Raw genomic sequence first — 576,716 nt, 5'->3', positions numbered from 1 at the left:
GACCCTTACATAAACAAACCTATGTATTTGCTTCCACTTGCTGCCCCACAAAATCTTTGGATGAATATTTTGAGGCACACAACTAGAACGGCATATACAGTCATATCACCCGTTGCATTGCAGCACAGTTTCTGTTACTTTCCATTTTCCCATCCCTTTTTCACCTTTTTACCTAAACATCTCCTCCCACTGCTCCAACCCCGATTTCTTGTTTCTGTGACCCATGCAAACAAATCCATCTGACGTGCATAAGGTAGTCTTTGATTTCTGGATATATTCTTATAAGTGTAACTGAACCTTATGCTTTGCGTGGTTCTGTGTCTTTACTATGGCAGAATGACGTATTGCACATTATATATAGCAACGAGCATTGATATGTTATGCTTTTTTTTGCTTTTTTTTTGCTTTTTTTTCTGTGAAAACATCAAAAGATATACTCTAGGAGAACAGTAAATCTCTGTGGCAGTCCTGAGCCCTCAATGCATTTATTTTGCCTACAGAGAACAGCAGTAGCAACATCCAAGCCACTAGAAATTGGACTTGAATATAAATATATTAAGTAGCCATGACACTTTCATAATGTAATTTAATCTCTCTGAGGAACATAACTATGTTTTTTGCAAATTCCATGAGAAGAAAGGCTGTGCATACGACCGTTAATTTTCTTTTGACTATAAAGGAAGCACTTTTCTTGGTAAGAGGAACATAAAAGTTATCTGAAAGAGTATAAAAGTAAGAATGAAAACAGCACTCGTCTTATTTAAATGCCCCTTAGAAAATATTAATTATTTCTTCAAAATTTAACTGTAATTCCTATAAAACAATAAGTATTCTACACTAAACTTCTCTGACGCTCGAGATTTCATTTTGGATTAATATTATTCCACAATAAAAGACACAATATTGAAGTTTAGTTCTACTTGTTTTGGGACAGGCCTTACGGATAGGGCTGCTCTGCCTTCTAAATTTGCAGCATAAGGAGCTCTAATCTTTGGTGAAATGGCTTCAGAATACTAGTAGGGATGAGTCAATTGACTAATGAAGACAAACCCAAAATTCTCTATCCCACAGTTTCAAATATTACATACACAAATTGGTTCTTTTTTCAGAAATGGATTATTGAGAAATCAACACAAGAAAAGTGCCAAAAAATACAGAAGAGACCCTCACACTCATATCTAGAAGTTCCATACTGTATTTTGCAGGCATTTTCCCTTTGTTTATAGAAGCCAGTGAAAATGGACCGTGGAAGTTCATTACAGTGAGAGTAGAGATATTACAACAAGTTTACAGGTTGGGGTTTTTACCTTTTCACAGTGGTTCTCAGCCAAACATAGAGGATCTCCGTCTAGATACATAAACTTGCCTTTTGCTTATCTGCTCAAAGTAGTTATTTTCACCCATCTTCAAATCCAGGCAAGTTTCTGTTTCTCTTACTGTTAACTACATAGTTAAGTGAACTAGTGCTATAGTTTGAGACAATGGTCATTGTCCTGGAGCTGGGACTTTCAAATTGGTGGTGATATTTGGCCACCAAAGCATAGTTTAGTGCATCTGGGACAGAGAAGAAGCACGAGCTAATCAGGATGAAGCAGAAAGATAGATGTTCTCATGGACTTTCTAAAAATCGAGTTAATAAGGGGAAATGCAGAAACCACTTAACCAGTCAAACATTCCTGAAACTGAAAATCAAGAACAACAGCAGCAATAACCCAGCCTGCAACTCTGGAAACTTGAACCTGATTGTTTTGGTTTAATTTGTTCTGTTTTCCCAGGATTTCATTTCCTTTTGTTGTTTGCTTTTGGTTTCCCTCCCACATCAACTCTTTTCTTCGCTCATTTCAGAACAGATTTATTTTTGGTAACACAAATTTTCTTTTAATAGAAACCATTTTCAGAGAAGTCTGCTACAGTGTCAAACCATAAATCACTATTTTTATGTATATAGGCTTCAAAAGCTCCACGTAGTGTGTTTGGGAACTTATTTGGTGTTTCTTTTACTATATAAGGAATTAAAGAATGAATGCCTGCAAAAACAAGGCAGAAGAAAAATAGAGGCAGAGGGCACAGACTTTTTTCCTTTCTGCATGTTCTGTACAATTACAACTTAGAATTAATAAAAATTGCCAAATTTATTTCACTGGGAGAGCAGTCTAAAGGGTGGTTTTTATGAACCTGAACCTGTAACCACTGAAGTTTCCTAACCATCTTGCCTCACAGTGAGAGCAGGATCTGCAGATTGCCTACAGCAGGCATTAAGAGCCAGTTCTGCAGTCCATTAAATTCGCTATCCATGGGTCAGTAAGGTCTTCTGCGTGATTTACAGCAGCAGTGGAACTTACATCAGGTTTTCTCCTACTCCAAAACTGGAGCATAGCAAACCAAGCCTTAATTTTTTGTACTAAAACTCTATACTAGGCTGGCAACGTGTATCTAATCCACCATATCAGACTCTCTCTAGACCAGTTTTGGGTTTTTTTTAATGCACTGGTGAAAGTCTAGACTAATTGTAGCAACAGTAGTGGAGTTCCTCATATTACATTGTGTAACCGTGCAGGCTGGTGGACTGAAGCCTGAGCAAGAAGAGCTGTTGTTCCCCAGAGACTGGAAAAACAGTCTTCCCATGGGTGCTGAGGGCCATGGTGAAAAACAGAGGCAGTCGGTGGATAGAGCGGGCCAACACACAGGCAGAAACAAGTCCAGCTTTCACACAGCTTGGCAATGGCATGTGACACTTCTATTAAAAACAGTTCTGTTATAAAATTGAGGGAAAGATATGATGTCATTCATAATCAGGTTGTGAAAAGCATAGGCAAACAATTTTCAGAGAGCCTGGGGTGAGGGTTCACAGTGAGATCTTTGGCTGCAGCTTGGCCTGCAGTAAAACTGCACAAAGAATTCTGAGAATTAATTTTTTGGAAAAAAGAGAAAATATTCCATACTGAACACGTCAACTGCACCATGGATGCTGAATGGATCATGCCTACCAGTGCCTCCTTTCTCAGGAGCTGAAATGGTGCCAGAGGCTTCTGTGCAAGGAATGGCTCAGCAAGCCACAGTAGCAGCAGAGCAGGAGTCCAGCCAACGGAGTGGATGTTAAAGCAGTATGGTGAACCTGGCTAATTTAAATGACTGCAAAAAGGCCAAGGCCAGCGAGGATGATTAGAAGCAAATACGATTTGCAGGAATATCAGAAATCTCAGCTAGAGGTGATTGGTGGGGAACTGGTGAAGGGGAGCAACCAGCAGCAGCGGCTTTGAGCAGGAATAGCCCAAAACAGGAATTTGCAGGAATAACAAATAATTTATTAAGATGGGAGCTGTGCAGCGAGGCTCTCCTCTCCCTGAAGCCTCAAATGAGGCAGGCTGCTGAGGGACTCCAAAACTCATTCTCTTCCCTTCCTCGAGGCAGCCAGTAGTGAGCGAGCTGTAAGAGGGAACAGGAGGAGCAAGCAGCTGCCCAGTCATGTAGTTTTCAGAGAAGGACTTGGGTTTGGACCGCTACCAGAGAGCTTTGTTGATGTTAATGGTAATTTGCCACTTGTGAATTGTTACTGCATTTTTTTTTTCCTTTCTGCCTTCCGTAGACCCAATGAACTCTTACTTTAAGTCCATCTGTTGAGCTTACTGCTTCACTAAGCATCCAGATGATTTAATTTTCTAGGTCTTCGACCGAAAGCTCAAGCCAATGACTTTTTTCTTGAAAGATGAAGGCTATCAAAGGTGAACAAGGAAGAGAAACAGAGCAGAGGGATGGCGATTTTAGATGTGAGTGCTGCTCAGACTGTGGGAATAAAACCACTTTGGAGGCTCTCGCTGGGGTCACGGTGGCCATGAGTTGGTAATTCATAGGTGTGGAGTTGGGTAGATGTGTGCAGGGTTAGGAGATTTGTGAGATGGACACAGTATGGCTATATTTAATTTATTTCCTGAATGAGCAGCATTTGGTTTCCGGTGACTGATGACACTTTGTCTTGAATGTCTCTGAGAGTTCTCGGTTATATTTCTGGCAGAAGGAATACTCGTTCCTCCACAGGAAAGCGGGAACAACAAGCATGCAAAACAGTTCTATGGCATACGGAATTCAGGTTTTCTACGGTACAGAACTGGGCATATACTTTGTATAGCTGTGATATTAAAAGAGGATAAGATTAAGCACAAATGCTAAAATATGCAAAAGTACAAAATTTTACAGCATAAATATGATAACTGTGAATAAAACTTAATTCATGGTGCGTCTACCATGAAGCCCACAAGCACTCTACACAATACACATTGACAGTCTCTGACATTTTTCTGCTTTATTCCGGAAAGGTCTGTTTTCAGCTGAGAGGAAGTGAAAGGTCACTTCTATTGGATTGCTGTGGTCCTAACTTGATCTAAGCTTTAATACCCTCTCACTGAGACCAAATAAATGTTGCTCGTAGGAAGTGAAACTTGCAGTAATAAAAATGGCATGTTAATGTGTTTTTCTGCTTAGGTCACAAGTAGGAATGATTGCAATGATCTCATCGGAGTCCCAAGTGGACATTTGTCTCCATCAGAAACAATTTCAGTTTGACATGTTTTGAAAATTATGTGAAGACGACAACGAAGGCTGGAACAGCAGGCATTCAGCAAATGAGACGTTGTTTTGATTAAATTTTATGATCAAAGAATATTGTATAAAATACAGTTCTTTCAAAGAAAGACAGAAAGAACTTTTAAAATAAGTTAGGCTCGTTGCTTCTCCTTGTCACATATAAATATTTTTAATTTACATACAGGTGATTCATACCCTCTTCTAGATTAAACTAATGAAGATAATTTGGTTTAGATCAATTTAACTTCATTGACTTCAGTAAAGCTGCACTAACAGAACACTAGCCGACTGGATGAGCATATATATGAATCTCATACAAAAATTGAAACTTTTGTAGTAAAGACAGGCAAAACACATTAATATTAATGCCATTCCCCATTAAAGACTCAGTCCTGTGCAATATGAGTCTGTGGGACTACTGCCGATATTTTCAGTGGATCCGAGATTAAATCCTGTGAGGTGGAGGTGGTCCTGAGGTGGTCAGTCAACTCTCCAGCTGAAATCCCTCTGCATGGCAGTGAGGTGTGTGTGGGGGCTGGTGGGTGAGACCTGTGGTCCTGCTGGGGCTGCTGCTGCCGGGCAAAAGCCTGCCTAGGAGATGGCTTCCCATGCTGAACTTCTGCACCCCCTCCCTGTCCACTGTCTCGCAGCACCCTGTCTGCAATGAAGACACTGGCCCTGGAGGACAATGCTTAGATCTTGTTTTTTAATGATAAAGTAAAGCCAAGACACTTCAATATGAAACCCTAGTGTTAGGTGTCTCCTCCATATTGTGCCCAAGCCAAATTCAAACTTTGGTGGTGAGTACACAATACTTACGATGCTGTGAATTTTGTGGAAGCATGTATGTATGAACTCCCCGACTTACTGAGGGCACAGCTTTAACCCTCACATATGTTTTCCAGCCCAGCCCAACAGAGAAAGTCATGGCAAGAATCAAATGGCTGTCAAAGCACATGTCATACTGAAACATTTGTCTTCTGAAGTAGCTATCAGCTGTAAATGCCTCCATCAATCATAATAAATTCAGCACTACAGTTGGAAAAGGAGTTTCTAAATTATTACTGTTTGAGTTAAATTTTTTACTTGGAGCAGTTTCCTTCATGACATAACGCAATGCCATAAAAATATTCTAAACCAGGAAGCGAACCTGTAAAGTCCCAATAGGCATTTACTTACAGAAAGCTACTGCTAAGCTACATAAATAATGTATTTCTTTCCCTCAGGGTGCTGGAGGATGATATACAGCATGTGTGCTACACAGGTAAATCTTAAATGCCTAATTTGAAATAAAGTAGTGACCCTGTTTCCTCTTGGCAAATGAGCTCTGGGATTTAGAAAAAAGTCCACATTTTTTTTATTTTATTTATTTTTTACACAAGAATATTTCTGCAATAGCAGTCATCATGCATGTCTTAAATAGGGATGGCTATAATGTGACCTAAATCCAGTAAGGAGACAGGTGTGTGAACACAGTGAGGGATCTACTTTTGACATATGTGAGATGCTGTTAGAAAGTGGTTTTGAGACTAAGCCTCATAGTAAAAAGTCTTTTTTTTTTTCATTGCAGAAAAAAAGAAAGGGCAGGGAGAAAAGATAGTAGCATAGACATAAGTATAGAGACTTTCCGGTTTTTATATTAGTTTGTGATCTCAGTTTGTATTTAAATCTATATCCTAATTTGTGCCACTCATGGTATGTAATCTAGAGCTAAAGAGTTGCTATCTGAGGAGAGGGATGACAGTAGAGCTGGAGACACTTAGCTTCCACATTTTGCGTAAAAACATTAGAAGCTAAGGTATACCATGGAAGTATATATGCATTAGACAGCTTGGAGATAAATGTGTCAGAGGATTTAGTTAGAGAATTAACTGTTTTCAAAAGAAGACATCTCAAATTATCAGCATCCATCCTGTCTTTATTATTGGGATTATGACTATGCTAACAAAGTATCAGCATACATTTGCTAGAATCACAGAATGGCAGAGGTTGGAAGGGATCTCTGCAGATCATCTAGTCCAACCCCCCTGCCAGAGCAGGGTCACCTAGAGCAAGCGAGCATATTTATGTGGTATTCTTCAGAATGTGAAGTTTATTTCTTCTTGGTTTTGCAGTGCAAGCATATGATATTTTCTATAGTAACTTCTATCACATTTGTGTGACCATATGGAGAGATGATCCTAATTAAATCAGAAGTACTTAACTGGCGCATCTTTATCTTACCGTCTGTAAGGAAAACTACGTTCAGACCTTTGCTAAACCTACTGTTAATCCCTGAGTCTTTCAACACATGCAACTCAGCTGGAATTTGATTCAGTAACCAACAGACAACTGCAGGTAGGAACGGAAGATGGCTATGGTGTATTTGCAGGAAAGATATACCAAAAGACCTTGTTCCTGGGTTGAGTTTCCCAAATACTAAATGCTTCATGCCCAAATATATCACATAACTGCAGCCTGGTCTGGAAGGAATCAAAGCATATTTTACTGAGATAGGCAGGCATGAAGTATTCTCCAAAAAACCTGAAGAAAGGATTAAAATGTTATTCGTAAAATTTCTCTAGAAGCGAGGAGCATCTGTCAGCAGCCCCCAGTACTGAATTTACTGTCTGTGGGCGTTCAACAAAAAGGAAGTTGTCAGGTGGTTTCAAATCCTTTGAAATTTCCAATAACAAAATGTCATCTTTTTTGCATTCGGATCCGACAGCTTGCTGTTCTTCTGCAAACTAAACCCTGAATTGCCTTGTTATGGTTGTTGATACATTTGTTTGTACTGAAGGATGCTTCTGTTATGGCTGCACATGATGTTCCTTTTCTGTTTCAAAGAGCAAACGGTTACTGCATTTCTCTCCATATGGAGCTGAATCTCGGTGCCAATGAAATAATCCCAATGCAGCCACCATCTAAGTCTGCAGTGTTCACAACACCTCTTCTGTAACCTGATTGAGTCAATTCCCATAGCATCCAGCACCTCAATACTTTGCAAAGTGCTTTGGGGCCAGAGAAATAGCAACATAGGACTATATCTCACCGTCATATTGAGGACGTTTCGAAAGTGGTATGAGAGAATGAAGATCAGAATAAAAGTATTTTTTTCATACTGAGCACGAAGGAATTTAAGCATGATTAAAAAAAGGCGAAGTTTTAATTATGTTTTCAGAAATCAAAAGAACGGCCAGCTTAAATATTGCAGCATGAAACCCATTGTCAAAAATAGATGAATTGAGAAGATTGATTGATCTTACGTGCTTTTATAGCAACTCACAGACACATGAATAATTTCTCTTCACTCATGAATCATTTCTCTTCACTCATGTTACAAGCGTACAACTTGGTAATCGTTACATGCAAGCCTCAGAGGCTGATTATCACATTTCCATAGAAGTTAATGTCTTCTGCAGAAGGTAAACTGTTAAAGTCAGTTACTCAGAGCCTGTAGAAACTATATATTCTTTGGAAGATCTGGGGGCAAAGTTTGATACTCCTTACTACTAAACTAGTCTGAGCTGCAAAGAAATCTTTTCACCAGTGAGCAAAGGATGAGAGCATAGCATTACACTTTAGTCTATACACTATAGTATTACAGTACAGTCACAAGACATCAAAATGGACTTGAAAAAGCATATTACACCACTTCTGGAGTGGAACAGAAATTCTCAAATGAAACTTTATATATCAGAAACCATGAACTGAGAGAAACCAGAACTTCTGCTATACTGCATCTGTTTAGATGGCAAAAACAACCGCAGCTGCAATAGTTGTCTTCAGGCCCTAGACAGAATATCTGGTTAAAAAATCCATCTGAAAACAGACACAGTATGGGAGACTGAAGGGCCAGGTAGGGGTTCTTTCGTCATTTAATAAAGTGAGACGATATAATCATGGCAAAAAAAACCCCTTCCCCCAAGCAGACAAAGCAGAGGCTTGTCCCGAGCTGCGTGTAGCCTTGCACAAGTCCCCCACTCGCTGTGTGATCAGCTCACGGATGAAGTGACTCTTTATCTTGTGAATTTGGTTTCCTCCTGATAGGAAAACAAAAAATGCCAGACCTGGAATTTCTTCACCAAATGAAATGCCTGTTTTCTGAATACGTCTGGTGCCTCCCTGAATAATTTAGTCACACTTTAGCTTTACATGGAGATAAGAAAATCACAGAACTGTTGGCTGAAAGAGACCTCAGGAGTTCATTTTATCTACTCGCTGCCTCTCCCCGCATCAGTTTCGTCTTTGCTATTCCTGACAGATATTTGAAATGTACCTAAACATTCCTGATGCTGAAGAGTTGACAGCATGCCCATGGTTTTTGTTACACTTCTAATACTCCATTTTCCTGTTGTAGCTCAAGACCATTACTTCGTAACCTATTGTTAGTAGCCAACAAGCACGGTTAAAGGAATTTATGATGTTTCTTTCATATTAATATTCCTGGCATAAAGAAAAATAGCCTACCAAATATTCTCTACCAATTAAATCCTGGTTTGGGTTATGTATTAGGACTTTCTACTTCTGAAATTTACTTCCCATGTCTCTTGCATTGGAATTAAGGCATTTCTTATTAGCAGGTGATGCACAATCAAAAGAAAAATCTTTCTTTTGATTCTGTTGTGGAAAACTTTGTCCCACTAACTTTAAAACGTCTGTCCTGTTTATACTTACCTGGAGGAATTTGCTCACTCTGTCCTCAATCCTAATTAAAACATTTCTCATGGCATTTGCAAGTGTTCAGAGTTACTCTTTGTCTTCTTCTGGGGGAGTCTATCCTCACTCAGTAGTTCACAGAACATCATTCCATGGTTAAGGATAGCAAAGCCCCACTGCTGAGGTTATTGGCATGGCTGTATTTACCCTCAGGCTGTGTTTGTCCCTGTTTGAACCCTGTTTTTTTTTCCCAGGAGGGCTGCTGAGAGTAACCCTTGCCACCGCCAGAGCACTGTAGTCACTTGTGGTCTGCTTAGGCTGTCTCTGATTGAGGCATTTGTCTTTGCATGAAGGAGAACATGTACCAGGAGTCCAGATGGGCCTCTTTATGCTGTCAGTAACATTTTGGATAGCAATAATCAGGGCTGGGAGACAGATGGGTCTCTTCACTACCAGCAGGGGGAAGTCACCAACTACTTTTACATTTTGGTTTTCCTCCTGAGAATGAGAGTAGTGCCTTTTCTTCCTCTGGCATTGGCATTGCATCTTCCTGTGCTACCCAAGCTGTATGTTTATTTCTGGAAGAATTAAAAAGGAACAGCAGCCCTCCTCTGAAGAGGCGAAGTAGTTGTTACTAGGTGGTGTGACTGTAGCTTTGCCCAAACTTTTGCTTTTGTGGCTGACTTTTAGGCTGTGTTCTAGCTTGAAATGGTGACTTAAAAGGTCTGCAGCATCTCCTTACAAAGGAACTCAACTCCTGTTGTCTTCTGTTCTGGGGAAAGCAAGGATCAAGTACTTGGTTCTTATCTTATATCCACAGACCACATACTGCTCCCATATTAAAGAGTGTTCCACCAGGAAAATACAAATACATCCAGGTGTTCATATATAATTTAAGTTGTTATTAATGAAACATTGCCATGTCAAACCTTAAATAGCAAAATAAGGATTCATAAAATTAGTGCTAGCTTATGTAAATTTTTACTATTTTTTTCTTATTGGCTTTTTCATGTCAAATATGTCTTGACGGCATTCTTATACGTGTAAACAGTATTGATTTACTGCAAAACAGTACCACCCAGGAGGTTAAGCTAGCTAAATACACCGGCAATGAATCAAAGATTTATGTGAATAAACACGTAAAATTTACTGCATATTTACAATGGTCCATCATTTGTTGAGCATGAGTGTTCACATAGTTATGAGGTTATTAATAAGAATATGATTTTTTCACACATAATTATAAATTGTCTGAAAATTTATCTCAGAAGTAATTGTTAAAATTTGCATTTTTTAAGGTAAGCATTCTTACCTGTTCATTCAAAAAGCAGTAGTATATGATTAAACTGATTAGTCACACTTCACTAGAAATCAATCACATGCAAGTGAATTTATGAGTCAAGAAACCTGAAATCTGAAATGAGTTTGCAGCAAGTGTTGTTTGAAAGTTAAACACACAAGATAGATGACAACATTGATCTCCAGCAAGAAAGGATTTGCTGACACAAAAAAACAGAGCTGATTTTTTTGCATGATGTGGTCATGATTAATGATTAAATTTTCTCTTTTGCCATGTTGCATTTTTGCTGTTGAGAAGGGAGTTGAGATTCATACTTCTACTCTCTTTTTCAATTTTTCATCTTTAGAATGTTTTTCAGTACTGATATAAGAATGCTTGTAAAATAGGCACCCAGTAAAAAAAAAACCACAACAGTTTGTGACAAGGTGTTTCAAATCTTAATTGAGGAAAAACCAGAAATTGAGGGAAGAACTTCACCTTTTATTATGGTCCTGTTTACTTGAGAATACATGGCACTGGTAAACCCACTTGATTGCCATGGGAGTATTTTCACAGTGGAAGAATATAGTTTTATTTATTAAAATAATATAGTTTTCAGAACAGTACACAAAGGGTAAATGGAAGTGCCGAAAACATTTTTTTCATTATATTCAGAGTTCTCTGTTTACTTGGAGATCCAGCCTTATGACAAAAGTTCATGCAAAAGTAGGCAGGGGTTCACCCTTTTGAGCTGTTTGCTTGTGTGGAAAAAAAGAGTTGCTGTGTCATGCAGTACAGCGTCTCTGGGTCATCTCTATAAACCATGTGCTGGGTTATTCTCTAACACTAAAGGCTGGCATGCAAAATATTAAAGCTCTGAAGGCAATCAGATAAGATACAGGGACTTTGTTATTACAGTGTTTATACAGCTAATGTGTCTAAATCCATCTCTTTGGAGCAAAGCTTTTAGGCGTATACTTAACTGCACCTACACAAATAATCTAATTTAAGGATATGAAGCCCACATATGTGCTTACAGATAAGTACCTTTTTTAAGTGTTTTTGTTTTGTAGAATAGCACGTGACTCAGTTCAAGAATTAAAACTCAAAGTTTTAGGACTGACAGGCTCCCCATACTCAAGCCAAGTTCCTGAGACCTGTTGCATCCAGGTTCAGCACGGACCCCAGCCATGCCACAACCTGGCAACCCAGGCTTGCACAACACAAAAAGTAAAGAAGGTCCTTGTTCTTTCTGCACCGATCTCCTTCAAAAACAAAGGCAAGCACACCTGCAGGAGAATAGTTTTGGATAGTTTTCTCACTTGGCATTGTCTGTATTTTTCTGCTTGATATCATCACGATCGTCTGAGTTGGTCAGGAATGGGTTTTGCAACAAACCTTAGAGGTGAGTCTATTCTCAATGTTAAATATAACACAATCTTTTACTGTAATAATTTGTTTCAGAATTACCTCAGTTTCTGATTCAGAGGAAACAAACACACAACAATCAGGTATTTAATTTCTTATGTGACTGCTACATTCCAGGACAAATGGTGGTGCAAGGCAGAGTAATCAATATTTGTCTTCAATCAGCTTCATTTGAGTTTCATCTCTTGTTGAGCACTGCCAAAATAAATGGCTAGTACAGCCAATCTCAAATGTTAGTTTAAATGAGCCACTCATATTGTTTGCATAGTGGGTCAGATAATTGTTATTCAGTTTATCAGCATCTTGTCTTGTTTCTTTGAAGCAGTGATGAACATAAATAATTTTTGAGGCAATGCAAGTGGATAATCTCCAGTGTCAGTGTGGCATGCTTCATACAGCTCACAGGGCTGTCACTTTGCTTTCTGCCAGTGACTTAATCCATGTGTTTCAGATAGACTGCTATTTGCAATGATTTTGACAATAGGGAATAAATACCAGGAGCAAATATTTTTGGCATCATACAGCTGTGATTTAAACAAAGATTGTAATGATTTTCTTACGTTCTTGCGGTTTTCATCCTTTGAGTTCAACATGATCCGGAACTTCCCTGCCAAAAAAATAAAAAAAAAAAAAGAGAAAAAAAAGGCAGGGTGGAGCAGGTCAGGGAAGGGAAGGGAGCTTAATTTTGTAAGCCTAAAAAATACATTTGAAATACAAGATAAAATACACCCTACCTTTTACCAGAAGCTACAGTAACTACACAGAGACATCTTATACTTCCGTAAAAGGGAGCTGAGAGTCACTGAAGCCCTAGTGGAGAGCTGGAGAGCAGATTGTAATTCCTTGTGCTAGCGAGAATGCAGGAATGATGTTGTGGCCAGCCCTGTGGCTCAGAGGGGCTGGGCAGAAAGCTACTGAAATTGCTCATGATCACAGGCCTCTGGACATTTCACACGAGAATTGTGTCCATATGGACGTCTGAGCTTTGATACATTTAGCGTTTTCAGCTAAATCTTCTGGGTCTTCCACGAGGGGACTGTGATGGTCTGGGTACTGATGAGGCATATGGTGGTGGAGTGCTGTCACTGATGAAGATTTGCAGGAAGATTTGGGGGAGTCTTCAGTTGCACGATGGCAGCCGAGCAGGGAACTGCGAAGCAGAAGACAAAAAACACCTGATGTGCTTCATGGGAGAGAAAGGACTCCCTCGGTGTTGCTGCTGGTGCCTGAAGCAGCAGAAGAATGGCAGTGCATCCCTAAGGCTGCCTCCCACGAAAGGACAGGTCGGGCAGTCTGGCAATGGGAAGACCCATCTCCTCTGCTCTTCCTTTCCCAGCTCTCCTTCAAGGCCTTGTAAGATTTGTGCTGAAAAACTAACACTCTCCAAACTCAGTCATTACTTGAGGCATGTCACAGAAAAGAAACACTCTGAGGCATTTTCTTATGTTGGAAGCTAATGTCCTTAAAATTCTGCTTTAATATTTGAGTACAATAAAACTTATTGATCCATCCTCCAGTTTTCTGAGTAGAGATAGCTAGATCGGTTCTAAATTCTTGTTATTAAATTTGACAGTATTACTACCTTTCAAAATATTCAACATTTGACTTGTCCTTTGGAGCAAAAGATTTGTATATTTTTTTAAGTATTGTATGAAAAACAGCGTGAAATTTGTGCTGTGCCCACCACACAGGCCCCATTGTCCTGGACCCGATAGGAGTCAGTGACCTTCACATTGGGGATCATGTTTCCTTACAAAACTGTTTCTGCTTGATGAATAGCTGCCTTTCCCCCTTTCCCTGACTGGGCCCCTAACACCTAACACAGGCACGATGGGGTGTCCCAGCTTGCTTTGGGGATGTCTTCCTCCTGATATCCTTCCAGCTCAGTTTTACAAGGAGGCTGAGGCCCTTCTGGAAGATGAACCCATATAACATCCCTGAAACCTGCTTCATTTCAACAACTGGGTGGATACCTCCTGGTCTCTCCTGCTTTGTCCTTGGTGTTACTGTAGAGGCATCTCATTGGCATGGGGAATAATCCTTTCCAGTTTTCCCAGAAAGATGATTAAAGCAATCTGCAATAGGTCCCAAAAGCACAACTCTATGTTAATCTGAGGGCTGTAGGGTGGTGAAAAACATGTCAGGACTTTTTCAAATGCCAGCAGAAACCAATGAGGTGCCATGCATCCAATGGTTCAAGCTGTGCTTCATCTCCATTTCAAATCCAAAAAAGTCTTAAAGGGATATTTATTCTTTTTTTTGTTGTTTTTCCTGTCTAGAAAGTTAGCTAACATTTAAGCTTGTGACATTTATATTTACGTTCCTGTGATGAAAATATACTACTAAAATACCTTATACAAAACTTCAGTGTGCTGGGGAGTTTGCAAAAGGTCATTATTGACTGCGAATATATTCTTATTTGAATTTTCTGTAGCATAACATTTTGATAACTGGATTTTTCCTTTGAGAGAAACATAGCCTATGTTCATGCTCCTTGCAATAAGATTTTAAACATGTAAGGCATGAGGAAGGAGCCAAAGATTGGTCTTATAAAATTTGAATTGGCATAAGACATTATTTTAAACATATTGTACTTATATCTACCGTTTGTACTATTAGTGTGAAGAAGTCTGTACGTATATAAATTACATATAGTAGGAAAAGGACCTGTGTACTACCTCTGTAATGCTCATCTTCCAAGATGTAAATAGGATAAAGCAATGACATTTGCAGTGAAAATGAAACGTTCGTATTTTAAATTTCTGTACTGTAATTTCCACAAGCTGGTCAGTGGTGAACGGCTTTCATCTGGAATGCTGACGCGGTCTCCACTGTTAGATGTCTTTCCTAATAAGGTAAATCACAGAGTGTTTGGTCAATCAAACTAAATGCAGGGAATGATCTCCAGCTTAAGCTCCTTTTGCCAAAAGACACTAGCAAACCACAGGTTAAAGTTCATGTCCATCAATCACATATTGCCAATCCAACAAGAAATGCAATCAGGATGCATTTGTTACCTCTGACAAAAACTATATTATTATATTTAAATGACAGCTTTTCTTTAGAGCAGTCATCTTTCTGTCATCTGAGAAAGCTTATCTGAAGTAGCTGGGAAATAACCTCACTGGTTTTTTGAGCATTTTATTTTTATTTAATTTTTTTTAGTTTTATTTCTTAAGTGTAGGTCTAAGCAGTCTGGTTTTAGTTTGTTAGAAACAAGAAGGAAATGGAATGACTTCTGCATGTGGCCTGTCCTTTTAAGTCTGTCCCATTGATTCTCTGGTATTTCTTGAAATTGCCACAAAGCACCATGCCCAATAGTTGTATTGTATGCTCTTTTTCAAATTTTACTGGTGGCTTATATTTAAGTAAGAGTATGAGCAGGTGATAAATATTCTGTATGAGAATATACCCATGTACATGGTGTGGCATTGTGGAGAAATAAATAGTTCAAACTTGGATCATACAGAGCATATACATGGGTCAATAGAGGTAGAGATATGTGGGGTAACTGCACATGCATAAAAGGATGTGAACTAGACTTTTCTTTGACTTCCTTCAGGTTAATAACTAGCTGTCTCTTTATCTCCCTACCTATCTAATATCTGATGGTTTGATAGTGCCATGCAGGATCATACAACTTATGAATTTTCCATATAAAATCAATGTCAATGCAAAGTTGATTGCTGAGCTGTTCAAAATCTCTCAGCCTTCTTCATTTGAAGAGTAAAATTTTCTCATTGGCTGCTTTTGAATTTTTATAAAACTTGATTTTCACTGGTAAGGATTTATAGGAAAAGGCCTTTAGCATAACAGGCATAATTTCTGTGTTTTGTGCATTTTTTCAAAGAGTTTCAAAGTTTTCCTGCTGTCCCCATCTGTGAAGGTGCCTTATCTTCTCCAGGAGCTGGTGACATCTGTTCAGCTCAGACTGGTCCATCCCTGTCTCCAGCATGGCTTCTGGCCCGCATCATCCCAAAGCAGAACAATTACTAAAGGTGCTCATAGAGAAAACTGCAAAACTGTTTTTTCACAAAATTGAAATTCCTCTGAAAACTGTGATTTGTGTCTTAAATGTGTGCCAGAGGATCATGGGAAGACAGGGAATGGATTTAGGGTTCCTACGCCTGGATCGTTAAGAAAGCGGGCAGATGCATAAGATATAGGCTAGAACGTGACCTTAATGCACTCAGACATTGATACCTGAATTAAGACTATTATTAATATGCCATTAATTAATTACTTTGCATTAATACAGTACAATTAATGCAAGGACATTGATTTCCATACCAGAATCCCTATGCTTATGATTAAGCAACCAAAATAATTCCTTTGCATGCTAGAGGGAAAGTAAATCTGATATATTAATGCTACTTGTCACCAAATCCTAACAAAAAGGGAAATTCTACTTTGAGGCTCCAAAAAGCTTGATAAAAACAGGCTTTAATGAAATCTGAGAGTGTCAAACCAAATGAGAAATGGAATAGTCTGAAGAGATAGCATTTCACAAGATGAATGCCTAAGCAGGGCTAAATAGTACTTAAATATGTGCAGAGCTGAGATTTGGTCCATTATGTTTACTATTGTGTTATACTGTGTCTGTCCTTGAAAGTCTGAAGAATCATGGGTAGTTGTAATAATTTAAGCCAGAAATAGCTGTCTGGGTACTCAGTTAAATAAATCATGCATGATGAAATACAAAATATTTTGGTGCTCCCCTTACAGCTTTCACTCTATAAGCTACTGAGTGTCTTCCTGAAACTGGTATATTCAAGATAAACTTTCTGCAAGAATATGGATAACTTCAGAAGTCAGAAGATGACACATGAATATGGAAATTAAGTATTTGTAGTATCTCTTTCTGGGATGCAGTACCAAGACATTTATGGGATCCAAAACAGGACAAAGATCTACATAACTGTGCATGTGAATACTCTTTTTGATCATCAGCCAGGAGGACCAATCCTATAGTGTAATTCAGCTGTAATTGTATAGCTATGTGGTAGTTGGGAAGACAGCAGGGAAAAGGAGCAAATGCTCAACACTTTTATCAGCCATCTGGTAAAAACATCATCATCTTCTCTGCTTCTGTGGTTTGCACCCCTGAGAAAGGCCCTGGTCTTGTGAATGGATCTGCGCACGGGGTTTGTTGTGTACAAGTGGTTGCACAGAAACAAATCAGCAATTTTCCTTTGAAACAGAATTCCAGTTTTATGTGTCATCTATACTACTTGCTTAAGTGTGAAAAAGATCTCATTGCTTCCTCTTCTAGAACAGATGTCAAGAGTAGACCACTTGGTCAAAGCTACAGATATGGAGCTTCTTTTCCCACGGGGCTGAAATGTGAGGGTGGATGCTGCTCCTTGATAAAAGGAATCTGAACTTCAGGCCTTTTCAAATGCATATAAGTGTATCTTAGCTTTATGAACTATGATCTAAACAGAGAAATAACGAAATATTAAGTAGCAGAAGGTCTGAGAGTACAGTCTAGTATTCACTTTGCATAATTGTGGTATAACTACGATTTCCTTTGAAATTACATGATACATTTGCCAGCCATATAAATACAGATTCGGTTCATATTGTTCACTGTTAATCCTGAATCAAACAGACATGCCAAAACTATCAAAAAATTAGCACTTGGAACATCTTAACACTGCAATCATTAAACCTCTGCTAAAGGCAAAATATTCAATGTAAGGAGGAAGTAAGCGTGGAGCTCTGAAAAGATCTATAGGAATTGGCAAACACATGACAAAATGTTTTCCTTATGCATTTTCAACCAACTTTTCCATAAATCTTTCATCTGTATTAATTTTGCCTATTATTGGTCAGAATACGTATTTGTTTTAACAATTACTAAATACAAATTTGGATATCTCCTTTACCAAAACATCCATTTGTTTACATAGCTTGTGGTTTTCTGTCATAGCTGGGAACTGAGCTCAACCTGGGAGGAGCCTTCCAGTCCATATTAATTGGGCTGGAATTGGTCTGCACTGGTCATTGATGGTAGAGAGCCAGGCGGACATTTTGTAGTGAATAGATAAACACTATTAAGTATTCATTAACTATTCATGATGACGATATGCGGTTATCTGCAGACCAGTGTACAATTTAAGTTTTACTGTGAGTTGGCAATTACAAGGAAATTGTGATGTGCTGTTTTCCTGTGGCCTTTTATATTCATATTTAAAGAAGGGGTAAAACTTGACCCCTTTAATTTAATTTAATTTTATCCCTATTAATTAATTTAATCCATATGATTTATTAGTTTTTTTCCCTTTCTGGCAAAGGCAGCAGTTTGAGGTGTCCTATGTTTTGGGCGAGTTTGCAAATCACAGAGCTTATACTCACACAGCTATGCCTCCTGCCGAAAAGTCAGCTCTGAGTCTCCATCCACCCCACGGCAGGGCAGTGGACACGGCCCACAGCTACGGGGTAGCTTTGCCACCTTTCTGCTTATGCTACTGATCTTAGGAAGATCATGACCCCTGTGGGTTGTTTGGTCTAAGGTAGGTAACTCTTTCCTTGAGTGGTGTAGGGAGTCCTTGCCTCGCAGGGAGCAGAGGGGCTGCGTATCGCAGTGCCCAGGTGCAGGTCCTGGACAAAAGGCTGTGGAAGGGCTGGCTGTGTAGCGGCTGCTGCTGCTGGAAGGGGTGGGTGAGGGCACAGGGGAGAAACTTCCGACTAAGGGGAAGGAGCTCCCATGAAAAGCCATCCCATGAGGATTTCCTTCCCATCTTCCAAGGAACGACAGGCCCGATTCACCAGATCTCTCCGACTCCAGCCAGTCACTTTCTCTGCTATTTCCCTTCTTGTGGCTGAAGGTTTGCCCCTCCATCTAGAACCAACAAAGTTCAGTTGTGTTTGTGCTGCTGAGAAGCCTCCAGTTGACTATGAAAAGTCCAACAAAACAACAGGGTTTTTTCCCAACAAAATACAGTTTCAGTGAAGCAGAATTACCTGGTTTTTTTCTTCATCTAAAAATCTAACTGTCATAAAACTGAAGTGTCTTAAGAAAACCTTTTAAGAAACTTTTTTAAAGAAAAAGATTCTGTTGTCACTGTGCTTTTTTTTTTTTTGGCCTTTTTTTTTTTCTCCTCGGATGTAAGAACTCCTCTTCGGCTTGCCTGAAGCTGTTCAATCCTCTCTACGGACCACAGTCCATCTGACACTGTGTTACATAAACTGCAGACCATGGAGGGAAGAGGCACAAAAAGGGAATGCATATTTCTCTGTGATAGTTTTCTGCACATGTTCACAGTTGCCAGTCACTTACCTTCTTTTTATTCTCGCTTCCCTCGAAAAATCTTTTTTGGAGGTGGGGCATTTGCCAAAGAACAAGAAAGGCAATACCCAGACAGTTAAATATATCACAATCAGTCAGACCAGATTGTATGCAAATTAAGTAGTTATACAGTGAAGTAATAACCTTTTCAAATGACTGATAATAACACTTAGAAATTCTTGGAACAGCCCTGCTGGCTGAGGGGAAATAAATCAAACTGAAAAACAGAAGGTGACCAGCATGACAAATAGTGTCCAGTCGATCACATTTCTTTCCTCAGGAAAATACTTCCATTAATGCACATGTAGGTATAATTTAATATTGAAAACTTCCAGAAGGGTAAAAAGTAAATAAAGGACAAACTGTACCAGGAAAATATGACTGGCTGATTTGACAGCATTACAGAAATAGTCGGATTAAGAAAACATTCCATTCGAGGGACCATTACTTAGAAGTGATCTGATTCATAGTTTGTTTTTGTTTTGTTTTTCTTTCATAGCATTTGGGTCAAAAGGGATCACTGGAAAATCCAGGCCATCCTCCTGTTTGTGAAGAGACTTTACATTTCACCCAAAAGCTTACATGTAAAACCCCTTTCTTCTTTTTTTTTGTTTGCTGTTGTATTCCATGTGTTTGGCTGATGTGTATTCAGAATTACATTCAGTCTTCAGCTAAAGAACCAAGGAAGGGTTATTCCATCATCGCCTTTGGGAGTTGAACTCAATGGTTTGTCATTTTCACTCGAAAATATCTTCAACGATTTTTTGACTTTGACTTTCACTGATCACATGATGTAATTGGATTTTTAGCAAGGCACTTACTAAAGCATTTAATACTGGAATCATTTTATTTAGAAATGGTTTAGAGAATCATGATTACAATTATTGATAAACTGAGATTTCGGTGTTTGTTAAGAAAAGCTTGTTTCTGCCTTCCAAGAGATTCTTTTTTTCTTTCCAAACAAATCTTCTCAAATATTGTGCAACTTCTCCTTCTATTTTCACATGTTGTTCTGAATCTTAAACTCACGCTACATTTCAGCAGCTTTCACAAACCATTTGCAAAGTGCAAGTCCGAGGCAATACCTTTGCTCGATGCTCTATTTGGACAAGAATTTGTGAAAAAGGGGAGGAGGGGAAGAGGTGGAAGGTGAGATGCTATACCCGAATTGGTAAGTAGTCTCCTGGCATCGGAGAGATGGCTTGAAATCCTTCTTGTACTTTATTCAGCTGAGAGACCGAAACTTGAGCATCTTGTCATTCACATTTGCCTGCTCTAATGATTGGCTTTTATAAACCAGCTGCCTTGTTTCTGTCTTTTGGAGCTGTTGCAGTTTCCAAACATGATTAATAAGCACTGATGTTGAGGCTTGATCTTAGTTCTCCCACGTGTCAGAGAAGTGGACGAGCTGAAGTGCACCACCTGTCAGCACCTTGTTCCTCCTTTTTTATAGCAAAAAATAATCTTAGAGTACAGATGTATCATCACACATAATTAAATTATTTCACCTTAGTGAGGTATCCCCATGCCAGAATGTGGTGTTGGAGTGTCCCAGCTGCAGTAGTTAAAATGCAGTAGTTTAAATGATGGTGGAGATGAGGTAGACTCATAAATTTCACTTCACATCTAAGATAAGCGAACAAGGCATCCCTAAAACGACCTTGCAGTCAACAAGGAAGAGGTAATCTCTCAAACTGTCACAACTGGAGCACTTTTGGTTACATGTCTATGTACCAGGTTTCATCCTACTATAGAAAATGAAGTTTTATGAAAGTTTAAAGTTTTTATAGGGTGGAGAATTTGCTTTCACTTAGACTTACCATGTAATTGTTTCTCCACTTAATCGTTTTTTCCTTGAAATTCTTTTGTTCATGCAAAATGACTGGCAAATGGAATATTGTAAAAACAATTTAAAACCTTTTTAAAAAATTTTTCTACTTGATTTCTGACTTTCTAATGAAGGCATAGTCTTGGAAATTGCTTGGCCCACATGAAACTGTGAACTACAGGCACCTGATTCAAACTTAGATTGAATAAGAGTTAATCAGTAATTGGTTAATTCTTTGTAGAAGCAAATATTTTTCTGATTCATTGCTTATTGACAGAACTGCCAGGCGCTACACTGAACAATGAGCAATTTCTTCTCCCCCTCCCCCAGGTACAGCCTGAACCCAAATGTCGGCTCCAAATACTCCCACACTGTTTTGGGTTTGGGGGGAAGTAATTTTGGATTGAAACGTTATTGTCAAAGCCAATCTTGCTAGCAGTCCAATCTTCTTTCTGAAAGAGATGTTCTAGCTCTTGTCAGAGTTTCCATGCTTTCGCACATTGTGACAGACAGTACAAAGGTTTCGTTTGTGCTCAGTTTACTGTATGTGCACCATATGTTCTGCTTTACTAAAAACGTGTTGCTGAGCAAGGTAGAAGGTGGCCTTATCCTGTCTGTCACATTCTGGGTCAGGTAGAAACATCTGGCAGGAGGGGAGGTTGCACCTTTCTGGGGAGCAGCCCAGCGTTTGCATGCAGAGAGAAGCCATGGGCTGAGCAAGTAGGGAGGTGGCAACGTGCGTCGGAGGCGTGGGAGAGGCTCCTGGGTCATGGGCAGGATGCAGGCCAACCGCCAGTCTTTGGAGGTGCTTGGAACAAACCATCCCCTGGCTCAGGAGGGACAACACGGACACTGACACAATTCAGGAAAGTGCTGAAATTTGCTGGGTTGAGGACAAGTCTGGAGTGAAGAGATGGGTTTTCTAACCTTCCTGCTTCCCAGAAAAGCTGAGTTTTCTCTGTTTCAAAAGTTATAAGTTACAGAGTAATAGGGCTTTAAAGTAATTTTTGTTGTTTTATATTGGTCGTTATGAAGAAAAAGTGTGTAGGGTCAACCTTAAAGCTCTGTCAGACACGTACTTAGTCTGTATTTCATGTAACATGCAGTGTTTTAAAAGAATTTCCTTTAAAGTGATTTCCTCAGATAATCCTTACTGAATATAATCCAAAGTAGGAGGGCGCAGCATCAGAGAACATTTTCCAGGATAAAGTTCCCATTGTACCTTAACATGCCTAACTAGTTCTAATACTTAATAACATTTTTTGTTTTTTTTTTACAAATAACCACAGGGTAGTAGGTCTGAATAAATAGTAAGTCAGGAAAGACCTACCGCTTGTGTTACACATATGGTCAGATTAGGTGATGGTAATGGTCCTGTTTCAACTGCTGCGTCTGATATCATGGAGCTTTGCAGCTATACGAGGTGTGAACTTGCCTGAAACCTCCATTTAAAACAAGCAGAACATAAAAAAAAGAAATGGCCTGGAAGCGTTTTGCTGCTCTTTGATTTTTCCACAATTCCTCTCCTATTTGTATCTAGTGACAGAAGGTATTAAGGACCTGAACAACTTGATCTAACTTTGAAGTTAGCCCTTTCGAACAGGGCTAGATAAGGTGACCTGCAGAGGTCCCGTCAAACCTAAATTATTTTCTGACCCTATAACTCAAATTGTCCTCTCACCCAGTGAATTTACTTTTTCTTATGTAAATTTCATAGAACTAAAAAACCCAAATCCATAGTTTCCCCAGCATAAGAACATTTCTTTTCAAGGTGGTACAGTAGTTTCAGACAATCATGATGATAATTTTTCATTATTAGAATTCCAGTTAATGTCTGTTACCTAAAAGAATCAAAGATGAAAGAAATCTTAAAAGTCTTTAGGTTGGTAATGCATTCATTTTTATGCTTTGTTCTTTCATTAGTAGAAATTCACCACACAAAGAAGATGCATGTTCTCATATTGTCAGTACTCGGAATCCAGCTACACATCTATGCTGGTTTGTGCTAATTACGCAAAGGGGAGTCCATGGCATTATCTCAGCTATACTGTTTCAACCAAACAATTAGAATATTATTTCCAGTATTTGGGCATTAAGATACTTAATATGTGTTATATTTCTCATATACCAGAGAATTTTCTTATGCCGGTTCATTTTCTCTATCCACATTGCCAGGTTGGTTGACTGACAAATCTCTAGGTTTTTCTATGTACCAATAGAAAATATTTTATATAAGATAATGAAGAAAAAACTTTTCAGTATGTGCCAGTTTTTCACCATATGTCCAAAACTACACCATAATTTGTGAAGGTTGATAGTCAATTTTGTATGTGCTATTGCACTATTCACTTCACTTCTGACACATGCCAGACTCTTCTTTTGCTTCATTTCCGCATTCAGTCTCTCTTTGCCATAAACAATTTGTAAAACTTGATAAAAATACTCCAGAATTTTTATTTTTTGTGGTTTAACACCTTTACATAAATTTTCAAAGTTTTTTGTCCAGAGATTATCTTTCCTCTGCATCTTTATTCATTCTCCCCATTTCAAATTATAAGAAAATGCACGCTAGTGTTACATGCAGCAGCAACAGCAGTAACACCCCTGTTCAGGGTGATTTCCTTAAGATTTCCATTCCAAACCGAATTTTGGACTTTCTCTACCATTTAATAAAAGTTCTTTGAGCATCAAATGTATTCTTCCAGAACATGGCCAGGAGAAAATAGCCATTGGTTTCTTTAAAAAACAGATCCAAGTCAGTTTTAACAAGCTGTTTTTAAAATGAAATAATAATTACAGCTGCTTGTAACCCATTTTTGCCACATCCTACATCCAAAGCAGCTTGCGAGCTACACTTCAAATGAAGTCTGTATGAAAGATTACAGCAAGGTAAAATGTACGAGATTAAACGGATAACACCGAAGTGAACATTCAAGGCCAAACTAGGAATGGTTGAAAGGCACCAGTTTTATAAAGGTCACTGAGGTTCCAGTAATGAGCTTTACAATCTGCTGAGATTAATAAAATTTGCCAGACCTCCAGCTAGACTCCTGCTTTCCAAACTACCTACAAAACACCCACACATTACTGGAGAGCAACACCTCGGAGTAATTCCACATGTGTCTCTGAGTAGCAGCTTGGACCTCATAAATCTCCCTTGTTTCAGCTGTTTCAGCACTCCTACTGAAGACCTTAAGCTGATCCAGAGAAACTGCAAGTTTTCTAACCTAAGCAGATGACATTTTCAGCACTGTGATGTTCCCCAATTTTTCTTCCTACAAGAAACTATCTATCTCTTCCACTTCATGGCAGGGCTGGTCTGGGACACTGCTGTTTCATGGCCTTAAATCAGGATGAGTACCAGACACAAAGCTGAGGGTCTTGCTCCTAATCTACTGCAGCCTACACTCTTCTCTTGCTCAGCACACAAGGCCCCTTGTCCCAGCCGTGCCACAGATGGACTCCCCTGTTGGTCCACTTCAGTGAAGTTTCTGTCTTTTACTATAAATAATATGTTGTGATACACAGCCGCAGTTGTAAATTTAGCTTGCAATGTGGTAAACACTTTGTCACAGTAATAATTTACCTTGAAATCCATCATGAATTAACCTTCTTTCCACAAACTTTGTGATGTCCCTAAAGATATTTTATTAGTATGGAAATTCTTTACATATTTTTAACAAGAACATGTAGGGTTCCCTTTACATTGTTTTGTGGCATCAATAATGTGTATGCCCTTTTCTTCTTTGTGCTAAGTACACAACCAAGTAATCAAAACTCCTTTCAAACAGTCCAGAAGTAATTGCACATATTGCTATTAGTGCTGCTTTGGTCAAAGATCAGATCAGTGAGCTAGCGTTTAAATAATTTAATTCTGGTTTCTATAAATAAGTAGTTGAAATGAAAGCACAAATAAAAAAAAACAACTGAAAACAAAAATTAACATTGACTTCTGTATCTGAACATTTATATACCCAAATATATATTAGCCACTGCAAATGCTCATCGCTTTGTGGAATAAATAATACTATCATCCTCACTGTCATGGTGTAAGTTGTCATTTTGAGGGTGGTTATTTAGGTTATACCTATCTAATGGACTTTGGAACTTAACTGATGAATCTGAGACTACAGTAAAAAAGAATATCCCCTATAACTTTCACTCTACCTTTCACGACATACATGGCTCCCATTCCCACTGACACATGAGCATATCTTGTCTCTCAACCTATGTCATTGACTTATTAACCCAAATAAACAGAAGAGGAACTAAGAGAAAAGTGACCTGCCTGAAATCTCACAGCAACATTGTGAAAAGTGGAAAGCAAAGCTTTGAGTCCACAACAGTTAAGCAGACAGAAAAATCACATATTGTCTGAATCCAAAAACAATTCAATTATTATCGTAGGTATGTGGTGACTCAAAGCAGAAAGAAAAGGCTGTAGAAAAAGATAACACAGATTTACTAAACTAAGTGTGAAATACTGTGTTTGAAGAATGTGTTTAAACCATATTAACAATTTCTTGATTTTCAAATTTAAAAAGCAGTTGTAGATAATTTTTTCTCTTATAAAGATTTTTCCTAGTATATACTACGTTAAGTCACATTCTTGGCATTTTTATTCCTCAAGACAAAACTAGTCCGAAAAAAAAAAATTATTAAAAATTATTCTTATCCTGCATGGTAAGAAGTCACTTACTGCTGGGTAAAAAAGAAGACAATAAATTCAATACCAACTATTTCAAAATAAGAACAAGTTCCTTTAAAATCTCTATTTACTCAACATTAGAGTAAATGAGTATATGTGGTATGTAATGATGGGAGTAAAATGAGTTATGCAAATCAGTGACAATGAATGCATAGCAATGTACAGAAGGAAAAATAACTAAATATACCATAAATAACTAAACTAGCTACCTACATGCACACACACACGTATGTGTATTTGCTGATGGGCTCTGAGTTAGAGATTGCTATTCAGAAAAAAGATCTTGGAGTTATAATTCATATTTCTATGAATAGTTCAGTAGTGGTCATGGAAGTAGCTCGAGTAGTAGGAGTTACAGGGAAAGGCACAGTGAAAAAGAAAGTTTCATTATGTGACTCTGAGTCCACAGTGCAGCCCTGTCTTGACTACAGGGTACTGCTCTCTTCTCTGCATCTCAAAAATGCTGAGGCAGAATTCAGAGAAAGGAGACAAGGGTGACAAAGGGTCTGGAAATCTGCCATGAAAGGAGTGATTCAATACGATAGGTCTCTTCAGCCAGGAAAAGAGCTCGCTGAGAGAGGTCTGTAAAATCTGAAGAAGGCACTGAAAACATCAACAGAAAACAGTTGTTGGTTTTCATAATATGGGAACTAAAAGCCATCAAATCAGATTATCAGTTGTCAAGGTGCAAAATGGACAACAGCAAGTATCAAAATGGTGGAATGTATTTCCTCAAGACAATGTATATGTCAAAAATTTATGTTGCTTCAAAATGCAAGTACATGGAATAAATCCGTCAAAGGCAAACTGGAGGCCATCTAAACGCCACAGGACAATTCAAGGACTACTAATTGTAGATCTGGTGAATTATAGACGGCTACAAGTTAGTGTATTTTTCTATTCTTAGCTATGTATCTATTGCTGTTGGTCATGGTATCAACCAGGATGGACAGCCATTCTTGTGGAAAGTATGACTGTGTGTCAGGTCTATTTGAAACAGGAAATTTTAATAAATTGCTCAATGTTGAAGCTAGATTGGACAATATTCAGAAAGGTATAGAGAAATCCATTAGTATAAATATCTGAATTATGACTGAATATTTTCTGAAATACTGGGATAAATTTGTTCTAGCAATGCCCACAATCTTTGATATTATACTTTCCGAACACTCTCAAAATGTTAATTCTCTTCAAGCTTTAAAATTAAATGAAAAATAACTTTTCTACCATTCCTGATGGAAACAGGACTCAAAATGAACATATTATTGCCAAATTGTCTCTTGTTCACCTAGTTAGAAACACTACTTTGTACCCACTAGGTGGCTCTTAAATAGATAATTCAATCCAACATCTGAATATCAGGAGTCATCTGTTTGGTGAAATATTACCTACTTTCATGAAAGAAAAGTTAATACTGCAAAAAGTCCTTATACTTACAGAAAGAAAGACTCTACAATCCACTTCTGGGTACTGACTGACAGTGAAGAAACTCAGATTTCAACACTGCAAATATTACAGTCGTCGTATAAATTCATGATGTAATCTCCCCTTGAATTATGAGTTCAGTTTTGTCAAGTAGTATGGTTATAGCAGAAAAGGGAAAATACAGAGCAGGGCTCTGTTAGAAGTGAGAAGAGGTAAAGAAGCACTCTACAAAACAATAAAAGATGAAGAACTGTTGAGTGGGAAAGAAATTTCAGAGGATAGGTAGGTAGGTCAAATGATCAATCTGAATGGTATAGAATATGAGGAGTCCAAAAATCCCCAAATCTATACCAATAATCTGTGGCCTATGGTGTTGACATTGCTTGTAACATGCCACAGATTTTTGTAAATCTCTTAGTGACATGGCTATATTTTATTATTAATTAATTTATTCCTCAACTTCATAGAAACTAATTTTAAGCACATTTCTCATTAGTCTTTCATTGTAATTTTCCTATCCTGTCAAAGATCTCCTACCATTTACAAACAGATGGTGTTCCAAAAAAATAAAGGATCAAACTATTTTAAGTAGTCAAACTTCATTATTCTCTAATATTTCTGCTGTGTTTATCACCACCTATACTCACCCCTTTTGATATGCCTTTATGAAGATCTTGAAATAGGAATCAACTTTTGGCACTTTGACAAATTTTTTAGAGGAAAGTCAGTTGTCTTGTAACCCTTTTTTAATTATATGAACATATGCTAGGTAGAATAAAAATGACCTATTTTGTATTGTTTGTTTCAGTTTACTTCTTGTTATTATTATGAGAATGAAATTTGGCAGCAGAATGAGGAGCTCTTGCTTCTTTTTGTATGGTGTAATGAGAGAAATAAAACCCTGGTGAAAGGGAAAGATGTTTTAATACTTTTGAAACTAAGAACACTGCACTTGTGCCAAGTTTCCTGAGCCCAAAAGATGCATACAAGTTTGGATAATGAAACCACTAAAAAATAGCTCAAAATGGATTGAATCAGTCTCAAACTCAGCCAAAACAAACTGACTGGTTTTAATGATTTTTACCAAATAATGGGCAAAAGGATTCTTGAGAGAATCCTTCAGACAGAGAAGAGAGGGCAAGTGTTAGTATGAGGGTCCCACATTCTCCTTCTTAGCTTGTAAAAACTTCCTATGGCAGATGTCTATGCACATGGAAGAAGGGGCTACGACTGGGGGAATCTGTTTGTTTTTCCATTTAAGTAGAATACTTTCTCAGAATTGTAAATTCAAAGAGCAGCAACACAACTTGGCTAGGAAACTTCACGCTTGCTTGAATTTCTCTGGAAACACTTATGCTACGCTGCTTAAAAAAACCCACGTACTTGGCCTACTGATAGACTTGGGCTAAGGCTGGAAGCACCCGTGGGGTTGATTTGTGGGCTGCACAATGGAGCAACTGCCCCCTCTTACATTTCCTTGTGATAAATCCATCTCTCCCAATGTCTGATGCTACTTAGAAGCCACGGAATGATGGAATTATAGAAGGCCCTTGAGTACATTGAATTTTTTAAAATGAGTTTTTTACAATTGGGACACTTCAAGGGTAAAATAAATTGAGAGCCCTTCAGATACACTCCCTATATCCTGAAGAGTTATTTTGGGGGTAAAAAAAAAGAAAAGAAAGAAAGAAAAAAAAGCAGTCTCACTCCTATCAATTGACACTATATTTCCAATTATTTTTAAGACATATAGAAGTAATGCCATTCTGTGATGTCAGAAGCTGAAAAATTATTTTATTCTTTCTGTAAATTGTATATTAGAATTCTAAAAGGCTCCCACAAGAATCTGCCACCTAATTAAGTTTAAGGAACAATATTTCACAATTGCTATTTATTCTGGCCGTTCTAGGCTGTTTTGGAGAGTGGTTGAAGATTTCCATCACAGTAGCCAGAATATGTCTGATTTGTAAGATTAAACTGTTAGAGTCGGTTATCTCAGAGCATTATAATGACACTAATAAAAATGATCTCACACAGAATGATCAGTGTGGTTGTCCATTATGCAGCACTTGTTCCATAAATGTGGCTTTAAGAATGTGCTTGTTATGATCACTTAGGCAAGCTGTAAAGTTTCTTAACAGAGTAACGTTGCCATTTTAGAGAACTTCTTTACGTTGTTAAAGATTCAGTCTTCTTCATCAGCTTTACCAGTTTTAAGGGAAAAAAAGATTATGAGGAAGTATAACTAGCTTAAGTAATGAGCTTAAATCAAGTATTCTGAAGACAAATGTCTGTTACAATACAGGGAAGTATAATAATTGGAATATGTATCTAATTCTTACTCCTCATTCTAGCCAGTCTTCCTTCCACATGTATCATAAATTGCAATACTACTCAAAGATACTTCTCAGAATCTAAAGTGACAAGAGAAGGGAAATAAAAACCGTAATTCATTAAGAGTTTATAACTGCTGAACACGCTGTGCCTGTACTTTCTAAAAGAACCAGACTTACATACTGTCCCATAGTATGTTTGCTTACATAGAAAGATGACATCATCCTCCATTTCCATAATAAAATGTCCCTAAAACTTTGTCTATGCTTACTGTTGGAGTTCTGGTATGCTGTTACTGATAGTGGTATTGTCTATCTAGAATAAAGAAGACAATATCTGGATGAGTACATAAGTGTCAATAACTCTGAATACACACTATTTATTTAGGAGAAGTTAAGTTTATTTATTGTAAAGTGTGTTTCATTAAGATCTCTAGCCACACTGACGTTTCAGCAACAAAAGCTGCACCCACTTTCTAGGCAAGAGAAAGGAGATAATCTCCAAGGAATGGCATTTTAAAGTAGCACTTGAATAACGCTGCATAGGTTACATGCTTATAGGGGAAATTTTTCGGGGTTTGGTAGGTGAGCTATAAGCAAATAACTCCTAAGACAACTGATGCATATGTATACTTAGTCCAATGTTAACTGAACATCTACACCTTTTACCTGATTTCTCTTTTCCTGACATCTGGAAGTTGAAAGTAATTGCAGTTATCCCTGTGGAAGCTGAGGCTCTAGCTCCTAGGGAATGCAATGAAAATAAAGGAGTCTTGCTTACCACCAGGGTGGCCCGAGCAACACGGGATTGGAAATACGGCTTCCCCACAGCACAAATCACTGGTACAATAAAGTGTGAAGTACAGGCAACGCGCTGATGGTCAACCTGAAATTAAGAAGCTAAAGTCAGAACAATTACGTAGAATAATCCTTGGATGAGTTTTTTCTGGAAATGCAGGATACCTTAAGGAGCAGCCACTTTCTCACTGCCAGAATTTGCTTGCCACTGGGCTCTGCAGGAGCACGTGCATCACCAGCACAACAGTTCCATCTTCTACCCTCTGATCACCAAGGTGTTCCTAAAAGCACAGAAATATCTTAAATTCCTCCTTTATTTGCACCTGAACTGAAATCTTTGCACAGTTACTTGGCTCTTTCTTGGGTACCTAGTTTTACAGTATTGATTGTCATGATGCTATTTGAAGAGCAATTAGCAAGGGGCATTGGTAACATGGAAACAAAGGGTTTTAAATAGGCTGTAAGGAGAAATGATAACTAATATCTACCCCGGAGAAATTTCTAGTATTCACTATGTGGTTCGTGTGCTAAACTAGGCCCAAAATCTGAAACATCACCAGAGCAGAAATCTGGATTTAGAAGCTACTGGTTTACTATTAAGAATAGGTTTTGGCATTTCTGAATACAACTGTGTTCTTTCTGACCGTTAATTTAAATCAAAATGTTTGTTTTCAGCCACCCTGAGCCCCCAGGCTGTGCTGTGGACATGGTCCCTGAAGCAGTCCTTGCTTCTCTGCTCCTCCGGGGCGATGTGTCCGGCCCACCGGTTATCTCCCGTATGCCTTGTGCCCTTGTGACTATCAGTCCCTATACATTGTCTGCCCGCCTATAGGCACCCTTCCTCTCACACTTGTTCTTCTTCAAAGTCCCTATAGATGACACAGGATTTCTGTGACTGAGAAGAGATTGGAGGTGTAAACATCCTCCAGCTTTTTCGCATACACAAGAGGGACACTAGTTTTATTCATATTCCACTAAGTATCATTATGGCAGAAATTCATCCAGCTGCAGGGCTTATATAAAGGTAGCGAGAGTGTACATTTTGAGAAGACATATTAAAGAAGAATGGTTACAAGTAAGTAACTTTCTTTTTTCCAAACAAAAAATGTTTGTGTTTGTTGTTTTTTTTTCTTTGGTTTTGTGGGGTTTTTTTTGGTTTTGTTTTTTTCTCCCAGAAAATTGCAACCAGCTGTAATCCGGATGAGATTCTATTCTACGTGATTGCCTCAGGAATAGAAAGTTTAAAAACTGCTGTTCAGCAGGTATGACTCCAAGTGTAAACACCTGCTGGGGAACTATATTTATAATTATTCAGTGAACGTATCTTCCATACAGACTTTCTGTTTAATGTGTACATTTAATAAAACAGCTTCACTACTTCACAGTAAATGAAATACATGGAGAAGATTCAAATAGGAAGAAAAAATATCCTACTAAACTGTTAGTGTTTTTCTAACAAAATGAAATTCTAACACTGGTGTGTCTCTCCTAGGAATCAGGAGAAAAGACTTTTTAGCATTTTGCAATCCAGAACTGGGGAAATATTTTTTGTAATTTAGTTTCACTTTTTAATAATTTGTAGACTTAATGGAAGTTAATAATTGAACAGGTGAGTTTAAAATCTACTTGTTTTGCTACTGCTTGTTGAAGAAAATCTAAATTGCAACAGGATTTTTTTCATGTTCACCTACAAAATGTCCAAAATATCTTTCAGATTAGACTGTTAATATTTTATAGCTGATCCCCCAAAACAAACCAAAAATTGATTTTTTTAGGACATCTTTATGGATACACTGAAAAAACTTCTCTTTTTTTTACCTGAAGAAATGAGAAGGAATGCTTTGACTGATGTGGTGCAGCTACTTCATTTGCCTAGAAGTAATCTGTAGGATAAATTGGTTGTCTTTACTTCGAAGGTATATAACTGTATTACAAACAGATGACTGCCCATGCCAAGCAGAATGATGCAGGCGGTTTGCAATCCATGTAGTATGTGTAACAGTATAAGGAATTTGCCATAACTCTTCTATGTCATTTAGAAGCCATAAAGGAATGTGAAGAAAACCCTAAATTTTTACTTTACTGTTTTCAGGGAGAAGGACAAAGTACTTGCTTCATATAGAGAGATAATCAAAGGCAGATTTTTAGAAAACGAAAATAAAAATCTGTACAAAATGAAAACAATATAATGCATAAACTATAAACTATTTCTTAAGTGGATAAGACTTCAAAATAAAAATTGGCTATCTGCTTTCTTTCCACCCATGCGTTGGTGTTTGTCTGTGTATATCAGTTATCTTTTGGTGCATTTGGGACTTAAAAATAACTCACTTGCACTGACAATCTTTTAAGCAGTGCATATGAGGAGCCATTTAAACCACTTCACATTAATATCAAATGCTCTCTGTCCCATGCTTAGAACAAATGCTTTTTTTCAAACAAATTTACTACTTCTGGTACTAGCAGAGGTATGGCTAGAAATCTGTTGTCTTCATGCATTCCCAGTGCATGAATTCACATACATTTTTTTTTTATGCTGTTGAAAAACAGTGACATAGATGCAAGTGTAGTCAGCATAGAGGGTTTTCTCTAGGTTCACTGCCAGTTTAAGTGGATCTTTATTTAAGGCTTTCAAAGCAGTATGAGGCTTTTCAGATTTAAAACCCTCAGTGCTTGCAACCCGTTATTTAGCCTCCATAGCATGTCTAGTTTGATAAATGTGGTCCCAGCAGCTCCAGACAATGACATCAGCCCAGTGCTGTCCTCTGTTGTTCCTGGCTGGGCTTCAGCAGGAAGAACAGTAGTAAGCTTTTAATCTACACACGTCTTAGTGAAGATCACTGAAGTTTCACTCCATTAGCCTGTCAGGCCAAAGCAAAGACCTTTGGCTCTGCTCAGCCACACGAAACTTAGTCCGGGTTTAGGTAGTTAGAGAACATACACAGCTCTTTGAAACACTTTATATTTGCATTATCATGGAAAGCTTGGCTTTGTGAAGATTCAGTTGTAGCCTGGCTACTATTCGCTAGAGAGTCTGCATTGGTGCTTAGAGAGCTTAGAGACCCATTAAAATATTTTTCTCATCACACAACAACTGGATCTACACCTTCTTTGCTTATAATTGCTTGAAAACAATTGCCAACAGGTTCAGAAGTCTCTTCACGACTCTAATGGAATTAACTTCTTTTATTTGCTCCAGGCCAAGTGCATGTTGGCTGAGCACACTCTCATATAATCTCTCAATATTATCCTGAATTGCAAGCTGCCTTCTTTATAAGGAATAGGGATTTTTGATATGGATACTGGATTTAATCCTTCTGATGCCACCATAATGAGACTGAAAAAAAACTCCACAGCTTTCAACACCCAGATTACAGGCAATACATGCTTCAAAGACCATATAAGAGTAATTGGGTGTGAATTTATATTCTACAAACTGGATGCTTCTCCCGTCTAGCTTAGCCTACCCCCATGGTGGTCCCTCCTAACTTCGGCCATTTGATGGTGTCCTCCTTGCCCCCCTCAGGAAGGAGAAGAGTCTTTTCTATGCAAGTTTACTGGGAAGCCTATCATCCCACCTAGCAGCTTCAGAAAGTGTATAACTCTAGCTCTGGTGCCTCCCAAAGTTACTGAAGGATGGTGAAAATATCTACTATGCACAGCCTCTCTACAAATGTCTCCATGAATCAGAATTAAAATGTTTTCCCAATCTCTGCTGTGTTTGTTAAAAATCCTTGAGCCGTCTGCCCTGCCTGCTAGCCCTAGTCATTTCACCTTTCCTGCTGCTCTCAGGGAGGTTGTGGTTCCTCATCCCTACTATCTTTAGCACTCTGGAAAAATAACCAGGCTGAGGCTGTGGGAGCGTCTTGAAGGATAAAATACAGTCTCAGACAACAGTTAGGAGGGAGCAAGAACACAGAAGAGACCAGACTACAGGCTGGCTTGCATACCTATGTTACAAAAAATAAATGTTAGCAGAGGGAAGGGATGAATTAATCAGAGATGCTGCGATGTGTTTGCAAGTCAGTAAAATCTCAAACACACTTTGATTTGTTGAAGTTTTGGTGTTCAAAGGAAGCTGTCTACGTTGTGCTAATATGCATGAACTCCTCAGAGGCAACATAGGTTCTCACACTGAGGTACAATGCAAAGCCCGCAGCTCACACTCATGTCACACAAATACGCTGTTGTAGTTATTTTCAACCTCAAAAAGGCAAATCTTCTGCCAAAAGCCATGGCAAGAACAAAAAGTACCATTATTATAAGCACTCATGAAAGGGCACAACATGATTCTGCCCACAATATCCCTTGCAGCCAGATCTCTGTTTGGATGAGTGCTTTGAAAAATATCACTTTTCCATAGTCTAAGTAAAACTGTGCTCTTAGGCTTATGGAGTGGTAGGGGAGGGTTGAGTTTTGCAGCCAGCATTGTAAATAGGCCATAACCAACATTAGGCTAAGTCTGTTTTCAGTTCATCTGGCAAACTGTTTTATTCACCACCACTTCTTGCTGTGGACTGCTGGAGCTGAAATAGAAAAGGGAGGCAGTGCGGCACAATGCTCTTTTAAGTCTTCACAAAAAAAGAAGGTTTCATAGATGAGCTAGTACTTCAGCATACCGTTCACCCTCTGCAATCTGTTTCTGGATTATTTTTAGAAGCAGAATTCATCAGGGCAATTTAAATGTTAAGGCCAAATCCTGATCTCAGCTGCATGAAATAATAGCTATAGAGGCATCTGCCCATACTGTAGGCCTGATGGTTTTACTACCAAATGGCCAACTGCTGAAATCATTACAGATTGATGATTTACTGTTAGATGAGCAAAATTCTCATTCAGTGGATATTTCTCCGGGGTATGGATCTTTGCACTGTCTGTCTACTTACTGTCCCTCATTATCATAATGTCTGTATATATTAGAAACACAGAACTGAGCACTGCAGCATCTTAACAACATTATCCTTTATTTGGGGAATAAGGATGCAAAGAAATTGAATAACATGCCATTTGTATCATAAGATGTCTGTGGCAGAATTGGGAAATTATCCTATGTTTAGTATATACCAATCCACGGACTTAAGGACAAAGCTACCCCTTTCTCTCAAAACCTAGGCCAGTGCAAGTGCCGATTAAGGATACACAGAAGCTAAAGAAACTTGTTAACTGGTCAGGTTCATGACAAAGCTAGTCAGTGTGCTTAGTTAGGGACCAACTGGGACTAATTTGGGATTGAGAGATGCCTGTTCACAGCCCTTGCTTTTTAATTCAATTTTTCCAATGAAGCTCAGTTATTTTAAAGGGACTGAGCCAGTCCCCACGTAGAAACTTGGTGGTTCTGCCTGATCATCACTTTCTCCCAGCTGCGGGTGGCAGCCAGCGAGAGCCGGGCGCTGAAGTGGGTGAATGCTGAATCCCAGCATTCAGAGACAGCCCTGTCAGCCCCAGGATGAATGAGAACAAAAGAACTGCTTCTAGAGTGCCAAGGATTCATAAAGCCATTATCTTATGCCAGCACTGTTGGGGGAATAGGGAGGAAATTTTCATATTGTATATTCTGGTTTAGATTATTCAGGCATGGAAAGCATGCATAGTCTGCTGGATGCACACATTCCTAAATAATGCTACACATTTCTAATATTCCTGCCATGCACACTATCTGAAGAATGCAGAGATGCTTGCCTCTTCAGAATTGAATTGGAATTCCTATAGAAAGGAACATTTAACTACATATAAATCAACTCTCAAGCTGGCTAGGAAGAAAAGTGTCCTAAAATGTACTGGTACGTGCTTTGATTAGGAATGAAGGAACATTTTATTACTATACAAATACAGACAATTCAAAACATATGCTCTGTACACAGTGTTTTGGGGCAAAGTTTCATCAGTAGAGCAAACTTAATCTACACTTAGTGACTTACTGAGGTGACTGACCAAAGGAAACCCGTATGGTTTGCATGTTGCATCTAAGGAATAACTGAACATGGAAACCTTCATTTTGCTGGCAAACAGGGGTAACAGGTTGGTTGACTGACGGGATTAGGCTATTAATATAAAAATTTTTGTTCATGGATAAAACAAGATTTTGAAATAGTTATTTTCTAAGCATCCATGGATCCACTGAGGAATCACGTAGGTTGGAAGGGACCATGCTTCATAACGTGATTGATCATTTGTGTGATATATACCCAAAATATTTCTGGCCACAGAAATCAACGTGAAGTATCAGACCAACTTTGGTTTTGAGAGTATATATCTGAATTCCCAACTGAGAAATACAGATTTTGAGAACTCTGACTAGAAACTGACAATTCTTAAGCTTTCAGTCTGTATCTTTTACTCAGTACAGAAGAAAGAAAAGAATAGTGCTCTTTTAAGTAAGTGGGGATTGTTAAAAAGTCATTAAAAGTCCATTTTTATGATCTTAAAGTGCTGAAAGCCAATTTGCTAATCATTTTTACAGCTGATAGAGCTTAATCCAGTTTATAGCTGGGTGAACTTGGCAAAGCAGAGGAGAAGTCTAAAGGTCTGTTAGTCTCTGTTATATGTGAAATAATTGGGCATAGCAGGGAAGTGAGTGCTGTCCTAGAGACACAGTTTATGAATTCACTTCTTCAGCTTCAGTGGAGGCTGGATTAGTCCCAACTGCTTGAGTTAAGAGAAATCAGAAAATTATATGGCGCTAATATCGCGCTTATTCCACTGAAGTCATGGGGCAAGAGGTCTGGGTGTGGACTCTGACAGCTAGCTCTGTGGCTGTCTGAAATTCTCCCATAAAATCATGCGAATTTAGGTTTGCTACTTTACTCGCTGTGTTGCTCGTTTTCATTAGTCCAGGGATAATGTTAATATAAAAAGGGCAGGTATGCACCTGACCTCAAATCAGGGATTGATAGCAGGCTACCGCAAAAATGGTGCTACTTTCCGTCTAGCTTCCAAGTATTAACAACCGTTTTAGAAACCACCACCGTGACTCAATCCTGATGACAGTCACCTTCACAGTAAATAGTGACCTTGAGTAAAATCTTTTCCTTTCCACTGCCTTTACTTAAGCAATGTTTCGAACCATTCTCTCATCTTCTGAAGCAAATAAGAGGTGTGGTTCAGATGTCAGATTGACATGAAAGCCAAAGAAGATTTTACAGAGGACTTACATATTACACACCTGAATCCAATCATTTATCAAAAAGCCTTTTAGAGCAAAACGTTGAACACAGTTTTGGTAAACATTAATAAACCTGAAGCAACAGCAATAGCTAAAGATGGATGGCTTGGAAACAATAGCAGAGAACTTGCATGGGTGATAAGGATGTTTCATATGCTATGCTACTTCTTACAGGGAAGTCAAAAGTGAACCCTTTCTCTTATATGATATTGTCCCTGCTACTTAATTACATTATCATATTGTACTAGTGTGGCTATAAAAATAGCAAAAAAAAAATAAATTTTGAGTCACATTTTTATGTGGACTTGGAGGAATGTTACAATTGTACTCTTTTACATCATCCTTTGCTGTAATAGATATTGCAAATTCATTCCCAAAGTCTCAAACTTCCAATTAAATTTTAATTTGATGGGAGCAGCTTATTTTTTCTGTTTTGTTGGAGAAGGTTCATTTTGATTTATACTTCACAACAGCCTTATTTTGATTAGTCATTTTAGAGTATAGATACAAGGAGTTTGGTAGATGAGAAAACCTTAGATTATATATATATATAGGAACAGTGGTCTGTAGGGATTCTTCTTGCATGTGCTGCATTAAATGTAGATGCAGTCATTAACACACCGAGAAGATCATTCTGGCACATGCCGATTAGCTGTCACACTCTTGTGGAGCCTGCTGATAACCCGGTGTCAATGTAGACCAGGGTATTGTAATTTAATATAATCCCGATTTTCAAATATTAACCTACCTTACAGGAATAGCCTATTGGCTTTGCCAGCTTCTGCGTTCCCATTCCAGGACTCTGACTCTAAGCAGTGAGAAAGGAGTGGTATGTATGGAGCGCACTGGGACTAACCCATCCAACCCAAAGTAGCCTTCGAGAGGTTCACACCTATGTTGTACCCAGGCTGAATATGTGTGATTCGTAAACTAATTGTGACATTCCCTATGGAAACTGGCCACCACAAAGAATTAAAACCTTCTCCAGTGGGCCTTTTTTGGTCTGATCCAAGAAAGGACAGTACTGTCTGGTGCTGAAACCATCTCTGCAATATTACAATTCACAGCTTTATTTGTGTGACTATTTTTGCTGAGGTCTTCACTGGTAAGGTCCGCCTTCAGACCTGCCAGATTCCTGAGCCTAATAGTGGAGTCTGTGGGTGTGAAGCATTACCCACAGTGGAGAGTGGAGAAAGATCAAGTCTTGGAGCATTAAGACACCTGTAAAAACATAAGCCCACGCAGCAAGATGCATCCAGTGGTGCTGAGGAAGCTGGACCAGGAAATGGTCTGCATTTTATGGTAAAAGTGGCTTGTGGTGGAAGCTGAATGTGATGCGAAGCGGGATATTGTAAGAATGTAAGACTGATTAAGTTTAAATGGAGAGTTGACAGGAGGTTGTGTAACATTTGCCAAGACCTGGGGCATCCGGGTTGCTTCTATTCCTCTAAAATACAAAGGAACTCAACTTCCCTGTTTGGTGCTTTGACTCATAGGTTGAGCAAACTGGAAATTACTTTGGCCATGTTTTTCAAGAATGAGCTTCATTGAGTTAGATGTCTTGTCTCAGGAGGGAACCCTCAGCTCTGTTTCAAGGGAATAACATGAAATTGTGAGTAATCAATTAAGTGTAAAGGAGGAGAGAAAATTCAAAAATAAAAATGTATTAGTTTTTCCCAACATCTGTCTCTGGATGTCTCCTCAATGAACACATGACAAAACTGAATTGTTCCATTGAGTCTTCTAATCCAACCGGCTGGTTTAGAATACGAATTCTTCCCCATGGGTTATTGCTGCAACATGATACTGATGTCTATGGTTTGCAGGTGGCCAGAGTAGATGGTCTGGCAGTCCTTCACCAATTCATAGTAGATGATGTATATATTGTATCCCATTACAGACTCTTTCTGTCTGTAAGTTGCCCATAAATCAGTCATGATAGTTATTAATTTGCTTGCTATGCATGGTTGCTCAAGGGATTGTATTTATAACCAATCCTTGGACTGCGGGGATTTGGCAGCTACTACTATAAAAGCTCATTTGATTATCAACATAAAGTATTTGATTGGTGAAAATGATTGCTTAAATCCCACAGAAAAGCTTTTATTGCAAGTGAATGAGAGAAATGGTTTAACATGAGCATTGAATAAAAAGATGGATAGGGATTCCTCTCTCGGAAAGAAGGGTCGGCCTGTCTGGAATATGCAGGTCAAGGATTTTGGGCATCAGTCACAATAAATCTGTCATTATCCCAAATAGTTGACTACATTTATGGCTGGTCTCAATCAAAAAACAGTAATCAGATAAGTGCATTACTCTGATATTGATGTTGTTGTCAGCATATCTGTTTATGTACAAGTTGATATACGTATAAGGTTGAGCAGATGGATGTTCACACTGAAATGTATATACTGAGGGTGGGATCATCTGTCTTAGCTTAGACATCTGAATTTCCCTTTATGGCCAGTGGAGAAAAATAGGCATCTCTAGAAGGTGAGTCCTCCTGTGAGAGACATCTTAAGATAGGTCATGTAAATAAGTTTTTGTATTTTCATTTTCTCTTAGGTTGACTTAACGGGGTAGTCAATGTTAAAGCTTTCTCACACAAGCATGTGATGGCATATCAAACAACTGAACACATTAAGAAGTGGCCGGCTTTCCAACATGCTACAAATTTGAGCTTCTCCATTCAAGCTGAACATCTCAATATATCTGTTGGCATTTCAGAGATCAAGTGAGGAGGAAATGTGTTCCAGTGATCAGTGGTATCCAAGAAATGCGGCAATTTCTGATATGTTATGAGGTCATGGGGTCCATGCCAGAAGCCCAAGTGCACCTAAGGTGTTTATCACACTAGGACAAAAATATATTTCTATATCTTCCTTTTTGTAAAGACACGTGGTTTGCAAATATTTGGGGTCTGGTTAAAAACAAGAGAAGTAGATCGATCAGAAGGTCCTGCAGTTGTACAAATCAAAAGAGTAGCAGAGGGAGACAGGCAGATGTTATCGATGACCTTTCCATCACTGGATTTCCCTGTTGCTAACCTGCAGAACTTACCTTGTAAGGCCTCATTTTATGACTCAATATAAATGATAATATTACAAAGGAGTAGCTTATAAAAAATGGTTTGGAAGGACACATTTCAGCACTAATCTTTTACTTGACCAGTTAGCATGGTCAAGCTACTGTCTTCAGGGTTACTGTCTTGTCCTCATTTCTGAAATAGCAAGAGGAACCTCAGCAACCAAATAAAACCTGAAAGCAATGCTCACAGTTTAATTAGGTGTTTATCAGATCATGTCTATAAGAAAACATAGTTAAATCTTTCGAGTAAAAGGCATGTAAGTGGAGGGGCAGGCAAGAGAGAGATGTTAGTTGCCAGGGAGAAAAGAGATGCATCATGTTTGCAAATTGTGGAATTTGCAAGTATTGGGTGGAGGAAAAAGGTACTGTATCAGAGTTTATGTGTTTTGCTATTCAGTAGACCTGTGGAGTTTATTCCCACATTTTATTTTCCCCACATTTTAATTTTATTCTCCACATTTTATTCATACACATTTGTGTGCTCATAGCCCAGAAAGACGATCATATCCTGGTCTGCATAAAAAGAAGCATGGACAGCAGGTCAAGGGAGGTGATTCTGCCCCTCTACTCCACCTGGAGTACTGTGTCCAGCTCTGGAGCCCTCAGCACAGCAAAGACATGGACCTGTTGGAGCAGGTCCAGAGGAGGGCCACAAAAATGATCAGAGGGATGGAGCACCTCTCTTATGAGGACAGGCTGAGACAGTTGGGGTTGTTCAGCCTGGAGAAGAGAAGGCTCTGGGGAGGCCTTGTTTGGCCTTTCAATACTTAAAGAGAGCTTATAAGAAAGATGGGGACAGACTCTTTAAAAGGGCTTGTTGTAGTTGGACAAGGATAATGGTTTCAAACTGAAAAAGGGTAGATTTAGATTAGACATAGGGAAGAAATTTTTTACTATGAGGGTGGTGAAACACTGGCACAGGTTTCCCAGAGAGGTAATAGATGCCCCATCCCTGGAAATGTTCAAAGTCAGGTTCGACGGGGCTCTGAGCAAGCTGATCTAGTTGAAGATGTCCCAGCTCACTGCAGGGGAGGTTGGACTAGATGACCTTTAATGGTCCCTTACGACCAAAACCATTCTACAGTTGTATGATTAGCTTTTAGAAGGTGTTTCATACTCTGCTTTAAGGGCCAGAGGTGAGAGATCTGAGATGGAATAGTGGAAACTGTTTCCTTGCTGATAGCTGAGTGGTTTAATCTCTTATCAGTCCTTTCTGTAAAATCATTCTGTTGTATTGTGGTTATTTGGTTTCACTTTCATCATTACTGTGAGGGTTTTTCAGTGCATAATAAAAGCAAAGTGCAAGTAGAAGGTCCAGAGATAATTCTGTTGGGTTTTTTAAGAGCTTAAACATATTCTGAACTCTATGTATTAGCTATCCACCTTTTCCATTAAATTATTTTGAATTTAGAAATCATCTCAGCATGTCAGTGAGTCAAAAGAATCATAATGTGAGATTCGTTAGTAGATGTAAAACCAAAATTGCCAGGAATAACTGAAAAGCTGCAATGGAAAGCTTTCTAGCCTAGCATTTTAAAATCTTGCTAACCTGGCAATCCTTGCTGTAAAAAATCAAGCAACAATACTTCGTTACACTAGGTTAAAATATATCTTCCAGAATATTTCTTAAGGCACTACATAGATAGTCCAAAACTTGTCTTGACATTTAAAATGTGTAACAAAACCTTTCCATATTTTATGTATTTCAAAATGTCTTTTCTTTAATTATTCATACCGCTGACATTGAAAAGCACAGTGTTTTCAAAGGCTTTTCTAAATTGCAGTATTTAGATATGCAATCAGAGAAGGACTTCAGGCAAAACTGATCAATTTCAAACTTTGTAACTGAATAACAAATCTGTAACTAAAAATCCCTATGAGCAATGTAAACCTGTCTGCATGCCCTCTTCATGCAGAAATTAGTGGAAAGCTTATCCGGGTTACCAAAGATTAGTGCCAAGGACTGACGAAAAATTATAAATAAATAAATTAGGTGTTTCTCAATACAGTGCATAGTTTTAACCTAAATCAGAAGGTTTTAAGGACATTACACTGCTTACACATTCTAAATGGAAAGCACAAATCAGATGGAAAATATTTTTCTTAGGGAGGGTTACATTTTATTCCAATTTTAAGGAAGACTTGGGTGATCTGAAATTTCCAGTCGATGAGTTGCTGACATTGATAGAATAGATGATGCAAATGTTAATTTTACACCAGAGTTCTGAGAACATTTGAGACCTATTATTTTAGAGGCTTTTATACATTTATGGTGACATCAGATGCTGCTGAGAACATAGGCCTGCTCTTGTCTTCTTGGCTACTTTTTTGAAAGCATGTATTTAAATTAATTTTAGAATTTCCATTGATTTCAGTGGTACAGGATGAGGCGGTCAGGAAGGAAGGAAATCAAGAGCAACAAAAAAAAAAGCCAGTATATTAAAAAAAGAATCGTGGGCAAATGGTCTATCATAGCAAGATTCCTTTGAAGAAATCTGTCTAAAATACCACAGTGTAAACATCTGAAAAATAATTACAAAATAATCTACTTTCATATAACAGGGAGTGAGCTAGAAGACAGGCACAGTGCAGAACTGAGTGATGCATAAATAGCCCACCCTGTCTTTAGCACTGGGAAACGCTTCAGCACAGGAAGAAAGGGACAGGAAGGTCAAGGAAGTGACTAGCTAATCCTTTTTTAAGAAGTTATTTAGTCCCTATGAAGTTATTTGATCCTTACAGATAGACTGATGTGGACAAGAAAAGCACGGCAAACCCTGTACTCCTCAGTGTCCAGAAGTGTCAGGCAATGGCTAGACAGTCAGTGCAGAAATGCTGTGAGGACTGAGGGTAACTCCTCTCCATTGCCCTTGTCTGCCAGATGATTGCTATCGCTCCCTTGCTGGAAGCTATCACTCCCACAGTAGGGTCAGTGGAAGGAATTGTCTCATCTGCTTCAGCCAGATACACAGAATCATACAGAGTCAACCGCTTTATTTTACAGGGCCTTCAGAAGCAAGTTCAACTTAGGAAATGAATTTTTCACTGATGTGGATGAGAATTGCTCATAACTTGATCTCTAGGTTCATCTGCGAAGGGACTTGTCTCCAGCAGAGATGTGATTAAAAAAAACTGCTTAAGGTTCAGAGCACAGGCATAACATAAACCAACGTCGTTATTTTCCGCAGTGACTTTTGACCTTGGTCTTATTAGCAGCATCAGTCTCAGCAGGCAGGCACTGTGAAACTCAGTGTAAAATGGCAGTAAGAAAAATCCTAAAAATCAGAGCCTTCTCTTGGTGGCATTTCTAGCTAGCTCTCCTTGCAAATCTTATTTCTTTTGGCTTTATGCCATTAGGAATTGAAATAATAAGGACAATTAATCTTTCAGAATATGTGAACCAAAAGGGGCAGATAATGTAATAAAATATACTTCTTCCCCTGATTATTATACAACTGGGCATCAAATAGTGCAATGCTTTCACTTATGTCTTCAGTGTTTAATTGTTTCTAGGAACATACTAGAAAGAATATGAATTGTAACTTAACATTTATGATTTATGAACCATTATGAGCGTTCTTGGTGTTGTGCTACCAATATTCCCGATAATAAAGACATATAGTGTAATAAATTCCTGACCTTTAAAATGATAATTCATAAAAAGACCCTCTTGGTACTTGCAGAAGAAGCCGTTGAATTTTTTACCTATGAAGACTAGACAGGAAGAAAAAAAAAAAAAGAGCAAATGAGCTGCTAGCAAAGACCCATTGTGGGTAGGAATCACTGGGGTGATGGGGCTCACAGCTCCTTACTCCAGCATTTCCATGGTTTGACAGGCCATTTGTTTATGCCTTCTCAGGTAGGTTTGGCTAATTGGCCAAATTGTTGCAACTGTTTTGCTCTAAAAATATTCCCAGTCTTGGGGGATTTTAATTTTCGTTTCTCATTTCTGTTTTTACAAGCCAAATAATTTTTCCGTTTTGCTGATCTGTAAAACAGACATTATAATTTGTAAATTGCAGAAACTTTTAAACATTATTTAAAATGTACAGCGTAGTGAAAACATGGATGTTGGTAGTCTGTGTTCATTTAATTTCTAGAAAATCCCAGAATCTAAAATCCTCAGTGAAGGGGAACTACTGCTAAAGAGACATAAAAACAGAGACTCAAAACATGGTATATTTAAGGCGGTGACAAGGGAATTCAGCTGTGCAGCCTCTAATAGAAAATTAAATTTTCCCAGATATTCCTTGAGGACTGCAGGAAAGGAGTGGTTTTAATACACCCCCAAGTCTGCATGGGACTTAGAGACCTGCACTGACAAGTGCTGTGATGATTGTATTTTCAAAGCTCACGATAACATCTCTATTAAACAGGAAGATTTTCTTCTCAAGCAAAAGATGGGAAGCTTGTAAAACTACCGACTTTGCCATGTACTGATATCACTTCTCCAAACTTTATAAACGTAGCAACAAAAATATACCATGTAATAGGAAGTACCAAATCCTAATTTTTAGTGCCCTCTTAAGTTTCACTATCTTTAAAAGTTCACATCAGTGGAAAATGTGAATGACTGTAAGTGGTATTAGCATCAGAGTATGCCTAATTCATAATTACCTACTTTGTGCACAGCAACAATTTACAAGCCCTCTATTCACTGTCAATTTGAAAAGAACTTTCAGATGGGGTGTTTGGTAAATTTCTATTAGACTAGAAATGCCTTGAAGGGCCAGTTACATATTGTGGTATTTATGCAGACATCAAAGATTTAGTTGTTTAGACAAGGAAAACAAAGGCCATCTGACTATTCTGAATATTTAGGAAGACTTCTGTTCATTTCAACCTAGAAATTTACCATAGATAGATGTCCCAGATATGAAAAGTGTTACCTGTTCTGATAATCCAAACTTCTATATTTGTTGTGTCCATAACTTGCAATCTTAAAATCTTCATTTTTTTTTTAATGTACGCTACTGCATAGATAAAATAATACTGAAAGAAATCCTGCACTGTCATTTTTGATGCAGTTTTCATGAACAGAAACTCATAAGTACCACTGGAGTTCAGAATAAGTTCAGATATTTTAAACCTTGGAAAATGAGTAGGCTTAGATTTTTTCCAGACCATTTGATAATGATCTGAGTAGTCCATTTTCTTAACCATGTGGATGAGTTGCATTTGAATTTGACTCTCCATGCTTGCAATACTTTTTCCAGCTTGCTGTTGCTCCTTCTAAGCTAATTCCAGCTTTTGCCACAAGAGGCATCAGACTGACTTGGGTTTGCCCTGAGGGATATGGGTCAGGAGAAGAGTAAAGTCAGGACCCTGAATTTTAGGAAAGTAAAATTCCAGCTCCTCGAGGAGTTAGTCAATAGAACCCCCAAGAAAACTGCCCTCAGGGACAAGGGAACAGAACGGAGCTGGTGGATCTTTAAGGACACTTTCATAGAGCACAAGAGCTCTCGATCCCCAGGTGTAAGACATCAGGAAAGGGTGGCAAGAGACCAGCACGGCTGAGTCAAGACCTGCTGGTCAAACTAAAGGGCAAGAAGGAATTGCACAGGCAGTGGAAGCAGGGACAGGTATCCTGGGAAGAGTACAGGGATACTGCCCGGTTGTGTAGGGATGGGGTCAGGAAGGCCAGGGTGTGGCTGGAGCTGAACTTGTCAAGGGATGCAAAGAATAATAATAAGGTCCTCTACAGGTATATCAGCCAGAAAAGAAAGGTCAAAGAAAGTGTACCCCCCCGATAAGAAAGACTGGCAAACTGTTAACAACGAATGAGGACAAGGCTGAAGTACTCAACAACTGTTTTGCATCAGTCTTCACTGTCAACCTCTCTCCCCACACCTCTTGAGTGGATGGGCTGCAAGGCAGGGACTGGGGGAGCAAAGTCCCTCCCACTGTAAGAGACAACCAAGTTCATGACCACCTGAGGAACCTGAACAAACAGAAGTCTATGGGACCTCACAAGATGCATCCCAGAGTCCTGAGGGAATTAGCTTATGTAATTGCCAAGCCATTCTCCATGATATCTGAAAAGTCAAGTCAGTCAGGTGAAGACCCCAGGACTGGAAAAAGGTAAACATTGCACCCATTGTTAACAAGGGTAGGAAGTGCTACATATGTAGCCTATCTGGACTTTTGTAAGGCCTTAGAAACTGCCCCCCCCCCCGCCCCCAGCATCCGTCTCTCCAAATTGGAGAGATATGGACTGTTTGGTGGATGAGGAATTAGTTGGATGGTCACATCCAGAAGGTATTGGCTGATGGCTCAGCATCCAGATGGAGATAAGTGAAAAGTGGTGTCCCTCAGGAATCCATATTGGGACCAGTACTATTTAATATCTTCATCAATGACATAGATAGTGGGATTGAGTGCACCTTCAGCAAGTTTGCAGATGACACCACGCTGAGTGGTGCGTTTGACATGCCTGAGGGACAGGATGCCATCCAGAGGGACCCAGACATGGGAACCTCATGAGGTTCAACAAGGCCAAGTGCAGGGTCCTCCACCTGGATTGGGCAACCCCCAGTATTAGTACAGGATGGGTAATGAAAGGATTGAGAGAAGCCCTGAGGAGAAGGACTTGGCAGTACTGGCGGATGAAAAGCTGGACATGAGCCAGCAATGTGCGCTCGCAGACCAGAAAGCCAACCTCATCCTGGGCTGCATCAAAAGAAGCATGGCCAGCAGGGCGAGGGAGGTGATTCTGCCCCTCTACTCCGCTCTGGTGAGACTCCACCTGGAGTACTGTGTCCAGCTCTGGAGCCCTCAGCACAGCAAAGACATGGACCTGTTGGAGCAGGTCCAGAGGAGGGCCACAAAAATGATCAGAGGGATGGAGCACCTCTCTTATGAGGACAGGCTGAGACAGTTGGGGTTGTTCAGCCTGGAGAAGGTTCTGGGGAGACCTTGTGGCCTTTCAGTACTTAAAGGGGGCTTATAAGAAAGATGGGCACAAATATAAGATGGGCACAGATATTTTAAAAGGGCCTGTTGTGACAGGACAAGGCGTAATGGTTCTAAACTGAAAGAGGGTAGATTTAGATTAAAGAAAGAAATTTTTTACTATGAGGGTGGTGAAACACTGGCACATGTTTCCCAGAGAGGTAATAGATGCCCCATCCCTGGAAATGTTCAAAGTCAGGTTCGACGGGGCTCTGAGCAACCTGATCTAGTTGAAGATGTCCCTGCTCATTGCAGGGAGGTTGGACTAGGTGACCTTTAAAGGTTCTTTCCAATCCAAACTATTCTATGATTCTATGGCCACTAAATAAACTGCTGAACTAATCAGCTGTGAAATAAATGAATTTAAAAAAATAATAAAAAGAAAGCTGAGTAAAAAGTGAATTGGCTACTAATCTGCTAGGTGCTAATTACTAATATACAAATTTGCATTAAAAGTCAAGCACTTCCACTGGAATATTTTGTGGCATAAAACCATGTTTTGCAGCATAAAACCAAGTTTTGCCTTTATTACAGGTGACATGCTTTCATCATCAACTTGGCTGAGTAAGGAGAAAGATGGATCATTACTACTTATACAATGGCAGTCTGATTGATCCTAAATCCTTGAAAATCAAGGGGAATATAATCTGGACGTTGAAGTAATCAAACCTTAGTCTTTCGCAGACAATTGTTTTATCCTTGCGATTGCATGTTAGACAACCCTGTGCCTGCTTTTATAAGGCTGTTTTCACAAGAAAGGAGGCTTGTTTTCATAACTAATTTGAGCATGTGTGACTTCAGTGCATCTTTTTAAAAATACTAACATAGAAAGGACTAATAAAATAGGCCAAATCCAATTTTAGGCTAAGGGCAGGGAGTTGTCAATAGCATGGTCTGTGATATGCAGGCATTTTGGACCCTATAAATGCTGAGGGAATGTATTTCCTGGTTCTCAGTAAGCATTATATTTACCCATATGTTCTTTTCAATGTGATGAAGTAGACCATAGTTATCTTTAGCCCTATTTCTGTATATAAAACCAAGAACAGAGAAGACACTTGTTCAGCACGGTGTAGAACTTCACACATTCCCCTCCCTTTCTTTCGGTATTCCCTGAAGTCCAAGGATAACTTCCCAAGTGGACTGGCCAATAACTCAGCAAACCATTGTTAGATGTCCCACGGGACTGCCTCTGCACACCGCTGTGCACCCTTGCTACTCGCTTCACTGGCAGCCGCTGCAGAGCCAGGAGACAATTTGCATGTGTTCATTTCTCCTCAATGCTGCTTCTAAAGAGATAAAACACCTGGTACAAGGTGGGAGATGATGCTGCCTGAAGCGCATAAATGCTCTGCTTTTTAAAATTCTTAGCTGTTTATAATTTCAGAGAGAGTAAGCCACTTCCAATGTCATCAGCCACTTTTATATCTGAGATGGTGAAAGGCAGAACTTGTCACACAGCCAGCTTCTCAGGTTCCAAAACCTTTATTTGGGTCATTTCTAATATGCTGTTGAAACATATCTGTCATCAGTACTTCACTAACGTTATTTTGTCTGCTCTCTGTGTATGGTTTCTTGGAATGAATACACTTCTTTGTGGGAGGTTAAAATAAAGCAACTGTTTCTATCTTCTCAGGTAAAAAAATCTTGTTGTATCTTACCTAATGAACACTGGGCTTTGCAGTAGCTCTGCTTCCTATTCTTTTCTTTTGCAGTTTATGTAGTCATAACATTTCCATAATTCTTACATGAATCTCAGTGAGAAAAAAAAGAACAACTACGGACAAACCTGTGTAAGCACCCTGGGTCATGATTTGTGCTTTCCTTTAGGACCACACTTGGAAGTTACCAACACAGAATATTCTGAAATTTTGTTTGCTTCCTTCTGATCTTCACCCTCTTTTTATTTCCCTGAACTTTCCCACCGTTTGTTCCATTCTCTGCAATCCCTCAAACCCATTACTTCATGACACTATTTGCATTTTGTTCAGGTTGCTACACAAAGTGTTACAGTAAAGTCTTACGATTGCTACCTTTTTTCAAGTACAGGCTAGTCACTGAATGGGTTTTGAATCCTGGAGACCAATAACGTTGTTCTACTCAGATGAGAAATTTGCTCTTCCCCTTCAACATCAGAGTGCAAGGGATGTTACCCTTGTTTCTGCCTAGATCTGTTGAGTCTGTCTGTGCCAATGTTAGGCTCCCCTACCTCCTTCCTGCATAGCAAGAGAAATCAGTAGGACCTTCCATTAATTTAAACTATTTTGTTTCTGAACCTCTTTGTTCCTGGCAGTCTGATAGGCGGAACTTCTCCTGCAGAAGGGACGAGATGGAAGCCCAGCTTCTTCTCGTCCTCAGCAGCGCTGAGAGACAGTGATGCTTTGTAGAAACACAGGACATAAGAAAAAAAAAATCACTGAGAAGATAATTAAGCAGGTTACCCACAAAGGTTGTGCAGCCTGACTGCACAAAGCCCTTACTAACCTTGCCTAACTTTTGTGTTGGCCCAGCTTTGAGGAGGGGATTGGATTACACAGAATCACAGAACGGTTCAGGTTGGAAGGGACCTTAAAGATCACCTAGTTCCAAACCCCCTGCCTTGGCCAGGGACACCTTCCCCTAGACCAGGCTGTTCAAAGGCTCATCCAGCCTGGCCTTGAACACTTCCAGGGATGGGTTAGGTGGCCTTGGAGATCTCTTCCTGGAACAGTGCTGTGCAATCACACTTTTTATGTCCCAGTAGGGCCCATGCATCACCAGGCCAGTGACAGCCTTAACTAAAAAACTGTGTCTGTGCAGCAGGGTGAGTGCTCTTCCTGCTGTGCCAAAGTGGATGTCATCCAGCAGCCCTACCAAGTCTTCCATTTCTGCTTCTGCAGTGGCTCAGCTTGTAAAGGTGAAGAGATTTTTCAAGGGTACCTGCTGGTGCAGTAGTCAGGCCATCTTCTGGGATAAGATTAACCCTGTCTTTCCCATTCTAACTGCTATTGCAGATGATTGGCCTTTCAGTACTTAAAGGAGGCTTATAAGAAAGGCAGAAAGAAATTGGACATAAGGAATAAATTTTCTATGATGAGGGTGGTTAGACACTGAAACATGTTGCCCAAAGAAGTTGCAGATGCCCCATCAATGAGTGTTTAAGGTCAGGTTGGATGGGGCTTTGAGCATTGTGATCTAGTGAAAAATGTCTTTGCCAGTGCCAGTGGGTTTGGACTAGCTGATCTTTAAAGGTCCCACATGATCAAGTGGGCCTGGAAAGAGCCATCAGATCAGTTAGAGACAGGGATTGTCCCACAGCAGACAAGATTCAAGCAACCTTATGATTTTCTATAACATTTGATTGCATGGAATCAAAAAATGTCATGAGGAAAAAATGCAGGGATATATCACATTTCATATGCCCTGTGATTTGCATTTGAAACACTCTGGAGTAGAAAATAAACATGCCTTTACTGAAATGAAAGACATTTTGGAAAATTCCTGAGTTTTACCAAAAAGTGTTGTCGATTCCTCTTGTCCTACACATAAAGCCATGTCATATAAGACTTTTATTTTCGCATTACTATATGGATAATTGGAGATTGGATCTATGTGGGAGCCACATATTGAATTTGTTTAGTGGTATGGCAGGCTGCTTATATATAGATCAACTGAGAATAATTTGACATGAACACGAGATATTTCTGGTTACTAAAGGATCAAAACAATATTCATAAAGAAAAATAGCTGTGAAATATGGGAAAAGACTCATGCAAATGAGAAACATGACAACACAAATAACCTGGGATTAAATAAATCCCCCTACCATCCAAACCAATGAGTGCCTTTCTGTAACATCATCCATTCCACCCCATGTGTCATTTCATTCAAGGAACTAAAATCTTCCTTATTTTTTGTTTACAAATGTTCTTGGATCTTCATAATTTCTCTCAGATTCCTTAGGAAACATTGGCTATTCATTTCTATGAACATTAAACCTGGGACAACATACTAGAAATCGAAACAATCAGAGGAAAGGACTGGTCACATCACACAGATGTCCACATGAAAAAGTTAACAGCTTAGTTTAGTCCAGCCCAGTTAAGTCTTTAATGTCTGGCTACATCTGGGGGTTTAGCATGGGCTATGGGTTGTTTTCTAACAGGTAGTTTAGGTGTGGATATCCTGTTTCAGCAGGGAAGAAAGTTCAGCTGTCCATATGGAAGAGAGCCAGGTTATGCCAGTTGACCTCAGGGCAAACAGTGGCCTTTAAAATGGTTACTTACTTGTGTGTCTGTGCCATAGGGTTTGAGGCAGTAAGCAGGGTTTGGCTCCTTTGGCTTATCATTTGGCTCATCAGCAGGGATCTGTAAATCCTGAGAAAGCCAGCTGCTACTTTTGGTGTTGCCCTGTTCTAAGATGCAAGACTGTACCCCGAGCTGGCTTCTGAAACTTGGGCTTAGGTACTCCCAAGAAGCTGAGCTACCCAAACTGCCCCTAAGTTAGGCTCTGTGAGCTTCTTCCTAACAGTCCAGTGAAGCTGATATTCATGAAGCTGCTTTAGCACTGTCTTCTGATTTCACTGAAGAACTGAGGCTCTGGCAGGCTGGCTTTTGGTGGTGGGTTTTTTTGATTTATGATCTTGTTGGGTTTTGAGTTTATTTTTTTAATATGGGTGTCAGGTCTAATTTCTGTGAATGGAAGTTGGGTTAGTTTTCAACCAGCTTGAATGCTGATGAATTGTAATTAGCCCCACATGTATTACACAGTACAGATTTTCTTCTTCAACTGGAAGAATGTCTCTCCAGACCAACTGATAAGTATGTTTATTTTCTCAAAAGTCACATCAAGCAGACACTTCAAAATAATAATTTGAAACGTTCTGTTTCCATGAATACTGCTTCCAGAATAAATGTTTGTTAAGATCAGGGGTTAAACAATGAAAAGAATATAGAGGAATGCAGTTCCCTGTGGTCCGGGAACCTGCACTTCTCCATAATTCTTCCTTTGGCTGGTGCAGTGGGAGCTCCCCTGTCATAAATATGCCATTTCCCAGAAAAGGAATGAGAAAGGGGGAGAAATGCAGCCAAAACGAATGCAGATTTTTTTTAACTAAGTATTTCTGGAAAATATTTTGTGGTATTTGCTCAGTCCTATTAAATCATCCCAACGATTTTATTGACATTGAAGGCTATCCATATAATCATTATAGCTGCACTAACTTCAACAGAACTACTCTCAGTTGTTGCAACTGAGGATCAAGTTTAGGGAATTAATGTGTTGGCAAGTATACTATCAGATGCTCTCAGTGATACTGTATTAGAAGTTCACAATACAATGAACAGAGGTGTAGGTTTATATTCAGTCTATATTGTCCCTTTGTTTCTTTTACCCTGACCGGTGTTTGTCCATAGCCAAGGTGCCACATATACAGCCCTCTGTCCTTGGTATTTATTCGTGTTACAATCGTGTTCTCATTTAGCCAGTGTAACTATTCTGTTGTATTGCTCTTCCCTTTTAAATTCACTCCTTCCTAACCCCTAAATATATTTTCATTTAGATTTCCCTGGACTGTTTCCCTGTATATCCTTCTTGATCAGCAATGAAAACAGCACAGGTGAAGAGAAGGACAACGATTTTGTGCTTTCAAAATGCACTCCACTCAGAGAAGGGATTGCCACACTGACAGCTTTAATTTTTTTTTTTCTAGACCAATTAAAAGAGAAAGGTGTCATCGGGAAATGCATAGCATCAGTAAGATTCTTGGACGGGTGAAGAACATGATGATTTACAAGAAATAAGTAGGTTATAGCTCCCAGTTCCATTGGTGCATCCACACGCCAGGTAGGATTTGGGTGAGCAATCACAAGAAATGCCCTTTCCTACAGGCAGTGTCGTAATTAATACAGGGATTTCTCTACAGATCAGGTCTGAAACTCATCAAAGTCAGTGAGAATGTATCAGGGGGTTCAGTGGAATTTGAATCATGCCTTGAATTAGTCCTGAATGTACTCATTTAATGGTATTATAAGGGAAGACAAAGCTAAATATTAAACTAGTTTAAAATTGTTATTTCCTATATTACTTGGAGATAAGTTACTGTCACAGATAACCTCATATTCTTTCAAGTTTGAGCTCACTAACCCCACAACAAGGTTTAAGACTGGCATAAAGATAGTGGTCTTCCAGCTAGTCCAGGATAGGTATGCCATACCCACTGAAGAAAATAAGGAAATTTTTACAGGAGAAACAGATAAGTGGCATATGCCTGGCTTTGATATGTATACAAGCATAGAAAAGAACAAAAAGTGACCATAAATTTATCTCCCTTTTTTTAGGATATTATTCTAGCAAGCATGAAATGAGATCCCACAGGGAATGTGATTAATGCCCAGAAGAAAGATAAAACTAGATACCTTCTGTTATTGTAGAAACTGCCAGGGACAGAGTTTTTTATTGCAAAACAATTAGGAATCCGGACCTATTTTAACTAAAGAAAGTGTAAAATATATCTAAGCAGAAGACAAACTTGACATGACTAATAAAGGATCTATCTACCCCTCCCCTATACCTTTTTCAGTGTATATATTGTTTGGGCTAAAGACTCAATATAATAAAGGTGGATAAGGAAAGACAAAAAGCAAGTCTGGCTGTGGAAAACTCTCTCATTCCTTTGCATATTGGATAGTTGAGTATTGTCCTTCCTCTGATCTTGGATTCACAAAATTTTTCACAGTTGCCTAGAAATAATAATAATGTCAAAATTCTATGTTGATATTGCCTTTTCAGTATGTTTCTTTTACAATATTTATGACTAATATCCAGAGATGATGGTGGAGTCACCATCCCTGAATGTGTTTAAGACTCGTTTAGATGTGGTGTTAAGGGATATGGTGTAAGGGAGAACTTTGTAGAGTGGAGTTGATGGTTGGACTCGATGATCCCAAGGGTCCTTTCCAACCTAAATGATTCTATGATTCTATGTAAGACTTTTTGTACCTTTGTACTTGGAAGCCAAGTATAGTTGCATTATTTTATTTTTTTTTCTGCTGTTATTTTTGTCTAATGCAGCCCTAAGAGCAAAGTTAGGGTAGTAAACTTCTTTATGATGAACAAGCTGTTTTTTTAGATTTTAAGCTTCATGGGCAACTGTGTGTGTGTTTATTTAAAGCCCTAAGATAGCACAAGTAGCAGATCTACTCTTTCACTGGAAGCGATGTGTTTGTTTGATATCATATGGTTGATATGTTATGTAACTTGTAATATAAATGTCAATGCATTAAAAAACCCAGTAAGGATAGCGCATGTATGTGCACACAAGTGTTATGAAGCCACCTATATTCGATATATTCCAACCTAAGGAAGAGAGTATTCATCAGGAGTGATAGATCCAGCGGTATTTCTGGTACATCGTTTCATCGTTCTGCACTGGGGTTTTCTCACAATTCAATGGAATAAAGGCTTTGTCTTTGAAGTACTTTGTGGTCAATGCAATTGGCAAATGTAATCTTCAGAAAGTATCAATTTCTAATAAAAAATCGTGAGATAATGCTACCACTATCTTTTCATGTTAATATTCCGTACTACTGGTATATTAAGTTATAAGGCAAATTTTGCAGCCCTAAGTCCCACTGAGAAGCAGCTAGAAATGTGAGGAGTCCCATACCTCCTCAGTCTTCTTTCTGTTCATCAGTTTCCCACTTCTGTTATAGAGGAATGAAGAAAGCAGCTTTTGTACTTATCTGTTCCTAAACTTCCCATAGGATCTGTAGAATTTACCCTAAGATTAAGAAAGATGGCCTCTTATAGATTCATAAATTTTTAAGGCAATAAAACAAACCAAAGAATTCTTCCTAGTGTTTCTATATTAAGACCATAAATTCTGATTGAACTAAAACTTTAGCTCTTCGAAAGTCACACTGTCTTTATTTAAACAGCTCATATAATGAAGAAAACACTATATCCCTCAATAAATCTCACAAGTCAGAGTCACAGTGTGGCAAGGCAAGATTACTTAAGAAAAAAAATATGGGTAAGATTAATTTTAAAAATATTACAGTAGTGAAGATATCAAATTCTGTCTTCTGAGATAGAAGCAGAGCTGAATTCGTTTGTTAATATCAAATGAACTAAAAAAAAAAGTCTTCATGTCTTAAATCTGCAAGGGTCTACACAATATCATTATCTCACCCACTTCTGGTTAATCTATGTGTAACTTTTCTGGTTTTTCTAGCACACATCTCAGCAACTTTTCAGAACTTGAGACAAAGAGATAAAAATCTTGAGAAGTTAATATAGGGTCACTGAGGAAAAAAATAGGATGAAATACCAGCTTTTAGCAGAATTCAAATCCACTGAAACGGCTCTGAGACTTTAAAATGTCTCATTAATCTGCTTTGTCATTTTTTTTTTTGACTTTGGTCTTCTGGGCTTTGGCCAGGTCCTGAAGCAGAACAAGCATTTGTGGACATAGCTTATGTTTATGACATATTTAATAAGGTGTAGTTAAATGTAATATAATTATACAATTTGTCGAGTGAATACTTTCAAAGCATGTTATGTTTGATTGTTATTTCAAGTCTTGCAATTTAGACCATATGTGACCTAATAACAGGGATTTGAGCATTAATATCCACTCACTGTAGCCTATTTCTAATTATTTTTGAGATGTGTTGAAATGCTAAAGGACATTACCACACCCTTCAGAGACATTCATATAATCGGAGGCATTATTTGCAAAAGAAACCTACTTTGCCAAAAAAATTGAGATTCTACCTCTAGCAACAACAGCTCGCCTTTCAATATATTGATATGGAGAAGAATTTTCAGAAGAGGGATCATGGTAGATGACAGTAGTAAGTACAAAGGTAGATCATTTGCAGACACGAGCCTATGCCTCCTGTCCACAGGAATGGCATTCGAAAGCTCGGGGAAAAGAATCCTCCAAAAATACCATTGAGCAATAGTGCACTTGGAATGCCAAAAACTTATGCTTAGGCCCATGGGTTTGCATAGCTAGAGACATACTCAAGACACCAGTTCCGTGAACACTGATGAAGATATTTTCTGAGAGACTTTGCTCTCCAGTAAGACTTTTCTCTCCTACCACTGGGATGAGCTGTTCTATCTTAAGCAAATCTCTAGGGTATACCCAAAATGTTTACTTTTTTTCAGGGAGAGGAACCTAGTTCTTGGATTTTCTTAAGCGTCTTCTTAGGCTATAGCAATGCCATGCTCCGTGTCAAACTTCTTGGGTGATTCTGGACCTGTATGTACCTTTTGCTCTTTATTTTGTTTCCTTTCATCCTTTGATTTTTTTCCCCTTCCTATTAAAAATCTGAAGAGCTAAAGACAAAGGAAAATGGAAGTGTCATAGTTTTACAAAAGAATCGTTGGTGGGGTTTGCAGTTGGAGGGAGATGGCAATTTGATATGAGAAGCTGTGACTCTCAGATGTCTCTGCTGACCTAAGTCTATATTGGCACACTAGTTTTTTTGATAATTTTTTTTCTCAGAGTTTATGAAACCTTCGGGATTTTCAGGCAAGCCAATTTTGTTGTGATATTTCCCTCCAGAAGACAAGATGAAAATGGCTTCTTCGAGATTGCTACAAGGCTTGAAGAGGACCCAAATCCTGAATTTCATAATTCTGCGTATGCAGTCCAGTTCCTATGATATTATTGAAGAAACAGTCTCTACTGATAACACCACTAGTATTAATTATAAAAATATGAGTCACAATGAATTAGGTAAATTCACAGAAGATAATTTGTGGCTCTGAGTACAGAATTTTAAACATACCGCTGTGCTCAGTATTTCCTACTGGTTAGTTCTAGGCAGCCTGCAGCTCAGAGTGGCTTTGTCATGACCACCTTTTACAGGTATGTGAACAACACACAATAATCTACAATAGGTAGCTTATCTGCACAGGCCAACTGCAAATCACTGCAATGGGATTCTTCCTATGTACAACCGTCTTGTACCTACATCAACATCTGGAAACGACCGACCCTTCATTTAATCTCTTCATTCTCTTCCTTCACCTTTTTGAGAAAGGTTTGTGGGATGGAGATGACCTGTTTTGGGACCCTTCCTAGTGTTCTTTGGTCTGAATTTCTGAAGTGAATTTGTAAAAAAAAAAAGTCCTGAAGTTATCACAGGTCTTAGTGATACAGATTATGCCATTAGTGTTGCTTCATATCTCTCTTGCTATGTAGAATTTTTAAAACTAATGTGTAGGATAAGTAGGTCAGAATATGAAACAAGAACATTTCTGTGTATTTTATCTGAAACAATGGATTCAAGCACATTTTTTCAGTGAGGACACATCTGTATTTCTTTCCTGTGATACTGTATTTTACAAACATAGTATAAAGTTCAGGTTCTGTAAATGCAGTAGGAACTGGACAACAAGAAGCAGCACCTTTGCTCACGCTTCCAAGCCTGTTTTAATATAATTCATCACTTGGTTCAGAATTTTTCTCATTGAGCTTTTTTTTATGGCTGTATTTCCAGTATTCATCTCACTGTTCCTTTGCATTTTCCACCCCTACTCTTTCTTTATTCCTGTGACTCTCAAAATCACCTGGATCAGGAAAAGGGCAATTATATGCTACTATTGTAATTTAGATTACAATTGTTCTTAAACCAAGCTACAGCAGTCATAAGAGATTTACTCTGTTACTGTTATTCAAATAGATTTTATGTTGTTAACTCAATGATCAAAGCCTATTATGTGACTTAAGGTTGATGAGAATGACTATGCAAGAATGCAGCTCACTGAAGTCTGTGTGTAATTATTTATGACTGTATTTTTTTTCTTGCTTTATCTCTTGCTTTCCAGTCATTTGCCCTTGCGTCCTTGGCAGCAAATGTGTCAGAATTTCAGTAGAACATATAATAAGTAGCAAAGTGTGATACAACAGTTTTTCAGGTAAAAAAAATCTAGTTAAATTATTAGAATTCTCATTGAAGTTGCACCTCTATTTTTCAGCCCTCTTTTTCAGGTAAAAATAATTGCTTTGCATGACATGATATGTAGAAGAGTTAATTCAGTAAACAATACAGCATAATAAGCCTTTCCAAAATTCTTAGCAAGGGCTTTTATTGGGCTATGGGTAGTAATAACTTTACTGTGGAAACAGCTGACTTAGCAGTTGCAAAATACATTCACACGTTCCTTTTTGCTTGGAACGAGCTAGGTGGCCAGAATGCTTTTTGTATGTTTCTCTTATGCATGCCCAACGTCTGCTCTCAGCCTCTTAAAACAGGCAAAAAACAATACTGAAAACAGGAATGAAACATGGGGTAATTGAATCAACAGATGGAGAGTGTCAGAACTTCCTCCGTGTATCATGAAGTAGGGAAATAAAAAGTTAAATGCAAAATGGAAACAAAAGAGGACTGGAAAAACTTCTGCCCATTTAATGAAGGAATGAAAATTTTCCTTAAGACTATTGCACAAGATTTTTTAGCAGATGACTTGCTTTTGCCCTCTGGAGACTCCTCTGAAATGGAATCTCATGAAATTTTAATTGGATTCATTGTTTTCTAAAAATGCAAAACTTTTTTTTTTTTTACGTTCCCAAACTTTAAAACAAAACTATCATCACAGCCCTTAACACAATGTACCTCTACTTTAAAAATACTATGTTAAAATAGTGAAGTGATACTATGACTATTTGCAATTGTTTACATCACTGAAGTCTTTTGTAATAGAACTATGATGGGTGTATCTGTACACTTAAATAAAGAATGCCAGGAAACATTCCAGTTACTGAAAATGAATTGTCTCTATAGTTAAGTTGTTAGAAAGGTCCATGACGCATTTTTGGTGCACAATAGCTAGCTCACTTTCTGACAGGTCCTGGTGAAGCTCAGGGACTAGACAGACTAAGGATCATTCCAAGCAGGTTGTTTGTGTCCGGCTACATAATTTCTCATAGGCAGTTTTGGACATGAGCTATTGAATGCCAACTGGCCTCATTACCAAAAGAACAATCCCAGGCACCTTTAATTTACTGCTATTGACATAGTCATTGTGTCTATCCAATACTTTTGACTATGTGAAGAGTCCAAGCCCAACTGCTACCACAGGGATGACAGAAAGTGACACTTTGACAGATTTGCCTTCTGCCTCCATCCAGGTCCTTCTAAGAAGTGGAGTTTTCTGCCCCTACTCACACCAATTTGGAATATCACAGCTTTCCCCTTCTGGACTGAAGTTTGATTAAAACCCGATTAAAATTGCCTATTTGTGGCAAGCAGCCAGTACTACACAATGCTACAACAATTTCTTTCTTGGAGAAGTTTGCGGTAAGTGCTGTTGCACCAGCAACCTCCTTTATAAAAGGCTCTGTTAGGAAATGGCCAAAAAGGCCAAATATTATACTCACTTATAAAACAATAGTCTACGCTTTTGTTTACAATCAGTCAATTTTATGTGTTCACACACAAGCTTCATTAAAAAAAACCTCATTAGATGATTCTCTCTTTGGAGTCCCTGACATAGAAGAGGTGCTGGATGTCTTCTTTTATAGTCCAGGAGCAGTGGGACCCATTGTTGTCTCTCGTTTGCCATCCATGGAATAATTCCTCCAGTCTGCAGTTCCATGCTTAAGGAAAACTGCCTTTTTCCTAGACTTCAGGCTTCTGAGTCCCCTTACCAAACACTTTCTACAAGAACGGGTAGGTGTTCAGCCTTTGTGGGTTGTAATCACGAGTCTCGTGTCTATGGGAGAATGCTCTGCGACCTCCTGTCCCTGCTCCCAGCTAACAATGGAGAAAACACATTTTGACATACGGATGGACATTTGTCACCCGACATTCCTCTGTATGTCCCAGCCATAAGGATGTGTGCTTCGGCCAGTCCAAATATCTCTTCAAGCAGAACTTTTCCAAAAGAAAAAATAAAACATACTCAAATAACAGCAGTAATGCTTCCCTATAGCATTTCATAAATGCTTCACGAAGACAATGATTGGAGACTTTTATGTTATTTTCAGCACTCAGTTGCCCAGAGGACATGGTGAAAACTCCATTATTCAGCAATTTTTTAACTAAGATGAATAAAATGCTAAGAGATTTAATGTAAGAACAGTTTAACTTTGAGAGGAGGGTGAAGTACATGACCTTTTCCATTTCAAATACCTACAATTTTTGACGTAAGTATCATCAACACTGAGTCTTTAGTAGGATGTTAAAATATCATTTAAAAAGATTCATTATGGCTTAGGGACACCTAAAAAGATAGGGAATCAGATATGAGTTTTGAAAAGCATATGAAAAAGAAAATTTGAGTTGGAGGAAAAAAGAAAGTCAATATATCTTACAGAAAGTTTTAAGTTGCTTTTGGTGCAAAACTGAAGTAAATGGATGAGCCAGCTCTAGGGAACACTATGTTAACTACTGTCTTCTATATATTTCTCTGTGTACACGTGAGTGCAGATCCTCACTCTGCCTGTCACAAATCAACATCAACAATCAAAGACTGAAGTGTCTTTTGCATATGGTACACTAAATCTAACTGGATCCTCTCATGCTCCCAGCCTTCCCACTTTACTTGCAAAGTGAGGTTGAATACAAGCTTAAAATGTATGTGTTTTTCTTCCTCTGATATATTATTTTTGCAGGCATATTAGTGCTAGTAGTATAACTACCTATCGTATAACTTCTTAATGCAACACAAAGGAATGAACTATGACACTCAAAGGCAGGTGGATGTGACATAGAGGCCATGCAAATAATTTTGGAAATTATGAAAGGACACAGTATGAGATGAACACCAAACCAAATAGATAATATAAACTGGTACTGGTTTGGATTATAAACCTTAAATATATCTGCATGCAGTTGCCCACAAGACATTTAGATTTGGTCCATTTAGACTTAGCATTGGAAAATGGAATTGAAAGGCTAAAGTTTTGACTGGGAAAGACAATAACATCAGACATGAACTTCTGCTTAGCACTGCAAGATTATGGGAGGAGGCCAATAACACAAGTTATGTCGACTGCTGATGTTTCGCTTAAGTAAACAAAGACCAAATATGTCTGACACGCTAGTGAGTGATGCCAGAAGAACTGGAAATTTTCTAACAAAAAAAGAGAAGAGGTAGGTAAAGCCAAATAAATAAATACAGAGGTCTGGAGTCCTCAACCACTGACCTCACTTCCAAACAATGACCATACCACTGTTCGTGTTTCTGATGGAATTGGTGACTGCAGACGAGCCACGTTTCAGAGGAAGTGTTTAGCTTAAATACTAGGTTTGCTTTTTGGTACATGCTGTCATGTACTTCTCAGTCCTTTTCCAGATCAGGTCCTTGTTATGAACATGTCACGACCCTCTCTGAGCCATTCACTTTAATTTCCTTAGCACAGAAACTGAGGTGTGGAGAAGAAAGAGGGAGAAGGGCGTCTTATAGACCAGCACCTTAATCTATCACAGAAGTAGGATGTGGTCAGGGCAAACACCTGAACCCAGGCTTCCCGGATGGGAAGCATTCATGGTAGTATAGATGCAGGCATCTTGCGTTACAAAGAAAAGGATAAAGACTCTGACTGTGCTTAATCATCTGCCCTGTCTAAATCCAGAAAATATTCCACTGCAAAGACCCATAAGCTTTGAAGGATTTAAACCTAGGAACAGCAGCTATTTTTGCAAGTGGAATTGACTTTCTTCTAGAATCCATTGTTAGATTTAAAGGGAAATACATAATGAAACTGAGGGCTCCTAATATAGGACAGACCTGCAGCTTCAGACTAAAAAGTGATTATTTCAAATTCCCAGAAAGGTCAGAGAGAATAAGTTTCTGTTAAGCATGAACTTCCATTCATACAACTTAGGAGACTGGCTTGCTTAGTATGTTTGGCTTTACTGCTTGTTTCAACAAATTAATGAAAGGGCTGACTTCATGACTGTGGTTCTTTTAATTTGGCCACCAGGGATGTGCTGAAGTTCTGATGCAAACTGCTTGGGAAAGACTACCAGGTTGTTAAATCTGGGCCCATAACCCCATGGGTCAGACTGTAAATGAAATAATCACTGAGGCTGTGCCTTGCTAAGCCTGCCTACTGCCTTCAAGTTGGAAAGCAAGGCCAGCACTAAATTAACAGTCTCTCCCCTCTCCTTCCTGCTGCTTGGACCCTTCAGGACTGAAGGACTTTTTATTAGACTGTTTTTGCAATAAAAAGAAGTTAGGAACTGCGTCAACAAAATGATTAGGTAAAGTCTTTATTTCTAACACCTGAGTGTTGGTCCTTGGAAATGATACTCGCATAAAGATAAGCATGTGCTGAAGGGTTTTCCTGAGTTGAGGTTTCACGACACTACCTATGCTGTCCATGATGAGTTTTAACTTACATCTGGGACTACTTCTCTCCACAGAAGAGGAGCCAGGATGTGATACCCTGGATAGGAGACAGCCTGAATCCTTTTTTCAGTGCTTCTATTGAACTCATTAGTGTAATTTAGTTGAGACTCTATAATAAATTTAGCTTCTATTTTCCAAGATGCAGACTGCGCTGATCCTTTGTTGCCATATACTGCTTTGCCACATCCACATAAACTGTGATTTAGACGGCGTAGAGCATGCTCTTGCCAAATCTACCATACATGTATTTAATAGGAATATTCCAGACAAAACCCTGGACAACTGTCTGTTAACATTAATATTTTTTCATCTTTCTTTATAAAACTTTTTCTATCATTTAGACAATTCATTTCTCCTTTTTATTTTTTTTCTGGTAAAATATGTCAAAAATTGTGCTCTAATACGCTTTAATTAGACTAGATTTTGAATCTGACTCTGATGTGAGGCCTCCACACGTATAGTACTGAATTGCACTGGTCTTTTTAAAGCTGGGTTCTCACTACCCTTGGCAAAAGTAATTATCTCTTCCTTTCCTGCAGACTGAAACTAAGCTTGCGTGCCTCCGGCTTGCACGACTTTTCCAGTCAAGATTCTTTCTGACTTTAGAAATCTCTCTAGGCTTGGGCCTCCAGGACATACAACCAGGTACAGATTATCAGCAGTTGTCAGAGGCCACATACCCCAGTAGACTGTGTCCTGCTGCTGCTGTCATCTCCAGCTCTCCTCAGAAGCAGTTGCAGGCTTGCAGAACCTTGTATTTTGATCCTTCCTTCCTCCTGAGGGGAATGTTGCCCACTGCTGACAGCTGCCATATTCATACTACGCTTATAAAAGATCAACAAACCTTATTGTCACCAACATTTTATTTGTTCTCACTGCTGGGCAGGATCTGTGAGATAATGCAACCAGTTGACTGAGAGGCAGGGGGCAGGAACTTTCCCCTCTACAAGTTCAGCAGAAACTGAGATCTGCCAAAGTGTCTTATCCTTCAATGGTAGGTAATGGCAAAGCACCTGTTGTTAATTTGGAAAATCAGGGGATGAAAAGCATCAGTTCATCCTCATCTGAATCCAAAGGCATGAAGGGTTTAGATAGCAATTGTGCTTTACTGATTGGCATTTCTGTAGAATTGTTAATGTATTGCAAAAGCGTCTTGACCAATTCAGTAGGAGAGTTGATAGTATCATAATCTGCCAGTGTAAAAGAAAAAGCTGTAAATGCATTTGCAAACATGTTTTAATTATGTGTGATATCTTTCATCTCTTCCTTTTCAGGTTAGCCTGTGCCTGTTTGTGTTGGAAATCAAAATGTGTAAATCACATTACATGGACTGGATAACTCCAACACTCTGAAGCCCAAACTGTTGAAAAATTCAAACAGAATCATTCTGTCGGCCAAGAGCAAATCTTCTTTTCAAAGGCAGAAACACACAGCACCTGCATTACCCAAGATCTTTTTCCTTCACACAGGTAATTCTTCCCTGGGAGAATTGCAAATGTTATCACAGCACGTATCAGAGCTGGGTGTTGCAGGTGCCCCTCAGACCATTTCTCCACCAGAGCGTGTCCCAGCCGCTCCACTGAAGCAGCACATGACGTGCCAAATGGGCTGGGAGCCCAAGCTGAGCTCTTACATCAGTCTGGCTCCTGCACATCCCCAAACAAAACAGTCCAAATCTACAGAGCCTGCCAGGCCTACTTACACATTAAAGTGTACTGCTCGTCTATCAGTTTCATCATACAGCTGTGGAGTCCTCAGGGTACTCCAAAATAAAATCACTGCTGGAGTGAGACTGGGGCAGTCTCAGCACCACCAGCAACATACTTGGGTCAAAAACCATATGAGAACAGTTTGATGTCTTTTCTTCTTTTTCTTTTTGCTTTCAATTACAGATGTGTTGGCTTCCCCTGCTGACCTTTTTTTTATCTGCCTGCTGTTTCTCACAGAGTTACAACAAGGAGCAGGAGAAGGCGTGACTCCCAGGAGCAGAGGACAACCATCAGTCTGAAGGGTTGGCAAGGATGTGGAAATGGAGGCCTGGGGTTGACAACAAACCTCCCACAGGGCACCCCCCTAATGTGGTAAGATGCTTTGGTGGCTACAGTAGTGCCCTGTCCGGGTGTTTAAACAGTAGACAGCATTTACGTTCAGTCTTGTCCTTTACTCTTGCATGCACAAATTCGACCAGGAAACTTGGCTCAAAAGTGGAATCCCCTTGAAGTTTGAAGGGACTCAGACTTGGGGTTTTGGAAAAGCCTAAGTGGAAGATTGGAATCCAGCTCTGAATTCCTGAATGCCCAAACTCTGGGATGTATTTGGATATAGCAATATTTTTTCAGCTCAAATAAAATACATGATAATTGCAGATGCTCCACTCTCAGACACATTTGGGTAGGAACTTTTCAATGTGAACAAAGAACCCTGTTCTTCCATTGCAATATTGACGATGGAACAAGAGTATTTATTATCATCTCTATTACACATTGTATTAATAAATTTTTGAAAGCAATGGGAATATATATGCATTTTGGAGAAAGTCCTCCAGGAAGGAATTTTTTGGATCATGGCTAAATGATGTGAGAACTTTTTACAGAGGCCAAGAGGCCCTTCTTTTTTGTTCATGTGAATGCTCAGTAGTAGAAATATCCTCTGCCAAGCTAAATGACCTTTCAGTAAACTAAGAAAACAATACAAGTAAGGGAACCCAAGTCTTGCAGACATCTGAAATCTACAAAGATACACATAGAAAATACTTTATTTTATTTTTTAAAAACACACCCTTTGGGTTAGAAACTTCTGTAAGCATCTGCGCGTGTAAAGCTCCTGAATGAACTGAGCAGAAGTGACTGTGAATTCTGTATTTTTGAAAATGCTTTTGCTGAACACTGTAAAATGTGAGATGGTTCTGTGGAAGTTCCTTTCTGCTTGAAAAAGGCACCACAAGATGGCACCTGCTGAAGAGAATATCTAATATTTAAATGAAAAAAATCATCATTTTATAAAGGACTGTTATTGAACATATGGTGGATATGAATGAAAAATACAACAGAGAGTAAGCAATAAGATGGGGAAGCATGATGTAATCTTTGGCATTTGTAAATATGCAATCCATGACTGAAAACATTTATATACATGTTTAGCTTTGTGACTAATACAATAACTATACTGTACAAGTATATGTTACGTACTTGTAATGAGTGCCGGGTCTTAAAGCACATTTTTCACCCCTACATAGCAGATTTGGGCATAAGCTACTGAGCCTCCAAAATCTATAAAGCAGACAGCTATAGCTGCAAAATACAAACACGTCCTAGTTCCTTTAATTAGGAGATGAAAATTGTATTTTGGTAATTGATTATGGATTTAAATAAAAATTATGAAAATTTTGGAGATATTTTATAACTTAACTGGCAAGAACCAATTTTGTTCCTTGCTGCAGCAACTTTTTCTCTCTCTAAATAACGTAGCTGTAGGTATGCATGCACAAACACATCTCGTATTTTGCATACACACAGGACTAGTGTGTAGACAAGAACACTTCTCCTTGAAGGACATTTCTTTTTTCACCTTTTTTTTCTCTGAACAACTATTAGTAGTGATTTTGAATCAAGTCCTTTTAAAGATACTATGACTTTTAAAGTGTTTGAAAGAAGTACAAGTAATTTAATCACCTTTCCTGGCAAAACACCTTATCAACAGAATTGTACTTGGTTGGTGCACCTTAAGGCATTTAACTCCTCTAATCTCAACATTTACTGGTGTGGAATCCTTCTGCTGAGGGAAATTCTCCCACCTCCCCATCACAAGACAGAGGGGGTTTCGGCAACAAAGTGCCGGGGGGAGGCAGTGGCCAGCAGATCAACAGGGCAGACTTTGCACATAAGCCCCTGCTGGGGTGCAGGAGACAGGATCTCGCCACTCCAGAGCTATCCAGGGGAGCAGGAACAGGTGAGAATCAAGAGTGGCCTCTGCCAGCTGATTTTCAGTCCAAAGGGAGATTTTCAAGAAATATATTTATCAATAGACTGGTTCAACATTTTTATTATGGATTCCTTTTTTTGGCTCTGGAATTCCTTGTATCTCCTCACAACTATGAATGGGATAGATGGTTTCCTGTTGGCATTGGTATCTCCTTCTATTTGGAAAGCATTTCCCTGGGTTACCGATGGAGCAGAAGCTGGCATGGTTTTTCAGATGTTTACCAGTGTAGCTGTCAGCTTGCCCAATGCCAGGAATGATGGCACTATATCTGTCTCTGGAGAAGGAACTGTTCATTCATTTAGGTTTCCTGTTTTTACTGTGTACTCCCACAGAAATAAAACAAATGGTTTGTGGAGATACTTCTTAGGTAATTGACCCCTGGAGATCTGCCACACAAGCCAGTGAAATACATGTGAGTGCCTCAGTGTTAACTGTTTGAAAGACCTTTTAAGCCAATATTATTAGGTCATTGAATCAGAATACAGCAGCAACGTGGTTAAAATTGCGTGTTATTCTTTCCACTTCCACATGCAGAATTCTAGTGCAGAGTACTTCAGAATGATAACCCTCTATGAAATTTGTTATATTAAGTTTAGGCACTAGAGAACGTCCTTTACCCAATTATGAGAGGTTTGAAATAATTCAAAATCTGAAGCTCATAATTGCTTGCTTCAAATCATTTAATTGAATATCTCAGTTCTTAGCACACATAACACTTGCTATGACGTCCTGTCATAAAATCCAATTGCTTCATAGAACATTTTACTGGCAAATTATCTTTTCGCATATAATAGGATGAATAGAGCAATAACAATTCAACAGAAAGCAGGGTTTCTGAAAATTAGTTATTAAACTATGTTGCCACCACCTGTAGAATGTAGAATGAGTCTTTTTCCTATATACTGTAATTATACAACACTGCAAGACTGTACAGATAAATAAGATAAATGGATATTGTGTGTTTTTAAAGACACTGCATAGATCAAAATGTCAAACAAGATTTAAATGCTGGTCATTTGTAAATGGTTGAAATCACACAGCTGAAGATTCTTCCTTGTGATTAACAGAGATCTTATTTGCAAATATGGAATTTATGGTTTCTCATACTGTGATAAGTTAATATATTTTCAACTGTGTCAAGCACAATAGATAAAAAATATATATACCCGAATGATTAATGGAGGCAGAGAAAAACAGGGAAACAGATAAAGGCAAGAGCCGCAACATTGCAAAACAAAACGTGGAAGAAAAGTATCTAGTATAATCTGAGGTTTCTATCAGTCACACTGACCCCTTCACAAACTTCTAAATTATGTCAGCCCGTAAAAATGGATTGCTTCACTTTCTAGGTAAGTCAGTGATATGTGACTTCACTGAACACAATGCCTTTGTAATAGCCATTAATCTTCATGGAAAAAAATACTCTGTGTGCTCTGGAATGCGCTGCATCCATTCTCCTCTGAAACCTCATCTTTGTTCCTGGTAATTACCATCTGTTTCTAATTTCTGACACACTGTGTCGGTGGCAAAGACTACTCAAGCTTCTGTACACAATATGAGCTAAGATAGTTAATATATTTTTATATAGTAAGGCCATATTTCTAAAAGCAATAAATAAAATTTAGCTTGTAAAGCAGAATGTAATGTACTTCTGATGGTGCCAGTTTAAACAAAAGTAGGAACTGGAGACCATTTACAGATCTTGCTGCAAGCAGCCCATTTATTCTGCTTGCATGTACGTCAAGATTACAAAGTTCTTATAGAACCAAACTTTCTTGTATGAACAAAAGGAAACAAAATCCCTGTATCAACACTTTTTTCCAGCACATGCAATAAGTTAATGTAAATAGCATCATACAGTAAAGGAGTCAAGCTATATTTCAGTTGTGCAAGAATAGATTAGACACTCTTTGAGAAAACTCATTTAAGATTTGCCCTTTCTGATCTTTGGTCTTTGAATCAAATTGGGCACTCTCAGAATCTGTATTTTAACATAAATCAGATGGCTAAAGGATCATATTATAGCAGTTTTGAAATGGAGGCTTCTTTCTTCCCTGGCTTTGATTTAAACTCTTGCCAAGCTTGCAAACTTGCAAAGATTTTTCAAAAGGGTAGAATAGCTTGACCAGCAGGTGGCTTTTATGCCAGGGTTCCTTGCCCTGCTTGAAGGTTTACTTGGCTTGTTTGTTTTAACCCCAAATGGTACACATAATGTGTCCTTCTAACCTACATGCCAACAACTTAAAAGTAACAACTTCTTTAGTGACTAACATACTGGGTCAAGATTTGAGGAAAACATAACCCCCCAAAGACCCACTTGCCTCACTGCAGATTCCAGGAGAGATTCTAATTGTTAAAGAAAACATTTCAAGAATGTGAATACCATGGTTTTGGGGAAGTAGGTGGAAGTATTTCTCCCTTGAATACAGCTGGCCAATACTTCCAAAAAAAAAAAAAGGCATTTCCTCTATCTAATGAGCCAAGAACCTGCGTCACTCTGGCCTGTCAGGTAATTTTGGGGTCTGATACAAAACGCAATGGAATAAATGGAAACAATCCAATGGTGAATTTCCCGGTTGGCTCAGTTGAGCCTGTCTAGTCCAGGTATCTACAATCTTCACTCCACACACATATGAAAGGAAAAAAGAAGGAAAAAATAAAACACAGTACAATGTGATAGCCTCCACTTGACAAGATTTTGCTTTTTCTTACAGGTATATTCATTTTATACAGGCCTAGAATGCCTCAGCTGCCCCATTTTGATGTGCTGATGGACCCTGACTCTGCCTTGAGCGCACCTCTGCCTCCCATGAAGAAAAGAGCTCCAGGGCCTTCTGCAGGATCCTCTCCTCTTTCCGGTGTTCAGGAGCACTGAAATATTGCTCTTTGGATCAGGGAAACAATAAGTAGGATGGGTAGTATGTATGGGTAGGGAGATAACAGGTATTTGCCAGCCCACATATTTCACTTATTTGTCCGGGTTTGACAATGAGAATATTTTCTTAACCTGATGCCAAAATATCAGCTTATCTTGGCTTTTCTTTCGATAGATATCTGTATAAAATATCTTTGGAGAAATACAACTGTAGATAAGAGTTGTTTGTTTTGTGCTTTTAATTACTGACTATGAATACATCAAGAGATTAGATAATGCAGAAAGGGAAGGGATATCTAAGTTAAAGAACAATGTTGGCACAAGAGCTATTATGCATAAACCAGCCAGGAACTTGGTCTGGAACCCATAATAATTCAAATAATCAAAGCAATGCTATTCTGTAATTACTTTTCTGGGGCTGTAGTATGGACTAGAAATCTAACCAATTTTAAGATAAATTTATGAACAGGGTTAGATGAAGTGGTTTCTGAAGTAGCAGGGCACTTGAATCAATGACACAAGAAGTACTTTCCAGTGCCAGATCATAAGATCATAAATTAAACTACTGCTGCTCTACTTCTCTCCTTCAAGAAGCAGCATGGAGCAAGAAATTAATTTCATGTCTCTATAGTCAATTCTCTGTCATCCAATATGTTTTGAGATTGAGTTATCCTGGATAATGGCAGTGGAACATGCTAGCCAGGCCAGATTAAGGCTGATTCTGGCAGAAGCTTCTGCATTGAGCTTCCTGTATCTATATCCCGAGCAAACAAATTCTGACAGCTCAGAGCTGAGCCCTGGAGCTCCTGGCTGCCAGTGTTGGGCTCCTGAATATTCCATGTTGCAGGAAAACTTAACGTGGGCAAAACACTTCTTAAAGGTGTGGAACCAGTACCTCATTTAACGCACTGCCATGCTCAAAAATGATGGGGAGCTCAGTGCAGAGACCTACAGCTCTGCAGGACTGAGCTTCTTAGCTCTGGCTTAATGACAGTCATGCCAGACCCTGATAACTCGATAAACAACCACCCCCACCTGTGCCTGTGTCTCTCTCTTCCTGCCCTGCATTGCAGGAACTGCTTTTGGCCTGAAGCAGGGGTGGACCTGACTTAGGTGTGTGAAGCTACCTGGTTGTAATAAAGCCTCTCAACACACAGCAGAAAGGGAGCACAGACCCCAGTGTGGTCCTTCAGGGGCCAGAAAACACCTGGGCCCTTTGCAGACTTTTCTAGTGTCCAGTGAGTAGTGTTGGGAATAGATTGTTTCATTGCCTGCAGATAATGATGTGATTCTTACAATTGTGACATACTTAAAGGATACATATATACATTATGCACCATACAGCATACAAAATTTTAAAGCTGGTAGACATTCAACTTCTAACGAACATCTTAAGTTTGTCTTTTACTGGTCCTGCCCAGTGGCAGAGTCTTCGTTTGTCCACTCCAAATTGTTATTTTATTTTGATCCCCTTCCACCTTAACTATCTTGCCTCATTCCATACGCAGGATGGATGGGTGCAAAGATGGATGATGTATAACCAGCATGCAGAAACATCTGATATTTTTCTTCATTCTCTTCCCTGGGGGAATTAAAATGAGAGTTTTCTGATGGAAAGACAAGCATCCTGGCAAATTTGAAGGTCTTGTGGAAAGATTGGTGGGTAGAGGTTTTTCCCTTTATTTTTGTTTTATCGATGTAAATCAGTATTTTTCTCTATCTGTTTTTCAGCAACAGCTGAACTATTTTGTCTGATATTTTTTAAAACTATTCAGCCAAAGGAAGACACCTGTCACAGAAAAATTCACATATATGGTTTAAATTTGCAACATTATAAATCTCTGACTATCAGAACATGGAGTGCCAGACAATCTGACACTCCTCCCATACCCATCATCCACTAACTGCTCTCTCAGTTCACTTCCAGTCAGCGTTGATCAAAACTTCAAAAGAATTTCCTTCTCTCGGGAAACGCTTTTACTGTTTTTAAAGGTCTTCTCTATAAAGCAGAAAGAAAACTTAATTTTAAAAATATTTCCCTGGAAATAACTTTCTTTGCCATAGCCAGTTCCTCTCCATGGAACAAGGCACCTGGAAGCCTTGAGAGCCCTGGCCTTAGGACCAGAAGATACATGCTGGAAGCCCAGGAATTCCCAGCCCTTTCATATGGCACAAATGCTCGTGAAATGTGAATCCTGGAAATTCAGAGCTCCTGAACATGATCTGACAAAAGAAATAGTTTTACTGGCAGAAATCCTAGCTGGCCCTATTTTTACTGGCAATTCAAGTCACTGGTCTGAACTGTCCAAGACAGCAGGTGACTGAAGATCATCTCTCCGGTCAAGACTCACAAAGCTGGCTATTGATGAGATTCAAACTGAAGAGCAGGTCTGTATTTCTCTCCCTGGTAAAGCAGGTGTTAAAGGTGTCCGACTGTACATACTAAGCAAAGACAGTAGCTGGACACACTCCTCCCTGGATGTGGGCATCCTCTTCTGAAGGCGTGAATGCTAACTTTGTCAAACAGCCTCTCAGCCACAGACCTAATTTCTCTCTGAGTCTCAAGGGATTCAGCCCCAGAGCTCCTACTTATCAGAGGAGTACTTCTAGGCTATACTCAGGACTGCAGAGCAGGGTCAGCTTCCAATGTCTGTCTGACACCAAAGGAATAAACAGCTGGATGAGCGAGGAATGGGCTTGTCCTGCACAGTGAAAATAAAGAGGATGGTGGTTGTAACGTCCGGTTGTTACTGCCTGGCATGGATCTTCTGCCATCCCATCATTTGATACAGTCTTTTCCAGCTGGGACAGGTCAGAAAACCCTCCAGTGTGTCTCCAAGGCTGACTAATGCCTGATACAATCTAATGGCTGGGGCTATTCTCACACAGATAAACTTTGGCTGAATCGAATCCCAAAAGCAGACTTCAGCACTACAATAGTAAACGGTTTGCAAAAGATGCCTTCCTTTTTTCACCTAGCTAAGATGTCAGTGCTGCATCTGTGAATTGAAATCACTAGATCAAAGGACTAGTCAAGGTACTAGTCTTGACAGACTTTTCTGTTAGCGAAGTAATAGATTGGTGAAGCTAAAAGTCTCTGAACAAACCTGATAGATTTTTATACATTTCCACAAGGAGGAATTTTTCACGCATGTGCCTAACTGGTTTTGTCTTTGGTAACTCATGAAAAATGATAGGTAGATGGTTAACAGTTGGTGCCAGAATCAACATTCTTTCTTTTCCTTGAAGATGAATATTTAAAGATTTTCCCATCAGAAGGATTTATGCAAGGATTTATGGATCCTGAAAAAGTTGGCTTAACCTGTATTATTCCTCTGTCTTTTGGAAATTTTATTTTTAACTAACTTTTTTTTCCCTCAAAAAATATAAAAATAGCAAGCACTTCTTCATGAAGCCCATAAGACTACATTGTAAGCTTGCTCGTTATCTTTTCCTTTTATCTAACACTTTTTGCAGACTTGTTATAACACTTATCACTGGAAAAGCTGCTAATTGACACAAACTGCATACAGTAGTAATAATACTTTGAAACCTAATTGTACTAAATCCACACATTCAGAGCTCTAAAAAATTGTTGTTCAAATTAGTTTCCTTTCTCTGGCAACTCTTTCTGTTTTCCCTCACATTAACAACAATGACCTGGGGAGCATGACTCTTCATCTATTCTGGTGTGAATGACATCTGAGTTATGTCTCAATCTATTTATATGTAAAAGGATTAAGTTTTCTTATCTCCTCTGAAACATTTGAAAGGGAGATAAACAGTGTAAAAATCCTATGAATGGTGACAGTAAGAAAATGTGAGTTCACAACGTCACTGCTTTCTCATGCAAAGATTAACTGTGGGCAGAAGTTTATCAATCACAATTAATACCCCTAATAAAAAGAGAGGTGTTGAAGACAAAATAGGAAAAAATATATGATGAATACTCATCCAACTAGGATGTTGTCGCATCAGCTGGCCTTGCTGCAATTCACCTGAGGACACTTGCAAAAATGACTGAAATAATTTCCAAGCTACTAGCGATTGTCTTTGAGAACACACAAGGGAATGGTGAAGTTCTGAGAGACTGGAAAATGTCAAGTACAGTGCCTATCTTTAGAAGTAGGAAAAAGAAAGAGTCAGGGACTTGCAGAGGAATCAACTTCAGTTCCTGGAAAAGTACTGGAACAATAATCAGCTAAAGTATTTGTAAGCACTTGGAAGATAACAGGGAGGTAAGTAAGAGCCAACATGGATTTGTTGAGAATAAACCTCTCCAAAGTAGCTTCACTTCTAGTTATGACAGAGCAGGAGGCCTTGTGGACAGAATATAGTCAATAGGTGCCAGATATCTCTTGATTTTAGTCAGAATTTTGACAGTTTCTCACATAACATTCTCATAAGCAATTTTAAGAAATATGGTCTTAGAAAACTATAGTATATAGTGCAAAACTAAAGTGTAATGGAAGTAGGGCTTCTATTTGTCTTAGAGCCAGAGTACAGGTTTGGATAGAGACTCACGAGCTAGAAACATAGTCCAAAAAATAGGACGTAAACATACTCGGGTATATAGAACAGTCTGTGTAAATAATATGTTCAACTGGTTGGGTAGCAATTCTTCAGGAAAAGCTCAGGAGGTTATATTACATCACAAACTGCATGAAACAACAATGTCGCGTGGCTGGGGAATGAGGCAAATATCATTCTGAGATGTATAAATAGAAATTTCATCTATAACGTATGTCTGCTCAATAGGATAAGACAACAGCAGAAGCCCAATGCTATGTTTTCAAGGTCTTTATTCAAAGGATGTATAGACTATTTGGAAAAAGTACAAAGAATGATCAGAGGTCTAGAAAGCAAGATCTATGGAAAAAATATGCCAAAGGAATTTGGAATGTTTAGGCTGGAGAAGGGGTGGCTGGAGGGGGTGATAACATTCTTTAAGTATGTAAAAGGTAACAAATAGAACAAACTGTTCTGTCTTTAGCAGGCTGAGATTGTAGGCACTGAAGCTCCAGCCCAAGTGACGAAACCCTGTCAGTGATCAGACCAAGGACTGGAACAAGCTGTCTGAGGACATTGTAGATTTTCTGTCACTGAATATTTTGAAGACCAGCATTAGACAATCATCTGCCAAGAATGGTTTGTATATAGCCAACAGTTTGGATATTCTTGTGGAGGAGGACTTGGTGACTCTGTGAGGTTTCTTCCACTCTGTCTTCTATGGGCTATGATAAATATAATCTAAGAATAAAACATTGCGTTTTGGCCCTTTAAATTTAGTATGCAGACAGTTCTTCTGAAACTGGAGATTTTCATAGTATCATGTTGCTAAAGTGACCACATTTCAGGCAAAGAAAATGGAGCAGTTGAAAACATTCAAACTGTCTTCAGTACCTGCTGTGTTACACTTACAAAGAAAACAAAATGTTCTAAAACTAAAGAGTACAGCACATAGTTTGGTTTGTTCATTTGGATGTGGCTTTCAATGAGAAGTTACGTACCACATACTTAGTGGTAGTTTCTTATAAACTTCTGGGTTTTTATTAACCATCAGCGATAATTGGACTGTGTTGTTGAGGTAATGCACTGTAGCAAGGATTCATCACCCCAAGATCATAACCCCTATAAATGATGAGAAGCAATGTTAATGGTAAGCCTCTGGCTCAATTTTTCACTCAATTTTTAAAATAACTTTTTATAGTTACCTCAGTATACAACGCAATTGTTAATGATTATTACATCTTTTATTGCCTTTGTAAGGTTTTACTGAAGTTTATAACACAACAAAACACATCTGTGCAACTACAGCATGCAGCCTCCAGAAGGGGGTCAGTGCCCTGGCAGCAGAGGAGGTTCTGGGACCTGTGTCCATGAAGACTCTGAGCCGGTGACACATGAGCCCTGTGGCAGCACTGGAAGGCAGTGGTGGGAGACTCCCTGCTGTGGGACAGAAGTCCCTGTCTGCCCACCTGACCTGCTGCCTAGGGAGGTTCACTGCATGCCAGGAACTTGGATCAGGAACGTTTTGGAGAGGCCAACAAGGCTTGTCCAGCTGTAGGACTGGTGTGAGCATGAGATGGTGGAGTTCAGCATATTGAGAGGAGGGAACAGGACAGAAAAGAGGGTCACAGTCCTGAACTTCAGGAGAGGACACTTTGACCTGTTCAGGTACCTGCTTGGAAGAATTCTATGAGAATTAGTCCTGGAGAGAAGAGGGGTCCTGGAGAGCTGGTTGATATTCAAGGATTACCTTCTTCAAGCTCAAGAAACTTCCATCCCCAGGTACCAGAAGTTAAGCAAAGGTGCAGGTGGCCTACATGGCTGAGCAAGATGTTCCTGATAAACATAAACAGAAAGAGGTGGAAGCAGGAGCAGGAAGAAATATGGAGACACTGTTCAAGTGTGCAGGGAGAGAGCTAGAAAAGCCAAAGTCCACCTGGAGTTCAGTATGGCGAGGGATGTGAAGGGCAACAAGAAGGGCTTCTTCAAGTACATCAGCCACAAAAGGAAGCCAAGGGAAATTTGAATGGGGCAGGGGAACATCTGACAAGGGATCTGGAAAAGTCCAAGGTAGTAAATGCCTTCTTGGCTTCAGTCTTTACTGGTAGGATAGGCCTTCAGCAATCCCAGGCCCCTGATATCAGAAGAAAAGTCTGGAGCAATGGAGATTTATCTTTCGTGAAGCAGAATCATATTAGGAAACACTTAAACTGGAAATACATACATCCGTGGTGCCTGGTGGTATGCAATCACAAGTACTGAGGGAGAGAGCTGATGCCACTGTGAGGCCACTTGATTATCTTTGAAAGGTCATGGCAATCGGGGAAAATTCCCAAGGACTGGTAGAAAGCAAATGTCACCCCTGCCTTCAAGTAGGAAAAGAAAGAGGATCTGGGGAACCACAACCTTTACTTCAAATTCCAGTGAGGCCCATGGAGCAAAACCTCCTTGAAACCATTTCTAAACACATGTACAAGAAGGCAATTGGGAATAGTCAGCGTAGATTTATGAAGGGGAAATCACGTTTCACCAACCTGATGCCTTCTATACTGAGATGACTGGCCTGGTAGACGAGGTGAGAGCAGTGGGTATTTTTTAGTTTGATTTGGTAAGGCTTTCAACACTCATTGCCTCCCATAACATAACAAAATCTATGAAGTATCACTTCACGATAGGATACTACTGAGTTTTAACTGTGTGTATATGAGAACACTCCCTTTGGATGTCTCCATGGAAATTTGTTATCCCAAAAATTCCTTTCTTTTACTATATAGGTAAAGTTCTCACTCCATAACTCAGCTGGCCCATGGTACTCATATTCAGTAGAAAATGCAGTTAATTTTGTTATGACACATGAAATTTTCCTTCTCTCTCTGTTTAAAAAGCCTCTGTCCTAATCCAGAACACAGTAATCAGAGATTTCCTATAACACTGGTATTAAATCAGTTTCCAGCAACAAGCAGTAAGTCAAGTTTCTTTAAGAAGATTCTTTAAAAAGGTTGATGAAGAAAATGTTTTATTCTGTTGCGAAAACATTAAACAGAAAACCAGCATAAAAATATGGCAGAAAAGTATAACAGAAGATGAAAGCTAAAATACAAAGACAGAACAACTCAGGCAAGAGTAGCATGCTATTTTGACAGGGGACGGTTACTGACAACTGAAACAACTTTCTTAGTGGTAGGAAGGATTTGCTATCATGAACACCCCTAAATCAAGACTGAGGATCTTTCTAGGACAGGTTGCAGATATGATGGCTATGATAAAGCAATCCATAGGTGCATAAATTAGCAATTTTATGTGCTGTAGAGGTTGTATTTTGTGCACATTTGTCTTTATGCTCAATCTCAAGAACAAAACAGTTTTTCTCCTGGTGAAGGGCATACAACAGTGTGCCAACAAGATCAGCCCAATTGCAATGGGAAGACAAGGTCCTCCAGCAGTTAATTCTCTGCGTGTGTGGTACAGACCTAAGACCACTATCTGGCAATAATTTCATTAACAGAAAAAAATATTTGTTGGCACATGGTCCAGGAAACATAAGAGATCACAGTAAATCAAACCCTCTTCATTTCATCTTTGTGCTTCAGAAGCACCCAGTAAGTAAAATGCTATAATGTATTTGGTCCTGGAACAAAGACCAACTGGATTGTAGCTGGATTTGTGGAACAAAGACTAAGTGCTGGGCTCTCTGATAGTCTTCAGAGACAGATTTCCTAAAGGAGAAGAGGTATAACATTTTCCTGTTTTTCTTTGGCAATTCATGTCTCAATGATGAATTGTGATTATCCAGAATGCCATGCAAGATCTTTAACTTATTTCGCGTGGAGCTTTGTAGTCATTTCTGTACATCAGCAGCAGTAGATAGTATTACATCATCAGTAGTCATTGTTCTGATACTTATTGTGTATCAGCTGTCATCAGTGGCAACTCAAGATTTACAAACAGTGTTTCTCATAACATCAGACAACTTTTTCTGGGTCATCACAGAAGCATTTCATGGGTGACTGTAAATAGCTTTGTTGAAGTCACCTCATTACTGCTCCATTATTTGCAAAGCAGATTTTCTGAAGGCTTTCAAGTCTGACTTCTAGTGAGAGTGTATCTGATTATTAATTTAAAAGTTTTTGTTTCTTTCTTGAATTTGAAGTCATTCCTCCACAAACAAAGTCAACAAAGCACTTTCCACTGATCTTTCTTATGCTAAATTAGCAAATGATTTAACAAACCTGTTTGGAACCAGATTATGCAGAATAGGTGTTTTTGTGCATGCTTCTTTTTGCTTCTCCATGGTGTTACAGCATGTCACTTCTCTCAGTCTCCCTGGAATGACTCTTTAGACAACACAGTTACTGAAGGTATGTGTGACTGGAATATGGAAAAGCATGTAAACTTTTCCAGGAATCTCTGTACTTTGGTACTGGTACTTGAAGTACTGTTATTTGTGTTAGTCTCTATTTCGTCATTTACTCAGATGAACGCATTCTTCGGTTAATTTGCACTATGCTATTCACCAAGTATGTAAGTTCCAGTCTTGCTAGAAGAATATTTTCCTCTTTTATTTCCTTGCCATAGTTTGAGAACTGTTTAATACAGTCGTCCTGCTGATCCAGAGCCATAGTCCAAGTTGTGGCATCATTTCCATCTGCTAGCATGTCTGCCATTTTCCTGTGGAACACTTCTGGTTCATCTGAGTTGCCACAAGAAATGTTGTTATCCAACATTTACTCATGAAATGTGAAAATAAGTAAACTTAAAAACTGGAAACGTAGTGTTTCAAGAAGAAGGGTCAGATTCTGACACCAGCTGAACAGAAGATAATGAGCTGAGTCACACAACAAAGCATAATATTCTCCCTAGGGCATGGAAAATGTTTATGAGCTATATGAGTCCCTGGTTGATAGAATCAAGTACTGACTTCCCCTGTCCCTTAGAAGCATTATGATATATGATATGTGGCCAAGGCAGACCACAACTTCTGCACAAATACAGAAGACATACCTCAGCAAGGGTTGAAAGAGCCTTACAAGAATTTTGATCCATGTTTAAATAGGAAAGCAATCATCAAGTGCAGAGGACCCAGCAGATACATTTATTGAAGAAACTGTGAAAGCAATTGGTGAGGAATCGCCTTGAGATGCAATGTATTAAGACCATATGTGGCACTGACACCAGGAAGACTTGCTGTGTAGCCAGGATTTTTAAGAATTGGGCCACTTAACCTTGTTATCAAAATCAGAATCTAAATATGGACCTCTGCTACTCAAAATCTTGTCCCTATGCTGCAACAGCTACATGCATATTGTTGGTTTTCTTGCTGTTTCTACCGTGTCCAGTATTAAAACCACATCCACATCTACTGAAGCTGCTTTAAAATGAATGATCATAGCCTCATTAAATTACAACAAGTGAGAATCTGGCCAATAGCATTTAAGCAAAATAAAGCAGTTATCACATTTTTCACACGCACATGCCTGATGGTACATAACTTCCCTTTCTTTGCCTTTTTTTTTTTTAAAGACATAAATAGAATTAGAAAAGCTTTTACAGTTTTCCCTCTCAATAAACTAGCACTATTTGTCATTATATGTCCTCACCAGCACTGTTATCACACAGGTGCACCAATAGGATTCCTAGGGACGTTTCCTGTATTGATATGCAGAACCACTCTGCTGCTTTCCCAGTGGATGGTGGGAGGAGTTGCTTTGTTCTGGAAATCCTGGGAAAAGGCTGGAGATATAGCATTTGCTTAATTTAATGTATCCACACAAAAATGGGGAAGTATTACCAGTCTTACCAAAACAGCAGCACTCAGCTTGGCCATTTAGCCTGATCTGAGGGATCATTTGATGGAGATATTTGCTTGTGCAGCAAAAGCAAGGCTGAGGAGGAGCACTAGAGCAAGGCTACTTATGCCGTGAAGGCATAACCAAGAGAATAGAAGTCTGTAAAATGATTGTAGATGGTTAGACTTTTTCTTTTTTCTATCCAAACTCTTGACAAACTGCATTCTGGCCTAGAAAACACAACATGCCTGTGTCTAAGCAGTCTTGAATCCCTTTGGGCTATGATAGCCACATATATTTACAAGTAGTATAGCCGGGAGATTCCTTTCCACCTTTGCCTACTACTGGGATGTCACTTTGACAGCAGTTTGTTAGTCAGGCTGAGGCTATCAAAATCACATCACTGAAGTTTGTGGTGGTGGTCTTCTTTCTCTAGTTTTTGAAGCTGAACTGCACATATATAGCTGGCTAGATGCACACACACAATACAAGCCAAAAAATAAAAAAAAAAGCAGTTTCTACAGTCTGAAGTAATTTTACAGTTATCTAAGGAATGAGAAGGTAAACTCCAGCCAGTAATAACTAATTGACCTTAATTCATTAACTACTGCATAGAGTAGTGCATGCACAATTTCTGTAGTTGCTTTTCTCTTTCTCCTAAACACAGAAATCCAGACAGTCACAAAATTGGTGAAATGCTTAGGAATCTGTCTGTTTGCATCACTTCTGGCTGCCTATGCCTGAAAGAACAACTTTGTACCTAGCCCACGAGGATCAGAGCAAGAAGGTAAGCAAAGGAAATGCTTGGCAATGATTTCGAAGAAGTGATAACATTTTGGGAAATGTTATGTCTGGATAAGTAGGATATATTCAAGGAGGAATCCAATGCCAGTTTTGCTCCTGACCTGCTGGGTAGTTTTCAGGAGGTCCTTTCAGTTCTCTGTGATATATTTGCACGATCTGTATATAGGGATTAAAATGTGTCTCCAGAGTGCTTTAAGATTGATGAGAGCTGTAAAGATGATTTTCACAGTACTTACCCATAAAAAATACATTGCAGGCAAAGAAAGATGCCTCAAGACTCCAGTGATGCCATGCCGATCAAGGGTCTATTCCAGGCACAACTTGTTCCAGGGGTTCATAAAAAATTAAATCTACCAGACAGCTGAATTATTTTTTTTTCCCTTATGGTGTCATTGCTTGTGATTTCTTTAGTAACATAAAGTTATGAAAATGTATACAGCCTCCTAGTAATTTGTGTCAACAAAATCTGCCAGCTAGGACTAAGATCAGTGTTTATTGCAGCCTCTTCATTTCAAATTATGACAAGAACATTCTATTGATACATCATCAAAAGACAGATACACACAACTTAATAGATGAATATGCTTTAACAGAATATGGTACACACCATGAGATGTTAAAACTTACTAGGCAGATACTTGGTGGGTATCAACTTGTAAGCAACAATATTTCCCACTCAAGAAACACCTTGATGCTGTTTAAAAGTATTCCTTTGTAAGAAACTTTATTTATGAGTCACAGAAAAAATATTCATTAATACCCCAATGATGGCCCAAACCCAGTAAGGTACTTAAACGTGGTATTGAGGGCTAGCCACAGATTTATGCTAAGCACTAAGAGGAACTCTCATCCATTAATGTCAACCAGTGCGCTCACAGACTAGATCACTGGACAGGAGAGCAGCTGCAGAGTTTTCCTGTTTATGCACAGCTGCATCCAACCTCTCTGGACAACCGCTCTGATTTATAAAGGGTAGCTCTTCCCTATTAATTTTGTGCTAGATTGTGGTATTCTAGCCAGTTTGCTTTTTCGGTTCTACCAATGTACTAGTGCAGAAGTGACACAATGCACTTAAAATGCCACCAGTAACTGGGTAACTGAACAGGTTTTTCTTTAGACTAATAAAAACAAGAAGCACTTAGGACGCCCCTGGATAAATGAATACAGAGTATTATTATAAAGTTATATAAGAAGACCAAACTCGATGACCTAGCAAGCCCCATCCTGTTCAATGTTACTGTGAGACAAGAATCAAGGCCAAAAATTTTACCAAGTAGGTAAAATGAGTGTATCTCTTAAAATAGTTCTCAAAATTCTCAAAATGTGTCTCAAAAACAGCATTTCACATATCCTTATTCCATCATTAATTCCAAACAAAATGAATATTTATGACATTTAAGTCTTGCCAATTACAGTTCATGCATGAAACCCTTGCCTATTTGTGATTTCAATAGGGGTAGGGTTTCACCCCATATTCTTGACATGGTGTAACTAGATCCAAAGTATACCACAGAGTTGTCAAGCGAAAAAAAAAAAAAAAAGTTTTCTGTATTAAAACTATTTCTATTTTATAAATTTTCCCATGTTAAGAAGAATGTTTCTGTTGGTATTTGCTGAAGTACACATAAAACTGATTAATAGAAAGAGTGGTTATTTTAAAAATCTAGCTCTAATCGGAAGATATCACTTCATATTATTTGGCTGACATTTCAGCAGCAAATAGTGAGGTTTCTGTAATGGAGAAAGAGCGTCAATCGTGTGCTTTGTAGACTTGTCAACAAAAATTATTTTACTAATTGTATCATGATCAGATAATAATACTACATTTGGGCATAATGTTCCCAAGCGTCCAGTTTCTTGATCTCTCACATAGGACCTCCAGACCTTCAGAATGCCATACAAAACTTGAGAGCAGTTAAAACTAGAGGAAGAAAACTCAAACTGAAGGCATTTTCCAGGAATACAAGGCCATATGTAGGACACTGGCATGGAGCAATGAAGCTCTTAACAGGAAGAGGTGACAAATCTAAATATCCTAATGTTGCAGCATGCAGAGGCACCAGCTTGGGTGTCAGAAGTTGTAAAACTATGTTAGGTGACACTGAACAAAAACTAATCTCACTGACCAGGCTGAACACAGCATCCCACCAATACAGCCTGTCTTCTTTGTCCTAGAGCTGCCAAATCACTGCTGTTTACAGACTGCAGAACCACAGGTCAAGGCTGGAAGACACCTCTGGAGACCATCTAGTTCAAGCCAGGGTCAGCTCCAGCATCTTGCACAGGGTTGTATCCAATTGAGTTTTGAATATCTCCAAGGATGGAGACTCCACAACCTCTCTGGGCAACCTGTTCCAGTGCTCAGCCACATTCACATTAAAACCCCCTACCTTTTTCTACACTTAAATGGAATTTCCTGTATTTCAATTAGTTGCCAAAGCTTCTTGTCCTGTTTCTGGAAATCTCAGAGGAGATCCTGACTTCATCTTCTTTACTGCCCCCCACCATGACATTCATAAAACCCACCTTGAGCCTTCTCTTCTCCAGGCAGAACAGCCACAGCTCTGTCTGCCTCTCTACACAGCACTGCACTGTACCCCATAGCATAGCTGTGCCCTGAAGGAGAGTTTTTAAATTGCATCTTACAAGAATCTTAATTTTGCAGCCACATACGTCCTGATTTCCATTTACAAAATCCATTTACAGGATCCATTTACAAAAATATTATAAATCCATTTTCTTAAAATATCAGGAGAACATTATGTGAAAAGGAAGTACAAGGTCAGGGCTCCTGTATCTACCAGACCAATATCAGGGGCCATGCTGGAAGTTAGTGATTTCCTGAGAAATGTATGCCTGAAGCTGAGGATAAGGTTTCATCCTGTGCACATCTGTAGACTCCTTAGTACCATATGTAAGCAAGACCATTTTTTTTTTCCTTAACTGATGTCCTGAAAACTCCTTTTCTCTCCATCTTCTTCTTGCATTCTCTGGATTATGGGCTCTTTCTTCAAGCCATGTCTGGCTGTGTCTTCTGGATAGAGTTCAGAGACTGGGAAAAGAACCAGCTATGCTGGTTGGTTAAATCTTTATTGTTCTCTCTCTTGGTTTCAAGTCCATGTTTCAGAGGCCTTGAAATGCATTATAAGCATATGTACCGTATGTGAATGAATGAGGCTGGACGGGCAGTTATCCAACAATGACTGTGCCTAAATGCAATTCTGACCCTAACCACTTCACTGCAATGCTGTAACACAACGGCATCCTGTTGGCACTGCGCCATGGCTGAAAAAAAATATAGGAGTCTGGTTTCAGCCCTTTGGGGATTTACAGTTCCTACCAACCTTAAATCGCTAGATGTCAGGGCTTTTTCTGGCAGTACCCATCCTAACCAAAATATTGTGCTTCTGTAGTTCAGCATACTGCAGGCGTTTCTTATCTGCTCTGGGCCCCAGATGAATGGACAGAGTATGCTGGTGAACGTTATTAATGCAAAGGTAAAGTAATGATTTTTTTTAATTTGAGTATGTGAAAAAGGTAAGAGTCTTCACACAAAAATTTGACTTTCAAGCACAGTGCTTAATGAACTGACTAAAGAAAATCGTTGAAAATATTGAGCTCTTTGCAGCAGTATGCCTCAGTATAGTGTGGTGGGTCCAGTACTTACGTAAAGAGTGCACCCTGCACCCCGAGGCAAGCATCCTTAACCCCACAGTTTGACTATGTTACAAGTTTTCACTCTGTAGCACTGAATTCCCTCAAAATTTAGACAGTTGACAGCTGGGTCCTTGCTGCCTCGCGGGGAGTGTACTTGGATAAGATAAGACCAGTAAAGCTAGTAAAAAACAAGAGTGAGGACCATTCTCTGGCCGTAAGATACATAGCCCAAACTGTCTCCTGTCCCCAAATCAGAGCTCTCTTCCCCTCCCAAACCGGGGAGCCCCCATCCAAAACCCACACTGGGAATGGAGCCTGGCAGGGGCTACACTTCCAGCAGTGTCTGGGAGAAGGATAGCGTCGTGGACTGGGCAGCATGCGGGCTGTTGTGCAGTAGGGCCAGCCAGGTGCCGGGATGTGAGTCTGTGCTTTGAGTCTACCCAATTAACTAGTAACAAGGGGCTGTGACATGTCTGGTGTAACAGCCTGGCCATAACAGCCTGGTGGCTGACGTGAGAGATGTGTCATGCTGCCCTTGCAAATCTCAGGCTACTCTTCAGAGACAGGTGTGCCCACCGGGTGACTAACACACAGCCCCTCCAGTCTATGCAGGAAGGACTGGAATTGCCTTTTAAGCTGTGAAGCATGGAATGGGTGACCTCCTGGTCTCTGCACCAATAGCCCAGGTTCCTGTCTGCATCCTGGCTCAAGTGCGCACGCAGCCTGTTCCCTGGCATCTAAAGCACTGTGCCATCCCATAGTAATCATGTTTTCATCTCTGTCTGCTGTCACTGAGCAAGGCTGAGCTGTTCTTTGAAAATATGCAATTCGTCTCATAAGGTAAGAGAGCTCTCTGTCTGAATGTCAGTAGCCTCTAATCCTACTTTGGAAAGTTGATCCTTTTTTCCCTTGATGGCTGCTATCATTTTATTACCATTTGCACTTGGATTTATGCATTGGATTTATGTATATGGATTTGCCATTAATATAGTTTAGTTGCGCAAATCACCATTAAACTTTATAGCAGCAGTACAGTTTGGTTTCCATGCCCATCCAGGCTTACAATCTCTTTCACAAAACACATCACTAATATCCAGATATTCAAGCATGATTTGTACATTTGTTGAGAAGAGATTGGAGCATTACGCCAGATGGATTTCACACAGGCTGCTAAACAAGTGACACATTTCCCACATTCACCAAACAAAGCCATTGATTGAGGTGTAGAAGCTTCCAAAGGCTCTGTCATTCCCATGAGTTATTCGTGATATAAACACTTGTAAGCTTAATTTTCTTGTATATTTTTATACGTACATACACACCTGTATACATATAGCTACCTATATGCAAACAACTTGTATACATCCTCAACATTAGTATGTTTTAATTGCTCTTGCATTCAGTCGTTTGAAAACTGACTCTTTTTCTGATATAATAAGGCATAAATACAAACAGTCAAAGAAGAGATGAATAACACTATAGAAAGAAGTACTGTGGATTTTAAATACACAAACCAGAAACTTTATAATAGGCAGATATGTTTTTAAAAGTCCCTGAAATTCGGGACTGGAAAGGCAGCCATCAGGCCTTATGGGACTGTCATCACTATGCAGAGGCTTCCCTTCCCTGTCTAGCACATGTGGTCCTAATTGCTGTGCTGGCGAGACTGTGAAGCTGGATTCTTCATGCGCTGGCTGTAACATTGGCAGACATTTACTCATCCACTGAAACAGTTTTTAATGGAAAATCTGTATCCATTCATGCTAGAAAAATGCTTATGTTAAAACAGAGGAAAATTAAGGAGAGAAAATCAGATATCAGTAGCTTTTCCAGCTGCCAATAGTAGATATTCTACTACTTCATTAGCATTTATTGTATGAAATTTGAGGACAAAACAATGAATGTGATTAAAAATATATTTTCCAGAACTGCACATAATTTTGACCATATTTCTGATTCTGCACATGCTACAATTTGAGCTTTATACAGCACATGATTGTAATTTCAAAAGTTGTTTATACCTGACTCAAACCTATAAGAAAGATACACTGGAAGTAATGTTTTCCGTGCAGAATGGCAGCTAACACATGAGAAGATTAAGGCTCGTATCCTTAGGGATATATAAGCACTTCACTCACGGTTGTTGTGCATAACGTACAGCAATTTGACCAATGGAATATGCCTTCTCAGTTAGAGGCCCCACTTGCCTTTGCAACCAGGAGTTTTCCTGCACTTCACAGCTCCAAACACTCTCCTAGTATTAAACAATGATTACATGGTCTCTGCGTAGACAGATATTTCTGGAACCACAAGAAGATGGGAATTATGAAGAGAAGTCAGTAAACTTCCAGGTCTGTTACTCACTGTGATGTGAGGGATCACATTCAAATCTCTGATACATTAACTTGGAGCAGAAGCTCATGTCGTGTACTACTGGCAGAGTCTATGGCCAAACATGACAGTATGTAAGACTGGTAGAGAGTAAATAAGAGTAATTAAGACTGGTGCAGAAACCTCTGTGCGGGTGAGGGGAAACACAAGTAGTATGTGTTAAAAAGGGCAGACTGGGCTGAAAAGAATTTATGGCTGGAGCTCCTCAAGGATTAGTCTCCAGGCCAATATAATTTCATGTTTTCAATATTGAATTTGGCACAAGTAGTAAAAAATGGTCTAAGAAAATTTGTTGACGACACAAACATCGTCAAATACAGATGGATATATATGTATATGTGTATATATATATATACACACACATATATAAAAACAGAAAAATGAAATTACTGGAAAATGGAAGTAATAAAAATGTGATTACTTTTGATGGTAGTGAATTAGGGTATACACTTCCAGACCTGAAGCAGAAGGGTTTTCTCACCTTTCCAGTGGTCCATCCATCAGCAAAGAAAAAAGAAAAGAGGACCAGGACCAATGAACAGGTTGCACAGTGACTCAGAACCATCAGTGATTTTCCATATCAGGAGAAGCTGAAGGATCCTAGAGTCCATCCAGCAAGTATTACCAGAAAGAGACAGACAAGTATTAATGCATTTATGTGTTGAAAAAAAAGTCCCATTGGAAGATGTGTGGAGGAGGGCTACTGGAATTTGCAGCAGAGATAAACTGTATTTACAAAGGGATAGTAAAAGAGATTTGTTGTCTAACCTAGAAAAAGCAAAGTATAGAATGGGTATGATTGCTAGCTCTAGATACATCAGGTGCAAAAATTCCAGTGAAGAAAGAAGCTATTTAAGTCAAAGGACAGCATTGGCAAACGAGTGTGAAATGTTAAATTAATAGTTTTTGATTAATGGATAAAAAAGGCTGTTTGGCAATAAAAGCAGTGAGGTACTGGAGCTGTTCCCAGTCCTATAGTCTCTCGGATAAAATAGCTTTAAAATGTAGTTTGATTGTTTTATAAAACAGATCAGAAAAAAAAGTTGCCAGCTATGTCAAGGTGCTCAATTCGATGATCCAAAGTCTGCAGCCTTGGGAGCAAAGTGTGAACTTGAAACTTGGTTGCCCACATCTTCTCAGCATCCTTTGCCACCAGTACTCAATCATAGTGTATTTGTTCCCACCACCACTAAATGTGTAAATGTCAAGCTGTTATCTTATCCATTGACGGTCTGTAGTTGGTGTTTCCATATCTTGTTCTGACATGTGCTCTGGCTTCTTTGTAAGATTAGACCATGTAGTTAAACTGGAAAAAATGTGCATATGTAGTGGGCTTAGATATTCAATTTCTTTAAATAATCTGAACCAAAGCAACTTGTTCAAGATAACATGAGAAGTCTGTCGCAGAGTAGTCTAAAGTTAGTTAGACTAACTTAGACTAACATTAAGTCTAAACCTAATGGTCATCTTTCTGAGGGAGTTCATTAGGGACCCAGAAGAACTAAGTTCAAGTCTCTTTATAAGGGCATTCTTACATCTTGAATGAGAAAGATTGACCTAGGTCTGAAAATTCTTCTAATAACATTGTGATAAATGGATTTGTTTCCCATTTTAATGAACTGCTGTTTTCCAATAAAATACACTTTATTGAAAATCTTCCAAACAGCTTTTACTCCAACATCCTAACCACTGGGGTGTGGGCTGTTTTGGAGAACAAGCAAGACTCTCTTGCATTTTAAATTAAATATTTCAAAGGATGTCATTTTTATTCTATTATAAAATGAAACCAAATGTTCAAACTTTACCATTTTTCTCAAAACTGTATTCTTATTTTCCGTCCAGGAACATTCCAGCTGCCATTTGATTCACTAGTCCATGCTTCTTACGAGTAGATGAAATGAACTAAATTACAGAAATCTCAGCAAAGCTGGTACCAGTATTTCTACAGCATCTTTGTGGCCAAGGCTCAGGACTAGGCTCCTAGCAAAAATGAATTGGTTATTTAGAGTAAATGAAAGGTGGCATTTGTTACTGACACTTCTTTTTAAACTCTATTATTCCTTTTAGTCACAGTTACTTTTCCAAGGATGGAATCTAAGCATAAAAAGACGGAAGCATAATAAAAGTCTTCAGAACTCATAGAAAGATATACTTTGTGACTTCTCTGTCTCTCTTCATTTGTACTCCTGGCTTTTGTCTCTGTATAAATTTATTGTTAATCATCAGAGGGTTTTTTTGCCAATAGGTGAAATGAAAGCATATTTAGTAATAAAATAAACCCATCAATACTTAAGTAGAAAGCTGCAGAAACATTGAGTTCTATTCTGATGTACAAACTAAATATCAATGCCTGCTGAGTTGCTAGCAGGTAAAGCTCCACTCGGATAAAGGGAAAGAAGAAAACCATAATCTACTCTGTACATTAACAACTTTTACAGTGAATCCTGAGACTCAATCCTGAGATTTAATTGGAGTAGTTTATTGAATCAAGAGGATTTAAACCTTCATTTCTAATGACAGCTCTAGACTTCATATGAAATAAGTAATCCTTGCACATAAATGCTTTCCTAGATATTAAATTAGACTTGGTTAATGGATTTTTTTTTCTTTAAAATAGTGTCCCTAGCTGTCAACTAATTCATTAGAAATCATGCAGCCACAATACTTCCCTCTTGCTGCCTGCAACAGCAGGCAGGAATTTTGCCTTAATCACAATCACATAATTATTGCATGATATCTCTACATGGAAGTTGTGAGGTTATTTGATTATCCAATAATGCATTTCTGTGATTTTGAAATATTTAGCATGGTTAAGTTTCTTTTCAATATAATATTCATTCTCAAGCCTCTGACTTTGTAACAGTATGCTTTATTTTTTCATTTTTCAGTGTGCATTTTACCCTCTAATGTTTAATACATGTTTTCACCCTCAATTCTTCTTGAGCAGCTAACTATGACATGGCACAGCAGTGCTAGGTAAGAGGTGGTATCATCTCTAGGAGCTCAGGAAGGGAATGTTGTGTCAGTGAAATGCTCTGTAAGACCACTTTCAGACCAAGAGATGACTGCCACCTTGTGCTGCTGCAGTCATCTCTGTCAGTGGGCCTTGGTGGTAATGGTGACTCATAGGTATGTCCCCTCTTCTCTCTGTTTTGGAAGCTTAATTCTTCAAGGGAAGTAACAAGAAAGCAGTGCTTGCAGCTTCGAGTCCATGGCTGAGCTTGTAAATTTTGAAAGACTCTCAGTGTTGTGTATAGTTACACTTAAAATATCAGCTCAGAGAAAGAAGAGGCTGCCCAGAGAAATACACCTCTCCAACACGTTTCTGGGCCTGGACCAGTAGAAAATACAAGTAACATGGCTGACAAAATCCTATGAGAAAGGTGACTTTTCTAGATCCATTACAGATGACATAGTGTTGTATCTACTTGCAGTGATACTGCAACATTATGCTGGAAAACAAAAACTAAAAGCAAAGCCCCTTGGCACCTATGGTCACTGTACATCTAATGGAATAGTCGAAGAAACCTACATACCAGTCACCTACTGGTCTTGGCATCACTGCTATGGAGTCTTCAGTGATACGCAATGGTAATGTATTGTATATTTTATGTTGTGGATACCCTCATTTTCCCCTCCAGCACAGCAAAACCACACAGGCAGAAAGTATCCTCATGGAAGAGTAAAAAGGGTTCAAAAATTACCTTCAGTCGTAACAGCTTTGATGGAAACTTCCTAAGCCATCTTTCTCTTCTTTTCATCTTTGTTGAAGTGACCGTGAATGTCAAACTTGGTAAAGGACGTTCCAAAATATGGCATAGCTGTGGAGTGTAATCAGCTATGCTGCAAAAAATGGCCAAAGGCTGTGGTTAAAAGAAAATCTTGGTAGTCAACACTAGTCAGCATCAACTGTGAGTTAACGCTCATGCTTTCCAAGTTCACAACTTGGCCTTGCATGCAGATGAATAACTTTGTCAGTGCAATAGGGTGGTGCTGAGTAAATTTTACACTGAATTGGTAGCACTGCCTAGTATTAAGGCTGCAAACATTTCCTGTTATAAGACCTAGTTGCTTATACTTTTGCCAAACTAACTATTTAGGTTGAAATTTTTTATGGATGGGATTTGCCTTGTGAAGAAATCTTTTGGAAAATTTCAGCCAAAATTTTTCTGCTGTGAAACAAGAGAAAAACATGCTAAATTTTGCTGTTAAAAAAACCAATCCTGTAACCTTTACTTTGGCGGCTTTTGTGCCCTCCTCATATGTTGGAGCAGGAACTTGACATCTGGCAAAAGGGTGGTCTGTGTGTCACCGATGTGCTTTTTGCTATCCGTACAATAAACCACCCATAATGTAAATCTTGGAAAAGTTCAATTTGTATGAACTCACTAGAAGTTTGCTAAAGCTTGACCACAAAAATCCCGGAAGTTTCTGTTTTTACTGAGCATACTCAAGCTCACCCCCTTTTCTGAAACTGTCTGTATGTCATTCGCAAAAAAACAATAGGCTCCGCTGGTTCTCCTCTTCTTTGAATCATTCATTCACTAACCCCAGCATAGGACAGTGCTGTCATCCCACATATTCTTGGAGGATTCTGGGCTTTTCTTAACACTGTTATTTCCAGTCTGGGATGGCGCCAGAAATGAGTAGGGAGAGAAAGAAGGTCCTGTCTTCTGCACTGTGAATGATCCACTTGCTGACACCCAGCAAGTGTCACGGGAGAAGAAGCCTTATGCAAACGCACACAGGACAGAAGCTGAGCATAGGACACCACAGAAATGCAAGTAGAACAAGCCAGAGAGGTGGATGCTGGTGCACAGCAGAGACTAGTAGAAGATGTGAACTCTGACTGGCTGGTCAAAAAGCTATGGCTTGAAACCAAGGAAGGAAATCTAGAGGCAAAACAAAATCCATGTGAAATCTAGGGTAAAAGCGAATGGGTGGCAGAGCTGCATTTCTTGTAACTAAAAATTAGCAGGACAAATTGAAGGATTTGGGTTTAAAAAGCAGGAGCCTATGAATAGTAAAGTCTAGATGAAAATCTTATTAAGGAGTCAGTCTTCTGAGGAAAATAATGCTTCTGAGGAGAAAACAACTCCTTTAGTACCAAGTCCCCTTTTCAGCATGGAATAAGAGGTCCTACAGTGATCTGTCAAGGCCATTGCCATTGTACGTCATGTTTCTGTACCACCGGTCCACTCTTAGGATAGTAACCTATTACTGCTACCGCTCACTTCATTAACTCAAGCATCAAAATTAGAGGCAGATTTACAGGCAACAGGGAAAAGCAAAAAGCCTATTACCAGCAGGCAAAACACAGCGTGCAGTAGTCCACACATCAATTAGGAAAAAGTGTTAGGGGCTCACATGCTGAAAATGGTTTAAAATTTCTGATCTAAAAGTTGCAGCTTTTCTGACAATCCATTTGAACATTACACAATGAAATGTAAAGATTTCAATTTGCTTTTTACAACCTAAGGAAATTGCATAAATGTGATAAAATAATAACCTAAAGTTGCAAAGTCAGGTTTTTAGAGAATCATCTCCATTATTACTCAATTCTGCTTCTCTATCAATGTAAGCCTTCCTTATGCATTAAATAAGACGGCTATTCTGTATGAAAATAGTAAATGATGACTGAATTGACCATCTCTTCCAAACACATAAGCATAAATTGGGCAAATGTTTTCAGCATTTCATAATTTTGAGCGATTTTGCAACTTAAATGCAAGGTTTTAAGCTCTATTTTAGCAGGAGATTTTCATGTTATCTCTCTCCTCCAAATAATAGACCAATAGGGTTACCGTGTTAGAAACACAAGTCAGAGATGTCCAAAGATTAAACTAAGTACATGACCTTAACTCTACCTGATGCTGTGTAAACAACACAACAAAAATTTTTTCCACTTAGCAAAACATTGCTTTCAGCTATTACATAATAGTTCTGAATTTCTGTTACCTAATGTACACACAACCTGAAGCTTTTATTTCTTTTCTTCTTAATTTAATTGTCTTTATTTCCAAATTTATCAAATTCGGCATCTACTATTCATATATTTCTAAGAACACTGAAATTCATGGCTTAAAGATGTAACAGAGCTTCTATCACAGATTTACGTGGATCTGCCTTTTCTTGTACTGTAATGTATTGATTTTGTGTATTTTCAAACTGCATTTGGTCTGCAATCTTTCAAGATTAAAGAATTTTCAGAGTAGTGAGGGGGAAAAAGAAATTTCAATGGCGAGGGACAATGTCGTATAAATCCTGTATGAAATTTATGCTAACAAGTATACCACTAATAATGAACCCGTTTGAAAAGCATTATGAAAGTTTTATGGGGACTTATGGCAGTGATAAGAATAAGGAGTTTAGGAGTGGGTTTTAATACGAATTTCAACTGTCTGTTACTAGTAAATGTTATATTTGACTCGTTTAAAACTCAAAAAATTCCTGGTGTCCATGTGATGTATGCAATGTGTCATGTGATATATCCAATACATGACAGTGGGATACAAATCATTAATATCGCTTCCTAGACTACTCATTACTGAATATTTATCACAGAATCACAGAGTGGTTGAGATTGGAAGGGACCTCTGGAGTTCATCTGGTGTAACTCCCCTGCTCAATCAGAGCCACCTAAAGCCAGTTGCCCAGGCTCCGATCCAGACAGCTTTTGAATATCTCCAAGGATGGGGGACTCCATGACCTCTCTGGGCAATGTGTGACAGTGCTCAATCACCCTCACAGTAAAACAGCATTTCCAGATGTTCAGAGGGAACCTCCTGTGTTTCAGTTTCTGCCCATTGCCTCTGGTCCTGTCACGGGGTGCTTCTGCAAAGAGCCTGGCTCCATCTTCTGTACATCCTTCCTTCGCATATTGCATTTGTATACATTAATAAGATCCCCCTCATACAAATGGAAGTATTTTTTCTTATTTATGAATTAAACTATAAAGGAAAAGGAAAGTATATGTATATTTAGAATGCTCCATATGCTATCCCCTTCAAATATTCTGACCATTCAGGTGAATGATTTTCAAATGTTAATAACATCACAATATTTCTGGTAGCTTTCAGAGAGCCAAAAAGACAGATTGCAGATTCAACCTAGTTCTATGGTTTTTTTTCTTAATTTTTACTATGGCTTTTTAAACAAACATTTAAAGGAGGGGAAAATTGTTTTTTCTTCTTAAAATTATTTTTTAAAAAAACTTTATATTCAGAGTTTACTTCAGGATTTTTAACAAAGGTATTGCAAACTAACTTTCTGTCCACAATTTTTTTTTAATGGCCAAGCAGGCAAAGTTTTGAATAGTGGGAAGCCTAATGGAAATGTTTCCGCATCCCAAAAAATTGTGTTGTGATGGATGTCTGCTTTCTGGAATAACAGCAGTTGCCACATAAGTGCTTAAATACGATTTTCTTAAATTATATACTGAAATGTTATAAATTACACTAGCATATGACCACTAGTATGTAGACACAGAAAACCATTTCTGACTGAAATGAAAATATTTTAACGCTTGATTTGTTACCAAAAGGGACTGCAAACAGGTGTGGTCACAAAGCATTCTAAACACAAAGCAGGCACTGTTCCAGCCTGTGTTGCCATCCTCAGATTTATTTTCCATGATACTTTAAAATAACATCGATAAATCATAACTGGCAGCCTAAACTTTCCTATGAACCTCTCCTTCCTGAGAATTTTGTATAATTGCTCTTTAACCATGACCTTGTTTTCCATTGCTTCCAAGAGACATTAAATTCTTTTACTCTCCAGAATTGAACCTCGTATTATTTTTTCTGGTCTGTATCACAGTGACTCACCCCACAAACCTAGATTTCTATGGCAGTTCCTGGGCTGTGATTGGATTCACCAGTAAGTGGCCAAAGAAACTCAACCCTAGCACAAGTTGTGAGAATTTCTCACATGGGTATGTAGACTGAGAACCTGGATCTTGGAACTGGGAGGGCTAATTTGCACAAGAGTTGAGACAAAGACAAGTCTACAGCATCTTCTAACCTCCTCCTCAAGGTAGCCAGATGATAATTTTAAACCTAGAGTATGTTAAAAAGTCTTCATATTTCTGACATATAGATGCTCAAAAAACTGAGAAGCACCATGAAAAATAGACAAACATGTGATATCTCCTAATACAAACTCACACACAGATGGGCACTTTGAATACTCTTTCCTCTTTTCCTAAGATAATACTTTTTCATAATTTTTTATCTTTTCGTGAGATTTTGTTGCAGTCTTTCTGAATCTAAAGGAGACATGTTAATGAAGGAGCTCAACAGAATTTCAAATTAAGGATAAAGCAGAAGCAGGGAAGCAGATAACAATTCCTCCTTGGTTGCACATGCTGTGCCAGTGCCTCATATGAGCTACTTGAGAGGTGGAGATCCTTCCAGCCTGGACAAGAAAATAAGGCAGTACTGCAGAACTCACACTTGCACCCCACAGTCCAAGAGAAGAAATCGGGTGGCCCCCTTAAGCATAATAAGAAGGACATAGCTCAAGAAAAATTCTGATCACAGCAACTCAAAGGGTGGGATACTATTTCTTCTGAGATAATTAACAAACTGAAGCAGCTATAGAAGAATGCCTGATTTTTAAGTACAGGCATGAGTTTGTGTGTTGTTCTTTTCCTTCAGAACTGTCTAATCTTCAAATAATTTTTAATTATACCCTTGATAAAACCAGTGTGTTCTAGTTTAGTCTAGCAATAAAGTGATTTCTGTGTGGTTTAACAGTGACAGAGCACATGTTCCTTTGAGAATGGTGAACGAATCAAAGAAGGGAAACACACACTTTCAGTGTACCTTTTGAAGTGGGGATCTGCAATCAACCTCACTGAAGTAGGAATGACGTAAGAATGATGTAGGAATGACATAGGCTGGCATAGGAATCATGGACATTCATATCTACCACTGTACCATGCTGCCTCATTAGGTGAGAATGCCTGTTTGGCAAGAAAGAAAAGGGATGTTGAAATGGCTTCTGCCACAAAGAATGCAGGCTTTCATCAATTCATCCATCTCTGCTTGGTTTCACTGTTCCCCACTGGGATTGCTTTAGTAGCCAAGCACTGCTGAAATGAAAGAGCACTATGAAAAGTGTTACACTTTTGATAGCCTGTGAGAACAGATAACTTAATCCAGTCAAAGAAACTCTTCTATGTCATTTTTCTTATACTACACATACCCTTCTCCTCTTTCATATTGCTTCTCCAGTTGTAGTTCCTGTATGTGTAGCTGGACAGTAAGCCAGGTTTAATTATGTTCTGATTAGCAGACTATGTATTCTTTGCTGCTGTGTCAAGCAGGCTTACTTGCTGTTCCAGATATCCATCTCAATAGTAACCAGAATCAGAATATGTATCTTTGAGTCAATAGAAAAAGATGTTTTAGTTGTCAAAAAGAAGATATAATACTAATTAAATTTCGAACATTTTTAATGAAGGCTTATGTTGAGAGTAATCTCAGACACGTTCTTCACAGTGACTTTGGTATTTTACTTCTCTCGGCCATTTGACTTTTCAAATTAGATGTTATTTATATGCGGCATATGATGGCAAAGCCATGGGCAGGGTCTCTGGGTTCATATGTGACTGAAGGGCAAAACAATCCCCCTCTAAGGAAATGAAGGGCAGCATGCTAGTTTAGCTAGTGAAAAGGCTGTTCTGAAAGCCAGGGTGGTGGCTGTATTAGCTACCATAGAATAACAGCTCATGTACCCTATATTTCTTACATACTTTAATTTCTAAAAGATTTGTGCCCAGGAGCGGGCAAACTTGGTGTTCAAGGACGTTGTTAGATGTGCCAGTAAATCAGGCATACACTGAAGTAGAGAATGGGTGCTTAATAAGGCAGCATTACTCCTTCTCTGGCCTAATAGAGGAGAAAAGGATCCTGACGAAAAACTAGCATGTGATCACACTATCAAAGGCTGTATGCACAAGCAAACATAATTCTGCTTTTTATAACTTTTAACAGCTTGGCTTTTCAACGATATGTTTTTGAACTTTGAATATGTGAGTACATATGGCCTTTTTACCATGAGTCATCACAAATACATATCGTTTAAACCATTAGAATAATCATGAGGAAATATATGTTACTGTGTTAGTGTTCAGTATATATACTGAGGAGTACATGTGGTTTTACAATATTTACAAAGTAGATGCCATTGTTGTTACATAAAACAGAAACAGTTTGCAGATGTAATATTACTTGTATACATTTAATTCAACCTTGGGTTTAGTGGGGCTGTCTGTCAAAACAACTCTGTATTAAATACATCTTTTTACATTCTGGAAAGGATTAAAATTATTTCAACAGAAGAGTGGAGTTAAATTGCGCCGTGGCTCATGAGGAACAAATATTGCTAGCTGAAGTGTTTGGCAACCCAGCTAAGGTTTAAATACCAATACCAACCACAGGCATGCATTTCATCTTCTTCAGGACACTTTGTTGAAGAGGAAAGACTGAGGAGTTCTCTTGAGACTGGCTTTAGAAAGTCTTTCTTTTAAAAAAGAAATCAATATCAAACCTACGTTGCTGTTACAACCTGAATGATTTATGATTAAGCAGTTCAGGATCATCACTTTTGAAGTGCCAATGCAAAACTGTAGGAACAATATCATGAAATACTGTGAGAACATTGTATAGTTGAAAGGGCAGTGGCTGGCATTAAGATCTTTTCACTTTTTTCAAGTAGAAGATTTTAAATGAGAAGAACATCATAACAATGCCACCTAGGGTGAGGTGGGGTTTTGGTTGGTTTTTTTCATAGAAAATCTGTTTGTTCTTTGAGGCATGGGTGTTATATTTTTCTACATATATGAACAGAAGTTAAAAAACACTGATGACTTAGAAATAATAATTACTACAGAGTGTCATTCTTCAGACAAGGTTGCCCAGAGAAGTTGTGGATGCCCCATCCCTGGAAGTGTTTAAGGCCAGGCTGGATGGGGCTTTGAGCAGCCTGGGCTAGTGGGAGGTGTCCCTGCCCATGGCAGGGGGGTTGGAACTAGATGATCTTTAAGGTCCCTTCCAACCCAAACCATTCTATGGTTCTGTGATTCTATGAAATAGTTACCCAAAGCTGTTGCTACTTTAGTAGCACTCAGATCAGGAGCAATAGTCCCTTTATCCTCTGCTCCACTTCGGAATTGTCCAAAACCCACAGCAGTCTGGGCAATACCAACTTGCAACTCTAAAGAAATATCAGTCCTTTTGATCCCTGCTGGATCCGTGTTCCACTGAATGCTATGTTCATCTTTAGCTACAGCACTGGCTACTGCTCCCATGAGGAACATCATGTTACTAGTTGGGCTGCTAACATCCCTGGGGTTTGTGATCTGCACACCAGTGCTGGCACATGCAGAAATTTCCAAAATAGATGTTATGTATTGCATTTTTGTATAAATTCTTACCACTTAGACACCCTCAGTTCTCCAAGTATGGCTTCTGAGTTATCTAAAAGATTAATATAGTGTCTTCTTTCGATTATGTGAATTCTTAATTGCCTGATTTTCTTGATTTAATTCTGATAATCTTTGCAGACTTTTAATTCTGAATCTTGAGTTATGATATCGCTGGGATTATTTTTCCCAGATCTCAATCAAACCCAACTCTGTTATCTTGAATTCATGTAAATTCTCCAGCTACAATTATAAGACTGGCTGCTCAGCCTCACAGCCCTCAGCCTCAAACTCTTCCACAATTAAATATTCTTTTTGTATTCTCTTAAAAAAAATAAATCCAAATGTCTTTCTTTTTAATTTTGAATGCAATGCCCCACTATTTTTTGTCTCACTTTCATGCTGGTATGACAAATAATGAGCACCAATGTGGGAGACACAGGAGTGGAGAGTTCCTCTGTGAATAAGTTAAGGATCTGGCTGAACAATCTTATCCAATGATATTCAGAACTAAGAATTTCAACTGTGTACCAAGATTTTAGTGGTTGCTTGGGTTGATGCTGAATTTTTCAGCTGAAAACTTTTTTCAGGAAATACGTGTTCTCTGAAATCCTATGAAATTCAAGGTAATTTCTCTCTCTCAAAAAGATTTTGTTAAACACAGCTAAGAGACCTGGTAGCCCAGAGTAGCCAGTAGCCCCGTGGGTATAACCCTCAGCAGGGTCATGTGGGGAACTAGGCAGCCCACAAGCTGGGTGCTTGGCTCTTCCTTTCAGTATGTCCTGTTGATGCCCTTCTACTTTGCTGTACATATGAAATTTTCATTAAGCCGGATGGCTAGGTCAGTTTGTTGGCGTGAGGTCATGTCCTGGGTTCACTTAGTGTCACAAATCAAACTAAATGACTGTAAGAATTCTGTATTATCAGGCACGTGCTCTAAATCTGGACTACTGGTACACGCCCTTGGTGTAAAACTAAAGTCGTCTTCAGTAGATGCAACTTCACTAAAACCCAAATGCATTGAATGCAACATCATTTACTCAGATATAGGATGAAACTAGTTAAGCACGCTTGAGAGAAAGAGCTCCACTCTTTAAATTATTTAAACTGACTTGTACCATTCTGACAGAAATGGGTTAGGGACTGATTTCCTATGCTGTTGCACTGACAGATTTAGTGTGGTACCCTCTAGTGGAGGTGTTGTGATCAGCAACAAAGAGTAGGCTGGAAGCAGTGTCAAAGGTTAATTAAAACACCAGCCCAAATGCAGCCAAAAAAGCACATCTGACTTGCATCTGATATCAGTTATGACAATCCCATACTCTTTTCTCTCCCTTCCCCTTTACAATGCCACTCACAGACTCCTGGCAAAGACAGGGTAGCTCATTGGATATGTTTTACTCACTGCTGTAATTGCAATGTTTGTTGCTTAAGGAAATATATTGTTTTCTTTTTATACTGATTACCTTAATTACAGATAATACTATTTGCTCCAACTTTCCAGCATTCCAGTGGATGATGGCTATCATTCTTTGAACCCTAAGGAAAATTAACATCATGCACATTTTCCTTCACTTTCTGAGCTGTAATTCCTTGCAATCCTCCAACAGTGCCTAGAACAGAGAATGGCAATATTTCCATAAGAATTGGTATATTATTCTGTCGAAGCAAATGACTTTTGGCTAGGGAGGTTCTTATGGCAGAGCATCGACTATACTTTTCCATTACGCTTGTGTTCCACCAGGAAAGCTAGCATGCCAGGGCAGGCTGCTGATCTTTCAAACAAAGGAAATAGCACTAAACATTTAAAAATTATAAAGCTCATTTCAGTGGTTATGTGCGTATGGCTTTTTTCCATTACAGTCTACAATTAGGAGTCAGGTAAAACATCTACAGTTTTAAAAGATAATGTATATTTTTAAAGAAAAAGATAACAGAGTACATGTATAATCAAAATTGTCAGGAGATGCATAGATTTCAATGTGATGCCTTTATGTTTATGTTTTGGTGAACTTGCAGTGAAAAAGATGTTCAATTTAATTTTAGTGAGTATGCTGATAGCAAACTACATGGCTCATCTGCATGAGTACCTATGAGAAAAAACATAATGGTTTTATGTTCTCAATACTCTAAAAGTAGAAAAGGTCTTTCTGAAGGAGCATAAAAGTTCAAACTACAACAAATATGGAAAATATTTTTTTTCTTTATTTCCCTAAATGTGCTGGAAGGGCAAAGAAATATATGAAAGACACAGAATAATGGACTGATTAAAGCCCAGTCAGCTGGGTTATCAGCAGAGGTGTTGAGATCATTATCATACACTGATACCACTATGCTATTCTCAGTACACCACTGAGTAGCAGATGAAACTTGCTTTAAGCACATTATGCTTTGAGTAGACTTGACAGACACGACAATAGGGAAGGGAAGTTACATACATCTGGATCATACTGTACGATGTTGGCAAATGCCTCATGAGTCTAAAGACGTATGCTGGTAGGTTTTAACAGGAAGGTTTCAGACAACTAGAAAGAAAACTGAAGGAAGAAGTAATGAGAAGGGTGAGTACAGGTAAGAAGGCGATAAAGTAGTTTATCTCAGCAAATCCTGCAAGATGAAGAAAAAAGACATTTTTAGTGATGCGACATCAATCAAGCTTCATCTGAGCCTCAGAGTTCGATTAGGCCATCTATATGGGCTCGCAGCCTCTTGCCTTCAATGGCATATGCAGGAATGATGCAGTCAGCATTCACATATAGTTCCTTCTCACCCTTCAGACCAGCCACCAGGTAGCATGGTGATGGCAGAGAAGAGCTGGCCTGAGTCCAGAGAACACATCACATCCATGTTAAGGACCTGCAGGAAATTATCATAACCACTCTATTACCATAATGCAATGTATACATTCTCTTTGCTTTCTTTATGCTTGTTTCATGTGGTACATATAAAAGCATCTGTAGAGAAAGATTATATAGCAGATCATCTCTCTGGAGTTGCTACATATATAGAGAGCAAAAATGAGAACTGGAGAAGTAGTAAAAGTAAAATGATGTCCGCAGTCCTCTTCCCATAAGGCTAAACAAAACCTTAGCTACCTATTAAAGCATGGTTTCCTCTAGTTCTTGTCATATTATTTCATAACCATGCTGTTTGGGAAACGTGTCTATAGCAGAACGTTCAAAAATGAACTGATAAAAGCTGTTGTTATTTAAGTTAAATTAAAAGTGTGTGAGTGAGTCACACCCTGGGTAGGGAGTTATTTCAATCAGTAACAATTTGTTAAAAATATCATAGAATCATAAAATCATAGAATGGTTTGGGTTGGAAGGGACATTGAAGATCATTCGGTTCCAACACCCCTGCCATGGGCAGGGACACCTTCCATGGGACCAGGTTATATATTTTAGTGACTAGTTAGTTCAGCTCCTTCTCTGCATACCCTTATGTTAAATTAAAATACTGGTAATATTTCATCTTTTAATCTTCATGATTTATGGGGTTGTTACTGTCCAATACCGAACTATGTCCCCAAATCCTTGGAACTACGAATTTCCTCAAATCCCCCATCTTAGACAAGACTCCTAAAGACATTGGTAGAACTGTTCACTGGGAAAGGCCTGTAGTCCTCAAGGTTGTGTAAAACCTGGGCTTGGTTAGTTTACTGCTGAAAGTAATCACTTACAAGAATGTATGGAGATCTCCAAGCGTAAGTAAAACAAGCAGGAAATCAGGCGCGTCTGTCTGGTGGATTTGCTATAAGGTAATATACTAGGTCATTAAACACCATATTCAAGTACTTTAAAAGTCTTACAGTTGCTCTCGGGAATTACCACACATTTTAACTAACCACAACTTACTTCTTCAAAAAGAAGCTAAAAGAAAGACGTATTTCAATTGTCAAGCACTATCAATTGTTAGTTTTCAAAACCCCAAAATAGTGCTTTCTTTGTTAAATAGGGCAATATTTCAGAGTTACATTTTGGTTCTATACTCCATCCAAGACCACTTCATGCTTTTCACCAGAGAATCACATCATTATAAACAATAGCTTGCTCGAAGGATGGATTCACAAGTTGCCTGATTTAGTTTTAACATGCTGCCCTATGTATTTGGACTTTGATCTTCTCCAATGGAGATTGTGGAAAGCTTGTCCTTGCTTTCTTTACTGCCCACAGGTACATTTTATTGTTCGTATAAAGTAGAACTATTCCTTCAGGAGATGTGACAAAGGTGACAAATATCTGTAATTTGATAATTAAACATAAGTTTAGAAGAGAAGTAAAACTTCAGATCCCTTCTCCAAAATACATACAACAGGGACTTCAGCTGGCTTCTCACATTTGAAGTCCCTAGACATTGGACTACTTTTTATTTATGATTTTGACCAAGATAGATAGGCTGTTGGAGCACATGAAAAGAAAGGAGAGGCTGAGGTAGCTGGGTTCATTCAGCTTGGAGAAGAGGAGGCTTTGGAGGAGATCTTACTGATATCTGCAAATACCTGATAAGATAATGGAAAGAGGATGGATCCAGACTCTTCTTAGGGGTGCACAGATAAGACGAGAGGTAAAATGCACAAGATGGAAAATTTGCATTGAACATAAAGGAAAAAAAATGGCCATGAGGATGTTCAGACTCTGGACCAGGCTGCCTGGAGAGTTTCCTTCCTTGGAGACATTTGAGGAAACACTTAATTTAAAAGCAGTAAACATCTTCTGCCAAAATGGCACCTATTTATGTAGGTACAGTGTGATAGTTAAGTTGGTTTCATAGCCGATAACCAAATTCAAAGTGTCTCCATTCAGCCTAACACTTTGAATTCAGTACGTTGTGAAGAAAAATAGGGAAACACAAAATTTCTCTACCTCTGTGTCACCCTGAGTTTTTCAGTACATTTGACATTGGTTATTGCAGACAACCCTTCTAAGCTTGATTAATCTAAGGATGCTGTTAAAATAGCAAAACCCGAAGACCCATTCTGTGTAAAATCCACTGAGGAGAGAAATTCCACCCAGTTTACCCAGACTGGACATTATTCATACCTTCATCTTTGAAATACAAACTCTTAATTCTAAAGCATGGAGAAAAAAGGGAGTGGGAAGGCTACTACATGGTTTAAAAACTTCATATATAGGACAGAAAGTGAGCAAGGAACTGCCACACTCTCTAGCCACTGTTTCTTGCTTGCTTGCTTCCCTTCCTGCTCAGGTGGGACCCCTGGCTGCACTGAAGAATGAAGAAGAAGGAAGAAGAAATAAGAATAGGTAGAAAAGAAAGTTCCAAAATAGCCACACGTGGGCTTCTCTTTCCCTTTCCCCCTTCCTTGTTTCTGACAAAACAAAAATCTCTGCCAGTGAGATAGCAGAAATGAACTGCAGAGGATATTTTCTCTTTCAGTCAAATAAAATAGCTCTTTTTCCTTGAACATAGACAGTTAAGTAAAGGAATGTCTTCTAAATGTAAGTTGATAGTTCCTTACAAAAAACTGAATGTACAATGCAGGGGATAATATAGCTTTTCAAATGAGCTGAATACGAACAGTCTCAAACTGCCAAGGTCAGCAAAAGATACTGCATTACTCTACATGATGGACTATCAAGTGTTCTGGCACTGTGGTAACCCACAGTAAAGCCAGGTTCTCAAATGCTCAGCTGGAAGGACTGGTCAATCGAAAGGATCAACCCTTTAGCTCTTGAGTCAACAGACAGTCTTGAGGAAAGACTTTATATAAATATGTTCTGAAATTTATTGAACTGTATTGAACGGTATACAGCAGAACTGTATGCTCCAAAGATCTGTAGAGGGACAAATGCAATCCTACGTAATAACCTGGAAACTGATACTGTGGACTGATTTCTCCACTGTATTGGATCCCGCATTGTCGCTGCTAGACAGTGCAAGGCCTGCTTAAAATGACCCTGTTATTATATGATGGGGTTTTGTATGCAACTTTGAAAATAAAGGAACCAAGTTACATGCAGTGAAGAATCCATTCATATTAATAATTCATTCAAGATCAGGATTTGCACTCTTTTTATGGCTTTTTTTTAAAATAAAATGAAGGCATTCTTCCTGGAAACACTGTCATATCTGCTTTTTCAGATGAACATGAAATTAAAGCACAAAACATATAGAGTTCTTAATCAAGAATTCTTGAATAATTGCACGTTATTTTGGCATTTGAGATCTGGTTTATGCCTAAACATTTAATGACTATTTTATTATGTTTACACACTTGGAATGTCCTAGAACTGTGTCATTCCATGACATATAGCACATATTCTTCTTGTCTGTAACTTTTTTTTGCTCAGGTTTTGATGTCTGTTTCTCTGTACCAAACACAAAGCACTGATAATGAAAATTAAATGCCTAGGGAAAAGCTTTCATCAAGTGTCAGCAGTTTATGGAGACCAAGTTGAAAGTGAACATAGACAGAATTATGAAAAAGTAGCATTTTTATTGGAGCATTTAAAACTATTGAAGCCAACATTCCTTCACTTTGGTGGAGGTGGATTCATTCCTTACTCTTATTTTAGTAACAAATTTTTCATCCAGCAATATTAAAATAGCTCCACACCTCACAAATTCTGTGCAGCACAATTCTCACCCTCCTCCTCTTTCCTGGCATCAGTGGTGGACTGCTTTCTCTACTGAGAATGGGATCTACTTAGAGAAAAGGAGAGGGAGACTTCATTCACTCACTGAATTTTCCTTTGGGTTATCCCAAGTGCTTTTTCTAGTACTGATTTATACAACCTGAGACGGGGAAGGAGATGTTATAATTTATGAAATTAGATAACACCTTAAAAATGTCTGCACAGCATATGAAATCAGCATTGTGTTACACAGCAGACCTCCCCCCAGTAATTGAAACAGGGGGGCATTTTTATCCTTATTGTGGTCATGGATGTGACCATAGTCTAGTGAAGAGCTATCTCGGCTAGCTGAGAATCCCATAGGCTGCTAAGGGAATTTAGGGTGATACAAAAAAAATTGGGGGCAGCAGATTTGTTCATTATTTGGGAGACCTATTGAGTGCATCTCAGATCTCTTTAGCTTAGAATTGAAGCTCTTTTTCATGTGTTGGATGTCTTAAAATCTAAACCTGGTTTCAGTCATTCTTGCAAAATTTACAAATTTAGTCTGACTTTACTGATTAGTTGTCAAGCAGTTTGCTTTATATGTCTACATCCACATAAATATAGAGGTTAGATTGCGTACTAGTGCATACAGATTTTCTTCTTTCCTTTAGCCAACAGATTTCAAATGTATGTTTGAGAGTCCTGAATTTACCCTTTGACATTGTTCGTGGAAAAGAAGGATTGCTCCACCAGCTTGCTTTCTGCCAATGGCTATGTGAAAATGGAGTAGAATAGGTCTGACATAAGGGATTTGGAAGCATCGCCTTTGGTGTTTATATATCCAGGTGGCTACATAAACCATTTGGCAGACAGGCCCTTCAAGTCTCGGTCCACTCTAAACATTTGACTTGGTGTCTTTCTTCCACCTCTCTCTTGAGTGCCATCAAGCTGTAAGATTTTGTGAGGTGAAGTGTTAGGATATTCCTGTTGTAACTGCTCTGCTTTGCATGAACTATTTAAAGAGTAACATAAGAAGAGTTACATAAGCACGTAAGGACAGGAGTTGCCTTCTTCTCTGGTGCTTCAGATGTTCCTCTGGCAGGTGGGACTCTAGGGGTTGATCTCATTTTGTTTTAAACATCCATTGTGTTTATACGTCTCCATGTAACACTTATGCCTCCTGTCGGGACTTGTTCCGCATTCAGGAAAAGAAATAGAGAGCCTACAGTTTAAATCACCTGAACTGTTGTTGCAATAGGCCTAAGAGGAAGATAGTGGCTATAGAGGCCTCAACCCTGTGGTTATCCCACAGTGGAAAAAAGCATAATGGCAATTATCCACTTCCAGCTTAGTCTCAGAAACAAGGTCTGTTTAGATATTTAGATCATAGATGTAAGTAGAATAAGTGGTATTTGTATTTCATTTTCTCACTTCTGACTCTAAAAACCACCTGTAGTTGTCTATATTAGATGTTATGAATACATGTTTGCATTTGCATTTTATTTGCCCTGGCTTAAGTCTAACTGGAAAGTAGCAAGGCATTCCTCAGCCAAGAGTGTGACAAATATGTAAACTGGACGTCTGGGACACTTGAACAAATGTTAATATCTGCCCAACTCAGCATCCACTGGTTTTAAAGAATAACAGAGTGCCTGTATGATCTGTATGAGTCAGGTGGCGATCTGGTATTGTAGAGGAGAGTGTAGACAGAAATATCCTCTGTGATGTTAAGGGTTGTCTGGCATACAGTAAAAAAGCTTGCTGGCATAAGGAGGGGGTGCAGATTTAGGTCTTGAAGGTCAAAGAAAGATGTCATGCTTATTTTAGATCATATAAAGTGAATCACATCCTCAAAGTGCTTATTTCTCACTGTTATTTAGAGGGATTTGAGGGTATCTAGATGTAGACATCTGAATTTAACCAGATGAATATGATTTCTGTGTAATAATGAATGCTATTTAAAGTGGGTGTAAAAGCATCACAGGAAAGGAGATCACTTTTCCTTTTAGAATGGCGTATAGCCTGGTTGTTAAGGCATTTTCTTGAAACAAGTTCAAAACTGTAGTAGCTGGGTTTATTTTTCAAGTATGACTGAAAAGTCTGACCTTGAACCGGTAAGTAAAAGAGAGAGGAAGAGAATAACAGCAGTTTGAGGAATTTTTATTTTGTGAATCCTCCTTTCTTTGTTTTACTTAGAATATATGAAATGTTTCATCTTGGGCCAAATGCGATGTGTTGTATTGCATTAAACTTTTTTACTTCATATTCATTTCAGCAAGGATGAGAAACAAAAAATATTTATAGTTTGATCCAAACTTTTCTTTCCATCTTGGCTGTTAAACAGAGAAAGCATCTATTCAAACAGCCATAAAATCCTGATATTGATCTCATACCAGACTAAATCAGGAATGACTCCAATAAATTTATTTGGGTATGTTGGTATAAAATGGTGCTATATAAATGAAATCAGAATCAGGCCTTGATAACAGTCCTCATGTAGAAGGAACATGCTGAAACCTCATCTAGACAGGAGGAAATGAGCAGCAAAGCTCATACCAAGAAGGTATTCCAATACAATTTAACTGTTCCAGACAAGTTCCCATGTGAAAATACTTTTTCAAAAAAAAAAAAAAAAAGCTTTATTCCAAGCTAAAGCTAAGTCGGCTAAGCTAAATCAGCTAAACTAAGTCTTAGCAAAGTAATTATTCTGGATTAAAGTCTTTCTTATGCCAAATTATTGTCCTCACAGGAAGCCATTATGTAATGATTATCGTGAAGTAGTAATTTCAGACAGCTACCAGTCTCAAATTACCTGGTGCACATTCCTTCCATTTTGCCGTGCGTGACCACCTTCCTTTTTCTGTGCTCTCTTTTCTTCTTTATAGCAATTTTCTTCCTCCCTTACTTGTTTTAAATTACTTTTTCCTCTTCATCTTTCTTATAGATCCTCATTATAGAAAGAAGTCTACATGACTTTCATTTCGCATTGAGTAACTTGCACAAGCGAAACAATATCTGTTGAGAACAGACAAATGCAAAGACAAAGAGATTGCTTAGATATCCTAATGATTTGTGATGTCAGTGTCAAAAATATGAAGAGCAGTGACAAATAGATAAACCAATGCTCTCTTTTGGAGGTTTGCACTGACATATGATCCTTTAGAAAAAAAAAGGATTTAAACAGAAAATATAGTTCAGATGACACAGATGGAGCATAAAGCACAATATATTGTTTCTTTCTATTTTTGGCATTGATCTCATAGCTGTGTCTTTCCCAGAATGGGGAGAACATAGAGAATTACCATGATAATGTATTCCTCATTGATGAAGTCTTTGAACCCATTTTGGAAGGAGTCGTGGGAATATAGAGTCTGTGAAGCAAGGCATGGATAAGTGACTAGTAGCTGAAAAGAAACATGAGAAAAGCTGTAGGGATTCAGATTAAAGATCTGTTTTGCTTAGTACTCTGTCTCTACTAGTCACCTTAAACACAGGCATGAAGAAAGGAAAACAGAGAAGGCACATATAACATTTACTGAAGTACTCTGCTAGCTACTAGCTATTTTTAATCATCCCTTAAACCTGATGTGTTCTGTCTATCTAGTAACCACCGTAGATCTGTATTGCAAGTATTTGTTCGATTTCCCCTTAAAACCATGCAAACTTTTTGGATGGGCTTTCTCTCTTAGGGAGGTCTCCATTCATGATCCACAGCCACCTCCTCTCATTTGTTTTGATCCCAACTACTGCTGTTTTTACCTGCAGGCCCTTAGTTCTTGTATTAGAAAAGCTAGCAGTCAGATAGTTTGCCCTCTCCATGCCATTTTTGATCATGTAGAGGTCTTTCATATCACCAGTGACTTGCAACCACAGACTGGCACTCTGTGTTGCAAACCCAATCACTGTCAGGAACCCGTGTACCTACAAAGATAATATCTACTTCTTCATGTTTAGCTGGTTTTCAGACATAACTTTAGGGAGCGGTGGGAAAAATTGTCATTATAGTGGGAAGTCAGACACTCAAGAGGAAATCACTCTTGAGAACTGAAAGTTCCCTGAGCTTTGTTACTATTTCTTCGGCCTGGAGTGTTCTACACTGTCGCTTCATCCTTTTGTCTTTCATGTGGTCTCATGGCATACTAGACACCTTGCCTGGTTAACAAAAATAGCCCTAGAGAGGTGTTCCAGTCCCCTAATCATCTTGGTGGCTCTCTGCTGCACCCTCTCCAGCAGTTCCCTGTCCTTCTTGAACCGGGGAGCCCAGAACTGGACCCAGTACTCCACGTGTGGCCTCACCAAGGCAGAGTAGAGGGGGAGGATGACCTCCCTCAACCTGCTGGCCACACTCTTCTTGATGCACCCCAGGATGCCATTGGCCTTCTTGGCCACAAGGGCACATTGCTGGCTTATGGTCACCCTGTTGTCCACCAGGACACGAGGCACTGAAAAGTTGTTTACTCACTGTAAGGCCCAATGCTCCTTATTGACAAGCTAGGCAAGTTTCAAAACCAATTAAAAGCTCAATGAAGTCCCTTTACTTCTTCAGCCTGCACTCTACCTACAAATACAACTTGCTTTTCACTCAAACTTCATCATATTACAGAATTAGCATCAATGTGAGCTCTAATCCTCCAGGCATGATACAAACACATCATTATGTATGGCAGTGGAGTGAAAGGACTTCCCATGATACAAACACGTCATTATGTATGGCAGTGGAGTGAAAGGACTTCCCTCCTGTCTGCATTGGAGTGATAGACACTGTGGTAGAGTATTTTGAAGGCGACATAGTCTACTCCTGCAAGTAAGGGCGCATCACTGGTATGTTTCACTTGCAGGTAAGTGAAGGGGGATATGGGGAATAATTCAGGAGAATCCAGGAGAGATATCAGATTATATCTGTTTTAAGGTAAGATAGAAAATAATAAATCATGATTAAAATACAACCAACAATAAAGAAAATGGCAGAAGGAATATTATCTTTTCATACAAGAAGCAGAGCTTATCTAACAAAAAGGAGCAAATAAAAAAATTCAAAAGAAAACAGCACTGGGGGCTTCTGTCACAAAAAACTTGAACATCAAAAATGGAACAGGATAAGGAAGAAACTGATTCAGCTGTAATTGAGAACAACTAGAATGGTGCCTATGTTAAACCTTTATTTCTTCTTAAAGTTTGGAATAAAGAGGTTTTCTTACACAATGATGTTTTTCAGTGTCTGAACACTCACCTTCTAAACAAGTTTTTCAGTTGCTAGAGAGCAGTTACTGGATTAAATGAACTAATTTTGATATTTTCCCTAAAAGATGAAAATATAAATTTTTGAAATGGTTGTGACACTAATACAGCTTTTCTTTGTTCTAGGAATAAAGAAAAGCAGAATCTTTTTTCAGACACTTAACTTCAATTAAGATTTCTTAATAATGCAACTCAAAAAGGAAAATCTCTGGAAACTTTTTGTACACATGTCAAAGTTTTCACCTAAAAGGAAACAGTTAAAAATGTTCTTACAAATTATTTTTTTATTTCCCAAAGCTACCAGATGATGCTAACATACATTCTTTGAGTATGTTAAAATTGCACTAATTTACACCAGCTGACAAGCTGGTCCAGTGTTCTGGAAATCTCATTCAACTTGTTCGTGTCCACAGCACAGATTTTTCCAGAAAAATAGATTTTCTTGACATTTTCTAGGCCTTCAATATACCTAAAAATAGAGACAAAATCACACATTCGGGTTTTATGATAATATCTGCTCTTGTAATTTTAAGAATAGGTACATATGAATAGTTTCCTTCAGTTGCCAACTTTAGATTTCATGAACAAATTACTATATAAATATACCTGATTTAACACCTCATTCTCCCCCTGGTATGAAGATTTATGGATATCATCACAGCTAGGATTGTTGCTGTTACATTGTTCTGAAACTGACTTTATAATCTGTCTACACCAGTGAAAGCAATCTTACAATTTGGAGTTCTCCCATATTAGCTGAGCCTAAAAACTTTAAGGCACAGAGTAAGCAGTGGAAAAGAAGTTAAATATGTATTTTGGCTTTCCACTGCTCGTATGAACCCAGTATTTTTAAAGCCCTTTGTTTTTCAGCAAGAAATGCCTTCCCAGCAAACAGTCTGTCCTCATACGGGAAAAGAAAGAGAACAAATCCACGATCCAAATGCTTTGACTTTGTCATCTATCTTCAACTTTTATATAGGCTGAATTACTGAAAATTCTGTTAAACTGCTAGCATTGAGAGAGGCCAGTGCTTTCATAATAAATATCGCCGATTCCTCTTTCAGGCTGTCAGCAGGCTGTTAAGTAAAAGTTATCTCATGCTGGGAGGAATGGTGTTTGGTAGGGGTGAGTGGCCTGGGGCAGCTACATGATCTTGGGTCGCTTCACGGAACGGAGAAGGGAATAACAAAAGCTTATTTAAGGGCTACATTTGTCACTTCAGTGCTCAGCAGTTCCTGTCATCATTGACAACAGTTTCTTGGTGCACTTTATGCTCTATCACAGAGACTCAGCAGGCCCCGAGATATTTGGTTGGAATTGTCTTAAAGTGCTTTTTAAAAACCTACAGACATTTTGGTGCAAGTTTGCCTATAACACAGTAAAATTAGTGTCAGTAGTGCTTTAAAAGTGGAAATTAATTGAATTCTTATATAAATGGATGCAGGATTTCTCAGTGAAATGAAGCAACCTATTTTGCATAATGGAGTGCATCCATTAATGAATGAATGAAATGAAATACGCAGAGCTTATTCCTAATGTACGTAAACAAGTTCTCTCTGTATTGTACAATTTCTATTATGCTGAGTGCATGTTAATGAACAGGGAGGTTTTTTATTGAGTCATGAATTGGAAGTGTGCTTTTTCTTCACATTTAAATTTTCTTTTTCCAAAGTTGATCACATACTAGTTTCTGTTTGAACTTTCTCTAGAGTTTACCAGATGGTCTGTTTGGATTCCACGTTACTGTGTTGTGTTCACTGGAGCTCACAGATGGCCTTTCCACTGAACTAATGAAAACCTAATGAAATCCATATATGTATTTAGCATTGCAGAATACAGTATAATGTAATGCTTTGTGTTCTCTTTGTCGTTCATGCTTAAATCGCAGAGCAGAGCAAATTTAAGCCTTTAAGAGACAATGAGAGGTTGCAAGCACACAGAAGACTGCTTCTCTTCTCTCCTACTGTGTGTGTAGGTGCCCCTGCTATCTCATGGTAGCAGATAACTGCACTTTCAAAGCTGGCTGAGTTTTGGTTCCGTTTTAGCTGGTAAAATAGGAAAGCTGAAGGTCAAATGTGTTTCAAAAGCATGTGTCCACAGAGTCGGTTAACCTGGAGGGTTACTTGATATAAGCGGAGAATATTTTCAGGAACAGGAATCAGCGAGGAACTGGGAAAAAATGGTTTAATCAGTTTCAGTTAAATAGCAATAGTGGATCAATAACCCTAAACACTTCATGCTTCCCACAGTCTGGTGTATGAGTACTTGACAGACACAGCAGGTTTTGCAATACGAAGTGGTATACCAGAAACTAGTTCCAAATGGTGTTTCCCAGAGGCTGATACTGTTCAGTGGCTGCAGGGGTGGAATACAGCCTCTGCAAGTCTGCGGGCAATACTACATTGTCGGGAGCGGCTGGCACGAAGGAGACTAGGGCTGCTATTCAGACAGACCTGGATAGGCTGAAGAAATGGGCAGACAAGAACCCCATGAAGTTAAAAAGAAGTAAATACAAAGTCCTACCTCTGGGATAGAATAACCCCATGCAGCAGTGCAGGCTGGGATCTGACTGGAAAAAAAGGTAGCTTTGCAGAAGTTGACCTGGGGTCCCGGCAGTCAATCAGTCAAGCATTAATCAACAGCCTGTCTTTGCATCATACTGAGCTATGTTAGCAAGAGTGGAGCTAGCAGATAAGGAAAATTATTATTTGTTTATTTCCCTCTCTTCAGCCCTTGTAAGCTACATCTGTAAGTGTCCAGATTTGGAGTGCCCAGAACAAGAAAGACATTGACAAACTGGAGGATCCAGGGCAAGATCACTGTGATGATCAGGAGGCACATGACACGTACAGAGGGACTGAAAGAGCTGCGTTCGTACTTCTTCAGAGAAGGCAAGGTTAAAGAGGGAATCTTAATGCTGACACCATCTATCTAATAGGAGGTTATAGAGAAGATAAAGCCAGACTCTTGAATGTGCACAGCAAAACAATGAGGGACAATGGCTACAAGTTGCAAATTCCAGTTAGCTACTGGGAAATATTTTTTCACAGCAAAGACAGTCAAGCACTGACATGGTCCACCCAGAAGGGTTATAGAACCTCCATCCTCAAAGGCAATTGCAACGCAATTGTAGGTGACTCTGAGCAACCTGATCCAACTAGCTGGATCTAGTTTCAAAGCTGGACCTGCTTCAGAAGTCCATTCTGTGTCCTGTATAAATGATTCTATGGTTCTTCTTGGATCTTTTTAATGCATTCTAGAGACACTCGCTTATTTACAAGAGAATATTATTAATACTGAGGAAGTAATGATTAAAGTCAGTATTAATCATTTTGCTTTCCTCTATCTCCAAAGGTACTCTGAATGCTCCCTAAGGAAGAAAGTAGTGATTGTAAAGCAGGCTAATGACTTTCCATTTGAAAAGGAAGATTCATTCAATTTGAAAGTCTTTGGAAAAGTCATTAAAAATTCTGGAACTTCCACATATCCACCAACTATCCAAGTAATGAAAATAGTGGCTCCAGCAATCATACTGAACACAACCCATCACTTTCATTTCTAAAATAATCACATATTAATTCTATTATCTTTTTACTAAAGGTAATAGAAAGATTTCTGTAGGTAATCCTGGGACTGTGATCCGGTAACATAGAGCTGTAGCTGTGTTATCCTTTCCTCTATTACTAAAGATGCACTGTGGGCAGAAAAAAACCTCTATCCCTTTCTTGTCTCAGCATGAAAACTGGAGAATTTTTGTTCTAGGAAGATATACGAGGAGATTTTGTGACAGACGGTTTTCCCACAGGAAAATGGTGATTCACGGACACCTAGCTTCTTGGTGGCTCATGTGACAGAGTCTGATAGTTGGGCTCCTTGCAGTTCCCTGGTCCTACGACACCCCCAGGCAGATGCGGCCAGCCAGCCCCCAGGACTCCACCAGCTCCTCAGCTCCAATGCTTCTCATCAGGCTGTCATAGAGCGAGGAACGCTGGAGAGCACAATGTGTTTCAGAAACATGGACATGTTACTGTAGTGGAAACAGAGAGTTTGGCTTTTCATCTCCGAAAAAAGCCTTTTCAAAACATCAAATCTTTTTTGCAGAAATGAAGTTAAGCTTCCCAGCCAGATGGGTGTCTGTGATGAAGATCCATCCAGTCTTGACTAAGCTTTTTAGCCTAGTCACAAGGCATGCAGTAGTGGCTGTGTAGCCTAGGAAGGCTCATCTGAGGCAGAGCTGTCTTCAGATTTTCCAAAGCAATGGGCAGTGAGTGTCCCAAAGACTGTACAGGTGTCAGAAAACTGCTTTCTCCTATTTTTTAAAGAAACTCATGACTCCATAGTACATTCCTGCCACATCAACTCATGGAAAGACAGACGACCTGAGAAAAATCATGAAAGTAAATGAATATTACAGTTGTGCTGCATTCCCTGGAGAAAACACGTGTTTTTGGTGTTCTCTGCTCATGGGAGTGTGTTTGGGGGAAGTGAGCACATTTGACTACATGTGTCAGTGTCTGCACCCGTTCTTTAAAATGTTTATTACTTTTTTCTTTATACGAAGAGTAGTTTTTGGAAATTATGAGGCAGTATAACATATAGTGCAGATGAAACTAAATATGATTAACATTTAAACCATTGCAGTCTGACAACAAGGATTACCATAATGAAGAGATGAAGATATGCAGTGCATAAATCAAGTCCAAGCATCAGCCTTTTTAGATCTCAACCAGGTCTAAAGAGAAATATATACATGTGTTAGTCATACATCTTAGAATTACAGACATGTGTTTGCACACCTCTGAGAAAACAGATGACATTCCTATATCCAGTTGGAGTAATGGCATATATTTTCATCTATGAGCGGGGATCTACCTCATTTTGCCTGCAGCATTTCTCCTCTTCCTTTTCATTTATTTTCATGTTCAGTATGCAAATTACTAGGACCAAGCCAAGAAAAGGACTCAGACAGGTACTAGACAAATGGAGATAAGAGTTCCTACCCTGAAAAGCTAATCCTTTAAAAAGATGAGACAAAAAAACCCATAAGATAAAGGTATGGTTGATGAACGGAATATATGAGCAGGTCAACTTCAAATACATAATTTCAGTGCAGCTGGGGTTACCAGGGAATGCACAGCAGACAGCAGCCAAGCTTGTGTCCTCCCCTGCTGCCGGAGACAGAGTGGTTCCTTCAATGGGCCACTTTTAGGCATTTTTTATGCTCTTATGAAGGTGCAGAGGGATATCGTATCCACTCCAGAAACCCCAGGAAATCTGGAAGACTCTTCCTTCGAACAGCTGATGGTTGAATTCTTATCTGATGGTTATCCTGATGGTTATCTGATGGTTATCCTGAACTGCGGGTTCAGGAGTGCCTGCTGTCCGCCATTAGCCCACCATTGCCTCATTGTTCAAGCTATTCGGCTTCAACACCTCCACTGCTTCATCTTGGCTTCTTTATCCAGGTGCGCTGAGCAACCCACAGTGGCCTCAGACTCCTAGTTCCAGCAGGGCAGTGAGCTGCCCAATTAGCGAGGGGTTACTTTAATCACATCTCTCTCTTTTGTGATTCTTCTGAGAGCAGAAGCAGGTGATGCCTCATAGGAAGAGGCACTTTGGTTTTCTGTTTCTGTAACTGAAAAGTTTTTTGGTGTATAGATAATTTGTTCATGGTGACTATATGAACAGGAGAAAGAAGAAAATCACTATTAGATAACATTTCAAATGGCATCATTTAATGAGTTCCTATTGCTCATCATTTAAAAGCATTTGGACTACCTTCTCTTTTTTTTTTTCCCCTTCCTTCAGAAAATCAGCTGTGATATTTTCCGCACAAAGCAGCAGCAGAGTGGAATTGCTGCCTGTGGTTAATCTCTTACTCTTGGTCGACATGTACACTGGCCCCCAACTCACTTGGAGCCAGTTTGCTGGCCAGGCTAATGGGATTTCCAGACCTACCTCCTCTTCTTATGGTCACTGTTCCTCACACCCCCTCAGACTCCAAGAAAACATGCCAGAGAAGGGGTTGCCCTTCAGAAAAGCTTATCAGAAATGGCGTTTAAGGAGGAAGATGAATATATGATTCCCCGACCTCTGAAGGAAGGCAGTGACCTCTCCATCTGCAGGACTGTCCTTTCCCAGCTCAAGAACAAGTCAATGGTCTCAGTCTCATTTGATAGTGGCTTGGGCAGTACAATCAAATGAACCCTAGAACACATTTTCCTTTGCCAGATTTGGACTTTGAAACTATGCTTGTTGAGAAATCAGGCTGACTGCACGTGCCAATGCACCATTGTACTGAGACGCAGCCAGAAACTCAAAATTACCAGTTTGTGAGGGTTTGTAAGAGTACGAGAAACAGGCAGCAGCAAAGGATTGATTTTCTATAATGCTTTCAAAACTTTTTGTAAAGAGTTGAAAACAATCCTGCTTTCTTAAATTACGCTAATGTATCTTCTCACATACTATATCACCTATTCCTGGAATTTAAAGACAGACATCATTGGTCATTAAGTGATAATTGGAAAAAAAAAAAAAAGTAAAATCTGAAGCTCCTATACTTACACCAAATTCAAGAGGCACTTTATATTTCTACCAGTTTCACAAATATATGTCTTGGATGTATTATTTTATGCCTACTAAATATTTGATGTGGGTTTAACTGGCTGCTGTCTTCACTTACCATGCAGCCTTACAAAAGGTAATGACATGATGACGGCTGATGCTTTATTCCTTCAGCAGCCATGGGCTTTTAAAGCGCAGGTGAGCGTTGGCTGGTTGTATTGACATGCCAACAGAAATGAAACAAATTAATCCCTGCCACCACTTTAGTGAATATGACCTTCTAGAAGCACAAACTAGGTATTTCCAGAAATAGTAGGCTGAGACTCAAACTCATTAATTATCTTGTCCATGAAAGAGTGGCAAAAAGCCCTAACTATTTATGAACACGTTACTTTCGTAGGCATGCAGCAAAACAGACACATAGGAAAAAAATGTAGAGGTATTTTTAACCTGCAAAGGGCCTTGGTATCTGGCTGGAAGTCTGCTTGCATAATTCTTCATCTTAACAGCACCACAAATTGTAGCTGACAATTCTACTGCAGCCTGTGCTGTTTTTTCCTATATGCATGAAATAGTTTCTTTCTAATGGGTTGTGCTTAACTGCAGCTTCCCAATGACTTGTTAACTCTGCAAGGTTTCTTCTCTCTAATTTTCCAGTGACTAATGCAAATAAAGAAACATGCTCCCAGTTGTGCTCATTGTTATTTGTTTAGATTATTAGAACTAAAATACTGAGATCTTTCAAAAAGAAAGTTTGTGAAAACAGTGATACCCTTTTAAAATAAATTAAATTAAATTAACCACTAATGCGAGAAATCATGTATAGTTAAAAATTATTTGCCTTTTTTAACTTTTGTTTTTGCCTTTGAAGGATCATTTCACTTTTTTAAAGGCAATAGATAGCTGGCACACCTCCTCTAAAACATTAGAGAGTTCATCTGATCAATGGTGGGGTCCTAGAAACAAATAAGGGGGCATTTTTACCCATCACAAATTGACACAAGGGATTTTCCACTGCATAAACTGTGGCCATAGCAAAGTTCTGGGAGAACCTAGGAAAAAGTATCTGACAAAGTTTTTCTAGAAGGTCTTAGAAATCTTAAGTGTCTTATAGTCATTCAGGGGAGCTAGTTTTCAATGCCTGTTCCACACTCTCATGTGTAAGCTTATTCATGACTTTTCAACATATATATAAAAATAGCATTTTATTTTTTTTCTGGATCCTCCCTGCACTTTTTTCACATATCTGCATCTCTTCTGAAGTCTCGGTCTCTAAAACCGCAAATTATTTTCCACCAGCTCTGAGGATAGCAAAATACTAATTAATTAGCCTCATGTTAGACAGGAAAGCTAAATTTCCTTGTTTGTGTGGTGCTGATGACAGCACTGTTACACAGTGCAGAAAGGGCTGCACTTTGTACAGTGCAGATAATTTAGTTAGTCTGGACATTTTTATCTGCAGACTCAGTGGACAGGCAAGTTAAGTGGATCAGAGAATAAGTGACATTTCCTTCAGTAGACATTTTTCAGAGTGAATATGTCGGGATTGATCTGACCATGTTTGACAGTACCTCAGAGAAGGAGACTGGAAGTGATAAACCCTGAACTCTCTTCATTTCTTTAATTCTCTCTTGTGGTGATTTGGCCACAAAGGAGCTGTAATTCAGATTTGTCACTTCCCACTCTTTTCATATTAACAAGACTGTGCCTTTTATAATGTATCTGAGGCCACATGACCTCCATGTTACATTAAGGGAGATGAAGTTTAGGCAAAAAAAACAGACTTTCGAATAAGATAGGGGCATGAGCCTCTACAAGGCAATGTAACACAGTGATGAAATGCAGTGTGATGCTGAAGTGATTATTGGAATTTTTTCCTAAAAATCTGTCAATAGTCATGAAAGGTTACAAACATGATGGTAGCATTGAATCAGACAGGCTTCATTTAGTTTCGTAGGTGTAACTGATTTCAACTGAGAATCCCTCTGTGCCTTCATAAAGGATGTCAAGGTATATTCCAGCATATTGCATATCTACGTGCTTGCCACTTTGATTTTGGCCTTTTACATAGGTAATGGAAATAAATCTAACCTCTGTATTTACAATGTCTGTGTACAGAGCAAGGCATGCTGTTCAATCCTTTAGCATAGGAAAGCTGGACCACCTGAGTCACACATAAGCTAAGAATCAAAGGAGGGACTGACATGGCCTCGAGTATGATTACAGTTCTAAGGGCAAGATGCAGGCACCTAGCTCCCCATAGGATCAATGGAAAGCAGTAAGCACCCCCATCTCATTTTATGGGTCTTCGGTTAAATGCATATGACAGTGTGACCACCCCTTCTGAAAAGAATACAGTCCCCAACAAAAGCCCATACTGGAAGGATTTTGGAAGCTAAAAAGGGCCAACAGAACCAGATCAGTGTTCAAAAGATGGTTTCTTAAAAGCTCCCAGAAACAGTCACCATTCCATTAAAAGAGCTGATTTGGAAAGACTGTATTTGTACCCTTGAATTAAATTTCCCACGTCCTGCTGTGAATGCCATTCCTTTGAGAAAGGAACCCTCAAGCATATATCACTGGAATCAAACATTCAAGAAATGTGATGGGGGGAAGCAGAGGCGTCAGCGGATGGCAACTTGCTTAATCCAACCGCTAGATGAAAAGCAAATGTATTAAGACCTCTGACGTCAAATGACAGGCGTCTTTCCAAGAGAAATTTTGTCAGAACTTCATATAAATCAAAAGACAGATTGTGAAGCTTTTTATTGGCAATTGCACTTGTTCGTGAAGTAAGATAAATTAATAGGGAGCAGAAAGGTAAGCCAAAAGGCATCTTCATTTTGCAGACTTTGCCTTGCAGCTCTGGAATTTCCTGAACTGACAGTCGTTAAGAAAATCCAGGGATGGTGTGTTCACATCCATGATTAGCTGCAAAGAAAATTAAAATGCAATCACAAAAAGTGCTTCCTAACTAGATATTTAGATGGAATTCGAGACAAAGGAAAGCATGGGGAAAAGGTGAGTTTTAGCCAGCTTTGCAGTTCTCTAACAGTGTAATCACAGCCAGGACCTTAATGCCAAGGAAATTTAGAGCGGTTCTAAACTGCTTATGCCTTTGGATGGCTTTCTCTGAGTATTATGGTGGCATATAGTTCAGCCAGGAATGCAAATTGTGATCTTGGGTTCAAAAGCTCTCTGGAGACTTTTCCAGACTGTCGCTGCTATGACAATTGGAAAGCAGACAAGTGTTTCAGTAACAACAGTCCAAGGGACAGTCTGTCCTCAAAATCACTGCTGCAAATGCAACTTTATTTGCCCAAGCGTTCTCCAAGAGAGAGCTGACAGAACTCACAGACAGCAGATAAACACTACAGCCAACACGTCAATAATTATCCTGAAGAAGGCAAAATTTATTGCCTTTTGAATGTCTAGTCAAGCTAGGTATTTTTAAAGTACCTGAAAAAAAAATATTGTTACATAGTTTACCTAGCACTGTAGGACAAATATTCTCAAGTTCATATTTTTTCTCTTCACTATTATTACACTAAACAAAATTTAGTATGGAACTAATAGACAGACACTGTCAAAGAGTGATTTAGCTTTTCCTCAGACAGATATCCTCCCAAGGTGCCTATCTGTCTCCTTTGACTACAGAAAACTACAGAGGAAACCTGGATTTAGGCAATGAACTTCAGGTCCAAGGTGTGTTTTTAGACTATTTATGCTAGAAGGTGCTGGTAGAAAAAGATCATAACATTGCCTTCATGCTTACATGTCTTGCATATACCTGTGTTTTCACTGGTGGGTTACATTTGAGTTCACAGTGTCATTATTGCATCTGCCTGGTCCTGTGACAGAACTTAAATCTTTTTCTTCATCTATTCCAACCAAACAGAAGCATTTGCATAAAGTTTTTATCTTTGCCTGGTTTTCCCAGTTGTTTTGTTTTCATCCTAAATTGTTTATTTTGTTTTACAGAAAATAAACCTCAAATTTTGAAAAAATGCATAATGCTTGTAGTTAAAAATCGATGGGTTTAGTAGATCCTTGCTCTGCAGGAAAATGTCAAACTTAGCAACAAAATCCTGAGTATAGAGACATAAAACAACAAATACTCATTGTCCAAAGAATTAATGTTTACAAAAAATCACAAAGTAGGAAAAAGTTACGAAAAACTTGATATAGCCATTCGAGAAATATTTTTAGAGCTAGAAATTATCTTATTGTTATCATTATCTTTCTTATTATCTTATTCTTATTTATGAATAATAAATCTGTGCCATAGTCAAAAACTTCTCAGTGATGTTTCATCAGCTAGGAATCTGTTATGGTGAATTTAATTTAATATAAATTTCAAATAATAAATTAGCTGGATGGACTTAGTAAAAACCTCTGTGCTGTTTTAACACACAGCTTTAAAAACAGAAAAAAAGATTTCAGAGTGTGCATCTTCCTCATTGTAAGTGAATATGACATAGCTGTATCCTAATATTTATTGCAAACTTTCATCAGGAAGATTACTATATTTTAGGTGCTTGACATACAGATGTAATGAGAAAAAAATGGGGACACCTTGGTTACGTCATCTACGCAAGCATCAAAACAAGGTGTTTTCTACAAAATAGTCCTTATGTCCTTGATGTGCTTGTGTGTGTTCATCTAGAGTCCTTGAGATGGGTATGAAAACTTATGTCCTACCTACCTCTTCAACAACATGAGGAAGTGAAATAAAAGACATTGACTTAGCTGGGCCAACAATACAAGACTCGACTCACAGAAAATTGTGTAGTTTTTGGCCATCTCTTTTGCTTGTTGAGGAATGATGAAGTTCACAATAGTAGCACATGAACTATGACCAAGGGCCCTTGCTGAGCGGAACAGGCAACTTGTATTTTTTGGAACTACTCCCTGAAGCTTTAACATTCTTCACAGTTTCTTAGACATTTTCACATTATCTGTAAAATATGTTCACCATATATGTTTGCTAGCTTTGTACTTTTTAACTTTAGCACCTGTGATTCTAATGAGGGTTGGAAACCTATTAATGTTCTGTGATTTTTCTGGTACAGATAATTTCCACCATAATGGGTCAGATGCTCCCAGTCAACCACAGGTGATACTAAAAGCTCCTGTGTGTTGATGCTGAGACAAAGGGAGCCAGTGGGAAGCAAACTTCGGCTTGGATGGCGTGGTGGGTGAAGAGGGACTCAGTCTCCAGTATGCAGGTCAATTAATTCCTCTGTACTTTTATTCGTTTGATGTAAGCACCTAGAGAACAGAGATACAACTGTAAAAAAACCCAAGAGAGATGGCAGATCAAGAAACAGACAGTAGGTTTTTTTTCCAGAATGGAGAATATGTTCCTCCTCACTACCCCCATTAGTCATACTGAAGGTCAATGATTACTGGAATGCAGCAATGACAATGCTGCTCTTCACTATGGTTTGTCTGTACACTTATTTTGCTTTAAATTTCACTTCATCTTCCCAAGCCTATATATAAAACATGTTGCAAAACAAATACTTCTCACCTGGACAGTTAACAGTGTTGCTAAGCTTTTAGAGGGTACAGAATGCCATAGGATACTTACGCATTCACACACACTTACACTTACACAATGTGAATCCTATTCAGAGGTGTCTAAGTCTACACTGGTACTGCAGTCTCAGTCTCTTGGCTGTCCAAATCCAGAAGATGCTGAAACGCATTACACTTCCATTACAGTCTGCTCAGCTGGGAAATGGCACGTGCAGCTCTCTCAGTTCAGCATGATACAGTTGGGGCACACACAGAAGCCCAGGTGCCACGGCCCAGACAAGGCACAGGTTAACTTTCCCTGGGCTTAGATATCAATTTCTAGATTTGAACTATTTTCCAGGCCTCCAGACATCAAGCAGAGCAATGCCGACGTACCTATTTCCTTTTGAGGTTGCAGCCTTCAATAGCCCACACTCCCCTGAGGTTTACAGAAGTACAATTAACATCCCAATTGCACAGATAGGGAAGTGAGGTACAAAACTAAGGCTGTTTTTCTCTAAATCCTTTAGGCATTTAACTTTCAGCTGTCATGCAAAAGCAAAACTGATAGGTTGTTATATCCTAACCACAGTGCCATGTTCTAGCCCACTGGTTTTTCTTCTTTTTTTTTTCCTATAACATATTTTCTCAGGGATGAGAGATTAGTTTCAGCTCTTTTGGGGCCATTGACTTTAAATTAAGTTCATGAATACAAAGCAGCTGTCTGAAAGACTGTCTGAATGCCCTCAAAAGCTATAGAATATTCTGCTTTGGGCTGAGCATCTTGCAGCTGAGATGCAAATACAGCTTTCTACAGTGATCAGTGCACTTCATTCTAAAGTTGCTTGTGTAATTAATTTGATTTGACAGAGCGTAGTTTGCCTTTTCTTACAAAATTGGATTTTCACGATTACTGCCTCAATACAACAAAAATGCCATGAACATAAAAATGCTCCAGCATTTTTATCGTATTTATCTATTGTACATACTCACCCCATACTAACTGCATTTTCCTATTAGCTAGGATCTCATTTTTTTCACTGGCAAGGCATAAGAGTTAATGGAATATAAAATTATTAGAAAAATTACTTCAAACCAAGTGAAGCGTGAGAGAAATTAATTAAATTGGTCTTTGCTTTGTAATGAAAGCACACAGCTGATTGAGAGGAGTTAAAGGAGACAGGAGGGTAAAGGAGACTGTAATATGCTTAACTTGGAAGTATTGGCAGCTGTATAACCACGCAAGAGAAAATTTCTGCAGTGAAGGTTCATCACTGTGCGCAGCAGATGAGTGTAGCAAAGAAAAAGTGAGCATGGAAAAGAGATTGCCACTCATTTGGGCCATGTGGTTCTATAAAGAATAGAATAAGATATAAGATATAAGTACTTGTATCAATAAACCCTCTTGGCTGCCTCCCTACGTGTAATCTCCCAGAGTTAACACACGCGTGTCTTGTGAAACCATACATGTCATGAAACACTGCTACTCATGTGCTTAACTTCTGACAATTCAGACAATTTCTTAAACTCACCATTTATATGCAGCAAGGGTTTAATATCAAATATCTTCAATCTGAAGTGGATTGGACTTTGGAAAACTCTTAATGTAAAATGTTGTATTTGTCACAAAACTATTGGCTTAAGTACTGCAATGAATGCTTGTCTGTGTTGAGATTTTACAAAATAACTGTTTGTATGTGCCCATATAAAGCGTTAATGGGCTATTGTAAGGCCCAAAGTGTATCCTTACCGGCATTTCATCCATCAAAGAGATCACTCCCTTCCAGATAGCAGCTGAGCAATTTTCATGGCTTGATAGGTCTATGGCTTGATCCTTATCTATAATCCAGACAGGTTTTAATGTGTTTATGAATCTCTACGCTGTTTCAGGCAGCAGTTGATGTTTGTGAACTACTAGACATTACGTAAAATATATAAAGTCCACTATCAAGTAAAAAAAAAAAGAGGCCATAAAATATAAATAGACATTAGGAAAAAAGTTTAAGAATATCATTGAAATAATTAAAATATTAGGATGGTATATGCATATCAGGATAGATAAAAACCTGGTTGGATGATCAGGCACAGAGGGTGGTGGTGAACGGGTCATACCCAATGTGAAGGTTGGCACCAAGTGAAGTATCCGAGCGATCTGTATTGGTGTGGTGGGTTAGCCTTGGCCTGCAGCCAGACACCCACCCAGCTACTCCTTCCCTCCCCCTTACCACAGAACAGGGGGCGTAAATAGAATGAAAAAGCTTGTGTGGTCAAGATAAAGACAGGAAGATTGCTTACCAGTTACCATCACAGGCAAAACAGACATGACTTGGGGAAAAATGACTTAATTATTTAATTATTAGATTTGAGCAGTGAGAAATAAAACAAAACAAAAAAACCCAACCCAACATCTTTCCTCCACCCTTCCCTTTTTGACCAGAGGGGTTGCCCAGAGGTTTCCCAGTCTACATCATTGGACGTTTTCAAGATTCATTTGGACAAAACCCTAAGAAAACTGGTCTGACCTAAGAGATGAAGCTACTTTATGTAGACTGGACTAAAGATCTCCCAATGTCCTTTAGTGCCTGAATTGTCTTGTGATCCTTTCATCCTAATAATTTAGTAAATTAAAAAGAGAAGCATAAAGGAAACACGATCATCAGACAGTTATGTTAGTATGACTCACACCATGAATGCATGCAGTGACAAGTCCCATTCCCACTGACATCAGTGGGAATCCTGCTTTGAGTTTAATTTCCAATAGTCTCTTGCTCATCATGAACATGAGGAAATGCAAAATTTTGACTCCCGAAAAATGTAGAAATCGCAAACTCTGTGGCAGAACACATTAAGTACTGATAAAATATATGCAGTCCAAAACATCCTTATGGTCTTATAAAAACCTTTTACAATATTTCAAAGTGAAGCATGATTTCCCAATTTATGGAATGTACATAAACTTTTATCTCAGCTGTCAAAAGCTTCATCTTTTCTGAATAATATCTTGTCTTTTTTGAGCTGTACCTCTGAAGAATCAGATGTGTCTAACGCTACCTTTGGAAGCAACATCAAAATCCTGTAATAGAAATGCTGGGTGAATACCAAATATTCTATCTGTATATTCCTGCTGCATTTTTTCCTGCAAATAAAAAGCAATCACCCATTTTATTTCTTCCTCCTGTGAATAGTTTTTAGTTTAGAGAGATTTTTAAGACAAATTCAGCTGTAATACTTCCAGGTTGTTCTTAGATATGTTGCAATCTCTTGGAAATCATTTGTTCCTTAATTCTTGGTCTGAATGTTGAAATCTTAAGATGAACATTGAAATGTGGATATAAATATTTACATACCAATACCCAAAGCATTCCTTTTCCTTATATGGTTCATCACAACTTGAACTGCATAGGAACTTTAAGAAAACAGATCTTTTGTTCTCATGGACTTACTCAGTATAGTCCATAAGCTCTTCACTCCCTGTGCAGAGTGAGCTGGACAGTGCATCTGTCTTAGAGAAATTAACAGCATGTGAGTTCTCTAACATGGGACTTGCAGAGTTCTGTGATATTATACACATTTTTTTCCTTTTGAATAAACTGGTAAAAGATTCTCCATTTGTTTCACAAAAAGATAGCTCAGATTGTATCAAGACTCCTATGGATACCATGTGTAAGCTCCAATTATGATAGACTGCATCTTCTTTAAGCAACACTGATATTGTAAGTTATATATGTTCTGCATTCAACAGGCCTGTCAGTATTTGAAAGTTGCTTTAACTGGTCTCACTTCAGGGGAAAACATGAACCATGAAATTGCACATCTGGACAGAGTCAGAACACCTGGAAGGTACTTCCAAACAGCTGAAGTAAATTTTGAAGTTTTTGATAGTGTCCAAATGAGGTCTGAAATATGACTTATTTTATCCATGTCACAGAAAATGTAAACCTCACCTTAGTTTAGCCATGATGTCAAAGACGAACCTTTTCCTTACTCCAGTTCTTTCTGGAAACGTTTTTATACCTACTGGATACTTTTTTGTTTAACTCTTTTCTTTTTATTTGGCATTCTTTCTCATGTCCCAAAGTTCTTTCCTGAAAGATGTAAGTAGCCTCAGTCACTTTCCTACAAAAGTTGTCCTTAAGCTTTTGCTCTCTAGAACATTTGCAGCCACCTTGAGCCTACTGGGGGAAACTAATTTAAAAAATAGTCTTTGGCTAAGAAACAACAACAAAGATAAAAAAGGTCTCTTTCTACAAAATGGTGCTATAAAATGACTGAAAAATAAAGCAGCAGTACCTCAACCAGACTGAAGGTCAGCTTTTCCTTTGTTGCTTGACTTTTCTATCACTGAATACAAACAGCAGTGTTGGATGCCTAACTATTTTCCACAAAGAACATATGTATTTTTAAGTACATTTGAAAGAAACAGTATATGCTGGCTCAAATTAAATACAGTACTGCCAGCATTCCTTTTCCTCTGTGAGGCAAGTCATGTCCCTGGAAGCTCAGAAGTGCCAATTTAGCAAAGGTCAGCATGATGCGCATTTTTGGTATGCCCAGTAACCTTCTTGCTCGTCACCAGTTGAGACACTAGTGTTTGTCATCATAAAAAACCAAAAGAGTGGTCTTAAGACAATGTAACAAACTTAAGACAGATCTCAACCTGAAAAAAATATTATGCTTTTTCACTTTATCTGAAGAATATGAATGTGCAAAACCTATCAAAGTGAAAGGTATTTCAACCAAAAGTTTGTTTTGGGCTTGAGTCTCATTTCTTATATTTATTACACTGTTCTTTACAATTTCTTTTGAACATTCCCAGCTAGTAAGTATTTAATACAGCCCTCCATCATTCTGTAACTAATTATTTTTTTTTTCCTGGCAGTTTTCCTTTTTTCGTTTGTTTTACCTTCCCTGTTGTACACGTGGCCAAAACATTCAAACCAGTCTCCTAAAGTCTGCTAAGCATTCAGTAAGATTAGAATATGTGGGTAACTATACGCGCTCTTTCGAATTGTCAGTGTTTCCTTCCTTTGAAAACTGACATGGGAAGATCATAGGCCAACAACAGCCAGAAAAAATAAAAAATAAATAAGCAACCTTACAGAATCTAGAAAAGGGTTGTATGGCGTCTTCCAATCTATGCCTCAATTTCAACCAGAAGCATTTATACCTTTGTCAGTCCTGACAGAAGTTTGTTTAAACTACTCTTTAGGAGCCCCACAACTGCAAACATTCCCAGGTTTCTCCAGCTCTCCAAAGCGTACTTCTACTCCTTCTGCTAAGAAATTATCCTGGTATTTAAACTGATTTTCCCTGCTGCAGTTTATCTCATCCACTGTGGACCTGGGCATATTTTTCTATTTGTCTTTCTCAAATTTTGTGTATTTAAAAATTATTAAATGCTTCCTCCTCTCCTTCATCTTTCACCCTTTGTATGAAAAGCTTTCTAGATGTTCCTTTTTTTCTTGCTTTTCTCTACACCATCTCTAGTTTTTCTACACCAATGTACTCTGCAAGACCTACTAAAAACGAGATACAGACGAGACCTTACTAGTCCAGCAGAGGGACTCTCTCCAGTAGTTCCCTGTCTTTCTTGAACTGGGCATCCCATGACTGGACACAGTACTGCAGATATGGCTTCACCAGGGCAGAGTAGAGGGGGAGGATGACCTCCCTCAACCTGCTGGCCACGCTCTTTTTAATGGACCCCAGGAGACCATTGGCCATCTTGGCCACAAAGGCATGTTACTGCCTCATGATCAACTTGTCCACCATAACTCCCAGGTCCTTCTCTGCAGAGCTGCTTTCCAGAAGGTCAGCCCCTAACCTGTGCTGGTGTATGGGGCTATTCCTCCCCAGGTGCAGCACCCTACACTTACCTTTGTTGAACTTCATTATGTTCCTCTCCACCCAGCTCTCTAGCCTGTCCAGGTCTCACTGAATGGTGACACAACCTTCTGGTGTGTCAGCCACTCCTCCCTGTTTTGTATCATCAGCGAACTTGCTGAAGGTACTTTCTGTCCCCTCATCCAGGTCATTGATGAATATATTGAACGAGACCAGACCCAGTACTGACCCCTGGGGAGCACCGCTAGTTACAGGCCTCCAACAACACTGCCCCACTGATCACAACCCCCTGAGCTCTGCCATTCAGCCAGTTCTCAATCCACCTCCCTGTCGACTCATCTAAACCACACTTCCTAAGCTTACCTATGAGGATCTCATGGGAGACAAAAACTTTTCTGAAATCCAGGTAGACGCTCTCTCTTCTCTCTTCTACCCAGCCAGTCATGCCATCATAGAAGGCTATCTGTTTGGTCAAGCATGATTTCCCCTTGGTGAATCTGTGTTGACCGCTCCCAATAACCTTCTTTTCCTCCATATGCTTAGAGATGACATCCAGAATGAGATGTTCCATCACCTTTCCAGACATGGAGGTGAGGTCCACTGGCCTGTAGTTTCCTGGGTCTTCCTTCTCTCCCTTTGTAAAGACTGAAGCAAGACTGTGCATCCCATCAGGCCCATGGATTTGTGGGTGTCAGGTTTGCCTAAATGATATCTAACCTGATCCTCTGCAACCAAGGCAAAGTCTTCCTTTCTCCAGCCTTTTTCTCTTACTTCCAGGGTCTGGGATTCCTGAGGGCCAGCCTTAGCAGTAAAGACTGAAGCAAAGATGGCATTCAGTAACTCTGCCTTCTCTGTATCCTCCATCACCTGGGCACCCACCTCATTGAGCAGCATGTCCACATTTTCCCTAGTCTTCCTTTTGCTACTGATGTACTTGAAGAAGCTCTTCATGTTGTCCTTGAAGTCCCCTGTCAGATTTAATTCCAAGTGGGCCTTAGCCTTCCTTGTTGCATCTCTTCATATTCTGACTATGTTCCTATATTTCTCCTAAGTGTCCAGTCCCTTTTTCCACATTCTGTAAACTTCCTTCTTCCATTTGAGTTTTTCCAGAAGCTCCTTGCTTATCCATGCAGGTCCCCTGCCTCCTTTGCCTTGATTTCCTACTCATAGGGGTGCACCCATCTTTTCCTTGGAGGAAGTTGTGGTCTTCTTCTAGGGAATCCAATTTAAATTCACTTCCTCCCCTTGGTTTCTTTGGACTAACCATTTACACCAGTCTGAGTGCTACCTCCTCTGTGGAGGAGAGGGTTCCTGTTTGGAGGCTGTCTTGAGAGGATAAGGAACTCCATCAATTCCTACAGCTGCCAGACAAGACCAGCAGACTTTCTGGTCAGTAACCTACCTGCTGGAGGTCTGATGAGACCTCATGTTCTCAGCTTTGAACCATTGTTTTCCCCTTGTTCACCTTTATCCTTGAGTATATCATTGAGATGCAAAGCTTACAGTGGAACAAGGAGGACAGCTGATGCACCACAGCTGGTCTCTTGTTCCAAAAATTGTATGTGACGGGTATCATTCTAAAACTTATACTATAAGTGCACTACAATCTATTAAATTCAATAAGCATGAAAGTCTTCAGGGTCAGGTCCCATTTTGGCTGACAGCACCACATATCTTGCTAGGGAAGTTTTTTTGTAGCATCATTATGATGAAGATCCTCATGTCTCCCACACATCTGAGTGCGTCCAACACATTTGAGCTATTTGGTTCAGGCAGCTTTCTCAGAAAAGTACAGATAGAGGACTGTAAGCTGGCTGAATCCCAATATGACTGCGACCACGTAGAAGAAAAGCTAGGACGTTCAAGGAATACTTTACCTTTGTGCACAAGCTCTTAAGCCTTCAATTGTGGAGCTTCTCTCATTCCATTGCATCTGGAAAAAGAAATTTGAGGGAAATATTAAGGATGGAAAGCTTAAATAAGGCTAAATTCCAAAGATTACAGGTGCTATTTCAAAAAGTTGGCTTCTCAAGTCATTCTCTTCCATGAGAGTGTGAGTACAGTGTGTAGAATCTCTTACTGGATCTCAGTACATGTGAGAGTTTACCAAAAATTCCACGAGAAAATAATCTTTTTCCCCCACTCTTTTTTAAAAGTAGGTTCTAATGGAAACACACACAAACATAAAAATATAATGTGCTCCCTGTTCATGAGTTGTAACAAAATTATTTAATTGTGCTCTATTTTAACTTAGCACCCTTAACTGTACATTAAGCCCATGGATTACTACATTATGTACCTGTGTCATGTTTTGGCTGCATAAAGGAAAATAATCTTTCCAATTAACTGCTTTGGGAACAATGTTGTTTTTTTCTTAATCTTTTTAATGTTTTAATGTTGCATTTATTTTTAATTAAACTTTTGTCCACTTTTACTGGTCTAGGAAGATTAATGTGGAATTTCTGGTGAAAATGCACATTTGACTGCTACCTAGAATTTAAGTATTAAAGTTACATTTTATAAAGATATCCTTACACCTTCTTCCATATTCAAAACCAGAAGGAGCATCTCTAAATGAACTAGAACAGCATGTTACTGGGTTTCTTTTTTTGTTTTATTTTATTACAGAAACATGGAAAAATGTCTTGAAAATCTATATTTATTTACTTCCACATTAGTAACCTCTTTCAGAATAATACGCAGTGTTGTACATAATACCACATTTTTTTAAAGAATAATATTGAATGATTTATTGCTATCATCCTCACATTCTCACACACTTCATTTTTGTCAGATACAAAATGAAGCATTATTCAGCAATGTGATATCCTAATACCCGTGACTTAGGATATGCATCCTTGTTCCAGTCTTTCTCCATTAATCTTCTCTAGTAAAAGGCTAGACTTTGGTGAGATGTATATGTCCCACCACAAACTACTGAAAAGAGGCAATAACCACTAGCTCCTAGAAATGGGATGGAGTTCAAAAACTTAAAGCTTCTTCATCAAAATTTGTCTTGATCAAGCCTGGATTTCTTTGTTCTGGTTTGCTTACATAGATTTCCAAGACCACCTAGAATCTAACCTAATATACTTGATATTTCCTTTGCTGTTAAATACTTGCTTAAGATTCTCATGCATACTGCGACAAAGAAAAAAATAAATCAGTTACAATAAGAGGACCTTGTTTCCAGATTCTTACAAGGACCAGCAAAAGGAACTGCAAAAACATATGGCCATAAGGCGACTCCAACAAAAGTTAGTCTGTGTGCAGTGTGTTTATGTGAAATTCATCAGGAACTGGACACAGAGGCAGAAGCAGAAGCAGCAGCCCTGTCTGTGCTCCGCCCTAGCTAGACTGAACTGCACACAAAAGCTCACTTCCAGTTTTTCTTGCAGAATCCAATGTCTCATGTTCTCTGGAATGAGAGAAATCAATAGAGGGGTCTCATCTGCAGTTGGTAAGAGCATTCCTTTCACCAAATAATGAGTAAAAGCTTAGGAGAATCTCTTTCCAAAAGGAACATATTTGCTTTTTCCAGAAAATACCTCATGAGATTTTTAATGTGATCCTTTTTTGTATAAAAGACAAATCTGCAAAACAAATGAGTTCTGCTTCTTTGACTGAAAATTACCCGACACCCTAAAAAAAGAAACAGCAGAAACAAAATCTCCATTTTGGGGGCAAGGGGTAGGGTGAAGAGGCTTCTCATTTTCCCCTCTCTTGCTCTGGTGTGTGGCAAACTATCAACTGCTAAGTGCTGAAAAAATGAAAACACATGTACAGGTTGGGAAAGAAGCTGGGAGTGTCCTGAAGAGGTTTTCAACACATGCTCATGATGTGGACTCCATGCACAAGCTTGTAAAAGTGGAACCATATAAAAAGGAAAACTACAACTACAGCTGATGCTGCCTGAGCCTAGTGGAGAGCCAAGATGATGTCTCAGATGGTTTGTTTATCTCTTGCCTAATGGCGTTACAAACCTCTGACATTTCAACTGATATTTTCCACCGTGGCAGGGACAAGTTAGTGGGTATTCCACGTGCGCGTGGATTTTCAGCATGACGCTGCTGTCTCGCATCTGTTTCAGTGTGGCATTTTGTTCATGTGCACACAAAACATTCTACTAGGTGCTGGTTAAATGGAAATTGTTCATAAGCACACAGGAGGGGGAAAGAAGTAGAGAACAAACCGTAAAATTCTGATTTTCAATCTAAGCACATGTCGAATTTGGACCAGCAACTGGGAGTCTTAATAAAGTGGAGTGAGATGAAACTCCTGTAAACAGTGTATGTACTTCCTTTATGTTTCCAGGCCTATGAAGAGAAGATATTAGTGCAGGTCTTTCCATTCGCTACAAGGCCTTTTGAGAATTCCTCTTTCTATATGGCCAATTTTTTACTATGCTTGTACATATTAAAAGGTTGGAAATTTCTGTTGCTTGCCAGACAAAACTTTTGGAGAAGGTACTGGAAATTAGTTTGGAAGGTATTTTGTGGCTTGGAAATAACTACAGATTTTAATTGCCAGGTATATATATATTTTAAAAAAGGAAAATAGGAAGAAAAGATCTACCCCTCATAACTATACATGATTCATTAATAAAAGAACAGTTGTTTCAGGGAGTTATTTACAACGTCTTTCTTTAGGCATCTAACAGATGCCCAGGTTAAGAGATGGGGCTCCCTCTATAGTCAACATAGAGAAATATACCTCTGCAAAAATGACTGATAGAATCAGTTATTTATAACCCGACTTTGTTGCTCTGCTTTGTCCTCTTCAGGCACTGCTCTTTCTCCATTGACAATAGAGACAGCTGATTTTGAGAACCTAACAGGGGCTTCTTCCCCACCTATGCTGGACTGCAACAAAGGAGGGTGCTGTCAGGAGCAAGACAAGAGTTATGTGATGGCCATGATACGGTTTAAAGCAATGCTTCCATGAGGCATAAATAGGCCACTTTTTATTTTTACCCTTTTGCTTCTTGTCCTCCAAGACTGTCCTTCTGCCATATGTAGAGGCCCTGTAGAGAAAGCAGGGAAGAATCAAACATGCTCCATATTTTCTTTCGTCTCCACAAATTTGAGTATTTGAAAAACAATTCACACTTGATGTGTTTCCAGACATTTTCTGATTCATATTAATACCACTTCTTTTTGCAATTTAATGGTATTTCCTATAGAAATTACAGAAAACAAATGTCTAAAAATGCAACTGCAAGTTAAGTAGTCTGATGGACAGCAATTTCGATGGCAGAAGCAAGTAAAGAATGATTACCAGCTGTGAAAAAGAACAGAAAAAAAAAGTATCATGAAGAAGTCCCAGCAAGATCCACTGCCATAGATGGTGGACAAGGGCTTTATTACACAAGTTCTGGGCTACTTGAGTCATGGTCCTATTTCAGCTTTGCATTTAGAAATGTAGTTTCAATGTTCATCGCAGAGCACTGAAATGATCTTGCAAGTTATCTGTGATATTACTTAGGCACAGGCCTGAAAAACATGTTTTTCTAATCTGCTAAAAGTATGAGCTGAGAGTTGTATTGTACTTGTAGGAAAGGACATAGACATCACATTTGTGTGACCCATTTTTATTAAAGGAATGATTGACCATCTTGACGCATTGTGCTAATGGCACCCGGGTGCCTAGATTATTATGGAAATCGGACTTTAAAACACTAAGGTGAAAATGGAGGTTACATTTTCTAAAGCATGTATCTGTAATTTCAAGAAGTTAAGCAAGCTGCTTTTCATCTTGATCCCATAGATCTTTCTGTCCCTATTCACTCTTCCTGATTCAGATTCTGATCTATTTAAGCCTTGATTTATATCTAATTTTACAAATGTATCAGTGAATTTTGTAAAGGACTTCTGAAACTAAAGTAGCATTTAAACAATAAGAGCAATGAAGATGAGAAAACGTGACACTGTAGTTCATAAAACTATTCTGTCATGGAAACAACTGTTTCTCCTAGTAAAATAAGAGGGTATAAAAGCAATTGCTACAATTGCTTTTTCACCGTATTGTCTCATGTCAGATGATTTAGTTATTATAGTCAGGACAACTAAAGCTATAAGCACCAAATATGAATTCAAGGTTATTGAGTACAGCCTGCTGAGTTCGGAGGATTTAGTATATGAATATAGCACTTCTATTACATTTGACTATCCCCTGTTCAGGAGAGGAAAAAAAAAAACCAGCTGAAACATTGCAAGGCGATCTTTATTTGGAACCAAAATGGGTTACATAGTAGAGAAAAAATGTTTACAGACACCAGAGGTCAGTGAAACCTATCTTGTCAGCAGGGATTGAGCTGAAGAGTAGGACAAAGGTGCAACTTTAACCAGCATCTGAAATTCATTATATTTCCAAATGTAAATTCCAACACATGTGGGGAATTTGAGCTCTGAGTCTGTATGATATTCTGTACTTACATATACCCCCCACAAAGCCATCTATTATTTTTGAATGCTTTCTTTGCTTCATTTTGACCTTTTCCATCACAATGATGTTCATTTGCACTAAATATGTGTTACATAGGAATTAAAAACATATCCTCTAATAAAACCATTAACACAGTGTTACATCTTAGCCTGAACCTGCAAATGCCATAAAAAAAAGACAGTGGAACACAGGATGTACGTTTTTGTTGCTACGTATAGGAGGTGATTTACAAATCTTGAGTATTCTTTTTCACACGGCTATGTTTCATGGAGAATTATACCCCATCTGGTTAAAAATGACCACAAAGCAGATCAAAGTCACAGAGAGATCAGGGCTGGAATGTCACCCTGGCTCAGAATAATGAAGAATAGGTTTTCTAAGGTATTATCCAAAGTTCTGAATGCCCTGTTCTTTCTTCTCCAGCTGTCATCCCCCTTTTTACTGGATTTTTTCCCCTTTATTTCTTTCCCACTCCTCTTTTTACAAGTTTTCTTATGGGAAAAACAATTCGAAGAGCTTTTAATGTGAATCTAGCTTTAAAAGCTCCAAAGCCTAAGTGAATCCGAGATCAGATAATGTTAATAAAACCCAGCTTTAACAGGAATCATTTATGATAGTCCTCATTTAAGTTCCTCCATGGTTTCCTGCTTAGGAGTATAGCTGTCATCTTTCATCTTCTTTTTTTATCTAGACTGTTCCTTCACTTATCTTTAGATGATGCAAATCACTGAAGCTCCACTGAAAGCAACTCAATTGTACTAATTTAGAGCAGCTGAGATATTTTTCTGACCTCTGCTCTGTACTTATTTTGGTGATAAGTCTGTAAGTTACCACTTTATATTTTTGGTGCTTAGACATTTGCTCCATGCTAATTTTGCCAAATTGATTTTATTTTTCATTCAAGATTGCTTTTAACTTTCCTACAGTTCAAAGATACACTCCCTTTCCTATTCTGCTTTTCTCTGTTGAACATTTTCTTTTGGAATGTCCTGTAACTCTACAACGCGGCCTCTTCCTTTGGGAGGAACGAGGCCTCTGTAATAGTTATTATGTCCTAAGTTTCATTTGTCATGCATGTGTCCACCATTGAGCTTCTTTCTCTGTTTGCACTCAGTTAAAAGCACTTAATTTATTTTCCAGTTTCCTCAAAAATAATCAAGAACGAGTTTTTATTATTTTCCTTGTTATAACTCTGAATTCCTTTATGTATTCTCAATAATTGCAATTTTATAAACATTTACTCAAAACAGCTATCTCTGTTTATCTCAATGTTACAATACAATTGTTTTCCTCTCTCTTCACCAGAAATAATTATTTCTGGCTTAATTTGTTGAATTTTCTTTATCATTCCTCTTTTCTCTCATTCCCACGTGTGTAAAGAGGCAAATTAGGTTCATTATCTGCTGCCTTGCTCAATGATAATACTCTCACTCTCATAATGTTGTTATGCGCAAAATGGAACATACCATATAGAAGAAGCTATGAATTTATTATTAGTCCATCTCATTCTTTAACAGTCAGTTAATCAAAATTCTTAGGTAATACAAAAAATCTTTAACAATGCAGTTTAACTTGTTGCACAAATACATCCCAGCATCTATCACTTTCTTAGAGTATTATATTCAACCTTCCAATATCCCTCTGGGTCATAATCTTGACAGTTTCTGTCTTCCTCAAAAAAAAATAAAAATAAAGAGGTGTGGTGCTTACAATAAGTTGTCAACATTCCAAAGTCTTCACCAGAAGGAGCATGATTCTTGTTGTGAGGGTTTCTTTCTTCTCAGAAGGAGCATGATGTGTGTAGTGATGCTCTTTTCCTCCTTCTTCTGTTTTTGGGGTTTTTTTAACTTTTTTAAGGCAGTTTGCTCACATGTTCTTTCTTTTTCTTGGTTCCCAATTATACAGTTCTTCTGTTCTTGTTATCCCTAACATCTCTCTCTCTTTTCTTTTTCTGACTCACAAGGTTGCACTCCTGCAGGGGCTGTTGATTGACAAGTCTGATTTGAGTTTACAGTCTGGGAAATCTGGTATCATCTTGAGCCTGTGCTCTTCCGCACTGCATTTTACTCTAGTCATATACAGCTCATTCCATATATATACGGGGAATAACTGCCTGTCATTAGCATAAACTGAAACTAAACTGTAAAAACCTTAGACATTGGTTACCTGACTGCTAGACAGCTGCTGCCACAACTGAAACAAGCCGAGATCTGCTCAGGCCAAGAAAAGCCCAGGTAAATCCAGAGACCTGTATTGTCAGGCTAGTACAAAAGCCAGAGTCAGGACACTGAGTTTTGACTTCTTGGGAAAAATTGTTGTTTACAAAATATCAGCAATTTTATTCAGCAATTACCTGAAATTGCAAGTCAAAATTAATACTTCTACACCTGATAGTGCAACCTAATGAAAGCCATCCATAGACAAACATTACATAAATGCTGTTTCTTTGCATCATCGTTGTAGAGGAACATCTGCTTAGACCATGTTCCCACTGAGGAACAAAACCATACGCGCAAAAGCCCCTTTGTGATAGAGTGGATTAGAGGATGGAAAAAAAAATCCAGTACTTTCCCCTTATAAAACCAGAATTTAGCCATTCTGAGATGCCAGGAAAATGGCTCATGAAACCAGAAAGCTTTGAAAAGGGTACTAAGGACTCGAATAGATCCAGTATGTTTGGCATACTGGCAGGAAAATACCTTTTCCGCCAGAACTTCTGCCACAGAACACCATGCTTCTTAAGAAATATGGGCCACTTGAAGCCACATGAAAGCAGGTTTGAATTCCAGCGGAGAACTTTAGGCAGCAGAGAACAAATGAAGCAACAATAAATTATTATTATCTTATGTGAAAGGGTAGGAACTATAGGTCAAGAACACCACTTTCTTCTCTGCTTTAATGAACACAAATCAATTTCCTGGCGCTACTCAATGAAGAAATGTAATTCCACTATTCAGAAATGGTTGTCCTGGTCCACCAACAAATTACCACACTTACTCCAAGTGAGATTTATATTCTTTACTGGTGACTTTTTCTTCACCTCGTAACATTGAGGCAGGAAGTTCTGAAAGTTCTGCAAAATAGCAGATACACCTCTGCAGCAGATCCATATCTTCTTTTGATGATGCAAAGTTACCCAGAAACCGCAAGTAAAAATTCTGTGTTAAAGAAAATCATCTTCACACCTTCAGAAATCTACTAAGTTAACCAGTCTTAGCTTAGCTTCTGAAGCAGTGAAACCCCACAAAATTGTTCTCGCTGTTTGTTTCTCATTCCCTCCAGAGCTATTAGCAGTAAATTGAATGTCTGATTTCAATGCCACTTTGCCTGCTCTAGCATTCTTGATCTGAAATCTATATGAAGTCTACAGAAAAACAATGGCAGTTGAAACACGGAACACTGGGATGTTTATACTACTGTACAGAAGAAGGTTTGGTTTCAACATCAATAAAACAGCTATCTAATTAAGGATGGCATTTCCATACATCAGCTGAAATGGGTTTTAATGTCTGGGACCATCAGTTTCCTAACAGAAACCCACAGTAGACAGGGTGGAAAAATACTTCCTGACTGATATTTCTGTAGTGATACTGCCGTGGCCCTACAAAAGGGGTAAGCAAAGGGGGTCAAATAACTCCAGGTTTCACCTGCTGTTGTTGTCTAAGAAAAGAAGTAGCAACTTCAAGGTGGGGAAGTGAAGAGGGAACAGCGGCAAATGGAAGGAGGATAATGTTACCTCCCTTGTTCTGGGTCAGTTTGTCTGGTCATCTTTAACCTGGTGCAGAGACTCTGTAAGCAGGATATATATATATGTAGTTTCACTATATGGAAAGAGGACAGTAATGCAAGTGTCTCACAGTCCAAAAAGTTACCTACAAGTTATATGTGTGCTTACATTTACTATGCAAATCAGCAATAGAAAGAGTTGCATGTGAGTGTCAGACACACCATGTAATCTGGGCACCAGCTGTTGCTAAAAGTGGGCGGTGACGGTGGCATTGAAAAATGTGGTAGGGGCTGTGGTGGGAAGCTGACTGGGATGAATCTCCCCTTCCCATCCCTCACGGCTGTGAACTTCTCAAGCAGCACTGCCTTCTCAGCTAAGAATATCTGGCATGGCCTGCAAGAGAGGAAACAGCAGCAGCAGGAAGCAGACCAGATTGGAAGTGGGATTTTAACAGGTGATACCGGAATTGGTTGTGATATATGCAACTTGAAAATGAAAAGCAATTTTTAATTCAGTATCACACAAAAAAAATATTTAGGATTTGATGAGCTGTTAGACTAAGCATCCATGTGCTCAGTACCCTAATACAGCACCCAGAAAGTCTTTGCTACCTAGGCAGGAGAGGAAGGTTGGCCCTTGTGGCTTCTGGGGGCAAGTTCTCAGTCCTATTGTCCCCCAGCTCCATTGACAGTGGTAACTCTAATAACTTGACCCAAAGCTTCCTAACCAACCTCAAGCAGACTCTCTTATTTTTTATTTTTTATTATTTTTTTAGTTTTATACACCTTTCCAAGTTGCTATTTCCCCTCTTGAACCCTTAAGGTACTAATGACCCCGACTCAGCAATCCCACCTCTACCTTTCTTCTCTTGTTACAGACCCTCTCATGGCTCTTTCTTACGACTGAGGAATTTATTCTGCAGTCTGAGCCCAGGAGACACTACTAGGGCTGGTCGGTGCCTAGGATCCTGGGCTGGCAAAGTGGGAAGGTTGTAGTAGGGCTTATGGAGACACTTACACTAAGGAGAGATAAAGGTGTAAGAACAGAATGTATATTGAGCCTCAAATATTTCTTGCCAGGTCTATGTGGATTCAGTGAGAAATTGAAAATATCATGCTCAAAACCAAATCAAAAAAAGTAAATCAAAGAAGTAAATCAATTGATTTTGACAAGAAGTCTGCATTGAGTGCTTCACCTTACGCTGAAAGAGATTAGGTAGGTTGCAACTAAGCTATACACAATGGGATTTTTTTAAGTTGTAGCACTTCACAAAGTATTTAAAAACTTCTCTATTTTGCATCATTCTGTCTTCATGAGTAAAGACATAAATGAAAAGGTTTGCTACAGTGATCTCAGGTTAGCATATATACACTTTAAATACAGTAAAGTTTTATAAAGTTTAGTACAACAGGCAGAAAGTAATGGGCGATCATTTATTTAGTTCAGAAAGTTTTGAGTACCTTGATTGTGACTTGCATGTAGCCTGACAGATAGCAAGCCTGTCCAGCTATATGTTGAAAATAGTTTTTGAGAGTCATGTTCCCTCTCTCAGGTTTCTTTTTTTTGTTACTTTTCAAAATTATTTGACAAAAAATGTCTGAACATACTTCAAGTCATGTATTATATTTGTAAGATGTTTATCTGTATATTTATGCTTCCAGGTTGTTATAGTACCTTAGACTTGAACAGCTTTAGGTAGTTATTTCCTGCTACCCCTAGCTCTCTGATACATGGCATACTTTCTGATCAACAGAAGGCTGTTGAAGGATGGGTAACCTAGAGACTCATGCAAGTTTCAAATTTCTTGTGAAAAGGAAGAAGTGAGAGGATCTTTTATATTCTGTGAATGTCTTTCTCTTCCTAAGAGTCAGTGAGTATTTAAAATTTTTGTTCATTATCTTTCACATGAGAAAGAAATTGCCCTTTATCACATATCTTCATATCCCACACCAGAAAACACCTAGACTTACTGATTGAAGGACCATGTCATCCCTGAGGCTGTAGCCTTTCTAAGCAGAATTTACATTTAATTTTATGTTGCTATATTCCATCAAGCACATGTGCCTGTAGGGAAATTCAGTCCCTTTCCAGAGCCATACATATCTTTTTCAGTGTCTTGTTTAATTGTGCAGTACCTTAAATCCCTTTGAACTAAATTGCTTCTGTTTTGGCATCCTGGTGTGGTCACTGGTGTCTATCTTTCTCTACCATCTCATCTACCAAAAAGGAGAAAGTATCAATTTCCTCCACTTCTCTCCCTGACAGCATTTTGAAGTGAGAAAAGAATAAGTATCTCATAAGCAAATTGTTCTTATTCCTGTAGAAGTGTACGTACGTTGCCCGAAAACAGTGGTCACTGCAATCACTTTAATTAAAGAAAGATGCTCTCTAAAAATACCTTTGAACAGAACTTCATTCTTTATTTGCTGAACAAAACAAAATTGTTTCTGAGTCCCAGACCCAAAGAATTAAGCCCATATTATTTCTGTTTATAAATCATTAGTCATAACGATTCTCAGCCAATAAACCTCCTGATGTTAAGAGGCAGAAACATGCACACATTACTCTGCTCCAGCTACTGCTGCTCTCTGTTGCCTCAACAGCTGCTGGCTACCGAACACTCGATTTTATTACAAAATTTGTAGTGTTTTATATTGAAAAACTGATAAAGGATCACATTTATGTAATTTTTCTGACTATGTTGAGTTAGAATCTCTCCTTTCCTCAGTAGATTTCTATCTTCCCTCTCTTCACACATGGTACAATAAAACAGTGCTTTGTTAATATTCTTTAAAATTACAGAAATATTGATGGCACAGCTATAAAATTTTAAACTAATATTATTTTCCAGATAAATCCAAGATTTTTCAATCAGTGATAATTCAGTGACATCACAAATTTGTAATTATATGGTAACATTTCCAGAATGTTTATGATCCCCACTTGATTTCTATACAGTCGCTAGCTCAACATTGTATGATAGTTTGCTTTACTCCTCACAGGAATATGTTACTTGCTTTCAGTCTTGCTTGCTCTGAGCTTTGTTATTCTCTCCAGGGCAGCACTAAGAAAGTTTTGGTCCTGGTCAGCTGAATGAGCTTTTAAAATCACAACCAATTCCGGTATCACCTGTTAAAATCCCACTTCCAATCTGGTCTGCTTCCTGCTGCTGCTGTTTCCTCTCTTGCAGGCCATGCCAGATATTCTTAGCTGAGAAGGCAGTGCTGCTTGAGAAGTTCACAGCCGTGAGGGATGGGAAGGGGAGATTCATCCCAGTCAGCTTCCCACCACAGCCCCTACCACATTTTTCAATGCCACCGTCACCGCCCACTTTTAGCAACAGCTGGTGCCCAGATTACATGGTGTGTCTGACACTCACATGCAACTCTTTCTATTGCTGATTTGCATAGTAAATGTAAGCACACATATAACTTGTAGGTAACTTTTTGGACTGTGAGACACCTGCGTTACTGTCCTCTTTCCACATAGTAAAAATCAAATAGTATTAATTAATTTTCTTTCTAGAAACCTGCAAAACCCTATTAAATCTCAGTTTAGGAGGACTGTAAATAGACAGCTGTCCACGTGGATGTAGGTAGGTAACATGGTTCCTATCCACATGCTGTGTCCAAGGCAGGGGGTACTACCCACAGGTAAGGGAAAGAGTCTGGGAGTTAGAATACCTCTATTCAAATTCCTGTGGCCAAGACATTTCTGGATGTTAATTTTTTAAGTATTAAGTATAATAAATTAATATTTAAGTATTAAGTATAATATTACTCATCTTTCCCACCTCCATAAATTGCAATCCTTAGATAATCAATATGTGTAAAGGTGCTTTGAATTACTCGAGTAGAATTCACTGTATTCTATTATATTCTGTTCGTACTTTATAGTTGAGTTTTACTGCTACAATCATTTCTTCATCTCTGATTCCAAGTATGGTAACTGAAAATGGCATATTTCTCCTCTAAGTCACTTCTGTCACTCATGAGGTCTCTTGGATCTGTGTATTTAAATAGTTCAAATAGGGAAAAACAGTCATGTTTTGACATTTTGGTCTTTTGAATGTGCTTTGGTATTAGCTAGTAGCAGAAAGCTTCCTGTGTTAGGCAATAAAGCAAAGCATTTTTTTCCATAAGTGGAATGTCATGTATTATCAAACTGAGTTCTCCCTGTTTCTAATAGTTTTCCCATGTGTTTATTTAAAGGGTCTTACTGAATCACAGCTTGAATATTTTGATCACAATTTATTTTGAGCCTTTTATTACATTTGGGTGAGCTGAAAACTTGAATCATTGTTATTATTTATTAGTATGCTGCTCCAGTGGTATGGATGTGGAACAGAATACTAAATATTTAAATTGTTTAGATGACATTTACCAGAATAGTCATCACAATTTAGTTAATAGAGATGTTGTGATATTTTGCTTATGAAAACACAAAATAAATCTCTCCGAAGCAGAAGTTTGACATTTATTATCATTCTTTGTTTATATCCTGTAATTTAAGATTCGCATGTCTTCTCCATAGATATATGGAACAGTTGCTCATACTCACTCCATACTCAACTCACGTTTTACATAAATATGGCTTAAGACATAACATTTAAACTCTGTACACTTTAGGTAGAGTTTACTTGCTCACCATGTGAACAGTGTTATACAACATGCTCAGGATTTATGTCCAAGACTTTGATGTTTTATAATGCAGATATTTTTTAAAAATACTATTGGCTCTGTGTATTTTCCAGTAAATCCTTAGGAATCCTTGACTCAAAACAGAAAAGCTTTACTTTTTTTCAAAGTTAAGAATTACTCTGTAATAAAGTTTCTAATCACATTTATCCCTTGTTGACTCGTACAGTACTGCCCCAATTCCAGAAGGTATTTGGATGGGATATCTCCTAGTTTGGAAACAGTGTGGACACACATTTTGGAGACTGCTCCCTCGGCTGTTTATATTTACATTTTGCACATAGTTTTGTTAAAGCTTTGGATAAAAATGGAGAAAACCTTCACAAAAGACACTAACAGCTACGCATCTGTGGCAAAACTTGTAGGGATCCTTGCAAAACTGCTACGTGTGTAGGTTTTTTTCAACGTTAATAAAGTAAAAATAAATTGGATATGAGAGAGAAATTATAAGTCAGCAAATTGTGACAGCTGTATTTACAGAGAACAGTATAGACATACACTATAATTCTGCATCCTACTTAAAAGAATGACACGTCTCAGCAGGATTCTAGATTGAGAGTTATCTTCAAAGGTCACCTCTCTTTTTCAGTTTGTTTGAAAACCTTTTTCACTAAGGTCCCTTTCCCCTTTGTTTAACATACAAGTATTCTGTTCTTCAGGAAAAACATGACTTAGTATCAGAGAGAATATTCGTAAGGGCTAATCTCTTCCCCAGCTTCTTTAGGCAAAAAGAGAGAGAGAAAGAGAGACGCAGACAGATTCTCCTTTGGAGAATGACTCAAGAGGAGAGCTTAATTTAGACTGGTCTCTGTGTTTAAAATTAGCCATTGTGAATAGCCTTGTTTATCCACCCCTACTAGTTCTGAGATTATAACATTGAAGATCTTTAAAGGTCCCTCTAGATGATCTTTAAAGGTCCTTTCCAACCCAAACAACTCAATGATTCTATAAAGAAATAAAAACAACCACTCTAAAAAAAGGGAAACCAAATACTAGCCCAAAAGAGGTTTATTCAACTGTGTACTTGATATAAGCATGGATGGAGGAAATAAACATGCACAATGCCATAATTTCTCACAAAAAGAGAATTCAGCTTTGTCTGTGATTCCTCTTTTAAAGAAATCAAGCCTGGCTGTCCTTTGCAGTGTTCATCAGTTCTGAAGCATTCATTCAGATTGATCTACTGTATTACCTAAAGATATATACATTTTCTGTAGTCCCCATGGATTCATGGAGCTAAAAGCCTACCTTACTGTTCGTTCAGTTTCCATCAGTGCATCTGCTTATTGCTATGTGACATGGATTGTTTTTTTATAGAGTAGTGACAGCAATTAATCCGAAGTTTAGAAAGGAATTGAATTTCCCCATTAGCATGAAAATTTAGGAAATATTTTTTCTGTAGTTAAGGTTTTACAAAGAGATAAATTGAAGAAATTCTACAAATAAACCTGCAAAAACGAAAGAACTTTTCAGTAGATTAGACATCTGCTTGTTCAATAATCATGAAGAGACCTTTTATTCTAGTATCCTTAGCTAGTGAGGGGATTTCTTTTCATTTCCCATGTAGTAATACATGGCTAATTTGCCCAATAGCAATCAAAACTGCTACATTGTAAAATATTAATTGGTGATTGTAGAATAAAAAGAAGTCTTCAACCATTTACATTTACTTGTTGCTGACTTTCACCCCCTGTCTTTGACAGTTATGCAACTTAAGCTTGTATTTCTACTTTAGGAAGGTGCTCTTTCGTAGCAGTAATCCAGTTAGTAAAAGTGCAACTGAACAGATAATGCCCATTAGATACTAAAGTTGAATATCCTCCATTCCTTTCCTTTGATTTTTCAGGATAAGCATTTGACTCTTTCCAATGCCTTTAGGATAAGTCCTGTTTCAGGCTTGATATATTGCCCATTGTTTTACTGGGACAACTACCTACCTGTGATGGAGCACCTTTGCTTAGCAACAGGACTACTAAAACCTCTCTGCAAGCCTGAACAGCCTGGGTATATTGCAGAACACGTACAGGGCAGTGATGGTTCTCATCTGACACCTCCTCTGAACATCACCAACTATTTCCTAAAGAATGAAAACACAGGCTGTGCTGCAAAAGCTGCCCACAGATGGGCACAGTGCAGGGGCTGGCAGCAGGCTCAGCACAGGGCTGTCTGCTCATGAATCTGGCAAGTGGAGCTTCCTGGCACCATGTCCAAAGGGAGTGAAAGACCCACTCTGCCACCTTCGGCTATTTATGGTACAGACTCTGGTGCAGCACCTACAGTGCAGCCCAGCATAGGACACTGATTGTTTGAACTGGGAGGGATGTGAAGAGCCGAAAGCAGAACCTCTTCTAAGAATAACAGATTGACAGATTGTGTAGAGAGAAAGAAAGTTGGGCCATCAGTTCATCATTCAGAGAAGGACTTGACTGGGGCTATCACAGCTATGTAAGGGGCAGAAAGTTTTTTTTTTACCTAAGGTTTACTACAGCTAATTAAAATAATTCATTATGTGGTTTGGCTTTCTCTCCATTTATGATAAGCTCCTGGTGCTTCAACTCAGTTGTTTAATCCATTTTCTGTGTAGAAGGAAGATGTGCTCTTCCTTAAGCATCAGAACAATGCAATTTCATTCTCTAGGGGGCTGTGTGCTGATTCAAGCTGCAGATTTTTTGGGGTTTACATCTAGAATCTGACCCTCATGCCATGTTGAGAACACTTGGTCCCTAGTTACAAGAGTAAGCTCCTGGAAACACAAGGAAGTGATAATATTCCATTTCCATTTTATAATTCAGTGGCACTTTCTCACCTTGAGTTTGCCTTCATTTCTGATAGAGTCTAGCTGTGAGAGAGTTAGGAACTGACGATGAAGGCCACTGGGTAGTTATATGGCAAAGAAAAGTTGCATCTGAAGAGCTCTCATGAAGGCCAAGCTTAATATTAATCCAGATTTGATAGTTATTTCAATATTGGTCACCTCTGTTCTTTTATTCTGCAGCAGGCGGGATACAGAAAATAAGTAGGCTAGAAATCCAAGCACTTGTAGCGTGTGCCACTCCCAGAAATAAGTTGAGGAAAAATATTCTATGTGGTGGATTTCTCTATAATTGTGTACTTGAGGTTTCATGTGTTTTCTTCTGATAAACTCAGTACCACTCACTGCCCATGGGATGGAACATAAGAGTGCAGCAGATATTTATTTTAACCTCATACTCTTGTTCCAGAGAAAATGCAGTCCATGAGGAGTTTCTGTGCTGCTATAGCTCAGAAGCCTGATGTGCGCAGGTGAGGTTATAACTTTGCTAAAGTGATCATCACAAAGAAGTGTCTCATGAGAGAAGTTAGCTTCAAAGGAGTGTTTGCTGGAAGCCATGGCAGGCAATGATCACCTGGCAGAAGGGAACATAAAATTGTAAGTATGGACACAGTCTTTCAACAGGTTAGAGCTGTCAGAGTCAATAGCGCTTTATGGAGTTCTTGCAACACACAACAGGGACAAAGGGCATGGTCAAGGGCAGACAAAGGATAAAAAGAAATCAGCTTTAAAAAAAGAAAGAAAAAAAGGGAAATCCATAAGAAATCAGTTGGGCAAACCCAGCATAGACAGATGTGTCATCCTGGAAGAAAGTATTCAAAATAATCTTGGTATGTTTTCCTTTTTATTTTTTTAGGAAGATTTTATAAAACATAAAAAATAACTGTTTTACACAATGCTTCATAGAGAGGCTATGCTCAGGTCAGCCCTTTTTCTCTTGCATGCTGTCGTTTGATAATCATCTGCTACAAATGCTTCACAGCATATGGTATGCCCAAAAATGATGTTTCAGATCCAATAAAGAAAGCCACTTGCTGTTCTTGAAATGTCATTCCAGACAAAGCAACTCCAACTCACTCAGTAGTTCATAAGGCATCAAAGGCTGTTTATTTGCAAACAATCGCTGGGAGTTAGTATTTCATTGCCTGCAATCCTGTGCAAGTTGGACTGATATTATCCCAGTTTGCAAAAAGACTGCACTGAGATGATCTTGAGGGCAATGTGGCTTTCCTTACTAGGAATGTCAGTGGATCCCAGAGAAGGTGTTGGAAATAATCACTTTAATGCTTTAATTCCTGTTTAATTCTTCTGGAATTCTCAAGTAACCAAATACTTTTTTTGGCTGGAGGGACATCAGGTGCCCATTCTAATTTTGTATTTCAGATGCGAGATGTCTGTCTTTTTACCCATATACAGAAGATTGCACAGATCCCTCAGACTTTCCACTGTATTTAGAGAAAGAACTGTAACACCGGTTTGTATTGTGAAGTCCAGTGACTACTAAATTCTGAGCTAATCTTTACACGCCCTGGAAGGCATTCCTTTCCAGCATGCATCCTCATTTTTGCAGCACTTATTTTTTTCAGGAAAGGGTATCTTCCCACTTGCTTTCTTCAGAATTCTAGTTTTTGACAGCACTAGAGGCTGTTTTAAAGCTTGAACAGATTGCTCCGTGTTTATCTTATGTTTAAGTAACCTTTCTTTTAAAACCACAGCCCAGTCAGATGGTTACCCTCCAGTGACTTGTATTCCCTTTGAAGCAGCTATTTTTAGATGAAGTCACTACTGAGTCTGAAATATAAACTCTTGTTTTGTGTAATTTACGTGACTTTTTAAACAATGTTTTACATCAGAAAATTCTGCCTACTCCACAAACATAGAAGAGGTGTGGGATTTTCAGAAGCCACCTAGAGCATCTGGATGCCAAGTTTCCATTAATTTTAGTGGAAATTTGGCACCGTAACCCTTCAGGCATGTTTGAACATTTTCTGTTTACAATACACACTGCAGACAACTTGCAAACGTTGTGCATTAGAGCTTTTCAAAGCTATTTTTTTTATAAAACGCAATAATTTTATTATTTCTCACTTTACTGATGCCACTTAGAAAGCAGAAAATATGTTTATTCAGACTGCAAAGATAAAATAATATGGAGAAGCATATTTACTGTAAATGACTATGTTTGTAAGACTTTTAAAAATATGGATATTTCCTAGAGACACTTTCCTTGCCTTGCAAGTGTCTGTAGTGTCAGAGCAGAAGATGACAGACATGCAAGAGGCACTCCAGGTTGCCATCACTGTCCTCTCATCCACATGTTTCCACATGGCCTCTGAGCACTGTGCTTCTCCAGTAGAAGGATTTGAAAGATTTGATTTAGAGCAGAACCCACAGCCATCCCACATCCCAAACCTGTATCTCATTAAAAAAAATGTAAAGTTTTGCTTGTGATGAACCAAGTCTCTTTACAGATATAAAAATGTCATAGCAATCCACATTGCTTTCATGCAGTTTCTTAGAAAGAGACAGTGGGAATCTCCTGCATGGCTAAGCAGTAAAGGAGTAAGCATATTGGGGGCAGTAAAACTTGCTCAGCCCACATAAAAACACAGAGACGCTTATGATATGCATGCAATGGGGTTGGTCGTTTCTTGGTTCTTCTGCAGAGGAGTATGAGTGCTCTGTATGGGAAATGGTGTGGTGGAATGGACCTGCTACCAACGAAAATGAACCCGTACTTGTGCTTGGATATAGGGCAGCTGCTCTGGTTTGGCTCTTTTTTAGCTAAGTGTGTCATGTATGTCGGACCTTGTAAAAGGTTTCAATAAAAGCTAGGAAAACTGCCAAGAAAACCAAGTGAAAGTTACAGCCTTTCCCAAAATAATACTGCTGGCCCTACCTACACAACTCACAGCTCTCCTTCACCTCTCAGGCTCATTTCAATATTGCACCTCAACTGACCAAATTTTGCATTTCCTGTCACTCTACTCACACAGTTCAGTATATGCTTGATGGAGATGAATATCTGAACTCCGGTTTTCATACCAATGCTCCCACAGCATGAACCACAGCCAGAACCCCATGAATGTTTAATTGCAGTTTAACAGGAGCATTGCAGTGCCGGCTATCTGGCTATCAGTCTGCACTCAGTTAAAACTTTTGGTCTCACCTTGGACCTCAGACATAAAGCTGGATACATTCTTTTGATTCCATGGACGCTTATATCAAACATTCAATTATGCTATAGCTCTGTTCCTTCTCTCTACTTCACACTCCCAGAAAGGGTCAGCCTGGCACCCACATGCTCAGGACATACAAATGTCTTCCATTTTGTTTAATTTTTTTTTTTAAACGTGACACTGGCAGTCATGTTAATTCTCCATTAACCTCTGCAGCTCTTCCCAAATGCCTTTAGCAAGAGACCGCAATGGACCAGAAGACCAGTTGTTGATTGAAGTTACCTTCACAGTGCTAACGATTTGCTGGCTACAATTGCAGCTCAAGCCTAAAGGATGTTGGGTTGGGTCCAGATTCCAGTTAAGTCAATGGAAAGATTCTCTTTGACTTCAGTGAACTTTGAATCCAGCTTATTAACCATAAAATAAAATGTTCCTCTTGTATATACACAACAAGGACTTATAGGTTGCTTGGCAGGTTTGTTTCTTACGTCTTAGTTCCTATGTTCACTCTTAACAAGGTTTTGTAATATCACAGATATGCAAACATTGCTTAAAAATGTTTCTAAGCTTTGGAAAAGCATATTTCCATAGAAAGATTACGTAATATGGGGCCATGTTGCTTGTTTCAAGAAGATCTGTAAGGCACGTTGCCTAAGATTGAGTATCTGCAAGGGACACCAGTATGAAGATCTTCCACTCACCATCCTCCTTTGTTCACAATACATATGCCTTCAACTATGCAAGCCAGAATTTTTGACTATTCATAGCAAACTCATAAAAAATGAGAACTAGCCCTGCAACAAATGTACATATGAGAGGAAAACTTGTTTTCCTGTAGGCTCTGGTTCACCCCTTTCACCTGCAATTCAGAAGGGAAATAAACTGCTAATTTCTTCAGTGTTTGTTTTCTCCTTTCTTTCTCCTTGCTCAGACCATGCACTCCCTCCACTGGCATTAAAACTATTTAAGTCCTTTAAGTCGCCTTCTGACTCTCTCTGCCCACCAACTTTGTGCCAAAATAAATGCACTGTTATCCGCTAAGTGTAGCTAATGAGCACCTCAGAAAGAATTCAATGGCTTTCAAAGTGAGCTTAAAAAAAAGACCAGCTGACTGCAGCAAAAAAAAACCCAAAACCTTTCCCTTCATTCAGTTTTTCCTTGGGAAGGCTTTCATTCCACCTCATTCATTTTCACACTAGCTGAACGAGTCCATGCTTCTGGGTCCTGCTGTGGCATCTTTTACATTAAAGACATTATATATAATATCTGTTTGCCAGCAAACTCATGAGAAGGACATAAGCAGTAGGGGTCAGGATACATTGTTTAGTAGAAATCAAAACAGTAAATGAAAACAACTTTCCGGCAGACTGGCATTGTAACAGGATGAAGCAGATGGATTAAAAGATGTGGAGATAGAAATAAACCATGATGAGAAAATACAAATTAACTTCCTTGCAAATAATCTCCATGATCAAAATGATAGCAACCTTGCCTTCGATATGACCTTTCTCTCCTCTCCCCGTATTAAAAGGCCATTGTTCTTTCTCTCTCCAGAGCGTAATTACCCTGGGGAAGTCTAAACTCAGCTAATGAGAATGCTCCCTGCCTGCCAGGCGTGGGTGAGTGCTTCAGCAGTGCCCTGGCTGCAGGTCAGGATGTGGTGTGGGCGTGCAGCATCCACCCCGTACATGCCAGCTTCTGCTAGAAGGAAACACTGGCTCATAGCAAGGGGGCTGTAACGCACTGCTATAAGCCTGCCAGGCTAGGTAACAAGTGGCTGTGGGGCACACTGCGGAGCAGACCTGCCCGCAGTATCGACAGAGGCAGAGTATCCCTCCCTCCATTCACACTCAACATTTTGTCCTGTCCTTCCACTTCTGGCCAAAGACTAAAAGGGAAAACAGCTTCTCTGAAACTAATGCCTTATTGATTTTTTCAAAGGTTTACCACGGTCAGAGAAATCTATTAAAACATACTACATATGTCAGTATAACCTAAATCTTTTCTTGCAAATTAAAACAGACTCCATTCAACACAGCTGTCTTCGCTGGACAGCAAGCTACTTACAGAATCACTGCAGTTTCTGCCTCTGCTGGTGTCTTCTTCTCAAAGGGTAGTTTACATCAGCTAAAAATCTGTTATTTTTTCTTTTTTTATCTCAACATTCTGAACTGTATTGAAAAGTTACTGAGCTGTCACTTGGAAGCTAACCCTTCATGACTTCAGGTTATAGCCCCTTAAGTATTTGCTGGACTATGCCTTAGGTATATAGTGTGATGCTTTCCTGCTTATTTCTCTAGAGCTGTTATTAAAAAGCATGTGAATATTCACATTTTTCTGGAAATTAACATAAGTAGGCATAGCTTAACATGTCCATCTTTATATTAATGTATTTACAAACAAGTTACAGTTTAATCCTGCAGTCTCCTCATTTTCACTTTGTGGGCCTCGGCTTTGCAAAGATTTAGACACGTGATTAACATTAGCAATTAGAAGCCTGCATTCACTATCATGCACTTACTATCAACTCTGCACTATTTCAAAAAACAGTTAAAATATTAAAACACTTTTCAAGGTATTTGCTACATGCTACATGCACTTGGAAATAAAGGTACTCAACCTCTGTTGGTTTTGGGGCAGCTACAGGCTAGTGGCTTAAGACACCACTGCACATTCTCTTGCAGAGAATTCCCTTTCTTAATACTTGTGCGAGTTTTTAGTGTTGATGTCAGTTAGTGACTAGCAGTGGTAGTTAAGGGGACCTGATGAATCCCTTTCACCAAACCTATTTGAAAAAGAATCTCAGTTGAATACATACCACAGCTGACAAAGGCTCCTCCGTACAGACTAGAAAACATTGATCTGCTCAATCACAAATTCCATCTGATGAGTTACGCTCAATTAACTGTTAGAAATTTTGAAAAGTTGGATGTAGTCTATGGAGAAATGGCTCGTCTTTCCAAATAATTTTCCCATATCCACCAATGGCTTGAATCCATGGAAAATCACTCCAAAAACTAAATGGCTGACATCACTCCTCTGCCGAAAACTCACAAAGAATTTTTGGCTTGATATTGAGTCATATACACTAAGGAAAACTTTGACCTAGAAAACTGATTGTGGTGCAGTGAACTAAAAATAAAACTCTCCTCATCTTGCTGCAGCCTTACCTGCTAAGTGGTGCAAAGATCCTAAATAAGAGGAGAGGGAAAAAAAGTAGGAAACGTGAAATATCAGACTAGTCTCTTCCGCAAAAACTATTGCTTTAGAATCTCAGTCTAAGACCCAATTTTCTATAAATATATAGCATACGGTGATAGATGAAACATGTATGTGCTGAAGATTAATTTGCATTCTTAGTAGTATTTTCATTAGAAAAAGTTCTATACAAACTTTCCAGCTAAATACATTTGCATTTACATAGCAAAGAGTTGGAAGAATTCCAGGATGCTCAACATGTCACCAGAAGTGGTAGAAATGATGCAGACATCTTTTCCTCTGAAATAATATATAAACTTACTGTCTCAGTTCTGTGCTACAGCACTTTGAGCTTGGAGGCGAGGCACCTTCAGCTTCCAATATGTGTAAAACGAGTCAACAACAATTTGTAGGTCCAAAAGAATTTATGGCATTTTCTGATGAGAAGGCATGAGACCTATAGGATGTGAAGCAGCATGCAGAGTTAATTAGTTTCTGATGAGGACTTCAAGAATATTTTGGAAAAGTCTGTGCAGGTGTGCTCTAAAAAATTAAATAAATCCTTAAAGATACTGTCACCGTAGTACAGTTTGATATAGGAAGGAATGAATAAAAGCAATTTAAAATTCCTCTAGACTCATTTAGAGTCTCTCATGCATTTAGTCAAGAGGCAAAAGTCAAAGGGTTCTTAACAAGGCAATGTACTGAAAAGAATCCAAGTCTAAGCCAGCAGCACATTGTAAACAAAACGGGTGGTCAGGAGAACATGTAGTTACATTGACACAGACTCTCTCCAAATTCACCAACTCTTTTAATTTAGCCCAGTGTTTCATGGCAGTATCAAAATTTTCCTTGCCCCAAGACAATACGAATATTTAAGAAAACGCCCTCTGACTTTGACTGCTTTTTAGTTTTTAATTATGTAACTCAATACATGTAAAAATCTATTAATCGTTAATTGTCTCTCAGTCTTGAATATCATTACAAGTGTAGTTGCCAGCTAAACCATAAAATGCAATGTGGTTTGTGAAAGCTATTATGTACTTCTATTATTTGTTTCCCTTTTGTGTTTTACATACAGCTAAAATTTGAAATTGTCATTAAAGAGATAAATTTTAAAAGATGACAGACACATTCCTTGAAAGAGCCAGAAGAAACTAGTAATCTCATTTTGAAAATTGTAAAATTACCCAGTAATTTCAAAAAATCCAGCATCAGATAATAAGTGATCAATAACTTCTATCCTAGTAGAGCCACAAAGAATTTTTGATCAGTTTAAAACCAATTGAACAGCTGTTATCGTCAGACTTTTATCCTGAATTTAATATGCACTCAATTCTGATCCACCACAACATTTTAGAGCAATACACAAATGAATGTCTTTCCTCCTTGTAACTGAGGATACCTTTTCATGTTATTCATTATTTGGTTGTCATATGGAGTTCTGATACAGTTTAAAATCATAACATGAACCAAAATCATCAAAAAGACTTTATGGTATCTGTCAGCTAGTTATTATTTCATTCCCATCATAAAATAGCATAAGCTTGTTTTTCTATCTTTCCTTCTCTCTCCCTGTTGATTAAACTGTAGACAAAGAAAAAAATGAACTGGTGAAATAGATGCTTTTTTTTTTTTGATACAGAGAAAAGAATTCAGATAAATGTAGCACAAATGCAGGAAAAGAAACAGAAAGCTATTTATTGCATAGTCACGATGTTAGCAAAGGACCTTCTCCTGTAGATGCAGAATCAAATTTTGAGCCAGAAAAGTTTCGGCACAAATTTACCTAATGTTCCAGTGAGCAGATTCCAGAGGCATACGTCATGTTCTCGGAATTTGGCTTCCTGGAAATTTCCTCCTTCAGTGTTAAGATGTATTGCTTTCTGTCCATCTTCACAGGAATGCAACACATGCTAAAAAGTTTTCTGCTAATTCATGTCACTAGGAAAGAGGAACAACTTTCCCGTACTAGCATATTTACAGTCCATAGCACAGCGCATTATGAATTTTTAGGACCTTTTTGAAACATGAGATACGCTGATGTTAATGAGTGGATGCAACTGGCATAATAAGAATTATGGACTTAATACTTCTCCCCGACTTGTATGCAAGAATTCTTCTACATTAATGGTAACAGTCCTTTAACCTAGAAAGAGTCTTTTTCCATGCAACAGTTTCCCTCTGCCTGGATTGGCCAGCAGATATAAGGAACTGGAAAAGGAAGACATCTATAATGAATAGATGTATCTGTAAAAATAAGGTAACCTCCTGACACTTGTGCTCTTCTTTAGTCAGATGGAGTTGACTACAAGAACAGCACATGATTTTTATGATCTTCTGGATACCACAGGGACTGTTGAGACCTCATGAATCTGCAGAGTCTCAGGGAACACTCTGGGAACTGATCTGCATTGGCCCAGAGGGTAAGTGGATGACGAAACTTCATGACGCAAGCCTGTGAGGACCTCCTTTCTCTTGGCCGTATCTGTACTTTCTCCCCAGGGAAGGGTGTTGATCGTGCCCCTGATTTAAGGCATAAGGGTTTGGCTCTCCAACAAGTGACTGAATATAACCTACAGTCTTAGACATGGAACCGAACTGAAAAGCTGCCAAGTAGTCGGAAGTGCACTTCCGAAACAGTCAGCTGCTTTATTTGCCATTTACTTTCTCTCCCCTAAAAGGTTTCTTTGTAATATGCTCATCTGTGTATTCATAGCCTTCTGCTTCTTAGATTTTGGAAACATCATACTGTTAGGCCATGTTTTAGTGAAGTGTCATGTAAAAACGCAAATGTAAGCTCAAACCAAAAGCAAGACAAATCTGATTCAAAAGCACCAATAATAACTGCTCTCATGTCTGTGCACCAGAGGGAATTCGCGTGTCGAGTACTGTCCATAGCATCAGAGATCCAGTTTTGTGGAGGGTGTGAATGGATGCTGACCATGCCAAACACTGCCTTAAGGCAGCAGGATTTTTGTACAATCTATTTAATCACAAATACCTTTAAACGTAGTTTAAAGTAAATCTTTTTAAAACTCTGTACTTAAAATTTAGCCTAGATAGTACTCTGTTGAGTACACGTTTTGAAGGGCCCTGAAAGTCCTCCAGGCAATAAACTGTTGCCTGTCTTTTCAGAAAAGGATCTTTTAAGGTCTCTGTAGGGGTTCTAGTGCATTCTGATGTAACAAAATTTTAATATTTTCAAAGTAAACTTTTCAACCCAACAAAAAAAATTGTTTCACAAAATACTCTGGGAAAATGTTCCCTTTCTAAAGAAACCTCATTTTTAATAACATTTTCATTAACAAAGTATCAAATAATCTTAAGCAAATATCTCTGCAGTCACATAATCCCTTCAAAAGGGATTTCTCTGACACATCCACATAAATTTTCTGTAAATGTATGTATTTTTTGTTAAGCTTTATAAAAGGAACTTGCCCTGCCAAAGAGGAAAAAAACCTATTTTTTTCTTTATCCTGATCAACCTACCACTTTTGAGAAATTTTCCTCATTGGAAAATACTTCTAATGCTGACCAAGGTCAAAAAGAAATTGCCATTTGATGGGTGTTTGGTAGGCTGTGTGAAAGGAATCTGCAATCTCAGTTTAGTTCCCAGTCAACAGATGTCCAACGCAGCTGTCATTAATTGGCATTCTTGTTGGCAGCCTCTGCAGAGAGGCCAAAGGCTAATGTACGTGGAAGCTGACCTATTCTCTGACTTAGTAGTTCTGCAGAACAGGCTTCTCAGTGTGAGGAGGTGAACACTGGTTCTTACTGCTGTTGCTGAGGCTGTAGGCTTTCTTTGGGTAAATAAACTCGGTTTCCGAAGCTCCCAGTCTGGCATCTTTCATACATGCTAAAACCCAGTCAAAAAGAAATATTCATACAAGTAGTAACTTGATGATACACTATTTGAAACAAAGAATATTAGCACTCGCACTGAGAAGGCTGTGTCTGTTAAGTTTCTTTCCAGAAAGCTATTTGTTAATTAACTGTTCCTGTTTCTTTTTCCAATAATATTTTCAAGTAGATACGGACATCTTCTGCCAAATATTAATTCTCATTCTGTTATTCATCTGTCTATAACTTCTAACACCCTTAACTGTGTTGATTTTCCAGGCAGCATTTATTGAACTTGTTAAGCACAGGCTACAGTCGTTTTAGGCTAACCCATAATAAAGTACTACTGGCTACCTGCAATACCCAGTATGCCCATTCATTTTCCACATTCACTTTTCTGCAATAAGCAAAGTTTTCAATACCACTGATGAGCCTGTTTACAGAAAAAGAAACCTATAGTCCCTTCTGCTCCTGCATCAAACAATTTGCTATCTGTGCCCCAACCAACGGCAAAATTTTTATAGCAGGGGAGAACAAAAGAGAGAGAAGAGATGCTAGCTTCTTGGGTTGTACAGTTTGAAATCATGGCATCACAGAATGTTCATCTTCTAGCTTGTAAACTGAGGTAGCTTAATATGGAAAAAAGTGGAATATGGAAAAGGAGAGAAATTAAGTACAAAGCACAGTGATGTCATTTCTTCCATGCATACTTGTACTTTAAACTGTGACACTATTGTTTTGCTTATAACAGAAATCCTAAACTGAATACAAAACACTACTCATTCACCAAGCAGATGTTGATATCACAGTCTAGAAGAAAAAATCAAATTATTGAATGCAAAGAAATATACTTGTTTACTATATTTCTATTTGTTTGATGAACCTGAAGGACTGGCACTCATTAATTAGGAGGCATATACATCAGCAAATAAAAGACAGACATTGTGCAAAAGAATGTTTCATGTTCCTTTCCAATCCAATTTTGTCACTTTGAAGATACCTTTTGAACTTAAAAGAATTTCTTTCCATTTCCTTTTACAAAAGGTTCATTTCCAGCTTTGTAAGCTTTAATTTTATAAGAATCTTTTTGGCTTAAATCAGCTTCTGAATTGGATATATTCATTTTCCTTTTGCTCACCAAGCAGACAAGTATAAAACTCTCCAAGTTTTTATTAAAAGCATTTTTTTTTCTGTTTATAACATAGTTGTATGGCTTTTAACATTCATGTACGCTTTGGGCCATCAGGACTGTTTTTCATTGCTCTAAATGTGCTTGTTTATTTACCCTTCCAATAGTTTGACATTTGATGTGTTGAATTTTCTCTATGGAAAAACATTAAAGGGAAATTACTCACAGTACATTGCTCTTGTATATTTTTCCCTCATAAAGAACATTTTCATATAGAGCAGGCCTCTTGATAAGTTGAAGTTCATTAAGTGCAGCATAGAGTTAGGTCTTTTTAACCACTGTCATACCACATGGCAATATTCAAGGACAGGGTAACTGATCACTGATCACCCACTCCCATCACTCATAAACTTGTCTTTTAAGACTGTTCTATTTGGGTGCCACATAAGCACATGTTTTCAACTTAAAATGAATCACCAGTCAGGACAACATATCAAACCAGCTGAAATAAGCTTGATAACCTTTTCCAGCTGGAATGGATGAATGAAATGTATGCCAAACCATAGCACATGTGCTTTTTCCTCTTTAGTAAACACGGAAGTTTTATAACTATTTTATCAGGTTGCATGGAAGTTATGAAAACAAACAAACAAAAAGCTAGCTATCCTTCATTGTATGAACACATATGAAACAACTGAGCTTCATCTAAGCATGAACACTCCAAAAAATTGTATGCGTGCCAATTGTAAGGACTTACACGTCACAAACTGTATGTCTGGTCATCTTTCCTGTAACGTACCTGTTAAGAACGATCCCTAAAAGTATCATTCAGAGCAATTGAGCATTTACATATATGGCCCCTATCTTTCTGTCTCTCTGTCTCTCCTTTTCCTTCAAAGTTGAGAGGTTATGTAGTGCTCCATCACAACAGCAAGTTGCCATAATTATAGACGGATGTCATAGGGAAGACAGTGAGACAATTAGATTGGAAAAGGGATGACACCAACATTTTCAAAGAGCAAATTCCGTGTAACCCATCTAGTTCTCTCATTTGCCCTTCATACTTTGAACTACTTGAGGTTTATTTCTTACAGTTTTCTCAGACTTTCCGGTTCCTTTACTTTCAGTGGTTGCAGCTTCAACAGCAAGCTTTCATCACATGCATACTTCTGCTCCAAATATGGTTTTAAAGAAGGAAAACAGGATCTAACCTCTTCTCTCCACATTTGAGTTTTCCAGGGACAGCCAATGCAAAATGTTTTCCCATTACAGAGGTTCAGTCCAGGACCCTCTCTCTTCCTACTGCTAATATATCGGCTGAAGTATTCTTCTTATTATTACATTCATTACCTGTCATTTTCTTTTGATCACCAGAGTTGTCCATTATTTTAGATGCATAACCACTGGTATCATCTTACAATTTAACCTATATTTGAAATTACCAGAGGCCTTGCCTTCACGATGAGTTGCACAGCTTAACCTACAGTAGGAGTTAAAATAATTTTACTCATGTCCATGTACCTGCAAGCCGGACTCAGATTCCTCCTGCCTATCTTTACAGTTCTTGCATGTGCTGAATCACTGTCTCATGATGTTGATCTCTCCCTGGTGGTTGAAGGAGGTAATTAGACATCTATCTAGGTCTTTCTATTAATTCGCAAAAGTAAGATAGGATGAATTCAAACACCTCATTAGTTTGAGACTGGTTTATTTCCACTAAATTTACATCAGCTTCTAAAATTAATTTTTAGATTACTCTCCTTACCCAGGGTTTGTACCAGGTTTGTAAAAACAGTATGAAAAAACAATGCACATTTATATAGATTTACAGACGAACAAGGCCAACCGAAAAATATTTCTTAACACATTTCAGAGAAACAAAAATTAAGGAGTAAGGAAAAAAAATTCTGTTATTCTGTCACAACACATTTTCAACACATTTATCAATTTCTAACACTAGTGACTTCAATATTATAATAACAAAACACACCTGTTTCTAACGTGTTGAAATATGTTCTTCCACACTGAAAGAAAAATACATGATTTTACAAAATAGACATATGCTTATTTTCAACATTGTTTTCCTTCTTATTTGAAAGCAAAACTGCCCCAATCATTTAAAGGATTTGCTTTTTAAACAGACTCTCCTGCTGTAGCATTGAAAAGGTTCAGGTTATAGAGGAAAATATCCTAGTTTCACATTGATATTACTAGAGTTGATGAGATGACTGATGGTAGGACTGAGCTAACTTGAGATCTAGACATTCTTTCCAAGTCACCAGCAATGGAGTTATCATACCTGCACGACTCAGTGGACCGGCTTAGCCAAGCTAAATTTTATGAGATGTAAATCATAAGATTGTTCAACTCGAGAATTCGGACAGTAATTCAACATCTTGTTTCAAATAAGTAGAGCTACTTAGCATCATAACATCCAAGACTGATGGTGATCCAGCCCTTTCAAAACACTAGTCTTTCTGCTAGCGGCAGGTAGAACATGGCAGGTAAAATCATGATCTGAATGCCCTATGGCGAGGATTAATAAAGCAGTACTTATTTCAGATTCAGGAGCAAAACATACCACAGAAACATCCACGTGGCTTATTGGAAACTTTATGAAATAGGTGTTACAGTGAAATGAAGGAATTACCCACGCTGTTGGAAATTAGACACATGAATTTCCTGCAATTTATAGTAATAACTTGCATATATGCCACTCACACTACTTTTCTGTCAGATCTCATAAGTTCAGCAGGGTAGGGTCTGGTTAGCAAAAGAATCAGAAATCTCAAAGGGGAATCTTACGTACAGCATGAAGCAATGCTGACAAGTCAGTCAGTGGCTGTTTTCCCTTTGAATCTATAAGGACACAAGGTCTCTCAGTGTGTTATGTGCCATCATGCTGAGTTGGTAACATCTGAAGGAGAGAGATTTTAGTTCAAATAAGTAAATTCTGTTTTCTTGGCTCAGTTTCAACTGCATGTAATATTTTTCTGCACATCCTACCCTCTGAAGAACTCCTGTCAAGTGCTGGAGTGCATTAAGAAGTGGTTGCAGTGCTTCACCCCAGAGGTGGCCTGAACATCTGCAGGCACTCTGCATTTGGTAAATTACCTACTTTTTTACAAAAATAGACAAAATTATGAGGTAAAACTGCATGCCGCTTGACTGATACAGTTTTAAGTTGAGTCTGGCCATGAACCATTGCTATTAAAGTAGTTGTCTATCACAATATTCCTTCAGGCACTTAAATCTCATTACATTGTTCAGCTAATTTTTTTTCTCCACTGCTTCCTTAGTAAAATTTGTTTGGTATTGATACTATTGATACTGTACTATCACCCAGTTCCTTAAAAATTATGTCTGCTCTATGAACCACAGGATCTCCTTTTCTGAAGATAAATGTAAGTCACAAGGTTTTTCATGGACAGGCCATAAACTGAAAACATGAAATCATTCTTCACTTTTTCATATCAACAAATGCTAACCCTATCCTACCAAACTGAAACAGTTTATTTTCTAAAAGGGACATTTTTGCTTCATTAAAAAGGAAGCAGAATACATCAGAAAGAAAGAGGAACTACACAAAGAGCCAGAACCGGTATATAATTTCTTTTTCTCCTTCACAGAATTGTTACTTCATGGTAGGGCTGACATCACCAACAACCAATACCATCATATAGTATGGGATAGCCCTTTGGTCAGTCAGGGTCAGCTGTCCCAGCTGTGTCCCCTCCCAACTTCTCGTGCACCCCCAGCCTGCTCGCTGGTGGGGTGGCGTGAGAAGCAGAGAAGACCTTGATGCTGTTTAAACACTGGTCAGCAATAACTGAAATATCCTGGTGTAATCAACACTGTTTTCATCTCAAATCCAAAACACAGCCCCGTACCAGCTACTATGAAGAAAATTAACTCTATCGTCTCAGCCAAAATCAGTACGCACATTTAAGAAAAGCTGCTGATAACTCAAATTAGTCAGGGAAAAGACAGAAGAATGACTGGAGGATTGGAAACAATATTTTACAATTAAGAACTTGAAGAGCCCAATATACTTATTTTAAGATAGTGTCCCAGTTACAGTCATAAAAGCATTGTTATGGAACAGCATTTTTCAATAGAGGATTCTCTGTCAAAGAAACCTGCAGCACCAGAACAGTCTTTGGATGATAAAGTTAGAAAAATTAAGCTTAGGAAGAAGTTGGAGGCTTGTTTAAGGGACTTTTTTTTTCTTTGAAGCTAATTTATTGGAGTAATGTTTTGCTAACAACTATAAAAGCCCATGTGGAGAAGATAAGATATATTGCTGAAAGCCATGCCCTAGTTCAAAGTAGAGAAGGCCTATGGCTCAAGTGATATAGGAGGTCAAATTAAATTATCAAAGTGATCCCTTCTGGCATTCTGGAAGTGCCATCTTAGATTCAATCTTTCTACAGCTGAAGTTTCAAAAGTGTCTAATATCAACATTAAAAAAGAAAATATGAAAATCTAAGTTACCTGCAACTTTACAATCCAGAGCCAAAGAACACATTGCTGTGACTCTCCTATGCTTTGTTCATGAGCCAGAGGCAGACATGAACACCTGCACAGCACGTACTTTTAGGAGTTTTTTATTTGTTAGTGTGTGAACATCTAAAAAGACCTTCCTGTAGAAAATTTTGCCTATCAGGAGATCAATAATATTTCTAGCTATTTAAAAAAGAATTCAAAATAACAACTGCAAGCTGTAATGCAAAACCTGCTCAAGAAAGAACACAGAAAGGAAATAATAATATGCTTTAAATGCAATAACAACAGCTATATCCCACTTTTCTGATCTGCTTAGACTGCATTGTAAAACCAAAAGGGATGCGAAGCTTCTAAAGCCAGCTATAATGTTTTTCTTTATTATATTCTGTATTGGAGTTTTAAGTCCAAATCAGGGATGCAGATTTTTATAACAGTAGTGACAGCGGTAAAAACTGCTGAATCAAATAATAGTTTAAGTGCCCTAATTTTTAAGGCAACAGAAGCTATGTTCCATCCCAAGATGTAAATATAACCCAAACTTGCCTCTGAATCAAAGAATATTCAGTGGTAGCTTCTTTTTTTGTGATTCACCTTAAAGATGTAGGGTGGGACAGAACTCCGGGTGTTCTATGTGTAGGTATCTACATGTGTGCTAGAGATGTTCCAGAGCCCTAGAAATTCCCAAGACATTGAGATTATTGACTGGCATTTGGCTGCCCCACATCTCTCATAGATGCGCATCTGGCAGTCCAACATGGATGCATCAGACTTTTTTCACACAGCATCTGAAATTATTCCAGAAGCTTAGGTTAGAGTGAAATTACAAGATTACTTTACAGTCGCTGGAGACCTAGCATGGTACTCAGACACCTAAACTTAGATAGGTATTACCATTTGACGCTCCATAAAGCACATGTCCTCTGCACAGCGTAGGCAGGTGTGACACTGGGGTTATGTGGAATACCTAAACTGGTACCAGCTACCTCAGTCTGGACTGAACCAAGTGTCGAGTCAGTACAGTAAATGTAAGTGGAACAATTCAGTTGATAAGCCATTAGGAGCAGAATCCAATCCAGTGTCAAGACACGTAAATTAAGTGTCTAGTCTACCTGCAAGTACATACTGCCATAGCAAATGTCAGATTTCCCGTTATTGTCACTGGAATCTAGTCAAGACAGTTAGTGGAGCTTAGAAGGAAATTCAACTCACCCTAAAGTAGACACTCAGTGGCTAGTCCACTAATAGCTCTCTCTGCTCCATCATGGCATAATCTCTGTCATTACCTATCACCAACCTTCATTTTCTTTAATGGGATCTTAGGCACTTATGGCATCAGTGGTACACCTAAGGGTAGACCCTTAGATTTAAGTGTCCTAGTTTGGAACTGAATCATGCCCCAGAGTCTCAAGTTGGTTGCTTAAGTATAGGTATTTGTGATGCCCCTGCGTATCTCACACGAGTTCTAGCTGCCAAGCTGGAAGGACTCAGTGTGCTATGGGTCCTGTGTCATAGATCTCACAACATCAGATGCACAACTTAAACAGCACAAGGCTTCTGGTTTTAGGTAGCTGAACCAGATCTATATGCTTCTTTTAAGGTGTCCTGGGTCAGCTGATGCTTGAAGCCCCAGTGAGCATGAAATTTGTATCTTCTCAGAAGTCTCTGAAGCTCAAAAGGATGAAAGAAATTTCAGAATATGTTTCCTGCAGAATTTACAAGTTCATTCAGGACACAGTGATTCACCAAGTTTATTTGATTCCAATAAAATTCTAACTGGAACCAGATCAAATTCAGATAAAATTCCTCTCAATTTTCTGCCAGCAGTCTCCACTTCCAGGGTCCCTCATGCACTCTCACAGCACAGGGAGAGGAGCCCTCACTTCTCACTTGAGAGTGTTGATATCATTTGATTCCATAAAAAAAATCAAACTGCAACCAAGCTTCAAAATACGGAAACTGTTCAGGAATCACAATTACCTTTCTCCATGCAGTTCTGCTCAGCACCTTGTAGGAATGCAACCCAATAACAGACAGAGCGTGTTTGAGTTCTGCTATTTCCTGTCCATCCTGGGTTACCGTCATAAAATAAATGAATGATAGACAAATCTGCCTGCAAAAATAGGCTGGAAATAAGCATTCTCAAGGGATTTCTAACATCTTTGGCTTCCCTTCAGGCTGGAAATACCACAAAAGCAACCTTCCGGTAGTGTTTGTATTTCAGCACATCTGTTTTTATGGCCCACTGGAGCCAGGGAGTTTAGAGCACATAAAAATGAAAAATCACCTCAAGAAATTTAACCAAAGCATCAGAGGTCCAATTCAAGTTTTAAGAAAGATTCAATTCCATTGTTAATTTAGCCTGTGTACTCACCCACCCCTAACTATTGGGACTGTTGCTTGAAACCTCTGTTAAATAAATATGTAACGGCATAGTACAGAAGTGAGGGCCTCAAAATAGTTTTCAAATAATTTTCAGATAGTTTTCAATAATAGTTTTCAAATAAGTTTTTCACTAATGTTTGGTAGGTCATCGTCACCTTATATTTATACATGGCAGAAGTAAATCAGAAATAATTGATGGCTCTCAAATCAGTGACAGGATCAGTGGCAGTGAGGGTATTAAAGCCCAGAGGTTTCAATTCTGTTGCCCTCCTAATCCTAATTATATTCTTTCTGCTTTTATTCCATGGATAAGCCGTTATTCAGCTTCTCTTCTGTCATATTCTCTTTCCTCATCATTTTCAACTCACACTTTTCAGTAAGGAAATGCTTACTGAACATTGTAATGTAAACAAAACTGTGGAAAGGAACAAAAATCCATTAAGTTAATGTTATGCTCTTACAAGATGCCTGGGGTAAGAAAATAATTAATTTACAAATAGCTCCAAGCTTTTAATAGAGCTTTCCACTGGTACAGAGATGTAGGATGTTTAACGACATATATGGGTATTTATTGTCTTCTAATTGAAATCATTGCTTAGAAAATACTGGATTTTCAGATTTTCAGTTACTTTCAGGAATCCATATACAGTATGAAGTATAGTCATTTGTAATAATGGATATAGGAAAGGGCCTCAGGGAAGAAAACCTGAAGGGAGCAAAGTTTCTCTGGTAAATTTTCAGGATTTGTGATGGTAGCTATGTTTTTTCATTAAACAATTTTGTTCATTTTTCGGTCACATATGTCCACCTTTGGAGAAAGACTTTGCAAACCGGAGGACCTGAAAATCTTTGATAATTCCTCTATTACTGACTACTGTCGTGAAGTTCTAAGGGATGATCAACAACGCTTTAAGATATTAGAGTGCCTAAATTAGTTGTTCTCCTCCCACAGTCAAGAAGCTGAAAACTATACACCAAGCCAACTCTCCTTCTGTTTTCTCTTGGATAAAAGACAATCCACAAAAATGTTGATACTTTCTTTAAAAAAAAAGAAGTATTCTAAAATGCCAGTGCTGATTTCTGTTCAGTTTGCTCTAGCTATGCCAGATGGTGTAAAGAAAGTTGTTTCTTCCCTGTGATGATTAAATCGTCCCATTTTGGTGACCAGTGTCATCTGCAGTCTGTTAGATGTGCCTATGCCTAATCAGAAAGTTATCTAACTAACTGGATACAGTTAACAAGGCAATTTTCTCGGTGGAGGTATGTTTAAATATAAATTTCAGTGTTGGTTTTATGGATATTTTTACTAACTATTTTCAGAATAACTTACTGCATTAGTGACACAGGTATTTCTACATGGAAGTACATTCAAACACCTAAGCTTGTGTTTTGCCTATACATCACATAAAATATGACTGCCTGGCACCCAGACACAAATCTCTGTCAAGCAGGAAGATTCACCTATGCTACAAACACGAAGCAGGAAATTTTCTAGTGCCAGGATAAAACATGCCTCCTTGCCATGCACAACAAATTCCAGTATCTTTTCCTAACTACTTCCACCTGACACAGATTTTACAAGACACTGAAATATCAACTTGATGTATGTGAATCAACATATGATTCCTTTCGCTGCCATGCCAATCCACAGTTGCTGTGCTGCGAGGTTGCAGCTGTACTTCTGCATGCAGGCTCTAGCCTACTTCAGGCATTGCAAGCGCGTCTGTAACTGAAGAGCTGTGGCAGATATTCCAACTTCTGCAGAACAATTTTTGCTAATGTTTATCGTGCACATGCATTTTGTTCTGTTGGTGGGATCAGAAAAAAAACCCAAAGGCCACAGACATTTTTGAGGTTAGTGGAGGCTGACAGAGGACAAGGAAAGCGCTGGCAAAGGAGGAGGATTTGTGCTATAGTGGAGCTGGGGATATTCTCCATGCCCTCCTCCTGGAGATCAGTGACAAAATGCTCTTCATTTTAAGACAGCTGGTGGCAGTGTGGGGAGTTCCCATTCAGGAAGCAGCTCATAAATGCCGACTGAGGGATAACATTGTCAATTTGCTTAAGTATCTGAGAAGCCACAGCCACCTAAATTCATTAACAGTTCATTGTGAGGAGACAAAGATTTGAGGTTTATTTTCAAAGTTGTTTTGAAAAATGGCAAACTTTCTGTTAAGAGTTTCAAACAGAAATGCTTAAATTTTGTATATGTCAGCCATTATTTGCATCTTGCCAGAGGGCTCTCTAGCTTCTTCCCTTCCTTTCCTTCCTTATTCTCTCCCATAATTAGAAAGGTTATGGATGGAAAAAATTAAAGCAACAATATTCATGGAATGATTCATTTTCCATTGAAGACACAAGGGAACCATAATCGTACATTCCCAGTTACCAAAGTTTCAGCAAGTGTTTGAAGAGATTAGCATAGATGATCACTTAATGTTGTTTTCTTCATGAAATATTCTAGGTAAAAATTCAAAGAATTTTTGCTGTTTCAGGTGGAGAATGATTGCTAGCTCCCCATGGAAGAGGAGTGTTCCAGCAATAGAATAATAGAAGAAAAAAGCAATATTTCATTTCTTACTTAAAAAAAGAAAATAAAAATCTGTTTACACAAGCATCTTCCTCAGCTGTATCTCCCTTTCCCACTAAAACTCTTGTAAAGGGTGGTTGCAATACAGTGTGCTAAGGTAATACTGGAGTTCTTCACCAGAGCTGGCCGTTTTCTAATTTAGAGACAGGTTTAGAGCCGAAATTGCCATATTTACATCAGTTACAGGTTTCCCGGTGATTGAGTACTATTTTACAATTCCTATTTTGAAACACATGGATTTAGAGATTAACCTACAGATGCTAAACAAGGTTCAGAGCACTATTTTGAAACAACTCCTGTCTTCACGAATGTTTTGGAGTTCAGTACTGAGAAATGGCTGGTCTGTGTGGAAGACACTAAGTGTAAGGTTCTCTCCTCTCTTTCCTCCTGCCCAATGTGTTTGCAAGAACAGAAAGACAGGTTGGATGTACCTTCACTGGGCTGTATCTCTACCTCATCTTACCCATTGATGGAGGAAAATTATCTTTAGGCAGAGAACAAGGTCCATTAGTTTTGGTTTTATATCAGTTCTTCTGAAAGAGAGTATACTTAGATGTTCATATTTGGGAACCGAAGTTAATGCGGGTGAAGCTGTACCTACCAACAGCCCACTGTAGGATTCTGATTATTGGTGGGGTGGAGGGAGGAGTGTTAAGGGGCTGTTTTGCACAAGAACACACCACATAGTTTATGCCTGAATGCTTAAAGATAACTGGTTTATAGATTTACTGGACATGCAGGAGCTAAGAGACCTTCATTTTATATGGCGGAGCTGCTGGATGGACGTTCTTTATGAGATAGTCTCTGTTTTGGTATATGTTTCTGAAACGCTTTCAACAGATGTACTAACTTTCCGGGTGTGCTACAAACTGTTTCTCTTCTCACAGAATTTTCAGAAGGAAAGAAGAGAAAGGATTGAAAAATCAGTTTTCGTGTGATTTGACGCAGTGGGAAGAAAAATTGTATCTAATTGTCCTCACCTCTGTCCCACCCTTCCTTGGAAAGATGAGTGCAGAGAAGGCTTAAGGGAGCGGAGGAGCCCATGATTTTAGATACTACTAAACTGACAAAAGCAAGTCTTGCAATTTGCATGTTGTTACAAGTCAAGTAGCATAGCAAGGCAAGTCTCTGTCTTTAGTCTCCTCTCACAGCAGTTAGCTACTGCTTTTCATTTTAAACACTCTCTTCACTGTCTCTTCCTTAAAGTGAAAGGAACGGCCAAAGAGAAACTTGCAAATGTCAAACTGTTATGGAAAATAAATCATATTTTTGGGAGGTCAATGATTTACTCCAGCATGACCTGCAGAATTTTACTCAAAGTGAGGGTAGATGTAATTCCACTAACACAAAAAAATTGGAATTTCCCTGTGGCCTTTCCCATGCACGTGAAGAGGAAAACCATGGATTTCAGGTGATACTAATATGTGAAATAAAACAAAAGAATAATTAACGTAATGTACAGGTAGATCAGAGCAGAGTTTAAAATGCACCAGTTCTTTTCAATTCACCTGTAATATAAACGAGATTGCTGTCAGGAAAATATATAAAACTCATGTTAAGACCTGAATAGCTGTGTTGTATACCACCTATCCCAAATCTTGACGCACTGAGATAAAATGCTTTTCAGCTCATTTTCTTAGTTTTCTATCTACAGGTTAGAGTAATGTCTATGAGGTGGGCAAAAAGCTGAAAATTAGTTGTGGGTGTACCTTTAGCTTTTTGATATCCTTAGCTCAGCTTGTCATGGCGTTCAGTGCCAATTACACTTCCATGGAACTTGTAATGAGTCTCTGCTCAATTCCAGATGAAACCAGGTCATTACACCAGATTAATTTTGCACAGAACTGTCTGCTTTTCTATTGATTTACCAATCATCTGATCCTGGCATCCAGTCAAGATTAACCCACCACAAAAAGCACAGACTGATTGGCAGATTGACTGGCTGTCGTATACTATGACCTCTGGCAATACTTCAATGGAGGTGACTGAGCTGGGTTTTAAGGAATAGGAGACTGAAATCTGCCTAGACCAGAATCTAAGTGCAATTGTCTAAATGCATCTCTGAAGCACTTCAGGAGTCTACGAAAGTTACTTGGACACTCTAAAACAGATGTGGTCAGGACTTGTTCTTCATAAAATACTAATGCAAAAAAAATTGTAAGGTTTCAGAGAAGTTTCAAGTAGACCTTGGGTGGAGCAAGTTTCTCAGTGCCAGGATGAAATTTCCAGCTAAATCCAGAGACATGCATGGTAACCACATCGCTCATCTTTGTTAGCTGCATCACGAAAAGCAATGGCTTTAACAAATGCATCTATGCCCAGTATCTCTTTAAAAAAATCTACTGATTTGGAGAAGTATGAGGCTAGCTTTTATAGATCCTAAAGCGACTTAAAGAGGGTTACATTCCTATTGATGCTGGCATCTAGAAATTATTTGTCTAACCCTAAAGTGCTTATCTAGCTGTCTTTCTAGTCAAGAGATAAAATATTTCAGAGGGCTATTCATTTCACCTTCGTATGACACGAATTAATTAAACATTGACTACAAAGGGAGTTTAGAATAACGTGGCTGGAAATCATTACCTTTTGGCTATTTCAGAGTAGGTGAGTTAAATCCCATACTAAAAAACTCAAGATAAGGATTTCTTAAGTTTAACCTAGAATGTGAAATTCATAATTCTAAACCCAGATAAACAGAAATATCTGAAAAATAATCAGTTTTTTTCCAGGTTTCTGTGCAGTATTATAGCATTCCTTTCTCTATATGATACAAAGTGGAAAGAATGACTAGGACATAAATACAATGAGCTTGATGAACCATATAAAACCACAGACTCTGTTATCTGAAATACCCATAATACCTTCCAAACTCAGTTAAAGAATAGACTTTGGATCATTTAAAAAGGCAGCCCCAGACATTCTCCACCATGGTATTAAGGACCACAAGAATGTGATCTTGTGTGAGGTCCTGAAGCATTTGTATGTGTCATCCTTGACACTCAGCACGGATGAAACGGCACAAAGACAGGAAGATGATTCCGGCTGTAGAGCTACAAATGTGCGAAAGGTACCCAACCCATGGCTGGTCTTTTAGCCTAGCCCATACAGAAGGATGCTTGAGGTTTCATACTAATTTTGAAAGATAAGGATTAAGGGAACAGTGTTCAAGGTTCTGTCTGGACAAGGTGTAAGCAAAGCTAGTAGAGAAGGTACTGGTAAAAAATAGAGTACTCTTTTGTCCTACTAATAATTTCGTAGTCCAGATTTAATATACAAATATTTGCATTTCAGGTATGTTCTTAGTTCTCTGTCTTATTCTTCCCCTACAATTGGAAAAAGGGGTGACATTGCTGCTGACTGTGCTTTTTTCCTGTACAGCAAAGCAGGCATACTCACATTTTTCTTTCACACTCAGGCCCAGGCTTTCTAAAGCCCTGCATGAGGCTATTCCTGAAGGCCATTCACACTGAATAGTCACCAGGCCTTCCCAACCTTCACATGTGTGGCTTGAGCTATAGGCTTAGATTTATAAAGCTGTGTGAGCGTTTCTGTGCAAAATGAATGCCACAAGATTCTCTCCCAGCTCCATGTGTTAATCTATCTGGGGTGGCAAACTAAGGAATTACGTTACCACTGGTACTCAGACAAGATTTGGTCTCCCATGGCGATGTTCAGAGATCATGTTCGTATCTCTTGTAACCTACCTGGCTATTAGTGACACCATCTTTCTTTTCATGAGTCCCTCTGACAGTTTGTTCCAGCTGCAGATGTCAAGCTAAATGTCAACAGAATTAAATATTTAGCCTGATGGTTCGTTTTCTCAGCAAAAGGACCACTGCACTGCAATATACATCCCCTGGGGCTGCACTACAAAGCCCATTTCTTTCTTCAAGATGATTAGGTGGATTAATGAAGTTTTGAAATATATAACTTCCCTTCTTAGAGAACGAATTAAAAATGGAAACGCATGTCTGAAAATTAAGAAATTAAGTCTGAAATATAAATAATAGGCATCTTTTAAATGTGAAATTATAGTCCAATATTTTCATGTCAAGAATAGTAGATGCTTATTTGCTGTCAATAGAACTTCGTTCACGATGAAATGTAAAAATCTTGACCAACCTTCACAATAAAAGTAATCTTTTCAAAACAACTTGGGCAATCAAAAGTTTTACATACTATTTAGTTTATTTAATCTGTAACTATAGCAATGGATTACCTCGCTTTCAGAAGAAAATGCCACTTCAAATGAGGAAAACAGAATGCATTATTTATCAAAAGTTTAATCAAAATATTGATATCTTTAAAACTTTTTTTGTTTTAAATTGAGAAATTTGGTGACACTCACTTTTCTCAGGAACACTTGTTTTGTCAAATCAGGATCTTTCGGACACCAAGACTTCTTGAAAATGCCTCAGCTCACCAAATAGTCTGTGAAGGCATAAAAAATAGTACTTTTAAAACCCTGAGATAAAACTTTTCCATACTGTCAGTAAAGACTAATTTGAGTTTTCTCCTACTTATACCTTTTATAAACAGTGATTGTAATTAGATAGTCAATCTTTTTTGGTCTTCTTTCTCACACAGCATGAGGAGAGCTGTTTTCTATTATTGGCTTCCATATGACATGTGTGGTAAAGTATTAATGTTTTTTATTTCCTGTCATGATAGTCCACCGTTTTCCAGTTCCCTTAATTCTACTTACATCACATATGACCTGGTTACATTTTCATTATTTGATTAACATCTTTGATTTTTTTCTGTCCTGAAATGACATAAATTACAAACAAATTATATTACAAACCCAGCTGTGTGGCTCTGTCTCTATTTCTTTAAATAAATGCTTTTAAGCTTTAGCTGAATCTTTTATGAGGGTTTTGATTAAATCTAAATCTCTACGGTTTAGTATGTTACCAGTGTTTTTTTCTGAACCCATGCTTGTTTATTAATGATAACAGGTAACTGCATTTTTATGCAGTATTTTCTATTAATAACCCTGAAAGTCCAGATTGTAAAAAATTCATTAGATAGTCATAGACAAGGTAATACAGTTGCTGTAGTTGAAAAAGGAAGTGAACAAACCTGTGTTTTGCACTATTCCTCTTCTACAGACTTAATAAAAGCAGACAGTAAAAGACTACTAATTGAAAATGTAATACAGTTCAAACCTGGCCACAATTCTGTAGAGGAGCTGTGTTCTTCTCAGGGCAATGAATAATTACAAAAAAATGTGCACACTTAGGAAAGTACACAAAAGCTTTTAATGAATAAAAACAACCAAGTCTTTATTTATCATTATGGATAAAATGGGCTTTGGCTGATTTACAGATCCCAGATTGTAGTCTACTAAATTTAACTGGTGCATGCTGGATAGAACTCAATCAACTCAACAGAATTAGAATTGCTTCAGTTTATTCCTTGCTGGGGTAGAAGTATATCCTTTCCCCCTTGATGTGCTTTCAGTTTGTGTCCTGAAGATCCCCTTTTATTTGAGCTGTACAGGTGACTGGGTGAAAAATTAAGTGGCTCTCAATTTTTTCCAAGTATCGTAGCTTTAAACATTTGTAACAGATATTAGATTAAACAGTGCTGTCAAACTAATTATAGAAACCAATATCAAGCAGCCTCCATCTTCGCTCTTTATGTTCCATATCCCTAGTTTTCTCTTTCATGTCTTATAAAAGCTCTCATTAAATATCTTTTTCTAAGACAACAGAGGACATGAGATGACAATTTTAGTTAAATTAAACTTCAGAGACTTCATGCTCTCTTTTTATATTTATAGGTTCATAAATCTTGGCACAGCATGATACTATATTCAACACTAAAGTAATTTACATTATAGTGAAACTTCTATTTTGAAGTCCATTTTCAGTACAGTAAGTGAAATCTTAGTTCTCACACTTTACAAACTTCTTTTATCTATACTAAAATTGATTACTACTAATAGAGTCCAGAATTCTGTGTCGGTTATGTGATAAAAGGTTCATCTCCACTCAGACACAAGGCACAGAGGTACAATGTTGGGCAGGGGATCACCAATAACCCCATCAGAGACATGAGCCGCTGACCCAGTCCTTCCCAGGAATGCCCCAGGAAATCTGTGGTCTAGAGTGAAATCCATCATGATGAGTCAGGAGGCACTCTGGGTCACCTCACTGCCCCATATACCCACATATGGGACTTATTGTGGGTGCAGAAGAGAATCTTGGGACTGTACAAGCCTTATTATGGGATATCTGGGAGAAAAATCAAGGGTTGGGAAAAGGAGAGTTCACGGTGGTTTTTGGAGGAACAAGCATGGGAAAATAGATGAGGGGCTAAAAGGGGACAGTCACATGTAAATAGGTGCTGGTCAGGACACTTGCCTGGCCATGTGCTTGTACAGACATGTGCCTGATCACTGCAGCCTGCCCTGTCAAGCTCCATTTCTACTTTCCTGGGTAGAAGGACTCTTTATTCTGCAGGCATACATGAGATTTGGGAGACAGCTACTGAAGCAACCATAAGCCTGTGCTGGATACCGGAGAGACCAGAGGACCTGAGAGTTGGCTACTGGAGGGACAAAGAGGTCCAAGCCAATGACTGAGGAGGTCTTGTGTTTAGGTGGGTTGGTTGAGAGACCCACCCATTTTCTTGAGTATGTCTGTGTGTGAGGCAACGAGGGATGGGAGGATCCAAGGGCCAGGCCCTGGGTAAACCGAGTCCAAGGCTGGTTACAGGAGAGATCCAATAAAAAAAGCTGCAATAATACAAATTAAAGAAAATGAGAGTCATAGCTGGGGAAAAAAAAAAAAACCAGTTACATCTTGGACAAATCATTTAAAATAATAATTTCCAAAAAGGTAGAATGCAGTGTAAAAGACAAATTTATACTGTCCTTGGAAGGTGGAAAAAGTGCTCCAAAACATTTTTCCACCTTGAGCATGTGTTTATGCGTATTTAGATTTAGAATTATCTTCAATATGTTATTTCTACGACTGCTTATAACCCAGATTCTCAGCCTTCATTTCAAGATATTTTTTAATTTTCAAATGGAACACAGTGGGTTTGCATTGCTCTAACATGATGGGCCAAAATGTTCCCCTAGAAGACAAAATATGAGGTGTTTGGAAATGTTTTCTTTGTGATATTCTGCTTTACTGTGTACATGGACTCTGGCAGATACCTTCCTCTTTCATTTTATTTTTTAACCTGTCCAGCTGGAAACATCGCCTGTTCTCCCATCAAGAAAGTAAAAGTTCCTATAAGAAAACTGCTATGTAAAGAGGATTTTGCCCACTGCATCTACCTACTTGCTACACCTTAAGATTAATCATGGCTTCCAGAGATAGAAAAGTGAGGATGCATTTGCGGGATGAAAGGGCCAAAGACACATCAGTGCTAATCTAAGGATGAGAAGAAGGCAGCAACTGAGAGAAGAGGGCGATGAGGGAAAAAAAGAAGTCTGTAGTGCTGACTGTGCCTCCAAAGGCTGTGAAACCTTATATATACAATACTTTTGCTGCAGACAGTCTAAGTGAGGATAGCGCTGTGGGGAAGTTGCAGCGTTCCTACTTGTATGCCTCTGCATAACCACATAATACCAATGTTTGGATTTCCGTTGTGCACAGAAGGGTAATCCAAGTGCTCTTCCAATTTTTCAGCATTCCCTAATCCAAATGCTCTTCTAACTTTTCAGCATTCCCTCCCCACGCAGCACGGCCTTGTTGAAGGTACTTAATGCATCCGCTTCTCTGCACCAGAGTTGCAGAGAACAGGATTTTTTGAAATGATCGGGTAGATAGTCCGTCAAGATTTGTGGCAGTCAGGTTTAGATGTCTACAGTTTAGGTGACTACATTCAAACTGATTTTATAGACTATCATTCTACGTAGTGGAGAAAAATAAGTGCATCTACTAAGTGATGCATCTGACTGTAAAATAGACTTCTAAAATAAATTGAACAAATTATGGCATAGAATTGACTGGATTTTTTTCTGTTTAGTTGTAAAGACACTTGGCTCTAGGAATAAACTAAAATAATACTGCAATAAGATAAATCCTACCCTCAGTACCTTAAACGACATCAAATATCTTCATAAAATATATTTATTTTCCCTTACTGTGAGTTGTCCTTTTTTCTATGATACTCATGAGAGATTTTTACCCAGATGAATGACTTCAAGAATTTTTATCTCTAGACTGCTGTTATGTTTATTTCTGTTGCTTCTGTGCAATAGCAAATGTCCTTTAATTTGCCATTTGTTATTGCAATGTGTGAAAGTTTGAACACTGTGTCATTACCACAAGTACTGCTAAAGTTATCGCATGAACAACTTGCTTCCTCTGTTGTTTTTTTTCATATTCTTATATCTTAATGACAGTTTTGACTTTTATGAACATTTCTAAAGTTATTAAAATAAAGCGGCCACATTTCTCTCCTTCTTATTCCATATTACAGTAGAAAAGAATATACCAATTTGCTCTCCCAGCAGCTGTTTCGCAGTTGCACTGTACTTGTCTGCTCTGCACTTATTCTCTCCTCTCCCAGGCACGTTACCTTTCCAATAAATGCAGCTTTTGCTAAATACCTCCCTTCTGAAGCTATGTATGTTTGTTCTTCTGCTGTTGAGTCCAAACTCCCAATGAACATCAACCTAATTTTTGATCACACTTCTTTGTTTTATCACATGCCTAGCACAACATTCATCGCTCTTCAGATGTCACATACACCCTAGCTAACAGTTTTCCCAAAGTCAAATTGCCAGTGTTTGTTCATTTTTCTTGTAGCTATTTTGAGCTTAATCATATGAAGAACCATTCCCTTGGCTTGCCAACCCTGTCAAGGAATGCGGTGTTCTCTTACAAACTGCATAGAAGTTACCTGTTCCTCAGAAGTTCCATCTAAGAGTGTCTTTCTATGGAGTTATTTTTCCCACTTCCTGACATCGAAAGTCTCAAGTAACCTGTCTAGAATTTGTTTTCTATGGGCTTCCTCCAATATCTTTTCTTTGTGACTCAAGGCCGTGCAAGGAGGAATTTCATTAACTTTATTCACCAGTCTCATTCTCTGCAGTGTTTCCAGTACTCAATTCCATAGGCTGATTGCTTCTGGTGTCAGTCTGAATATAAGACATGCCACCATTGCCTGTCTTGTGCTAGACTGATGGCAGGAATGGGGACCCACAGAGGAAAAAGGAAAGCAAACAGGATCCGATTAAGACTCTTTTTAAAGCATGTGCTAATCTCAGAAGTTCAGCTAAGCATTTAACTCCCCCACCTATTTTAAAGGCATAGAACGTTATTTACCTCACCGTCCATGACACTATACAAATAGTACACAGCTGACAGATTGGACACATTTATTAGATAATTATAATCTAAATATTTATTCTTCAGTCTTACTCATTTTCCAGTCCTGGTGAAAGTTTCATGACTTTTGCTCTGCTTATGTGATGCAGTCAAAGAAAAGAAATATTTTAAATTTAATTTTCATAATGAATACAAGTATAATAACCTGCTGTTCTTGTTAAAAATACTATGAATAACATGACTAATGACATTAAAATAAATCTATTTTAAATTTCTTAGCTTTCCAGTATTTTATTTTCAAATTAATCATTGTAGCTATGACTCTTGCATAGAGTGGAGGTACTGTGGAGATCCATTAGATCCACCACTTCCAACTATTCTGTCTCAACATACACATTCCATGCATATTGTTTAATTTACAGGAAAGAGAAAGCTGCATAAACTGTACTGACTTTCAGGTTCTAGAAAAATATTTAGGAAATTGAAGTTTTATATGGTTAGGGGTGTTGTGTGATTAAGAGATCATGAGTATCTCATTTCATGATCTTTCAAGAATATTCTAATGAAAATATGAAAATGAAGTGTCTGTATTTTACAGGGGATTAATACAATTATATTTTTGCTTTTTGATGTCTTGCCTATTTGAATTTTATTTGCACATGCTGACATTTGAATGCATTGAATTGCCAATGAATCTTACCCTGAGAATTATGATTTTTCTGTGAGGAAAAAATAGTTTTACATTTAGTTAACAAGAGTGTAACTCAGACTTTAGTCTCACGTAATTGCCACCAGTTCTGTATTAACTGAAGACAAATGTTTGACTATACATACACATTTCCACCTGACCAATTCTCACTAACAATGTACCCTGTTATCACCTTTCAGATTTCTCTCGAACAGCACTTTTGTACATGCTGCAAGTAGATTCTACCATCTGAATCCAATTCTGTACCATGAACTTTGGCGAGCTGGTGAAAATTAAAGATTAGGTTTCTTTCTCACCAGGTGTAATATAATTCTCCCTGCTTTGAACCACTTTCTTTTTGGATTACTAAAATTGCATGTTTACTCTTGCCAAAACTCAACTGGAAAAGGGAAAATAAAAAGGGATGTGATAGTCTTGAAGATTGTAACAAACATGAAGCTGATATTTGCAGACACTAGCAAACTAATAAGAAGAGTTGCACTTCTTTGCCAGTTTAGATAAACTGCAAGATTTTGACTGGGTGAAATACACAGGGAATTCTAGGACCTCTAGTACATCTGAGAAGGCATGAGTGTACCGGCAGTATTACAAATCACACTTACTATCTTGCTTCAGTCAATATTCGCTCAGTAAGGATGCTACTCACCTCCATTTGGCCCTGGTCAAGTAACCTCTATTGTTGTAGTCTCCAGTTTCCATTTGGCAAGCTCTCCCTCATGAATAATTATTCTTTTTAGGATTATATAACTCAATGCTGGATTCAGTATCGCCTTTATTTCATCTTTCCCTCTGTGCCTCCCCTTGCTCTCTGCCCTTACTCTCCTCCGCCTTCACCTTTCCATACTTTGTCTGTTGCTCCTGATCTAGTCTCACCATCCTGTTACATTCATGTGGCTTCACTGGGGACATAAATAGGGTGGTTTATCTTCTTAGAGTCTGACAGAAGATCCCATCATTCTGTCATGGAGTTCAGGTGGAAAAGGGTACACAAATGATATTTTGGGGAAATTATGCAAACAAAAACCTTCTGTCAAAAATCTGTGATCCTTGTCCTCTAAACTAGTATGTGTGTGTTCTGGTGCTGCTTAAGCAACTGAGACTCCAGTGATAAATGGAAATTCAAGCCATAATCAGCCTCATTAAAGGTGTCAATTACTGCAACAGTAGTATCAAATCAGGATGTTACTTGCAGGATGGCCTGCAAGTAATGCTGAACTGAAAAAAATAGGACTGAACACTGCAGAAATGTGAAACTTGGCTGCTTTTAATTCAGTGATAACATGGTTTGTCTAGCCCAGGAAGAGGGGGAACACAAACTGCCATTAAATTTTCCCTTGAAAACATTTCTCAAGTTGATTCCAAATATTTGGGGGTTTAAATTAGTAAACCTAGGAAGTCATGTGACTTTTCCAGAAACTTTCTTTTTTCAGTCAGGCCAGACAAAATTGCCTTGAAACTGAAAACTGAATTATACGTCTTCCTACCATTTTTTCCAAGTTAGATTTATTTTGAAAGAAAACTGAAGTCGCCTTCGCTTTTACTCAGTTTTTCCATCTGATGAGTCAAGACTAGTTCAGGTTACAAACTGAACTGGTTTGATTAATTCATGTTTCTTTGTGATCACTCTAAAAACCCACCACACTATTCATAAGAGTCAATCAATGAGAACTACATGCCAGAATTAACTGTATGGATATTGTTTGTCAGATTACATTGACAAATCAACCTGCACTTTACCTTATCTACTTAGTGGGATCAGGGGCTCACATTCACATCCATTAGCACAAATTAAAACCATAATTTGCAAGTAATTTGTCAAAACAGTTGTGTGTGTTTGATTTAGTTGGCTGCATTTGTCTGTCTAGTTTAAATACAGCCATAAGTCAAAGATGCTTTTTACTGCCTTAAAGGAAAACTGTACATGACTTAATGCAAGCAGAATACTTTTAGTGATATTCAGAAAAGAAATCATCTGCACCATTGAACAAGAGCCAGCAGTATTTAGGGTACATGGTGTTTCAACAGAGAATTACCAACTGCTCCCACTTATGTATTAACATTGCCAGCTTCTCACACAGGCTATCCTAAAACAAATGTCTGGATTCTTCTTCTTCCAGATGCCTCCCTGGTACCCACAACCCTGTCCAAGCACATGTGAAAAGTGACACATGTTGAATCTCTTTCGCAAAAGGCCCTCCACACTTGTACTGGAACACCTCACTGAACATGGGTTTTCATTTCTAACTCTCATTCTGCTCTCCAGGGAATCCTGTTGTTATATTTCAGGCCTGGTTTATATCACTATAGTCATAATCAAAATTATTGCTTCAATCTGAGAGTTTAAAGCATTTGTTAAACTTAGCTAATGGTGCATGACTGCATGAAAGCTGTATTCTTCATATCATATTTCAGGTGAAGAATCTGAAAACCTATTTCGGTAACTTTCCCAATGCCAACACACACATCATGAAATTTTTCTGCTTACTGCTAAAAACAGTAGTTTTAGAGAGTGATCTTCCTCACACTGAATTCATGAACAAAAGTATTTTTGGCTTTAGTGATCCATGGTTACCCCAGTTCCTAAATAAAAAATGTACTTCTCTTTGGACTTAAATAGGAGTGAGACAATGAGAGAATGAGAGAGCAAGAGAGTGAGTGAAAGCCAGAGAAATTACCTGCTTTTTTATTTGTGGACCAATGAACAAGAGGCTAGTACAAAGGGCATGACATGAAAATTAAAAGGAGAGGGTTTAGTTCCTGGCTTAACCGATATTTCTTTAAACTGTGGAAAACTTGGAGTCTCAGGTCCTTTTCTCAATTCCTATCTCCTACTGTGGTGCTGGGAGAATAAATTCCCCTGAGGCTGGATAGGACCATGTGGAAACCAGTAAGGAAAAGCTCTTCCTTATAAAGAGGATCACACTTAAAACCTACAACTTCTAAACAATCAATCCCCCATGAACAACAACAAAGGCAAACAATGGGGCAAAGATATTTCTTCCCCAAATCCATCATAAAAATGGCAAGTACCTCTCGGTGTATAACCATTTGGATGTTTAGAAATCTTTATGAGCACATACAAAGGATTATAGTCAGTCAAGGAGCTCACAGTAGAGAACAGTGGTACTGAGTGGAGCAAATGATGGGGCCAAGGACTTGCCTAAACCCTTATTTCTTACAAAGGAGTTAAACTGATGTTATTCTAAATGTGACTAAAATGCTCAGCGTTCCTGATCAATGGATTGACACAGCCATCTTCAAATGGAAACGTACCCTGTCTTGAGACAGATGCGAAGAGCCTGCAGGCTAAGCCATCTGGTGGACGTGGCTGTCTCTCCCTTCACAACAGGAAGAACTAGCAACCAGCTAAGGCTGCATGCCCTAGCTTTTAGATGGCTTGTGTTTAGTGAGATGAACCTCAACCCTGATCACCATTTTGCAAGCCTTCAAAAGCACAAAAGATTGCTGAGCTATTTATTTATACTCTTATTTGAACTCTTAGAATCATGGAATCTTCATGGTTGGAAAGGACCTTTGAGATCATCGAGTCCAACCATACACACACAAAAAAAAAAAACCACCACAAACCACCACAAACAAACAACCTACCCCAAGGCTGGGGTAGGGTATCCCAAGGATACCCCAAGTCTGTCAGTGTTTGAGGCATTTGGACAATGTCCTTAATAATATGCTTTAACTTTTGGTCAGCCCTGAACTGGTCAGGCAGTTGGACTGAAATATTCTATTCTGTTCTGTTCTGTTCTATTCTATTCTATTCTAATGGAGTGAGATAGGGAAGTGTTCTCCTTTGGTATATAGGACATCAGCTGCATTAAGTCTGGAGATGAAAAGCAGCACCAAGGATGCAAATTACAAGCTCAGGAGGGATTTCCATGGAAAATAGTTAAGTATTACATTCTATTATTCATACAGTAACTCACATTCAGCACCAAGTTGTTGAAGATGCTTAAGTGTATCCCCTGCACAGAAGACTTAAATACTGCAAGCATAAAGATGCCCCCCAAGCCACTCTATCACTCCCCTCCTCAGCTGGACAGGGGAGAGAAAATATAACAAAAGGCTCATAGGTTGAGATACGGACAGGGAGACATTGTTCACCAATTTATTTCCAATTAGGAGTCAGAGTAGGGCAATGACAAATAGAAACCAAACCTTATAACACCTTCCCCCCACCCCTCCCTTCTTCCCGGGCTCAACTTGGCTCCCGATTTCTCTACCTCCTTCCCCCTCAGCAGTGTGGGGGGACAGTGAACGTGGATTGCAGTCAGTTCATCAGACATTGTCACTGCTGCTCCTTCCTCCTCACCGGGAGGAGTCCTCACACTCTTTACCTGCTCCAGCATGAGGTCCCTCCCACAGGAGACAGTTCTCCATGAACTCTTCAACGTGAATCCTTCCCACAGGCTGCAGTTCTTTACAAACTTCTCCAGTGTGGGTCCCCCACGGGGTCACAAGGCCTGCCAAGAAACCTGCTCCAGCATGGGAGCCTGCTCCAGTGCAGGCTTCCCATGGGGCCACAGCCTCCTTCAAGCATCCACTTGCTCCAGCGTGGGGTGATGAACGGGGATATCTGCTCCACCATTAACCTCCATGAGCTGCAGGGGGACAGCTTGCCTCATCATGGTCTTTACCGTGGGCTGCAGGGGAATCTCTGCTGTGGTGCTTGGACCACCCCCTGCCCCTCCTTCTTCACGGACCTTGGTGTCAGCAGAGTTGTTTCTCTCACTCCTCTCTCCTGGTTGCTGTTTGGTTTTTTGTATTTTTTTTCCCTTCTTAAATATGTTATGACAGAGTTGCTACCTCTGCCACTGATGGGCTCAGCCTTGGCCAGCGGCAGGTCTGTCTTGGAGCATTGGCTCTATCAGACGTAGGGGAAGCTTCTAGCAGCTTCTCACAGAAGCCACCCCTTTAGCCCCTTGCTACCAAACCCTTGCCAGGCAAACCCAGTACAGGGCAAGATGGCAATAGGTGTTTTGATCTCTTCTGCTTCACTCCCATGCCCCACATATTAAAGACTGTACTACAGAAAAGTTTGAACAAGTGATCATTTTCAGACTGATAATAATTTGACAGCTTATAAAATACAGGAAAGCTGACAGTTGATCTTACGTGCTTCTTTGATTTCTATTTATTTATGCAATGAGATATAGATTCTCCTGGTCACTCCCTTTTTCCTAAATGTTTGTGAGCTAGTCAGGGACCTGAGAACATCTCAAAGTGAAAAGTGACACTAACATCTCAGGAGAAATGTTCAAGGCACAGGCCATAGCAAGCTCTCTGTTGGACTCAGAAAGTGACCTGTGTCATATTGTTTAAATCATAGAGGTACCATTCCATTCTTTCTATCTTTTTAAAAAAAGCAGTTGAATGTGAGTCACTGCTGTGAGTGAAAATTACATTCACAGTATAAGTGGCAAGTCATATTTTTCCCCTCTCCCTATAAAAGCTTTGTGTTTGTTTGCTCTTCCAACTTGATTCCATTTGCGTAAAAATAAACCAATACGGTTTGTTATTAGTATGTGCAAAAATAATTTATCAAGACTGATAAACTGAGAAGTGTTCTGTCCAAACTAAAATCCTTGTTCCAAATGCTGTGCATTTTGGCAAGATATCAGCTGACGTGCATTTCTTCATCTGAACTTTGACTCTGATGACTCGGTCTTGCAGATCCCAAAACTAACCATGACACAAACATTTGATGTTATCTTTACAGATAAACTCATAAATGCACTACACTGCCACCTAATTAATCTTTTTTTTTGTTTATATAAATGCTGAGAAATAATTGCTTTTTCTGTTGAAAGCGTCTCAAAGACAATTAATAAAATTTTCTTCCTACCCATGCAGCTACATTTGTTTGAAGTTGAAATAGCAGATGTAAAGTGAGAAAAAACATAAAGGTAAGCTTGTCTTATATCTCTCATAAGAATGCTGAAAATAGGAAAATAATTAGATAAGGAGCACAAAGCAAACAAAAGGTAAAAGAAAAAATGTGGATTTTTTCCTTTTTCTACTGTATTTTTAGTTTCATTTTACCCAGGGTCACAGCAAATAACAGGCTGTCTCATCTGGCACATTATAGTGTTTTGTACAACCATCCATTTGGTCTCTGAGGTAAAAAAAGGATCAACTAATTTTCCATACTTGGATGAAGCTATTTGTGATAACCTAGTTAGTCATGGGAGTTGCCTAGCATTTTTTCGGTGAGTCTGAGAAACTATATCCAGCTCCAGATTTCTAACTGAAGAAGTAGAAGAATCACTTTGTGTTTTGCTGTGTCTCTCAGGTCCAGACAGTACCATGGAGCTGAGTCAACATCACATCCAGGATGCAAGGAATGAACATTATTGGAGTATTGGAAGTGTGCCACAAGGATAACTCTACACTTTAACCTAATTCTAACCTACTTCATCATCACTCATTTGATGGTAAATGATGGGTCAGATTTTTTATTAATATAGTTACACGTGAAACTTACATAGAAAAATTTCCAGATGTTAACTATACAATCTACAAGGGACTACGTTTACAGAAAAATCACAGTCCAAAGTTGCACATACGCTTCTTAACATCATTCATGTTTTCACAAAATTGGCTTATAGTCTATTTCTTTTATGCTCTGTTTAATATAGTGTTAATTTTGATATATAACATAATTTAGAATTACTGTTTGACACATTTAATAAGGTAGTAAGATTTATTCTTTTCAAAGTTTATATTTTATTTTTTTCCCAACTTCTTCAGATAAAAACTGTTTTGCGTAATTTTAACTGCATGCATAATTAACCATTTGCCCAACTCTATGTGCAGTTTACTCACAGAAAATAAAATCTGAAGAAGGAATTGGTGGACACTACGCATGTGGAGAGACTACTTTTGTGTGTGTGCTGAAATGAAGGAATTAGTCATTATATTAGTCCCAGTTTCTTTATTATGGTATTTAAAGAACACAATGTTGAAGAGATTGACTTTGTTACTAAGTCGCATCCCATGTTATTGCAGGTAGTTGGGCCACCTAATCCCTCCCATAGGCTGATGAAGCTGTGGGCTAAGGCCACAGTAGTGTTCTACCTATACTTTCTCAGTCCTTATTCCTATTGCAGCAGGCACAGGAGTATAGTGAATGTATGACAAGAGGAACTAAATAGACATCACTTAGTTCAGGTGGCCTTTAAAAAAAGAACATAGTCCAGAGTTCCTGTGCTTTAAGAGATGCCTCCAATTCTGTAAAATACAGTCCCATTCATACTTTTACATTAAACTGTGACTTTGCTCTAAATTTTTGCTCTGTAAGATGGCATTTTTGGCTCTGCATCACTGGATCCCAGTTGTCTTCCCGCACAAACATACTCACTTTGCGAGTAAAAAATATTTTTCCAGTTGCTAGGATGGCAAACAGTATAGGAACTGAAAACTGAGGCTATTGCAGACATACTGTGGCTAGCATATTGAAAAGATTCACTTTCTTTCCTTTTTCCAAAGCTTCTTACCTCCTGCTTAAGAGTGCCCTTGTGGCCACTGAACACTTCTAAAAAGGTTGTGGTGACAAAACCCGAGTCAAGACTTCCATTAACGAAGAACGTACGACAGGATGAAATATCAGTACAAAATAAATATAAATGACCATATAAAGAATAGGAAGTGTTGCCTCTGACAAAAATCTGTTCTGCCCTTTTTAGACATTCAGCAGCCAGTCTTCAGCTTTCTTGAATTAGCAAGATCACATGTAATCCTTCAGGAATGCAGGAGGCTGTCTTCCTTAGCTTTCGTTCTTCTACAGAGAGAGAATCTCATGGAAACATTGGTGATTCTTACATTCAGATGTTTGGTTTTTATGAAAGACAGCATTTATAAAAGATCCACCTCTTGAGCTAACAAGATAAAGTCCATTTAAGAGGTAATTCCTGGTCTTATATTGCCAGAATACTTTTGAAAGTTTCTGATTCAAATCTCAGTCCATGTCTTTCAGTATCACATGGATGGGATCAAGTGATCTCTACGGGCTCTCCTATGTTCAGTACTTTGGTAGTTTGGCTCTGTGATTCCAGTAAAAATCTCAGTTCCAGTCTTCCTAATTCAGGAAGCCTTGCCAGTTAGGAATAAAAGGTCCTAGATGGGAAGAAGTGCTTGAGGTAACAAACTTCGCACTATTTACAGTGCACTGTTGGAAGAATTGAGCCTAGTCTCTTGAGGTATTCATCAATTTACCAGTAACAAATGACAAGGCTATAAACATTTAGGAGGAAAAAATATTTCTATTATTTTTGTCACACATACTGCCTTACCACACTTCTTGCTTGTCTGAGCACAGTTGTATCTCCTCAAAATCACATTAGACTTCTGACATGATATATCTATGTAGTTCCTTTTTAACTCTACAGAAGTGATTAATCTGAAAAGATGATGAAGTTGGGATAATGTTTTCACTGTTGTATAAATTTTGTAACCAGAGTTTTTACCTCTACACATTGCTCTAACCAGAAATCTGCTTACACCATATAAAAGATGCTGGAAACCAGATCCTGCTGAGAATGATCAGATGGAGCTACTTCTACCTTTTGCTTCTGATGTTTCCCACACCCTTGTCCACACGAGCTTTTTGTTATTTTGTGTTAAATATGGCCCTTCAAGCAAACAGGGCGTTGCTGCTATGGACTTAACCTGAGTTTCCTTATGACTTATGTTAATCAACTACCTGCAAACCTGTTGCGCTCCTGAATTTCCACAGTGCTTCTCTTTGGGTCATTTGTGTTCTGAAACCAGATTTCACATTATTTTGCTGCTTGCTCTGAGCAAGTTTTGTCAGTTTTCCAGCAGGGTCAAATGACTTGCTTGTCTGCTTGCCCTTCTTTCCCATTTTTGCAAGGATTATCCTAGTTTATTGGATTTTTATTCAAATGAAATTTTTAAGTGCCTGAGGTTACAGAACCGCAGTCTCTTGGCTGAGACAAAGCCTAACACCAGCTCAGATGAAATAGTCCAAAACCACTAAAAAAGAGATGGGTAAGTATACCAGGGTCAAAGAAATATGATATTACCACACTCTTGCCTTCCAATTACATGTCCTATCACATTTTTATTACATACCTCGTCACATTAAATGATCACTCTGAGCAGTCACACCTAATATCTCCAAAACAAAAATTTTCTGACTTGTGCATCATTGAACCAGGGGGGAAAGATCCAGCAGGACATATTGTGCCGCTGGCTTCGTGTACCAGCCCTGTTATTTTCAAATTCAGCCTTTTGTCAGGGTTTTGTGACACCTGGTTCCAATGAGCTCCACAAGCGCAGCCAAGAAGAATGTGGCCCTTTGGGAGCTTAGTAGTTTTTCAGTGCAGTAAATATAATAAAGGAACCCAGTAAGATTTCCCAAGATGCTTTTGAGACCCGAGTATTACACATTGATTTTTGTCATTCAGACAAAACCAGACAAGCTACATATAAGAGGTAACCTCATATGGTCGCTTTTTGGATAAAGAACACTTTTGTTGTAAGGCTTTCCTTTCCCTGATACATCATTGTTATACTTTGTGCGATTCATAATGTAAATGCTTGTTTTTCACATTGACGATATCAGTGTAAAACATGTACTGTAAAGAAAAAAACATAATTTTCCAAGATTTTCACGTCAGCAGCTTTCATAAGAAATACCATCTTTTTTTTCTTATATGTACAATACCAGTAACTACCCCCACATGAAAACAGATTACATTATTTTTAACAGAATAAAGTTTGAGTTTAATTTAAATTTTTACCTTCAAAATTATATAAATAATAAATATCTCCAGTCTCTTTCAGAGGCTGATAAAAACTCTGAAGTTTCTTCCCACGTTTGTTTCTTCCTCTCTTTCTTCCGGTATATTGGTGATCAGTGCTCCTCAGCATAACATGAGATATATAATAGGTATGGAAGGAGCAGCACACCAATATCCACAGGAGGAACAACAAGCAGTAAATGTTCTTTGCCCTTTTAAAGGTCTTATCAGATCCATAAAATTTTATTTGGAGACAACTGACAAAAACATTTGCTGTTTACGCTTACAGCAAATATTTCTAGCTCACAGGTTGTAAAATAAAAAGAAAATTTCAGCATTGGATGAAGCATCAGAGAATATGGCATGCGCTCTCAAGAGATGAGATAAGAGATAAGAGATGTCTCTTCATTGTGATGTATCTTAAAAGAAAATACAGAACTCCTATGGGTTTTCCTGAAATCAGTCATATCAGAAGAGCAGAGCAATTGTGGAGACATATTATCAGGAGCAGACAGTGAAACACTGCAGCACTTTCAACCACATTTTTCAGCAAGACGTGTAGCTTGATAGAGGACAATTGGTCCACTTCCTAAAATGTCTGTGTTTTCTACATGGGCCTTTCCTGTTGGCCTTGCTTAAGATTGAAGTTAAGAAACAACCAAAAAGTAGTGAAAGGCATTTTTGTATTTTATTTTTTCCAGATGCAGCAAGTACCATCACAAAGATGTCCCAGTGCCAGCTAGATATTTATACCCAAATAAGGAACTGACAGTTCCACGAGAGACCAGCCAACATTGAAGACACCCTCCAGTGGAAAAAGGTACAATATTCAGGAAGGTTGCTGAGAAATCTCTTGTTCCGGCTTCAAGTATCCATAGGTCATTGTCAATGCAGAGAAAGGAACTACTTAAAATTGGATACCATAAAAACCCACAGATCTATCATGTCAGATCATTTTACAAGAGAAGAAATTGTTTTCTGTTCAAGCAGAATACAAAGTGGAAGTACAAATTTCAATAGCAGTGACCATGAATTACATCCTATTTCATAAGTACCCACTCACCTTCTGAATGAACTTCAAGATTTATTCAGTCTTACCTGAAGGGAAAATTCATATATCTGTTCCTTCTTAACCTCAGTGGGAAAAGGAACTAAAACCTTATTCATTTTACTGAAGTGAGACAAATTCATTTCAAATAACAGAACAAATTTTATTTTAGGAATGACCCGAGATAATTAAATGGTGATGTCAAAATACCCTCTTAACCATACCAGCAGACTCTGTGTGGCATTCCCATAAGAAAATTAACATATTTTCTTTAAGAGTCAAAGGAATGCAACACAAACATGCAAATAACTGAAGTCAAAACTACATGGCTTGGTACTGTATTATAATAACCAGGCATTATAATGATGAGAAAGAAGAAACCATTCTAGTTGATAGTGCTGTTTTCATTTGCTGTGCTCAACAAAGGAGTTAAGATGTAGACAAAAAGCACTAGTCAAAGCACAGAAGCAAACAAGCAATTTCACCAAGTAAATAATCAACTGAGGTGGGTCTGGAATTTGGACTTTCTAGGAGCCAAGCTTATGCACTTGCAAGGAGGGCATCTGTTCTTTGCTATGACCACTGATCTATCAGTTATAAAATTTCTCATTCATTGTTTATTGGTATTTTTTCATCTAGTTTATATGCTTTGGAAGCCCATGCTAGTGGGAAAAAGAGAATATTTAAAGTAGAAGTATCCCAAGAACATCAATATGGAAAGGGAATATGGTCTGTAGAAAGAGGAGATTAAGACTGTGTGCAAGAGACTTGTAATCTTCAATAACACTGAAGGCAGAGTTTTGCAATGACAGTTTTTAATAACTGAAAGTCAAAGCCAGTCCTTCTTTGATTTAGGCACTAAATGCTCAGCTATGCCATAAAAAACAATCCTGATGTCTACTTTATGGTACTTCTTGCCTCTCATAGCAGCTAAACTTGTGATATACCTTTTTTTGTCTGGGTCTGAAGACTGCCTCCCAGGTTAAACCTCTTGCCTCACTCACACTCCAGAAAGCTTTGTTTTATGGAATAAATGGCTGGGGTGCCACTGCAGTCCAAGTTTATGTGTCTCTCTTGTAAATAAGATAGCATCAAACTAATTGGATTATGTGTGATTTACAGTCCACAAGCATGCTCTGAGATAATTTATTATTTCTCAAGCAGCTCTAGCAACTAATTTTAAGATATGTGTTACCGTAGCTAGCCTGCAGTATCTACTTGAACTTTGTCAGTGTAAGGCTTGGATATCTTTACGTTATTCTCTAAATAGACATGGAGACATGAAGCTGAAAAATCCATTTGAATGGGAGAGCTGATTCAATGTTTCAGATTAAAAAAAGATGCAAAGTGAGGAAATATTAAGAAAGGTCATCACTTGAAATAGGTGTTTTCAACAGGGAGGCGGAAAATTCTTAGGACAAGAAGAATGAGAGACAAGAGGCAAAATCGTTTAGGAAATATTCATGAAAGAAAAGATGATGGATAATGATGTCAGATGAGATGGTGTTGAAAAGAGGAAGAATATAGGAGATGGGATGATTGGAAATTGTACTAATACGGAAGAAGTTGCCCAATACTTCCACCAGTATGACGTTGAAGAGTTGGAGTATAAGAACAAGAAAGGCTTCCCTCACGGGAGCGAGCTACATGGGCACTATCAGAAAGAGTGATACAGGTCTTTTTTATATTACAAGAAGCCTCAAATCTGTTGTTATCCACATGGTCACAAAAATCAGAGAGTCTCCAAATTTTACTATTAAACCATCATTTCTGGATTTTCTGGTCACTGAAAAAACGTGAAGTTCAAGTGCACCACTTGGTTTTCAATGAAATGATATTGTTAATCATAGTTTTCCCCAGGAAGTTTGCCAAAGGCACAGAAATTTCTAAGGATTTTCCCACTATCCCATAGCCAGCAGTACACCTCATGTTTTACTGTAGGGTCCAAGTTCATGGAAGTTCTCGGAGACATATGAGGAACATTTTTTGTTTTGTTTTGTTTTGTTTTGTTTTCCAGACCATTGTGTTCTATTCCCTAACTTTGGTTTACTAATAATACAATGCATTAGCCTGTGATACAACTTCATTACTATGAAAATTAGTGAAACAATGCCTTCAATTAGGCAAAGCTCTTTCATCTCCACCCATTGGGCCCAGTCTTCATATTTTAAATATATAAATTGCAAATAAAATAAACACTGAATTAAGGCATACCAATTAGCACGTTAATCCTTTCATTTTGCATTTCGAATTGTAATCCATTAATTTCCTAGAACACAACAATAAAAAAGAAGAAATAACTGAACAGCTTCTGTGATCATAAACAATTTGGTCACGCCACTTACGAGTGTCATAACAGTGGTAGAGAGCAGTCTCCATGACATTCAAAAGTGAGAATGTGTAGGCTGCAGCCGTTTCTGGCCAAGCAGGAGCAGACATCAGTGAGAGAAATCGATGCAGTTTTATACTGAAATATCATTGTTCTCCTCAAAATGTAATCCCAGCTAAGTGCTCTGTTTATACATTCTCATGCTGCTTAAAAATTGCCTAAAAGGAAATCCTTTGGTGACCTTCACTGACAAGACCCATGTGTATAAATTCACAGGGTACTTATAGTCCTGCCCAGTCACCCACTGTCCAGACACTGGGTCACTACACTGTGCCTTTACTGCCCAGCCCCAGGTTTACCCGCAATGCACCCAGATAACAAGTGGGGCATGCAGTAGAGAGAGGAGCAGGAAGACATGCCTCAGTCCTACAATTCACATAGAGCTATTGTAACCAAAAAGAACCATTTATCATTCTCTTATTACTCAGAGACTTGGGAAGCTGCCATTTTGTCTGGCACACAAGTAAATTCAAAAGCTGAAACAGAAAAAGATAAATGCAGCTGATGAAAGCTTCTGCTGTCATTTACTTGAAATTTTCATTTACTTGAGCAACCTAACATTCTCCACTGAGTGGAGTAATTCCTGGCTTATCCAAGTTGAATGAGAGAAGAACTGGGCCTCGTGAGACTAGCTGGAAATGTTTTATGGATGTATATTTCAAAAAGGTACACACTCAAAACAAACAGCCCCAGATGCTCTTCTTGATACCAAGGAAAGTTAAACTTTGTGGTCATTTGTTTAATTTGGTTCACTCAAGCAAAAAGAAAATAGAGGATTAATCCTTCAATCATAGTCTTAGTCATCACTGTTTGTCATATGCATCCAAAAAAACAAGCAAAAAGACCAGAAAATGAAGCAAAGCAATACCAAAGATAGAAAACAGATAAATTCAAAATGTGGTCATAGCAGAGTTCTATGGTATCTAAGTTTCTTGGGTTTTCTTTTTGTAATTTGTGCAGACGTTTTCAGTATGCAACAGATTGGTTCATGGTTTGTTTGCAGAAAACTGTCAGTCTTGTAATGCTCTCTTAAGCAATAGGGAAAGTTACACTTAATAAAGGAAATTATTATAAGCGACTCAAGCCATCTTGCTTTAGTGAAGTTATCCAATAAAGGAAAAGGAAGGGAAGGGAAGGGAAGGGAAGGGAAGGGAAGGGAAGGGAAGGGAAGGGAAGGGAAGGGAAGGGAAGGGAAGGGAAGGGAAGGGAAGGGAAGGGAAGGGAAGGGAAGGGAAGGGAAGGGAAGGGAAGGGAAGGGAAGGGAAGAAGGGAACACTATTACTGAACTTGATTCTCCATTTATTTGTATCTACATACACTGAGCTATCACCTCATAGAGAAGTCATAACCAAAACCCCTCAGAACCAGAACTCTAAACTTCAAGACTCCATTTATGTAGTCTGTCTTGAAATATTGTCCTCCATTTGTTACATCAAGACCAAAGGATTTTACAAAATTACATAGAATCATAGAATGGTTTGGGTTAGAAGGGACTTTAAAGATCACCTAGTTCCAACCCTCCTGCCCTGGGCCAGGGACACCTCCCACTAGACCAGGTTGCCCAAAGCCCCATCCAGCCTGGCCTTGAACACTTCCAGGGATGGGGCATCCACAACATGCTAGACTTTAGAGAAATGTATCCAAGAGAGAAACAGCCTGAGTTTCATAGCTAGGTGTTTAGTTTTGTACAAGAATGTGCATTTGAGCTGCTAAATAGCTCTTCTGAAAGAATTTCATGTAATATAAAATGAGTAAGATACATATTATCTCATGAGATAATAATGAACTGAACAGTCCTTGTCAGTTCTTTCTCATACTTATTTTACAGGCTGTTAAATTTTTTTCACTGTGTGGTTTATGTGCGTGCAAGTCATCAGCAATCAATATATGAATCTATGGAGTCATAAACTCCAATATACTTCCAATATGTCAAGGCTTAATGCCAGCAAGGAGATTCGTTACTAGTAGGTGTCTAAAAACCAGACTGTAAGGCAAAATGCCTTCCAGAAGAAGACTTCCAGACTGAAAGGCAAAATGCCAGCATGAAAATCAAGTTGATACTGGTTCTTAACACAGTTCCCCACCATCTGCACTCCCACTCCTTCTTCTGGTGTGCTAACATCTCTCCAGAAGGGAATACAATTTAAAAATCCAGCATAAAATTGCATGTAGACAAATATCTGCATTTGACTTGAACACGTCAGATCACATACCATTGGTACCATACCAGTTGCCTTTAGAGTTCCAGTGTTAAAATATTCCACTCAGACAATCAAGATAAGCATAAACAAGCAGGATAACTCAGGAACGTTGTTAAAGAAGTAGGTTTTACACTGAGTGTTTATACGCATTGTGCAAAAACAACTATTTAGAATTCTAGACAATATTCCCAGCTAAGTTAAGTAAAGTCAGTGAAGGTTTTAGTCCAAAAAACTGCTAGGATGTGTCAGCTCATTCCTGAGTCAACACATGCTTCCACATTACTGTTCCCCCTTCCTTCTCTGTCCCCTACCCTAGTGAGGTCCTGGGCCTTTCTAGTACACAGAGCAATCAAGGACCAGTAAGCCCCATTCCAGCCCTCTATTAAAGTGAAGTTTTGTGTGGAAGGGTATACTGATGAGGGTGTTGAGGTGCTTGTTTTTGGACTGTAGATTAACCAGCAGCATTGGTGCCAGTAGCAGCTGACAGAGGCTGTCACACCAGGGTACGAGGCAGTCAGGGATGGGGTTTTACCCATTGGTGCTTAACCTTATCCTTGTGGGTTACACCTGTGGGACTGGTGACATTTATACTGGCATATATGGAAAGATACAGTGACACAGAGCAGTAGCAAAATAGGTTTGTCAGAGGCTTTTTGCCTGTGCAAGAAACCTGGAAACGTTGCTGGCTGCAGTCGTTGGCAGACTGGAGTGTATATGGCAGTCCTGGAATAGCAGCAGCATTTGTCTCCCTTCCTGCTCTACCATTTCAGCTCTGTCACTTACCCTTCTCCCCCATCACCAAAACAGGAGCTTCTTGGTGGTAGAATTTTAATTTTGCTTCCAATGCTGAGAAGCTCTGAGCTGCTCTGTTGGCAAGACAGTTTTCTGTGGGACCACCTAGTGACTGCAAGCCAAACGATGCTGTCTCTTTTATTGCATTTGCCAAACTCAAAATGAAAGCTAGAAGAATTATTTTTGAGGGGATTTACTGCAATAATCACACCACACTGAATTTGGTTGGGATATGACATTTTAAACTGTAAGAGAGTTCTAAACCCTATAAAACCATGGTAATAATGGAAACAATGAAGACTGCCACAGTATGCCAATTCTCTTTGGAACTGATATTTATTCTTAAACAGTCTCAGTGTTCAGCCATAGTGACCCTGCTTGGTTAGGCCATTTGAGGCAGAGCTCCCGTAAAGTATGTGACTCCTTGATGTCTGTTTTAAATTTATTTTTATTTTCTGAGTAGGCTGAGCTAGTGTCTGTTCAGATTAAAATAGCAACGAGAGCAGGTTTTACCTACATTTAGATTTACATTTCTGACAGCTTAATCCCCTACAGTTCTGGAGAGGTTTTTTTAGTTGGTTTACTGTGGAGGACTGGGAACAGGCAATCTATCTGCAATCAGGAAATGGTCATCTGAAATTGTAACAGGAAGCACACTTATAAGACAGATTCCTCTGCATTGGCAAAAAAAAATATTAAACCCTAAATATTATTTGTTTTCTTCTTTAAATATGGATCCAAGTGCATAAATTTCCATTGTCTGTTCCTGTAATGTTGTGTCTCATTTATTATGCAATGATTAGAAGGCAGTCTTCTGTTTTAGCTTTGCATAAAACCAGACAATTATTTTTTTTTCACTGTATTTTATACACAGCAGGAAATTCTTTAAAAGCACTCTTTAAAAAAAAGTATTATAGTTGCAAATTGAACATCAAAATTTTAAAAATGCCAAAGTTAATTTTACTCAATCATCCTTAACTTGTTGCTGTCATATACGTATGCAGTATCTTCTGTCTAGTCTCCATTAATGAGAGCTTGCCCAAAGTCTCCTAAGAGCTTTGCAGTAGTAAGTTTGTGAGATGAAGCCAGGAAGACATTGTGAAGATGAAAGCAATGGAAGGAATCCATTACCTGGTCTTCTGGAGGCCAGCACAAAGCCAGCGCTGCCCTGAAAAAAGTTGCTGTGGTTGACATTCTCCGATTCACAGTGTCCCGCTACAGGTTTCAAGAGACTTATTACACCTTTGTGACACCTGTTATAATCTGAGAGATGCTTCCCTTCTTTAGAAGAGTCAGATAGAAACAGCATGGACCCTTTTACAAGGTAAGCACATCTTGTGTTGTCACTGGCTTACATTTGGATTTACATGGGGCTGTGAACACAAACCAATTACAAACTGCTCTTTTGTCTGTTTCTGGGACACAAACTCTTCTACAGCGGAATCCCCAAGTGAAAGTGGAATCAAGAGCTACTGTCCTTTACATGACACATACCTTTCCTGAATCTGCTTGCTCATTTGAAGCAAAATTATATTGCCATGCTAAAGAATTTTAAATAAAATTTCAGAAAGTATAATTGCTAAAAAACACAGAGTGACAAGAGGTACTAAATTGTAGGATGTTCCAGGATATGGTTCAATCTTCCTAGTGTCCAGAGCCAAAAGCTAGCTTCCAGGAAGTAGACCCCATCCTGTCCCATATCCATGCAGTGCTCCAGAATTGAACTAATGGTTGGTTTCAGTGGACATATTGTATCATCCCCAGTTTACCTTTATCCCTAGGCTATAGCTTTTTCAATCTTTGCCTGACACCTGCTTCTAACTTAATTATTTACTATCCAGCATTTTTCTCATGTAACCATATGCACTTTGTTTATTTTTCCAAACTTTTATCCAAACAGTTTAAATTGCTTTCAGACTTTTAGTCTATACTTTCAGACCTTTAGTCTATACTTTCAGACCTGGGATGTTGGGTTTTTTCCAGCTGAACTAAGAAACACCAAGCAGACTTTTTTTCTCCTTCCCTCCATTTCTCTGCTTCAGGCTAGAAATGGAAGGACAGAACAGGTCTTTCTATAAAGCCCTCGCTGAAAATTTAGAGGCTGACAGGCCATCCAGCTCAGCTCCTTGCACTATGGTTTAACAGGTTAACTATTGCTTTCTGGATTATTCATTATTAAAGCCATCAATGAAATAAAGAAAGAGTTTTTGACCGGTTTGTTCAGTCTGTGCAAAGAAGCCTAGCCTTCAGTTGGCTTGTGGGCTATGTTTATTAGGAGCTCCTCTGCACACCCCAAGCAGTAACTATCCTTCCATCTAAGTGCCACTATTCTCCAAGGAGGATGGGATGTTGCCACCCCTGAGCCCAGCTCCCATCCTACAGAGGTTCTGTGTTCTCACAGGACTAATGAAACTCCCTTATTTTCCGTGTGCTATAGAAGAGGTGCCAGAGATATCGTTCTGAAGTTAGAATTTTCTCTCAAAAGAACCTTCTCTTGACTAATTTGTTTGCAGTCTTGGATAAAGTCAATTGTGGGGAAAAAAACCTGTTCAGAGTTTTGTATACATTTTTCCTGTTGGGCTTAGGGAGACTAAGCAGTTCCTTCTCTTAACAGGCTTTTCCCACTGAATAGACAAGAGACAAAGGGCACGGAAAGGGACAGAATATGCAGAAGACTGAGCCCAGTGATGGCACACAAACAGCTGCATTAGCTCTTTTTCTTTGTTAACTCCAGATGTGTTAGGGGAATTAGAAGGGGAATTAGTTAACAAGAAAAGGGAAGACAAGACAAGGCAAAGGCAAGGCAAGGCAAGACAAAGAGAGATCTTCAGGTGAAAAGTGTATGTTGGGGACTTCATTCCAGGGAATCTGAAGGGATTGTACACATACTGAATCTCAGAATAGGTATAACAGTGCCTTTTAAGACTAAAAATAGCATCTGAGTTGCAGTTTGCAGTTTCAGACGTGTATGTAGACGTTACTTCCATTCTGACATAATGGTAATAATCTTTTGTCAAAAGGGAGATGATCCATGTGGGATGCAAGGTTCAGCTGAATTTTGGATTAAAAATTTTGCATGCTTATAAATTACCGTCTGGCTGCTAGCAGCAGGGTTAATTTTGTCCAAGCAGGGTTAATTTTGTCCAATACTTGGTGGTAACAGAAGCTGTTTAGGAGATGATAATGACTGCAAAGGGGCTGTGATGTAGCTGTAGTCACCATTTGCTAGTAAATCAAGCATACTGGTCTCACAAACTGAAGTTTCTATACACAGGTTCTGCATACTGGTCTAGGCTCTAGATCTTGCCCTACCCCCTCTTCATCAAAATTAACAAACCAAAATCATCATTTGACTTTATAAAAGTGCATAGCAAATTACTATCAAAGTGTTACCCTTTTTTGCTTCTTCTCCCATGTCCTCTCCAAATGCCTGAGCGCTCCTGGCATGTGGACACTTTTGAGCACCTAACCAAGGGGAAAAGTGCAGTCCCCTCCCCAAGCCAAGCAGAACCCTCAGTTCTTGGACACAGACCCAAGAGAAGTGATTACTTTAAGGCATATGATCAGTCCCATGAAAATCAGTGGTGCTTAAAGTTAATCACAGTTTCAAGTTCTTTGCTGGACCAAGTGTTAAGCCAAGGATTTGTCAGTTCAAATATCTAAACTGATCTCCACTACCACAGTGTCTCAGGAAATAAGAAGTGACCATGATAGACCACACAAAGTCAAATTTAAAGTGCAGACAAGAGAGTGCAAAAAGGCAGCCCACAGAAGAATGTGACCGGGTATATATGAAGTTAAGACAATTTTTGAACTCATACATGAGCATAAAAAAATTTCATTTTTTCTGAAGCATTTAATCCAGATTTTTGAGGGTGAAACATTCTTTTACTCATTTATAATTTTGCAGTTGTCAAAAGCCAACTATATAATCAATGTAATAGAATTCCTCTGCAACTGCAAATAGAGAAAGGAAGAAAGGAAGAAAGAAAGTTAAATTAAACAAATACATAAATAAAAGCAACAGTGATAGCTAAATGTGCAATCTGAAGCCATTCCAACTCTAAACAACATTATCATTTTTACCACATGCAAATTTTTGAAGAACAGACACATTTTATCAAGGGACCCAGCTGCCAATTTTGTAAATGAGGCAAATCAAGATGGAATGAAATATTGTGCGTTTAATCTTTCCAAGAGAAAAATCATCTAACGTATAGTTGGAATTTCTCCATCCATGAAATATCTATGCTCTCCTTAGGCCGGTAGAGAATTTTTACAACAATAAATACAGTGCATAAGTAAACTTGTTCTTTTAAGTGCCTTCAACTTCAGTGTTTCATCATAAGCTAACCGGAATGATTAAATATAGAATTGATTAATATAGAATACTGCAACTCAGTCAGTGTAACAAGATGAGGGTCTGCTGTTGGGGATACTTGGAGAAAAGGTGAGACAAAAGCTGAATCCAGCACTTCCATGAGGTTTAGTTTGTAGACGAATACACCAGCATAACACAGCTATGTGTTTGCCAATGAAAAGATAACAAAACCAGAGCATTGGCCTGAAGAAGGAAGAAGGGAGTACATTTTTAATTCCTGTATGCATCTGAAAGTTCCTCAAGATTAAACCACTTGTCCATTGGGATTTCAATGCCTGGACATGGCTTCCTGGAGGACTTTCTCCACAACGTGTTACAGGGGCTGAGGTGAAGCTGACTGGTCTATAATTCCTGAGTTGTTCTTCTCTGAAGATGATTCACCCCTTTTGGAAGATGGGTGCAATGTTTGCCATGCCGTTGTTCATCGGCAATGGAGATCAGCCTTGCAAGGACCTCAGCCATTTCACCATGTTGCACCACACCTGGTCCTACAGACTCAAATATGTTCAGTTTACTCAAGCTGTGCCAACACTATCCTCCTGTACCACAGGTAGTGTCTCTCTCCCCTGTTTTGCTGCCAGGCAGAGAGACCTGTGAGGCCCAGGATTAACTATAGTGTCTATCATTCACTCCCCTAGCTGTGTTACCTTTACAGTCCTCAGTGGCAGAGCAAACTTTATCAGTGTATATAAATAATATGTCTTCCTTTCTGAAGGTCATAGTTCATAAGATTCCTTCTTCCCTTTGTCCACCATATATCTTCTCTCTCTCCTAATGTGCCTTGAGACAATGGGAATTTTCCTGAGCATCCTGTCAAAAGAGCTAGTCTGTGTTAGATGTGATATATGAGTATCACCTTCAGTGTCAGTAACTGAAAAGCTATTCAAAACGTGATGAATATCTCACATTGGGGATTTCTCATGTCTCATTGCTAGATGATCACTTATTTTCAATATTATATTCTGTCCCATTCAAATTAATATCACAGGTGTTAAAGCAGCTGTGCTTTAACATGTAATTATGTTATATATATTTTCATGCTCTAAATAGTAGTTCGCCTATTCTTTTTTAAGAAGTTGTTTTTTAGTTCTTTCAAGAATAAAAATTTGTGGTTTGATATGGAAACCAAGGGGAAAAAAAACTTTCTTAGTTACTTGATGCAGAAATTAATAAAATGTTTGATTTTTAAAAATCGCTAATAATTTTCTGCTGCTTATTAAACAGCACCTGTGCACATTACCTGTTACTAAGGAGAAAAAACATTCCCAAAGGGGTTCTAAACGTCATAGAAAAGAAACCGAGCTTAACTCTCTTTCCTAACCTCTGTTACATTATATATGGATTGCACCAGGGTGCATATGGTATTGCACGCACCTGCAATATCTGCCTCAAAAATAAAATTAGGCAAATGACACCCCATGCAGCAATAACACTGGTCTTCCTTTTACAGTTCCTTTCACTCTTTTTGAGATGAAGTCAGATCATCAGTGCACTCTTGTTTACATTTGTGATTATGTCAATCTGTTCATTCTGAAAGAGTAAAGATGGCATACTAAGATCATTATGCAAACCTCAATATATTATTGTACCAAATAACATATTTCTGAGAAGCGATTTTGTAAAAGCTTTTTACTCCCAAAATCAAACCAGTTGGGAGTTTAAAAAAAAGAGCTTGCATTTCTGCTAAGTATACATAGTCTGTGGTTAGATGCCTGAATGTAGATTTAGTTCGTGATCTTCATATGTGCACACTTAAGGTGAACTCCTGGCTGTAAAGAGCCAAATTTTTACCATAACTTTCTTCACATTTGTCATGCAATGACAAGCACTTTTCATGCCCCAAATAAGTTACTATTTCATGAGTCAGGGGTGATAAACATCAGATATTTATGCCTGCATATCCGTTGAACCTGCCAAGCTGCAGAGGTCGTTCTGTTAGACAATGTTCTAGAATGAACTAATAGACTTATGCAAGTTTTATACTTATAGTAGTTTTGTTGGGTTTGAGTATCTGTACTTAATCAGATAGGACAAGTGAGCTTGTACATGCCTGTCCGTTTAGAAGCTCTCTATGGTAAACTTTTTGGATTATCTATTTGACATCTAAGAGAGTCATCATCCAAATTTGAAAATTACCTATGTTACCTCCCGGACAAGAAACTGGGTAGGAAGCTGATGGAGTAGCCTTCTGGCATTCTCAGAAATCCCTTCTGTTTCTTGAGTAACGGAAGAAAAAAAGGCAGTGTCTACTACAAATGAAAACTTGTTTTATGTGAGTGGAGAGAGAAATGTGTAATTTGGGTAGGGTGGTATCATTTGCTGTAAGGAGGTCATTGTACAAATCAGATGGTTCTTTTCTCAGCAGCAAAGATTAGCCAGAAAGGTTTTGCAGCTACCTAAACAGAGCAGAATAACAGCACTGTCATTATAGGACGTACACCAAGCTATGTACATGAAATTTGTGACCTCATAATAATCTAAGCACAGAAGGAAGACACCCCTCTTTAACATCTATATAACAATGCTGGGAGTCTAGGCTGTCGCCCTGATGAGTGGCATGGAGGTGTCCTTGTGTGAGAAGGACTACAGAGCAGGTAGTGCTGCAAAGTGGCAAGATGAATCTTATTGTATGAATATTGCAACTAACCCTGTAATTTGCCTTTAGAAAAATAGAATGACTGGAAGAAGCATGAGGGAGAGGAAGTAACAGCTCACATCAAAGACACTGCAGCCACAGAGGACTCCAAATACTGCACTATGAAAGTTTATGAACAGAAGTTCTAGTTAATGAAAGTAAAGAAGGTACCTTTCTGTTACAATCTTAATCTTTCATGCACAATGCAAACTGCTCCTTAAACCACAGCTCAGATGCAGTAGGAAGAAAACCAGTGTTGCCAAGAGTGACTTCAACTCAAGGGGTCTTTGCTGGACAAGTTGAGTAGCCAAGAGCGAACAGCATGAGGTAACTTGGTATTTGGGCGTTATTCCTACTGGCAGAGATGCGGCAATTACCTGGAAAAAGATGCCAGTGATCTTAATCTAGATTTCAGTTACGAGAACAGAACACAGCACTAACCCATTATCAGCATACCTGAACCCTGAAGTGTTCACTTTTACCAAATTTGAAGCAACTGATGATAACTGACAAAGCACATGTGTTCAATGTGGAGTGTTTTAATAAAAGCCAGGAATTGTTCATGAATTGTTCATGAATATCCCATAAACCACAATTCCAAGAACATGAAAAAAGGTTATTCTGGATAGCAGGCCAGCGTAGTTAAAAGGGGATACTGAAGGCCTGCTAAAACAGAAAGAAAGCTAATATTGAGAGGACTGGATTACAGGTACATGTCCATCTAGATGGCTCTGGCAAAAAAATGAATGACAATGCAGAAATGACCACTGTCATTTATGCGCTGTATGTGGAAAGAAACATGAGGTCGTATGTATCCCAGATGCTGTTGCTGCTGTAATAGCAAGTTTACCATGTGTAGCAAAGAAAGATGTAAAGGAACATCTGTTGAAATTAAACATTTGCAAATCAACAGGCCGAGATAACTGACACCCAAGAGCCCTAAGAAAGCCAGCTGTGAGCTTTCAGAACAACTCATGCGATGTTTAACAAGTCCTGGGAAACTGAAGAAATTCCAAGTGATTTGGTAACTACAAATGTGGTTCCAGTATTTAAACAGGATAAAGTGAATAATCCTGTGAATTAAATAGCTTAACTTATAGGAAGGCTAAAATAAAGCAATTTAAATAGATCCATAGATACGTGCAAATAAAGATAAAACCTGGAATTTAAATAAGCCGACCTTGTTCACAGACAAAAGTCTTGTCAGAAATAAATTTGTGGTCTTTATTGACAGCAGTACAAATCTGGTTTCCAAAAGCAATGTCGCTGACATTTGGAAGATAGCACATTCTGATGTTTTACAGTCAGTACTTGACTTATTACTATATGACATTTTCAATATTGCATTATACACTAATAGCAGGACAAAAAATAAATTACTTGAAAGCTATCTTGTTGACAGAGCTCAACATACAATTTTCAAAGCTAATATGTAAAAGAGAAAGGATTACTAATAAGAAAAGTTCTTGGATCAGTGCTAGCAAGTATTTTTATCCTATAAAATCTTTACGGTAATTTTTTTTTTTTAAATGGCATGACAATAAATAATGAGGACAAGTAACTGACAGAAAGCATTCTAGATCATTTTCTGAAATTGTCAGAATGCAACCAGATGTGTTCAATACAACTAAACAAAATGTATTATCTCTGGGAACATACCATGCGAGCTATGGAGCAGGGTGCGTTGTTTTCAGAGTAGAAAAACAATGATGCAAAGTCAAATGTCTGGGACTGCTGCATGGGAAAATGCTCAGTTTGCCTACTTTAAACAAAGCAGGATGGAAGGAGTTTATTGATTTATTAATGACACATAATTAGCCAGTCATCAGTGAACTATGTATCAGTACCAGATATACAGCATAAACCGCCAGACCCTCATGTGGAGGGTACTCAGCCAGTACACGTGCACCCCAAGGAGGGGTTCCCCCATGCCACCCCTCTGCTGTGCATCCCTGACTGGGTGCAGGCTGTTCCTGCGCCCCTCATGCTGTGGGGCAAAGCTTGGCTGTGCCCACCAGGGTCACTGTTCCTCCTCCCACTCCATGGCCTCTCCCAACACCCCATTACAGGCTTTAACGTTCCTGTGACACTGCTGCTTGAGTTGGGAAGACTTTGTTTCCAAAGTCTGTGTAATTCACTGGGTATTCTTTAGTTGGTTTATTTTCATCTTGCTCTTTTACATAACCAGTTTGGGGCAAACTCCCTCTCAGTGTTGGGTGTCCCATTACATACGCTGTTACTTTCCCATACCAGGCATTGTTATCAGGCCATTTTGTCCCAGATTTTGTCAGAGATTTCAACAGTGCCATAAAAACGGTCTAGAACTGTAAAAGATATTTTGCCATATGTGCTTGGGGCAACCCAACCACAGATGTGGGATTAAACACTGACAGAGTTGTCCAAGGGTCATAGTGGATGGACATTTGGTTGAACTTTTGAGGAAAAATGAGTGTAAGGTTTTAAAAAACATAGTTTGTTTTATGCCTGCATCAGGTGAAGGCAGAGTTGAGATGGTTGGCTTGAACAAGCCTTTCTTGCATTACAATGTAGCCTTTGTGTCTTTATAGCCCAATAATACTTATTAATAAATTCTTAGGTTCAGAGGGTTAGTAGTAATTATATAAGATGACTTATAAATGAAGAGAATTTTGATTAAATATTTTTTATCTTTCTCTACAGCATCAGACATTGATCACAGAGTGCTAGCCTGAGAGCTGAAGGCTGCAGCATCTTGAGAAAGATGGATTGGCATTCAGATGTGCATGCAGAAGCCTCCCAGGTGCCTGACTGAAGTATGCTGCACAAAATTTATACTGGTCACTGGTTCTCTTTTCTTTTTTTTGGAAGGATCTTGTTTTCCTTAGCAATTTAGCATTCAGTGATAATCTGGAATCTCATGTCTGACTCACTGACACCATTTACATTTGTCTCAACTATTTTGCCACTATCGATGGAATATTGGTCTCTTCTGGTTTTTGTTAATGTCTACCAAAGCTTTGCTGAAGACAGAGGTGCATTTGGGTGAAATTACCTGGTTTGTCACATGCAGGTTAAATTTAGGAAACTTTGGAGTTCCTCTTGATACTAATTTTTGTGAAAATGACTATGAAAGCATTAATAAGTCTTAAAATCATAAAAGAATTAAAAAGCTTGATGAAAAAATAGGCAACGGTTCTGATGTCAGAAAATAAAAAAAATTGGGAAGCCTGGAATATAAATCAGAAGAGATTGCTTGGTTTCACTTAAGTGAGCTCAGATGGTCAAAGTGAGCACTACTCTGTAAGAAAAGCTTTGCCAGAAAAAATAGTGATAAAATACTGTTTACACTATGATAGTGGGTGGTGGTTTTTTTAATTCTGTGAAAGCATATCCTCACTTGAGACATAACCAACAGCCCATTAAGAATTAGAGGCTTTGGATCAGTCTCAAAATCATTGGGCATAAATGTCAATATTAGTTATTAACTCTTTATTATTATTCTGTATTTGAGTAACAAGGGTTGAACAGGGAAATGCCAAGAAGAAACCAGAGATCTCATCATCCATATGATTATAGTGATTTGTGACATGGAGGGGAATTGCAGTAAACAGCAGGTAACAAAGAACAGGATGTGCTAATTAAACAGCAGGACAAACAAAACATTTGAAACTAGAAAAAGAGCAAAAGAAGAAAGCAGAAGGAACAATTCAGTTTTTACAAGTCAATAATAAATGCTAGAGTGAATTTGTATAAATTTCTGAATTTTAGTCTTACATTCTTCATGTTCCCTTTGTCTTTTCAGAAGGATGGCTTCTCACCCAAAGTAAATTTTTGCAGTTTTCATTTTGTGGTATTTGGTAGGACAAAATGGAAAAGATTTTGGTTTTCCGTCCTTTTCCCCATTTTAACCTTATGAGCTCAGTTGTTTGTGCCATAGGCTGTGCTGTAATCTATAAGCAGCCCATATAGAGTTGTTCTGCCTAAAAAATTTACTGTTTGGTGCTATTGACAGCTTTTTAGAGCCTTTCTCAGCAATACACACAAGGGGGAACCTAAGGCTGCCCCTACTCTGATGGGGAGTCCCAACACTGACTGGAGTCCGTTAGCTGGCACTTACATTGGTGAAGCTAAGGGGTATTGATGGCCTCCATTCAACCTGCCCAGAGGATCTCACAGCCAATTGATAACTATTCCAGATGGTTTTCCGCCTCTGTAATGTTCTTTGCTTCAATTTAGTGACTACACAACTACAGTTCAAATTCAACCAAATCCATCAGCAACTCTGAGATTTACATGACCTGAACAGACTCTGTGTGTGGCTCATGTGCAGGGCATGATGAGACTTGGACCTTGTGTTACCACTCATGTCACTTGTACCTGATGGAACCAGGCAATCAAGCCATCCTTGACCAATATACTGAGAAGAGGCAGGACTGTCCAAGCAGCAACATTTCATCTATCCACACAGGTATTGGTTGCAATTTTGGGTCAGAGACAGAAGTATTCCAGGCAGGATTACATCATTCTGTGGAAATGAGATGACCAGGAATGGGTCCAAAACATCTGGCTATCCTCAACAGTATCCCCAGGGTCATAAAAGAGTTCGCTAACTGTAGCAGGGCAACAGGGAGGATAAGCATTGTCCGACACCCAGCACATGTGGCTGCTCGAATCACAAGGATACTCAGTCATACTCCAAATCTCTGTTAATCATCATGAAAGTTTCTTACACCATGATAGGTAACACTGGCTGAGTACCTGACACCTGTTTCTGGAACCAAGGTGACTTCAGTACCACCAATGCAACTTTATTTTATTATGAACAACTTAATCTACATGTACACTTCACTTTTAGAGTGCTTAGTTAAAATATTCCTGGCAGATACCTGTTTAAGCAATCCTTAAAAGCCTCTAACAATGCAGACAAGTATTACACAACCTTTTTAGGAAATCTATCTTGGTATTTCACTGTCCTTAGGAAGTTTTTCCTAATGTCTAGCCTAAGTCTCCTTTGCTGTAGTTTAAGCCAATTATTTCTTATACTATCCACTACTGATACATTCCCTTCCATTGTGCAGTTTCTTTTTTAATATTTGAAGTCTGTTATCATGTCTCATATCAATCTTCCCTTGTCTAGACCAAACAACTATAATGTTTACAACTTTCCTCATCCATTATATTTTCTGGCCTCCAACGATTCTCACTGCTCTGCTCTTTCAAACCGATCTACACCTTGTCTTAAAAGTATAGTCCCCTAACTGGAGACAGTGCTCCAGCTAAGGTGGTTCTAATACTATGCTGAGCAGAAAAAATTCTTCATATGTCTTACAAAAAACATGACTATAGTCTGGTATTTGTCCTGCCTTCCTTACTACATGCTGTGATGTTGTCGATTCATGTCCAGCTATGATCCACTACAACCTTGGGATCCTTCTCTGCAGAACCGCTAGGCAGCCAGTTGTTTTGCATCCTGCGTTTCTGTAGCTGACAATTCCTGGCTAAATATAGAGCTCTTACTTGTCCTTACGGAATCACATCCTATTTTTCTCATATCTCCTCTCCAATTTGTCAAGGTCCTGGCTAAATTCTAACCTTGTCCTCTACTGCGCTGTTCCCGCTTGCTGTTGTCTGCTAATGTAATAAAGATGTTCTTTCTTCCATCATTCATGTCATTAATGAAAATGTTGACTAGTGCCAGAAACGTTGTATAGTCCTGGACACAGGACAAAACTTCCTTCTTTATTTAAGTGGATTGACAGTCAGCTTCTTTTACTTTCTGTCTAGAATAAATGACTGGGATAAATAGGCTAAATATTACCTGTACTGACTATGTTATTAACAGTAAGCCACACAAACTCTCCTAGACAGAATTTTATTTTATATTTGCTTGGTACTTGCACTATATCTCAGCACTGATGCCTCTGAACTAAAACTTTTTACCTTTCTTAGACCCATTATCAAGATTTGCATAGCACACCAGCTGGACATCTTTTCTGTTCTTGAGATCTGAATGCCTGTGCAGCCAGTTTGGACATCTAGACGAGACACTTAAATTTGTCTGCCTATATTTCAAAGAAATATTTTCACTGCTTCCTTTTCTGCTGAGGCATGTTTTGACATGCCTAAACCTTCACGTAAACAATTGTGCACTTTTATGTATTAGCTTTTCTCTAGTTATGCTACTTCTACAAGTTCACAGGTTTGTTTGAATTATTGCTCGACAGATTAAACTGTCTTTCAAAACTAATCAAAGCAGATTAAGCTGCTTTGCTTTCCATCTGCTCTTCTTCTCTTGATCAAAATGTCATGCATTCAGACATTGTAACACTCTATACCAAAAAAAAATATAAAATAAAAATTGTATTTTCTAATTAAAGAATCCAGGGCAAAAAGGAATTCCAGTATAATCTTTGGGAAAGAGTAAATTCTAATTTCCTAGAAACAGCTCTCAGAAAGCTCAGATAAAGATATTTGGCACTGACCATCTTGCTAGATATACATTCTCCTTTGTCTATTGCAAAGATTTCCATTCTTTATTATATTTTTAGTATTTTGAATTTAATATACGTGTACGTATAAATACATAGACAAAGACTTCCATCTTTTGTTTAAATAATTCCCACCAAGTTTATTGACACTGTGGATCTCGTATGCTTCTCTCTGTCTTGTAGATCAATATATGATTTCATCCTTTGAATTAGTTGAAATTTCATAACATTATTTTGCATTTACATACTGCACAACATCATCAAGCCTTCACAGTCTTTCTGGTTCCTCACCACTTCTTCTCCCAGCCTGTCAATGAGTCAGAATTTGATCTAAATAATAGGAACCTTTTCTCCTGGTACTACTATAAATTTGTTTTTTCTCATTTGCTGTTCCCAACCTGTTTAGCTAATAGTGACTATTGCACTGTTGTGAGATGATGGCATTCATGTGAGGATTTATGCAGCTCTGAAAAAAAAACATGCAGCTGCAAAAAATACATATCAAACCACCAGAGGATAATCCTAAAGCATAATCAGCCACTCAGACTACAGCAAGAGCCTGCTTCATGATGAAACAGGATGTCAAAATTTTCAACTGCAAGTTTATGGCCCGGAAGACAAAACGTCCAAGATTTTCATCCCACTGAAAGAAGGTCTTTACCATGATCTGATAAGCAAATGGGATAGATGACTTGCTATTCAGAACCTGGCTGTGGACCAAATCATGATAAGAAGATGGAAGAGACATATGATACTCAGCGGCACATGAAAGTGTAACCAGAGCTTTTTACAGCAGATGGGTTTGGTGCTGAAAGATTCAGAAAAGAAAGGAAGTTTTAAAACAACTAATGACTCCTTCCATTCTTCACAACTTAACATGACAAGGAATCCGTAATGAGATAAACGACACAGGAGTGCAAAGGAACCCAGAGCTGGCTACAGATTTATTTTATTGGCCTTGAGCCGCATGAGCAGTAGAGAGGAAATGTCAGACAAGTGAGAATTATTTCAGAAGAAAGGCTAGAAGTGAGATGGCTGCCAAGCCATTTCCACAAGAGAGAGCAAAAGGGGAATTGCTGGAGGGGTTTCATACAGGTGGGATAATCCCACAGGTGATAGCTAGCATTCAAAAAGGAAAATTCTTTTCTTGATTTGACTTCGCAAACTTAGATGAAGAATTTTGAAACCCAAACAGCATGCTTCAAAATTATGAAAAAAAAGAAAGGCATAGCATCTTCTGAAATGATACTTCTGTGACATTTCATGCAAATTCACTAGTTCCTACCACAAATTCAAGACAGCCATCACAGGCATACATGCTGGACACCAGGAAACAGGGGCTGCTTAATCCAAACTATTTGGGGTACTCTGGGCTCTATTCAGACTAGGTCCTGCACCTACAATGAAGTGGAGTACACAGTTGGAATTCAAACTCAAGAGAGTATTACCTGCAAGCCAGGGCTGCCAGACCCTAGTTTTCATACTGAAAAATTCTCTAGTGGCTGAAATATAGGAACCAGGAGTTCTCATTTTTAAACCCCTGCAGGAAAGGACTCCTAAAAGCCTTATATTGCCTTAATTTCTAGGAAAATGCCCAATTCATCAAACTTTTCTGTAGCATAGCCTGTGAAGAAGTTGGAGTCCGGGGAGACTCTCTCTCTCCACTGCAGAAACTGTGTCACTCTGCGGAAATAAATACAGAGCGTATGCAAGAAGCAGAGATACAAAATGGAAACAGAAGAGTACTCAAAGATGACAATACTCTCTGGCAATTCCTGAATTTTTATGGCATGAGCTTTGCGTCAAAGACTCAGTAAATAAAAATCATGAAGTATGCAGACTAAGAGGGAAAACAGAAGAGTATCACTTTGCAAAGTTGTACAATGCTCAAGGCACATACTAAAATCCTATGCTTTAATATACAGAAGAAGTGTTATTCAACACAAATACTGGCACAGCCTCTCCTCTTTCTTACATCCTGTGACTTGTCAATAGCCGTAATCTTCAAAGGGAAACTCTAGGTTGGTTTATTTACTTACCGATGCTGGCTTCCTTCTAAGACTTTACTGAAACTAACAGATTTTGTGCCCCGAGACAAATTACATTTAGCTGCTAGCAGAAAATATCTGTGCCAAATGGGACAGTGTTTTGAAATAGTAGAATGTCAATATGAAGACAGTTAGGCTATTGTGCTTATATGAAAGGGTTCCGGATAGATAAAATACAGCCTACCTATAGGTGCTTCTGTGAAATGCATGTTGTGTTTCTGCCCTTTGCTTATAATAGTATGAATTATTTCAATTAATGCTGGCAACATGAAGACAATTTATTCAGGGTTATGTGGAGTTTTGTGTTGCCTGCCAAGTTCTCTTCTTTTTTCCTTTTTTTTTTTATTTACCTTTAAATACATTTCTTAAAACTTGCCATTAGAAAGATACAAAAGTAAAAAGACATACTAATTTTTCTAAGACTATTACAACCCAAACACTAATACTGAAACCTTTAAAAACAATATTTTTCTTCATGACTTCCTGCACACCAGTGTTTGTTTGACTTTTGTTAATATCTTTTCTGGGATGAAACACACTATGATTAACTATATTTCCCTTTCTAAGGCATGTTAATTTCAGTAAGAGACTGATAAGTAAAGAATTCAGCAAGGTTGAATTTGTATAGCTAACAAGTTGAAATTAGCTTTCCAATTTTGACAAATTCCAGGTCAAATTCACTACATAGGTGCTATTAAAAAAAATAAATTCAAAGCCATCAACCAAATAAAACCCCTTTAAAAAACCAAACCACAGAAAATCAGCATTGTACATTATACCAATTTATTTCCATACACTACTTTTACATGAGTTCAAGGTTACCCAAATTCACTATGACATTTCACTGTGAAAGTTGAATTTTCTTTCATATTGGTAATGGAACCCGTAAACAACAGAGCTTAGGTTTTTACACACCACTAATGACAAAACTACAGAAAACAATCCCTGAACAAACTGCCGAGGAACTCCATTGTGATTTCTATCCTGCCTAATTTTTCCCTAGGTAACACATCTCCTCAAGAGTTCTCCTGGAGACAATTTTTGTCTAACTCTGGCCCAGTGCCAATATTCTTTGAAAATGAATACTGTATTATGTGTGTTAATGAAGTCCAGATAGATTAGACTAATAGTTGGGGGTAGGGGGGCGGGGAGGATGGTGTCTTCAATGTTTGTTATATTGTCAAAGAAGCTTTTGGATTAGTTTCACACAATCCATGTGGCTTTAAAAACCATTTTCCTGTGGTCTTCATCCTTTCTTTCAAAATATGATCTAGAACAGAAAACAGTTTATCCTTCTTAAATATAGTTATTTTAGTAACTTCTTTCCTTACAGTTTTCTAAATACCCTATTAGTCACAGATACAAATATTTCTTATATCCGACAAGGTCTTGAGAAGCTGCTGGCAGCCATCCTACTTCTCATGGGCAAATTCTTACTGTAAAGACAAAGATTGTAGGGAATGATCGTACCACAGCTAAAGAAAGGTAGTTTCATTTAAGCCCTGCAGAAAGTAATAGGAACCATTACACTTGAGGAAGATTTCATTAGGTTTGAAACAATGAATGTGAGGTCACATGAGATTTAGAAAAACTCTCAACCAAATCTCATAAGACATGTAATAAAATCACAGGAGTTGGCAACAGTCTTGATCCATCTCATAAACTCTAGATAAATATGAACAGATGTAGATAGTGTAATTAAATTGATTGGGAAGTTTATTTCCCAAGAAATCATTCTGAGAATCAGAATTAGACACAGACCCCTTGAAATCTAATTGATTTTTGAAACAACTCAAAAATACTTTAAAGCTTTTTCCCCACCGAGGTTTTTCTAATTATACTTTCCTGTTCTGAAATATTTTTTCACTCCCTTGTGACTATATGAAATATTCACTTTATCGATGATAAAGGGAAATAGCTCTTCTAAAGACTGACAGTGAAGCTGAGTATAAACAGATTCCTATCTAATACACCAGTGGAAATTTCCATAAAAATAAGAGAAATAAAATTGCACTTTCAGTTACAGCAATTTTAAATGTAGCTCAGGGCAATAGGTGGTTAAAAGTCCAGAACTTTTTAAGAAAGAGAAGTTAAAGCTGTAATAAAAAATTAAAACAGCAGAGAACCAGAGGAAATAAGGAATACACTCTTGAAGCCACTGGAGCCATTTTCTGAAGCCTGCTGTGTTATTGAGGTTATCTTCACTGGGATCTGGAGACCATACATTTTTAGGAAGAGACAATAATCCAAAACCAAGATATTATAGCATTGTGTAATGTTGAAAGTTGGGAACATTCTTCTATTTAGTTCTCCCAGCAGGTCAGTCATCCTAAGTAAAATGTTATTAAATAAAAAATGCTTTTAGCATTTTTCATATGCTTACCTCTTTCATATACTTTTGATACATTTTTTCTAAAATGTTGCTTCTACAAAAACAAAGGTCTACACAAATAGAAACAACCATCATCTTGAATTTCATGAAAATATGAATTAGAGAATATGTATCTGGCTGTTGGTTTCCCGTACAAGCTAAAAGGCTCATCTTGAGGCAGTAAAGAAAATTTTAAAATGGTGAAAAAATTATGGAGATTTTATTTCCTCCAGTGTTTCTATGACAGAAGACCAACATGAGTTCTGTCCTCAGCTAGGCTGAAATTTGTCAGACAAATGGCTAACATGAAAAGAAGCTGCCCATCCTCTGAAGGACACCTCTGAAGTCTAAAACAAAGATTCATGGCAATTAAATGAAATCACTCCAAGAACTTGCAAAAGTGCTGAGCCTCAGTCAGGGTTATTCAAAACTAAATAAATTTAGGTAAGGTTGTCTATTCAGGGAAGCTGGAAGAAGATCTAGAGAGCGTTTTAGTGCTCCAAGAATAACCTAGTTGCATAAGTTCAAAGTACTGGTCAATTGAAAGTTCGTCTTTTAGGTGATCTTTTAATTATCTTTTAGTCCATCTAGCACATTCATGTACTTGATGTGTGCTGCACACTTACAGCCTTATCTAGTTGACTTATCATGTATTACCATTTTTTGCATGATTTAAACTCCCTCTCCAACATGAAGCTTCAACCCAAAAAGTCATTATTGCAACTGTCTCTCTTGTGCATACTTAAATGTAAAGCGTGTTTATAACATATTTCTCTGAGATCAGCTGAAAAACCCATGTTTTTCAGAAACTTATGTTTTCACCTTTCAGGTGTCACAGAGAGCAAATCTCCATTTAAGACTCTTTTTTTACCTATGTTCTATTTTGTGTGCGTTCTATTTTGCCTGAACTACTAAACAACTGATTGTGCTGGAAAAAACACTCACTTTCCATATCTCTTGTTGATGCTGGAACCATGGACAGTCAAAACCACAGTGGCAATGGGTGCTTGACTTAATACTGTAATGACTCAGGAACTTTGCTGGAAAGGCACAGAGGTGCAGTTCCAGTCATTGTTCTCTTCAGTGTTTCTGTTTTTATCCAGCAATGAGCTGAAGTAAAATGCACAAACAGTTCTGGGCACGTGGCCCAGGAGCCAAGCTTTTCCAAAAGCAGAGTTCTCTAACCACTGTGTTACAAAGCTCGTCTGTTCTTCTTGTGCATTCCTGTCTGTACCATAGCCCAACATCACCCAGAGTGAGGATTGCTTGCTACGCAAAATGTTGGGTGATTGGTGCATTTCCTGGTCTGAAAGCCAGGTCTCCCACTTCCTAGACAAGTACTCTAATTGTCAGACCAGTGTCGAAAAGGTCTTAATTAGATACCAGGATCTGGTCACCTAAATCCTATAAATGGTTTCAACCTCCGAAGTGTAGCTGTGCTAAGATGTCAAAGTTCATATAAAAAATGAGTTTCAGGTACACCCCTTTTGGGATTTTGGGGGGGTGGCTGACCTGACACACTAAAACACAAGAAAAATTAAGGGGGTAATTTCCTTATGCGTAGCAATTAGGCCCCTCATTCATGACAGGCAATAGAAGAAAAATTACAACACCTAGGGACACTTCTCGTTTCAGGAATTTCTGTATATCACTATAACCACCAGACTTCATGTCTTCACAATGCCACCTTGCAAAACCACATGTGCCATTTTCACAAGCTTTCCCTCAAAAAAAGGTTTGTCTGGAAATATAACAATAAAACCATATTTGAGAAAGCAGCATAACTACTGGAGAAAGGAAAATTAATGTTTATTCGCTTGGAATCAATGCCATTTTTAGTTTATGTGGCAACCAGGTTAATGGTAATATGTTTGAATATAAATGGTGTTACATAGCTAGCTTTTACCATACTTCAAATGCAAATTTGTCTGTCCAAGTAAATAAATGAACTTCAGTTTCATCTCTCCGGTGAACTATGTCATCATTCATTACTGTACATACGTTATGACAAAAACTGATAAAACAGCCACGTTAATTGATATTGTCGGCAAGACTCTTCTTTTAAACAGGCTTTTCGTCCATCTCTCCCACACTTCATTTTCCACTTGCACATAACGAGTCTCTGACCCTAGGATAATCTATTTGTGCCTGTGGTTATGTGGTTGCCACACCTAAGCGAAAGAAACATATAAAAAATTTCCTGGATCCATACCAACAGTTCTCTTTTGAGAATGTCTGGAAACGGTAATTAAGAGTAGGCCAGAAAAGAATCTTTCATCGTAACAAGTCTGAATTTCACTGTTTCAAATTAAAAAGCCTGCTGGAGACCACAATCACGTCCTTCCAGTAACACTAAAAGAAGGAATGATTAAATGCCCCTTGTCGAGCAAAAAAAAGATGTAATGAAAGCCATGGCCCAAACCAAACTGAAGGAAAACACAGGGGCCAGGAATTAATTAGTGAAGCTATTTGTATTCATTTGTCAGAAGGAGCTGAGAAGCAGACAGTGGACAGGAAGAAACTGAGGAGGCTTCAAAACAATCAGTGAGAGTGTAAACTTGAAAGAAACTAAGGCAAAGCAGGAAAAGGAGTTTCTTGGGTAGAGCACTTGGGTGAAGGTTAGGCTGAGAGAGCAAAACAAAGGAATTCCCCCCAGGTGTCTTATTCTTACTGTGTTCTGGAAGACAGAATTTTGTCTATGGGATTTGGTAAATTATGACATGAAAGAAACTAACAATTCTAACATAAATTTGTCTTAATAAAAACAATAAACAAAGCCCCAAATATTAGCCCGTTTTTTGGGCCAAGTAAGTGACACTGTAGTGTAGTTCTTCTGGGAGTTTACACTGTATTTCCTCTCCTGATTCCTCAACCTGATACGATTGTCCAATCTCAAAGTAACTTTTTGACAAGTGTGTGACTCATGCATAAGTCCTTCTGTCATTGTTCCAGAGCTGAAGAAAGGAGTGGAGCCACAATACTCTTCTCATCTCCTCTGCTTCAGCTCCCAGGGAGAAGGCATGGAATAGAGCTTTGAGCTACATACCTGCATCAGCCTGAAGTGAAAGATGACAAAATGCAATTTGGACAAAGGAGATAGGTAGTTACAGAAAGGGTTTCTCTGCATATCTGTCATTAAGAGAGGAAAGGAGTGAACAGGAACTTTTCCACTTAATGTTTTCACTTTAAGAGACTGAAATGAAGATGAGTCCTTCTTTCTGTTCTTGAATAATATGAATAGTTAAAGCCCTCCTCCTGCTCCTGTGAAATTCATGAAGCTCCCATAGAATTCAGTTGTTGAAGATCAAATTGTCAGTGCCTGACAAGTCCCAGAATTTGGAAAAATGCCATTTATCAAGATACAAAATGCCACTGATGATGATGATGAATTGCATCTACGGGACGAGCCCAGTATCTGCAGTGTGTCCTCTTTGTACCTAGCACTTCATCCTGTCCTTGACAAAGCTTCAACCCCTCCTAGGCAAGTGTTATCCACACATAGATGGAGTTACTTTGCATCCATCTCTATAAATATAGTTTGTGATTTTCCTGTAAGAAAACGTTCCCAGCCAATTAAACTCTCACAATGCACTAACGATAATTGCTTTTGCCGACACTGGGCATCCAGTTTACAGTAATGTCATGTAGACAGTAATTTGTGTGAGAGATGTCATTATTTTATGAGGCTTTATTAGACCATCCTATTGTCCCACCCTCTTCCTTAGATGCTGTACAAATGAACTAGTCAAAGGATCATTTACTTGGGTGTGACTTGCTAGCAAGAGCTATACTTGCTGCTTCTTGCAATCTTGTTCTATTGTAAGATCATCTCAATGTTCAGAAATCAGCTGCACCAATGCCTCTCTGGACAATGAAGTTTAGAAAATCAACCAGATTCTTCTTGTCCTGTTTCTAAAGTCCTATATTTGCCCTCCTCAGTTCTCAGGATCATCCTCTAATTCTTAAGAGATTGCCTTGGACAGTTCTTTAAATGTTATTGGGTTTTTCATTTCTCTCATATCTATAAAATTGCTTGTCCAAAATGCACATTGACTAAATTGAAACACAGCAAATTTTATTGTAAATGTTGTAGAGGAGGATTTAGAAGAGGGGATGAGAGTGACTGCGACAAGAACAGAACCCTCTGGGAGTAATCACCTGCACCAGCTATCACCACATTAGCAGACTTATTACTTAGTTCAGTTATTTATGTTTTCTATAATTAAACAAAATAATAGCATTTTGAAGAAGCATAAGGCACTGCCCTTGTATATGCTATTCTCGTAAAAAACAAAATAAATAAATAAATAAAATCAAAGCTAATTTTGGAAATGGTGTAAGTTTCTTGTGAAATTCAATTCCAGTGTTGGTTCATTTTGAAGAGCTGTGGGCCATCATATAATTTCTATTTCTCAATTATTATTGTCACAAATAATTGAGGATGTTAGGTTGTGAGCCTGTACAAGTAGGAATACCGTGGTGCAATACAATAATGGAAGATAGGAAGGTCTGGGGGAGAAAATAATCATTTCAGCTGGTATTTAGGTTGGTAGTAATGTGCCCGTGATATGATGATCACATCTACTAATTCACTGGCAATTTGAAATTCCTGATCAAAGACAAGTCCATACAGCAAAAATGTGATTGCTTGCATCTCAGCTGAGATGATAGACGGTTCATTTTATTAAGCTATTTTGTGCTTTTCATCCAACAACAAATTAAATTTGGTTTCAATAATTACAGGTTCCTCCAGATCATTTATCCTGATATGCTGTGAAAATTATCCCTTGAAGGTAAGTTGATTAAATTTCCTGCTCAGCAAGCATTCAGGCAACATTTTCTTCCAACTTGTTCTTACTTGTGGTCAGGAGGAAACCCATCAGGGTTAAATTCGAACATTTATGTGTTGATTATTCTTTCAACCAAAGTAGTGGACTTATTATGAATCCTCTTTCTTTCTCTGTACAAAAGCAACCTTTCTCCATTCAAACAAAAGTACATGTGATCAAGTCTCAGTTGATACAAATTCTTTTTATACCATAAGCTTCCCCTAAATTTTGGCCATGAATCAGAGTACTTGTTGTTGAACTGTGTTTGCTGTTGAAGTCAGTTTATTCCATTATTTCATTAGATAAAGGTCATTAGTAACTCCACACAATTTTTATACAATGTTTTTTCATCTCTGCCTATCTGGTAAAATTCTAAACGATGGTACCAGCCAAAAATGGAAAGCACCTTTCCTGGGTTACCACTGCTTTTCTTCAGACACCTTCAAATGTAACTGACTGATAACCTCTAAGACAAAGATGAGAAATCAGTCTCCACATCTTGAAAGTAGGAATCCAGTTGAATTTATTCTTTTCCTTATTGCCTAGTGTTTAATTTCTCTTGAGCCAAAGGCAAAGACATGTAGATAGATGAAGAGTCTAATATCTCTTGCTGGAGCCCTCCTTCTCGGTGTCAGATTACACAAACAGGATTCAGCCATGCCACATCTGCATCTAATGCCATTTTAGACCAACAGAAGTGTCCCTGCTAGCAACCAGCTCCACTCCAGAAGGGCACAAACCTCCCCTCTACCCTTCTGTGTTGTAGATGCTAGCTCCATCTTCCTTACAGCAGTACTGCTGGTAAGAAATCCTGGTGGTTACAACATGCAGAGTTATAACATGGCATCTAGTCTGTCTAACCTGAGAACCTAATTTATGTCTTAATTTAGGCAGAAAATACCTATATTTCCTATTCAGGCAATAGAGGTAGATAGATAGAGCTCTTGAAGGACAATACTACTACTGTATATCTCTGCATAAGCACCTAAGTTACAGAGGCTGCAATCTACCCTAAATTTATAAAATAATACTATTTTCTCACTTCAGGACACTGGGAAGGAGAAGGAGACACAATGTGTTTTAAAAAATGTCAGAAATTCAAAACATTTATGTGAAAAGCAGAGGTTGTTGCCTTTCTTTCACTTGCGGGAATATGTCCTCCAGTAGTGACCTCAAACTGTTAAAGATGTCTTAAAGGACAGAATGCATCAAAGGTGAGCTTCTGCTATAGGCATTTGAGGAATAGTTTCCCCGAAAAACATTATTTTTACAAAGTGTGAGGTAGAAGAGCATTGTCCAGGATTCATTTCATTCTCATTCTGGCCACTTGAGTATCAAATGAAGAATTTAAATAACACAGAGAAGTAAAATGTCTTTATGTGCATCTATAATGCAGAATTTTACTTTCATTTTACTGCTACATGTGACCTTTAATTTCCTTGGTTGCACAGGGTTTTTTTTTTCCATTTATTCAGCAATTCAGCTATGGCACTGAGTGACATGATAGCACATCAGAAAATTCCTAAAGCTTAATTTTATAACTCTGTAGCAATGTTTTTTTATTTTGATTGGTTCTATTTCCATCAAGTGAGAGAGCAGGCACCCAAGAAAAAATAGCCTCATCTGATGAACGTGTATTACTTCCACCAACAAGTACTCAAAAATCGGATCTTAATTGAAGAAACAGTCATAGAATTTTTTAAACTACCTTAAAAAACTTCCATAATGTGTGAAATTTGAATCTACTAGAACCTAAATACATGGCTCTGAACCCAGACATCCAGATTTAGCAAAGTGATTGTTTCTCTCGGCTGGCCAAAAGTCTAATGCCTCTTTAAAGCCAATAATTTTCAAAGTATATTCCTTTACATTTTGAAGTGGGAAACCATTATCCTTCTTCCTCCTGTCCCTGAGTTATCCCATATCCAATAAATAATCAATTTCTGCTAAAATTTTCTTTAAATTAAAAAAAAAAATAAAAATGTACAAATCCTCATTTTTTAGTGTGGGGGGAGTGGGGATGGGTGGGAAAGCTTATATGCCAAAATAGTCTTCTCATTAAAATTTCAAAGATATTTGCTACTGACTAGATGGTTATGGATTTTTTGCAACATGATTAATTTCTGCTAGAAGAACATCAGCGATCAGAAAGTATTGCATTTGCCCCATACGTACCGACTCTGTCAAAAGCTTGGTATGTGTTTAAAGCTTACAGCACATTTTAGAAAACAGGTTCTTTTAGTGATACTTTTCCATTTTACAGAGTCTGTTTGGCATTGTATTACAGTGTCCCTCAAATTTTTACCTGACAAGACCCATATGTGCCATCATTATCACTTAACCAATGGGTAGTTGAGGCAAAGGGAATTTCAGTGTGGTTTACCCAGGGTGCCTCAAGGAGCCCTTGGGCACAGCACTGGGTCATGGTCTGACAGCGATATCCGTCTGCTTGGACAAATGACAAGCACATTGTAATTTTAGACTGGTGGAAATTTACATGTACAGACATCTTTTCAGACTTATTTTGTGAGGATGTGCTATATTGCTTGCGCTAATTTTCAGGGATCAGAGAGTCTCTTTAATATGTCCAAGGAGCCTCTCTTGCTGTTCCCAGCAGTGAGTTTTGAAGAAGTACGCTGAACTCATTTATTCTAATAGAGTTTTAAAAATAAAATACTACCATAAGAACGAAATAAGTCACAAAAAAAAAGGACAAATTAAAAAATCCAGAGATGCTGAGCTTATGCAGAGCTGGCTCATGCTCAAAAATGCCAGCATTCCCAGTGGTTGAGATTTCACTCCAGAAACTCTTGCAATCACATCCTTGATTTCTAATATCCTTGAAAGGATGATGGAAAGAAGCGGGAGCATTTCTGCTAAGACGTGTCTAGGCAGATGTTAAAAGCTATAGAGCTGACAGAGAAAATATGTAAGAGACAGTAGCACTAACTTTACACCAATCGTCTGCTGCCACATTACCAGTTTTGTAGACTCAACAACAAATGAACTATATTTTGTAGGAATTTGTTGTGCTTTCTTTTTTATTAAAGATGTGTTCATTTATTTCTTTTTGTTAATTACTACATATAGATTTCAGATTTAATTTGCATTTGGGAAAATAGCTCTTAGGTGTTCAAAATTCACTTTCGACAAAATGCTTGATGGCAATGGCCCATCAGAAAAAATTGGTGCTATCATGTGTTCTTTACTCAAAAGGTACTTTATTTTTGTGGTTGCAATTATCCTATTCTTTAGTTATCTTCTTTTCTACAGATAGACTGTTGGCAATGTTTTTCACTGCAGGGCTTCGTTTTTGTGGTAGTTGTAATTTGTACAGCAACTTGGCATCTTTTCAGATCAGTGTAGTTAGAAAAGCAGCACTAAGCACAGTGTACATATTCAGAAAACTGAAAAACAAAATTTAAAAATGTAATTTTACAGATAAATAAACCAATGTGAAAAAAAAAATAACAAGCCCAAGTCACCGAACAAACTGAAGTGGATGTCTTCTCTGGCAATAGGTCTTCTTTATCTGCTGGAACCACAGAAATCTCAATAACTATCAGACTCTATCTACTATGAGCGCTCCAAGAGTGCTGTCAAGATCAAATTAATCCATCTTCTTCACTCCAGCTGAGCGCAGAGAGCCCTCGAGGGCATGGGGGACTCTACATGTCCAGGTATGCGAAGCCAGGCAGGCTGTATGAGGTGTGCACTAGATGTCTGCAAGGCAGTCGTGCGTCAGAAGACAGAGATTTATTGATATGAGACTTTCCAAGATGTCTTACTCTGGCACAGACATTGCCAAAGGTTGTAATAGCCCTTCCATATCTAGATGCTGTCCACACATCTCCTGGGCTTTTTTAATGCATTTTGGCATGACCCTCAGCTGGGCAATTCTGAGATCTTCAATTTGAAGACAGACAAGTGTGGAGGCATCAAAAGACTGAACTCTATACACTAGTCCCTCCCTGATTTCCAGGTGAGTGGAAGAAATGAGAGCTGAAATGTAGTGCCAAGAAGGGGCAAAGTTGGTAGCTCAAGAGAGACCCAGGAAACTCCTAACAGAGAATTAATTCAATCTATCTCTTATTTTTAACACATGTGAAAATCTTCAAAAGTGGGGATATCAGCTGCACTGAACAGAGTGGCTTCTGCAGGGAAGCAAAATACACCACTCATTAGTACGCAAGAAACCATTAAGTTTTTGATTTGCTGGTGAAAGGGCAAAGATGAGTCGATACTGATGTAGTTGACATTGATATTTGAGCGCAATAGGTGAATTGCTACTGGAAGCCTGGTCAATAATGTTTACCAGTCTGGGATTGCTTACAGAATTCATGGAATCACACAATGAATAGAGTTGGATGGGACCTTAGAGATCATCTAGTTCCAACCTCCCTGCCATGGGCAGGGACACCTCCGCTAGACCAGGCTGCTCAAAGCCCCATCCAGCCTGGCCTTGAACACTTCCAGGGATGGGGCATCCACAATTTCCCTGGGCAACCTGTTCCAGTGTCTCACCACCCTAACAGTAAAGAATTTTTTCCTAATATCTAATCTAAATCTATCCTCTCTCAGTTTAAAACTCTTACCCCTTGTCCTATCGCTACACTCTCTGATAAAGATCCCTCCCTGCCTTTTCTGTAGGCCCCCTGAAAGGCTGTTATAAGGTCTCCCTGGAGCCTTCTCTTCTCCAGGCTGAACAACCCCAACTCTCAGCCTGTCTTCGTAAGAGAGGTGCTCCAGCCTCTGATCATCTTTGGGGCCCTCCTCTGGACTCACTCCAACAGGTCCATGTCAGTTCAGCCTACTGTCTCAGGAAAATGAAATACCATTTATCCCTAAATATCCCTGTCCATTTTCAGTGTAAGTGGCACAGTTCCTGGGTCTGCAAGACACATCTCAGTAAGTATATGCGATATCCTGCTTGGCATTTGCTTTTTCCAGATCTGCATGATATTGCAGATTCATAGTCAAGGCATCTTCAAACTGTGCAGGGATTACACTCTAAATTCAGTTTTTCCCACTTTTTCTAACCACAACAGCAAAGTCTTTTAGCTGATTTCAGGGATGTTGACTCTCTTCTACTAGATTAGACTGCATCCCAAACTCTTAGATAAAGTTCAGATGAGATGAACCTAATTAAACTCTTTGGAACTATCTGTAGTGAACTGCATCTTATTTCAGAAAGTATCTCTAATAGCATCAGTTAATTCTGAGTTCTCACTTTGTCCTACAGAATTCTTTAGCTTCTCTCATTTTGTCGTAATTTCTGGTTTTAATAAACATATCTCTTATTCAAACACAAAACTTTTCAGTAAGTAACAAAATGTGAATAGCTTTGAGCATAGGAAAAACTCCAGCACTGGACCAATGGCAGCTATTCCATGTGTGTTTCTCCAGCCAGTTTTGCAGCACCTTTTGATTATTTCCTATTGACCCCGTTTCCTTCATTGCTTAAGACAATATTATGAAACAGTGTGAAAACAGTTAATAAAGCCAAGTAACATCATACTTACCTCTTGTCTCCTGTCCACGGGGGCTGTTATCCCTTCCCAGAAGGAAATTAAATGGATTTAAAATAATTTGTTCTTGATAAATCCATTTTGGCTCTAGTGTTGATTCAAGGCTTAAATGACTGAGACACCATACCTTGTGTTTCCAGTTCGAAATGGTCACGACTGTTGTAAGGGGTCCAATACTAGATATATCAAACTTACAGGTATGAAATGCATCCCATCTGTGTCTGCATCTCACTTGCTGTGAATTCAGTATCCTATACTATGAAGCCTGGAGGCCTCCCACCTTGGTGTCTCTCACCAACCTCTTTCTACCCATCATATCCCCAGCTTTTTTTTCCTGCCTCTCCATGCCTGCCTCCATCCAAAGGCAAGGCAGGATCCTGATTGGAAGGGGGCTGGAGTGTGGTCCAGTAGGTACCCCAGCCTTGTAGATCGAGGGATCAGCACAGTGTAGCTTCTCACACCAGCAATCCTCTCTTGTGGGCAGCCACAGTCACTGCTCACAGGGTACAGGTCTCCTCAGTGACTACTCAGTCATTCTGACTCGTTGATCTTTCCTGGTATGTGCGGCACTGCACATCTGCAGAAACCACGGCCAGGGCCTCTGAATTGCTTACTACAACCTGGTACCACATATTCATCATCTTCTTATCTTCTAAGTGTTTATGCACAGAAATAAAAGTTCTTTGGGTTTTTTCCCCACATTTCTCTTCTTGAAGAAAGGTATCACAAGATCCTTTCTGAAGCTTTGTATAACTTCAACCTCTTTTCACAATTTTTCAAAGGAAATCATTAATGCTTCCACAGTCAAGGATCTCACCTGGTGCAAGAATGCTAATATGGAAACTCCTAAGGCAGGAAGAAACAGACAGCATAGATTTATCATAAGCAATGTCATTATAAATAATTCCTTAGCGTAAGCACAACATCTGTTTTTCTGTGCCCCGCCAGCTTTCATAGCTCTGGTGGGAGAGGCTGCCAAAACAAATCTTGGCAGGCCCCACTGGTACCTGGTAGGGTGCCAGCCAACAAAGTTTGTCAGCTCAATCGAATTTCTTTCTTTGACAGGATAACTGACTATAATAGGGGGGGATAACTGACTTACGGGGTAGGCAGGAAGCAGTACATGATATGATATGATATGATATGATATGATATGATATGATATGATATGCCTGGCTATAATAAGCTTGTGATAGTGCCTCACATGACATCCTCATAAACAGACAATGGAAATACAGTCTCGAGTGGTTGTTCACAAACTAGGCTCAGAACCCCACATATGGTCATGGCTGTCATTAGACTGCAAGCTCAACCAAAATGCAGTTGTTTAAGCAAGTATTTGGGTTGCACAGAATTATCAATCTGTAAGTAGTCTTTCACAACCAGAATAAGTTTGTACATCACTAGCCAAAACAAAGTCACTATAGATTAAGTGAATAAGCAGTCAAAAAACTAAACTGAAATAGTAGTTATCAAGGGCTCACTATCAAACCAAAAGCACTTAGGAAGCATGGTTCAAAAAATCATTATCATTACACAAAATATTATAATTTATTATATAAATATAATTAAAATTTAGTGTGTGTTATTATTTATTATGCTATTTCTAATATATTTTGCTATATAAATATTCAATATTTACATGAGTGGCTCGAATAACAGGACAGATATTCAAGCCAGATTCATTTATGAATGAGACAGTTGCAACCAAAGTACACAAGGATCACAAGTGTCACACAAGTGTCATACATAAGACAGATGAGGTAATGATACTTCTCTAGGCTTTGAATCTTTGTATTCAAAATTTTCATTCAATTATTTATTGCATGCATTGTAGCAATCTTCCAAAAAGTCGCAAACACTGCACTAGTTTGAAGCAGCAGCCCCTTAGTCAAATTTATTTAGACCTTAGAATCTAAGTAAAATCATGGTAAGATGAGGAAAGGCAATAGAAAAAAGAGAAGTAGAGGAGGAACTGAAGAAAGGGGCACAGAATGAAAATGAATTGCCTTAACATTTTCTCTCGCTGTTTTCTCGAGAGGATGAAACAACATGTTGACAAATAGCTACCATGTAGGATGTCTCTAAATTGTCATGTTCGCATTTATTCCTTAGTCATATATATATTTCACAAAATGACCTTAATGCCTTTGACTTTCTAAATGCAGGAAATAAGTACTCAAACAAGAAGACAGACAGAGAGTAGCTTTAATTATTAAAAAATCAACTTTACCTTCCTAGAGATTATTGAACTTTTCCATGGTATACATAATTCAACTAAGGCATTGTTCACCTGACGGATATATACAAATCTTATTTCCTCAGGTCCCTTCTTTCAGTAGTCTTTGGATATCTGCCACAATTGCGCTTTCATGGAAGCAGGACCTGGCACTGCTTTCTCATCTTCATATGTATTCTCTTCAAGCACAGGTGCTTTCCCAAGTCCCATTCATGCCATCACTCTGTTTGTGAGCCATCAGCAAACAATGAGGCAATTCAGAGAGAGAGCAGGATTTGAACACCTGACTGTGTTAAACACTTCCACTTATCTAGCAAGCAAGTCACAGCAATCCATTGATGAATACACAGCTTGATTTTTTTCAGTGATAAATGATGCCCTACATTACCGGTATTTTTGCAGTTCTTACCTCAGTAACATCATAAGGCAAACAGGACACTGAGCAAATAAAAGACATAGTGGCAGAAATTAGGCCTCAGTTCTGAGAGCTCTGTAGAATAAATGCTCCGTTTGCCTGTTCTGTGATGCCCTCTTAATGTCTCCAGAAAAAATCTTTCTCAAAAATACACCTTAAAAAAATAAGTGTAGAGATTAGTCAGGAAAGCATTGTGTTTATCCAGTCCCTACCAGAGAAATCAATATACTGGAAAAGATAAAGATTAGATAATCTACTAGGTCTTTATACTCTCTGCTTTCAATCATACATTTCTCCCCTATATTATTTAACAGTCAGTTGGTGTTACAGGACAAGGCCATAAATTATCCCAAATGTCTTGTAGAAATACTGTTATTTTCTGGAAATAAAACACCCTCCACCTTTCAAATTCAATTTGGGTGAATTTGTTAATGTTGAGGAACAAATATGAGTGCACTTTGTACCAGGTCAGGCATCCTGCTTTGGAAAGTATATCCAGGGACATAAATTTTAAAGCTCCCATATTTTGTGAATATAGCTCTATAAACCATTTGGTATGGCTGGCATGCCAGAAAAAGGTCAAAAGTTACAAGTCTAAACGTAAAAACTAACAAGAGACCCTATAGAGTTCATTAAAAGTCAATCATATCCCTGTACACAGGATCAAATATTTGCTTTTTTTTGTTTTATTGAATGAGAAAATGCATTTCTCATAACCATAACAATTATTTTTAACATGAGTCAAAGTACCAAGCACTTCCACATATGAGCTCATACCAAATAAAGATGAGGCACAAAATAAAGCTGTTTCTGTTTTTCCTTCATACATTACCTCTAACTACACAGGCCTGCGCCTCATGCTTCAGCAACCCTGATGCTACCAGCCCCCAGGCGGTGGGAAGTGACCCTTGGCAGACAGTACCTAGACCAAACTCTTCCCTTGACTTCCTATTCTGGGGCTGTCAGCTCAAGAGTCTGGGCAGGTCTCTTAGACAAAGACAAGGCCCCTCAGGACCCTCTTTAGCCTATGTTCTAATGTCAAAGAGGTTACCATCTCTATCTAGGAATAATGCAGTCAGGTCAGGGCTTTCGTACTAGCCAATTTGTTTGACTGTGACAGAAGTGACAAGAGAGCGTGAAAAAGTCAATTTAAGCAAGAGTGCTGAACCCTGATACACACTGAGCGTGAGCTGTGGCAATATCAAAAGACCATAATTAAAGAGAGCTTTGGGGGGGGAAAAAAAAAAGGTAGGAAAACAGCAAAAGTCAACAAATCTGAGTTCTGAAAATAGAAAGAGCGAAGCAAAAATACATTAAGGGGTTAGCATGGTAAGGACATCCATCCCCCTGCTGAAGAAAGGACCCAGGTGTAGAAGAGAAAAGGGCAGGGAGAAGATTTCTCTGATAGGATTGTTTGTTTGTTGTTTGTTTGTTTTATTCTAGAAAATGCCCAAGGACCTTTTCTGCGGAAGAAAATACGTCTTTACACTATTCTAAATAATTTCCCAGGAATACTTCCACCATTTTAACTAGTGATCATTCAACACGTACACAGATAACACTTGGCATATCCCATTGACATTCCTGTGAATTGATAGAAAGCTGGCTAGTTTAGGCAGAGCAACATGACTTTGCAGGGACTGCAGAGCAAGGTTAAGGGCTGTGCAGTTATGCTGCTACTGTTTCTTCTTGTCCATATAACATCTTAGACTGCACTGAAAGCTCTGAAGCACTTTGCTAATTGTTGCCAAAATCAGCTGTTTTTTACTGGATGCTCTGCATGAAGATATGCTTTACTAAAAATCACGGACCTGGTGATTGAAGATGTCCCTGCTCATTGCAGGGGGGTTGGACTAGACCTCTAAAGGTGCCTTCCAACCCAAACTATTCTATGATTCTACGTTCCCCAAATTTACAGCAGTATTTGTACAAGTAAGAGGAGGCCACCACAATGGAAAAGTCCAGTCCAAAGAGTGAACGCTTCCAGAGCAACCAAGTATGTTTTAAGAAGAAATCATTTTGAGCACCGATTACAATGCTCTTCCTGCCTTCCCGACATCACAGTATTATTTATCTCAATACTTTTGAGACATAGAGAGAGAGTTTCAATGCACTGTTCTACACGTGTGGAAATGCACATACCTTTCCTTCTAGGGAGTGAATTCATAGAATGATAGGATAGTTTGGGTTGGAAGGGACCATTAAAGGTCATCTAGTCCAAACACTCTGCAGTGAGCAGGGGCCTCTTCCACTAGATCAGGTTGCTCAGAGCCCCATCCAACCTGACCTTGAATGTTTCCAGGGATGGGGCATCTACCACCTCTCTGGGCAACCTATGCCAGTGTTTCACCACCCTCACAATAAAAATTTCTTCCTTATATCTAGCCTAAATCTACCCTCTTTTAGTTTAACGCCATTACCCCTTGTCCTATCACAACAGGCCCTACTAAAAAGTTCTTCCCCATCATTCTTATAAGCTCCCTTTAAGTACTGGAAGGCCACAATAAGGTCTCCCTGGAGACTGAACAACCCCGACTTTCTCAGCCTTTTCCCATAGGAGAGGTGCTCCAGCCCTCTGACCATTTTTGTGGCCCTCCTCTGGACTCGCTTCAACAGGTCCATGTCTTTCCCGTGCTGAAGGCCTCCAGAGTTGGACACAGTATTCCATGTGGGGTCTCATGAAAATGGAGCAGAGGGGCAGAAACACCTCCCTCAACCTGCTGGCCACACTTCTTTTGATGCATCCCAGGATACGGTTGGCCTTCTGGGCTGTAGGCAAGTTGTCAGCTCATGTCCAGCTTTTCATCCACCAGTACCCCCAAATCCTTCTTCTCAGGGCTACTCTCAATACCTTCATCCCCCAGCCTGTACTGATACCAAGGGTTGCCCTGACCCAGGTGCAGGACCCTGGACTTGGCCTTTTTGAACCTCATGAGGTTTCACATGGGCCCACTTCTCAAGCCTGTCCAGGTCCCTCTGGATGACAGCCTGTCCCTCAGGCATATCAATCACATCACTCAGCTTGGTGTCATCTGCAAACTTGCTGAGGGTGCACTCGATTTCACTATGTCATTGATGAAGATATTAAACAGTACTCACCCCAATACAACTCCCTGAGGTACACCACTTGTCACCGATCTCCATCTGGACATTGATCCAATGGCAACTACCCTTTCTGCATGTGACCATCCAACTAGTTCCTCATCCACTAAAAAGTCTACCCACCAAATCCATCTCTCTCCAATTTAGAGAAAAGGATGTTGTGGGCGGCCATGTCATAGGCCTTGCAGAATTTCAGATGGACAACATCCAGAGCTCTTCCCTTGTCCATGATGGAGTCACTTCATCATAGAAGGCCACTAGGTTGGTCAGGCAGGACTTGCCCTTGGTGAAGCCATTCTGGCTGTCTCAAGTCACCTTCCTGTCCTTCATGTGCCTTAGCATAGCTTCTAGGAGGATCTGTTACATGATCTTTCCAGGCACAGAGGTGAGGCAGACAGGTCAGTAGTTCCCAGGGTCCTCCTTTCTACCCTTGTTAAAAATGGGGACAATGTTTCCCTTTTTCCAGTCACCAGGGACTTTACCTGACTGACATGACTTTTCAAATATCATGGAGAGTGGTTTGGCAACTACATCAATGAATTCCCTCAGGACTCTGGGATGCATGTCGTCAGGTACCATACACTTCAGTTTCTTTAGGTTCCTCAGGTGGTCACAAACCTGAAATTCCTCAGATCCTGGCATTCATTCAGATGAAGATGTTGAGCTTTTCCTCTTTCTTATTCTTTTTCGTTTCCTTTTTCTATTTATTTTTCTCTTTTTTTTTCACTTTTCTCTTTCTTTTTCTTTTTCTCAATTTTGTTTTTGGGTTTTTCTTCTTTTCTTCTTTTTCTCCTCTTTTTTCTTTTTCTTCTTTTCCTTCTTCTTTTCCTTTTTCTTTTTCTTTGTTTTCCCTTTTTCTTTTTCCTTGCTGCTTTTTTTCTTTTTAACTCTCATCTGTTGTTCAATATTTTAGACTAACAAATATTTCTACCTCTCTTTACCTGAAAAGTGTATGGTAGACACAAACAAGGCATATAATAGACAGAAATATGTTGCATATATTTCAATATGAAATAGCGTCTAGATAACATAAGTCTATTTCTCCTACAAAAGCGTGAGAAGTACTAAGTCTCAGCCCTTTTGGGGCATTTCATGATCAAAGAGGCCATTTGATCACCGTTGGTAAATTAAGTGGAGAAGAATGAAAAATGAATCATTAGTGAAAGAACATCTGTGGTCACGTGCCCTCTATTCCCATTGCAGATCAGCCTGGTCACAGCCAGGCAGTCGGATGGTGCTCCTAGGAACACCATCAGAGCCCAGGCTGGGTCCTGGGGCAGTTTGGCACACCCTGCACTTTGTAAAGAGGTGCTTTCAGGGATGCACAAGGGCATTCCCATTGCATGTGCCGCTGGTGAGAGAAATCAGCCATTCCCTGATCCTTGCTTGGCTGTGATTGTTTTGTTAAGAAGAAGGAAAAAGGAAGTGGGCACCTGTCTGAACAAGAAGTAGCTCAGGATGTAGCATGGAAACCAGGAAGGAAGAAAAAAAAAAAAAAAAAGGAAGACAAATGATTGAAAGTATCTATTTGCTGCTAGCAACAAAATAAAAGATTCTCCTCCAAATACATTTCCAGCACAGCAAGCATGAGTTGGCAACATGATTCATATTCATAGAAGTTGGATGTGATTTTCTACTTTTCAGTCTAAAAGTATCCCCCTCCCAGCTTTCAAAAAGCAGAATGAGGGGATCCACAAATCCCATGAGCTGGTGCTGCCAGTCCCAGCCCCATCAGTCACCATGTACATGAAACTAACCTGCTTAGAGATTATGTACAAAATGTTCTTTCAGAAAAAGCTATGCATAGCCAAAGGCAAAGAGAAGAAAATTACATGGAAAGAAGTCAAGGGAAAACAAGAAGTTAAATAAATAAATGTATAGCTCTAGAGCAGAAGAATGCACTTGAGACTGAAAACAACGAAACATTTGGGCTGTGTTGTAGAAAAGGGACATAAAGATTTTCAGACACAAACATTTCCTACACACGGTGTGGATATTTACTTTTTTTTTCCCCCTTTATGGTGGGTATTTCACAGTTTTTTGGACCACCAAGCAACCGACGCAAAGATAGTAGTGAATGACTCAAACCAGACATTTCTAAGCTGTTAGTCAGATATCTATTACTGGAATAAGTATTGATTCTGTGCCTGCTTAAATGAAAGATGTGTCTGATGGCTCATGAGGGAAGGTATGCGATATTCAAGGATAGTGGTTTTCTCCAGCAAAAGTACGTGTCTTTCCAGGCAGAGGTTCCCAGACTGTGCTGTATGTACTGCTAGTGGTATTGGAATGATTTCAGACCCATTCTACGCATGATGATCCCCAAATCAATTAAATTTAGGAACCGTGCTTCAGATGGAATCACTACAGCTTGCTGGTGGCAGCCAGGGGAGCAGGTCTAGCTCTGTCTGTATCGAGCCTGTCTGTCCATGGGAACTTGTTCACACCAGAATTTAACAACTGATCATCAGTAATTCCCTGTGTGGATGCACGCATGACACCCACAGAGCAACTGGCCATCTAGGTCACCGATGGGTGGTATTTGCCTGTGTGGAGATAGTCCCATGATAATTCAGGGAAGAGGTGAGAGGAGGTGAGGATAGTTCTGGTTTACGAAAGCAGAGTGTGAGGCAGAGCAGTGAAGAAAACAGGCATGCTAACGGCAGGGAGGGGAAGATCCCAAAAGAACGAAAGAGGCTGAAATCACCCCACCGCTCAGTATACACATGACCTGGCAGAGAGCCACGAGCTGTCTCTCTGCAGGAGGTACTCGAGTGAATAAATGGCAAACTCCCATTTTGAGGCTCTGACCCCAATTAACTTTTTTCCATTTACTTCAAAGGGACTAGTCACATGCTTGGAATTAGGCAAAGGCTGAATTGTTTTCCTGGATCAGGACCCAAAGTGCTAAATGGTTAATATGTGTTTATAGCTTTACTGTACTGTATTATTTAATTATTGGCTCACTTACTGACAAGCACAGTCATGGTATATTCAGTCCTATGTGCTATTAACATCCCTTTGTGACTCTTGGATTTGTTCTTTCCACAGCTGAGACTGTGTAATTCAGACTTAGCTGAAATCCTTGCTGTAAGGTCATAATGTCTGCTTAACCATTTGCACTTGAAGTCCCCATTGGAAGAATTTAGTCTTCTTTTAGGACCTATAGAGAATTGCTACTGGTATATAGGGAACCATTGCCATGAGAAGACAAAGAGTGTGGGGTATTATTTTTATCTTTTACAACGCTTTAAGTATTGTAGTAAGCATTATTAGGTTTTATATAGCTATATATTTTTTTGCTAAATGAAAAAAATCTGTGCATGTGGGTATAAGAGAAGGAGAGCTTGATAAAGAACAAATATGGCCTATTTATTTTAATCACAATTTTTTCCTGTCTCCAGCATTTATTATGTCCTTGATTCAATTTTGTTCATAAAATCAATTCAAATTAATGCCATTCACAATGTCACTCTAACAAAATTGGAACCTAAAACCAGAATAATGGGAATCCAATCAAGATGGATACTCTGAGTTGGATAAGTCTGTACTGTTTCTTTGGAAGAAAGATGTTCCTCTATTTGCAGCTACATCAAGAACTAAATGTATGAGTGCTAAGGCAGAAAACAAACAGCACTATCTAAGCACAAGTTTACACAATTACAATCTTTGTCTGATTCCTTCAATATTTAAGAAAGAAACTGCAAATGCAGGCTATAACTCTGCAAAGCAAAGTTGAAGCCACCTTAATGCCAAAAAAAAAAGCCTTTTCCATCACTAATTTGATGTTTTCACTTTTTTCTTTCCACATTTGTCTCTCCTGGGTACCTTTGATATGCCATTGTTTGTTGCTCCATCTCCTTGCAGGATCCTCTGCACGTATATTAAGGAAACAATGTTCTGATCTGCTGATCAACTTCTATTTCAAGGAACATGAACATTTACACCCCACCAGTCTCAAGAGGGAGACCGCTATATAGTGCAAACAAGCCTTCCCTGATGGTTTGAAAGCCACCACTCTGCACAGCGAGCGAGGCCAGGCTTTGCATCCCCCAACGAATTCACAGGGGTGAATTATCTCATGGACAGCAGTTATTCATGTTGCTAAACAAAGTGAGGAAGCAGCATGCAATTGACCCAGGGGATGAAATCTTGCACTCTTCTTTCCTTGGAAGGAAAAGAAGAGCAGAGCAAACTCCCAGGGAGGAACAAGGACTAGAAGAGATTACATGAATCATCGAGTCCATCCCCTGTCCACAACCAGGTAACATACTGCTGGATCAAAGCGCTCTACTCTTTCCCACACTGCAAAACCCTCAGAGGATTTCCCAACATCTTATAATAATATCCAGACCTTCACTACAAAAAGAACTGTAGACAATATTCTTGGCATCTCCCCACATCAGAGATTTTGTACGTTCAATAAAAATTCAAAGATCCTTCCTAATCAGAGCTTGGGGAAAACTCTTTCCTGAACCCATCACGACGATCAGTCTAACTCTGGTTACAGGAGCAGCAGACAGCAGACAGGCCTGAGAGAAACATCTTCAGCCCCAGCCGTCCCACATCAGTGTGACAGGATGAAAGGTGAGGGAAAATAAAGACATCTGCCCTTTTACCCACCAGGTGCTGGTGGGAGGTGAGAGTGAGATAGGGTTTTTGCCTCTTTGCTTTTCATTTTGGAGGGAAAAAACCTCACATACCCTATTAACGCCATTTCCTACAGTTCCCAGGGGTATTTCTCCTTTCTCAGCACAGGGCATACGCTGTTTTTCAGTCTCATGCAGATCTCAGTACGTTCTGATCTTGCTGACATCTTGTGCATTGCCCTATATCTATCGCTGCAGCCATGCTCCACAATGCCAACAAGAAAATCGATGTACCAGACCTTTCAGCTACAGAGTCATCAATGCCAGGTTCTGACAGCCGACCTCAGAGCTACTCCGAGAGCCCCAAGAAATAATTAAAAGCTGTCCCGGACCCACTAGATGGCACTGTGTATGGCTATTACCAGCCCTTCCAAACTTGAGGCAAAGTTTAGCGTGAGCCCAGCAGCTTCAATCTCAGCTGCGTGGCTTTGATTTCCAGCACAAGTCCCTCTGCCTGGAACCTCACCCAGCTGTTCCACCCGTTCAGCAACTTTTGGGTTCCCTCAGTCACTCTAAATTAGTGGTCTTTCAAATAATTACCAGTATTTTATATTTTTTTTCTCAAGAAGCTCCACGGTTATATTTTTCCAGCTCCTGGATCTTGCCCAAAACATTCCAGAGGTTTCAAGAAATATTTAGAAAGTCAGTAAGTCTGAGTATCCTGTCTGGCTGGTGTGCAGTGCGTATGTGAGTGGAAGGGTACAAACTTAAACCGAGCCTCCCAGAAATGCTGCAGATTACAGGAATTTTGACTTGACCCTAACTTTCCATCTTCGTCTCACCAGTTTTGCTCTACAGGCTCAGTCTGGATCCCAGTGAAATCAGTTGGGGAAGAGGGTTTCCACTGGGATCACTGAGAGTTGGATAGGGGCCTCTGTTAGGTTTCCAAACGCTGAAAATGAGTGTGCTGACATTTGGTAAATATTTCCCCCTTTTCTGATCAAGGTTTCTACCCTTACTGCGTTTGCTGGTTTATGGTCACGGTGAAAACTAATGGGGCTGTTGGGAAAACTGATGGGACTGCCATTTTCAGTCTGGAGAGGAGCACTTTTGCCAAGCACATTTTTCTAACTGAAATAGGAATTAAAATCTCCTTCTTTCTCCATTTCTCTGCTTCTATACACTATTTCCTCATAACCTGCTGTCTCTGGCTTTTAAAAGTTTCTCTTGTGTTGCAGCTTCAGCAGCATTCTGAGCACAGCTTTGAGCCTTTTTTTTCAGTCTTTGGAACACGTTTTTGTGTCTCCCTCAGTAAAAGTGCTGTTTGAAATACCTCTTCTTCATCCTCTCACATCATTATTTACTCTAATAAAGTGCATTAGGCATTTGCCAATTGTGCCGTTCAAGATTCTGCCACAAACTAATCTGGAAATCATATGCAAAACGTGCAAGTTGAACAAATGTCAACAATTCCTGGGCCTTGTGCATTTGAAGCAGCCTTTCAGAGAAAGCCTCCATGACTAGGCAGTGTAGGTCAGCAAAGCCCCGTGAGGAAGGGCAGATATGCTCATCAAGCCCTAAGTTGCTAGTTATTGCCCCTTATTTGAAGGCTACTGCCTCCAGACACGGCAGACACAGTGACAGTATGAAGGTTCTTAGACCTCTCATGCGGATGCCATGGCCCAGAAGCAGGAGATAAGGCAGACGTCCCTCCAGAGAGACGTATCCCTCTGCTTATCAAGGGTTTATCTGGAGATGTCCCTACAGATAAACCCTGGATAGAAGATGCAAGTTGGAAAGCAAGAAGTGAGAAGCAATGTGTGGGAATACAGTTCTGTGCCAAAGTCACAAAGTGGCTGCGAGTAAAACTCCTAAAAGGGGCAAAAAAGGAGCAAAACGTTATGAACACCTCTTTTTAATTGTTTGGTTGGTTGGTTTGGTTTGTTTGTTTGTTTTATAGCTGATTGCCCCCAGTTATGCCTGGAGCCTGCACAAAATCCAACAGTGTCATGAGAAACTCCAGAAATTTAGAGGTGTATCTGGACAAAAATTCTAAGGTACTGTACTGCTTCAGTACAGTACTATGTCACAGCTTTACAGATTATTAAAAACAAAAATGAAAACAAAACAAAAAACCTAAGAAACCAGTGTATTTAGTCAGATTTACAAATTAAGAATGTGGGTGATTTCTAGCTATTCAGCTATAGGTGGTTTCATCAAGTAGACCTCAGACCTGAGCATGATGAGGTTTTGTAAGCTCAGCTGAGCTGTACTCACTGTAGGACCTTGAGAAGCAATCCTTGGGACAGTTTGATCTCCAAATGTAGGTTAAAGTACCTTTAATTTACACAAACTTGTAATAAAGTCCAGAGAGCACTACACAATAATATATTCTGGCTTTCTATCCTATAGGGTAGGATTTGCTGTAGTGGTACAGAAGTTTGATCCCCATATCTATCTTCCACTACAATGTAACAATTTCTTCCCAGTTATGAACCTACTCACTCCAAAGATGATGGGCACATCTCACTTCTGTATTTTCTCTACACCAGTAGTAAATCATTTTGACGGTAATTTGTTTATCAGCCTTTTCAACTGACAGATAATTCCTGGCATCTCTGAACATAATTTTTGAGAATTTTGGGTCACAAAACAGGGTTAAAATAGTTTGCCTCAGCATTCCTTTAGATCATGAACTTATGTCTTCTTGCAGCGTTGTATTGTCTAGTTCATAAGCTTGTTTCATAAGTTTGTTTGGTTCTTAAAAGAAAAGGGTATTTGGGGTAAAAAAAAAGGAACCAAAAATATAAAAAACATTGCCATATATTCACTAGGCCTTTAAAGAAAACTTTTCACAGATGCTGACAGCTGTGTGAGGATAGTTTGTCCTCAAAGACAGGAAATCTAAACAAATATTATGAAAATAGAAGCTGTGAAACATCAGAGGTGTTTTTCTGTAAGATAACTAATTGCATGCCTGCATGTTCACGTTTTGGTTTGTGTCCTTTTCCACTATTAATGACTCATATTTAAACAGTGTAGAGAATATATATTCACTTCTCTTGTAAATTCTTGTTTGGTTCTCTAATGAAGTAGTTAACGTGAGCATGTGATATTACCGGGAAAGTTGGCAAATACAGATCAAATGGGTTTTTGATGGTAAGCCCGCAGGAATCCTCCCTGAGCTAAATGTGTTCATGGAGTTTTATAAGCAATTAAATGCTATCCCTGAAAATCCTACCATTAAAGCTTTTGAATAACTTGTAGGGTTTTATGGTCAGCTGCAATTAATGAGGGTGTAGAAGCTTGTAGGAAAAGCTCAAGCAATGAAAAGGAACATGAAACAAATAAGTTCAAATACACTCAACCTCTTCCCTGCTAGAGTGTTACTTTTCATCCTGTATCGACTCTGTTTTAAACAAATGCTGCATTTGAAACTTACTGGCAGGATTATGAGGCAGCACAGAAGGTGCTTTGTCACTTCCCGTGCTGCAGCAAAAGAGCTAAACTTTAAGAAATATGACAAATGGTACAAAATATTCTACAATGGAACAAGATCTCCATGGGATGGAACCATTGGGAATCTTATTTTTTAACACTATAATATTTAGGCAGTGGCTTTAAGTAGTATAAGACATCAGCCATGCTTCTGTGTGTGTGCTGCAACCTGACACATGATATCCATCACTGTCCTCTGCCAGCCTTGGCTCACAGACATCCCCAAGCTTTCTCTGCTCCATCTTGTGTGACGTCTTGTGTTATTGCCCTACATGATCTCCCCCCCTAGAAAAGTCCAGTGACTTTACATGCTGGCAGTAAGAGGACAAATGAGTTGCAGCCCCCTGTTGCCATTGCCTGGTACAGTGCACATTTTGTAAAGTACAACAGGGAGTCTCTGTTTCCCATTGCTATTGTGGCTGAATCCATCATAATGGCCTTTGAACTGGGAGAGGCAGGACACTGGGAAGCTGCCTTTGCCCATTTGCCATTGTGTGCCTGGACATGAGGTGAGAGAGAAAGCATGTGGAAAGACCACAGCAAGCGGGGAAGGAGCGTTTTTCCATCCTTCTTTGCCCCTGTGCAGGCACAGAGCCCAAACCATGGGCTGACCTGCTGCCCTTTAGATAGAGACTGTCCTCAATTAAACCTGCCAAGACACTACAGGTCTAGCTATTCTTTCCTTTATAGCAGCGTAACACTGCTGAGTCCAACAGATCAAGTGAGAAAAATCAGATCTAGTTTGTCTACACTATTATTTGCCCATGGCTACAAACCATAAGTGGCTGCAGGTTGCATCTGTCAGCATGTAAACATGAACTCAGCTGGTGTTTGTCACGGCAATGTGGCTTGTTTAAAGAGGTATGTATATCACAATTACCATTGAACATTCACCACCACAAAGATGCTGGTGGCGATACAGGCTTGACAGCAGCAATTACGTTCTTTGCCTCTGGGGAGACAACAGGGCGGGTAGTCTCTCGAGACGCTGCCTGCGGTTTCTCTTTAGGTGGACCAGGAGAAGGTGCTGCAGAGGAGATTTTTGGAGCCATGTTTTATGTGTCCCATCCCAACCACAAGCAGGGCAAGCACATGTTTTTCACAGCGCCACTAGCTGCTACTCTTTTCATTCCTGCTGAGCGTGGTGCTCCGAGAGCACTGACAACGATCGCTGCTTAACCAGTAGGAGAATACATCACTGCTGAGCCAGCTGCCTGGAAATGTTAATGCTGCTCTGTGGTTTCTTCAGGACTCTGGGCCAGCATTTACCTCATCAGATGTATCTTTCCTTTGCTGCCCTATCCCAGCCTGCTCTCTATTCTCAGTGCAATCTGTTTTCCATGAGTGACAAGCCTGGGGGTCCCCAAAGGTAGCTAAAGGAAAGCAGGATGCAAAATGAAATACACAGAGTATTTGGGAAAAAAAGGGGGGGAAGAAACAAAAAATACAGCCACTGCTTACATGAGAACTCCTGGCCCCAAGGGAGGAGAACTGACACAGGGGCCGTGAGAGGAGCACAGCAGGACCAAGGAGGAGGCCTGGGGCGGCAGGACGAAGAGGTGAAGATCATAATTCCAGCTGAAGCTGATGAGACTGCAGAAGAACTGAATAAATTTACAGGACCTGCAGAAGTAAAAATATAGTCCTGTAGCCATCTTTTTCCGCAGAGGCACTATTATCATCCTTGTCTCACAAGTGGAGAAACAAAATGTTTAAGTGATTTGCCTTTGGCAGGTTTGGAGCCCAGGTTCCTCCAGCCCTCAGGCATAGACGTAACCAAGACATTTCTGTTATGTGTATTATCGTCAGGTGATGTGGAGAACATTGATTAAAGCAACTTTAACCATGCAAGACTCAAAATTCGGATACCAGATTCAGGGGAAGGTCTCCTTGGATCAGATCTTGGCTCTGACCTCCCCCTTCTTTCTTTGCTTCCTTTAAAAAAAATACAGTGCTAAAAATGTATGAAAGGAAGCAGGAGAAAGCTAGTCTTGGCTGTTTCCCTGTACGTATGTAGTTTTTGGCCCAGTGTTATTAGGCCCATCCTGTGAATCAGTTGAAGGGTCAATAAATCCAGAGCTCACTGGGATTACACGCACATTACCTCCGCTCTGTGCAGCGACTAGTTACCATGGCCATCAGCGTGTACTTTGCCTTCAGCAATGAAAAAACCTGGGTCTAGCTCTCAATCCACCAGCCTGACTCTCCAGTTTGGTCAGACAGGCTGCGATGCTTGAACATGACACCTTGCCCTTCCATGGTGCACGACCCACTGCCTGTTCCTTTGGGACAATACCTGTGTTGGTAATGAAATTCTCACTCATAATTCAACACAACCATTTGATGTGGCTAATCAGCTGACCAACCTTTTCCATTTCTAATTTTTCAGAGTCTGTGGGTGGGTGCTGCACAAGCTCCTGTCTCCCTTTCCCCCACCTCACAAGCAGGGAATAATCTGGTGTAAATAGATGGGTAGTGTCAGGAATGTAACAAAGAAGGTAAGAGAGATGCTGCCTACAGTCTGAAGCAAATGCCATCTCACTGCCTTTCCAGTATATGCTCATGCCTTTGTGCTACTGTAATGGTACCTTGAAAATGGACCTCAGTTTCATAATGATATATGGCAATAGTTCTTTCCTGACAAGGAACCATAACTGTGGTTGGTAAGCATCTATTTGAAAATGGAAAAGATAAATAGTCCTTACAGTAATTAAGTCTCAAAGGGTTTTCTCTTCCTACTGCAACTCCAAAAGAGAATCAGCTTCAAAACACATCTTAAATATTTCAATTGTGTATTAGTAAGGGTATTTCTCAGTAAGGGTTGAGGATTCAGAATATGGGGATATCGATTACATCCTCTTTTAGCTTTCCACAGGAGGTTTCCAAGGAGGTGGCTAACTAGAAATGAATAGACAACCACATTTGTGCTGAATAGCTAGAAAGCAAAGGAAACCCATTATGTGGTTTTTAAAATTTTGTGAATTGTGGAAAAGATATGTAATGTTTCTGCTGAAAAAATGCCATCATAACTATCTATATGTTCCTCATTTCATTCCAAGAATTTTCAACAATGAATGTCTTTCTTGAGACCTTCATAAATAAATAACTGGCAGCATCACAGTCATGAAACACATTTATAAATGAGCCTTCTACGACACAGCTGCTCTGAACACTGCATGTATTACATGTAAATAATTAAATTTACACCTCTGACAGGTAGGGTTATAAAAACAATTAAAATAAATAATGTTGTTTTGAGGGATTTTTTGTGTTTTGATTTTTTTTCAGAGAATCACACTAAGCCATTGCACAGACACAACTGGACTTGCACAACATACGGCCCCATACGTGTTCACTTCTCAGAATTACTTCCAGACACAGAACAGATGTGACGTGGCCATTGCCTTGGGAGTTTGACCTGCAGCATAGGCACCTCACTCTTATACTTCACTTTCTACTGATCATGCATTAGTTCCCTTTACATATTCTCTTTTCTTACACATGCCTACTCATGTCAGAACTGATTCTCTTTGGTAATTACACTCATCTTCAGATTCCCTTCAAGATCAGAAAAACATTTGCTTTACTTCTGCCTTTCAGTTCACTGCCTGCTTTGGATAAAGCTGAGTATGGAAGTATTAAAATATCAGGGGAAAGCCTGCTGTCACAATGAGTTTGATCCAAAGTCCTTTGAAGTCATTCACAAACAGTGGTTCCCAATTATTGGTTTTGTGCTTCGGATCCACCCATGGCTTTCTTCTCCAACGAGAAGCATAAGTATTAAAAAGTTTTCAAAAGATTCAACTGATGGGATTACCAGTTTGATTTCCTGAATAATGCTCTCTGAACATTCAGATAAGCATGTTACCACTTGAAAGCTCTCCCTGTCACCTCAGGCCAGAATTAAAGCTCTTCTGCAATCACAGCGCTCAAAGTTTCACAAACAGTGGATAATCTCAGCCTTACAACCGAGCTACTCTTTGGTCTCTCCTGGCTGAGAAAGGATACACTTTCTTGATTCTAACGCCAAAACCAGCTGCTGCTTTTGAAAACATAGTCTTCATTATTGGAATGATTTGAATTCTGGTGCAATATTACTGGAACAGTCTTGGCATCATTTTGTGCTGCAAAGAGGGTTCTTGGACAATGGCTCGTTTGTTATTGCCATCTACTCTTTCTAAACCAGTGTGTTTCTTCCCAGTAGTCAAATCATTTATATTTGAAAGGTATCATCGTAACGGAGGTCCTAAATTTTGTATTTACAGTCATGGACAGCAGTGACAGTTCATCTCATAGAAAGACCACCTATAGCAGTAGACACATACAGATATATAACATGTGCAATTAATCGTTTACACACCTAGTTTATTTTCCCATAAAGTTTAGAATCCCTAAGATATTTGGCTGTAAAAACTTGAATTGCCTTTTGAAAATTGTATAGAGGACTAGAGGATTCAGTAGATGATTCTTTAATATTTGGTCCTGAATCTGAAAGGCTACACCATCTGAGGAGCATTTTGGTTTTGTTGGTCAAAATCTGCACACCTTGACTCATGGCTCAGTCTGTTAAATTCAAGCAGTGAGCCTGCATGACATGTAGGAATATATTGCAATGAACTGAGAAGAATATTTAGTAATGGCACAGAATTTTCAAATTTTAACCCAAGTGCTTTGCTGAGCTCATGCAATCATAGAATGGTTTGGGTTGGAAGGGACCTTAACGATCATCTAGTTCCACCCCCCCGCCATGGCCAGGAACACCTCACACTAGACCAGGTAATGAATGAACTTCTTTCAGTTCTAGCTGAACACAGTACTTGGACTTTGCTGGTTTGTTGTACTTCTTTTGGAAGTTCTTTTCTTTGAGAATACGCAGAGTAACCCACTGAATGAGCAGAGCAAGAGGGGAGGATCCCTGGGCAGTCCTCTGAGCAATACCAAGTGTGTGCATACTGTAGATTCCCCCAGCCAATTGCTGCCATCAGCTAGGATTCTGAATAAGTCAGAATGCAAAATAAAACTACAGTTTTATTGAAAAGATTACTTAGATGTTCTGTATTTCCTGATTCTGTCTGGAAAGAAATGTGACAAATCTCCTAAAGAAATGTGACAGCCTGGGGCAGACTTCTAGTTCTGCTTTTGCACTTGGGAGGTTGGCCTTTACGCGTGCTTGTACACACAGAGCAAGACAAGCCTCTGGTCTCCGCACAGATAGACACACAGCCACAGGCACACAAGGGCTATTCAGATCTTCATGGAGATCTGCTCTTCAAAGACCTGCTCCTGTCCTCTCCAAAAGAAAGGTGGGAACTCGATGAGAGCACCCTACAGGATGGAACTAACCAAGGGCTACTAGGTGGAATATTATCTGGTGGTTAATCTAGTCTTTAAAATTTTGATTCAGTCTCAGTGATTTAAAATTGCCTATAAATCTCATGCGATACCCTAAAATAGGCAGCACATGTTATTACAGATTCACATAAAAAATAGATTATTTGGTTTTTACACTACCAGGAGATCCATCAGGTTATAAAAATGAACATAAAAGAGTTTCCAAAATATTTCCATTTTAGATGGCAGGAGACTTTGATCAATCTACTGTTTTGATTACTAATTGAAGAGTTTACACAAAAGAAAAATAAAATTTTGTCTAAATGAGTTGTGCTGCAGTTTTGTCCTTTGATAAGGCAGGAAAAAAGGGACACAGCTTTGCATAATTAGCAACTGTGTCTTAGCAATTAATAGCTACAGAGGAAGAATTAAGTTCTGTTTGGCTGGAGCTGTCTGTTTGCCACCTTCCTATAACCATTCGTATATCACCATCACTCAGTGAATACAATGAGAAAAGGACGTATTTTTAATGTCTCCGAGCAATCATGGGTCCCTTGGTAAAGCACAGGTTAAGTTCAGCATCGCAGACGTCACATTCTTTTTTCACCACAATATAAAGATTTTCTCCTGTGAAATATATTATTCTCAGCAGTCTTAGCATTTCTTTCTTTGGACACAACAAAAGACACTGTATAATCAGCAGCATCAAATAGGTTTTCTTTCTCCTCCGCCCTCAGTGGCATTGCTAATTTGCTTGTTGAGTTATTCCTTTGCTTGAAATTGCTTTAGAAAATCTTTACTTATCCTGTTAACCAATAACACAGAAAATAAATGTCGTCCAACCCGATCTGTTGCCTCAAAGAAGTAGAGCAAACAAATGGTTGTTAGCTAATAACATTGGGGAGTGATACATCAAAGAAGCTGAATTTACACCCATGCCTTGTCTTGATTAGAGCGTTCAAGTTTAATTCAGCATGCCACTATTTCCTGCTGGCTGTTCTTCTTCATCAGTAACAAACCCTCCTTAGAAGCTGTTGATACTGAACACATGGATGCAATTAAATCTGTAATGAAATTTATTTATTTGAAGTTTCAGCCCTGATGTGGTCTCTGATTCATTCACCAAAAAGTTTCCATTTATTGAAGGAGACATTTTCATTTGTGGTAGAACCCTGAAGTGCAGAACTGAATGCGCGTTCGGCCAGTTACTGGAGTACATTGTGAAGTGGACAAATTAGGCATTGAATTCTCTTTTGGTGGAGACCCCCATTTTGCATTTCCAGGCACGTAAACAAGCTATGACCATGCTAGTTATAAAGCTGTGACCTGTTCTGGTCAGTCCTCAGTCATGGGTTAGAATACTACTATATGTGTAATATATTATATTAAATATGCATTTATACAGTGAACATGTAATATATATAATGTTGACCAAAGCTATACCAACCAAAGCACCTGAGAAGATAAACTAACAAAATAGAAAACAACTAAAAAACCTGGTTCCTTTATTCCTCTGCAGTTTAAGGTCACAATAATGAAATACGGGTGATCTGTTCACACCTCATATTCTGCCAGAAAATGTGTATTATTTTCACCATCACAGTTCATTTAGTTACCCTTCTGCCTTTGAGACAGATTGTAGTTCCAATGGAGTTGGCTGAGATAATTTTCATCATAGTAGCTGGTACGGTGTTGGTTTGGATTTGTGATGAAAACTATGTTGCTAATACAGGGATGTTTCAGGTATTGCTAAGCAGTGCTTACACAGCATCAAGGCCTTTTTGGTTTCTCACACTGCCCTGACAGCGAGTAGGCTGGGGTGGGCAAGAAGCTGGGACGGGACACAGCTGAGACAGCTGACCCCCAACTGACAAAAAGATATTCCATACAATATGACATGGTGCTCAGCAATAAAAAACAGAGGACCAGTTTGCCAGGGCTGCCATTGCTTGACAACTGGCTGGGCATCGGTCACCTGGTGGTGCGTTACTGTGTTTGGGGTTTTGTTTCACATCTTTGTTTTTTCTTAGAGTTTTTTAGGGGGTGGGAGGGGTTTTTTTTATTGTTTTACTTATTAAACTGTCTTTATCTCAACCCACAAGTTTTCTCACTTTTATCCTTCCAATTCTGTCCCCCGTCCTGTTGCGGGGGAGTGAAGCAGCAGCTGCGTGGTGCCCAGCAGCTGGCTGGGGTTAAGCCACGACAACTGCTCGCAGAGCAAATAACTAGTTTTTGTTGTTGTGGTTGCTGTAGTATTTCGCTATGAACAAGAACTTCATTGCGCTTGTAAACACCTTAAAAATGGGAAGTCAGCTTTCATATTGCTCTTTAAGGAGAGGGGGAACAGCGGAAATAGATAGATGAGGGATCACAAGGAGGTAAGACTGGTTGATGTTAATATTATTGGAAGTGGTGCTGGCAAACACACTACGCTTGTGGAGGCAGACACTTCACTGAGGCAGCAGAAGCCCTGCTGTTTGAAAATGCAGGGCTGATGCACATGGCAGCCATCTTTCTGACATGTCCTGGACTCAACAGCACACACAGTGCTCAGATGAGGAGTTGTGTTCTCCAGTCTCTTGTAGATTACTAACACCTTATTCCCTCTCTCAGGAATCAGCACACACACACCCCCCCCCCAAAAAAAAAAAGGTAATAAAAATCAAAGCAGATGAAGAAACTCAGAGACAGCTTCTGAGGATAAAAAAACAATTATTGAGGCTCTGACTAAAGTTTATATCTGATTAAAAGACAACTGTACATATTTCATCCAAATAGTGACAGGAGACAGTGACAGCTGAAGACAGATACGGTACATACAGATTTTTCACTAGTTTAACTTCAGGTTTCAGAAGAAAAGAAGGGATAGTTAGGTTTTAGCATTTATCCAGAGCCTTGAGGAAAGGAAAGTATGGCAAAAATGGGGCAAAAGTCATAAATACACGTCTCCAGGGAAGCCTTTACCAAAATGGAATCTGAAGAGGAGGAAAACCACATTAGAGGAATAATTGAGGACAATGTATTTCGGGTTACGTAGACCATTCTTACCTCCTGAAAGGGTAGTGTCAGGCCTCATGCTGTATCACCTTCTGGAGGCTGTGATACCTACAACTGGAACAGGCAAAAAGGACACCAAAATGAGCTGCATCAGGAGAGAGTGTGCGAGGAGGTGGGGAGAAATCAAAGCGCCAGCAGCAAGCTCCAGCAGGGAGGCAGGACATTTCATTTCTAAGAATGCCTTGCTGGTATTTGCAACAAGCTGATCCCGCTGCTGCCTGGGATGCAGCTGAGATATCACTGGCCCGTATTGCACACCATTGAAAAGGGAAAGCTCTAGTGCACGCAAGAGGGTGCATCCCAGATGGTGATAATCACCCATAATCTTGAGGATATGCAAGAGCTTTAAAAAGTTTGATGTAGAAGGAAGTTGCTTAATAAATAAGCAGCTGAAAGCTGGAAGAGAATTTGATTTTTCCTTTTTTACACCTTAGATGCTTGATACTGCAGAGTGCTATTACACTGCAATAGCTATATGGCCCGACCTACCTGTAGACCACGTAACTATCTTCAGCTCACAGCCAAAACCAAGAGCACCTGTCCACTTAAAAATTAATTGAACAATGGTAAAACACCACCCGACATAACGAATTTTACAAAGAACATCCAATGGAATGACTCCTCCCTTTGAATTTTCAAGCTGCTACTTCACACATTCGTGTATTTTTGTCTCTCAGCTCCTGAGAGCAAGGTCCTTCCTTCCTGCGCTGCTGTGTTTTGTAGAACATCCAACAGAGGCTAAGCAAATAAAAACAGGAAAAGAACCTTTCAATTCAGGTTGGAAGCTGCTATGAGAGAACTGATGGATTTAATTATTTTTACGCTATTTACGTAGGCCCTCAGCCTCTGAAGAAACATCCCTTACCAATACCATGGCACAAAGTGTAAACTAGTTATAAGTTGTTTTTTCCATTATCATGATTATCTTCTTTGCTTTCCTGAATAGGTTGTTGCATTCTGGGGCCAGGGAGGGTTTTTCCAGCTATTTTTATTCTGGGTGGAAAAAAAGCCTTCTCTTTGTTTGCTTGCCTTTGTCACTGCTATTTTATATGGTTGTATGGAATGCTTTTCCCAGGGATTCAGGATGGCAGTCTGTGGGGGTGTCAGTAATGGATACTCCTTACTGGCCTGTGCACTCTTAATCTTTCATCTGCAAGCCAAGTACAAAACAGAAGAGCAAGCTGGAAACACTGTTGGTCTCCAGCACAGGAGCCGCAGGCAGCTTGCAAAACCATATTTGTTTATATGTTTATACTTGCCTTGTTCTTTTTCTTTCCCCTTTTCTTCCATGTTCCATTAAAAAAGGAAGCTACAACAGCCACCCAACCCACGCATGCTTCCTGGTCAAGCCTCTCAGCTTTCATGTCTCCTACCCCTCACACCAAAGACAGGATTTCAGTAGCTGCCTAATGGCATCACAGATGCCTTAGAGGGTCCTGCCCATGTGACGCACCCCAGCACCCCATCGGGAGGCATCTTTCTGCAGGTCCTGTGTCGTATGTCCCAGCCCCATGCAGATGGGCCTCACTCAGACACTGCAGAGCACCTAAAATGGTTCTATGTTTAAGAACCTAAATCTCTTTCCAAAAATAAACCTTTCTAATATGACTTAGGGGCGGGGGGAGGGATAAGAAAAAAAAAGAGCATGGAAAGAAGAGCATACAAAAATGTTAAAACCCAAAGTAAACTGAGATGGCTCCATCTTCCTTGGAAATATAGCCTATCCAGAACAGAGGTTTTAAAACAAAGTTACTTCAAATAGCTTTCATAAAATCCCACTATGAGGTCCTAAAGAATTCTCTCCAAAACAGAAATAGGTGTCCTGTCTTCACAGGCACAATTCAGGGATCTCTGAGAAGTAGAAGATATTTAATTAAGTTAATTTTGCAAAGAGGTGTCACCACATACTTTTTTTTTTCAACCAAGGAAGGAAAGAGAGACAAGAGGTTGTAGTTTGCAGCTCCTCAAGATGATGGCATCCCGCCAGCTTCTCCTTGCAGGCATACCCATGCCAGAAGTGCTTAAGCACAAATAGCATGTAAACCAGAAACACCTGTCATTATTGTAATGGGTGTGTGTGCATGGATAATTATGTGAAACTTTGCGAAAAAAGTGTGCTTTCCTGCCTAGAGAATGTAATGAAAAGTTTTACTGCATTGAGCAGTATGGCTGGAGCAGTTGTGCTTGTTTGATCAAGAGTTGGCTTCAGAGGTACCCAGAGGGTCATTGCTCAGCCCTCCCTGGAAGGCACTGGCATACCTGGACCTCCCTGCCTCCTTCTAGCTGCCTTTTCACACGCACCTCACCCCTGTTCACCCTTGTTCGTCAGTCACAGAAGATAACTACACTGCAATGAGGCTCACCTAAGAGCTTTTTCTTTCATTTCAGGAGGAGTAAATCTGTCTCTTAGGCTGTATATACACACTTTTCAGTGATAACTCACCACCTTATTTTCTGTCTTCATCAGCAAGCAGTAAAGCTCTGCTGAGTCTCTGACAGCAGTTTTGCAAAAAGTATTCATGCTCTGATTTTGTGCCAGCATGGCATGAAGTCAACCCAGCAGATATATACTGCTCTGCAAGCAAGAAACAACTCGGGCTCTACAGCTCTTTGCTCCATGTTCTATTAAAGGACCTTAATACATATGTCAAGGAACTGCTCTTATGATTTGGGGGCACCTGCCTCTAGATGAGTATGGCAAGAGGAGTTTCTTACAGATCTCCTCATGGCTGTAATGATGGAGTGCACCTCTACGGCACAGAAGTCCTCATTTCCCCTGCCCCCATCCCCAGTCAGGTGCAATGGTACAGCATTCTTTTGGCAGCTGGCAGCTGATACAGGGCAGCTGATACAGGAACAGCGTCTGGGGACAGCTGCTGAGATAATGAGGATAAACTTTCCTTCCATAAACCTGAATGTAGCTGGTACTTGGCAGTGAAAAAGCCCCATCTGCAGAATGTTGAAGCAGAAGTTCTAATGGTGGCACTTAAAACACAGAGAACACAGTATGTCAGAAGGCAAACAAAGGTACTGGAGAAGGAGAAAGCACATTTTTATATTAGAGAAAAGTTGTTTAGCTGTGGGACCTGTCCAGTCAAACCTAGTTACTCACAGTTAAGGAGGACTATGATTCGTAAGAAAGTGCATGAACTGAAGAGGAAGGGTATTGTATAGCACAGAAGATGCTGATCTGAGCCCCAAGAATACCTTGCGGTGATGGGTAAGAGCCTGTGAAGTTTATGTTTCATCTAGATCAGTTACTTCCCTTGCTGTCCTGCAAACTTGATCTATAGATGTTGTATGCTCTACTTATTATGCATCTCTGCAAAAGTAACCAGTGAAACCAGGATCCCATCTGGCTGGGATTCAGGGTATGTGTGTGTGTACCCGGGCTACAAAAGAATATGACAGGACTGTAGGGGTTTCATTCTTCATCAAGGAGCCTAGAAAAGTTGTGCACCCCACAGGTGTCCTTTGGAGAGCTTAGCCCATGACAAAGCCTAGTCGATCAGACTGAGAGATCATCTTTTGTGCTTTTTGACTATCAAGCAGTATCTGGAGTTGCTGTAGCTACAGCTATCCTTCCTACCTGCTCTCTGGCCACCTTTCACACAGTGAGCAAAGGACACTTCCTTGTGCTGTGATTCCATCTGCCCCATTGGGTGCACATTGCCCAGCCTTCAGGCTGTACTTACAGGCTCATGAGTGGCAGGGCTGGCAAAGATGGTCTTGAATAGTGATTTCAGACCATATAGACCTCTCTGGGCTATATCAGCCTTCCCAAGCTCAGTGCCCTCAGACTCACTAGCAGGGTACAGTTTGCATTGCGACTCAGGCTCTTAGCAACCTGGAAACCAGTAGGACTTTTCATATTTGAAAAGTAACCTAGGAGTTCAGATGAAAGAGTAGTGGCCAGGGACTGCTTACCACTTGGAGTGGACTGTTAGGAAATGACAGAATTGATGCCAGAAATTGGTCTCTGGTAAATTTTGAAATTTAAATAGTTTCACATGCTGTGCTAAATTTTCACTAATAAGGATGTTTATTGCAATCTTCCCACAATATTTTAGAGTGGACCAAAATATGCAGAATCGGGGTTTCATTTGTTGGTTTGATTGAATTTTAAAGTTGGTTAAAGTAGAACACCCACTTTTTAGAGCCAATTTTTCATATCCCTGCATGAAAAAGAAGAGGTTGTGCTTGGCTGTTGTAATGAATAGTAGATTTTTATATTTTTTTTGTTAGTCTTAAAATTCTGCCTAGCTTTCTACATTCTAGATTAAATAAATTTGGTCTACCATACCTCGTGACAGCCTGTAAAGCGCCCCAGACTCCTGGCCCAGAGCAAATGCCAATAAAAGGGACTGCTAACTCCCTACAAAGGCCCATCCGCACATTCCATGCATAGAGTTGTTCTCAGCTCCATGAATTAAGGTAGCTGTACAGAAATATATGCACTTTTATGCACACTTTAGACATGAAACCAGTTTATCTGGGGTTTTTTTCCAGAATTTCTTTATAATTAGAGTGAACTAGTTGGAGATGCTGATGCTTTTGCTTTCATTCGTGTTGCTGCAGAATGCTTTCCCAAGTGGTTCAGAATTGAATCATATTTTAGAAATATCCTTAAAGTTATTTAATCTCACATAGCAACTCCTCAGTTTTGATCAGAATTCCAGATTAAAGTGTCTCATCCTGAAACCTCTTGGGGGTGCATCTCAGTCTTTATCTGGAGATAATGGGCCATGTACTGATCCAGCTGTTCATACATAGGTCAATTCTGCAGGCTTTCTGTAAAATCAATTTTTCATTTAAATAGGCATATTGAGGTCTGAATCAGATCCATTTCTCTCAGCAAGTTCATATAGATTGCAAAGAACTTCAGGCACTACCAAATTCAGGGCTCAGATATTTAAAAGTTGCACAGTATCAGTATGAATCTTACTAATTTTTGCTCAAATAAACTGGAAAATAAAGAAACATGTGAAGTAATATTTAGTGAAGTTTTGATAATTGTTTTTCTGAGAGGAACCATATAGAAATACGTATCCAAGAATCATACCTAGGCAATCATCTAGGGCTGGAGAAGCTGACAAACAAAATCTATTACTGGGAAAATCATTTAGCACCAAATGCCAATGGAAAGCAAACAAAAGGACACAGATTTCCACACATGGTACAGCTGAATAGTGAAACTAATTTCTAAAGCATGTTTTGAGGGCCATAGTTATAAGTAGGTTTCAAGAATGGATAAGACAAATTCACAGTTGCGTTGGCAGCTGTTAAACATGATGGGCAGCATGCCAACTGTCTCCTGCTCTGGCAGCCTCCCAGTCTCTGAGTCCCAGCAGCATGAAAGAGCCAACACTGACAAGGCACTTTGCTCTTAAGGGCTTTCTTTCATCATCCATCAGTGGCTGGACGGTGGGAAGAAGAGCTAGACAAAAGTTTGGTCTGACCCTCTTCAACTGCTATTTTGTGGATGGTAGGAGGAATGGGGAAAGTAGGCTAGGTCCCTCCTATAAAGAGCTGGGGCTTTCTTCTCTTGTCTAGCATCGTGCTTGGGACATCCCATGTCCTGTCCTAAGCCTATACACTGAACTAGAAAATCCAAGAAAAATTTTAGGCGTCCACAAATTGAAGAAGGCTGAGAAAGCAAGAGAATAGTGCTTTCCCTGTCCATCACCATCTCCATGCTACCTAATAAAAACGAGAGGCAAATAAACCGAGTCACATTTGCTCATTGTCTAGTTTAGGAAAGGTATCTCCTTCCTTGCCCCATAAATGTGTATCTTAATCACTATAATTATATAAATATATTTGTTCAGTCACAGTGAAGAGTATGGTGACTTCCTACGGGACAGCATCTTGAAAATACCACAGCACAAAAAGCCTTACTTCAAATTATTTCACATTGAAAAAACAGTTCCGTGTCTTGAGTTACCTAATAGAAAAGATTACAAATACACAGAGATGATTAAGCAAATGGCTTAGACTTTAGGTGATTTTCGTCTTTCGTTGTTCAAGCAAGTAGAATTGATGGCAGCAGAAATTCCACTCCTGGAGAGACGCAGTTCCTGCCAGTTACCATCAGTAAAAATTCCATCTAGATTCTGTACAGAAGTCGGAGTATAAAGTAGATTTTTTTTCTCTCATGCTACAGTAGGTAAAAATAGTGAGAATTTGTAAGAGCAAAGTTAGACAAGGAATCAAAACCAGGAAAGAAGTCTTACATTTTCAAATCTAAAGTTTATGGTTGAAATTTGAAAATATGCTTACAATGGAATCCAACACCAGTTAAGAACGAGAACAGGTTCCTTTAGGGAAAGGTGCTCAGATATCTCCACTCTTTCAAGACTGAAGGCTTTTTTTTAAGAGGTGTCTATGAATGACTGCTTCAGCATTTTTATTTATAAGCATGAGGTAATAATAGTAGAAAATATGAGAGACCAATCTAAAAATAGCTTTTGTGGTACGTAAAGTGCTCATTTTCCATGTAGTTCCAAGGTAGAAGAAGAAACTGAATGTTCATTTGCCAGGCTGATGCTTCAGACACTTGGCTTTTTGTTAGTACCTGTGGACTGTGACTTTCTCTGATCAAAAATCCCATTTTGGAGACAATCAGATTCCCCAACACAACTCTTGTCAAGGCCTGCAAGAAATACTTGTTTCAAAGGGAAAAGTGGGGGAAACTCTCTAGCTACAAATTATGCTCTAACAATAATAGCTTGATACAGACTATATCAGTTCTAAATGTTGAGCATAATACAATGGAGTTGATATATTCTTCTGATTAAGAATTTGATAAATCAGGATTTACAGTATTTACAATCATAGAATAATTCAGATTGGAAGGAGCCTCTCGAGGTCAGCTGGTTCAGCTTCCCTGCACAAAGCAAGGCCAACTTCAAAGCTAGATCGGGTTGCTCAGGTCTAGTAGAGTTTTGAAAATCCCCCAATGATGCAGTTTTCATAATATCTCTGGGAAACATGTTCTACCACTTACCCACTCTCATGTAAGAATTTTCCTTCTTGCAACTTGTGATCATTGCCTCTCATTCTTTCATTACGCACCTCCAAGGAAAATCTGGCTCCCTCTTAACCCACACATTGGGCAATTAGAGACAACAATTAGATCCGTCTTTAGCCTGCATTTCTCCAAGTTAAACAAACCAGACATCTCAGCCACTCTTCATTCCTTGTATGCTCCAGCCCCTAACTATCTTGGTTGCCCTCCACAGGATGCAGTCTCTTGCTAATATCTCTTTTATTAGTAGGGAGCTGAAAACCAGGCACGGTATTACAGATATGGACTCACAAGGGGTGAGTACAGTGGACTAATCACTTTTCTGAACCAATTAGCTACAGCTTGCTACTGCAGTCCACAATGTGCTGACCCTTTGTCACTGCAAGGGCACCCTGTGTACTCTTGTTCAACTTGTCCACCAGGACCAAGTCTTCTACAAATTTCCTCCCTAGCCAGTCAGATCCCACCCTGGGGTCATTCCCTCCCAGGTGTAAGATTTTGCATTTTTCTTTGTTAAATTTCTTGAGATACTTGTCAGCCTGCATATCAAGGTCCTTTAATGGCAGTCCTATCCTTCAGTAAATCGACAACTTCAGATAAGAATTCATTGACATAACTGTATGAAATCCACTTTAATAATTACCACTCACCCTAGAACTAATTCACACAATGCATTGTGGCTTAGCAATATTCTGTGACGATATGTATGTCTCCAGGACCTTCCAGACCAACCTTCAATTAAAGCTACCTTTTCTAGAAAATTCACAATCTCTTATTGTTCCCTCATTGTTCAAATTAATGAATAAAAAGCAAAAGCTTTCTTCTGCTCTGGTCTGCTAGCTCAGGAACAACAATAGGTCCAAGGGAACAACAATAGGGCCAAGTGAAGTCTTTCCACTCACTGGGTTTCCATTGTCAGATATTTGCCAAATGTTTAGCCACAGTTTCTTGGCTTGTGTTTATAGCACCCGAGAATCCCAGGTGGTCTCTCCATCCAATTACCCACCAGGCTGGGATTAGTTTCTGTGACAAGCTGGAGGTGTCTTCAGTCTGGCATAGCCACAGGCAAAATGCACTAATCTGAAACATTCTGTTTCAACAGTAGGTTAAGCAATACATGTTTCCCAACTTCCTTTTCAGACTGCCAAGTAATTTCTGGAATAGGAAATTTATTAGAACTTGATTTTAGTTTTGTCAAGACTCACCCTCAAAGTTTTATCTCCATCAGACATTGCATCTGTGATCTTCATTGGAATATTCTATTTATAGTTTCAAAAATATCCTATAAAACAACAGAATGAGAATAAAAATTACTCTCAGTTTCCACCGTGATGTCACTTTGATCCTTATAACATTCTGCAGCTTCCTTTTCTTTCTGTACCACATGCAGCAGAGTTTTCCAAATTTCTTTTAAAATGGCAGGAGAGAAACAAGTTGTAGAAAAATCAGCCAAGTTAGTTTAGGGAGGACAGAATATGTTCCAGAAGGCTGAAGGAGAAAGAGTGAAAGTGTAAGCCTTTCATCATGTACATATGGACTACTACAGAGACAGGAGCTGCTGCTGGCACCATCACTGATATCATCTACCATCTGCACAATGGCAGGACCCAGATGAGAAAATCTGTGAAGCTCTGACCTGTTTAACTCATATAGTGGTCATAATAGCTGACATAAAGGCTGATCAGAAAGCAAGACCAGGAGTGTAAATAAAGGACACAACATTACCTTTATATGAGTTCCACTCTCTGGAACACAGCCACTTACTTCTCAGGCAACCTTAGCAAACTGAATAACAAACTCTAAACCAGGGCTATTTCACAGTAAGTAAATTCAGAGAAATAACATTCTTTCACAAAGAGCTAGTGATGAACTGCTTGCATTGTGCAGATTATTCCCAGTCTGCCGAGAAAACAACACTATCAGAATTCCCAGTTTTAATCCATTTTACTAGTAGAATTTCAGGAATCCGTAGGGGTCTGTAACCAGGCAACTCCACCCTGAAATCATGCTGAAGGACTCACAGGTGCCAGCAATTAGATTTGTCAGGGTGGCCTCTTTGGAGGTTGCTGTTGGCTCATCACAATGAACCATTGCAGGCTTGATTCCTCTATGTGCTGGTGTTACAAACCCTGTGGGTAAGTAACTGGGGCAGGGGGCTGCCTTCTATCCCTCGCTTTTCTTAAGAAAAATTCAAGAAAGTACTATTGCTTTTATTTTACTGCTGACTTAGAGTAGAGGAAGTTGAGCTTCCTCCTATTTCTTTGCTTTGGCTGCTAGATGACACAAAAAATTCCTAAACTATTAATTTTATTTGCAATTGAACTGAGATTAAAGAAAGGCTCCCTTCCTATATTTAAGAATGAACTGTGATGCCAAGATTCCTTTTTTTTTTCTCACAATAAAATGGTGTGATGTATTGTAAGCAAGAAGCCGAAGACTCCTAAGTATATATTTTTGACCCTTCTGTATGTGTTTTGGTGCAATTTATACCACCAGCTTAGTCTTTAGACTTAGTAGATCGTGCCAGAAGTACTAGTGTGCAGTAGCTTAGTCAATAGAATGAGCAGTGGGTTTAGATGTTCAGACTAATACAGCAATAGAAAGAATGCCGCTTGCTCAAGTAAAAAAACATGTAGTAGCTCTTTGTTCAAAAAAATTGCAAGCTTTTATTCATTAGTCATTTTAGTAACATTGTAACCTAGAGAAGAAAATAATGTCATTCTTACCATGTTTACTGTCACTGATTTTCTTATTGGGCCTGCAATATGACAAGCAAGTTAACCAGGAAAAGAGTAAAAGCCTGTCCTAGTGGGTTCGCTTGAATTCTCTGTTTCCTCTGGGATGACAGGAATTCACAGACAGAAGGCACTGCCTTTCTTATATGGGCATTTCCCATGTTGGAATCAAAAACTGAGTTGGTGTTTTGTGGGGTATCTGACAAGACAGTCAAACATTAGTGCAAAAGATTTCCAAAGGGCTTTAGTCAAGCTGTGTACACAATAGCGGAAGAGGAAAGCCTAAAGCAGGGAGAGTTAGAAGAAAACTAGGAGACAGGGGGCTTTAGAATACAGTAGCAAAATTAGGAAGCATTTCTTTACTGAGAGGGTTGTTAAAAACTGGACAAGGCTTCCTAAAGGGGTGGTCGATGCCCCAAGCCTCTCAGTGTTTAAGAGAAATTTGGACAATGTCCTTAATAATATGCTTTAACTTTTGGTCAGCCCTGAAGTGGTCAGGCAGTTGGACTATATGATCATTGTAGGTCACTTCCAACTCAACTGGAACAGAATATAATATTCTATTTCTATTCTTTATCCAGGTGTATAGTAATAAGAAGGATGAAGTAAAGTTCTGTTGCAAAAATACAGTTGCTTCTTTTTCTTACCTGCTTCAAAACATTCTTCAAATTAATGTAAAACACTTTTAAAAGTCTCCAGTGACAACACTCTGTCTACCTAAAAGCAACTACTCATTGGTACATTCTTAACTTGCAAAATAAAACAAAAAACTTTCACAACTGCACTAGCACTGCCTATCCCATAAAGGGAAAGGGAGTTTTACCCTCTGGGCATCACTAATATGGAGGCTGTGCAGAACTCGGGCTAAAAATTGCATCCAGAGCCTCAGTCGATTTGTCACAGTTCCTTAATTGAGGCAGAAGTCAGAGTCTAGGCTCTGCACCATTTGTCTTTATTAGAAGTTCTGCAGAAATCAGGTAATCAGACACTCTTCGCATTCTCTCTGGGCAGTCTGTAATCAGACCGGCTGCTCAGAGAGGTTGTGGAGTCTCCTTCTCTGGAGATACTCAAAATCAGTCTGCGTGCTTCCTGTCCAGCCTGCTTTAGGTGAATCTGCTTTGGCAGGGGGGTTGGGGTAGCTGATCTCTGAAGGTCTCTTCCAACACCTACCATTCTGCGATTCCTGGATTGTCTTCTGCATACCTTGGTTGTTGCAGGCAGCCAATGACATCTATCCAGGTAGTTATGCTATAAAAGGACCGTGATGGCCCAGTTCCTAGTTTGAGATCTCTCCAAGCAGCTTCTTCCTTTCTTAACCTCTAGGTAAAGAACATTTTTTTTTTCCCCAAGAGTTTTATGTCTTATTCCCAAGAGCCTGTGTTTAACATCATCTTAATCCTCGAAACAGGACTATTTTCTGAACTAGATTTCCTTGAAAAACATCTCACGGTTTCCCCAGGGTAGGGGTCTAACATGATACAGATGAAAGAAAGTGAACACACTGCTCAGGCCTTGATCTCCCACTTACGTGCATACTTAATTACACAGGCAAAAAGATTCCCATTGATTTAGGATTCTTCACAAGCAGAATATGCAATGCACATGTATCCGTAAAACTGGGGTTCGTACACTGTCACACATACACAAACATTTGGTATCACTATGGGGAAATACTGAAGTAAAGACCTGGAGATTTGATTTTAAAAAGAGAAAGAAATCATTATAATTTATAGAGTGGGAGCCATTTCTAGGCTCAAGAAGAATCACAAACTAATAGTTTTCTGGCTATCAGAAAACATTCAATTGACACACAGGCTTTGTGCTTTGCCAGGTCACCTCTTCAACAACATTGGCTAATGCAAAACATTTTGGAATTTCTCATTCCCTAAATTACTCCAATCTAAACATATTCGTGATTAAATTTATATCTGCATTCCAAATGACATAGTCCTCCAACTATTTAGTTAAGCTTTCTCTTTGCAAAGGAACTCTGATTTGTTCTTATTGCAATGTGATATTGCTTTTGTTTTAAAACTGAGTGCTATTGAAGGATTTAAAAATTAACCTGCCGTTTGGAACAAGAGGACTAAACATTTTGGAAACTCTCAATCCCTTTGTCTGACTCCAGTAAACAACATAAGACCATAACACTTCAAAAAATTCCAACCATTTGATCAGCTTGAAACATCTGTCAGTTTCCTGGCAAAAACTTCATTGAAATACATGCATCTAATAAAACTTGCATAATGAAAACAATTAAAATTCGGCTATTATGTCAGAGCTCTGAGCAAGCAGCCATGCCTTTGCTTTGTCTTTGCAGGAATAACACAAATGATGACTTCAATGCCCACTTTTCACTGCAAAGACCAAGCTGTTTAATGCTGTCAGCCACGCTAAGTTCCTCCCTGCTATCCAATCTGCATTATTGGCCAACACATATAAGCAAAGTAGCCCAGGTCATGCCTCCTGCTCATTCAAAATTAGGAATACCGGGCATGAAGTCGTCTTCCCTACTTGTACTGAGAGCCAGAACCAGAGTGAAAAAAAAAAATTAAAATAAAATAAAAAAAAAAGAGTCCTTTATTTCTTATATGTACTTTTCTTGGTTGTGAATGAGCTCCCAATGCCAGGAGAATGCATTCATATATAAATATGATGCATAAAGGAGCACATCCTCAAGTAACATTTGAGGTGAAGCATGAATCTACTGAATATAGATTAATGTAAGTATACTAACAACATAACTAAGCTAACATAAACTAATATAGCCTATCTAAAGATACTTCCATCCGTACTAACAAAAAGTATGAGGAATAATTGCTTGAAACTTCTGAATTCTTTCACAGTTATCACTTGCTGCACTAAATTGCCAGTGACATTTATTGGGAAACTGGGTTTAATGCCACTGCATCAGCATCCACCAGAAGAGAGGTCAAATCACCAGGAATCTCATTTCTCATAGTAGTTGCCACTACGTCAGTAGTCCTTACTATCAACTTCTTGATGTTCATCAGCGTTTCCAAGAAAATATACTTTTCTGACCATCTTTCATTTTAGAACTAACCTCTGTGAAATGCAGTCACAATGCAGTGAAGAAATAGTAACAACAAGCTTTTCTGCCTTCTCTGAACAGAGTGGTTACTAATCCTGACTCATTTTTAGCTACTCTAAGGTAAGTGGTTTCATTTCTAGCTAAAGAGAACTATAGAAATGAAACAGGAAGGTCATCATCATTTGAATCACTACAGCCAAGTGCAAATTAAAAAAAAAGAAGTATTCCATTCTTCTTGGCCGTTATCAGTGGAAAGCGTTGTTCATTCCAGCTGTGCCTCCTTGAGTGTTGAAAAGGAGTGATGATTTCTGGTGAACAGCACAGTTTATTGGTCTGAGGGCTATCTGCCTAACAGCACTGGATCACAGAATCACAGAAATGTTTCTGCAATGAACATCTGCAGGTCTCAAAAGAGGTACTAGATAGGTCTGCCACAGCTTTGTCTAACCAAGTCTTGAAAACCTACAAGAATGGAGAGTCAACCAGCTCTCTGGGTGACTAAATCCTGTGCTTCTCTACCCTCACAATTAAAATATTTGTTCCTAATGTCCAGCCTCTCAAATTGCACTTTGTGCTGTTGTCTCATATTATACCATTTGCCACTACTGCAAAGAGCTAAGCTCCATAACCTTTGCAACTGCCATTCAAGTATCTGTAGGCTGCTGCCAGACTTAACTTCCTCTTTGTCATGCTGAATGAGCCCAGCTTCCCCAACCCCTCTGCAAAGGCCATCTGTTCAAAATCTCTAACCACTGAAGAAAGCCTCCATTGGTCTCTCCCCATTTTTAAAAATCCACTTGAAAAGAGGACTTAACACAGGTTGCAGCGTTCCAGATGTGGTCTCACCAGAGCCATTCAGAGGGTTATAATAAATTCCTCCAACCTGCTGGCCACACTTTCCTAATGTATCCGGTAGTCCATTATGCACTTTTCCTCGTTCATAATGGCAGTGCACTTTTGGCTCATATTCAAGCAGCTTTGCAGAAAAGCCCTTGGTGTCCTTGTGGAAAAGAAGCTGAAAATGAGTCAGTAGTGAACACATGCAGCAAAGAAAGTCAACCAGCTTTTGGGCTATATTTAAAAAGAGCTTAGCCAACAGTCAAGGGAATTGACTCTTCCCTCTTTGCAGCTCTTGTGAAACCACACGTTCTGTATCCAGTTTTGGGCTCACTCCAGTACAAGATAGATATTGGCCTCTGGGGTCACTTCAGTGTGAGAGTCACCGAGGCACTCAGGGGGCTGAAACACAGGATGTTCAAGGAGGGACTGAGGGAGCTGGGTTTGGTCAGTACAGAGAAAGAAGGCTGTGGGAGATATTACCGCTATCTACAATGATGTACTGGGAGGGTAAGAGAGGACAGAGATACTTTTCTCAGAGGTGCAGAGAGGACAAGAGGCAACAAACACAAGTTAGAACACAAGAAATCCCAACTCAATATACAGAAAAATTCACGATATGAGGGTAGATAAGCACTATATCAGGTTGAGGTTGTGGAGTCTCCATCCTTGGAGGTATTCAAAACACAACTGGAAAAGGCTCGGAGCAACCTGATCTGATGGCAGAACGTTCAACAAGACAACCTCCGGAGACCTTTCCAACCTACACAAACCTCTGCCCTCTATTGTATTCCCAAGATCCTCTGCAGCAAGGCTGCTACTCACCCAGCCTGTTCCAGTCTCCCAGGTGTGGATACGTACTCTTTTTCTTGAAATTCATGCTGGCCCAATCCTCAAGTTTATCAAGGTCAATGTGGATAGAAACTGTGTCCTTACTGTATCAGCAGCTCCTCCCTAAATTAATGACTCCTGCAAATTTGCCGGACAGTGCTTTCTGTTTTATTATACTAGTTACTGATAAAAATACTGAAGAACATCAGCTCTATTATCAACCCTGGAGTACTTTGCTTGCTACTGGCTGCCAGCTGGGCACAGAGCCATCGAGTACTACATTTTGGGCCTTGCAACCAAGCCAATTTTCAACTCAACCAATGGTCTGATCAACCAGCCCATACATTCTCAGCTTCCAGATGAGAGCCCGAGGTCAGAAACCTTACTAAAGGCACGTCCACCTCCCTCCCCTCATTCCCATAACCAGTCATTTCACTACAGAAGGCAATCAGGATGACTGTTTCTGATTACCTCCTTGTCCTGTTTGAGTTTAGAAATGGGTTCCAAGAGAAGATCATGCACATTGGTCTTCACAGGGACAGAGGTGAGCCAGCAGCTCAGTGTTCCAGACCCTCTTTTTTGCCATCTTGAATATGACTGTAATTTTCACTTTTTCCATTCATCACTATTTTTCACAGACAATACAGAGGAGCCTTGCAATCACAGCAGCCAACAAGGCAACTACAGCAGCCAACTTTTTCAGCACCTTTAGTTCAGTCCCAAGGATATGAATATGTCCAGATGAAGTAGTTTCTAACTTGTTCACCCAGTGCTGGCTCCTTCCCAAGCTATTCTGATACTTGCAGGGAGGAGGTTCTGCCTGTGATGAGCAAGGTAAAAACTTCAACCTTTTCCAAATAATCTACATTGTGTTGTCTCTTATACATCAGCAGCCCCACATCTTCCCTTTACAACTTGTGCTTATTGTTCAATTTAATGAAGGTACTTTTAGCTTTATCTGGGTTTTGACTTTCCTGATTTTGTCCCTAAGTACCTTAGCAATCCTTTTATATTCTTCCTTTGTTGCCTGGTTTTGTTTCCACTTCAAACATGTTCACTGTATCTTAGTTCATCAAGAAGCTCCCTTTCAGTCAAGCTGGCTTTGTGCTGAAACTTCTAGTTTTCCCACACAAAAGGATGGCTTGTTCCTGATCCCTCAGTGAGTTCACTTTGAAGGAGTCATCCAGCTCTGTTGGGCACCCTGCCCTTGCATGGCTGCTTCCCAGAGGATTTTGCTTAGCAATTCCTTAAATAACCATGTCTGTTCCCTGAGAGTCTAGAGCCCCAGCTCTGCAGTTTTATTTCCAGCCTTCCTCCAGATCCTGAACTCCATTACCTTGCTCTCCCTGCACCCTAGGATGGCACCAGTGACTGCATTTTTCATCAGTCCTTCTCGGTCCGTGATTAGTAAATCCAACAGAGCAACACACCTGGCCAGTCTCTCTAATGGTTGCATTGGAAACGTGTCACCCACACAATCTAACTTTGGGTTATTTGCACGAAGCCACATTGCCCTCACAGCAGTTGTCTGTGGATGGTTGGGGCCATCCATAATGATAGGTGCCTGCAGACGGGAGATTTTCGGTAGTTTTTTGGGGAAGACTCCTTCCTCTATTTCCTATCAGTCAGGAGGTCTGTAGCGGACTCCCAAGATGTACCACCCAGCGTTACTTTCCCCTCTGAAGTTGATGCAGAAGCTCCCAATAGGCATGTCTCTAGTTTCTCCCTATAGAGCTCTGTGAAGCCAAGGAGATCCTTAATATAAAAGATGGCCCACTCCTTATCTTCCCTGCATAACACTCCTCAATGGCCCGTTTGCTCCAAGGATTCCCTTCCCAGCATGTTCTCCCTCCCATGTGAAAACCCCCAACAGAGACTGGCCTCACTTTTTGCATCTACAACTCTTGATTTCCTGGCTCATCAGGAGGGGTCACTAGAAGCAACGATGCATCAAGGGCAGTGAATCATGCCAGATATTGCACACTTGTCTGCTCACCGGCGGTGCTGCCCGTTGGACTGACTCAGATGTTCTGGTGAAACATAAATAAATTGTTTGGTGCTTTTTTCTGAATCTCTCAGGACTGTATCTCATTGCTTGCAATATCCTAGCATATTAGCAGTATCCATTCTAATGATTCATCAGGCAATATAGACTAAGGAGAACACTAAAAATATCCTTGGGCAAATCAGTCCTTAAAAGGGAGTCCATACAGGAAACAGAACAGGAAGAACCAATTTGCACAAAATACATAAATTTCAATCAAGGCATATAAAAGTTGTAATCAGTGAATATCTTACGCACAATTATTCTTGGGAGCAAACAGGATTTTTACTAAAACATCTGATATTTGCATAGTTGTATATTGATCTAAGCTGCAGAGGCACATTAAGGAATTAAGCTTGGAATTTTAAAGGTAGATTTGTACTCTTCACCCTTGAATTTGTAACATGGCTTCAGGAGTTGCATTCCTTGTGCTACAGTTTTAAGATTCATGCAAGCAACAGCTGAAGTGCCATAACACAATCTTAAGTCCTTGTTCTATTAAATTCTACTAGTTTACACTGGAGTAAGATTCACTTTATTTACATCTTTTCTTTGTTTTACCTGCTGTGGCTCTTTCAACTGCCAGGTTCTTTGCATTTGCATTAAACATTATTGATAATTACACTAAGCATTTTTATGACCATCCATGTATTGAGTATCTTACAAACAGTTACTAGTTTTATTTGCAGCATCTAGCGTAATGTTGCTTTCAGTTTGGTTTAAAATATTTATGTTTTCCTCCTGTGATTATATTATCCATTACAACTGCTGAGAAAATAAGCTCTATAGTAAAAATTTTAAGTCATATTAAAATGCACTGGTTTCCTAGATGTAATGTAAAACATTTGGACTTCATTTTCTTCCAGACACATTAAGTTTTTATGACTTCATTTTTGAAAGATTGTCCTGTGCTCCATCATTCCTATTTGTTTCTGCTCTGGCACACTATCCATTTACCAATAAATTTATTATAAGATAGAGTTTGGAATCCTTGTATTTTTTTATTTTTTTAAATTCTTTTCTGAGTTCATCTAGAAATTCACATTAATGCCTCAGTCAAATATAAGCAATTATCTGGACGTCAACCCAAACATAAATGCTCAGCTGTAAGCAGAGTGCACTATTTAACTCTTCTTCGGTGCTCAAAGAGTATAGTAACAGCACAGCTGTATCGAGACGTCAATTTTCTTTTATTTCATTCCATGTTTGAAAAACAGTATTATGACTTCAACAAAAAAATTACTATCTTCATCAGCCATTCTTTCTAGTAATAAAAATTAGGCGCCATTCAATCTTATACAAAATATTTTTAGATTTACATAAAGTGACTATTTTATGCACAAAAACATTCACAGAAAACTAAATGGTAGTTTCCATCATGTGAAAAAACACCTTTTAGTTTCTCATAAAATAGAAGGCATTCTGCTTTTTTAGAGGTGGCTGAAGGCAACTTCTATTAGAAGCACTGCATTTACCATCACTACGAACCTCATCTCACAGCTGTAACCCTCATTATGCTTTGATACTCGACCACGTGTGGTTTACAGCTAGCCTCCAGCTTCTGAGTTAAGGTTGCTGTCAGAACAAATAGTGTCAGAAAGCTTTGTTCTTGAAGGCCAAAAACGGTCTTAATGTGAGCTGATTGTAAAGAGAGTCCTGCTCCTGCATCTGCCACCAACACTCCTTGGGTCTCTAGGCAAGTCACGTTCCTCACCTGTATTTTCTGGATAATAATGCTCTTTTGTTTGCCTACTTCCAATCTGTCCTCTTTATGGCAGAGACTGTCTCTTCCATGGTGTAAGAACGCACCCAGTGCATAAAACAGAACTTGCTGATCCCCAGTCAGGCAGGAATTTGACAGAATAAATACAACTCTTCTTTCTTTCAGACCCATGTTGGATACAAGGTCCAAATTGTAAAACTTCAAAAAACTATATTAATGGGCAAATTTAAGCCATATCAAATTAGATATTTTCCAGCTCCTGACCCTGAACCTTTTCTTAAAACTTGAACTCTGCAAACCAAATTATTTTTAGCTTCAAAACCCTTGACTAATTTATTTTCATTTTGCTTCAGTTTTGTATGCCTTTGTGCTTCCGGTTTCTGGCAACGTCTATGAGTAAGAATGCCAAAGTCCTCTATTCAAATCATATGCTTCGCCAAATGAAAAGGAGAAAACACTCAAAATCATGCAAGGCAGTCTTTTCTCATGAGTCTTCTGTTCTCATGAACTTTGTAGGCCGATTTCGGAAATGCAAAAGTTCATAATTTAAGAGACATCAGATAAGGAACCAAACTTCTGGGATTCACCCATTTGTCACTAATTCCTCTTCCTTCTAGCAAAGCAAGACCTCTAAAGGGAGGGAAAAATAACAAAGAAGGGAGAAAAGTCCAGAAATTTTAAAAAGTGGAATGAGAAGATCCTTGAACAGATTAAAAAAAAAGTCCTGGAGGAAAAAAAAATAAAAGATGACAATAGGATGCAGGGAGCTGCCTCCAGAAGGTAAATTATGGAGATGTAAAAGGAGATAAATGACTACGATGGGCATTTAAGTGGAAGACATCTGTGTTTTGCCTTAGAATCCAGAACAGCTACCTTAGGCTGAACACCTCAGTTCAGACAGCTAAAGCTGAGGTGAATGTTACCTAAAATATTTACTTCTTATCACCTTTATTCTTTTTTTTATATATCAGTAATTATATTGTTCAGCAATACTGGTAGTATTTAAGGATCCTAATTTTTATCACAGTTTTTTGATGGAATATTTATAATAGGCCTCTATAATAGTGATACACCCTCATCAAAACTCTTGATTGTAATAAAAGCCACTATTACAACTTGTAGATAAACACTGGATATTCAAGTACTGTTTTACAACATATGGGAACTTAATGTAGTTGCATAAAAATCCTGTGTGGCGAGAAAGGGAAAAAAAGTACTCAGGTTTGCCTCCTTCACTTACATTCACATATCTGTACATCTATCTACCTGTGCACTGCAGCGTTTTGCGAACTCGCACCATGCCATCTGCACTCCTCTAGCTATTTAAATTCTCATGATATAAAGAGCCTTATAAATTTCCATTGTCTTGGAACTTGGAACTACAGACACTTTAATCATATGGTTCTCATGTCGTCTGATCAAATGATCCTAATCTTCTGAATTTTCACAGCATTGCACAACTTTTAGCCACATGACTTTCATCACATTTGGTGGATGTCAGGAGGCTAAAACCTCACACATCACTTTGAAAATGTAGTCCTTTAAAGTGTTATTGTTAATCATGTTCACGGGTGCCTGCTGGGATTCCTTGCAGTGCTTTCTAAGGCTCACAGTTGGTTTTGATTTCTGTGGACGATGCAAAACTCTGTTCTTCTCACCCACCAAACACAACCTAACTTTCTTTGCTGAAGTCACAGGTCTGCAAAATCTGTATTTTTTCACTAAAGGAACACTTTTTGTGACTGACCTGGTATTATTTTAGTTAGTGTTTGGCAGAAATCCATTTCATTTTTATTCTTCGCCTCTAAAAACAACAGAACAACAGAGATTAATGGAAGAAACCTCTTAATAGCAATCTAATACATATAATAATATGCATCAGTCTATGGTATATATAGATGTCTATATAGAGACATACTTGTAAATGCTGTATAAGAAAATAAGTATAAGTAGGCAGAGGTATGAAAAATATGTATTACTAAGATCTGATGAAAATTAAGTCTAATCTTCTCTTAGATTTGACTTGAGGCAACCACACAAAATGTGTCTGCCTTGTTCTCAGCATTGTCTGTAACCTTTAACATTTATATCGAGTAGTACACAAATGGCTCAGAAAATCATGGCCCAGAGTGCCCCACAATTATCAGACAAAAAGGAAATGGCACTGCTTGCTTCATACATCAACCCGTTTAGAAGTAGCCACTTCCAGCCTGAGACTCTCTCTCCCCTTCTTTCTTAAAAGGCTGACCTCTCTTCCAAAAACCAAGACAAGCTCCAGCCTACTATTGCACAGTGTCCACAAAGTAGTTCTTAAGATTAGCTAGCAAGTTCTCCTCTCAGCATTATCATAGTTGCTCTTTAACAAAGAGCAACAGCAAGCATTTTTCCAAGAGACTCATTTATGGGGTTCTCTGCTACCAGTCCATCCTTCTTTCCTTTAGATGGTATTTATATACGAAACTCAGCCTCCCAAAACTTCTGGGAGGAGCCCAGGAGTCTTGCCCTCGCACACAGAACTCCACACATTCAGCTCTTTTCTCCTGTTCCTTAGCAATAACTTTCAAATGACGGATGAGGAAAATATTACACCCTTATTAATATCTGAAATGTTTCCCTTCCGTTATAAACAGCCTTCTATCTGCTGTAAAAAAAGAACATTGCACTGTTAGCTGGCATTCACAGAGGTGGTTCTTTATTAGAGATACCTGATCCGTGTTGCAGAAATAAAGGATGCTGGATGAGAGCCAGTGTCCTGGATCCAGTAATCCTAACAAAGGCTTCACCTTGTTGCACCAATTTAATACAATTCACAATAAGAAAAATCTTATCACCAACCACCTTCTTTTCCAGCCTGCTATAAGCTTGTGTACTTTAAGCAAGGCGTTTTAATTTCATAGAATCACAGAATGGTAGAGGTTGGAAGGGACCTTCGGAGATCATCTTGTCCAACCCCCCTGCCAAAGCAGGTTCACCATGAGCGGGTTGGACAGGAACACATCCAGATGGGTTTTGAATATCTCCAGAGAAGATCTGCCCTCTTGGACACAGATTCACCTGCTCAGGTGCCAGGAATTTAACTAACGGCATACGAGGTACCAGTGTGGTCAGCGGGAGCGACAGGCCTGCCCTGCTCTGGCCCTCCATCCAACCTCTCATGTGCCTGGCAAATCATTCCTAGGGAATAGTTTCCACTAAACAGACACTTTTTCAGCAAAATGCAGTTAGGAAAGGTTATTCCTTCCCTTAATTACTTCAGCTTTATGCCTAATGCTCAGTGGGATGTATCCAGGCCTTGCTGACTCTGAAAGGCTCGCAAGCCAGCCACTACTTTGAGGTGCATCTGTCTGCACTTACAGGGAGAGTGCCAAGAATAGCAAAGGTTTAGATCTATACAGCCAAGATTTCTGAAAACAAAGACCAAAAACCCAGTAATTTTTGACATCAGAATGAGTCAACTCTAGCAGATGAGACAGATTAAAATAAAAGGTTAGAAAACAAAACTGCCCTTTGGCATGCAAGTCCTTTTCACCAGTCTTCTCTCAGGCCAACAGCTTTCTCCTAGCGCCCTGGGTTGCAACAAACACTGGGCAGCCTGCGTGGGGTCCACTCGGAAGGTCTTCTTCCCATCACCTCCAAGACGTGTATTTGTTCCCTAGGCCTCTCAGAAAACTCCCAGTGTCTGAACACTGCAGACTCCTGCCTGCTGGCTCCCTCATGCTCTCACACTGACTGTCCCATCTTCTACTCCAGATGTGCATGCCTAGATAGTCCAAGAGAAATCTCCGCCTCCCAGGAGCTTCACCTGATGCAGAGAGCAGCATCCAGGACAAGGCAAGCAGGGGTCTCCTGCCTGCTGCCCAGCCACATCTGCAGCAAGTAGTAAGCACATCGAATGAACGTGCTATCTATCACCACCACTGTTGTGTTGCCTCCATGAAAGGTCACAATCATTCTCATAGCAGAGGAATGCTTCTTATGATCAAGGTAACCATTTCAACTTCCAGAGAGTCTGCAGTGTTGCCTACTGCCTGCATGTTTCGCTGCAGTTTGGTTTCTTTGTTTCTCACCTTCAACATGAATTCAAAACTCTCTTGCCTTGGAGCTTCCCAGCTGTGGCAGAAGTCTCAATATCACCATCTGGAACTGAGGATCACCTTTTTTCTCTTTGTCATTCATGGGTTATTGCTAGCAAGTTTCTAGCACGATTGAAAGTACTAAAAAAAAAAAAAAAAAAAAAAAACAAACATGAAAACATGCTAGGAAGAAGTTTTTAAGTTTGCTAGTTCCTTCCCTATCTTCTTTACATCCTGTTTGCTGACAGGTATTTGGAACAAGGTCAGCCTTTGATTATTGACAGAGGAAATGGATGATTTGTGTTCAACTAGATTACTCCATGTAGGTACCTATTTGTTATCAGTATCCTATTTTGGGTTTTGTTCAAAGGATCAAGGCTTGATTTGGTTTTTTTCCTAGGCTTTTTGACTCCAAGCGTAGCCAGACTGTCAAATGCAGTTTTTATGTTCAAAGCTTCCCATCAAAAGGGCTAAATCTTCTGATTTTCCATAACTGAAAGCTTAGATAAGTTTCGTAAAATGGTAAACTTTGATATCATAGATATGTAAAAATTTTAAGTCACCTACCTGCATAAAGACAATAAAGTCTGTTCAAACACATTAATTCTCTTTCCTTTTTCCTGTGTTTCCGCCCTCAGTTTCTCTTATCTTTAAAGATTACAATTCTGTTGAGTGAGAAAAAGGCTTTCCTCTCTCTCCAAACTTCCCTTTTAACTGGGGAATGTTTTTCGTTTACTTGCCTTTGTGATATGTGTTCACAGATACTCTGACTTTTCTAAACTCAGTTAAAAAGCTTGCAGTCTTTTTCTGACACAGTCATACACTTCTTTGATTTGACACTTATATGTAATGATTCTTTTTGCTTCATCATCTCTTGACATATACACATCCTGACATACATCAAAGTTTTTATCTTTGTTACTTTTGATAAGCAACTGGTTTTTTTCTTTACAATTATCTGTCTCAATTTACTCTAAATTTCTGATACACCGTCTCTGGTATTAAGTCTAAAGTCAGTGTGTATTTACAAATTGACCTGTTTATGTTTGGAGATGGAAGCAAATTATTTTATTTTAAATTTCAGGACCCATTCAAAATGCTGCAAATAAATATGCATACAGAACTGGCCAACATCTCACTCCTATTCTCACAATCCCTCTCCAAATTCAACAGCACTGTCTTTTAGGCTTCCTTCCTGGTCAATGTGAAGCCTTTTTCTGTCCCCTGGCTACAGAGGGAGCTCCAACAAGTCTAGACCTATCTAAAGTTTGATTCAGCTGCTCGCAAGTTGGTGTCAAGTGCGTTTTGAATGCCCAGGAGTACACATGGCATCCACAGGGGATGGCTGGATGTTTCACATGGATTATGGAGGACTGATCCCCTCCCTGAGCAGCATCTAGAGGACAGGAAAGATTGCCTAAGACATCTCAAAAGGTATTGCCTAAATAACCCCCAGAGTGCCTAAATGTAGATGTTGTCATCATAAGCTGAATTCCACTTCTTGCACAAGTTTTAGTGTCTACTGCTCTTTCTGGCGTTGTCTGGCCTCTGGCTGCCACATCCAAAGAATGCCTTACCTAGCATATTTGTTAACCTTATGTTGCAAAGAAATAGGTGCTCTAGGGTATTTAAGACTTCTGCACAAGCCTGACACATACAGCACAGCTCCTACGGGATGCCTCATTACCAAAAATTCATCATCTTCACAGTCATTTCTCCCACACAGGATTTTTCTAAAATCTTTACAACTTAAAAAGATTTTCCACTGGAAGCACTAACAGAACAAAGTAGGTTAAAGCAAAAGCTAGAAAGCTGTCTTCTACTTCTCTACTAGGGACCACGGAATTCATTATCAAAAATAAAGAGACAAAATCCTTTCACAGTTGGATTAATGAACTTTTTTCCTCATTTGTGATGATTCAGCTGATTATTCATTCATCAATTTAACACTGCTCTATTCTCAGTGTTCCCCATTTCTCCTAAAGTGACCCAAGAGTAAATTAATACAAAGTAATAATTTAGTAACACAAATACGTGTCACTACTTCAAGGCTGCCATGGAGAGTAGAGTTCCCCTTCCTCAGTCATGATCAACATGACTTTTCAGTCATGTTGATCAGTTTCTTCCTCTGATTAGCTAATCCTGGCCAAGAATTGGAAGAAAATATGCACAACAGCACTTGCATTTTGTGGTGAAATAACTACTTAGCAGATATGGCACTGTGTATTTATTGCTAATTGCCATAATTAGTCATAAGCATTAACGAGGGAGTTAGCAAATAACAGTTTCACACACTCATTCTATCTCTCCCCAGGAGAGTCTCTCTGTCTGCTTTTTGTATCACGCTGTTCTCCCTGTCTGGTTCTTTTCTTCTTTGACACAGGCATGAACCTGCCCTTGGTCTGATTTGAGGACCCAGGCCCTTCATTTCTTGTGCAAGGAACTTTGCCTTCAGTGTCGCACTTCCCACAGCTGTGCTAGGCCCTTTGCTTCTGCAAATTTTTCCCTACGATCAACTCTGATTACAGGAAACCAGTTATAATTCCCTGTAAAGTATCATGTAGACATGTGATAATACACTATTTCTTGCTTAATCATCACAAGTCACTCGCAGCTGAGAATGAACAGGACAACATAGTGCAAATAATATTAGCCGTTGTGCAACAAGAACCATGTAGTGCACCAGTCTTGCTGTAGCTGAACTGAAAGGCTGTACCTTCCCTCATACAGGTGCTCTTTTGCTGCCTATTTGCTTCTAACAGCTTAAAAGATTTGGCTGGCAGGTTACATACCAGCAAATAAACCTCCAGTGTCCCTGAAGTGTCTTTTCAGAAGACATCCTTCCTCTTTCTGTGTCTCAGCCCTGTTCTTAGGAGCCTTGTGAGCAACGGCACTACACACTAACAGGTTCTCGAGAGTTGTTTTATACTTCATTCCAAAGGCTGCACTGGAGCACACCTTATCACCAAAAAAAACATGTATCTGGACTTAACTGATTATACAGTCTATTCTGAATCCCTTTAGTTCCCCGGAGTGATGATCATTCCTGTTATTAAAAATCGTACGTCTAATATGTCAATGGAAGTTAAGCACCCTTCAGTTTACACTGCGATAGTCTCATTCATCGTCAATGTCTCAGGGTTCATCAGCCATTTGCACAGAACCTCATGCTTCATCTTGGACAGATTTAATCTTTGGAAGGTCTTTCTGACCTGCTGATCAGGTGGTGCTGTGGTGCTCCAGCACCACATTGAGGTGCTGCAGCATGTCCAAAGAAGAGCAACAAAGCTGGTGAAGGGTCAAGAGAACAAGTCTTATGAGGAGCAGCTGAGGGAACTGGGGTTGTTTAGCCTGGAGAAAAGGAGGCTGAGGGGAGACTTTATTGCTCTCTACAATTACCTGAAAAGAGGTTGTAGCAAGGTAGGGGGCGGTCTCTTCTCCCAAGTAACAAGTGATAGGACAAGAGGAAATGGCCTCAAGTTACATGGGGGGAAGTTTAGATTGGAAAAATTTCTTCACCAAAAGGGTTGTCAAGCATTGGAACAGGCTGCCCAGAGAAGTGGTTGAATGACCATCCCTACAGATATTTAAAAGACATGTAGATGTGGTGCTTAGAAACAAGGTTTAGTGGTGGACTTGGCAGTCCTAGGTTAATAGTTGCACTCAATGACTTTAAAGGTCCTTTCCAACCTAAATGATTATATGACGCTACGATTAATTCTTATCACAGTTTTAAAACAATTACTAAGTCTTCTTATCTAATAACAATCTTATCTCCAAGTTAAATGTGTGCAGTCTGGGGCAAATGCATAACATTTGTTAAAAAAATTCCTCCTGATCTACAGCAATTGCTTTGGGCAGTTCACATGGTGAAGTACCAAGATGCACACTGTTGCACAAAGGATGTTGAAACCGGTTTACATACACAAAGCTTTATTAGTGAGACCCATAACTCATGGACCCTAATTGTCAACAGGCAATGGCTCCAATGGTGAAAGTTACTTCTGGGGAAAATAAAAACAAAAAAGGAGAGAGAGAAAAGGAAAAAGGAAAACTCTCCCTAGGGGTCAGCAGAAAAGAGCAGTGATAGGGTCCCACAGGGGCACCCTCCTAGGAGGGTGCCCCCCTGTGCAGCTGTTGTGACTGTGACTAAGAATTTTCATTGTGCTTTTTCAGGAGTACCATACACTTCTCACCAGTACCTGCCCAGGCTTCTGATGGTTGTTCCCGTGCAGTTCCTTATGCATTGCAGAAGGCAGCAGAGAGAAATAAGGCCCTTTCTTTGAGACGATTTCTGTTCATCCGCTCTGTCCTACCTATTAAAGTCCTAAGGTCAGCCAGTGCAGACTGCACTGTATTTCCACAATGGATTGAGTTCTTAAATACCTTAGAACAAATGATAGGATGTAAGAATTCAGCTTCCTTACTTACCGTATGCTAGCCCTAGTAATAAATGTAGTAACAGCTAGTAACCCCTAGTAACAGCTAACTTCAAAAAGCACAATATTCTTCAGCTTCTGATCAGGATCAAAGGATGATAACCTCAAGAATTAATCTTCCGCTGCTGTTCTGTTTCTTTGTAAATAGAATAATCTACCAACTGCTACATTTGCATTACTTGACAAGTGAAGAAGATGTCAGCCTTCAAATATGTTGTTGATTATTACTTGGCTTTTAATGGCTTTATCACTAGCCAGTTAGTATATGAGATTTTTTCCAGTTATGCTGTTCACACCAAACTAGTAAGAAATAGCGATAGCGCCAGGATGCTGAGCTTATGGAGACAGCAATAATGTAATTTTTACCCCTGAAATCTTATTTAGGGAGGATTTTGGATACCTTTCCAAGGTCAGTAGGTCTATATCAGTGGATGTCATTGATATCAAGAGGGAAGAAAGAGGCATTTCTAAACATGTTGTTTTCCAAAAATCCCTTTGAGCTAGTAGGTTGTCCAAGATGTCCAGACTGTTACAAACATGGAATCTTTTATTCTAGCCTTTAAATACATTCTGTTACCCTGACCCCACATAACATATAGGCACTAAATAACAAGATTTCAAATCAGGGCATTCATTTGGTCACAGGCATTTCTAGGTTAGATAAGCATCTTGCACAACTGAGACTCCATGTACCCTGTTTTACACTGAACTGTTATTGGAGCAGGCACCCTGTAGAATGAGTCCCACCTCACTGAGTCTTTGAGAGTTTATTATCCCGACTAATGAAGTACATTAACTACCTCTCATACACTCACCTCTAACACTGTTCCTGTATATGCCATACAGTCTTTCTTCCATTTCCTAAATTTCAATTCTACCTATGTAAGAGCAAGAGCTATGGATATAATCTGTGTAAAGGGTTTCCATTAGAGCCTGAATAATTATAAAGAAAAATCCCTCCTTGAGATCAGTGGCTACTCAGAATATATAGCAAATCTGAATGTAAGATGAAAGGTGTGTTAATTTCAATTATCTGACTGAAATATCAATGACAATTTAGGGGATTGGGAAAAGGAGGGAAAAGCTCAAAGCTACAAAATATCACAATTAAAAAAGAAAAAATTTACCACAATTAAAAAGAAAAAACCCACAACATATAATTCTTCTAGGTTATATCACTTCTCTTGTGGTGTAAGGGCAATGAAATTTTCTGTCTAATGTCTAAGGAAATGTTAATAATTCACTTCCCAAAAAAAGTACAGCAACTTACATGTCCATAAGGCAAAAACTCAGAGTAGGGTTTACCCTAACCAAAGCACTAATGTAGCTCTGTCTTCGTAGAATTTTTGTTTGTCTGTGGGAAGTAGTACTGTAGTGGATAGTAGTAATTTTGGAAGTGTAAACAACCATTAGGGAAATGACAAAAATTATCCCAAAAGCTAAACATTTAAAAAATGCTTCAGTTGCCATTCTGGTTTCATTACCTTTTTCTTTTCCTGGAGGTTTGTATTCAGATTTTTCAGTGTCTGACAATCACCCCCCCAGTCTTTCCTGTTTTACACTCAGCTAAGCATACCCCAAAAAGTCTCATGCTAAGATTGTCTCTATAAAAAAAGACTTTTGTTTATCATATACCCTTGTGTTCAGGTACAGATGTATATACAGTGCATGGTGGCAGGGAAGATCAGATGCATTTTATTTCCTTGATTAGCACTGAACAGGCTGCTAGTGTCAGGAGCTTGATTCAGCTTTCCATACAAAAGGATCTGATGCCCTTTGAGGTGCTCTAGAGTACTCTACCCAGCCTCCAGCAGCGGGTCTCAAAGGTCGTGATTTTGCCCCAGCTCTGTATCATCTTCTGGCCCACTGAGAATGGCCCAAATTCATAAACTTAAATATCTAGAATCGGTTTAGACAGCCAAAGGTAACTGAAACGCTGCCAACAGCATGTTTATGTTAGGGTGAAGTTGTTCTCTGGGCTCAGAGCAACGACAAGAGGCTCAGTTAGGCACACTTGAGACATGCTGAAAAAGTCAGTGAGAAAAATAAATAACATAGACAAGAAAGAAAAGAGATAGACTGTGATATTGAGCAACAGAGCAAAAACAAAGCCTGGAAGTGCTTCTACTGCAATGACAGATACCTAAAAATTAGGACAAGGGAAACACTGGTCAGGCACTGAGTGATAACTCTGACACAGCAGCACATCAGAGGCCTCCTGGAAGGACAACGTTCAGTGTGATGCACTGGTTGTAGGTTATCAGCTTTAGAGGGACAAGATACTTAGGTAAAGGAGTAGTGCTGTACATGCAGTAGAGCAGCTCAAGTACCACAAGAAAATAGAAGCACCCTGAAATCTCTGTTGGTAGAAATCCCATATTCTAAAAGCAAAAATGTAATACTAGAACTGTTCTACTGAGCCCATTTGGAATAATGATAACAATCAGGAAAAGTTTAACAACACTAGACAAGCTATGAGTTTTGAAGATTGAGAAACAAGGAGATATTTCAGCTGCCCAGTAAAGGACTGTTTCGTCAACCAGCCAGTTGCAGGGCCTACAAGAAGTGATGCTGTTCCAGATGTAGCCTTAAGAGGCCCATAAGCCTTAGTTCAAAAGATATTAAGAGGAAAGCAGACAGTAATAGCTGACAGTAAGGTAAATCAACACATCACAAGGAATTCCAAGAAAAAGGACTCTCTAAAATCAGATAATAAGAAAAGAAAAAAAAAAAGAAAACACAAGCCACAAAACACACATAAAAAAAACAACCCCCAAAAAAATGCAATACAAAAAGGCAAAAAGCCTACAAGCCGCCTGGAGGCTGTTTGAAACCACCAGGATGCTCAGGTAACCTCAATGCAGAAATTCAGAAAGAAAATAAAAATCATCCAATTTTAAAAAGCATTTAGAGCAAAGGACATTCAAACAGATAGTAAAAAAATACACAGGGCTGGTTGGTGCTCACCCAAGTGCTCTGAGTAACTCTAACATGAAGTTTCACAGCTGCTGGACAAGGTATGCAACCTGTCGTGCAAACAGCCATGATGTCAAAGGACTGATGATATAACTGCCATCTATTGAAGATGCTTTACAAGGGAACCTGGGCATGACAGACTAATGAGACAGATTTCCAGTCCTGGTGAGATGGTAGAATTGATAATGAAGAGCAAGACCATAAAATGTGTCAGTGTGACTTCTGCAAAAGGAAAATCCTGCTGCACTTACTACTGCCAGAAAGCAGCAGGAGCAGGGCTACTCCATGAGAGGGCAAGCCAGGAGTCAAAGGTGACCCCAGCACAAGCAATGCCATCACGCTTGGGCACTGTCCCACAGCACCTGAGCAGGACCAGGGTGGTGAGTGTAACAGGTGTCATCAACTGCCCAGAGATCAACAGGTAGGGTGAAGTCATGTGTTGAGTCAGGTCCAGGGTCAACCCAGAAAGTCCTGCCAGGAAGAACAGGAGATTACCTACAGCATAGGTCCAACAACAAGACAGGGATAGAGATTAGGCTACACCAGCAAAGCAATAAAATCTCAGCCAGTAAGTCAGGGCAGCAGGACAAAAGGCCAAGAACAAGATTACCTTCAGCATGTCTCAGGGCCAGAGCTGAAATGGAGCCCCTGGGCCCACAGGCAGTGGAGTGGATGGGGCCCAAAGGTGAAGCTGATCAGGGCAATAAAGGCTTATTCTTGCCTTCAGGCCCTGACAATTACAGAAATTAAGTCACCATAGGACTGAAGTGAAGGTCCTTTTGTGGAGTTAAAATTAGTTAGAGGAGAGAAAGCAGTTTCACTAGTGGAGTCCCTTGGCAGTTGCTACTGGGACTGGTTACAGTCAACATCTTCATCAGTGACCTGATGAGAGGAACATCTAGTGGAAACTCCAAGTCTGACAATGACACTAAGGCCTTTCAGGCAGTCAAATGGTGAGTGAGCGGGCAAAAAGTGACAAGTGAACTCCAGTGCAGAAAAACAGAAGGTGACACATATAAGTAGAAATGAGGTATATCACGTCTACAGATGCGGCTGTCAGGTCTGAGTTCAGCAATTCAATGTGCAACTCAAGCATTTGGAGTCATCTCTGGTCTCTGAAATCATTGGCTCAGTGGGCAGCGGCAGCCTGAAGAGAGCCACTGGAGTGCTCTGTGTCACCAGAAAGGGTGTGGAGAACAACATGGTTGGCATCATTTTGCCACTATTGAAAACTTTGTTACACCTGCATTTGGTATACTGTGCATAGTCGTGTTTTTCATGTCCAAAGGATGGAGGGGAGATGAACAAAACGCAGAGAAAGGCACTCAAAATGATCAAGAGGATGAAGCAGCTGCCATACAGTAAGAAACAAAAAACTCTGGGACATTTCAATGAGAAGAAGGTTGAATGAAATATTCATGAGGTTTACAAAGTCATAATAGTCATGGTTAAAAAGAAAAAGAACACATGTTTTTCATCATAATCCACAAGACTGTCACTGCAGGCCCTCGATGAATTAGTAGGAGATTAGTATGAAATAGCTAAAAAGAAGTACATTTTTTACACAAAGGGTAGTGAAGTTCTGGAACTTGTTGACACGTGAATTTGTGGAGGCAGACAGTATCCGCAGGCTTAAAAGGGGATTAAAAAAAAATTCAAGGGCAGCAGATCCACTAACAGATACTTTTGGACTACAAATTGTTCTCAGAGTAGGAAATGATTTTTTCTTTACTGTTCTGTATGGTATTCTGATGGTTTATCCTTGAGGCGTTGTTGTTGGTCAGGTTTTTATAAGTGTCAGTCTTAGAGTTATCTGCAGTGTATGTACATTTGCTTAAACTACCGTCATTGTTAATGCCAGTATGAGCTGGGAGCAAAACCCACATAGCAATAGAGGATGGAGAGTTTGGAAGCCAAGCAGACATCTGGAACAGCATAGAGAAGACTATTGAGCAGATGTACATCCACCTCCAAAAATCCCTAAACTGCTGGATCCACATTGTATGTATGTACCCTGCTCTGTTGGCAGCCTTATTTCAGAACAAAGCCTTCAAATTACTATGGTTCAGTATGATATCTGTCTCGGGAAATTTCCTGAGCTGAAATAGCTGGAGGGCAGAAGAGCACTTGGGGGAAATATCTCACATGGTTGCCCTCCAGGCTTCCCCTTGCCTGTTGCAAAAGGATATTGGGCTAGGCAGACACCTGATTTGAGTTGACATGGCTGTTCCTACCTTGACCAGTGATCCTACCGTAACTTGTATATTGACTACAGCAACAGAACATGCTAATATTAACTTCAGATCAAAATCTACTGGTCTGTTGAAGACACCCAAAGGCTGATTATTTTCTTTTGCACCAGTCAGATCAACCAGTTGAGGACGTTAAGAGTTTAACATTTTGAAGCAACTTGTAGAAGAGGATGTTCACATATAAACCTCATTTTGTGTTATTTGCTGACAGACAGCCAAAGTGACCAAATTTTACGTGGTAGTTTTAAAAATGCAATGGTTATTCTGTTCATTGCTATTTTGATCCTCTAAAAGTCATGCTATGTGACTTGCTTATATATTGTTATTTTTAGTATATTTTAAATTGGCCCATTTTTCATCCGAATGTCATTGTGCTTATATAGCATGCTGAATATAGCATTTTGTAGCTGATTAAAACACATTCAAATAGCATATGCCTTTAAATCACACAGTTAAATAACTTGCAGACATCTGTATAATTACGTGAGATCACTTCTGTCTTACATCAGGCCCCATTATTTCAGACACCAGGTCTTGACAAAGTTTAAGAAAGGAGAAGTATTGACTCAACGTACAGATGGACAGCCAAGGCTGGAGATCCCACGTGACTTGCTCGAAGTTACTCAGGGAGCAGCAGAGGAACTAAATTAGTGCTAGATCTCTTGGGTCCTGAACCACAACCACAACATTGCCTTTACTCCTCACACCACTTCTATTTAAGCCACAGCTTCCTATATCAATCTTCTACAACTACATTCCTAAGGAAACCCAAGGGAATCCATCTTTTTTGGGCCTTCCTTCTGTGTGTAGGTGTGCTGGCAGACGTGCCGTACGTCTGACTGGGTGAGATTTTGCGGTAGCCAGAGAGTAAGGCTGCTCAGCCGCTCCCTGCAGACAAGGTTCAGAGCCTGCATGTATCCAGCAAATGTCCAAATGGGGATGTTAACAGAGAAACGTCTGTAGCAAGAGGCATGTATTTGGCTCCTCCACTTCCTTACGCCACCACGATGACTCATCATGGTAAACCAAACTTGAAATGAGACAGAAACACTGGACACATGTAAAAATGCAGTTTTCTCCACAATAGTGTTTTCCAGACTTCCTCTGGAGCCAATGCAATGTTTGCTTGCTCTGAACAATGTTGCTCCTAACAATACAGACATTGTTTGAACAATATGGATGCAGACCGAACAATTGCTCTTAACAATGAGAGCACTTAACGCTTGTCAGCAACGCACTGCTGGAGAGGTAGCAGAGTTAATGAAAGTGGAAAACGCTGCCATCTCGAGCTATTTGCTTAGAAGTGAAATGAGTTGCCAAAAGAAGTATTCCTAAAAGCTAGTTTTCATCCAGTAACCCCAGAATCCTTCTGTACAGGAGAGGAGGGGCTGAAAGTAGTAACGTGAAATGCAACAAAGAGGTCATTGGAGGAAGGGGTCTCCCTTCCTTCCTTATAGAGATCACCATTTGGGGAAAGCAAGTCCCCACGTGTAACACAGCCCTTTGGATGTAATCTCAGGCCGTTGTGAAGGAACTGCACAAACTCCAGAGGGACCCCTGGGGCAGCCCTCTGGATTCACATGCAGAAAACAGACTAGCCTACCACCCTTGCAGAAGATATGGTGAGCCGTCTCTCTCTTTCTCTCTCTGACACAGGAGCTTGAACTTTTTTCCCACTCAGATGGTCTCTCAAAGTCCATTATCCTTCCACATCAGGGCACATCACGTGGGAGGCATTAGATATTAACTAACTGTATGTCACACATTCCTCTCTGTGCCCCATCCCTAGATGGGTGACTGCAAGTGCAGATTAGGTGCCATTAGATGCGAAAAAATACTCATAGCAAATGTAATAGCTCCAACTTACCTTGCAGTTTACCAAGGAACTTGGAAAATCTGGGCTGGGACAGAGAGACCCATTTACCCCTTCTTCTCTAATGACTATCTATCTATCTATTTTGCTCATGGGTATTCATTGAGTGAGTCTCAGAACCAGGTGATATCTTTTCAAAGGGCACAACAGCTTTTATTTAAGGATTTAAATTGTCACAGATTTCACATCCTTAGTTACAGCATTTTAATAGTTAATTTACCTTCACTGTCAGTACTGCCACCTGGGTTTACTTGGCTTTAATTTCCAACTGCTGGGACCTTTTGTTTTCTTTTTTAAGCTGCTTTGCTTTTTAATTAAATTGATCTGCCTATGGAGAAGTACTTCAATAAATGATGGGTCATGAACATAGGTTAGTTACTGGGTAACATCCGTTAGCCTGCAGGAGGTGATCTGAACAATAACACTGTGAGCTGCTTCTAGGTTTCAACCTACATAATCATGCAAAACAGCAGCGCCAGGTGGTGATAATGTGACAGTTTATGTAGTTTTGTGTTGCTTTTGTGATGAACTTTTGGCCAGAAACCCAGGGAGACAAGATTACTTTTAAAAAGTAGAATGTAAAGTACCATGCAAAAGCAGAACCCTACTTCAGGATGGTCAACCCTTATCCCTCGCTGCCTTTTGAAAACCACATCCTGTGATAATTTTGTGTTTGAACAATAACTGCAATTTTACAAGAATTCCTTAGCTCAGCAGCTAAAAGATTTTGTTAATTATCTGTTGTTTGTCTTAAAATAAAAGGTCATTTCAGTGTATATGTATATGCACATATATACTCGTATAAAAAAATATAGTGTGCATGTGTGTATGTATATTTCAGTGTGGAGAGAGAGAGAACATGACAGTTTTTTTTAAGACACAGGACTGAAATTTTAATTTAAAAGATGTCTATGCAATTCTACAAATTCCCCAAATATCTCAAGGGTCCTGTTTGATACCTGTTTCTGTTAAACAGAAATATGTCTCACCTGCTGGATTTTCACATCACTTTTATCTCACCTTTCCCAAAGAACGTGTGCCCTATCTGCCACAGCTTATATAAATCCATGTTAAATCCAGATGTTAGATTAATCTCCCTTTTCTACCCTGCACAGCGCCCAGGATGGGTTACACACCTCATTCCCTGTCACTGGAGAACTCTCTTAGGCTCACAGAATAGGCGTAATTGTCACTATTGATCTTTATTGATTATTTGCTTTGCAGTGATGCTTCTGTGTGTCAGTCGTGGTCCGGGACCCTTGTGCACTGCACAATTGCAGAACCAAAAATTGAGCCAATTTTTGTAGAAAAAGAGACAATAGTTAGATCTGCATAACTTAGTCTGATAGGCAACTCTCTCAGCATATCACCAATTAGTGTTCAGCTTCTCAGGTGCTATAGAACAGGCATATGTTAACATATGTGTAGTTATTGAATTTTTTAATAAATATGAGAAGATTCTTCTCTTGTGAGAAGAGCAACTTGGGAAATTGCATGAAGATGCTTCTCATAAATATGTGATAGGAGGATGGCGATGACTTATACTGTATTGTTTAGAGCTGACATGCTGGCAATAAATGGATGATACAGCTGCTTCTCAGTGCAATTAGAGAGGACAAGGGAAATAACACTTGCAGAAGCATTCCAAATTAGAAGCCAGGATATTTGGCATGCCACTTTTAGGTTAGGTGCTAAAATACTGTAGTATGCTCATACGAAGCCAAGCTGAAATCACAAAGGAGGAAATCTAACCCTTTTCTGTGTCCCACCAGCTATCTTGAATAATGGCTCTATATGGCTTAAATTTCTGTTAAGAAAAAGGCTTAGTTGATGGATCCCTTCTTCCAACTTACATGACTTCCCAGCTACACATTCCCCCCCAACAGCTGACCTTGCTGGTGGTCAGTCTAGAGACAAGAGGTAGCAGGAATTGAAGAATGACTGCTGGGCCTTTCTGCTCCCAAGGACACCGGTGCATTGCTTAATTGCACCTGGGGCAGCAATTCCTCAAAACTGTTTACCCTACCTGGAGAGTCGACTGGACTGCCAAAAATACAGTGGAGTAACTAAAGGAGTGGAGCTCCTGGCTGAGGAGTGGAGCAAACAAAGGAGTGGAGCAGGCTGAGGGCTGAGCCCTGGCTCACCCTCCTGCAGAGAAGCAGCCTTGTTGCAAGCTAAGGAGGAACATCTGATGAGGTCCTACAAATCCATGCAACAAACTTCAAAGTAGCCTCATGGAAGTCACAGTCTGCAGCTGTCAGCAGAACTAACCAATATTTTAAAAGCACTAATGTACTAACCAAAGCAGAATTTTGAATACACAAAACTAGGCCTCAGGGTCCTTACTTAGTGGCTCTGATTTGAGGCTTATATTAAAAATGGGGAGGAAAAACCCCTTTGCTGTGTGTTGTCTTGACTCTTACATGCTGAAAGTAGCCACAAGTTTGTGTTTAATATGACCCAGATTTGCCAAGAATAGCAGCCCTTTTTATTCCTTTGGTTTTGGGTAGCAAAAAAGGAGGTGCAGGAAATTATCGAATAGTAAGCACCTGCTCTGCAAGCATTAGTGTTCTGGCATGTACAAAAAACCCAGTGCCACATGCTAACCTTAGAATTGATGGGTTTTAGTGCACACGTCCTAAGACTCTTTATGACTCTGTGGTCCTTACTATGCTTCCAGTTGCTGGTAGGAGAGAAGGGCAATGGAAATCCTTAAATTGCTTACACGACAGATTAAACAGTCCAGTCTCACAGTAGCATTAAGAAACTTGCTTGCAGACCTTGAGATCACAAGGCTGAGCAGGAAAGCAGGACTTTTCTTGCATCATATCGTCATTAAATGTGTACAGTGGTATTGACAAAAGCCAGACATCCAAAGATTGCCTACATTTCCTTCAGGCAATCCGCTCCAGATGCCGTCAAGTGACTTCTAGTGGTGCCCTGCTTTGGAAAGAGGGATTAGCTGGATCATCCCTGCAAGGGCCCCAACTCATTTCAACATAAGAAAATGTCACAAGGACAATATATTGTAATTATTTCCATTCCAAAGGTATCTTAAACTACATGGTTTCAGAAATTAAGAAATATAGCCAGGAAAACCCCAGCAGTGATGATGTGATTTGTATAGCAGAAAGGAATTACTGAAAATGCTGCCATGCGTATGAAGTTTTGCTTCTACTGACTAATTGCCTCTTTCTTGTTGGTATATCTCCAGAGAGCTTCCAAAAATAAATTCAATTAAGTTTAAAAAATACACTTTGGATTGTAATTCTGTAACTAATAGGTTGTGGAAGTGATACATCTAGAACAGGAAATTCAAAATCTAACTATTAAACAGGACACATTTTTGCAAGGAACTTAACACTGCAGATTGAGTTAGATGTAGATTTAGGAGCCAAACACCCTTCATTTCAAAGTGTCATCGTGATTTTAGGCAACTCCAATTGCATGTCTGTGCATAGTTAGAGAAAAACATCCCCAAGGTTTGGGGGTGGTTGAAGCTAGTGCTCCAGACCTCCTTGCCTTCCTTCTGTTCTGGTTTTCACATGATTAGGACCTCAGGGGCATGAATGTATCAAAGAAAGAATAATGCTGTGAAGAATAAGGAAAAATAATTTTTTACCCCAAATGGACAACTATTTGTCTGCTGCTCCTGCCCATGAAGAAGTGGAAGGGCAGGTCATATGGCAGAAGGAGGTGCTGGTACCTATAGAGAACCCAAAGAGAGGCAATAACTACTGGCAGGAATAAATCAGTGTATGCCTTTTCTCTGTCCCATAGCCAGTGCCTCATGCATCAGCCGCGGTGTTCTCTCCTTCTCTCTCTCCACACTCAACCCTGGCTACACCAAACTCTTCTTTCACAACAGCTAGACAACAGGAGTGCAGGGATCAGATGAATTAGAAACTTCCTCCGGTCCCTAAAGCTGTGGAGAAATTTAGATTGTATCCACAAGGAAAAGGGAAAGGCAGGGGGAAGGGGAGTGACAGGAGAAATAGCCCCAAGAAAATCTGTGGTAGGGAAGAGAATCAAGTCAGAAGGTGTACCAAGAGATGTGAAAGAAAGGTAAAAGGAGGACAGACTTATTATGAAGCATACTTTTTCTGTAGGTCCAGTGGCAGCACATGCAGAGCACAGGACCAGAAAAGCCACAGGGAGGTCTCAGGCAAGCCTGATGTTTTCTCCCAGGAATGTCAATGTGTGCCAGACCTAGCTGCACCACCTGCTCAACCAAGGTCACAAAAACAAGGCTGCATCCTGAGCAGCCATGTCACAAGGTCACTCTGTCTCTACAGGTTTGGTAACTCCTCTAGACAGTGCCAAAGGAGGCAGCACCACCCAGAAATCAGGATAGTGCTCCAGACATGTTACACCTGGAAGAAAAGCTCACACACCCATCACGGCCTGCTGCATGTTGAGAAGAGGGGCTTCCTGCCTGTTCACCACGTCACAAGGTCTCAGCAATTATTCAGAAAGGGACAAACACATGAGCACATATTAAACTCTACTTTTTTAGTTGGTTGTGTAATTGATAGAGACGAGGAGCAGCAACAACAACAACAATATCCTGGCCTACGTAGCAAAAAAGTTTCATGATAGCTGTGCTCAAGAAAATAGGAAATTTTAATCTGATGTACAGCAAGAGTCACACTCGAGCAATAAAGAAGCTCTTCTGAGTGAGAATGTAAAAGGACCCTGCCAAGGGACTGTAGTATGCTTCTGAGGGAAGACCATGTTGGGCTTCAGAATGAGAAATACCACCAAGCTGACCTCTGCATAGTTGATTTGGCCCCTCGACTCCCAGGAAAAGCTCTAAGGTTGCACATACCGCTTCAGTTAGCCAGTGTCCAATGAAGCTCTTCTAACTCTTTGTATGACACATGGGAAGAAAATCCTGACCCCAGGGGACTGCCTTGACTGAAAATCAACATCCAAGGCTGAGAACACAAGATTGGATTTGACTTCACACTGTTGAAAACTATGCCTCTCATGCAAGAAGACTCAAAGTACTACCATTTTTCTGGACATTAATTTGTACAAACTCCATCTATCTGGTTTGTGCAATTGTGCCTACTGGGCTGGAGTGTACGGGCAGAACCTGATCATGGGCAACAGCCTTTCTGATTAGGAAAAGACAGCAGTTCCTCTACTTCCATTCTCTTAGGCCTTATGGTGTCCTAAAATGACTCCGAAAAGGGCACAAGCTCCTGTTTCCTGCTCTTTCTGCACACTAAAAAGAGCTCAGCCCAGTGCAACTGGGCTTGCTTTGAACTATGGCTTTAAGTCTCATTTGAGATTCATGTGGTTAGGGTTTGTATGTGGGAAAAAAAAAACTGTTTCTCACCCCCACATGCATTCTATGCTCACATATACTCCAAATCATCCATAAAAGGTCTGCAACATAATCATTACACTCGTCAAATATGAAAGGCAGTCTTGCAAAGTTTTACTCACCCACACTGCCTGTGTGAGTCACCTTTTATTTTAACCAGTAAGTGTCTGTCTGTTTTTGTCACCACTGATGGAAGAAGGGATGAATAGATTTTCTGTGACTGTAAGGCATATTCTCCTTCAGTGCTACTTTTCTCATGGCAGTTTTGCAAATCTGAAGTCAAAGTGTTTCATTCTGATCTTATTTTATCATGTTTTCTCAAAATCTGGGTGCTTGCTAGATATAAAGAGCACCCAGCACAAATACAAAACCACATAATTTAGTTTATCTCCAATTTTACTTTGCAGGATTTAATCAAATAGTGATGACAGCCAGCTACGCTTTTGGAGAGTTCTCCTTCAATTCCCTGAACAATGAATAATTGTCAAACAGACGTTGCCCTCTGTGGTGTGTCCAGCTGTTTATACACAATGTCTAGCACTCCTCTCAGCAGCAACAGACAGTGGTCACAACCCAAGCTTTAAACTCTTCTGTCATATTTGGAAAGGTGCAGTAAAGCTGGAAATTGTTTCTGTGTTCCTGAAGCTGAGATTGATAAACCAGGTCAGATAATAGGACTCCCTTTGAAGAAAGCAATTCATAATCTCTTTTGGGGCTCTTATAAGCAAGAAGCAACAAGTTTCCCAACTTCTCCCTCCTGTTTCTTATACACACTAGACCTCTTGGCAATAACTGAAGCATTGGCAGAAGCGATTTTATTTTCTTAGCTAACATGAGTAAGAGGTAACAAATGCTGAAGGCAGTTTACATCCTACTTAACTGTGCCATTGATTATGCTCACCTGAAGTTGGAAGTGTATCCTCCTTGGGATTACGCACATAGAACTAGTTTCAAGTATAGCAAACAGCTGTCCTCTAGACCACCATTTCTCAAGAAAAGATCAACAACTTCTTAATTCTTTTGGTTATTTTTTATGCAGTGATTTCTGCAGGCCTTTTCCATCTGTGGATTTAAAGGTTCTCTGCAAATATTTTGCCAATAGTCTGGTTTGCTCCAGTGAACAGAATTCTCCAGGTCTTTTTTTTTTCCTATGGGAAGATGGGAAATTCAAGTTCAAAGCACTCATTATTTCTTAAATATTGTACATAAAGTCAACATGAGACGTAACTCTTAATTTGAGACCCATGCTAGTTCTTCAGTGTTGTATATTATGTTGCACTTGAATAGATTATTTCAGTAGCTAATGCAGGGTACATAGAAACTTATCCTGTGAGTTTTTGCAGCTCCCTCAATACCTGCATACTTTAGTCTTCTGAGTTTTTATCGTAGTGTATTTATTCATTGAACCTAGTCCCCACAATGGCAGACACTGTACCACGTAATCTCTTCCTAAGGCAGTCTGTGGCTAGCAACTTTGCCAGGATCGGAATGCTCCCATAAGATTCCCCTCCCTACACTTAGCAATCTTTATCTCAAAACTCACTGCATTTATGGGTTTACTTATATTATATTATATACTGAAACTTCAGAAAGTCTCTGTATTCCTAATTTCCAGCCCAACTATATTTATGACCATTTTCAGAATGACTCTTCCCCTTTGCTGAGATTCACCAGTTCCTGCCCAACGTACTTCTAGCCAGCAAAATTTTTGTTACTTTTTTAATAGCTGAGGAGTTGGATCACAGGGAAACTCAGCGCTCTGGAGGACTGCAGCAGGTTGGATAATGGCATCTTTCTTTTTGTCTGTGTGACTTGGAATTGAAAAAGCTGAAGCTTTGAGCTCTGGCCCATTCCCTGCATTTCCCAGTAACTACAACAGACATGGACCATTTGTGAACAGCTCAGACCTTTGGACGCCACTTACATACACAAAACTTAATCCAAAATCCAGTACAGTCAATGGAAAGACTTCTGGTTGACTTCTATTCTCTCTGGACCCAGAATACTTCATGGGTCTAGAACATACATGCTGTCTTTTGCTGCTTTTTCTCCACGTAGTAGCACATACATATTGCCTCTGCAAATCTTTTCCAATTCGTGGTCCAAAATAAAGACCCAAGTGCTTTAGCACAGTTTCCTTCTTCATAGCAAACTTCCGAAGAAGCATAGACAGCAACTGTGAGTCACCACACCCAAAATGACAAACCAGTAAGTAGTAAATGTTCAGTAAATATAATACAGTATCTATAATGTGCAGCAGAACAAACAAACAGAAAAGCTTTGAAACAAGATTCCCACTATGAAGATGTGAGTTTGTAGAAATGCTGATCCATTTATGAAACTTTGCAGCAAACAGAATTGACAGGGAAATTAGCATGAGACTTTACCCCAGAAGCCACAAACACAATATTTTTGTTTGTGTATAAAAAATAAATTATTTATGCCAATCTGTAGTGGGAGTCATTGATTGTTTTTCCTGATAAAAATTATTGTTAGGTTGCCAAAATTGTAAAATTATCATGGTTTTTAATAGTGATAGAAGAGCTTGCCTAGACCCAGTCTCCACATAGCACCTCAGGACACCTGGACCAGAGGAGATGAGCTCCCTTCCCTGCATGCCTAGCCATGTGGACACTTCGAAGCCCTGGGAGCCGGGCACTGGACACGCAGCCACTTGTGCCACCTCTCGCCATTGCCACCTCTCCCTGCTGAGGAAGACCTGGCTCTCGCTGCAGGAGTGGGGCATGGAGGCTCAGAACACGTCAGCAGTTACTCAGGGCAAGGATGAGTTTCTCTGCTAGTCAGCCTAGGTAGGACACAAATTGAGCAGATCCTACTGCGAAACAAACATCTGTGTGTCTGTGTGCGTGTACGTGTGCAGGTTCTTTAAGTCTGCGATGTGCTGGCCCCACTAGCCTGGCACTGCTTTGGTTATGCCTGACCTGGTTGAGCTCTGGCTAACCTTACCATGCTTTGCAAGCAGTTTTAGAGCCCAGATTTATTTCCACTTTACCCCTCTCTGGACTGGCCCTGAACAGTGTTAGTGCGGATGTCCTTCCACAACACAGGTCACGACACCGACATGACTTACTGCAGTGCTTTTGTGCAAGGCTGGAGCGAGTGCAGAGGAGGGCAACGAAGCTGGCGAAGGGCCTGGAGAATAAATCTTATGAGGAGCGATTGAAGGAGCTGGGACTGTTTAGTTTGAGGAAGAGGAGGCTGAGGGGAGACCTCATCGCTCTCTACAACTACTTGAAAGGCCATTGTAGAGAGGTTGGTGCTGGTCTCTTCTCACAGGTAATTAGCGATAGAACAAGAGGGAATGGCTTCAAGCTGCAGCAGGGTAGGTTTAGGCTGGACATTAGGAAAAAATCCGTCACAGAAAGAGTGGTCAGACACTGGAATAGGCTGCCCAGGGAGGTGGTGGAGTCACCATCCCTGAATGTTTTTAAGACTCGTTTAGGTGTGGTGTTAAGGGATATGGTGTAAGGGAGAACTTTGTAGAGTGGAGTTGATGGTTGGACTCGATGATCCCAAGGGTCTTTTCCAACCTAAATGATTCTGATTCTATGATTCTAAGGTATACTTCAAACAGGCTCAAAGACACAAATCCATCTCACCTAACCAAATTAGGGAAAAGGTACAGTGAGGAATAACAGCTGAGCTGCAAACTGATATCCACACACATGTCAAAATCCTCCTTCGATAAGAGTGGTCTAAGTCCTCCTCCAGCCAAAGGTTGTGCCATGAAACCAGCATATTGTGTCCTTCCTCTTACGAGTCTGCTGCTGCGTTTGAAGGTAGGGCAGTCTTTCAATTCATGCATTTCCAAAACACATGAGCTGAAGTAGCATCCCAAAATCAAATTTTTAAACTATCCAAATTTGTAATCAAAGTGTTTATCATAAATCTGAACGCATCCAAAACAAATTTTTTGAGCTCTTCAGGGATGCAAAAATAAGAACAGGATAGGAAAATACAAGAATCAACCTGGTTTTCCAGTTGCAGTTACAACACTGAGCAATCCAGACCACTGACCAATCCAGAGAAATACTGGATTAGTGCCAAGGAGGATTATGATATCACATCAGAAAGGTTAAGATGATAAGTAAAAGATCGAAAGAGAAGATGTCTACAGATATAAAAGATAATGTTTGTTTTTCTTTTCAAAAGTATTTTGTAGGAATCCAGCCCTCTGCAAGAACAGACTGTACTGGCATGGGCAAGCAAAAAGCAATGGGAAAACCCAGTAAGTCCACTTTCAACCACATAAACAAACTTGTCTCTAGGCATGACATCACAGCCCATAAAAGCCTTCAGTGCCAGGGTTTCATTCTGCTTTAAGAGCATCATGAGCATTAATTTTAGACTTGGCATGTTGAATAACCCCAGGGGAAAAAATGAAAACAAGGAATCAAGGCTCTCCTCTATTCATCAAAGATCTGAAGGCAGTGTTTCCCACCAGCTGACACAACGTATTTCAGCATTTTTCCTGAAGAGCAGCATAGCTAGAAAGAGCTATGGGGCATGGATAGTCCTCCTGGCAGTGATGTGAACTGCTGGTTTATCTTCTGCAGGAAGAACGGTTTGTTGACAGTATGTTGAATGTAGCAGAACTAAGGGGGTCCATTTAAATAAAGACATATAATTCATCCCTCCCTGAAGCTTTGTGGTTGTGTTTGTGATAGATCCTGGCAATAAACCAAGCTCTGACTGAAACCAAGCCTGAAGCTACTTCTCCAGAAAGAACAAGTCAACGATAATGTCAAAATAGTAGGTTGCATCTGAACAATAATCTGCCACAGAGTGACAAACCACTGAAAGACAGCTGTCAGTGATCTTCCCCAGATCGTTGCCATTGAGAGGATACTCCTCTAACAAACACCTCTTTTAATGGATAAGGTTCCCTCTTGGATCAGTCACTGGTGTTCCAGTTAGCACCATGGTTCATGTTCCAAAGCTTTCACTGGGTGGCAGCTAATAATTAATTTAAAAGCAGAGCATTTCAGCGAGCAAGAAGGTTGGTCCTCCATTGCTTTTAGTCCCTTATAATGAGGGAGGAGAACAAAATGGGACAGAAAGAGCTGAAATCATTATTGCCTCACTTTTTTAGTCTAAAAAGAGGTCTTATAAAAATCTTGTTTCCCATGCTGACTGCCATTATTTATTTTACAAGATGCCAAGAAAAGGTTAAGAGCAGGAATTAGACGAGCACAGTCAGAAATCTGCTATATTATGACCTTCCCGTAGCATTGCCCTTCATCAGTCCTGGGACAGCTCTTTCCCTAAAAGTTTTTCCATAGGATTAGTTGCCTTAATTTTCAATTCTACACATAAACCAAGTGACTCTTCAGGTCCAAATTCAGGTCTGCCTGAAAGCAGCTCAGAACTGCAGTTTTTCAAACCATGGTAGGAGTTGGCCTCTGAGAGAAAGCACATAATTCTGCCATATGTGGGATCAGAGCTATGACGTGCTGGGTGACCCGGGGTGGGAAATTATGCTGGCCGTAGTACACCACTAGGTCATGGAGGACACAGCAGAGATGCTCAGAAGCCACCTCTGCACACATCGGGCTCCCATCCTCTTCCAAAACTGCAGCCTCTATTTAGTGCTTTGTCATTTGTTTACATAAAAATATTGCCCTCTCTAAGGAGTCACTTTTGAAAATAAACCTCTGTTTTAAATGCTTTGACAGTGACTGCATAAATTTACATGACTCATGTCACAATACTTGGAAACTTGCTGTGCTAATGATGGATACTCAACATTTCTTTGAGATAAGTTTGCAGTGGGAGCTGCGGGGGAAGGCTAGACTGGCAAGACCTCAAAATCTGAGGAGATCATAAAACACTGCTAATGACATCTTCATGCTTCATCCCAACAACTATTTTTACAGCATAAGAAATTGTGCCAGAAATTCAAATTACATTCATTTTATTACACTTGCCCAAGTGTTTTGCATGCAGGTACGATCCATTTTGCATTGAAGGAATTAAGGAAGATCCAATTACTGAGTCACAGAATCACGGAACTGTTGAGGCTAGAAGGGACCTCTGGAGGTCATCTTGTCCTATCTCCCTGCTCAGTCAGGGCCACCTAAAGCCAGCTGCCCAGGACTACCTCCAGACAGTTTTTGAATGTGTCTCCAAGGATGGAGACTCCTCAGCCTCTCTGGACAACCTGTACCAGTTCTCAGTCACCTTCACAGTGAAAACACACTTTTTATGTCTGAGTTTTGCCAAGAGCTCCTTGTTCATCCATGCAGGCCTCCTGGCATCTTTGCTTGACATCCTGCTCATTGGGACGGACTGTTCCTAAGCTTGGAGGATGTGATCCTTGAATATCAATCAGATTTCTTGGACCCCCCTTGCCCCTAGCACTTTATCCCATGGAATGCAGATTCCTGAAGAGGTCAAAATCTGCTCTCCTGCAGTCCATGGTTATGAGCTTGCTTTTTACCATCCTCCCTCCTATCAGAATCTTAAACTCCACCATCTTACAGTCACTACAGCCAAGGCTGCCTTTGGCCTTCACATCTCCAATGAGTCCTTCCCTGTTTCTGAGATCCAGCAGACCGTGTCTTCTTGTTGACTTCTCTATCAATACAACCCAGGAACCTCCTGGATTGCTTATGTCCTGCAGTGTTGTCCCCCCAGAAGTTATCTCAATGGTTAAGGTTCCCATGAGGACCAGGGCCTGTAAACATGAGGCTACTTTTAGCTGTCTGTAGAAGACCTCATCCACTTGTTTTTCCCAGTCAGGCAGCCTATAGCAGACACTCGCTACAATGTCACCCATACTGGTCTACTCCAGAAAAATGTGGAGGTGAGGAGTGAGTGAAAAATGATCAATCTGTAATAAGCTGGCAGACAGCACCACCAAGATTTGACTCATTTTTCAATAACCATAAAGTCATGGTTGGATAGGAAGAAACCTATGAAAATTTAAATGTTTTTAAAGTGCAAGAGAAAGAAGACATTTGCCCTTGTGCAACTACCTACATTTCATTTAAATATATATGATGACAGAAAGACTTGTAGGAATTACAAAACTAATTTTGTTTTATTCATCATTTGTTAAAACAATTAGGCTTTTATATAACCTAGCTCATATGCTTCTGTTCAGTGGCAGATATTTTTAGCAGATGTGCCTTTTGTGTGTCCTACCTATTAGGAAAGATGGATGGATATTTTTAATATGGGAGAGACAATTCTTTTCTCTACTTTCTTTCTGCTTGGAGCATTATTTAGTTTCTACTCTAAAAAGAGCCCACAAGAAAATCATTCTGCATTTTATTTTTATACTCTATTAGTAGCATATTTAGTTGTGAGATACAAATTCACCCACCCAAAGATGATATTGACTTGACTGTCTACCTTTCAGTAGGCACCTACTGCTTCCTCATGGAAAGCTCTGGGTCACTAAATAGTATGGGTTCATGGTCTAAAGTGAATGAACTTACTATATCTATGAACGGTAAATAGCTGATCCTACAGGGAACCCATAGGGATTCCCAGGTTGCATTATAGCTGAGCAGTACCTGGGTGCAGCTCTGGTTTTCCTTCTGTTTCCTTTTTCTTCCCCCTACTCCTGGAAATGCCATCCCACCACCTCCCTTGAGCTACCACGCTGAACCTGTTCCATGCTCTCGTCTGGCCTGTAGTCTATGCACTTTGGGTGCTAAGGACACCGGCTAACATTTTTTTTCCTCCTACTTTTCTCTGACACTATCTTCTATATTCACGTTCACTGCAGACAGACAATGAATTCTTACATACTAGACATTCTTGAAAACATGACCATCTCATTTAGATTAAGGCCACGTAGTTGTTTCAAGACAAGCAAATGTAAACCCTACCTGCATTTGAAGATGGGTTGTTACAAGCCACCTCCAACTCAGGAGCTATCTGGATACGCTAGTGTGGCATTGAACCACAGCAAAAAGCGCATCCTTTCAGAAGATCTTGCTAGCTAGGGATCAGCACCTTCACAGTGTGGCTAACCACCCTCCTTTAAAAAGCTGGTTTACATCTGAACTAGAACTAGACTCAGTGCCTAAACAGAAGTTGAACTTTCTGGAAAAAAAAAAAAAAAAAAAAAAGGCTTAACTCAGATTACTGAGACTTATTGAAAATTTGGCCACAACTCATGAAATTCCATACTGATCCATATCTAAAGAGTTTATTAAAGGCAAAACCCAATTGGTTTGGAAGGAACTAGTTCTTCCTCCAGTGGAATTTCCACCACACTGCGATGTGGCTTTTCCCAAAGTACAACGCACAGCGCTACTAATGTTACAGGATAATCATAGCCCAATGGGATGTGCCAAAACACTACATGCTAAGAAAGTGAGAAAAGTTGGTTGTAAATTTTGACTGCCAAAGTTGAATTGATTCATGCAGCTTTAGAAATATGTATAATTTTGCAGCATTTTGTGTAAGTGATGATCCCAGGGAAAGAATCGCAAGAATAAAATCAGATGTAGCAGATAAAGCCGAGTGAAGTTTAAACTGGAACAAAATGTCATACTCTATTGGTATTACAGTGAGAACTTCCCAGATGATCTAGCTGTAGCCATTCTTAAAACTGCAAAAGCAAAATAGATTAAATAGATGAAATACGTATCACACCAAGACATGACAGTGAATATACATCTTATGAATCACAAAACACATTTTATCATAATGTACTTCATTCTATTCACTCTGTTTACACAGAATGCAAAGTGAGCGAAAAAAAGTCATTCTACATGGGAAATATAAGCTATTTTGATCTGTTAGGGTTCTGAAAGCACAGTTGACTGGACTTTCTTACCTACGTTTGTGAAGCATTACAATGCATGCAGAAATTCTAATAAAGACTGTTAGAAGGGAATAAAAATAAAGGAGCTCTGTCTTTGCTGAGCACTTCTGGGTAAGATCTATACCTTGATCTGAAATGAAACTGTCCTTGCATATACCCATACAGATGCTTTTTCCTCTCTACCATCTCTAACTTAACATTGAACCCAACCATATTTTATAAGGCCATCTTAGAAGTACTTCTAAGAAGGGACAGATAATATGCTTTTCTTTGAGACATCACGAACTCTTCATTTACTCTAAAACACAAGCTAGATCCATTAAAAATGCACGGTATTACTATGCAGAAAATAGGAAAAGCTGTTCTTGTGATAGCTAGCCATATATGGCTGTAATATTACCCATCCAGCTTTGAATAAGAGTCATAGTAAGATTCAGAAATGCGAAAGGAGAATCTTTTCGTTTAAGGCAGGAATTTAAAATTATAAGTTGAAAGTCTGAGTAATGCAGTTAGACTGAAGTTGAGACATAGCGCAGATGAACTGAGTCAGAGTCAAACATCTGATTGAATTCTCTCATGCAGGATTGTTGAAGAAAAGTTTTCTTTCAGGAAATATGTAATATTGCCTCTGACGAAGCCACTGCTTGGCTGAAATATTATTGTCTGTGTCTCCTTTAAGTGTCTTTCCATCTAGAGCTTAATTCCCAAGAGAATTGCCTAAAATATCTATTTATAAATAACTGTCTGTAGCTCTTATTCATTCTCCATTTCTAGTTACTATTTCTGTATACTAGTGTATAAAGCAGGACACAGCAATTGTTATTCACATTTCTCAACATACACCCTTTTGAAAAAAATTTCAATCACCTTCGGCTTCAAATGGCTGCATTTTTAGCATATGCAGAAATTGTATCTGTGTATCTTCTGCCAGAAAGGAATGATGACTACATCTATTTAAAAGTGTAGGCCTCTTACTTTCTGTTTTTATATTCCTGTAGATCATCAGCTACAATTTTCATCATTTTTTCCCCAGTAGATCTCAACGAGCAGCAGTAAATAGCGTTGCCTTAAATAGGAGCATGAGGATTTGTGAACAAAACTGTGGATTTTCTTAAATTTTACATCTGTTCCAGTGTCTGTAGTCCAACTATTACCAGGCCTAATGCCTTGGTTTTAATTTATTCCACTTCTCTTTTTCAGTAGAGGCTTCATTGTCATTTTTATTTAGTGACAACACTCACTCTTGTCCATCCCCTCCAGCAAGACCGTGTTGCATTGAGTCATCTTCCAATGTCAGCAGCCATTGTCCCTCACAGCATATCTCCAGTCTCAGGAGGAACAGCCCATATAGGGCTCATAAGGGACATGTTTTGCACAATTTTACCATCCATCCTGGTGAAGCAGTAGCCCCAATGACGACCATTTGAAGATTTCCCAAACTAAATAAATATTGTAAAATAGTGTATGAGCAGAAAATAGTATTTCAGAGACCTGAGGGCAGTGCTAGGCCTGACAGTCTGTGCCAAACTCCCACTGGGGCCTCCCCACCATGCCTATGTCCCAGGATGCCATTTCAGCCCAGCTTGGGGCCATCAGCCCCAGTGATGCTGCAGAAGTGCTGGTCTCCAGCTGTTAAGACAGTTACTTATGGAGTGATGTCCTGCTGGACAACACAGAGCTCTTGCCCTTTTGCTCATGCTGGACAACATGAGACAAGTGTGGTTACTCTAATACGCTGATCTTCCAAGCCAAGAGGCCCCTCTCAGGTGTGCAGATCTGCAAGTTTAAGTTCTTATACTGCCCCAACTGGATGCTTCCTACCGAACATGAGCCTTTCCATGCCTTTACAGGTAACTCTGATACTTATTTTAGTGTGTCACTAAAAACCTAAAATTTTAGTTCATGGGCTAAAAGATGAAGTGCTTAATAAAATGGGTTAGGTCCCATTGAGTTTCGTTTGTTAGTTAGCGTATAAACTAACAGGATGAACTTTCCATCGTTTTGCCAGCACAGGCAGTGTAACTTGTGCTCTGTGTGTGGAACAAAAGAAGCAGCGTTCAGAAAACATTCTTTTGGCCAAGGACAATGATGATCCTTATGAAAATGAACGAATTACTTTGATTTCTGGGATGACTACAAGTGGATGGAGTCTGAATGAGGGCACCTGCTATGCAAGAGCTCTTAAGACCTTTGTCTGTCAAAGGAAGAATGGCAAGTCATATTCTCTTTCCTGGCTCAGTAAAGAGGTTCTTCCACCCTTGAAGACTAGCCTTTCCTCCCAGCCTACTCCAGGAGAAAACAGTCATCACACTACGCCAGCTGGTGACTGCAATTGGATGTTTCGCCTTTGCCCCTTCACAATTGATCTTTGTTTTATTCTGAAGGTTATTCTGAACCTTTCAGGTTCACAGACACATGGCAGTCCAGTAACACACGCTGAGGGAGTGGTTAGAAAATTGTTTGATCGGGGCATTGGGATCACAGCTGGCGAATTCTTCCTCCTTTCCCCAATTTCATCTACGTGAGCAAGAAGTAGTTCGGAACTGGCTCCCACTTCAACTGGAGGAAGAAGATGCATTTTAAAGAAACTAAATAAAGGCAAAATCCAGGTAAGATGGATATGGTCTTTAGAAAACCTCTTTTTCTTGAAATTCCTTATTGCCGTGGCTCACTGAGATCACACTCAGTGCACTGATGATAACTCAGCGTTTGGGCCCATGCTAAATAAACTATTGCATTGAGGAAACTGTTGGGAATCTCAGTGCTGCTTTCCCCTTCCTGTCTTTTTAATCACCTCCGATGTCTCAGATTCAGGAAGTAATGGGAGCAACCTGTGGCCCTGTGGTAGCACACAGTTCTTGTGCAAGATGGTCTCTCTGTCTGGTTTTCGTGACCTGTGGGTGGGAACTTACGTTGGTCCAGCACTGTTCTGAATCATGGAAACACCTTCATTTCATGTCACTGTCTGAAGAAAGCTTTTAATCTTTACTACACATTTTAAACTTCTTCTCTTCAAATTTCTGAAAGGTTCACCTATTTCACTCACAAATTTCTTGGCTTTTTCGGTGGGAATCAAGTGCCGTAGAGGGAAAACACGTCTTTCAGACATGTCTTTGAGAAATGGGACAGATACATGAAATGTTTGGTGCTGTTTTGACTTCTGCTGCTACTGAAAAGAGATCAGTTAGGGAGATTGAGAAATATAACCTCCGGATACTACCTTGGAGGATGCACTGGCTGGGATTTTAGTCTACAGGCGTTTTCTGTCAGATATACTGTACACAAAGGCATTGCCAAATAACAACACAGAATATTCACGGTATTCTGAGGAACTGCCAAAGAAAGCAAGTCTGCAGATTACACTTTATTTGATGTTATGCTGACATTTCTCACATCAGCAGAGTTTTTAGAACTCAAAACTTAAGGATAAACATCTAAGGACGGATATTGGGCCAGGATTCCTTTTCAGCTTTTTAGGGACAAATCCTAAATACACTGAAATCAAAAAAAGTTCAGTAATTATAAAAAAAATACCTTGGGCTTTGAAAAAAAAACAACCCTTCTCTTATCTGCAGAGGGATCCCTCCTTGACAGACTTCTTTGCCAGGCTAAACAAGCCCAACTCTTGCAATCACCAGGCGCTCCAGCCCCTGGACCACCTTGGTGATCCTCAACTGGACTAGCTCCAACATGTCCTTGTGCCTGAGGAGCCTGGAGCTGCACAGGCAGGAGGGCTGAACAGAGTGGAATAGCAGGAATAAGCTTCAGGAAGGAAAGAGGGCATGGAAGAAGGGAAGGAAGACTGTGCAGGGGCATAACTGATAAAGAGAAAACCATTACTGTACAGTGTACAGTAATTTTAATTAATTTGTTCTGTTCTTTGTCATGAACGGGGCCCAAAACTGCAAACATTAAATGATGTGTTGCAACTTTCCAGTGGTGGTTGCTATGAGACACAAACGGCAAGCCATTATAACTGATAAACATCTCACATTTGCTTCAGTTTGGCAGCTGTAAAAACAGTATTACTTGAATATTTATTAGTCTTATATACTTCTGCTTACCCAAACAGGAACACTTTTGTCATGATCAATACTGGAGTTCTGGTAACTTATAAATATCTTTCTTTTGCTCAGAGGCCAATAATTCTGGTGAATTTTATGGCAGAAGTCTCTGGAAAGGTGCCCTCTCTAATGGAAAAAGATACGGCTTTTGTTTTCTCCTTTCTGGTATTTCCTGAGCATCTGAAGCTTTTCTACTTTCATTACATCTGAAGGAATAAAATCCATCTCCTTCAGTATTTTTAACTTAAGAACTTTGCAGGGATAACATGCTATGAAAATGGGAGACAGAGGATATTTCTTCTCTGTCCTGTTTTTATTGGGTTTTTTCAATATTTAATATTATACAAATAATCTTGGTAGTGACTTAGAAGATAACGCAAGGCTGATTAAAGACGTTGAGTTATTAGAGTCATGTTGCCTTCAGAAACTAAGAGATAAATGAGTGTGTCAAAGTGAGCACCCAGAAATGTCATGTTCCCTAACCTTTAGCAACTCCTGAAAAATCCAGTAAGTAGCTTGCATCACTCTAGGGAAGAATCATAGAACCATAGAATGGTTTGGGTTGGAAGGGACCTTCAAGATCATCTAGTTCCAACCCCACTGCCATGGGCAGGGACACCTCCCACTAGACCAGGCTGCTCAAAGCCCCATCCAGCCTGGCCTTGAACACCTACAGGGATGGGGCATCCACAACTTCTCTGGGCAACCTGTTCCAGTGCCTCACCACCCTCATAGTCCAAAATTTCTTCCTGGTAGCTAACCTAAGTCTACCCTCTTCCAGTTTGAAGCCATTACCCCTCGTCCTCATAAAAAGTCCCTTTCCCTCAACCCATATAAATATAAATATGGGTTGAACAAACAAAAGGTATAGTGGTCATGAACTAAACCTTCAAGACATCCTGGACTGTCTATATCAAAATGAAAGACAGTAGAAGTCAAACTAGGCACTATTCTGTAAGAACAGTTCAGAAACAGTGATTTTCAAGAATGAAGAAATTCACAGCAGCAAAGTTGACCCAGAAATGAAACTGAGAGCAGCATCTGGGTGACAGCTCCAAATAGTCTTGTTGCATTTCCTCATCAAAAAAGAACCCAAATAATTTATTGCTAAGGGCTTTCTAGATCTCCAACCTTACAGAAGACATTTGTTGAATGAAGGCAAGACTATAAATTCAACTTCACTATACTCAGTGGCAAAATGTAGCAGATCTTACAGGAGGGAGGATTCCACTTTGCATTTCAGAATCACCCCCTGGGGTGCAGTTTGTCATAATTAGCTCAATGATCTCATGCATGACACAAAAGAACAAAACCAATGAGATGTGAGTCATATTAAACAGCACAGGAAAATAACTCAATGAAAATGCAACCGAGCATTTCTCTTCAGAGGCCAATAGAGTATCAGCACTAAAATCCCTGTCTGAGTCTATCCTTTTTCACTGAATGTCATTGAAGAAATGTTCAGACGTGAAAAAGCCTTCAAGAGAATTTCCTTTCATTCCCATCTCTTTTAATAGAGCATGAAACTGATGGCTGTGCATCTTTTAACTAGCTGTTCGAGGCAAAAGTTTGAGGTTTTGAGGCCTTCTGCAGAATATTGAAGGAACAAAAACTTTTCTTAGAAGCTTTGTTTTCTTGATGGCTATAAGCCAGTCTGATCTTTTTGACTTTGAAGACCAGGAATACAACTGCCTTCATATCAGTATGTTCAATGAGGCATCTAAAGTAGAAGGACACAAAAGGTATTCATTCTTATATTAAAAAGCTGACATGAAAATAATTAGTGTTTTCACAGTACAACATCTTCCCAAAAAGTTTTTCCATTTGTAACTTTGATCTGAGTTGCAGTCAAAAAAATACCAACACAATATTTCTCTTCATAAAGGTAGTGGACAACCTTCAGGTTTATGTGACTCCTTTAATGCGTTTTCCATAGTGGAATTTATTTTGGAAACTTGCAAATATAAATTACTGCCTTTAAGATCTATATAGATTGATCAAGTTATCACTAATATACCTTTTTTATATATCAAAAGGGGCTTTCATGGGAACAAAGATCAAGAGCTTATGTTGTTGGTTGAAACTCTTCATGTCTGGCAAAATCAGTCACTGTCCCTTTATCTTCTGCTTTTATAAGCATCTCTGTGCAGTCAGTACTAGGCCATTTGAAAGATTATTGCAAAACCACAACACAAATAAAAATGAAGGGAGGCACGTTTTCAAATAAGGCTCTTTACATGGTGTCCTTCACTCCAATTTGCCCATTATCGTACAGAGATCTCAGCAGTGATGCATTACCATAATATTTAGCCTTCATAAAACAGTAGCGCTGTGCAGGTATTTGTGCAGTTTTCCTATCCATTCTGTCAGGAATGTGAAGAACTTGCTCTCCAAGCAAATGTTTGCCAAACACAGAAAGACTGTCTTCATTAAGACTGTCCTCTCCGCAATGCTCAGCCCAGATTTCAAACAAGCAGCAGCCCTTTCCCACCTGGTGGTTCATACACAGTTTTTTCCAAAACGAGAGAAAATACGTATACAATTAAAATTGAGCTTTTAAACCATTTCCTTCTTTAAAACTTCCAGCCTATGTAAACTGCTCAGTTGTGCATGAGATGTTCAAGAACTCAAACTTGTTTGTATTTGCTTTGCATGTGTATTTCTCCAGGATTTGCTTGGCTCAGCTTTGCAACAGCTTTCCCAGAAGTGTCATCAGTAGCCCCCTGCCCCCCGAGAGTCATTCATTCCCCTGAGAATTCCTGGAAATGAGTTGTTCTTCCTTGTTGGCCTCCATCAGTAAACACTCATTTATGTGCTGTGCAAACATTTCAAGTATTTTCTCCAGATTTCAGATGAAAGTCCTTTTTAGTTCAAAATACACTGTCAGAAGAAGGATGCCTCTGTCAAATATTGTGGCACAGGTGAAAGAAGTGTTAACCAGGTTTGGGGATTATGGAGATTTTTTGATGAAATCCAAATGTTTACCGACACTCATCTCAAGCTCAGAGATGGTCATGACTCATACTTTGTAATTCTGTGCCTGTAGGAAGTACACATCCTAGAGCTGGTATCCATCCTGCACATCCGTGAGCAGAATTTTGTCATTAAAACGTACTAACAATAAGCTTAGGTTTTATTGAATGTTTAAATATTTCCGTCCACCAGATAATTGAATAGCAGCTTCCCTAATAAGATTGATATTAATAAAGGACACAAAGAATACAAGGCATGGTTGACAGGCATTGGGTGTGTTGTGTGAAGAAATAGAAAAATAATTTAAAATACATGCTTTAAATAAGGTAAAACTTTCTGCTTGGAGGACAGAAGGGAATCTTTTTTATGAAGATACAGGCATCTGGTTAAGCTTGTCCAAGGGACACCTTAATGCCAGAAAAAGACAGATGGGAGATCAATTCAAGATGCTGATTTTTTTAAACACAATTCAGAGAGACATTTTAATTACTACTCCAAATTTCTACCGGTATCTTTTTTCTGCCAGACACATGCATTTCTTCATTGCACATCAAGCTGCAGGATATGTTTTTGATAATTAACTCTCTGTAATTAGAAGAAAACATAAAGAATCAATGGCTTTGATTCTCCTTTAGATGTTCCTCAGTTCATCCCAGAATTACTCTCTTACAGTCTAAAAGGCATATGTCTGTAATCGGGATCACTCTTTGAAATGCCTTTTGTTTGGATTTCATTTCACTGATAACCAGTCAGGCACTCTATGGAGTTGTAGTATAATTTCCTTTTGTGGACACTAAAATTTGTCATATAGCTTCCAGCGCGGAGTAAAATTCAGTGAATGGGAAGCCAGCCTGCACATTTAGCTTCACTTCTGTGGCAGCTGTCTTGCACGATACTAATAAACGGCATTCCAGCTTTCCCAATGAAGTCAAAAAGCTTTGCTCCAGGTCCTATTGCAAAAGCCATTTCTACTTCTAAGACAGACCTTGGCTAAGATACCCTGGACAGGAAGGATCACCACCAGTTCACTCTCTCCTCCTCAGTTACCAAGTGACTCTTCTGGTCCGACGCAGTTTTGTTCTTTTCCAAATCATCCTTGTCACCCTCTCTAGGAAAAGCTGCATCACTGTGATCAAAGCTTGTGCAGGCACAGATGACGTCCTGAGAAGACAGTAGCCAGTTCATGGATGGTCCCATCAGGATGTAGCTCAGCAAACACCAGACACCCACTTCCTCAAGCGAGCTCTTTGCCCACACTGAACTCAGCGCTGCCGTGGCTACAATGCCCACAGCACATGAGGAATTAAAAGTTTGTGTGGCTTTAGGTACTCACTGCAGGCCAAGTAGTTCCTCAGGTGGAAAGAGTCTCTCTCTCTCTCTGCAACAGCCACCCATCAGAACGCCCAAAAAAGACAGCAACTGAAGCTCAAAGCCTCTCTTCTGTTTTCTTCACCAAAAGCCTTGCAGATTGAATTTTTTAAGTCTTATACCTCAGACAGAGGAAGCCTCTCCTCTTTCATCCACCCACCTCTAGACACCACAGCCCAAATAGCTATTTTAAGACTGTTCCCACTCTAGTTGATTTTGAGTACCTGGAATTTCCAAACGACTGAGTGAATAACACTAATAGAATACACACAGATCAGTCTCACCGTGCCTTTCAAAAAATGAACAGACACGTATAAATTTTCAGTAGTTTTATTGAAAAATGCCTCTTTCATTTCAGAAATAAATAATATAAGGCAGTGAAATTCACAATTTGCAGTTAAAATATAAAAGCAGCAATTCTATATCCATAGTCTTGCAAACAATTTCCAACTGCTTTTGATAACTAAGAAACATTGTATTCTGAAAAAAAAATTCCATACTAAATATACAACATAAACATGCAATTCCATCTCTGCAGGATTGACTGCAATTTGGCATAAAAGTTACTGTGTCTACAAACAAGGAGATTTCAGGCATTATTAAACCGTATCCAGTTGATACAATGATTTCAGCTACTTAATGTCTGTGGTGTTTAAAGGAGATGTATAAGAGCAGTATATGCTCTGCAAAGTGTAACTAAGAATAGAAGAAAATGACAATGACATTGGAAGGAGAGGGAACCTTTTGTTTCTTTCTTTTTTAACTAGATAATGCAGACCTGTGATCTGACCGAACTGCAAACATGCATTTGAAAAAGAAGAAAAATGTAGAGCTAAAGCAGACGGTCTGTAGAAAATTTGCAGCAGCTCTGTGGTTATTTTTGTTTTGGTTTTTTGGTTTTCTCTTTTTTATTTATTTGTTTTTACATTATTTGAATGAAAGGCAGCATTGGGATAACTGAATGCACATATTAACCTGTACGCAGCCACTATAAGCAAAAGTATTTTACAAGCGTTTCCAGAGCAATACAAAGTCTCTAGGTACACACATTGCTATCCCCACATAAGCAAGATACAAACCAGGGATGCATCTGATATGAAAAGACTGGAAAGCTACTTTGCTAAAGAAATGATGCGCTCTCCCTGTGTGTATCTGCAAATGCAAGTATAGCAAAACCAAAAAACCGCCAACCGAAAAAACCAAAACAAGACCCAGATCTTTTATGGTTCTGGTTTTGCTTTTCTTGACAGTGATCTTTTCCAGCGCATGTGCTCAGGGTATTCTGGTGAATGCATTTCAACTCCATAGTCCTCATACTCGTCCTCTCTCCTTTCTGACTCCATAGGTACTATAAAGGGTTCACCTTCAGGCTGATAGGGTCCACTTTCAGGCACGTATGGTTCTGGTTGAAAATAGTTGTCCGATTGAACATAATAGTTATCGCATGTTTGTGAATCCACAAATACAACGAAAGTTAGTTTGCCTACATAATGTTAGTCCGATCTTATTTCCATATATAATAAATATATAAATTAATAGTTCACTGGGGGTATTTTTCATTTTTTTCATGAATGCTTTTTGGCAGTAAAATAATAAAAAGTTTAAAATTAATTTTGAAAGGCTTTGTAGTTATAATACACAAAACATTGCAGAAAGAGTCTTAAATTATGCAAGGGACCAGTTATTGTAAAAGGGGAAAAAAAAAACACCAAAGCAAATCAAATAAAAATATTATTTTACAGCTACTTCAGTAAATCCAAGCACTGGACTTTATTTTAGACTGCGTAATTAGTAGAAGACATGGAGCAGGTAAAATGAACGGGGGGGTTGGCATATACTAATTTTCTCTGAGAATGGGAAAGTAAATGTAGATATAACTATCATCACCAGCGGCAATATACAGTACATGTCATTTTCTCGTGCTGTTCCTCGTAACAAACCGAGTTACAGCTGGTGCTTCAGGAACACCAAAAACTACAGCAAAACAGAAGAAAAATAATTATAAAACTTTGGTATTTATAACTGCAGTTACAGAATCCAACAAGATTACATATAAAAAAGGCACATGCCCTGATTCAGACATGTTGGTAACAAGCAACAGACAGGTAGGTTTCATAAGTTGTCAAAGATGTTATTCCGGCATACAGCAAGCAGCAGCAGGCTTTTATGCAAAAGCATCATGTAGAGTTGTTAACAGATTTTAGTGGATACGGTCCCGTACAAACCATTTACAAGCCACAATTAGTTTACTATTTACATAAGTCATTTCTCATTTACCAGGTTAAATCTGTCTCTTCTAATGGCATTACCTTTGCTGGTTAGTAGTTTTATAAGCCTCCTTCACCACTGAGGCTTTTTTAAAAGTCTGGGTCTTTTTTTTTAAAAAAGAAAGACTGTCTATTTTATTATTGAAATGCAACCGGCTTAATGAATTGACATCACTGTCCTTTATCTCATTCACGAGTTGGGTTAGTAAAAAGAATCTCCCCATTCTATGAGGCCAACATGGTTCAAAAACCATATCCGTGGTGAAATATCCATACGGACTCATTTTCTAATAAGCACGTGCGCAAACATCTCAGAAACAGGATTTTCATGTATTCAAACTGTAAGCAGCACTGGCGACTTAGAAAATGTGTTAGCCGAAACCTGAAACAGGTCAAAGATGATGTTAGTCTTTTAAAAAGTCCATCTGATGTGCAAAAACATACTTTCATTCAACTAAATACATAACAGTTAAGTCATAGGCATATATTTATATATGTATACATAGCTGCTTACTAGAAAGGAGAACACTGCTGAATCACAGGTACAATTTTCTTTCTTTTTCATTTAAATAAGAATTTTGTGTGAGATCCGCACAACCACCTGGCTCTGTAACCAGCAGCACTGAGTCTGCAAGTGTGTACATATATATATATATATCTCTTTTCTTTTATTTTCTTTTCATGGGTACATGCACAATACACTAACAGCAAACCATATCCAATAGTAGTATCACATACACTAATTTTGAGATGTTGCAATGCATACATATTAATTTGTTAACAATACCGTGGTCCTGCAGGATCCCCATGTTAAAATATATTAGAATCTTTCCAGTCAGAAATTGGTGGCCGCTGTGACCCTTTATTTTGATTCCAGAAGCAGCCTACTGTTTTGAGCTACATCACAAAGTGGAAGGCTGATATGACCCAGGGCTAATCAGAGACTCCATGGCGTTTAACTCAGTAGAAATTGTAGGACAGTGGTGTTTTTCAGTTGTCTGCACTGTATCACCAAATAGATTTCCTTTGTGGGAAATTTTTATTTCAGGTATCAATTTTGTATAAATAATCCTGACATTGCTCAAAAAGAGACACACGGAAATTGCCAACCACAGCATTCTTTTTATTTTTCAAGAGAAACATGGAGAATTCAACCTTGTTCTGAAGACGATTGGAAGGGGTGGGGGTGGAGGGGAAAAAAGAAGAAGAAGAAAATGGTCACTTAAATCCTATGAGCAACATTATCAACGACTAACTGTCTATGTTTAAAAAAAAAAAAGACTAAAATATTTAATTACTACTTCCTATTTTAAGTAAACCGCATGTAACATCAAGTGAATCTGCATCAAAGTCCAAATGACTGCTCATATACCTGCACATTACAATGAGGCAGGCCTGCTCACTGCAACCACTTCCTCCTGACTCAGTATGTCCAGGCTAGCAGGACTGTCTCATGTAAAGCAGCTTAATATGAACAGCCACATCTGCAAAGGCTATTTAAGGCAAGTTGTTCATAACCTACCTGGGAATCCTTGGCCATTGTAAGGGATGCTAGCACACTGGGATGAATCACAATATCCTGGTGGCCCTGGGGGACCTCGAATACCCGCATTTCCAGGACGACCGGGCGGCCCTGGTGGTCCTCGTGATCCTGTGGAGCCTGGTGGACCAGTTCTAGACTCTCCTTGTGGACCTAATTTTAGAATTGAAAGGTTGGGGGCTTGTTTTCTTTAAGAGCTAGCTTGATAAAACAGCTAACATTACTGCTGTCTAGACTACACAGTCTAGGCTATGTCTTTGGTGAGAAAACACTTGCACTTAGTTGCTAAATGGGGGTCAGCAGAAAGAAAAACAAAAGAAAGCTAGAAATGTGACTCATCATTAGTTGCTTCCCTGTGTGTGGCTTACTTACGGATTTATTCACAGAAACTGATTTAGTAAAATTTCAGCCAAGTTAAGAAACATCAATGAATTCTCTGGTTTATTTCCCCTCCATGTAAGATACGAAGATCTCAAGGGAAACTACTAGATTAGACAAGCACACTGGTTTTCAATTAAAATATAGGAGTACATTAATTCTGCTACCCTCTAGCCCCAGGATAGATGAGGTAATGTTTTTTTTGGAACCGGTCTTATTATGGTTAGCAGAAAAGTAAAGCTTCAAGTAACAGAGGCTACAATTTGCTGCAAGCATCTGATGGGTCCTGTAATGAAAAACCATGTTGAGCTGAGTAAACTACAAGGAAACAAATGATGTAGCTGAATGCTGCCAAGGTGTCAGTGAACAAAATTGCATGATACAAAGACCAAAACGAATAGTCAAATCATCTGACTCTATCATCTGGTAACCCTGCTTGTGGGAATATTTTGAAGTCCAGGGACTATTTGTAGTTCTGTAATCACAAGTAAATAATGGAACTAGATACTGCAAAAGTATCATCTGATAACACTTACGAAAATATCCATCAAATATTTGGACAATGTATTTTCATTAAATACATTTTCACACAAGCAAGCATACCAGAAGAGTAAATTACAAGATAAAGATAAATACCTATTAGCCACATCCAAAAATCTTTCTGAATTGCCCTTTTTTGTAGGGGTTTCCAGTAAACTCTAATAAAAAACATGAACTGAACAGAGTAAAGCATGTTCGTTCACTACATGTAGTCTGGTTGCCTATGAAGAAACATTGTCTTTTTCTCCTACTTTTCTGTAATCTGATAAAACAAGAAATATTTACCAGGTGGTCCCGGCAAACCTCGTGGTCCTTGAGATCCAGTCCCTCTTTCACCTTTCTCTCCAGGCATTCCTATAAAATAAAATTTAAAAAAGCAATAAAAACCAAAGGAAGGAAACTACATCAACAAATATTTCTTTATGCTCTCATTGATATTAATATTTAGTTCCCATTATTTAATGTAACAAGGCTGGTCAAACCTTATTTTGAACAGATGTCCAAATGTGCATTTGGGAAAATAATTTGGATATAAATATACTAACCTACAAATAAAGTAGTATGCAGAGGTAATTTAGTGTGAATAAACTTTCTCAAACATAGAAAAGTCTTTGATATACTTAAAATACCACAGAACCTTATTATTTTAAATTACAAACAGGAAGGTATTTTCAAGCTTGCATACTTCTGCTATAAAGGATGCTTTAGACCTTCTTAGAAACAGTTATGATGAAGTTTAAGAAAGAGCAGAACTCAGAAATTCATTCTTCCTTGATTTTTTTAAGTCTATTTTAAAGATTATACTAACACATATGCCAGAAAACACAGCACTGAGTCTATGCTACAGTAGAGTAGCTGCAATAAGCAAAGGCCACAATGCAGGACAGTACAGACACTCCATGTCATTGCAGGGGTCCAAGGTAGCCACAAAATGGGTTTACACATATGCTCAAACTCAATTCAGAGTTGCTTCCCTCCCTCAGAACACTGCATAGAGCCAAGGATGTAGACCTAATTCTTTCAACTCCTACTTTTTATTCTTGGTAATGACTCATTTTCTCTCTTAATCACAGTTCTGTTCTGCAAAGAGTTGTGTTACTCCAAACAGCCTTTCAAGATGTAGCTGTTTAGTGCCAGAAGAGTTCTGAGAACATTCACTTTCCTGGGATATCCTGTGGAAGCCTGAGACAGCAGCCAAGATGTTATACCAACTTGTGATTCATGAAACACGAGCAGGGGAGAGACAGAGGAAAACACTGCCGTAATTAACCTTGTCCTCAAGAACATCAGTGTCCCTCAGTTGCATTGCAACTGACCTAACAGGCGAATGCTAGCAGTGGGCTTCCTAGTCTGACATGGTAAAGGGATCAGACTGCTCCTCTGGCAGCCTCTGCACTATGTCCACTGTGAAATATACAGCTGCCTTGGAATTTACTCACCTCTTTCACCGGGTGGTCCTTGGACCCCAGGAGGCCCTGGGAATCCCGGTCTTCCTCCAGGTCCAGGCTCTCCTCTTGTCCCAGCAGCTCCTGGGGGACCAGGTGGTCCTGGTGGCCCTGGCTGGTTACGATTTGAATAATAATCGTTCGGGATCTGATTCAGCATTTGATTGAACCGGCTCATTTGACCTTCAAAAAGGAAAGAAAAATAAAGAAAAATAAAAAAAGTTCAATAAACTATGTGAAATGAGTGAAAGTCTTTTATCAGAGTGGAAAGGAATAACAAATCATCTCTCTTCGTTAAATCCTATCCTTGTTGCCATTCAATAAATTAGCAGCGAACTGGTACAGATGAATTAGAAAGACTTAAGATGAATATCTGATAAAAAGGCTGAACATAAATGGAGGAGGGAGGGAAGAAAGGTAAGGGGGATTCTGGAAGCCAATAACATTAATCAAAATTAATTTTAAAGGGATTAAAGTCACAAAATACACATTTGTTTACAACATTCTTGCCATCACAGCTCTTATTAAGAGTTTCTACTCTGAAGAACAGAAATGAGTTGTTACACTTCAAAAGGTGGAGTATCACATTTCTATGTACTTTCAGAGCTCTGAAGCTACCACAAACACAGTATAAACTTTTCACATGTAGAGCAAGCAGCGCACAGCCTATGAAGTTGCTTTCTTAAGCCTGTAGGATGCACAGGCTTCTACCTATATGCCTTCTGCATATAGGCAAATTTCATTTCCAAATAAATGTGTCTGAACAAACGCAACAGTATTGTGTAGCTATGCAGAAATGAGCCCTTAATGGTGGGGGTGGGGGTGTGTGTGTGCGCGTGCGCCACATCTAACCCTACTTGATTAGTGTAATGTGTCAGTCCTATCATAACCCTGAAAAGATCAGCTGAATATGAAAAAAAAAAATAAGGCAGGGATGTTCAAAAAAGAGGTGCTAAAAGAACTCAGGTAACACATCATAAGCCTAGTATGTTCATGAATGTACTTTTCTTCCGCTGTGATAGGTAACTAATGGATGCATTTCAAATAGCAGCCACCCCAGACATTTTAAAGGACATGCTGTCCCCATTCCTGTACACAAGCACTGCTAACGAACCAAAAGGTACATCTGTTTACCTCAATCAGCACTTGCCCTTGTCATAGAAATAATATTAAGAACAATTTATGGGCACATTTGTCTCTGCCCCCCTCAGCAGATCTACTGATGGCAAAGAAAGCCTCTGTAGAGAACGCTTTCACGGACTGCAGAGCTGCACCCTGTGGCAGTAGAGGACTGCAATTCAATTTGGAGTCCTTATCCAAATAAGTATCATTTTCCCTTGCATAACACAGCTGATTCTGTGCACAGTATTTACCCAACACTCATCTGTCTTTTCCTGCTAGCAAAGTACCTGCAGTGAGCATCCTTTTTCTCACTGATTCCCTCCTCCTGAAGATAAGACATGTCTAATGAAAAAACGTATATTGATTTTATGACAAAGATGAAGTAATTTTGGACCAGACTGACAAAAGGAAAGTCACTTTCCTTGAACAGAGCATTAGACTTGCATGCGTATTTCCAAAGGTCACAGATTAGTTCACGATCAAGCTAGTCATCTGGATCTGGCAAAAATTTAGTGCTACATTTTTTTCCACCAACTCATTGGCATTGGACAGCTATCAGATCACTCATGTTCTTGCTATGCTCTGTGGCCAGTATCTCTCACCTTCAATTTAAACCACTGTTTTCTCTTTGAACAAACAAAGTAATAAATTATTAGTATGAGCAACAAAGCAAGCAACACTGTTTACCATTTATCAGTTGTTCACAAACTTGTCTTGCAACTGCTCGCATCATGTTCTGAGAAGCAATGTCACCCTAAATAATCAAAACCAAACCAAGTGTTTTATTAGCAAGTGTCTGTGCTTTTAAAGACATAGTGTTTAATTAAAAGAATCTGAGAAAAACTGACTTTAAAGCAGACTTACTCTGTCACCTTTTTCTCCCTTCATTCCAGGTGCACCCTAAAACAAATACAGTAAAAATAAAAACAACTGAAGGATTATGTCATTCCACCCCACCTACAGGTTTGATATATGCAATTTTAGAAAACATTTTGACTCCTTCAAGAAGACAGACCTGGTCCTCCTTGAACTTTACATTTCAGAGATGCTACAGCAGGTGCCAAAAAAGACTGGACAAGCAGTGATCTTTTCGTATAATCAAACACACTGACATGCAGAAGAAAAAGATCTGAAGGAAAAATTCAAACCAGAGCCAAAGAAACTGATGTATTCTGACACTGGGAGCATACTGGCAATTTGAAAGTTGAATTTCTAGCATTCCACTTCTGTAAATGGTGAATAGTCTTGTGTGAATTATATATGACTGTTTAAGTCTTAAGCCAACTCATCGATAAAGAAGGTAAGCTAGGAAGAATAACATGTGTGTAGGAAGGGTAGCTGTCTCCTTAACACAGACCCTGTGTTAAGCAAAGAAGCGCTATGCAGAGATGACACATAAGATCGACAGATGCCATTAAGCGCTTATTATATTTATAACGACAGCTTCCCTGCTAATTCTCAACCTTTTCTGGTCGTACGATAGCCTCATAGAAGTCTTAGCTTGAGCTACTTTATAATTATTGACATTTTCCAAGAGCTAACTTTTGTCTAACAGCAATTTCCATTGGCCTTTGAATATTCTAGTGGGTTTTATGGGTTTTTTGGTTTTCAAGAATACTATGTAAGAAGCCAACCAGAAGGACTGATTCTAGTTTTTATGTATGTATGTGTCCATGGCCAGAAAAACTTCAGGTACACTGTAAAGATGTTTTTAAATGCTGAACTGGAGATATGCAAGCACAATGTACTCTGCAAACAAAATTTTGAGTGCGCCTCTCACACAACATTCCAAGATTTTAGCCTTATGTTTGCATTCCACTGCTAGCAAAGGAAAGCATCAAGAGAGAGCAAATCATACTTTCCAAAGAAAATGTAATTACGATGCTGGGTATGATGGATTTTTAAAGATTTTCAAAACAGACAGCAATGATCTCAGAAGGATGTTTATCACTTGCTTTGATCTATTTGACATTATTTTGGCCACAGTAAAAATGGCAAATGCCCATTTAAAATAAGTAAAAAATTAGATTCACGGTCATTTGGTTTAGCCACTAGGTCACTCTTTAAAAAATTATTCTTTCAATTGTGACATCAAAATACAAAAGAAAAAAAAAGAAAATTGCATTTCCTGCAAGACCTCCTTAGGAAGCTGTCACGAATAGCTCTTCCAATGCTCTTGAATACTCACTGTGACAAATACCATGTGTGCCAAATTCCAGGGTAGTACAAATAAAATTTTGCCCTAAACTATGGCTCCTTAAGCGCCCAGTGTGAGTTTTACAGGTGACTGCAGTGGATGCAGAGTTAGGCCACAGCTGAGTCCTCCTAAAAATCACAGGTAAACTCACCTGCCAGAATGTGTCCAAAGAGCACAAGAGCTTTGTTAGTCAAGCAAAAAGGGGCTAGTATGAGTTCAAATAGATTTTCACTTGTAGCCTAAATGACTATTTGCACATAAGGTATATTTCAAAGGTGAAGACCAGTTTGGTCATCTTCTGCTCTGCATGGATCTCCACACAGTTACACATACATCCTAGGTATTACTGCTTTTTAAATTGTAGTATTTCTTTAAGGAGCCTGTTTATCACCATTTACAAAGCAAAGGCTAAGTGTGGGCTGCAGCTGTTTCTCATAACATTCCCACAGTACCCACAATTAATTTCAACAACACAAGACAACAAATCATTCCACTGAGGTCACAGAGGATGCAATTCGAATGCGGTGGCACTGCTTCATAGACTTCCATCAAGGTTTTCGGCAAAACAAGTTCCCATGGGTTATGTCGGGGTGTGAACTCGGTACGCTACCCGAGCTTCTCTGCAGCAGTGCTGCATACACCTACCCCATGACACGCCACAGGAAAAACGAGGCAGCTCATCCATCAGTGAGTTAAGCAGTTGGCATACCGTACATTTGCATCAGGCATAACAGATCGTTCACACAAAATTAGTTGTACAGACTCAAATGAAAGATGTGCCACTAGAATAAATTATGCCACCAATGAGACAGTTACTAATATGTAAACAATATACCCAGCAAACCGATGAATATTCTCTCCCTTCTGTCCTTCGCTCTTTCATCTGTATCTTTTCTTACTCTGTGAAGTCCACAGGGAAAAGGTCTGTCTTTTAGTTTAGCTTAGCACAGCCACATGCTGAAACAGACCATGGACTTGTAAATGCCGTAACCACATAAATAAGCTGTAACAATTAAAACTACCCAGAAAATATGACATTTCTACCTGTCATTCTCTAATTAAATTGTGATAAATACTGATGTACTGAAGCTCTAAAAGATATGTAATTTGACTCTCAATTCAGACATTAATGCCTCAGTCATAAACTATCACTTTTATCTGAAATATCAATTGAATAGAATTGCAGGTTTTTCAGTTGCCCTAGTCTGTAGTATGAAAATCTGGGGGAAAAAATATTAACAAATTATTTGGTGTTTCTCCTTGTGTTTGAAACTTGGCAACTTTTGGCTATTTTCTGAAAGCATATTCATTTGACGTTATCTGCTTATTATAACACCTGCTCATTCTAATTCTCATTCTTTCTAAGGCTTTCATGGTACAACCTTGTATTGTTTTGAGTGGAAGAAAATCATGCAGTATGTTTTCTTGATTATTCACTAGGTAAGTGCAAGCACTAGAAATCAGATTTCTGGTCTACTATCCCACCAATATTCTAATAACTACTTAAAATGCCCTGTTCCGATGAATTCACTTGCTAGCTCATTCATACAACAGAACTATACACAGAAGAGAAAAGAGAAATTAAGCAAACTTAAAACGTTCAAATCCTATCTACTGTTTCTGGCAATATTTTTGCTGACCAGTCAAGAAAAGTTCCTCCTGCCTTCAGCCACAAGCTATGTTGGTAAGACAGGAAGGCGCTCTGGTAACAAACGCACAACATTGCTCCAAAGTATTGACAGCAAAGGTCCCCCAGCTAGAAAAATGCTATGGCTATTCCTTAATTATAAGTGATATATAGTCAACTTTACAATTCATTGTATATAGTCAACTTTACAATTCATCTTCAATTTGTGACCTTGCAAAGATACAATGATTCAACTTGATGATTGGAAATCTATGAGCTATTCCAAACTAACTCTAAAATTTGAAGATTAGAGGCTGACTAGCTATGTTAACAATAAAGTTCATTTTCTACCTGGATGTTTTAGAAATATGATTTCCAAAAAATAATAACAACTGCAATTGCTGAGTTGCTATTTGCATCTTCCTCCCACTTGGTTATATTCTTCTTGAATTTCAGTTTATTTTCTTTTAATAGACAAAAACGTGCAATTTAGCCAACTGCTTGCCAGCATTTTGAGAAGCAGCAGCTGCTGCTGACATTCTGTTTTGTTGATATCCTGCAATGAAGGAGTCACTTGGGGTCAGTGTGTGGAAAAGCTAGTTTATGCTGCATGTGGGATTTTTCTGAGCTGTGGGATGAAGGCTGGGGCTACAGCAAAGTTCTATGGCTGAAGGAGGACAAAACAAAGGAAATTTTGCTATTTTTACTTTGAAAGATAATGTGCTCAATTGTTTCCCCCAAAAGAATGTTTTTTGCTCCCCACAAGAACCACCAGTTCACTGCTCCCAAAGCAGTGTCTTTTTGAGACTTCATCTAGGATGTCTGCACAGATGGATACAAGATCAGTAAACACATGGCAGCAGAGAATGGAAAATGCTCAAAAGCTGCATTTAACTCACAACAAACATCCCTGCTAGGGATTAACCTCTAGAGGTTTTCACAGTCTATTTGGTCCTGGAGACATCAGTCTAATAGCACCTTATATATAAAACATGAATGCCTTGCACTATTTCCTGGGGACCTTCTAGACCCTGTTGTCACAGAGTCTGTTTCATAAACAAGACACCTCTACCCTAAGACCACTTAGTCTGCCTACACATCCATTACCATTTTCACCCTCACACCTATAAAACAGTACTGGAACTTTTCTTCTCTGATAGTCCAAGATCTTCTATTTCCCATAACAATTTTTCACAGGAAACATATCCGTTTCTTCTTGAGCTAATATCCTCTTTTAGATTAATGACTCTTTCTTACCCTTGATGGTTGTTACCCTATGTTATATTTACGGAAATTTTCACTCTCTGTTGGACGAGATAGACAGAGGACAGATATTTTAGTCTCCTTGAGGATAGTCAGTGCTCAATTCCTAATAGATTACTGACTCGTTTGTGTTCTTACTGTTCCTTTTTCAGTCATTTTGTTACTACAATGAAAAAACACCTGAGTTTTGGAACTTATAGAATCATAGAATTGTTAGCATTGGAAGGGACCTTAAAGATCATCTAGTTCCAACTCCCCTGCCATGGGCAGGGACACCTCCCACTAGACCAGGCTGCTCAGAGCCCCATCCAGCCTGGCCTTAAAAACTTCCAGGGATGGGTCTTCCACCACCTCACTTGGCAACCTGTTCCAGTGTCTCACCACCCTCATGGTGAAGAACTTCTCCCTAATGTCCAGTCTGAATCAACCCATCTCTAGTTTTAATCCATTCCCTCTAGTCCTACCATTACCTGACATCCTAAAAAATCCCTCACCAGCTTTCTTGTAGGCCCCCTTAAGATACTGGTAGTCCACTATAAGGTCTGGTATGCCACTATAAGGTCTCCTTGGAGCCTTCTTTTCTCAAACTTGGAATATTGGAAGTACTTATAAGCAGATAATGAAGTCAAATTTCCTATTTCCATGAAAATTCAGTTAACACTTCAAGTATCAACTTGTTCTAGTATAAGTACAGATTAAAGTAATATTTACAGCCACATTCGTGGTGTGGTCTGCCTCAGCTTAGCACATTAGTGTTATTTAACACATCAGGAGAGAGATTCCATTGACTGCATTCACTGAGAATGTCTTCACAACACCAAGGCTCTTCATAATTTACATGTAGCTGTGTATCTTTTGCCTGGGGTATAATGTCCCTTGCTTTGTAGGGGTCTTTCACCTGACTTGCGCTGCATAGTGCCAGCAATACAGATTGTTCAGGTAGAGGAAAAAATGGCAGGATCTGGTCGAAAATTATTTACTCCTTTTATTTACCAGAGGCAATGTGAAGCTTTATTGTCTTTCTCCAGGACAGGAAGTAACAAATTCAGGCAAGCCTGAACTATGATTTATGACACCACAAGTTGCATTTGGCCATTAGGCTGCACCTTTGGCAATTCTAATACTAAACACAAAGGAAAGGCGTTGAAATTCTGTCCACCAGGAGTCTGATAAAACATCTGTGCAAGGTGCAAGCCAGAATTCCTGCTGGGATCTGTTCTAGAAACATAAGAAATGGTAAATATGATGCACAGTGTCACATTACAAGAAAGTGCAATAACTGGAAAAAAAAATGTATTTCTAACTGAAAGGAACTCTTCAGATTAGAGCGTAGGAGAACTTATACATCGTGCTTGGACAGGAGTTGACTGCCTTGCTTTGCAAAATCACTGAAACTGGGCTTGTAGACAAAGTTCTTTCTATGCACCTGCAGAAAATCTTTGCTCTGAACTGAGTCAGTTATCCAGTGTCCCAGGTGAAGGAAAAGTTGAGTACACCTGGTAGTTTGAAGCTCACTTGTGAACAAACCACAGCACCTTGTGCCCCAGCTACGTCTATCAAGCATCTGACCTGGCAGGAATTTTACATTAGCAATGTACGTCTAAAGGCAGGAAAGCTTCAGTGCTTTCCTAAGACGCTCAACGTCCTCTACTGAAAGGAGAAATGGGATTTATAGGTATGAGAACGTATGTATGAGAAAATGACCCAGTTTCCAGGTGTTCCTAGGAACTTCCACTTCATAACCATCAAGCTGTCCAGACTACTATATATTCTTCCAAATTATCTATCTATCGTATACACAATGACATTGAAGTGGGATGGAAAATTCTGGCTGATTGCCAGACATTAAGGTACAAGTAATGAATGACTTCCTGTTTCAATTGCTGTCTCCACTCCTGACTCAAACATCCTATAAATGAATCCATTCAAATTTCTGCTGAAACTGTTGGTGGGAGGCAGCACCTCCCGCTCTTTCTCCCTGTTCAGGATGCACTTTAACTTTAAAGGTTTGAATAGAACCCACAGAAACCACCCCCTCCCCCCAAGTAATTTTGAAATCACATTATAAAAAACACAAAACACTTGCAAAACAGAAATGATTATGTAACATTATCAAAGATTGTTCATTTTCAGCAGTAAACCACTTTTATACTATATACACACATACACAAATATAAAGACTTTCCAGTCATTTTGCTGACCCAGTTCTTCCTGCTTATGCAGTGTAGGAATATATATCTTGGCACGTAATAGTCCATGATCTTTTTAGTGGAAACCACAGACCACAATTTCCAGCCCCAACTATTAAACTCAGCAAAATGGCATACTGTAAAAATAAAACTGATAGAAAAAAAGGCTTGCGGTCTTAGGTCAGCTCCATTGTATTAACCACTGTCATAAGTGCAAGACAAGTATTTAAAGCAAGGAGCAGTCTCATATTCATCAACAGACTGTAATTTTAAATTTGATACTATAAGTGTATCATTATCTTACTGGTGTCCCACGATCTCCTGGCTTCCCTGGTTTTCCACTTGGGCCAGCAACTCCTGGAACTCCTGGGGCACCCTACAGCAGAAGACATGTAAATTGAATTGTGGAAATCCACAATGGCCTAAGTGCTAATAAGAAATGTGTTGTTGTAGTGAGTGCAAAGCAATACTGAAAATGTCAGGTTTTGGGTGTTTTTTTCTGTTAAATACAGATCAGGCTTGAAAACTTTCCTCCAGAAAAAATGGTTTGTTTCTTCACAGACGTGTCCTTTTACATAACACCAGTTTAACAGGCATTTCTGAATCTAAAAATGTGTCTGTATGTTTTTTCTATTGCTCCTAATGACAGATTCCTAAAGCAGTACAAGACAGTTTGGCCTTCTAACTTCATCTAGGAGGTCTGTGATCCGTGTAAAAGTCCACAAGAAGCCCATAAAATTCATTCTAGTGATACTAGATAAATATGAACAAATAAAAGACCGGTGTTAGGTTATATGATAAAAGCTTATCTGCACACCCCCAAAAGAGCACCAGAAAGACAAACATGGGGGAGCAGGGGCAGCCCAAATAATACCATGCCCTAGCGACTCCTGTCTATATAAATATACGTGGTAAAAATGTGCGCTCTGTGTACATGTGCCTACTGACAATACATCTTCTGACTCACTACTGGTTGGAACTGGTAACATGGAGCTGCAGCAACTTGCTTATCTCAGGCTGTCTGATCCAGCATAACATGTTTTTCTCTAACAACCAGCACCTTTTCTAACGTGATCCCACAAAATAATGTGGGATCACGTTAGAAATGATGTGGGAACAATCAATGTGGGAACATAGCTACAATGAAGTATCTTTTTCAGCAAAAAACAATCCTCAAATACTCTTGTCAAGAAAAAAAAAATGCATTGACAGCATTTTTTTTCACCGGACTACAAGTAATAAGCTGATTGGCTTCCGTAGACCTAGCTATGCATTTAAAGATCATGGCTAAAGAACCAAGAAATATGTTTCTTCCCTTATTTACACTGGCAGAAATCAGTTTCAAAACATCTCTTATGAATGTTTGTGAAGACATGCTTTGCGCAGCTGTCTGCTCACCTTTTACTGAGAGTTTCACAGATCCATTTAGGATATTAAACAAAGGATCCATTTCATATTTGATAGAAACTGAAAATGTCAATGTGGCTCTTTCTGGGCTCAGGTCTCTTATTTCAGAGTGTATCAAAGACAAAATTATATTTACCGCTGGTCCTGGTGGGCCTCTGGGACCTGTGGGACCATCTTTTCCTGTGAAACCCTATTCAAAAACAAAAGCATGATTAGACATTAATTTAGGATTGTAGCCTGATTAAAATGGACTTCAAGATTATGTAATTGATTATGATTAAGGTTATGTAATACTCCTGATTACTACTAGCATACATTTTAAAACCTATCTGTAATGTAAGTTATAAAAATAGCTATCACAACTAATGCTGGAGAAGGCTATGGAACAATGATTTTCAGCCAGCTTAGAGGATGTTCAGCTGCTGTTGATTAACTGAAGATGGAATGAGTCTCTCAACATTTTTAAGAAAAGGAATCGTTGTTCTATCCCACAGGAGCAAGATCTCCCTTTTTGCTGTTCTCTCACTCACAGATTAGCTGGAAAATCTGAGGTTTCTACTTAAATGAAGAAAAACTTCCCTCTCAGATACTTCCCCTGCAACAAGAGATGCTGAGAAATCCCACTTCAGTAATCTAAAATAGCACTCACAAATGAACATTGATGGTCCATAGCCCCCTAATGACCCACCAATCCAATGGTATGTTCTTTGGGAACTGGCTATCACATGGTGGTCTGTTTTCATTTCCAGCTATCAGCTCCCACTAAAGGATAACTATAAATGCATACATCAGCTATTAACTTTGACTATAAAGTCATTGCTTCAATCATCTCAAAGGTGATATGCCACTATGAAGACAAAAGAGATTTGCTTAGTTGACCCGAAATTAGAAGAATGGGATTGCAACAACTCCACAACGAAATACCTGTGTGCATGCCCTTCATCATGAAGACATTTGTCTTCATAATCCCCCATCCAAAGAAAAGTTCTTAGCTCCAGATAGTCAAAGATTAAGAAGCGAACTTGACCTTCACAGTAAGAATGGCACAGACAGATGCGTTACAGATATGACATCTCCCAGATGTTGAGACAAGCAGAGTTTTGAAGGGATGCCCTGCAGTAGCAACAGTGTGTGGAAGACAGCAGGGCTGAGTACCTCAGCAGGGCCGTGCTCAGGGGACATCCTGCTCTATGGGTGCAGGCATTTGAGAACCTAGTCAGGAGAGTGAGCAGTGCAATTTTTACAGAACCTGTCTGGCTACCCTATGGCTATCTGGGGAGGTTTTCACCTCTAGGTTTCTCTAGTCCTTCCACTTTTACCTCTGCAGGTTGGATACTGATAAAAGGACTCCTTTTGAAAAAGCATTTGAAAATAGAAAGATATGATAAACAATGGAAAAAGAAAAAAAAAAACAAACAACAAAACAAAAGCAACCACATTACTTCATCTTTTCAGAAGATAAACTGAGGAAACCTTACCCTTTCTCCTGGAGGTCCCACTGGGCCAGGTGGACCAGGTAAACCTGGGGTTCCCTAGAGGGAAAAGGCGTGATAAACTGTATCCATGACAGAACAAACATCACTGCTATGATAATCACTCCAGTATACATGCACACATTTAAATATTTAACCGTCTTCAATGTTGCTTTTTGTCATTTACAAAAATAAAACAAACCTTTAGGAGAACCATTTATTTCATATGCATGATACAAGAGTCTTCACTCTCACTCTACTTTTTACTTCCATTTCCTTATGAGCTCATAATTCAACTTCAAAAATAATTTTCAGTACTGTTCCCATAAAACAGATATATCTGGTTTATTGTCTTTACAAGCATGACTTACAGATATCAGCTAATTCTTTAACACCTGGTGCTAAAGCCTAGCTGCAGTCATCAATTAGAGTGTATGTAAAGAAAAAAATTAGACTCTTCTTTTATTATTCTTTTCCCCCTATTGCCCTATTTTTTAACATTCTGCTGTTTTATTGTGCACATTCTAAATTCTCTGTTTCTGTTCCTTGTAGCTTCTGGGTAGAGAACAAACCCTAAAATTAAACAGGCAGGCTACATTAGAGAACACTCAGGAATAATTTCTGTAGGATCTGTACCACTATTGTAGGAACTGGATATCGAACAGCTTTGTATTGTGTTGTCATGTTCTTCCCCCTTTCCTGCCTAATCTCACCATACACTAAAATATAGCATTGCTTTCTACAGGACATTACTAATGCCTAAATGTATATTACTCAGGGTTATAGGGACTAATAAAACAGATAAAGAATACAAGGGCCTTGGTCTATGACTGACCTTATCTGATATATGAAACTAAATCCACAAAACCACTTAAATATCTCCTGTATAGTCTTTATATCCCCAATAAAATCAAGGACAACATAGTAACCAAGGAAGCTCAGTTATATCAGCACATGTGCAGATGAATGACCTTAGATTATCCAAATCTGGCTGATTACCCAAAAAAACCCTTATTTTTTCTCCACAAAACCTAATCCTACTTTACAATATAGAAACCTGCAAATAAGTGAAATTTAATATTGCTTTCTTCTTCCAGAAAGCATACAATTAATGTTCCAAGACCATTTGACTTCCAAAAGTTGAAAGGAATTAGACAACATTGCTGAAGAGGGGTTCAGCAAAGGTTCTGCAACCTTTATTTTAGGAAGACATTTAACTGCAGGTGGTCAGAAGTTGAGGGACTTTTCCTGGGGAGTTATCAGTGTACTTTTCCCAATCCAATGGTCTGTCCCTGTGCATTCACAACTGTCCAGATGGATATTTGGCTTGACTCAGTACAGCTGTTCTTTCACTCTTGCTGTTTTGAATGGTTTACTATTTCCCACATTTCAAATTCCTAAGTGTGAGATAATTATGTTTCCAAAACTATTGCTTAGGAAGGTATGAGAAGAGCCCATGACTCCTAGTGATGTCAAAGACAGCTGTCCAGCAGCCAACCTGCATCACGCATAGTGTAAAATGACATTGTCTTGTCTAAGTGTCGACTTACCGATCGCCCTGGTAGTCCAGGCTGGCCAGCATCACCTTTCATTCCTTGACGACCCTATAATTTTCACAAATGATTGTTAGATATTCTGAATTACAGAATGTGTAAATGGACATAAAATATTTCCTGCAAGATACCTAAATTAAGGAATCCATAAGCCAACTACGTATTATGGAATAAATCAAGATACATATACCTCTTAACTGAAGCAATACTGATCACTTCACAAACATTTGCAACTGCAGGATGACTGGTTGACATTATATTAAAAACACGGGCAGGCAGACATTTGAAGGGGGCACAGATTTTGATAACTAATGAGAAGTTCTACCAACGTTGGTGTTTTCATTCTTCAGAGGTTTCAAACTTAATATGACAAATAAATGTATTTATTGTATTCCACATGTAAAAGGAATGTGTTTGGCCCTTCTTGCTGTTTGGCCCTTCTTGCTGTTTGGCACCTCTAGGTCACCTTGATGAAGTTTTTCCTCCCAGTATACAAGAAAAAACTGAAAAGCATCTACACTGGTTAATAAAATCTTTCTACTTTGTCCTTACAAAACAGAAGGTGTACTTAATGTTTATCTCAAAGCATATTTTATTTTCTATCTCCCATATTACATTACAGACTGAGAAGGTAACCTAGTTCAAATGCAAAATGAGACTGTGCATTCAGACATCAAGTCTATTTTTTTTTTTCATAAACTTTATATTTTAATCAAGGACTTCATATAAAAAGGACGTGATTATATTAAAATTCAAGCTAATCCTAAACAGGAAACATCAACATTATATTCCTGCTTTTGGGGTGATTACTTATTCAAATATGGCAAAAGCAGTCTTCATAAATTTAGAATGTAGACAAAGGGTTACCTACGCTATCTGCTATAAAAAACAGAATCTGGTGAAACTTCATCAGTGTTAAGAAAGTTACTCTGGCGTTGAAGGCATGTACATGAAATCAGAAGTCGCTGCTCACTAAAATATACATGCTGTTTCCAAGAAAGCCTCCCAGGAATGAAGGGCTGTTTTGCATGACTAGATCTATGCACCCATTGCCTCTCTGAACTTCTAGCTACTGATTTAAGCTCAGAAAAGAGAAGCTAGACATGTAAATCTGTGAGAAAGTCTTCAGAGTAATATTGCATGCTTAATTTTCCTGCATGACAGTTTGATAGTTTTGAGTCCTAGAACTTTAAGGCCTAGCAACTCTACAGAAAAGCTGTAAGACTAAAAACAGAGTAGCATGATGTACATTACAACCTTTAGACTCTGTCCCTTCATAGGCATCCCGTAAGCACATGTAACATTCAGGATAGAAAATGCTATTGTATTGAGAGAAACTTGTTTCAGAAAATGACTTGGAAAATACAGGGAAAAACAAATGTTAGGGCAAAGCTGCCACCCTCTTCCCAAGACCACCACCCCCACAGATAGATCTGACTCCACACACATTCCCACCCACATTCAGAATGGCCACTCACCGGTTCACCTGGGATTGAAAGCCCATTGGGGCCTTGTGGACCTGGGGGACCTTGAGGACCAGGAGGACCTGTCTCGCCACGAGGACCAGGTGGCCCCTTAAAGCAGAAAATTAAAACAAGATTGTAAATGACAACCCCTTCTTAGATCTGTAACTGCAAAATCATTTGAGTTAGACACTTAAGGTCAGAAGCCCGGAGGCACATTCAATACTTCAGAACAACTGTGGAAACAGTTATCCAAGTGGCATATCCTTTCATAAACTATTCTCTGATTCATGTTGTCAGTCTCAGGCCAATACATGCCTTCTGGCAACGTTAATTAGAAGTATAGCTGTCTCCTCTGTAAAGAAGAAAGAACAATACTGCAGAGGGTGTATTAACATCCTGGTGCATGAACTCTAGTTTCCTAATGTGCAGTCAATGCCTTTGAGGCTATGTGTATACATAGGCTATGTATTTATAGTCTCAAATAGGCAGGCTGCACATAAATAACATATAGGCATCTTTCCAAGTAAATTTTTAATCTCCATTCTTAGCTCAGCATAGAACTAAGCATACAAATTTTCATATATGTAAGCATGTAGCAACATCATAGATGCATTCCAGAAAGATACTTACAGATGATCCAGTCAAACCCCTTTCACCTCTGGGACCCTTAGCGCCTGGGCCGCCCTAAATTGAATATTTGGACAGAAAATGTATCTCATACAGGCAAATCAAGAGTACATCATACTGGTGTGCATTATGAATCCTCTTATGAAATACTTATGTGAAAGCCCAAAGTACTGAAGTGTACAGATCACACTGCTAAAAAGAGTACTAGAATAAAAGATGCATCAGAAACTCAAGTAAACCACATCAGCTTCGGCCTTGACAATTCAGCCCGTTAAAAATTATTGTCATTTTTTTCTCTGCAGATACAAATTTCTTCAATTTATCTTCATCAAAATCTCTGGATAACCTCTCTAGTAGACTGCCAGAGAACTTAACTGGGCTTCAGATTCCTCATGCAGCATTTTTGATCGCTTCAAAGTAGACAGACTACTGGGTTGAGTATAACTCCCTTATACTCAAAGCAATCGGTAGGAGCTTATCCATTCCATAGATTACTATCTCTCCACATAAAAAAAAAAAGAGAGTAACTAATTTATTTCCCTGACAGAGTAAAGAATCTTTCCTTGGAGTGAAATCCTGACTCTGTATTTAGGAAAAATATTTGCACAGTCCATTAAAAATATCTTGCACATGAAGTGCAAGACAGCTGAGATTGGGCCAGATTCTTTCAACCTATCAAACGATGAGGAGCTAATCGCAGTGAGCACATTGGAAATATGGGAAAAGGATTATTATATAAACAAGTAGAGGTGGTAGGAGCTGCCCAACTGTGTTTTAAACTAAGATGAAAGGGGAACAGATTACCATGATGTTATGGACATGTTGATAGAAACTATCCCTCTGACAGGCCTTTGTTTCACAAAACCACAGATCAACACATAACTACTTCCATAAATTTAAAAATCAGAAAATCTGTCTATTGTGAATAGTTCTTACAGCTGGTCCAGGGGGTCCTGGAGGTCCCACACTGTCTTGAGTACAGGTACAAGCATTTGGAAGAGCTGGGCATTTTGCTTCATCTCTCTGAAAATTTAATCACAACTATTACTGTCCTGTTTAAAAAAAGTACTTGGTGGCAGTATACTTTTCTAAAACAATAACAGCAGGATTCTCTATATATATTCAAGAACAAGTAAAATTCACAGCTAACCAGTGTTTTCCAAATGTTTCTACAGGACCTTTCACATTTTTAGGAAATTTTGTCTGCGAGCTATACAAGACACTAACAACAGACGCACAAGCAAAATCAAATTCATATGCAATTTCTGTTGTTTTAATACTTAGATCCATTAGACAATCAGCTTGCAGTGACAAAGAATAAACTAGCTACTTTTTGAATGCCAATCTAAGAACAGATTAAATAAAAAAATAATATAGCTATTCCATTCATAATACCTAGGATCTTAAATACCACTGAAATACAAATTATAACTGACGTATTTCCCACCATTCCTAAGGGACTCAATTCTAGCACAGTGCAATCTTTCTCCCTCAGACACAAAACTTTGAAATCCAGTGTTGCTCACTGGCTGCTCTGACTACTATGATTTAGATGTTTTGTCATTATGAGGTATAATACAAGGCTAATATTGATAATGTTAAATTTGCTATTAGTAACAATTTTCTGAATAGCCATGGGTTCATTTATACTTACCATAGAAGGAAGATCACAGCATCTGTCTCTACTAGTCCAAACTGGACTGCATACAATGTCAAAATTCTGGATTTCTAACTGTAAAAGAAAGGAGGACTCTTGAAAAACACTAGAGATGTTATTTATGAAATCTAGTGGCATTATCATTAAAAATGACTCCTCAAGCAATTTATGTAGTTAACGTCATTAAGACTTTCACTTCCTTTTTTGACACTGAAAGAAAAATTATTTAAAAATAAAAAATTTAAAACCAACCCTACATAAGACTACAAGGACTTCAAGCACTGGTGCTTGCTCTTGCTCTGGGGCAAAAGGTAACCACATAGAGAGACACGAGAAATATTTTGCTATACTTAATGAATAATACCAACGAACTTCTACATCGGCTGACTGCCTGTGCACTTCAACATGAAATCTGGCTGAAAAACTTTTGGACCAGCTCTAAGGACTGCGGTCCTTGGGTCGTATATTAATTCAGATTCATGTATGGAACTTTTCACTGGCATCAGGGACGAGTTCTGCAGAAAGGCTGGTAGGTAGGTAGGTAGGTGGGTAGAGTGTACAGTAAAAGAGTTTCCTCTCTTTCTTTCACCCCAAGAGCTATGACTCTGTAGTTTGATACATCCAACCAAACATTTGGTGTTGAGCACCAGGAATCTTCTTCAGGTGTTAGGGTTTGCACACATGGGTCAGATTGCAGACTTGAATCTTCTAATATGAAGACCAGGTAATACCATTGATTACATATTAAGTACAGTTAATCCATCAAGATAATCGATGTGCCCTTCATAGCAGCAGCCACTTTTTCATTATAGGTTTATAGATCATAAAGCCAATGGGGATTACTCTGATCACCCAAGACAAGACGGACCATAGGACTTGTCAGAATTACAACCTGTTCATTAGAGTATGTCTTTTAGAAAAACAAAACAATCTTCATTTAAGGATTTCCAATGACAGAGAATCCACAGTAAATGGTTCCAATGACTAACTGCTCTCCCTATTAAAAGAAAAACGTTTCTGCTTTTGTTTGAATTTACCTGACTGCAACTTTCAACTATTAGATTTTTGTTCTTGCAATTCTGCTAGAATGAAAAGCTATCAAGACCAATCTTCTCAGTTAAGTATACTGGGTCTTGCAGCACAGACACTTGAAAGCTTTGGTGCTAAGATACTGTTTTCTTAGCAATCCGTAATCTCTAACCTCTTTCCTCAGAAAATTTCAATGATTTGCATTAATGAATGGATTAATGTTTATTGCTTACCGTTGCTGATCTCCGGTCACCTTTCAGAAGTTTCCCAAGTATTTCATAGCCATCAGTTGTGATGTTCCCAGCCTCCTTAATTGGTTTTTCCAGTATTTCACTGCAGTCAATGTAAATCTTAACATTTGATGAACTTACAACAATATGGACCTGAAAAAAAGTTTAACATAATATTTAGAAAAGGCACATAGGCATATTTACTTTAATACTTTAACAGTATTTCACTGTTTAGGTAGCACTGTTTTAAATTTTCTTCCTAGTAATCCTGCTGTACTTTCAACTGGTGGAAAAATTTAAACCCAAGGACAGTCTATGACATTAGTAACCGCTTTAAAATGTGTTGAAGGTCAATAAGATGAACACACAAGCACAGCTAAGAAGTACTATTTACTATAATGGTTGAACAACAATGATCTATTTTAAAAACCTTGCCTGAGAATTGCTTTAAGATGGCAGAAAAGTAAAAAATAAAAAGAATTTTTGAGAGGAAGTGAATACAAGCTTTTCTTGTCCTCTTCTGATGGCTGGGACCACACAAGAGGTTTATGAGTCTGTGACTGCCCAGTGGCTAATAGACTGTCTGTAGTTCAGAGACTAGATTGTTTCAGATCCAAAGATCCAGGATTCAGTTTCCACAGATGACTCAACCAGAGGCAGTAGTTGCATTGAGATACAGGAAGTGAGCAGAGAAGCCTGCCCAGAAAAAGACTAAATAATCGAAGATGCAAGAGAGAAATTTCCGTGAGAGAAATTTGGCTACAAAAACATATGCCAAAATAAGGGGAAATAGGGAAGAAGAGGAAGAGATTAATTATTGGAAATAAGGGAAACTTAGGAGGGAGAAAAGAATGACTGGAACGAAGGGAGAGTAAGTTTACCAGGAGAAGAGAACGAAGTGCTTGGGGTAAACCTTAAACACACAGTAAACCTTAAACAGAAGAACAAACAAAATTGAAGCAAAGGTTACCATTCCAAAAATTTATAGCACATATGACAAATGTTATGCAAGTGAATTTCCTACATATCTATGAGAACAGAAGACATTCAGGAATCTCCAAGAAAGAAAAAAGGGTCTGACACTTTAAAAACTCTAATATGGATTTGATGGAAGAACATCCTAAGGCAAAATAAAGGTTTCAGTGGCATATATACTGCATATATTTTATACAGAACATTATAACATCTATCTGTTAAAATATCAACACAGTAAGATCAGCAGTAAAGAATCCTTCAAGTATGTATTTATATTTTAAAGCTTGTGTTATCACAGTACATAACCCTTCAGAGACATATTGCTATTTGATGAGTGCTTAAAAAAATTGGCATAAAGTTGAAACAGAGATTCCCTTAAATGTCCTGAGTCAACAAGTGCCTGAACAATCTCCTGAGAATTTGTTCTTTTTTTCCATATTAGATATTTTCCCATGTGGAGCAGTCTCCAAGGCATCAGCACTGCTTATCTAAAACTTTTAAAACATGATGTGCTTATGCTTTATTTAATTGGAATTAAGAATTTTGAAACTGTCCTCATTTTTTTTTCATATGAAATTCAGTTGGCATCACAGTTTAATTCTCAGTGCTGTGTATACAAATGTTTTTATAATTAACATTCCCAACGTTGTTCATTGACCAAATAAAAAACTAGTGGAAAGATAGCTGAGTGCGTCCAAAGTATATTTTGGTATTACATACCAAACTTTCCACAAAATAAAATAAGCCAAAATTTTAAATTCATTATCATTTATACATATAGTTAACTAATGCATCAAACAGTTTAAAATTATCACAGATGTAATTTACTAACTCTTAAAGGTACCTAACATGCAAATCCTTCCAGTGGAATGTTAAGTATTTGTCACAAATTAGAAAAAGCAAATGACATCTGCATAGTGAACACATATTACTGCATTCTCATTTGCACACAAAACTTATGAGAGATGAATCTACATCAGAATGCTGAATGGGGATCATCAATTTGAAAATGTTCAAACAGCAATGACTGCTGAGCATCGTACATCTATCCAAAGAAGAAGCAACCCCAGCAGTCAAAAATAAGCAGAGCTCCTCCAAGCCATTGACTCAGCTCACTGTTGATTTAATGCCAGCTCTGAATTCCAGCCTGAATCTCATGGCCCAAGCATAAATCCAATAAAAGTATGCATCTAGTGTTTACAGTAAGTAATACATCTCTGTATTCAATCCTGCTGCATTTTGTTTTTAACAAAAATGTTAACAGAAACATTCTCTTCAATTTCTAACACACCAACATAAAGCATCACTTTTGATCATTTCCAGTGCCAGAAGGCACTGAGGTTTTAAGAAAGAAAACATAGTTTAATCTTTCTCTCTGGACCCCTTCTAAGACAAAGTTTGATGGAGTTCTGATGTACTGCTAAATGAACCACATCAATAAGCTAAGCAAACTATTATCCCATATGTACATCAGCAGAAAGACATACAGTCATTATCAAATTTCCTGTGGCTGACTACTGCAAAACTGCAATCTACAAGGAAGTCTAGCATGGTAAGAATAAGAAAGTAGAAGTCATCTGTCTCTCCAAAGCATTCAGTTATAAATTTAATGACTGTCTCAGGCAGTCAGGATTTTTCCTATGGGACCTGCCAGATTCAACAGCTTTCACCATCGCTATGCTACACAAAGCATTCAAGTATGCCAAAGTAAATTTCCCTGCACAGTTAGGTGTAGTTAACTGTGCTTCACTGAATGAGCCAGTAAGTCATCGAATGAAAACCACAAAAATGTTTGATATTTTGGAAAACATCTTCTCGCGTTCTAAAGATTTGTTATTTCTTTGAAACTGGATGGCAGGAGAAATTGCAAAGTACCTTCTGAAATGTGTTAATCTTACTTTCCTTCCTTCATCAAGCTGAAACTACTACTATCCTTTCTTAGGAGCTAATCAACATGACTGATACATAAGACTTTCCCAGCACACGAGCTGGGGAATCCCATGATGCTATCATTAACAACCTGACTCATATAGCAATCTCAGTAATCATCCTGGAGACAATCCAGAGGAGTCAGCTCAGTTACATGGTGAAAAATACCAAATACAGCTCTTTAAATCAAGGCTACTCCAGTTACTTTAAATACTATCAAAATCTGAACTTTTGTTTTCTTTTGTTTCCTGCAGTAAATAGCTCGTACATGGTTCATTTTTGCTTAAGAAATAGTCCTACAAGCAAGAATTCATAGTTCCAGAGCTTTAAGAAAATTTGCAAATGGTTGTTACTCCGATACATTGTTTGGCATCACAGGATTGCTTTCTGTTCACATGTATGAGTGTATTTAACTATTAAAATAATACAAAATGCTGGATTTTTATTTCCCCTGTAATTATTTTTCACCAATAAGTATAATACACAGCTATGCATAACTGCTAGTGTTGCTGGGGTTGTAGGTTGTTCCCCATTTGCTCTGATAAATGAGCACAGATTTACTGTCTGTGCTATCAGATAATTCTGCTCAGCTCTATCACATTTAGAGGAACTGCAAGGGAAAATATGACTCTGTATGTCAATTAAATTAGCAGCAGACACTTAAAACAGTCTGCTGGCAGTACAGCATGTAGAAAGCTTCACACCACTGACCTGAAAAAGGGAATTCTCAGTTCTCACACTAATATCTAAAATGAGGGACACTGCCTGCTGTTCTGTGTTTTAACAGTACTTCTCGGTGATAAGTTGACTCAACTTTTAAATTTCCTTAAAACTCAGTTGTCCTACTAAGCTATACCAAAAAAAAAGAAAGGCAAAAAGCCAAATGCCAAAAATAGAGGCTGCCTAATGTAGGTGTGATTCAAGCCTACTTATAATTATCAGTCACAAAGCCAGTGATATAAACATCCATTCATATATGCAAAAATAATTAACCATTAAATAAATTATAAACACAAGAATAATTGGACATGACATAGAAGCATCTTGGGAAATTTTCCTCTGTCAAATTCTGAGGAAACTGATAGCTTTTATAGTACTGTGTGATTCCTGTAGTCATCCATGTTTTAAACAGATTGAGTCAGAAAACATAATGGTGGTACCAGCTAGCTTGCCCTGGTTTCAGCCTAGCAGAGATCGGTTGACAATGTGGCCTCCAGTATCAGCAAGCAGACAGAGGCAACCTCTTATCTCTATCCTCAAAGGAATGCTGGTAGTGACTAGTCATGCAGGAGAGGGTATCATAAAGAAAACAAATGTTATACTCCAGCCATATTTAGTCATCAGAAAAAAACAGAAGGGAGATAAATGAAAACATGAGAATGTGCATTTCAGCTGACCAAAAATGTTGCAATTGCAACTCACTTTTTTTGCCCTAAACATACACACGTAACACAACACGAAAATATTTTTTAAATTGTGTTTTAGACATATATGTAGCCTCAGTCAAACACCGCCCCATGACTAGAGGTAAGGAAGCCTGGCAGGATCGAGTTTTCATAATTCAGTGTATAAAATTGGAAAAGCAAGCTCACAACTATCACAATTGAAGGCAGATGCAGTAACATGTAAGGATTTCATTAGCCATTTTAACAGCTCAAAAACCATGCATTTCATTCTAAATTGCAAATAGGTTATATGATCTTTTATGGGCTCTCTGTCATTATTGTTGCTTAGTTAATATTACTTTGGAATACTATGGAATATTTTAGGTTCAGTGAATTTAAGCCAAAAATATACCAATACACATGCATACATACAAAATATATACATATGCATCTATTATATTTGTTAAACATATGAATCTTATTCAATATGCTATTCACCTCCCAAAATTGGCTCCCTGCCTTTTTCTATAACTCAATAGCTACATACTTTCTGTAGTTATATCTTCTTCTTCTTTGGATGATTCCAAATCACTACTCTCTCCCCCTAGTCTTTTCTCATCACAACTTCTTTTCCTTTTTTTTTCCAGTTTATCTTTTATTCTTCCTTTTTTATGTGCCAGGAATCAGGCTATGATGTCTTGTTCAGATATATCCCTCCACTTACACAATCTTGACAAATCCTTGACAAGTTCTTTACAAATCTCTTACATTGGTTCAAAGTAAGCCTTTAACTCAATAATAAAAAGAGCTGTATCTTCAGAGATCCTGTTTTCTACGATCTGTAAGGCCCTACGTCAACTTACAGTACTATACAAAGACTGGATATAACTGACAGTGACTTCTGCTTCCTTGTCTTTTGTTTCAAAGAACAGCACTTCAGAAAGCAACATTCATAATTTAAATCCTTTACCTTGTGGAAGCTTCCATAAAAGATTTTCTTTACTTCATCATTATCAAAAGTTACAGTTTGAACCTCTCCCCTTGTATCCTTGTTAAAGAATGACAGCACTTTGCTCGCAGCTGCAATAAATGAAAATAATTCATTTTATATGTACTATTAAAACCACTATCTTAAGATACACGTCGGATACCTAAGACACCCACTCAAATGGGTAACCATGTATATATGGGTCTTATTGACCCATAAGTACATAGATGTACATTCCTTGGGTTTTAGAGGTAATACCAAAGTTGAAACATAGCTTAACTGAATTATTGTTAGTTGAAAAAATAATTGATGTACAAAGTAAAAAAAAAAAAAAAAATCTTTTAAAACTAAAATATATAATCCTTTTACCATGTAAGAATGCTTTGGGTTTGGAAATATTTGGGAAGAATGCATGCAAAGTAATGTAATATATAAATTCTCTGCACAGTAAGTAAAATCATACTTACGATCAAGCACAACTCCAACTTGTGGTTTGTAATCTCTGTCTGTAATCTGCCAAATTGCAAAAGGCTCGTTGGGGGATTCGGGCAGAAGACGGAATAACAGAATGATAGTGTATGCCTGTGGCAATCCCTCTGGGTGAATCTCCCTGTTAAGACAATATGAGGACATTATTTCACATGGAAACACACGAGGAAAACAAGATCTTCATAATTTGCTCTTTTTCTAAGAAAAGACATGAGAGTAACAGGGAAACCACATTGTTTAATGGAACTGAGCATTTTAACAAAATAGCATTTTCTCAAATAGAAAAGAACTTTGTGATAAAAATCATTGTGTGATTCGTTAAAATGAACTCACAGCCTGTCTTCAATTGATGTAGGCACCATGGTTATGGAGGAAGCCAGAATATGACCAAGAACTCTTGGAGATGTATTCTTGTGGCAAGATTATGCATAAACTACACATATTTCAAATTCCTTGGTGATAAGTACAGAAAATAGGACCCTAGCTTTATACTTTTTTCTTCTGGCCTGGTTTAGACAGGCAACAGCAAACACTTAACTATTGCCGCCCTTCAGGCACAGATACAATGAAGGATGTATTTAACGTATTCCCTGCAATTAGTGATGTATTTGGGCCTCATCAGTGGCTGAGGTTCAGATTTGTAATGTTCAGACTGCTAGACATTAAAAAACAGAAAGGCAAAAGTAAATAAAAACATGCATTAAATGGCCTCCAACATTTTCGAAGGGGAAGGGAGGGAATCCGGGAAGGGATTTGTAAGAAAGAAGGTAGTTTCTAACTGTTTTAATGGAGTTGAGAGGGGGATTTGGCCTCATGAACATAAACATAGAAACCTTAAAATGAAGAGAGAAGCTGCTCTGTATTCTAGGCAAAGATTTTGTACCCATACAATTATGGACACTCTACAATAACAGCACAATCACTAAGTAGACAACACCACGCAGCACAGTGCAAGAAATGAAATATTAAAGTAGATATAGCAATAATATTTATAACTTGGATACCAAGTTATCTCAGATATGGAAACAACTATGCCACCAGAATCAGGATGCTTGTATTGCTTTGCTGACTCAGTCTAAACTGAGTTTTATTTTCTGGCTTCTCATGATAAATAAATGCCCAGAATACTCTGGCAAGTCTACTCCACCCCTTAAAGCAGACAACGGACTATGTATCACAACATTCTAAAAAAAATGAAATAAATAGAAAGTCTGTTTATCATTTTATCCTACTAAATGCAAGTTTAATCTTAATGTAGGAGAGTTGCAAAACAAGATGCCAGTGACTGGGATTATCTGTACTTCCCTAGATCATAAGAATCCAGGCTGTCAGAGATCTATCACCCCCATAGCTATAATGGCACGTCAATGAACTCAAGTCCTCGAGTCCTCAACTTTTAAAGTTGTGAGCTGAGAAGTTTGGCAAAAAGAAATTATTTCTTCATGCATCTCAGCTCCCGTGCCTGTGATCTGACCTTTACCTGATCTGTCAGGACTGCAGAAGATTTCAAAGGCCTGTATAAAAAGAAGGTTAAATTTCCTTAAATTTTATAGGCTATCTTTAGGCATCTCCTCTGACTCAAAATGACTTTTTTGAAACTTACTTAAACAGATACCAGAGGAACAAATGTAAAAAGAAAAACAGAGGTACTGTTCTCCTCTTAGTAAAACTAACTGCTAATTTCTTTTTTTTTTTTGTGAAAAAATGTTAGAAAGACCGTATATTAGCCCTTCATATCCAAGTTCTAAGACCACAGGCCCTTGAAAACTCCACTCCATTTGCCAAATAAAGCAAGTCAAGTAGAGAAGAAACTACCCTAAGTCAATGGCATCAATGAACTGCCTACTGCACTATGAACGATGCCCCTGCAAAAAGTGGTGCTTATCCCTGCGTATTGAAACTGTTTCCCTCCAGCGACATGGGCTCGTTGTACTAAAGAGGCTGTACAACTGCCTAAAGACAAAATGTGGATTATATGCAACTCGAACGGTTAAAAGCATAATCTCCAAAAAAGAACAAAAAAGAACAATTAATAGTGAACAGATCGCAATGGAAGAAATAGCTTAGCCTTTAATGATAACAATGATAGACGTTCTTTGGAGTATATTTCTTGGAGTTCAGTAAAAAGAACATCAAACAAATGCATCTTCCATAAGATACTAATGCTATCATCTATAAACTCTATTAATCCTTCCTCACCTGCTTGCCCTAAATATGAGTCTTTCAGGTTTACTTACCGTATTGGCTGGCTGACAAAGGCATTTTTGTGGAGTCTATATGCTACATAGCTTGGGAAAGAGCCTGATTCCAGTGATACACCTTGTACAGAAGCAAAATGCTTCTCTGTTAGATTATATGATTCCAGCATCTTGAAACCTTTAAATCCGGAGAGAAAATAAAAAATAAAAACACTGTAGAGCTGTAAAAGATACAAATGCATCTATGCCAAAGTTTTAGACAGTTACTTACCAGGTGAAGTGTACCCCTCCAAGTAAATAAGAGGACAAGCTAAAAGACATGAAACAACATGTAATTCAAAACTATAAAACCTAACAGGATATGAGCATATGTATACTTCAGGAAGTTTTATTACCGAAAAGTCTGTGCCGTTATTAATTATCAGCCAACTTCTGTTACATTTGTCATACTGTGTTCTGCTCTGTGGTAATGTACTCGTTACTTTTAGTAGGATATTTCTACTGTGACAAATTGTATGGAATAACAAATGAACCCCCCAAATATTTTGAGTCTAATTCATAAGAAGAAAGGAGCAAATGACACAGTCTTTCCATGAATATTTAAGGCATGAGTCAGGCTGCATAATAGCTGTCAGATTCACAAGGAAAAACTGCAGATTTATATGGCTCCTCAGGAGCTAGTGGATGAGGCAGTTAGGGAGTACACAGTTGCACATAACAGGCCTGAGAATTTCTCATTTTTGCCATAGAAGGATTTTACTTGAGTAAACAACTGAACTTTATTTAGATAACTTTAAAACAGCATCACACTCCATAGCTGCACCTGTTTAGCACCCCTAGAGCAGTGGTAAGAGACCTGCTGTACCCCCCAGTTCATATTAGGCGTCCTTCTACTTCTAGAAGAGCAGTAGTTCTCACTGACTGTTACTCTCTTTTTGTTGTACCAGTACTTTTGAAACATGAGACAAGATTATATAAAATATAATACCTACTTCAAAATTTGGAAAAGGTAATTTGCTCCCTTTAACTATGTCCAGTTATTATGAAACCTAACTTTTATATATGAACATTTCTTTTGATATACCTCAAATGGGTTGGCAACTGTAGCAGTATATAAACAAATGTATTCATTTGGGAAAACGGTGTCTTCTACTCACTTGAGGTAGCTGTCTCACACACAAAGGTGACAAGGTTATCTTGAATCTTTTCAAAGGCATCGAAGTCATCAACAATAAATACATGACGCTCACTGGGCTTGCTGGCAATCTTGGCCAGCTCATTGTAATCTACATCAGCCACACCGACCACAAAGATACTGAAGCCTGTAAAAATAACACTTGTTACTTGAAATACAGTAAACATACATTACCATTTTTCAGGCCAATATTCACAAACCATCTCTATCATGGATTTCTCAGGCTCTACCTAGTCTTTTATCTGGTCTTCATTATAAGCATACATTCTGGGCATCATTTCACCCTATTAAAGCTCAGGAGGGATTAAACGGACTTTGCATCTTTCTTTCAAAGCTTTCTCCTCCTTCCTTCATTGATTTTTCTTGAGCATTATCCAATCTCACATAGCTTTGCCTACATAGTCCCCTCACTCTTTCATGCAAAATGTACAATCCTCTCAATTCTACAGTATCTTGTGTCTGTTCTGTGTCCAAAATCTCTGTGCAGACTATTGGTTATCCAGTTTTCTATCTGTTGTCATCTGCTGCATTTCATGCTTCTCAGTGTCACTTTCTTTGGGTGGCATTCATCTCACCAGTTTTTACTTTCCAAGTTAGGAACAAGTCTAAGATAGTTGTCTAGTCTCTATAATCAACAGACAGACATGGGCAGATTCAGAATGCAATTCATCTCACCTCCCTTCAAGACAGAAGAAGCCATGGTATGTAGATGCCTATCTGTTGCTCTCTTCACTGGACATAAAAGGACCCCCTACATGATGGCCTGAGACTAGGCATTTAGTTATTAGATGCCTGAAGTCAAATGAGAAGAACCCAGAGCCCAGAATTGTGTAATGGCATAATCTGCATCTTTATCAGGATGATTTTCTTCTTCAAATCCTTAAATTAGTGCCTCCTTGCCTTTCATGTTAAGTTTTTGTTTCCTGCCATCTTCCAGCCTTTACAGAATTCTGTTTCTGACTCATTTCTTCCTTTCCCTTCTCCCACCTATGCCTTCATGTGATAATTTGACCTCTCTTTGCCATACCAGAAAACAAGGAAGAAAAAAAATGTCACTACACAATTCAGCACTACATAGAAAAAAATCTCCCACAAAATTTCATTGACAAGAACCTGCACAGACATTGGAAATGCTGGTTGAAGGCTGAAAGAAGAATTCACTTTTATTGCAAATGATAAATCGATCTTTATTTAATTTGTTAATTTTTCAAAAAGAAGATAATAATTCCTTTGTATCCGATTCTGGTGAAGCTTTGGCTGGAATACTCTGTCCAGCTTTAAGCATGACGCTTAAGATGCAAAGAAACCAAAGCAAGTAGAGAGGAGAGCAAAAATGATAAGGGGTTTGGAAAACATGATCAAGAGGAGGTTGAAGGAAATGGTTTTGTTTAGTCTAGAAAAGAGAAGACAGAAAGAGGAAATGACAACAGACTTCAAATATGAAGGCCTGTTACAGTGGGCAGTGATCAACTGCCTTCCCAGTTAACTAGGTAAATGAAAATAAGACAATAGTTTCATTAGCCTGAAGAAACACTTAGGTGAAATGTGAGGCAAAGCTTTCCAACTATTAGAGTAGTAAAGCACTGAAGCAGATTATCCAGGGAGACTGTAGAGATTTTTATGATAGCCAAACATCTTTAGAAACCATCTAGACAGAGCTGATTCCTTCAGATCGCAGAGGCAGAGATGACGACCACTTGTGGTTTACATGCCAGTGATTTCTGTAATGAAGTACAACATCTCCTTACTCGGGGAACAGGACTCGAGGTGGTTCATGCACTGAAATGCAAAACTGCTGGGTGCAGGGACAGGAATAGATTTTTAGACTCACATAAGCCACATTCAGCAAATCTGAAGAGGAAGTGCAATACTTCTCAGCTCAAAAGGCAATGAAGGAGTCAGTTCAGACCCAGCTCCACCAAAAGCAGTTACTTTCACTGGAGATTCACGGGTTTACACCAGGTAAAACATATAAAACATAAAGCTCAAAAAGCCAGGCCCATTACAACAAAAGCACTAGAATGGAGTACACTTCGCAATGATCCCTGTGGTCCCCCCAGCAAGGAGAGAAAGAAGTAAGCAAAAGTCATGTCTATGAAATGGTATGCAAGATGAATTACTTGAAAGCCTTGGGACATCACATTCTTCCTCAGAGAGAAGGCTAGAGAAAGACAAAGTCTGGCCCAGAGAGTCTAAATTCTTTAAATAGCTTTGAGTTTTTCCCAAATACTCAGAATACGTTTCTGAGTCCATAAATGATGAGTAAAGGACTCCCAGTTGATTGAAGCACCACTTATAATTGCATTGCTTAACACATAAGGAAATGATACAGCAAGATAGTGTGAACTGCTTACCGGAGTGCTGTATGACGGTTGCTGCTTTCCTCACCTCATCCTGAGACCGACCATCAGTGACAACAACAAGTACCTTGGGAACACCTCGCCTCATGCCACTCTCCCAAGTCAAAACCTTTTCTTTGATAAATGTTAGGGCTTTCCCTGCAAAGTGCACAATGAACAAGGAGTCAGCCATATTATCCGCAAGAGAAGAAATCCCTTACTTTACTCTGAAAGGGCAACAGCCACACAGCTAAAACAGAACGAAAAAACCTAATTTTTCAGCCATGCAATATTAGGATAATGAGGCAGTTTCTGACAACATTTAATCTTAAAGAAATATGATTACTGCTCAGAATTACCTGTCCTTGTGTTTCCTCCTCTGTACTGAATATTTTGAAGAGCTCCCAGGGCCTGGGCCTTGTCATCAAATGTATTCAGTTTAAATTCAGATTTTGCCTCATCACTGTACTGCACAAATGAAACCTGAAACGCAATATATCGCAGTGTTCAGTCTCATACCTCCATGTTCCAGACCAGCTCTCTCCATTGAAATATTGTGATATATTAGTAAGTATTAAATAATTGTAAAATCTTTTTCATATATGTATGATTATACACACACACACATATTTACATACACAGATATCATCACAGCAATGTGCACACAGCACTTTTTTCTCATCGTTGCAATGTTCCAGAAATACCTTGTAAGAAACCCTCTCACATATCATGTCATTCGCTTCATCTAGTGAAAGAGAAATGGTTATGGGAACCTAGGCAGTGATCTCATCCAGCTTCCCTTAAGCAGAAGAAAACCTGGAATGGTGCAAGGCTTACAGTAAGAAGCCTGACAGGAAATGTTTTTGACACAACTGTGATGAGCCCAGAAATCCTGAAAGTCCATTCCTCATTAGCTAGTACTGTTTACTCTTTAAAGATGAATTAATTCATTAAGATGACTAACTGTTCACCTTTTCATATTTTCACTTTGCCCACTGTGGAGTGGGATGAAGATACTTCTACAAGTGCCCCTCTCGAAGGAATTCTGCCTACTTACTGCAGTGGGATTCTAGGCAGCTTGACAAGACAAGGCTAATGGCAAACCAGCTGGACTCTACATGCATAAGACTCCTTTCTTGCACTGAGAAATTAAAATGTAACCCTCACTCAACAGTCAGACTGTCCCCAAAACAGACTTCTGATATGACACAGGCAAAACCTAGCATGTAACAACTAGGCAGTGTACCAGCTGTTGATGCCCTGTACAAAAAAAATGTAAAACTAACTGCACATTGACCATACATCACCCCAGTTTCTCTGCCTGGAGGATTCCCACACACTACAAACTTGTCTTTCAGAATAGTAACCTCTCAGGACAGACTGGATTCCCTTGGATGACCAATATATTTCATAAATAATTATGGATGCACACACGTACACATGTGTTGTACAACAATCTAACACAAAAGAATGACAGCATTCTGAAAGGAAGGAAAAATCAGATGTAACTTTAGTAATTCTGCTTCATCTTCAGTTTCCTTCCAAAATGTACCCAATAGAAATAACAACCTACCTGGATTCCAGCAGGATTAATCAAGTCAAAGGCTCCTACTGTATTAAAAACAAATTTCACTACTTTGTTGAAGTTATCATCACCAATACTCCAGGAAGCATCAGTCAAGAATACTATATCAGCTTTGGCACCTCTGCATACTGAAAGACCAAGAAAAGGCACACTTAAAACACATCAATCATATCACTGTGAAATAATGAGCATTGCTTCAAAATTGGAAAACTCAAGAATGACAAATACTCAGCAAACTTCTATTACCACACAGTCAACCTGGCGGAGGGCTAATGCTCAACACTAAAACATTTATTAAAATTTTTCAAATAAAAGTTCAAGAAATGAGGATGAGTTTAAGAATCAAATGTAAATGGTTTAAATTAATTATTTAATATTTTTTTCTGAGCAGCTACCATAAAATATAAATTGTCCGCTGAGGGCAGGCAGACTCACAGACTTGCCGCAGAGCTATAGAATATCATGAATTTTTTCCCAAAATGTATGCACCTTGCTGTTCTAAAACATGAAACACTGAAGTCTAGTAAAGCTCAAGAGCAAATGGATGGCATTAGGAAACTGATCTCAAGCTTAATTTCCCTAAAACGCTGTGCTAGTTTTAGATCTGTTTAAATTTATGAAAAATAAAATTAAACTCTGAAGTAGTGCAGCAACTACATAAAAATACTGAATAATTCTACAAATAAACATACCATCCCGAGCTGGAGGGATTGTGGGAGGTGGAGGAGGTGTAGGTGGCGGAGTTGGTGCCTCCGTAGGTTTGAGGACTGAAATGAAATAATAATTTTTTGACTCCACATAAATTATTTCATTCAAACTCTAGATTATGTATTATATTACCACACAGAAAGATTGCAATCTTTTCTCACTAACCTAAACAATGTATAATTGGCAAGGAAAAATTTATTGTTACAAGAGTAATGAGATTATAGCTATTGTTAAAACAAAGGTACATTATTTTATTATAACAGGAACACTTTTACATGAGACTGGTAATGCTGCACCTGATAATGTGCATAATTTCCTAGCATTTTTCATCCAAATGCTAGGAAATACTTGATTTGAAGAAGAGCATAAGAATTTCTCTTTCCCTCGTTAACTCCAGTTTACATTATACTGAGAGAAAGAGGAAAGATCATTTAAAAGAGGTATTCTAAGCAATTTAGGAGCAAGTTCTACAGCTGAAACAAGACAAGTTCTATAGCCAAAACTTAAGGTTCACAGTATCTATTACCTACCTGTATGCTCCCTCATAGAGACTGGAGGTCCCTCAAGGTTAGGGGTCTGAACAAAGACGGTAGCATTGTACTCTGTGTCTGGTGAGAGGCCAGTAAAACAATGGCTCGTTTCTGATCCACGTACTGTGATTTCCTGTCCTCTGGAACCTGTCAAAAAAAGCCCAATAGAAAGTTAGAACCCACTATTTCCCTTTTAATATGTGTACAAATAATTGCAGAAATTAGAGACCTCTTGAGAGGAGGCTGGAGTGGGGGGGACAGCAGTCTTATTCTTGTCCCGTAAAAGCTTTTCTAGACCAAGATTATGTGGTGATTATGCACCCTGAAGCATATATTGCAGTGTACACGTAAAACCCAGGTAACTAGCAGATACCCACTAGTGAAAGTTAACTTGACAATAAGCAGCACTCAGTCTTTGCAGCTTTTTCAGCACTCTAGAAAAACAGGTTATATTCAGAGCTTTAAAGCTCAACCAGATGTATCATGGTTTCTGGTGGGTGCTTGCCACTATCCCAAGTAAGTGTTGCTGTCATTGAAATAAGACAATTATGTTTCCAGAAAATGCACTTACCATCAGCTGGGTTTAACTTCAGTCTGTAGGAAGTTGCTGACCGATGAGGTGACCATCGGATACAGAAAGTATCCCAACCCACTTTGTAACTTGTTAGGTCAGTGACATTCAAATATACTGTGAGCAGAGAAAGAAAGAAATTGTTCTTTGAAAAATAGTATGTAACGGATAAAGTACATCCAAATGAAAATTATTAGCAGTTCTGGTTCAGAAATTGATTTTTTTAAATGCTCACAGAAAGAACAAGCAGTTCTAGTCAAAGCTCTTCATTTTCTGTTACACCCTAGAGATCCCAGCCTACCTATTTACAAAAACCTAAAGTTTGATACCCTTCCCTTTGTGGGTAACAGCCCATTTTATGAGTTTTAACATGAAGTAAGTTGAGTTCTTTAGAAGATAAGAAACTTCCAAAAATCAGAATCTGACTCGTATATATGGCAATATGAAAAGAATGTACCGAGTCAACAAAACTCAGGATGCTTGATTCATCTTAACTGAAGAAAATTTTAGAAGTTTCTTATCTGAGGCTATCAACAAAATGATCTCCTTCTGAAAAGCTGAAGTTTCAATCACTGGAGATCTAACGTGAGATATAAGCAGAGTAGCAAAAAACCCTAGACCTGCTTAGCACAGTTAGATTCTGTAGTACCCTGGAGACAGTTAAAGACTGACTCCAACTATTGCTGAATAAAATTTTAGGAAGCAGACTGGAAAACTTTATATCATCAAATCATTACTTAAAACTATATTTCCATTACTGTTCCCAAGCTTAGTGTTTTTAAGGTCTACGTCATGGACGGATGGTAAGTATTCTCCATGAGAGGATATTCAAACTTTCTAACAACCAGCCTTAAAAATCCTCTCTTGATCAATGTTACATCAGATCATCATAAGTATCTAGCATGATTACAACAAACGTATTTTGACTTACATGTAGTGCCTTGATCTGTCAAAGGTATGCTCATTCCAGAATCATATTGGGCATAAACATTCACATCATAAGTAGTACTGGGAGACAGATTATGTAAGGTGTAGGAAGTCACTTCTCCCACAAAAACCTCCATGGGCTCATTTGAACCTTGAATTGAAAGGAAGTATTAAGGAGGTAAAGAGAGAGAGAAAGATTAATGATTAGGTGAGCTACAAAACTATCTGCCATCTTTTACATATCATTAAGTTTTTTTGCATGTCATCTCATTTTTTCTGAAACAAAACATACTAATTTCTTAAATTTTAGCGTATTAGACTGTTGCAAATAGAACATATACATAGCTTTATAAGCTATTGTGCAATGTTTGTGTTTAATTTAACTTACAGAAAGGTATGTATATTGTTTCACTGCCACATAAAACAAAGGTTCTGAAGGATATTAGTACCTAAATAGCGGTCCAATACTTATTCCACATACACCAGTTCATATCCTCAGAAGGACAAGAGGTATTAAAAAGATGAAAACAAAGTCTGGTCCAGGACTTTATCTAGTCACTGTATTAAATTTTGACTGTACAACTGCATGTACGAAACACTGTATTTGATAGTTTGTGCTTCTTATGAAATACTGATAAGACTTAAGCTTTCATCAAAATCAGTAAACAAAGGAAACAAATAAATCCTTTAACACAAACATTTCATGATACATATGATTTCTATCCTGATCTCCCATTAGCCACTCACTATTCTGAAAGTGGTATACTCAGAATTAATAGGTTTTCTTACCTACAGGTTTGTATACAATTTTATAGCCAAGAACGGGGGATGGTGAAGGATCCCAGGAAACTCTGAATCGTGTATACCATTCATCAGTTATATACATATTTTGAGGAGGAAGCAGGCCAACTAAAAATGAAGAAAAACATTCCAATTAGACTAGTGACTGTTTTTCAACCTCCAGAAACTTACATTGTAAGATGTAATTAACATAATGAAACCTTAACAACATTGGAGTGCTCACGGAATATGTGTCTTAAATTTAAAAAAGAATATACAATATTAAAACTAATTACCAGTTCTGCCATTCCCAGTCAGTTGTCCACCATCTCCATCTTCGTACACAGCCACAACAGTAATTTTGTATGGCGTATCTGATTGCAGTGGTTGTAGTATCACATTATTTCTTATTCCAGGAACTGTTGTCTAGAACACAAAAGAAACAGATGTAAATAAACTCACAGTCCTGTAACTGATCAATAATGGCAGTAACTAGAACTAAAAATTTCTTTCAACACTTGGTGCACTTTTTTTATGTCCACTGTAGATAAAGTCATTCGGGATATCTTAAAGGTTATAGCCTATAAACAATTATTAGTATCTGTTATTTTAAATTATAAAACACTGTGGTCAGCACAAAAAGATAAATCAAATCAAATTGGCTTTTCAGTCCCTACCCTCACATTGGACTGAGATGCTGCAGTTCCTCACCAAGATTTCGGTATTGTTTCCTCATAGAAAGGAAAAAATGATGATGATGTGTTTGGAGACAGAGAAAGAGAGGAAAAAGCTCCTAAAATGGGGATGGAGGTCAGTCATTCATGCTACCCATCAGTTTCATTTCTAACTTTTCATTATCCTCGTCTTAGAATATCATTTTTCTGGAAGAAACAAGTTAGTCTGAGAAGGAAGCTCTAAATATTTTGCTATGTAAAAACATGCCTATTTATGCATCCCTCAGTCTCCTCAACTTCCTGGTGCAGCCATGCACCATTGCTCCCTTCCAACAAAAAGGCAGGTATAATCCAAAAAGTGACACTGCTCCATAAAGTGACCATACAGCACTGAAACAACAGAAAATAACTTGAGATATCTGTCTCAAAAACATGTCCCAGTCAACATTTTCCATTATTACTTGATAAAAATGTTCAGCCATTTGAGACTTGCTATTTTTATGAAATGTCCAATATTTTCTGTAAAGCACATATGTATGTTGAAAGATGTGTGTCCCGATTAACAGATCTGGTAAGGAATTTTCAAACAGTGAATTTTCAGCATGCCCAATACACTGATATATAAACAGTAATAGCATTTAGATAGTGCTCTTATACATGTTTAATTTTGGCTGGTGGCAGCCAGCAGGAATTCTGTCATTGACCTCTATAGGATCTGAGTTTGGTTTTGCTATAAACACTCAGAGAATTTTATAAGCATCAGATTAACTTGTGCTACCATTAAGCTGCAGGAAATTAAACACAAACACTTACAATTCAGACTGAACCTTACAAAAGCAAGTTAGTTGCTGAATCAAAGTTACCATTGCTTTCTTATTAAACTCTGCCAACACTCTTCAATTTATAAAATGCAAACTTATGTTTATTCTGTATCTTAGCTCACTGACTTCATAATGAATAGCGTATGGAATAATAGATGGCTATTCACTGTAGCACAATGTTTAAACTAAATGTCAGGAAGAAGGTTCTGCTCAGAATCTTCTGATTAATATGTGACTCACACATTTAACATTATTTTACACACAAGTTTGTTCATTAAACTGTGTATGTTCTGTGACTTTGTGGGGGAAAAAAAGAGGAAACTTTCATACAAACCGTGGCTTCTCAGCATTGACAACAATGACCAAAGAACCCATAGGGCATGCAAAGTGTACTACATGTAAAATATGTGTCTTTGTTATTCTGTAGTCTAAAGAATCAACTAAGAACATCTCAGTGCTTACTAAGGAATTGCAGAACTTACATATTCATCAATCGGGTCCCCCACAGTGGGTGAATAAATGATTCTGTACTGCTGGACTGGCCCATCAGCATGGTCCCATTGTACAGAAAGGCTGTTTGTGGTCTCATCGAACACTCTCACATTCCTTGGACCACTGCGAGGCACTAAAGAAAGAAAATACAGAAGGTTGTATGGAGCATGATTCTTCCAGTTCAGTGTTGTTCTCACTGATTCAAACGCTGCCCTGAAGCCAAAGTTAACGGCCCTTCTTGAAACCCTGAATAAACATATACAGGTAGATTTAGTCAATGATAATACAGCAGTGCCTGGAGGTCTTAAATAGATAGGGTCTTAACTGAAGGAACTGGAGCAGTATGGGAGAGAACATCAGAGTGACATGCAAAGTGAGCACCGACATAATTCTGCTTCTCAGACTCTTGCAGACAAGTGTAACTATAGCCTGTCACATCTGCAAGTTTTAGATGAATATGGGGATTTAATAGAGAAAGCATAGAAACAGCAAAAGAGAGGTGACCTATTATTGCCATAGACAATTTCTTTACATGTTATTTCTAAAATGAATTTTAAAGAAGCCAAGTGTAAGCCAACGAAGATCCCACAAGCTAAGTTGTAACAAGGAGGTTTTGGTGTTTAGGCATCTCCAGCAAAAAACAAACATCTGGGGAGGCTGACATATACAATTATCATGTAAGACACAAAACACGAAGCACGTTTTTTTCTGTGGACAGCAAATTCTATCCATCTTAACGTGCTATTTTTTTCCAAAAGACAAATTGCTATTTATCTGTAATCACATTTTAAAGAACAGCTTTTAAACTCTTAAATGTTCAAATTAGGCTTATTTCACCAGTGAAAATTACTTTGGTGATTATGCATGTACCACAACATAGACAACATAGCAAAAGCTCCCCTCCATGGAGGCCTGCAATTGCTTCAGCCATAATTCAGATGCATTAATCTCAGAGTTGCACTGAATGGCTTATGCTATTTGTGATTGCAACCAATTTTATAAATTCTTCACACACCAATTTTCACATATATTTCACAAAGCAAGTACTGACTGCCTCTTACATGTTCTTCCCTGAGCTTGGCTTGGATTTCCCTCTCCATCTGCATACAGAGCTATAACGTTTATTGAGTAAGCAGTGTCAGGGGTCAAGCGCTCCAGCATCACATCACGAGTGTTGCCTGGTACCACAATCTAAAACAGAAACAAAAGGCACCTATATAAAAAAAATCTTCAGTTTATACCATGTCTTTTTAAAATTAACAATTTGAATGAAATACAGAAAATGCTGGGAACATGACCAGACCACACATTTTCCAAGAAAAATAATACAAGTTTAGTAATGTTGATAAAAATTCATGAGGAGGTGCAAAACAAATTGCATATATACATAAGGAGCTCATATTCTGCAAATGGAATTGTTATTTTCCAGATTTTACATAAAAATAGTTCAGAAAAAAAAGAAACATTTAGGAACAGAAACCAAAAAAGTAAATTCTGTCATGGTTTACTGACATACATAAAGGACATTTTCTAACAGGTACTAATACACAGGTCCCACTCATGTGTGAAGTAATATTCAGTTTCACTTTACAGATGCAAATTATTCATTAAAAATCTTATGCTTCCTTACATAAAAACATATCCACCTGTACATGTACAATATGGGTGTACATTTTGTGTGAGAACATTCACAGGCTTAGCTCTAAAACTACACAAATCCAAGAACTCTTAACATCTGGATGGTAAATCTTTACCCATATCAAGACTTCACTACTCACCAAGACCTTCTTAAACACTAATGATTTGGGGTGAACAGATGGTTTAGTGGTAAAATCACATAAACTTGGTATCTGGTTTCACAATTAAACATTTCCTAATAAATATTTGTTGGTTTTTCCTGTCTGTTTCAAAAAAAAAAAAAAGGTTTTATTTTAACTCATCTTTACCTGCAATACGATGAAGGATACTCAATCCTCAATACTCAGTTTTAAATGGGAGTCTTATTTCTTATTTCTATTGTGTCACCAAATTAAGCATTTATTTACAACGGACTAAATTCCTGTAGACGCTATTTTCAGCAGGGACACTCCTGGGCAGACAGTTGGCCTGAGTTTATTACTATTGTTTTACACTCATTGAAGAAAGCAATATCCTCCACACACTGTTAAGGAGTAGTATAAAAACTAAATTACTTACAGATTCTGATGGCCTTGGGCCAGACAGTGGAGAGTAATTAATTCTATATTGCTGTACTGGACCTGGAGCGGGTTCCCATCGGACATTCATACTGTTTGGTGTGGGATTGTAAACTTGAATGTTTCTTGGTGTTCCTCTCTCCACTAGGATCAAGGATAATTTAAATTAAGTTTTGCAAAGTTGCTTACGTAAGTTCTACTTCTACTTGAATTCATAACAGTGCTCAAAGGAAGCTGAAAAGTGCATCAGCCCAAGAAAAATACATTACTTTTGTTGCCCCAAAATCTACAAATCTAAGAATCTCAGATATTAGACGTTACAAACATTCCCATCCGGCAGCAAAGTACAGATGTTTATGCTGCAAATTGGAAGTATGATCATAACACTTTGCTACCCTATTGTCGACCAGACAGGTATGGAAAGTAGCCACAAACTACACATTTTAGATCATGCTGTCATTAGGAACTCAAACTCCCCGGAAAATTTTAAATATATGGTATGGACATTAGCATGGATTAACACCAATATTTGCCATTTGTTCACCAGTATTGCTACTGGCACTACAGTTAAAATTTTGCTATTGTGTAGAAGTAAACAGTAAGTTTGCCACACAACATGAGAGCTGAGTTTGCCTGACATAAGTGGAATATAAACTTTGGGGAATATAAACTTCCACATTTGATGCAGATTTCTAATTTCTAATGATCTGAGCCACTCACACAAAAAATCCTAACATTTTCTTGAAAAGTGCTATTTTACTTACAAGTTCTTCCAGTGTCAGAGACACGTCCACCATCCCCCTCTGGGAAGACTGGAACCACAGTTACAGTGTAAGGTGTGTTGGGTTCAAGAGTCCTCAAGATGACATAGTTTGTGTTTCCTGGTACTGTGGTCTACAAATTTAAAAGGAAAGGTAGGGGCATGACATTTACATAAGTATGCAAAAAGTATCTCCCTTACTCCTCCACCACATCTCATTTCTAGACTGGATGTGATAAAAATTTTACAAAAGGTGAAGCCTGAAGTAACAGGGTTCATGGTATCTTCTGGAATTGCCTTTCAAGAAAGTTCTGCCTTGGACTTAACCAAAACAGTTGTTAAGTCCCATGCTCTCCAATACAATTCCTTACAGCTGTGTTCACTTTTGGGTCCAAATCCTGTTCTACTAGTAACAGTAGCAAAATTGGCAGTGGTTTCTTTAATGACTACTATTTAGCAGCTCAGAAGCATTAAAAAGTCAATTTCTAAATCAAAAAATAAACATTACATAACACTACAACATGCTAATGAGAAGAAGTAGTGAGCAGCTCATGTTAATTCCAGAACATTTAAGGATATTCATCATCAGTAGCTCTCTAGATGCTATTGAAGCAGCGTCAATTCATGCAGTCCTCATTTCACAGGCTTATCGAATGCACACATGTGGATAAAGAAACAAAAGTGGGAAAGAATAGCATTTTCCTAGTCTGCAACAAGGGTTCCCATTTTCAAGACTGTTTTAGCTCTTCAGCAATTGAGTAATTTTAGGAGATTGGAATAAAACACCTATGTGGGTTTTTCTGCTTTCACAAATATCATCCCGGCTGACTCCCTACAGTCACGTGACTTCTTAGCAGTAAAAATGTGTAGAAATGAGGTCTGCTGACTTTCTAGCCTTTTGTACACCCTGAAGTCAGCTTTACATTCACACACATACTGCTCTAAGAATAAACAAACAAAAATTTTGTGTGCTATTAAATCCCTGTGCTAAGAATTAACCACTGAAGGTCTACTATATAAAATCAATAATCTGTAATACATATGGGAGTAACTGACTTTCATGGAGATGCTCTGCATTTTCTCCAGGTAGTTATGAACAGGAAAAAAAGCCAGTGCATAGGCAAACAAGCAGTATTTCCCTCACTAGCACCATGAGCTGCAATTTATCTGAGACAGTGAGATCCACACAAAGTATTTACCATTTCTTCTGCACCTCCAGCTGTAGGTCCATAAAACACTTTATACTGGCGAGGACTTCCTTCTGCATGATCCCATCGAACATTCAGAGTACTGGTGGTTGGGTCATAAACTAGCAAGTTCTTCACAGTAGTAAGAGGTTCTGAAACAGACCAAGTTGTCAGAAATATGCAACCACATTCTCTCGCCTGCAATGTAAAATCATGCCTATGTAATGTATCATTAGGAAATTTAAAAAACTGCAGGTTTAATAGTTCATATTAAATGTTATTTGTCTTCATTAATCAGAACACATCAGCCCCATCCAACAGCATAAGGAATGCTAAATATAGTAAGTAAAATTTCTTTCTGGACACTATCTTAGAATTATATGATGAGTTCATCAGGATTGTTTTCTCCATTCCTCTGTCTGACTTACCATTGCAGGGTCAAAAGTAAACTAAGTACAAATGAATTAATAAAGTTATTTATAATTTTATAGTTAAATAATTAATTAAAAATAGTTAATTGATTTTTATACCTGAAGTGCCTCTGGCAGCATATCACTCAGTGCTTTCTATAGCAGGATCAAAACAATGCTATCAGCATAAAATGGTAGAGTCTCAAAGTGCACACAGTAAAGGTCAGCCTCTGAACTGAAGGTGCTGACAGGAAAATAGTAAACTTATACTTAACAGCACACATATGAGTCACATGCCTTCAGATGCTTTAAGGTGTTTACTAAATTGTGGCGTAAGACAATTAAACAGATGAAAATGAAGAAGTTCCATAGTAGCATTAGGGTTTCTCAGCCTTAAAAGCCGGGCATTCAGTCTAAGGTAGTGACCCAGGGTTTCTCTCTGCCAGGAGACTGACAGGCCTTCTTGCTTTAGATACTTGAAACCCATCAAAGGACAAATGACAAATACAGATGGGATGAATTTCACCACAAGAAATTTTTCTCAGCTAATTTGAAAAGCAATACATCATATTGTTTCACACCTAATAAGAGGATCTCAAGCAGTTACTTACTGGTTCTGCCTCGTCCTGTCATTCGTCCCCCTTCACCATCTGCGTACATTGATGACACAGTAATAGCATACGGTGTGTCAGGCTGCAGCTTCTGTATCACCACACTGTTCTGTCGCCCTCCAACCATAGTCTGCAGTAAAACAAAAGAAGATGAAGATCCCTTTTCCGCTGCCCCTCTCATGTAAGCATTTGACGCAGAGTGGAAACTGCTATGATATATCATATGCTGCAATGCTCTTGTGACTGACACTGATGGTAGACATTGAACAATAATAATATTTAGTACATGCTCATTTTAGCTAATTTAGACAGAGTCCCGTGACACAAAGCCAGTATTCTTTAAGACCTCCAAACTTGCATATAACAACAATTATATATCAACTGCCAGTTCTGTGCCAGCACAAAGCTGTTTCTCCACATTGCCTCTGACTATATCATACTGAAATCAATGACAGTCTTGTATTCATTTTGACAGACTTTGAATTGGGCTCTTTATGCTCCACTCTCAGGTAGGATGCAAGCACGGAATAAATTACAACACTGTGTAGATCTCTAAAGTACATTTGATACAACATCAACATTGTCTCGCCTTGATTTCAAAAATTGTACAGCATGATACTTCAGCTTCTAAAACATATTTGTCAAGAGCCTAAAGTCATTATACGTCTTTCATTTCGATTTTTCTTTTACATATCATCCTGTGATCATAATCACCAAGTAAAAGATTTAAAGTGCATTGAGAATAATACTTCGATGTTCAGCATTTGTGAATCATGAGCTTTTTGTGTTTTGTGTGAAACTACACTTGCTTAAGTGCATCCTTTGTACTTTTAAGACTATCTGCACAGTTTCAAAGCCTATTCATCCAATATGTTTGTCATAGCACTGAAAAGCTTCTGATGATGAACTGATAATGAGCGAGCATTTATACATCTTCACATTTGATAGAAGTAGATTATTTTAATTTACAAGGAAATTTTTTATTTGTAATCAAGTGTAAAAAGCTCAGTTCAAAGCAGAAGTGCTTTTAGTATCCCATCATGGCTGCCTCTATATTTTAGTATCTATCTGCCTTTGAAAACCTGACCCTAAATGATCATGATGGTCTCTGGAGTTGTCTTCAAATCACCTATGATCTTTCTTGGTGCTGAGGCCATAAAATGTCAGACGGAGCAAGAAAAAACTTCTAGAAATTCTATTTAAAATATTTCAGTGGGGACACTGGTATTGCCTACCCAGCACCTGCAGTTTAACAAAATATCATAGTAACAAAAAAAAGCAGACAAGGAATTACTGTCATATGACTGAGAACTATTTGCAGACAGACATTAAAATGTCTGCCACGAACAGAGCGTGAGTGTTCTGTGTGCTTTCCTCAAAAAGAGGTGTCTTCTCCAACTGCCACTGCTGGACTCTATCCAGTTGTGAATAATTAAGTCTAACTGTATTCTTTGCACAAATTTCAACAGAATGCCCATAATTCTTTTTTCATTCCAGTACAAGCAATTAATTACAGATATTAATTAACCTTACTGTTGTTCCTAATTCTTCTAGTGGTTTCTCACTAAACTTGCACTCAACTACTCAATTCATTCAACAGTTCAATTACCTCAACTCAAATGCATGTTGTTCAGAAGACAGTAAAAATGGGTGCGTAAGTATCCAACTGATTCTAAAGTAAACATTCTTAGATACGTTTCTGAACGTGTGTGATCTCCGACTACAGGAACAAGCTAATGAGCGTGGTTTTCATCTGAGATTGTTCCTCTGAGTCATTTGGCAGTAACCACAACAGCCTCCCACTGCAGAATAAGGCATTTTTAAGTAGCACACATTTCTGATAAACAGGCTGACTGAATTACCATTCCCAGACTGTTTTGCGTAGGCCGCCAGTAGTTAACACAGCTCTTGCTGACGATGCGGGGAAAGCTGGCTGATCATACAGTACTGGCTCTCCCTATCATTACAGCTGCTCAATCGTATTAAAAGACACTTAAGTACCTCAAACACTTCCCTAGCATATGTTTTGCACGTATTCGTTTTTGCAGCTGCTGCTTCTGGGTGGCTACTCTGTCCCCAGGGTGTTAAGAAATAGTCTCAACTGTCCACAGTACGTTCCACAGCAAAGTCCCTCTGATAGCACATGAACCATGCCATGAGAACAATGGAAAACTCTGGATTATGGAAGTAGTCATGGGAGTTCATCTTACTGCTTGCTGTGATGACTGTGTATCTGTGACTTGTAGTCTCACGTGCCGACTGATTTGGTCCTCAACACTTTTTAATTTTATTCTAGTTGTATGTATAGATTACCTGATTTTCAAGAAAACAGGCTGTATCCAAAGTTATTTTTGCTCCATAAAGAGCATTCTATCTTGTATTTGAAAGGGGAAAAAGAAAAAGGTGGGAATATATACTTATCCTCTACAAATATTCACCTTTACCTAAAAGATGATTAATATATACACTGTTGTGCTTTGAAAATAAATTATTTTAATGGATTAACTTGCAGAACTATAATTTAAGGTTGAATAACTATATCACTTCAAAATTAGTTACCGACTGTTCAGGGCCATCCCCACTGATAGGCTGGTAAATGATCCTGTATCTCTGCACTCGACCACTGGCAGGATCCCACTTCACAGTCAAACTGTGTGAAGTTGCATTGTACACCTGAAGATTTCGTGGGCCACTCTTTGGGGCTGAGAAACGTAATAAAGGAAAGAATAAATATGTAATTCAAGCAAAAAGCAGGTACAAACACTTCATTCATACTTTTAGGGCTGCATGAATGCCTGACCAAGAGCAGAATGTATTAAGTACAAGACAATATAAACTGTGATGTTTGTAAAATAATAAACATGTGGTAATCTAGTGTTTGGTATTCTTCAAAATACACAATAATATTTATTAAATGATCTCAGCTTTTTAATGTCAACATTCCTCACAGTTTAGAAAAAGATAGCTACAAGTTTCACTTAAAAAGACCATACCTGGAAATTCAGATTCTTACCTTGTGTGGTGATTGGTACCAAAGGTACTAGAAAAAAGTAGAAAGAGTTTTCAGAATTCTTGTATGTATATGCTTTCTAATTTAATAACTATGAATAACAACATGCAGAAACCCTAAATTTACTTACATGTTCGTTCACTGCCAATGAGGTCATCACTTTCTGATTCATCCGGATAGATGGCAGTAACTGAGATGTCATATAATGTATCTGGATTCAAATTTTCAAAGACCACACTATTCTCATCCCCATTTAAGATAGTCTTGTGGAGAAATATTTAAAAAGAAAAAAGAAATAAATAAAAACAAAACAAACAAAACAAAACAAAGAAAAAGACAATGGGATATAATTGAGTAACTTTTTACACAGTAACATCCCTACAGGTGGCTGTAACTACGCGTTCTACATCTTCTCACTGAATTTCCATTGAGTGCAATAGAAGGGCTTGCAAGGTATAGGCCGTTTATTAATTACACTTCTGATTTTAAAAATATATCCTCTGAGAGCCTACCCACAAAATCTTATGGTGACTATCTATCCTCACCTCCTGTTTTTCCGGTCTTCCATAGGGTCCCCAGGTTATTCTATATAGAGAGACATCTGGAGCTCCATGATCCCAAGTTCCTCTGAAACTATTGGTGGTTACATCTGTGATTCTGAGATTGACTGGTGCTGGCACAGGCTCTATTATGAGAAAAGAAAAAGTATTCCACAAAATGTAACTACAAAATAAATACAATTAAATCATGGAATTACTCAGACGAAGAATTTAGAAGATTACATAGAAGATTGATCTCTCTAATGACTACAATAAATGCTGCAGTATAATAGAGCCCACCTACACTAAGCAAATCGTCCTTCATAAGGTCACATCACCAGGTTATCAACTGATAGCTCCACTGACCTCAGCAGAGGTCACAACTCACATGCCTACTCACAACAACTGAAGTCCTTGCTCTTACATTTTGGAGTTAGAAGGAGTGATTATGAACTCCCACACACAGAGGTCAAGCTCCTGCATGAGTTTCTCCCAGATCTTAAAATTCTTTATATAAGCCAAATAAGTCATGACTGAATTATACCACTTATTTAGAAAGAATTCACAGAGGTTAACTGTAGGTTAAGGAGGCAAAATATTACAACCACTGGGAAGAAATTAGTAAATAGGTAAAACCAGAGAATTAAACTAAAAATAATTTCTTTGGCAGAGCTTTCCTCTTTCTCCTTAAACACACATTCCCGCAAAACCACAGCTATAGAGAAAAGGTCAGCACAAAAGCAAGGAAAAAAATCTCACAAACATTTTTAAATACACAGGGCTACACAATTAAAAATCTGAAAGAAAAAAAAAAAGAGAGAGAGCATGTGCGTGCTTTTTGTCTTTTTTTTTTTTCACATCAGAGTGAGGGGCAGTGATAAGGTAACATCACTTATTTCTATTCTAGATCTTCTGGATGGCTGTCTTCTTAAATCATAAGCCTAGATCAGGATGAGGGCTTTCTCCTTTCAGTCTGTCACCTCTCTTGTGTGGAGACTGGCTTTTACCATTTGTGCAACACCATTTTCTTGCCTCTGTTTGTCAAGATTACGCAAATGCTGCCTTTATGATTCTCTAAAAGTACAGACTGGTTTAGCATTCCATGGTTCAAAAACTCTCTTTGATCAAAAGCAAGATCATGTCTCTCTAATCCTTTAGCATACGCCCCAGCTTCCCAGTCACTTTCCTAGATTTCTGCATAGACTTGTTAAACCTTTCCTCTGCCCTCATATTTTCTTAGTAATTCTACCCCTACAACTCCCCTTCAGCCTCTAAACACAAATAATTTTGCTTCAGTTGCTGACCTGTCACCTCTCTACAGACTGCAGACCTCTAAGATTCACAGCGATTATTATGTTGCAAATAACACTATAAATGCAAGCAAAATATTTCTCAGATAAATTAAATTACAGTTCCACCTCAACTCAGTAATATATTGGAGCACACACAACTTAAATAGAACGTAAGGCTAAAATAACCACAAGAAGGGTTATTAGGAAAACTTACGAGTGACAGCTTCTGCATTTATCGGTAGGGATTCCCCTTCATCGTATACGGCAACAATTTTTACATTATACAGTGTTTGGGAGGACAGGTCAGAGAGAGTAGTGCTGGTTTTGAGTCTGTCGATTTCCACCTAAGAATAAAAGTAGTGACTTAAGAACTGTAAATTGCTCTGACTCTGCATTTGATTAAATGGCAGAAATTCCTGTACTGAAAAACAGAGAAGTATTCTGCACTAAATTTTTCCATTTACCCCTAAATTTACACCTGAATATTGAGTGCTATCTACTAATTCCCTTGCAAGCTAGATTGTCTCAGATACTAGTACCACTTGTGGATCTTTCACTGCTTCATTCTTTTGGAAACGAGGATGCGGAGTGCATCTCCAGGAAATTCTCATTCCCTTACAAAAACACACTTAATCCTCCAAGAGCTGATTCATGCCTAGCAGTGCAATTATGGAAAGCTTGCACATAACTCAAAGGCATCTCTAAGAATGCTCACAAGTGTTCTAACAGTGGGCAAGGGGGCTAACATACCTTTATTCCACAATCCTGTCCTCCTAATTGTAAGCTGTTCTTAGAGCTTGTCAAGAAAACACTTAGGCAGGGAGTACGAATGGCTATTTATCAAAGCACAGGAAAATTCTCCAGTCAGTATGAGGATTTTTCCTCTCTGGAGGAGGAGGAAGAGGGGAGTACACAAAGAAATCTATCTTGTGCTTATTCAATTTCCAAGAAATCAGTACCCTTTCCTGACTGCAATCACTATGACTGATGTTCTTTATTCTCAATGGTGGTTTATAATGCTACTTTTACTATTATTTTAGTAACCTACTTCCCCGAAATAAAACTGTCTTCTAGTACTTTCAAAAATATTCCTGTCGTTTACCTCCTTTACATCAGCTTCATCAGCTATTTTGTATCTTAGGATATATTTTCGAACTTTCCCTGGGGCAGGATCCCAAAGGACATTCATGCTGCTGTGAGTAACGTCTTGAATTGTTAAGCCTCTGGGTCCAGGCAAAGGTACTGTAAAAATAATGACAATAGTAAGTGAAAATGCTATTCAGGGCAGAAGTACAGATCTTTCACAGAAGAAATTAAATTATTTTCATGTATTTCATTGAAATGGAGGCAATAACTTTCTGGGAAGTTCATTGCTCTGGCCATTAGATGAGACGGCTTAAGGGCTTATTGTTCCAGCAATGAGCAAGATAGCTATAAACCACAGTAGCTTCACCTTTGTAAATTATAAGCACAATGCTTTCAGAAGTATCAGTGCTTAAGATCATAACTTTTGGTGACAACAGTCACTTTTCATGTACAATTAAGGGTTTAACATTTTTTAAGAACATAATAACCATACTGTGTGCATCTAGCCAAGAAACATGCCTCTGACAGTAGGGAATGTTCAAGGAAAGATGTTTAATGAAAGGTTTAAAAGAGGAAGCCATGTTTAGATCAATTTTTTTCTTGGTATGGCATTTTTCTTTGGATTTTCTATACTTAAGAGAATGTCTGAACTCAGGAACAAGGTTTCTAAGTTAATGCAAGCAAAACTGAGACCTTTTAAAAACACCATAACGTCGAGATTGTCAAGCCAACTCCCTTCATTATTCAAGGAAAAAAACCTTTTGTTCCTCTTTCATTACCTGGTCCCTTTTAATTGAAATTGCCTTTAAGATCTTTTGCAAATGTATGGGTGTTAGAAAATGCATAAAACACGGAAAAGACAGTCTTCTAAACAAGCAAGAATATATGAAAACTCTTGCATGAAATAAAATTAAGTTAAGATGTTGCTGAAGCAATAAGAACAAAGCAAAAATCAAGATGTCCATACATGTCACTTCCTGGGTGGTGAGTGGATCACTGGTGATATCACCAAACAATACGTAAGCTGTTAAAGTGTACGCAGTATTGGGGATGAGATCCACCAGCTGAACTTCATTCACTGATGGTCCAACACGCATCTGCACATGAAAAATAACACATTGTGTTTAAAAACTGAAGAAAGCAGTGGCAGAATAACAAGCAATGATTTAACTTCCAGGGAATTTTGTTTGTGAGATTCACAGTATATTTACAGCTTCCTGACTGATGTCATTGTATACAATATCCCAGGAAGTATACTGCACTTTGAGAAGTACATGCCAGTCTCTTTTGACTACTATGATATATCAAGAAAATCTATCTGTTTTCCTTAGTTTATTTTTGGTAGAGTACAGGAAGTGAAGACAGATTCTCTTACCTCTTTTTCTGTGGTTGGGACTGTGGCATTCACAGCTTCATATGTTAACAAATAACCAGTAGCTCCGTTGAGAGGTTCCCATCTCACTCGCATGGAAGTTGATCCAATGTCATAAACATTCAGGTTTCTAACTGAAGAGACTGGCACTGCCAAATGAAATATGTATTTTAATTTATTTCCTTTACCACCTTCACCTCTCATATTTCACTTATGGTAGCGGTAGTGCTGCTGAGAACATTGCATATGGGTATTAGGGTACATTATGGGTAGTAGAATACCTGAAAGCAGTGGTATTTTAAGTTCTGCTTAGTTTAGGAATGAGGTAATGGTCGTCACATTTTGAATGAGCTACAGATTTGCTACACATAGTTAAAACTATCTTACAAGCTTGCAATGGAACACTTGAATATTCTAGAAAGCAACATTAACTCACATGAATGCTCTAATATGAAACAGAACATGACTGGTTTGGGATCTGTACTTATTAAAGGATTTTTTGTACTTTCTTCTTTTTTTCTGTATGTCTCAAATTATTAAATAAACACAAAAAATTACCACAGACTTTATAAAGATCAGGCGCATACTTTGAGGGCTTATGACAAGCGTAATATATAACAATCAAAGAAGTGAAATGAACACCTAACATTCAATACACTTAAAGAGGCAGGAAAGTCACCCTATATTGCATTCAGCATAAACATATCTAAAATCTATCACGCAGACAGCTAATAATGGAAACATAATGGCTAAGTTATGTCTCATAGAAGTGATGTAATTGTGTTGAACTGGATTTGTGTTGATTTTATAAAATTAAAATGAATTTCTATAGAATTATGGCTGCTAGTAGCAGGAATTAATTATCTAGCATAAAAATGAAGTACACATTTGTATATGATCAGATTCCAGAAATTTATAAACTCTGTCTTGTAATTCATGTCTTTTGCTCTAGTCTTGTACAGCCATGCTTCATGAGCCTAGAATGAAGCTGGGACAAGCATTTTTTACCACAATGCAGTTTCACTTTGCTAAAGTTTTTCCGCCAAGATCTGAACAACCAGTGTAACACAACACAATTTGGTCATTCAAATGAAAAATTTTGTTTCTTCTAAGAAGAAAGTCCATAGTGCTAAAAGTCCTACTGGATAGGTCCCCATATGTCAAACTGTCTGTTAACATGTTATTCAAGTTGCATTTCTAACTTACAAGTTGTTTCCCTGCCGATTAGAGGTTCACTGCTTTCATCTTCTACCACAGAAAACACGCTAACAACATATTCTGTTTCAGGTTTCAGATCTTTCAGAACTGTCGTTGTTTCCATCCTACTTACATAAAACTACATAAAAGAGAAGCAATGTTAACCACTGTACAACAAATGCATTTGTAATCTTATCTCTATCAAAAAAAATCATTCCTTGCGAAACTCTTCAGAAAGCAATGGTATGGAACTCAAAATAAGTATGGTCTTAATCTTCGATGTATTTTGTCTTACAGCATACCATTATTTTTGCAATGCAAGCAATAAGTAAACCTCATACAGGCACTTGTTTTCAATAGAGATGGATATATCTAGCAGCACTCACTGCTTTCACGCATGGGTTTACACTTTTATATTACTCAGCAACATAATGAAAGTGCCAGAGATATATGTTACCACTTTGGAAAAAAGTTTTAAACACCCAGGATAATCTATATGGTTACAGCACATGGCATTAGCAACACCTCGTGGAACAGAAACGCCAGCAAGCGGTCAAGCTGTAAAGTCAGTATGCACTGTAATGGCTGCTCTAACCCTAATCAAAGGCCATATCCTGAGGTCATAATTTATTAAGATTAAATTCTCCATGAGTCAAATCTGAGTTAAGATTTAAAATCCACATTCCGAGATGGGAAATTCACAGTTAGGTACACAGAGGTGCCTGACTTAATTCTCCAAAATACTATTCTGTCTGGTTGAAGAGAGTGATGAGCAATTCAGATTGCCTAGAATCAAGGGTTGCCAGTTACTGGCTCTCTGTGTAGAGAATAACCACAAGACGAGTTTGACTCTGTGCATTAAACATTTTAGAGGATATGCTTAGGCACAGATTCAAAGTACCGCCATACAATGTTAATCTAAGCACTACCTCACAACCTGTATCACCCACTGTCTTTTTTTCTATTAACAAGAAAATGTACTAAAAGGAGAGTGAGCCTACCCATGAGCATGCTCAGAAAATTTCTACTACAGACATTTAAAAAAATATATGACAATGGATTATTAACACAAAGCAGTTACTAGAAATATCAGTCAACTGTTTTTAAGAAATACATTTTAAAACAACAAAAGTCATCTTTATGCTCCTACTTTTTGTAATTTTGTGTATCATTTACTGAGGCATGATATTCTTGACCTTGGGAGCCTTTTTTCATTTACTGTTATACCATACACAGGACAAACTTCAGAATGATATTACTATGATGTGGAAGTCTAAGGTTATTATGGACAATGTCAGAGATGAAGATACAGTACTAACCTGTTGAGGGCTACCTCCAGAAGTAGGGTAATATTCAACTCTGTATCTATCAACACTCTCAGGAGGTGGACTCCACCTCAGTCTGAAAGAACGAGGTGTCACTTCTGAAATAACTAGGTTAGAAGGAGGTGGTAAATCACCTACAAGTGTAAGCAAATAAAAAAGTTATTAATTTATCTTGTATCATCCGGAATAAAAACATGAGACAAAAAAAATTACTTGGGAAAAAAAACCAACAACACTTTAGGTACTTGCTCATGTTTCTGTTTCCTCAGAAATTCTTCAAACAACTCTGTGAAGAGATAGCTCACCATCACACCCTCAAGGCCAAACAAGTTCCCTATCATTCCTTCCAGTGTTGCACTGGAGACCCATCACCTAACATTACTGTTTTTCCATGCTCAGCTTTGCTTTTGGACTGTCAGACATTAATACTTGAAAAGTACTTTTTCTTATTACATGACAAAGAACCTGCCACAATGAGCAAAAAGGTGACACACTGAGCCACATACTTCCTGACTCTGGAAGAAAAGAAGGCACGTCCAGTCACGTCACGCTGTGTTAGGTATAACACAGTCATTGTTGAAAGGAAAGGAAGAACCCCTGCAGGGTAGACCAGGTGGTCTGCACAACTTCCTCACACCAGCAGCTGAAAAAACAGCCCAGAGCTACACAGTGTTCCCAATAAGTAGTAGAAAGGAATTAGCAGTGCAAGCACATAAATGGAAAAAGGATGAATTAGACTGAAAATGTGATGTACCTGGACCTTTCACACTGTTGCACAGATTCGTGGTTACATCATCAACAATGCTAGCCAGGAAGGAGAAATCTGCAACATTGTAAGCATGGATGTCATCTGGATCCGTTGCAATCTGCTTCAATTCATTTTCATCTGCATTTTTAATACCTTACAGAGAAAATATGAAAACAAAACTTCTTAGAAATGATGGCCAAGGAGCATAACGCCATGAACTTAAGTCCTTAAACACATTCTTTGAATACCCTTTTAGGTACTTATGTATGTAGCCACTTCTCTGTGCACATAGCAGATGGGCAAGAGGGGGCTGGCGTAGGCTACCTCTTCATATAATACTTACCAATTGCATAAAGTTCCACTCCCTCATCTCTGAGTCTTCTTGAAGGGCTGACTACATCATCTTGTGATTTGCCATCAGTGATGAGAACACCAATTTTGCGAGCTCTGGGCCTTAAGCCTGCATCTTGTTTGAAGTTATTTTTTAAGATGAAATCCAAGGCCATGCCTAGTATGATAAAGAACGTAACCTTCACTATAAACTATTTCCATATAGTAGTCATGGTAAAGGACAGTATTTCATCCTAGTGATTTCACTCTGACAATATCATTCCACGATATGCTTCCTCCTAGAAGCTCTCAGAACCTAGTTGCAGCTCATCATCTAGACTTATCAGCAACTGATACTATTTCATCCCTCTCAAAGTCTCTAATCTCTTTTATGCATCACCCTCCTGTCTGATCTCCTCTAGCCTCCCTTCTGGGTCCTCACGTTGCCTTCATCCCAACCCTGACATGGAACTCCCTTTTTTTTCTTCTCATATGCTCAACAACAACCCAAGCTCTTCATCGCCTAAGCTCTCCTCCGTCACTGTTCTCCAGATTTCCACCGACTTTATATGTCTACATGCTATGCCTGGTCTCTCTGAAATGTACGGAATTGAACTGTAAGGCCCTTTCATCATAGACAAATTTGAGCTCACTAAACAATACTGGGGTCAGCTACTATAATTATTTTTATTGGAGCTTAAGGAAAATCCTGGCAGCATGACAAACCTGTTAGAGTATTGCCTCCTTTATACGGTAAATTGGCTACAGCCTCTAGCAAAGCCTGTTTGGTTCGATAAGCGTTGAGATTCCATTCTGTCCTGGGATCTCCACTATACTGTGCAAGACCTGGAAAAAAACACCATCATTACTCAGTTATTACGTGGCTGTGTAGTAGTTACACCTCATGTTCCCTCCAACATACAAGGACTTACCAATCTGTACTTTGTCAGGACCAATATCAAAAACTTCAACAATACGGGAAATGAAGCTCCTGATAGTTTTAAAATTTGGCCGCCCAATACTCCATGAGCCGTCCACCAGCAGCACGATATCAGCTTCTGCTCTTGTTCTACATTCTAAACCTGCCGTGTCAACCAGAAAAATATAACCTTACCATGACAGCTTTCAACCAGAAAAATATCGCCTTAGCATGATAGCTTTCTTTCCCCATCCTTTTATATGACATATGTCATGCGTTAGCTTCCAAAATAGCTCTAGTTTTATTCACTGGCACTCTGTCAACTATGACCTCTTTGTGAACGTTATTCACACTAGTCACTGGTTCCATGGCAAGAGCTGCATAAATTTCTTCATGTATGTTTCCTTTTATAAATAACCCCTCACAAATGTCAAGGCCAGTGCTCTTCTCTCTCGTCACGACATTATCTGTTTTGGTCTTTAAGGATGGTTGATAACTTTATTTCAGTGGTTTTTTAAAAGACTACTGAGCTAGCCACTGACATGGCAGTGAACGTTATCAGATTATCCAAATTTACAGTATTTTAGTCTGTCTTGGTTAGCTAAACTACCGCTTTATTTTCAATTATGTAATAGTGGAATTAATAGCATATATTACAACCACTTTCAAATACATATTTCTGAATTTTCAGGGGAAAAAGGCATAGTACTACAGGTGGTATAGAAGTTTGCACATCCAGGAAAGAAAGAACAAAATTTAAAGAAGATACACAAACATAAACGTAGGTCGAGAGATAGAGAGGGGACAAGAACAAACATTTATATAAAGCTGCAATGTTCTGAAAAGGCAGGAAGTTATTTCAGACATCTTCATTGTAAAAATTACAGAATAAAATACGCATCATATTGTTTTCATCACAAGGAAAATAACAAATATTTATACAAAACAGACAGACACAATGATATTATCCGCAGCCATTTGCAAAAAAAAAAAAAAAAAGAATCCTTGCTCTCTCTCTTTTCCTGTAGATTGTGTTACCAGCTGCAAATTTTCTGGCTTCCTGCCATCAGAGCTTCTGGTCTTTATATGGAAGAAATCCCATTGAGAAAAATCAGCCACACTCATCACAGTTGAAAGATATTGTGATTTCATATATGTTCCACATAATTGATCCAACACTGTAGACTCATGAATATAACTATTCCATGTACCTGGGGGTTAAAAGCATGATCCTCTTCTGCATAGAAAATATAGATCTAGTCTTTAGTCAGGACAATAAAATCAGTTGGGAGTAGGGTTTAAATAAAACCATGTTAGTTCAAAAAATTGCATGCATAACTTTAATATGGAAGTTAAAGTTAGCTTCATGTACAATATAAAAATTAAACTATTTTGACTTTTTGTTTTTCTTCTAACTACCATAGTTCCCCACATGGAAAATTCTAGCAAAGGCACCAGACCTAGGGTGATATTTTTTTTCCCCCATTAATAAATAATATACTATTACATTTACAGTCCCAGGTATAAAATTCATTTTTCACATTAACCATGACTCAAATCCATGCATTAGTAAAACTAATTAGCTTAATGAATATAATACTGAAGACAGAAATGACAGCTGCCATAATAAAAAATAACAAACCACTCTTGGTGCAATTCTTTTCCTGCCAGACTTATTACAGCTTTACTCTAATGTCACTGATGGACTATTATGTATTTTTGCTCAGTTTTACCCTCTTGTATTAGACAGAGTGGGACAGCAATTAATTTAGAAGTTTCTAAAAATGTCAACAAAATTACATGAGACAAATATTTTTCATGCAGCCCAGTGTGGAAACAAGGCACCAAAGAGGTTAAGCAAAAAGAATATAAAGTCTATCGTCAGAAACTTTTTTTTCTTTATTTAACTCTGAAAGGTCTTTGCAGCCAGGTTCTTTCTCCTCACCAAATTCTCTCTGATGGTTATGTAGGCCTTGAAATGGCAGAGAAAAGTCTTTACTTCTACATGTATATCTGGCTATTAACAAGCAAAGACCTGCTTCTTTATGCTTTCCATGAAGGAGGACTGAGCCTTGAAACTCTGCATCCAATATTAATTGAGAGTATGGTGGGCACAAAGCACAACCCTTAGCATGCAGGGGCCCATTAACCACATCAAGGGAGCTGCTATCATAACATTCATAAAACTTCGACTGGAAGGTTTAGCTACACAGGGAGAAAGTCCCAAACAGATACTGGAGAGCACTCAACAATTGCATTTCTGAACTAAGTCTCCTCCTTCTATAGTAAAAAAAAAAAAGACTAAATAACGGTTATGTTGCATACAAACTTAAATAATACACAGTAACACTGGGACATTCCCAACTATCAGATCTTTGTTCATTATACCATCTTAGTCTTAAAACAAAAAGTCACCATATAAGGACAAGCAAAGGGCTAAAGATCTGCTTAAAATTCCTTGTTCTACTCCTGTGAACACCCCTGTAGATGAGCCATGATCTCTGTTCAAGAATTTGACCTTATGTGATTTAACACAGATGTGGATGGCTTTAAAATGCAATGCAGATGGCTTTGGGTAATCAGCAAAACATGGGTTGTCTGAGTTATCATCTTTGTAAGATCATCTAAAGGGTGCAGAGGACTAGAATTGTGAACTGGGGCACACTTAGTGGTCGTTTCAGACCAGAGGCTATGCCATCAGGGCAGGGAGTATACTGAATCCTGTAAATAAATATTTATATGATTAGAAAAATGATAAGGAAATGCTGGTAAACTTTTAGTCTTCTTTTATCCATAAGCCAAGGCTGCCTTTTCTTCAATCCAATCATGTTTACCTCTAGACAAAAATGGCTCCGAAGTAGTATCTGAAAGGGTGGTCATCTCTTGTCCAACCAGAGGGCTGCTCTCTCCTCCTTCAAACATTCCAAAAACATTTACCTTATACGTAGTTCCTGCCCTGCAATAGTTAAACAAATGTACTGTAACTAAATTCACTTGGCTAGCTAAATGCTGACACTTCATTTATGAAATCCTCACAGAAAAAAATCCCTACAGCAAAGGTGCTAAAACGTGAAGCCCAAAGACTAGCTCTTCCACAAGATGGTGAAGTTTTGGCAAATTAAAAGCTGATTCTAGATTCTATACTTAAATTTATAGCCTACTTTATTCAAGTAATTTAAGATTAATAAAAATTAACATCATAATTAATTATCCTATTTTTAATACAGTTAATACATTTGCATAACAGATTTTGACATGGACTGAAGCCTACTTTATAAATCCAGGCCTCTGAGAAAATAAATCAAGAACTAAACTAGGTTTTTTTCACGTGAGGTAAGGAACTTTTGGGAGGAAACTTTAGAAATCCCAACTTTCTTCAGTGTTGCATTAGCTTTCTCATATACAAAATGCAGTACGCAGCCTCTGCCCACATCTTTGCCTCCTTCAGTCCTTCACCACAAGTGATGTGAATAATCTCAGAAAGAGCCCTGCCAGGTATCTTTCAGAGACTGCATAACAAGATCCTTGTAGCTTATTGACACAATTACTTTCTTACTTAAAGTAGATTTTGCCAGGCATTTCAATCACAGGTCACAAGTAAACAAAACCCTAATCTAAAGTTATTTAAAAAAAAAAAAAAAACAAACCATGAATTATTATCCATACCTAAGCTCCTCCAATACCACTGTGCTGTCGTATGGCCCCACTATTAATTCTCCAAGACTCCCATCATCTTCGGTAGGGTGGAAAGTTACTTTGTACCCCTTCACTCGCCCTGGGGCTGGCTCCCAGGTTACTCGGAAACTTGACATAGTTGAATCAGAAGTTCTCAAATTTCGAGGTGGCTTAAAGGGAGAGGCTGCAAAGATGGAAAAAAAAGGATTTAAATCAGGTCTGGTTATGGAAAAAAATCAAAAAGTACGCTTTTATGTAAAAATCTATATGCAAATCCTGGATTAGTAGCAGCCCTAAACTCTTTGTGCCTTTCCTTTGACATAAAGACAAATATGAAGAGGTGATAGGCGAGATTCACTTCACCTAATTTTATCTACCTAACCAATAGGTATGGGGGCTAAGTTTGTCATCAAGGCTCCCTCTACCAACAAACTGAGGGATAGATAGCAATTCATCTCACCTACCTTAAACATCCATCTGATCTTACAATAAATGTTGACAATAGGTGGACTAACCACCATCAGTCTTTCTCTTTATTAATTATGGAGAAAGACTAGATGGCCAGCTTAGACTAGCCCTCTCTCTTTTAAATGTCAACAAGTAGGTGAGCCAAAAGACAGAAATGGAAGCAGCTTCCTCTCAAACCAACACTGGAAAAAATCAGAATTTACTGCAGGCAAAAGTGACTCCTAGACAGTACTCAATCACCAGTATCGCTTCTCAAGCTGCCTCCTCAGAGCTCTGGGTCCCACAGGTGAGAGAGGCTGAAAGCAAGGACTCATTTGTAGAAAAGGTCCTGTCAACAGTCCTCTCCCTTGATGTGCTCAGGGCCTGGCAGCTCAAGCAACTTCACCAACCACAGGTGTGGCAGTACATCAAAAAATATTTTTTCAGAGGAGTGCCAGCCAAATGGCTTGAGGTTTTTAGGTCAAAAGCAACTTCCTCTGAAGACTAGTGGCTACCCAGTGCAGGTCAGTACTCACACACAGACAGAGTGCTTAACAAGCCTGCTGCTAACTTCTGCATCCCTTTTGCTTTTGTGCGTATCTGAGTGCAGCCATAGAAAATACTGCAGCAGTGAGTTTGTCTTATCCCTGTGTCTACGTAATTGTCTAACTATAGCTGAAAGATCATAAGTGTCCTCAGATTGTGAATTCTGATGAGAAACAGTAGATACACTCTCACTCACAAGGAAAAATGCCTCTTCTCTGTCTCATCCCCCATGATACTGCTCCCTGAATTATCATGGCAGCTTCAACTAACAAGATCACTCAGGCTCCACTTGCTTGCAAAAAGTGATTACCACCACAATTATTCACAGTGAAAGCACAGAGGCATATCCATATCAAGATGAATGGGTCAAAAATCAAAAGCAGCTGGATGATCTGAGATTTATCTCAGTATAATTTTCAAGATTTAAAAAGTAGGTGTTGATCAAGAGCTGATCAAGTTTTCATGACTCCTCTACATCAACAGCATTTTAATTGAAAAAGAAATCTTCCTTCAGTAACTGAGGTGCCAATATCTCCACTGTCAGGAGACTTGTTTCTTGCTTCCTGTCATCATTCAATATGACATATGCTCAAGAACAGAGGATGGCATGAAGTATTTATAGTGTCTCTCGGTGAATGGCACTAATCCCATACAGGGAAAAACATCTTGAAAAAAATTCTCTTTTGGTAATGGCTCTCTATGGAAGAAAAAACTGACTCGAAATCTGGTTGACTTGACCTGGATAGATCTTTTCATTTCCTTACAAAATGAAAGACCAGCATCAGATTCATACCAAAGAGCAGAAAATGAGTTTTGCTTTTACCACAAAAATCCCCTCACCAGGACTTAGTAAATGTTTGAGAGTTTCGGCTTCTGAGAGAGAAGACGGCTTGTCCAAAAGACCATGGTCTCTGAGGTCAGACTTCCACTGATGAGGCTTCGAAATCATCTACTCCCCCTTTTTATTACCTCAGGTTTTCCACAGAAAAAATGTGACCAAAGAAGACAAATCTAAGTAACAGGATACTGGTTAGCTATTTAATCAGTACCCAGGACCAAAAGGCAAATTATGAAACTTTCAACTGAAAACAAAATGATTAAGTAGTCTGTTGATATACCGTGTTCCTCACAAAACACCTTGTTTTAACTTCTGATGACAGTGTTTCAAAACAAGTCCAGTATTTTCAACCAGATTTTACACCACATTTACAGCCTTGATATCAACAGCAAAAGGCTGTGCTCAGGCTACACCATAGTGAAGTTTCCAACAAATCAAACACTTTTCTCAACCTCTAACATTTTCTTCAATTTGCCTCTTAATTCACGATCTTGTCAGACTCCACCATACTTTTCTACATATTGTGATTATTAATTTCAAGCACAAAATTTTAATTATCAAATCCTGTTCAAGCTTGTGATACGTACCTGTTGTTCCTACTGCTTTTCTTGATTTTCCTTGTCCAAAATCATAAATTGGAACAACACTGAGGTCATAAGTAGTTCGCGGCTTAAGTCGCTTTAACACTATGCTTGTAGCAGGAGCATTTACTCTTCCAAACATCTGCCGTCCTCCACTGCGTGGTCGGTAGTAAACACGGTAAGACAAGACTTTCCCAGGTGAAGGCTGCCATGTAACCCTCATTGTATTTTCTGTCTCGTTGTCTACTGTCACAGTCCTGGCATTTGGTGACACTTTTCAGTGTAAAAATATGGATAAATATTTACTTTGTCACATAAAGATATGTTCAAATGCATGTCTATAAAATTCATTCTGCTGTATTAAAAAAAAAATTGCCCTCTTTAAAATTACAGTATTTGATTGTGGGGAAGACACAGGGGAATCTCACAGACCATTGTTAAATTATTTTTAAGTTTAATGGACTAAAGAAACATAAGTGTGCTTTCCACTACAGAGAAAAAAAAAAAAAAAAAGAGGGAGGTATAAATTACACGATGACACAGCATAATTGGGAGTTTTATTTACTCACACTTTTCAGTAAGCTGTTAAGTAACGGATTCAGCACTCTCAAGTGAAACTGATAAATTATAAAGCCTTTTTTTCATGAACACAAAGTCCTATAGAATTAAGATTTTCTAAGTTTTGAGTTTACACATCTGAGAAGGTACTGGTAAATATCTAAACTGCTGGGTGTTAGGCTCCATACAAACTATCCTGCAAATAGCGCTGAGTGACTTTCCAAATGCTTGGAAAAATCACTCACCACTATTTACAGGATATTATATGTGCTGAAATAAGCACATGGTCTAATAAAGCATTTTCTCTACAAATTGCAGCACTCGGCTTCTAAGAGATATTTTCCAGACTGTACAAATGTTACAAATGATGTGAAGTGAACTGAAAGGTATGTAATTCTGGCTGTCAGCCGGAATAAGCCATCTAGGTTTTGGCAAAACAGAACCTTCTTGGCCCGCTAGAATCAGTCAGCATTTCATCACACGGTAAGGTAGGCTTTGCAGACTACAGTATCCTCTCCCAGTCCTAGGAACTGAAAATTTCTAATTGTATTTGCAACAGAAAGATGCAATGTTGGTTAGTCTCAGGTCTGGGTCTATTGATAGGCCTGACAGCAAATTCCCTCAGGCAGCACGTTGAGAGAAGCAACAAATGATATGGCTAAGCTGCCAACTTAACCTAGAAAAGGCTGGACAGCTAACGCTGCGGTTCGTGAAGAAAGAAGGAAGACGTGGGACAGTAGTCTGCTTTGACTCTGGGGAGTCAGCTCTTACCAATGGCAGCAATCACTACACTTGGGAGACCTTAAGAGTAACTACACTGGATCAAGGACAAAGGTTAATGCAGTTCAGCATCCTGTCTCCAACAGTAGTCAAAACAGATGCTTAGCAAAGAGTACAAGAACATGTAAACACACATGATGCACTCCCACATCACTCCCTCAGGCTGTGTCTTCACGTGGCCCCTTTAGGCAAACAACAGAAACATCAAGGCTAATCCAGGGCATCCCTTCATTCATTCTGTGTCCTCTACTTGCCAGTTCTCCCTATACAGCAACAAGCTATCCCTGGCCTCTCAGTGGTTTTTTTCTTTGCCTACGCGGCAAGAGAGGCTTGACCTGCTTTGACTAATAGTACATAATGTTTATCAAATAAGAAAATAGAAGACCCTCAGGAAAGGTAAATAACAAACATCAAAATGACCCAGTGAGCCTCAGTTTGAGGACTGTGAAGACTGGAAAGGGCAATAACTTGGAAAGGCAATTCATTGGTTCTGCGGGAATTTACCCCACCTTTCCTCCTTACTATATCCATAACATTTCCTCCAGCTGATTTCCAGCAGTCACACCAAACCTATGGAAGGCTGGCTTCAGAGTAATTTGCAGACAAAATCAAGTCTTAAGTTGGAAGTAATTCTTGCTGAATCCAAATCTACATGACATAGAAGAGATTTTCCTTTTTTTTTAATGGTCAAACAAAAAGCCAGAATTGACTGATCTGAGGTGGCATTTTGGTTTGGGGGGATTTTTTAGAAAAAAAAGGTGATGAAAAATAAGGTCCATTTTCTTTAAAATATGATAATTTCATCAAGAACAGAATGTTACAAATGGTGGTAACGTTGTAGTACACTCACCGTCAGTAAAAGCCTCTCCTTCTACTGGGTCTCCCTCTCCACTGCTGTAGATTGCATATACTGAAATCCCATATTTAGTCTCTGGCTCCAAGCCTTCTAGCACAGCATCCACTGTATTTCCAGGGACTCTCTTCTCTCCCACTGTATCATCATAAAGTGATTTCCACACTATCCGGTAATTATTAACTGTTCCTGGAGCTGGTGTCCATGATAATCCAACTGTAGTGTCAGTTATATCTGTGGTAACCAAATTACGTGGTGAACCGCGTTCTGCAAGAAAGAAAACAGCAAATTACCTCTAAAATATAAATAGCAAAAGTTAGCAAAGTACAAATGGCAAAGTAAAATGATCGTAAGAGCAAAACCAAACTTTTCCCATCAATATTAGTTTCAATAACATACATTTGTAGTTCCAAGAGAAAATGAATGGATTTTTCAACAAAATGCTTAAAGCTAACTTTAGATTATGAATGACCCTATCTATCTCTTACCATGCAAGATACTTAGCAGTTATGCTTTAGAATATGCAACATAAAAATGGCATTAATCAAAGACTTGGCATGAAGTCAGTGCTTAAATGTGCTGCGGCTCATTTAGGTAGAATTTAACTCTCAAGTAAACAATTTTATTTCATTCATTCTTCTTCATCCTTATGTGTGTAACTTTTTTCCCGGGGATTAAACAAAGGAGACTTTTGCCTGAGTGAAACAGTCGTTTCTCTGACAACCGTAACTTCTTATTTAATAGTACTGTTCTTATCTCTCCAGATCTATCAGCTATTTTATTTCATGTTTACAACTAATTTGCAGTATGTCTACCTCATGCCACCGTTACAGTAGAAAACAGTTTCCATCTTTCCACTCATAAGACTTGTACCTCTTTCCTCCCTGTAGTTTGTTCCAGCCAGCTTGGAATGAAGGAAGCAGCTCGTTAGTCTGTGAAACCCAGTTGTCAGCTGGATGCGTGAGTTTCACCTAACACACCAGAGTAATTCCACTGCTTAAAAATGGAGCTCATTGGTCTTAAGTGGTGGAGTGAAAGGAGTGCCTGTGTTTAATGTTTAACATACATTTATAACGTATGTTCAATTTTCCTTTTGCAGAAGCTGGCTTTTGATGGCAGGAAAGGAGCGCTGACTGGTGGGTTTAACGCAATAGCCTCACTGTAGCAAGATCTGCAAAAGGGATCTACAAAACCAGATCCACATACACACAGAAGTGCTCGGTTCTTTGGCATGTATTCTCTGTGGCCTACAGGACATTCCTGAGAGACTGCTTAGCAAGAGGACTTAAACACTTGAGGTGGCCTCATGGCATCACAGTTAAGCTTTACTTGCACTGATAAAAATATATCCCTATATTATACCATAGAAACCACAGGACCAGAGTCAAAATTCTTTGAACACACAGAAATTCAGTACCTATCCAATTTCCACTGCTTAGGCTCATTGCAAGAACAGACCTCACTGTTTTCAGATGCCTGAAGCAGTTTCAGTTCAAGACTGAGCAACCAGTTGCTCAAAGTCATACACTGTGTTTTCACTTTTTGTATTCATCTTTCACTCCCACCACAAATCTGCAACATTTCCAAACACAATTCTGCAGGAGCAAAAAGAACTAACTACCTGTAGAAATATTTCATTTTGGAAATATCTCATTGCCAGCACAACTTCATTAAAACTGAGCCAATGAGTCCTACTTGGCTTAACGATGAATGGAAATTAATATCAACTATCTGATGAAACCAATGCTTACAGTATAATAAAGATTCAAAACCTACACAGATTACAAAATCAGAGGGTACCACTCCAATCACAAAGCTGACTCTCAAATACAGCTAAATAGAGCACGTAGCAGAATTTCTTTGCATTGTGGGGTTTTTCTGATTCTAATTCAGAATCTTGGAACATCCCACCACGTTCTTCGAGAGGCAATTCTCTTGCCGTCCCAACTCTGCATCAGTTCTTACAATTTTACTCTTCAAACAAATTTTTAGCCTCACAATGTAAATCATCACAATTTATGCCATCTTTTCTAAAAAAAAATATTAAGATACAGAGGTTTTGGTAAAGTTTACTTGTTTATCATTTCACAACAACAGCAGTTGCATATAGTGAAAAAGTTATAGTGAAAAGGCCTGATTCAGCTCATGCTTCATGCAATCTCACTGAATTCAGCAACTGCATTAAATAAAAACCAGGGCAGAATCTAAACTCCAAAGGCTAATTTTCCTGGAAGCCTGAAAAAAAGATTTGCCTTCAAAAGTAAATTACACCAATTTTTCTGTCTGCTCTTAAGCTTCTACTCCCAAATCTTGGCTTTTTCATACAATAAAAAAAAATATTAAGGCAATCCAAATGGAAAAAATATGGAAAACCTAACTTGATAGAATGCACAGATGTCTCACAATAAAATCTTTCTTTCCATATTTTAATGTAATATAAATATACAAGTCACTTTATTTTGGCTACTTTAAAACATGGCTCTGCCACAACATGATTTCAGTATTAAAGTATCTGCTACCACAGCACAATTTTTTGCAAGTCTACTCTTGGACGCTACAGTTAATGATATATGTTGGAAACACTGCAAAAATAACTGCATATTTAAAACCATTATTGATTAAGTCATTATTGAGGTCATTAAATAACAGAGGAAAATAATTTGTTTGGAATGGACTGTAATGAACACCAGTTACTGTAACATGTTGGTTCTGAAAGAAATATTCTTTGGAACTAAATGTCTTTTTTATAAGGCAAGGTAAGAGAGGGAAAAGGGACTGGGATTCCTACCAAACCACTAGAACTAAATGGAAAATTTTTACTTCAAATAGTTGGAAACTGCTGACAAGACAACTTACCTACTAAAGGAAATTGGACTTTTTATATGTTACACTGCAACCGAGAACATTTCTTTAACATAACACACTAACTTGATTTGCACCTCATGTGTGAGGTGGAAGTTCACTGACAGCTTTTTTCTGCCTCACTGTTTCTCCCAAAAGTGTTTTTGTATTGGGGGAGCAGCTGTGTTTAAGATGCAGTCCAACTGTAAGTCCTAAATTATTAGGATTCCATCAAGTACTATTTAAGCTGCTACATTCAGAGTCAAGAAACATATTTAAGCTCCACTATAACACTGGTATAATGTAGTGACTAGCAAACATACAATTAGACCTACGAGATATTTTTCCCTTGGATTAAAACAAAATACCTAGTTACCTTGCTTATGTTTCACAAAAAAAAAAAAAGTACAACTGTAACATGTAAGCAGTCATTCTGTTCTTTGGTCCACATGTTCAGAAATGCTTGTTGTACACCTGCTTCTTGCCCGCTTGTTTAAACAGGACGGATAAGGAGCATGGAAAGACAATGCACGCTGTAAGAAAGAAAAGGGCTGGCTGACTGGCTCACAAATGGTTAACAGTCAAAAGACTCCTGCTTTTTCCTGACTTGAAATGGAAGTTAGAGTACGCCTATCACTTCATGCAGCCCCCAAGCCATCAGCAAGTGAGGAAACAGCTGGTTTTTGAAAATTATCCCCTAGCAGGCATTAGGTCCTATGATGCTCTGGAGCACCAAACCAGCTGGTGTAAGCGCAGCTGTAACCCATAGTGAGTACGTGCTCAGTAAAGCAAAGCGCTTGCACAAACAGGTCAAACCCCTACCTGGGTGAGCAAGCCAGTCACCAGTTTCAGGCTATCAGATTCTCTTCAGCAGCCTTTAGCTCAGATCTGCAGTCTGCCTACAGTACATCTCTACTACAAGATGCATCTTTTATTACATTAGTGCAGACACACTCTCAGAAATTAACTTGATAACTTTCAGTCAGGTGCTTTTACATCCAGTTCTGGACTTCTGCAATGTCCAGTTTCCATATTAAGTTTTTCCACTATAGTATGCCAGAGACATGATATAATATTAAAGCAGTTTCCCTGTGTCCACTTGGCACCCTTCCCATAGCTCTCCAGCAATCACTATTGTTATTGAACACAAGACTGTGAATCAGCTAAAATTAAAACGTTGACATTCATAAAAATCAAATGGCCTTATCCAAATGGCCTTCCCCTTCAGAAACATTTAGACAACTCCTGCTGATTTCAGTGGAAATTGTTCATGCAGTTTGGATCCAAAGAGTAAACAATTTTCTGCATATGCTCTTAAAACCAGCTTTCAAAATCAATCTGCAGCGGTAAATTTCATGCAGAGTCATGTTTCATTTAAGTTAAACATAGAATTGATCTAAGCCAACATCCTAAAAGGTCAGAATCAACTAAATAAATGAGCCTTCTCTTGCAGAGGCATATACCAAAATTGTATGGTCCCAGTCCTGCCTTGTTTACAATGGGATACATCAGGAGTATCCCATTAAGTCAGCAGGCTGGGCCGCTGCAGCCAAGGATCCAAGTGCACGCATCAGATGAGATGGTAGCCGAATCACTTTAAGATTTTAGCTTAATGGTCAGACTCCCCTCTGCATTGTAGGAGGCAGTCACTTTGGTCGGCTGAATCCTTCCCTGCGAGCCCCAAAGTAGTTGGTTATTCCTGGAGTACCAGCCCTCAAGCATTTAGGGAGGGGATGTGGACATGGTGCAGGGGAGAGTCAAGGACTTGCTACACAAAGGGAATGCTCTGGTAGAGCAGGTTTCTTGCTCTTACGCTACTGGGAATGCAGAAAGGTGAGAAGATGCAAACCAGAAGAGTTCTGACCCAAAACAGAGGGACTTTGCCCAGAGCATTCCTGAGTCCCTCCTCTGGGATAAAGCCAACTGGAATACATACTCAGTTCCTTTAATATTTAATCTGTCTCTTCCAGCAGTCAATCAGTTAACACTACTCTCAACTGTCTAGAAATATCTTTTTATTATTCATTCAACCTTCCCCTTTGTTAATTTTTTTCTGGTATATATTTAATTTCCAATATAAAACTAAGATAATTTTCCACAGATTATCAAAAGTCAATTTCAAATGTCAGACTCAAAAATCTTGGAATGTATAATTTAAAAAATGCATGAAACAGCGTTAAATCTTCTGAGGACACTGAGTCCTTTTTTCCGTCAGGACGGAAACAGCCTGAACATTACGAAAAGTCCCTGTGATATGCTAAAAACCTCATTGTAAGAAAATGTCACTTGAATTTGTACTATTCTGCCTGTAGGAGGTCATTCATTTCTAAAGCATTCTTATGTTACTATAGAAACAGCAAAAATAAATCATTTATTTACCAAAGAACTACTATCCATTTTCTGACCAAAAAAAGAGCCCGCCTCAGCAAAATCCCTAAACCTAATCTCTAAGAAATATATACAACAGAAAATAATATAAAACTGAAAAGTGACTCAGTCATGACAACTTTTTTTAATATATTGCTTTAGTACAGCCTAACTCTCACAGCACAGAGTACCTCTCAAATGGGATGGCAGGAGTGGGCCCTACATCACTAAAACATAAAGATTATCTTTCTAAAGGGGAAGAAACTATGACATAATTATCTCTTAAATTTATCTCCTGAATATAATACCCTACACCTCCCGTTGTTTATTCTAAAATGTACACAGGTAAGGAATAAAATGGACTAATATAGACTAGCAGTCTCATTTCTTTCAAAAGAACTACATCCATTTACACCGTGGTTTTAGCCTAGGAACTTCACTGATATCAGTGGAAAATACTTTGAAATTTATCAGTGCAAGCAAGATGGGAATCTGACCACTGAATCTTTTTCTTAAAAAAAAAAAAAAGAAAGAAAAAAAAAGAAAAAAAGCTTTTTTCCTAAATTTCTCTGAAATTCGTACTTAAAAGTGTAATGACTGCTTAAACTCAGTAACCGAAATATTCTTAAAGCTGTTCTGAAAAATTCATAACTGCCAGCAAAAGGACACTCATAAAACAGATCTGCAGCTTTCAAATTTTCAGACATGCAGTAGGATTAAACATTTTTGTGTAGATTACTTAATCTAGCAATGAATTTGTTTCTCTTTAAAACAACTGCAAATTACGAAAGTTAATCTATTTAGCGGCTAACGTGCAGTATGTTCTTTTCATATGACAGCATGCCTTTCGGCAGAAAACCAAATTCTTGCCAGACTTGCAACTACCTCTCTTATTAAAAAACAGATTAGAAAAACAGTAGCTCTCACAAAACGCTTGCTGTCTGTTGCATTTACACTCACTGCCCTCACCATGCTTATCATTGTATTTTATTTCTGGTGTATGATGACTTGGGTAAGATCATATGATCCAAAAAAAACCTGAAAGCCAAATGGTTAACGTTTGGGGTGTCTGGGGATAAGAGGGAGACTTTTCCCTAAGGCATTCCTGTGGGTGCTTTGTGCTTGTTCGTCAATCTGTGTTATGTATCATCAAATATAACCATCAGTGCTAATTCGTTTAGTTCCTCCGGTTGCCACAAGCCTTGTTCCACCACACAGCAAACAGCAGCCTGCACTGATTTCATTTACTTTAGCAGTTTCAACGACTTTGTGTGCGCTGAGGGGAATCACAGCCAACAAAATGTGTCTGAGGAAAATTTTTCCATGGCACCTTTATAGAAGGGCTCCAACCAAAGCTGCCTAGTGATTGATCACCATGCACTTTCGAAAGTGAGAGGATAAAAGAGGAGAGTTTTCTACAGCACATATTTTGCACGTGCAGTTATGTTTAATGCAGTATGAAATATAAAGCTCCAGAACTTTCACCTCTGGATGGTACTTCGTAACTGCAGACAAAATCAGCCAGTGACTGAAAGAGGTTGTATAAAAGATCAGACCACTATAAATTTCCTAAAATCTCAATTACTGAAGAAGGAAAGCACAATCCTTCAACAAAGGGGCAAAAACATTGTTTCTCTTTTCCCACTCCACAAACAAAAAAGAAAGAAACCCATTCTCTCTGAATAACGGTTACCTGTATGGGACAGCACCCTCAGAAAGGAGTAATTTTCTGATTACTCATTTGCTAAACTCTCTGTACCATGTTGTCTGTGAACAGTTCATAAAATTCTGATCCTCTGGCATGTGCTTATCTTTGGGCAGGACCAAATAGCTATGCAAACAGTTTATAGAAGAGATTATCTACAGTTACTTGGGGGTATAATTATCCTCTGTTTTACGTGGAGAAACAATAAGGGCAAGCATATACTTAGCAAAAAGAAAAACAAAAGGAGAAGCAGAGATTCCCCAGATGGTAAATAATATCAAGTACACAGAATGATTACTGGGCTTGTATAGATTGATTTTCCCAAGTACCCCAAAACAGACAAGCCACTTCAAAACACTGAAAAACTGTCGTGCAAAGCAAAGCAGAGGAAGAGGAGGAACATCCAAAAGCAATTTTTAACTGCTCCAAAATACTTCGAATATAACACACATAATGGAAGGACCTTCAATGAGTGCCTGGGCAGAAATGTTCTTGCAAATCATGTTAGAACAGTCTAAAAAATTACCAGGTTTTCTCTCTCTGCTGAAGGCTACCCTTGCAACTGAGACGCAGTAACTGCCCACGTGAATTCTCCTACTACATGCAGAGCAAAATAAATCATTACTGAAGGCAGTAAGAATGCTCATCTACACACTTAGTCACAGGGGACCATTTAGTGACTCAGTAAAATTCCATAAACATCTGAGAGCTTGGATTTTTCATTTCCTGCCGCTTGACTACACAATGGCTGGAGAAGCTACTGTATCCAGCTCCTCTTTTCTCACTTTCCTGTTAGTGCTGAAATGTTCCCTACACCCAAACTGATTTCTCAGTATCAATACCATAAATTAACGACTATCCCAGTTTGAAAGGCAATCTCAAGCCTAGCTCTGGAGATGATGATGACTGAAGTGGCCAGCAACTATGGCATCACTGACTGGATAGATTTGGTGAGAATTCATATGGTGAAGACATCAAGTAAGCCCCACTGGGATTCCTGATACAGGAAAATACTTAGGTGTTCAGTACTTCAGTGCTGTTGCCAATGACAAACACACGCTGCATTATTTTGTTTCTCAGACACTATGGCTCATGGAAAAACTAACTGAAATACTAACCACTTTTTTATGCTTCCTTTCACAGCTTTTTTGTCATTACTGTTGATAAGTTTATTTCTCTAGGAGTTAAGATCTGTCCCATTCCCAGACTCAGTCAGACAAGTTATTTCAGCTAATAGTTAGTCAAGTATTCACTTCACTGACCTGTGTATCTTCAGCCAAGTCCAACCAAATTTATTTCAGCTTCACAGGCAGCATAACTTCTTTTTTCAAGTAAACTTCTATACTAAGCTTTGAAGTTTGAATGTTCCCTTTCAGTTCCAAAATTGCCACCCTTTTGTTCTTAATTTTCTGTTTTTCCTCAAAGGTTTTGTCTTCTTATCCTCCAATGAGGTAAGAAAGTACCATACAGTGAAATATTGGTTTATATGTACTTCAACAGATATTCTGAGAACCTTTCATAACATTAGTCAGAGAGTCTTTTAAAATATCTATGGACCATGTCCAAAGAATTTTGTCCTAATTCAAGTATTTTTATTACCTCATGAAACTGCAGATATGCTGATTACTGAAATACACAGTGGATGTTCCATGAGGAAACATCATGATTTAGGCCTCTGTTGTCATGCAAACAGAAATTTGTATTCTGTTCTTTACCTTTGATCAGCCAGTAATGACTGACATCTGTATATGCTCTTACTATCATTTTATCTAACCAAGAAAAATTTAATAGACAGGTTTAATGCGAAAAATAATGTTTTCTGGAGTGCACCTTGATAGGATTTTCAAATCCAGCTGAATCTTCAAAAGATATGCACTTGAGTCAAAAAGCTATATCTGTCAAAATGATAAAAGTCATTTTTAATTTGGTTTTCTCCCAGCTGAGGAACTGAATAAAAAGTAATTCAGTTACGTGACAGGATGCTCATTTATTCTTATTTATCACAAGACAAAATCTGTCAAGAATTACAGAATTTTTGACATAAGGTTTTAATTCAGTTGCTTGGAGTAAAACCTCTTACAGGAATGTTTCTGTATCCTTTTAAGTGCAACATCCATTTTAAATTCCATCTAGTTACGTATAAATCCATTCCTGAGATATAGTCAACTATCCTTTTAAATTCTTTGACTCTTCTCATTGACAATTTATCACTGCAGAAATTCCAAATCAGAATCAGAGCTCTCCTGTGGGGGGAGGACTGGAAGGACAAGACAGTCTCTACCTGAGACCGAATTCTGTTTTTCTGATGACTCTGTCTTTTTGATTCTGCTGTATTTCATTCACTGCTCTCTCTATTTAGAATATGTTTTAACTGAAGCTCTAGGCAATGCCTTAAAAGACTTTTCTACTGCTCAAGTTTTATGATAGGCTAAAAAGCTAAGCTTATTATACGAATTTGAACACACTTGATCTCTTCGGAGCTCCATGTTAATAAAGGGACTCTCACGGGTTTACTACAAAGATACTCAATGAAAATTTTTCTACGAAGCGTAAACAGTTAACTTGGTCAACCCTTCACTAAAACTTGAGGCATCTCCATAAGGAAGTGGACAATTCAGTCTGTTTAACAGAGAGACAGAGGCCTCTCAAGATTTGCAAAGGAAGACCGAGGAATTCCTCTTTCCAGTGACAGCACAGAGAAAAAAGCAGGGATGTCAGGCTCCTCTGTCCACTTGGGATCCAGTCTGCTCTTGTTCTGAGAGTGAAATTTGCATTCCTGGGTGTACAGTGGCTCAGGTTCAACAGAAAGAGTAAAGGAGACTCTTGCCCAGCATACACTACAGCATTGTGAATCTGCTGGGATGTGGAGATGCGAGTTCAAACTCCCCCAGACTAAGGCCTACACCTCCATGCTCCCTCTTCCTCCTAAAGAAGTGTTAGTCCTAGTAGAATACTATACAAAAGGAAATGGCAGCACCACCACCAACAGGGAATTTCACTAAATCCTGATCATCTCTGGCTTTTCTGGAGGATATGGGCAGAATATGGGCAGCTACCCGTTCTCCCTTACCCGACTTGAGCAGTGTTCCAGGCAGGAGACAGGTCCTTTTCTCCCACAAAAGAAGCATTTTGGATCTTGCATGGGTAATGAAAGCAAGGGAGTTAGCAAACTTGCAGCATGAAAACTGCAAGGTGTCTGATACCCTGAGACAGGGTGCAGCCATCAGAGAAAGTAGATGGATTGCCTGAGACTTAGGTAGGGGGGCAGGCAGGAGTTTGGTGCCTGGCTCTCGGTTGCTCCTTCTATAGTCAACGGACAGAGAAATGTTCCTTTGAAGGAAAAATGAGATCTCAGATTGACTACCTGCCTTCTGGATGTATCTGCCTTTCTTCATTAATCACAGAAGAATCCTAGAGAGTCCATGCTGCAAACTGCAGTGTTCAAATATGCGTCTAAATTCTAGTGGGATGAATTCAGCGTATTGGTGAATCATTGGAACTGATTTTTATTTTTTTACAGTTTCCTATTCAAAATAGGTTTTCTGGTTTGCTTCCTAACCTATGTCAAAAACAAAAAGTTAAACTGATGGAGAAACTGAGAGCCAATTATATCCATACTATAACTCCATTAGCGTCAATGGACAAGTTTTAATTCCACGTAATTCATCTGCAAGATGTTTTCAAGTGCCCATGCCTACACAGCTGCAGTGCCAGACTTTAGCAATACATACCTGGCCAGCACAGAGCACAGTCACACTTCCTTTCATGGCCTAGGAGGCAGCTTTCCCTATCCTCTGACAATGAACAGATGACACTGAGAATGCTCACAGAAAGCAAGCCTGAGAAATTCTCTGCTCAAAGGCAGAGCGAGAGCAGCCTCCCCTCCTTATAAGAAAGTCTTTGGCTCCAACTTAGGCTTTTGCCAGCATTCTGTTAATGCTCAGATCCAGGTTCTTACTCCTGTTAGTTAAAAGCAGGATCTGATTCATTATTCCTATGCCTCGGCTAAATATTGCTTCTCTAATGTAAAAATGGTCCCTGAACATCTTTCAGCCTCAGTACAGTAGAAACCCTGCAAATTTTCAAATGAATGAGATACTTTAACCCCATTAAACCTGTTACATTAAAAACAATCTGCCACTAAAACTGCTTGGAAGTTGAGAGTTGTAAGACAAAATATTTCACTGAGGCTGGTTGTTGAAGTACACTCAGTTTTGGTTGGTGCTTCTGGCAATATCTTTTTCAAGAGACCCAGATCCCCCTCTGCAAGCAGTTGATTTGACCCTACTGTTTTCTCTGACAGACAGTAGGTTTGGAAAATCCCTGTAAAGTAGGAGAATGTCTTTATGCCCATTTTTTCATTCACATATTTACTTCTACAGAAAACTCAGGAAAACAGTACGATTTAAGACACCTTAAACATCAATCAAATAAATGAATGACTGTATAGAAGCAATAAATAATTACCTTCAAGTGTTTCTCCCTCTCCAGAAAGGGCCTCTCCTGCTCCAGAAGCATACAAGGCAGACACAGTCAATGCATACCTAGTGGCTTGGTCTAAGCCTTTCAGCACTTTAGAGGTAGTGTCACCTTTCACAGTCACTTCCTTAGTTTCACCTCCTGCGACTGGAGTGTATGTTATAAAATACTGCTGCACTTTGCCAGGAGCAGGACTCCAAGACAACTTCATTGTTGATGTTGTAGCATCAGAAACTCTCAAATTTCTTGGATGTCCTCGGACTGCACGTGTCAAAAGATGTTGAAAACAAGTTGAAGCAAGCATCACTTCCTGGTTTATTTTTTAGGTTACCACAACATAGGATTTAATTCTGAAAAAATAATTCCTGAATAGCCTGCACTAACACTGCTACAGTATAACTTTACTGCAACCAGGATTGTAGAATTCCATCCCCACCCTCCTTAAGCAAATATGTCCAATGAAGTCTTTGTGCTTCTATTTGTTTCTGCTAAAACAGGCTCAACCCTGGAACACTTATACATATTAGCACCTGAACATATGCTCAACTTCAACATGCCAAGATACACGCTGAAGTCACTGTCTGCAGAATCAAGTCAAAGATCACCAATGAAAGGTGAAATTAACATATTATGTTTTCCTACAGAGTTATTTTTGATGATAGTTTTTCTGGTTACTTATATTTACAATCTCAGTGAAGTTTCACCAGTGATCAGGACTTTCATGCTGTCTCTGTAATCTTTGGATTTTGTTTAATAAGGCATGATACCTGTTAAAGGTTCATACATTTTCATACAAGTTAAGGCTACAGTGATAATTTTAGTAAATTAAATGTTCCATTCATTCCTTGCTAGCCATTCAGAAAAAAATTCAAACAGGGTCTGAATTTGATGAAAAGAAATATAATTTATATCACTGACAATATGAAGAATCATAAGGACAATTAATTAAACATATAAGCAGATTCTTCACCCAAGTTACTCTGCCATAGTAGGTGTTTCAGGTTCAATAGACTATCGTTTAAAATTAAATATTACAGTTTTGATAAATTATATTGTCTTAAATTACCTCTCAACTAGGCTTGAGTAATTTTGTAAGTCCCTGTTCATCTGGAATAATACATATGGCCAATATGGGTTATTCTCTTTTCAGTAGGTATATGTCAGCATGCAGGGAATTCTTCTCAAGCTTACTACATTCACAGCATTGTACCTTCATCAGTTTTTGCATATCCATTCAGGGAATTCCCAGGCCCAGACTGATACTCAGGAATAACAGACACTTCATATCTTGTATCTTGGAGCAAGTTCTGTAGAGTAGTTGATCTTTCATTTGCTGAGACAGTCACTTGTCTCCTTTCTCCTCCAGTAAGCGGTCTATATACAAGCCTGTACCGTAGGACATTTCCTGGAGCTGGAGTCCAGCCAACTACAAAGCTATCAGTAGTTTCATCAGTTATCCTTAAGTTTCGAGGAGCACCTTTAACTGCAAAAAATATACGCATATAATTTGTAAATATTTGTTTTTAATCAAGTAGTATCTGAAGAGAAATCATTCAAACCATTCTGTTAGCTCATCCAGTTTAACAAAACAACAGCTTATATTGCCCTCCCATTGTTTTAAGGCACACAAACCATTAGTCTTTTCTGAAAATTTAGGGCCAGAGTTACAATCATCAGTTGTAACAAAGTTGTCCCCAAAAGTACATTAATCCCGCTTTATACAACCACTTCTGAAACTTAAGACAGTCTGATTGTGTATAGCAGTAACAATAGAACTGAACTATTTAAGGGACATTTGGGCATGGTGGGGAAATCTCTTAACACAACAAATCTTATAGATTTCTTTGCTGTGGCCATTTGCTTCTGCATCACCTCCATGTACAGAGAGTTGTCAGATATACCTGACTACACACGGGCAGCTCTCCTATTTTAAAGAAATGACCAAGGTAAATGCAACAGGAAAAAGCGCAACAATTCTAATTCCTTAAATTAAATTTTCACAACAAAAAAATATATTCCTTGTAATATGAGTTGCATCTAATGTTTAAAAAAGGCTTCTGAATTAAGTCTCAAAACTCAAAGACAAGAAATAGCTTATTATCACAGAAATTAAGGAGAAATTGTAGTGAATGATTTAACCTAGTCTGCTCCTTGTCAAAAGATACAGCCGGTCAGGTAATTTCATACGAACTCAACGGGCACACAAAAGAAGGACTTGACTCTTCCGACATACATTAAGATCTACTGTGCTGCAGGTTGCCTAGCAGCACATAGCATTGTCATTTAGGCAAAAAAAGTTGTGGTTTTTGTTGTTCACTGTCTGAAGTATGATGGGGAGGGACTCTTTATCAAGGACTGTAATGATAGGACACGGGGTAATGGCTTCAAACTGAAAGAGGGTAGATTTAGATTGGATATCAGGAAGAAATTCTTTACTGTGAGAGTGGTGAGACACTGGAACAGGTTGCCCAGGGAAGCTGTGGATGCCCCATCCCTGGAAGTGTTTAAGGCCAGGCTGGATGAGGCTTTGAGCAGCCTGGTCTAGTGGGAGGTGTCCCTGCCCATGGCAGGGGGGTTGGAACTAGATGATCTTTAAGGTCCCTTCCAACCTGAACCATTCTATGATTCTATTATATGCCAAAAGCATTGTTCTTCAGTGTTAAATTACAGACCTGCTAAGAGTGGAGCAATTAATAATCCCAGTTTCAAAGAATCAAACTTGTTTTCTACTAATCAGAAACACAATACTTTCAAATTCTTTAAAAGCCTGAAACCAAAGCCAGTTGCCAAGAAAGCTGTCTGGCCCAAATTGTTAGCTAGATCTGCATGGAGAGCTGCTGATGTTTACATGATTGTAGAAGAACTCTGTCTTCTCAGACTTGTTGGGATTTCATCAGATCAAGATGCTGACAATTATTGAAGGTAGTATCAGTTGCAGCATGGGAACACTGATTATTTTTGTGAAAGCTATTCCTTCTCCTGACCCTTACGCTCACAAGCTACATATTCTATCAGCCAAGAGCTTCTCTGTTTTCCTAAGGGAAATTTATGTGTGGCCAAAACATTCTGACTGATACAGTCATGGAAATATGCACACCAACAGCGAAACCTGTATCTTCCAAACTTAACATCCAAACTAAGCTATTTTATAAGTGTGTATTTCTGTCAGTCCTAAGAGGAAAGCAATTAACAAATTTCCATGCTGTTTCTTTTGCTCCCTTGGAACCATTTACATCACCAAAGGTCACAAATGACAGCATGGAATAATGAAAAAGAGTAGATCAATATTTTAAGAAGCATGATTTAGACTAGACTGAGTATTCAACTACTGGAATAGAAAAATCAAATTTACTGTCACCCTTCTTTAAATCAGTGGAAATGCATCATGGCAACTCTACCAAGAAAAAGTACAGCCACCATGCTTAAATTTACAGCCATTGATCACATAAACTCATACTAACATCAGTGAAAGTTTTGAATCAGTAAGAGTTACTGGATCAGACCCATGAAGTTCTGATGAGAAACAGCTGATCAAAAACTCAGCCCCCTTTGAGCCTATGGTATATAAAACAGAATTTCTTTTAATGTAAGTTAGATGTAGACACAGCAAATTACATAGGTAACATGCTTGACTTTAAAGGAATTGAAGTCAACATGCAGTCCTGCATCCAAGTCATAAATATTAAATAGAATAGAATAGTTCAGTTGGAAGGCACGTACAATGATCACCTAGTCCAACTTAACTGTATATTAAGACTACTACATGCCAATTAATTTATAGAATCATAGAATTGCTGAGGTTGGAAGGGACCTTTAAGATCATCAAATCCAACATATTATTGACTTCATTCAAAACCAGGGCACTGCAAAGAAACACAGCATCCATCCAACTTTCAGGGAAAATAAAATCCAATCTTAATGATTTAATGCTGGCCTATTATTGGAATTTTGTATCTTTACCAAAGGCATTGAGAGACAGCAATGTTTATTCTCATCCTGCATACTAGTACAGCTTCTCAGCCTTAGCTGGCTGTTCCACATACACCCATTCTCTCAAAGCAAATTCTTATTTGAACATATAACTCTTTTGTGTCTGAGAATAATGGGAAGCCTACCTTCTAAAGTGGTTTCCTCTCCATCCAAGGGAGGGCCGTCACCATCTTCATATTCAGAAATCACACTGACTGCATAAGTAGTTTCAGGGAGCAAGTTGGTGAGAACTGAGCTAGTACTCGAAGCTGGTACTGAAACAATGAATTCATCTCCGCCGACTGCTACTTTATATTTAATTAGATAGGACAAAACCTCAGATCCAGCTGGAGACCAGCTCACTTTGAAACTGTCAGATGTTACATCAGAAAAGACCATATTCTTTGCGGGTACGTAAGCTGTATGAAAATAAAAATGCACAGATGAGACATACTTGCTAGAATATTTTTTAATACAAAATCTCTAAATTAAATTAAAAATGTCCCTCAATAATTTTATTTATTCTAATTGAACAGATATTTTGTTGCACATGCAACAGTATTTGTTTTCTATACTTGCTTATAGCTATCAAATTTCATGAAGTTCATATCTAGGTTGTCTCAAATCATACAATAATGAGTAGAAGCACCAACACAGTGATTTCTATATTGAATGAGAACATTCCATCTAAAAAAATGTATTTATGAAAACTTAAGTTAGAATCTGATGATCAAGTTGAGTTCCCTCTTTCACATGTCCCATGAACAGAAATAACATTATGCCCCCAATGGGAACCAAGAATCCTTGGATTTTTTCAGATCTAGATTACAAATAGGACAAAATAAATCCCAGTATTTTTTCGGGAATGGAGTCAAAGGGAAACAAGGAACTTGACATGAGGCACAAACACAAACCTGACATCCTGGGCTTGTTTTGGTTGGCCTAGTCAGCCTAACAGTGGGGATGTTAAGACTGCTTGAGCCCTCTAAAACAAAGGCTGCTTTGCTGGTTTGTTCCTCAAAGCTATCCTGAAACAAAAGGCTTATTTTTAAAGAGAGTGGGGTTTTCAATACTGGGGACTATTCAATGTTACTGTTCTACTAAATATAGGTAGGGACACTGAGGGTGCAACTGATCATAAGTAACTTTAGCTGACCAAAAGTTGGTCATTTAGAAATCTTTCAAATATTAAACATTATCCAAGCTCACCAAATTTGGATGCATGTGAAGACTTTCATGTGCTATTTCATTTCAGTTTTTACAGTTAGATTTATATTAATATCACCTAGATTTTGCTGTCTCAAATTGTCTTGTCTAAGCCTATTTCAGAGGGCCATTCATTTTACACTAAAAATTAATCAAATCACCTTCTGGAGGTGTTGGCATTGCACCATTGCCTTCGAAATTCTAAAAGACAAGCTTAAACCAGCTACTTCACTTTGGACCGCTAAAGAAGAATGGCCCTAGTAACTGTTTTACTCAAGACATTGAGTGTAAAAGCAGAGCACATCCACTAAGGTCATTCCAGATAGACACACACTTTAATAGTTTTCTAGGTACCTAGGAGGGAAGGGGAAAAAAATATTTCTCCAATAATTTTTTTAGGTCCTTTTTTCCATTAATTTCCCCCATTGCTTTTAATATGTTTGAAAATGAGACCCAAATCCCCAGTTATTAAAATTATCATTTGTATATGGACAATATCATCAATTCCTTAGGCACAAAACATTGGTTACAATCTTTTTTCATCGCATTCTCTACATTTCTCTAAGTAATAGTAGTTACTTACATTTTTTCCTTATAGCAGCCAGTTCCTGCTCAATCCGTAGGCAGACAGACTGTGTAAGTTCAAATGATATTCTTTGAAAAGCATCAAAATCTTCCACTGTGTAAACGTGGGTTTCAGCAGGAGGTGATGCAATTGCTTCTAACTCTGTACGCACTGCATCCTTCACACCAACTGCAAATATTTCTACATCCGCATCCCTCAGCTTTATTGCAGGTTCTTTAAAAGCATCTGATGATTTTCCATCAGTAATAAGAATCATGACTCTCGGCACATTTGGTCTTGATCCTTTACTGGTAACAAATACTTTCTCCCTCACATATGTCATCGCTTTGCCTGTGTTGGTAGATCCACCTCTGTAGGGGAAGGTGTTAATAGCCTGAATTATGTCTTCCACTCTGTTGTATCTGTTCAAAGAAAACTCCATATAGGGATCTCTGCTGTACTGGACAAGACTTATCTGTACTTTTCGAGGCGATATCTCAAAGCTTTTAACTAACACTTCCAAAAAGGCTCTTACTTTAACAAAATTGGCGATACCAATGCTGTAGGAACCATCCACTAAAAACACAACATCAGCTTTTACATCCACACCACGTGAGCATTCTGTGAAGAAAAAGAATCACCACTTTAAACAGATATTCAATAGCCAGAGCATTACAATTGCATCTGCAGTTTGAATATCATACACGGTTGTTTATAAAGGAAATAAATCATTCCGAGTAAAGCTGTTTCTTATAAATAGTAAAGGTATGATATTAAAACAAGCATCAGAGGTTCAAACAACAAAAAGCTACTGTTTGAAAATAACACAGTAGCTCCTAACTCACCCACTTGAACTTTTACTTGTTGTGTTTTTTCCATTATTGTTATTGGCTCACTGGGGGTCAGTCCTTTCATTGCATAAACATTAATTTGATACTCTGTGTCTGGAGAGAGATCTTTAACATTCAGAGCAGTAGTCTGAGGACCCACACTCAGTACATGTTGTTTTCCACCAGCTATCATTGGAATGAACTGCAGCCGATAGCCAGTTATTTGGCTTGTGGATGGATCCCAAGTGATCCTAACAGATTTTGAGGAGATCTGAGTGGCCACCAGGTTTGAAGGAGGTTCCACCACTGAAAGAAATCAAAACCAAATGCAAAATATTAATTATAATTACAAATTGATTTTCTTCCAGGTTTTTATTTCTAGAATGAAGTTAGTTATCTTTGCTTAATGTTTGCTAAAAATCACTTATTTTTTTAGCATAAATAAACACAAGTGAATTACAGGACAGTCCAAACGAGGCATCAGTGAGAGGGTAGAAATATGAACAATGCATTTGTGGTCCCCCAAGTGTAGCAGACGTTCCAGGACAAATGCTGCCTTGCTTTAATACTATTTCAACTAGCAGTGAAAGCTACACCCACAGAAACACAGTAGAAAGTGTGAAGAAATGCAGACCTGAGCAGAGCACAATGACAGTGGAGTCACCTCTGCTGACATTTTGGTCAAAGAAAAAGTAGTGACTTAGAATCTTACAAGGCCAGAAAGCTGCAATGATACAGCTTGACGTCTGTGTTTTCTCAGCATTCTCCAGTTTTCATTCCTTTGTTCTTAACCTATTACATATTCTGCCCATTCACCAAGCATTTTTTTTTCCCTTTAGTACATTTTTCCATAGAAGTGATGCCGGTGTCCAAACTGGCTGTATGAGACTTTGATAACTGCACATCACTGTGTTGCCCTTGAAAATATGGAATAATGGAGCTATTCCAAATCTACTACGTCGCATGTTCTGTTCTCCTGCATTTAAGTGCACAAAGCTGAGACCTGGTTTCCCCACTTGCTAATGAGGCAAAGGATCAAACTCCAGAAATAAAGCAAAGGAAGTAGGCATAACCCCTTAAACACGCAATCAGAGTAAACTGAAGCCAATAAATATAGTTATATAAAATATCTCACCTTCTTCTCCACTGACCAGTTCACCTAGTTGTTCATCAACACCAGAGCACACTTGCAAGATAATTTCATTCTGTATATCGACAATTCCATCAAAATTAGCCACGTTGAACACATGCTTCAGTGAAGGCTGAGATGCAATTAGCTTGAGTTCCTTTGCATCTGCTGCTTTGATTCCTACAAGTTGCAATAGACAGGACTATGTTAAGTGGCCACAAAATACAGACACCTGTGAATGTATTCATACAATATCAGAACATCCTGGGGTAAAGCTGAGTTTCAGTTCTATCTTCTGTCGTCATCAATAATCGAACTACAAAATAATGATTAATACAGGTAAGTGACATACTCCATTTTCAACCTGAGAAAATAATGTGGTATCTTCAATAAGGCCAGTGTTGAAACTATACTTGTCAGTCATCTTAATCTCCATGTAGGAGCTACAGAATTACTATCAAATTAACACAACTGGTATGTTCCACTCTGGAAGGCGCAAACAACCCATTTCAAGGCATACACATGGAAAGACTGGCACAGCGAAATTCTTGAAACACAGAATCTGTTAAACATATAAGTTGCTTCTTTAGGAATGTTAATCTTTCAATCATCAGAAAAACTCAACGTACCCAAAGAAAAAACTTCAACTCCTATGTTGCGAAGCTCTCTTGCAGGAATTTCAACTTCATCTTGAGCTTTTCCATCCGTAATGACAATTGCTACTTTAGGAAAGCCTTTTCTTGCTCCAGCAGACTCAGTGAAGGTGTTTTGAACCAGGTAATCAATAGCCTCACCTAAAAACCACACCACAAGTTGAATTTTATTAGCCTTGAATGAACTAAGATTTGAAGCAAATTTGAATTATAAAATGAAATGCTGAATAAACAGGCATGTGGGAAATCTGTACCTGTCATTGTGTTGCCACCTTTGTAAGGTATCCTTTTAATTGCATCAATAAGATCACTTCTTCTGAAATACTGATTTAAATTGAACTCTGTTCTTGTATCTGAACTGTACTGAACAACTCCAACTCTCGTCTTTTCTTCCCCAATGTCAAAAGCTGATACAAGAGCAACCATGAAGTCCAGAATATATTTGAAGTTATTTCTCCCCACACTCCATGAACCATCTACCAGGAAAACTAAATCTGTCATTGCACTTATGGAGCATCCTGAAACACAGAAAAAAAAAAATCTCTGTTAGCAAATGAGCAATCACGTTCTTACAAATCAGTGAGAAAGGTCTGACAGAAACTTAGTAGGTAAAAGATAAAACAAACAGATATCTAACAGATTGATATTCTTATCTGGAATATCTTACTTGGGGAAGCATTATTCGCGTAAGTGAACATCCATATGAGCCTTCTAGCTGCCATTAGCAAAAGGCAACTGTCACCTAGATACTCAGTTTTGAGACACCTCTCACGCTATGCCAGAATATCTGTTATGCCACAGCAGATGAAAATTCACATACAAAACTTTTTGCAACAGTTTGATGTGATAGGAACATTTCATTTTGTTAACACTTCTGCTTTGGATCTTTATCTCCCCATAATAGCTGCACAAGTTCTTCTGCAATGCCTTTTATCCACAGCACAATGTCTTTTGTTAACAGGATTACGACACTCGTGGACTTGCTTGGTTTAGTTGCATGAAATTCCTAGTTTCGGTTCCAACTTTGCACCATATTCTTTCAATGCAGCTATAAATTCCTTCCATCCCAGTCCCTTCTCAAGTTTTCTTATCTATGGACAATTTTACAAGTAAATTTCATTGCTAGGTATAACACAGGAACACGGTTTAACTATATGGGGCCCTAGTTTAACTATATGGGGACCTAGACCTAGACCACTTCTCTCTGAAACGTCAGATAAGCTGAAAGACAAAACAACTTACTTTGTAATTGAGCCTCAACCTTCTTTTCCTCTGGTATCCCTGGACCACCTGTCTGAACTGCACAAAGCACAACATAGAATTAATGGAGAGAATCAGATTAAATTTGGAAACATCAAAGAAAAGCATGTAGGGAATTAGGGACACAAATCTGACAAGCCTCAGAACATGAAAACATAAATGCAAGTTATGTATACATCACCTGTACTTACAGATTTGACAACATAGCATTCAGGACAACACAAGATACAGAAAATGCAAATAATTAAGAACCCTCTATATTTGCACATCTTGTACAGTAATTTCCTGAAAATTAACTGAAACATCCCTGGATGAAATACCAATATTAACCCCTGTCTAACACATAGGGGAACTCATCATAAGGAATTTTCCCATGGTTGTTTGGGAAGCCTGAGACATATGCCAAAATGTGTCATAGAAGATAGTCTGCTGTGTTTAACATTTTTATTTAATTACATTTATTTTAAGCTCTATTTAATTATTAAATACAAATTTTAAAAATTTAAATTCCATATTTTATTATGCATATAGACATATTGTGTCACATTTTATTGTTTGATGAAGGTATTTAGCCTCTTTTCCCCACACACACACAAGAAGCTGGTCAGATTAATTTGTCACTGAGGTCAATGAAAGTCTTCCCCTTGACTTCAGCAGATACAGTCTACAGCAAGCAGGTTTAGTTCAAAAGAGCCAGTGGCCTCCTGCAAATAACTCTATGGGGGTTGTCAGACACAATATATCCATATTCATCTCCTCTTATCTGTTGCAAATTATGTCTGCTTTTACTAGGAATTATGCTCAATGGAAAAAGGCTGCTCAGATAGCTACATCTGATCTGAGTTTAGGTATGTGGCAATTTTGTTGAGAAATGGGAACAAAGACAAGTTTTGTGAATGACCACTCGGTTATCTTACTCAATTTTCTAATTGTATTACAGGTACTTACTTGTCAATTGGCCAAACACAGGTAGACTCTCCTCTCTTTCATCATATGAAGCTATTGATACAACATACTCTATATCAGGTGTGAGATCTGATAAGACAGTTTGGGTAGTGCTAGGTGAAAGAGTAAATTCTTTAGTAGGCCCATCTGCAATAAATATATAAAACAGTTAATGCAGCCTTTAAATCCTGCAATATCAATGACAAGTTGATCATTAAAAAAAAAAAAAAACCAGCAACAGAGAATTATCTATCTAAAACCCCATGATAATCTTAAAACAATACACCTTCTTTTTTCCTGAAGTATGAATTTCGAAACATGAAACTTCCAACTAACCTGTTTTCAATAGTGAACAAAATACCTGCAGTGTTTAATAAATTCCAGGAAATTTGAAACTTAAAATGCACATACAAAACGTACTATCATCTAACAAATCACGATCCAGTTCTGATTCAATTTCTCTTTTCCACTGAGCATCTCTCAAAGTGAAACAGAATAATGGGTATCTTACACAGCCATTATCAGGAAGTTATATGACATCACTGCTGGCAGGAGAGGAGCAGAGTGATGATTCTACCTTCTTTTTACTCCTTGCAAAGGAAAGGCGTCCAAAACTTCCTACTTGCAGTCCCCAAAGAAGAAACACTATGGTAAGAAAAACTCTAACTTTGAACAATCACTGCTCCTTCCTGTATGTTCTTTGCTGCTACCCAGTATTGATCACAAACTTCAGAAAGATGTTAATAGCTACTCTTATACCCAGGTTAGAGATAAGACCCAAGTTTTCCAAAAATTTACTGACATAACAAAATTTTACAGAACTCACCATTTGTTGGAACCACTGTTATCCTGTAACCCACTATTGCATCTGGTGGCCTTTTCCATGACATTTGAACATTATGTTCATCTATAATTGTAAAATTCAAGTCTGACGGTGGATTAACTGCAAAAGATTTACACCAGGTGGATGTTTAAAAGTTTGAACAAGCTTTGGCAAATGAATAAATAAAATAATGTTGAGCAAAGCTTACTAAAATTGTCTTTGCATAAATTTGTTTCCAACAAATATAAAGATATGTTGTTGGAAAAAGAGTAAAATAAAAGCTGACAAAATATGACAAAACATCAAAGAGTATACGCATTACAGAGGACAGCACAGAACATATGTTTCTTGAGTTGCCAAGGCATTCAAGAATGGCCAGCAAAATCAAGCACAATAGAAAACACATTTGGATACATGTACAATGAGTTCACAGATAATCACCACATATGCAAACATTTCACATAACAATTAAAGGAAATTTTTTTACATGCTGGGTGCAATCCGTACAAGCATGCCAAAATCACAACCTGCTTACAATATCATGAGATCACTTAGGACATTGAGAACACAGTACTCTTCTTAATTAGACATCAAAGAATTGATCAGCTTTTTAATATAGTCTCTGCATAGTCATATTTTGTATCAATTTCACTGAATCTAGAAACTTGGCAGAGAAAAAAAGATATTTTAAAGAATACAGGAAAAGATTGGGCATTTAATGATCAGTAAAACAATTTCTGTTAGGGTCTAGATACGAATATACATGTAAAATGTATATCAGTAATAAGGATATACTGACGTATCATTTTGTTTCAAAAGGTGGACGGCTCCACCCCTTTGTTCCTAGAAGCCACGAAAGTGACATACTTTGCATATGGATGCAAAGAACTCAGGAACCAAGAGGATAATAAATGGGGTTAGAAATGGCTGCAATTTGCTGAAATATTTGAGCTGATGTGACAGTTCACAAAAAATAAGATTCTACCTGTTTACACCAGATTGCTGTACAATTTCAAAGGTGTAAACTATTGTTTTCATGTTCCCTTTGCAGCAGGTGTACCCATACTAGTAGTGGCATTTTAACATAAAATGCCAGTATGGTTCCAAACAACACAATGGTTAATTATGAAAAGACAACATCAAAGTATATTTATGGACATTTATTTTACAGAATTTATAGAAAACAGCAAAGAGGGCACCAGTGACCTGAACAAATGACTGCAAATAAAACTTGTAGGAGCTGATGACAGAAGTAATTGAACAGTACAGAAAGAAATAGTTTACATACGCTATTTTGCAGCATCATGCATATGTAAATGAAATGTTGATTATTATTTTTTTAGCTTCCCATGATGGACAAAAGCCTCCATGTACAAGGTTCATTACACAAAGACGTTTCATAAATATTTTATAATGATATTCTCTTTGTAAAATTGTCATGCTTTTTCATGCAGTATTTTACTGACTCACTGTCAGTGCATGGTAGGTGTATTATATATTATATTATTGTTTAAATAGGTCTACAAAGTAAGATTAGATTCAGCCATACTTTCCTTAACTACTTGTGAGACCGTTTTGCAGGCATTTTTAATAGACAGATCTTCTCTGTTTCATGGAAGATCTCCATCATATGTCAGATTCTGGTTCAGTTTTGAACATAATTTAAAGAGCAGATAAAGAAATAAATGCTAGAACGTATACTTACGAAAAGACATTGTCCAATTGCAACAAGTAGTGCTGAGCTCAAAAAAACTGTCAACCAATTGTGTAGGCATTTTTTTTTCCTTTTAATTTACTCTAATTTCCAACCATAGGATAATATGGCTTTGAAATACTGATACAATAGATACGCTAGTACTGAAGTAAATGTTATTTTTCCTATTGTCCATACACAGGCAGTGAGATTAGACCATTAACCTGCATGCACAGTTTATTCACCATTCAGTTTATCAGTATCACAATGCTAGGGAGAGCAGGGTAGTTACTTAGTACCAAAATCATGCAACACGTGTTAATAGTAAAATACATTTAGGTGATAAGAATATCATTATAAAATATTGTTTCAGTAGCAATGGCTCAGGACAAATTTAATGCAAAGGCAGAGACAACTGACCTGAGCATGCTTTTTAAAAAAATTCAGTACATGGAAAAAATAGCACCACCAACCTTGCAAGTAAATTGGCATGTTGCAGAGGAGACTTTAGGCTTTAACTGCTGAAGGACAGCAGCAGCCCAACTTGTTGATATCCAAATGACCGGATTCCAGATAAACTGAAAAAACTGACTGTGAGGAGAAGTCTTTAACATTTTAAAGGGTTTTAATCCGTTTTATGAAAATTCAGATGTGGATCTTGGCAGGCAACAAGAATAGGACATCGATACAGAAGTGACGTATCCATTCATCCAGGTGCTCACAGCCTTTCAGAAGTGTTGCAGGGGACCTCAGAAAGTCCCCTTGTCCATCCCATGGACAAGACATGATCGGCTACCCCATGTCACTCCTGACATGTTTGCTTGGATCATTCTTAAAGATCTCCACTGTTAGCAAGACTGGCAGCTTCCCACAGAAATTACTCTAATGCCTCACTCCCTTTATCATTGTAAAGTTATTCCCAACACCTAACCCCAGTCTTCGCGGCTGCATTTTAAATCCATTCATTCTCAATCTGGCTTATCAAACTCAAGCACTGAGTACTTCTCCCATTGAAATCCAAAAAGGAACCTCGCCTGAGTGAAAAAAAAAAGCCTGTTTGGATCCAGTGTCATCAAAATATCTTCCAGATGGCCCGTGAGCTTTTGATACTCAAACAGAACCTCTGAAACATCCATGGACCTTCACATGGGTCAGATTTCACCCATGTGAAACTGGCTGCAGGGTGAAGACAAAACCATAGTCATATGACTGAGAGCAGTAAGTCTATCTGAAGTACAGCAAAATGTTTAGATGAGAAAAAGCTGATTGAGACAATCAAACAGGGCAACTGTTACTCCATCGTATTAAAATTTTCCTTCCAGAACGGAACTGACCAGTGGGAAAATAATACATCTGCAATATGGAATCAGGACAGACTTCTAGGAACAAAATGCCCCTGGTTGTGGTGGGAGTTTGTCCCGTTACAGGGACAAACCTTAAAACTCCACTCGACAAAGGCTTGCGTGTCAGTGCAGCTTTACTCAAGCAAGTGGTCCTGATGTCAGGCTACTTGCGTAAGTGAAGTTGCACATATGCTTACAGTGAGTGACACTGCTGATCAGTCATCCTGTATCCATCAAAATCCACGCCAAACCTCTCACTGACTTGACAAGGCACAGGATCATGACGGTAACATGTGATGGCATTATAGTATTGCCTTAATACAGTGATTCCACTGTCGATGCACAGAAATGTATGGCTCCCCTACAGGTTTCCAGTGTAGTAAAAAAAAATTTCTCGCTGTATGACAATAATGTTTACACAGTGTTAATTTCCACAACTCTTAGAACTATGATGTGATAACTTCCTCCATCAGATATCCTATCTTGTGCACCACAAAAGAAAGAAGAAAAAAAAAATCAGCCATTATATACTTAATTCATTGCCACTCCTTGTGTTACATACATGTATAATAACAGTATATTTTCTGAAACAAAAAATATAGAGCAAGGCATCTTTCTCATGCTATGTATGTCTTATACTAGCTTGTATTACTTAACAGGTAATACAAACCTAATATACAAAAGCCTACAGCTTTTTACAGATAACACAATGTGACTGCTACAGAATCCCAATGAATTTCTTAACAAGAGAGCATTAAAATATAATCAGAAGATCAAACAATTTAAATCTAGAACCAGACTTAAAAGTGATATAACTTGGAAGTAGCTGCCATCCACAATCCCTATGTGAAACAAAATCTGTAATTCCATCACTGGAAAAGACTCACTATAATTAGCACGTGAAACAACATGTTAGCCCATGTTAAAATAACGTACAGGCCACGGAAGCTGAAGAATAAGTCCAGCCTTGCTCCCACTGAGATAAGCCCTGCCGAGACCGGAAGAGGCCAAAACTCCTCATTTTCTATTTTCTTCCTATATGACATGAATTCGACACAACCAACCAGATCACAACCGCAGTCAGGCTCCTTTGAAGTCAGTATTGCCACTGTGAATGGGAGAAAGAACAAGCTACAGCCTAGCAATGTAGTAAAGAGCAGCTTCTCAGCCTTGTTAGATATTCATTGCCAATCACAACAGAGAAACATTGCCACCTGTATGTTTGCATTTTTTTTATTTTATACATGTATATGAAATTTCTTCAAAATACAAAATATTTAGCTCATAACTGTATTTTGAAAAAAATTCATTTAAATATATATACCTATGCATATAAAGATGCATGTAACTAAACATAATTGCATATATATATACACACACTGCATGCATGAACATTTACCAAATTTTATGCATGTTTGTGCATATATATGTATGTGCATGTGTATATACATATACACACACATACACTTTGCTTCTAATTAGCAGCAGGAAAATCAGGGAGTTACAGTCACTTCATGTATATACAAGTTTCAATTTCACACATCAGTCTACATCGTTCTCTCTTTAGGAACTTGGAAATCAACAGCTAGTTTCTTGATAGACAGAAATTGGACACCAAAACATAATAAAATAATGGTCCAGTTCCAAAGCTGAATAGGTGGCTAATTTTAAAAGTTTCAGCTATCCCCGATCATCTCTAAACCATTCAGTCAATTAAAATTAACATACTCAACACAAGCTTTACTACATGAGAAACTTTCTAATCCTCTGTAACTGCTGCACTGCAATTATTTGTCACTTACTGTACTGCATGTCCCGGAGACAGATTTTTCACCTGACACACCTTTTTCTGCACGACACAAAGGTCCCACGCTCGGCTCAGTGACACCCTCCTTCCCTACCTCCAGCCTAGAAAATGGACTTTTCTAGGTCTGAACCAGCTCCTGAAACATTGAAAAGTCAGCACCTTCATATGCTTAGCGAGGTCACGCAGAACCAATGATTTCCTCATTCCTTTCCTGTACCTTTGAAAATCCCTCTGTATTAGGAAACACAACACACTACACAAGCCATGACATCACAGCATTACCTTGAGATTATAACTAACAGGTTATTTGCATAGTAATCTACTCAACTATGACTAAAATAATTCTTATCTAGCAAAAGGACATAGGATTCCCCCTGGTTCTCTGTGATCACAAATGGAAAAAATACTGTGAGAGAAAGAAATCTTGACACAAGGACACACAGGGAATGCGCTGGAGTATTGCAGTGCTGGGCTAAAAAGGCAAGAAGCAACTTGAACAGAGCAGAAAATGGCATCACGCACAAGAAGCTTAGAGGGAGACGTCAGAAAGATTGCAAAATAAAACAAGAATTTCACTCTAAAAAAAAGAGCAAAAATGCTGAGCATGAAAACAGATTTGCTTCCTTGTCCAGGGTAAACAAACAACTTCCCCAGTGAAATGCCATGAATGCATTTAGACTATATGTTGGTTTTACCCCCTCTAGTGCTACAGTGATTGTCCTCAAAACCCCTGTGTTGCTTTATCTCCATAGAAAAGCTCTAACATCGTTACTGCAGTTCACTCCCTTGCCAACAGCAACAGAGCACGGCTCTCACGAAGGACTCGCAGAGCAGCTGTGATGCTGATGAAGAACCAGTTTCATCCTGCAAGTTTTAGGAATCTACGAACAGCAGTATCAGATAAACACCAGATCTACTCCCAGGGGAGACTGAAAAATGAAAGCTGAAGGAAGGCAGAAAAATAGAACTAAGCTTTTCCTTCCCTCTGCTTTTGCTCCATCTTCCCACACCATATCAGCAATCTCCACCACATCAAATGACCCTCTCCCTCATCCTCCTCTCACTTTTTCATACCACCAAGTGTCTACCCACACCTCAGAGAAAGAAAATTCAAACTGCATCTCTTGTGAACAACACAGAGAGGGCCAAAGGAACAAAACCAAACCAAAACAAAGCAAAAAAAAGAAGACGACAGACAGGATTGACTGGTGGAGGGACAGCTTTGTCACAATGTGATCTGAAAGTTAGAAAAATAGACTAAAGGACAACTGTCCACAGAAGAAAGTCAGTTCAGCAGACAGGATTTAAGTTGTAATTAAACCAGAACTAAAGTAAATAAGATCCAACGTGCAATTTACAACATGATGGAAATTGAAGCACAAAATTAAAACAGTGCAGGATGACCAGTGTAGTGCAAATAAAAAACATACTGCAAAAAAGCTCTACAAAAGCAATTCCCACCAGAGCAAGTCCAAAGCTACTCCTAGCTTTTAAATTCCATTTTCAGCACCATTATTTCTCACGGCCCTTCCTACTCAAGGCACTTTTCTGCTCTTTCTTCAAAACCCTGGAGCTAGGAGAAGTTTGTCATAGAAACCTGACCACTGTAAACTAGGTATTTTGTTTAATACACATTTGTGAATGCAGAGTAGAGTAAGTCCTGTCCAGGAGCTCTCTACAACTCACAAGACCAGGCTTTGTCCACCCTTTTGCTTAGCAATGGCACATCCTTCAACATCACATCCAAACAAGCTTGGACAGCTTGTCTGGCAATGCATCTAGTTTCATTGTTATAAAATAACTGTGTTTCTCCAAATAAATTTTTGTAGCTTTCATTAACAGCGCTCAAGCTACAACTGGTTTAGTCCACACTACAGTTAAATAAAACACCTTTGCTTACACTTTGAAATAACCTACTCCATACATGTAACCAGTGGTGCAGTACAACAGCAACATTACTCCATCTCCGAGTGAACTCCCTCCTAAGATGGGGAAGAACGCACAAACACACCCACTCCCTTCCTCCATCAGAACTGTACACTTTCTCTGCTTTCTCTGGCACAGCGGTCCTGCATTTCAAATGCAACTCTGAAATGACTTCAAATGACCTTTTTCGGTTCCTCAGCCAACAACAACGCAGCGCGAGAGGAAGGCAGCAGGCTGATTCTCTCCTAGGGTGACCAGATGTTGCACTACTGGCAGAAATGTCATCTTTTTCCAGAAAGCCAGTGTACGTTACATCTGCGTGCTTCAAGCAAGCACCGCTGCCGGGAGGTCCCAGAGGCATCTCTGATACGCCAGCTTTTAGTAGCCATCAGCCAAGGTGACCAGGTCCAGACACAGGCGCTTGCAGCAGGCCACGATCCGAGAATTTGTTTTAGTTCAATACAGAAAGAAAAGGAAGGGGGAAAAAACTGAATTAGCAGACACTGGCTTCTGGGCTTTTTCCAGTAAATCCAGGGGAGTTCACACCCAGTGGTTCGGTTCACCCTATGATGGAGTCAGGTCCTAGAGGTCAGATCAAGTCATTTCAGCACAGGACATCCAGCATCTTTATTTCCCCTGGCAGCCACTGCTGGCAGAAATATTATTACCAAGACCAAAACCGTGCAGCTCACACAGAGGGCCACAGGGGAGGTTGCCCCCACACTTGCTGTTAATCCACCAGGCAGGCAAACGTGCCAGGGCCAGGCCATTTTGAGCCACTCCGTGGTGAGCGTGGCGGCCACAATGGCTCTCCCCAGGTCTTCATCCCTGCAGCTGGAGGCAGGACACTGCCACGGGCTGACAGGGACCTCAGCCTCCAGAGAGACTGGGCCGGCACCCTGAAAGGAAGAGGAGGAGCAGAACAAAGGCCTCTTTGGGGGTGACGGCGCCATGTGCATGCCAGAGCCTTGGGGCCCTGGCCATCACAGCAAGGCCTGGCCCAGGCCCAGCCACCCTTCGGCAGTGCCCAGGACATATGTCATGGTGGTGGCAGCATCTCCCCAGAGGTGTCCCCCACGTCAGAGCCACCGTAGAGGCTGAAGTGTCCCTGAGGGAAGGTCAGGCCAACCCAGGGCTCAGCCGGGGGTCGCCTGGCTGAGCAGGGGAGGCCGGTGTGCCGGCAGGCCGGCGGGGCGGAGGCGAAGGGTCCCGCCCGGACAAAACACACAGGCGCAGAGAGACAGGCTCTGTGGGAGCATTTTATTTCAAAGCTGCGGGTTGTTGGGTGGTGGGTTTTTCGTTTCCTCTCTCAACATAACTAAACGAGACTCTACAGCACAGAGCTCAGCCATTCTCGGTCCGTCAGCGGGGCAGCGCCACAGGCCCAGCCATGCCAGGGTGCCCGCCAGCAGCAGCCATGGCAGCGGGTTCCTAGGGGCCCTGTGCCCGGGCGGCCACACCGGCCGGTGGCCCATGTCCTGTCTGCGGGGCGGTGTGGACAGCACACCAGAGAGACAGAGAGAGGGAGCTACGGTCCGGCTGACTAGCCGGGAGAAACAGAGCACAGAAGGAGCTGGGCAAGGAAGGAGAGGCGTTTCTCTGAAGGAGAGAAAGAGAGAATGTGAAGTAGTTACACTCAAAAACAGAGAGGGAGAGAGCCGGTAGCTCAAGGCTGGTTGGGATGTTTGCTGGTCAGGACACCGGGGGCAAGGGGACAGGGAGGGGAAGGTTACCTTCAGCCTCGATGGAGGAGAGGAGGGCGGCTGCACACAGAGCAGCGACTGCCGAGCACAGCGCTGTCTTCATTTCTGCCCTTTCAGATCACAACAACATGAATGAATCTGCAGTGATGGGGAGGGTGGAAAAAAAAAAAAATGGAGAAAGGAGAAGGAAATGATACGCGTGGATTAGAGGATTGCGTGGGTGTATTCATGAAACATAAAAAAGACGAACCGTGGATTTCACTTTGTTCCCTTATCCCCAGCCCCCACCCACGGGACCAGGTTGAAACCTCTAGACTTGAAAGCCATCCAAGACGATGACAGATCTGCATGACTAACTGGAGAGTCTCGTCTCGCAATAATGTGCCTTTTGTTGCTGAACCCTTTCCAATCACGGTAAGCACACACGGCTTTAACCTAGTTGGGGTTAATTTGATCAGGGAAGCGCGGTGAAGATCTGTGCCTCTGCACAGGCAGGAGCCAGGAGGGAGCTCCATGACTTCATTGCCGCGTGCGATGATAGCTAATTCAGAGGTCATTTCTGCCTTGGATCAACTAAATGTCTCTTTCAGCTGGGGATTTTATTCGGCTCCTTTTTCGTAACTGTTGAAGCACTTAGTTAGCTGTGTTTTAGTGGTCTCAAGGCAGCTTGGAAACTGTAATAAAACTTTTTTTGAGGGGTTCTGCCTACGAATGTGCTATTCTTCATTTCTTGAAAGTCTGAAATAGATTATACAGAAGTGTGTGTAACACACAACTGAAACCTGACACGTCTGTCTAGCCATGATGTTTCAACATCTGATAATTCATTTACACGTCCTGAGAGAAAATAGATTTACAATACACTGTAAAAAGCAGGCAGGCGAAAGAGTCTCACAATCACGGCAGGTTGTCTAGCAAAATTGGTGAGATTAGGCCAAGTTAGTGGATCCTAATTGCAAGCAGCTACACCTTCCTAACTATATGCTCTAGGTCAAGTCAAATTACTCCCAATTGCTCCAGCAAGACTTCCAAATTATTTCCTTGCCCAAGTAAAGGCTAATATGAACAGTCTTCATCGCATACGCACATCAGTGTTTCTAAAGTTTGGGGGTTTCTAGCTTAGGAAGTAGGGGAAGGGTAATTTGTTTGAATAAAGTCATAAATACATCATATATCATAATTAGGCTGGATGAAAGAGAATTCCAAAAGCAATTAGGCAACAAATTTTACAGGGAAGGTGCCAAGAGCAAAACAAAAGAAAAATACATAAATCATTAGTCCGCAGAAACAGCTGAAGGGGAAAATAATATTATTCTGCCATCTAGAGAACTAACCAGCAAGATACATTTAGTGGGTAGATGCTGTGGAGATCCAGGAATTTCCCAGTTACCGACACTGAACTTAGGCTTCTGCCGGGCAGCTGTATACACTAGCCTTAGCCAAATGTCTTTACTGCACATAAAAATACCAAGTGCTCAAAGAAAAACTAAGCAATGGTTTCAGACCAGTGATACCTCCAGCAGGTAAACAGAGTAATATTGACGGTAATGACTCCCTGACACTAACACAAGAAAGACCAAGGTTAGCATTAAATTGTTCTGAAAGGTGAAAATCATATCAGTGCTCTGTGTGGGAAACGGCTGTCCCTGAGCATATCGACTGCATTCTGCAGAGAGCTTAAGGATCACCTAAACTCAATGTAAATGGACTTTTGTCCCAGAAATCTTGTGTGGGCTTGGAGTGCCATCTTTTGATCCTTTTCAAGAGCAACAGAAATAAATCACCTCACAAAGGCACCTAGTTCACTACTGCAGGTCTACCATTTCTGATATTTTTTTTTTTTTTCCCATGAAATAAAATGTCTCAGCCAAACTATTCATTTGCCCAACTAGAAACACCTTCTTTCTTTCTGGCACTTAGGCATGTGAAAGAAAGCCTGGAGGTGGCAGAGGAAAGGTCCTCTCGCTGGCTCAGCAGGGACACAAGCAGGCTGTGGTGTCAGGACTAAAGGTATTCTCATTGATCTTTAGAGACCACTTTAAAAAAAGCGGGCTTCCAGCAGTACCAGCCCAATCTCACGCTAATTCAACCTACCAAAGCTTAGCCAAAGCATTTCCAAACCGCGCACTGCAGGACATTAAACACTTTCAAGAAGAAAAAAGAATAACATAAACGAAAAAAAAAAAAAAAAAAACAACAAACCACAGGAAAAACCCACTACCTATCAAAGGGCATAAAAAACCTGGAAAGGGGAGAAAGCATCACCGGCAGCTGCACACAGAGGGGAGGGAAGCCAGAGCTCCTGCCAAAGCCGCAGCGGTAGCCCGCCGCCCAGCGCGCTGGGCGCTGACACCGGGCTCCGCCTGGTGTCTCCGGACGGAGGGACCCACCGCGGCCGGGACGTCGCCACCGCCACCGCCGCCTCCCCCTGCACATCTGCGCGGCAGCCCGCCGGGCTCCCCCGTGCCTCCCCCGGGGCCGGAGGGCCAGCAGCACCCCTCGAGGGTCTCTCTGCTCCGCGCCGCTCCGCCGCCCTCTCGGCCTCAACGCCTGCGAGCCGGCTCTGACATGCCCAACGCGCACAGACAGACACACAGACACAGGCAGACACACGCTCTGTCCCCCATCCTATGTCAGCCTTCAACCCAGCGCTGATTAATCTCAGCCTAAGGTGCATGAGAAGGGGCTGCGTGCCTGGTGCGGAGGGACAGGCGACGGGGGATCGGCCGAGGGGAGGGCAGGGGATCCCCGCTCCTGCGCGGGCACAGACCTTCAGGGGCGGCTGCAGGGTTGGCGGGGTCGGTGGCGGGGCAGCTCCTCCGGCGGTGCCTGCAGCAGGAGCCGCAGCCGTCGGACCTGGAGAAAGGGAGGAGGAGAAAGGATGAAGCTCCGGGGGCACCTTGTGGAGGGAGCAGCACGTAGCAGCGGCGGCGAAGGAGGAGCAGAAGCAGCAGCAATAGCTGAGCGCAGAGGAGGCGCCTCGATTACTGTAGCTCCCGATGCGAGGGGTCCGTCTGGGAAGACTTGCCTTCTCCAAGTGGGAAGAGCCTCTTCTCAATCTGCTACTTAATAGAGGGCTGTTCCCAACTCTCAATTTACCCTCGTAAGCGGTTACGAAACTGCAGGGAAGGTGGACTGCTGCCACCGGGTGATATATGCGCGCTGCTCTGCTCCAGCAAGGAAGGGGATCCACTTCTGGAAACTGGCGCATACCTCCGCGCATTCCTGCGGCATGAGGCGGGCGGCCGCCGCGGCAGCGCGCCCGGGGGCAGGGGCCCGGCCCGCCGCCCCCTCCTTCCCCTCGGCTTCCCAGACCGGGGGGAACACGGGAGGGCAGTGGAAAAACTGACTCCCCGGCCACGGCTTCGAGGGATGGCGGCGCGGAGGGTGTCCCCGCGTGGGGGTTTCCACGCAGTCGTCCCCGTCCCCTGGGGCCGAGGCTGGTCCCCGGGATAGCCCTGCAGAGGGGACGTGGGCAGCTCCGCTGCCGCGGCCGGGAGCCTCGGGGGCAAAGAGAATACGGTCATTTTAACACAATTCAGGTGTGTCTGGCCTCCACCCTGTACAGCCTACATGCATTAAACCACCTCCCTCGCCACACCACTGTTTCGCTTCGAGCACGAAGCGCCGCCGGTGCCCGGGGCTCCGCGGGCAGAGGGGATGGGGCGCCCGGCCCCCACCGCCTCCTCCCCCGCACACTGCGGGCAAACCCGCGCCCGTGCCCCTGTCTGAAACCGAGTGCATCCAAAAGCAGCTGCACGTCACAAAATCGGGCAGCCCGCTGGGCGAGAAGCTCGGCGAGGGCCTCCCGGCGCTTGCTCCCGGGAGTGTCGCAGCGCGCCGTGCCAGGGGGGTGACAAGGAGGGACGCGTCTGCCCTTCACTGCCCGGGGCAAGCCGGTAGCCCCCGGCCGGGGCCGTGCCGCAGCGAGGTCTGTTCCCGCACCCGTGGGGAACGGCAGCCTCGGTAACGCTCTCGTAACAGGCTCCTCCGGGCTAAAATACGGGATGTCACCGTCCCCGCGGAGAGGGTCCGCAAACGCGGGAGGCGGAAAGGGACCAGAGCGGGAGCAGACAAGGAGGGAGAGCAGCTGCGGGTGACTCCCAGCCGCAGCCCGCCGCGTCCCAGTCGCCCGACTCCGCAGCACCGAGCCCGCGCAGCCCCCGCCGCACCGGGGCTATTTGCGGTGCGCGGGCGCCCCCCGGCGGCGGCGGCGGGCACGGACGGGCCACGGACCGAGGCTACCGCGGGGCACCCCCGGGCCACCGCTGTTAGAAACGGGAAGGGACAGGAAGGAAAATAAAAGCCTGGGAAGGGTGGGGAGAGGGCGCGACGGGGCCAGGCCCTCAGTGCGGAGTTTAGGACCCCGTCGTTTGGAGAAGTCGGTGATATCCATGGACTTGTTGGAGCGGGTCCAGAAGAGGGCCACAGAAATACTCAGAAGGCTGGAGCATAGGCTGAGACAGGCTGAGAGAGCTGGGGCTGTTCAGCCTGGAGAAGAGAAGGCTCCGGGGAGACCTTATAGCAGCCTTTCCGTACCTGAAGGGGCTTACAGGAGAGATGGGGAGGGACTTTATCAGGGAGTGTAGCGCTAGGACGAGGGGTAACGGTTTCAAACTGAAAGAGGGGAGATTTAGATTGGATATTAGGAAGAAATTCTTTACTGTGAGGGTGGTGAGACGCTGGAACAGTTTGGCCAGAGAAGTTGTGGATGCCCCATCCCTGGAAGCGTTCAAGGCCAGGCTGGATGGGGCTCTGAGCAGCCTGGTCTAGTGGGAGGTGTCCCTGCCCAAGGCAGGGGGTTGGAACTAGGTCATTTTTAAGGTCCCTTCCAACCCAAACCATTCTGTGATTCTATGATTTTGGGGCATATTGGCCCCATATCAGCTTTTTGCACAGATGTGAATTTGAGAGCAATCGGGACAAGTTCCAGACAGGGTGGAAGTGCCTGATAATAGAGATCAACAGTTTATTGGAGGACAGCTGCTGGGCACTTTTTACACAGGATTGGGAGATCAAGGACATGTCGACAGGAGGACTTCTCTCTCCTGACCTGAGTCAGGTTGTCTTAATTTCTGTAATACTCCAGTTATCTGCATGAGAACCCAAACGCTGAAAAGAAAGTGATAACCAGAAAACGTGCGCTGACATTTCCAGACACTTTGGATGTGAGTCAGCTAGTCTTAGGGACACACCACCGCTTCAGCTGTCTGGTGTTGATTAAATGCACTTTCCAAAAGCAACATCTCCTCCGCTGATAAGCTTTAAAAAACTCTTGACCTATTAACCCCCTTGCCCAGCTGTTGAGTTGGATTTTCACTTTTGGCATTTTGGCACGAAGAATTTAATTTCTTCCTATCCAGATCTGATATGCAAAAGCAATATTTCTAAGATACTTTTTTAAATTTGAATTTAATTTCCTGAGTGAACAAGCCAAGAACTCCAGTATAAATGTGGTGTGAACAACAGTTTCAGAAGAATGGGTATCAGGGATTACAATGAAATATCCTTCCATAGGAAGTGAATTAGGAATTCCATAGGAACTGAGGTATTTTTATCACTTGTGCACTGAGACAGCATTTTTTACAATGTGCTTTGGATTTTTTCATCATAGGGTAACCAAGATTTTATGTTAATAGTTAAAATCAATTAATGCAAAAAAAACGAGGATGGAAGAAAATATGTATTATTCTATTTAAAAGTTAAATCACTCAGAACAATTATTTTAATATATTTAAATAATTTGGTACATTAATTAATTAATTCTACAACTGGATTTACATGAGTGCAGACATTGAAACCAATGGGTCTCTCAGAGGTGCAAGAATCTCATAGTCTCTCCCTCACAGATTTAGGTGCTGCTGAGGGGACTGTCTCCCATTCCTCTCAGCTGACCAGCTTTGCTTAATTTCTTTGCATAATTTCTTAATCTCAGAGCTGGCAAAAGCAAATAATTCATTGACTCCAAGGGCAGCAGGATTTCATTCTTATCTTTAACTCTTTGTTCTAACCATTCTAGCTATGTTCCTCCTAAGACCTTTTACATGTAAAATACACCAACAAATTGCATTTAGAATATGTGCTTCCATACATCACAGTAATTAAACGGGTTGTTTTTAATCAGCTCTGTTGCTATGTACATTCATAGTCTGAGTACATAGTATGTGATGCAGAAGGCATTTCTGAAATGCATAAACATTTACTAACACTCTCCTGTCTGCTTGTTTCTTAGACAAGTGTTAAACACATTAAGGCCATGCACTCCAGCTCTGCAATTTCCTTTGCTATCTAAGCTGAATAAGTTGAAACGGTGACAAATTTAAATACAAAAATCAAGATTTGAATTCTTATTTATCCTTTTAATGCAGATGCCCATTTCTGGTGTAGGTATGTGATAGTAATACTGCAGGTAACCAGTTATTTCTTAGAAATTTTGAACTGGTTCGGGGTCTAGAGTAATTCAAGATACTTTGTGCTCCTGGCACCTTTTTTTTATTTCCTTAGGCTGCATTGCCAGGGCAGAATAAAACAGGACGTTCTGCATTTCAGCACTGTAAACCTTGAGTATTGTTTACCGTGTGGATATCATGCTAGATTTGGCCTCTGTGGCTTCCTGACAGTTAGTTGCATCTGCTTTATATACGAATATGGTAAATGCCTTATTTTCTCATATATATATACACACACACATATATATATACACACACACATATATATATTTGTGTATATGCTTTACACAGAGGGAGAATCAAAGAAATTGTCAGCTCTTTGAACATTAAACAATGGGTAGATTCAGCATTTAATGTTGATATACAGGCAAAACTGTGCTGCTCCCAGTGACTTACCTCCATCTACCTGAGAACTACTTTGCTGGTCAGTCTGTCACTGCATTTATCACTACAGTGTATCTAAATTACACAGTCTTGCTACAGTCATTTAGGAGGCCCATTCATTCCCTACAGCACAAAGGACGACCTTTCCAGCGTATTTTTTATTCCCTATTAAATCAGTCATAAAGCTAATATTGCACAGTATTATATCTGCATCTACAAAATACAGAAAGGCAAAATACAGCAAACCGCTTCCTCCAGGCCCTGCCTTCTCTGAGAGATTTGCAGTCAATGGCATGAGAAGAACTCGGTCTGGTGTTTATTTATTCAGATAATTTCATTTCAGAGCTGGTATTCAGAGAGCAGTAGTCTGACCTCTCATAATGAGGAATGGCTTCTTACATTAGCAGTGTTCAGAGAGGACTGGTTCTATCTGAAATCTGCTCATCTAGTGGAACAACTATGGAAGCAGCATCCCAGGAGAGTGTTACAGCCATGAAATAATTATCTACCTCACCAGGTATGTTTTCCTTAGCAACTATTTATTTCTTTAATTTCTCTAACTGGTTTTTCCCATCATGTAATGCTCTGAAAGTAAGAAATTATTGTGGTTCCAAATAAGTAGGACTGGAAAAGTAAATAAATCATTCAAAAGCAGAGGTATAAATAGAACGGAACTGGCCTTCTAATGCAATCTGGGAGTCTCATAAAAACCATTTAATTTGTAGGCAGTCATTTTTAAAAAATATCAGATCTTTAATATTAAAACTGGAAAAAATTAGGTGCAGTGATCTTATAGGCCCTTCCATATATATATATGGAACGCACCTTATATTAAAACATTCCTAAATTAAGTTGCTTTGTTTGAAAGAACCTGGTTTGTTATTTCACAACAGAATCCTGATCTATTCAGGAAGCATTCCCCAATGAAGCCAGTACAAATCTTGCTTGATTAAAGAGGGCTAGAAAAGAAATCAGCTGAGGACAATGACCCTTTACATTTGTCAGGCATCACGTTATGTCTTAATGTGACCGTTCCCGTCACAGCAATGGACAAGCCACAAAGACCTGCGGATGCAGGTCTAAGTATTCCTCTTCTTCATGTGGCTGAAGGGTTCTCAGTGAAAGAATGATATTCCACTGAGGAAACATATCATTTTAGAGAATCAAAATACTTTTAAATATCACTAGCCAGTAGCTGCTACTCGCAGAACATTATAATATAGTGTTCTCTGACTACCTAATTGGATTCAACATATGATGAAAGGTTAATAGCTGTAGGTTCCCCTGCATCTGGTAACCCTTCAACAATTTCAATGTAGTCACTCCCTACAAAGAAGCACACAATATTAATCCACAACAAAGTCTTAAATGGTGTGGTGCCAAGCTCTGAATAGGAACATTTTGCTAATTCTTATCAGTACTTCTGTATCAAAAAATGTCAATATATATTGTGACAGCAGGGTCTGTGTAGGTGGTAGGTAGGTTTATGGAAAAGATAAGCTTGTGCCTGAATGGACAAGGTATTCAAAGATACTGAAAGTTCAAGTTGTGTTAGCTAATGAGTGACCTGATCCCATTGTTGCAGACTAATAATTGGAATAACTAATTATATTGGGGGAATTTTAAGGCCAAATACCTTGTCATTAGGCCAACCGCTGCTGTTGTCCTTCTCTCCCCAACAGGCACAAAAGGCACTGGGTGTGGAGGGATGCTGCGATTCCCCTGCCTGAGGGGCAGGTCAGAGGGAAGCTGTCAAGGAGGAATATTCAGCTGCCGCTGCACTCTCTCCCAATACTCATCTTTCCAAGAAGGTTTAGAGGATGTAAAGGTCAGCCCCAAACTTTCTGCCAGTTCAGGGGGACAAACATTCAAAGGCTTAAACACTCTAACAACCAAATCTGATACGAATGCACAAAACCATAGTAAATGAGGCTGGAAAAGATTCTGAGAGGCCATTTAGTTTATCCCCTGTTATTTAAAGTACGCTAGGACTTCAAAGAGAAAGCCTCCATACCATACTTAGTACTAACAGCACACTTTGGGGAGCTGTTTCCTAGTGGCTGACAATAGATAATGACTTGTTTTAGGTGAGTCGCATGTTGACCATAGTTGGGCTATGAGCGCAGCAGTCAGAAATAAGTTGGATCGACAGATTAAAAGTCTATTTTGAAGTGAAAGGAAAAATGATTTAGGGGGAAAAAAAAAAAACTACACCAGAGAAGCCTTTGTCTTTGGATGATTCCACAAAAATAGTCTCAGTTTAATACAAAAAATTAACTGTCTGCTTAACTGGTATCTCTGCAAACTCTCAGCCTGAGAGCAAAGAACTAGGACTGGGAGATTCCTTCCTACATGTGACTGCCAGAGGTACAGACCCCACCAGTCTTGCTAAAAACCTTTTTGCTGCTGCAGTATATCTGTACTTAAAAGTCATGTAATTTTTTGACCATTTCTAAACTTCAGGGGAGATGGACTCAATGGTCATCATGTCCCCCCCTTTTTTCCCCTCTCCCTGCCTTCCCAATCTCAGTGACTTGATGTCCATGCCGGCAGGTTGTGGCATTCACCACAGCTCTTTCCTCTCCAAAAGAGAAGAACAGTACGCCCAAGAGAGAAAACTTGAGCCAGGACATGGCCAGGGAATACACCAGGCCCAAGGAGCTGGGTAGCCCAGGTTATACATACGTCTGTGAGAACTATGGGGCTCTCATCTGCATGTCATTTATCACAGGTGATGATGGACATGGAAATTCCATCCATGAGGATTTTGTGGAAAAAAAGAGGCAAGAGCTTAGCTTGCAGGCATTAAAAGCACTGCCTAGGTAACACCTGTCAGGACATTTATGAACTCCACACGAGCTAACTTTAAAGAAGAAATCAGTTTCTTTTGCACAGGTCGTAACTGACTAGTCACTAAAGAGGAAAATACACAGACCAAAACAATGCAGACTTAAATCGGCATTTCTTAATGCAGCCTTGTGGCTGCTGCTTCCCAATATGTTGAATGCTGACATTTCCAAATACCAGAACATAAGATTTATTTGGATTATAAATAGATGTTGCCCTGTGCTTCAGTATCAGAAGCACTCTGTTGTGTAAACAGAACACTATTGTTTTTTGTTTCTACTCATAAGGGTTACTTGAAAGCTCGTACCCACCCTTTGCTGGCAGCCTTTTTCACCTGTTGGAGTTCAGTGTCTCTCTTGTGTATCAACACCTCTACAGCTTGCAGAGAGACTTCACAGGAAGCTGTTAAAATGTCTCCTCTCGCATGCCCTTTCCTCCGCTCTCTCGGATGCTTTCCAGCTGGCCTCGCTACTCTGTTAGTTTTTAGCCTCCCCGGTTTATTGAGCATATCTTGGTTTTGGCATTGTCCTGATTTCTGTTATAACATATTATTTTTTCTGGAGAAATATGTTTGCTACTAGCTCCAGCGTCTCTTATTTGTTTTCCAAAAAAAAAAAAAAAAAAAAAAAGCAGTATTAAAAAAATAATCTGTTTAGGATTTTTAAACAAATAGTTTTTTAAGCACAAATTATGTTCTGAAACACCACCCAGCTTCTTTCCGTCTTTTGCTTTTACATTTTCTAGAGTGCAAATGTTCAGCTGGTACACCCGACCTATTGTTCCTTTACCCTCTGCCCAGCGCTCTATGATATGTAGTTAGGTGATGGGCTGCTTAAGGCACATCACAACCGGGGCTGTACTACATCATGATCTTCTTCCCCAGTTAAGAACAGCCACAGCTGCAAGATGGGGTCCCTTTCTTTATGCTAGGAGTAGCTGTTGGGACCTTATTTTCTAATAATAACTACAGAATCAGCTTTCCTAACCTCCAGAGAAGGTGAGAAGGCAGACAAGGGTTGTGCTGTTTGACACATGCTCCACCATCGCAGCTTTGCTTCTTGAGCACATCAGCTGCACTCATGACTTTGTCCTGCATGGTCACTTCAAGTGGCATTTCGTTCTGGGTTAAGATGCATTTGGTTGCCTCCACGTCGGCCCAGCATCTAAACTTCTGCAGTGGATGATGAAGATGTAGTTAACGAACTCAGCGGTGCCTGAGCAGTTTCGCCACCCACTGTCCATGGGGCTTGGCCCAGCTGCTTTCACATCGGGCTCTGGAGCCATTTGAGTGCCCTGCAGCATCTGAGACCTCTTGCAGAGCTGCCAGCTATAGCCCAGGACCTACGTAGGCTGGCAGATCTCAAACTGTGATAGGCCACTGAGGAGGCTGAGGCAAGACCCAGTGCCATTTTGGGTGCCACAGGCATCCTGCCAAGCCCCCAACTGCTGTACCATGGGCACGTGAGTATTCTGCAGGCACAACTCACTGTGTTGTATTTGCCAGCCCCGCACAAATGCCTCAAATATAGCCCGAGGTGGTGCTAGACACCCAAGTTTAGGCAACTGGTTTGAGCGCTTTTACTTTTCACCCCTGGTATTTTTGCCAGCCAAGTCTTCTGCTGGTGCTGAGCTTTGTAGTCTGCTCACGTCTGCACTTATTTGTTGGGGGGACCAGAATGAGACCAGCAAGTGTGCCTGATGTTGATCAAAAGACGTTTGGCTGGTAGTGATTGCCAGTCTCTACCCATCTGCTTTTGGATCTTAGACCTGAACAGAGAGATAAAGATTGTGACAGAGGTTCCTGCCTAACTCTGTGAAATACATCATAGGCAGGTTTTACTAGCCACACAGTTGATGTCCCTCCTGCACCAGTCCCAAGTTTTGTGACTTCCTTTCAGAAACTGCATTTACACCCCAGAATTAATTAAGCTGGGGTAACCAAAAGTTGTGATTCCGCTCTTCTTTTCCCAAAATCTGGCCGTACATTTGAGTACTATTTCCAGAAATAATAAAATCGTTTCTTCTTGTTGCTGCTGTTGTAAGATTTTTTTTCAATTTTATGATTTTAATAGAAGGGAATTTCTTGGTACTGCTCTTCTGAAAAACGAGGCTATTTATGTAAATGCCTGAGTATGAATTTAGGAGTCTAAGTTTAGGCACGCATTTCTGAAAATCCCAGGCAAAGGGAGAAGGTGTACTAACCTCCCGGTGCACTGGGCTCCAGCTCTGTGGCACAGTGGTCCCAGTGCAATGCTCCACACATAGCACATATTAGCACACCGCACTATATTTAGCAAAATGTGCCCTACTGCTCCTAAGAGATGGCTGAATAAACCTTGATAACAAAGTTGGCCTGGCTCCTTTGGGACTTGTAACTTCCCACTGAGCAATAGAGATCATTAAAATGTTTTAATTATATAATTCCCTTTTGCATAGTGTTACGATAGATAAGATTGCATGTGTGCGTGTGTCAGCCTTTCCATTATAAACTTCAGGTCCCAGGACATTAGTCATCCAGCGTAAGTGCTCATGTTGAGATGAAACAATGTGGAACCATTTTGATATTAAATAAATATATATAACTCAATCAGTTAAAGAACACATTTGTAGCTTAAAGGTCCTGATGGAACCACAAGCTCCTCCTTGCACCCCTGCAGGAACAGAAGCTGCTCACTGTTACAGGGCACAAACTGTCTCAACAGGTGAGACAAGCTCTAGCAGCACCAAATCTCCCTCTCTCCTTTTTATTCCAAAAAGCATCTCTGAATATCGATGCATAACGTTAAGGTCATATTGATGAGAATGATACCAGGAGATTTGGAGGAATCTTAACTTGGGAGTAAGAACATTTTGGGCAGATGACATACTTCAGGTCTTGCACAGCCCAGTTTTCTTGGTTAAAAGGGAAAACTTCTGTGGAAAATTAAAGACAGCCATCTACAAATATCTAAATTTTTTTGCCACTGTCTCAGATATTGTTAAAACTGGACAAATAAACATATCTCTCTTTTGGCCCTAAGAAGTCCTCTAGAAAGTATTTAACCCAAAGACATTAAGAGACAGTTCAACTTGTTTCTGGATGCTTGTGGCAGATGAAAAACTTTTGGATGAGCACATATAAAGTACCTCAGTTGAACACCTCATTGTCTTTTTTTCAAGGAAAACATTCTGCTGCTTCTCCTGGTGAAATCACAGGGAACTGCATCTCTAGGTGAACACAGACAGCCTCAAGAAGAGAGTTATTCCTCGATACACCTCTAATGGTAAGGATACCATTTTATTAAACTGACATATCACAAGACACTATACTCTTCTCTTATTTTACACTTCCGTTAGCAGTCAAATGCATGTTGCTGATAGAGGAAAGAGAGCACCTATGCTGCAATATGCTTTTAAAACAATGCCATGATCTTGTTCATTTCATACTTCGTTTGTAACAATTCTATTTAGGAAGCCTTAATTTAGGTAACTCTAAACCTCCAAGCCTCTTGTGGTCTATTGTATTGTAGCTCCTTCCATGTTCTGGTATATGTAAAGCTTAAATATTACCGGATCTTACCTGATCATCCCTTTCCAATTTATTTCCATGCCCACCAGACAGCATCTTGCCTTTTCTGCAGCCAGCAAAGACCCAACAACACAAGGGACAGACTGTTTCACCAATAAAAATACCAAAGCTGGTGACATAAAAATAAAATGATAAAATACTGGGGAGGGAGAGGAAAGATAATTACATGCAATGCATGACCCAGACAGAGGGGAGGAAGGATCCTTCATGTTTCAGAAAGTTCACATTGGTGGATTGGGAACTCAAAGAAAGAAACACATGAGCAAAGGACAAATTAATCCCGCTTTGGCAGTTTTCTCTAGGACATAGCAGGCTATATGCAACGGGAGGAAATATTTTGTGAGCTGAGTGAGCTGAGTACAGATACTAGTATTCCCTGAGGAGCTAAAACCAGGACTGCCTGACTGGGAACTCAGTGGGGTAACACCCTTCTCTCACGTACTTCCTCAGCCCCTGTGAGTGAATTTGACTTACCACAACATTTAAAAATAGGAATCCCAGCCAATTACTTTTTTTTTTGCGAGGATGTATCTTTTTGAGAAAATAGATATGAGTGTGCTGTAGCTGTACATGTGTTTTGGGCAAGCCTGTGATCAGTTAGTCAGTTAGAAAATCAGTTAGAAAACCTGTGAATAATAAGAGCAACTCTTGAGAAATATTGAGACAAGACCAAAACGTATCTCTCAGACTGTGTGCGCTGCCCACCAAGTTTGAAGACTTGAATACTCACACTCAAGTACAGTACAGACAAGAAATTCTCCTCACGTGGTGTTTCAGGACAAGCCATTATTTTTACAGCAGAATTGACTGAGTACTGAAAAAATAAGTGGAAAGGCTCAGGCAAGTTTGACTCGAGAAGGTGGTGTTATTATTAAAAGGAACTTGTTTAAAAAAATAATCGCACAAGCATGCACATGAAAAGATATGTTGGTTCTGACTTACTCATCACCTAAATACCTTATTTAGGGTCATGTCAGGTTGATCAGATTGATTTTGCCTTTGAAAGTCTGATTCACTCTAGCAACTATGAAGGTCAACCTCCAGCTCTTTGATATGTAACAGAATTGGGAAAGAATGGGGGAGTAAGGATGGACAGGTTAATACAACAGATGCCAAAAAAAATTCATCACGCTTTCTCATAGTTCAGAGCAGTGACAGCCAAGGCGAGCAACATTAGAAAAGTGGTATTTTTACTCTGGGATCTCAACAAAGAAAAAAAAGTACAGGTAAGACCATACACCTAGAGATCTCTCCGGTGTTTTTATTTCTAAGAGTTTCTGAACATTTTTCATGGTGTCTTTTAGGAAGCTGCTGCTGTGATACTGTGTATTACTAGTCCTCATACTTTTATCAGGGAAATTTTTGAGTGTGTCAGGCTAATTGGATCTATACATATATTCAGCAGCCAAGAAAACGTAGCCCAGGGCACAGTTCTAAGAGTAGATAGTTCTGAGCTACCTTCCCAGCGGAGAAAGTAAAACACGGTCTGTGCATCTGGAGTCTCAGAAAGGATTGTGTAACCTAGAACTGCAATACTGAGGATTTAGTTTTCATCTCTTTCATCTGTCTGATTCTTGTTTGAATAGTCATTTCTCTTACAGTAGCATGAACAATTTTATTTTTTTTCATTCTGCCAAAGCTGGCACACTACTAAGCTTTCTTTGTTAACCTTAAAACCATGTAAGATTAAAAGCTTAAATAATGAAAAATAGGGTGGCAAAGGGGGTGGAAGAGATGGAGCACTCATTGCCTATCTAGCAGAAAACGTCTTCCATATTTTCGGGATGACATTTAGAACAATCCAGCTCAGTGGAAGCCAGGACAGCATTCCCCTGTCTTCAGCACCAAGAGGCTTTCCCATCCATTAAACCAAAATATAAAAAAAATCATAGCTAACATTTCTAATTACAAGAACTGAAAAATAAAGTTTATGTGAACATGAAATACAAAATAAAGTTTACACGAACATGAAATCTCTGTTTAGGAAGATACCATGTCTATTGCCTAAACACAATTCAAAAAGCGGAATGCAGTAAGGTAGTAATATTTACATCAATAAACTCAATCTAACTCAAAAAAATATTAAGGGTGGTAATTAAGCACTACAGTAATAGAATCAGACAAGAAAAGCACATAATTGGAGTACATTAACTGCTAGCAATCTAAGACTTCACAATACTGACCATTTTCTTTTTTAAAGTTTAACTTCTCACATTAACAAGGTGTAATAGAAGTTGCTGCTTTTACTTGTACCCACAGGGACATCGAACATAGGATCTTCAGATATTTCCAGAAACTTTCCATTCATTTTAGCTGTAAGAGAAGATTTGTAGCTCTCTTTTTTCATATTCCTAGGGAAAGACAGTATAGACAGTATAGGCACCTAATTTACATCTGGCAGCTTGTGACATGGACATGCCAGCAACAAAATACACATATAGACTGAACAGGGGATGGGAATTTCCCTCTTAGCTTTACAATGCGGCCCCAGAAAGTGGTGCTGAGCAGCTGACGGTGGCTCTTGTTTGGTTTCATCCTCCTCCAGCTCCAGCAGCAGAAAAAAATCCCTGAAGCGCTGGCAGAGCCACGGCTTTCGCACGCCACCCCGTGAGCGCTCGCCAGCAGCACAGCACGGCCCCGGCCTCCAGCTGCAGGCTTCAGGGACACCTTTTGGGATTACCAGACCCACCTCTGCCACAACAATTTTTGGTCATTTGTTATTCATTTAAATAACATTTCAAGGCTTTGTCTGTAAATACCGATTGCTTTGCAGTACAAAGATCTTTTTCCTGGCTTGCATTAACCCCACATGTCCTCCCACCAGGGTGCCACCTGCAGCACAGCTCACAAGCTGTCGCTGAGACAGAAGACTCTGAGATGCAGTAGATGGTGAGAACGACTGTCCATTCTGCTTTGGTTGCACACAGAAACACACATTTAACACCTAGCTAGCTCATCACAGGATTTTTATAGTTTAGACTATTTAAACATTTGTCCTTCTTTCAATATTCTTCATAATTCCTGCAGGTGGGAAAGGATGTGGGCTTTTTAAAGGTTTTGACTTTTTCCTTATGCTGCCTTCCAGATGCCCACCACTCGGTCCACATCTTGGTAGTAACCCTGGGCACACGGTAGCAGCAGAAGCCTTACCAGTGTCACAGAGAGCAGATCGGTTCCTTCACATGCTGTGAAGTATAGTTCGCTGTGCTGGAAGGTTGCAGTTCCTTGTAGGCATCAATGTTCATCTCGAGGTAAGCTGTACCCCATTTCCCAAACCTTCTTCCGAGACGTCCATCCAGGCAGTTCTTACTCTTTTAGTCATACAGTTGACTAACCCCACCCACGCAGAGAGACTACCATCGAGGGGTATTCTCCCACTCTCCTGTTTTAAGATTTTTGGTTCTACTAGAAAGTTCTGAGTACACTGGCCCTTCTCCTCCAGTTTGCCTCAAGTTTAACAAGCATATTCTGGTTCTCCAGGATAGCAATGAAAAATTCTAAACGCGCTTAATCCACAAGAGGCTTAAAACAGTAGTGGAGTGGGAAGCTAGATTTTTGCGCTCATTTTCACATTTCGGAAAACCCACTGTTTCCTTGAGAAGGGAAACAAAAGGATTATTTCGGTGGATTCCTTTTTTTTGTTTGTTTTTTTTTTTTTTTTTTAGAAGCTCTATTTGTTACAGAGACAACACCAGAGCTTCAGTATAATGAACCACAAGTAGCAACTTGACAGGAAGGCTACAAAGGCACCAACTGTGTTGGGAACATAAAACTTAACTAGGGATGCCCAGGTACCGCTGGTTCTCCAGAGATGTTCTTCCCCAGTAATTGCAAGTTAAGCTAGTGAGAGGCATCCGGGTAAGCTTGTAAGTGATTCTCATATGCACCCACTTAGAGATGCGTCCTAGAAGCACTAGCTACTTCAGGTGTAAGGCTTGTTCCCAAACACACGATAGCAGCTAATAGCTATTACTGGATATCCCTCCCCAATTCTAAACCACAATCAAATTTTTCTCCTCCCAAGATGATGGATCTCCAGCGGCATTTGTAGTTGTCAGTGCCATAGCAAGCTGATGAACACCACCTCAGCCACGGAAAGAGGACAACTTCAGGAAGGATCATGGTCAAACCATTAGCTTTATCAGCCTTTCGTTGTGTCTCTACATCCGCAGGGAGCTGTCATACAGGTCTGCTGGTGAAACAGAGCGGGTGAGCACTCCTCAGCTGTTATCGCTAAGGCACGTAACTTAAAGGCACATAGTTTCAAATTGCTGCAAGAAAGTTTGGAGCAGCGCTGACAGCTCTCCCAGAAACCATAGTGTTGATGAGCTTTAAAAGCAGCAGCTACTGTGCCACCCTGGCAGGAAGGAGTAGCAGCAGCCTAAAATACTCAGCCACGCCTCCAGCTTTTGCCTCATTCCCTAACATAAAACATTCAAAGATACCCGCTTTCCCACTTACGTTTGTAAAATTTGTGCTATATAGGTGGAAGTAGTCAAGTGCAATTGTGGCTTCCTTTAAAGCGGTGTTACAGGAATGCTAACACCACGTATTCCTGTATCCCAGAAAAGGAAAGATACTCTTCAGAGAAAAGACGGTGAAGCTCTGGAACTGGTTGCGCAGAGGCTGTCAAATCTCCGTCCTTGGAGATACTCCTTGTGTGAGAGGCCAAGGCCCTGGGCAACCCAGTGTAGCTTTGAAGGGTCACTGCTCTAAGCAGAACATTGTACCAGCTGGCCTTCAGAGGTTCCTCCCAACCCAAATTAAGATATAGTTGTTTGATACTTAATCCAGTTAACCTGGATTAACCGGTTAACTTATGAACTAGATCTACTCCTGCCCTACAGACACGGAGCAGTCCTAGTCTCAAACCTCAGAAAAGTAAAATTCATAAAGAGAGAAGGCAGTCTCTCTAAGCATTTAGCCTGTTCTCAAAGTTACAGTGAAGGCTGGAGAAATTCTTCCAAAAGAGCCTTAAAAACTGTCAAAAATGATTAATAAGAATTTGGAGTTTTTCTAAGCACTGCTTTCAATATCTTCAGTTTTTCTGATTTAAGAGTGTCCAGTTCGGCCTAGATCAAATTAGCAGTCAACTGCCAGAGTATCTAATTAAGTCACTGTAAACCTTTTCAATCAGTAGAAATTCTAGCACTGCACCAGTACAGTTCGTATTAACATCTATTGTGCCCCTCCTCCACTTTACTATTGGCTCTAGAATAGCAACAAATTCTCTAATAAACTTTTTTTTCTTATTTTACGCTACAGAACTGATTGCTTTACTTACCCTAATGACTGAGAACAAGCTGGCCTTAGCCACCTGAAACATGAGGCAATGCTGGAAGATTAGCGAGTCTTAATCATCATTAACATACATACGTTGATTTCATGGGCAGCAAAATAAATACACAATCACTTGCTAATCACGTCTGCATGCTTAGAAGTCTTCATTCTTTTCAGGAAATGTGATGTTCCATTAAGCTGTAGCAGAGAAAGGCGACTGAAACTTCCAGCAGTTGACAACAAAGATACAGCATAATCATCGAGTCCTCAACATTCATTTCCACACAGGTTTAATCTAATCCTAATCATTTATTATAAGATTAATTTGCTCTGCTAAAGCAAGAAGATGAAATTGCTATAATGAAGACTCGATATCACTTTCTCACAGGAATTCAGGGCATTTTACTCACCTTTGAAGTACTAACATAAACGACATACAAAGAAAAGAGGCTCACAATTCAAAAATCTGCATATTAATCAACTCAATGTACATTTACTGGAAGTAAAAAGCACTCTAATATAGAACACATGATACAGTCGAGAACACCACAACGCAACGTAAAAACTGCTTTATTGATTGCAGTTAACATGTTACAATTAAATTATGACTCCAAGCATTAAGCCAGCTGCTTATAATACATATAAGCTGCCATCATAGTCACATGGAGTTGGACGAAGAGATGCTAGTCACTGAGGCATCCTGAACTGGAATCATTTCTGCTTCTTGGGCATTGAAGCGACAAGCAGCTCATAAACAACATAGGCCGTTCCTGAATTAAGAGACAGAAAAGATATTTTCAGAATGGTAAACAGAATTTCTTTCAAGACAGCTTTCCCTTTCACAGTTTATTCCAGAGGAAATGTTGACAATAAGCAGCTACAATTCAGACACAACACATTTCCATAGCCACATCTCAACAAATTTTTTTTTTGGCACTTCATATTTAAAAAAAAAAAATAAATCCTTAAATACATCTCCATAGGCTGCATAAAAATAAACAGGGAAAAAAAAAAAGGGGAGAGGCATGTTTGTGGAACTTAGACAATCGTAAAGTAATGGTTACTCATTCTTAAAGTTACTGAACTGAAAATACATCAGATCAACACATTTAAGTTAGAGGCTATTACAAAACCATGTAACAAGCAACGTAAAGGTTAGATATATACAGTATCATAAAGCTTGGATATATTCTGCTAGTTTTCACAGCATGCGAAAACTCAGCACATCAAGTATCACCTAGCACTAAAAAGGGGCTAGTGAAAAAAACTGGTATGGGTATGTGCTATAATTACATTTTACTTCTTTTCAGAATAAGCTTTCTAAGTAGTTCTAGTTTTCTCTAACGTCATACATGAATTCTGAAGGAGTATCCAGCCCATAGTACTATTAGTCAGGGGAAAAAAGCCATCTGAAAAGCTAACCTTGACAAAGCACAAATAAATACATAGTGTGTCCAAATGTTTTTTTCCCCTCTCTATATGCATTTTGCATGCTCTGAAGAACAGACTAAAGGAACTACATAACTAATTTACAGAGGAATTTGCTGGAGATTGTACCAAAGAAAAAAGTATTTTAACAGTAGCACGTTGGAAATTGCACCAAAGCATAAATATTTTAGTATTGGCCTTACCAAAAACTGTCAGACCCATGGTGACTCTATACAACAGAGCATCCATTACACCACCTTTAAGATGCACTGGAATGCCATTATCCTCCTAATGGAAACAAGTGACAAAAAGAAACTATTTAAATACGGTTATTGCAACACTGTGTTAATATAACTAGAATTACCCACAACAAGAATTACTTCCCCAAATTATCTTCCCAGCTCCTAAAAGACACTGAACCTTATTTAGATTCTGCTTTGTCTTTCAAGCTTTCACGCTGGTGTCAGGTGATCACTCACTAGGGAAATACAGTAAGTGATGTGCACATTCATTTCCAAAGCAGCCACTGGCAGACGCCTGAAATCTTCTGACACCAGTTGCCAGCCCCCCTCGGGCGCACAGGGTATGATTATCATCCCTAGAAACTTCCCATCCGTCTCCGGCATAGAGAGCGGCAAGGGCAGGAGCCTCTACTATCACCTGGTGTCATACAGGAAAATGTTTTGCTCCACCCAAAGTAAAACTCCCAGACACCAGATCCTCGTGATCTTTACCCTTATCGGCGAGTTTATACTGCTCTGGAATTTAAGCCTGTCTCCAGTGCTGGTGGAACCAAGCCCAGCTTAACTTGCTGCCCCACAAGAAAGGAATGGGAGGAGGAAGAGATATGCGTAGAGAGCTCTGCCAGCAGAAAGAGAACCTCTGACCTCACCCATCGCCAACATCACGCTTCCCCTTGGCTCACAATCAAAACTGTGCTCCTTAGTGTCCCAACAAGACTGGCTTTCTCTTTCAGGGGAAAGGAAAGCAACAAGACACAAAAACTATTAAACCAGGGCTTCTAACGTATTTTTCCCCTTTCACACTGCTGAAGCTCAGTCTATTCTATCCTCAGAATGAAGCCAGGTTGTGGCTCACAGTTGGGAGTATGCTCTTGAGTATCCACTGCTTTGGCATTTGAAAAACCACTAGTTCTCACTAGGTGGCCCTATCAGTCAGAAAGAGATTTGTTCAGAAATTACTTTTAAAGATTCAATAGTTTTCTAGGAGTGAATCCAATCCTTTAAGGCTTTACTGTTTTCATAACCAAGACGTACAATACCACCACATCCTCATTAAGAATTATGGAGTCTATGAGCTATGGATATGGCTGTAAGATAGGAGGTTAAACTTTTCACTGTACTTCCGTCCTCTCACTTGCTGTTTTTCTCTATTTTTCTCAGGACATAATCCCCCATCTCAGTCCACTTCAGGGTACTGTGTCTATATCTTTGTACAGTGCCCGCTACTCATAAGAAATTCAGGTACAAATCATTTCACAGGGTAAAAAACCCTAAGGAGTCAGCAAGTCAAGTATGCGTGCACAAGTAATCTTAATCTCTGTAAAAAATAACTGCTGATTCCAAACACTATAGTTGTACAACTGATTTCAAGAAGTCACCTCAGATGTAAAGAGGACTTTCACCAGTTCATTAGCAACAGAATGTATGCAGTTATGGTCTACTAAAATCTTGTCATTCTACTAACATTATTCTATTACCAGAGCTCATTCAATACCTGAAAAAGCTTCTGCTTCTCAGGAACTCTATTTTCAAACTGCCTGCGTGAAGCAGTGCTTATGGTCCTCTGGGAAATCTGGCGAAGACCCTGAAATAAAAGATAAAACAGTGTTTTAAAAACAGTGAAATTTTTCAGCTATATCCACACTGGAGTAGCAATACTTTTTTAAAGAAGTAAGATATAAGTGGAAGGCACAAGAAGAAAAGAAAGTCTTAAAAAAAAAACCAAACCAAAACCTCACCACAACCCACTTTTTCATTCAGTCAGTCTTTCAACAGACTACATAAAAGACTGATTGACCGGTTACTGAAAAAGAAAAAAACTCAAGATAATTACTTCCGTTAAGATACAACAGATTTATGGATCAGTGGCATAACCTTCCTAATTAGAATCCTTTTGGGGAAATCTTGACCTCAGCCCCTCAGATCTCCATTTCAGGCAGAGATTTTCTGTGTCTGACTCTAGTGATAGGGGCAATAGTATTTAAGACAAACACGTTTGAGCAGCCAAGGACCTTTTCTCAGCTGCAGTTCACCTGCTAGACACCAGCAGGGGAGCTACCCTTCATAGAGCTGAAGGAGGCACACACAAATAGAGCTAAAGACATCCTGCTGCATCCTAAGCTAGAACTGTTTTCTGTAGTCAGATCATATAGGTGTTCGTTAGCACAGGTCAGACAAAGAAAACCTACGATCCTTCCGATGGCTCAAAGTCTGCTTTCATTAACATCTCAAGTCTCAAAGGTAGGAGCCAGCTGTACTTCTACCCTGCCAACAGTCTCCTTCAAGCAACATTGATCCTCCCCCGCAAAATCACCCCCGCTAAAAACGCAGCCGGGGGAGAAACATCCAGGTGATGCTGGCTGTGGCTGCGAGTAACGGAACAACGCACCTCCTCCCCTCGCACACCCCAAATAACCACAGCGTAAAATTGGTCTCCTTAGAGCCGTCTTATGGGAACAACCCAGACCCCACCGACTCCCATCCCTTCGAGTTCCTGAAGCTCAGCACTAGGTGGAGCGAGTGGGACAGGACTTGAAATGCAACACTTCCCCCTCCTCGTCCCTCATCCCCAGCGGCTCCTGCAGCAGCTCCGGGTATTAGCCCGGCCGGCAGCGAGGCGCCCAGGCGCCCGAGCCCCCGCGGCCCGGCCCGGCCGGGCGCCGACAGCCCCTGAGAGAACCACCACCCCCACCACCCCCCCCACACAGAGCCCGGCTCAGCTGCCCGCCCTGCCCCGGGAGCGGCAGCCCCGCCGGGGGCTGACAGAGCGGTAGCGGGCTGCTCCCCTCAGCCCGGCCGGGCCGGCCCCGGGGCCTCACCAGCAGGTTCCGCCACATCGCGGCTCTTGGTCCCGTCACCTCCCGCCGGTAACAAGGGCAGCGGAAGCGGAAGCACGTCCCCTTCCCCCCTCCCCCCCTTCAACCGATGGGGCCACAGAGGCAGCCGCGCCGCGCGCCCAGAGCGCCACCGCGGAGCCTACAGCGCCCCCCGCGTCAGTCCTCCCCGTGACGGGGGCGGGGGGGGGGCGGGAGAAGATGGCGGCGGCGGCGGCGGCGGCGGCGGCGGCGGCGGCGGCGGCGGCGGGGCCGGCAGCCGCCCTGGGGAGAAGCGCGGCCGTGCGTGAGCGCGCCCGGCTGTTTCCAGGCTGGTCTGGGAAAAGCCATCCGCCTCCTCGCACCCCCGCGACAGCCTTTCCTCAGTAAAACAACGACGGCGGGCGGCGCCGCAGGGCAGAAAGGGGAGGCTTGAGGTGGGGGAAGGCCCAGGCCGAGCCCACACCCCCCGCCCCGTCTAGGCAGGAATGGCCGGGACGTCCGTCCCATTTCAGGACGCGGGAACATGAGGCGAGCCCCGCACAGCGAGGGCGGGATAGGGAAGGGGAGGCAAGAGCGGCAGCGTCTCCAGAAGCAGCAGAACAGGGCAGCAAACGCCGCAGCTGGGCGCGGGGTCAAACCATGGGGTATCTCTGCACCTCGTACAGCATAAACTGAGGAAACGTCTTTCCACAGGATGCTGCAGGTGGCGGCCACTTCTTAGCCTTCAGAGGACACTTTGGCAAATCCATGAAAGAAAAGCCTTCAGAGCTGCTACATACAGATTTTAAAATCACCTTTCATTAAAACGTTTCAGACCCGCGAAGGCTGGAAGCAAGGCCCAGGAGAGTTCCACCACGGGCTGCTTCTGTTCATAGGGACTCCCGCGACATCCCCTTGGGCCATCGCTGGAGGCAGGACACGGAGCTCGGCCAAGCCCGGGTCTGACCCAGCTGGGTGGCTCTCGCACCCTTGGATAGATGCAACATCCCTTGGTGAGCACAGAAAATAAACAAACAAAAAACCTCCAAAATAAAATATGTACCTGCCCACTGCCTCAAACTTCGTTAGTAGCAGGGATACTGAGTAATCTGCATGTGAGAAAAGAAAACCCAACTTCAGCTTCATGTTTCACAATAGGTAATTACAGACAGCAAAGCAATGCCAGATTTGTATGAAATGCAAGCCTATTTGATTCTGAAGTAATCTATTTGCCCTTCAAGGATGTTCTCCGAGAAGCCTGTGGTTTTTCTGCATTGCAGATCTAGTCCCACAATTGCATCTTGTCATGCTTCAACCTTACACTGAAATACAATGCTATCAGAAACACTATTTCCTGGCTTTGCTGCAGCTGCAGTACGCGCAGGTTTTGGCATTACACTGCTTTTGCACTGGTACCAAACCTCGTGATGAATAATGTCTGTCAAACACAGCAAATTAGTGCTCAATCTAGTATGGAAACAACAAGGATCATATCTCAAAGCACAGCACTTCTCAGACTGATGAGCTGCCCCAGAAAGAAACTAAAAACACAAAGATGAAGTATTTATAGGTATAGTCTTAGCTGAGTAGAATATTAAAAATACCATTTAGAAAGCATAATCAGAGAGAAATATGATGTGTGGTAACAAAGGAGGAAATGGGATGCATTATTTAACAAATAGTTTTTGAACGCTCAAGCAGTGCTGTTATAGAATAACACTTAAAATACATTACTACTACTGCAAGATAGATTTCCATTCATTCCTCTTGCAATCTTTCATCTTAGGAGTGCATATAATATTTTTATTCTAATTTTTACATACTCAGTTGTATTTGGATACTGGTAAAAGGATCATAATCCGCAAAGAAACTATTATTGCTTAATTTCTGCACTGTGGGCGATCTCCTGGTGCGTCTGAATCCGAGCTTCAGTGCTACTGTCTGTCAAAATACTCTTTACAACAGAGAGGCCATACTTAAAGCTTGGCATGTGGGTTACGTACCAATCCAAGCTACAAGATGACTGCTCAGAGCAAGCAGAGCTGCTGTCTTCAGTGTTGACTAATCCATGAAGAAATGAAAACTTGAGGGAAAGAGAAAGGGCAACTTCCTGCCTCAGGGTGAGGGTATTTCACTAAAGCAAAAACACAGACCGCTTTTTCCTAACAGGACAGAGTAACTTTTGCATGTATTGCATTCAAAACGCTTTGCTAAACAGTTTTGTTTAAACCAGAATGCAGACAGGGCTGTTAATCTGTATGTTAATAAGCACTCATCACAAAAAACGTTTTACCTCTTAAACCAGTAACAGAAGGGTACGTAAACCCTACTGGAGAGATCGCACAAACAACTGAGTTCACATTCCAGCCAACTGTGGAAGTGGACACCCCTGGTGCAGCAGGACAGCTGAAAGTTACAATTTGTTTTTAAACCTCCTTCAGACTCTTGCCTGCCCACCAGTTTAATTTTTTTTCTTGCAAACAAAATAATTGACTAACTCAGTTAAAAGCTACGTTGTATATGCAGAAAACAAACTGTATTCTGTCTTAGTATAACCATTTTCCAAGCTACTTTGAGCTGTATAATACACTAAAATTGTGTTAGAACTTGCTGACATAACAACGATTTGTTCCGAAGTTCACAAGCATCTGTTGTGAAGCACACACCAACTTCAGCCCCGTAATGCCAGGCGTCAGTAGGCAAGCCTGGAGACAACTGTATTTTCGTTTCCTCTAAAAACATCCCAGTCCAAACTTTCCCATTTCCATTACAGAATTAATGAGGTCATTAATTACCCTCCTGGCTGTCTAACACTACTTAAAGCATCTCACCATTTTATTTTGCAAAATTTGAGCACAATCCACTTGCTCTGGTGCAAATTCAATTAAACTTGGACATAACTCTGGTATTCAGCTTGCTTGAATTGTTCATGTCATCTTTATCTGAAATCAGAGAGAGAACTCCACCTACTTTCTTTCAATATTTTTTAAACTTATTGAGCTTCATGAATTATTGACTTAGGCTTTTACTCCTCTATCTCATTCCCAACAGGAAATGAGAAAGATAATTTTCCAACTTCAGACTTTCTAGCAGCAGTTGGTATAACTCACCCCCGGACAGTATTACTTTATTTTCAAACCCAGGCTGAGCACGTTTGGAATGGGAGGCTTACAGGAAGGTAGTTGCTTATTTGAGACTCAGGTCGTCTAAGGACCTGCTAATTCTTATCAGGCCATTTCATAATGGACTTTGGTCTTAATTGAAACTGTCAAGTAAGATTAGACTTCACATTTGAGCATAGAAGGCAACACAGCGATCAGAACAGATTCCGTGAGCTAGAACGTAGGGTATTTTTATATGAAAATACTGCTGAGGAAAATTCAATGCGACTACTACAAAACAAAACAAAACAAAACAAAAAAAAGAACCTTTTGCAACTGTGCTTTCTACCTCAGAGTGCATTTTGACACTGCTAGAAGCAGCCTCTTCCATAAAACAATCATGTTGCTAAGAAGAGAGCAGAAATGAAATTTGCTTAGATTTTCACACTTTTTCTCCTACTTTGAAAGTGAGAATTTCTGGCAGGCTGTTCAATACAGACAAGTATTTGATATGTGGGACATTTTGGGGTGTTGGGATTTTTTTGTGTTTGGTTTTGTGGAGTTTTTTTGTTGCTGTTTTTTAAACTCACTGACTAGGTCAATACAAAAAAAAACCCTGATGGGACTGGCTTGATTTTAAGATTGATATTGCAAACCTTCCTGAAGGCCTTTGCATTGTTGCCCTCTTCATTCCTAACTCACCATAGCTAGTTAGTTCAGTTACAGGGAACAGCCCCAGGTAACACAAATATTAAACTTCTATAAAAACAAAGGCTACTTACGTAGTACCAAGAGTAGATCACAAATTTTCAGTCAAAATCAGAAACGATATTCACGTTTTGTCAACTTGGAAGATCAGAATAATTTGCAGTGTTTCCAGATTACTCGATGGTTAATGCCTTATTGTTTTCCACAGTTGCATTCTTACCAGTAACAATTTATTTTTTTTTTAAGTAACTGTAGGTACATTCTGCTTTAGACTTAATCACATTTTTCCACCAGACACTCACTTCAACTCAGTCTTGGACATCTGTCTGTCTACAGACATTGTAAACCCTTGTTTTCCCACTGCAAGCCAGGGCATCTGAGAGAAAGGTGCAGTCAATAACGCCTCCATGAATCCAATCCAAACACCAGCCACCGTCACTGCTCTATTTGATGTATTCTAGTAGATACACGTCCTTGCAGATGTTATTTGACTCTAGACAGTCATGGCCTTTCCTCCCTTTCTATAAATAAAGACGAGTCTCACATTCTTCAAGGTTTAACATTCATAATTAAAGCAAAACCATGCTGCTGAGAACCTAGTTTCAGTACCAGTGTGACCTTGGCAGGCAAAGGCTGTGAAGGATCCTTCACATTCCAGTTATAAGCTGGTAGCTCTTCCCTGTGACTCTGCAAAACACAACTGACAGCTCCCCAAACAGCCCGACGCAGTTAAAAAACCACCTGAGGTGACAATCTGCTTTGTTACAGCGTAGAAGAAACAAGTTAGGAAACTAGTTCTTTCTGTTACAAGAAACCAGAAGGAAGTTGGTCTCACACTAGTGAATTTGGAGAGCTCTTGCAGAAGACAGGGACATATCCTAGTTTCCCAAATTAACTCTCTCCAGGAAAGACTCATTCATAAGCAGACCCTCATCACAGCGGCAGCCTCCAGAAAGCTCATAACCTCTCACACTTTGGGCCCTGCCTCAGCTGGGTAAGACCTGGGAAGGGCCTGATGGGCACTCGGAAAGCAGAGGCTTCACTCTTGGTATTCCTGAACCCTGGCAACGAACACCTCTGAAGGATGCCACTGGAGAACTGGGTCACAAGCAATCAAACCCAAATATAACCCGTGACACCTAACTTGTGAGTAATGTAACATCCAAAGATCTCCATAGTTACCAACATGACATCAAGGCAAACGAGCGTGAGTGAAGGAAGAGTTTACAAATTTGACCTAATATTTTAAGATCTTATAAGCCGTTTAAGCTCCTCAGGCACGCTGTCTGTCAGGCATACTGCCTGACGAGTATTTACAGCTACAGGCTCTCAGAGAAAAAGCTTAATTGTAACAGAAACCAGACAGCAATTCTCATCCTGGTGCACCTCATTAAGCAGCACTGACAGCTGTAGTCAGTAGAAAAAAAAGGTAAGGCATTGAAAAATATTTTAAGGTAAAGATAGAAAAATACTTTGCTTTTAATTTTGAACACAGCCCAAAAGGCAGCATTTCCTACTTGGGAAAAGACAGGGATTATGAATGAAGCAGAACATATTTGCATTTCAAGTGACAAACACAAAGTTTAAAAATCAAAATATTTTAATAACCAGTAATTAGGAGACACCCCCTTTACTTGCTTACTATATTTTAGCAGCTACTCTATAGATGAAAGCCAGTTTAACATTTTGTGCGAGCTTTTTGCCTTGCAATATACAGAGGTACATACCCTTATTCTATAATTCCAGCAACAGAGATGCAACACTTTAAATAAAATCTTAAAGCGTTTTGGCTATTTGAAGTTCTGTGCTGCCACGCTGTACTATGCCAAGAAATTATTATATGGAGTTACAGAAAGCTAGCACACTGGAAGCGTTGCTTCATTCCATAGTTTATACAGACTTACACACTTAAACTGCCAGCTTAAAAAGATGACACGGGTAACTCAGTAAAAACATTCGTATGTTTATGTGATAAATTAATAGTGGTGTTTAAAGCTGGCTCTAGATTAAGCTATTGGACCATGAATAAACAACTTTTTGTAACAAATATGCAATCCCAGAAATAGAACTAAAACTGCATTCACACTTACTGAAAATCAATGAAAATAAATGCATGTTCAACAACACAATAAAATCTCTTTTAAATGGTTTGCAGAATGTATTAGGTCTTTTTTAATATACTCAATACTTTATCAAGCTAGTTGCATATAAAGTGATCTCCACGATATACATTACAATTTCTGTGCATCATCTAAAAAAAGTCACCAAAAAGTAATATTTTACAGGTTGCACTTAACTTTTAATTAACCTAAAAGTGAACCCTTCTGTAATTTGATTTAAGACACTAACCCACCCATTGCTTCTAACTGCAGGATTTAAATTAGGTTTCACAGCAAGCTCAACCTGCATTTCAGTGAAAAAAGGTTACTTCCATCTCAACTTTTGAATTTCTATAGTTTACTATCCTAACACCGGAAAAAATTAATGTGGTGTTCACTCCAAATAAGGAAAAAGTGTATGATAATTCCGTTACAACAAAGCCTGCTCCGAATACGTATGCCTCAAGAAATTTAAGAAACTCCTCCAATAAAAGGAATTCACCCAAATTTGTGAACAGAGAAAACATTTTAGGTTCTTTTTAATTAACGCTTGGAGCTGCTCATGAAAAGCAAAACCAGCAAGCACAAGAGGTAAACTAGTATTGGATATGACTTAAAGCAAAGAAAATTAGAAAAAAAGTAGATTCTACCTGCAAGAAACATTTCCCAATTTAGAACAAACTTTAAAAGGGACTCACACAGATAATTAACAAGTAGGTTCTCTGATATCTTCATAGGATGCTAGTTTACTGGCCAGGCACATATATTGTAAATATACAAAGAATCCAGAGCGCTGAAATTTACACAGCACTTAAATCCTTTAACACAACAGAAGTGGGCAGGACACAGGAAAAATATTTAACAACTTATATAAATATATTAAAATCTCAGCAAGAAATGTAGGAGCCCATGCACACAAGACAGTAAATTGAAAAAACATTTAAGACTTGACTTTTCCTTTCAACAGCGCTGACATCTGAATTCCGGAAAGTTTACAGTATCTTATAACAGTCCTTCTCCACACAATCTATAGGTACTGAATCATACCGACATCACACAGCACATGAACAAGCAGCAGATGCATCAAGGGAACAGGAGCTATATGCATCGTGTGGCCTGCCTAGTTAGAGGCAAATATCAGAAAAAAAAATTATTTCTGACATAGGCAGAGATACAATCAATACAGCTAATTGTATACCCGTCATTTTCAAGAGTTAATCCACGGTATGGGAAAGGGGAGCTTTAGATCAAAACTATGTACCCAGTCTCAGAAGTGACAGAAGCAGAGATTTATCTTTCAAAAACTGGGTCCATTCTGGACTGGCCTTGATGCACATGCAGTACATTTGTTTTCAGAATGCGAGATTAATTGGGAATGTCTGCACTAGTGTTTCGATTTCCATATTTGTGATGGATGATCAGCAATACAACTCCTAGGAAGAAGCATATGGACCCAACAGTGATGTAAGCAATTCCCAGAAAAGGATTTTTGCCTCCCATCCACGAGATGGTGCTCAGGATCATTCTTTTTCGTCCATCAAAACTGTGTACAGGGTAATCTGAAAAACATTTAGGAAAACAAGAAGCACATTTCCAAGTTTAGCTTTGTGTGTCAGACACCTTAAAGTTTTGGGTCATTTTACTGAGGTTCCAAATACAAACTGCTGCCTTTGAGTACTGGAAGTGTAAATATGAAACATTTAGCTGTTCTTTTAGGCTAGGACTAATCTGGGCACTGTCAGCTACTCCAAGAAAAATGCCATGTTAGATGTTAACTCCCTTGTAAGGGAGGAGTAAATGCATGATTTTGAGTTTTTGAAAGCAGCTTCAATAAAATGAGGGAAAGCTAAATTTTAATTTTTGAATATGTTTTAGTACAAAATTTGTCTTCATGTTAATTCAGTTTTATATGCACTCCCCACAGTTTTGCAGCACAGTAAAATACCGCAGTAGCTATTTTAAAATTATCCATAAGTGCTTTTGAATTTTAAGAATTTGGTAACTATGACAACCCTCCCTCCTCTAGTCTCCTGCAGTTCTACCTAGTCTATAGTTTGTCCACAATAGAATGACATATCTCCATCTGAGCCACAGCTCTGGCATTTTTCTGACCTCCAAAGTCAGTCTGCCCTTGATAACATATTGCCATTACACCTTGAAGTTAAAGTTCTCACATTTCTAGGCTACCAACTACCTCTTTCCTTTCTCCTGTGCATCTCTCAGTTCCTTTACAGCTCCCAAGCAATCCGATTTCCCTCTAGCTATGAAGCTACTAGTTCTATAAAAACTTACACAGAATTAAAAGATGGCAATATTCTACCCTATTCTGACTACCAGTTTTCAACCACAGCTCCGTATCATCTTTTTTTTTAAGAGATGAAAAAAAAAAAAAAGCTTAGTTCAATTTGAACTTGGACAAATATATGCCTATGTAATCCACCTAAGGCCCTTAGCCACTTTCAAAGGTTTTTCAAAGGATACTGTATGCAATATCCAAAGAATATCTTCCAGCCTGTAAGGTAGGCTGTAAGTTATTCTTCCTTTCAATGAGACGATACAGCTTGCGGAATGTTGGCAGAGCAGCAGTACGCATCCACACAATGAAGTCTTCATTGATAAAGCCATTGTTGTCAGGCTCCGAGTCCAGCATATACACTGGCTTGGGCCAGTTCACAGGCTTTGTTGTGCCTAGGATTAAACAAAAATAGTAACAATAAGGTATTTCAAATACAGGACTAAGTAACACACCAGCTCATCAAATTCATTCTATTACAAAAAAAACATTAACTTCCAAACAGTACAGACAGGTTGGCTCACTATTATTGCAAGATGCTGGGGTCTGTTTAAAAACTTTTTATTTTGCAGCAGAAATAGTAGTGCATATCCATTTATTCTCATGACAGCACTGTCCATTTGTTTAAACAAATCTGTCTTCCCTACATGTTTATATAGCTAGGAAGTCTTGTCTCAAAACATTACTCAACCTTAGTGAGATAGTTCTCCATGACGACAACTCCTCCACTCACTTGTTCGAGTTCGACTACTACTTCCTGGACCATGAGCAAATAAAATTATGTACAGTATTTTAGATGATGCCATACTAATGACTCTGCTAATTTTATTGGAAATACAATTCTACACTGTATTAAGGTATCTGCTTTTCCAAGGGTTAGCATCACATTGGTAACATGCAATTTGGCTGTGACTAAGCAAGAAACCCACATCAGGTTAAACCTGAAATTATTATATGCTTTGCATAAACACATACACGCACACCTCAGAGCCCTGAGGAAGATCATTTTCAGACGCTGGTAGCCAAAGAAAACTTTGATTTACCAAACTGTATTTAACCTAACAAATGAGAGACATCAGTCACTTCTAATCACAAAAAAGAATCACGTTTTTAGAAAACTTGCACACAATCTAGCAGTAGAAACATTTAAATGAAAACTCCGTATGAAGAGTTTGATTAAACAACTGCAGGATTTCTTTTCAAGTTAAATCCAAGCATCATAACAGTTATACTGGTTTTGGCTGGGATTGAGTTAAATTCTTCATAGTAGCTTGTATCCTGCTATGTTTTGGATTTGTGATGAAAACAGCACTGATTACACACTGATGTTTTATTTATGCTGAACAGTGCTTACACAGCCTCAAGGCCTTTTCTGCTCCTCAGACTGCCCTGCCAGCGAGCAGGCTGGGGGTGCACAAGAGGCTGGGAGGGGACACAGCCAGGACAGCTGACCCCAACTGGCCACAGGGATATTCCATACCATGTGACATCATGCTCAGCAATAAAACTGGGTGGGTAGAGGTAGGCAGGGACTGCCATCGCTCAGGGACTCGGTTGGTGATAAGCAATTGTTTTCTTTTGCATCACTTGTTTTTCTTGGGTTTCATTTTCCTCCATTGTTGTTTGGTTGGGTTCCCCCCCCCTTACAATTTTATTTATTTTTTATTATTAAACTGTCTGTACCTCAACCCACGAGTTTTCTCACTGTTACCCTTACAATTCTCCCCACCGTCCCACTGGGAGAAGGCACAGTTAGCGAGCAGCTCTGTAGTGCTTAGTTGCCAGCTGGTGTTAAACCACAACAGCAATGCACACATTAGGCTCTTCTCAGTATCCAAAGTGAAAAAAACGCAGAAATTTTAAAGCAAAAACAAGTTACTGATTACAGTAAAAGTAAAAACCAAACACTTCACGTGAAATGTGAAGCTTTCATTATTTAAAGACAATCTTTCTAGATAGCAGAGTAGTCCTTAGCTTGGATCTCTTCTTAAAATTTTTTGATTAGCACAATATTTTTAATTAGCACATTCAGTAAAATCTTGTCAATGAGATAAAACTCATTGGAATCAAAGTGTGTTTGAAGTGTTTTGTTATTCTTAAGATTTCATATCTTTTATTTTACCTTGGAAAAGTGCAGTTAAGTTGTTTCCATCTCCTGTGGGATTCCTGAACTTTACATTTTTATCTGTCCACCACGCAATGCCTTTTTTAATCAAAGTAATAGGAGTCCTTGTGTCATTATCAATGCGGTATAATTCCAATGTATCTAAGAAGAAAATCAAATTAGAACACCAGCTGAAGAAGCTTTCATTAGACCGATAATCCTGATAGGCAGTGAAACAATTGCCTCCAGGAGAAACAAAACAAAAAAAAACTGGACAAGGCATTTATTACCTGCCTGACACAATCACAAGCTGTTCTGTAAGAATCAATGTACATTAGATAGCAGCATGTTATCCATATATGGTATCTATATGTGTACTCCACAGCACTAACAGCTTCTCTCAACAGGTATTTCCATGCTTAGTACACTATCAGATTAAATTAATTCTGATAGCAATTTTGAAAAAAGCAACAGCAGCACAGCAGAAGATATTTACTTTACTCTGAACAACAAAAACATGTTAATTCAAACCAAAAAAGCCTATGATGTCTTCACTCAGAATATTTTGCAACAAAACACAAAACATATACTAGATCACAAAAACATCCAAGTAATAACTTAAAAGTGTTACCATACCATTAAACATACTATTGGCAATAGCTCCACAAGGAGCAATGGGTTTGTCCTCATTCGTGCGGTAAGGCTCACATTCCTTACTTGGATTCTGATAGTTAGAAAGAAAAAAAGCAGATTAATCTGTGCTAGTTTATCCAACCAACCTGGTTTTTACTACAGTGCCTCAATAATGTGCACATCTTAAATGTACCAATGTACCACAAAATAATCTTCTCACAAGTCAGGACATGTACAAATACTTCAGCATTCAATACCAGTTAGCATAATTCATTTTTCTTTTACAAGCAGGAATAAAATATAAATAAAACACAAATAAACTCAGAATCCCATCATGGTCATACTAAAAACAAGGCTTTTCTTGGAAGCTATTAGAACTTTTTTCCTTTTATCTTTTAATAGAAACAGTCTTTCAACATGAAGTACTCAATTATTCTTTCTTTAAAGCTGTTTTTTTTTTTTAAGTATGCATCAACATTATAGAAAATAGACTATGATAAGAAACCAAGCGTAACATAAAATACAAAAGGTTGTCAGGACTCCAACAGCATGACAAAAATGAAAGCAAAAGTCCCCACAAACCCTGTGTCAGTCATCAGATGTAGCATCCTGAAACTCTCCCCTTTTTTAAAGTTTTTTAAGCTTTTTAAAGTTTACAGGTGAAAAGAGAGAATTATTCTTGTTGGAGAAAGAACGCAACTGCATTTCCACTCCTTATAAAAATTAAGAGGAGGAGAAATCTGTCCCTGAACATTACACAGTAGCTTGAACAGAATAAACAATACTGGTATTTTCCAATATCACTGATGTTCAATATTGAACCAGAGTCTACAAAGCCAGATGCATTTCGCTACAATATCCAAACCAAGTGCTAGGTAACCAAATATTATTTTAGACTGAAAATGAAAACTTCAGACAGAACAGATACAGATAGATGCTACTGACTGAAGATAAAAAGACAGTTTAAAACTATTCAAATTTGAGAAGCAAAGTACTGCATTGCTGTCCACTTAATGAAAAGTCTGACATGACATTTTACAGTATTTCAGTTATTTTTTGTAAACAAATTATGACTTTCTTATGGTTGTCTTCTGTTATGCAAAAAAAAATCTAGTACCTCATTATTATTATTAAACTATATACTCTGCTACATGGTGATTTATGCACTACTCAGAAGTTGGTTGCTATTATTATGCAAGCATAAATACCTACAAGTAGGGAACTGTTATCTCCATTTAGCTGGCTGTCGTCTCGAGATTTCACATAACGACGATGGTTTTGATAGAAGTTGGAAAGTCCATAATACATGAATACATTGCTCTACAAGAAGCAAGTTGGGGCAAGAGGGTTTTACATGCACACAAAGAACAGATCAATAGAACATATGAACATGCTAATTATCATAATGTTAAAATTTTAACCTCTTAAACTGTGTTTACCTTACAGCAACATTCATAAAGCCTCAAGCCTGCATCCATAAGAGTACTATCCTAACATAAACTGGCACCCTGAAGTCAAACACTATCAACATCTCATAAACTATCAGAATGATTATCACCAGCACTAATCCCAACACCTACTGTGTCTGATGTTAACCACATAAGCCTTATTATTTGCCTCCAGTTTGTCAGAAAGCACTTATCTGGTATTTCCAATTCTTGTTGAACTGAGTTTTTGTAAATCGTGCAGGAATAGCCCATCTACTCACTACACGCTAAATCGAAATGTGTAAAGCACAAGCATTCCATTTAATGTTGTACATTTCCAGAAAAACAGAAGCATAAAAAAACATCTCATCCCTGCACAAAAAAAATCAGATCCAAGTTCATAGGAAAACTAGGAATAATCCTTTAAAATAGGAAAAAAATTAGGACTTAAATGATACAGCTTTCCTATCAATTATGAAATAAACCATACAAACAGTTCTAATTTCACTTTGCATACAGGGTGGCATACCTCAAATGAATGTTCCAGTGTGAAATTGATGGTGCAAGTACAAGGTGGTGTGCTGTCCCAGGACACATTTAAACATTTGTTGCAGGGACTAGAAGGCTCTGTTCCTGTATAGTCAATCTGTAACAGGGCGGGGAGGAAGTCATTAGTTTACAATGGGAGAGTTAGGAAAAAAATTGATTAATAAGCCAGAGAGTTAACATGGCATTCATTCTGTAGTCTTATTACACCTCAACTCCAAAAGCCCATTCAGGCCTATTTGATGATCCGAAGAGGGTCTTCTAAAGATTTTATGATTCTGTCTATATGCTCAATTTCAGCCCCAAACAAATTTAACACTGAGGCAGGCCATTAGGGCTGGAGAAAAACAAAACAAAACCAAACCCCAAAACAAACAAAACAAAAAACACACACCAAAACACCAACAGCAGACACTCCTGACAACAGGATGTTTCCAAACACACGCACACTACATGACAAGCAGATCTGAGCTTTTACATGCCTTCCAGAGAGCTTAAATTTTTAAAAATCTAGTAATTGATAAAGAAGGTTTGCATTAGAAAACTTGTTTTGCTGACCATTTTTAGCCATCTAATTAGTCAGAACATTAAAAAAACAAAAAAAAAAAAAGAATCACTTAATGCCCAAAAACTCTCCTAAAATAGGGAGGATGTAGTCTGTACATACAGGCTACCTGGACAGTACACACAACATATCCTGAGCAGCCACGAGATCACCCTATGGCTCCAGCCAACTGAAGTCACTGGACCACATTATTAGCTCTCCCTTAGCTCCAGCATGTGGATGGCAGAAAATAATTAACGCGGACTCAGCAGGCTAGCTACAAGTGCAGCCGCAGAAAGCTTCCATCTGCCTATAACCTATGTATTTCTACGTTTACTATGAACTTTCTATTTAGAATTTAGACTGAGATTGCTGAAACATGTACCAAGTTACGGCAACAAACCGTTTAACATTTAAACTACAACACCTCTATAGTTTTATGAAAGGCTGCTGCAAACTGTTTGCCCTGATACATGCTTGTAGTGGAATGCATTATCAAGAATTAGAGTGACTTATCATCTGTCCTAATACCTGTATTAAGGTTAGCTAAAACAAACACGCAGTTTCAAGGTTCAGGAAACAACTGAAGCCTGTTTTCCTCTGGATCTTCTTCAAGGTCTCTCTTCCTGTGATTTCTTTGATATCTATTACGCTCCAGCCCTTCCTTCAGCTTTTTTATTAGTATCTGCTCTTTTGCCAGGTTTCTGACAGATGAGACCTACACCCTAATGAGCCTAGCTGAAACGAGTCAGCTTCAGAAGCCATTATCTGGCAGAGAGTGAGAGAGGATCACATAATCTTTGCTTCCTTTGTTGAACAAGATATTGAGTTTACGCTGATCTAGAAATAGCACTACTGCAGTGGTCCTGAAGAGCTCTGTTTAGCTACAGCAGACAGACAAACCACCACAGCTCTCAACAGACAACTCATCTCATTTGTTCAAGGCTAACTTGGTGGTTTGTTTGGTTTTTGTTTTTTTGTTTTTTTGGTTTTTTTTTTTTTCCTGCTAAAATAATCTTAAACAAGCATTTCCTTTAGAAAGAACTTAAACCTCCATATCCTGAGCTAGTTCTTCAGCGTGTGGAGAATCACGGAATTCTCAGAGTTGGAAGGGACCTCTAGAGATCATCTAGTCCAACTCCCCTGCTAAAGCGGGATTGCCTAGAGCACATTACTCAGGACTGCACCCAGGCAGGTCTTGAAAGTCTCCAGAGAAGGGGACTCCACAACCTCCCTGGGCAGCCTGTTCCAGTGCTCTGTCACCCTCACCGTAAAGAAGTTTTTTCTCATATTTGATCGGAACTTCCTATGTTCCAGCTTGTGCCCATTACCCCTCGTCCTGTTACTGGGACTTAAAAGGGGGACTGGCACTTAAAAGTGCCTGGCTCCATCCTCCTTAAACCCACCCTTTAGATACTTGTAAACATTAATAAGGTCTCCCCTCAGCCTTCTCTTCTCCAGGCTGAAGAGTCCCAGCTCTCTCAGCCTTTCCTCATAAGGGAGATGCTCCAGTCCCTCAACCATCTTTGTTGCCCAACAACAAAGTTTAAGAAGTTGTTTAAGATCAAGAACAAAATTCAAATACTCCAAGGTTGTGAAAGATCTAAAGACTTCACTTTTAAAAATATAATTGAATAAATTCTGCGGAGCATGAAATTGGTGTATACTGAAACAGAAGCATGCTTTTAATCACTGCTATCAGACTCAATGCTATGCAAGAGCTTTCCTGGACAATAACTGCTAACACAAGTGTTTTTTTCTGCATCCACGTTTACAGGTTACATTCAACAGAGAGTTTAACTAAAGGGATAGAGGTATCTGTCTTCACCTCTTGACAAAATGACAAAACCAGGACTTTGAGAACTGAAGGACTGACTTTGGGGTCTGTGGCAGGAACCCGCCGGACCCAGCGTTCATATGACAAACCCACACAGAGCAAGCCCTTCCCAACAACCCCTGACCCAAGGACACTGCGTGCATCCAAGCTATCAGGCACCAATGGCTTTTCAGGGTGTTGATGTCCTCCTCTTTCGATTTACGTTTTTGAAGTATAGAAATAACATAACTATTGCATGTACGTATTCTCCAAACCATTTACGACTTTGTAGACTTCATGCGCTGTCACATATTTATCCTACTCTGCTCAGCCCCTTCTTGTATAAAAGGCATCCCATAACTCTTTGCTATCCCTCTCTGTAGATTTTGTTAAGCTTTGTATCGTTTTTGAGATGGGGCTACTGGAACTGCACACAACACTGAAGACACATGCAACAGTAATCTACTTTCTTCCAGTTCTTCATTCCTAGTCATGCCTTAAAGTCTATCTGGCTTTTTAACTACTATTATGCATTTCATAGCAGCAGTCACAGCACAAAGATCTCCTTCCTACACAATTAATGTTTTGGATACTTCTCAGTTTTTATCACATTTTAATATGCTCTGCCAATGCTTTGCATCCACTCTAAAGAAAAAAAAAAAAAGTAATTCAGGAAAAATAACTTTTTCACCTTTTAATAACAGGGCAAAAAGATACACTCACACAGCTGATTCTCATTTTCCACCCAAATGAACTATTTTCACGATAGACCCAAGACGAATGGCTGTTTATACCCTTTAAAACAGTAAGAAAATGCTAGAGAACACCAACTCAAAAAAACCCTATAATTCTAGTACACTTAAGCTGTTGGAAATCTTCCACAATTGAATTCAAAAGAGCTTATAAAGGAAATCAATGGAAAAGCTACATTTTGCTGCTCAGTCCCTGCACCTGTATGAAAACAGCACAGCACACAGGGATACTAATGGCTGCAATATCTAGTTCCAGGGAAGGGTGATTTGAACTGTACGTAAACATGTATTTCAGGGGCATAAATTATACATCCTATTCAATTCCAATACACTAAGTTTACAGGCAGATATATATATATATATGCATACACACTTAACAAGTATGCTATTGCCTAGGAGGTGGGTGTAAACAACTACCTCTGCTTCCTCTTCCAATTGCGTTCTTAAAAGAGCTTAGTCACTGCACCTAGCTTCTAGATGTCTTGTCTCCCAGAGCTAAATTTACAGCTATTTGTGAGTAACACTCGGAAGTTACAAACAGAAGACAGCACACCAAGCAGGGACGTATCTCAGCTAAGCACAGGGGTCACAGCAGTGTCTTAATCTGCATCCCTCACTGGCGTTCAGAGCCCAAACGCTGGTCTGTAAAATGCTTCATCTATGTTTTGTTCTTGCAACTGTAAAGCCTTTTTTGATTTAAACTTTTTTTTTTCCCTCCACAAAATTCAGCTGCCTTTAGAATTATAATCTCATTCACAGAATTTCTGCATTGATATGCTTGATAAAACAAACATGAGGATCAGAGAACAGGACCCAAGTTTCCCCATTCTCACTTGTATACCCCGACTGTCTGTTCATACTTTCAGCCCTCAGGAACTCTGTTGCTCCTGTCCTCACAGAAGCCTAATGATCTGACTTGGGAGAGCTTCATGTGAGGTGGATACTACCAGTCTGAACCCACACAGCAAAACGAAAAAACAAAACTCTTTCTAATCTTGAAGATCTTGAAATTACAATGGGTGGAAGGCCAGCACAGGCCAACTGGTTTCCAAATACAAATGGCTACTACTGCTTTATATATGCAATCTGATTGCGTAGGGGAGCATCAGTCATGCTCCCAGCTCACCTACGGATTTTCGTACTGCACATTAGGTGGGAACATCTAGGTTTTGGCTCCTGCTGGAACTTACCAGGAGTACGTGACTGAGCTGCTAAGCAACACTAGTATATAAAAATTGCATATATGCATACAGCAGCGATATATGCACAAGGAGGTGCTTACATTTTTGGACTCATGAAACTCCAATGCATTTCCTGTCCCTATAGATCAATGCAGATCCAGTCATAATGAAAAAAAAAGAGATCTATTTATGCAATTATATTTACCTTACAATCATTATGATCTTAAACTTTGTATTGCTTTACTATCAAAATGGCTATTTTAAATGCAATTGTCAAAAAAATTATCTTTGCTAGCTGATTTTTATTTCTCTCTATTGAGTGTCCTATTGAAAACATGTGATTTTATTTACCTTAAATATGACTATAACACAACAATTTAAATGTCTACATGCCCAAGACAACTTGGCAGTGTTCTGCACGTGTCAATTTTCACGTGTTCTGCATACCCTCAAACGCTGACACAAGACAAAACTGCTTCTTAAAAATATGCTTACATACAACATTCGGACACTGTAAAATACACTTCAGCTTTGTTTTTTTTTCACTTCTGCTCTTCTCCTTGACCAGAATTTTATCTCTTAACATAAAAGGAAAGTGAACCTTAAATTGGTTTTATTTTAACGTTGTTTACATTTTAAGAGAAATATGAAAATATAATACCATTCATTGTCTGCCTCAGGATTTCTTTAGTTAATTGGGCTTCACTGCCACATTGCTACCACTAGCCAAGCCACTGCCTTGAACACTGCTCATTTGAAAGTGACAGCTTACTCTGATAACTAGAATGATTCGATCCACAAAAATTCATATTCTCAAACACAGAAATCCAACAAACAACTGCACTTTTTTGTTTTAGTTTTGCTTGTTGTTTTTTTTTTTTGTTTGTTTGTTTTTTTATTTTGCTAAAATCAGTCTTTGTCACATTAGCCCACCGAAACTAATCATAGCTATCAGGCTACTTTTCAAGGTTGTCCCTAAGCCCTTTGGGTTGTTTCCTTACAACATAAAGTGATCCTGCTATCAAATGGACGTAACTGTGACACATGGTTCAGTTTTTGGTTAATGCTCAGCAACTTTTCACAGCAGCGATGTGGTTAATTATCTGATGTAAGTGACTCAGGTTTTGTAAGTATAATTAGAAAAAGCCACACTCATCCATCTTTGTTTCTAAGTTTACTCCGGACACCCCGGTCTCCCATAGAGCATCTAAAACGTTAGATCATTCGGGCGCGTAAGAACAGCAATGCATTCACCGCAGAGTTCTGTCTCGAAACTGTAATTACTTCGGGACATTTAAAGGTATATATCTCATTGCCACAAGCTATCACTGAATGGTTTAGGTCAGAAGGGACCTTAAAGATCATCCAGTCCCAACCCCCTGCCACAGGCAGGGACACCTGTCCCAAGGACGACACACGTACTTTCTGTACCACCGAGAACAGGACCTGCATCGGGCTGTGTTGATTAACTACCGCCATTAACTTCCCTGAAGTTCACCGGCGAGCACTTGCAAGGCTGACAGGAGGCCTGCGGCCCAGGCGGAGGATACTCTGCAAGCTCAGCGTCCTCAGGGCCATTAATGGATGGTTTGTCAAAGAGCACAAACGTTAAACCGATCCGGAGCCGCCAGGGCGAGGGGTCCGTTCTTCACGGAAACCGCGTTCGCCACCTCGACGTCTCGCCGGGTATCGGCAGCGACAGACGCCGCCCGATGTCGCAAGGAGGCGCGGGGGCCTGCGGGGGCAGGCCATCCCGAACGCCGCTCACCTGGCCCGGCCTGGCCCGGCCCGGCGCCCCCCGAGCGGCCTCCGGGGGCTTCCGAACCCGGGCCCGTGTCCCCGTCCCCCCCCCGCACCTCGTACTCCCGGATGTTGTTGGAGGTAACGAAGATGCCGATGCCGATGGGAATGAAGATGAGGCCGATGATGAAGAAGGCCGGCAGCACCGTGCCCGCCGTCAGGATGGGCTGCCAGGCCGGCAGCCGCTGCTGCTTGAACGCCGTGTTATCGGGCTTGCGGGTCTTCACCGCCCCCCCGCCGCCGCCGCCGCCCACCGCCCCACCGCCGCCGCCGCCCGGGACCCCGACGCCGCCCGAGGGGTGCCCGTCCGCCTCCTCCTTCGCGCTGTAGTTCACCGCCATGATAGCACCCCGCGCTGACACCGGCACCGCCGGCGACACCCCCAACCCCGCCTCACCGATACCCCCCGGCACGTGACCGGAGGCGGGCGCGTGCCTGATGACGCCCCACCGCCCCCCCCCGGCCACGCCCCGCGCCTGTCCCCGGCGGCGAGAGAACGGGGCGGCACGGAGCTGCGCGTGCGCAGGTGCGGGGGCGCCCCTGGCGGGTGGGGCCGGAGTGCGCATGCGCGGGGGCTGCGACGCGGGTGGTGCTGCCGAGGGGCGGGGTCAAAGGGCGCATGCGCAGTAAGGGGCGCGCTTCGGCGGGAGTGCGCATGCGCAGTGGCTTCGCCGCGCCGCGGGCGGGCGGTGCCGCTGAGACACCTCCCTCAGGCCTTGCCGCGCTGCGTAACGCATTGCGTCACTTTCCGCCGCCCTCGCACGCTTCCGGTGAAGCAGTTGGGTCCCAGCGGGCACGCAGGCCCCTTCCGTGGGGGTGTGACTGCCGCTCTCCGGGGAGAGGCCAGGCCAGGCCAGGCCAGGGCGGCCGCTGCCGCCGCCTCTGAGGGGAGAAGGCCTGGGCCTGCGGCCTTGTCACCCCTGCGCTGTGCTTCAGGAGGAGCCCCCCCTATCCCCTGTTCCCACTGCTTCGGAGGAGGGTTGATGGAAAAAGGCAGCAACGGTGGATCGAAAATGGAGAGGTTAACTTAAGCTGCCTGCTCTCAGGGCCAGCGCCAGTGCCACTGTAGAGATGTAATAATCTCAGCAAAGTTGTAAGAGCTTACCTGGATGAAGCCATTCATACTAATCATCACTTTTGGGAGTTGTTTCGTGCTGTATTCCTGCTCTCTTGTCAGAAGATGTGTGAGCAAATCACAGTGCAGTGAGTGTGGACAGGGACATTGCTGTCATAGTTACTTTTTTTTCCCTTTAGGAACCGATGGGGGTTCTATTCATTAAGTAGTTGCCTTGTGGAAAGCAGTGTCGGATTATGTCTTCGTATCCCAGAATACCTGCTTTATCAGGAATTGCTCAAGTGAATGTGACACTGAAAGTCAGTATTTCTCACTTCATTGGCAGTTTTACATTGAAGATTGTTTTGTGAGGGCGGTGTAGTCCTCACTACATAGAGAGTAGCCAAAATCCACTTTCGGCAAGTATTTATGTATTTACTTAGGAAAAAATAATTAAAACTATTTAAATAATTTTATAAGCATGCAATCCAGTCTAAGACGTTTTAGCTGTCTGTGGAACAGTTTCACTAAAACAAATGCCTTTTCGTTCTCTGAAGTATCGAAAGTATCAGCAAAGACCACTGGGGGGAGCAAATGACTTGTGCAAATGCCGTGTCTGTCTGGAGACTCGAAAGACCACTCTGCAGGCAGCATAGGAAATTTGCACACTTAAGCATCTGAAATTTAAGAATTAGTTTGTTGCCTAAGTAGTTATTTAGGGTTCAAAAATTATTCGTGTTCCTTGTGGCATCTGGGCTAAAGCTAAATCTCATTCCTAATTTATCCTTTCCATTATCTTGTGGGCCCTACCTTTTGCTGTCATTTCACCTTCCTAAGCCCCGTGTCCCTACTATCACCTTTTTCTTTATTATCTTTTGTTTTCAATTACCACCTTCAGCTGTAGTAACTTTTACTCCCACAGCCTCACAGAAAATCCAGCGAGGTGCAACCTGGGATCCCAAGGGAACAAGGCTGCTGGTAAAACTGCTGTGAGATGGTGAGACATTTCTCTGGAAGCAGGATAACCAAGGGGCAGTGTCAGGAAGTCGCGAACCTGATGCTGCAGGTATGAGAGGACTGGCAAGAATGGGCAGGTTAAATTTGTGTGGGAATCTGTTCTGCAGTGGTTAAACTGGGCACAAACTCTGTCGGTTGTGGGGGAATAGCCACGGAGGTGATGGTGTGGACCACGGTGGTGGATCACTGATGTTGTACTGTCATTTGTGTGAACTCCCTACAGGATCTTGCAGAGATGCCCTCAGTCAGGCAAACACAGGTCGATGTGAAAGTTTCCCTTCAGAAAATTTCAAAGCGACCTGCAGGGGAAACGTTTTGCCTGGGCACCAGGCTAAACCCAGCTCAGGAAAAACTCAAATTATGTCCCAGGGAAATATGAAGAGCCCCAGAGCTTTTGAGCGCTCATCTGCTCCGTTTGTATCAAATGTCATGCTAATACAGCCAGAGCCACAAAAGCCCAGGATAGATCTGGGAAATGTGGAAGAAGGAGAAAACAGGAGAACTTCCTCCTTTCCACCTAGTGGAATCAGCTGCTGTCCAATTATGAACTTTTGAATTTTTGGACAAATTTAACAAGGTGTGGTATGGTACACATCCTCGTGGCCAAGTCCTGATGTGAGGATAAGCATTGCCACATTGACAAAGCAACAACTGAAGTGAGGTGTCTGAACAAATTTCTGCTTGAAACCGTTCTGCACGATGTGAAACATAAAAAACATTCTAAGCTACCACACAGATCAGATCTGCTATTAGCCATTCATAGCTCTCTCTTTTCAGATAGTTGTAACTAAGGCCATATGTTCATCTATAAGCTTGGCGTACCCTTTGCACTGTAACAACTAGGTTAATCAGAAGTGTGATTTTTCTTTTTGCCAAAAGGATTATATCCTCAGTAACATAACTGGATGCAATCAGAGGGTATCTTACTTCCAGTCTCTAGAGAAATCAAGAATATCAGCATAAGTACTTCGATATATCGGTTTTACTTTTTCATTGGTAAGCTAAGGTCTTGGTTGGATATTATTTCACAGTTTTACGCTATGGTAAACCCATTTATATCCAAGCAAGTGCAACCAACAAATTTAATGTTCATGAAATTCTACAATGAGGTGCTGTGCGATGTGGTCACGGTGGTTCGTGTGCAGTTATAAGTCAAATAGATACAGAAAAAAAAAGAAAAACACTTATTGAAACATACATTTATAATGTTCCTTTTTTAATATGTGGAATGGCAAACTGATTTATTAGGCATTCACCTAGCACAGACATATCACATAGTCAAGGCCTCAATGTGTTACATTTTTAAGGCAAGGAATAAGCAAATATGTATCTGACTATCTAAGAATAAATGCTAAAATTACAGAATTTTAATTTGAAAACTGAAGTCTCATTTCAGGGTTATAAAATGAGCCTTAAAATTGTACACAAATGAATATATTGTAGTTAATCTAAAAGACCACCAATTGGCATTTACTTTTTAATTGTATTCCATTAAGCCCCCAAAGTGATCTTCTTCTGGCACTTACCCTATCACATTGTCCACTTATTTCTAGGAAAGATGCAAATAATTAATACTTTTCAAAATAAAATTAAACAAATAAAACCTTATGCGGTTAACCCTCCTAATATTTAGAACAGAATATTTTGAATGTAATCCAAATAAAATGCAGTAACTGCCAAATAGATTATTTCAGGGACTAAATCTACATAACTGAAAGCATTACATATGAAGTTTTCAACTTAAATGTAACTGTTCAGAAGGGGAGATGGAACTCAGTGATGCACAGTAGGAGGTGGAACAGTCAGGGCAGTAACCTCCATTTTATATCTTGTTTTCTACATTAGAGAGAGTTCTACAAAACAGGCAATTTTGTCTCCCCTTTAGTCCAATTATGTTTCACAGTGACGCAAAAGGAAAACTCACTGGCTGTAAAGTTTTTCTCTAGAAATCAAAGAACTGGAGATTTTTTTTAATAGACTGAAACATTATATACCATCACCTATAATTATACTAACACAGGCCTTTCAATCCTCTTCAGACAGTAAGAGATCTTTAAGAGAAAATTGGATCTTTCACTGCTTTTAAATTCCTTAAAAGCTGCTGCTCTCCATAGCCCAAGGTAGCCTCTACATTGTCAGTCTGAAAGCACTTCCTGATTACTTCCTTTAAAATGACAATACTTGTAGAAATTAATCGCATCTTTAGTCTATATTAATAGATTTCTTCCTGAGTATCCCCAGAATAGCAGCTCATTATGTGGCTAATGCACTTTCTTTACTTATTTGTTTTAGATTCATATCCAAATTAGGTAATGTAAAAAAATTGACCAGGAACGTAAATGCATTGAAGATGAAATAACACCTGTCAAAGCACACAGGAGTTTTACCCTCCAGGCATTTCTATGAAATAATTTATCTGCCTGCCAGGTGTCAGATCAGAATTTATTATTCCACCAGCATAAACCATTATCAGCCAGCGATTAAATAGTGTGTATCACCCCAGATCTTTTATGACCAGTGTTACCAGTCTCCTACTCCAAAGTGCTGCAGTTCACCGAAAATATTTTTAAAATCTAAACGATTTCAAATACACCACGACTGTAGTTATGCTTTAAACAAACCTTTATTTTGTAAAGCTTAAAAACTTAATGTACTTGCGAAACCGTAGATGTTTATATATTTGTTTCAGAATCATAAACCAAAAGGGGACACCTTCCACAGACACTCATACTGAATCAGCTTTATATTAAAATCTAGACAAGGAAAAATATTTTCTACTTTGATTGAGACCTTTTAAATCCAGACTCAATTTCAGAATAAGATTTTGCTTATATCTTGTTACTCATATTTAAAAGCTGAAGTTTATTTCAGGCACGTCACTGTCACTTTCAAATAGCTGGCAGTTTCATTCCAGATGAGCTCAATGTAGTTCTTAACACGGATAGGTTTTGATTCCCTAGTAATGCTTTGAAAATAGAAGATCTGTGTCATTACGATGTTCACTCTACCGTGCAGTAAACTGAAATGTGGCACGTACTAAACTTTATTCACCTCAGCTGTATCATGCTCCGAAAGCTGGAATTCTTCTCAGCTCACTCTAAAATGTGATCTACAGACACAGCTATGTTATTGGCATATATCCTCTGCCGTAAGAAAAAAACCACACACTCCTTAAAAAACTTGGTGTACCAGCTGAAGTATACGCTACACCAACAAAACGACTCTTTTGCAATGATAAGCAGCATTTACTTTGATTGTTCAGTATAGCTGTATTAGCCAGCTCTTTACAATGCAGAGAAGCTCCAAGGAAGTTTACACAGGTCCCAGAATATCCTGCTTCTCTACAGCGTCAGCATTTGCTGCAGAACTCCTGTCTAGAAGGAAAAGCAGCTCCTGTGGCTCCCATGAAGATCGAATTGACTCGGCAGCAGTGCGGTATTGCAGCTTCAAAGATGAACTGACCTAGTCATCTCAGTGGGACACTGAGTTAATGCATCTTTCCGGCGTCTCACAGCACATCTCCTGCAAGCAACACCATTTGCCCTTCCAAAAAGTAATTTCTCCCAGTAGCTTCCGCAATTAAAAAATCCGCAGTATTTTAAATATGTGCCAATGACTTAGATTAAAAATAATTCATTATGAAATGCATAGGGGAAAAAAGGCCCTGCCTGGGTTGTATCCAGCTTTATATATAAATTCATTCAAAAAAATCATTTTAAGTATAGCTGCCATGGAATTCTCTGGATGCTACTTGAAAAGCTACAGCCACCAGTGTAAAATGCGCCCTTCGGCGTAGGGCAGAGTGCGTGGGATCTCACTTGTACAGTTCTACTAGTCCAGGACTAAATATTCTGATTGTACCAGTCAAATGTCTCTGACAGTGCAGCGAAAGCACAAGGTTCGTTAAGTCATTAAGGGCTTGGTTGATAGATTCCGCTCCATATCTAAAACCATCTGAATCAGTTTACTACGTACATCACTGTGATACCACAGTGAGACACCAGTGAGAAAATGGAACTTCCAAAGCCATGCATTCTGTCCCTATAAACAAATACATACACGAGTACTGCCAACCTTAAGAAATTAGACTTCAAATTCAAACACTTGATTACATTTGCATAGTTGTGAAAATTTATTAGTTACAGTGTAATGAAAATCAGCTTTTTTGGTACAGGCAGAAGTAAAAACATACATTATATAGAAAAAAAATCACAGCTTTAAAAACTGGCTTACATTGTTTAAAATGAGTAAATCTTGTTGTATTTCAAGGCATTGGACTTTAATGCTTAATTTTATGCCAAACCATCACACAGTGCAAGAAATATTCTGCAATAGTACAAATTCCATACAGCAGTCTTCAGAGTATTTAGTCTCACAGAATCTCGTGGTGGCAAAAAAAACGTGCTGAATATTTTTCCATTTAAACACAAAACACTGCTGAAGTTAAATTTTTCTTTCTTTACATACTCTCTATTAAAAAAATATCAAATTGCGAATTTGACAGTGTATTCTACAAATAAATGCGCCATGGACAACAGGAATTGCAACTTTGGGACAGTTACTTTACAAATTGTGTTATAAAAATAAATTATATCGCAAACATCAAACAAAATAAAGCACATGCCTTAGGCTTTGCAAATAAAAGTGAAATTCAGCCGGCAGAAAGACTGCTTCTCTCTCTGACTATGTACTTTAAAAATATCAGCAAGGCCCTTCATTCTTAAAGCTCTACCAAGAAAAAAAAATATATAAAATCTAATGGAAGTAACAAATACTTCCATGAATAATCAGTAGCACGAGTGACCCTGGTGTGTTGATGGTAGAGAGCTTCTACAGTGATCCATCCAACTGGCAAGGAGGGTGGTGCACACAGAGCGTGTGGGGGGGGGGGTGGTAACTCATCTAGAGTTCATGCGTAACTGGTGAATGATGACACTCTCTAAAAGAAAAGAGAGCAAAACATTTGGGTTTATGAAACTGCGAAGAGATGACACTTTAAAGAAGAACAGTTACAATGGCAGCGCAAAGCATTATTCATAGAACCATAGATTGGTTTGGGTTGGAAGGGACCTTCAAGATCATCTAGTTCCAATCCCCTGCCATGGGCAGGGACACCTCCCACTAGACCAGGCTGCTCAAAGCCCCATCCAGCCTGGCCTTGAACACCTCCAGGGATGGGGCATCCACAGCTTCTCTGGGCAACCTGTTCCAGTGCCTCACCACCCTCACAGCAAAGAATTTCTTCCTAATACCTAATCTAAATCTCCCCTCTTTCAGTTTAAAACCGTTACCCTTCATCTTATCGCTACACTTTAGAAATGTGGACTTACTCTCACATCACTGGTTGATAAAAACCATCCTGGCTAATGCGACAAAGGCAAACTAAATTTGTATCAGGCTACAACTCAGGAGCCCTTGGCTTCCACTGCAATGTCAAGACCATCACTCGGTTGTCCATAGGGAAAAAGAATAATGTAGTTGAATGGATTAAACCACAGGAACACCAAGGTTCCAGTCCCACACCCAAATCAGGTAGAGGAAGACTTGGAGTGGGGTCTCTTGTATCCTGTCTGAGCAAATCTGTCATAAACCCACTAGCAATTCTGAAATGGGGATGAGGAAGAGGTTAGGAGGTCAATTCTCATTTTTAATTGAAATTAGGCTTATAAAGCTACGCTGGAGTCAGTAAGTCTGCTTGAATTTTGCTACTGACTTTAATAGGGACAGATTTCAGCCACCGCAGGCAAAACTAAGTATTGGCGTTGTCATTGAAAGGCTGGACTTGACCTTGCCCTGTGTGTAATGCAGGAGATCCCTGATCCTGATTAATCTCTGGGCTCTGCTGAAATACTAAGGACCTGGTCTTCTATCCATATACGCTGCTCTTACAGGCAACTTTTTCAATGTAAGACCTTAGCTATCAATGCTGTTTTTCTCTGAAAAGGTGTGGTTTATGCATTTGAAATAATGTAACTGTACCAATGCTAACTAGAAACATACAATAATACATTTTCAGAAGCATTTATTTTCTTAATTGAAATTATTTGGTTGGGTTTTTTAAGATTCCTTCCTCTCTTAATAGTCTGAAGGTTTTTCAGGATTGACATGACCCAAGAAATGACACTAATCATGTATTTTTTCGCTTTTATGTTTTTATTGACTTGTGCCTTTTTCTGCTCCCTAATGTTGCAAGACTTTTGATTAAGTTAAATTCTAAGAGGAAAGAAAATCAAAACGTTTTCCTTGTACTCTTAATACCAGAATTTTGCCACTAGGTGGCACATTCCAGTTTTTGAGCAATGAATTGTGAAAGAACCACAAACTACAATAAAAATTTACCGTACAACCAGTGCTGATCTTTAACTTCAAGCTCTTGAGGAATATGATGTGAAAAGCTGCATTTACTTAGTATCAGATTGTAACCTCAGGTGAAATCTCCCATTAACTTCAATGGGAGTCACACGAACTCTATATGAAACAAATTTTTCTTAATATGCGCTATGCACGTTATATATTAATATGGAGTTTAGATACAAAATTCTGAAAACTAAATGACCAGCAGAAAAGTATCATGCTCCTTGTAAAGGCCAAATTACTGATTGAACAGCAAAACTACAGTAGGTTTCTGAATCAGTCTTCCTCCTACAGACCCAATATAGCAATTATGCAGAAAAGAGCAGGAGAAATAATTAAAAAATCAAATAATTTCCACTTCTAGTATTCATTTCTCACGTACATGTATATGTTTGCTCTTAGTTTTTCAACCATTTTTTCATTTAAAATGTTTATATATATATAGAAATAAACACATATATTTATACACACACATATTGTAGTTAGTAAAAGAGGTGTCCGAACAGTAATTAAACTAAAATTATAGTAGGGCAGATTTTGTCAGAGTTCTGTAGGAATATGATTATATCTGTAGGATATGATTACTTAAATTTTTCTAGGGTTATAGATGTGAATGTTTCAAGGAGCTACAAAGTCACTTAAACAAAACAATTTATTTTAATGACAGGAAAAGAAAACGCAGTTAATGTGAAACTGCCAATTCTGCTTTCAGTCCCACCGATGCAAATCAGAGCTTCTCCAAGAAACACAACATTAACAGGTAGCCTATGAAAAATACCGAGTCATATAATGAAGCACATCAACTGACATTTTAACATACGAAGTTTAATTTCTTCTTACAATATATACAAACAGGTAACGCCAGATAATTTAAAAATGTATGTGCCACAGACAACGCACACCCAAGCAACAGAAATGATACATCAGTGTTTCTATTTTTAAAATCCTGTCGAAGAGAGTTTTTAAAGTGAAGAACCGTTCATTCCTGAGTGATTCATACCTGACTCTCAGAGCTGATAGCTCTGCATCTAAGAGTAATTAACCCTGATTGCATCTTCCAAAAAGCCAAGTAAGAGCAGCACGTAGGGAGCAAGATTCAAAGTGAAGTTAACATCTACAACAAGAAATGTTGCATAGGGTTTTGCTTGAGAAAGCTCAGGCAAAATTAAGGGGAAGAGGGTAACTCACACTGACGGAGGGGAGAAAAACATTCCCCTAAATGAAAACAAGTTCGAAAGATGAGCTCACAGAAACTCCTGCCAGCGAACTACAGGTTTCAAACCGACTCAATGAAATCGGCCACTGAGGTGTGATGGGAACACGTAATTGGTCTGAAAATTGTCCTGACTGTTGCAGCTGATGCCAAGCACCTGAAAGCCAGCAGGACAGTTGCTTACTCTCTTTAAAGACATGCTCTTCCACTTCTGATCAGAATCACTCAAAATTCATGTAAACACTGGGCATGTTTTAGAACACATGTAGCATACTGCAGGCAGTAACATAAGACTTGGCATCCAACTGGCATGAATCAACGTATTAACGTGCCTTCAGAGATTACTCACACGATGCTAATTACTATGTGCTGTAAGTGGTTTGAGGTTTAAATATGGTAACATGCGTACTCTGTGAGCATATTCAGAAGAGTCACAAAGTGTTATTTGTTTTTTGAAAAATCACACTAATGGGTGTCACGAAATGCAAAAATGGTGGGCAAAATAAATCAAAATCTCTGTTTTTCTTCTATTATTTGCTCACCATGTTTACCAGTCTGAAAGAAATCCCCCAGGCATTAGGGCTGAAGTTCTGTGCTCCCGCGTTTTCAGTTACACTTACTGAAATGTATTGCTCTGTTAGTGACTACACTAGCAATACTCATATGTAACAGTAATTCAGCTGACAGGATCTAATCTAGAGAACACAGTGGAAAACTTATTAGGAACTAGATTTAAAATCACAGAGATCATCTGGAGAACTGAGGGTGCACCTTCTCAGTCCATACGTGCTGCTCATGAATGGGCTGGCCCTTTCCCTGCTCTTCTGCCTCTCCACCTCACTGCTGTCCCACTGCTGGGCTCGAGTTATCGTAACTGCTTATATGGCCACGCAGTCAGCCAGAACAGGGCATCTCTCCAGCTGACATTGACTCCTACCAAAAATACAAAGATTGGTTCTCAGCCAGCTCGGTTCCTGATGAAGCATGCTAACTATCATTATTGCTCTGAGCTGAGTGCATTTTGCTACTGAAACTGTTCCACTTCATAAGAAATCAATACAGATAAAAAAGTAAGAGAGAGAAAGCATGAGGATGAGTCAGTCTAGATGATGGCCTGGGCAGAGGAAGGCTTGCTTTCTGCGCTGTAATCCAGTAACGTAGAACACACAAGAAGCCCCGATATTTTCCTATGGACTGGTGTGTCACAGTTTGGTTCTTTGGCGCCTAGTAAAATCTGAGGTCTGAACAAAGCTTGTCCTTGTGGTATTTCTGACATCATTCTCCTGTGTTCCTTCTTTGATGTTGTATGAAGGTGAGCTCATGCTACATTCTTCTGCACAGTGGGGCACTGCCAAGGTCTTGCTCCTCTTCTCTGTCACCCTTTTCATTAAACTGGAAGAACTTCTCATTCTAGAAACCCTTATTGCTTTGTCAGATTTGGGTGAAATTGGTTGATGTGTTCAATGTTATTATCAATGAAGGACAGAGGGAGGGATGGATGAACACAGACACTTCATCTTATAAGCCTTCTTTTCACAAAAGGCCAGGCTCAAAAGCAGCCTTTGGAACAGGGACCAGAATCCGGGGGGGCTCCCTCCTCCTAGTTCAATATGCTGACCACTCAACCACTCTCTTCTTTCTGCTCAGTGAATACTGAAGCCCTCCATGCAGAACAGCCCAGCCTTTACAGGAGGGAATGAGAACACCACCTTCTTCCCTCTCAACTGTCTGTCAGTGCCACTGGTGAACTTGGCTGCAGCTGATGTAGGTTTGAGTCTCATCAGATACCAGTGAGAAAGGGGAACCTGTCTCCTACCTTTGAAAAAAGGTTTCCATCAAAGGCCTTTTAAAATAAGCAGCACCACCCCTACATTTGTGTGGTATTTGATCTACGAGGAGGCATTCATGATTCCACAATCAGTTTAAAACAGCCACTGGTTTCCTACGCCCGCCTTCCTTCTTTTTCCGTCCCGAGAGCCTGGAACTAAGCTATGTTAAAGCTTTTTGGGTTTTGCCAGATTTCTTTTAGTTCAGATCAGTTTCCCAGTTAAATTCAAACACTTGTGCCAGCTCAAGGGAAAACCAAATGGAAGTGAGTACTTTCCTTGCTAGAGGTGACAAAGACAGGACTACAGCTTTTGACTCCAGTGTGGGGTTACATCCTGACTTTAAGCAACCATGAAATTGTGCCTTGACTTAAAGCTCTTAGAGGAAATACAAGAATACCTAGATTATGGATCTCAGTTAGGTTCAGAGGCTGCAGTGCTAGTTAAGTCACAACTGAAACACTGACTAGAGAAGTGCAGAGGAAGAACTTCATGAAGATCTTCAAGATGCCTCTGGGGCTTAGGCACTGTCTTTAGACTCGGTTGTCCAAATTCCCTTCTGGAGCTGACCGACTGAATGGAGAATCTTACTGTAGTCACTAAATATAACTGTCTTCAGATTCAGAAGAAATTCCTATATAATAAAGACAGTTACACTTCAACTTTTAAGACTTCTGAATTATAGGCTTTCTTTTTTCATCTTACTCTTCTTCTGCCTTTAAGAAACAACAATCTCGGGTCAATTAAAACAGATGTTAAAAAATTATGAGTACAACTAAATACCTATTTTTAGCTATTTTAGCTATAAATACCTATTTTCAGCTAAAATACCTATTTTAGCTGAAACAAGGATCTGAAAAGGAAGGCTTAAGGCAGCTGTAGTTCATCGCTGTATCGAGCCACATTAGCTTGGGGCTCATGTTTGCAATGTTATTTAAATGACTGTTTTGACCTGAAGACTTGCTTCAGTGCCAATATTTAGAGTGAATATCCAGCAAAAAGCTCTTAATAACATGTTTTCTTCAAACATCAGCTAAAAAATGTCTATGTTACAATAAGAACAGTAAGATCTCGGCAACAATTTATTGACAAATTGAGGCTTTTAAGCGCTAACAATTAATTGAGAGGATCTGATATATTTCTGGCATCGTAACTCACATTGCTTGCTAATTTTAGTTTCCAGGTTTTATCTGAAATACTGGGAATTGTGTGTTATGAAAAATGTTACTAATATGAATCTGATTTTCAGATGTCATAGGAACAAGCACCTTAAAATTAACTGGTATTGCAGATGCTACACGTGTAAAAATTGAAGCCTACTCCTTTTCTGATACAGCAGCAGCTTCTACATCACAGAAGTGCCTCTCGTGTGAATAATAAAATACCAGCTTTACCCTGGGATAACGGCCATATCCAGATCTTAAATTGGACAGCAATGCAAAGTGCAGACTGAAGACTAAACATTGCTTGGGCTGATATAATTTTGCTGACCTTCTGTGGCAGATTCTTCCATCAAATCTCTTCTCCCAGACAGAAAGCCATTTAATATTTCACCCACTGGTGCATTTTCTTTGCTGTGAATTGTATTTATTATTTATTGGTCATCTTCCTGCCTTGCCTTCTGAAAGCTATTCCTAACCACTGGGTCCTTTACAGCTCGCTGTGGTGGTTGAGTTATGAGAGCTTTAAAACCATCATTTATCAGTCTGCTTGGCTCCATTTCTTTTGGTTGTGACTTTCTTCTGTGGAAATTGATCACTTAATGGAAATGCCCTTTAATAACTTTCCTGTTATTAAATAAACAATCATAACAATCATGAGCATCCACACCATTTCCATGCTGGAAAAATTCCTTAAAGCATGCTTAAAAATGCAAACATATATGAGGAAATCACAAAGAGGGAAGGAAAAACAATGAATCACCATGGTATTGTGAAGCGGTCTGTATTTAAGACTAAATACTTCAAACAACTGAGAACTGAAAGTAACTTCCATACCAAACCCTGTCCTTTTCACTGTCTGTACCTGAGCTGTGCCTTTACATAGCAACTCCTGGCACCAGCACGCTGTGCTGACTTCCCCTCTAAGACATAAAGATGCTTGGAAATCAAGGTTTAAACATAGACCAAGCCCATCCAACCAGGAAAACTGAAAACCTAGTGAAGTCAATGGCGTGACTTGCTTCGTAGCCTTTAGTGGTCTTTGCAGCAGGCACAAATGGACTGTATTGATTTCAGCCAGATCAATGTTTCTCAAGCTTTTTTCAAGGACTAAACACCTTTTGGCTCCCTTGCCTTCATCTGACCCCTGAGCTGGCAGTAACCCAGTGCATGTAAGTCAGGGACCCGGCTGTAACCATCTACAAGCTTTAACCCCCTTTGTAAGAAATAAGCTGCTGCTTACTGCTGCTGCGGCCGAATGTTGTGCAACCTCCCCACCCCCTTGAATTTTGTAACCACCTTGAGAAAGCAGCTCACCACTGAGAAATGCTGATTTGGATCACAGAATCACAGAATGGTTCAGGTTGGAAGGGACATTAAAGATCATCTAGTTCCAACCCCCCTGCCATGGGCAGGGACACCTCCCACTAGACCAGGCTGCTCAAAGCCCCATCCAGCCTGGCCTTGAACACTTCCAGGGATGGGGCATCCACAGTGTCTCTGGGCAACCTGTTCCAGTGCCTCACCACCCTCACAGTAAAGAATATCTTCCTGATATCCAACCTAAATCTCCCCTCTTTCAATTTGAGGCTGTTACCCCATGTCCTATCATTACACTCCCTGATAAAGAGTCCCTCCCCATCCTTCCTGTAGGCCCCCTTTAGGTACTGGATGGGAGACTCCTAGAGAGAAGGCTGGTCACACAGCGCCCATCCTTCCTCTCTTCCTCTCCTTCCCACCCCTGCGGTACTAGCTTTCATTAAAACACGACCTCAAGTGTGCTGTCTCCTGGCGTTGCTTCCCTAGGCAACGCAGCATCTCAAAAAATGTGATCACAGGCAGGAAGGAAAGTGCCCCATGCAGCAGCGAAGGTGGAAAGTGATCTGTTAAGGTGGAAGACAATGTAGTAGAAGTGACCAAACTCCCTTCGATCTATTAGAAAGTGACGAAGTCTATCATTAAGAAATCCCGGGCTAGATCAATAACCTAGTGCAGTTGCCCCGTTATAACTTCCTAGGCTGAAAATCTTCCTGGCGTACTGCCTTTTGATGGCTTCTTTTTTATTATTTTAACTTCAGTAAGAAAACAAAAGGTTGTTGTTACTTAAGTAGTCAGTGCACACACTTATTAGTTTGTTGTGAGTGACAGCTGCAGGACTCCATTAGTACAGGTAAACGTGAGCAACTACACAGACAGGGGGCTGACTTCCATGGTAGCAGCAAAACCTGCAGAACATACCCCCTGAGCCACCGCCATCAGCCCTGACCCCCGCCCAGGGAGGCAGAGCTGCTGGCTGAAGATTTCTTCAGTTCTATTTTCATAGACTGAGTCTCAGCACGAGGCTCGAATTTTGTCACATTTCCTGCTCCTGGGGCTGCCACTACTGGCTTTCCTGCTTTCATACCTTTTGACACAGGAATGCGGGTGGGTGCAGGTCTCGGGGATGACCCATCCTGTCCTGTCTGCAAAAGAGAGAGACAGAGAGAAACGACATGAATGGAGGACTTTTTCTTCTCATATATGCTCATCTTATACTTTTCATTGGTTCTTCTTCTACCTCTCCAGCCACCACGTCCCAAATCACGCCTATTAGCAAATTAACGTTTACATTTGGAACCTGCCCATGGCACGTACTGCTAGAGCAGGGACAAAGGTACAGTTGCGATCAAACGTTTTTCCCAGAGCTGAGGTCCAGTGTTTTGCATCAAGATGTCATGGGGATGGGAATCCCTGCAAAACTCCGAGTCCACAGCACAACACAGAGCAGGATGGCCTTACAGGCTACCGAAACGCTGGCTCAGCTGTCAGACAGATGCAATATTAGCATCCTGCACAGAGGCAGCGGGCCCTCAAAACAATATAGCCACATGAGGCTAACACTGAACCCAGAGTAACTGCCGTATTTTCAGTGCTGGAGCAAGATTTCTCAGCATTATAGTTAAAATTGAACTTCGCTTCCCAAAGTATGCTTTGGCCATGGCCAGAGCCGCTTATTTCTGCACTGGGAAGTGCAGGGAAGGGGCTGGGAGAGAGAGACAGAGGGAAGATTTGGATTTCCTTCTCCTGTGGCTGTGGGAGGAGGGATGTGGGAGAGGGCTCTCCCCCTCCAAGCCCTAGCCACAACTTCATGAACTCTAGTGAGGGTGAAGCAGGCAACCTAGATTTCCAGGGATACCTCAAAGCAGTCTGGACATGGTCATTTTATTATCTGCCAGTCTGCTGCCCTGGACAACAGCCTACCAAGCATACTTATTGTCAAGTTTGGTGACTTCAGAAAAATTAAAAACTGGCCTTGAGAAATTTTTAATGTTTTTTTTCTTCTGGATGGAAGGTGGTTGAGGACCCAAGCATGGGGCTGGCAGACCCAACAGGGCTCCTACCACGGCTCTGTGCCTTTCTGGAACACTAGCTGGAGGCCAGGCTGGCTCTCCTATAGCTCTGAAAATGGCAATCAGTACATAGTTTAGGCAACTGAATCCCACTGTGTAAATGCACTTGGATAGGTCAAAAAGATTCAAAAGGGCCAACTGGTATTTTCTGTCTCCATTGGCCAGATAATGTTGCACATACTCTGCAAGGCCAAAACTGGAAGCTACCCCTTATGGACCACGACCTAAAGAAAATACTTCTAATCATGATAATTCTGAAAGGAAAATGTGGTTTATCTTCTGCAGCGTGCAATACAAATACAAATGTTAACAGTGACAACTTTAGTGTGTCAGCTGAATTTCATATGTGACTTTTTTCTGTTCAGATAATGGACAAAGACTTTGACCTCACAAAAGAGAACACTTCTCATAAGATCCTGGAATCCTGGCTAGACCCATCTGCTAAATGACTAAATTCTGCAACTTATGACATGTAAGCACAATAAAACGAAACTCCTGAAATAGACTGGATTAGGGGATTGCATCGACTGCAACACATATTTGCACATTTACTTGAAAATGCCCTTAAAAAATGCTCCACGAAGGAACATTTTTCCCTCTCGAAGAATTTCCAGCCAGTAGCATCAGAGCCTTCTGTCTGCATCCTGAGTATTCAAAGGAAAACCATTCCTTAATCTTCTAAGAACAGTTCAAAACCCCATGTGTACACCAAAAAAAAATCACAATTGGAAAACTTGAATGCTGTCTGCCTGGCAGGAAGGAAGCCATTTTCAATAACTAAAAGCAACATTTACAATAGCAGTCTAAAGGCTAATATGGAACTCACATGTAGATGTCAAAACAAGTTAGTCCCATACAATTCTGTAAGGCAAAACATGCAAATGCATTCCATCAGCCTTGGAAAATATGTCAACATCCCAGGGAACCCAAATGACAAACATCTTGTACTCCCTGAAAGAGCTCCACAGTGTGTAAACATGAGGCAATCAAATGAAGTAGCTGGAATCTCAGGCATTTCTTCAGCTTTATTCACATGTAAATTATTAACTAAGGATTTGGGCGCTTTCAAGTTACTCATTTCAAGCCTAAATCGCTCAAAAGCACTTTGAAAAGAACTCTAACTTGCTTTAAATTTCTTAGTTGCCTTCCTTAGGGCATACTAACATGTTGATCACATGGAAGCTAATGCCTGCTTCACAGGCAGCTGCAAAAGCATTTTGTGTTTGCCAAGTGAAATGGCACAAAGGTGGCTCTTCACCAAGCAGTCCCCTTTGGTGAGAGCGACGGGGTGAGCACGCAGAGGACACTCTCCGGTACCCACCTGTGGCAGAGAACCCCCACAATTGACTGTCTCTTAGCCATTTCTTCCAAGAATCAAGCTCTAAGCAATTCCCTCCAGCCCAGTTTGTCTGTAGGCTGCTGTCTTGATACAGGAATGCGGCTCCAACCAGAAACCAACCCTTACGCTGCCGGCATGGAGAGCCGGCCGTGCCCCACGGGACGCAGAGTGATGTTGGCTGGCTCTGAGCTGGCAGTATGTGTTGCTGGAAGGGCACAGGGGGCCGGAGCGAGGTTAGTAAATACATTACTGAGAGGGAGATAAATACATGCAGCTGCTAAGCCGGTTAGGTCGATAATCGGTGCTCACTGTGGACCCTGGCAAGTATATTAAGCTGTGAGGCTGCAGGAAGGTCAGAGAGTCCCATTAAAGGAAGAAAAGCAATTTGAATGTACAGAACATTTAGCATGTTTTAGTGGTTTATAACAGATCCTGCTTAATGCATTTTAGTGACACACAAAAAGAGTGCTTTCATGCACACATTTACTTTTGGAATATTTTCATTAAAAAGGTGCTTTTTCAGCACTTGTTTTTGATCAGATCAGGGACCAGCTTGGCCTGGACAGAAATGGTTCCATTCAGTGGCTGACACAGGACTATCTGCACAGGGCTGGTAGATAAGACAGGGGACCGAAGGAGACCTGTAGCCTCTGATAAAGCAGCTGGAAGTTAGGTTGACAAGTCAACTAGGAAGTTAGTTGACATCACTTCAAACGACACTAAAGAAGTATGTTTAGGCAACCGAATCCTCAAAAGGTGGGACTTGAGAACTAGTCAATACAGTCACTGGAGCCCAGCGGGCAATTCAGCTCACACTGAAGCCAGCAGCACCTCAGCTGCATCACTCTCCAGCCTCCACACAGTGGAGCAGGGGGGGACTGACAAGTAGGAACTGACTGAGTTGCCGGCACTGAGGCATCCTGTGCCACCTGAGGTTTCCCATCAGCTTCCACTACAGAAAGATACAGGTGTGTGTTATACCTACCAGCCTCGTGCACGTGTCTCAACTGCCACAGGGCATGCAGATAGCACCATGCACCTCCATACGGGCAAGTGAGCTGACCCCTGGACCTCTAGGAACTCTAGCAGAAGCTTAGAGCATATATGGGACACCTACAAAGAGCTAAATTTAGATGCCGATCTCAAATTAAATGCTGTCCAAATGAAAGTACCCTTATAGCAGCTTTAACGTGTGCCCGGTTAGCTCTGGCACCCAACAGCCTTTCAGCCGTGCCTTGTTGCTTCCGTCACGGGACGCCCTGCATGGTTGGTGCCGTGCCATTATACTGGCTCTGCTGCAACCGGAATTCCCTCTGCTCCCTGCAGATTTGCCTGTCGCCGGATTCAGTGTGTATCCTGGCAGCATGAACAACTGGCACGGCATGCCAGGCTTGTAGGAGGTGGGGTGCACAGGGATGTGCGGACTGACAACCATCCTAGTAGCCAAAGAAGATCCAAACTCACCACTAAGCCTACAGCCAAACGTAAGGCCTAAATCAAAAAACAGGATACAGGCACCACAGTTTGTTTTTTTTCCTCAAAGAATATTTGCTTTTATTCTGTGGCATTTTTACTGTAAATGATATGAACTGTCCTGGGAATAGGGACTTGGGCTAATGTGCTAAGGCAATACTAACAACCAGGCTACAGTTTCAGGCTCATTTTGGTCTGCATACCCTCTGGTCTTATAGCCATGTATTTTTGGTTGTGCTGTGATACATCTGTAATAAAAAAATTAGCTGCGAGGTCTGCTAGGGTAGTCCAAGTATTTTGCTGGGAGTGGGTCTGATTCTAATCAAGTTAAGGAGGACCAAACCCCATTTTTTCCACTTCTATGGTAAGTACCCAGATCCATAGGCTAGCATATAAAAGGCAACTACCAGCTTAGGGTTTGGTCTTTTTTTTTTTAATCAAAGTGGCAATGGTTCTATGTTAAATGCTGAATTTCATCCAACTGGTCAAACAGTCTCCATCACATCAGCTCCTGCCGTGGAGACCCCTGTGGGACTGGAATACGCTGGTGGCAGTGCTGGTGTGACGAGGCCAGCTGCTCAGCTGGCCGGCCTTGGGCTTGTGCAGCAGGCAGAACATGAAGTACCTCTAAAACATTCGGGTTAATTTTTTGGTTCATCTTTTTGGTTAAGTGCTCAAAATTTTCCCAAGTTCTCCCTCAGGTGCCCGTGTCTTTCTTTGGATCAGGGTTTCATTTTATCTAAATCAAAACTGCTGCAGAACTCAGAAGAGGACCTGGATCAGGGGAATATAAATCTGTAGCTACTCTTCAGTGTATGTCAGTGTAAATCAATACAACCGTAACACCCCTTAATCCATGGGATTCATGAGGTTCAAAATCATGATGGTCCATCATGAACCCACAGCCTCTGGTTTTGGACTCATATATGCAGGGAAACAGCACAGCTCACGCTGAGCTTTTAATAGTACCATGTGTGCACCCTAAAATTAACTTCACCTGCAGTACTGAGGATAACTCAGTAAATTCAAATTGGAAGAACAGTTAAATGTTTTCAAGTATGAAAACAGTAACTGCAAATTTTTTATAGCAACAGATGAGAGCTAGGAACTTCAGAATTATTTTCTCCTTTGTAGCTTGGCACTGCATTGGTACATTGTACAAAGCATCTTGTATGAGCCGAGTTAAGAAAAAATTAAAACCAGTGAGCTAAGAAAGCAGCTGTGTATCAGTTTGTCTTCTTTGATTTCATGAACTACAACCCCCAAAATTATATCAATGTTGGTTTCTTCTAGGGTTACAGAGTAAATGATCAGAACTTGTTTTTTCTGACTAGGGGTACTGAAATGCGTTTGTAAAGTAGTCATTTGCAAAACAGATGGTGAATATACAACTTCTGGATGTTTTTTTCAGAAGGCTAGGGAGGAACAGGCACATTTGGGCTCATCCGAAGTTCCCTGCTCATCTGACTACGGACCTTAAAAAACAAAGGGAAGCGTAAGATAAAGTAAATCTCATGGTTGAACTATTTTCCTTACATTCCAAATCAGGGAGGATGAAGTGAAGAAAGAAGCCACTTTTTAGCCAGCTGAAAACAAAACAAAAAAGTTTTGTCTGTCATGGTTCAGTGCATCATCACAGTAGAGGCAGACATCTAGTAAAAAAGAATGAGGAACTCTTAGAAAAAAAAGTTTTCCAAGCTTACAAGAGACAAAAGAGTTTGTAAATTAATTAGTTCAAGACTTTTTAAAAAATGAACAGTTGCCTCTAATATGTAGGAAAACACTGTACAGTAAAGTATCTACAAGACATTACGTATTATGTGGGGAGAGAGAGAGGGCGCATGTGCAAGTCCAAATGGATCTGTATGACGAATGCAAGATTTCTTAAGTCAGAGAGCTTAAATGGGAATGGCAGCCTCTCTCCGAAAGTGTGGAAGTGTATCTTAAATACACTTTGACGTTTCAGCTTGGAAAGAGATGGCTGAAGAGGCGTGTTGCAGCGGTCTGCAGACAAATGAACAGGGGATGACTATTCAGTATTTGTCAAGATACAAGAAAGAGGCTGTAACCAATGAAGGTATTGCATAAAAGGTATCAAACAAAAGAGCATTTTTCCCAGAGCCCACAACTGAATTCACTGCCCCCTGATGTTGTGGAAACAACAGTATAAATGAGTTCAAAAAGCAATTAGAAGAATAAATGGAAGAAAACTCTGCCACGGTCTATTAAACACAAAGATGTGGCTACAGGCCCTGGTTCAGAAAGAAATACCCACCTATTGCCAAAAACCGAGAACAGACGCTGAGGGAAACATTACTGTGTGTTTACCCACTTAAAATTATCTTCCCCTAAGCATCTGCTGCAGGCTCTGCAGCTAAATAAGCTTTTGGACTAATACAGTACTGATGGTTTTCTATTTTGGTTAAATTCTTCTTTCCTAGAGTATTTCCAACTAAAGCAATGCAAAACCATGTTGGATAATAAACCTGGGGGAAGGACTATCAATAAATATTGTCCGTTATGTTTAAAGACAGAGGTGAGAAACTGATTTAAGTATGAAAAAGAAGGTGAGATGTCACCACAGAGGCACGGGGAGAAAGCTGCAAAAAATATGTTAGAGGAAGCACTATTGTAATACAGCACTTACAGAAGCTGAGGATTTCAGAGGAACAGAAAGAGCTTTACTGTTTACTGGCTGAAAGAGGTTTGGAGCTGTAAGCAACGATACCATGTCTGCCTATTTATTCCTTTGGAGTTCAGTATTATAGCAGATATTATATTAATTGAATTATAACTATAATGGGATTATACCAAAGAAATACCAGCCTGCATGATCAGACTATAAACACCCACCGGCTGGGCCAAAAATCATTATGCAGAAATTGCACTCACCAAAGATAAAAATACAGTTTCCGCCTCTGTCATCTCCATCATTCTTTTTCCCTCTCCGTCTCTCACTTGCAATTCTACAGGATTGCCATTATGAAAATAACTTTAAAGGAACTTTGAAAGGACCTCCTTTGAAAGTCACCCCTTTGGGAGATAATGACAAAAGTATACCAGTGTCCAACACTGGTACAAAAATACAATAATCGGGCAAATTCTGATTTTATAGTTAAGCTCGTACTTGAAACAAATGTAGGGAAGTCAAGAGTTTCTCCTCACCCCACACATTTTTTCCCTGCTGGTGTCTCAAACCCGAACTATGGTTGCCCTTTTTATGAAGAGTACATCATGAGACTACCCTGCTTACCACTGATTGTGTTCCTCGGGTGGAAGACGTTGTAACAGGGGTTATAGTGATAGTACTTGTCACCTTGCTTGATGCAGGTCGCGAGGACAGGTTGTTCCGAGGCGATCGAAGGACAGTACCCGTCACAACTTCTTTCTCTGCTGCTATATTCACCGGTCTGACTGTTATCACAGAACTCGCACCATCAGCTGCAGCAGTGGGAGAGCGTTTAAACTGGGAACCTAGGTGGATGTGGATTTTGTTGTCTTCTGTCGTAATAATGTTGGCGTTGGCATTGTACTTGCGGATTGGAGTCGGGACGGTTTGTTTTTCCGGTGTTACTTTGAAGACAGCCCTTCCCATGGTCATATCTTGTGATTGCGGAGAGACAGAGATTTCTGCCGGTGCTGCGGATGTTGATACTGTCATAATCTGAATTGGCGACGCAGGTCTGTCGGCGAAGGGTGCTCTCCCTCCCTCTGGGGACTTTTCCCTGGAGAACGTTGTTATAGTAACTGGAGACATAGAACGATCTGGGCCCATGGGACTTTCACTGCCTTTTCCTTTTTGAGGCATAACGTTTGGAGAGGGAATGATGGTTATTCGTGGCTTCTGATTTCCCAAAGTAGGAATGACAGTGGTACTTGAAAAAAATTCCTCTGAGGTTGGACTGGTTATCTCCAAAGTAGCTGTGCTGTTCTCATGGTCTGGTGTCACCCGAATATGAAGAGGTTGACCCTGCTTCGGTGAAAGCACAACCTCCCCGGGATGCGCTGGACTACCGTGGGTTCGGGCTCCTTTATCAGGAGTTGCCTGAGCCCCAGTTTCCCTCTTTCTCATCCATGGTATCCAAGATTTCCTCATTGCAAGTTCATTTGCTGCTGGAGGATATCTCTCAAGCACTGAAGAACGCTCCATGGGTTTTTTCAGACCCACCTGTCGCAGATTGCTCATGATGTGATTCTCCTCCTGGAAGGATTTCCTTATAAACACTGCTGGGGTTTCTTCTTCTGCTGCTTCACTGCTTACAGCATCTGTTTGCACGCCAGTGGATGTCACGGGAACATCGACCATTCTTCGTCCATTTATGCTGGGCCTCAGAGCACGGCTGTAACGCTTAGAAAGCTCCAGCTCTCTTGTTAGGTTCAGAACTTCCTGCCCCATGCTCTTGTTTTTATTTTCTTCTTCCATAAACCTTTGCTGCAGAACCGAATAATCAACTTGGAGCTGAGAAAGCTGGTCTTCTTTGTTCATCAGCTCATGGATTTTTTCCTTAAGAGCTTGAACTTCTGCTTTCAAATCTCTGCTTTTGGCCTCTTCCAGACGAAACCTGTGCCTGAGCTCTGCCTCCTGGCTCACTGCTTCACCTTTTTCTATTGCTTTGGTTTTGGCAATCTGAAGTTTCATTTCCTCCAGCTGCTGAGAAAGAAAGTTAGCTTTATCCTGCTCAGTCCTAAATTTCTGCTCAAGCTGATCATATTCATCTTCTGTCTTCATCAAATCTCCTTCCACCACTTCCAATTGTTTGAGACGTTTTTTCAGTCTTTCAATTTCAACAGTAAGTTCTTTAATCTTGTTGTCCTCATGACAACCATGCTCTGGTCCTTTCCTGCTTCGACCTCTTGTAATTTCTCTTTCTACTTCCTCCATACCATCAATTCTTTTCTTTAACAGGTCAACTCTACAGCTTAGTTCAGAGGATTTTTCTTCTTCACTTCTCAGTTTGCCAATTAACTCATCCCTTTCCTTTGTCAAACTAGACACTTTTTCCTCCATTTCGGATTTCAGCTTCAAAAATTTCTTACTTTCTTCTATCAGTTTCTCTGTTACATCCATAACTTTCCCTTGTTCAACTTTAAAATTCTTGGTTAGACCCTCAACCTTTTTTTCCTCCTGTTTTATTTTCTCCATCATATTTTTTCGTTCATCAACCAACATTACAGTAAATGACTTCAGCTTTGTAAGGTCATCTTTTAAGCTTATTTCAGCCTTTTCCAATTTGCTTTCTGATGCCTCAAGGTCTTTCACTCGAGTCTTCACCACTTCCAACTCATTTATCAAATCCTTAGTCAAATTCTTTTCTTTCTCCAAGTTTAAGTGTAGCTGGGTGCATTCAGACTTACTTTTACTGAAAGCCTCTTCCAGCTTCTCTAGTTCTGACATTCTTTTCTGCAATTTTTCCACTTCAAGTTTCAACTCTTTGCTATGGTGCTCTTCCTCTTGCAGTTTATTTTTCAGCTCTTTACACTGAGATTCGGTTTTTGTGATCTCTTCATCTTTCCCCTCCATTTCAAGCACACGCTTGCGGAGGTTTTCCACTTCTGCCATTAAGCTAGAGTTCCCACATTCCCCTTTTGCTATTTTATCTCTTAGTTCCTGAAGTTCCTCCTCAGCTTTTTGAAGATTTTTGTTAGTTTCTTCTAGCTCCTCTATTCTGCGAGTCAACCCCACTAGCTTAAGCCTCAGCTGTCTATTATGGGACTCTTGATTAGCCAGTTTAGCAGTCATCTCCTCATGTTCTTGAGAAAATGATGATGTTTTATGTTCAAGTTCTGCCTCTAGTTTCATCAGTTTTTGCCCATCTTCTTTTGTTTTTGCACTGATAATTTTAAGCTTTTCTTCTTCTTCCTTTAGCTTTTGGTTTAAGTCCTGTATTTTCTGGCTTTGTTGACCAAGTTGTTCAATATGCATTTGTCTTTCATCTACCAGCATGAGTGCAAATGATTTGAGCTTGACTAGTTCTTCTCTTAGTTTATTGAGTCTCTTTGTATGTTCCTTCTCCTTCCGGGCTTGATAGATCTTCTCCTGCTCAAGAAGTTTCTTCAACCTGAAACAAGTTAGAAGAGATGCATTAAACTAATATATATATATATATATATATAGGTTTATTTCTCCATTTTTTTAAGAACACCTTCACTTTATCAATTTTTTTTCATTAATAAACTAAGTAGTCTTTCAAGAAATAACTACCTACTACAGTTACATTCCCAAACCAAATATTTTAAATTACAAGACTTAACTGAAAACTATGCAGAATCATCTAGAAATCTGAAAAGCAGTGAATTTTTATACAGGTATAGATAACAAATACATCAGGTTTTAATTCCTTTACATTTATTTCTCTGTTGGGATGATATTGGTAAAAGTATATAATATCCCAACAGGACAGGTATATGTACTCACCAATCCATTTATACCAAACTTGTTTTACAAGGTGGATTCCTCCTTAGGTCTTCCATACACAGAAATGCGTAAAATAAGATAAAAAATGAAAACTAATTGCTATATGCAGCCATACGTAAATGGATCAATGCTGGTTATAAATAAACCAGCAGGACAGAAGATTACATTAGCACACAACTGATACCCATCTGGGCATCACAGGCATAAGAAATTAGCAGGAAGATAAATTTGCCAGCACAGTGACTATTATATTAAAAAGTTTCTTCTTCCAGGCAGATTTCCATTTAGAGTAGTAGATTTTGCGGACTGCCAAGGGTCAGACTAATCAAACCTTTGGCTACACCTAACCTCAGCTGAAAAAATGCTCTTCTTTATATAGTCTGTAAAGCTGTATTTTCAGACAATATAAAAGCTCACGATACACAAATTTAGTGTATCCTCAGAAAGATAATAAAGACCTACATTTTCCAGCCTTATTATTAGTCATAGAAGTATTTTATATCTGTGATTCACATTCAGGATGTTGACATCAGCACAGGAAGTTTCTACACATATGTAAGCACAGATTTACGAGGATGGTGATCCTCAACTGACAAACAGGTACAGATAACACAGGGATATATCCCCTACTAATGCCAGACCCTTATTGTAAAAGCAGCAATATGACTTAAAGACACAGGTATGCATGCTGAATTTACCATGAAATGACACGTTTTTCAAACCACTGTCAAAATATCTGCAACTCCCATACTCTCTTGTCAAGACGTGTGTGATGATTCAAATCCAGTTGCTTTGCTTACCCTACTTCTGAAGCTTTTCAACTTCTTTGTAACTGAGACACGCAGTGAAGCGATAATAGCAGAGCAATTTACCACCTTTTAACTAACTTGCAATAACAAGAACATCCATATCTTAGTAAAGATCGACTTTTATCAGTGTTTTTATTGTAAATGCTGGACTGTAGATGGTAGTGCGTGAAGCACAGATACACATTCCTCTCTGCTGCCCCAGCAATGAAACGGTGCAAAGAGCTCCGGGGCACAATGTTGTACACAAAGGATGTCTCCCGGAGCCCTCACCTGAACTCTAAACTCATAACAACAGCCATATTAACTTGGTCCTCCAGCAACTGTTAATGTTTCACTCCTTGCTCCTCAGGGACCAGAACGAACAGGAACTGGAAAGAAAAGCTATAAGAAAAGAGAAGGAAGTCAGAAAGCAGAACACAGGATGCAGTAGGTAGGGAAGGAGAAGGCTGAAGAATGCATTTGAAAACAAGAGTCGGATAGGATGTGGGAGTAAGAGAATAGTAGGAACCAGCGGGAGAGAGAAAAACAAACAAACCTTACAGCCAACCTTGCTGGGTCACAGATTATTCTCAAAAAAATCTCTTCAGTTTTGGCAGCTCTTTGGAAAGGACTGAAAAGGCGTGCTGGTGGATGCCTCATTATGGGTCAAGTTAGAATGTCAAAAGGTAAAAAAGACCCGCTGCCACTCACAAAGCATGCACTTTTCACACTGAAGAAGGAACTTTATTAGCATGCAATGTATTCCCTGGCTGCTCTATCACACCGCTTCATGCAAAAGTTTCTGCCAAGAACTCTCCCTCATCTCCCCCAGACTACATTTTTAAAGAAATAGTATGCATCCTTTCACAAAATATTATTTGCTATGACAGAACAGTGTGCCCTAACCCGGTGGTGCTCTAAATGACCCATCTCTCAAAGTCATGAACATATATACGAGAATATGAGATCTTCAAATCAGAGAACGTTTCCAGCCTCCCTTGTCCCACAGGAAAATTTTAAGGTGACCCCTATAAATTAAAAAAAAAAAAAAACCGAGACGGCATTTTGTTTTCCTTTTAACAATCTTGCCACTTGAAAGCCTATCTAGAGCCGCTCAGCAAACTGCCAGTGATTTTGAATTCCTAGGCTGTTCACAAAGGACACGCGTGGTTTTCACACAGCAGTTGCTACAGGTGGTAGACACCAACCAGGCTGCTAAACAGAGTTCAAAACAATTCACTGGCCTCACGATTACCTGAGAGTCTACTGGGGAACCCTCCTGAGAAAGCCACTGAAAAAAACCCCAAGTGTCTGTTAAACTAAGACAAAGAAATGCCAGGGATGAGACTGAACAACGGGAGTAGTGCTGTCACTACCTTGCTGTACCTCGCAGGAGAGTCAGCAGTGGGCAATAACTGGCCTGGCCCCTCTGGGAAAAGCAAAAATAAAGCACTGTAACTGTGCCAATACACGGAGGTGAATTTGCTAACATGTCCGTGCTGAACAAGGTAGGAAGCACCGTGCAGCGTTTTATCCTGCCTCAGCTTTTACACAGTGAAACTAGACTGCCCAAGATTTGACAACTGAACTTTCACAGAAGATACTTGACAATACTTCTGGTTTCCATGTCCAGGGAAACTGCTTCTAAAATCTGGTTCCGCGAGGGATGGATGGCAAAGCAGCATCCAAGTCTGTGCAGATGCCAAAGTAATAAACAAAATCTACGTCTTTTCAGTGTTACTTCTAAACACTAAAATAAAGCTGAGTTTAAGCTTGCTCTTGCTTTTCCATCCTTGTACAACTCTCATACCTTAGCGGTTAAACTGGAATTTCTGCAGGACTGCAAGCTAACGTTGTCCCCTCTTGACCCTCACAACAGGCTTCTCACCTGACTGCTGCTGCTAATGTTTGCTAAGTAATGAAGACCTGCATGGGCTCCGATGTAATACTGAAAGCACCTCACACTCACAGCACATGTGCCTTCAATGTGTTATCCAGAGCAACTGCACTCTGGATTATCAAGAGTTTGAAAGCACCTCCGTTCAGGGTCAAAATAAACAAAAAAGAAAAGAAAAACAAAACAAAACCTTTATTAATGACATGCGGGGCTAGATACAGCCAAAACACTGACAAGCCAATAATTTGGTACCCCCAATCTAGTCCCCCTATTTGCTGTGTTGTTTGGTTTTTTAGAGATGGGGAGAAATATTTGGATACCATTGGAAAACCTGCATTCATCAGTAAGAGTCTCAGGGGCTCGGCACAGCAGGGATGGAGGCAGATTTGCTCCACTTCCCTGAGGAGAGGGGGACCACAGTGCCTGCTCCTCTGTGGGCAGCACTGCAGAGGTCTGTGCAGCATCTCTTCTCCCCACGGGTTACCACACGCATCATGTCAAAACATGCCGCCCAAGTTGTTCCCTGAATACATGGTCTTCCGCTGCCCTGAGGGTCCAGGTGGTCTCCGCTCCTCGCTATCTGTCCTCCCCACAGTATTTGAAGAACAGGTGCCTTCAGCTGTCCTGCATTCAAGATGATCAGACTCCCCCTTGCAGTATGTTGGATAAATAAAATAGCAATCCCTTAGGTATGAGCCCACGCAAACTGTTAACTGCCTCAGTTAAAAACAAACACGCCAGGACAATGCTCTTCCCTTGTACCACATTTTGTATCACAAAGGAAACGGAAACGCCTCTGACCCTAATGGCGCAGGGCAGGACACTGGACTACAAAAGCTACTGATGCAACCTCACGTGGTCCCTGCTGCATCGGGGAGCTGCGTCTCCTGAATCCCTCCACAGACTGCAGCGTTTGCTGGTCACAGCTGCGCGGCCAGTGCTGGGGCAGCAGGATGGAGGTCTGTGGGCAGCCATGCTGGGGACTTAGGAGCGTGAAGACTTTCAACAACCAATCTCAGCTCACCGAGTGGGGAGACCCCGGAGTAGAGGAGGAGCAACTAGGGACTTAGTTTTAACCTCCTTCATGAATGGTGTGCTGGAAGCAGTCAGTGAGGAGGAAGGTAAGAGCTGATGGGCAATAACCAGGCCCGCCCTGTCCTCCTTCCTTTGGGTTTGGTACTGAAGCATTTCATTGCATAAGGTCTTTCTGCTTCCCTTTCTGCCCTCCAAGCTTCAGATTGACCATCAGAAGTGCAACGAGATGCTGATAGATGCTGAACCCTATCCCTCCAGAGATGTGGCTTCACTTCTTTTATTATAGTTATATTCCTATGCTTTGTCTTACCAGTCCTGACTGCCTTGCTCAGGCTGGGGCTAATGTCTTCTTCAGGTTTGGATGGCAATTTTTCCTTAAAGCAAACCTGGCCAATACCATACCTTCTCCCCCCGCCCCAGCTACATGCCAGCTGCCAGAAAATCCAGTTATTGTGTCACCATATGTGTAAGAGACGGTTCTGGGTTATGGCGTAGACACAGTTTGTAAAACAGCACATTGGATACATTGGGAAGAGATGTCCAATGGAGGCAGGGCTTTGGTCGGCTGCAAGCAAGTCCCTGAGTCTGCCCTGAAGGTGACAGAGGACATGGATGGCTGTATCTCCTCCTTCCAATGAGAAACACAGAGTGGTTGAAGGGCTTCTTGCTGGAGTCTGCTGGTTAGTCATCAGGGTGGTTTCACATTCTCTTTAAGGCTGTGATCAATTCATTGACTCAAAGCTACAGACTTTGCTTAACCACATAGTTTTTCCTGTTTTATTTCTGTGTATGTCAAGTCCAGCACTGACTGAGATGCAAAGGAGGAACCCCACAGTACCATTCTCAGAGCGTCTTCTCAGACCAGAGCAAGACTTCAACATAAGTTATAACTTGCAGCTGGAGAACAGCGATTTCGTGTTTTTGAAAGACATTGCAATAGTTTCACACCATAGCCCATTGCAGAGCTCCAATGGGCATTACTGGGTTTCAGATGGGATTTATTTATGGTAAAAGCAGTAGCAGCAGCAAGATCTTAGCTAAAATCAAGCATTAGTTCTTGTCCACATTTGCAAGAGAAATTACAAATAGTGGTCAGTAGACATTTTCTTGCCTTCTGAAGGATCATAAACTTCATGACTACATTTGAAATACAATAAATGCAGCAAACTGGGAACTATAAAAACCCCACTCAGCACTGACAGCTGATACAAGAAGCCATTCTCCAAAGTAGCTTACAGTATTTTAAGAAAATACGAAGAATTTTCATTTATCACAGGAAAGATGCTCAGTAATTTCTAAGAACCCACCTCTCCCTTCAAAAAAGCATTCACTTCAGAATGTTTTAAACAGAGCATGCAAAAGTGAAAAGCTCACAAAACGTTTATTGAAAATTACATCAGTGTTTGCATTGCCCTTTCCATTTGTACTTCCATGAAGATAAGAAAACATCACAAATGCTCGTGCGACTTTTTCCATCTCTAGCGCAGAAATGGGCACTCGCTTACGTGAGGAAACCCTGGTAAGGCAGGGCAAGCCAGAGGATGACATGAAAGGACATGAGCTGCCCCTGAGGTTTGTGTGAACATTTTGGCACCGCATTTCAGCTGTGTTGGCCTGGTTTAGCTCCCTGCTTTGCAAATAGACTAAGCCAAGCTTCCCAAGTTGTCTCCCAGAGTTTAATGAAGCACTTGCAGGAGAGGCTAACGTGAAGAGCAATCTGCCAAGAGGTGGAGAGCTATTTCTCTTGCTATCAAGACAGGGGCAGCAGGAGGAACAGCAGGTAGAAGGAAGAAGATGGGAAGGACAGAAGCAGGTAAGGTCTCTGGAGGACCTTTTAACTGAGTTCGTACACAGCCTGGAGGTCCACAGAGCTCCTCATTGCTGCTCTAGCACAAAGCCATCTCAGATGTACTGCTCCTGTAGTACCTTATTTTGCCATTTAAATTCAAAAAAGTTTGTTGTGATGGGATATAATGACTTCTATCCTGTTTTGTGGACAGCCAGTAAGTGGGAGTTAAGAGAAGCACGTTAACAAGGATTTGGTCACTCTAAGGATGAGCTGACTGATGGCTGATGAAGGCTGCTTCCTCCTCAAGGGACCAGCAGCATTTCAGCCACTCACACAGCAATCCCAAGGAAGCACTGGGAAAGCAAACGCCTTCGCAAGCTCGACTTTCCACTTCAACCCTAAAGAGTTTACTACTGCATATGCAGAGTTAGAGAGACTGGACAACTTCCTAGCAGTAGCTAGAAAGCTGGTGCCCATTAAGTGATGTGAGAGGCTGCTCACTGGAATCCTGGGACAATGAAAACCAGCAAGAGGTGGTTTAACTTAATAAAGGAGTTCCCTCTTCATTTTTTTTTCCCTGTTTAATGTACTACAGCTGATTTTGAAGATTATTTCTACAGGCACTGAGAAATCCTCCACATGTCAGGACAATTTCTGAGTCCTTCCATGTTTGGGGCCAGGCTGAGATACCCAGAGGCTGAATCTCACTGATTCTGAGCACTTAAAATTTCAGCTAAAACCAAAGAGAGCCAAAAGGTGGTCAGGCTCTCCAGGATGCAAAACAATCAGGCCTAACACTCAAGTTGGGCAATTCAAAATTAGGTAACACTTTCAAATCATCAACTTTGGTCCTCCCCTCATATCCATCTCAACTGAGAGAAGAAAGATGTAAATGAGATCAGATCCCATGGCAAGAAAAATAATAAAGCACATCTGTGTTACTTTCTCCTTTCTATCCATTAAAGTTTAAAGGCAAGAACAGAGACAAATGTTTGAATGACCTTGCTACAGAACTCCCTGAGTTGCTGTTCAGTTTATCACAGGGTCAACTCTGAATACAAATAAAAACTTCAAAAAAAAATAGTTATCAGTTCTAGTAACTCTACAGACAAATTTTTGTGGCTACCTACTATACAAAGTTGAAGTGTAAAAAACTGCATATTCTTCGCTGGTGAATTAACTTTTGAGAAGTGATTGTATCGAATTATATCAAGAGTAAAATTAATATTCTTGCTACTTCAAAACTACATAACAGTTCCCAAGTTATACTAAAAGAATTAAAATATTTTCTTTACTTAGGAGGACACATTGTTTATCTTCTACAACAACTTTTCCTCCCCCTTTTGTTTTTAACATTGATTTTGTAAAAGTTAAAATCAAGTTTTATGAAATAGTTCATTTGTGTTGAAACTGTCTTACTTCAACTGAAGAGTGACTAAAAGCAGTATTTTGGAGTAAGAACACTTACTAGATTCAGTGTCCCACCACCTTTCCAGCACCTTGTTCACATAAGAAAAACACTAAAGACCTTAAAGAACAAAACACGGCCAAAACCCGTTCAGGCTATGAAACAGTATTACAACCGGACAGGCGTTTTTTTCCAGCCCCCCAATTAAGATATCCACATTAATTTCGCAGATCACAGGGGGCAAGGGGGGGAGGGAGGGGGAGTAGAAAGCATGCAAACAGCATCTGTGAGAAAAGGAAGCAGCAGCAGCGCTCAGCTGAGGGATGAAATTTGCCAAACCTGTCTCCGAGCTGCGGTTATCCTCCCCTGACCCCTCGGTGCGCTCGCTGTCCGGGCGAGGAACACCCCCACAGCACAACCCCACCAGGTGCACCTTCCCCGGCTCCAGCCAAACATCAGTATCAGCGCAGTTCCGCCCCATCCAGCCCGGCTGGAGCCGAAGCCGCGACGGCGGGAGCGGGGCTGCCCCGGGCGCACACCGAGCATCCCGGGTCCCCCCCCGCCCCGGACGCGGACCCCGCTCCAGCCTCCCGCCGGCGCCCAGTGGGCTCAGTTAACCAGTGAGGTGCGCATGTACAAGAACAATTAGCACTGCTCAAATTAATAAAAATAAATAAATAAATAAAATCTTACCTTATAATTAGACAAGCTACCAAAAAAGTAATAAAAAAGGAAAATTTTGCAGCACGACTCGCCCCGCGCCGGCTCAGCCCCTCCGCCGGAGGGACGGCGCCCTCACCTCGCTGCCATGGCCCCCGCGCAATGCAAGGTGACGGCTGCGACCCGCCGCCGGGCGGGGGCCGGGGCGGCGGAGGAGGGGTGGGGGACGGATCAGGGGGGACCGGGGCGACGGGGGGAGACCGGGGCCGTGGCGGGGGGGACCGGGGCCGGGTGGCAGCATTGTGCGCCCCCCGCCGGGGCAGGGGGAAGGGGTGGAGCCGCCTCGGCGGGGCAGGAGGGGTGGAAAGGGTGTAGGCGAGTCGGTGGCTCGTTTCGGCCAGCCCTTCCTTTTAGCGCCCCTTTCCCGGAGTTTATTATTGACAGCCCCCCTCCGGGCTTGCAGTTTATAGGTTAACGATTAAGAAATAATAATTTGATCGCAGGGAACCCTTGCCAGTTGCTTTCGCGTAACTGAACGAGGACGCACAAAAGCGATGCTTCCCAGTCCGAGCTGCCAGTTCATTCCTCTGACTCAAGAAAAGTTCCTGTTGCTTTTCTCTTGTCTTGCCGGTGTTTGAAGCGGCGGTACTGCTCTTAGTAAGCACTGGCTGATCTTAAGATCAGTTGATAAAGGCGTGAATACATGATGAAAATCCCCCGTGGATTTAATATACATGCACATTTGGTTTTGAAAATTCATGCATAGTAGCAAGGCTAACTGAGGGAGAGTCTGCGTGAGGTCTGAAAAGCACCATTCTGCTAGCTCCTTGAATTAAAGAAGTCCTAATTCAGCTCCTTTGTTTCCAGCCAAGAATTTGGGGATTCCTTCTATTTGCCTAATGATTCTGTAGATTGCCCACAGTCACCTCTTCAGTCTCAAGGGGAACTAGAAACTACTCTCTCCTTTCCCCTCCCTTTCCCCTTCTCCTCCTTTTCTTCCCTCTTCCCCTTCCCATTCATCTTCCTCTTTAACAAGCCTGTAATGTACAAAACCACTGAAAGTGTATCATGCTAAATATTATTATACATAAAAATAGGCCAGCGTGTGTGTGTTTACATTTTTGAGAGACTATCTAATTTTGTGTTCTTTCATTATTTTTCCTTAGGACCCTTCCTTCATTCAGCACGTGGGCTGAGCAGTGCTCCTTTGAAACGCGGGTGTTTAATGGTTTTTATGGATTTTATGCTCTTTATTCAAGGCCGGATTTACCACACGCTCTTCAGACTGCTGAGAACAGAATTGCTCGTTGCTGGGTGGGAAATAGAAGCACAATGGGACTAGGGTCTAGGTTGGACACCTGCTCTGGGATATGTAGGATGTGGTTTTTGGAGCACTGCAGGGCGGGTGCTGCGAGTGCTGTGGGTGCTCAGATTACAGCCCCCTTTGCCTCCAGCCCAGGAGCGGATGCTCCAGACTCCTGCACGTCAGAGCCCAGATCTCCGCCAAGCTCCCCAAAATAAGCATCAGTCTTAAAGTGAAAAATGTTCCCTATCCATGTAAATTAGCTTCATGTGACTTGCACCGTGTAGGAAATCCGTCACACAAACTCAACAGGGGTAGAGTCATATTTTCCAAGGAAACATATACCAGCCTTAATCATTCTCTCCCTTTTTATGTTCCCCTACCTCATTTACTAAATACTTTCCAAAAGATGAAGCTGGGGTCCTACAGAGAAATTGTTGCCTTCTGTGTGCAAAGCTGATGCATCTCAATACATTTCCATTTTTCCAGTGTCAGACGAAAGGTTTCTGTACAAAACTTGTGTTTGATTATGCAATTACAAATGTTCACATGCATCATGCAGACAAACATTCTGCTTAATCTATTTACCGCGTCCTTTGCAATCCTAATAACTGTTCTGGTAGAGCTACATATTCTTTAAAAAAAGGAAATTGCTAGCATAACAGCAAACACTAAAATAAATATCCACCACTGAAATTTAATGATGTGGCATTACATGGGCACTCAGGGAGATTGTCAGAAGAGTTTAGATCCTTCAGATTGCCTGCATAAAACTCTATACTCTGAGTTAACCAAATAATTGATAGCAATAGCAGGTTGTCAGCCTCGAGGCAGTTTGATACTAGACGGGCACAGAGCACTTTGCAAAGCAAGTTTCAAAACTATCTGCTGACAGATGGGTTTGAGTATGATCAGCAGCTGGGGGCGAGGCTCTGCCCCGCCGGCGCTGCTGGCTCTGCAGGAGGATATCTGGTCACACAGCCTGTCCCAGCCGGCTCTGGGCTCTGAACTCATTGCACAGCTCATCCCAGTCCCGCTGCACCCACCGTTCACTCCCAGAGTCCTCCTCGCCTCTGCACTCCATTTCTAAATCCACAACCCTCCTAGATGTCCCCTCATATCTGCTCTGGCTCTTCTCTGATCCGTGATGCTGTGCTTGGACCAGGCTGGAACAGCAAGCGACACATCTTCCCTCATCTGTGTTTTCATGGTCTCAGCTCAGAGCCGAAATTTCAGGGACAACAAGAGGAGCCTAATATTTCTATTAGGAAAGCAGCAGTGAGACTATAGCAGTCAGCTTTCTACAGATGTGACATGAAGAAGGGGGAGGGCTCTGGGGGTCCAGGACAGAAGGGATCACCCATTTCATGAAGTCTGACCACTCACAGTCGCAGCAGCCATGTAGCAGACTCCTGTCTACACCACAGACTTCAAGGCATTACCTCTATTCATCACAAATTTGGCAGCAAAAAGCCAGCAGATGGAACAATAATGTGTCATGAGAAGACCAGAGGGTGACTGAGGACATTGACAGTGTCCCTGCCTGGCAAGGAACACATTAAAGGGAATGTCCAGAGGTTGCCACAGAGCCTGCCCCAGTCTAAGCCACTGCTTCTTGGCCTGGTGCAAGCAGAGTCACAAGGAAATGCGTGGTGTCCTCTGGAGGGTGCCGCATCATAAAACAACAGAATGGCTGAGGTTGGAAAGGACCTTGAAGATGTCTAGTCCAGCCTCCCACAGGTCCAGTTAGAGCAGGTTGCACAGGGCTTACTCTACCCAAGTCTCAGACACCTCCAAGGATGGAGGCATCACAACCTCTCCGGGCTACCTGTTGCAGGGCTTGACCAACCTCATGTTAAAAAAATCTAAATTAGGTCAGATCACTAAGACAAGGTGACATTCGCCATATACACTACCTCATGGTAGTCACCATGTGACTGTGTCACCTGTGACCACCAGTGATCCCCAGAGGGGACTTACGCAAGACCACCAGCTCCTACAGCTTACACTACAATTTAGGAGAGAAAACCTGGGGAAGGGGATGTAGAGTCACTGAAGTTGTCTGGTTGTGAGCCAACAGACAACTGGATGCAGGGCTTCTTAGACAAAGTGCAGCATGGTAGTGGTGAGCCTACACACCCTGCACTAGCTGAAATATGTCTGTACCATCACCAGACTTCATAATTAAAGTGTTCTCCATCACCAGTACAACTACTCCAGGTTAACTACCACTACAGCAGTACCAGAGCTATACAGGACATCACGTAGCATGTCATAACTAAGGTCAAACAGGTCTTTAACCTTTACAACTTCTCTTTTACTGCATAGGAATCAAATTATGTGTACATACAAAAATACAAAGGTCCTCTATGTTGTTATTTCTCAAGAGTACCTTCACTTTTAAGTCACATCAAAGGCTGGGAAAATCTAACTTGCTCCCCAGAATTTCATTAATCTTTTTGTTTATGCTTTCATTGGGATGAAGTAGTCCAAGAAATGCATTCCTGAGTAAAGCAGCACTTGCAACATTGTGAGACCAGATATGAAAAACACCAGAAAGAAAAGCTGGGGAGGGAATAGCCAGGAATCCCAAATTTCAACTCACCTCTGAAAGTCAGAAATTGTACTATGCATCTGGCACAGTTGTCTGCGATAGAGGAGAGTAACTGGGAAGCAAAAGATGGAATTGGTTTAACTATTTAATGATGTGCTAATAGACTACACATTTCTTTGATATTGTTGCTCTCTTTAAAAATTCACTAAACTCTGCACAGCGATTGATTCCTCTTGTGGATCTTGGAGGCTTGTAACAAATGATTGCCTGATTATAAAATTCTCCGTAAACAGGGCTTTGTAACCTTTCGAGCAGACTGCGCTGCTCTCTGTCCGCTCTTTATCTTCAGTGCAGAAACATATGTAACATTTATAGCAAAGGCAGCACTTGCGACTCTCTCCAAGCTCTCTAACGCGTTACGAAAAGCCCAAATATTTCTATTTACGCAAAACACAAGTTTTCCTGAAATTGTGTTTACTTAAGTACATGAAAAAGTACACTGTGTAGCTCGCCAGTTGTTTTTTTTTTTGTTCATAAAACCCCCAAAGCAGTGAAAATCTTCCATCATTATTTTTGGGGGGTTTTGCCTTCTTTTGGCAAGTCAAACTCATTTGGTAAGTCAGACCTGTCCTCCGCTTTCTACTTAGCCAGTTGCCTACGCTGAGCATAACAGATATTAATGAGTTCAGTGGCATCTTGATAGAACATGAAAACTTTGAATATTGAGGGAGGTAAGAAGCTGATTTTAATTTGCTGCTGAAGATACAGTGAACAAGTTGATCTGTTGGGCCTTTTGGGCAAAAAACAATGATGAAGATCAATACAATAAATTCTTGAAACGCAACTTGGTAGGAAAAGCCTGAGAAAAAGACTTTAAGTTGGACTCTGTGCTGTTATATCTCAGGCAATACATTTTATATGGCATACGTCATGCACACTAAAAAACTTCATTTGGTGAGCTGCACTGACAACTGGCTTTGTTCACCTTTGTTCTTATTTAAAACAGGTTGTACCATGCAGCTGTTAAAGAAACTGCATGCACACACACACACATTCACACACTGGCTTTTTTATTACTCCCCAGATCTTTCTAAATAAGTCACGCTGCCTAGATTTAAAATTCTTTTTCTCTTTGCAGCATGAAAATTGCCCTACATTAGGATCTGCTGCCTTTTATGGAAGCATGATTCAAAAGTTTAACAAAAGCATTTCTGGCTTTGCTTTCCTTTTTTTTTTTTTCCTTCTTGTTTTGTACTTTCTGCACTTCACTGTACCTAACACTTGTGTGTATCCTTTTGATATCTGTGAAAGCTCAGTATCTCAAATATTACACACCTGAGACAGATATTTAATAAATAAATAGAAAAAAATTGAGTGGAAATCATAGATTAATACAGAAATGCACAACATGAAATTATATCACTAGTTTCTTCTCTCCAAAACGAACAAAGACTGCATTGGTGGAACTCCCTTAAGTAAAGGTGATACAGCTAGATAAGGACCTGTCTATGCAACTAATTATACCAGGTCAAGGGTACTGTTTCATAGTATGTTCTGATCATTTTTTTGTGAATAAGCACCAACAGTGTCATAGAAGCAGGCTGTGGCCCTTTCACCAAAACTTCACTAGAGTCAGGGGCAGAGGTGTCCAGGACCTCAGAGAAGTGCCACATGGCACAATCATAGAATCACAGAATCATAAAATCATAGAATTATAGAATCATCTGGATTGGAAAAGACCTTTAAGATCATTTGAGTCCAACCGTTACCCTCGCACTGCCAAGCCCACCACTAAACCATGTCCCTAAGCACCACGTCTACCCGTCTTTTAAATACCTCCAGGGATGGTGACTCAACCACTTCCCTGGGCAGCCTGTTCCAATGCTTGATAACCCTTTCAGTGAAGAAATTTCTCCTAATATACAATCTAAACCTCCCCTGGCACAACTTGAGGCCATTTCCTCTTGTCCTGTTCCCTGTTACTTGGGAGAAGAGACCGATCCCCACCTGGCTACAACCTCCTTTCAGGCAGTTGTAGAGGGTGATAAGGTCTCCCCTCAGCCTCCTTTTCTCCAGGCTAAACAACCCCAGCTCCCTCAGCTGCTTCTCATGCTCCAGACCCATCACCAGCTTCCGTGCTTCTTCTCTGGACTCGCTCCAGCACCTCAATGTCTTTCTTGTGGTGAGGGGCCCAAAACTGGACACAGTATTCAAGGTGGGGCCTCACCAGTGTCAAGTACAGGGGGTTGATTGCTCCCCTAGTCCTGCTGGCTACACTATTCCTGACACAGGCCAGTATGCTATTGGCCTTCTTGGCCACCTGGGCACACTGCTGGCTCATATTCAGCTGGCTGTTGACCAACACCCCGCGTCCCTTTTCTGCCAGACAGCTCTCCAGCCACTGTTCCCCAAGCCTGTAGCGCTGCATGGGGTTGTTGTGACCCAAGTGCAGGACCCGGCAGTTGGCCTTGTTGAACCTCATACCACTGGCCTCAGCCCATCAACCCAGGCTGTCTAGATGATTCCTTGCTGCCCCCTGTGGACCTGCCATTTTTAGCATTGCCTGCTTCCATGCATCCATGCTTTATCAGAGCACCCTGCTAGTGCCATCTTTCACTGCTCTGGTCTCCATCCTTGTTTTTCTAAATTACTCACTTTTGATGTGCTAGGTGTTCATGCGGAAAAATTATGTGGAGGAGTGACCTTGAGCTTTGCAAACAGAGAGCGCCACGGCTGTTCTCAGCTTACCAGGAGAGAGAAACTTAGTCTTTTGGCAGTATCTCAGCCTCTTTTGCTCAAGTTGCATCTGGGACATTAATTAACCCTGACTGATTTTCACCTGTGTGTTGCTTTTGTTCTGTTGGCAGCTGACTCCCTGCTCTCTTGTTGCCATTTCTGCTGCCTCCCCCTCACCTGACTTCTCCAAGTGTGGGTTTGTAGGACAGAAATACTCTATCTAGAGATAAGGGTCACATTTTTAAGCATGACAAGAAGAATTAACTCATGAAGAACAGCGCTGAATATTCCCTTACTGGAAACAGAAAATCAAGGCAAAAGTAGTTTTTTCCCTAAAGCGTATCATCTGTTGGTGCAAACAAGTTATGGGAAGTCCCAGTGCCTGTGCTATACTGCATCAAGCAGCATTATCACTATGTTGCCTTCTACTGCATTTTTAATGTATTTTTCTTTATATGTCTTCTGCTTGCAACTTGGTCTCTCTTCTGTATTCATCTCTTCACCATCTTTCTTCCCTCTGTCATCCCCCTGGCAGGCTCCACAGAGCTCTACTTTCGCCAAACCTCAATGGAGGGTCTCAGATTTTCTTAGAAATACCGGCTACATGTGCACTGTTTTATATTATATTTGGCTACCTCAGTCACAGGTTGACATAAGGATAAAACAATACACACCTATAAAAGCGGCGAAAAGTACATAATCTCATGAAGATTCCTTCTTGATTTTTGAACATGACTTCCTATGAGCACTATATTCAGTGATTTAGCAAATAATGAATCCTCAGCAAAATTTTCAAATGCTGTAAAAGGGCAGTCAGCAGCTGCTTTTATGAACTAAGGAGAGACTGATAGATTTTAACAACATCAGCACTGAGTAATCCTGGCTGTCACACCACATCCTAATATGCCATGTCCCACCTGTCAGTCTGAAAGGCTATGAAGGTATTTCTGTTAATGTTCATGCCAGGATCCTCAGCTCTTGCCCTGAACACAAAGGAGCACACACCTGCCCACCACATCCATCTCACAACCCCACCTTTGCTAGTGCTTTTAGCCCCTGTGTTCTGGAGGTGCAGCATAAATGGACACGTCCCCCTACCACCCCGGCAAAGAAAAAACCAACACCACCAAAACCCACCACAATCCTGAAAAAAAACCCCAAACACACCCCACACACACACCTACACAAAGCTTTTCTACTACCATGTAGCTAATTACTACAGCTCATGCAATTCTTAGGTTTGTTGCTTGCATTAGAAGATTTGTGTCTATTGAGAGACAATTATAGGAGAGACTGTCTCCACTGTACACCCCGCAGCACTCACCCCGGGTCTAGACTCTCCTGAGATTTGAGCCTGCTATTTTAACCTCCTACTTGTAGTTGCTTAGAGCAGGATCCAAAAAAAGACTCACATAGATTTCTGGAATGCGGTTAATGAAGAATTTAAAGAGGGAAACATAAAAAACAAACAAAAACCAACACACATATAAATCTGAATATTCATAGGCACCTGATTCTTGGGCAGATCTGTATTTTGGTTGCACAAACTTGCTGTTGCACATACTTGGAAGTCTCATCATCTTGCCTGAGCTGAATATCATTCTCCACTCGAGGTTATTTGGGACCCATGAAATACATGTCTTTGCCCATAGAATGGCAAGGGGCTGACCACAGCCATTGCGCAAGGACAGGGAGCTACAGGTGCTTCCATTTGAAAGAAGACTTGCAATGGTGCTGCCTCTTGCACCAGCATACCTGCTTTTATTCCTCTCCTCAGTCTGAAATATTCCAACTTGCTCTACCCCTTTCCAAGATGATGTCCTGTCCACGAGCCTGTTGAGCTGGTAATGGTGAAAGGAAAGGACAGAGAAAACTCATGTAACCAGATGGAGAGCAAGCAAGGAGAAACCAGGCCAGTTCCGATGCAGTAAATGTGAATTAGAAGGTGCTCTTCTTGCCTCTGCTTGCCTTAAAATTTCTTTCTACCATGTCTGTGTTGCCCTCTGAATAATTGCAGGGCTTATGCATCCTGTTTTCTAATCAGGTATTTTGTTGTCAGCTGTTGACTTCCACTGAGCATCCTTGCTTACAAATGACTATTTTCTTTTAAAATGTTATAGTGACATAAGTGCAAATGATGCTTCACACACAGAGAGAGGCAAAATCAATTTGGAAAAGCTTACAGCCTCCTTGGCAGAATCAATAGGCAATGCTGACCAAAAATAATTCAAAACACAAAGGCATTATATGGCTGTAAACATTATGTAAAAATAATATAGTAATAAATTATTATCATCATAAACAGAAATGCATATAGAAGGTATATAAAATATAATCATACAGGAAATAAATATATTTTTAAGTTATTTTGCTGGAGAGCAAAATCTTATCCAGGAGCTGTAACTCCACTCAAGAAACTGCTGCATGTAATACATTTATATATGCATGTATGTATACTTCTACAGGTACACACACACACATACACATTATTTTAACATCTTTAGAGTTCCTACACAGATTCTCATTAATCCCATTAATCAAGAAAAGCTCTACTGACTTCAAAGGAATTGCACCAGTGCCAGCTCTGTGCTCATAAAATCCAGTGTCAGGTTGGCGTTTTTATGGATTAGTTATTTCCTAAGACCCAAAGAAGCTGGGTGCAGAGAGTTCAGTGTGCTAATGATGGGCACAAAACAATCGCCAAAAGCAAGCTGGACCAACAGCACGTGGTCTGTCAGGTGAGGACATGAGCCAGTCAAACCAGGACATGCTCTTCTCCATCGTAGGATTAGCAGCGCCCACAAAGCGTGAGCTGTGCAACAACTGCAAGCGGCAATGCTCTATCCTCCACACCACACCCCTGCCTTTCCCCAGTATAGAGAGGCTGTTTTGCCCCTACTGTTTTTGCAACCAGCGTTGTATCCCAGCCAGTAATTTGCAAAATGAAAAAATGTTGAAAGCTATGCATCATTTTAAACCAAATCATCTAGGAAAAGCCTGATATTTAAATGATGAAAGAGAATACGTTTATCCCTTTCCAGTTCCTTTGAAAATAAACATTTTAAAAGGAACTGTACAGGAACTTTCGTCCTGTGATATATATACTTGTCACCAAGAGATACTTTTTCACCTATGACATAATAGCTATCATCAGAAAAGCATTGCTGTCACTCTGCTGTAATTTAGCCTCATTTTCTGCTCATTTCTTTATCTTTTCGCATTAGGGCATTACATAGTCAGCTACATTACTATTAATCATTCCCTAACATAAGCAACTGGATAACAGAGCTGTGTGAGTAATTGATTTTTCAGTTCCAGAGCTGAACCAAAAATTCGATATGCAATTATCAAAGAAAAAAACCCCACACTTTAGTTTTCTCTCTTATTCAAGTGAATAAAAAGTTTCATGTGGATTTCAGTTAAACATTTGTTCATCTTGAATAAGTAATTTCATTTCCATCTTTGTCATTTTAATAAAAGCAGCAGATAGAGAGGACCGTATTTTGGCACCATTCACCAAGCCAACAAGTGAAAAATCCTCACTTTTCAGGAGATGGAGAGACCCGGCCCAGTGAATTCCTGTGTCTGTGGGAATTTGAATGCCCAGGTACTGACCTACAAGAAGATTTTCGCCCCTTTGGTGAAAAGAACTCAAAAAGTATAAAAGTGACTTAACTGGGAAGAGTGGGAACAGAAAACTGAAATGATGCAAATACAAAACTCACTATTCGTATGCTCCACTGCTGGTGGAGATACTGCCAGAAGGAGAAGGGATGCACATAGCACCCTTTTGGGGCAAGAAAATGAAAAAAGCATTACATTGGTTTAGGGTTAGGAAAGCTGCTGTGTAAGCTCACTGAGCTTACCCCCAAGTTAGATGACATCTTGAGGTTCTTCACACAACTTAGTGGAAGTTATTTGGCCATGCAGAACAGGTCTTGAATATTTGTAGGGCATTAATCAAACTAGTAAGTCATATACTTCGCTAATCAGTCTGTACATCTCTGCACAGGTAAACTTCCATTTAAACATAAAGCAAATATCCAACGTGTTCAAGTCTGAGTGCCTATGAGCATGTATTTGTACTTGTAAATAGCTGGAATCTGTCTAAATTTTTTAGAAATTCATTGAAACAACCTGGCACTTCAACTGAAACCTGTTTCTAATCTTTCTGAATGAGGAAGCAATTTTCCCTACATGACCCTGACTGAGTTCTTGTTTTCTTTGCCTAAAAAAATGACAACTTAAAAAGATGGCCTCAGTAGAGCTGTGAATTGATATTTATTTCCGTAGTATAATAACTCTGAAACATGCCAAAGCCCCCTTAAATATTAAAATTGTTACCTATTGCACCCTGGACAGAGTTTGGGTTCGTGAGTAGATTTTGAATGAAGTCATTTTTTCCCCCCATCTGACCCTGTGAGCATTTGAATTGATGATTTTAGCAAGCAAAGTTGCTAGGAATAATGAACTACATGTAGTTTTGTATAATAATTCTCTCTCAAGGGCTGTGAAGCTGATGCCTACTTAGAAATAATTTTGGAAGAATAGCTGAAACAACACATGATGCCATTTTATATAATCCCAGAAGTGACTGAAAGACTGGACAGTTTTGAGGACTATCCAAGTGTGAAGAGATGGATTTGGATTAGTCCCAGCTCATGGCAAGCCTCACATTGTGTAAGACTCGCAATACTTTCATATTGTTTCTCCACAGTCTGATGTATCTGTTTGTTCTCTCATTTTTAAATTACCTTTGGAGCCGTTTTGTTGGAACTTGGGACCAGATTCATTAGTTAAAACATAAACTTTGAGCAGTCACTGCCTTGCAGTCAGCTAGAGCTGTAAAACAGGACAAGACCTGCAAAATGGATGACCTTCAGATTTACTTAACTGTGCAGAAATGGTATTTGTCATTGCCAGGTTTTTTCATTTATTTCTTTTAATAGACTACCACAGAATTTGTGATCTGTGATCCTGTGAATATATTACATTGACAGAAAATAGCCAGTGTTTCCAAACCATATAGATAGTATGTCAGCCTAAAAGAAAAGAATGGAAACTGTACTGTTGCCCTTGTCTTCCTCATTATGACATTAAAAGTTTAGAGATGCACTTACTGAGAAGTAGACAGAGAGTGACTCAGTGCTTTACTACGGCCAGTAATGTGCGGTAAGATGAGTAACTACTGTAGGCAATGGTGAATTCCCACAGTCCCATCAGGCTGGCTTTTCCTTCTTTTTGTGTCACAATTTGGAAACCAGGACACAGAAACAATCACCATATGAGAAAAAAGTCAGAGTGCAAATATGGCTAAGAACTCTCGGAGAAAAAATCCAGCAAAAATCTTTCTGTAAAGAAACTTACTTTCCAGATTTTAAAGGAATCACCAATAGATTACACAGTTACAGGCCAAAATCTGTGCTATACGTTTGCACCATACACCTCACCCCAATCTCTGTGTGGGGCTATTCTTACCACAGAATTTGGCCTTAAACTGGTAAATCACAGAGATTTATTAGCCCTGAACACTTCGTACTTTTGGCTTGATTGTTCTCTAAACAAGTAATTGACTGATGGATACTCTGCCTGGCTGTCTTCCTGCCAGCTTCTTTATTTTACAATCTCCATAAAAATCAAGAGAAAATGCAAACTGGAAAGGTAACGCACACAAAATCTCCAAGCTGTCTCACACTCCAGCCTTTACACTTGCTTGGGTCCATGAAATAAACGGGAACAAAAAGACAAGCACTTCCCAATGAAAGGCTTGGTGCTGCCGTCTCGTGGGAAAAGGAAGAAGAGGAGCTTTGGTAATAAAAGCAGAAATGCAAAAAGGGGGGAAAAAAAGATTTTAAAAACTTGCTAACATCAACATTCCCATTTTTGTTTCAAGACGGCTGTGTGCTTTATTGCTCACAGATCAGTTTCCTTTGCAGGTGATGCGGGCCCAGAATTACATCACCAGCAGAGCAGCCAAGAGCATCTCGGTGCCAGGATGACCGAAGCTGAGAGGAATGTATTATCACAGACCTCCGAGGGACTTGCCAGTGCATTCCTTGCTGGGGGTGCTGTGATGGGGGAGGCAGAGAGGAGACAATTTTACACGAAGACTGAAAGGAAACTTTGTGGAGGAAAGATCTGGGGTCACAGTCCTGCTGTCTCCTCTAAGCAGATCTAATTATGGCCATGTACTTCAAAAAGGGGGTTTAACTAAAACCAGATTTAGCAGGGCACTGCTTAGGAAGTACAGCCTGAATCCTCGGCCTTGCCTTTGAGGAAAATGCGAAATGCTTCAGCGCACTGGGAACACTGTCGCTGCGGTTGTAAAGAATAATTTGAAGCTGCAGCAAGGAAAGCAAGAGCCAATTTGAAATCCTCATTGCTTCTATGAAGTCTTACAATAAAATGTGACTAAACATAATATCGATGCTTTCAGACAGACAATGCTTACATTAGATACAGGGTGTGTATTTACTGACACGTTGTGTGGTGGGGTAAAAGAGTCTCAGCAGTCTCAGGGATCGTGCTGGAAATGATCAAATTACGCACAAAGCAGTTGCACAGATCTCCCTTAACCAGCTGCAACAAAGCCTTTCTGCCACATCGCACCCTCTATTCCGCAAACCACGTCCCATGCATATGAAAGAAACTCTCCCCTCCCCCCATTTTTGAAGGCTTTCAGGCTATTTCTGCCATCCCTCCTGCAGGACTGGCTCAGTGGTCCTCACCACAAGCCTGTTTCTGAACCATTAAAATCAATGGGAGCTTTCCAGCGTTTTTAATAGCAGCAAAATGTGCTGTCAACAAACGGGATTAAAAGAAGAGTACAAGACAAATTGTTCAGAGATTAGCACCTCTAAAAATGTCAGGATTTTAAACATCATCTCCTAGGTCGATCGAGAGGTCGAAGCAGTGCCGAGGTTACACAGAGCTCTCCCCTTCTCCACTAGAAGAAAAAGCCCTGCTTTTTTGATCCCCTATGATCAAATAAAAAAGTTCATAACTGATCCTAAAGATTTCCCCCCCTCCACCCAGTTCCCTAAAGGCAAGAGGGCTGGGACTAGCCAGAACAGAGGACAACCAAGTACCACTTCATGTTAAACCTGCTTTACACAAGAGTTTGCTCGGGCAGGGGAGTGCCAACAGCTGGTTCAGCTGCAGCCAGCTCGGTGCCCAAGCTCACGCCGCCAGCTCCCTCCCTCCCCAAAGCCTGGCTGAAGATCAGGAGGATGCCTGTGCTGGGAGGACTAATTCTATCATTGCAGGTCCACTGCATGGTCTCCTGCTCTTCAGGTGTCCACTGCAAGCCACGTTGTTAGTGAAGCTCTAGTCAGACCCCTCATTCTCCATCTGCCAGACCAGAGACTCCTCATGCCACTGTCTGCCACCAAAGGCCTCTGAGGGGGCCCGGGGGCTTCCAACTCTTCTCTTTATTGCTCAGCCTCGTCAGGAGGCTCCAGGAACATGGCTGCTTTTGCACTCCTGGGGATAGGAGATGCCCACGGAGAACTTGATGTTACAGGAAGAGCAGCTGAGGTGAGCAAGTGCAGAAAAGGGGAATTTTGATAGAATGGTAAAAATAGAAAATACTATCCCTAACTTTCAAAATATTCCCATCTTCAAGTATGATTATAGCGTACTGTAGGGAAATTTGCAAAACATTTCAGACACTATGTCTGTAGAAGCACCTTCCACTAAATGCACCAGAGTTCTTTCATTTCTGTCCAGCAAATGGTTGTCACTACTCTTTTCCTGTAACATGCCAACCTTTTCCACAACCTTTCTACAGGTTAGTTGCACTTGGTGTTGCAGAGCCAAGACCAACAGTCAGGCTGTCCAGCTTTCTCCGTTTACTCCTCCTTGCTGTCTACATTTTGAATATTCCTGTGTACAATTTTCTCTTTTTTATACTTTTCATGCGTAATTATTCTTGACAAACCATGTTTTCCTGTTACTTCCTTCCTGTGCAAGGTTGACCTAATAATTAGTCTCCCATCGGGACTGTTTGCTTTCATGTCATGTTGTTGTGGATGGATTAGAGATAATGCATGAAAGTGTATGTAGAAAAATATTCCAAAGTAAATACATTAAGAGAGTGCTAGAAATACATTAGAACCGAGGCATATTTCTGCTCTTAAAGAATTTCCCATTATATCTTGTTCAAATTTTCACAGGACAGCAAAGGCAGATGTGGCCTCTAAAAGTTGGTGTGGACAACAATAGTTAGGAAAGGTTGGTAAAACACTGTAAGGAAAGAAATTACTGAAATTACTTAGATCCAGGACAGAAATTATCACTGCTCTCATTGTACCAGACTGCTGTGAGATAGCCATCCCACAGGACTGTTCTTCCTCCAGCTCACCCTGTCTCATTAACATTATAACTACGAGTGCAGCAGAGTGGCTGACGGGCAAAGTTCACCTCTGTGTCCCTTTTCTTTTTCATGGAGACTACAAGTCTGTTCAGCTCTTAATAAAATAACCCTCAGGCCTCAAAGCAACACAGTAAAACAAATTATATATAAAGTGGTACTTATAAAACAAGAATGCCTACACGGGACTCTGAGAAATGCCTTTGGGCAGGTCAGTTCTCTGTTCCGATATACAGATTGAACGAGTATGGGAGATTTTGTATGTTTTAACCTATTGCAACTTAATCTTTCCACTTCAAACTCTTTATTTTCAGCAAAAATCTATTGCTGATTGCCACTGTGGGACTTTCCTGAGAAGTCATCCCATCACCCTCTCTTTCTCTGTGAATATAGCCCTCAAATGATACTATTTCCAGTTTTTAATACCTACGAAGATGTGGGTGCTGCCTCAGTTTCATGTGCACCCAGTAAACAAAGGTGAGGACTTGAGATCATTTAAGACTATACACTAATGAGTGGTTTTCAGCCCATCCTGACTTTGTTAATCTGCTCTGCAAGTGATCTGGGAGGAGGACCCTGAAGAGGGAGGGACATGCATGCTTGGTTTTCTATGTTTAGCTACATGCCACGTTCTCTCTGCTTGGTCGCTGCTAAACTTGAAACGAATTTTCTCATTAGTGCCTTAGACAAACAAAGTGGATTAAATAGCAAACATCAGGTTTCTCGTGTCACTCAACATAAATCAAAAGGGCTTCAGCACTGCAGTTCTTCCCCCGCAGCTACCAGTACAGAGGCATTGGTGACTAAAGCTGGCAGATTTAGTTCCTTTTAAAGATCTGCTTTCAATAGAAGTTCAAACTCAAATTATCCTTTTTTTCATTGCTGTTTTCCCAAAAATGGTAGAATGTGGAACAACTGAAGTTCAAAAGACACAAAAGAGCAGGAAGAGTATGAGAAAATGCCCACAGAGATGGTGCTTGATATCTCAGCAGTAGTAATGTGAGACACTAAGCTTTTTAATCAATTCATTGAAGGAAGTAGTTTTAAAGCAGGTCATAATCTTAGGCTATGTAGTGGCCTTCACGTGTTGAGCTGGAATAATAAGAAGGCAACAATTGTCAAATGAAAGCAAATATAAAATGTAAAGACAAATGTAAATGGTATTTTAATACCACTTTTTCTTTTGTAGCATTTTAGTTGCCTGCATGTTCACACATACACAGATATTCAGCATAGAGAAGAAATGGCATCTATGAGAATCAGATGTGAAATTGCACCTTACTGGGAAATACAACATTATTTTTTTTATTTTCTACTAAAAGAATCACATTGCTAAGATGCAGAAGCATTTTGGTCCTTTAAAGTTTGCCAATCAACCTAGGAAAACAGAGACAGAAAACCAGCAGCTATTAAACCAGGAAATACGGTCACTGTAGCTCATGTGCCACCTACTCAAAGCTGGTGTTGAACTGAGCTCAGGAAATACACTAAACAATTTAGCTCCTGGCTTTTTGCAAATGTCTGCCACCAGACTGTGGTTTCCTCAAAAGCCTTTCTTCTTTGAACTTGCCTTAAGTCATTTTCGCAGAGCTTGGTTTTGTTTGGTTTTTTTTTTTGAAATAAAATGTTGTGGATTGATTTCAAGCAGTTTGGTACAAGCATGAAAATTTCATACTGAAAAACTGAGGCTGTTACCAAGTGCTTATTCTTCACCTAAGGTTGGTTCTCTTTCTTTTTTTAGAGACTCAGAGAACAAATTACTCCCACAAGCAGGACAAACACTTGAAGAAAAAAAAAGCTGGAGCCTATGAGCCTGTGAGATAAACACTGCAGCCAGTCCATCCCAGGCTGGGCACGTTTTATAAAACGTGAAAATATTTCCTTCCAGGGGAACATAGATCTTGCCTGAGGCATGTGTCTTCAAAAATATGAAAAATAATGCAAACGGTTTGTGACTTTGCAAGCCTAAATGCGAAGGGCATGGCAAAGTCCCTACCACTTGTGTGCCAGTACCCTAATGTGTGATGTGGTTTTCCTTACCCCACCCTCCTGCTGTGACAAATAGTGCCCTGTCCTTCACAAAATGCGGCGCGTAGCTGAGCAAGCCAGCCCCAACCTTAGCCAACACAAATAACACCTGATCAAAAGCTACCAGGAGGTGAACCCAAAATGGGCATGAGTAATTCAAAACAAATTCGCTTCTCAATTCAAGCGCACGCTACCAGAACAGTCAATGGTATTCCTCCAGCTCTAGACTAGCACAGTAATGTACTTACTAATAACATGAGGGGACCGACATTTACAAATGGTTTACACATGAGTTTAGTGTCATTTAAACACAGAAAACGCCAGGCCGTGTCATTGCTGAACTGACAAGCACTAGGACATTGGGGATACTCTTTGCACTGTCTCACGTACTCACCTCTCCCGCTCCTGTTCCAAGAGGTTGGTAAAGTCATCGCTCTTGTTCATGTAATCTGTGTGTTTATGTTTCTCATTTTCTAGCTCATAAACTGTGCGGCGATGGCACTTTTCTGCCAACAGGAGCTGTTCCAGCATGCGCCGATACGTCTCTTTCTGCTTTTCTTCAAGTCTGTCCAGCTGGATTGTAGGAAAGGAGAATAGACTGTTTTAAAGGTCTCCTTGCTTACTTCATCTGATTTATTAACCAACAATGTTGTGTTTGGTAAATGCAAGTCCCATAATTTTGTCTTGGGCTTTACATAAAGCAGTAACTCGAAATAAGAGTAACTGTCCTGTAAAAGTAATGATTTCTTTGAACGGCGTCTTTGCAATAAACATTTGCAGTTCTCAGATACACAGAGGACAGAACTTTGGTTAGTTTTAGGGTAACAAATAATATTATTGCAGTACAGAATTTCCCCTGTGGTGAGATGCTGTGCACACTTCCCTCATTTCACATGGGAAAAGCTGTAGCAATTGCCAGGGCAGGATACATGCCCTCAGGCCCTGGGAGCCTGAGTTCACGCACATCTATGGGGACTAGACACCTAGATGTGGAGTCCAAGGTGTAAGATCAAGCCTGAAATTTGAGCTATGCATCTTCAACACATCTGTAGGACTGCTGAGCTAAAAATTAGGTTCAGCATAGATTCAATTTTACATTACCAAATACAATTCATTATAAGCCTTAGGGTTTTCCCCTCAGCCTGTTTTTTGACGGAAATTCTCTTTCTTTATTATCAACACTTTACCTTTTTTGTCATCTGTTTTGTTTTGTGGTTTTTTTTTTAATTAATTTAATATGCCAATTATTACTCAAAGAAAGACTAAAACCAGGGAGGGGTGTCTAAAAAGTTGCCAGGACACACCGAAGCCGCGACAGCTATTCATGTTGCTGCTTTCACTGTTCCTTGAGAGCAGATGACAAAATCCATCCTACTCCCCACCAAAGCAGCCCTCAGCCCTGGTGTTTCTCTGCTTGCCTGGTCCCAGTACAGCAGCTGGCAGAGCCTGCTCTGCCCACCCCCAGCCCTTGCCTTGTGGGAATCGCATCTTCCCCTGCCCCGGCTGTACCAGGCAGTTGCTATTTCACAGGATGCCTCCACAAATGGAGAGAAATAAGAGAGCAGGAGGACCACAGCTATTTGCTCTCTAGAAGTTGACCATAGCAATCAAAGTAAAATAGTCACTGCATTTTTTAAAGGAGACAGGTTGGATTCAGCCTTTGAGAGTAGATCTTTTGCACTTATGAAATTTTGCCATCATCCTATTTTAGCTCCAACATAACCCCTGTAGACCTACATATGACAAAAGTTTTACACTGAGGTTCCCATCAAATTATCAGCTTCTTTAGACAAAAAGCCCTGCTAGGCTCTTGTAATGTTGCTAAACAGTATTTCACGCATGATCCTGCAAGCTAATGTTTGCTTTCCTTATTTACTATCATCTCCAAAATTCCAGAAGACGCTTCAATGAGAATACACAGTATAAATACACAGAATACACACACATATGTCTATCCCATGTTAGACATAATTCCTGGTGAAAAAATTAAATCTTCTAATAGGAGGAACTATGAAGATTTGGGAAGGTGCTACAGTATATTATATTGTACATCGTTGCATGCTCTTTCTCCATGCCCTGGATGTTAGGAAACTATAAACATGAGCAGTGGCTGCTTATTTTGGCATTCACACTGGCCTCAGATATTCCCAGGTCTATTCTACATTCATTTATTTTAAAGCAAGGGATCAAGTCATACAAGTCTCCTTTAGGGGATGAACTGACTTAGCAGTCCTACAGCTTAAGTGACGTAAAATGATTATGGATTTATGATCCCATAAATATAGTCAAAGTCAATCTCTGAAGGTCTTCTTTTCCTAACTACCCACATGATATTGCTCTAGTATGCCAAGAAAATCAGAGAGTGCTTACCAGTGCTGTGAGCAGCAGAAGTTGGAGCCTATAATTAAAAGGAATTTAAAAAACAGAAATGTAACACCCAAAGATTTTGTTCTCGCTTAATGGCACTAGCCCTAAGGAGCATACAAGCTCTTTATTGTTTGTGTTCAAACCCAGTGATTCTGCTTACAATTTATCCTGTGGTTGAGTGAACAAGAATATTCAATTCTTCTTCAATTTCTTGTCATTTGTACAAGCGCTGTATTATCCTCTTGTGTGTTTTGCACACATGTCAAATACATGGCGTCTCACTTCTGGCTAGGATTCCCCCTGCACAGATGTAATGATGTAAATCAAGTTATTACCTCTGAAATTGGTTTCTCATAGACATCTTCCCCTATAGACTTTTCTTGGGCAAGTATGGCATCCCTGTGTAGCACTCGGAGCACGTTCTCTGGAGCTGCAGACCCATAATGAGCTTCTAAAACTTCAGGTTTGGTTTTCTCTGTCTTCAGCATGTGGATCACATCCTCCCTTGCCTGTAACATAGCAAATCAGTACCATAAGCCAACCTATTAACCAACACGGGAAAACGGGGAAAATAGGGCCATTTCGTATGGACAGACTGCATATATAAAAATAAAATAAATTAGAAGAATGCCGGGCTGCCAATGCAACCATAAAAAACTTTGGAAGATATCAGAGTAAACATGATCTGCGCAATCCAAATGTCATCCTTGTAGGCACTAAATAATCTATTCCTGCCTGTCATTACATTTGGATGCTATGAATTTTTATCTGGGTTGCATCTATAGCGAGGGAACATCATTACTCTTCATATCCTTCATCTTACTCACTGCCCATACTGTTCCCTGACTGGGGTAAGGACATGAGTAGAACAAGCAGCACAAGTGGGCTGAATTAATATTTCTCAGACAGCCTCAAATAAAGTATTTCCTCATTGTTCCCTACCTGACTTTGTGACTAAACGTTCTCTTCAAGTATCTTTTAAAGTTTTCTAACTTTTGTTTTTTTAAACAAAACCCTAGAAGTGTTGCAGACCCCTTATAACCGGCATAACTGGTGGCAGACTCTAAGAGGCTAAGCAAACCCCCCCAGCAGCGGAGGAGAGCTGCTGATGCTGGAGCAGGGGTGCACCTGGGAGCAGGGGTGCTCCTGTGGCCGAGGGGATCGCAGGTCCTGGCTCCTTCTCCCTGCTCTGGGTGGGAGCCCCCAGTTTCAGGCAGCACAAGCAGGCATCTGGGCATGATGAGACTGCTCTGCAAGGCCACCTGGCTATGAAGAAGGGGCATTTTAGGGCTATGCTGTGGACAAACGCTTAATCCCAAGCTCTGTTTCTAATGATACTTGCCAACATCTGTTAAGCCATCTGTAAAATGGGGGCAGGGCACTTGCTTGTCCTTCAAGGCAGGTTTATAAGGCTTATACAGGGAGGGGCTGTAAAAGGTACAAGTTTTTGATGGGCATGAGGGAGCTCCCACATTTTCCCATCTCTCCCGTAAGCCCAAAGTGTGGGGGGAAGAAGGGTACAGACACCTATTTTTCTCTCAACAGCTCTTCTGACACAACCCGTGTGAGCTTGGCATGCAAATTAAGAGCTGAGAAAAGGTTCAGATATTTTAGGAAAAACCCCTTACGGATCTTGCCCCTATGTAAGCAATGACTGTTTAGGATTTATGGACTGACCAGGCTTCATGCTTTTCCACATTCTTCATAATGGCATTCTGTATTATCCCTGTAGCAAATCTTAAATCTTTACCTAATACCACAGAGGCATCACAGCTCTACAAAACCACCTGCTTTTAAAATGAGCAAGGAAATAATTTCAGAAAATGGCAAAGACCCTTTAATCTTTTTTTTAATAAAATAAAGTAACATGAAAATGAAACAAAAAATGAACTTAAGGCAAAGATCATGCCACACAATTGGGAACTAGCCCATTTATAAACAGCTAGCTGTAGGAGCTTACACTGTACATTTTGTAAGCTGAAGTAAAAGCTGTGCACAAGTCTGCAAGATACAAAATACAGACTGGAATGGTATTAATCTTTTTTCAGCACAAGCGTGGGAAAGGTGCATCACTCATGGATGTCAAAACTACAAGTGAATTATGTGGGTTAGTCGCAAGGAGTGCCAAGAGAGCCTTTACACCTCACTACATCACGTCCTGAGAATATGCCACTCTCAGCAAAGGAAAAATATTATTTTAGGAAAGTTTTAGACAGGTTTGAGAATATATCATTTTTTTATATCCCTGTGGAAATAACAGTTATCTTGCTGTCTTTGTTACCATGAAGCCAATGCTCCTATACTGAAGAAAAAGGCCTTAAAAATCTAATAGAATAGCATGGGAGTTTTAGGGTATTTATAAATATCACCATTATAATTATCACCAGAGAAAGCTTTTGGGCCGTATCTGTATCATACCCAAGGAAGGAATTCAATGTCCTGCTGTGTGCCTTGCAGGGGGTGCCCCATGCCACAGGCGTGCTTGGGGAGAGCACTGTGCAAATGGGGCACCGAAAACAGCAGGATGGGGGGGCCAGCCCCCTTCCACCCTGCGCACCAAGGGCCACAACCAAGCATGCTGAAACCACGATTCGTTTTGGTCCTAAACACAGAAGGCTTCATGCCCCACACACCCCATTCCTCAGGGTGAGGCACACCTCGGACCCTGGTCTATTTGGAAGGGGAGGAGGATGAATTCATTCTCTTCTGTTGAAGCTGTTGATCCCTGGACGGTGTAATTAAACATTGACAGCACCAGGCAGAGCAAACAGAGACAGCTTGGGCTTGGTGATTTAGCACTGTGACTTGGGAGAGCAAAGAGCTGGACTCCAGTCCCTGCAATGGCTATTTAATACAGTAATAGCTGAGTGAGGGACCGAACGTTGCTCTTGCCAGTGAGAGCCCCAGCTCCTGTCCAGTTGTCCACTGTCATGCATACTTTCCCTCCAGCCTCATTAGTCTTTAATCATTACTGATTAAAATGGAGCAACTCTAGCAGGAGGGAGTGAGAGTACCTGAAACAGCTTATAGCTTGCCAGCTAAGAAAGGTTTCTGGAAGCTGCGGGTTTGGGTCCCCCGAGAGCCAAAGGGAGCTGAGCCAGGGGAGCGAGTGATGCTGAGTGGAGGAACCAGCACCCTAAGCAAGGTGCTTTCCTAAGGGAAAGAAGGTACCCAAGTTCAGTTCAGAGCTTTGAAGGAAACCCTTATTCATGGCTTTGTCTTTTAAAGGAAGCAGTGACATGCTTAGCTTCAGGGAACAGGGCAGGGTTGTCAGCCCTAAAAACCCCTTGCTACAGCCCAAGGGGATGGTACCCAGCCTGGGTGGCACCATCCCCAGGGCGCAGGCAGCTCCCTGCTCACGTCCCCCTTCTTGGACACCCCATGCTCTGCAGGCACTCAGGATCTGGATCACGTTAGCGTAGCAAGGTGCCTTCTGCCTTTTCTGGGCTTGGCCACCGCTCCTATCGTTATCTTTTCAAGGGTATCGGCTAATTCACCAAGTACTCTGTTTCCATGGGCTTATGATAACAGTTTGTGAAAAGCAAACTAACAAACAGACCCTCAGGTTGCTAGGAAGCACTGGCCCAAAAAAGGGGCCTCATGCTAATAATAAACTGAAGAGAAATTTGCTTTTTATTTGGTCAGCAACAATCCCCAGCATAGGAAGATTGTGAAGTGGAGCTAGCCTAGGTCAGAGAGAGGCCCAGGTGACATCCTAAACTCCCATCAGCCTCAGGATTTGCAAACTCCAGTTAGTCTCTCTGAAACTCCTTAGGATAAACGTAGAGGGAAGGAGCTGAAACAGCAGGCCTGTGTAACTCATGATTTCATGTTTCCTCCAGATGACGAATATTCCACTGAAACAACTAGAGGGTAGCTCACATAGAGATGTTTTCTTTCAACATATAGTGAACAACTATTGTGATATTAAACTGCAGGATACAGCCTATTTTCAGACAACAAGTCAGAATAATCCTGTGGAGGAACACTTGGTCTACTTCAACTCATGTGCCTGGGAAGAGGTACAAGAGGCTCAAAGTGGGGGGTCCTTGCTAAGAAGAGGGAACCATACTGGCAAGCTGTTTCTACTGATGGACATCTACTGAAGGTGCCTCCCCTGTCTCAAAGCACAATGCTGTTTAGCATAAATCATAAACTAGGAGACAAACACAAGGATGAGATTTCAAATTGGAAGTAAACTTGTATATAAATCCCAGAGGAAAGTTGTTAGCTGTTTTGGTAAAAGAAACATGGCGTTTGGCACAGGAAAGCCATCTCTTAAGTCATTTTGTTTTGTTGGTGTTCTGATGTGAGAGAATATTCAGGCATGAGAAGACCACATATTGCAACAGCTTGTAACACAATGGAAGTTATTTGCGTAAGTCCAGAAGACTGCAATTAGTCAGAAAAGTTCTTTAAATTAAAGATACAGAATTTAGAAAACACATACATTTACTTTTATTGTTTTTTCATCACTTAAATTGTCCTACAGAAAACCCCAAGATAACTTTTTATCTATACTGTTCATATTGTGGATTCTTGAAAACAAACAGATTTTTCTGTTAATACAGCTCTCCTAAGTACCTGATTCTCTACAAGTAGGAGCAATGAAGACAGATTAACGAAGAAGTCACTTTTACCTCTTAGAAATACTCCCAAGGCAAGAAACACAGAAGGCCAGATATGTTGAGCGGTGTTTTTCCACACTCATTTTTGCCAGGAGCAAAGCCTGTTTAGAGACTCCCTGTCCATCAAACTCATAGAACCATAGAACAGCCCACGTTGGAAGGGACTTCAAAAGATCATCTGGTCCAACTTTTCATGGGAAAGGAAGTCTAAATGAGATCATCTAGCACCCTGTCCTTGAAAACTTCCAGTGATGGGGACTCAACCACGTCCATGGGGAGGCTGTTCCGGTGAATGATTGTTCCCACTGTAAAAAATTTCTTTCTTATGTCAAGATGAAACCTCTCCTGCTGCAGCTTGTACTCCATTGCCCCTTGTCTTCTCCGTGTCTCCTTGTGAAGCAAGAGCCTCCGTCATCTTTGTAGCTGCCCTTTAAGTACTGGAGTACTGTGATGAGCCCCTCCCCAGCCTTCTCTTCTCCAGGGAGAAAAGACCCAATTCCTTCAATGTATCTTTCCTCATGGGGCACGTTCTCCAGCCCTTTGATCACCATGGCCTTCCTTTGGGCCTTCTCCAGCCTGTCTGCATCTTTTTTAAATTGTGGGGAGTAGAATTGGACACAGTACTCAGTTAACTCCTTTAGCTGTCCCTGCTAATAGAGGAACTGCAAAATTGAACTGTACCTAAGCCTTGTTTTATGCTTACTGGAGGTGACAAATTCTGAAGGCTGATGGCCTTAGATCTTGAGTATGTCCATGGAGGGGCTGAAGTGCCATGGATCACTGCTGTCCTGCACAGCTTTGCCTGGTCTCCTTTCCTTCCGCTCTACTACCTAGTGATTAGTGCACTTACTTAAGATGTGGTGTCTGCATTTCCACCTGGGAAATACAAATTCCCCAAGACAATGCTCCCCTCCCCTCCAGAGTGCATGTTAGCCACCCAGCTGGAAGGCTGACATGAGGCCACTCTTTGCAGGGTTACCCTGAAATACTCACTTTTTGGCAGAATAAAAAAGAAGGGCTTTCTTTTTCTCACTGGCTTGAGCAAAGCAGGGGTCTGAGTTCCAAACTCAGCTTTACTACGTGCCTAGTAAAATATTTAAATGATATAGAAAGGATGTAAAGAGGTCCCTGCATAAAACTGAAACCATTTAGGGAACAATAGCATGATTCTGCTGCTTGTAAAAGGGGACCGGCAGCCTAGCAACCAAATTCTTGGTCAATGGAAATACTGTTACACAAGCCCGGCGTTCAAACGTGCTTCCTCCTCGTGCCCTGCCCTGCCAATTTACTACAGCCCCCTCTCCCCATTCCCACAGTCTTTGGCCTCTCCCGTGAGACTGCGAACAAAACTCAGCACCCACTAAACGGGGAATTTTTGCCACAGCCCATTTGTCACCTGGGAAATGGGACTGAGCTGATCAAACTCATTTCATGTAAGGCACCTAGTAAATCGGAAAAAAAATTCAGTTGTATTCAAGATGGGCTGAATAGAGTCAAAGTAATCACTGTCAGATGAGAGTAAAATCCAATTCAAGATGTTTTGCCAGTACATCTCCTAAACTCTTGTATTTTGTTTGTAAGTCGCCTTCCTGCAAATTCACAATGTGCCTCTCTTTAAATCAGTTACTAGTAACTATTTCCTTCATAGCTCCATGTTTGGAGCCATCAAAAATACATCTAACTACTTCAGAGAAATCTAAATATTCAATAACATGATGACAATCCTCTCAATTAATTAAAAGAAGTTTTGAAAATTTGGGAGCAGTAGTAGTATTTACAGGGAATGCACTTATGCTATATTTGGAAGATCTGATATTTCCTTTTTTTGACTATTTATTTTCTTGTTATCATGACACTTTATTATGCCTGCACAAGTGAAAGCACAAGTAATAGAGGTTTAATGTTTATGAAGCCCTATTTTTCTTGCCAGTGATTAATGGCAAGAAATAACTATCAAACCACAGACAGGAACCTTTGCTTCTACTTATGTTGTTACTTGCATTTCACACAGTTCAGGTTATTTATAGTGCAACAGCTGCTCTGTACTGCATCAGACACTAGATAAGGTCACAGGTTCTCCATGTAATGTCGTGATCTTACCAGCGGCCGATTTCCTGCATTCCAGTAAATTTTACAAATGTTTCACCTAGACCTAACAAACATCACACTCAAGGCATCCTTTTGAGGGAAATCAGGAGGATGTTCTCACACTGCTTTCTGCACTATCCAGGACAAGCTCATGCTGTGTTGCTGCCAGTGCAGGAATCGTTTTATCTCTGATAATCCCCATTAGAGACCTCAGAGAGTGACTACCCTGTGTCCGTTTATTTTAGATTAATGAAGAAAGCATCTTCAAGCAGGTATTCTTGAAAAACTATCTGCAAAACTTTCTTAATGCTAATCTACATTTAAACTCAGTAATTTCCCTTCTTTTCTTACCTTAGGAGGAAATTCAAATGATTAAAAGGAAAGTGCCCTTTCTTCATTTTGTGTCATGATACTATAAATATAAATAGAGAAAGTAATAAAAATTACCCCTGCCTACCAGAATGACGCTTTTGTTAAATGCCTGATTCCTCAAGCTATCCCTTCATACTGCTACAAGGACTGGGTAGCAACTTGTCTTCCGGGTCAGGAGTACTCAATGTACAAACTGTGCTTCGAAGCTGGGAGATTAGATGCTCTACTGCACATTGCATCATACAAAGCTCCTTTTTGCTAAAAACTTAAGAAATATTTTTCTTTCCTGTACCAGATATCTGAAGTAGCCTTGTTTATATCACTCAGTGATGCTAGACATGCAAACTGCTGGCTAATGATACATATGCATAGTTTTTCTTGCAAGGAAGACTCTATGTACAGCAAAGTCTTTTTCTTGCCTTTCATCTTAGCTTGATTTCCTAATACTTGAAACTGTGGAATTCACTCGCACAAGTTTCTTTTAACATTTCTGGACTCGGGTCTATGTACGTCATTAACTTTGGAGGTAAAGAGATTACTTCAGTGACAAAAAGTGACCATCGTTGCTTTTGTACAAAAGTTTAGCGAAATATATCCAGAAATGCAAGTGATCCCTCAGGCCTGGGGATATGAAACAGAATTGTCCTGTCTTCTCCACACCATGCAGAACTTTCTTGCCTTGTATGAAGCCTTTGGAGCTATACAGTGTATTTCATTTTGTTGTGCTTTATCTTACCGTGATAATACAGAAAGTCCTCCTAAAATCAATACTGGAGGAGAGGCACATGATTGTGCATCCACTGCACAAATGCTCTGAAGTGGCTCCAAAAGAATTACATCAGAGATTAATTTGGCCTCTTATGTTTAAAAAAGTCCACGCTAAAGATTGCAGAGCTGAGGAGAAGCAGTACTGAGCAATGTATTATTTCTTACAGCAAGCTTCGAAACAGATCAAATGAGCGCTAGAAGACATCTGTCTGTTATTTCCTGCCCACACAGCTTTGTTCTGCTTTATTGCCAGAGAGCTCCATGGATGATGTCACTTTTTTCTGAAGAAAACAGGCCACCAGAGCCTTTCACTGACATAATTAATTATCTGTAGTCTGGGACACAGCCAGAAAATTCCCATGGCAAGGCCCTGAGAAGTATTAACTCCACACTGCTTGATGTTTTCAGAATTATTAGGGTCTGGGATATCCTGTCTTGTCTTTTCACACTGAAAGAGTGCTTTGCTTGATATTGTCGAACTGTGGGGCAGTTACTGCAGCATACGGAATTAGAGTGTCATGATCCAGTCAGCACAGAGAGACCAACGCGAGGGGTCACTGTCAGTTATGTGCACAAACATGTGCATGTTGGGATATGCTCTACATGCTTCAGCAATGCATCACAATGGCTAACCCCACTGTTTTGAGTTTGCCATATCCAGGCATAGAGTTTACGTCTCAGCCAACATTAACCATAGAATAACATTTTGCACGTGACCTGAACTCCAGCAGCAAGCAGAGACCACAGATTGATCAAACTAGCCGGCAGGGAGAGGAAGGAACTTCTGTTAAAACACCTTTTTGGACACCTGAGCAAGAACAATCATTAACAACAGCACAGGAATGACTGTATTCACAGTTCAGGGCTGGTGTATGGCTGCGGGATGGAATGTGAATCCTAACAAAAGAGGTAATTACCAAAGTAACTCTATGTCTTTCCTCTGAGCAGCACTAGTCACCACAATGCTTGCAAAGGCAGAGGAGAGCTCCCTGGTTCAGGTACTCCAAATCAGTCATGAAAACCCGAATGACTGAGTCCCTATTCTAGCTTATTCATGCTAAGGAAATGATCTGCAGCTTTCCATATCCCAGGTGAATGGCCAACCATGAGCAATACTACAGCAGTATAGGAATTCATTAAAATTGCAGCACATTTCCCACACATTAAGGTGTTTTGATATTGCTGGAATTGTGTAGTAAGTTGCAGTGTTCCTTTTATAACCACAACTTATTTTGTGATCAGTTAGCCCCTCTTTAGGAAGAAAAAAAAAAAAGAAAGATGACTAATGAAAGAGTAATAACAGAAAAAAAAAATTATTTTCCTTTTTCTTGTGTTATCATTTGCCCATTAATCTTACATTGACCAGTCTGGACCAAGACGCAAGAGATCCATGTTCTATTCATGGACCTCTTTCTCATGCTTCACACGAGAAAGCTTCACACCTCACCATACTCCAATTTCCATTCCATAAGGGAAATAATTCTTCCCGGGAATGCTGTGAGATTTAATTAATAAGTGTATATAAGATCGAGGTACTAACGCTATGAATACTACAAAAAAATATGTCAATCTGACATCAATACAGCTGTTCTCCTATTAATTTCCCCCCATTCATTATATTCTTTTGTTGCCTCCATGTTTATGTATTTCTATACTATCATCCAATTTGTTGAAATCCATTGGAAACTAAAAAGTATCTTCATCGGACACGTAACTCGGGTTGTCTAAATTGCTCTTTGAAAGTGCTTCATTGGCTGTATAAGGAACTGAAGCACCTGAAATTATGTGCTCTGACCTGAACGTCAGGGAGGCACTCGAAGCTGCTGGCATAAGAAGTACTCCCTGTCCAAGAGGAAGAAACCTGCCCAGGTATTTTTTTTCCACAGTGATCTAGCTGCCTTCTGATAGGAATGAGCGTGCATGGAGCAGGACGGAGCAAGAGACACACTGGTGCCAGCGGGACTGTAGTCGTCAGGATGATGACATTCAGAGGAAATCCTTCTGCCTCCTCTGCGGAGACATGAGCATAACTCAGAGTGGGATACCAAGAGACATAAGTGTGTATACATGTGTAATAAACTGTATACACGACTTTTTCTTGTCCAAGCATTTTGTTGGCTTCAACAAGCTGTTTTTCAGTGCTCTGTGCTACACGGATGTGCTTTCAAGTTACTGATGACTGATGAATGGGCAAGAACAGTAGGACTGCATTACAGCAAGCATTCACCAGCATAGCCAATTATTTGAACAGAGGAGTTGTCAGAGGAAATGAGGGAAGTGGCACGAACTCTTAGAGTGAAGTAACTTAGAGACGGTGGGCAATGAAAGGTGCAGAGCGAGAGCGCCTGGTCATGCCCACGATGCCCTCAGAGCCTCCTGCTGTCTCTAAAATACCCCTGATACTTCCCAATGTCTGTCCTTCCCCTTGCCATCCCCAAGCCCCACTTGGACATCCTCTCCCCTGTCCTTCCTCCCATTGCATTCCCAGGAACAACTCTGAAGACCTTCAAAACGCCATTTTGCCTGAACTGCTGAGACTGCGTGAGCCAATACTGGGGAATAAGGTTTTCATTATGAAGCTGGCCACATCAATACATCTGTTTCTGACTTGTTTAAATCTGAAGGTGACAAATGCCTGGAAGTTACCATGCAACTGTAGTTGGGTTAGTCAGTTCCACTGACTGCTAATTTTTATGCAAAGAAAAACAATCATTTCCAGGATAAGAAAGACTTCCCTTGCAAAAATCCAAAAGATTCCTGTCTTAGGAAAGGACTTCCCTTCATAGTGTCTCAGCAGTGCATCATTTTGGATGCTGCATGCGCACAGCCCTCAGAAATAAGTCACTGAGCTCATTTTATTCTGGACATCACGCAAAATTCTGCACTGAAGCCAGCAATTTCGTAAAGATGTGGCAAGACACAGGATGTTCAGTAGGGACAGCAGTTTTCTATGTGAAAATGTTGCATTTCTCTCACTTTAGTCAACCAATAGGTGGAGCCTTTAACCCTAGAAACAAGACACTTTCTCAGATAGCCATGTTCTCACAATTATTATATAAAGACTTATATTTGCTTTTATTAAAGCTCATTTTGGATGGAAAACAATCTGATTTGCTCTCAAGAGCTTATCTGATCCCCAGCTGGAGAACAGGAGACACAAACTTAATAAATACACAACTGGGACAGCAAAGTTAATAAAAACAGACTCAGCTACAACTGCAATGTTAAATTAACAGCTGGTGACTCAGAGTACTGGACAGCATTATGACACATAAGACATATGCTCATTGCAAGCTCTCCCAAGAATCCCAGATATTTTAAAGCCAGAGAGTCCATGCATCTAGCATTTATTGCAAAAGGATTGGCCATTTCTTCTCCCACAGAGTGAGTCTTCTGTCAAGAAAACGAGAAAAGATACAAGGTTTCTCATTACTGTTGCACTGAGTATACAATTTCTATTAAGTAAATTTGAAAAAAAAAAAAAAAAGATAGAGTCAAGTGACATCAGTTGATTAAACTTATTTCAAAAAGATTGCAAAGGAGGATCAGTGAAAGACACTGATCCCAGTGGGAACAGGACCAAAACTTAAAAGTTGATCAGGGGCAGCCCTTTCTATTCTGTTCTGGACAGGAGACCAAGAATTTTTTTATTTTTTTTTTTTTTAAAAAAGCTGCTCATACTCTTCCCTCCACTCTAGATGAGATGTTCAACGGATCAGAGACACCTGCCAATTATTCCTGTCTCTTCTGACCCTCCAAGCCTAAATAACACGATAGATGTAGCTCTGTTAAGTACAGCTCAGTCATTAACAGAGAAGGATGTTAAAATGTCTTTCTGAAAGAGGTTTCAGACTACAGCTGTCCAGTGACAGTGACATTTTATTGAGGATAATTACTTTGAAAAACATATAATTCTAAAGCAATTTTATGACCAAAGAGATGGCTATCATCACTATGGTTTGTAGTACATCTGCCCTTCATTTCAGAGGGAGCAGGAAATTGCCTGAATAGCACAATTTAACTATATTTCAGTCGACTGTTTTATCTTTTTTTTTTTTCTCCCCTCTCTCATAAAACAGCAGGGTTCTATTTTAAAATTCATTATTCTGGGACTTGCTAGTCAAGTCCCGCTCATCTCCCATGATATCTCCTGCACTTTGCAGAGCAATGATTGCAAGCTACAGAAAAAACATATTATTCTGGACAAAATTAATCTCTGGTTATAAATTATTCAATGAAAATAGAAGAGAGAATTTGTGGTCTGAAGTCTATCCTAACTTAATTTTTTTGTCCCTGGAAAGCCTGCTTCACCAGGAAAACACAAACAAACAAGGAGTCAGTCAGAGGGGAGAGAATTTTTTGACTTCTTGTACTGATATTCTTACGCCAGACATTTCGGGGGATTTTTTTAAGCTCTTATTTTGCTACAGTGTGGCTACTATCTTTCTCTTCATTGTCTTGTCCTTTCCAAGACTCTAGCTTGGCTCTATTTATCACTGTCTTATTCCCCTTTTCCTTACACTCTTTTTCTTCTATTGCCCAACCTCTTTCCTCTCATTCCTTTCTCCTTAAGTCACCTCTCCCTCCTCACATTAACCCTATCTTCTCTTTTTCCCTGTAGCTTTGCACATGCCAAAGTTTTTCTCTTGGGGAATTTGAATTTCATCTGTATGATATGCTCAGAAAATCCTAATCTATTTCAATCCAATTAACAAGACTTCGCAGTTATAAACATGTATGCAAAACTACTTTACATGCACTTTTCACTAGCTTTACCTAATCTTTCCACTCTGGATCCTCTCTAGCTTCTCAAACTATGGGATTTTGCTAATGACCATTTGAAAACACCTGCTCTTCACTCTGCTATGTACTCTTTCCTCTGGTGCCAAGGCATCTTGTCACAACTTTCTCTTCTGACTTTAAGATTGCCCAAAAGAAACATCTGGTTTCCACCCACCTTTCAGGCAGCTCAATATTTAATAATATTAATGCAAGAGTATCAAGAAAGGCACTGAAGAAAAAAATACATGAGTTTGTACAATGTTTTTAACTAAACAATATCTAGGTGGCTATTACAATGCTGTTCCAACAACTCAGGAGAGTCAACTTTGAAACAAAAGCAGTTCAAGGCATTACATGAAAGTTCACACGTTGCAGCAAGAGGAAAAAGAGACAGAGAGAAAAACATCACAACTACAGCTACAGAATCAAACTCTCTCACTTATATCAGTCAGACTGACAAGTGATAGGAAGGCCAAGTAAAGCCACGTCAGCAGCGAAAGGGAAATGTTAAAACAAATGTATGAGGCACCAATGAGCTCTCTCCTACTGCACCATGTCCAGTTCCAGCAACAAACTTTAAGAAAGATGAACCCAGGGTGTAAGTGGTGCTGATCAAGGGGTGACAGGAGATGTGGAAAGCCTGTTTGCTAGAGGAAACTAAAAGGACATGGCATGGCTAGCACTGTGAAACAAAGGCTCAGAGAGTGCGAGACTGCTGGCTACTAACACATCAGGCACCAAACAGTAGGGAGAGAGGTAGACTTTTCAAAGCATGATCAGTGTATAGTGCAATTTCATAAAGATTTCACTAGACATAATTACAATTAGAAATTAAGAGAGAAATCTGCTGAACATTAAAGCTTTCCAGTTCTGAATTTTTTTAATAGGAGTAGTCAAGGTAAACAACCCACCTAACCTTAAAACACAGCTTGATAAATTTAACAAAGGTTAAATGAAGAGGTTGACTAAAGAATCAGCTGCTGGGACTTGATCTACAGCAGATTTTCTACAATTTTATCTCCAGGATTCTCAGGAAAATGGGTCAGTCAATCCGTCTGCAGTACGAGGATAAGAAAAGCCTGAGTTAGGAAGAGACAAAAAGGTAGAATAAGGGAAGAGGTCACTACCAGAGAAATAAAGAAGAGAAGGAAAGCTGAAGAAAGAGGGAACGTTAGATCTTAGGAGAGAGAACCGAACAGAATGATTATAAATCAAAAAGTGTCAATAAAATATGTAGCTTTACAAAAAGGAAAGAAAGTAGAAGGCAGAAAAATGGAAACAGTAAAGAATTTTCCTTTCCATTACATTTATAAAGCTTAGTTTTTCTGATAGAAAGACAGATGGCAAAATACTAAAATACCTTTTAAAATGTCAGAAACAGTAAAGAATTATCTAATTTTTTCATAAAAACTTACGAAAACCTTACCAGAGAGAACAAAACGCATAGCCCTCACCTCTGCTAACCCTTCCCTGATACACCCAGGTCAAGAAGAAAGTCTTGCAGCCCACCTGAAGGTGAGCTCCTCCTGGCTCTCTTGGATGACAGAGCTCCTTCCCCCCACAATTACCCTATTTCAACCATCAGCAACCAGCCCCTGGTACCTGCCCCAACACAAGCCCCCCCTGCAGCTGATGAAGCCACCAGTGCAATCTGCAGTTTGGTAATCAGGGGCACAAATGCAATTAACCTGCTAACCCCAGTCTTAATCCTGGAATGATGTTTTCATTAGCAACCTCATCAGAGACACCAAACTGGACATGACCAGGAGTGTTGGCGTCAAGCCAGAGCCAGAGATATAGGGAGAGCACACCTTGCCATGGAGTGCATTGGCTGCTGCTCCCCAGGCAAGGGGAGACGTCCTTCCTGGGGAGCTATAGCTCTGACACCTTGTGTGAGCACTCAAATTAACCACTAAATGCAGTTTTAAATAAATGCAGATTAAAGGAAAAGGCTCCTTTGACAGTGGAGTCATTTGGTCTCTCCCCTTGAAGAAGGGATTCTATGCAAATAGATTTACCTCTGAATATCTGCTACACAGTGTTTCCCTTCAAAAGTCAGTTCAAACCCAGCGTTACATTCGACCATTTGGAAGTCCAAAGACTTCTTAGGAAGTATAGATTAAGCACAAGCTCTGCTCCTCCACAGCACCAGGCTCTCAGGAAGCACTTCCATCTGCCCTAAAGTGTGTGAAGGACCTCAACAGGAACGGGTGGCTGAGCTGCAGGAGATGAATGCCATTTCTGCACTGCAGAAACACAGTCAAACATGGCCTATAACAAAGGCCTTGAGTGGAAAAGTTGTTATTATTTGAATTGGTATGAAACATAGGAAACTGTCTCCCAAGCTTAAACAGTCATCTGGCAATAGGCACGGAACCCGGTTAAGAAATTATTTTTCTTGAAAAATCCAATGATTTTTAGTGAGATGCTGTCTTCATAAATGAACTTTTATTATTATGGGTTTTTTTTCCAAGCACACAACACAACAGTGAATGGTAAACATGTATGAATACTGCTCCTCATTTCCCTTCAGGCCCCTAATCAGGAAATGTTGAAAATCAGTGTTGGTATCACTGGAGATTAATGGCTGTGGCTCAGAAAGTGTACAGGGAATATATTCCTGCCAGGACAAATACATAGGCTGTTGGACAAAAATCTGTGAACCACAGATAGGATTATATCATCATTGTAAAGATGCACACTGCCTATGTTGGTCTGTAATTAATAATATTCACATGTTGGTTTGACTGAAATCACTGCAACTACCAGGGAAATTAATACTATACCTTCATTGTCCGATTTATTCTCCTGGTGTTTGAAGTTTTCTTTTCAAATCAGTTTTGCAGTATTTAAAAACTAGAATTTTTTTTTCAGGTATAGAAAGAAATCCTTCATGGATTTTTTTGTCCCTGTATATCCAATATGTGTTTAGAGACCCTGTAATCACTGTTTTTCATATGAGCAGTGAGATCTCACATGAGAAAAGGCACTCCACTGAGCTATAAGGCCTTTAAAATCAACTCCTGTCATCAGTTCATTTGTTTCCCACTGTCCTTCAGAGAAGTTGCACTTAAGAGCTCTCCTGCCATGTATATTGGGATACATTTTCATCACCGCAGCTTCTGTATACTTTTTCTCCCCTTTTGTTTTCTTACAAAATAAGGCCTAGGCTACGGTGACCTCAGCCATTTACGAAAAGCTTTCCTTCTCTATATTCAGTAAGTGCACAGGGCCCAGCCAGGGAGTCTGACAACAGGCAGAGAGAGCTGAGTCCAACTTGACCCTGGAAGCTACAGCACAGGAAAGCTACCTGAGGTTATTATAATTAAAAAAAAAAAAAAAAAAAAAAGAAAAGAAAGACATAAACTTCACTTCACTGCTAGGGCATATCTCCACAGTTTACTGGCACATTCACCTTCAAAATGAAGATCTGGGAGGTCAGGTCCCAAAGTTAGGACTCAAAATTCATACCGGCAGCCGCATGGCATGGGTCTATGCTTGCTATGTTGTTAGATTATGTGGCTAGTGAACTAAGCACATGAAGCATAGGTATACATTACCAGTTTACCCTGCTAACCCCATGGTTGTCACAACCAGATTACTTCCCATTGCTGAGCTCGCTCTGTGGGGTTTACAAGGCAGTGTCTACATGCTCTGCCTTTGATAGTGCAGACATAAGATCTATCCTGCTCGTGGCTGCTAAGTAAACAGTCATGGTATGTTATTCCCCCCTACAGGGAGGGAATCTCCCTACAGGTACAGCCTGCTGTTCTTCTCAAAACAAAATCTTTTTACATATGCCTATATAATGTTTGCTTTGCCAGTATTGAAATGGCTTCAAAATAAACCCACAGTCTGATTTGTCAGTCCAACAAAACGCCAGCCAGCCACCAGAAGTGTCCAAACAGACCTGAAAACGAAAAGCCACGAAATGACTCAGTGCATTAGGTCACTGTGACGGCCAGGAGGTAATACCAGAGTATTTATTTTGGCTGGAGTCTTCCTTGGCGCATCTTCATTTGTAGCATCAAAGCCAGGCTCTCATCTCAAGCCAAAGTGCTATAGCTTGCCCGATTCAGTAACGGTTCAACACAGGTACCAGGTAAATAACTAACTTAAAAGGGGGTTTTTGAAATGAAATTCAAAGCTCCTGTGGATTCAAAAGAATAACGATTCTCTTCTCTGCCTGGCAGTAAGGAGCAGAAAAACAAACGCACTCTACAACTACCAGCATGGTTGTCCTCACAATCCTCCCGTGACACCAGGAAGATTTAGCCAGTGCCTAACATCTCTGTGGGGTCTGTATGTACAAATATCCCTAAAAGTATTGACCAGGACAATGAGAGTATCATCTTGGTGAGGATTTTCAGCCCATATTACAGTGCAGATGGCAGCTATCCCCACCACCTCATAGGGATAATCAGAAGGTGGGCAGTCCTTTAAAGATTGTGTAACTCCCCCATAAAGTAAAAGACTATGGTGAAGAGCCACATTTCCATGTACTGAACAGGAGAATTACTCAGAGATAAGAATAAAGACCACATTTATTGCCACCCAGGAAACATTAGTGACTTTCTTCACCTCCCCTTTCCAGACCACAAAGGGGACTTCAGGATAAATCTTTCTGAACAGCACATGAGCAGGACACCTTTCTAATGAGGTTTGATTCTAGTCACCACTGAAGCTGCATGCTAGCTCCATCTTCTAGGAAATGTCATATACAAGTTTTTGTATAAAGCAAAATGAAGCACTATAAAAATGGATACTGTTCTGTAATGATAAAAGATTTTTCCTTTGCAAAATTGCATTCAGTAGATTTTCTTGCTTTTTTCCATAATTTTTCACTGCAAAACAGCCATTCTGTATCTTTGTGACAAAATTATTTAGTTTGAATACATATTTCCTGAAACTTGAAAGTACTTTCTGACAAACCAAAGGTGAATTATGTACAGGAAGAGTGATACTTAATGATCCTTAATGAGGTGAAATCTCAGAGTTATGGTAAAGGCGCAACTCAGGTGACTCATATACCAAAGACATTAACAAAACAATTGCTTCTTGTGATCAGATAAGATGATAACAAGTCCAAATTAGAGTAAAAAAGTTATGAATGTGGGTTTCAGGAAAAAAGCAAAGCCTTATATGAAATGCTAAATAACGATGGTTAACTAGAATAAAGGGATTGAGATAAAATGTTTTCACACAGGTTGGGCGGGTTTTTTTCTGCTAGTCCATAGGTCAGTGAAAAATATCACTGAAGTGCAAACAAAAGAATGTACAAATTTGGCAAGCGGTCCTACCGCAAAAAGGGGTAAGTTTTGAAAAGTTAGAAGGATTCATATTGACTTTCTGAAATACCATGTTTCAGCTCTTTATTTTGAAATTCCCTGAAGGCTGACACTTCTGAGAGTTCAATGATGTATTAGCATTAAAGAGAATCCTCAAAACTGGATGGACATTTGGGGGATGAGTTAAGCACAACATCAGGCTGTCTGCCATCGTGGACTTACTACTGGGCTGAATAAACATGCAAAACAGGACAACTGAGAAAACTTTAAAGCGAGCACTACTCCAAGAAATAAAACTAATGAGTCTTTTCAAGGCAGGGAATGTGCAGAGTGCTGGAGGCCAGGTGGAACAGGCAGAGCTTTGGCTGAGCCCTGAGCAACATTTTAATATGCAGAAGGTCCAGGGGCCGTCTTAATTCCTTTTTCAGTGTTACTGACTTGCAGATTTGTCTCTTGAATACTTGCATCAACGATTGTAATTACACTCACTATATTTGCTGTCCTTTTCTCTCAAACTGATTCCCCTGTGGTTGTTTCTGCCTCTTTTTAAGTGTTCAAGACCTGCAGATCCCCCTTTCTTCATCAGTTCTGACAGGTGTTTATAATGTCTTTTGCTTTGGTAGCTGCAGATAGACGTGGTAAATAAAACAGTACTTAAAACTATGACTATCCTGTTAAACACCAACTACCATTGCTCTCTCCTTATGGTCCTTCGCCTTAAATTTGCGTGTCCCTCTCTGTTGAGCCCTGTGCTTTTTGGACAACCTAAAAATAAATAGGTACATAGAAAATGCAGTTTAAAAGATGTTTAATTTACCTGCAGTTCTCCTTCCATTATACTGAGGAGTTTTATCAAGTCCTCTTTAGAAAGCTCTATGGACTTCTTGTTCTTTCGTTCAGTAGGTCCAGGTGATTTTGAGTGCCGTTTGACAGTTGCTGAAACCATGACCTCATCTTCCTTCCGATGAGGTTTGTTCTTTTTCTTGGCATCCTCCTGAAGTTTTTCATTCTCTGCATGGCTGATGACAGGCTTGGAACTGGAGAAGTGCCCGTTAGACGAGCTTTCTCCACCTTGGTTTCGGGATCTCATCCCTACCTAGAAAGAAACAAACATAAAGATGCTTTTATAAACAAAATTACTTACAAAAACCATAGTGGAAATACTGTCTTTTGGAAGAACAGCAATCTTCTAAAAACTGAAATATACTGTCATGCTCAAGAGATGGCGGTAGAAGGCTCAGCCACTTCAACAACTCTGTGTGTGGCATCCAGTGAATCCAAGGCATTAATTATAAATTTAACAGAATCCCAAAGTCAGGGTAACCATCTTTTTCAGCATGCCAAGATGCTGATATGAGTTTAAATGTATGGAACTTAAAAGTGATGCAGGAAAATGGTAAAGAACATTTTCCAGTGTTCCCTTCCCTTCAGTCAACATTTTGATCATTCACAACTCATCGCTACAAAGCAAAGCAGGTTGTTAAGTAGATCTTATTTTAATATGAGGTTTACTTGAGAGACGGGAATGCAATTAAATTTTGGAAAAGCATATTCCTTGAGTGTATATTCTCTATGAGAGTGGAGTGACAGTGCATGACAAACAAAGGTCACACTATAGTTTCCCTGAGTGAAGCAATGGCTTTATTCCAGGTAACCAAGAAAGATGGGGAATGTAGACTAGATGAAGTGGTAAACTCCATCTTAAGCTAAATACTGCATGAAATTATTAGTCAGTAAGTGTCATAAAGGAAAGTCAAAAAGAAGTTTCAAAAAAGAGCACAGAGGGCATGAAACCACTAAGAGGTAAACGGGCAAGATCAAGGCAGTCCTTCCAGAACATTCAAGGTTTCTCCAAACTGTCAGGTCATGGTTATTGAATGCTCACATCTCTGTCCTCTTAAGCACCTGCACTGCACTCTTAAACTATGTCTATCCTAAGAAATTAAACAGCGACAGCAAATGTTCCTGAGCTGTAGCACTTGACCTACTGTATTGTGAAATTTTTACCACGCTCCTTGGCACACTGCTGGTCCAGGCAAACTATAACTCTCTCCCAAACAGTTCCTGGGCACAATTCAGGAATTAATCTAGGCCAGGTCCAGACACAGCCAACCTGTTCTGGAAGAGAAGAGACTTTAGTAGTATGAGCATGGCTGGATTGTGCTATTTAACCCCAGGGACAGGATGGGGGCCCTGGGACTTTTTAGTTTACAAGTAACATAGCTTAGTGTCACAGAAAACATAGCTGTGAAAATCATCCTTCCTGCGTATCACCCTCATCAAACAACAGTGTTCACTGATTCTCTCTGCTGAATGCCATTCAGCAATATCAGGTTAAACCATTTGCCCTTATCTTCAAATCTTTTCACATGTTTTCTCTTTCTTACCCATCAGCCCTTTTCAAGTTGTCATCCACACAACACAGTCTACTAAAATTAGCTTAATCTGCCTGTCTGGTTTTTTGTCCTATGCGTATCTCCCACCTTTCTTCCCCCTTGACCCTGCAGATTGGCCAGGGAGGTTGCTAGCCCTTAAAATCCCATTTACCCTCTAAGGTCTCGTCCTGTGTCACTGATTAACAATGACACAGAAGACAGGATGGGTTCCTGAGTGTGTATTTCATTACTTATCATTATTAAACAGGTGTGCATAGGAAACTCAGGCATGTTTATATATGGATCCATATTACTACCTCTCACCTTGTTATCCTGTCACCTTCCTATGTTATGTTGAAGTAGGTCTTTGTAATTATTTTCAGTGTTTAACTGTAGAAGACCTTGATTGTTATTTGCAATCAAGATATTTGTCATACACAATACAAAAGCAATAGTAAATTTAGGCTTGGTTCAGGGCCAAACTCAGATGTAAAAAGTAAGTTGGTCTCCTAAAAATTAGATATTCTTCATCCCACCTGAAATTGCTTGTATAACAGACAAGGGAACCCATCAGGAGTTTATGTTGCCTTACTCCAATTTACTTTTGTATAAGGTCATATTTTCTGGTACCTTATTTTTTTACTTAAATCCACTTTACCCAAGATAGTCTAAGAATACTAGAAAGCAAGATCTGCACAGAGAAATATCTTGCTTTAGATCAACTACAATTGGAACACAGACTGAAGAAAGCTGAAGAAGGGTCTGTATGTCTGAAACTTGCCCAGGTTTTATATCAATAGATCTAATGAATAATACTCCACTGCTTCCAAATCATACCTCTCACTGAAATTCATCTCTGGATTTAGTTTGCAGCTTGTTCATTAGTCAAACAGATGCTTCTAACATCACTAACATCATATACTTTTCTGATAAGGATCTCAGAGTAGCAATTTGCTCATGATGGGGCAAAACATAAAAAACATTGACTAATCAGCTTGTCTAATGTAACACTGGGCCTGCTATGGTTTGCTACTTACTTGACTCAAGCCAGTGTTATAAATCTCTTGCTCACATTAGCCTTGCATTTTGGTAGTTTCACACTCAGCAGGAAGATTTTCTTTTTATTATCATTGGTTACTCATGTCTTAACTTCATTAATTCAGTGGAATTGGTCCAGAAGCATAAATGGGGAGAGAATTAGACCTGATGTTTTCGAGTGAGAGAGTTTCACGATGAGATTCCTTGCATTTTAAGTCTGCTCCTATCCAAACAATATGTGATACAGGTATACAATGGCCTTTAACTTCCTGAATGTTTATGCAGTGTGTTTTTCATCAAACAGTTTGGATTAAACACATGAATTACACTTTCTAAAAACAGATCACCATTATAAGCATGAACAATACCTGAGAACCTCAGGAAATCTTTTAGGTCTCAGGTTTGTAATGGAAAAATAAACATTGTACTATGTTTCCTCTCAGATAGGGCTTTTCAATTTGTTTAACTTTAATGGGATTTAAACTTTCCAACCATGCTTCCTCTCAGGAGAGAGCACTTGGGATTCAATCTGTCTCTATTTTCTAAGTGTTTCCTTCTGAGTCCCTGTGGGTCACAGCCTCCAGCCACTTTCATCTCTAAACCAAACCTGTTTTTCATGGCTTAGAGTGAATGGTTTAATGGCTCTAGAACATCCTACATGTTTTAAGAATAAATATTGCAAGTCTGTCTTACATATGCTTTCCAGTGGAAAACAGATTATTACATTACAGTGTATTCTGCTTAGTAACATGCTGCGTTAGTGATTTCTCTGTAGTAAGATGACTCAACCGTTAGACCTGAAGGTGCACAATTAATTTTAAATTTAACTCACGACTAGTTGAGACACATCATCCACCTCAAGCATTGCATAATCAACCAGATGCACTTAGCTGGATATGTTAGACTTCACGAAAGGTGGTGTGTCACACTGTCACATCATAACTCATGACAGCCACTTTGAACCATCTGTCCCTGTGGGAGCTGAGATAACAATTCATGAAGCCATGTAGAGGCTAAGTAGCTGACTATAGGTTTATAAGCATGCTAACAGAGAAATAAGGAATGCATCTTTAAAGTGTGCTATTACTTGGTGTAAATCCATATAGGTCCACAAAGGACAGATGCAAATTATATCTTTTTTTAAATTCATTTATACAGCAGCAGAATAGCTTAATCAATTGATCTGGAGTTTTGTATCAACTAGCTAATTAGAATATGATTGTCACTAAAGGAAGTCAGACTTGGCCTTTTTTAAAATTTCTTTAGCACTTGTAGATTTATTTTGCAGCAAGTCTTACATCACAGTAAGTGTGGCAGACAATCTGTCACTCTCGGGGGCATTGCCCCTAACAACATTTCTTTGTGTAAAAGCCTGCCAAAATCAGTGTAATACTAACACCTACTCTGTCTTTGGTTACGATGTTGATACTTTTCCAACATGTTATCCAAATGCAAAGGTGTTGTGTGATGGAGCCAGAGATGCAGGTGAACCCAGGCTTCAATGGTGACAGAAAGGGACAAAGTTTTGATATTCACACAGCAATTGCCAAGGAGTTTAAGGGCCAAAATCAACGGCATGATCCAGCTGTTGTGCAGTGCTCTAGGAATACAAAGCAGCTGTAAGAATGACTGAGTTTTAATTAGAGCAGCATGAAGTAGCCAGAACATACCAGTGATCTTGGCTGAAATACTGTGTGCTGGAAAGGAGTGCTTAGTATTATCATTTTGGACATCCGTCTGTATTTCTGATGGCATCATGATAAAGAAGAAAAGTTTCTGACCAGCTGCACGACATTATTTCGGTATGTAAATACCAAAATCCTAAAACTTTGCCTATCTGTTGTTTCACCAGGGCTCCAAAATTGATTCTGGGGACACTGCCGGTCTAACACTGGTAACAAATGTCCTTCTGCTGTCTGCCCTGATCACGCCTCTATATATTACAGCATTTCTGATCTGCTGAAGGGATTGTGTTCCCTGAAGAAATAGCTGGTATGATTTATAATGACTTTAGCATTTAATATTGAACTCTACTGTGTTTTTTTTCCCACTCCTCATCATATTGCATATTAAACTGGAAATCTTTCCTAACAGTCTCTAGACAAACAAGAAGTCTTTATACGATCAGTCACCTGGCTACTCGTTTTAATATGTGCTCACAGCATTGGTACTTGGCATGGGAACTCTTCAGCCTCTCCTCTGTTTCACTCGTCTGTTAAGCTTTAAGGACAAAGGACAAATGCTATGATTATTTACTTGAGTCTGTATTGTTGTTCTGGGCATGGGTCCTTCGCTTTTCACAAGTTAGCAATCCACATAAGATTTTATGAAATAACCTTTATGTTAGTTTTAGTGACATCAGGAGGAAATCTGTAAGGAATTTGCTGAGTAGGATGTCAGGAGAGGACAGACTGGATGCTGTTCCAAACCTTTCCCCTGTCGATGGCAATTTGTTCTCTCTGTAGCTCTTGAAATGACAGGTTAGATTAGGCTCTGTTACTAGTGTTATTAGAATCAGATAATGCAAAAGGGTTCTTTGAACTTAACATGTAGTCCCTCCTGCTAATTAGACATGCTGATTTTGGCTCGTAGTACTTTCCTTTAAAATAATAATAATAATAATAATAGTAATATTATAATACACGCACACAAAAAAAGTTGATTTACAGCCATGATATGGTTGTTGCCTTTGGCTAAAAATTTGTAGTCTGGAGTTCAGTTGCAGATCTAACTGATTAAGATATCACATGAAAATGCTGGGTTTCTGACAGGCTAACAATGTATTGTAGGGTCTGTGCAATTGGGTTATTAGTGAGCCAAAACTGGAATTGTTTCTCAGCTGTGGTGATGGGAACTGAATCTTTCAGAGGCTCCCCTGCGTAGGCATTTGGAATGGAGCAAAGCGCTGTGCAGAAGTGCCTGGTACACATGGGAGATTGCTGAGAACTCAGGCACTGAGGAAGCCAAATCTCTGCCCAGTGATTAACAATCAATGTATAGCACAGGACTTAAAAAGAAGTTAAAAAATATTCAGAATGGGGACCAAATCATCTAAAACCTCCATCAGATCTGAAACATCCATAAATGAAGAGGAGAGCAGGAAAATTTTCTAAATAGTATCAGTCTGTATATGCAAGTAGTAGATACCAACAAAAAAAACCCACCAAACAAAAATGCAAAAAAGATGACACCTTCTCAGATGTCAGGAAGAGAGGAAGACAGGGAGACTAAATTGACCTTGTTTGTTTAAAAGTCCTCGGCAAGACCACCTCAGATGGGGATGGATGGCTTTAGCCCCAAGGGATCTGGGTAGCCAGAACCAAGGCTACGTGGCCTCAGTGTGTGGCTTTCACAGGACAAACATGTAGACATGCAAGTGTTCACACCACCTCAAAGGCTGATTAAAATTAATAGTTTTATTACTAGTCATTCCAGGCTGTTTTCCTGGGGTCTGCAAATGCTTGTTATTATTGTTTTGTCTGACTTGAAGAAATAAAAAGGAATGACACTACCAAGAGGTTGTCATAGGACCAGGTAAGACCTAATGGCTGCATTGTGCAGAGCTGCGTGCTGAGCAATGCTGCCCAGTTGGACTTAGATGCTGCTGCATGAAGCAGACATGCGTCAGACTTCGGACTGCGTGATAGCTGAACAACACCATGCCAAGGGAACGCAGACCTCATTCTTGGTTTTCCTTTTGCAGATGACTCCAGTGTTTGTTTCAGTCATGCTGGTCAGAGGAGAGTGCTAAACCAAATGACTAATACAGTGAAGAACAGAACAAATAGCAAACCCTTAGCAATTCTGGAGTTTCCTGAATTTCTACACATTCACGCCTAGAGCACTAATCCATTGTGCTCTCTAACCCTCCCCCAGTCTCTTGCCCTCATATGTATCACAACTTATCTACAAGAGCAAACAAAGAAAGGTCTTTGTTCCTTCTGACAGTATTATACATTACTCTTGTGCTTTTGTGAGAGCCTGTGTTAGCTGCTTGCCCTTGTTGTTGGACTATTTGCACGGAGGTATGGATACTTAATGAATCAGGACAATTCTCTACTCAGTAAACAGCTCAAATAACCAAGCCACAGGGCTGTGATTCTTATACAGACTAGGAAAAGACTTGCGGCTAGCCTAGGTACGTAACACCACAGCTGCCTTCCGTCCTTTCAGCTGGTCTGCTTGCTGCGCTAGTAAAGCATTTGTTACACAGGTGTTAGGAGGAGCAATGCCCAAGCACGTGTGCTGAGCCTCGTGTGCTGAAGAAGAAACGTTCATGTCATCCTGTTGACTCTGCCTCCGTAGCAGGGTTTGCACCATCTGTATTGGGAGTGCTGCTCCATGGGCTCCCTCCCACCCTGTAAGCCCTGTCCCAGATGCAGCGGATTGGGCTGGTCCCTGGGCTGCACCATCCGCCTGTGCTCAAGTGAGGGGGAGAGGCCATGGCATTGCTCGGAGGAGCCTGGGCAGAAAGGAGATACTGCCCCATGGCAGATGGGTGTCGCAGTGCCTCCCTCATTTTGTCACACCATACATACGAGTCTCATTGGTGGAAGAAACTTGAGTCTTTTTAATTATGAGACAGGAGAATTTGCCCCTGTTAAGGGTCTCTGAAAAAAATGTGGTGACTGTTTTAGATGCAGGACAAGGATTGTTTTCTTCTATCCAGTCATCGCTATCTCATTATTCCCTAATCTATTTGGTGAATAGAACTTTTCTTTTTATGCTGCTTGCAAATAGTGTAGAAAAGTAGCAAAGTTACAGCAGACACACTCATTGACGTACAGCATGAGAATCAGGAAAGCCTTTTTGCTTTATCAAAGATTTATTTTATAGCTTCTAAAATTGATTCTTGTAACAGTGGATTGTAGTAGCACATGGATTATATTCACCAAGGATTATACGAACAATAGTTCCTTTGCTTGAAAAAAGAAATGAGAGGAATAAGCATAAATGTATTCTCAAGAAGAAAAGAAAAAGATTTCTGAAAATGCCACATCCAGGAGCCATTCTGAATAGGTATAATCTGCTTGAAAGCAGAAAAGGATTTCACAAGACTAAAAGAGGAAACCCAGCCATCACTAAGGCAGATTTATACCACTTTAACACCATTTTCTTAATTCCAAGATAAACTCTTCTCTGGCTAAATTATGGCCGAGGTTTACAAAGAACAGAGTTTATGCTGGTATAATTCCATTAATTTTGTCATTTTCAGGAAAACTTGTGGTTTCAGCTGGAATACTTTTACTTGAGTAATGCATGCTGACCAACTAAGGAGTAACATAGACTTGTTTCACAAAGATTCATGTTTCCCAGGCTTCATCTGGAAAAACATCTTGGATGCATGAGGCATGAGGAATGATAAGCTATTAGATCATCATTCAGTCAAAAAAATAAACTTTTATATATCACTCTACCCGTGTTTTGATTACTGTGCTTCCCAGCTGCCAGAAAGTACAAACAGGAGTCACAGAGAAGAGACAGCTCAAGTAGCTGACACCACTAGACAAACATGCCGCTAGGTCTGACGAGGGTTTAGATATTTATTCTCTGGAGTCACTATCTGGCTGAAAGGGACTGGCCAGGAGCAAGATAGGTGGCAACAGTGCCAACTGCCTGCGGTGGCGCCTTTCTGGCACGTTTCAGCTGAGCTGGGAGACATGGAAGTAGGTTGGTTCCTATTCATCCCTCTTCCCACCCTGTTTCCAGCCCACTGGAGGGTTCTGTGCCCAGGACCGCCCCTGATTTGAAGGAAAAGCATGAATCCTTGGAGGAAAGAAATGCCCCTGATTGCTGGGGCTGTGTACCTTGCACCTGATGGAGTCTGTCTCAAGACACAGCCACCCCTTGAGAGCTGGATGAGCACTGTGCCCTATCAAGATTCTTCACATATTGCTTTACAGCCTTCTGCCCTTTTGAGATACGCCATTTCAATTGAAAACCAAACTGTGAACTTCACATGAAGATAAAGACAGCAATGTCACCATTAGTTTCAGTCCAAACCCACTAAACATTTGTTTTATCACCTGACAGCCAGAATGTGCCTGCAAAATCGTAAGAGGTGATGCGGATTAGCTGGCCTACCAAAGATTTTTCACTCCCGCAGATGGGTAATCTTTGGTGTTAAGTAAGCATTAGTTATTTCTTTTTGTTGACAGCACAGAAGCAAGCTGATAACCTGCAAGATTAAATATGTTATGGACTTATGAACCACGCTGTATCTCTCGTAAGTAGTTTCTGAAGACCACTGCTCCTATAGCAATGCATTTTCTGCTTCCAAGATGGCAGGAAAATTCTGAAAGCAGCAACAGACAGGAGCAGGCTGATAACCATCACAGCTCTTGCCTTCGAGTCCCTTGTCTCTGTCCTTACAGTGACCAACCGAAAATACCTAAAAGTGGTATGTAATTGGGGGAACAAAGTATATAAAGTAAAATCATTCCATGGTCCCTGCAATCCTACTTTAACCTCAGAATGAATCATGAGGCAAACAGGGGAAAAAAGAAAAAAAAAAAAGAGGAAACTAACTCTTATTATTACCTTTCTACAAAATCTATTTCAACTTTTCACTTTGAAATTTATTTTTTTTTTTAATTAACTTGGATTTTAACAAGTGTGAGCCAAGACAAAAAGCTAAATGTCCCAAAAGCAAACTTAAACCTTTGGGTAGAGGGAAGTATTTTGCTGTCGTTCGCTCACCTGACGTGAATCGCGAATCCTGTACTTTTTTGCACAGCTCTGATTTTACTGAAACCAGTAAATGACCACGGCTACATTTTACATTTGACTAATTTATCCTTCTTTTATTTTACAAAAATATCAAAAAATAATCACAGTGTAGATACCCTTACAGATTTTATCGAAAAGGGAAAAAAAATTATACAGAGGACCTGTGTCATCTACAAATATTGTCTCCAAGAGACAACGGTGTAAAAACACATCTGCAGCATCTCAAATTTCAGCTGTCAACCAAAGCAGGGAGCAAGTTCCAAATCTCTCTCAGTGACTCCTTTGTAGGAAGTTTCAGTTGTTGATAGACAGAGTACCAGCTTGCACATGAATGCCTGGTCGTTTGGTAAGAGGTGAATTTAACCCCCTCTGTTAGACTGGGCTGTCTTCCACCTCCCAAAAGGTTCCTCCTCTGTGAAGTTTAACTGGTTTCAAAACAAGGAGTTAAAAATAGTCTCTGATACTAAATGTGCCCTTGAGTTTCACTATCAGTTTTGGTGGTTTTAAAATAATATCTTTCCAGTTGGGAAAAAAAAAAAAGAAAGATAATTTTCTGGCTACACATACACTGAAGATTAACCATGTCCAGGATTGCTCTCTCACTGTGAGGCCAGCTGTCCTGGAAAATCCTTCAGGCTCTTAAGCCCTCTTAGCATCCATAACATGCTGGCTGCATCCACACTGCCCACTGGGAATTGCTCCTAGCCCATGCTGACTCCCGAAACACGCTCTTAAATGGTTTGGGAGTGTGTTAAGTGGCCTGGCCAAAAGTGTGCCGGGGACCACTCCAACAGTTTAATAAGAGTACAGACATTCACCTTCAAGTATCCGTGCTCAAGCCCTGGGACTGTTTAACTCACAGCCTTCCTTTCCACAGCCTTCTCCTTTACAAACAAAGGAAATGGAAAACTAATCAGCCATGCAAAGGGAAAGTGCAACTCACCATAAATACACGGTCTGCAGAGAGAAAATAAGTGGAGGGTGGTGGGAAAACAGAAAAGAATCCGTATTTTTTCAAATAAGTTAGGTCAAGGCACGCAGAAGTGTATTACTTATTGTAGAGGCACATTTTTAAGTTGCTATTGAAAGATGGTCTGGAGGTGGAACAGTTCATCAGGGCTCAGGAAGAGTCAGTGCAGCTGAAGCAGAGAGAGAGGTTGCACAACATCCCGAAGCCACACCAGCCTTCTCCTGGCTTTTTTTTCTGCGCTCAGTGGCACAAACTTTGAGCTCTTCTGCTTCATGTCACTGATAAGAGGACTAGCACTGGGAGGCTCCAGCATGGTCCTTGCATTATTCAAAGCCCTGGCCTTCACTTCCTTAGTATTTGAGTATTTGTAAAGAGGTAAAAGGAAAGGAGAGTCTTACTTCATTCCTTGGCAGTGCCAGCCCAGTGACTGTCATTATTTCCCCAGTAATCCTGCAGGCTTTCCACTGACTTCAGAACTTGTGGCAAAGTCAGTAAAGAAGTAAATGTTAGCCTAACTGATTTAAATAAAACCAATGCCTCACACTGACAGGAAGCAGCACAAAAACCTGCAGATACCTCACCTGGGCATTGAAAATAGCTTTCATCTATAGAAACCATATTTACGTGCCTCTTCTAATGTCTTAGTTTCAAAATCCCTAGACGATTTCACTTGAAAAGAATGAAGTTAAAGAGTTATCCTGCATCTACAGGTTGAGCTGGTTTTGATCACTATTTGAACAGTCTGTCAATGGTAATCTGCTCAAATCTTCACATGGCTTTTTAGCGCAGAGCGAAAAGTTAGGCTAAGCTGAAAACATGACATAGCTACTTCGAATAGGGAAGGAAGAGGGAAGGAAGAAGCAAATAAATATCTCTGTATGGGCTTGGTCTCGCATTAACATAACTAAAATTACCTGCTGCCAGATTATCTGTGAGTTCTTAAAATCCAATTTCAACAGGGATAAAATCTAAGTGAATTGTGTCTGTCTTGTTGCAACTAGCCAAACACCCTACCTTACTTAACTTTTTTTAAAAGGTTGCATTTTGGTTTTTTTCCACAAGGATAGAGTAAAAAATTCTTAGCTGCTTTTCTTAGAGAGTAATTTCAGTTCAGAGCCATGGAAAGATATTTAAAAGACACCTACAAATGGAGTGGGTGTTTTACAAGCCTAGATGAAGATAAAATCATCTGCACTGGCACAAATTCACACTGTTCAGCTTTAAGTATCTCACTTGTGTGACTGAGCTAGGAGTTTAGGTTTCATCCATAATTTGCAATGTCTTTGAAATGGAGCCCGAGGTCTCTAAGGCTATGTTAAGACTTCAGGCTTGTCCTCGTCCTCTGTCATGCAGCTCCAGTGACCACTGCTGAAGCCCACCATGGCTCCTGTCTATCAGAGAAGGCAACCCCTGATTTTCTTTCCATGGAAAAAGGTGCTGGGCAGAGGGCGGTGTTGCTCCAGCCTCCCCCTCGTGAGAGGACATGGCTGGAGGACACTGCTGCCTCCTGCCCCCGGGATGTGCTGGAAGGTCTCAGTTGTGCCCCTCTGAGCCACCACTGACCTCTCTGAAGGGGCTGTGCCCCTAATTTGGGCACATCAGTAAGCTGACTGATAAACTGGCGCTGGAACCACAAATGCATCATCACAAAGGCCGAATTTGCTGTTGGGTGGGGAGGCAATAGCAGGTATTTGACACCTCATTATCAGCATCTGACATGCAGCGCCACATTTGGTGGCAAATGTTAGGACATGACAGAGGCTGTGGGACTGTGGCCACCCCTCACAGTCCCTCTGATAACCAGCCCTGCCAACTTTGTGTTAATGAAGTCATCAACTCAAGTGGCTTGTGCTGCTGGGATGGATTTTCTACAAGGCATCAGTACACAGACCACTGCTGCAGGGACACTTCTGTTCAAGAGGAGCAAAGAACCCACTACTTCTAAAAAGTACTGAAAAGAATCAAAAGCTCACCCTTACTGAGCTACCTAACTGGGAAATGAGCTCATTTGACTCTCCAGCCACAATTCCTTGTGCTGAACTCTCTTTCTTGGGAGGGAAAAGAGGGGGGAATTCAGCCATTATTGCCCAAAACAAGTAATTTAAGAAACAGCAATAAACACTGGATCTATGTCAGCTTTCTTTTGGTTAAAGCAAGTGAAACTGGAGACTCATTTTTAATAATTAAAGTAAATATGAAAAATAATTAATAATAACATTTTCAAGTTCCTATTTCCTATGAGAAAGTGGACGACAGAAAAGCAATGCGGGTCTCAGCATTGCTGAAGGGAATTGATGGGTGCCTATAAATATTAAGGCATCGCTGTGTGTCTCAACACAAATTTAAAAGACTGATTTGACTTTTCACAATAATGCCCAAAAGTTTAGTCATCATCCAGAAAAAAAAGAGAGGCATACGCAGTTGGTATATGATTGGTAAATCAGGTAAGAAATTGGGTAAGAAAGCAGCATATAGAGAAATGACAGTTTCTCTTTATTTAGTGAAAAACTGTCTGACCCAGCAGTTATGTAATGTCTCAGCATTACTTATTTGTTTACTTAAATATTTTTCATCTGCCTTCAAGGAAGTTTAGGTGACTGAGAAATTACTTTGGGCTGCTTCTCCTGGGCATGTGTGGCGGACCCATGGCCTTGGCAAGGACATGCCGCGGTCGCTGTTGGCAGCTCCGACACATCTTGGCTCCACAGGAACAAGCTGCCCAGGCAGCTGCTTTCCTAAGCGTAAATGCTGGTTATGGTCAAAGCCTAATCTTTTGTCCTGTGTCTGAATTGCTCAAAATGATACTGTTATTGCTTTTTAGCTTCTCATTTGTTGTTTGGGAAGAGCAAGATTAAGCAGTTTTCCTCCTGAGAGGATGCAAATTGATTTCTTGTCATATTAAGGTGCTATGTTTAGTTATCTTAAGAAACAAGATGTAACAGAAAGTATTCTGACGTGCTCATTTCACATTTTGCATGCTGTTTTACTCACTATTCCCCAGTGAGAATAAACCTCACTTGGGTTTCTATCCCTAGTAACAATGTCTAAGTGAGCCTTGAGGGAACTCTTTCCTCTTAAAATTCACTGCATTGCCCACAGATAAGAGCTTTTCCCTATCTGTATTTGTCCACTTGCACACTGCAGGAATTTCAGAGGTGGAGGAGTTTTTTTCAGACTTGCCCAGCTGAAGGTTAAAGGGGAGCACTCCAGTAACTAACCCAATAGCTAACTGGAAAGCACAGCTGTCCAGAAAAAGCAAGCCCAGACTAGTCAGCTGAGCCTCCCCTGTATATATATTGAGAATACTTCACAAGGCTTTCGGAAAAGTCAGGACAAAGTCCTCACATTGAATAACTATTTCCTTACTAAATTATTAAGAATATTTTATGTCTTTAAACGTGAAAGAGTCTGCTAAACTAAATGTAATTTGAGGAATATATACATTTGTTTATCACTAAAATATTTAGCAGCTAGGAAACTGAATTAAACATCAATTCGTATTCATTTCCGTTCAGTTACACTTTTGGATTTTCTTTTATCAGCACAGTGCTTTGGATTTGTATATCACTGTCTTAGAGAAATTATTAAACTCAGTCAAAACCCCCCAAAAATATTTGCCTCCATGTTAAGTTCTGTAACTCATTTAATCAAAGTTAATTTCAAAATCTGGTATCCTGCTATATCTTTCAAATTAATCCTGTTCAACATCATTGAGTGTATGTCAAACAAACAGCATAAATTAAAAAATAAAAATAAAAATCAGTCAGCAGTTTGTCAGTCGATTCTAGGACTGCAAAACTGACCTGGTATGAAATGGCCATATTTAGAAAAAATCTGTACAGCTGGGAGTTTGCCATGTGCTTGACCTAAGGTAGCTGTCATGCTTGCAAAAAAAGATCTTTATTATACTTGTACTTACTAATACAAATGTTATTACTTTTTGGCATCAAGAAAAACCAAAAGCCTGTATGGATAAAAGCTTAGCAGCACATGTTGGCATGATAGCGTGGCTCGGCTGTAGCACCAGCCTTCCAGGCACCAGAAATCACCTGGCCATACCCCACGGAAAGCAGCAAACACAGACTATTCCACAAACCCGGGACTTGTTGAAATAAGCCTATGGGTCAAAGACAAAAGATTATAATTAGAGGGATAGGAAAGTCTGGAAAATAAAAATACTGTCAGAACCCAGCATTTAGCATTATGGAACAGACATCATGAACTGGTGTGCCAGCAGCAGGCTTAGCTCCCCTGCCCTCTGCTCAGCCAGGGTATGAAGTAATGTTGCGCAAACAATTTCTGTAGGTAGCCAAATACATGACATTATCTCTATTTAAGTAAGCAAAAACAAGGCTGGAGAGTTACGTACAAATACTTGTCACTGACTGATCTCTAATACACTGAAGATGTATTTCTAGAAAGGAAAAAACCCAGAATTGTTCTTCCTATTGTATCTTCAAAAAAGCTGAAAAGTGCAATTCTATTAGGCTTTCCCAAACCTCAGAGAAACTTTTCCAAATGCCTATAAAGGTGGAGGATTAAATAGTTTGTTGAAGTAATGTAACAGTCATTGAACTTCATAACACTATATATTTTTAAATAAAAAAGAAAATACTGTGGATTTTTTTTTAATTTGGTTTAAAAATTCCATAACTAGAAACACATCATTAGCAATTTGTATTCACATCAACTTTGTATCAGAGAAAAAAACAGTTTTGTTCTTGTAACATTGTTAGGCAAAATAGTAACTATACAAATTTAAGAAAAAAACCACCTTATTTATGCCAAGTTAATGGAAATTAGCATTATGAATGACAATTTAAGGAGGATTAGATGATGTATTGCAGGTTTCAACCATCTAAAAATAGAAAAGCTATACAAGCCATAAAAATTGCACAATGTACAACTTTCAGTTCCAGGAAGATTGTGTTTGCAATCCTTGACTACAAATGGAGTTGCTTTCTGACTGTTGACATAGATCTTCTGAGGCCATAATTAATATAGAAAATCCCAAGCTTTCCAAATGAGTCAGACATTTAAATATATTATATGATATTGGGCTTGAAGTTGTGAATTTTTTATAAAATCAGTTAATGAGTGCCTTCCAGTTTTTGAGCTGGGTTCACCATTTCAAAGTATGTTCCAGCACCATGAGGCATTTTAAAACTGGAAATAAAGATTACTATATAACCAATGTGAAACCAGCAATGGGTCTTTTAAAAGACAGGCAAAATACCAGGCAAATATTGTGAGACACCCAGTATGGTCATAAGAGTCAGCGCTGAAGAGTTCCTCATTACGCTAACTCATTAACTCAGGATGCTTATTATTAACCCATCATGCTAAAAAATTTCAGGGAAAATAATGAACATTCAGGATGTCCTTGGTAATCCCCAACAGTCCCTGAGGGCTTTGACAGCTCTGCAATTCAGATGAGCCTTTGAAAGACACGACATGACATAAGTCATTTTGGTCACCTCCTGGAGCCGACATCTGCAGAAGCTCAAGCATTGCTTTCCAGCCATGCTATTGCAACAGCATCTCCTGAATGTTATTAATTTAGGAGCTCAGCTCCACCTGGAAGCTCCTACGTGTCATCCAGACAGACCATGGTGTGGAGTAATACCTGTGTCGAGGGATGCTTCCAGAGCGGGGCTTCACTAGAATCTAGGTCCGGAGGGGGGAGGAGGGAGTCGAGGATGGAGGTGTCCCTGTGCCATCACTCCGCTGCTCCCACCTGAGGCTGACTGGGATCCCTGCTGCTCCCTAGAGAAAAGATAAGGCTCAGGGTCTGCCCACAAGTGCAAAGTGAGAAGCAGCATGTTCTGCTTGCTCTGCCTGCCAGCCAGCAGGCCAGCTAGAAAACACAGACTTCCAGACTTAAAGTGGCTTGAAAATGCTTGTATTTTTTAATTTAGAGATTTCCATTGATTTTATCCATGTGCCTCCAAAGCCATGACAGAGTACAGCAACCTGAAGAATTCAGAATACACTAGGCAACGTGCTTGCCATTATGATACAGTATACAAACCCAGAGGTGGTAAAACCTCACGCTCCTGCTGCCTCCTAAGAGCGGGTACCACAAGATGCAGCTTTCTGCAATAATTTATCAATTAACACCAAATAACCCCCTCCATACAAAAAAAAAGCAGCCATAACGAGGGAAGAAAAAAGCCAGTAGGTAATGCACTGGGTTCCTCATTGAGTAGGAGTAGTTCTGTAGATTATGTGCAATGCAACGAAATGCAATGTAATGCTGAAAAGACAGCAGAGAAGTAACATGTCCAGCTTGGCCCACGTGGTCTGCAGACTTTGAGCTGCTCAGTGAGAATGCACGACTCCCTTGGCTGGTCACGCTGGGATATCTGCAGCACAGCAAGAGCTGCAGACCAGTTTCTTTCAAAGCCCACAACGCAAACAAAGGAAGGCTGGAGACATGGTGACAACTCCAAACACCATGGAGATATAGAAGACATGGAGGGAATTGGGAGCATTGCTACTGGAAAGCTGGGGACATTGCAGGGCATATGATGAGGAAGAGAGCCCTAACACTGGAGGGAGGCAAGGTCTCGTGCTGATAAAAGCTCATTCGTGCATTTGATTAGTTTGCATAAATGAACCGAATTTAAATCCACCTTGTGGAGTCCCTGAATTCTGCCCTGACCTTCTCAACTGTGCAGCACAGTTACAGTATAAGTAGAGTTTCGTAGGTTGAACTCACTTCAAAGACAGCATGGAAAGATCAGAGCCAATAGGTCTGAGCAGTGATGTGTCCAGGCAGGCTCAGGGGCAGGACTGTGGTGCCAGAGAGCTCCTGATGACTGTGAGACCATAGAGGTCTTTCCTTTGGCAAAACACTTGGTCAAGGATAACATGGTGTTCTGGAAAACCGTGATTTTTTAAAAGAAAACAGTAACAATTTTGTTCAGTTCAACAGACTGACTGTTATTTAAATCGTTTATATAGTTCTCCTAATAACAATGTAGTCATACTAGGGACATTACCATTTAAGGAATAAAGCAGGACTACTACAGTGTCTAAGTTAATAGCAGTTAGAACAGTGTATGACACGTTTCACCATTATTTCTTAACAAACTGTATGTGAATTCTTGCAAAATAGTAAATACCAACTAGCTATTTGTACATTTTTTTTGTCCTTGCTCTGAATTGAAAGAACAAGATTTATTGGATTGTGAACACCACAAAGATAGATACAGTAATGAAATCTTAACCAGCTGTAATCACAGTTAAATTGGCTTTATAGGAAAAAAACCCAGATTTTACTGATAAATACTTCAATTTTATTGAAAATTTGTTTAGAAAACTTCAGTCCTGAACAGATAGTTCTAGGAGAAAATTGAGCAGTTATCCATCTATTTGTTTGTTTATTAATCGCAAAAACCATTTCCTACAAGTGTAAGAATTCAGGTTATCACACTGTTATACCCACAAGCTCTGAATCGCATCTGGCACGATAGTTTACATGAAGCAAAGAAGAGATAATTTTGTATGAGGCACATGGGATTTACAGAAATTAATTCTTTGCCCTACAAAACGTTTGTCCTTCAAAAAAGTCTGTAAGAGTGTTCTCATTAATTTGAACAGAGGAAGGATCAAGACTATTGTTTTTAAAAGTTAATATGCAACTATGTAGAGTCAATAAAAGAAAGTGAGCCATGTTTTTGCAATGAAGAACTTAATTTTCAGTGCAATTCACAAAGTATAAGAAATAAAAAATAGTTTTCTGTCAGTCACCTCATACTAATTATTAAGATTACAAAAATGGTGGACCAAGGCTTAATGGGTCAAATTCTGACCTCATTTGTCTTGATTTTTCTGAGTTTACAAATGTTACTCTGGATTTTCAACAATCTAAACGAGATTAAAATATGATGCACTGAATGCAAAAAAAGTGGTGTTCATGATTTGCAGAAACCTTGTTCACAGGAGATGTCGTGTAAAAATAGGCCCTTAAGAGTACTTTCCCTCCACTATATATTGTTTTAAAGTCATCTTACAAGTGTAGTAACCACAGCTAAATCTTCCCAAGAGAAGACATCCTGGAACACAGTCAGGACTTGAGTAATTTATATCTTCTGATGTTTTACAAAGTAGCAGGATAAAGGTAGATGTTTTACACTACTCTGGAAAACATTTTTTTTCATTAAACTTTAAAATATCTTGAGATAATATTTATGCCTATACATATCTTATTCTCCATTTTAACTAAGTGATGCCACAGTAAATATGGTGAGTAAAAGAAACAGTCAGGATGAACACCACTGCGTTTAATTAAAATACTCTCCACTATACAACATTGTGTTGTACCAAAAAGCCCATGGGATTTTGTGACTGATTTGAACAAGGCTGGTATTTCACTCCCAGCCATCACACGGGTACATCAAAAATGCTCCTAACCACCGTTAGGCTAATGAAAGAAGCAGGTTTGCTTGCAGGCTTTCCCTCACTGGCATTTTTAATGTAACAGGGCTACAATTCCATCACAGCCCTTTGCACAGCAGGATGCTTCTTGGGCTCTTTTTTCCATGCCAGTTGTTGAGAGCTTTAATCACATACACTAAATAGAATCATTTTTGTTTGTTACTCTCAGTGCAGTAATAAAAAGCTATTGATTCTCTGTAGATCTGTTTTGAAGAAAGCCTCTCGGCTTTTCTCATTCACATAAACATGCCCCCTTTCCCCAGATGCACCATGGATCATCGAATCAAACTAAGCAGAAGGAAAGCTGAAGTTTTTCTTTGGCAGGTTGGCCAAGATACCCTAACAACATCTTTGATGAAAAGTCCCCATCTTCCCATTGATCTATGAGCCACAGTTCCCAGGACCCTCAAAGGAACAGCCAGGGAAAGCAAAGAGCTTTCAAAGCTGCTTTTCGCTCCTTTGCAGCTCCAAGCCTCAGCTGTCATGCTGGGGATGGTACAACGAAGTCCTTCTGGTCGGGCAGTGTGGTGGGGCACTGTGAAGGTCTGGCTATGCAGAGTTAGTCAGAATACGACACAAACTGAAGCTGATTTTGGCAAGCACCCTACACCCCACCGACATCGGCTGGAGAAGGCTTCGGGATGCACAAAGGGGCACCTACTTCCCACAGCCCACAGACCACCATGGGGGCAGACAGCATGTGATGGCTTTCACTATCAAATCAACTATTTTGATAATCAGAAATGTTCATTACAATTACGGTTCCATTTAATTTATTGTCAGGGCCCTTAGGACAATATCCTATTGGGCCCTGACAATGGTATCCCATGTCAGCCCTGCCAAGGGCCATCAGCCCGTGCCCCAGCATCACCGCAGTAGGGCCAGTCTCCAGCTCCCCACAGCCCTGCCCTGCCTGGCCATGGGCCCCACCGAGCCAGGCCCACTCGTGGGCCCATGGCCCATCCCAGCCTCGCGCCATCCCCAGGGAAGTGCCTGATGCTCAGTGCTGGCACTGCCACCAGCCCACTAGTCCCCATGGGGATTCCCCCTGCTCTTAGTCCCCAGGGAGCAGCCACCCATGTAGTGCCCTGACATACATTTCCTTGTGTATTTAATTACTTGTAACCACGGTTGGGATTCCCCTTTGCTTTTGCTTAAGAAATTGCTTGTATTTTAAAAGCTTTTCATTTTCCTTGATCTTCATATGTGCATGTACCAGATAAATTTGTGCTTCTCTCCTACAGCGTATTACAAAAGGTCTTTTTTCCTTATTACAGAAGACAGAGAAAAGCGAAAAAGACATGTGTGTTTATTCCCCAGAAAAGAAGGATTGTAGAAAAACAAATGCTCCCCCACCAATGTTCTCCTTCACACTAACAGAGGCATCCTACACTCCAGTGATTGTGGCCCCACGCGCTGGGATGGCAGGCTCAGCATGACTGGGAAAATGTTTCTGTATAAAGCTCCCCTTGCAACTTGATTAAACTATTGACTTAATAAGGTTTAAAATTAAAACAGCCAAAAAAAGATTGCTGTCACAGTATTAACAGCTGGGAGTCATGAGTTTCCTGGAGTTTTCCAAGAAGCTATGGCACAAGAGACCACAGGATACTCGATTTGACCAAAATATCCATTTCTCTGTGGTCCTGGAAGGTGATGGGATCAGTTGTCCCCACATTCTCTTCTTTTTTCCAGTGGCTCATACCTACAGGAGCACTCTGCAGAGCTAACTCCAGGGAACTAACCCCTTGAATCCTGCCATTGAAATTTCTTAAAGAACAACATGTGAATGCAATTGTGGCTTCTCCAGGAAAGATTGATCACATACCATACAGTGTTCATAGGAATTTTCTCCATCATTGCTGTCAAACAAACTTTCAAAATGCCAGACCTGTTTGTTCAATGATTGCTGTCACAAATCTAATCAATTGCATACTGTGCTGACTGAAGGTATTAACCAAATAATAATTTTCATTGATTTCCCAGCTTTTGATTAAAACCCTAAAACCTTTCATATTTCAATTTCAATCAACAACTTAGAAAAAAAACACACTATTATTTCTAATAAAGATCCTCTTAGAAGATTTCAAAACCTTTACTCAACCTCCTAAATATTTGGCACAGCACATCCTTGCAAGCCTGAAATTATTACTCTGTTTGCTATGGTTTCTTTTATTATGCTATTATAGAAGGCTGTTGTACTTTGTCATTTGTAGCACATTACCTCAGACTTGTTCAGGTACAAAGATGGACTTGTAGGATGATCAGGGGAATAGAGAACCTATCACATGAGAAAACAGAATGAAGAGCTTGGCTTGTTTAGTTTAGCAAAATTAAGGCTGTTAAGGGATCCAGTTGCTGTCTATAAATATATCATGGAGGTAAACATCAGGAAGATGGGAGAGTCATTTAAACTAAATGACAATGTTGGCAAAGGAACCCATCGGCACAGACTGGCCAGAATTTAATCTATGCTAAAACCCACAAACAGATTCTGGCTTGGAGTAATGAGATTTGGGAACAATTTTTCAGTTGGAGTAACAGCAGCAAAAATCCTAACTGCACTCACAGTGGAACTTCATAAGTTTATGAAGGGGATTATAAAATGGGATTGCAATATTAGGACAACAGATTTGATGACTCATTAGATCCTTTACGGTCCTGTGTTCCTCCATAGAGCTATAGTATATCATGCAGATTCTGTAACCTTCAACCATGCATGCCTCAGAACAAGATATGCCAGCATCCTTTATGTGCTTCAAGCTATTTAAAACCAAATCAAAACAAAACAAAACAAAACTCCCAACCAAATAGTTCAGTTTAGTAAGTGTGTTTGTTCAGGGTAGTGGTAAAACTTAAATAATTTTCTCTCCAACAATGACAATAAACTCAATATAACCCAAATGTACTACAAAATAAATATCTTTTACATTCAGTTGTCCATCACTGAAATTCCTAAGATTATTGATAATTAGTTCTACTTGTCCTCTAGCACTGTTTAAGTTTTATTACAAATTTAATACAACATTTTATCCATGAGTTTAAAACCTTTGCAGCTGAAGTTCAACTGTTATTTATGGTATTTTGCTCTGAGCTATAAATTAATTAAGGACAAGTACATTTTTGTGCTAATGCATTTTATGTTGGAGGGTATCCAAAAGATATAGCCAAAGGAACAGAATTATGATTGTTTCTCATTTACTTTGGGTTAGCATGGGTTATACATGTGAGAGGAAAGACATTTTGTTAAAAACAGAACCATCCATTTTTGGAGTTACTTTTTGAACTTCATTTTTTTCATGTTTAAAAGATTGCTTATGCTGAGCTTGAAGTAAAACCCCATGAACTTCTACAAAGCAGAAAACTTCTTGGGTAAAAAAAAAGTTTGGAAAAAAAACTACTTTCATCAAAAGCAGTAAAAAGTTTACATAAAAATCAGTCATTTACAAAAAGTATTTCTTTCTAAATGCACACACATTCACAGAGTTCCCCCAAATGGGACAAAACTATGGCCATGATGGAACTACCCATATTTTTACTTTCATGTAGCTCCTATTTGAAATTTTGATAGAAATAGCAGCATGCTATCTTCATATAAAGTGTACTAGCACAGTGAGGGCAAATTTTACTATGAAGATGCCCAAAACATTACTATAATATTGTATCTTATGGTAATTAATAGTATCTTAACTTGATTCACTCTACTCCCACCTAAGATGGCTTCATAAACCTAATATCAGTTTTGCTGGTTTTATTATTAGCAGTTCACTTCTTAGCCAGTTAAGTTAAAAATCTCTCACTGTTTTCTTGTGAACAATGCTAATTTCAGCTCTTCAGATTCAGCATACATGCTCAGGAAGAAAGGATCCAGTAGAATGGAAAACATCTCTCCATTGTCATCAGTTAACAGATGGCTTAGGACCGGAATTATTGACTTCTAACATCTTTTCCTCCCTTATATAAAATACTTTTGAGAGTTCTAAGCTTCTGGCTTCCATCAAACATGGTGAAAATCAAGCACCCATTTACATATGTTTGTCTACATAGCTTGGCATGTATTTTTTCATTTTAATTTTGTTGCCTTTTGCTTTTACCATATGCACATTCACTCATGCATTATGAAGGAGCATCCATCCATCTTCTCCAGCCTCTTCTTATTCAACATCCTTCCTTCATGCCTCCTTTACACTTTTTTCTCTCAACTAAGCAATCACAATTACACTTTTGACTGACAATGCCACTGATTTTCATCATAGCCTCTGATTCTATTCCCATTTTGTATTTTTAAGGATTCAGTCAGAAGAGAAATGCATTTTTCAAATTCCTGATTTACCTCAGCAGTCCACATGATGTATGTAAATCAAAACAGTCTCGTTTCCTCCTTAAACTGCTACTTTTCTCTCAAGCAAAAATAGTCCTTGATTTGAACAGAAACTGTCCATGTGCTCTGAACTCTTCAAATAGATCATGAATAAATGGGAACTGATGAGTTTTTGGAAGGCTGATGTTATGAAACATTTTTTCATACATGTCCTCGCTATTTTTAAAAGAAAACTTCATCCATATTCAAAAGAAAAGCTATATGCTGAATTTATACTTTCTGACACGAGATTCTGAATTTACGCATCAGTGATTCAAACATTTTTTTTTAGAATGTACTCCTTTGATTTGTCAAGATTTATTTGCCTTCAGACTGCTAATTCTTAACTTCTTCCTCCCACATTATAAGTAACATAAATCACTGTGTCACCTACTAATTTAAAGCATGATGTCCAATCTCTTTTCCACCACTTTATAGTAAATATAGCAATGTAGTTCTAAAACAGTAACATGCTGAATTATGTTAATCTTCATTTGAAAATTTACAGATTATTCTTAAAGGCTCGTGCAAAAAACCCCAAGGTGGCTAGGCACTTTCTGCTTTTTTTCAATGCTTAATAGGTGCTTTGCTGTGTAAATAGACGGATTTCGCCAATTCATAAATTAAATAATCTCCATGTCCTGTGAAAGTGGTCACTACTCTGCATTGATTTAGACAAGATAAATTAAGCATGGCGCTACACTCAGCAAGCACTGATCAAAATGCAACACTTAAATGAGCTTGTGTGACGGCAGGCCAGGTTGGTACTAAACCGGAGCCTGTATTTTCTCATGACTTCTCTGCTGTTTATATGGAATAAATTAGTGGTTGCGGTGAGATTCCTAACAGACGCTTATTCACATAACAAAAGCACCATGGTATCTTGCATGCAGATCCTACACAGAGCTGCCAAACACTGACAAGGAAAAGATCATGAGCTTGTTCCACAAGTGAGTCAAAAAAGAAGTGTTGGCACCCTGAAAGGTGCCTGAGAAAATCCTAATGGGCCACATCATTGTTTCATTCAGGTTTGTTTATCAGATACAAGACACGGCTTCACTAAGGAATCTCCAGCACTATAGGTTTTAAGTCTCCATTATGACTGGCATAAGTACATTAGAGCCTCCCTGAGGACTGCTGGTTTCTGTGCTCCTCTGAAATATCACAGGGAAACAGTCTTGGGATGGCCAGAAAGTTTATGGTTCTAATTCTAGATCTAGATCCCTGGGCAAGAATTTCCTGTGCAGGTTTTTTATTCTTTGGCTGTGAGAGGCAAACCTATTCTAAAGAATCTCCCGGAGTTATCAGATCATTTCTGTGCATCGTGGCAGCCAGAGAGCATTTGCCTTCACCCTTCCTTGCTCATCGGCAGGCCAGGGAACTGGGCTCTGCAAGGGTCTGGAGTTGGCTACCTCCCATCCTGGCTGTGTGTGGGAAGGAAGCCAGGAAGGTGGGTGACTTTGACATCTCTCAAATCCATAGAATTCTAGTAGAAACCTAGTCTACGCTCCTGTCATGTCCTGGCACCTGCCTTCTTTGGCTGGTTATTTTCGCTTTACACGGACTTTGAAGCAGTCTCCACTGACAAACAGAATGGGGTGGTTCTTCGCACACCAAACAGCAGAGCCACAGAACGTCTCGTCTGTGGATGCAGAAGTTAACATAGCTTGGAGGGAGACAGTAGAAATACTTGGAAGAAATACTCACTTATGGCTGTTAAGCAGATAAACCACATCAGTTTCAGGCAATCTCTTAAATTGAAAATAGCTGGAGGCAGGGAGAACGCTCAGAGGAAATTTCAAATCCTTGCCCTGCACTTGCTCTCCCTGGCTATCTGCTTTTGGCTGCTGGTTTGTGTCTTGCTTGGTTTGTTTGCTTTCCCAGAGCAGAGCATGCATGCAGTCCCCAGCTGCCACAAATTATGCTGTGGAGTTCCCTGCAGTTGACTGAATTACAGGGGTTGGCACAGAGAGAGGGCAAGGCTTAAACCTCACCTTGGGAAAACTCATCAGTGGCTTACTACTAATTTAGTAAAGTTTCCTTTTTTCATCTGATTGCTTATGACAGAACATGGATCTAAAACTGAAGGACTGGATGCTCAGCTATTTTAAATTACTATGGCTTGGCTGCGGCCCTTGAAAGCAGGCTTCTTTATCCGACTGTAGTTCTGACATGAAAAATGTACTGTTATCTCACTGAGGATGCTTTTATTGAATAGTTTTGAATGCACACGCTATGAACCCTTTATTGTCTGAATGCAAAAGATTTCTATTTTTAGAAGAAAAAATGTAATTCATACCCTGCAACAACACAACCTATCTGTATCCTCAGCTAATGTACACAAAAGTCATAATGTCTCTCGGCAGGTGCTCTGGAACTGGCTTATGTTAGTCCTAAACTACAAAAATTTGTTGTCATTACTGAGCAGTTCAAATGAGAAAGCTGTTCTTGCAAAACATTTTTTGTTAAATAAACAGTATTTAATGGGCCTAAAAAGAAGAACAGAGCAGCAGGGAACTGCAAAATGTTATATCAAAAGCACATGCCACACCTGTAAATTAAATCCAAAATCAACTGTTCTGGTGGGCAGAAAGAAGGGCAGAGCATGCTGTTTGTCACTGGGCATGCGAATGAGTTGCATGCCATGGCTCAGATATCACAGCACTCTTTTCAGTAATATTTTTAAGCTTTCGGTAATGCCTCAAGCACCTAAAATTAAAGGTGAATATCTTGAATAGCAAGGGTCTGAATCTTACATATATTTAGAGACTGGTGCTGCTTAACATCTTTGTTGGTGACATGGACAGTGGGATTAAGTGAACCCTCAGCAAGTTTGCCGATGACACCAAGCTGTGTGGTGTGGTTGACACACAGGGAAGGGATGCCATCCAGAGGGACCTCGACAGGCTTGAGAGATGAGCCCATGCAAATCTCGTGAAGTTCAACAAAGCCAAGTGCAAGGTCCCACATGTGGGTCAGGGCAATCCCAAACACAAATACAGGATGGGGGGACAATGGATTGAGAGCAGCCCTGAGGAGAAGGACTTGGGGGTGTTGGTGGATGAGAAGCTCAACATGACTCGACAATGTGCGCCCACAGCCCAGAAGGCCAACCACATCCTAGGCTGCATCAAAAGAAGCGTGGCCAGCAGGTTGAGGGAGGTGATGCTTCCCCTCTACTCCACTCTAGTGAGACCCCACCTGGAGTACTGCGTCCAGCTGTGGGGGCCCCAACATAAGAAGGACATGGACCTATTGGAGTGAGTCCAGAGAAGGACCATGAAGATGTTCAGAGGTCTGGAGCACCTCTCTTATGAAGACAGGCTGAGAGAGTTGGGGCTGTTCAACCTGGAGAAGAAAAGGCTCCGGGAAGACCTTATAGCGGCCTTCTAGTACCTAAAGGGGGCCTACAGGAAAGATGGGGAGGGACTCTTTATCAGGGAGTGTAGCGATAGGACGAGGGGTAATGGCTTCAAACTGAAAGAGGATAGACTTAGATTGGATATTAGGAAGAAATTCTTTACTGGGAGGGTGGTGAGACACTGGAACAGGTTGCCCAGGGAAGTTGTCGATACCCCATCCCTGGAAGTGTTCAAGGCCAGGCTAGATGGAGCTTTGAGCAGCCTGGTCTAGTGGAAGGTTTCCCTGCCCATGGCAGGGGGGTTGGAACTAGATGGTCTTTAAGGTCCCTTCCAACCCAAATCATTCTATGATTCTATGATTCTATGATTTATGTTTACTGATGTAACAGTTATTCCTCAGAAACTTGAGCTGAATTAGGGCTGAAGTTTTTAAACAATCTGTATCCGTATTTTTTTAAGCCAGAAATACATTTGAGATAAAAGTAGGGAATCATAAATTACATTTTCAGAGCAACAATTTTAAAAGTGCATTGATTGCTGCTTAATTGCAGAATGGTCTGATATCTGAAATCATTAGCAATGTTCACGGTGCATGTCACAACTAAAATTCCACATAAGCATATTTTTAAAATGATCTCTTCTTTTGCTTAGCTGTTTTGTTCAAGAATCCCTTTCTCATGGATAAGTTGGTAAAATATGCATCACTCAAAGCTCTGTAAAGAATGCAGCCTCTGCTCTGCTTTATGTCAGATGATTTCATCAGCTCTTGGAGAAGGAGTTGAACGAGGATGTTGGCAGATAAAAGTCTTTTTGGTTTGCTTTAAAATTGTGATATATACAATTCTAATTGCAACAAAACATGCATGGAGCACTGGAAACTTATGCAAGAAGAGGGGTGGTCTTTTTTACTTCATGCTATTTAGGATGGAGTTGCCTTTGAGGTTCTGCCTTACTATCACAGACAACAACTCCAGGGACTCTAAGGCACTGCCACTGTCCTTTCACAGGAGAGGAGGGTCAAGGGATTCAGCTGGCATCAAATCCTTGTGAGTTGCTGCAAACACCAATGCTCTACTTCTGCATGGAAGAGTGTAGAAAGCCCTGCATAGCCTGATGTTCCCACTATGTAAAAGCCAAGTGCTCTATTCTGCTGAAGCCAAGGGTTCAAAGTGGTTATTTGAGTTTCTGGTTGGTTTGTTGGCCGTTTACAGTTTAGCCGTTGATGCATCAAGAAATTCTTATTTTTCTCTTCCCTGACAGGTCTTAGAATTGCCTGTACAAGTTTTTTATGTTATTCATTGAACTCCTGTTCAATAAAAGACAGTCCTCCAAACACACATATGGTTAAAATAAGCTTTTCTGCCGGTATTTTTTTCCTTGCTCATATGTTTCCTTTTGAAAAGGAGATAGTCCTGTGAAATCCTGTGCACAATTGTGCCTGTAGCTCTAAGCACTGTTGTCCATGAGGAACTAAGAAGACCCAATGAAGTGTTACTAGCTTTGACTCATCTGACCAAAGTATCATCTGCTATGCTCATTAATTACAATAGTTCAGGTGGAAACATTAGTCCCCGAGCTTAATTAAAATTGTCTGTTTTTTTTTTTTTTTTTATTCATGTAATGAAAGGAGAACAAGGAAACAGATAGTTGAAGCAGAACAGTAGAAAGCAAACAAAGGTGCATGCTGAGGAGATACTAAAATAATGCCTAAGGAACCAACTAAAAAAATCAGTTTAAACATGTGTCACAAAATTTTTTCCAATGCTAGAATTTTCCAGTGTTGGAAGTTCAAAATATTCTTGGAAAGCAGTCACTCTATCTGTAATCTTAGAGAAGTCTGATTCAATAATAATAAAATATATTTTTATAATGCAGAAAGGGTTTTATGTGATTGTTCAGATGATCCCAGGCATTCGATGTGTTCAGATGAGTATGACATAAGGATTATGTCTAAACTTGTAGGTTAAACAGTGCCAAGGCTTGGTCAAAATTTTGGCACAGCCCTCCTGGAATGGTTCAGGAATTAGTCCGGGCTGGGAATCAGCCTAGCCAGAGGCTGGCAGCCTGGACATAGCCAACCTGTTTTGAAGGCTGAGGAAGTTTAATAACATAGGCATGATCGGACAGTGACATTTGGACTGAAGGCCAAAGAACTGGCATTGGCATTGTCTAATTTCCTGATAGCTGACATAGCCAAAGCGTCATCCATAAATTCTTAACGGTTTCTGTATGGCTGTTACCACATTGCTTTCAAACAAAGATGAAACTGTGAGAAGTGGAAGCATGTATTGTTGCTCTATGAAACTGCAGCAGAACTGCAAAGCCCTAATTTTTGAGAGGAGGGCAAGCAAATGAGAAGCACTCTGACAGATGGCACAGTCAGATGGAATGAATTCCTGAGGGCGAGTGCAGCAGAGAGAAGAGGAACAGCGAAGATGGTAAAAATATGGGGGAGTAGCAACTGCCATAGCTGTTTCTACAAAAATAAAGCAGGTTGAGCAAATTGCCTCAGAAGCCTGCCCTGTGCCTTAATCCAAAGGGAGAACTGAGAAGACAGCTTTGCAGGGAAGCATGGTGCCATGCAGATGGGTGATATTGCACTCTGAAGAGTTGCCACTGTTAGAGAGGGATTGGGGACAATCACTTCCAAAGATCACAGCTGGAAGGTCAGCCGAGGCAGATGCTGGCACTGAGAGAAGTCCAGCTCGGCCTGGCAGGCGATGGTGAACGCCAAACAGAGCAATGACAAAAAGCTCAGACCACAGATACATGAACTGAGACAATTTTGATTCCAAATGAGTCAATTGAAGATCCAGATAAATAACTAATAAAAGCATGTTTACACTGCCAAAGTGTTGGTGTGATTGCTGATTATCCTCTGCCTTCCCAAAGACAGTGTTTCAATTCCATAGCAAAGGTGATGGACAATACTTATCACTGGCAAAGAAATCCTGACTGACAGGTCACAGTCTATTGTCACAGTGCTATTCCCTCCTAGTGTCCTTCCCTAGCAGCAAGGGCAATGATGCTGTCCATACATTTTTCCCCACCGTGGCACAGGCTCTACTGAGGAAGTATTGTTGAAACAGAAGCAGCAAGATCCTTCACGTCATTTTTTGTGCTGTAGTGCTGTAGCATCAGATGAAGAAGTAACTGTGGGAAGAGTATTGCTTAGCCCTGGAACCCCAAAACGGAGATGCCCTCTGGAAATGGTATGTGCATAAGCCAGCTGCAACAGGTGAGATGTGAAGAACTGCGACAGCATCAGTGTATGTGGGCTATTCTGAGAAGTTAGCTACAAATCTCTACCAGGTGTCCTTGGTGAAATACTTTTTTCAGTGGCTTTTACCCTGGCATGATTTTCACAGGGATGGCAAAAGTCAATTCACTGCCACAGAGCGGTTTACTGGCTGAATTTCAATAGATCATTCTGGAACATGAAGACATTAAAGCTCTTCAGCAAAATGGTTATGGGATTGTTTTCACATGGGCAAACAATTTTCTCTCATCTCATTCTTGGAAATGCTCAAAGCGTTCTAGTTGAAACTTCCAAAACCAATGCAGACTCAGCCAGACATCCAGCCTGAACAACTGAAGTTTGGCGAAGCTGTAAACAACTGGGTTTCATGCAAGACTAGATTTCATAATGAAAAATGTCAGGCAAACTTAGATAGAGGTCTTGTTGTCAGCTTGCTCTGTAGTATGTCTTCTCATCTATGTCCCAGCATTTGCAAGTCAATCAGCACACCTAACTTTTAATAGAGTATTTAATATCTGCTCACATTTAGACTTCCAATTTTCATCTATTCCTAATGCCCAGTTGATTGGCTATATTTTGATGAGGGGATGACAAAACCCGAGACTAACAGAAATCCTTCAAACGCCTCTCTTAACAGAGTTTAGGTTATTTTCTAGATCAGAGAAATCCAGAGTCCAGAATCACTGGACTCACAGAAGTATGTGTATGGAACATCCTGATTTTTTCCCAGTTTTCTCATGACTTTTAGGAAGGACTCACAAAGAAGAGAAAGCAACTGAAGTATTTGACTTAGAACAACTAGTTCTCTTTCTAGAATTAAACAGATGAGACTGAAAATGTACCTATCTCTGTTGATAAGACTCCTTATCAACAAATCCATTCCCTCCATTCTGTGTTACAAAAAGAAGCATTTTTATTAAAGATTCATGGTTTCTTACAGAGTACATGAAAAAAGGAGATGGTCATGATCAGTGAGCTGACATACACAGCCCATTCTCAGATGCCCGAAGAAATTTATAAATGTTCCTCATAATGGTTTCAGCCAAATTTGCTAAATGTTTTCCTTTATTTGATCTGCAAATGACCTATTTTGGCAGCACTCTGAAAAATATATAAAAATAACATAATGTCTGCAATTTATTTTTTCCTGCCTGCAATGATCTATCACAGCATTTTTAAGATGAACCTCTCTGACGCTCTGCCAGACTTTTCTGCGATGTCCTTGGGAATTCTGACCTATTAACTATAATGGAGTTTTAATGCAAGCTGTTTAAGGCAGGCTTGTTTCCATAAAGAAACTGTTTTGATTTTAGGGGTTACACAGATGAAATGCTTCTCCTCAGAGTTAGAATCCAAATGATTCCACTGAACTGCATGACAGAATCACAAAGTTTTTGCCATCCTTGAGAAGCCTGTGGAAGAAGAGTTGACCAAAGAAGACAAAATAAACCAAAATTAAAATACAACAGTACTCACACTAGGTATTTCTTAAACTGTTAAAGGCTGCATCACTGGACTCACAGAAAAACTAGGTTTGTTGCTTTCCTCATATTATAGTGACACCATACTATTTATTTGTACTAGTAGATATTTTTTTCAGTGATGGTTTTGTGCCTGCTTAGGTTCTCTCTATGGAGACAAATGGGAATACGGGGTTAATATCAATATTCTCCAGCACTACGTCAGTTCCTGTGGCCTAGAGAAGGGCTGAGACACGTGCACACTATCTCTAAAGACTCAAGGATGTGCTTGTCTCACCTAATCCCTGGTGTTACAGCTACGCATCCATCTTTCTGACAAGGCTTTGCCCCTGGGGATTCCCACCACCAGGGGACTGGAAGCAGAACAGCCTGATCAGAGCCTGAAGCTGAAATTGTGCTGGGCAGCATCTTCTAGTAAACAATTCATCCCACCTAAAAACATGGGTTTGAGTACTCTGAAGCAGATTCGGGTCAAATTCAGTATAAAGTTTCATAGAAACAAAAAATGAAAATGGAATGTATGAACTGCAGAAACAGATCTTTTTGCTGTTTCTGATCTTTTTTGCCCCAACACTAACATCACAAGTCAGAGGTACTATCAGCGTGAAGCAGAAAAGAGATGAAAAAATGGTTTCTTTGCCCTCTTTTTCCACATGTCCCAATTCCCCGTCAAAGCCCAGTAGTGTTTTAGGTTCTTACTATACAGACAGAAACTGCTGTTCAAATTGTCTGCATGATTACTGTCTGCATGATTCAAAATGCGTATTTGAATACAAATGAGTAAATTTTGGGTCACAGGGAGCATGAACAACTCTATGACTTTGCATGTAGTTTCGGGTCTTCCCAAGTGTCACCTCCTGCTCCGGTGAATATTTAAGTATTTCATATAAAGTAGGCTTTTTTTTCTCTGTGAAGAAAGAAGCAGTCATCTTAGAATACCTTGTATTTAAAGTATTTCCCTGAGAGGTGGAAGACTATGTTTTAATCCCTGTATTGTAGCAATAAAGCATTCTAACCTTTTCCTTTCTGAGTTGCTTTGGGTTTTTTTTCATGGTTCCAAACTCCCACTTGTCTTCCTGTTCTTTAAATTTTGCTAGAAGAGCCCCATAATAAAAACAGTATTTTTGCAGTCTGGTAAAATATTTAATCCAAACAAAAACTAATGTGCCTCACTGCAAATCCTGAAAAAACATACCAAAGCATTCATTTGTTTTTGTTTTTTAGATTCAGCCATCAATCAAAAAAGTACAGATATATGCACAGTCTTAATCATAATTGATTTTCCTGGGAATTCCTTTGAAGGACTAACTAAGCAATGTCTCCTTCCCATTTTTCTCTTTGGGTCTCTCTTTTACATGATGGCTACTTCTGAAACCTATCCTTCACCACCGCCTTCTCCTGTCTTACAGCTTCAGAGGTTCAGGCACAGAACTGGGAGCACTGTAAATGTTCTTGTTTTCTGTCTGGGAGGAAAACAGTGCTGCATTTCTGAAACGTTCCTTTTGGGTGAATCACCACGGTATTACTGAGTGATTGACTATTACACGAAAACTTTTATGAACCAAGAAATCAAAGCTTGTTTGCTAGGGGATTATACATTAAGATGGATAAAATATTTTTTATATTGACTGTGATAACAAATATAACTAAAACTACAATAACAAACATGTAAGGTGACAAATATTGTAATGTTAAAAAATACCAATGGACATATTGCATAGCTACATATGCAATATTATTTTTATTCCCAGATTCAGGGCCTATTTTCTTAGAGTGTGTGAGAGGAGATGAAGTAAGGGAAAGAAAAGGAGCTGTTGCTGTGCCATTAGCAACCGTGGGATGGCTCATGCGCTTCCTCAACACGTGACCCGACTGCAGCCCTATTCCTGCCTGCCACCCTCACCCAGGCTGGAGCTGTGCCTGCCCTCGACGCTGTGAAATCCTCTGACACTTTGCTTATGTGTTCCCATAGGAAACTCCTGCCTCCTCTGGCATTTCATACAAAGAAAACTCAACTGCAGCCTTTTAGAGACTGACTGTGTTGCAAAATAACAGTTACTTTATTCCTGTACACCCTTCTCACTGACCCCGCTCAGGTTCTCTGGTCTTTTGGCTTTGTTCCCTGAAACTATTTTTTCGTGCATCACCATCTATATGTGCTCCATTACAAGTGACTGATATGAATAATCGCATAGTTACAGGGTTGCACTGTGATACAGGTAAAGCCATGAAGAAGCCAGCATTTTCAATCTAAGTAAGGGAGTCTTGAGATAGGGTTGATGTTGGGGTGAACTGAAATGTTATCTGTCAGCTGTAGCTGTCAGCAAAAATATTAAAGAAAGAGCAGCTGCATCGTGCCACAAGCAGGGGAGAGGAGCAATCGTAGCTCCGAAATAGATTTTAGAGTCAGACAGAGTTTTCTTTTAATGAATCCCATTAATAGTCATGGACTGTTTATTTTCAAACCTGCTTTGAGCCAGTTGATAATGCTACTGCTTTTAAAATGTTTTAAACAAATGCTTGAGATGCAAGTAAAGAAGAGCTATTCAGAATAGGACTTAGTGAATGGTATGCTACTACTCTAATAAAATGTAATTTTCCCTACTAATTATTCTCAGCTTCTGTAGCCCTAAATTTACCCTCACCATTTTAGTGTGTAAGTGCTGATATAGCAACAAAATTGATATGACAATAAAAAATCATAACCATATTTCTCAGCTGGGAGAAAAATTATTGGCTTATTGTAGCTTCTGTAGCATTTATTCTTCCTTTTCAGAACACTTAATTAATAAGGTACTAAGCTATCCTGAAAATATTTATTGAAGAATAACATCTTACAGTCTTTTTGGATTGCCATTAAAGAAAATACTAAGCGTCAGCCTTTTCTGGATCTTGAATTCCAAGAGAAATGTAATAAAGCTTGTGGCGGGGTGTTATTGTTTACTGCTTGGAAAAACTTATGCAACAGCAGAATACTGTTCTGATTTTTGAGCTGCTGCTAATGAAGTACAACCAGACAGGGTACATTGCCATGAGTCAGGAAATCTGGATGTTCCTGGACAGAGGCCAAGGGAGCTTAGACACATCAGAGATGTGATGTATATGTATCCTTTGGGGGAGACACACTGAGCTGTTTTCAAGCATCTCAAGCTGCCTAATTCAAGAAGCAACCAAATGACCACCCTGAAATGAAGTTAATAGTTGTCCATTTCTCAGAGTCTCTTGCTTTTACACCAGGAAAACAAGAATGAAGTAGGCTGTCCAGGGGATCTTAGAGATTAGATACTAGGTTCAGCCTTGAGACAGCAGGTCCTGAGGGTGTAACTTTGTTCTTTCACTAGTAAAAGAAAAAATTAAAAAAAAAAAAAAACGCAAAAAAGAACAAAACAAACCCACTAAATTAAAAAAAAACCAAACACCAAAACCCTGATATGCTACAATTTACTGTGAGATTTTAAACAAACTTTTTGAACTCATGGTCTGTTAAAGAATGGTATGATTTTTTTGCAAGAGCATGGGTCCTACTGTTGTACATAGGGTGAGAAGCTCTGCTCCCCACAATGCTAAATCATTTGATAAAATGCTGCTACATTTCAGTACAACATTATGGTATGTGTGCAACTCCCCAGCATTTTTGGAGCCTTCAAAATGTCGTTACCATGGGCCTCTATTTTTCGATGGAAATTAAGTGGTTTCCTAAAGCTAGTTGGGATCCCATAAAAGGGTGCCACTTGTTTCTTTAGCTTTCCACTCCCCTTTCTTGCAGCTTAATATAACCACCCCAGGAGACTTTAATTTTTCACTCTTACGCTACCCTTTTTTTGGTAGGTACGTTTTCCTTATGTTCCCACAACCCTTCCCCACATCATGCCCCAAGGGAGGACTACAGCTTTCACTGCCTCTCGAAGCAAAGCAGGACATGCAGAGCAGTTTGGTTCCTGCCCAGCCTGTGCTGGTACACCCAGGTTGTGGGTGGCTGCTTGGACATCCACATTTCTCATCTTTTAAAAGAGGATGCTCTCACAATAAAGACTTGACATCCCTTTCATGAAGTCTAAGTAAAGGTCATTTATTACTCCATTCTTTTCCCCCCTAAGAAGGCTCTCAAGTAAACTTTCAAGAAATTATTTCCAGACCTCTTCCTTTCTTCTGAACTAACTTCAGGCCTGCCTTTGCAGTTACTGCTGCCACTACACCATGGCAGGGCATGGTGTGGAAGACCTGCACTGCCTTTAGCAGTGTTTTGGCAGCTGTGGCTGCAAGCCTTGGCCTGTCTCTTCTGTGCCATGGCACATACGTTAGTGTCAGACTCTGCCCTGCTCTTGGACCTACTGTCCCTTCTGTCTATTGGTATTGCCGACAGCATACATTCAAAATTTTGAGATAATCTTCCAAAGCTGTGTTTCAGGAGATTTTAAAGCAATACCTCATGGTATCAGATCATCTACAGTTCACAGACTTCAACTCTCTTGAAGACATCAGGACTGTTTTTTTCTAATTTTCTCTGTTTTTTATTAAAGCTGAGTCATGTAATGGCAACCTAATCCCTAGGGTAACTCTTTATCAAAAATCTCAGCTACCAAGACAGTCACCTGAGCTGTCAGCATTGCTTTAACAAGGCGGGAAAGACTGGAAACACCAACTACTTGCCCAGGCCTGCAGGAGACAGACAGCACGGCAGGCCATTTCTGTTTTCCAGATGCCGTCTCTTCCCCCAGCCAGTACATGGGGTTCCTGTGGCCTCTCCCCAGCCCCGTGGTAGCTCCGGGGCTGCCCCACCATCGGCTAATTTGGGTAATTGCCACCTGTCCACTCCTTCCCTCAAATGTCCTTTTTCCTCCAAGCTTGTTTTTTTCCCCAGTAGCCTCCTTATATCAGGCAGCTTGTCCTGAGCACTGCCAAAATAACAAGAAGTCCAGGAGTGGACAGCACCACCTTTGCCCTATGAATCTCTTCTGGTACAACTGAACCTGAGGGAATGGGCTTGTTTTTCCTAAACATCTTAGTATTGACGCTAGTTTACCTTCTATTTTGGTATGGTTTTGTTCTTACAGCTTCCTGGTCACATCCCCAGTCCCCCTCTTTCCTTTTTCTGCTGTGCTTTACCAGTATAGCTGATTTCTTGCTACTTGCAGCTCAGGGCACAGCTATACTTCCCTCTGGGGAGCTCCCTCTAAAAATACATATTGTCATTCGGACTAATTCAACTTCTATTCCTACTTCTCCCAGCAGAATCTGGTTTCCAAGGAAGGCTATTTAAGTCTCCTTATTCAAAGCTGTTGACATGATGTTCAATACTGTAACATCTCAGGGTGTCAAAGTCACTACTATATTTATTCTTGTAACATCCCAGGTGTTATTAAAAGTGTAGAAGTAAATAACTTGCTGAGAGTCATACAAGGAGTCACTGATGTGAAAGCCAGCCATTTAACCAGCCCTCCTCTCCCACAGTATGGTACCCAGCACCTCACATTTTAAGGTAACATTATTTGAAAGGTATAAACAACAAAATTCAAACATGGCATGAATATTTTGGAGTGGGAACCTGAATAATAAGCAATCCATCATATGTCCTGTCACTCTTACAGCCTGTTCCCTGTAGGGTGATTTAGTCTTTGTTTATACAAGTAATGCTGAAGGTATCTAAATTAACCCACCTTGTGTGCAGTTATGCTTGCCTCATTTTTAGATACTCAGTGCTGTCTTGGAGGGATTTTTTCAGTTGACAGCAGTAGCCTGCAGAATTGTTCCCATTCTACTTATTCCTCAACAAACTGTTACAAACTGTTGTGTTGTGTTCAGGGTATTCACTGAACACTTATGTAGATTATTCAATTTATTTCTGATATTTTACTGTGTTTTCTTTGTGCTGTCTAAGCTAAGGAGAAACTCATTACGCTGTCTATAGCTAATATCATGTATTTTTCTAGCACTTCATTAGTTTTCAGAGACCTGTGGTGACATAGGTTTTGTGCCTGGTAGCAATATTGAACAGGGGCTAGAAACTGGTATCACTGGTGGGAATTTGTTTTCTTGGAACCAGAGAGGCTCCAGAGAGGCCTCTGAACAAGTCCTCCTGGGTCCCCAAGTACCACAGCAATCCTGTTGTGTATCGGCAAAATTTTAATTACAGCACCCAGCTTTAGGAGCATTACTTGCTGATTCATCTAAAGAGAAGAAGAATACCTGTCTTCAGTGGTTATTCTTAATAGGTATGAGTAATCCTATATGGAAAGACTGCCTGCCACATCCCTTTGAGTGCCACAAGACCACTACTTTGTCCTTGCTTCATGCTACAGTAACCACTGCCAGGTAAATTTAGATGCTTCCACAATCAAGAGCTTTTCTAAACCAAAAGAGCCTGAGCTAGTCTCAGGTTAACCAGAACTCCATCTAGGAATCCTGTCTGACATATGCGCGTCATGCTCTGTTCCTGATTAGTTAGGATACAATTGGAAAGAGATGTTCAGTAAGAAAAGTGAGCTGAGCAGTGGAGGCAGTCTTCAGGGTTTCCCTCCTCAAAAGCAGCATCTCTGTTTTCCTTCCTTATTTGCTTATTACTGACAATCTCAATGCTAGCCTTTCAGCTTATTGGACTACCTGGAAAGATAAAGATAGAATACACTTAACCTTTTTTTCAGAATTCTTTTGCAGAGAGATGGCACCTTAATGCCATCCTAATTCTAAATGTTTGGCTCTCAAACAGAATGGATCAGGGAGGTAGAGGAGGGTATGCATTCTAAAAGCTGGAGTAAACTAGGATAGAAAATTACATACAAGATTTTTGGTTCTTATTATTTATGCTTATTTTAGGATATAGCACATCAAATGTAACAAAATTGAACAAAAAAACTCAACAGATGTTGCTTCTTTTGCAATTTTGAAAGTGCCAAAGGCCTGTGATTTTTGTTACTATCAACCACCTCTCCAGTCATCTTTTATTCAGCGTATGGATTTCAACATAGTGATTATCATCACTGACAAAATATTCCTCAGCCAACCATGTTCAAAACTTTGTGATCCAGATAAGATGTGAGACGTTAGAATAATTACAAATTAAAATACTCAAGATAACTGAAAATAACCTGATCAGACTCTGGAGTTAGTCCCACTTTGAGTGAGACTAGATGACTTCTTGTCAATTCCTTCCACCTAAATTCTGGTTCTGTAACTCCACAAGTGGCACCCCTCACTCAGAGGACATGCTAATATGACCCTGCCTTTTACTATTTGCAATGTGATGCCTTTTGTGACTTGGCTTCTAGCTTCTGGCTCCTGCCACTCGAAGCGGTGGCAGCTCCCATAGCCAGCTGCCTCATAACACGTGATTCCTCTGGCACTCAGGAGCTGTGTTGCCATGTGTGTCCCTCCGTGCAGAAGGGACATCTTGTTCTGCGCTATGTTTGACATGCTTGAGGATATCTAGCATGGCATCATTCCCTTCCTTCTGTTGACTGCCCAGCATCAAAAATCAGAATGTTTATTTTTCTCTAAAGAATTTTATCAGATTGAGGAACTGAAATTCTTATCTACTGGAAAATAATTTGCGTTTCTTTTTATTACAGAAGTCCTTGTAGAAGAATAAAAGGAGGAGAAATAAGACACTCTAGAACAACTACTCTACCTCAAAAGTTTTATCCAAGAGGTTTCGTGACTACAGATGGTGGGACAAGTGAGATTTTGGGACTAAGTATGAATGACAGACACAGCAACTGAATAGCTTTAGCATGAGAAATATATGCCTAATTTTTTAAAAAATTTCAGTCAGCCCAACACTGAACAAGTCATGGCTAACCACATGTGGTTTGCCTCCCTTTTATTTATGCCCTTGCTTACGGCTTTTTAAGGGGTATTTTTTCAGCAATATGAATTATATATTTTAAAAGTAAGAATGTCCTTTGAGTCACATAACTAGCTAGTGTGAGGCTTTATGAATATCCTATCTACTACATTCACAAATTTGAACTTGATGATAAATTGTATATGTTTTTCTTTAGTGTGTATTTGTTGTCAGAGTAACTGCAGTTTTCCCAATAAATGGAAATTGCATCGTTTCCTTAGCATTAAGGTTATTGCACTGAAATAGCACCATGAACTCACCACCACTTCTCCCTTCCTGTTGTTAAGCTAGAGCTCATTTAGTTACAGGAACAGGCACTGAAACAGGTTAGCTTAGATATGTGCACATTAGAAAGCTGAAGCAAGTCTGCTTAGCCCCATTACATCCTATGACTCATGCATGTGTGGGAAAGACCTTATTTTCACAGAGATCTCTTAGATAAACAAGGCAAGTTGGCAGCAATTCGATTACACTGATGTTAGCAGTCTCCTGCTTTCTGTTGCGTTCGTTTGCTTTGTATTTTCTGAAAAATGCAAGCAGTCTGATAAACCGTAATGAAAATTCTTCTAACAAGGACACATAATCTTTCATTTCAATTACTTCTTTTTTTTTTTTTTTTAGAGGAGCTGCCTTAAAATAATTTTCTAAAATACTCTTTTCTGTTATTACAATAGAATCCATTTTTTCTCAGTTTTTTTTTAAAGTTTGTTAGTGAAGATGTAGCTCTGCTCTTGCTAGCCACAGCCATAACACACTAGTTAGTTAGATACCCTTCCCCACCCCCAAAACCTACAAGCTTCTAAATACTGTGGACTTCACATAGAAGCTTCCAAAATATTACTTTTACATATGCACTGGAACAAACTTTTGAACAGCATAAATCACAAAACATTATACGCTTTGACACCATTTCCCCAAAAAGGAAAAGCAAATAAAGCAACCCTCACTATATTAAAGGGCTCTTAAAGTACAGAAACCAAACTCCAAAAGTTTATTGCAAATTCCTTGAGGTTTTTGCTCTTGTTCTGAAACCTCATCGGTTTATATGAGAGTCTGGTCACATCATAGATAATTAATATTTTAATTGCTGTTTTATCAGCTTTGAAATGAAACTCATTTGGACAACGTACAGCAATCTATTAGATTCACACACCCCTTTGCTTGTGTCAGCTAACAGCAATGAGACGGGTTGCCCATTTAAGGCAAAAAGTACAAGCTCCAGTCTGTTTCCCCGTACTTCGGATGTGATTGTCCCATTCCTTCAGCAACGCGTTCTGTAATGCCAAAAAGCACTGCTTTCTTGCAAAAAGCATGCGCATGTGCACACACGCATATTTCTGATGAAGTTTCAGCACTCAAAGCTGCAATATTAAAGAACTGGATGTTGGAATTCTTAATTTTTCTCTCAGTTCTAGAATACCACATATAGCAATCTTCTATTAACTGCTGAAAAAAAAAAAAGCAGTGCCATTTCATTGCCTCAGAACACTGCTCTCTAAACAGCCTAGGATAAATCATGTACTTTAACAGCTGTGTATCCACAGAAGATTGATTTCAAATTAAAATGCAAATGTGCTTTTAGGATATACACTTTTAATAGTTTTAATAGAGGAGTTGCCTTTTTGTCTTTATTTGCAAAGTGTGCAAACCATTTTGGAGGTGACCACAATCTATGTAATCTTACATATTATCTTTACAGTTAGCATTTGCATGCTTTACTTGTGGAAAAGATTTAGAGATATAGTCCAGCCAAAGTAGAATGAGAATGATAGGGCAAAGCCATCTTGAATTTTAAAAAAAAAGAAAAAAAAAAAAGCTGTCCCAACTTAAAAAGACTTTGTGTTTGCATTTATATTAGTATTTATTTTGCTATGATGGTAAGAATAAAAAGTGATACAGGAAGTGAGATCATCTGCAGAAGCTAGAGGAGTAGGTTAAAAGACCCAAAATAAAAGGAAAAATCTAAACAAGTATCCATAAAGGCACAATTTTCTCAAATACATTAGTCATCACACAATCTTCAACATGATTAGAGACTCCCACTGTCTCTCCTGAACAGGAAATAGGTACAACTGTTCCTCTCCTTCAGACACTGGTACCTCAGAGAATAAATACAGGACTGTGTTATAAATGCTTTATTTTTCCTAGTATCACTAACTTGGTACAAATACTAGCTACTAAATGGGAACAAGAGGGGTTAAGAAATCTTAATTCTTTATTAAATAATTGTTTCCTCAGCAATCCAATATCCTCTAACATAAAGAAACAACTGTATTCCCCAAATAATTCCCAGTATTCCGTATAAAATTAGAAAACAACTTTCAGTATTAAACACTGAGAGAAATCAAAAGATAAACGGCTAAAAATGAAAAGTACCAGAATAAGGTGATGAAGCTGAAAAGTATAGGTGTTTGTACTTCTTGTAAAGAATATTTAAACCTTTCTATACAACAGCTTATCATTATTTAATCACGTACACTATTTTATCTTTCTAGCTTTCAGTTCTTATCTTAGGTTTTATATACTAAATATTTTTTGTGAAATAGTAAGTATGAATACATGAAGTGGAGTTCCTTTTCTTTTGTCCTGTTGTTTCATCTGGCTTCTTCACAAATATTATAGCTCTATTACTCCAAATGGCATTTTAAACATGTAGAAGGACAAAATCCCTGTCCCCAAATTCAGCTTATATATTAAAATAGTATGGCAAACTGCAACAACAAACCTTGAGAAAGGAAGGGAAGAAACAGGAAATTAGAGAAAAAGTAAAATGTCTCTTAGGAAAAAAAATATTTGGACAGGAATACAGATGGTCCATTTTGTTAAATGCTCTTGAGGGGACTGGAAATTTATCTGTTAATTATTGAATGCTAAGAGCTGATCTTATTAAACTCAAAGGAAATCTCACTCTGAATTCAGTGGCATAAACCTGGCCTCTGACTCAGCACAGCTCTGAGGCACATTCTTAATTTGTGCCTGGGGGCACATCAACTGAGTTAGATGAGATTACCAAAAGCCTTAAATTAAGCATGTGTGGAATTTGTGCCAACATTAAGACCCTGCATCAGGAGTTTTACGGATACACTTGTATCAGTAAAAAGCCTTCAGCATGGAAATGGCTACACTGGCGAAATTGTGACCCAGAGGAACAAAACAGGGCATACTAGTAAAAGTAGAGATTTCCCAGTATACTCATGCTTACTCCACAAGCTGCTTTGAGGATGCACAACTGTATCTTCAGGAGCCCTGCCTTGGTCGACATAGCTCTGGTAGTAGACAAGTTTAGTCTTTCCATGACATTAGTGTCAGGTGCTACAGTGAGAGGCACTATAGAAAACTCCTATGTCATTAAGTCGATGTCAAGCTTACTAAAGCCAGTATCATAGAGGATGGACTGGTTAACACCAGAGCTGAAGGTTAATAGTCTACCAGATATGAGTGGGAGGACTATGGGAAAATCGAGGCAGATGTAGGCAAGGACAGAACAGTGCTGAGCTTTGAAGATGAATTTCAAGTCCTTGAATTTGGTGTTAAAAAGAAACAGACATTGTATAAAGAGATTGAAAGACTGAGGCGATGACAAAACTCCCAGTTAAGATGATGACTTTAGCTGTGGCTAGATTGGCTAAAAGAGGCCACAAATTATAGTATTGCTGTAATGAAGGTGAAAGAATGAGCCACAGGCAGAGGCTGGAAGTGGATTCAGATTGGGAGGAATACACAGGCTTTAGCACCATGAAAGGCAGCATTCATTGCACAGCTATGGGAATATAAACAAAATCAAAATAATATATAATGGGGAAAATAAATGGGTATGCTATGTCTACTTGTCTTCCAAGAAAATCTCTACAATTAAGTCTATCGCCAAAACCTAAATTACTTTTTGATTTGATATAAAATTGAGCATGGTTTCACTGTAGTCATTAGTAGAATTGGCTATTCTTCAAATATGAAACCATCTGTTGAATAGCCACATTACATATTCCACAGATTTGATTGGAAAATCCCAGAGACTCTTTGTGGACACCTGTTGAGAAGAGTAATTTTAGCCTCCTCCTCCATTTTGAAGTGGAAAGGAAGACAGATGTACGTAAAACCACAACTCCGTGTGTTAGAGTTGGAAGTGACTATCAGACTCTTCAAAAGTGACTTCATTTGATAGTTATTGGGCTAATAAATTTGCGTTTTGCTTTTAAAAACTTTGCTAAAAGTAAATTGTGCAAGAAAAGTAAAATCGTAAAACCATACATTATGCTGAGTGACAATTAAATCCAAAAGGCAGTCAATTATTAGCATAGCATTTTCCTTGATTTTGTCATCCCTATATATTCAGAAAGTCAAAATTACCCTTTCTTCACAGTTTATTATTTGCCAATTAACTCAGTCAAAATAAGAAACAGGAATTTTCACTCTAATGTCAATGTGATAAAAACTGTACAAATCATATTGTCTCTGTTTTAGTTCTCACTGTACAGCTTTCTTCAAAAAAAATAACTTTCTCAGGATATGTCTATATTAAAAAGCAATACCAAAGTTTCCTTTTGAGGTTTAGATTTGGGATACCATAGTGCTGCAGTAATTTCACAGTAATGGTTATCACATTAAATCATGGCCAACAAAGAGAATTCCTATTTAGTGCTTAAGTAGTATGCCCCTTGCTATGAAATAAAATGTAAACTACATTGTGCTTGCTTTTAAGAATTTTCCTCCATCCTAGTACTTCATTTATCTTACTGTTTCACAGGCAGTTACATTCTCAGCCACTAAGTCAAAGTTGCTTCAGAGTATTTTAATTTCATCCAATCTGTAAGCATATCACTGCTAAGATGTGGTATTGATGTCATTTCTATAGTATGCAGGGATGAAACTAGAATCATTTAGCTGAAGCAAGACCTTCTCATCTCAAGGAATGGACAAATATTTTTCATCTGAGACAATTCTAAATAAATCTGTGAACAGGGTTTTCGCAGGGGTTAACTGCATTCTTTAAATCTTTGCCTTCATAACTGAATTCATATTGCATATGAATTCATAATCAGTACGTCTTTTAAAAATTCACGCATACTGGATTTCTTTTGTTTGGAGAAAATGGCTTTAAAAGATGGGGCGGGGGTGTGTGTGTGTGTGAATTCATTCTTCAATTGACCAAACAGCTTTTGTCAGTTTAGACAAAGCAAATCATACTATGCAATTCCTCCCTTAAATTACATGACCATTACAGGACCATAGGATATGCATTTCCAATGGATAAACATGCTTCCATTCTGCTGCCAGGGTAAAACATCTGAGGACTGGTTTCTCATTTATTTTGCTAAAAGAAACAAACACCTTAATAGCAATGACCCAGCTCAAGCACACTTGGGTACAATAAACATAAGGTCAGTCTTTAGGATGGTTGCATTATACAGCTAACCAATCAAGCAGAGATTAATATTCATTCTATGTAAATAAGTGCAAGAGGAAGAACCAAGAGCTGTTGTCACAAGAGTAGTACGAAAGGCACCAGGTGTGCCTGTGCTAAAAGTTACTAAGGAAACGAAAGGTACAAACGCACTGGGTCACAAAGTATTCAGTTAATTCAGTTACTGAATGGCTATTTCCTCTCACTTATCACACAAGCTGTCACTGTTTTTAATAGCTGCTAGACTACCACTGGTAAGGATTGATATGTATTCTATTCTTAAATGTTGGTTTGTCTTCTGTCAGCATGTAAGCAGATACAAGCAAGATACATGTCAAATTCTATACACATTTTTTCATATTACTACTACCTACTTGATTATGCTTGTTCTAAGAACTGCAAAAGTTATTTAAGCAATGTGATGAAAGCATAAAAAAAGAATCTAAAACTTTTATCCCAGCTTTCACCTACTTGGACCCAAATTATGCAGAAGATTGTTCATAGAAGGAAAGAGACAATAGTCACTTTCTTAAAAGAAGTAAATCGCTCTTTTAAAAAGAATGCGTTGGAGTGGTTAGCTCAGTCTTACCTGTCAGCAACACGAACCTAGGAGTATATCCTTTACACTGCAAGATTGCAGTAGCTCGTCCCACAGCACCACCACAGTAGTAGACCGATCCAGACCAGGAGAACACAAAGAGAGAAACTTTCCCCACTTTTCTAGGTCTACCGGCAGCTGAAGTAATGAAGGAAATGGGGTAGAGAACAGAAGACCGGAGCTGCTTCTCGCAGAAATCCCAGGCAGGAGAAGTAGGAGGTATACTCTGTCTGTGTCTCACCCAGACTTTTGTTTAAAAGTTTTTTCAACTGTTGCTAGGTGGTGTTAGGCTTTGGCAGTTTAGTTCTCAGATTGTATTTCCCCTCTTCTGGTCTCTTCACACAGTGTTACAGCAATGACTTTGTTGAGCTCAGCTCGCTTGTGCTATATTTAACCAGTGTTCTCAGCAAGTCAAGCCTGTCAACAGCTGAGAAGTTTGGAGCAGGCTTTGCTGAGTTCCTCAGCTGCTGAATTATCAGTGGATGTAGCACCGCACAGCCCAGCTACTACATTCACTGAAAGATTGTGGGGAAATTGTCAAATCCTTTTAAGGGCTTCCAGTGACTTCACGGGAGTAATTACTATTTAAAGCACTAAGTACAAGATGTGTATTTAGGCATATATTTTAGACTGCTAGAGAAAGAATACTTGTGTTCACAGCAGATGAGTTCAATTATTTATACAGTGAGGATTTTCCTAGGACAAGTAGGAAGTTTATAATTTGAAAGGTATGCACTTCACTTGAGGAAAAATTACACATGGGGAGAACTTTTTGCAGCATAATTTTTTACAGAGTTTAAGTATATTAAAATGACATGGATAAATTAATGAAAGTCTTAGGCTGGAAAGTTTTCAGTGTGGTATTTATTCCAAAGACAACCTTTTTTCCCAGACCAAGAGCTTCCTACAGTAATTCCTACTCTGTCTCTAACTCTCACTGAAGAAGAAAAGGAAAGCCACACAAACCCAATTTGTTTGATATGGATATTAGGAACGCATCACTCCAGGGCTGTATACATTTTCATGTATCCACACTTGCTTCTGGATGTAATTACTCTTCCTAATTCTAAGCTGTAAGTCTCTTAATCAACAGACCAGCAGTAAATCGGGCAGCTTTTCAGCTCACAAACCACCACGATATCAAGATTCTCCAAAGATGCTGCAGATACCAGACTCCAGAGCGAAGCCCCTGTAAATATCTCTGGCAAGGAAAATTCTTTACCCCAACAACTCTGTTCTCATCTGAGCTGTGCTTCACAGAAAAATGCAGAATGAGCCTCCTTTGGAAAGCTTTTCCCTGGTGACAATTTACCATATTCGCCTAGGGTTAGATGAAGAGGAAGGAAAGAGAGAAGAAAGAGAAGAAAAAAGTAGAAAGATGCTAAAAGATTTGCTTGCCGATATTTATACATTGAGACGCCACAAACTTTCAGAGCAAAAGAAGGAGATTCGAGCAAATCACAACAATGATGCTGGGCCACTGTGCAAATAGTAGGATGTGTAGTGAAGAGATTTGATGTCCTTTGTGGCAATTTCAACATGCAGGAACCTAATCAGCCACAACTATATGACATGCCAGGGGGTGAGTACAAGCCCTCACGGGAAGCAGCTGTAGGATTAGCTGTAGTCTGGTGCTCTTACCCTGTCTCTGGAATGACTTCTGCTTGACCTGTGTTATTTTCTAAACAAGTAAGGAAAAATGAAAAAATACTTTCATTCCTAAGGAGCTCATAAGCAGAAAATGAAGTAAATATTAGGTATTATGTCAAGTAACTGATATTTAGACATTGATGATGCATTTATAAATGCCTCAAATGCTTCCATCATGTCAAACATATTTTATTTTGGAGACCAAGTAATAATCACTAATTTCATGTTATCCATTTCAATATTTGACTTGGACAGAATAGCTAGAATGTATAAAAATACAAACACTTCTATTTTACAGAAACAGCTATTTGGAAGATTATTGTAGAAACACATAACATATTGGCACAAAGTTTGGTGTTACATGCTTACACTTTGAACTGAAGTGAGTTACATACATCCACATTCTAAAAAGAACATCTGATTTTGTTCCCTCATATAAAATTGACGTATTCCAATCAGATGAGTAACGTTTTGACTATTCTGGCCTCAATTTCTTGCTCAAAGTGCAATATTAATAGTACTTTATCCATTCAACTACAATAAATCAGGAAAACTAAACAATTAACTTGGCTCATAAATCTCAGAGAAACCAAATGATTCTCAACATTTCTCTTCTATTAGTTAGTGGCACATTCACTGAGTGGAAAACAATACAACCTCTTAGGAGGCAATCTCCGCTGCCAGCCCTTGTGGGTGGGTTTCAATAGTGACCTGCTGATGCAAGTCTGCTCATTCTTGTACACTTGCAAACTTACTCCCCAGCTGTGCAGCATAGATATTAATCCTGTAACACAGTGGGGATTTCAGCAAAAAATCTGAGGAAAATAGAAGATTTTGCAAGTGAATCAAAGAACATATAGAGACTTCTAGCATAGGAAAGAGTGTAATTAATCTGCATTACTGGAAGTGTAAAACTTTAAAATTTGTGCACTATGAAAATGGTTCGCATCTAAGTATTTCCCCTAAGAATGATGGAAAAAATAGTTATAAATAGCTAGGTTGTGGAGGCTGGGGAATAAGAGAAAAACAGAACCACAAAAGAGACTTTTTAGTTTGGCATCCTACGTTAGGTCGTAATGTCAATGTACAGCATTATCTTAAGTCCTAGTGACATCCTACAACTAAGTCTAAAAAGTGATTTTTTAATAATTTCTTACGTTATCTCTTAATCAAGCAACCAGGATACTAGAGTCCAAAGTAAATACTTTTAAGAGCATTTTTAATGGAAGCCAAAGCTCTCAGCACTATTTCAATCAAAACACCAAAGGCTAGAGCAATGCAAAGCAAAGGTGACAAAATATGGCTCTAGAGAGTGAACAAGAGCAGCAGCAGGGCCTGTTGCCATTTTTGGAGATAATGTTAGTCACAAATACAGCAGAGGGATTGTCATTGTTCACACTATCATATTTCTCTATACTTACTTTACTAGTAAATGGAAGAAAAATTTTTATGACCTAAGCTGCTCTAGAGAAATTCCAGGCTTGATGCAGAAATTACTGGCAGAAAATCCATGATTTTTTATAGAGAAGATCAAAACAGATGTCTTCTTCTGACCTTACTGGTCCCTCTTGACCTTAAAATGCATGCCTGTAAATAAACTTTTTCTGGAACACATACAATAGTATTACTATATAATTTTTATCTCAACTATCTATGACTGTAGTGTATGCATATATTTCATTCTCTTAAGTCATAGTGGCATCCAGAGATACAGCCATCTACCTTTGTCCTTTTCAAATATTTTATATCATAATTAACTAGACCAAAATATTAGAAACAAATCTACCTATATGGGCTTAAGGTTTCTCAACTGTTTACGTCCTGAGGAGCTCTACTATTTGTATAATTCTGTGTGAGCAACCACTGTCAGCTCCTCATTAAGTTGCTCCTTAAAATGCATTGAAGTAAGAGTGATCAGTATTTTAGTTTCTAAAAAAATAATTTTTTGTTTGCCTGAAGGGTAGTGCACCATAGTCTTCTGATCCCCTGCTTTCATAATACTTATCGCTCACTTCCATAAAAGCTATATTATTTTAAATTGCGTTAGTGCTTTTAGCTTTGTTTTGGCTTTACAGTATAACTTGTGCTGTGTTACAGTACATTGGAAGGGAGGGTGTTTGATCATGTTTTGATTAAACTCATCTTGGCTGCACCTCCTCAAATCTATATTTTGAGAGGGCTAGGTATTTATTCTTTTCATTTTTCCAGATACCATTGTCACCTCATAAAAGCTGATATTGCTTTTTAGATATTAGGTCTGCTATATCTTCAGCTCAAGCACCTGCTTTTTTTTAGAACCAAAGAAAAAAACCACATTTCTGCCATTTACCTCATAGATTTAGTTTAGTTGTCTATTTTATAATCTTGCCAAATTAATGAAACTAAAAAATACTTTGTGACATTCTGCAATCCAAATATTTTCCCAGATATGTAATTTCTTTTCCTAAGAAAACTATGTAGAATTAAAAAGTGAACTGCATAATTAACACTGCTATTTATATTTTCCTTACGCTATTTACTCCCTTTATTGACATCTGCAAAACATATGACATTAATTTTTCTAGTGGTAAACATGTCAGATATATAAAAAAAATTAGTGCCTTAAGATGCTTGCCACAGTCACAAACCTCCAGGAACACTTACTGGAGTTTTATAGTCTTTCCTATAGCAGTTTTGCATGCTTTATCAGTGAAATAAAACAAGGGTGACTTTCATTTTGATTCTTCAAATGCTGTCTTGATCTATATTCTGTGTTCAAAAAGCATTTTTTGCTTTTTTATTTTGTAATTTTAATGAAATAAACATATTAAAAGACTTCGACATTTCAGTTGTTTTCAATTTTGTGTTTCTCCATTGTACCAACGAAAATTATGGCATTTCCTAAGTCTTCTCTGAATGAAGTGAGGTGAAATTCAAAGACAACTTGAGACAGTTAGATACATAGCCACATCAAGAACATCGGACGGCCCATCAGACTTAGAGGGGCACAACACTGTCTGTGAAAAATAACAGAAAAAAAAGTGGTAACTTTAGAATCATGTTGGGACACTTTTGAGTCCAAAGCCCTAGAACCTGTCTCTCACTCACATTTGGGTCAAATGGAGACATTCTGAAGCACAAGCCTGGAGGAAAGTGCCAACTCAGACCTCTGAAAATGGAGTGAATCATCATATTTGCTTCGCTGCCACACCCAAGGAGTGGTATGCAATTTGCTCAAAGACTATGATAAAAATGAGCTGAACACGGATTAATTGCTTTTAAGGCCAGAAAAAACTATTTTCATAATCTAATATAGCCTCCTACACAGGAAAGGCTGTGGAATTTTCCTCATGCAAAACAGCAAGTTGCAGTGAATTAAAGCACATCTTTTAGAAAGATTATATAAATCTAATATGGAGAATTTGACACAGCAACACATAATGCAGACCAACAGTTAATTACACTTACTGTTTTAAGCAAACTGAAACTTTGCAATTTATTTCCAGTTTGATGTTGGATGATTTTAGCCCATAAGATGTCTAGTCAGTGGCCTTCAACCTCTCTCGATTTGTTCAATTCTAAAAATGTTCCTGTGGAGATTAACAACACTGCAGAGAAAATCTAAGCCTGCAGGAGCTAGCTGTGTTTTTCCTGGGTTTTGTGACCCCTTTGGAAATAGTGCACAGATGTCCTTGGACCACAGAGTGAAAACAATTCTACACCACTTTTCCCTACGCAGGTAATTAAAAATCATAATCAAGTCAGTTCTGAGCCTTCTCTTTTAAGGGACTAAATACAGTGGACTTCTTACTGTCCCTTAGCAGATATTTGTACATTATGAAAGAACCCAGAAATTACATACAGTTGTAAAAAAATAATCAAGGAAATAAGCAAGGACCCTACTTCTCTAATGCTGTAACATTAGATTATCTATCAGATAACTATGGATAAATACAGATAAAAATAGAATACTGTTTTGAGGCTTAAATATTTCCATGAAAGGACACCTGGAATATGGTTCATGAATAATCCCATGATGAGATGTTGCACTGAATGAAAATAGTCCTGTATTTTCTCAAGATTTGTTTGTGCGCTTTTCAACCCTGAGGGGAGCACAAAAGAATTGCTACAGATTTTTGTAATGTAATCAAAATATCACCTTCCATTCAATATTAGTATGAATCTTACTTTTACAAAGATCTATGTAAAGGAAAAACCACTCAGAAAGGAACATGAAGATATCAGCTACAGGTAGGTAATTATCAGTAGCACATGCAAAGAATATTATAAATGCTTGATATTAATGAAACAAACAGAAACTGCACTTACACTTTTAATGGAATAAGACCAAACAAAACATTCTTCTCCTTGTAGTTCAGCTTGTATTCAATCTACTTAGCACCCTGTCTTTTCAGAAAAATATAACAAGCTGTGAACCAGAAAACCGTAGCTCAATTACAGTCAGTAGATCAACATTTATTTTATACCAGTGAAGAGTCTGTCCATTTATCTTTAAGATGGTTTCAGTTCTTTCTGCTGTATTTCATTCATTAGTCCAATGACTTGCAGAAAAAGTGGAATTATCAAATAGATGCCATTCTGTTATTGTAATTATGTAACTGTACAGATATTGACACAACTTGGTAAATTCCCTCTGATGTAGATGTGCTCTTTACCAGATCTCTCCCCTCCATACAAATGAGCCATCTTCAAATGAAATGCAGCAGTCTGAGGTGAAACATGGCAGTCTTCGTAAACTAAGAATATTAATAAATGTGCAGACCAGAAGTAATAGAATATTTTCCCCGAACAAAACAGATCTTCTGAATTTATTATTAAAGCTGCGACACCTAAGGACTAGATCACCAAGAACAAACAGCACCTCTACACTTGCAAACAGTGTCATGCACTATTGGACGTCCATAGGAGACGAAGCTCTGGTTTTGAATCTCCAAGAACACAGTGCCACCTATCTAATACACTGGGGTTAATTCACAGTAGACGGTGTGAGAGGATGGAGAGAGAGGGCTGTATTCCTTGCACCCATTTCTGCACCATCCGTTGCTCCCTCGCTTGCTTTCCTGCAGGCTGGGGGGAGGCTGCTTCCACTGCATATCCCCAGACTGCAGCTGCATTTCCCAGGAGGCACTGGTTTCTGTCATCAACTCAGTGCCGTTTACATGTTTCAGTTCAAGTTCTGAGTGGTTTAACCTTACTTCACTTAAGACATTGTAAGCTAACACGCACATTACTAGTACTCCTGCAGATTTTATTGACAGAAGCCTAGACTCATTATTACATTATCTATGGACCTGTAGAACTTGAATTGCTGAGGAGAAAGGAGTGGCTAAAATATGCATAAGCATCCTGATAGCTTCAAAATAGGTACCTGCCTGGAGTTCTCTACCTAGGAAAGAGTAGACTGGCAGGAGCAGCCTTTCCTAATTTTGTTTCTCTGGAAGCCTCAGGACAAGATGCCCCAGAGATGAGCCACAGATATACTCCATATGTAAATAACAGACCGACTAACTTTTTCCACGAAGAATTGTCTCCAGTCCCAGGACCAAACTGTACACATACACCTCTCAAAGACAGTCATAGCATTTGCAAGAATAATTTGCATGCACTGAGCAGGAGAACAAGAGGGAAGGGATAAGGTATTTAGGTTCAGGTGCAAGTCCACGCTTGAGGAACATCTCTGCAAGGAGCCAGAAGCAGGGTTTTGAAATTCAAGATTATACTAAGTATAAAGTATCAAAGACATGCCATTTTAAATATAAAGAAAAAGACCATATATGCAAAATAGCTTACTTCTGTCAAACTGTTCAGCAAACAATAGGTCCTGTTTTCCAGATATCTCTGAACATTTGCCGTAATTTACACTTTGTGGTTTTACTTTCACAGATGCAGGTAAGAGGAACCTGCTGAAGCACTTATTTCTACTTCCTATTATTTAAGAATTTGGTGAATAATAATGAAGATGGCTCAGTTAAATTGCTGTTCCATTCACTTGCATGAAGAGACATTGCTTGCGAGTGATACTCAAAAATAGAATGGTCTTTCAAAATGCCTTGTTTTTAAGCAGTCATGTTTAGAACAGTTCTCTAAGCACACAGTTTACTGGGGAATGTTAGAAGAGACTTGTTCTGCCTTTTTTATTGACTGTTGAAATTTAGATAACAAAATTTTAACAGTAACAAGTGAGGATGCAAATAGGGAACTTGGGAAAAAAAAAAAGGTTTTATTGCTTTAGGGCCAGATATGCCCCAACTTTTCCATATTAGCATATAAACTTTCTGTATATTTTGGCACTAAAACTATACAACTACTTTTTTTTTTTTTTTTCAAACAGCAGGAGGATATGTATTTTAAAAACATATCTGTTGGAAAACATTCTCTGTAAAAAACCACAAATGTTACTCCTGTTATTACCAGTCAGTCAGCAGTTGGAATAACAGAAAAAGTTTGAACAATAACATGTTTGGACTGAATATTAAATCTGCCACCTTCACTCTAACTACAAACCGCCATGCTAGAACATCACTCATGGGAGAATCTAGCACTAAAGTAGGAAGAGGTGACCAGGATCATATCAGTACATGACTGACTGAAACCGTATGCTCATGGTGCTAAAGAACAAACTGACAGATATAACCCCTTTTCTTCCACATATATTGACTATGAATTGCTTAGAAAATCCATCTGAACCAAAAACTGTGATGCATGTCCAATACCTGCCTACTAACAAAAATTACTGAGATGAAAACCCCTCTAAGTTAGAAGAAACTACTTGATGTTGCGTGAAAAGGGGCAAAGCGGTTTTAGCAGAAGATAAACCCCCTTGCGTTCTAACACTCCTCACCGAGGTGGGAGGCTAGGTGCGGCTAGGTTTAAATTCTGAGTGATGCCCAATTCAGCACTATCAGTCCAATCGCGTTTAATATATATTAAACTATTACGATTTGGATACACTAATAGTGGACTGCACCTTCAGTCTAGTCGTGCTCATGAACTAGCACGGCCACTCTTGAGTTTTTGGTCGCGTTCAGTGAGAAAGCGAAACGACTAGCTACTTAAAAAAAGTGCAGTTTATTTAAACAACAGATATATAGGTTCTTAGGATTGCCGGTGATAAATACACTGTCTGCAAAGCACGTGCAAATGAAAGTATTGTTACATATACAAAACGCGCGACAAAGTTATAAACGATACAGCCTGGCTTTAAATGTAGGAAAAGAGAGTCTCTAGAGAAATTTCTAAGTTTCCCGAGGAAGCACTCGGTATAATCTAAGTCTTACCCAAAGGCGTCCCTATGGGGGGGAAGAGAGGCTCAGCCCGTCGACTGATCCCAGAAGTCAGTGATGTAATTCTTTATGATGGTGTCTTCCCTGGGTATCCCCCCTCTCTTGGGCTATTTTTATACTATTTGTTATCTTCAAGGTGGAGTTTGAGTGACTTTAGTCATACATACTTTTATCATGATTGGTGTAAATTTCTCTCGCTTCACAATTAAAGGTATAGTTTACGAGAAATTCAGGGCGCAGACTCAAGAAGGAGTGGTCGCACCTTGGAGGCGGGTAGCCTTCGGGATGGAGGTGTGTTTTGGTATTATAATGACATTATAATGAGCAAAGTTCGCACAAAGGACAGCATTTCATCAAAATTTGACAAAATGTTGGCTCTGAGCATCTAGCGGGCAGCTAATTGGCAGCTTATCTGTTTCATGGTATCATCCCATTCCTGTATCCGCTATACATCATAAGGTAAAGCCACGGAATAATTGCATCCCGTCCCGTACCTCATGTAGCTTATCAGGGAACCACAGATGTTGTGTCCTTCATGCCAGCTGCGGCTATTTTCTACCTCAGAAGCCTCTTGATTTTATACTTTTCCTTAATGTGTGAACAATGCTGTACTTTTGTATTTTTTAGCCAATTTAGTATTTATTCCACATAATCCACCCCGTGACTACAGTCACTCAAGCTCCACGATACTCAATACGGATAGGAAAGATCACATGTGTTCTTGTGGTGAGGGATATCAAGTGCAAATACATCTCGTGGAGTGATCAAATGAGTTAAACTTTTCATCATAATCCAAAGTCTAACATACAAAACAATTGTCAAAGCGAAGCACAAAACAATGAGTATTAGTAAAACAACAACAGGATGGAGCATCTTGTTATAAAGTCCTGTAACTGTCGGTGACCATCCAAAAAGAGTATCTCCCCATCCATGTCCTCCGTCTCTCTTGACTCTTTCCAGCACTTGGTGTATTTCTTCAACATCATGATGGACGGTAATCAAAGTTCTCTGTCCATTTTCTTGGGCCTCTTTCAACAGTCGCTTCAATTCATCGTGTTGTAGTAACTTCTTCACCAGTGAGAGATTCATTCCGATGGGGGTAGGCAACAAATCTCGAATCAATGTATAATTAGATTGTAGCAATTGAAAAGATGTAACAGGAGCTGAATAATTGAAGTCACATCCGATAATGTTAGTAAAGTTACAAACACAAAGGTTTGAGTGATTACTTATATCAACTACTATGTCATCTATGAATACAAGACTACAGGGAGACCTCATGCAAACACACCCTTTCCCAATATATACAAGCACAGTCTCTGGGGTTTCATCAGGATGTATCTCAAAGTGACAAACATTCTGGTTGGTGTCAAGACAAATGTCTTGTGCTTTCAGGGTATTACTCTCACAAATGAATCCTTGTTGGTCTCGTGAAACGCATGCGTCAACATCAACAGTTTGCCACTTATTCTCATTTTGTTGTGCCCACACTCTGTGCTCTATTGGATAGAGTATGGCTCCTTGGTGATTCAACCCCAGTGCAATGATTGGGTATATGGTGTATACCAAAGCATTGCGTATTGTTAAGACAAAAGCTGTGGCCTTGCTCTCAATGGGATCATAGGTGAAGTTAACCAGATACCACCAGGACTGAAATTTTTTCTCAAATTCAATTGCGTTATCCCATATTACTTTTCGAATTTCGGTGGGCAAGGTGCCTTCTTCACCTTCCCTTATGATTGCGGCTGTCACAGATTGCATCCACAATTGGGCTTGGATACAACTAAGAGCCAAGGAAACATTGTTTTGGGTTGTACCAAGTGCATCTGTGATCAGCTGATGGTCTTTTTCACCCGTTTCTTCCCACTGAGGCAATATATTCGATAAAAGCCATTGGTGGTTTCCCAATGCTAATAGAGAGGACTGTAGGGGACGTCTTAATTTGTCCAGATCAGTAGTGGTTGTGACTAGTTTGTTGGCAAGTATCTCAGCATCTATACTATTTAAGACTCCCAGGCCTGTTCCTAAGATACCAGTCACATCCCTCTTCAGTCGTTGTGAAGTGGCAAAAGTTCGTCTGCGTAACCATGCTGACCATCCTGCATAAGATGTACTTAGGAATGGTAAACAAGTGGGTTTGATCGCAGAGATTTTAATCTGCATTGACAATTCTACTCGTTTGAGGGAATATGTGGGATTAAACAGTATCTGTTGTTGACCTGTGTGTTTAATAACATAAGGGCCAATGTTGAAAATGTAAGGAGTTAGACTAATGGAGGGCTTAGAAGGTACGCCTTTGAGAGTTTGTGGGGGTGTAGGTTCTGGATTTATTTCGGCAAGTTCAGGTGTATTTGAGTCAATCATAAATTCAAATAACAATTCTGTGCCCCTGTAGCCCCAAATACAATACACTATTGTAGGTTTGATAAAAGTGAAATTGTGCCAGCAATCTGAATTTGGCTCCATAATTTTGTAACAGTCAGTGTTGTATTTGTCTGGTTTGGTAGAGTCTACATAGATGGTTTTAATTACAGTTGGCCTGTGGTGAGTAGACCCATTGATAAATCGGCAACCAATGTGTATTCTCTTTCCAAGGGTGGCCTCTATTTTAGCCATTTGAAGTGAATCATTCCATCTCCATTTATCTCTGGAATATACTTCACTTCCTTGTATAACCAAAGTGGAGAGATTTAAACCCCTTTTGTTTCCTGGTGTTCCGGTGCTTGCAGTGTACCGTGACAATGCATTATCCCAAAGGTCAGGTGCTACGTCTATCTTGAATTCAAATAGCAGCGCTATTTCATCCTGTTGCCAACGACAAGTTACAAGAGTGGGTTCAACAAGAGTAAAATTATACCAGCAATCCCACTTGTCGGTGACACAGTGCTTTGTTGTCATTGAGCGTGGGTTCTGAGGGCGAAATATCTCTATTCTCATGGCCTTCTCATGGTCTGAGCCGTTGATCATTCTACACCCTACTCGGGCTTCCACCCCTGCCTTACCTTTCAGGACTGGGTACCAACTATTCCAGGTCCACTCATGTAACACCTCATTTTCCTGTAGAACTACAGTGGCCAAACTCAATTCTCCCTTTCTAGTACCTGCCATCGCATTGTGTTTAACAAAGGCTTGAGACCATGGCCACTCTGGGTCTCTCTGACTACAAACAACAGGGAACAAAAAGGTAAAACTGAATAGCATCAATTCCATCTGCCAATTCGTCATTTTAGAATTTGGGCCTCCAGGTAGCCATACATAATAAAAATAGTATTATTGCCAGGATCAATGTCAGGATTCCCTGGAGACACTCAAAGGTAGCGTAGGCCAATCCGTCTGTACAGCTCATCCAAGGTTCCTGTAAGACACAAAGGAAAAGAAAATCTGCTCGGTCTTATTCGACCGACGGGGTTAAAAAGAAGGCGAGATCCACCGGGTGCTGATCCGGTGTATCTTCCCTGAACAGTCCTTGGCTTCCCATGCATAGGGATTTTTGGGAGTAGCTAGCACCATTGGTACCGTCCCAATTTGAGGCATTTTCACTAGCACAGGTTGTCCAGGGTGAAATCTTCCGGGGTATTTTCCCGGTTCATTGGGAGCCTTTGGAGAGATAATATTGGCAGATGCACAGAAAGCTTTCATTTTAGGACAGCCGTCTCCACTCCATCTGTTATTTAATTGATAGATGGCATCGTCCAATCGCAAATGCCAACCAGGTTCATGAGTTTTTGCAAAACGCTTAACCAATCCATTGGTGCGTTCAACAATGCCATTAGCCTGGGGATAATAGGGAGTATGAAATACCCATCGAATCCCTTCTTCTTTGGCCCAATCTTGTACCACCGAAGCGGTAAAGTGTGAACCGTTATCACTTTGGATTTCCTCGGGAAGGGGAAGTGTGCTGAACCACCCTTTTAGGCCTTTCACTGTGTTGTCCCCAGTAGCTGATTTGAAACTGCTGGCCATACTGAGGCTGGAGATAATCTCCACTCCTACCAGGACATATCTTTTCCCACCTGATAATCTCAAGGGCCCAATATAGTCAATCTGCCATGAATGCCACAACGTTTTCTTGTCCCGAATGTGTAAGGGAGGCGCCTTACTCGGATGATCTTTGCTGAGTCGTAGGCGACATTGTGAACAGGCAGTTACTATTTGTTCGCACAGCTTAACCGACACGGGCCACCCCCGGGCTAGACCTTCCTGATACAGGTCAGCACGGCCTGTGTGGCCACGTTTAACATGTAACCATTCAAGTAAGCGTTCCCATTCCCGACCATCATCTACAATGTCAATTTGCTGTAGCCGCGTGAGGCTATCTACCTGTTGGTTGAATTGAGCAGTGATCGAGTTTGAACGATCATGGCCTTTTACCCAACCAACGTGCAATGTTCTCTGTTCTCCTATTTCTAACAGTTGCTTCCAACTGTCCGTCTCCCAAATCGGGACTCTGTTCACCTGCCAATCATTGGCTGCCCAGTGTCCTATCCATTCAGTGGCTCCTTTAAAAACAGCATATGAGTCAGTGTAAATGGAGGTGGCTCCATGTTGTGCAGCTAGTAGGACAGCTCTGAGTTCCCCTACTTGTGCACTACCCTCCCCTGTTTCAATCGCTCTTTCTCCCGTTGCTACTTCCAGTGCTACGGCCTTATATTTCCACTTATTGTTTTCACGGTGAGATGACGCATCAGTAAACCACACTCCTGTAAGATCACTGCCTTCCTTCAAAGGAGGAGCTTCTTGGATCGGAGATGGTCTATTTGGTGGGGATTGGAACAATAGGGCACCATCTATATCCTTTTGCAGCTTGGATACTTTAACACTGCCGTCAGAGACTGGCATGATTTCATTAATGCCTTCTAAATAAGCATACCACTTTCGAACTGTAGGTTTCTGGGCAATGCCAGCTGGTGGTGTTGTCCCTTTACGGACCACATCTAGGAGGCGAAAAGGTCCCCGAATGATCACACTCTGTTCTCTTCTTATCTGCTCTGTTCGTTGCAACGCTCGCACTAGGGACAGTAAACCCTTCTCAAGGTCTGAATATCTGCTCTCAGTATCATTGAAGGAGTGAGAGCTAAATTCTAATGGTCTCTCCGGTCCTGCTGGTCCTTTCTGCCATAAATTACAATGGGAACCATGTTCACTGAACCCCCATTCTACGTGGACAGGGTCAGTTGGATGTATAGGACCAAGCTGTTGGAATAACCTTAGCTCCTTTATTAGTAATTGCAGAGCATTAGTGTGTTGTTTAGTCCACTCCCAGGATCTACCCTTTTTGAGCAAACTATAAAGGGGGCGAGCAATGATGGAAAAGCCAGGGATGTGTTTACGCCAATAACTTAAAGTTCCCAGAACTTGCTGTAACTCCTTCACGCTGGATGGATTCTGTCCATGCTCTATTTTTTCCAGGGTATCCTGAGGGACAGAAGCAGCTCCCTTAATCCACCAGACCCCCAGGAATTTAACTTCCTGTGCAGGTCCCTGACACTTTGAGTCTGGAATTTCCAATCCTAAATCAAGTAATGTTTTTCGGATGTTTTCCATCATGTCTTTTACACTTTCTTGGTTCTCTCCCCCTATTAGGATGTCATCAATATATTGGTATACCGTACATCCCTGTGAAACAGGAATCTCTGATAGCACTTTAGCTAAAGCATTGTGAGCAATAGTGGGGGAATGTTTGTATCCTTGTGGAAGTCGGTTAAAGGTATATTGGACTCCTTTCCACGTGAATGCAAACCGCGCTTTGTCCTGCTCAAGGAGGGGGATCATAAAAAACATGTCTTTAACATCTAAGGCAGCCATCCAAGGATGGGCAGCTCCTTGTATCGTTGTCACAATTTCCGCGATATTTGGAACTGCGGCAGTGAGGGGTGCAGTGTTGGCATTTAACTTTCGGTAATCTACTGTGAAACGCCATTGCCCGTTTGGTTTCTTTACCGGCCACACTGGTGAATTATAAGGCGAGTGAGTCCTCTTGATGATGTCTCTTTTTTCTAAATCTGATACCACCCCGTCTGCTCCTGCAAGTGCAGCTGCAGGCAGTGGATACTGCCGGACATTAGTGATTTTAGAGGGAGGTAAAGGCATGGAAGTTTCCAAGAGACTCAATTTCACTGTGTCTATTACTTTTTCGCATCCTGCAAAACTCCACACAGTTCCATCTGGGAATTTCCACATTCGCCCACGCAGCACGTCAAATCCTAGGAGGTTAGTACGCGAGGCACCCACTAACACTTCCACCCTGGTCATCCGCTGCTCTCCCGGCAACCAGAGGTTAATTTTTGCAACGGGGCATGTTTTTACCACACCATCAATTCCTGTGAAGTTGACTCTGCGTCTAGTGGGATTTATACCTAGAAGTTGTGCCGTTTCATTAGTGATTGCAGACATTTGGGCTCCGGTATCAATAATAAAGTTTACTGACATCCTCCGGGGTCCGACAGGAATGGCGATAATAGGTTCAGAATCTTTATGAGAGAGCCATTGAATAGCTAGTACCCGCCGGACAGGGTGGCTCACTGCCCTCCCCGGGGATAGGAGTTTTTTGGCTGGGACTCTGTCAAATCAATCAAATTACGCTCTGGTGCAGAAGGCACAATTTTCTCACAGCTTGGGGATTCTCTGGTTAGACTTTTCTCCCCAGCCGAATTATTCTTTCTAGTTAGAGATTGGACCAGTGTACGGAGATCTCCCGTAGGGACACCGTGCAAGAATTGTCGGGGCACCCCTAATTGTAGGGCTTTACGCCACAACTCGTTCCGGTCCTTATCAGGCTTAAACCTTTCCACCGGTTTGGGGTTTTGAGTGTGAGTTCGGACTTGGCGAACCTTTCGGGGGTGTTCGGAGGATTTTTCGCTAGTTAGGCTGGCCCAGCCCATTCGGCACCCATATTGGTCTATTTCCTGTACATATTCATTCCAGGTGGGCATGTAGCGACGCCGGCCCCGCCCATGAGCATCCCGAGCCTCTCGTATACGATCTTGAGTACGAACAACAAATGGCTTCAGGCAATCGGGAAGACCACGGATAAGAGGGGCTAATCGATCGGGGTCGATAGCAGCTGACATTGGGGATTTCCGAAATTCCTCTCTGTCATACATGGCTTGCAGACAAGCTGCTTTCCGTATCGCCGCAAACAGTTCAGAGTAGCCTGTAGCTCTAATCTCTAATGGCTCTCCCCTCTCTCGCGGATCCATACCACCTGCCCAAAAGGCTGCTCGAGCGGTTAGGGAATAATTATGATCCCCGTCCATTGTAGTTAAAAACACTCCTGGTCCCCAAGAGTCTCCTGCTTCTTCCTCACTCAACATAATTCTATCTCCTCCTTCAGAAGAAACTCGCCACACATACTCAACAGCTGATTCTTCTGGCCGCCTCGAATATTTTTCCCTTATTTTTGCTAACTCTGTTGGTGTCCACGGAATAGTACGCACAGTGTTGCGGACTTCCTCATCATCCTCATCAACTGTGGTTTCAGTTTTAATCAGAGGTCGTAAAGGAAAGACTCGAGATTTCACAGTAAAAGTCCTTCCCTCCTCATCTTCTTCCTCATCTTCACTATTAGACCAAAAATCTCCGGTCTGGGTTCCAGAATTTGGATAACACATTAATTTACGAATCTGTTGGACCTGGGTCGAGGGCTGCATTTTATCTAAGAGCCCAGTCACCCTTTCCAATAACATTTTAAGTTGGTGATTTTCACTCCCAAGTTGAGCATTCCGGTTTCCTAAACATTCATTCTCACTCACAAGCTTATCAACTTGAGTTCTTAATTTTTCTCCTGTCTCCTTTTGAAAGGCTAGTGATGACTTCAACACCTCATTCTCCGATTTCAGGGTTGCATATTCTACAGCTGAAATCAGATTAGGAGCAGGGGTTTCCCTAGCTTCTTGTTGTGCACAAGATAAACAGGCGCCTAACACCGCACAAATCACACCTTTGCCTTTCCCCGCTCTGAGCTTCTGTGAAACCCGACACTCTTCAATACGTTCCACCACTTTCTCTTCATCCTTCCAAAATTTATGGGCCCACTCCTTCCCAGCCTGGGAAGGGGCACAATCATATTTTTGCAGCAGTTTATCCATGGCAATCCTGCCGACTACGCCAAAATTCTGTTGCGTGAAAAGGGGCAAAGCGGTTTTAGCAGAAGATAAACCCCCTTGCGTTCTAACACTCCTCACCGAGGTGGGAGGCTAGGTGCGGCTAGGTTTAAATTCTGAGTGATGCCCAATTCAGCACTATCAGTCCAATCGCGTTTAATATATATTAAACTATTACGATTTGGATACACTAATAGTGGACTGCACCTTCAGTCTAGTCGTGCTCATGAACTAGCACGGCCACTCTTGAGTTTTTGGTCGCGTTCAGTGAGAAAGCGAAACGACTAGCTACTTAAAAAAAGTGCAGTTTATTTAAACAACAGATATATAGGTTCTTAGGATTGCCGGTGATAAATACACTGTCTGCAAAGCACGTGCAAATGAAAGTATTGTTACATATACAAAACGCGCGACAAAGTTATAAACGATACAGCCTGGCTTTAAATGTAGGAAAAGAGAGTCTCTAGAGAAATTTCTAAGTTTCCCGAGGAAGCACTCGGTATAATCTAAGTCTTACCCAAAGGCGTCCCTATGGGGGGGAAGAGAGGCTCAGCCCGTCGACTGATCCCAGAAGTCAGTGATGTAATTCTTTATGATGGTGTCTTCCCTGGGTATCCCCCCTCTCTTGGGCTATTTTTATACTATTTGTTATCTTCAAGGTGGAGTTTGAGTGACTTTAGTCATACATACTTTTATCATGATTGGTGTAAATTTCTCTCGCTTCACAATTAAAGGTATAGTTTACGAGAAATTCAGGGCGCAGACTCAAGAAGGAGTGGTCGCACCTTGGAGGCGGGTAGCCTTCGGGATGGAGGTGTGTTTTGGTATTATAATGACATTATAATGAGCAAAGTTCGCACAAAGGACAGCATTTCATCAAAATTTGACAAAATGTTGGCTCTGAGCATCTAGCGGGCAGCTAATTGGCAGCTTATCTGTTTCATGGTATCATCCCATTCCTGTATCCGCTATACATCATAAGGTAAAGCCACGGAATAATTGCATCCCGTCCCGTACCTCATGTAGCTTATCAGGGAACCACAGATGTTGTGTCCTTCATGCCAGCTGCGGCTATTTTCTACCTCAGAAGCCTCTTGATTTTATACTTTTCCTTAATGTGTGAACAATGCTGTACTTTTGTATTTTTTAGCCAATTTAGTATTTATTCCACACTTGAGGTTCCTCTCAGTCCTTGTAAATAAGAATGCAGTTTTTTGGAGAAACCAAAACAGTGATGGAAGTTGAGACGGGGAATCCCTATGCAACAGGGAAATATGTTACTGCACAGTATAGAAATCAAGAGAGGGGAGACACAGAGAAACCTGAACCTGAGGTAGCAAGAGCACTGAAGAATGCCTCCTTGCAAGGCACCTCTTCCTAGAAAATGAAAGGGAGCCAAATACAAATAGTGCCTTAAACATTCCGCATCCACTAAACTATTGGCTTTCAAGATACAAGCAACCTCAACAGAACAAGGTACAAACTAAGTCAAATGTAAGGAACAATCCCTACTGACAGCAATGTAGGTTTTCTTCTTTTTCATTACCTGTCTAATTAAAGTAGATCTATATTCATCTAATTCCTGAGTATCCCTGCTTTCAGTACTCAAAAGCATAACAGCACAAAGACTGCTCAGCAGAGAGGCCAGAGCTAGTACTGGCTAAAGAAGTTCGTAAGGAAATTACACGATTTATTTTATTAGGCCACCTTTCTCTTTACAAATTAACAATATTGCTACTTTCTACTTGGAATTTCATATTTTTTTAAAAGCTGCCACAGAATCAGACCATGGTTCAGATTGGGAGGGACCTCTGGCGGTCATCTCATCCAACTCTTCTGCTCAAGCAAGGTGACCTACAGCAGGCTGCCCAGGACCATATCCAAATGGCTTCAGAACATCTCCAAGTATGGAGTCAACACACAAAATTAACAGTACATCAGAGCAGATTTAATCATACCTAAATTAGCCATGAAGTTAGGTATACAATCTGAGCTGGTTGTTTATGCTCCCTCTATAGTCAAAGTGAATAATTTCATCCAGAGGAGATGATTAAACACTCATTTTTGGATGGTCTGAGTAATGTGAGAAGAATCTAGTCTGCAGCACAATTGCACATCTTCTATTTATCATTTTTCTAGAATAATAATTTGTATTAATTTCATTACATATCTAGTAGTATTTTCCATGTGCTATTTTATGTAACATTTTTAAGAAGTAAATAAAATTTAGGTTCAACAAGAAAGTAAAGAAACCAGATTCATTCTTTTTCCCCCTACAAATTCCTGAAATTTTGGTTATTTTCATGGTTTAAAGACTCTTGTGTGTCAAGACCTAAGTCTTCATAGTTAGCATGTAGCTAAATAGAACAGGGACAGGCAGCAAGTTGCACTGCTGGTTGTTCAAACTGATAGTGCTTTCCTGGTAATTTAAGTCCTACAGGCCTTCCAACACTGAAGAGCACAGTATCTAACTGCCTTTCAAAGTCAGTGTTCAACTATCTAAGAGAAGTCCAAAGAACCTCTTGAACTACACATTTAACTGATACTGAGGAAACATATGATTCAATTAATATTCAGAGCTGATGCACTTTGTGCTACTTCTGTTTTATTACCCCTAGAATCTACATTAAGTCTAAGATTCCTTTAACCAGAAACAGATCTCTTTTTGGCAAATATTACCCTCACATTCCTCCTTTTACAGAAGGCGGGAGGCCAAGATTTTTAAGTGTTTTGTACTTCCCTCACACATGTATACCTTTAAAAATTGAAGCTTACTTTATTTTGTCATGGTTTTCCCACAACTCTTACATATTAAGCAGTTTTTCTTTCTCCCTCAGGTCTAAGTAAATCCTTCTAGAAAGTCAGGAAGACACTTATGAATCTCAAATTATTCTCCTATATTTCTGTCAAAAAGATGCCCTCCACATCATCCACTAAGTGCTTCTGCGTTGCTCGCTTCTTAGTGCTGCATGTATGAC

At 39.7% G+C, this 576,716-nt stretch overlaps 4 protein-coding genes and 3 long non-coding RNA genes across 17 annotated transcripts; 3 read left to right on the top strand and 4 right to left on the bottom strand.

Annotated features, from left to right (window-relative positions):
• The first annotated feature begins 64,175 nt into the window (after positions 1–64,175).
• On the top strand, positions 64,176–69,675 carry LOC128907472 (uncharacterized). The gene is made up of 3 exons (XR_008465624.1): positions 64,176–64,329; positions 64,807–64,941; positions 69,556–69,675. It is a non-coding gene; the product is annotated as an uncharacterized LOC128907472 (long non-coding RNA).
• Positions 69,676–299,965: 230,290 nt separating this feature from the next.
• Positions 299,966–401,813, bottom strand: COL12A1 (collagen type XII alpha 1 chain). Of its 6 annotated transcripts, XM_054196527.1 has the most exons (67): positions 401,738–401,754; positions 401,520–401,605; positions 398,780–398,887; positions 390,281–390,397; positions 389,458–389,601; positions 388,492–388,548; positions 387,504–387,767; positions 387,226–387,390; positions 386,603–386,776; positions 385,483–385,773; positions 384,656–385,258; positions 383,013–383,285; positions 380,108–380,380; positions 378,886–379,158; positions 367,503–367,772; positions 365,321–365,587; positions 362,894–363,086; positions 362,062–362,183; positions 359,241–359,390; positions 359,035–359,154; positions 358,322–358,486; positions 357,985–358,131; positions 357,225–357,364; positions 355,915–356,044; positions 354,712–354,857; positions 354,304–354,433; positions 353,353–353,492; positions 352,465–352,594; positions 350,965–351,104; positions 350,550–350,682; positions 350,423–350,449; positions 349,969–350,111; positions 347,410–347,539; positions 346,401–346,540; positions 345,206–345,335; positions 344,443–344,585; positions 343,308–343,437; positions 342,237–342,379; positions 340,556–340,685; positions 340,269–340,388; positions 339,484–339,630; positions 338,553–338,669; positions 337,982–338,128; positions 337,436–337,510; positions 336,732–336,871; positions 335,518–335,641; positions 335,174–335,317; positions 332,782–332,946; positions 331,896–331,934; positions 331,664–331,802; positions 329,405–329,547; positions 328,920–329,029; positions 323,664–323,813; positions 322,399–322,476; positions 321,681–321,767; positions 320,748–320,801; positions 320,130–320,225; positions 318,649–318,702; positions 317,105–317,158; positions 315,763–315,816; positions 314,524–314,595; positions 307,808–307,843; positions 307,631–307,697; positions 305,816–306,004; positions 304,662–304,730; positions 303,441–303,611; positions 299,966–301,053 (listed from the first exon to the last, which is right to left on the bottom strand). In XM_054196527.1, the coding sequence occupies exons 3-67, from the start codon at positions 398,850–398,852 to the stop codon at positions 300,872–300,874; spliced, it is 9,369 nt and encodes a 3,122-aa protein (XP_054052502.1). In that variant the 5' UTR covers positions 398,853–398,887; positions 401,520–401,605; positions 401,738–401,754; the 3' UTR covers positions 299,966–300,871. The 6 variants fall into 6 exon arrangements, with proteins under 6 accessions (XP_054052502.1, XP_054052503.1, XP_054052506.1 ...); XM_054196528.1 differs by lacking the exon at positions 401,520–401,605 and having other exon boundaries at positions 401,649–401,813; XM_054196529.1 differs by having other exon boundaries at positions 300,912–303,079; positions 401,520–401,812.
• A 4,133-nt stretch (positions 401,814–405,946) lies between these two features.
• Positions 405,947–415,439, top strand: LOC128907625 (uncharacterized). Of its 2 annotated transcripts, XR_008465677.1 has the most exons (4): positions 405,947–406,099; positions 411,589–411,692; positions 413,145–413,223; positions 415,083–415,439. It is a non-coding gene; the product is annotated as an uncharacterized LOC128907625 (long non-coding RNA). The 2 variants fall into 2 exon arrangements; XR_008465678.1 differs by lacking the exon at positions 413,145–413,223.
• A 2,392-nt stretch (positions 415,440–417,831) lies between these two features.
• LOC128907624 (cytochrome c oxidase subunit 7A2, mitochondrial) lies at positions 417,832–421,853 on the bottom strand. The gene is made up of 4 exons (XM_054196703.1): positions 421,767–421,853; positions 420,443–420,532; positions 418,909–418,993; positions 417,832–418,047 (listed from the first exon to the last, which is right to left on the bottom strand). Exons 1-4 carry the CDS (start codon positions 421,782–421,784, stop codon positions 417,989–417,991), a joined length of 252 nt encoding a protein of 83 aa, XP_054052678.1. The 5' UTR covers positions 421,785–421,853; the 3' UTR covers positions 417,832–417,988.
• Positions 421,854–427,133: 5,280 nt separating this feature from the next.
• Positions 427,134–441,157, bottom strand: TMEM30A (transmembrane protein 30A). Of its 2 annotated transcripts, none has more exons than XM_054195515.1 (7): positions 440,803–441,157; positions 434,637–434,753; positions 433,893–434,000; positions 432,684–432,771; positions 432,066–432,209; positions 430,132–430,338; positions 427,134–429,209 (listed from the first exon to the last, which is right to left on the bottom strand). In XM_054195515.1, the coding sequence occupies exons 1-7, from the start codon at positions 441,085–441,087 to the stop codon at positions 429,016–429,018; spliced, it is 1,143 nt and encodes a 380-aa protein (XP_054051490.1). In that variant the 5' UTR covers positions 441,088–441,157; the 3' UTR covers positions 427,134–429,015. The 2 variants fall into 2 exon arrangements, with proteins under 2 accessions (XP_054051490.1, XP_054051491.1); XM_054195516.1 differs by lacking the exon at positions 440,803–441,157 and adding an exon at positions 440,369–440,736.
• Positions 441,158–441,432: 275 nt separating this feature from the next.
• LOC128906847 (uncharacterized) lies at positions 441,433–449,167 on the top strand. Its single transcript, XR_008465336.1, has 3 exons — positions 441,433–441,949; positions 442,723–442,866; positions 446,165–449,167. It is a non-coding gene; the product is annotated as an uncharacterized LOC128906847 (long non-coding RNA).
• FILIP1 (filamin A interacting protein 1) lies at positions 446,926–557,184 on the bottom strand. Of its 4 annotated transcripts, none has more exons than XM_054194827.1 (8): positions 556,695–557,184; positions 527,587–527,726; positions 511,666–511,944; positions 493,258–493,431; positions 490,950–491,128; positions 462,825–465,630; positions 455,609–455,832; positions 446,926–447,756 (listed from the first exon to the last, which is right to left on the bottom strand). In XM_054194827.1, exons 3-7 carry the CDS (start codon positions 511,936–511,938, stop codon positions 455,626–455,628), a joined length of 3,639 nt encoding a protein of 1,212 aa, XP_054050802.1. In that variant the 5' UTR covers positions 511,939–511,944; positions 527,587–527,726; positions 556,695–557,184; the 3' UTR covers positions 446,926–447,756; positions 455,609–455,625. The 4 variants fall into 4 exon arrangements, with proteins under 4 accessions (XP_054050802.1, XP_054050804.1, XP_054050803.1 ...); XM_054194829.1 differs by having other exon boundaries at positions 455,775–455,832; positions 556,695–557,183; XM_054194828.1 differs by lacking the exon at positions 527,587–527,726.
• Between the last annotated feature and the right edge of the window lie 19,532 nt (positions 557,185–576,716).

This window comes from Rissa tridactyla, chromosome 3 (genome assembly GCF_028500815.1).
Source record: "Rissa tridactyla isolate bRisTri1 chromosome 3, bRisTri1.patW.cur.20221130, whole genome shotgun sequence".
Classification (NCBI taxonomy): domain Eukaryota; kingdom Metazoa; phylum Chordata; class Aves; order Charadriiformes; family Laridae; genus Rissa; species Rissa tridactyla.
The sequence above is the reverse complement of the archived record's forward strand: the minus strand, read 5'-3'. Positions and strand labels throughout refer to the sequence as shown.

Excerpts from the sequence above, each read along its gene's own strand:
- COL12A1 (XM_054196528.1), bottom strand. The coding sequence starts at position 398,852 with ATGAAGACAGCGCTGTGCTCGGCAGTCGCTGCTCTGTGTGCAGCCGCC. Across the intron at positions 354,434-354,711 it reads TCCCAACCACAGAAAAAGAG|ATGCGTGTTGGACCATCAGT; the intron begins GTAAGAGAATCT and ends TTTCATGTGCAG. Across the intron at positions 351,105-352,464 it reads AAATGCAGAAGCTGTCACTC|AGCCTGTGCCAGCACCAGTC; the intron begins GTAAGTTTTCCT and ends TTCTCATAATAG.
- LOC128907624 (XM_054196703.1), bottom strand. Across the intron at positions 418,994-420,442 it reads AGAAGCAGAAGCTTTTTCAG|GAGGATAATGGCATTCCAGT; the intron begins GTATTGAATGAG and ends TGTTTCCATTAG. Across the intron at positions 418,048-418,908 it reads CATGGGTCTGACAGTTTTTG|GAACGGCCTATGTTGTTTAT; the intron begins GTAAGGCCAATA and ends CTCTTAATTCAG.
- TMEM30A (XM_054195515.1), bottom strand. The coding sequence starts at position 441,087 with ATGGCGGTGAACTACAGCGCGAAGGAGGAGGCGGACGGGCACCCCTCG. Across the intron at positions 432,772-433,892 it reads GAGATAACAGTTCCCTACTT|AATCCAAGTAAGGAATGTGA; the intron begins GTAGGTATTTAT and ends TCTAACTATCAG. Across the intron at positions 429,210-430,131 it reads TTCTTTGGATATTGCATACA|ATTACCCTGTACACAGTTTT; the intron begins GTATCCTTTGAA and ends AATGTTTTTCAG.
- FILIP1 (XM_054194827.1), bottom strand. The coding sequence starts at position 511,938 with ATGAGATCCCGAAACCAAGGTGGAGAAAGCTCGTCTAACGGGCACTTC. Across the intron at positions 491,129-493,257 it reads ATGAGAAACCAATTTCAGAG|CTGGACAGACTTGAAGAAAA; the intron begins GTAATAACTTGA and ends CCTACAATCCAG. Across the intron at positions 455,833-462,824 it reads CCCGAGGAACACAATCAGTG|ACAGGACAGGATGGGTCATC; the intron begins GTAAGCAGGGTA and ends TCTCTTTTGCAG.